The 430,122-nt window shown below is 48.4% G+C and overlaps 6 protein-coding genes and 3 long non-coding RNA genes across 25 annotated transcripts; 4 read left to right on the top strand and 5 right to left on the bottom strand.

Moving 5' to 3' along the window:
- Positions 1-17,161: 17,161 nt before the first annotated feature.
- Positions 17,162-280,108, top strand: MSI2 (musashi RNA binding protein 2). 10 transcript variants are annotated; one of them, XM_064468097.1, is made up of 14 exons: positions 17,162-17,213; positions 17,627-17,667; positions 17,840-17,921; positions 18,297-18,381; positions 22,574-22,615; positions 104,406-104,498; positions 174,387-174,435; positions 218,852-218,934; positions 228,303-228,417; positions 236,048-236,122; positions 252,268-252,375; positions 271,593-271,801; positions 273,583-273,660; positions 275,962-280,108. In XM_064468097.1, the coding sequence occupies exons 2-13, from the start codon at positions 17,631-17,633 to the stop codon at positions 273,622-273,624; spliced, it is 1,020 nt and encodes a 339-aa protein (XP_064324167.1). In that variant the 5' UTR covers positions 17,162-17,213; positions 17,627-17,630; the 3' UTR covers positions 273,625-273,660; positions 275,962-280,108. The 10 variants fall into 10 exon arrangements, with proteins under 10 accessions (XP_064324167.1, XP_064324163.1, XP_064324168.1 ...); XM_064468098.1 differs by lacking the exon at positions 17,162-17,213 and adding an exon at positions 17,294-17,434 and having other exon boundaries at positions 252,268-252,330; positions 271,647-271,801; XM_064468094.1 differs by lacking the exon at positions 17,162-17,213 and adding an exon at positions 17,294-17,434 and having other exon boundaries at positions 252,268-252,330.
- A 20,191-nt stretch (positions 280,109-300,299) lies between these two features.
- On the bottom strand, positions 300,300-322,116 carry LOC135316140 (uncharacterized). Its single transcript, XR_010375579.1, has 3 exons — positions 321,812-322,116; positions 309,224-309,292; positions 300,300-300,444 (listed from the first exon to the last, which is right to left on the bottom strand). It is a non-coding gene; the product is annotated as an uncharacterized LOC135316140 (long non-coding RNA).
- Positions 322,117-325,029: 2,913 nt separating this feature from the next.
- MRPS23 (mitochondrial ribosomal protein S23) lies at positions 325,030-328,073 on the bottom strand. The gene is made up of 5 exons (XM_064467852.1): positions 327,915-328,073; positions 327,586-327,753; positions 326,587-326,664; positions 326,350-326,473; positions 325,030-325,501 (listed from the first exon to the last, which is right to left on the bottom strand). Exons 1-5 carry the CDS (start codon positions 327,956-327,958, stop codon positions 325,343-325,345), a joined length of 573 nt encoding a protein of 190 aa, XP_064323922.1. The 5' UTR covers positions 327,959-328,073; the 3' UTR covers positions 325,030-325,342.
- On the top strand, positions 328,045-332,025 carry LOC135316083 (uncharacterized). The gene is made up of 4 exons (XR_010375539.1): positions 328,045-328,167; positions 330,867-331,035; positions 331,118-331,250; positions 331,709-332,025. It is a non-coding gene; the product is annotated as an uncharacterized LOC135316083 (long non-coding RNA).
- On the bottom strand, positions 332,019-358,341 carry CUEDC1 (CUE domain containing 1). 5 transcript variants are annotated; one of them, XM_064467846.1, is made up of 11 exons: positions 358,235-358,341; positions 343,713-344,191; positions 343,027-343,154; positions 341,972-342,098; positions 340,169-340,352; positions 339,193-339,276; positions 338,139-338,228; positions 336,968-337,058; positions 336,697-336,755; positions 335,931-336,032; positions 332,019-335,706 (listed from the first exon to the last, which is right to left on the bottom strand). In XM_064467846.1, exons 2-10 carry the CDS (start codon positions 344,001-344,003, stop codon positions 335,965-335,967), a joined length of 1,122 nt encoding a protein of 373 aa, XP_064323916.1. In that variant the 5' UTR covers positions 344,004-344,191; positions 358,235-358,341; the 3' UTR covers positions 332,019-335,706; positions 335,931-335,964. The 5 variants fall into 5 exon arrangements, with proteins under 5 accessions (XP_064323916.1, XP_064323919.1, XP_064323918.1 ...); XM_064467849.1 differs by having other exon boundaries at positions 335,962-336,032; XM_064467848.1 differs by lacking the exon at positions 358,235-358,341 and adding an exon at positions 356,042-356,161.
- A 4,756-nt stretch (positions 358,342-363,097) lies between these two features.
- VEZF1 (vascular endothelial zinc finger 1) lies at positions 363,098-378,191 on the bottom strand. 2 transcript variants are annotated; one of them, XM_064467844.1, is made up of 7 exons: positions 377,885-378,188; positions 371,810-372,507; positions 371,006-371,069; positions 369,808-369,991; positions 368,122-368,337; positions 365,821-365,865; positions 363,098-365,481 (listed from the first exon to the last, which is right to left on the bottom strand). In XM_064467844.1, the coding sequence occupies exons 1-7, from the start codon at positions 377,915-377,917 to the stop codon at positions 365,054-365,056; spliced, it is 1,668 nt and encodes a 555-aa protein (XP_064323914.1). In that variant the 5' UTR covers positions 377,918-378,188; the 3' UTR covers positions 363,098-365,053. The 2 variants fall into 2 exon arrangements, with proteins under 2 accessions (XP_064323914.1, XP_064323915.1); XM_064467845.1 differs by lacking the exon at positions 365,821-365,865 and having other exon boundaries at positions 377,885-378,191.
- Positions 378,192-390,249: 12,058 nt separating this feature from the next.
- SRSF1 (serine and arginine rich splicing factor 1) lies at positions 390,250-394,253 on the bottom strand. Its single transcript, XM_064468134.1, has 4 exons — positions 393,628-394,253; positions 393,098-393,282; positions 392,655-392,827; positions 390,250-392,391 (listed from the first exon to the last, which is right to left on the bottom strand). The coding sequence occupies exons 1-4, from the start codon at positions 393,819-393,821 to the stop codon at positions 392,197-392,199; spliced, it is 747 nt and encodes a 248-aa protein (XP_064324204.1). The 5' UTR covers positions 393,822-394,253; the 3' UTR covers positions 390,250-392,196.
- On the top strand, positions 393,719-398,324 carry LOC135316128 (uncharacterized). 2 transcript variants are annotated; one of them, XR_010375574.1, is made up of 4 exons: positions 393,719-393,827; positions 396,981-397,034; positions 397,860-397,946; positions 398,040-398,324. It is a non-coding gene; the product is annotated as an uncharacterized LOC135316128 (long non-coding RNA). The 2 variants fall into 2 exon arrangements; XR_010375573.1 differs by lacking the exon at positions 393,719-393,827 and adding an exon at positions 394,469-394,663.
- Positions 398,325-412,672: 14,348 nt separating this feature from the next.
- DYNLL2 (dynein light chain LC8-type 2) lies at positions 412,673-418,398 on the top strand. 2 transcript variants are annotated; one of them, XM_064467679.1, is made up of 3 exons: positions 412,673-412,814; positions 416,166-416,304; positions 417,996-418,398. In XM_064467679.1, exons 2-3 carry the CDS (start codon positions 416,173-416,175, stop codon positions 418,131-418,133), a joined length of 270 nt encoding a protein of 89 aa, XP_064323749.1. In that variant the 5' UTR covers positions 412,673-412,814; positions 416,166-416,172; the 3' UTR covers positions 418,134-418,398. The 2 variants fall into 2 exon arrangements, with proteins under 2 accessions (XP_064323749.1, XP_009508510.1); XM_009510215.2 differs by lacking the exon at positions 412,673-412,814 and having other exon boundaries at positions 416,146-416,304.
- Positions 418,399-430,122: the final 11,724 nt, after the last annotated feature.

The raw sequence follows: 430,122 nt of genomic DNA, 5'->3' as shown, positions 1-430,122 counted from the left end.
GGTCAAGGGTTGAACTGGCATGGGCCAAACCAGAGCAAAACAAATGGAAATCAGATAGGGAATAAACGTTATAGGAGATAGTCTCTGTCACTTCATGTACGCCAATGACTTTGAAATAATTGGCTATTTCTTGGGCATATCCAGACGTGCTAAACTGTTCTCCCTGTTCCCTTTTGTATACTTGCGATCTTTCAGAGACCTGATTGTCCACTTCTCCCTCCCCCTTTACCCCTTGAGTCCCCCCTCCCCCAGATTTCTACTGGAGTTTGTATTTTTCCCCCAACAATGTCTCGGAAGAATCACAAATGTGTAATATGTGTCCCAACGCTTCTATTTTAATGGCGTGAAGCAAACCACATCAGCACAGGCAATTTCACATTCAACACATTATTGCTATTTAAAGCGCAGAGGTATAAAAATGATTGGCAATCCAGCTCTCCCAGAAATCGCAGGCTGCTGCTGGCTGCCAGATTGTGATTTTTTAATATTGGCTGCTCTGTGCAGTTGTTCCCTCACCTTTGACTTGCAGATTTCCCAACGTTGAAATAGCAAAATCATTTTTGGTTGCAACAGGCACATTGCTTGCTGCTGAAAAGAAGTAATTATCATTAAATATATACATGTATGTGTATACATGGGCACATCGATACATACAGCGCTGAGTGGCTGGTCAGTTTTTCCAGCTGAGCAACCTTTTGCATTTCCCCAGCTTTGCAAATATGTTTTACCTGAGCTTCTGGGTTTTGGAGGGGTGGGGGGGGTGGATGGGCAGGTGAGATATTATTTTGTCTCTCTGTTATCATTATAGGAGAGGGAGGGCAAGTGGGCTTCACCCTGGAGATGGTGATATATGAGGGCTCGTGATTTTCTTTTTCTCAGGGCTCTAATAGAGATCTCTCACTGAGCCAAAAGGTGTTAGTTGTGCCAGTGCAGTTTACATAAATATGTTGCTCTGGGTTAATGTACACTCTGATTAAAGATGAGACCTTCATGAATTTCTATTTAAGGCAACCTTACCTTGGTTACATCAGGTATGAAGTGACCAAAAAATAGCCATTCTTAGATGGAAAGAAGACTTTGTCTTTACTGGAAATAATGCCCCTGGAGTTTTTTTTTTATATATGCCATATAAAATCTAGTGAATACAACATAGGTGGGTCATTTTTTGCTGATGTTGCTTTCTGAGGTCTCTACTCCATGCCCTGCCTCTACGAGCCCTGTGGCTGGTTGCATGAAGGAAGGCAGGAACATCCTCCTCCTCATGTCTGCTCAAGGAGCTTTGTAGGGAGAAGGCGCTGCTACAGGCTGCTGGGACAGATAGAGGAGCAATCGGGGCATGCCTCGTCCTTTCATCCTGCCGTCTTCCTTGCACGGACCGATGGTAATGTGGGGGAAGAGCCCTTTGCGGTGGCGTGGTCCAGGCTGGGACGTGGGCAACACCTTAGGGGAGGCAGCAGTGTGCCTCTGGCGGGGACGGGTCTCCCCGGCTTTGCTGGGGGTCGACAACATGGTGCAGGAACGACAGGGCTTGTGTCTCTCTTTCCATCGCTGCAGGCTCAAACATCAGCTCTTCACTGAGGAGATTTGCCCGAAGGGTGGTGTTGCTCCAGTCCCAGTGACTTTCCTGGGGTGCCCATGGAGGGGAGTCCCTGCCTCCCACGAGCAGTTTGCTCGCAGCAGCTGTGCTCGCTGCCCGGCAGGGGTGTCTGCTGCTGGCAGAGCTGGAACAGAGCTAACTCACTTAGCACAGTGACATTAATCAGCGGCCTTTCTCTTTTCTAAAAATACCTTTTCCCTCTTGGTCCCCACAAGCAGCAGAGGAGACACCGTGCTGAATCTGCTGGCTCCAGGGGGGATTTCCTCACCCTACCCGTAGCTCTCAGTTCCCCAACACCTCGCTGTCCCTCTCTGTGCTGGGCCATGCTTGCTGGAGCCATTTGTGCTGTGGTTAACAGTGCTGGGACACGCACGGGGTTCCTGCCCTGCAGCCCAAGTTGTCTTTTTGGGACTGGGCGAGCAGTTCCCCACTTGCTGCCAGCCCCAGCACCTCTGCACCTTGCAGTGCCGGTTGCTGTCTTGATGCTAGTTATGTTGGTCTTGTTAAAACAATCAATTGTTGGTGTGACCAGAGCCGCTCTGTGTGCGCTCTGACCTGCCGCTGTGTTCGGGGCTTGTCTGCCGGGGATGGTGAAGCAGGCAGGGTGTGGGGTTGGGACTCGCCGTCGAGGGCTGTGCCGGGGCTGCGGGGAGAGCTGCAAGCTCCGATTGGCTTCTGGGCTGGGAAAGGACTAATCTTTTAGGTGATCTTGGAGAAATCTTGGTATCTTGCAAAAATGCAAACCATGCAAAGGCTGCTTTTGGATCCGGGGAGCCGGTGGCAGCACTTTGTCACCATATTTACACTTCTACTGGCCCAACGAGAAGCATTTGGCTCTCCTCCACTTGCAGAAGGGATTAGCTACTTCATAACATCCAGACAAGATAATCTCTCCAATTTTGCCTGGAAGAAGTCCCTGACAAAGAGCAGCAAAGCTACAATAATGCCAGATGAAACAGTAATTGAGTTTGCCTTCTTATTACTTTCTCGGCTAAGTTTGTGTTGGTTTTAATTTTTTGTCGCTGTTGTTGCTGATATGGAACAGCTAAATATTGTCCCTGTATTGATTCTAACCAGCAGCGTTATATCTGTGGTAAACCACAGTGACAGAAGGAGGTGCGCAAAAAGGGTGGGGAAGGGTAACTAAAAAGTTTTTTAAACTTCCATGCATTTTAAAAAAAGAAAAGACTTTACAAGAGATAAAGCTTTGATAATTGTTACTGCCCACCACCTGCTCCCTCAGGTGACTTGTAATAACAGTGGGATTGCAATCATACTTGTGTCGAACAGATGCACGGGGCTGTCACACAGGGATGCCACACAGGGAAGGGACACGTCATGGTCCTCGTGCCAGTGCAGAAGCCCTTTGCTCCCCAGCGCCCCTTGGTTGCGTGGTGAGGGGTAGCCCTGGTGCAGGAACTGGAGGAACAATGCTCGAGACAGGAAGGAAGGGAGTCGGCAAGGTAAAATTGTGATTGCCTTGATGTGTCTCAACGTTTCAAAGGCAGCACGTGACACAGAATTGAGGCCTTCAGCCTCTAGACTATGGTTCCTCTCCTTCATGGGGTATTTCCAGGACTTTTTCTCCAGACCTGATGTGACAATACAGTAAATGGAAAGTGGACAGATATAAACTCAACATCCCGATCCACCACGTAGTCGAAGTATTTTGAGGGGTCCAGTATGTGTCAGATGGTTCTCTGTTACACGTCGGGCTGGGCACCATGCATCCCTGTGCTGCTCTAACTGTGTGCGTGGTGTGCTCCCACCATGAGAAAATTGATGCAAAGAGACATGGATTGGCACAGACATGCCAAAATCCCTACTCTTTTTCAGTCTTCAGTAACTCTCTGTGCTGGGCTGGAAATTCAGAGGAGGATGAGAAACTCTCAAGGGCAAACATGGGATATGTGGGCAGTTGCACCCCGAGTTAAAAAACAAAGGCAGAGATCTGAAAGGGATATAAGCACTAAGGCTTCAGGGCTTTCTCCCCTAAGGTGAGGAATTTTGTGCCTCTATGGACAGCAGCATTACTCCACTGCTGCCCTCTGAACCTCCCACACACAGGACAGCGAGCCGTGCAGATCCGTATCTTCATCTGCGGTGGCAGCTCCTGCATTTCCCTCTGGTCCATCCCCCTGTGCGATGCGGGGCACAGTCTGCAATGGATCTTGGAGACGCTCTGTACTAAAATGAAAGCAAAATGGATGAAAAATCAAAGAACTTGGGAAACAACTCTCTCTAGCTTTTGGAGACATTTAGTCTTGCTGTATTTATCCCTCTGGCCACCAGGAGGTGACTCAAATGCAGTAAGCCACCCCTCACTTTCATAACAAAAAGCTTTGTGCGCTTTGCTGATCTGATAGCTGCACTGACAAGCGATACGCACACCGCAGGAGGAGTGTGTTTGAAGGGAAAGGTTCAGAAATTTGTCTCCAAAATAGCGTGATGGGCTGCTGTGACTAAACTTGCAGGTTGGATTTCTTCATCAGATTATATTTAAAGTAGTCTGCTGAGTAGCTTTGTTGTTGTCTGTTTACCTGGATGATGGTTTTTATGAGAAATCCCACAGACACCTGGAAGCATGCGGAGAGCCCTCGGTGCTTGCAATGCTTCCTCCGCACAGGTGAGGAAGATGCTTCCAGCGAGACAGAGTTGTGCCAGGGTTTGCTCCCAAAGAGAGACCAGCAGCAACAGAAATGGGGTCTGTCCCATGCAGTTTGTGTTCGTTTGGTGTCTTTCAAAGCAGATGCAGAACAGAGAGTAGCACTGCGGGGCTGTCCCTGGACCAGCCCCACCTCTGCTCGGTGTGAGCTCCAGCAGTGCCTCTTCACCGGGGGAAGAGGGCAGAGGAGCAAAGCCCTGGCAAGGGAGGAGGCACCGAGGTGATGCTCACCCTTCCCATCTGCAGCATCTCCCCTGCCCAGACCTGGCCTCTCCTGCCCATGCTGCCTGCTTAGGGATGCTCGGGGCAGGGGGAGAGACTTTCAGGCTGGGCAGGTGTTGGTGGTGGCTGGTGGGGAACTCCCACGTCAGGGCAGACCTGCTGATGTGGAAGAGGTAAAAGTCAGACATGACATTGGTGTCTCTCGTTCCTCTGTCCTGTACATGCAGGCAGTCATGAGCTTAAATATCACACTGTATCTGAGCTCAGGTTGCTGGGTTAGTCCAGATAACAATGTTGGGAATCTTGAGTGAAGGACTGCTGGCTTAAACGTGGAGACAGAGCCACGTGGGCTCAGACAATGCAAACTTGACTCCTCCTCGGTCCTTTGTGTGCAGGGTTTCCCCACCAGCTAAGGACCACCGACGGCTTGAGATGGTCCATGGGAAACACAGCAGAAAGAGTTTGGGAGCTGGGTGAGGAATCTGGGTATAAATTAACCCTAGGCTTGCACGTTTTTCTAAATCTTAGCTTCAATCTGCTTTTGACAGCTGGGAGGGATGTCAGGACGTCTGTGGGGCTGTGGTCCCTGCAATACTTGTTCTTTGGATAAACTGCAGGCATCACTCATCTGGGCTGCCAGCATACGCAATATAAAATGTGACGAAACCCTAGGGGGTTTCTGTTGGCTTCAGTTTGTTCCTAAAATCATTTTCACCTTTTAAGTAGCATGGCATGGTAAAGCCTGGGGAATGGCAGCTGTTCTCCTGAGACCTGAAATTGGTGCCGCTGGTCCCAGCCGGGTACCCAAAAGGAGATAAAACTGAGTTTCAAAATAAACAGTGCAAGTTTCCAGAAGTTTTTGAAAATCATAAATTAAAATGTACTGCCTGTCCTGAACATGTTCTTGCTGGTGGATGTTCAGGTGGTGAGAGGCTAGCGTTATGTGACGAGTAATGCATCACTGCAGCAATGCTGCTCTGATGATGCATTACACTAATACATCATGAGAGCGACAGAGCTTTAATGATATATTACTCCAAAATGGCCTCAGTCAGGAAGAACAAGTCCAGCAGACTCTGTCCACCCCAGCTAAGTATGGCGCAAATTTTCCAAGTGCTTTTCTTTTCCTTGAAAGAGCATCCTGATAAGAAATAGCGTGAAGAGTAGCCGCTGAGGATCCTGGTGGGCCTCCAGGCATGATTCCCAAATGGCACAGAGATTTTGATTTGGAAAGGTGAAGCTGAAGTGCTCTCAAGTGCCAGCTAAGCAAATGTCACCTTCTGGAGGGCCGACGCGTATTTAGCTTCAGCCTCCTCAAGCAACCTTGCACCAGCTCTGCAGCAACCTTGCACCAGCTCTGCTGGAAACGCTGACGCCTTGGGTCTGTGCATGGCTGGTGGCTCAGCCCAGCGGGCCCCCAACCCAGACAGCACCTGGTCCCGCAAAATCGGGTAAGCAACGTCGCACACAGGAGACATTTGCCAGTACCATGTTATCCCACAAATATTTTAAGGATAACATATGAGCCTGCCATCAGTCTTGGTCTCCAAGCAAAACATGTCATCCTTACTTCCTTTCTCTGCTCGCTAAGTAATAGCCATGTATATTTTTAAAGGGATTGTCCCTTGGATTCTTTTATTTGTCATCTAGTAGCAAAGCTCTAAAGGTCACATTTTTCAGGTTCTTCCCTTGGAGCTTCAAAGACTATACATTTACTTTAAACAAAAGAAAAGAAAAAAACCCAGCAATTGTAGAAAACCACTCCACACCCACAGACTTGGGAAAGCTCTAAATATCACCGCCAAAGCTCAACGTTCCCAGCTCAGCTTAAGAGCAGCTTGGTTTTGCTTCGCTATAACCAGTTCACAAGTGTATTTACACTTATAAATTGCACATTTGTAGTTGTGCCGTTCATAAACAAGTTACCAAAACCAAGTGTTAAATCCCTAGTTCTTATTTCAGTTAGTTAAATGTACAACTAACCCTGTGCCAGCCAGGTTTAAACTAACTCAGAAAAGCTTGCACAGACAATCCCGTGGCTGACTGGGTTTGGATCACTGTTGCTTCAGTAAGTGCAGCTCCGCAGACCTGGCCTGAAGCTCATTCTCCAGCTCCTCACGCGGGGTCTGTGTGCTGCTGGGCTGGAGGACAGGATGGACATGATCTGCATCGGGGTAAATACACACAGTCCTGTTTTGGTTGAATTCGTTAGGGTGTGCATTAATCGTGCCCAGGCTGTGGGGAAAAAAAAAAAAGGGTTGCATGCAATCTGGCACAACGTCTGCTGAGAGACAGTCACGCGTACACAGTGCTTTGAACTAACTTTAACTGGGCAGAGTGGGTTTTGTGCTGGTTTGTTTTTTTGAGACACGAGACTGTAGCGTCTCTGAGCCAACACTGGGAGCTTTCAGCCTGGCTCCCAAAACGGTAGCTGAACTGATTTAAGATGGGTTTTAAAAATCTCCCTCTCCCGGGGTGCAGCAGCCGGTGCCCCGGCTCTCCCCAGCTCCAGGCTCTGCACCCCACATCACCGTGCTGTAACGCAAACCGCTGCGGGTGGGGTGGCGGGACGTAATCGCAGGGCCGTCGCGTTCAGCCAGAACACACGATAGGGCATCTATGCCAGTTTAATCTGGCTGTGTGCCACCTCCAGGAGGACACACGATACCTAATCTGGCATTAAGTTAGAGGGGAGAGAGACGATGCCTGATCCAGCCTAGAGCCTTCAGTATGAAATTATCCCGTCAGAGTAATTTGAATAAGTATGAAGTGGCAGGGTGACTTTATTACAGGATAGTGTTCCACATGTGATCGCAGCATTTCTTGATTTGATCTCTGGAGTCTGAAAGACAGGTTTGCTGCGTTGTCAGCTGTGGCTTGCAAAGGCTTTTATACACATTTAAGTGTGAATATTAAGCTGCCATGTGGCAGATGAATGATGCAGGAAGAGAAACAAGGGGCCCAAAGATCTGGATCTGGCTCAGAAGGACTGAGGGGAGCATTATTATAGATCTTGTCACCCAAAATCCCTTTTGGATCTTACTTTCCTGATGCAGCCTGTTCAAATTATTTGCATAGCTTGACCTTAACATTGATGAAAACTCCAGCTGAACTTTGGCCAAGAAGGGTCAAGTATATCAGAACCAGTTGCTTAATTATGTTCACATCTAAATTGCTGCAGTAGATCTTCACTTCCTCGAAAGTCATTTTCCTCTGCTCTTTAATTTCATAGAACAATATGAAAGACATGAATCTTCATGAAACTACTCTCCTAATGCACCAGAGACTCCACAGTGTTTGCAGCCTTTGCTTTTTATCACAAGAAGACCTGGGGGAGGTTCAAGGTACGATCCTTGCCGTCTTGGCTCAGCAATCACGGAAAGCCAAATAAATAAAGCAGGAAGTCGGCAAAGCCCTGATTCAGCAAAGGCACAAGCACAAGTTCAGCCTTAACCTCTGCTTAAGATGATTTGGAAAAAAAGAGTTAATCTCATGGCTGCCCAAAAGCCACACCAGGAATCCAGGACCTTGACAGTTGGCGCATCAGTGTTTTAAACCTAAGGGGAGAGGATGCTTAAAGATGAAGAATTTCTTTAATACGGACAAAGGATGCTCCCTGGTATAAGGACATTTCTTGGTAATAACCCAAAGATTGTTTTTTGGTCTGTGGCCAGATGTGGTGGTCTGGCGTTATTTTGGCCAAGGCACAGATGCCCTGAGGGAGGATGACATTCGGGCAGCAGCGTGTGTGGGTGGAGGAGGCTGTCGTGGGGACCCAGCGACTCCTCCTCACTCGCATCCCCTCGCCAGACTATGGGCTGGGATGCTGGAGTTCCCTGGGCAGCACGGTGAAGGGCCGGAGATCGTGGTGGGGCGTCAGGGCAGCAGCTCAGCGATGGGCTGCCAGTGCTCCCCCGCTCAGCAAGCGCTGCCATCATCTGCCCCCAGCACAAATGCGCTGATGAAGCCTCTCGGATGTCAGAAGGACTGCGTGATTGGTAAAGGTCAGCGTGAATCAAAATAGCCTCCCAGGTGAGAGGTGCAGAGATCTGCCCGTTTTGGGTGCAGCAGTTTCACCGGGCGGCAGGTCGGAGCAAAGGGAGGGAGCGGAGGGGGCCTTCTGCAGAGGCAGGTTTGCAATTTAAACGTGTGCGGCACCACACAAGGAGGAAGCGTGATGCTCTCCAAGCCCGAAATCTGCTCGATCTCATGGGCAGGTGTGCAGGGTTGGGCCGGGTGTTGGCGGGGCATGCTCCCGTGAGCCCGGCGCAGCGGGCGAACACCAGCTTCATCTCTCCTGAGCTCTTCGAGCTTATCTGATCTGCGCCTCCGTAATGATGTGGTTAGAATTAAATTATGGTGTTTTAATGTAGTTACAGCTACATTTACCAGGCACATTTCTTCCTGATGTACAATGCTGGAATTCAAGATGCAGCCAGAGGCTGCACATGACTTCTTGTCTCCCAGGCTTGTTGCAGCCTTTCCACATGTGACGCCAGGCCCAGGCTAGAAAGGCAAACTTAGGACTCTGATTCGCATCTGCTGCTGGAAAACCAGTGAATTACGTTAAAGGTAAATCCAGGATGGGAGGACCAAGGAGCCTTGGTAATAGCCACTGCGTTCAGTTAGCGAGGCTCCTGCCTGCACACTGCCATACCTTTATGCTGTGACAGAGCCAAAGCGTAGCTGAGAATACAGCCCCTTGCATGGAGAGAGTCACATAGTTGGGCTGGGGCCTTTTTATCCTCGCTTTTCAGCTGCAGGAAAATTCCTTCAAAGGTGCGTGCACAAGCGGTTGATCTTTAGCCAATATACATTGCTAGCGTAACGATGACAATTTTACACCCCTTGAAAATCTGTGCTGAGCTAGTCTAAAGCTTCATGGAAACTTTCTTGCTCGTGTCTCCTTTGACGTGAACTTAATGATAATGGCATTTGTTGTATCAGCAATGAGAATTATCTGATTGACTGGAGAGAAGTAAAGAAACTAGTTACCTCTTTAAAGCCAGACAGAAAACACCAGAAAATTTGTTCTTTTGCCATTTCCAGTGTGCCAGAGGTGCAGGAATGGCAAAATTTCAAAATGTGACCATTGGCCAGAGGCCCATATGGCTCAGACAGCTAAAGGGGCAAAATAGTCCAGCTGGAGAGTATCGGCCACCGCGGTGCCTCTCCTCTGGGCGAGGGGATGTGGTGGGATGTGTCCTCCCTGCGCTCCCGACAGCCAGGCAAATCTGAAAACTTCTTGTTCTCACTATTAGATCAGCCACTGAATGCAGATGTTTTGGGACAGAACTGTGCAACAGAGATGATCTGCAGAGCAATTAACCCTGCAGAATGAATGGTTCCCTTTACCTTCTCCTCAGGCCCCATCACATATGGTCTCCCATCCTTGAGCCTCGCCAGGTTGTGTGGTGTGTCCAGCTCTCCTAACAGGCTCCCCGAGATCGTCCCTGTTAGTGGCGGTGATCTCGCGTAATTGCAAGCATCCCCACCGTCTACAGAGCTGGTTTTGCTCATCAACCTTTCAGAGTGTTTTCATCAGTTTTGGTCTGCCTGTTGGAAATTTACAGTGGCGATGCCCTCTAGGGAGCGGCTTGGTTTTCCTACCCCCGATTCAGCGTCACACCTGTGAATTTTAAGGGCATATGCATATATAACTATGTGTCTGTATTTATACAGATGCTGCCTGTGCACGTTTTGCAGTAATTCTCCTTGGATGCTCTTGCTTTCTGCTGCAGTCAATTTTTTTTGAATGACATGGAACTGATAATGAATGTGGTTTCAGTACCGAATGATCGGGCTGGCTCGTCTCATTCCACCTCTCCTGGTTTTGAGCAAGAATGCGAGGACTTGCCGTGTCTATTTCAGATTCCATCATGAAAGAAATAATTGAGATTGAGATTCTTAGTCACTCAATGCAGAAGGTCAGGGAATTAATGCTGTGTTACGTCCAGACCATTCATTTACTGCGTCTCCTTTTTTTTTTTTCCCTTAACCGTCTGCAAGGGAAAACAAATGGGCCACAGAGAAGGTAACACATCTTCAATGCTGTGCACATCCCCAGCCTCTGATAATACACACTGTTTATCTTTATTTTGGGGGTGTTCCAGGGCAGTTTTATCATCATAATTGATTAGTGGCGACAGGGAGAAAAAATCCAAGAGTAACAGGAAGAAATGATTCCAGCGAATCCATCGGCTCAGTTGTAGCATTGATCTACTTCTGGGAATTATTTATGGGAGAAGATTCATAATTAATAATATTGGTTTGGACTTTGGGGACAGTTTATCAGAGGATCTTAAAGGCCTTTGGTTACAATTAATCAGGTAGAAAAATAAAGTAGACATCCTTGTTTTGGTAGGGAGAAGGAAATGGGATTCCTGGCATAACTCTACATAACAAGTATTTGTGGCCCAAAAAGTGCCTCTCGCCATGGTGCAACACCAGCAAGAGGCAGTGCCATTGCCCAGCTCTCAGGTGCTTTCATGGACCAGGGCCACAGAATCAGCACAAGGATGTCCTGCTGCTGTCTGTTGCTTGCACCAGGGCACGGTGCTGGCTGAATGCTGGCGGTGATGCTGGAACCCCCGTCCTGCTGCTGCTGCTGCTGCTCTTGGCCTCTGCCCCAGCACGGCCACGTGCAGCAGAGCAAAGCAAGCACAAGTCTGCTGGAAACTGCTGCCAGACCGTCCCATCGCAAGAGGTGAGGCAATGGATAACTTAGGTTGCTCAAATATTTCTAGCACAGAAATGAGTGCCTGGATTTCTAGCTGCTATCAACTGGCATAGTTAAGGAAATGTCCTTGAAAAATCTGCACTAAAACCCTCCTTAAGATGACGTAAAGGTGTCTGTGAGATGGTCACCTGGGCCAGATCAAGCTGGAAGAGCTGCACAGGGACAAAGCAAAACCTCTTCTTCCCCTGCCTCTCCTCCCCGTTTTGTTTTTGTTTTTAACTTAACTGATCTGTATCCTGCAATCCTGCCCGCAGGAGAAATGACACATCTGAAAAAAGCAGGAGGATTTGTTTAAAGTGGTCTGGTTGGGTTTTTTTGGTGTATACATAGAATTGCCTGGAAGTAGTAAATAGAATTAAACACTCTAGTTCTGAAAAACAAAACTCTCAGGGCTGTCTGTTGATTTCAAAGCTGATGAAAACAAAGCAGGCTTTGAAATCTTTCCTCACAGAGCTTTCCCCCCCTTTCCCTTATCATCTAAAAGATGGGCCTGATAGTATTTGGGGTTTATTCTTCTTTTGAAACAGTTGAAGAATGCTGTTTTCTCAATTAAGATGAAAATCCCCATGTTTTTAATAAGGTCAGTGCAATGTCTTCATTAGCAAAATGCTGAAATAAGTCAATGCAGATCTGGAAATTTCACCGGGAAAAACTTCAGTGTCTATGCAAAAAGTCTAGAGCCACCTTTGCACTAGGTGTGAATCAGTATTTCTTCCCTAAAATTACTGGTTCTGGGATAACCTACTTCAGTTTAGGGACCGGCTGCTGTGTTTTTAAATAACTCCTGCATGCGCAGCCAAATTCAAGTGGTTTTTGTTAGCTTTTGCCTGGCAAGCTGCAGGAGAAGGGGCAGCGCCTGGGCTCGGGTACCTGCAAATCCTGCGGGCGGGCAACGGTCGGGTGTTGTGTTTTGTGGTTTCTTTTCATGTGATTCAGCAGCTGGTAAGAAAAAGAAGGACTGGTGACCTGGGAAGACAAAATGCAAGTGGATATTCAAGGATGGACAGTCCCCCCCCAGAAAAAAAACCCACAATAAAAAATATCTAACCCACTAAGTCTGCACTCTGTTAAACTTTGTGTACAAGTATCGTAACAAAGCCGCTGGGTGCTGTGCATTTGAAAGCCTGTCCTCTGTTATGAACACTGGGGGCGCGGAGAAAGCCTTCTCCCTGCTCTTTGTAGGTGTGGCCTGTCTCTGGCCAACCCTCCCTGACCCCCACAACTGGTCTGAAACCACGGCCCCTGAAGATGTCGCTTCCTTCCTCCTTGCCGTATCTTCTCCGAGGCAGGGTTGGCAAAGCTTATCTCCCAGTGTGTTTCTGTAGCTCGCTGTAGACACTGGGGTAACGCCAAAGGCAAAGCTACATCAACAAGACCAATTGTTTGCAATGACATATTCTGCATTTTAAATGATCTTTGATTTCCTGGCAGCTCCCCAGTGTATCGCCCTTCCATAATGCTGTCTAAATAATGTTTGTCAGGTGAAGCCACGGCTGGATAGCAGGCAGGCCAGGCCGCGGCGCACTGTTAGTCATCGGTGATTTCCGAAACCCACCGGCCGATCAATCTCCAGAACTTACTAAATGATAGATGGAATATGATATAAGTCATTATTTCTTCCCTATGCATGAAAATGAATTATTCAGTAAAGATTTAGACCCTTTTTATTATGACAGTGAATTTATAGAGCATACAAAACATAAATGCAGATTTCTCCTGCACCAGATAGATGAACTCGTTCTCCAGGCAGCGTGAGTTACATGCAGCCATCCAGCATCGCTGCACGGCACAGACAAGATGTCCAAATGGCTAGTGCACACGACTGCGACATGGGCCACTAGGACCTGCACCTACCTCAGCTGCCAGCTTCCCTACTTGGCATAGTATTTTCAAAAGCCCCTAGCTGGTTTAGGAGCCCAAGTTCTATTTATTTCAGAAATCAGGCTCCAGGACCCATCAATGACCCATCAGTGACCCAAATCAATGAGATTTGAAGCCACATGTTACTTAGGCCTTATAAATGTTTACCATAACAAGCGCAGCATCTCAGTCTCTGATCTATGAAACAGAGTTGCCATATATCGAAAGGAAATCAGTAAGGCTAAAACCTGTCAATGAAGTAGGTGCTATATGAGTACGTGGACTGATGTGGTCTTCCAGAATTCTGTCTACAGAGCTACCACCTAGAGTTTGGACTGGTTTGTATCAATAGCAGTAGATTTATGTAGATAAAACATAAATTTAATAATATAAGCATCGAGGAGATGCCAGCACTCGCTCCAATTTTAATTGTGCAGCTAAGGAGAATGTTGCCGCTGACCGGCAATTACAGATGTAGCTTCACAGTTCAATAGCTACTTCCAAAAGTCTGCTGGGAGTTCTGATTTTCAGCGTGAACTTAGAGCTCAGAGAGGAGGAGAGCAAAGGGCAACCCTGCAAATTCTCCCTGGTTTGAAGAAAAGGCTGGGGACTGGGCCTGGCACAGCACCTTTGGCGATGGGTCCTGCCTGCTGCCTGCTACAGAGAGCAGGACAGCGGGTCCTGGTTTGTCACCCGTGGGCTCCAGGCGCTGAATGCCACCCCCCAGAGCATCCCTGGTGAAGTGGTTATGGCTTTTGTTCACTGGAACACGGGGCAGTGAAGTGGCCAGTCCCTTTTTTAGGGCTATGCTGACTGCGGAGGGTTTGGGAACAGAAACGCGGCAGTGCTGACTCCTCTTCTGAGCCCCTTCTCTCTACGTCTGCAGCAAAGCGGGGATCCTGTGTCCTCTGTACTTGGACCAGACAGCAGGTAAACTTGTTTCCTCTGGGCGTAGCCCAAACATTTTACTAAATTTACTAACTCTCTGGACCAAATTCTGCCCTAGGTAATTTGCTTCTCAGAAAGCTGGGGTGTAATTACCTGTCATGTGCTCATGCTGACTGGGATGTAAGTGGAGGTGGCAGGCAGGGCATATGGGCTCACTGGTTTTTGGTGGCGCTAGGGAGGATCGCAGGCGGCTGGACTGGGCATGCTCTGCAGATGCAGTTGGGCAGCGGTTTGCATTGGGCTGTTTCCAATGCTGCAGCGTCTACCGTTTCCCTTGGGCACGCTGTGTTCTCGGGGAGCGGGCTCTGCTCTGGGGGCAGCAGAACTGCTTTCTGGGCACGTGGAGAGAGGTGAGGGGAGCCTCAAAGAGAGGGGAAAGCTCTGCCCCTGCCTTCGTGGCTGCACTGTCCCGGGCTTTCTCAAAAATCAGTCATTAGTGGGCTTTTCCTCCTGCAAGCACCATCAAATGGCCATTGCCAAAATGCCTGGAGTAAGGACCCGGGGGGTTTCCAGCTTAATGTACACACATTAACTGCTCAGGTTTGTAAACCTTACTGAGGGCAAAAACAAACACGGTAATGGAAGGCTGGCTGAAAATGAGCTGAATTTGTAAATCTTAGCAGCGTGTGCAGGAGAAATAGCAAAAATGACTGAATAGATTGAAAGTGGTCACCTGCCTGAACCCGGCCACGGCTCTGGGAAAGGCGGAAAAGAGAAAGTACTGATAAAGTCTTTCAAAAGCCATTTGACCTGTAATTTTCACTGATGTAAGGGATAACAGTGGAGATTTCGTTTTAATATATAGCAATCTATTTTTTTTTTCCCTGAGCTGTAATCAGCTCCACTGAAGTTCCCTCTGTCCATCAGCAAAATCTGCCTCGTGCTTGTTCTTTCTGGAACCCCTTTAAAATTCTGCACCGCGGTCAGAGAGATTAAAAGGGGTAATATAACCCCAGGAACCACACTCCTGACGAGTAATTTCTCGGTTATTATTAGGAGAAGTAGCTAAGATCTAAAGGAGGCTCAGAGGGGGGGAGAAAAAGACCGTTCTTTAATCCCTCCCCATCCGTTTACTTTGCACACCGGTGCCACTCGCCCTGCTGGGGCAGGGCCAGGTCAGCTCCTGTCCCAGCCGGAGCAGCTGGGGTCTTCCCTGCCTGCCCAGCCCGGGCCTGCTGGTGAAGCCCCTCTGCTGAGGAGCACAGAGGCCTGTGTGGGCGCCTGCCATGCTGCTGAACCAGAATGCAACAAACAGAGCAAACCCAGTAAAGGGAATTTTATCACATTTTTACAGTGGTCTGCATCAAAATATGAAGATGACTGTGTCTCCAGTAGGGCTGACGTACCAGACCTGTGCACATCCTCTAGTTCACACCTTGGTCATTAGTCGCTGCTGGAAAATACATTTACGCGCTGCCCTCACCAACCAATAAAAAAATGATCCCTGAATTTGCAATAGTTGGTGACTGCAGAATAGCTCTTGCAGGCATGGCCGCCGAGCTGGGAGGGCTTCAGTTAGGAGGCACTCGGTTTTAGGCGAGCTGAGGTACTCAAAATCAATGGGTGTTTCTGAAAATGTAGGCCAACGTGGCTCAGTCCCGTTGGGCGGGCAGCCCACGCTCCTGCTCAGCGCTTCTTAATTTAGGTGAAACTGATTGCTTTCACCTTACATAATTACAACAATACTTGGCAGCCCCATTGCCACTTCTGTCTGACGCTGGAAAGTGCTGTTCAAACAGCAAGTGTAAAATGTAGGAGCTGAGGGTAAACGCCGTCACTTCTGCTGGGCGGTGCCCTTCTGGGGCTGAAGGCTGCAGAGGCGCTGCCGGAGCCCTGGACACAGTAGCCCCAGGATACAGGGGTGCTGGGATGCAGGTGCCCCAAGACGCGGGGGCGCTGGGACGGAGAAGCCCCGGGATACAGGGGTGCTGGGATGCAGGTGCCCCGAGACGTGGGGGCGCTGGGATGCAGGAGCCCTGGGACGCAGGGGCGCTGGGATGGAGGAGCCCTGGGATGAGGGGGCACTGGGATGCAGGAGCCCCAGGACGCGGGGACGCTGGGATGCAGGTGCCCCAGGACATGGGGGGCACTGGGATGCAGGTGCCCCGGGACGTGGGGGGCGCTGGGATGCAGGTGCCCCGGGACGTGGGGGGCGCTGGGATGCAGGAGCCCCGGGACGTGGGGGGCGCTGGGATGCAGGTGCCCCGGGACGTGGGGGGCGCTGGGATGCAGGAGCCCCATGACGCGGGGGCGCTGGGATGCAGGAGCCCCATGACGCGGGGGCGCTGGGATGCAGGAGCCCCGGGACGCGGGGGCGCTGGGATGCAGGAGCCCCGGGACGCGGGGGCGCTGGGATGCAGGAGCCCCGGGACGCGGGGGCAGCAGGCACCGGCTGCTCTCTTTGGGCAGCCCCAGAAAGCTGTAGGTTAAGCCCTGGAGCGTTGAAGGGTCCGGGCTGTGCGCGACGCCCGGGCCGGGTCACGGGAGAAGTGGCACCTCGCGGCAATGCCCGCGCTGCTCACGCCCCTAAAGGTTCCCTCGCGGGCCGGAGACCCCCCCTCGCTTCCCAGCAGACCCTGAAACCATTTATTCCGTACCGGTTTGGCTGTGCCGAGTGGGGAGGAGGGTAGGGGCGAGGGCGGGAAAGCCCCGCGCCGCCTTCACCGCGTGGGACACTCCCACACACCTCGGGGGTCTGCTCTGCCGTCGCGGACCGCCCCACGGCCACGCGTGGACGCCCGGAGCAGGCCTGCGGCGACCAGCGGAGCCGTTATCGGAACGGCGCGTTATCAGCCGGAGGCTCCCGCTGACACCGGGCGCAGCGCGCGCGGGGGTGGGGGGTGGGGGGTGGGGGAGGGGGGTGTGAGAGTAGGGGTGCTCGGCGCTGCTCGCCCGTGGGTGCCCGCTACCCCCGGGGCACGCGCGCCGGGCAAGCGGGCGCTCGGTGGCGCGCGCGCGCGGTGACGTCGCGGCAGGGCCACGCGACGGCGGCGGGCCCCGCCCCGTGGCGCGGGGGCGGGAGGGAGGCGGGAGGGGAGGGGAGCGGGGGGGAGGCGGCGCGGGATGGAGGGAGGAGAGGATGGTGGCGGGGGGAGGGAGGGACGGCGCGGCGCTGAGCTAAGCCGATCCCACGTGTGACGGATCTGGCTGCTTCCCCAGCGCCTCTCCAGTGAGATCCTCCGGTAGCGGAGGGAGGAGGAGGGGGGAAGGGAAAGGGGAAAAGGCAACCGGAGCGAGCCGAGCCGTTGCCGGGCCGGGGGGGGCGGGTTGGGCGGGCGGGGGGGGTCCTCTCAGGGGCTCTCGCTCGGCGCGGCGCGGATCGCTGCGGGCTCCGCGCGGCCATGGAGGCGGACGGGAGCCAGGCTACCTCGGGGAGCCCCGGCGAGGCGCAGCACGACCCCGGGTAAGTCGGCCGGCGGCGGGGCGCGGAGCGGAGCGGCGAGGAGCGGGGCGGGGGGGGCCGGCCCACCGGCCGGCCCCCCCCGCCCCGCTCCTCGCCGCTCCGCTCCGCGTCCCTCCGCGCCGCCGTGAGGTGCCCCGTCAAAATGGCCGATCCCGCACCGGCGTTCAACTCCGCTCTCTTCTCTCCCTCCAGCAAGATGTTCATCGGCGGCCTCAGCTGGCAAACCTCACCAGGTAAGGACCGCCGCCTCCCACCCCCCCTCCCTGTCGCGGCTCCCCCCCCCCCCCACCCCGCGTCCCGCCCCGCGTGGGCCGCGTCCCGCCGCGCCGGGGCCTGCCCGCGTCGTCCCCCCCCCCCCCCCCCCCCTTCCCTCCTCTGCCTCTCTGCTTCTCTCTCTCTCCGCAGACAGCCTTAGAGACTATTTTAGCAAATTCGGAGAAATTAGAGAGTGTATGGTCATGCGGGACCCCACCACCAAGCGCTCCAGGTAAAACCGCCGCCCACCCGAGTCGGGTTGACAAACTTCGCGAGTTGTCGCCGGGGCGAGTGGACCTCCCGCACCCCCCACCCCCCCCTCAAATCCCATCCCACGCGTGGCTGGTGGGGGTCCTGGGGAGGCTTCTCCCAGCGCCGCATCCCTCCAGCCGGGAGGAGGAAACAAAGCGGCCGGTGGAGGCGGAGAGGTGCAGGGCCGGCCGGGTCGGGGCTGTCCGCCCTCCCTCGGAGCCCCGGAGGCTTTGGGGAAGGGGAGGGGGGAGGGAAACAGCGATTTATTTTTATGACTTCTCTCCTCGTCTCTAGTTCTCATCACTCTCCCCCCCCGCCCCCCCTTCCCCATCCCCTCGCTCTTTGTCTCTCGCAGAGGCTTCGGGTTCGTTACGTTCGCGGATCCGGCGAGTGTAGACAAAGTCCTGGCTCAGCCCCACCACGAGCTGGACTCCAAGACGGTAGGTCGTGCGTGGGGCTGCCCGGCTGCCCTTCGTCCGCTGCGGTGGCAGAGCGGTGACAGGCGACGTGCCAGGGAGCGTGCCCTCGCCCCGCGCTCGGCCGCGGCTGCGGCTGGGTTTTTTTTTTGCGGGGTGGTGTCAAGCTGTCATTGAACCGGGACTTCGCATGGTTGGTTTTTTTTCTTACTTTTTTTTACTAGAGCCTGCCTTTAACTTACAAAAAGCGGTAACTTTTTTTTTTTTTATTACATCTGAATTTACCCATACGGACCGATGGCTCCTCCCCCAGCCTTGTATTTTATTGAGCGGTGACATTGAAAAAATTGTAGAGTAAAATCCAACTTTTTGTGGTGTTCCGCTGTAGAATGCTTTCTGCAGGGAACTTTCTACTTCTTTTGATTGATTATTTATTTATTGGTGCGCGTGTTTCAAGGTGGGAGTGACTTACCATCAAATCGTAAAAGCTGCTCCTAGTGTCATTTCCCAAAGTCACTTTTTGGAGAGATCCCCCTCACCTGTCATGTCAGGGTCCTTAGGAAATGTACACGTTAATTTATGGACAGCTTATACGAGAGCTCGAGAGTACATGTGGTAGAGAAGCACAAGTCTTAATTTGTGGTTGTTTCTCTAGAGCTTTTTGCTACACTCTGTCGCCAGTGGATAACATAAGGAAAATTCTCATGAGATTCATCTGATATATTTTTTTTTAATAATTGTTACATTGGCTTTTTTTCCTTTTTTAAAGGAAAAAGAAAAACAAACAAACCCCCACATTTTATTTGCCCCTTGACCTGATACAGCATTTTCAGTATTGGGTCAAACAAAAGGTATCAAGTGTGTGTAGCTTTAGGCCCTGTTTTTTTTCTCCCTGTGATCAAGGCCGTGCAAAAGGATGAAGTTTTTGTGCCTCTTACTTTGTTGCAATTTTAAGCCCCAGCAAACCTGGAAGGGGAAGGGGGAAGGACACTGTTAGAGGTCATTATTGCTTTGGTACTGATCGCTCTGAAGAGGGTTGTGTTTTGGGAAGGGAAGGATTGTGTTGGTTTAACTGTCTGGCAGAGAGCTTCGGCTGGACGTATCACATGTGTTTGTTGCTGTAACTGTCATTTATAGTATGTATTCTGGATCTTAAAGGTTTTATTTTAACGTGAGCACAGTGTTAGGAGGAGTCCTGTCTCGGTGCTGGAACATCTTGTGTGTGCCTGTGTGTATGAGAGTAGAGCTAAATGAAGAACAGAAGAGGCAGGGAGCAAACATGAGTGTATGTTTTTTTTAAAAAATGTGATTTATGTGAAGACAAAAAGCCCAAAGCTCTCGTAGAAGCAGGTGGAATCTAGTGTTTTAATTCGACATACAAATTCTGCTGGGCTTGTCTGAACACGTAGCCCATGCTTTCACATGCTTTAATAATTTGATTTTGGGTTTAATCAGATGTGGTAAGATAACTGATTCAACTGTGTTCCTGAGATTAAACTCGCCAGACTTTTCATGTACAGCTATATTCTCTATGTGCTTTTAAAGATAAATTTAGATAAGGAGAACAAAGGCAAACAGTATCTTGAGCGAGGGTTTGAAAAAAAATAAATCATGGGAGGACACCCTGTCATATTTCTGACTATAATTAGGTCCTCCCCCAGCTTTTTTCCTGTATCACAGTCTAGTCCCTGCAATGTATTAATTTGCTCTTCTCTGGGGGAGGGGTGAAAAGCTTGACCAGGACAAATTTGCCTCAGTTTTGATTGTGTGATGATGATTGAATCAATCTAAACAAGAAATTGACCTTAGAATCAGTAATGCAGCTTACAAGTAAAATGTAAAACTAGCCAGGTTCCCTTTCAGCCGTTTATTTGTAGACGTATTATAGTAACTGTTCTTTAGTATAACATAGCATTTGACTCTGTTTCAACGTTCAGCACAGGAGGCAGATCGGTTGGGTATTGGCATGGAAACGTCGCTCTTGTTTACAGTTACGTTAAAAGCTTTGTTTAGGTAATGGCCATTCATATCAGAAATAGTATTATAGTCATTTCCTAGAGGACTTGTAGATACAGTAAGTAGAATTGTACCTAACTAACTAATTTTTTTTGGTAGTTTTTTTTATTATTTTATTTAAATAGTTGACAGGGGTATGCAAAAGGTATGGATTTGCCACGTTGATTGCTAGTGTTCATCTTCAAACGCTAACGGTGTTTATCCAAAAGGTTTTGTGAAGGAAAACTCAGTTATTTAAGAAGGGCTGCCGCTGTGGTGCAAAGAACTCCATGCTCTTTGAACTGACCTTCAAAAATGAATGTGTTGCTGTAGAGTTTAATGGCTCTTTCAGCCTTTTACCAGTGGGACTTTGCAGTGATGTCCTTCTGGTGGGACTGGTGTTCTTTGAGAAAACTTTCGCTTTTGAAGCATATGTAGAAACGTGCATGTTTGCCTCCACCTTTGGGTATCGCTGTGGAAAATCCGTACCTGTTGTATTTCCTCAGTAGACAAATGCCTAGTCGGTGCTGAATATATTTGTAGATAATGTTAATCTCTATGAAAAGGTTAGTTTTCTAGATAAAGAATTTTACTTTTTATGCTTTTTGAACCATAAAGTGGCATGTAATCGCTCATTTCTCAGGTGTAGCCTAAAAAAGATACTGCATTTGTATCTGATGCGGACAAATCGGTTCATCGGTCACACATCAAATATTTGTGCCATTTCCAATTTTGACAAATTAATTGAGTAAAACTGCTTTTTAGGAGGGGCCCGTGGTTTTTTTTATCAGTGACAGGAATATTTATCACCACAGGAATAACTATACCAAATGAAAACATCTAATTTTCTTAATCAGGGTCAGCTTCAGGGGGGGGAACCCAACAAAAACCAAACCCAAACTATTAAAGAAAGCCTCTACTTCTAAATATGCCTCACCACAATCAGGATTAATTTCGTCAGTTTGTTATATACTCAAAGATGACACTGAGAGCAGTCAGAAGTTGCACAGTTAAGGTAGGATTTAGTCTTTTAAAAAATCCTTTTCCAGACTCTTTATTTAGGACAAGTCTGTGTGCAGATGCTGCTAAAAACAGAGGTCAAATCAGCAGCACGTAGGCATCTTACTGCAATCATTTTTGAAGATGACAATTTAAGATGGGCAGTCATTTAAAAGGTAGAGTTTTTATTTACATCCATCCATGTGTGGTGTCTTTTTGTTTTCAAGTGATTTCTGAATGGCAGAGAAGAGTCGCGTTGTAAAGATGACCCATGTGGAAGTTGTTCTTAAAATTGCAGAATTAGCATTTTGGAATTGCAGAGTGGACACGCTTTCTAATTTATGCAGTGCAATGAGAGTCAATGCTGCATTTTAAAACAAGGGAGCATGGGGTAAAACAAAGTTTGGGGTTTTTTTTCTTTTTCTTTTTGTCTCTGTGGTGGTGAGCTTCATTCAAGAATACTTTAGGTAACTCCTTCATGGAGAGGTTTTTTAGAACTTGGTTCTTCTGGTTTAAAATGCCTGTATGTTTCGTTTATGTCTTGCTCTCCCCTCTTCCCCCCTTCTCATAAATGCTCCTTTGTAGTCTTTCATTGCTCACATATGTTCTTTGAGGGTGAGCAAACCAGATCAATTTGGTATATAGTTATAAAGGATAATCTTCTAGTCCTTCTAAGGTTTTAGTTTTAATAATTGAAATGTAAATAATTTGACTTTGTGTTTTGCATTTCTTTTTTGTGTGGTGTTGCTAGTCAGTTGACAAAACAAAGCAGAAAAAATAAAAGAAAACCAAAGTAACCCAAAACCCAACTGAAGGAAGGTGCAGGTGTAAAAAACAACAGGTTAAGATCTTGATCAAGAATGCTGGCTGTCTTTCTGTGCAACCCCCAGAGTATGCAGATAACATTTAACATGCAGTTTTGGTTATAGAGCCAGTGCCCAGAGAATAACAGATCTCCCTGAGCACCAGCAGAGATTGTCGCCCAGAAGATGATGTAGGAGGTGTAGAGAGAAGTTTTCTTCCTTTTTTCCCATCTCCCTCCCTCTGCCAAAAAAACCGCAGACTGTGGTCCATCAGTTCCAGGGTAGTTCTAGACGACCCAATGTGCTGAATTACAAGCCTGAGAAATGAGGGATTAATGATTCAGTGATTTTTTTTTTTTTTAAGTATATAAATTGACAACAAAAGCTATCTTGTTGATTTCCCCTTTCTTTTTCCTCAGATTGACCCTAAAGTTGCATTTCCCCGACGAGCACAGCCTAAGGTAAGTAGGAGGATCGATAATAGGATTTTAGGCACACAGAGAATCATTGTTGCCAGGCAGTTCAGGTTTCAAACAGGGAATTGGCAATGAAAGCTTTTAAAGCCGGAGTGCATGGCGTCTTACGGGTATCAGCGTATGGCTGTGAAACTACAGGAGAGCTGCTTTGTGCGATATTACGTGTCTCCAGTTTAACTGTCTCCTTGCAGAGTCCCAGTCAGTTGCGTCCGGCTGAAAAGCAGGGAATTCTCTAGTTCTGGTGGGAGATTGTTGCTGCGTTACTTGCATTTGTTATGCTATTTTATGCAATATGTTTTGCATGGTGTTTATGAAGAGCATTTGGATTAAGAGCAGACTTCAGTCTTGTTCTGAGCTGAGCTTTCAGTTCTGTGGTTGTGATGGATGGGAATATATCTCTGCCTTCATTGTTTGCAAATTTTCTTTTGTATAACTTCAGAGATGTGTTTGGAGACTAATAAGCACTGGATAGCAAGTTTCTGATGAAGCTCTGAACTCTTCAGGCCACAGGGTATTCTTTTGCAAGAAGAGCGAAACAATGAGCTTTAAGTCTCTTAGCCGATCAGGCAGGCTGGAGAAGTGACCTCCTTCTTCCAGGGCACTCTTGCTACAGTGCAGCCAGTTTTCACGTTGGGACAAAGATAATGTAGCCATGTGCAGAGGAACTTCTGCCTGCACGCTTGCTCTGAAATACCACCGCGTGCCATTTCTTGTGGAGGAGAGGCTTATGGAACAGAAGTGGTTGTTACTTTTTAGGCTGTGCCTAACGAAAACAACAGATCAGTTTCAAATCCAAATGTGCAGTGAGTTGTATTTGAATTTTGAAAGCCAGAGGCTGAAAGAAAACTTGTAATGGACTTCTTTATTTTTTTTTTTATTTGATTTTGAGAGTGTATTGGAAGAACTTAAAATAGCTGGTGTATGCCACTTATATACACTCTAATCATGTTGGGTTACTTCAGTAGCCTGTTAAAAAATAGGCAAGGCTGCGAAGTTGTGGATGCAAGTCAATAAGGCAAAGTGGTTTAAAGTTGGTGGCAGGAGACTACCTGATCAGGTTCAACCTAGCTGTTTTATTGTATATAGGTCCTCGTGAAAGCAAGCAGTTTAACAGCATGTGGAACCATAATGTTAAATATTGTACAAAACATGCATCTAGGAAAAGCGATGTGTAACTTCAAAACCCTAGGCATACAGCAGAAGTGCTAGTGATTTCTTTAAAAGTAAAGGGAAAAAAAAAGACACCAAAACTCAAAAGCCTACTCGCAGAATTTTAAACCAAATTAATGTAGTCAAATATTTAGAGGTTCTTTTCTTCACAGGACATAGCTAATAACTAATTAGTGAATAATGGCGTGCCTGGCTTGTTTCTGCGCTGAGCAAAGAGTTTGTAGGGATTGTGGCTTCTGGATTGCGTTGTTTGATTAATGCTGTCTTTAAGATACAATTTAAAGTTATCAGAATTTTGAAGGGTTTCATAATTAAAGTATGAAGATGGATCTTTCACTGTGACTGATATTCCATTCTCCCTTCCCAATACCTTTTAAAGGCTTATTTACATTTTAAACTGTCTTCAATTACCAGTTATCTGTTTCTACAGTGTTACTTGTAAAAGTTTATAATGCTTACAACAGAGCTGTTAAGCTGTCCCGTGTGATTTCTTCTATAACAATTAAAAAAAAACAGGGCATGTCTTAAGCTGAGGATATTAGCGAGTTAAATTTTTGTGTGAAAGAATACAAAATCGGGTCATTTTTACAAAGGGGATTTTGTTTTTCTCCACGTAGGGTGGTGGTGGGTTTTTTGTTTGTTTGTTTTGGGTTTTTTTTTTTTTCTTTGTTAACAGACATCTTTCAAGTGTGGGGCAAATCCTGGAATGTACGCTGGATTCCACTGTTAGCAGGAGCTCGCTGTCTCTGGAGAGGCCAGCAGTGTCTGTTTCTGCTTTTTACACACTTGTCCTTTCTAAAGTGTTGGGATTTCTACAGGGTACTTGAGAAAAAAATCTTAAAAGGAAATTGGAGAAAATCAGATGCAATAAAGAACAGATTTTACATCAATTGTGACATATTATTCTAGACTGCATTTCATAATCTGGATTTTTTGTTTTCTGTTTTTTAATTACATACTGAATTAAGGTTTTGGACTTCAGTTGTTCGTTTATCCCAGTTGAATACCAAATGCTCAGTGTTAAAATGTGACTGTACATTAGTCTAATTAACTAGCTAATGCTTGGGTCTGTGGAGATTAATGGCATTTAATGAAATGTCTCTGTCTCTCTCTAGGTTCGAGGGGAGATATTTTTTCCCCCTGAGTAGTCTTCCTTCCTGATGTGTTTAGCCAAATGCAGATCGGGCCTTTTTTTCAGTGGTCTTCCTGGCTTTCCAGCCCAATGGTGACTGGGTGCTGAGGTGGAAGCAAGGCTGCAGGCGCTTTCCCCCTTCTTGTGCAGGCAGACCTTCTGGCAGCGCTTCCCTCCATCATCCATCCCCTTCCTTCAGGAGCCCTTTTGACCTGCCTCGGCACGATTAACTCTTCAGTGGGCAGCAGTTGCACTGTTTCTCGGGCTGCATTTGCCTCCTTTGCCAGATCAGACGCTCGCTGCGAGCGGGGTCACGCTCACCTATCTGTGCGCCTGCAATAATTTGTGCTCGTTCCTTCCCCCCTTCTGATTCACTTTAATTGGCTAGTCTTCCCCTTTCAGACTGTAGCCCAGTAAAATGCTTTCTTTTGGGCTTTTTATACTGCATCTCCATGATCTGACACTTCTCTGGTGATGCAAATTGGTTACTGAGCAAGAAGTGGCAGGTTGTAACAGCAGGGCATTCTTCCCTGATTTTTTTAAAATGACCCTTGAAGAAAATCCTTGGTGATTGCCTCCAGTGGATTACGCCACGATGTGTAATCCTGCTCTCCTTGTGAAGTCCAGGATGATTTGAAGCTGTTGTTTTAGGACATTTGCTGCAGGGATTTAACTTGTTGAAGTTCTGGTATACGGCTAACAGTGAGATGAAAAGGATATACGTACGCTTTCTTGCGGCTGCTGTTCCTTGATAAAAATCTGTCCTGCTTCCAAGTGCTGGAAGGCGCTCTGTAACAGTTGATTACTTATAACTCTGCTGACTTAAAAATCCTTAAAAAGCAGCAGGGGGTGTGTGTGTAGTAGTTTTGTACCCCCTTTTGAATACTGAAGACTACAACCATTTGCCTTTTTAATCTATACAGCCTGTCAGCTCTGACATTACCTGTTGTATTAGGTGGGAGAAGCCTTATCAAATTTAGCATGTTCATTAGATATTTTCAAATGTAAGCAATTTCCACCCTCACCCCCCTGCCTTGGGGATTTATTTAAAAACCAAAACAAACCTGAAGAGCAAAAGGACAGCAGCCTCAGTCCATAAAGAAGTTCCTTGGCCTTGAAAAAAGCTTTGTGTGACTTACCGATATAGAAATTTGGATGCTTTGTTGTGTAAAGCCATGTATGAAACAGAGGCAGATAAAACCAAAGTTACAGTTAGTGAGGCTACCCTGAGTTGCATTTTGTGCTCGAGTTCCTCCAGGATGGAACTGAGGTACCCATTCTTCCTGGCACTTACTACAGGGGCATAATGCGTGTGGTTGGGAGTTGCTCCGGCAAGTCAATGAGCTGAAACTACTCGCAGCATTTGGCGGCGGTCATTAGCGTTGTGTATGTGACCCGCTGACTATAGTCTCTGTGCATCCTCTTTGGCAGCTGTTAGATAAAAAGGGCAGGTGAACTCCTGCTGCTAGCTACGGGAGCTGCTTCTGTAGCTCGGTGGTGTGGGCCGTGCGCTGGGTGCTGCTTGTCCAGCGTCCCATCTGCTGATGACCCAGCTTAGAGGTGGTTGTTGTCAAGACTGCATATTTTAATTTGGGATCTCATCTACGTGGGTTGGGTACAATGTTCTGGTGACCATTCGGTCACAAAATAGCAAATGGTCTTCATTTGGTGAGGGAAGCCTTTTGTTTGATAGTCAGATGGTGATGCTGAATACTGATGTTTTCATTAGATGTATTTTATTTGAGCAGAGGACAGTGCTGGACTGATAGCTGGTTCTGGCGTCTCTGTGCTCCAGTCAGTCAGCGTATCTGCAAACTGTACGTACCTTGTCCGTGGACTAGCTGGTTTCCTGTCTGGCCAGGCACGTGGACTTTAAGAGGGGGCAGTTGTGCACATCTGTTCCTCCTTCTTTGGCGAAAAACAGTGTCAACAACTCTCCTTTCATTTGAGTCGCCCCTGGTTAAACCCACGTGAAGCTGGCTATTCCAGAGCAGCAAATGGAGGGCATGCCCTTTTGGAATAACACCCAGGCTAACCTGGAATATTCTTTTTTTAAGCTAACCAGTGGATTTGGATGTCTGATTCCAATTAAGTTAACTGTGGGTGGGGTGTCTGTGTCCCTTGGCTGCCTGATAAGCGTGAGCCAGAGTAGCAGAGAGAGATTTTATTCCAAAGCAAATGATGGACCTTGAAAATCAAGAGTTCTGTTCTTTGTTTCCTCCCTGCTTCTGCCTGTAAACTCCTCCAGGTTAGTCCCACTACTTCCCATCTTATTTTAAGTATTGGGTAGGCTTTGAAGTCTTTTTCAAAAGAATGTGGACTGAACACACCAGTAGAACTCAGGATTCTTCCTTTCCTGCCACCCTTCCTTCCCTGCCAGGCTGTAAAAAGCAGCAAGGTCAGGCCTTTTCCCTCTGTTTTTTGTTTGTTTGTTTGGTGTGTTTTGGGGTCCTCCACCCAAAAAAATTCCCCTGCAGGTCTGGATGGAGTGAGGGAGGAAGTATTTCCCGCTCTTGGCATTGCACATAGACGTGTACCTTAATAATATTGCTGTGCATTCTGCATGTAGAGCAATATGAAATCCTTAGCAGACGATATGAGGGACTTTCTTTTTGTGGTTGGTGGTCAGTGTTCAGGTATCTTGTTCAACCATCCTTGATGTAGATCTGTTGTCCAGGGTGAGCTGCTCCTAGAATTTGTCTCCCTCTGGCATTGGATGGTCAGATAGAAAAGTTGATGAGTCTGAGTCTTGCCTAATCAGACCAGGTCTTCTCAGGTAGTAGAGAATCAGTGTTTTGAAACTTATTATTCCTGGGCTCATATTCCTGCTCTCTGCGATCTGTTCTGAGGTAGAGCATGATCTCTGTTCTGGGATGCTGGCAGTCAGAGGAAAAAGTGGCTGTGCAAGGCGTTCTGTGGAGCGCAGTCAGCTTTGTCAGAAGCAAGAGTTGAGCTGGATTTTTGTAATGTTGTTGTTTTTGGAGATGTAAACATTCATTTCTTCTCCCCAACCACTCAGGTAGATTGCTCACATTGTCCTTAATCCCCATAGTCTTGTACTTGTCTAAAATTTATGTATTTCCATTATCGTTGCCTACGGACGACTTTCATGTTAAGAATAGTCCCTTCCCTTTGGCTTACTGCTAACTAAAAATTAAAATTGAACATGATCTAATTTGGGATTTTTTTTTTAAAGGGGATTCTACATTTGCCATGCTTTTCTGTATTGTTGGATTATTTTTAATGGTGTCTACCGGGTAACTTTTCTGCACCGAGATGGTGCTGCTTGGATATGCCAGGTAAGGATCCAAAATGAGGGAGGTCAGGGAAATGGAAGAAGAGCAGCACGCTAACACCCTTGTGTGTTCCTCTCTGCTTCCAGATTGAGTACATCTTGTCTGCAAAGTGCTGAGCCTCTATCAGCCCGGGGGTAGGTCTACTAATGACTGATCTAAAACCATCAAATTCATTTATTTGTCACTGCCAGTGACAGGCCAGTTAATGCTAATGGATTCTTTTTTTAGCCTGTTGACTCTGGTGATAGTCTCATAAATGTTGTGAAATCCAAAGCATTAAGGGAACTTGTAACTTATTTTTAGAGGAGAGCTATTGAAACAGGGTAACGTGGTGTGAGTAGATCAAGGTGTATGTTATGCTGAGGAGGAAAAAGAACAACTCCTCTATTTCATTAAGCTATACATAGATGCCTTTGCTGTTCCTAATAGTTATTTGACTCTTCAACTGTATTTTAATGTTCTGTTTAAATACATTTTGGGTCATGCTATAAAGGGAGGAGAAGCTATGAACAGAGCCAGTCATCTTAGGAAAAAATGGCTTGTTTCAGAAAATGGTTCATCTGCTGGACCTGAGTCTTCTCTGTCCCTATTGTGCAGAAGCACTTAAGCATATACTTAAGTTGGCATAAGCATGTGGGTAAGTGCTTTGCTGAATCAGGATGGACTAAAAGTACATCATTAAATGCTTTGTTGAACTGTGGAGCCTGTAGCAGAAAAAGATTAAAAGATTACTTTGTGTATCTGACAGTACTTTGTATACGGTTGGTCCCATTGCTTCTCTTTCAGAAACAGCCAGTTTCATCTGTCTCTCATTTTTCCTCCGCCACCAGAGGATCTGACCCAAAAGAGAATATTAATCTGCTGTTTCCTCAGAAAAGTGATTGCAAGGTCAGTGTAGCATCAGACTTTAAAAAGAAAAAATCATTGTCTAAGCTTAATTTAGTCTCTAGCCCTGCAATCACACATTCTATTTGCCTTAGTCACTGGAATACTTCTGTAAACTATGTGAGTAGTGTTCAATGTGGCTTAGGTTTCTAAGATATTATTGCTGTAGAAATTGTGGTTTGCTGAGTAATTTGAAAGTTAATGTGAATCTCTGTAGTCAGATCAGCATGCGGTATTAATAAGTTACTTCTAAACTCTGGCATTTTGCTGCTCTCCTGTTGAAAATACTTCCTTTATTTTTTGAGTGCAGAGAAAATCCGAAGAATGTTAGGAAGTTCTCTCCTGCTCAGTCATTCCTTCCTCGTGCAGGGACATCTGCAGCTGGGTGTATTGTTGTGCCCGAATATGCTTAAATTAAGATTGTACTTTGGGAACTTTGTATTACAAAGAAGGACCCTACCCTGCTAAGACTTGGGCAGTTGTATGCATGAGGAATAGTTCCAGAGACCTCAGCAAGCACAGTTAAATGCGGACAAGGCTTCTTAATATGTTGGTGAAGTGTATGTGCCAAGAAGGGTGAAGGAAAAGAAGTATTGACAGCAGCAGAAAGCATCGTTCTGTCTGCCCTTCCCTCCCCCCAGCAAGGGCTTGCATTAATTTCACATTGACTCTGATGTATAATAGGGAAGAGGTTTCAAGCTGACTTGAAGGGGCAAAGGTCCAGGAAAACTACTGTAGCAAGAACTGATGCAGAGTGACAGTAATGAGGTGGCCTGGCAGGTGGGAGGGAAAATGGTGGGGTGGGGGAAAGAAACTAATATCTAGTGAATTAAGTAGTTCCCGGGGTTTAAAGTTGTTAAATCCTATTGGTTTTATTTTCCTCTGTATGTGCCCTAAAACTATGAGGTATGGCTGGAGCAAGGCCTCCTTGGCTGAGAATGTGGTCAGGGTCCTGGTGCAACTGCAGTCCTCGTGGTTCAGGAGTGGGTCACTGGGAGTGCTGGTGTTGCCCAGAGGATAGGAAATTCTTCTGCAGTGTCGCCAAACCTGTGCTGTGCTGTTTTACTTTGTATTTTAGTATCCCCAACTCCAAGCTCATTTTTATGCTGTTCTGTGGGTCAGTTTTGCATCAAAGAGAAGGTGAGGAGCACAGGGTGAAGAAGTGTTTTGAAAATTTGATTTACTTAAAATAGGGACTGTGAAGTGGTGGCAAGACTTTCAGCTTCTTGAATGGTGGCGGAAACAGAATAATGCCTGCTAGAGAGCCAGTAGAGGTTTCTACAATGATTACTGAATAAGCATTGGGCAGGAATCTTCCTTGAAGGGTGATTTGGTGTGGTGTGTAAAGAGGTTGCAAAGAGCTGAGTGTTTGTCCCAAGTGTCTCTAAATCTCACTGGTCTGAGAGGTATGACTCAAGCCGAAGGCTTGGTTTGTGGCGAATGCTTGTCAGCTGCAAACCCTCAGCACGGGCGGCAGGTTTGCTGTTTGCTGCACTGCTGGAAAAAGGTGTTGCTGAAGGGGACATTGCTAGTGATTTTTCTGCGTTGCTTACTGAAGAGTGAAACTTCTGTATGGTTTTCCATTTGGCCGTGTTACCAATCGTTTACATTCAGAGATGTGTGGGTGCTATTCCCTGCTCTGACCTGAGCTGTGCACAGAGCCTGATACACACAGAACAGTTATCCTTTTGCCAAAGGTTTGCAAAGTGTTGTGAATGAGTGTAAAGATGTTCATTTGCTGGTGAAATTTGCCTACTTCTGGTGTTGTATTTGGCAGTCCTACAAAGCCTATAGCAGCGCTGTGAGCTCAGTGAATTGTGGAAGGGAACAGAAAACGTTGAAAAGAAATCTGAAGTTAATGTTGAGATGTGAAATATGATAGGAATTTTCTGAGGACATGGAGGTATCACCCCACCTTTAGGTGTGGTGCTGCTACTGACCGTCGTGTTGGATGGTGTCAGGCCGCTGCTCTCTGCCATTTCCTGAGGATCCCTGGGAGATCTCTCAGGTGAGACCTGAATGAGCTCCGCTGAGCCAACTACAGTGAAAGATGTTGGCTTCTTGTGCTTGGGGCTCCCTCTTCTCAAATGTCTCTGTGTTTTGGTGGTTGGTGGTTTTTTTTTTTTTTTTTAAATTTGATTGATGTATTTGTACTAGACGGCTTGCCTTCCTCCCCAGTTGCTTTCTGTAGGTCATCTCTATAACTCCAGCCCTGGATGGGTGGCCTCCTGAATATACAGCATACCTAACATTTGAACTCTGCCCTGTTCAAATAGCACTTGGTGAAAAAGCCCCTTGTAAAACCTGCTGTGATTATGCCCCAGGACTACTGTTAGCTGGGTTTGAACACTGAGGAAGCACAGCATCGCCATCAGTAAGAGTTTGATCTTTATTGGTGTAGCGTGTGGGAGCCCAAATAAGACCCTGATGGGCCTGGTGCTGCTGTTGAGCCTGGAGAGGCAAGGGTCGGAGGAAGAAAGGGCAACACGGGATTAACCAAAGTATCTCAGTGTGGCAGAGAACACAGCCATTTCCTGACGCCCAGGTTCGGTACCACATGGTAAACGGCCGCCTCCTGTCTGGAAGATGTTGGCAGCGTCCCTGGACGTTGGGAAGGAAGTGTGTGAAGCAAAGCAGTATTGTACATGGCTGGCTCTTTATGTGACTTGTCTTTTGAGGGGTTAAACTGAGGGTATTTTTTGTTTTTTAACAACTTTTATTTGGCAAATATATAAGGGAGGCCCTGACGGGAGTGCCAGTGGTTTGGTGCATGGCGGAGGTTGTAACTGCTGAGCCCTGAGGTTCCTGCCGTACGCTGGGGTTTCCAAACAGCAGTGGCGAGGCTTTGGGGAGGGGGAAGTGAGATAAGGACGATAGGCCGCAGTATGTGAAAGGTAGTTTGTGGTATGAATTACAGCTAATGCCAGTCACCTGGTGGTTACAAACTAGTGTGGGGGCTGGGACACAGTGCTTGTGCACTGGGAGGCAAGGGGGCAGCCTGGCAGTGGATTTCAATGGGCTCAGCAGTGCGTTGTGATGCAGGGTTGATCCTGGTGCCCTCAGTAACGAGAGGAGAGGAGGAAGCATGCTAAGCTGCAGGTGTCCCGGAGTCCCTCTGCCTCCAGATAAGCGTTGGCTCCTCTCCTCCTTGCAGACTAGGCGCTCAACCCTGCTGGACGCTCCTCCACCCCTGTGGTCCAGCTCCTTTGGCATTCTTTGTGCCGCAGGACTGTACCTGTTTCTCTGAGTTGCTCCCTGTTGGAGCTTGGAGGGATGGCTGTGGTGGTTCCTCTGTCTTGCGCAGACAAGGAGCGTGTCCTCACGTGCTTCCATTGCGAAGCAGAACACCAGAGACAGGCTGCACTGTAATTGCATGCCTCTGTTCCCCCTCTGCCTGCTGAGCAGGGATTTCCTGCCCTAGCTGGCCTGGGAACCTGGGGGTGGGTGGATGGTGGTGAAAAGCACCTGGAGAGAGTCTCCTGCCGCGGTACCTTTGTGCTTTAAATTCCTGACTCACCTAATCCTGTGCTGTGATCAAAGCAGCAGGTTATGCATGCAATGTGCCTGGCAATTTATGTATGAAGAGGGAGTTGTGATCGTCTTGTGTGATTTTCATTTTTTCCCCCCTCTTTTTCATCTGGTCACGTCCTCTATGTCATTAATCTTCCAGATCAAATAAAACGATAGTTGAAAGTCTTCCATAGTTATGATTCCCCCAAAGTTTTGTAAGCATGGCTTTGATTTTGTTGTAGTTATTAGAACTTGGTTTAGATTTCTGGACCTCTGTTTATTAGGTATCTCCAGTGGATGTTTTAGTAGGGGCATTTCTCTTCTCTCTCAATCAAGTATGTGTATGCAATAGGAAAAGAAAAAAAAATCTAGAAGAAAATTTAAAGCAATTTAGTTACCAGTCCAAAGGCTTTAATGCTAAAGAGCCATGAAGAAACTTTATTGGAACTATAATTGCAGACATAAGCAGTGATTATCTGTCTTCATGCTTTTATAGTCCCCATCACTGTCACCTGAACACATCAAGCTGATGTGAGTGTGTGCAGAACGTTATTCAGCTGATGCTCTGTAATCCTGATCTCTTGCAATATGTGGAAAGTAAAATAAAGTGTCAATTCACTTGAAAATGATGGGGAAAGAAAAAGGTGGAAGAGGACAAGTATCCTTGCAGAAAACATAACCTTATTTCACGCAGCTTGCAGCTGAAGGAATGCAGTTGATAGGGTAAGCATCTTATATGGACGTGGTCTAAATAAATTTTGCTGTCCCTTAATGTTCTTGGAGGTCTTTGGCAGGTGCAGCCCTTCATCTTTGGAGGGCGCCTCCCTTTGTTTCCTTGAAATGTTCTGAATTTCCTGCAGCTGAGAGAAGGACAACAGCACCTGTTTGTGTTGTATTCCAGAGAACTGGAGATCGTTGGATCAAGGCAGACAAATGGATGCTGCCAAGCGCTTCTTGAGGTGGAACAGAGATCAGAGAGCAAGTCCTGAATTGCTTGGCCTGATTATTGATGCTGGTTATGCAGGTGAAAATGTGCTCTGGGCTGTAAAAAGGCAGAGGGAGGAAGAGGTAATTTGGTGGTTGTATGCAAGATTCTTTTCCTGCTGCTCGGCAGGCCTAAAGGTCTGAAATTCTCAGTATTAACCACCTACTAGTTTTTGGTGAACTCAACTGGGTGCTTCAGAGGGCTGCGTACATGACACGGTGGGGCTCTGCAGAAGGGGAGCTTGCACTGGTGGTACAATCAAGCGACTAAATCTAACATGGCATTCCTGAACCATAATCTGGTGCTCGTTTTGTAAAGAGGCTTTTATGTCTACGCTGCCCTAAGAAATTGAGTGCGAGACTTCCTGCAGCTCTCTGCAGCCGGAGTGGTAGAAGAAGCGGTATTTGCAGAGCTCTGGCATTTTGCATTGAGGTTAATAATCCCAAGACGGGCACAGGCTTAGATGCTTTGAGTTTACTTGATCCAGGCCAGTGTTACGAGGCTCTGTGTGCTGTCATATGCTGGCACATAATGTGCCCTTGTTGTTTGTGCTTCTCAGGCCAGGTGTGTTTTTTGCCTGAAGTTGATTTGTAAGCCTTGTAACTTTCATTGCAGTCACCTGCTCAGGGTTACATGGGGAGTCAGTGGAAGAAATGAGATGGGAGCCAGAAGTCCTGTGGTCTCTGAGTGTACAGTACGTGAATAGTCCAGGGCTAAGTTTGGGCGTTCAGAAGGTAACTGTTTTGTGGATGATTTTTGGGTAGGGGAGGTGCTTGTTGTACAGGAAACTGGTTATACTTTTTTCCTTTTCCTGAAATCTGGGGGGGCAATAAGACAGCTATTTTGGAGAAGGAAAGTAGATGCAGAGGAAATAAGAACTTCTAAATCTGTTTTTGTTTGCTCTAGCACTGAATTAGGACCAGGTAAAAAACACAACTGACCATGTATGGTTTTGGTGGACTTTTCTGAATTTTTCAGTGAGGATTGTCTTTGTTTTCATTTGAAGTTAGTAGGGGTTAACGACTAACTTCTGTTAGAGCCGGTCAAAGCAAAGCTCCTAAATTGCCTAATAAATTCAAGGCCATTTTAAAAACAATATCAGAAAATTAGCAGTAAAGTGCCTAGATACACAGAGAAGTAGGCAATGCAGTTTTTTGGAGACATGTGCCTTTTTGTCCTCTGTTTGAAACCAAAATAAGATAGTGATGTTTTGAAAGTTTCTTGTTTTCATCTTAGTGAGCTGCCAGTGAAAAACCGGTTCTTGGAAAAGTTTTATTCAAGATGTAGTTGAAAGTCTGTGGGACATGCGTTCCTGGAGACATCAGCATCCCGCTTTCACAAAAGTCTTATGTGCTGAAATGACTTAAAATAGTTTAAATCTGACCTGTATTCTTATCATATGGAGGTGAGGGAAGTGATTGTCATCACCCTTGTTTTATGGATGTGGAAAACAGAAGTGCTGCTCTCGTGTTCTGCAATACTCGGAACAGTGGGGATCGCTGGTGCCTCAGGGGAGGGTGATCCCATACCTGCTGCGGTGCTGGGGCTGCACCCACCATGCTGTGTTTCCAGGTGTTGGTGAAGAAGAGAGGTGCAGGGTTTGAGATGCTGACATCCCGGCTGTGCCACGGTCAGTGCTATGTGGGTAACTCTGTGTTTTCTTCAGTCCCCACAAGGTGACAAAGTTAGGGGTGAAGATTGAAGATTGCCTTAGTGTTGCATCATTGGAGACGGGCGTGAGTCGATCATGAAAACCCTCTGTAAAAGGCTTCTGTAGTTAATACTGCCTTACTAGAAACAGTTGTTTGGAATGGGCCTGGTTTCACTGGGCATTTGAAGCATCTTAAGAATGATGCTAGTGGTGCTCAAAGTCTGAGGGGGGCACAGGCAGATGCAGGGGTAGTCTATAAAATGTTTAAGATGGAGGGGTGAGTGCCCAGAAGAACAGGCTGAATGCAGCATGCCTATCTGACATGTGTTTGATGCTTCAAAACCTATAGTCGGCTGCTGTAGTATGGGGCAAGAAAGGGAAGGAATGAATCTAGGATTGCTCCCTGCCAGGGCTTGATTAATTTCTGGGGGAGGCTCTGTGTGTTTGTGAATATAAAGCAGCACAAAGCAGTGCTGAAACCCAGGGCTTTATGCGTGAAGGTGTGCTGGTGGACTTGGGTGCTGAGGAGTTTTGCTGTCTGTGTGGTAAGGGGAGGCAGCTGAAGCTGGCAGGTCGGCACTCTGTGCTTGTTTCTGAGCAGCGCTTAACCTCTGCATCTGCTTCCATCGCTGTGAAATGCTGCTTTTACGGGCACTGCTGCTGCTGTAGCTCTGAGCACCCTGCACGCACTCGGCAGCAGCCCTCTGCCTGTGAAACTGCTGCCCTTCTGCACGCAGAGGACTTGCCTGTATGGCACATGTGTAGAGGAGCAAAAATTACAGCCTGGGCTTCTGGCTCCTAAGCTGAATACCCTGAAGACTGTGCTGTCCTCCCTTGCTGCTGCAGGCTCCTCTGCCAGGCGTGCTGGAAGCTTTAATTCATGTGCTTCGGGGTTCTCTGGCAGGCAGTGCTGTAGAAATGAGGAGTATCATTGTGTGTTATTGTGGCTTCTAAGAACGCAGTGTGTTTGTGCTTCGGGGAGCCCCAGGGGCTTTGTTTTTCACCAGGCCTGAGCTGTTCTTCAGTAGAGCCTTCCCGGAGCGTGATCTAGTTCTGCCCATTAGGAGTGAGAGACGGGCCTGACTGATTTCTGCTCCCTGCTGCATAATAAATCTGATACTAAAATTAGTGCTGGTCTCCCTAGGCCATAATTCTTGCTGCGATTATAGAGAATTGTGTGTGCAGAGAGGAATTGTGGTTGTGTGTGTGTGTGTGTTTGGGTTTTTTTATAACCTTGAGTGTCCAATTTCCAGGTTTTTTACTTAACCCCCCCATCTTTTTCCCCTTTCCCTCTCTTTTGGGAAGTGCTTAGCCTTTCTGTGTATTTTGGCTATTTAAGCCTCTGTCACTGCAGGCAGATGAGTTCCTTGGGAGCTCTTCTGAAGGTTTTGTAATTGAGTCTTTTACCACGGCGACAGGATATTATTAACCTTCAGTAAAGCAATTTATTTCATACTCCTTTGTGGGGATAAGCCTTTTTTCCCCCAGGAAAATATGTATGTGGAAAGGTTTTTACGTACAGGGGTAGCTGGACTTGCAGCAGTGATTATGGTTTAAAAAAAAAAAAATTACATGAAAAATAGGCAGTTCTGTTTGTGTCAGTTTAATAGAAACCTTTGGTCCTGAATGGCTCCCGTCCCTGCCCCAGTGTTTTATGTTAAAGAACATACTTTTTGCCTATCGGTGGCTTTGAAAGTAGGTTGTATTTCATTTTAGAACTCTAGATATTTAGCCCCTGTGAGCACTAAAACATTTTGTTTTCATCTTTGAGATGGCCTTAAAAATGAACTGAGAGCTGGAGGAAGGAGTTCCTTGCGGGGTCTCCCTCTTGGCTTGGCCTTTGCCCTGAAATCAAATGCAGACTAGTCCAGAAGTCGTGAAAGGTTGGATAGCTCCTAGAATAGCAATTTCCAGCGAGCAAGCAGGAATGCTGGATAAGTGGCCAGCCTGGCTGAATAACTTGTATTTTCTATTGAGCGTGGTGACAAAGGCACCAGCCTGGGATTCAGGGGCTCTGGGCTGGTCTGCTACAAGCTGTTGTGTCATTGCATCTCCCTGTGCCTAAATTTTTATTTTAAAAAGAGGATGAGAGTATTTCTTTTCCCATGTCTGGTTAGACTTTGCTTTTTACTTCAGTAGACTGTTAAACTTTAAAAAAAAAAAAAATTAGCGACGCACTTGTCCTGGTTTGTGTCTTACTGTCACAGAGCCTGCTTTCGAAGGAGTTGACCATACTTGCAGTACGAGTATGTTCTTTCAGCAATGAAGAGGTGGTATCATTGCCCCATTACACAAGAGAGCTTGGATGAGAGTTACAGTGCTTTGTCCAGAGCTTTACGTTTGTTAACACAATTGGATCTCTTGGCACTGTTTGTATGTTATAGTTGCAGAGTCATCCTTTTTTCTACACTATGCCTCTTTAGCACGGTAAACTGCTTCTGCCTTGCTTTTGAAATGGGCATCCTAGAGAAAGTATTTGGGTATGTGAGGCTGTTGGTGACCTTTGTTAGGGCTGTCCTCCAGAACCCACTGTCTCCTAAGCTGATCTTCCCATCCGCTCCTTTCTGCTTTTTCTGGATGTGTCCAGTTATTTTTATCCAAACTTTCTAGTGCCTCTTCAGTGGTTCCATCCCTTTTACATTAGATGGGCTTTTCCACAGGCTGTAGCAGAAAGCTGTTCCTCTAGACCTGAAGAGCGCTCGCCTGCTTCTGCTTTGAGTGCAGGCTCCTCATGGCAGGGCTGCAGGTCTGCTCTGAAAGAGAGCCCCCACCACCTGCTCGGTGGCCTGGGCTTCCAGTAGTGGCATGTGTCTGGCACACGTCTGGGTGCCAGGAGCGAGGAAGGGCTGCTGGCCCGTGGCAGTGCCCGTGCTAGCCCTGCCATCTCCAGGGGTGGGACAGCACGAGGGCACGGGGCTCTGTGGGTGCCGGTGTCCCCAGCTCACGTGGGCTGAGCTTATACACCATGGGACAGGATGGAGAGTGGGGTGGTTGGAGAAAGGATGGGTCTGAGCCTGGGGATGGCAGGCATACCACTTTCTGTAGGATGTCCTGCTGGGAGAAGATCCTGATGATAAACGTGTTTTGTGAGGGAAAGCTGAAAGCGCTTTGTGCATGCTGGCCTTCAGTGGTGGTGTGCACAGGTTTGCAGAACGGACTAGCCCCTTCCTTTGAGGTTATGGGTATCTCTGTGTTTTGTTAGTAGCAGCGAACTGGATTTTTAAAAACAGATAAATGCCATGACCTTGCTTTTATACTGCAGTCTTCAAAAGCCATCCGTTCAATGTGCTGCTGCATCTTCTGACTTGCCAAGCGCAGTGCACTGGTGCTACTGCTTCAGGGGAGCCAAGGGGCTTCTCCAGAGTCTGCCTTCCCCTTGATGCCTCTCTTGTGTCTTCCCCGCGCTCAGCCCCCTTGGGAAAGGGCACTTTCCTGTGCTGTCCTTCAACCTCTGCTAAAATTCGAGAGACATCTTATATGCAACAGAATGTGTTTCTTATTGAAAGACTTTTTGGCCTCTTCACATGCTGGCTTTGTAAAACTTTGCAACTGGTAGATTTATTCTTACGTCTTCAACTGGAGAATATTTCTATTTTAAAAATGCCTAAAGTACCTTTTTTCCCCATCTTTTTATTATAACTGTTGTCGTAACTGAGCCCCACAATCTGAAAAAAAATTTTTTTTTTTTCTTTTAAAGCTTCCCCACCAGAGGTTTAATTAAAATATTGTGAAAGGCAGTCATTGAAAATGAGAAACCTTTTGAGTGGAAGGCACCCTGATTTCCCTCCGCGGAGCTTTTTGTCACCATAGAGATGAAAAGAGAAGCTCAAAATTGCGCTTTCCCCTTGTGCGTTGCTACTGAGGGGACGTGGCTGCAGGTAGCAGCTGTGCTAAAATAATCGGGTCTGGGGCGGGGAGGACTGGGGAGGCATGGCTGGGGCTGCAGGCTTTACCTCTTTGCAGGGCACGAGCACTGGATCGGGATTTCCCTCCCCGGTGGAAGCGTTTCTTCTTAGTTTATTATTCTGTTTTAATTTCCTGTACTTCAGGGCTGGAATTTATCTGGGCTTGTGAAGGGAAGGAACGAAGGAGCTCGTCCTTTTGTCTCGATAAAAGCATAACTAAGCAACTTTTCTGCGCAGCGTGGCCTGTTGGGTCTGCACCAGAGCTGTTCCGATCGGTCTGTAAATCGCTGCATTGTTCTGGAGGTGTTTATGCAGAAAGGCGCTTAAGTAACGGTGTTGAAATCTGACTTGGCCTCTTAAATTTTATCATGTTAGTGTGTAAATCGAAACTTCTTTTGCTGCTCTGCAGCAGGGTTCAAGCCTGTCTGATTCCTACCTAAAACATCTAAATGTTGGGGCTTTTTTTGTTTGTTTTTATTTTAAAATAAATGAGGTAAAGTGTTATTCCTTTTTCTTCCGGTAACCGCTCTGGAAGTGTAGGGATTAGTAAACCAAAAACACACCCTGCGAGTGATAAAACTGCTCTGCTACAGTTTCAAAGACAGTCATGCAAATTGAAGATTATTGGAGGGTACACGATGCTGGACAGTGTTATGCTTTTAATCTTTTTAAAAACAATTTTTTTCTCCCTAATTATATTAAAAGAGAGTGAAGAGCAGGCTCAAGTGGATTCTTGGCACAAACATCTCGGACAAATGAAAGTAAAATGTATATTCAAGCTGTCTGGTGTTGTATATTTTACACCATACCTGTCTTTGTGCCTGATCTCAAATAGATGTAATGGTTTAATTTTAAGCTGTTTGAGCAAGACCTGTTGGTTTAAACTTCCAGATAGAAAATGAACATAACCCATGTAATGGCATTATTAATAGGGAGTATTACTAAATTGTAATTTGCAAATTAATGGTTTAACTCTGAGATTAAATATACAGCTGTGTTCTTGTGTAATGTTAAAGACAAAATTAGATCAAGTATTTAAAAACAGAAGGGCCTCATCCAAAACCAGCGGGCGTCTTCCCAGGGACCTCGCTAAGCTTTGCATTCGGCCTTTTCCACCCCACAGTGAGGGTGCGGACCTGTAACGCCAGCAAAGTTACTTAAATGTGCATGTGCTCTCAGGAGCAGGCCGTTAACATCTGACTACCCGAGGTACCGATGTATTTAGAGCAAAACAATGAAATTACTTGTTTCTGTGGTGGTAGTGACTAGGGTCACCTGTCTGATGGTTAGGTTCAGCTTCTACCTGGCAGGCTGATCTGAGCAATGCTGTGTGTGTATGTATTTGAGTCCTTGCAAAATGATATATTAATTTTTAAATGAGACAGTATTTAGGAGCTGGGCTCGGCTCTGATGCAGTTTGCCCTTGTGCTTTCCTTGACTGTTGCTAATAAGAAGTGCTGGCCTAAATCAGTGTCTTGGAGAATCATCGATTCGCTAATTGCAGATAATCAAGTCCCTGCTCCTGCTGAGACCACTTTTGTTTTCTGCCATTCCGCCAGGATTTGGGCAGTGTCTTCCAGCCTTTGACGTAACCAATAAAGTGGGTTTTGAGCTCTCATGTTGTTAATTCTCAGAGGTGACGAAGTTATTGGTATTCAGGCTTGATAAACAAGGAGCTATTATACCACTGACCTTTCCCGCCAAAACGAGATGCGAAGGTCAAGGCTTGCCCGTTGATTTGGGGGGGAAGGGGGCTGCTTGGAGAGCTGCGGCGGCACAGACTTTCACAGCACTTGCCTCGAGTGAGTGCAGTCCTAAGCAGTTGTCTGGCTGCGCCAGCCTGCGGAAATTATTCTGAACACATGTGGTAGTTGCTACTTATTTTATTTGTTTTAAGATGTGCCTCTTTCCACTTCTGGGTTCAGTTAGGGAGGGTGTTTCTGTGTGTTGTAGATTTTGCAGATTATGTTTAAAATGAAGCAGAGGCTAATGAAAATGTCTGCGTCTTGCAGTTAGCTCTGTCAAGAGAGGTGATGAGAGGAGGAAGCGCCTGCTCCGAGGTGACTTCTCCCGTGTCCTGTCCCATCGGCGTGGCAGGTTGTGTATGGATCCTCTGCTCTGTGCTCCCTACGTGTCCCCTTCAGCAAACCACCCAGCGTGCAGCATGCCTTTTTTTCATGCCCTAGCTGGATTGAGTCTCACCCAAGGACGTGGAAAGAGGGACAAGAGGTGATAATGGCTCGCAGGCTTTTCTAATGACTTCATGTAGAACAGCAATTGATCCCAGACCATGAAAATCCAGGAGGAAATACGAGCCTTTCTGAGGAAGACCCCATTAGCTATTGGGCATGCCCTCTTTTTGTAGGTGTTGGTTAGGGAGAGCAGGGCAAATCCTCTTAGACTCCTCTTGCTTTGCTTTGCAGGTGGAGCAGCTGAGCATATTGCCTTGGCTGAAGCATTTTGCAAAAATAATGAGGGTTTTTCATTTTGTCCATCTGGATGGGAGCTGACACTGTGTGCAGGGTAGTGCGTGCTTCAGATGTTGAGAAACAGGTTTGCTTTTTCCAGTGCTGCAGGGATTTACAAGCAGGATATAGTGTTTAAGTGGCAGAGCAGAACTAACTTCAGCCCTGCACAGGTGCTCTGTGGTTGCTCGCTGTGTAAAACGTGTGCTAGCAGATCTGGCAGTGGAGAACGGAATAATGCGGCGTGTGTTCCTGATGCACAAAGGAGGCGACAGTTGCGTGAGTCTCGGGAGCGCAGAGGGTCGCTGAGCGAGTGGTCCCCAGCCCAGGTCCCTGCTGGAGCCAGTTGTCGGCCACGCTGCCGCTTTAAAGCCAAAACAGAGGAACAGATGATCACTGGACAGCTTAGGTTACATAATCTCTTTTGGGTTTAATGTCAGGCCTCCCTGAGCCCCATCCAGTGCCAGCTTCCAATCTGGCTCGTAATACTCCTGAATGTCCTTTTAATTTTTCTCTTTATTAATAGTTCTCTTACTGTAGTGTGCTCTCTCCCTGGCTTTGTGTGGTATGTGTGCCTCGGAGTTCATTCCTCTGCTCTCTGAGGTCTTCGCCGCCTGTGCTTCCTGCTCCTCCACCAGCCCGGAGCTTTTCCCGTGTGTTTTCTTTGCTAGTTCTAGAGGCATTTTTGAAAAAAAAAAAAAATAAAAAAATGCTGTGGGGAGGGCTGACCAGGGACAGAGCTTGCACCAGGAGTTGGCTGTTTTCATTCATGAATGAAGCTTGCAAGGCTGTGTAGGAGAACAGAGGCCCAGTTAGAGACGACCAGCACAGTGGTGGGTGGTAGAGTGATGAAGCTGATGATGAAGGTGAGATAGGAGAGACCACAGCTGGCCAGCTCTGGCTCCGCCTGGATGGAGTCCTGCTCTTTGCAACCACAGATCTATCAGCTGGACTAAATTTTTTTGAAATCTAGCTTGCTCATTCCTGGAAGGGCTGTTTTGTTTCTGTCTTGAGTTTTTAATTTTTGTAAATAAAGTTTAGGCTCTTCACTGTTTTGCTCTGATCCCTTGGATACAGTAAAGACCAGCAATTCTCTAGAGGCAGAGCAGCACTGGTTTTGGATGATAAAGGGTTGCGTGATTCAGGATGCCAGTGCTTTTTCCCCTCATCCCTAACTCCGTCAGTAGGTGCCTTTGCAGTTATTCTCCACTCCTGCTAGGATTGTCACTAATTTCTTGTATGTGTCCTGGTCGCTGGCATTTTTCTGAAAGCCCCAGCACTGACTATGTTGGTGTCAGCCATTATTTTTATTTAAAAAAATAACATAATTACAAAAATATATGCATACATACATTTGATGAGGGGGGGAGGAGGAACTGAGGTGTTATTTCAGATCCAAGCCTAGGAGTCAAATAGAAACCACAAAATAATGCCTGTTTAGAGCAGACTTGTGATTTAGCAGCAACCTCAAGCACTCAGAATACTTTTGCATTCACTGAGACAGCTTTTCTCTCTTCTATTAGCTGTTGCATAACATTCTGGTGACTGTTAAAGTAGTTGAAAAATATTGCAGGGAAAGTATTTAATGCATTGTGAACATCAGCGCATTGTAGCAGCTGTTTAAAATAATAATAATAAAACCACGAAGAGCAGAGTAGTACTCGGAGACTGCTTTCTGCAAACATGTTGGTAGCATGCTGAGCCAAGGTAGAGGATTCTGAGCTCTTGATGTTTTTTAATCTCCTGGGTCCTTGATTCATTTTTGCTACTTTAAATGATGGCTTAGCTGGGAGGGAGGCAGGTGCTAGGAGAGGGGGGAAAAAGGTAGGGAGGTGGGCAGGACAGGTATGTTCAGTTTCTTTTGCAAATATAAGCAAGTATTGCCCTTGCCACCTTGTACCGCCAGTAGCTGGTACTTCCTAAACTCTGATTGTGAGTAAATTCTGAAGCAAAGCTGGTAATGCCATCATGATCTTGACTGTGAGCCAAATTGTGCAAAATCTAGTAGTGTGTCAGTATGTCTAAAAAAACCTAAAATAAATCTCAAAGTGCTGGTAGTGCACTCGGGTGCTGCTGTTTGCTGAAGTGGTGGATTGCAGTCTATGATCCCGAGGTAAGTCTCTAAATTGTAGTCAGGTATGTTATATGGCATGGTTGGAGTACTATGGCCCTTACTTTGCTGCACAACGTGAAGGAGCAAGAATCTAAGACTGTTGCTTTTCTTTTGTTTGCTTATTTTTTTTAAATTTATGGCCTTAACATTTTGGACTGTGTCATTTTGCTAGTAGATGTGTGCAAATAGAAGTCAAGACCAAGATGTGTGTGGAACATTAATTTTATTTTCTATATAAATATATGTATGAACACACACACATAATGGATGCCAGAATCTCTTACATATTCGTGTTTGTTCAAGTGTACAAGAAATGTGATTGACACCACTGAAAAAGGGAGAGGGGAAAGGAAATGAGTTACAGCTTTTGGTCCCTAAACTGCTCTTTCTTACTGTATCCTGGAAGAGCCTTCGTACTAATGATGCTGAGCAATAAATAACACAGGGAAGATTAATAGCTGCCTATAGTAGCAAATTATAGTTGATTTATTGCGCATAATATATACAGGTGCAGCTAATTTAATTAAACACAAGACCTTTTTAATGCTGTAAAGACGTCCCTCTCTAAAAGCGAAATAGCACTGTGGTACTGTAATAAGGCTTTAAGTGAAATAAGCAGCATTACAAGCAGAGCTCTAGTTGGTCTGATCAGCCTCTCATGTATTTGGGGGAGGGAGTGTTTTTCCATCACCATTAATGCCACTTTAAGTCAACTTACGCCATAACAAAGTCCAATTTAATATACTGATGCAAGTTATCCCATCTCTGCTTCATCATGTAACAGCAGCTTCCATAAAACAGCATATGTAGCTTGTTATTTTCTTGGCTAACTTAGCGGTGCCGTGCAGGGGATGGCTTGACTTGCAGGGGAGGAGGGTTGGCTCTCTGGTGGTGTGGGATCTCACCCTGGGGATGTGAACAAATAACAAACAAGAAGTCGTAATTCCCTGGAGCTTCTCCACTTGCTAGTGGGTTGTCTTCTAGTCATTCCTCACCCGAGACTGAAAAAGGGGACTGTGGTAAAAGAAACTCTCTCGTAGAAGAGCCTGTACGGAGGTGTACAGAGGCGGTGCTCTGGGTTAGCTTGGCTGCATGTTTGCTCTTTCTGGTTTGGTGGGGTTTTTTGTTTGTTTGGTTAGGTGGGATTTTTGTTTGTGGCTTTTTTGTTGTTGGTGGTTTTGGTTTTGTTTTTTTTTTAAATCCCTTCTGCTCCTTTTTTTTTTCCAAATTAAAAAAGTAAAAAAGCTGAAGTGGGTATTTATGTGTGTGTATGCATAAAAACACCATTTTAACCTGGCTTTAAGCTGTGCCCTCTGCTCCCCGCAGTTGTAATTTTCACGTGAGCAGGGGATGGTGAGCTTGCCCTGCAATGCAACCTTTCTCAGCTCATCATGATGCGGAGTTGAATACTTTTCCCTGCATATAATGGGGAAGATGCTCTATGATACTTTGCCACCATTACTTGATTATTTGTGAAAGCGTAAAAGGCTCAAGTAGCTGATTGATTAATTTTTCTCTTAAGTTTTTCTTCCCCGTGTTGCCTTCATTTGGAATATGTAATCAGTGAGGGAAGATGTATTAGGAATAGATGGGTATGCATATGAATGCTTAATATTTTCTAATTCAGGCATTCATGTGGGCATATGTATCCTGATGCATGCTGTGCTAAACAAATCTCTTCCAGCGCTTGCTGGAGACAGATGAGTGAGTTTGGTGTGTTTTTCTTCTTCAATACTGTAGTTTTTCTGTTGTGAAGCAGTTGCTATTCAAGCTACTCTGGGAGTATGAGGAGTGTCCATGGGCACAACTGGAGGAGGGGGGCATGCAAAGCTTGGTATCTCCTAGCACAAATCAAATGTCTACTTGACCTTTTTATCTCTCACCGCTGGGAAGAAGTCCAGCAACTCTTTGTCATAAATCTTTCCAGTCCGTTTGCTTTGGTCCAACACTTCAGTTAGTCACAGTTAAGGCTTCTGGCTTTAGGTTTAAACAGGTATTTGTTGTCAGAAGCTGGTGGGGGAAGTGTGGAGAGATGCAGGATAACCAACACATGTGCTGAGGTTGAGAGAGGAACGGGACGTGGTTCCACCCTGCGTACCTGCAGCCACCTGGCAGAGGGGAGAGCAGCGGCAGCTCGGCGGCGGTAGAGAGCGAGTTACACGTGGTTGTGCTTCTAGAGTTGAGTAGTGGAAGTGACCCAGGCAGTGTGAATTAAGGTGTAGGAGGAAGAAAAGCCCCAGAAGATACCTGTTTTGCAAATTGGCAAAATGTGCTATTTTAAAGATTTTTCCAAAATAAATAGAATGCCTAAGCAAAAGGAAGAAAAAAACCCTACTTCCTGTGTGTTTTCCAGGATGTGTCACAGAAAATCCCCATGTCTCATATCTCTGGTGGTATTTGCATAGCGCTTGCATGGGGAGAGGTGCATTAAAGGCAAACGGATTTTTTATTTAAAAAGGCTAGAAATTATGTATTTTCATGTGGTTGTCAAAATCTAAGCATCAGTTGATGGCAAGTACTAAGTCCAATGGACGGGCTATATGAAAGCAACTGCTTTGTTGGTTGACGTGGTGGTTCCAGCGGAAAGAAAATTTCTGGCTTCTTTTCTTCTTTTTAAATTCTGTTTAGACCTGCCTTTCTGTGTGCTTTTTGGATGAGGATCTCCATGCCTCAGTTTCTTATCTGTTTCATGGATAGGGTAACAATTAATCTCACTTCTCAAGGATTCTGTTGTGAAGTGCTTTTGAGGAATCTGGGCTGAAATGTCATGTTTGATAAGGCTGCTTGAGAGCTTCCATAAAACCTACTTTTAATCCAAATTATGTTTGATGATAAAATATTGCAAAGTGTATTGCTTCCCTCTGTCTTTTGCTCTTCTCTGTGCTTTTTGTGTTAGGATGTGGAAGGGAGCTGAGGACTTGGAGCCAAAACTGGTGCATTTTTTTGACTTTTGGAAGCCTGCACGGTTACTTTTATGGTTTGGGCAGAGCGGGGAGAATTGTCTGAAAATTTTCCTGAGGGTGAAAATACTAACTTTGTTTTAATCTTCCATGGAAAAATTAACACTGTGTTCTATCTAGGTCCAGTATTTGCCCTTCTGTGCTGTACTAATTCTTCTTGTACTTGTAGTTCTGATTATGTTCCTTCAGCTGGTACTTAAGGAAACGCGTTCGTCTTTGAGCATGTCGGGTGACTCAGACGCGTCTCCTTAGCATCTGGTGAGTGTAATTGTCATTATTAATCTGCCCCATGCCAATCTGTCTTCAGAGTAGCTGTGGGAGGAAGGGAAGGTCTTGCATGACTGGGTGTACATCCCTGTGCTTGTTCTACACAGAGATGTGACTGTTGAGAAAAGGTTAGTGAGAAGCCTGGGCTTGGCTGCTGTTCTTTCACTTCCCGTCACTGCCTCCAGTACCATCAGAAATAAGCAGTTAGTGCTTGATGGACGTTGTTGATTTGATGTTTTAAAATTGTGTTTAGGGGATGACTGTATGCAGAATAATTGAAATAAGAGTCTGAAGGGAAGCAGCTCCACGTGGATGAAATATTGGAGGAGTTGTTTTTAATGTACGTTGCCACTCTTGCTGATTTGGACTGCAATGGGAAAATTTTGGTGTGAGCAGTTGCACACGCACACTGTCTCTTCAGAAACTGCAGTGAGGTTTACTGGATCCCACTGGGTTTTCCTAAAAGCTGATTTGTTTTCATATGAGCCTGTCAGTCCCTGTTACAAAGCCACTGCATGCTGGTAAACGCACGTGTCAATGAGTTACAAGCCAGCTTTCAGGGCTCTAAAGGAAGAGTTAATTGCTAAAGTGGCTGGAATCAGTGGCCTGCCTGCATTTGGACATCGTTAGCCAATGCGACCATGTTCTAATTATGGAATGCTTCTATTTTTGATGTTGTGGGTGAGTGTGTTGTAAGTTAATATCTTGCTTTAGAGTTCAGAGTTGGATTCACTGGAACCAGATACAACTTGGCATTATCTCCAGAGCTTTGTGCGTTTTCATTTTTAAAGACAGTTGAATGAAATCTCCCACAATAAAGTCCATTCTTCCCTCTCTGGTTCATGTAATGGTTCCGCTTTCCTGTGCTCTGCCCACAAGGTGGGCAATACATTAGTTTTAAAGTTATCTTCTTCCCTAAGTCCAGAGTCTCTCTGAAAATGTTCTTATGGGAAGGCTTTAAACACTTTTTCAGCTATATATCTTCAGTGCTGTAATTCTCACTTCCCAGTTCACATAATCACAGGTTTTTCCTTCGTTCTTGTTTTTTATCAAACTTGACTGCCTGCTTAATGCCTTTTCTCCCCCCCTCCCCCTCCTCCCTGGTGGTTCTTGTCATTGCTTCCATAAGAGCAATTTGTTGCCTTTGGCTTAATAATAAATTGGGGAATTTAATATGCTTTCAAACATGCACTATACTTTAAAATAAGTTGAACTAGAAATAGATATTTTTTTATTACTATTAAAAATATCTTTTTTGTCAGTCCTTTTGTTTTGAGCAAAGGACATATTCTGCTTTAACAATGTTATCGTATGTGTGCTATTGTAATTTACATAAATGAATTTTAAATACAGTTATAAGCTGTGGGAAGATGTTATTGTCTCTTCACAATGAATGTGGAGATTTATGCTGTGCATACATCTTGTGTTAGATTAACATTTGTTCCCTTGTCTCTGTTGGATAGTGTCGTGATGGAGTCTTGAAATCTTTACATAGGTACTTCTCAGGCTTATTTAAAATAGCATTTGAATTATTCTTCTGTCAGTCCATTCATTTCATGTAAATATGCCTTTTGGATATTTGGCTCAATTCTGGTGACGTTGACAGAAATAACAGAACTTCTGTTAGGAGCGAGACGGGAGCTACTGTTAACACCCCCCCGCTCCCCAGATGTAAAGCAATTCCCAGTTTTGCCAAGGTTTGTGTGTGCGGAGGTCAAGCACTTGAGCTGTTCCAGTGAAGTCGGTCCAGCCGTGTGCTTAAACTTGTGTTGCTTTGATGGATTGGGACCTTTGTCACAGAAACTTTCTGCTGTGTTTTGTCTTCTGTCCAAATTCATCAGTGACAGAAGTTGGTTCAACTCGTGCCAGGTTTGTAACAGTCCTCAGCTACGCTGCTTGTGACCTGAAACGGAAGAGGGTTTCCACATGGTGAGGTGGAAGCCTTCCCCTGGAAGGTGCTGGGTGTGCTCACTCTGCTTCAGGATGAAACCTCAAGTGTAATACAGTGTGCTCTGTATGTCCCAGGATGAGGTGATGACAGAGTTTTAACTGAATTATAAGAGTTTGGAATGAGGATCTGCTCTCTTCCCACCCTTTCCAACCCTTGCTTTCCCCCCAAAGGGAAAACAACCTGCAAAACGGTTGTTTGTAAATTCTGCAGATTCTTTTTCAAGATGATGTGATGATGAAGTTAAGGTAGTGAGGCATACCATGAAAGGGAGGGCCTCGTTTTGCTGAAGATCTGGGTTTGGACAGGATGGCTACAGAGAACCTTTCCAAACACGCCTGGAGAGGAAAGCTAACGAACTGTAGCAAGGCTGCTTGCTGACTTGCCAAATACAAGCCTCTGGTAAATGCTCTTGTGGGGGCAGTTAGCTTGCATGTTGTGGGGGAGGAGAATAACAATTTGACTTGGGGCTGGTGATTATTCTGTTGCGGTGGTTGAATTTCTTTCAACTGTAGTGGTGTTTTGAGTTCTGGGGACAATTACCAGCTCTTTTCGATGTCTCTTTATTTCCACAGCTTAAAAATGGCCATTTGGGGCAGATCCACCTGACTAATGTGGCTTTCTTTCAAGGCTACCTATTCAGTCCTGACTATCAAGAATCGGATCTTAATGCTTCCCTGTCAAATAAGGGCCTGTTGCTGAGATGTTAGGAACTGGGCTGTGAGTGTGTATAGACATGTGGAGGGTGTGAAGGAAAGGTGTGTGCACATTTTCTGTGTGCATCATAGAGGGATAGATTATTATTCTTGATTTATCATCTGCACAACTTTCCATCTGGATTATTTAAAGCAGACTTTCTTGGACAGCGGTTCAATTAATTTTAATTTGTCAGTGTTGTCTAGAGAAGGGGTGGCTTTTCAGCTCCAAGCAGCGCAGGCACGTGAACCCCGGCAGCGTTGTTTCATGTGCGTGGTGGTGGCCAGGCGGCTTTGCTGGTGGTGGGTGGACCTGGGGTGCTGAGGTGCTGGTGCACAGCTGCACGCACCTGCAGAGAGCAGAGGTGCAGGGGCTCTCGCTGTGCTCACGTGCCACTGGAGCCTGTCCTGCACTGCCTGTTCTGCCTCTCTGCAGGTGAGGCTATGGAAAGTGAAGCGGCTCGCCCAAGGCTGCTGTAGCTCATCGGCTGAGGAGGGGTCCTGACTCCTGGTCAAATGTTCTCATCCTCCAGCCCACGATGTGGGCGTACTTAGCTGCCAAAACTAGTGGCGGTGGTTTTTAACGTCGCAGCTCTTGGTTTCCTGCCAGCTGGAGTCTTTTCCCATTGTGACTGAGAGCAATATACTTACCATAAATGCTTCCTCTTAAAATAAAAATTAAAACAAGAAAAGCAAAAGAGCGTGGGGTTGTGCTGGAGGGCTCTGTGGCGCTGGCTGGCAGCTGGCTCCGTGCCGGTCACCTCCCTTGAGCCTTTTGCCAGGAGCTGAGAGCCTGTGGTCTCCTGCATGGGTTTGGGCAGCCTCCCTGATGCTGGCCACACGCCTTGGGCGGCCACCGGTGGGGTGGGCAGGCTGGGCTGGTGGGGAGAGGGAGCCAGAGAGCCAGATCTGGCCCTGCCGCCGGGGCCAGCCAGCTCCTGCTCAAAGACCACGCCAGGCTCGGTGGGCACCGTGTCGCTCGCTCGCGCCAGCGCTGCTGCCGTGGCTGGTGACGTAGGGACGGCTGGCTGCCGAAGGGGTGGGGGCTTTTCCTTTGTGTGTGCTTTGAGGTTTTGTTTTTTTCAGAGAGTGTGTGGCAGGGACTTGCAGTGAACAGTGCTCTGTTCTTTACAACGTGAATTTTCATTGCAACCTCGGAGGGAAGTGCTGCCAGTTCTGCTTAGTGAGGGAGCAGCGTTATGCAGAGCCATGATTTCAATTTTTTCAGCTGATTTGGAAGGCTACAGGACAAGAAAGAAGACGACTATAGTTGAAAAAGGGAGAAAACTGTATAAATAACCTACATTTTTTTTTTTGTTGTTCTCACTGGTTTTCTGTTTAAAAAGGAGTTTACTTGTTAGAGGTCTGAGTAGACTGATAATCAGCAAAGTAAAATTTCTTTTAGGCCATCGTGGAAATAGAAGAGGTTTGGTTTCATGGGGTAGTATGGTGTTTTTCTTTATTTCTTAGTTGTTACTTGACTGAACCAATTCTGCTTCTAAAAATGTATGTGAATGTTTCAGTGAGTCTTGGGGATTTTTTTGTATTATCCAGTTGCTACAGTGAGAGTTTAGCATGCTTTAAGCTTGCATTCTTGCTCTGTCTTTCCACTCCTGGTCTCAGCATTGCCTTTCATGTCTGAGGAATGCTGTAGTCTTGGTTTCTTGCTTTTGGACTGTTTTTAGCTTTTGTGGGAAAGGCATGAATAACACTTATTGTTAGGTAACTAAAGATGCTGTGTGTTTTTTCCCCTAGCAACATGCTCACCTGGAGGTGGTTTCAGACCTCTGAGTCACCTGAAGAATAATTTACCAAATCCTACTGGGAGATGTCCTGCTAGGCAAATGTGGTCAGGCTCTTCTGGCACCCCTGTAGCCTGTCTGAAGTCACCTCAGTTAGGACAAATTATTAATTGGCGGTGTGTTTTAACTTCAGGTATCCCTTACAATTTGAGAGGTTGGTGCTGCATGATGCAGGGTGTCTGCTGCAACTTTTTATCTAGATAAGCTATTTGCTCACTGAGGACTATGAAGGAAGACAGCTTTGACAAGAAGTTGCTAGGCCAGAGTTGCAGCTATTTACATATGGCAATGTTGATTAAGGTGCTGGAGAATAAGTGCCCTGGAACACAGGGATGTTGGTACACTGATGGTGCCTGCCTGGCCCTCCTGTAGTCATTACAAAAGCATGAGAAAAAAAAATATGTTTGGAGTCAGAATCTTTATCTTATGAGATAATGATTGTGCCTGCCTTGCCACAGAAGTGCAGCGTAGATTGGAAAGTCAGAGCTGTGATTGTTGCTGGGGTGGAGGCTGTGTGCAGGGATGTTGTGAAGACTAAAATAATCGGAGGGGGGAATTAAAAGATGGTGAGTGCACATTTAGCATCTTAAATTTCCAAAGCAACATGCAGTCATTTAATTCTCCATTGGGAAATATCACTATCTGTTCCACAGATGTAGAAAACGAAGTCATAGAAGCTGATAGATGGGTGACAGAGCCTGAGAGTCATTGGCGGAGCCATATTTAAATGAATGCCTGGTCTTGAAACCCAAGCTGTGTTAACTGGACTTCATCGTGATTACTGACTTGAGCTAATCAAAACTATGGTAGGCCTACTGAAAACTACTCAGGGGTCTCTTGTTTACTTTTCAGATCTGTAACTGAATATGACAGCAGGAAAATACTTTGAAGTCCAAGAATAGTCAAATTGAAACCAAAGACCTGCTCTCTGCTCAGAGAGGGACAGGCTGGAAGTTATTGCTGCGGGAGCTTGAGACCAGTGCCATGGCCGAGTTCAAACAAACCACCTTCTCTCCCTCCCAGTCACATATAAATTCATGTTCCGTAACATGATTTGCTAAAAATCCAACATGGGTAGTTGAAACTGAAACGTACTAATCCACAGCAGAAAACAGGAAGAGTCTCTTGCAGAAATGGATCAGTGGGCACTGTATAGGCGCATGATATGAAACTTTATTGAAGTAATGAATTTTTGGTCAGAGCTGATGGCAAAATAGTAAGGGGTAGGTGATTCAGGTGTCTTGCTATGCTAACTAATCATGCTATAGCCCTCTTCCCATTGTCTCCTCTCGGAGAGCTGCAGGAATGGCATGCTTCCCCAACACCTGATGTTTCAGTTCTCTTTTTTGTCTCTTTTTCTGTGTTCCTTTTCATCCTTTCATGGGGTCAGAAGACACTGAGATCCTTTGTGCAGTGGAAGCAGTGTAAAATTGGTCATAGAAACAAATGCTGAGTGCACTGGTTAGTAGGGTGGGAATCTGGAAGGAAGTTTTATCTCATTTACTTGTACCGCAGTAGTAGCAAGGAGTTGCTGTTACGGACTTAGTGCTATGTGAGGAACGCACATAAAACTGAAAGGTGGTCTCCTTTTCCAAAGACCTTTATTGGCAGGTGGGGATAAAGTGGGCATCCCCAGTTTGGCCTTACTTTTCTGGCTGCGTGATAGCTGAGGGAATGGCTGAGCCTTTAAGTTGATGAAGAAATTCCGTTTTGCAGACTATTTTGTCTCTGGTCTTTGAAGGTTCCAGCTGGTGTTTCTGGCCAGCCTCACCCATCCCCTGGGAGAAAACATTAGGTCATTCAGACTCCATTTGCAAGAGCACTGAGCAGGGCAGAAGACAGCGGTTATTTTAAGCTTCTACTGACCAAAGTGGGTTTTTAGACAATAAAAAATAGCTCACGTTCTGCTGCCGGTTACCTTCAGTTGTCCAGATTCAAGACTTTTTATCATCTGTATGCAAGATACCATGCAAGAGGAAAAAATTGGACATGGGAGTATGTTTGTGCAATTCTGTATTTGTGGTAGGTATTTTTAAATCGCTGGGAAAACCTGGCTGTGACAACTGTGTGAGGTAATACAGTATTATTGACATGCTTTGGGTTGTGCTGCAGCTTTCTGATAGTGAAAGAAACACGTGGCATGCTCTCCCTCTCACGCTGAAAAGCTGCCGTAGTTTTTTTGTGTGTGTTAATAGTCATGTCTCTTCACTTTTGAGTTTTTCCTTCCTGTGTACAGTGCCTCAGATTCTGGGGATTTCAGACTACTTTGCGAAGAAGACTCGACTAGCAAAGATGAGCTTAAACAATAAAAAGCAGCTGGGGTCAGTGGTCAGCCTGCTCTACTGGGTATCTAACCTGTGCTCAGCTCCTTCCTTTTGCATGAGTTAGGGCTTGTCATGTGTCCTGTCGGTGCCTCCAGTTCTTTCCTGTCTCTGTTTATCTTGTCTGCTCTCATTGTGAGCTTTCTGGAGCAGGGAGTCTTGTTCTGTCTACGTGCAGTGCTTTAATGGGGTAGAGCCCTGATCTCCTCTGGACCTCCGTGGGTGCTGGCATAACACAAGGAGAACAGTGATGACGGAAGTGTCCTTAAATGCCTTTTGACATGCATGCAACTCAAATTCTACTTACACCAAAGGAAAATATTATAGGCAATTTAATTCTTAATGCAGGAAAATGGCAGGGAGTCTTAAAAATACTGCAATAAAGAGCCACTGGTTCCAGATGTATGGAAATATTGGGATTGAGAGAAGTTGTATGTGGTTTGATTCACATCTATCTTTTTTTTTTTTTATTTTTTGGGGGGGTTTGTTTTGGGGGTTCTGTTTAGGTCACCTCCTGATGTCATTTCAGGTCTTCTTGATCCAGGAGTGGAAATTAAGGGTAAAGAAGGGAATGTTTGCAATTAACTACTTACATTATAAACATATATATCATAGTGACCTATCTATCTATCATAATGATTTCTATCACTTTGATATATTTGGGTGATACTGAGGGGAGAGAAAGCTTCCTTTCCCTGAAAAATGAATCTGAAGCGCATGTTAATGTTGTTTTTTGTCCTTCCAGTCTCCTCCCCAACAGAGTTTAAAGTTTGTGGGGCAAAGTAGCTTTAATGCCATGACTGTCATTCCTTTGCATCTTGAAACGTTGCTTGCAGCTGCCATCCTACAGATAAAAACTTGGTTCCTGAGCCAGCAGGACTGCTGTTGGAAAATATGATGCGTTCCCTTTTCCAGGCACTGAGAATTCCTCTTTCTCTATGAAAAGGAGCACAGAGGGGGTACCCTTTGGGTACCCTGCGAGGTGGTGATTGTGGAGATGAGGCCCGTTCTGCTTGCGTTTGTGTAGGGATCTTGACATGGCTAAGTGTTTCATGTAAAAGTCATGTCTTGGAAAGAGCAGGGGCAAGTGCTTTAAGAGGCTTGTGGGCAGATTTTTTTCAAGTGACTGTAATTTTGGAACCTGTGAAATTTCAGATGTGCCCTCACGTTTAGAAAGTTCAGAGACTCTGTCCCATAACAGTCTGAACCCAAAGAGAGAATTGCAGGGTTGGAGCATAAGAAAAAAAAATGAAAGCAACTCCCAGACCCCCATACCTGTGCACATAGCTGGGCAGTGCTGGAGGGTGAGCTCTAGGGAGAAGGAAGGTCTGCACTGATGCTGAGACTTGCCATTTTGTATGTATGATGTTAACAAATCACTTCTCTTCTGCTTGCTGTTTTTTGTGGTTTTTTCCCTTGGTTAAGAATGGATGCTTGAACTAAATGTTTACTGAAATCCTGGTTTGCTGGGAGTTCTGAATATTTGCCAAAACATAAACATCAGTGACCTTGGGATTTGGAGCCCTTATTCAAGGAGGCAGGCAGGACAAGGTCTCTGCTGTGAGATACTGACTGTGACTATGCATAGCGAAGTATCCAGTAGGCAGGCACTGCCAGAGCTTTGTAGCATGAGCTTTAGGATCCTGCCTAACTTTTTAGGGCTGTTCCTTAATGCCCAAGATGTGTAGTCCAAAAGAGGAAAGGTTTGACTGCTGGGTCAGGAGGAGGACACTGTTAAACATGTTGCAGCATAAAGGCCGTCTCTTATTAATGAAGTTTGAAGGGAAGCTCTCACTGGAAGGAATATCTTGAGCTTCTTTTACTGAAACGTGAGGAGTAACTTTAGTGCTTCCTTTAGATAGGATAGCTAGTGAACACACAAGAGCTTGGTGGCAGGGACAGTGAGAACTTATTTTAAGTGCAAAGAGTCTCCTCTCTCTTGTTCCTTCCCATCTTCAGCCACCTTAATAGTGTGTGGACATACTCTTCTTGCTCCAGCTTTGCACAGCACCAAAGTCTCCGTAACAGATCGTGCACTGCCAAAATACAGCTTACTGCAGACATTTGTTAACGAAGTGGAGATCCAAGTCTAGCCAGTGTGAAATGGAAGAGATTGAAGCAAATATTCCTACCTACTCCATAAAACTAATATTTTCTTTTCTATCCTGAAAACTTGGATGATATTTCTCGTCTGATGACTTTTATAAATTATGTCTCCGTGAGCAGCAGTATCCTCCTCTTCCATAGATAAGCCTTTGATCATTGGTTTTGCTTTGGAGCAAAGCACCTCCATTGCAGTAGGAGGGCAACTGGCATGAAGAACTGATCGATACTAACTTTTTTCAAGCATTTCTAGTTTCAAAGATTAAATATTGTACTAGACTTCATGATGATCTGAGGTAATTTTAACCTCCTACCTCTGGGCTAAGACAGCTCATCTGCCTCTCATTTTTCAGACTTTGTTACATATGTATTTGAAGCCATATGTAGAAGAGTAAAAGCTTGTAGCTCTCTTATGGTAGCAGTTAAAAAAGGGAGGCAGCAATGTAAGTGCCATGGGCTGTTTGACAGCTAATACTCCCCCAGCTTCTGATCGGAATTCAAAGTAGGTTTATACCATTTGCCTTCCGTCTTATTTTACCGCGTTAGTGGTTAACCTCAGCAAGACACTCCCATATTATTATTATTTTCTTTCAGGAAAATTGCCCAAAGAAAATTAAATTCAAGTTGTATCAGGCAGATTTTTTTTTAAGCCCATAAGGGGAATTCCTTTGAATGGGGCACTTGTGGGGAGGGAGGAGAGGCAAAAGCCTTATTTTGAGAGAAGTAAATCAGGAGATCTGTCTCTTCCCACAGCCAACTGAGGCTGGGAAATGTGATGGTGAAAGAGGCTGATACTTGCCCTCCTTTTCCTTTTGCACATCTTCTGATGACATTAGCCAGAGGAGATAAGTAGAGAATATTAATTCTGGTGCTGCTGAAGCACGAGGTTAAGATGTAAGTGCCCAGGGTTCCCTGGCACTTAAAAGTCAGGCCTTCTTTCATTTCACTTTTTCAATGAAATAATCTGCCTACCTGAAATTCCCCTCTGTTGTCTTTTCTTTATTTCTGGTTGTTTGGTTTATCATTAAAGCAGTGGTTGTGTTTTGCTCTGGACATGATAGTGTAGATCTGATCATGCTGCAGCTGATAAGTTTATTCACTTTGGAAAGCAGCTGGGATCCTTTAGAATTAAAAGTCTGCGTGAATGAAAGGGATTTTCTGGTTTTCTGCATGTGTGTATACAGCGTGTGTGTATTTTTGTACTTTTTTTTTTAACAAATGCATTACATGATGGTTTCAAGGTTTTTTTTAATGGGCGTTTTGGAGAATGAGGTTGGTGTTGGGAGTGCGATGCTGGTATGTATGCCCTCTTTCTTCTCTGAGTGGCTTTTAGTATGCAAGTAGCAGGCTGTTGTGGATGAGTGTTGCTAGCCAAACCTGGAATGCTGCACAGAGGTGCAGGTGGTTTGTATTGATACATATTTCCATTACTCTTAAGCTGGATTCTGATTTCAGTGGTCAGGTTTCCATGTCCTGAATTGGTTTTGGTGATAGGAAACACTTACTAGAAAGACTGATTGGCTTGTGCATTTCTCTTCCCCCTAAAGGAACATTGTCAAGAATTGCAGGGGAAGATTAAGCCCTTAGTCTTGCTCTTCTAATCTGAATTGTTCTGTGAAAGTCTAATTTTAAAGAGTATGCTCCTAAACCAAATTTGCTGTTTCCCCACTGGCAGTCAGTTTTGAAAGCATATCTATAACATACACACAGGATGGTGAGGGGGAGTCATTTTAACCTCTGCCAAGAGGAAAACACAACAGTTGGGAGAGGCACAATGTAATGATAAATATTTTATTGACATGTTCCAAACATATTGGATGTAAATTTACACACTATCTGAGATTTGTTAAGTTTCCTTGTGAATTTTTATGTTCCTGTAAATCCTGGTTCATTAATTGGCTGTAAAGTAACGAACATCTGAGCCAATCCTTTGCCAGCAAGAAAACCTATGTTAGCTGTGATCGGCGATAAAAACCCCTGCGAAGACAAACCCCAGACACCCTCTGAGCAGCCCTGCTGTGTGCTCAGCTCACCCTTCTGCACGACTTGGGAGGTTCTGGCACGTGGGTAGGGGAGTGCATGAAAACCCTGTTGGCTTGGTTCCTCTCCAAAAGGCAGGCGAGATAAAAATCCGCATTTGTGTAAATGAATGAAGGACCGGTCCGTAAGTGTAGAGAATTATTTTCTGTCCCCTAAAGAGGGTTGCGGGGGTCTCCAAAGAAATTGAAAGTCAGGTTTCCTGTGTAAAATTAAATTGAAAGATAATAAACCTTCTCAACAGGTATCTTCAGGCACTGCCACCATCTTGTTTCCATTACCAGTTAGCCCTGATGTGGTTCCTGCTCAATAATTTGCGAGAGGAAAGCCTCTGGGTTTGGGGCAAGGCTCAGTTCTTCAGCAGCTGTGGAAAAACAAATCAGCGCGCAGCAGAAGCAGACCTTGATTCCTGTGCCCTGTGTCCCAGGCATATGGGATTCTTGCCTCTGTTTCCCTCCCTAGGGCAAGATGAGAACTCAGGGGCAGGAGGAGTTAAGAAAAACTCACAAGGGGTGTCTGGATGGCAAGGTGACCTTGGCTGGGCAGTTGGCTGGTAGAACAGTTTCTGGAAAATCTCACCTTCTGACGGCCCAAGCCCTTGGTGAAGACCAAAGACAGAATTGGCCCTCTGTGGCTCTTGTACGAGTGTTTGTCCAAAAAGCAAAGCGTAGGAAAATTTTGATCAAGTCTGCAGCTTGCTGTGAACGTTGCACCTAAGTGGGATTTTAGAGGTGCATCCTTCTATCAGCATCCTCAAAACTTGAAGGTTCTCCATTAGGTGTGCAATAAGAGGGTTTTATTCTCGCAACATTCTGAAGATGTTTTCTGCTTCCTACCCTTGGACATTCGCATTCTAATTGGTGATCATTAAAAAGAAAAAAGAAAATATCCAGTTTTGGACATATAATTTGGGTCCAAAAGGTTCTACAGCATTATTTCACTGCAGTTCTTCTAAAATTCCTTTGCTGGAGTATTTTGAGGCTTTTGTGATTTTTAGTCTATCTAATTAGATTTCTGAGGCTCGGAGGACTTGGCTAACTCTGCCAGTTGGGCTCTGTCAGAGATGAGTCTTTGATGCCATGAGGAGTCCAGAGACAATAACGATGTCTGTATTTCAGCAGTTAACTGCAGGGGTTTGCAAGAACAAGTGATTCAGAAGCTGTGGCTTTCCATCTGAAGATGGCCTGACTTGTAGCTATTGTTCTCCTAAGTTGGTTGTAACATTGGGGTGGTGGTGTGTGTGTTTGAGTGTTTGTTCATTTCATAGACTTTCCAGGAGTCAAACCTTCCACTCAGATCCAAGGTTAAGAAAATAGCTTTTTAAAAATAAACAAAATAGGCTTATCTGCTGCAGTGAATCTCCTTTTTGGACCCTGAAAATAATTGAGGCATTACTAAATCTTTTTGAAAGATGCCGCTTTGGAAATTAAGAGGTTGGGCACGTGAATATATTACTGGCAGCCAGAAGGTGCCCTGAACCTGGTGCAGAACATCATCCCTTCTGCGGCATACATGTGCACGCACATCACTGCTGCTCTTGCAGGGCTTGTTTAACTAATCCCGTCTGCAGCCACACCTTCTAAATACCAAATCCACAAACTTGTCTCATCACCTCAAGAGCATGACATGAAGGATTAAGACTTCAGTAAGGCTTTCAAGAGGGTGCTTACAGGCTGGAACACCTGTTCTGGTTAAAATTTAGATGCTGATTTGTTAAATGTAGATTTTTCTAAAGTTTACTGAATTGTCACAGGCAGTAGGCAGGAAATCCGTATTAAAGGTGTCTCTTATCCTTCATTTAGTAGCATGTCATGCATTATAGGTACCTAGTGACAACCCATTTGTTCATGTTGTACCTAGTTTACTCTGGAGCTTTTTTTGAGTATGTTTTGGAGACTTTCCCTCCCCTGTGCTGCTCTTGGTGACAGCAGCCCTTGTACTGCCAACTCACGCTGCAGAACCCCAGTGGGACCTTCCTGTGCAAGCAGTTAGAAGCGTCCTGCTGTTGTACTGCCGCTTTCCCCCTGGCTAAAGTGAAGCTCTAGGTGTGTGAATGTCCATGACAGTAACGGGAGAATAGACAGTATTACTTCAGATGCTGTTCTTCTGCCAGCTAGTAACACTGGCAGAAATACTGTCAGTGTCCTATGCTGTTGTCTTTTTACCTGCCGCCTTCTAGTTAATTTTTTCCATGATCTCTCATTAGATTTGCTATTGGATTAGATGTTAGTGATTAAAGTCTCCAGCTCTGTCTTTTGCAAAGAGGACCTTCTGGGTAATCACAGAAGAACAAAACAATTAAACTTGCCAATAGCCATAGGAAATGTTGCTTGAAGGAAACACAAGGCATCTATTATTATTTTTACCTACAGCCTGGATTAGAAACACTATGCATCATACAGTGCCTGGCTCCTCCGTGCCCACCTGCGATCTTGTGTAGTCCTATTGAGGATATGAGTTCATATGCTAGCACCTAGGAATGTAGTTCACAGCTAGATCTATGGCTCACCAAAGAAAATGACTTTAAAAATTCTGTTGAGGAGGATAAAGGGAAAGATCAAAAGGAGCCAACCTATTGTCATCTCCTAACAAGCAAAACACTCAAATGTTAGTTATGGAAATATCCCTTTTACAGAAAGAAGTGTAGTCCTCCCAGCATTGTGTGCCTAATCTTCACTTGACCTGAGCACAGGAAGTCTTTATACACATGGACTTTTTTTTCCCTGCATCTGCTTTTATCTTGCCTTAGCTCACCTGGCTTGAGCCTGTCTAGTGGTATGTGCATATGTGCCAGTGCAGATGTGATGGGACTTGAAGTGAGTTGCAAGATTAGCTGAGCAATGTTTTTTTTTCTATTTTGCCATTTTAATCTTGGTTAAACCTCTTAGTCAGAGGGTGATTTCCATTTCATCTTGAGTTACATTGGGCTTGTATGGCTCATTTCAAGCTATAGCTTGTCTCCTTAAACTTCTGATGTAACCCCTATTACTGCATTACCCTGATGGCTGCGAGGAACCATACCTACTCCTGGGTATGTAAATATTTTCTGTTCTTTGCCTTCATTTGTCAGATATTTGGGTTTGGTATGAGCACGAATGGAAAAGTTTATTCTTGTTTCAAGGGGAAGGCAACAAACGTTTATCTGAATGATCAAAGCAGAATTTATGGGGAAATACAATGGAAACTATTCCTGGCTGTTTAGAAGCTGATGTACAGGAGTAAGCCAAGAGGAACAGAAATGAGTGTACTCAGTTCACTGCTTAAGTCAGGTTTCTTCTGGGCCTTTCCTCATCCCAAGCTGCAGTGGGTTTTCACTAAGCAAATGCTTTTTCTTTGCATGTGTCTAATATTTACTATGGATTCGTGATGTGCAACAAAGGGTTGTGAAAAGCAGTGGCCCTGCTTGTGAAGTGTTACTTCAGTGGAGCCACAGAAAGTTACATTTTTATGCTAAGTTACCACGAGTATTATTTTATCACTTTTCACTTTCCTCCTTGCCTGACATGGCTGTGTATCACCGCTGGCTCGAGGCCAGCATGTGTTCTTGTGCTCTCTGCGGCAGGGCAGGATGTGTCCTGTGTGATGGTTGCTCCACTGCATTCCAGGTTAATGAGCCTAAACTTGTATTCTTGGGCTTTCATTTTGTCTCTCTTGATGAGGATAGCATGCCTAGCCCACTTGACCAAGCTGTCGTCATTACAGCCAGGTTGCTTATCTTCTTAAGTTAACTCTAACAAAGTGTGACAGCCTGACGAGTTCAGACTCTGGCTGCTGGAAGGAAGCTGGTTCTGTAGAAAGTAGGGGTTCGAGTATGTGCATTACGTGGCTTTAGCAAACGTATTTCAACACTTTAAATTGTTACAACCAATCTAACGGACCTGAGGTGAAGACATACTTGACATGTAGTTGTAGCGAGTCTCCTGGTACAGCAAACCTGTAACTAAACCTGATTCTTTCAAACAGATAAATTCTATACTGTGTTTTTCTCCTCTCATTGCATCAGGGAAGTGGTAAGATGATTCTGTGCAGCCACCCAAACAACAGCAAGGTGGTTTGTAACCCTTTCCAGACCGGACCTGTTTGGAATAACCATTTGCAGACAAAAAATTATCTGTGCAAGACCTGGTAGCCTCAATCCTTGGCTTGGCTGTCCATGGCCTCTCCTGCAGAGGACAGTAATGCTTCTTGATTTCTTGATTTGAATTTGCGTATTCCTGGGGAAAATCAAGAGTGTGTGTGTAAGGCTCATTTGGTAACAAAAACCGCGAAGTCTTAGTGCTGTTTGTTTTACTGTGGATTAGAATCCATTAAATTGAGCCAGCTTTCTTCTGTCTTCTTGATTGTTTGCTTTTGGGGCCAGAGGCATGAGACCCTCTGCCACCACAGACTGGGCTGTAACTTATATTTCACCAACACTGATCTTTGAGTGTGGATATGTCAGCTATATCTGTCTCTGCCTTCTTGAATACTTTTCCTCCAGTTCTTGAAGAGCTCAGTTTTGTTGAACCTGCTGATACCAGATACACCCCTACTTGCCCAAGGCAGGAACATATAGGGAATACTTGCTTTTTCATTCCTTGCAATGGCAGCTTTGGGCTGTTGCTGGACTGGCAAAGCCCTTAATTCTTTAAATGGAAATCAGTGTAGTTAATGTCATGCCAGCTAAAGCTATGGGTTTTTTTTAGAGAACTGTATGCTGGAAAATTAAAAATTTGTGGAGTTCAAAGGCTTATATTACTTCAAATTCTCTAGCCCCCTCCTTCATGCTGTTATGTTTAGAGATAGGCCCACATAGCTTCTGAGATCTTGTAGAGCAACATTCCTGTTCTTGTGAAGCTTGTGTAGGCCATTCCCAGATGGATATAATGCTTATGAGATACTAAATACATGGTGTGTTTTACATAGTGGGAAGAATACTCAGTGGTGTCTCATATTTAATGTTTTAGTTGTCTTTTAATGACAACGGTAGCAGGTGTGTCAATGGGTAGCATCACCTTTTGGTGTAGAAGGAGGCTGAGCGGTGACTGAGACTTGGGGAGAGGGAAGACCTGCCCTGTCTGCACCATCTGATTCTGCCCAGCACTTTGCAGACCTGCTGGTGCGGCGAGATTCTCCGCTGCCCTCATCGTCATCTCTTGAGTACAGCATCACACAGCAGTCCATTTTAGCCTGCTGAGCCAGAGGTTAGCTTGCAGCCTTTCCAAATCCATGATCGTACCATCTTGTTCCCTCCCACACTTCACATTTTGAACAGCAGTGTCCAATTATGGCCAGGAGACACTGCAAGAGCTTCACAGAAGGGTCATTATTTTGTCACCTAGGTGACAGTTTGTTACCCTGCCAGTTGTCTGGAGTGCAGCAAGCCACTTCACATACAGCTGACATGGTTTAGACACTTTTTAGTGAACAAAATGGGTAGCTGTATCCTTAGCCCTTGTCTCTCAGAAAAATCAGTTTCCAACTGTTGCATCTGTGATGAGGCTGCTTTGAATTGGTGAATTTTGCAGCAGTTGTCTGCTTTGTCTCTCTCTGCTTGAAAAGGTGACATCAAGAGGGTTGTCCTGATTTAGAAGTGCTTTTAGAAACATGAATCTTCAGAAGGCGCTGCGAGATAGGAAGGTGCTGTTCCTGTTTCTCAGATAGTTAAACCAAATGTGGCACTGTGACTTGTGCAAAACTGCCAGAGGCCAACCGGGGATTGCCTCTTAGACTAAAAACAGGCTTCTGTGTTTATATTAACATATATTTATAATACTTCCCTTTAAGAGGGTTCTCCAGACTGTCCACTGTGGATTTATACTGCAGGTCATGAGTCTGAGCTGGGCTGCTCCTCTTTGGAGAGGCCAAATGTAGGTTCAGTTTTTTAAAGTTGCTTCTTTTAAGTTAGATTTCCTTTTTTTTTTTTTTGTTTTAATAACGCGCCTTGGTAACTAACGCTGAAGTTTCTTGTTTCTTTGCCAATAGCCAAGTACTAAACAACCATCCATTGCTATAGGGGGAAGAAACATCATCTCTGCTGTGTGCCTCTTCTTGCTTTTCTTTAGGGTTGGATTATGCACGTAGCATTAAAGCTGTTTTGCACATAACATCATGTTAATCATTTAACAACTCTCGTTGCCACAGGTTGCTTTGTAAAGGAATGCTCTGTTGTCTTCTCACAGGAGGAATGAGATTAAGTTAAAATTCTGTTCCTTCCGTTTTAAGCATGGGCTTAAATTTCAAGCATGGTTCCTTCCACTTTAAGTCTGTGAGACAGGGTAAGATTTTGCCTTCTGTGCTTCTCAAGCAATGGTACTCATGCCAGCATTTAGAAGGTCCCCTAGAGTGCACCCATCCTTGTGCTGACTGCAGTGTGTGGGGGCAGAGCTCCCACCAAATGAAACCAGTGAAAGAGGAGCCACTGGGAGTAAAGCAAGCTGATAGAACTTGCCAGCTGACACTTATTAGTGGTCTACCCTCTACCACCTCTTGAGGAGTTGTTTGTTAACAGAGGTACTACTCTGAGCTTGGGGAGTGCACTATAATCCTTACAAGCCATTTAAAGCAGTGTAGGCAGTTAAAGATTAATTTTGCATGCAGTGACCTCTTTATTTTTAACTGCTTTGCCTCCTGCATCTTTAGAAATAACAAACAAATGCTCCAAACATACCAACCCCCTTGGAAGACAATGATTTCATTGTGGCTGTGAACATGACATACATTACATAAATATTGGTGCGTACATGCCTGCTGATTCTTTGTCCTTGGATGCCAGGTCTTCTGGCCCTGCTGGTTGTGTTTTATAAGAGCTTGGGAGGAAGCACAATCAACAATTTAAGACACTGATGTTCCTGATGGTGAAGACTGCTTTTCTAGCTTGGTCTGCTTAGCAAGGTGGATATTTTTCTATTAATGTGATTGGACTGGTTTATCTGTTAATTCAGTTTAGCAGACCACAGCTGCTGTTGCACTTCTCTGCATTTGTCTTGAGCTTTTAGATGTCTTTATGCTGGTTATTGCAGGATGCAAGAGAGCTTTACAAATACAGTTCAAGCCTTGTGTCATCTCTGGAAGAAAAGTAACAAAGCCATATCCCTTTGAAGACAGGGGGAGGTGGAGGAAGGATGCACAGAGAAATTGTCATTGTAACACACTTGTGAAATGTGTTGTGGTATGCCCCTTCCTCCCACGTGGCTTCTGTGCATGGACAGCATCATACTCCTACAGTGATGTAGTCATGCTGCTCTTTTAGCTCAAGTGATGGAGTATTGTGTTAAGAAGCTGCAAGTCCCAGTTTTCAAACCCTGCTGATGACCGGTGTTGGAGGTAGTTTTAATTTCCTGAAGACTACATACAACTCCAGTGGAGCTAAGAGTTGTTCTCTGCTTGTTTCTGTAGCTAGGCCACACTTCCTTGCAGAGAGTGAAATCTAAATCTCTACATGATCTAACAGTTGTTTCCTAAAATATGAACAAAATCAAAGAATGAAGAATGTGTGTTGTTCAGAGCAGCCTGAGAAGCTGAAATATTGACTGAAGTAGCTGAGAGAAAAGAAAGTAGTTTTTTAAGGTTTGGTCCCCCCGCCCCCCGATTGTTTAATGTGTTAAGTCAAAGGAATTGTGTATGTGTGCTCCTGTAATTTTAAGGTCACTATCTGGATATAGGCACCAGAGAGGATGAGTTTTGGTGCAACATCTCATTCCTTGGATCAAAGATATTTTATAAAACTGAGATGCATGTGTAAGAGATAAGTGAAGTGTAACCTGCATACAGAAACCTGGGGGTGGGAGCAGAGCCTGATAGACTTGTTTAACCTTTGAATGCCTCTTGACTCAGTGGCCCTTGCACACTGCTACTTCATGGAAAAAGTTCTAAATATAGTACTCACTTGTTGTTAAATAATAACTTCAGAAGGTGGATGCTAGGGTTTCGAGCTCCTTGCAGGGCACAAGCAGTGCAGGAGCTATATACTGTAAATGAGACCCTTAATGAGTATCCAGTCCAGTAATACTGCTGAACACTGACACAATTTACTGTTAACTTTTTTGCAGAATATGCCATCGAAAGTCTGTCATAAAAAGCTCCCTAAAATGGAACCTGGGGCTCATTTTTGCTCTTAAAAGATAATACCTTTTCATTCCCTTTTTGCCTGGTACGTATCAGCTGCCAGGCATGGGACCTTGCTGTCCATGTGTCTACTTGTAGAGCGGAAGAGATTTTGAAGGTAAATAGAATGGGCAGGAAATGTTTTGGGGAAAGGGATCAACAAAATCATCTTTCCCTCGAAAAGGGGGAGATGAAATCGAGGGAAAGGTGAAGAAGTTTGCTTGAGGTCACCCAGGAGGTCTATGATGAAGCTGGGGTCTGAAACTCTTATTTTTCAGAATTCAGTCCTTTAACCAACATGTCATCCTTTACTGGAAGTTCAAAAAGCCTCTTGGTTTTAACCACCCAGTGAGTGAATCTGCTTCCTTTGTTGCTCTGTCCTCCCAGAGCTTTTACCTTAGAAGACCCTGCCATCTTGAACGATTTCCCTGTATAACGCTTGCTTCATTGCTGTTTCATTTCACTAACTTTCGCTTGAAAATCAGATGCTTCCCTATCTCTTTTTACTTCCATATACAGCTTTTCCCTGTTGCTGTTGCTCATTAAATTGTGCAGCTGTGTTATTTAACATCATAAAGCGTTTAGAGATATCAGTCATATAAAAGGATACAAAATGAATGTGCATTGTAATTCTAGTCTTGAGATAGCAAACTTCAATGTGGAGTTGTGACTTAACTTTTAGGCTTTGTAAAAGCTTTTACTTATCTTTTTTATTTAGTGCTTTTCTGAGTCATAATGATTTGTGTGTAGGTAAATATATTTATATGCAGTTATTAAGTAATCTTTATAATTATGTACATTAATATAGGTATGAAGTTGTATTGAAAATGTCAATTACTTTTCTTTCCACAAGTTCATCGTTAGGCATCGTGATGAACTGGATTGCAAATGCTGGCACAATTCCATGTGTATGCCCTGACCTGTGGTCAGAGGATTCCTGTTCTGCTGAAAACTGATGCCAATAAAACCACGCACCAACCCTGTACCTTCCAGGGAGGCAGGTGTGCTAGTGCCAAGGGGGTAACCTCAGAAAGAGGAGAAAACGGCAAAGCTTTGTTTTTCAATCATTAGGTAATGAGACTCTTGCTGGAGTTTGGCAACACAGATTTGAAGCAGCCATGCCAGTTCTTATATGTTGTATTTGGTATTAATAACTCATGATTGAAATGTATCTGGCTTTTACCTCTGCTTTCTCTCTCTCTTTTTTTTCTTCTCCTTTTCTTACCCCTTTTTTAAAGCGGGTTACTTAACATTTGTGTGTCTAGGTTTTCCTCTTCTGAGGCATGGAAGTCATGTATTTCCTCTCCAGGAACACGGAGAGACTCAACTGGTGTCAATTACTTCTGAAGCCAGGGTTGATATGATCAGCACTGTCTATACTGATTTTCCAGATGTTTTTTTTTTTGTGTGTGTGTGTGTGTGTGGTTTGTTGTTGTGTGGGCTTTTTTGTTTGTTTGTTTTTAAATTCGAATACTCATTTTGGGGCCTAATTGCCATTGTTTCTTTCTGTATTCTGGATCTGTGTCAAGGAGTTTGCTGGTAGCTCTGCAAAGCCATTTCTGAGAGGGGAGTGCTTGTCTCACAAGCCTCCAGGGAACAGCAGGAATAGTGAGGCAGCGGGGGCTGCAGCTTACCCTTTTTCTGGGGAGCTGCAGCCTTGCTCCTGGCAGGGAGGCAAACCCTCTGCTGCCCTCAGTGGTGCTCAGCCCCCAGGGGTGATGGGTGAACTTGGCCATTTTCCTTGTTTGTAGATATGCATGTGCAAGCTTGTGCACATTTTCAAGGGTAGCGGAAACTGTCAATGTAGAAGTGTGTCCCACGGGGCACAGGCGCAGCGCTCTGCTCTGCTGGCACTGCTTTTGAACGTGTGCTTGCTTGTGTTTCCATGAGGGCTGGTTTGCAGACCTTTTGCCTGACAGTGGAAACATCTTCAGCTGTGGTGTGTGGGAGATGGCTCTTCTCGAACTTGCTGTGTGCATGTGAAAGCTATGTTGTCAGTTGTATGTCTTAGAGTGAAAGTAGGATGCCTTTAGGAGCGTCCTTGCGTCTTGCAGAACATCTTAGTAATACCTTTTCCCATATCTCCTTAAATAATCATTAAAAGCATTTTTTCTTTTCTTTTTTTTTTTTTTAAAATGTATCCTGGCCAAAGCAAATAGGATAAGGAATTAGAGCAAGCTGAGGCTGGTATAATATACTAAACCATGACTCTAACAGCAATTAATGCAAAGGAATGAATGTTTTACAGTGCCCTGCAGTTATCCTTAGTTTTCAGCGGTAAACTGAAATAAGTCTGGTATCTATGTAATCACTAGACTAACTGCCATTTTTATTACATTACATAGTTTATTGCTCATTTTTTCTACCATTTTCAGGCTACTCTCCTTCCCCCTCTGTAGTGACCCCCAAAGAAGAATATTACAGTTAGTGCAGCTGATTTTTGACACAGTCGAGTTCTGATATTTGTACACAGTCTGCACAGCTCAGCTCAATGTCTGACCATGTTACCCTGCTGCCGGGACTAGAGAGGTGGCCAAGAGGGCCTGTTGCCTTGGGGGGGTGGGGTGAGGCGAAAGCTGTGGCTTGCAAAGAATTCACTGACTCAGAAGTGTCAAAGTGCATGCCTTGCTCTAAGCTTAGGGTAGTTCCACTAACTTTGTTGGAGCTGCTCATGTGCTTGGTCGGGTCTTCATCTCACTCTGTCCCAAGTCTTTTCGTAGTGAGGAAGTTGTCCCACTTGATACACTGTACAAATCTGTTTATAGCGGCACGCTGTGCCCCATTCAGAAGGATAAGGTAGCTTTATATCACCGCCACGCACATGTTCAGGCTTGGACTGGCATAATAATTTTCAGTAAAAAACTGGCTTTATTGGTACTTGTAAAAGCATTAATGGCATTAATGTCAGTTTAGTTGTTTCCCATTTAAAAGGTACTAACTGTACCCTATTGCTCTCCCATGCTTTTCTTGGACTTTAACTTGCAGTAAGTTTGGGGTAGAAACCATGCAGAGTAGCACACTGGGGAGCTTGTTTTGGTTGTGGCAACCATGAAACAGATACGAGCATAGCTGTTAGTGCTTCCCCAGTCAAAGTTACCATGTCTTGGCCCTAAGCTTTACTACTTTTTTATGTGGAAAGGAGGAGATCAGAGAGAGCCCGAATATTAGCAACTTGCCATGTGTGTATAATATTGGTGTATGAAGAACATGTGTGTGAAAACTTGAAGAAATATACTCTTCAGGCTACAAAAAAAATGTGTAATGTAAGAAAACACTGTTACTTAATACATTTTTTTCTTGGAATCTGTAGTTGACACATGCTGTAATACTTCTCGCTCGTGTGATACAGTAGCAGCATGACACTTCAGATTTATTACTTTTGGTTTCTCTTTAAAGAAATCCTGCGTCTGGAATCAGAAGAATGCTTTTTTTTCTCTTAAGCTACAGAAGGGAAAAAATTTCAAAATTACATAAATCAAAAATATATTAAAGGCCAACAAAACAGATGAAAACTTTTTTGGAAGATTGTCTATAACGTTTGGCAGAAGAGACTAATGTGCTGTGTTTTTTGGCTGAATTTATAAATGTGAAATACTCTAGGGTCCATTTCCTTGAAATGAGCTGGTTTTATGTATTTTATCTAACTACCTAAAAATCCCAGCAGAGGTGACTTGTGTGTGTGTGTATAATGTCTGTATTAGCGTTTGTGTAATTTATGTTAAGTATATATACTATGTTCTATAAATTCAGTTATAACTGCATAGAATATTCAGTTACAAAATTACTTTTGTAGTGCAAACACTAGATATCTTGATCTTAGCCAAGAAATTCGGTATCCTTTTGTTGACTACAGGGCTGGCAGTATGTTATTTTTTGTGTAGATTCGTTTCTCTCCAGTACATGTACACACATCTGTAGATACAGCAACATACTTGTGATAAAGTGTGTGTATGTGCTCAGCCTTTTTTTGGTAAACTGCACCATCTACTATTTGGAGAGGTGCACTAGGGACTTGTGAGGAAAGCCAGGAGGTTTTTGAGGCTTGCCTTGTGTCCCGTAGCAGCCGGATGGAAGTAATCAGGCCAAGTGGATCAGAATGAGTTGGCTTTGTGTGTGTTTGCTCTTCAGTAAACTTTTTTATGACATGTTTCTTCCCCTTTTAATGCATTTTTAGATTTAGTTATGTGGTTGTGTTCTGTGTAACCAAGTCACACCACAAAGGACGTAGTGTGGGATAATCAGTTAAAGCCACTGCTTCCTCCTCTGATGCTTTGGCCTTCTGCCTCTGATTTCTAGGATGTTTCTGACGTGTTAAGCAAGGGCAGTCACCCTCTAGACTGCTCGTGCTAGTTTACTTTTAATCTAGGGAGGCTGTTTCGATTCAAAAGTTTTTATAACCCTTCTTCCTAGGCTGGGAATCTGGTACGGTCACTGCCCTGGATACACGCTGCATTATGCATTATACAAAATGGATACCATGGATACCTTTTCCCCCTTTTTCTCCCTAAATGGAGACTGTGAAGTTTTGCAGGGGAAGTGATTTGAACCCTCATACGCTGGTTACTTCAGTAATGCTCTCTGGCACGGTTTGCCCTCCTAAACGTAACTGCAAACTTAGGGCCCAGGTCATCTTAAAGAGACCTAAAAATTTCCATTTCTAAAAATACATCTTTCTATACAGAAATGCTTGCATGTCTGTGTATGTAACGGTTCCTGAATTGTTACTGACACTGCGTAAAGTGTTTATAAAGAGAGGGCAACACTTAAAAACTATCAATTAGAAATTACTAGAGCAATGACAAAAGATGTGAAAACAGTTATTGGTTTGGTTTCCAAAATAAATCTTCAGGCTGACCCTCTGGGCATGGCTCTTGGGTTCGGAGGCAACAGCTCTGGAGAAGATGAAGCCTTCCATCTGCTGCCAGCAGAGGCTTTAAGGTATCAGCAGTTCAGTGCAAACTCTGTGGAAGCCAAGGATTGTGCTAAACGAATAGGCTCCAAAATAGCAGAGGCTTATCTTAAAACTTCTGTGGTAGAATGTAAGCAGAGTGGTTAACACCGGTGAGGCCAGGTGCTCTGATGGGGAGGCGGCGGAGTGACGGCTGTGGTTGAGCCTACAGCCTGACCAGAAAGGACTCCCCTTTTCAGGGCTGTCAGCGCGGCATCTTCCACGAGTTGTACAAAGCAATGTTTTGTGAAGCTGGGCTCTGCTTCTTTACGTTTATTTTCCTTTCTGCTGTAACTCTTTCCCTAGGTGTAGTAATGCTCATAATGCTTCCGAGTTTTGCTGTTTGCAGGAGGGACATAACAACTAAAAGCGACATGTAAACAGCTTTGTTGGCTACTTTTACTTTTCTTGCTTATATTGTACACCTTAAATGTGCTATTTCTTTTGGCATAATGGCAAAATCGCTGCTTATGGGAACTGCTGTAGATAATACAAAAAGCTCTTTGAAAAGAGCTTTATCAGAGTACAAAGTACTTGGAATTGAAAGCCCCTAGAGGGTTGCTTTATTTTCCCCCTTCATTCAAACTTGTAGTGGTGCAGGATCGAGATACATCATGCCCTATTTTCAGTTGATTTGCATGTTAGAGAGAACGGAGTAATTGGTGTTTAACCAGAACAAAAGAGGATCTGTTTGCTAAAAGAAAAAGAATTCTTGAAGTAGACCCTAATACATATACTGCCTTTGTCTCTTCTCTCATTAAGAATTGAATAGGATGGCCTAGTAATTAGAATGTGGAAGGCATTGCTTTGGTGTTGATGCTTTTTGAGCTAATTGGTTTGAAAATTATATTTGATGTAGCTCTAAGGGATGTTGGCACAACACCTTCTTGGGACATGGACATCCTGTACTCCCATTGAACTGCAGAAATAGGCACTTTGAGGCAGGGATTTGTCTTTTGGGTTTTTTAAATTTATTAAAGCCATATTTACCTTCCCAACTGAATACACAGGATGCATTATCGCATGTAAATAATTCTTCTCTCGCTGGTATGAAAACCTTCAAGTGACCTTGGAAAGAGATAAGCCCTTCTTTTCCCAAATAAGTACTTATTTCAGACTTTAGTAAAGCAGAGATTTGAGCTAAACAGGGTTTGGATTTCTGCCTTTCTGCATTCTTGGAAAGGTTTTGTTGTTGTTATTCAGTTGGGTGGTTTTTTTTGCTTTGTTTTTGTTTTGACAAAAAGATTGAAACGAATGTAGCTCTTGAGCAGACTGGAATAAAAGATAGGTCTGGAAACATGCAGGAGGCTTTCTTTGGTCAGTGTTTATGCTCATCTTCTTCAGCCCTGTCTCTGATGGTGGAGACATTGAGATGTTGATTGCCTCTGTAGAGCCTTTCCATGGATTCTGACTTGGGATCGCTTTAATCTGAAAACTTCAAAACTTCAGAAATATTTTTTTGGATCTCGAACTACAGAGGGAGTCTTTGCTTTGGACAAGCCCACTTGATGGCCTTTTGATGTGTATCCTGTATGTGTACAATGGATTTAGGGTGGGGGGAGGTACTAGGAAATACACAGAAGGAAGATGCATTTCGTAGACCAAGAGATAAACTTAACAGTAGAGATTCAGCTATACAGAATTTAAGTGTGTTTTATTTGATAATGCTGTTCTTCTGTGGTACAAATTGAAGCCTCAAACCTGTTGTTGGTTCTCTGCAAAGCCCCATACTATCATCTTAATAAAGTATTACAGTGTGGTGGAGTTGTTATTTTATGATGATTAAGTGAACTTCCAAAATTTCCCCCAAGGTTTCAGTGATTAAAAAGAACACTTCTTTAAAAATTACTTCAGGTTCTAGGGAGTGTTTATTTAGCAGTGTATTTGTTATCTAAATGGATTCAGTCCTGCAACGAGCAATAGTTTGCTTTTTTTTACCTTCTCAGGTATGTCTTTTCTCCTTCCTTGTGGTGGGTAGGCATGTGCCTTTTTGCAGTGTTTCTGTTCAGCTGCTTACAAGTGTATGTAAAGTCAATAATAAAGTTGTGATCCTGCTTTAAGATTTGTTTGTGTGTTTATTGTACTACAAGTTCAATGCCCTTTAGTGTCTTAAGGTTTTATCTTTAGATACTTTAGGTATTGAGATGTCTTAGATATCTTTAGCTGTCAGTTGGTGACACTAAACTGTGTTGGAAGTCTTAAAATACTGGGTTAGGACTGATGGCCTCCGAGGCCTGACTGCATCGGTCCCAGTGAGGTCCATCGCAAGGCGGTGCTCAGAGTAATATTTTACCGAGTCCCGTGGACCTCTGCTGTTCAGCATCCCCGTCTGTCCGTGTAGCTAACCCCTGCTCAGGGATCAGTCTGGATGGGAGCTATCTATTAGTATAATTTTCCTAACACAGACACATGAATGCTGGCTGCAAACTGCTTCTGCAGCACCAACCTCTGTTTCCTCCTCCATCTGTGCACATCAATATGTCAGGCATCTGCCAGCTGGGCAGCAACAGATACCGGAGGCTCGTTTGGGCTGAAGCGCTGTCAGTGTAAGATCCTTCCCAGCTCCATGTCTCCCTTACTGCTTGTTTAGTAAATCATTCTCTTCTGGATCGTCAGCCAGGGGCTGATTTTCAGGATGCAGGTGAAGGCTGATAGATCTGGAGACGCTGTTAGCCGTAGTCAGCTGTAGCGCGCTTTGTGCTGGGTGCAGGCAGTGGTAGCCCTGGGCATTTGCTCCAGTTGTGCGCCCCATGTTCTGCATTCAATACTAACCCAAACAAGGTGGAGTATTCTGTACATAAACACTCTTACACTTTGCGTTTGTACAATACATTAGAGGTTCCGCGTGGTTTGCTCTGTGGGCGTGCCATTCCTTGTTGGCTGAAGTCTGGACATCCACAGTGGCACTAAAATCCTGCTCCTGGGGACTGGGGTGCCCAGCAACACCTGCAGATGAATTTTGTTTTTCATGATAGTATCTCCATAAGATGGAGCTTGGAGGAGAAGGGTAGGAAGAGAAACTTGAAAGACCAGACATAAATTGGAGGCCACAATGGTGATATTTTCTAAAACAAACTGCTATTTTTTTTTTCTTACAGGTTCTTCTTATTTAAAAGTGGGCCTAAAAGACAAAAGGGTTAAGAGGGGTTAAATAAACTGAAAAAAAAAACCACCCCGCATTGTATTTCCGTTCAGACTTAAAACAAAATGTTGTGGATTGACTCAAAATGAAATTTTCTCTTTTTCTTTTCCTTTTAAGTTTTGCCAACAAACTGAAAACATGTTTGTTTAATCATAGGCAAATTTATCCTCCTGGTTTTTTGGTTCTATTTTGTTTTCAGTTTAGCCAGCAAATTGAAAAATGAAACTGTTCTGCCAGCGCTACTTCCAGTTAGGATTTCTCTGAGGAAGCTGTGTGAATCTCCCCCTTTTACACTTTATCTAGGAGACATCAGAATTTGTTTGCTGATTAATACCTTGGAAATTGTAAATTAACCATATGGAACTACTTCAGTTTAACTAACCTGTGTGTTCTGAAGATAACTAATCCCCTTAAAAACTTGTTTTTAATGACCAGTTTGTTTTCACCTGAGGTCATTAAGGCTCTAAAAATGGCTGTTAACTGCACCAAAGACATTTTTTTTTTGCCCAGGGAGGAATGCTGCTGTGCACCATATTTAATGGTCTAATACGTTTTATTTCTGCCTTACCTTCCGGATATGCTGGCTTTTTTTCATGGCTTTGTTGGAAAAAACCTGTTTATTTTCTGTCTGCTAATGACTGATCTTCCAGCCAGCTGGAGTGAGCAATGTGAAGTACGCAGTGCACTGAAGCAGTAGTATGAGCGTGTAATGGCTTTGGGCTCGGTGCGTGTGCCCGGCTGCGGAGGGCAGGGGTGCTCAGCCCGCTGCCTGCTCTTGCAGGTCTGTGATACTGTGAATCATAAAGCCATTAGGAATATTAAAACTTCAGACAATGGGCTGTGGTAATTCTTCTGCCTCCTTCTGCTTAATTTTTGTGCTAATTTATTGCTCCTCTATATTCCTACTTCTGTCACCTAAATGCAAATGCACTGGCAGCCTGCTTTATGGATAACACTTAAAAAATAATGGTGCAGTAATGAATGGTGAATTGCAGTGGAGATCTTGCTGGAGTGCCTGCAATATCCGCATTAATTTCAAATGAATTAATTGCAGTTAATACTATTGTATTTAAAACCAGTCAGAAGCCATAACAGTGATTAGGTCGTAAGTGTAAAATGTTATTTCAGAGCAGCATCAAAATGTTTTAAAATAGCAATATACGGTGTTAAAGTGTGTCTGACCTAATGGCCGCCATCATCAGCTTTTGTGCTAAGCCAGTCTAGAACAGATGAATCACAAGTATCTAACTGAGAAGAGGAGGGGTGGTAAACCTAAACCCATGCTTTTTTTCCCCTGATCAGGAGTGAACAGGTTCCTTACCCCTGTGCTGTAGTTATGAGCAGTGGCAGGATGAAGGAGGGGTTTTATCCGGCACAGCTTTGGATCCTATTGATCTCTGGTGCCAGGCTTGCACAGGCTGCTGCTAAACCTCATCTGTCACCAGTGGGTGGTTCCAGCACAGACGCAGGGGAAGGTAGAAACAGACTGTATGTAGCTATGAAAGGAGCATTTCTTTAATATTTACTTCTAGTCCTTCAGAACAAATTGATGCTATGGCAAATATATTTATTTTTCAGCAGTTAATACCCTAAAGAAAAAATGTCCCAGTGCTTTGCCTTTCACTTGAATCCTTGTTGATGATGCCTTGAGCATCTATGGCAGGTCCCTGACTTTTCCCCTTGGGAATGTGTCTTTGCTAGAGAGGTAAATCAGGTGGTTGGTACCTGGGTAAGCCAAGTCTTTGTGGGATGAACTGACACTGCACTGACTGAAATTACAAGCCTGCAGTGCTGCTGGGCTTGTGGGGGGGGGTTGCTGAGACTTCTTGCAGGCATATCCCACCGTTTCTCACGTGGTATGCGAGAGGCTGGGATGCTCTTTGGCTCCCAGGAGTGAGACAGAAAATTGCCTGTCTTGGTACAAGCTGGGAGCCATGTGAAGGCACTGAAAAGCTGACAGCACTTGGTGATTCACCCTGCAAAGTGGGTGAAAGCGGGACATGGGCTTCGGTCTCTGCATTCCGCTGCCCCTTCTCCAGCGAGGCGGCGTGGCCCAGTCTGAGCACCTCAGGAGCTGGAGGGGATGTACCTTACACATAAAGAAATCTGCAGTGGCGCTGCAGGGAGGATGCGTGGTGAAGGGGCTGGTGCCACTAGATCATTTTTCTGATTACCTTTTTAATAAGTTGTTGACGGTTGCAGCAGAAGTGCGAACCTCCTGCGCGTCAGTTCCTATCTCTGTGCCCCGGCTCCCTGCCAGCATCTGCTCTGCTGGCGTTGGCCCCCGTCCATAAGACTGGCTGTTGATCCAATTGCATCTTCATTGCCACTGCCTGCAGTGAAAGTTACAGCTGAAATCCCTCCCCAGGCATTTACTGGCCGGGGATCAGGGGTCCTTGAAGTTGGGCAGTTAAGGTCAAAAAATAAGTCTTTTCTTTTAAGGTGAGGCAGGTGTGAATGGAACTTTATTTAGCCGTGCCCCAGGGTGAGAGCTGTCAAAGGCTAGACCCAAGAATGTGGTAGCGAATGGGCAAAAGACCTCTGCTCTGCTGCAGCTTTGTGAAGCCTGGAGAGTCAGAAGAGCAGGGAGGCAGAGCGAGCTACGTCTGATGTTTCACAGCCACAGTCTTGTTCTGTGCTCCTGCCATGCCGTCGGAGGGGTTCCCAGGTCTTCACACCTGGCTTAGAGAAACAGGCATGTAACTTTTTTCAGTTTAACCACTCATATTTCTATTTTAGTTCTTAGTGTCTGGCTTTGAAGAGCACTACACCTGCAGTTTGTCTCCTGATAGTGGAAAGCACAGAATATAATCTAGCAGATTAAGACAGCTGCATTTTGTTCATCTCAAGCATGAGTTCTGCTTGGTGATTTGTAGATATAGTTTCTATCTGACACAGAGGCAGGGACTAGTTCTGGCATGTGTGGGACTGATAAGATTTCAGGCCAGATCTCTCTCTTTAAAAGAAAAAAAAAAAAGAGAAAAAAGAAGAAAACCCCCTTGATGTGTTACATAGTTCAGTAATCAGTTTCCAGGTTCTTTAATTAGATCTGTGCTTTAGCTGATTTAGCTGCATGTCTCAATACACAAATGATTTATAAAGGGGGGAAAAAAAGTATGTGTTAATCTCCAGTGAGTGATACTTTGTGCTGAAGTCACTTTGCGCTGTTTGTATTGGATATGCTACAGTATTCAGTCTTTCCTTTAACAAGGAATTTGGCTTCATTTTTTAAAAGGAATGACAGAGCTTTACAGTTGTGTTGTTAAAAGGTTTTTATTGATGTAGATTTGTATGTATGTTTACATTTATATGTAAATGTAATTATTTAGTGAAGATTAGCAGTCAATTGAGGCCCTATCTTTCAATTTTGTGTGTTAGTAGTAATTTGCAAATTCATTGCAGTGTAGGTCAAAAATTATGGTTACTGTTACATTTAATGCATGAAGTATTCCTGATCCACCATTTCCTTGGACAGCCTTATTGCTGCAAATTTTATCTGATTTCTTTCACAAGCAGCAGGGAGTTCATCATAGTCTCTCCTGTTCTTAATCCATCCCTACATGGTGGTTTGGTAGCCACTTCCTGATGAAGAAATCTGGGTTGTGGAACCCACTGAAACCATAGATAATTCTCCATTTAATCAATTAACTGGTAGTGGAGACATTTGGAATTACATTAGTCTGTCTGGTCTCTGACCACCCGTGTGGCATTGGGCTGCCCTGTGTGGATTTATGGGGTCTGATTTCTGTTGTCTCGTGGAGTTTCTTAGTGATCAAAGAGCACAACTGAGCTTCTCTGTTTGTAGCACACCTTTGGTGTGTGTTAGTGTCATTTCCCTTCTGCGCCGAAAGGCCAAGACGCTGCTGGACTTGGTCCACGCGGTGCTCCAGGAATGATCAGAACAATTCTGCTTCCGCTGTTCTCCCTTCTCTGTAGTTAGAATAGAATTTGGGGCCTGAGGGTATCCTGGCTCCCTCTTGTAATTGCGTCATTCCCACTATTAACTAAAGAGAGCAGATTATTTTTTTAATAAAAGCTTCCTCATATGCATTCTTGAGTGTTGTTTTAGTTTGCAACTGCTCAAATTGGAATGCATCCAGATGCCAAGTCCTTATGTTTCCTTCACGTCCCCAAACTCTCTTATGGGTAATTTGCATTTCGGCGCTGCTCAGTTGCACTTTGCTCAGTTTAAGGGAGGGAAGGTCCATGTGGTAGCGTATGCTGATTTACATATGTTGCTAGTACTATGTAGTTGTAATGTGGATGCTTTGCTTCCTTCAGGCAACCAAAGCAGGATATTTTTGTTCTAATATCCTGTTGGTTTAAGGTGAGAGGTAAATTGGAGCTTGCTCTGCTTGATTTACAGCTGGAATCTTGGTTTGAGGTTTGGTGGTAAAGATCTGAGATGCTTGGAGGATGTGATCAAAAAATGCTGAGCTGAAGGGTATTACTTTAATAAGAGTTGTTGCAAAAACTTAGGAAAATAAACTTTGCGGTTCACTAACTGAAAATAATAAAGGAAGGGCAGAAACACTACAGGGCACTGTTGAGTAGCAGCATGACGTGTCATTTAATGTTTCAGCCTTTAGCAAACACTGTGACATCTCTGGAACTCCACTGCATGGCAACCAGTGCCTGCGATGGCCAGCTGTAAAGGCTTGCCATCAGACCCCAGAGCTTTGTTTTGTTGAAAATACACAGGTTTCCAGGTATGAGGTCATGCTGATTACTCTTCTGTGTGTTTTAACAAAATCAAGATTGGAGCGGGAAGGATATTGGGAGGGGTGATTAATAAATCCCAGTCTGCTGTTTCCCAGCTACTAGCTGGCGGACAGCGGAGGCCTGTCTAAACTCGGACTTTTTGTCATTTTTGCAGTAGAGCCACATGGATGTGACTGCATCTTGTCATGGGCCAGCGTGCCCAGAAAACGCACGCAAGCAGGGGAACCTACAGAGGCGGTGTCCAGGCAGTACCGATATAAAGCTTTTTTTGCTTTCCACTAGTTCTGCACCTGCTGGAAGGTTCTTGGCATTTGCCACACTGAGACCCGCCCAGATGAGCCAGCCGAGGTACAAGGTTTCTGCTCCTGACCCGTGGTTGTGTTAGGTGCAGATGTTTCTGAAGCTTCCCCTGAAAAAGTGTTGCCTCGTTACTTTTTGAACTTGGGCTTTTCCTTCCAGAGCTGGTGGGATGTCCTGGTTGCTGTTCTCCATGCGTTTTGTAGCTACAGTGTGGCTTCGTGACAGAAAAGAACCTCATGCTGGAACAAAGCAAACCTCTAAACAATCCTAAAGTGGCTCTGGGCGCTGCCCGCAGCATCCTTCCCAAGCGCTCTTAGTGGCTTTTCCATGGCTGTGTTCTAACTTTGGTAACAGCAAATACTCTGTGTTTTGAAACAGTCTTCATTTGTGCTGTTAGGAAATAGACATAAAAAATAAAATGGGACTGCAAAGAGATGTCAGGTTAAATTTTGACTGTGCAGCGAGGGCTGCAGATGGTGACGGCACAGAGCAGCGTGTCGGGTCCTTGGTACTGCTCCCCTCCCTGAGAGCTCTGGAGTGGTTCGCTTACAAAAATGCTTAGTTTGAATATTGTTGTTGTTGTTGTTATTATTACTGTTATAGCTATTGTTAGTATTATTATTGTTATTATTTGCAGTGCTGGTGAGTAAAAAGCTGCAGGCAGGTGCTACACAGAGGCTGACCTCTGTCTGCTCACAACACAAGGAGCAAGTTTCTTGCCCGCACGCCTTGTTGCACGTGAAAGCGGCAAGCTGAACGGGAGGCTCCGCGCAGCTATTGCACAGTCAAACCCACTGCTGTGGTCTCCAAAACCCAACGGCTTGGGTTAGGAGGGTGCTTATGTGAGGTGAACACGTGCTTGATAACTGGATTGAGCTTTCCAGCTCATTTTAGGGTTTTGGTTTTACATCTGTGTCTTGTTTGCTGCGAGTATGGAAAGGCCTTGACCAGGTCTGCACGCTTGCTTTTAGCAGGGAACGCCTGTCTCTGAGAGAGGGAGAATGGGCAAATACAGCAGAAAACACTGTGCTGTACGAGCAGTGTATTGCTGATAATTGCCACGTTAGTCTCGACAAACAAACTGGATGCAGTGCTGGCTGGATTTAAATACAGGATCCTCATAGCAGCATAAAGGTTTCTGCGTGCTCTGACTCATGAAGCTGATTTTAAAGAAAACGAGCATTTTAAAAATCCTATTTTCCTTCCATTTTCACCCTCCTTTGAAAACACTTGAAACACCTTTTTAACTCTACGTTTTAAATGCTTTTTTTTATAGCCATGAAATATACCCTTGTGTGGTTTTCAGGTCTTTTTAATTTTTAAAAGCCTTCCTTATTGCTGCTGCATAAGGAGAAATTTTTAGATTATGGGGAGAAGCAAATGTGACATTCTGTTCCATATTAAAAGTTAATTTAGGGCAGAACTGAAGACCAAGAAAAGTGTCTTTTCTTTTCCTATACATCCTTGTAATGTAATTGACCCCTAATACCTCTGCAAGATCTGGCACTCAGGCAGTGGAAACTAACTGCCCAGGGGCACTGTGCTAACACAGCTGAAGGAACTTGCCCAACCAGAATAAAATTTGCTATATTCAAGGTTTTTAAAGCAGATCTGTTAAAGCATGTTCTTGTCTAAAGCAAAGCTTGTGGTCAAGACTTGGGCAGCAAGTGAAACGATGTAGGTTACCTGGGAGGGCGCAGCAGGAAAGGTGTGCAGGCTGCTTTGCATAGGTCTAGGGGAGCGAGTTTGGCACCAGCCCAGAACCAGATTCAAAGCCTATCCCTGGTTAGTCTTGATGTAAATGAGAACCTGGCCGTGAGGACTGGAAGAACCTCTAGGCCACTGGGCCTGAATGCAAGCCATGTTCTTTGTTACTGGGAGCTATTAAAAACTACTGTGCCCCGATCGTGCCAGTCCCCTTGGCTGTGTGGGATGAGGTGTGATTTGAAAGGCATGACTCGTGGCAGTACCAAATCTTAGCCTGGAGTTGGTTAGTGTCCACAGCTCTTACAGGAATACTTTGGTCTCGTGCTGTCTTTGGGCATAGCAGACTATTAAAAATGACAAATTAATTCAGATTGTGGTCATGGAAACGAGGTTTTCGCTAGAACAGCTCTTGTCACTGCTGAGATTGATAAAAGCCTTTGATACCATGAAGCTGGAGAGAAGAATAGGTTTGTATAAACATATAGGTAGGAGAGATCCAGGATGGTCTCAGCCTTGTGGAAGAGAAAATACAACTTTGCCATATGGTTCCCTTCCTCCCCTAGTAGCATTAACTAGAACCTCTCTCCAAAGTCTTTTTGCAAGCCCTGGGACAAAGGAGTTACAGGCATGCTCCATCCCTCCGAGCAGTCCCTCCAAGTTAGAGCTGAGGCTATAGAGAAGGCAGTCGGGCTGCATCCCTCAGCACTAAATTAGCTGTGTGGTCTTAATCAGAGGTAGCAACTGGAGGGTTGCTACTGAACCTAATTATGCAATTGTAATTTTCTATAAAATGCATCATAAAACCTATTCATGCCTTATATTGGCTTGAAAGAGTTATTCCAGCCTCTCCAGTTGTAGAATACACACATTAGGAAATTGCCTAAATCTATATTTTTCTTGGAGCAGTGCTAGTCAGCCCCACAGGTTGCTAATAAGTATTTCATAACCTTCTGTGAAGGATTATTAAAATAATTTAAACATCTAAATGACTGGCTCTCCTTGGCCCAAGCAAAGCCCAGAAGTAGGCTTTGGTTCATTTCTGTGCCCTCTCTTGGCATGCTGTTAGAATGCCCTAAATTCTAGACCCTACATAAACACTGACTTGTTCTTACTGGCTTTGAATTTCTTCTGCCATTAGATCTGTTTTAGTTCTTTTTAACACCAGTAGGTAAAATATATTTTTTTACTTCGACAACGTTTACAGCAAAGGATTTAAAAGTATCTAGCATGCATTAGTTTAGCCTGAACTCGTTCATCAGGGCTAAGGAAATGCTTTTCCCATTTTAACAGTCAGAAGGGTGGGAGAAGAACCCAAGTTTCCACCTGCCTCAATTCTTGCATTGTGTTTTATCCCTCCCATTGATACATCAAATAAGAAATTAGAAGGGGAAGAGAGAGAGGCTGACACAGCAGTCGTCATAGCTGAGAAAATGGGCAAGCATACCATTAATTTCCTACATTTTTAAATTATTTTGCAGAGTGAACCTACACCAATTAACTACACTTAAATCCCCTTTTACCTCTGGAAGGGGCAGTGCCCCTGAGGGGTGCCTTCCGTGGCTGTACCATGGCCAGGCTGCCTGGGGTGTCTAGGACTGAGCCCCCTAGAGCAGAGCAGTTGCAGAAGTCATTTGCTTCTCGCAGTATTCAAGCACAGATCCAGAAACGCGTGCATTTTGCGCTGTGCTGAGCTGTGATTGCTTGGGAGCTCTCGTCCTATGTGTTGGGTGAGATACTACTCAGCAAGGGTAGATCTGACAGCCTGGCTCCTGTTTATGGTGGGGTTACTCACAGCAGCAAGTCGTGTGCTTGATGGTATTTGTAGGCTTTTAGGGCTCTTCATTCTGCTAATTTGACATTATTGAAGTTCTGTTTCCCAAACTGTGCTGTGGGTTAGAGGGAATGACAGCTTGATCTTTATTTTTGTGTGCAATATTTATGTATGTAAATTACTAGTATGTTTGCCTTTATCTCTAGATATAAATACAGTAGATGTATACAAATATAATGAGGAGGCACAGGAAGCTCGTTTTGTTTAAGCAAAATGCAGCGCATTAAGCCATCATGCCCTGACACTTGTTTCGTGGTGGAAAACAAAAAGGGAAGCATCTAGCTTGTGTTGGGAGACATGAAAGTTGCTGCTTCTTTACATAGTGGGTATTATGGCTTTAGCACGCTAGAATCATTGGGGTTTTTATTATTATTATTTTTCCTTTTGGTGAAGACTGAAAAAAGACAAAGACTAAAAGTAAAAAACATAATTTTTGATATAACTGTGGAAACATGGTTAGTTCTAACACAGCAGGTGGCTAAGGGACTCAATCGGCAGAAACCAGCAGTGCTTTCAGTGCAATCAAAGTTAAGTGCAGAAATTTAATTAAATGGTAGCAAGGCTGGCAGAAACTTTGTAAAGCAGCAGTGCATTGTCAAATTCAACAATTATTTCAAGGAACACAATCCACAGATGGCGTCTAATTGATAAATTAAGGTTCTGGTGCCTGATTCTGCTTACAGTTAAAGGTTCTCTTTTCTTAAACAAAACCTTAAAATTTTAAGGCTGCATCGCTGTTCAGGAAACATAACAAGCTGCCCTGTGTTTTTTGGATTGAGAAATGCATACTTTTTGTGTTAAATGGAGGAGGTGTGTGTTTTATATTTTCCGTGTCTGTCTTTTATCCTGGAAAAGATGTGGTATGTTGTTGGTAAGGCACTTAACTGCAATCTCAGGTATTTAGAGCTTAGCTTCTGTGGACCTCCCCTATGTGCTAGGGCAGGTAGTCAAATAATCTCTCTCAGCTTTTAAAAGCTTTTCAGCTTGCCTGACTATACCTTGAAGCTGTCTGTCGACTTTTGGACATCACTCTCAGTGAATGCAAATCCTGCAGAGCTTGATATCCTGCTTTGCAAGTCCTTCCTAGCACTAGGCTGGTCAACCTATGGGACCAAGCCTGGAAGGACAGTGACTAATGTCCTATTGCTGCTGTTGCTTTTTCTTTATTTTTTAAAGGGGTTCTGGGCTGGTTTTATGTTTGCCCCCTCGCTTGGGCATTGCTGAGAGTTCTCCACCGCTTTGTGTTGGTCTGAGGGAGTCCAGAGCGCATTTCCAGGAGTCCTGCAGCAGACCTGAGAAAAACTTCATGTAACATTCTGGATGCTTGTAGAGTTTAGTCAAACAAACAAACAGGCCCTGTTTTTCCCCTTTTTAAACTCAAGGTATATCAGGGATATTTTGTCTCTGTGTGTTTTTGATTTCCATGGGTAAATACAGCACCCTTTCTGAGGTTTAGCATAGCACTTCAGAGAAGGGAGCAGAAAAGATTGAATCCAGCTCTTCAAATATACTTTGCATGTTGTCCTTTAATGCTGGAGAGGGTCTTTTCCCTAAGCTAGTGGCACTTTCCCTCTCGAAGTAAATGTTTTGAGCAAGGATGGAGTTGAGAGAGAATGAGCATCAGACTCCATAATAGATATCTGTAGTATATATGTATATACACACACCTGTATATACAATATTCATCTGTCCCTTACTAAAAAAAGAGGAAAATTTTTGACCTTCCAGTTTCATACTTCCTTTATTTAGGCAACGTTAGAAGATGGATGCAAGAGGGAAATGACCATTTCATTGTATATGTTGTAAACCCAGGGCACAGATTCCCTAGTTTGTCTTCTGAATGTGTTACATGTCTTTTTTTGGCGTTGCCCTTGTGGTAGGAAATTCTCTGTGAGTCGGATTCTACCCGATAGGGCTGGATCTGTTCTGAGTGATGTAGTTGAATCAGTGCTTGTTACTTTTGGTTACTAGCAGTATACTTGCATTCAGTAACTCGACTGCTCTCTTCCCCCTTTCTTCCCTCCTGTGCCTAAATATATCCAACCAGTCAATCAGCACTGGCAGGCATCAATGCTATGGCTGTCAGATGGAGTTAGCTGTGGATAGCCTAAGCTACTGGCTTGGTTTTTTGGGGCTTGAAAATATATTCAAATAGTAGCATCATAATTTGACTTGCAAATAGGTACAGACTGGTAATGGGGCCCTTGTATAGAAAGAATGATGCAGCACTTTAGACAAATATATGTCTTCTTCCCATGAAGCAGATTAGAAATAATACAATACATGCTGATGTTTATGGCTACACGCTTAGTGAACAGAGACATTTTTGAATTTTCATTAATAGTGGATTTTGTGGTTTTTAACGGAACAAAGTAAAAATACTGGAAATTAAAGAAATGCTAATGCCTGCCTGGGAAACTTAGACAGCATTTGGTTCAGAGGCAAATCTGCTCTGGTCGTCATTTTCTCTCTTAATTTTTTTCCCCTTATCTAGGCTTGTTGGTTATTTAAGAGCAACACTTAAGTGAACACGTTATCTTTGTTGCTGCTCCTTCCCAAACTGAAGGAACTGGCCTTTGCTGGTGACGGCATAGCTATTTCCACAGCAACCAGGCAGGATGTCACAAATTCCAAAGTGTGATTTTACATGCAGAACAGCAGCAGGAGCAGATGGATATTGGAAACAAAATCCCCACCCCCTCCCTTTGCCTTCTTACACTTCTTCCGAAAGAAATAAAAGCACTTCTCACAATGTCTCTCTTCGCAAATCTTCCAGTATGCGGCATAACACTCATGAATTGTTTCTGCTGTGCAGCTGAAAATCAGCAAATGCTGGGGTGCAGCGTGGTCACCGTGTTTGTGGCAGCACTGCCCTGACAATGCCAGCGTGCTGGAACAAGGCATGGAGAGGAATGCTGTGCCCTTTTGTAACTTTGGGACTGATGTGGAGAAAACGAGCTCGCTTGGGAATTTGGGCTCAGATTTAGCCTGGAAGTTGTTTCATTAACTTTGGTAGTGGCCTAATTCTCTTAATCCTGAACTTAACAAAACGAACAAGCCAACCAACCCTCACCTTAGGTATTTAGACACGTTTGGTAGCCATCTTGCATAGAAGTTTATCGTAACACCCACCCACCATGTGGGCAAAAGCCTCAGCAACATATGCTCAGTCTGTTTTCTCAAAAAAGATAAGATTGGAAACAGACGCAGAAAGGGTTTTGCACTTAATAAAATTTGAGGTCAGGGCCTCTGGTTTGAAAAACACAGAATTGGTTCAGCGCCCCAGTTGAAGACTCTCTGGGCAGCTTGCAGAAGTCACCGTGGGATGGACATGAACTAAATAAAGCTGGGGTGCAGGAGAAAACCAAACAAGTCATTCTTTGTGCTCCCTGTTGAAGGCTGACAAATACATGAGGAGTGAAGCCAGATGTCCGCCGTTTGCTTATCACCATGTTGTATGAGTCAGGTGGTGAGGAGTTGTAATAATGTCTTGGGACATCCTGTGCTGAAAGCCTTGCAGAAACTCTAAGGGGAGAGCTGTCTGTTTTGTGCAGGAGGTTTGGTATTTCCTGGGAGTGATTGCACCCGCTTGCCCGCGGGCTAGCGCTGTGCAGGGGCTCCAGCAAGAGCAGCTGGGCTGTGCAGCCTGTGGGGACCCACATTGCACTAACCAGGTTTCTTGAGCCGAAGCCGTGGGTGGTGGGAAGTCACAGCTGGAGCTGCAGAGCACCTGGTGTGTGCACAGCCTTCTCAAACCTCCTGTGTACCTCAGGGTGTGCCTCATTTTGTGCTAGAAGCTTGTTTCAGAAGTCACAGAAAAGGTAAGATCAGTTGCAATGATGGCAAACCAATACGTATTTGTACGGCTTGATCTTGGAGACCTGAAGTGGTCTCCCAGTTTCTCCAAGTCATCTTGTAATTTAACAAGTTTTCCCTCATATCTAAGTTACATCTGCTGTCCTGCAGGTTCAGCTCATGTCCTTCTATACCCTCAAACCCTGTAGCTTGGCATATGGTTGCTGCTTGCTTGCTTTGTAAATGTTTTCATACAGACTGGAAGGCAGGTGACTTTGTCAAGCTTAAGGCTTTCTCCTTACTGGTGAGTTGTGGATAACAGATAGTGTGTTGCTGGTGTCACTCGGTGCTCTGTGTATTCCTTCCTGAGTTGGATGACAGCTAATGCATCAGAGAAATACCTGCCTGATGGAGTGAAGGCTGAGCACCGAGGGTGCAGCATCCATCCTGTTGCTGACCCGTGAGCGCTGGTCCTTTGTCATGGCCACCTCTGACCTTGCGTTTCCTCCTCCCATTGAAGTAACCTTGTCGCTTCTTTATAAGCCTGATTGATCTCATGGTACTGTAATACAAGTCACTGGGATTCAGCAAGCATGCCAGACCCTTGCAGACGTTAAAGGGATGTGCCTCTGTGGACTTACCATTAAGGAGGAGAAGGCAGGTAAACCTCAGTGCTCTGCCTGAGCTGATTCTTATTTCTGCGAAATCTTGAGCAGACTCTTCTGTCAGGCTTTTGCTTATTAGAAAATACGTTGTGCTTGTGGGCGTTACAGCCGCTTAAATGCTGATACAAGAAAGAAATGAGACTGGAGAGTCCTGGAGCCCAGATTTACTTGCATAAACCTGGTCTTGGGTCCTTGGAGGCTCCTGTTGTGGTGGGAATCATAGACTCTGCTCTAGTGGGTTGAGGCACGCTGAAATTCTGCTCAAGTTTAAAGTTTCAAAGGAGTTGGGTGTCAAATTTGCACTGACTTGAATTTCAGTAGGAGCTGGGTATCTATTTTTGTCTTGTGGCAGCGGGGTTGCAGACCAAGATCCCCTTGTATTTTTATTTTGTTATTTGACTTTGAAAATACCAGCTGTGATCCTCCACACTATTATTGGTATGGATCACATGAAATTTTAATTAGCTTGGGTGAAGGGAAGGGAAGTTCTGGTAATTGATTTAATATACAAATGCCCCTCTGCTTTCTTTGGTTTATGTGCTGGAAAGATTGTATTAGACATTTTCTATTACAAGGGAGATTAAAATGCATTTTTAGGATTTTCTTGAAATAAAAAAGTGCCTCTAAACTATTCAAATGAAAGGTACTATTGATACTTCACTATTTCAGATAAAAGGAGAAATAATAATAATAATAATAATTATTATTATTATCATCATCATCATCTTAATGGAACCAGTCACTGACAGTGGAATTTACTCAGTCGGAGGTGACTCAACAAATCCAAGTGCTCTCTGGTTCAGCCAGTCGCAAAGTACAATCCCTTTGTCGTGAAAGTTACAGCACACATTTTATTAGAGAGGGATATAAAGCATTTTCATCTGCATGCAATAGGAATCCATGGATGTAGCATCCGGTTTGTGAAATGCAGCCTGATGTTAATGTCGCAGTCGTTCCCCCGCACCTGAGAGCCGAAGCGGGGGCACAGCTCTCCTGGTGGTGTCTAGAGAGATTGCTGAAAAGTGAGCAAAGTAGGTGTAAGTGCTGTCAATCATGCATCATCTGAGGTATATCCAGAATGATCAGACTGTGCTGGTGTCGCTATGGTCGTACCTTGCTACGTGTTTTTGCTGGTAGTTAGTATATTCACCAGGTTTTACGCTCGATGTCCCTAGAGGGGCAGTACACCAGGTATTAAAGTTAGTCTTTCTGGTTTCTGATGAGGTACTTTCACCATCAAATGTGGAAGCTTTTAAGACTCAAACTGTTGTCAGAGAGCAAAACCGAACTGTTCTGGGAATGGACATTGCATAGCTGATATTAAAATGTAATCACACACACCCCCCCCCCCCCCCCCCATATTTCATGTCTTTAAACCTGGAACTATATTTTGTGTGTTGTAAAGGGCTACTGTAGCCAATGTATCTAGCTTTTGAAGAGGAGTTAGCTTTAACTATCTCCTTCATCTTGCTTGGTGAGTTTTTCTATTTCAGATGGTGCCCGGCAAGATGCTGCTCAGCTGTTGTCTGCAGGGAGGATTTCCATGCTGAAATGTATTTAACCTGCAGCTGGTTGCAGAAGTTAATCATCCTCTTCCCTTTTTCCTGCTTAAAAACATTATGGGATTTTCTGTTACTGTTACTTCCCCACAATTTCATGTAAAGAACGGCATTTTTTCTTGGAAAAAGAAAACATCAAAGCCTAAAAAAAATCACAAGCCCACAGGACTTTGCCAGAAAGAAATTTGACCAGCTCTAGTCCATATCTTTCTATAAAGGGCTATTAATTAAGTTTCTTGTCATCTAGAGTGCCCAGAAATTCCCTTTTGGGATCGGGAGATGTGTTGTCTTTCCTTTATGAGGTACAGCACTTGTCCTTGGGAGCTTTTGCACCTGGGTGATGCCCTGACAGATAATGTCAGGGGGACTTTGCTTTTGCAGGCTGGTGCTGTAGTCAGGGGGCTGCTCTCTCAAATCAGGACCTGTCAGATAAAGTTTCTATTTTAGGAAATTATCCCTTGTTTCCCTCCTCCCCTTTCCTGGTCCATCTAGTATTCATCTGCAGTCCCCCTCCTTTTACTGTCACTTCAGTCTTCCTCCCAGTTAATTGACTTGGGAGATCATGGTAATTTTTCTTGATTGGGGCTGCCACCTTTGCTTTCTCCTAATCTAGCATGCACATATTCTCTGTTCACCTGTCTCTTCAGTTCCTGAAAGTCTGTAGGCACATTCCGTGTGCTTCAGCGAGAAAAATCCAGGCATGTGATAGCAGTTTCTGCAACAAGTGGTTGTCTCTGTGGACTGACTTTATCCTGAAGGCCAGATTTTATTTCTCAGTACAGACATTACTGGCAGACATAGGACTTTGTTTACCTCTTCAGAGCTTTTGGTCTTTCATTCTACTTCTGTCCCTCATGCATTTAATTTCTGGTTTTCTTCTCTGCATTCTTGTCTTTTGTACTTCTTAAAAACAATGAGAGATTAAAAAAGTCCAAATTCTTCAGGTACCTCTGTAAGAAATACAGCAACACTGATAGTAATACCTGTTCTATCTGGGATAGGCTGTTAGTGCTAGAAATGATCTCTATTCTCCTCCAGTATTTTACAGATGAGCACTGAAAAGCGTCTTTATTCAGTTTGACTGTTGCTGTTATGTGGCGAGGCATTCAATAAAAGTTGTGATTTATGAGATGTGTGTGGCCGTTGTTGTTTTTTGCTCTGTCATCTATCAGGGAGAGAAAAGCCAGGCCTGATAATTCTTGGCACATAGCTTTTTCAGTTAAGAATGTCAGCTGTCAGGCTGTCAAGAGAAGTTATTTCTCTGGTTTGTGTGTTGTGTGTTTTTTTTTTTTTTTCTTAAATAGGCAGAGATCCTGCTTCTTACTGTGCTACGTTGATAAGGGAGTGCTTTCTGTATTGCTGAAAAAGTGTGTCCCATGGTAAGGCCCTTAGTGTATGCCCACTTAAACTTCCAATGCTTTGTGTTTTCTATGTGTGACAGCACTTGATTGCTTAATATAAAAATGCATTCAGTTTCTTTTTTGAAGCTTTTATGTGTTTTTTCCCCCCTTTCTCTCTGACTGAATGGAATGCTCTTTTTTTTTTCCCCTTCTCTGTGACTAGGTATTTTAAAAGTGCTCTTTTGCAAAATATGTGCACATTAGATAATCTGGTGTTGCATAAAATCTCTTTCATATTTTGGGGGCTTCATGCATCCATAAGGTAGACCTAATTGAAGGCAGAGGCTGTTTGTCACAAGTGTGAATATAAGGATGGGGGACAGAGGGGAAGAGTTATGTTAAATGCCAGGGTCATGTTTTTTTTTCTTATTAGTTATTTGCGGAAATGTATCAAAAAGTCATTTTGATGCAGTGTACAATAGTATCGCAAACTTGTGCTTTGCATCCTAAGTGCCTGGTTAGAGCACAGTTAGAAGCTGAAATCATTCCTCGATTAGTCCCTGGAGTCCTATATAAGTCTTTAACTCTCAGCATGTGGTTTGTGATTTAACAATGGATGAAGGATTGCTGAACTTGAGCTGAATGTATAACCTGAAATTTTCAAACCTGCAATCCCTTTGCTTTCTCCTCTCACCTTCTTCCTGGAGAAGATCCATCAAAACCTTGCCACAGCTGGCAGTGTATTTGCCTTCAGGGCAGAACTTTGGAGCTAGAAAGACTGGCAGGCAGTGGTTCATAAAAATGGATAGCAAATCATGATCAAAAAAAGGCAAGAAAGGTGTCTGACTGCCATACAGTTCTTGGGTGTTACATTAGGGCTGTAAGTTCTGTTGGAGGGCGGGAGGGAATTGGTCCTGACTTACTGCTAGCTTCCTGTGGCTGTGGGTGCAGCTTTGATAACCTCCTTATTTGGATTATGTTAGCCTGCATGTAAAAGGAAAACATTTCCCATAAATTAATTCAGTCTGGACAGCTCATTTACATACTTTATATCACTTTAAAGATACAAGTCTAGAGAGGTGAGATGTAAACCTCTCTGAAAGATTCTGGTGTTAGCCTGTATAGACTATTTTATTGTATGGAGCTGTGTGTGGCACTTAGATGCTTACGTGGTTCATAGGTTAGTTTTTACAAACATTGGAGTGGTCTTTAGCCCTGTGTCCAGCTATGCAAGTTGAGGCATGGTGCTTCTAGTCTTACGTTAAAATTCCCAGCGTAGCACAGACGTTGTGATTACACGGGAGGAATGAAATCTCCCACCACCCTGCAGATAGCCAGGCAGCGACGTTCAGTTTGTGTGCGGTTTGGCGCTTCAGGCTGAGGCAGGTTCCTCCAGTGCCAACAGCACATCTGCCTCTTGACAGGTGACCTGCTGGCAAGGGTGTTGCTGCTTTCTTCCTGGCACTGTATCCTCTGAATATCTCTTCGTCTGCAATAGAGTTCAAGCTCAAACTGCAGGAGCTAGCTTTAGAGGTCTTCAGCTCAATCCCCATGTATCAGGCAGGAGGCAGATGTTAATGGCGTTCAGCTTTGGCTTGAGTCAAACTACACAAGTGGCTGTTCATGGGAAGTTGTCCCAGCTTTTCATGTTCTGCCAGACCTGGAAATCCAGTCATCTCAGTGGCTTGGCCTTTTTATGTGAGATCTTTGGCAGTGTTGTAATGATCTAGGTACTTTCAAGTCTGTAAGTGTATTGAGCTGTGATAGTCTTTGATACTGGCAGAGACCTTGTACACGGGGAATATGGGGAAGGAGCGTATTTCCAGTAACATTACAATTATTAGAGACCTGTTGGTATTATAGATCGGGTAAGAATGAGTCCCTTCATTGTAGCAGCTGTTGCTTTGGGAGCCGCTAAGGCACCCATAAAGCACAGCAATGTGCGTCTGAGCCTTGGTGGGGAAGGAAGAAACCAGCAGCCTTTCTTCTCATCCTTCAGTAGGTAGAAGGCTAAGCTAGTGACCGAACTGCCACAATTCAGTGATTTCTTTGAATTCTGCAGGTCTTGCAGCCCTGGGGAGAAAAATAAATGACAGGACTGTCAACATGAGAACAATTTTCTTTTAATCCACTATCTGTGCCAAATTTTGTGAGTGCTGGAACAAGGGGAGCCTCGTGTTTGAGAGCACAGGGAGGTGCAGTGCAAAAATACCTGTGGTTTTGATGTCATGATTTGCAGGGAGTTCATTCTTGCTGCTTTTACCAGAGAGTGGGTGAGCATGTATGTCTCTGAAGTGTGAACCCTGGGGTCAGGCAGGCACAGAGCTGGAGGCGTTGCCTGGTGAGATGTTCAGATCATTTGCACGCGTGGCCAAGAGGGAGCAGGGAGTCTCTGTGAGCTCTGGTGCAGTGTGCTGGTGCTCTGCCTCCTGTCCTGGAGCCTCCACTTGCAGGTCATGTGTTCCTTTTCCCCAGATCCTCACTTTAGACAGGGAGCTATGATGGGGCTGTCCTGACGATCAGTTGGACTGTGGTTGTGACCTGGTTAGTAGCACAGAGCCTGGCAGCATGCCTCGCTGTGTCTGCTGAGGGTGAGCCTGAGCTTAGTTACATGTGCCTGAAGTTGGGCTGGGCTTAGTTCCTTCTTGTTTTTGCAGCTCCCCTGAGCTGCTGTGGGGAGTTGGCATGCTGTAAATCCAGGCCTGGTGGTGCGTGGTTCTGGTTCTCCTGGCACGGACCCACATGGGAAGTGAGAAATGAGCATGAGAGTTGGCCTGTGTTCTGGTGGACAAAAGTCTGCCTGAACCCATCGAGGTCCTGCTTAGAGATGGTCTCGTTAAAGTCTGGGTGCTGAGTCACGCTGTGTGTTCTGCCATCCAAATGCCAATGTATAAACACATCCGTTTTCACAGAATCTCTTGCCAAGTACTCGGGTTTACAATGTTAACAGCTTTAAAAAAATTCTTCCTGGAGATAACTGATTTATTAGGCTCCTACCCTTCTGAAGGCAAAGCTAGTCACAATTAACAAACAAAAGCAGCATGAGGCAGTTATCATTCTGGGTAATAAATCTTTCAGTGTTGGGTACCGCTTGCTAATGGGCTTTGTAAGTAAAACTATATGTCAGTCAAAGTGTGCCTTCAGCCTGGGCAGGCAGCATGTGCGCAGACGACGTGTGTGCGTGTCATGTAATAGTTATTAATGCGGCGCACTAATGATTTCCATTTGCAAACCCAGGCATGTGTTGGAGGTGGATGATGGGTTTGTGTTCGGCAAGAGGCAGCTGTGCGGTACAAGCCCTCGCAGCCGTGCCGAAGCCCGCCCTTGCTCCCGTGCTGGCGTTCATGGGTGTGCAGGCGGTGCATCGGGCTGTGCTGCGCATAGGAGTGGTTCCACGCTGTGTCTGCAGGCCTTGGTCTCAGCAGGGCTTACAGGTGGAGAAACCAGTGATCCATTTGCATTAGTGGTGATAGTAGTAGAGGGGCAGTGGGTAGCTGCTTTCTTTACTCTAATGAATGGAAGACGTATGTGAGCTCCAGGGTTCAACGTGCTGTGGATAAATGAGCCATTTTGATTCTGCTGCTGTCGTACAACGGCTACATAAAGTTTGAGGCAGAACAAGCTGTCCCTCATTTTTCTTTGGTTTTCCTTGGTAGCAGCTGGAGATGGATCTACTTATTTACTCCTGGAAAAGGACTACTTTTTGCATCTAGTTCTTTTGAGGCCTCAGGACGTGCTGGTCCATCTGTGTGGAGGAGGTCTGGGTCCTGCCGAGGGGAAGAGCAGCAGAAGCTGCTGAACCTACGGGAATGAAAGCCCTTTGCAGGCAGAATTTGCTTTGGTGCCAGATGAGCCTGTTTAAGCACACTGGTGATACTGTGTTTGCCACCAGATGAGGTGTGGCTGGCACCTGAAAGCGCTAGGACTGTTGCAGGGTGGTCTTAGGACAGTGTGTCTGACTGGTACGGAAAGAGCTGGAGCCTCGCTCTTACTCCTGGGTAGTTCACACCACTGGCGCTGGGGCACCTGGCCCTGCCACGCAGGGTGGTGGTAATGGCCTGCCTTGGAAGAGGAGTACTTTCAGAAAACAAGGTGGTTGCATTTATTTGGTCTCCTGTCAGCTACAGGCAGTCGCTCAGTGGTGCTCTTGGGGGACCGAGAGCCTGGAAATGGAAAGAGCTGGGCATTGTGAGCGGAGGCAGGGGATAGCTCTGACTGCAGATACGTGCTCTTTCTCCTGTGCTCTCAGGGGCGTAGCGATTGCCCGCAGTCCTTACTGCTTTCATTTTGTTTTTACTGGTAATCCACCCCTACTTCTTTGCTGCTTTTTCTCACACTTACCGCCTTTCCTGCCACTGTGTCTTAATGCTAGCTCTTCCTTCAGCCTGGCATCCTTCTCTGGCACACGTCTTGATGGTACGAGGCTGAGAAATGAGCCCTCCAAGTTTTGGTCGGTAGTTATTGTTGTTCCCTGATGGCATCTTTGTTTGTATAAACAATTGGTCCAAGACCTGTTAGCATGGTTTCCAGCATCGGGGAGATATTTCTTGCTGGGTTTGTAAAAATGATCTAAATGGATCCGACATCCTGGCTATAAAACATCTGTAACATTACACATTTAGTTATGTTACTAGAGACTTGAGTTCATTTTGATGGGTAGTATTTTATCTGCTACTTTTCCTCTTCTGAAAGCAAAGCTTTCTGTAGAGGAGGATTTATAGAAATATATTTCCAGCACAAAAAAATGTCAGGCACATTAAGATGTTGGAGTAAAGGAGAAATAATGTCTTTTTTTGGAGACCTTGGCTGATTTATCTCTTGCTTGGTAGTTTGGTATGACCTTCCTAACTAGGAATAATATTTTTTTATTCTTACTTTAATAACAATAATGTCAGCCACAATGTCTTGCGCTATTCCAGCATCTTCAAATCAGACTTTCAGCGGGTTAGACATTTAATGAGTGAAGCCTCACAGGCTCCAGTGAGCTGTGGGGATATATTTTTGTTCTTCTTTTAGTGGAAATCAAGGCACATAGCACTCGGTTGTGCAACGTACTCAACCTAATGAGGCTTCCACAAATGCTGTGAGTTAAAATGTATGCTTAAATGCTGAGCCCTGCAGACTCCAGCTGAGTTTCTCCCAAGACTCTTTGATATATCAGCCCTACGGAGACTAAAATGACTTGCCCCGTGGTCAATAAGTGAGTAAACATCACACAAGGGAGACAAGCTCTTGTAGCTGCGAGGTGCTGCCTTCCTTTGGAAAAAGTATGAATGTTTTCTCTTGTCTTGCTTCCACTCTTCATTCTCGATGCTGCTCCTCAGGGGCCCTTTTATTCCTAGTCAAGGGTTATTTGATCCGCTTTAGAGCGACAACTATGCTGCTTTCATAATGGCTGGTGGGTTCCCTCCCTGGCAAGGGAAACATCTTTCTTTTGTGAGATGAAGGTGGGAGTACTGTAATTCTTGCAATTCACCAACCCATTTGTGTGGGGGGAAGAGGATAAAAGAAAATGCAGCATTTCATAAAATTGTGAAAGTATTTCAACAGCAGTAATAAGCAAATATGGACATTTTGCAAGGTTTCACTGGTCTCGCATCAAAGATCACTCTTATGAAAAAGCCAAGCAGTGTGTTGCATAGACATTAGCTTGACTCAGCAGATGAAGTAAAACTTGCTCATCAGTAACTGATTGCCATGTGCGTCTATATTATGTAGATGAAATTAATCAAGGCTAAGGGTTAAAGTTTTCCATTTGTTCTTTTCAGAGAAATCATCTGGAGTATGCTGGGAGGGAGGTAAATTGCTTTACGCATTTCTTTTCCTGTGAATTTTTCTTGTTTTAGCAGAACATTATCTAGAATCTTAAGAGAGCTCTCATCACTGATTTCGCAGGGTTGTCATGAAAAATTAGTTGATACTAACTTAGAAGTATTTAAATTATGCCTGCTTTCAGTACTGTAGAGGCAATAAACTTTTTTTTGGAGTGACCTCAGTGTTTGGAGCTGGAGGAATTTATAAACTCTTACAGAATATGCACTTTTCTTAGTCTCCAAATTGGACTGTGCTATTGGTTTCTGTTAAACACTGTGTTAAACCTCCAATTACTTTTCTTTCTTCTCCTTTTTCTAAGTGCGTGCCTAAAGAAAGGTTCATTGACAGCACCGTAAAAGCCCTTCTAGCTGCAGAACCATGTGCTTTTGGGCATATTGACAGAGCAAGCTGCTTGCATGCTAAAAGGTATGGCTGGCTAAGCAGCGTCACCGCCTGTGTGTGCACTCTTACCTTCAGAGGTAAGTGTAGAGCAAAGAACGAAAAGTTTTGCCTGTAGGCTAAGAGCACGTCCCCTGCGAATTGGTTGACGCCTCGCTCTGTGACGGTTTGTCCGGCAGCGATGCCTGCCGACGGAAGAGGCCTGTGCAGGATCTGCCTTTTGGCTCCTAGCTGACAGCCGTGGTGTGGCAATGAGACTTCATGGGCTTGGGGCAGCCCACCTGGTTAGTGGTCAGGGGCTCTTGGTTGAATGTGATGCTGCCAGAGCTTCCGTGAGCCATTTGGTGCTTGCCCTCAGGAAAAGCTCGAGGTTGGCCGGTGGGAACGTCTGCCCTTGTGCCTGCGGCGCCTGGGAGCTGGCGACGCTTTCGGCAGCAACTGCAGCTGTATGCAAATATGGCAACAATTGAAGGTACTTACTCAATTTTGCCTACTGCTTTTGCTGTAACAGATTTATAGATTTTAATAAGGTTGATATGACTCAAATCACAAAAATATTCTGAGGACTTTTGGGTGAGGGTGTTGAGTCAATGGGAGCTGCAGGACCTGGAAAAATTAGGCCACTTAAGTGTCTCAGTATGGATTTTGGCATCCAACTCCAGGCACACAGCTTTTGAAGTTGTTGGCCTTTGTGGTCAGCTGTCCTCTGGGGAAGGCCCTCAGCTGCTTTTAGTTGTGGAAGCCCCACACAAATCTCTGCTTTCAGCAGATCTGCAACAGTGCAGCCTGTACGGGGGAGGCAGCCTGCTCTTCAGCAGAAGAAAATGCCACTCACTGCTATATCCAGCCTACGTGCGGTGTCTGTCTTGCTGCATGCCCCTCCCAGGTCTGGGAAAGCAGAGATGGCTGGTTGCCTCCTTCTTGTATTGTTCCACATTAAAAAATGAAGACTTGGGTATGTTTTGGGAAGCTGCTTAGTTTGATATAGTCCACCCTGCTTCACCTGTAGAGCCTGACTCCAAATCGACCTTGAATGTGCCCTTGTAAATGTGTTCTTTTACAATTGTATGTCCTGTTGGAGAACACAAGTTTTCTGGTTGTGTTTTGAATATGGCACAGGATGTTTCTTTCTAGAAGACAGTATAGTATAAACAGAGGAACTGATGAACGTTGCAATAGTTAATGCTTGGTTCCCATCAAACATTGCTGCCATGTCTTTGAATGTGAGGTCCCCAGGCAGAATGCCATCTATCTCTCCGTCTGTCTCTGTACAAGGTGAAGTTTTGCCAGTAGCCTGTAGATTTAGGAGCAGAGTCTTAATTGCTTCCCACTGGGACCTTTGTCCCTACATTGCATGGGCATTGCGAAAATCCCACCCCTAGTACATAGTCACATTGGGCAGCGATCTCCATTTGTGGTCCTGAGATGTATTCCTTTAATAATAAGTATCTGTATTTAAACTTATTAGTGTAGTTTTTAAGCAATGCTGAACAGTAATGAGGCAGGCATGTTAAATAAATTGTCTGCACTCAGCTAATATTTAGAGTTACCTTCCTTACCTTATCGTGCATAAGAAGCGAAAGCAACCGGGGGATTTAAATAGATTTTCTCTCTGCTCCCCTCTTCCTGCCTCTGTATCTTGCTTCTGTAACCCATAAAAGAGTTAACTAGAGCACAGTAGAAGGGAGCAGCCCTAAGGGATATGATATAACTGGTTATAGCGAGGCTGTGGGGCTGTGATCTATTCCTGTTCTCTGGAGGGTGTGAAGTCTGGCTCTGGTGATTTTTACTGTATCTTTTGATACGAAGCTTGAAGCCAGATTTTGCTCAAAAAATAAAATAAAAAAAAAATATGCTGAGCTCTCACAGCTGGGGCTAATTTTCAGGAGATTGGATCTCCCATGAAGGGAGCTCTTCATGGCGGTGCATGTAAACGTGTCGCTGTGCCTGGAGAGCAGGGGGTGGTTTGCAGAGTGGTTAGGGGACGGTGTGGGATGCTCCTGGCCAGACAGCAAGCCCTTGTTCTGGGGAGGGCCCCTTCCTGGGTAATGGCTGTGGCCCGTGACAGGCTGCTGTTGCTTAGCTTAGCTCTGCCTGTGAGTGAATAAGGGGCTGGTCCTCTGGGGGGCAAATGAGAGAGTTAAATTTGGTTGTAGTCAGGAAGATGACCAGGAAGGGCTCTGCTGGACCCAGGCCAGACTTGCTTGTGAAACTCTGAGGATGGCTCTGGTGATTGCTGCCAATTCAATCTGTCATATAAAAATCACTTTGTGTGTTCTGCCTCCTGCTGATACCATAGTCATCGACGGGGAAAAATAAAACACCTGCCAAAACCTGACCCTCCCAAAGTTAACAGCAAAACCAAAGACGATGAAAAGCTAGGAATACAGCAGGGACTAAGTTACCAGTTTCATTTATGAATGGACTGGGAGAATATAACCCACCTGTATTTTCCACAGAAATCAAGGGAACTGATTTACCCCACTGGGAATCTGTGCCGCTTGCTTGGATTAAAGAGCTCTTTCATTCCTGCATACCTTTCTATAGCTCGAGTCAGTTCTCACAGGATGACATTAGCTTACACGGGTCAGGCACAAGGTATTTGCACCGTTTAAGTCTTGCTGAAATCCTATTTTGAATACTTAAGCATGTTGTACATGGCACTGCTGCCTTTGCACAGGATTGAGTTCCTCTTGCTGTTGTGGAGCTTGAGAGTCTAGTATTTGCTAGCTGCTGGTACACAGTGCTCAGCAAACCACGTCTGTTGTTTGTCAACTGTACATCAGTATTGGGGAAGGGGATGGTTCCTGGGGTGTTCTCTTACTTGGTGAATGGAGAAAGGTTGGCAGCTTTCAGTAAATGCTGCCTTTTTCATCGTGGGCTTTGCATCATGTTTCAGTTTGTTTTTTAATAGCTTTTTGGAACTTGCTGTGAGGATCCCGGAGGCAAAAAAAAAACCTGGAGAATTCTTGCTTATGGTTTGTGCTCTGCCAAAGAAGCCTAGCAATTTAGTTAACAAGATCACTTCCCCTATTACATGAGTTATTGTTGTTTTTAATTAGAGGTAATGCTGTAGTTTGAATGTACAACACAATGGGATATAAAATGCAGTTCAGCATATATACCAAAGATGATTTTTCCAATTATAAACCTATTTAGAAGGCGGATACATTAGAAATGATGAAATGTCAAACTGCAGTTTAGGTGAGCAAGCTGGAATACGCATGCACCCACGCATACACGCTATCGTACAAGAAAGAGGAAAGTGCTCTGGAAAACAGTTATATATGCATAATTAGTTTAATCTGAAATTAATGCTAATTTCAGCCATTTGCGATGCAGATTCACTATTAGTACTCTAGTCCACTTCCACCGTATCGAAGTTGAGGATGCAAAGCCTTAATGAATTTCACGCAGGCGTGCACCAGAGCCGAGTTCATGCACTGGTTTCCAGGGTGTTCTTTGAGCCTCGTGTGTGTTGGTTTGCTTCAACGCCTGTCTCTGCCTCTTGCTTATAGAGAGTGGCTGCTCATTTACAAAGTAGTCCTGTTGCAAGCAAAGATGTGATGGCGTGCAGAACATCCCGGCATTTCTGACTGCTGCCATCTACATTTGCCCAGGTCATTTTTAATTGCTCCTGCACCTTTGGATAACCCAGTTTCAAAGCACATGCCTTTCACTGCAATGAGACCTGCCAGTGGCACACTCGGTCTCCTCTCTGTGCTAGCTGGATGTAAGCATTCATCCTTTCCAACCTCATCACCCATGCCCCCTAAGCCAGGCAACTTACCAACCAACCCAAAGAAAACGAAGAACAGCGTTGTGAGTATGTGAGGATATTAACGGACACTGAACCGGAGGCTCTACCTTTGAGAAACTGTAGTTCTTTCACTTTACCTGAGTCGGTTGGTTTTAGCTCACATAGTGTATTCATGTGTTTGAGTGGGACAGGATTTTTGTTTCTAGAGACCGCATCTTCAGTCTGTTGTTTAGGGAAGATTTACCTGACCTGCCCCAAACCGATCTAACAAACTAAACCTTGCAGAAAATGGTATAAAATCAGACGTGTCTTGCTAAAGCAGGGTGGCTTTCTTCTGCTTCTGCACCACCTGAAGTGTTTGCTCAGTTTCAGAACACAAAGGCAAATGCATTTGTCAAAAGCCAAGCCAATAAAGAGATTGTAACCTTGAATGACTCTTCGCAGTAGTAGTCACATGTGTTTTGATTAACTGCAACACTAACACAGTATACAAACAAAGCAATTCTGCAGGTACTTACAATTAAAGGACTTTATAACCAGTGTTAGATCTAACTCACCTCTGTTGATTCCTTCTGCAGCAAGAGAGACACCTTCAGTATACAAAAGCTCCAAAAACATTTAGTATCTTCATTTTGCAGAGCCCTGCAATAGTGAATGATAGATATATTATACTGCAAATTAAAGACATGAAGCTGGAAGTGTTGTGGTTTCTGAGTGACCTAGACCTCTGGAGTCATTCATAAAACATGGATTTGTGATTGATTCACACGAATCACTTCCTATTACCTAAACATTGCCATTCCCACCCCAGGCAAAGAGCGGATGGAGGTGCTCTCTGAGGGTCTGAACCCAAAAATCACTACAGGTGGCTCCCATTTGCTGTTTGAGGGAGTGCCCCCATTGCAGGCAACCTCCAGAAAGCAGATTCTAAATTTACTTGCAGGAAAAGGTAAAGATCCTTAGCGGCTTTCATTGGAGGGACTTCAGGCTGGAGGCTGTTGGGTTTTGAGCTTTTTGTTGCAATAAAAAAATCAAGAAATTAAGAAGTGTTTTTCTTAGATATGAACATAAATGTTTTTTATGAAATTGTAGATTTCTCTTTGTTAATGATACGCTCATTTATTTTCTGAGCCAAATGACAAATTTTGATTTTTTTAAGAGAGAACCTCTTCAGCTGGCTCAGTTCCTTGTGCCTCTGATCATTTGTCAGCTTTAATATTTGCTAAACAACACTAGGTGTACTTCATTAAATACTTTTTAACCCTTTGTTTTTCCTTCCTGAAACAAGCACAGACCTGGGGAGGTGATGGTGGAGAACGCCGTATCAGATAGAACATCACTCACTGGGATGACCAGCAGCCCATCAGTGTCGGTGCCTTGTCGCCTGCTGAGGGTCTTTAGTCAGAAACGAGGTGGTCTCCTCCTGTGCCCTCACAGCCATTAGCAGTGAGAGTTTTTAGGACTTTCTAGTTAACGTCAGTTTTCTCAGAACTCGTGTGTGAATGTGCCTGGTCCTGGCAATTTGCTGTGCTTTAAAATCTTTTTTATTGGTGATTCAGTGGCTGACCTACACAGAAGGTACCCTGGTGTAGTAAGAACCCTGAGTTAAACACTTCAAAAATGTGTTTTGGCTCTGTCATGTTTGGCTAACGTGTTTGCAAACCTTTGTCTATTAGCTATTAGGTTAACAGTCTGCGCTCCGAGTCTCTGGGCTGTGGGTCCGGTGCAAAGCTCCGCTCCGCGGGAGCGCTCTGTGACTCTTACCCTGATGAAGCCTTGCCTTGTAGCTCGTCTGCTTGGCTGATGAGAGAGGACTGGCAGGTCAGGGCAGGAGTTGGAGGCTTTGTTTCCAGTTGGTCTGAATCCTGCTGCAGTTATCTAATAATTGAAAATTGGTGAGGCTGTACCAGCACAGACAAGTCAACTGTGTACAGCAGTTTACCTGGCATTAATGTTTGAGGAAGAAATGGGTGCTTCCAGCAGAAACAGCAACAGTTCTCATCTTCTGGGGCTCTCCTAGGCGCCCCGGGCTAAATCTGAGCTGAGCGCAGCACTGGCCTCGTCGCTGGCTGCAGGAGGCTGTCGTGACACCACGGTGAGTGGGCTTCCTTCGTTCACCTCCACTGCGTACATCCAGATCTTTACAGGGAAAAGGCTGGTTTCCGAACCTGCGCCTCTGTCAGGACCATGTCTCCCGGGCTGCTGGCGATCATTGGGTTCTGTGAGATGGGGGTGAGAAAGTGACCCCTGGCTGAGCCCACGGCGGGTCTGGGGGCACATTGGTACCTTGTGCCACGGGTCAAAGGAAGGCAACGAAATCTGTTGAGGCACGTCAGGATAGGAGGAATTGCTAAGGCTACGTGTTACTTCTGTTCTTTTGCTGAGGGGAATATGTATAACAGCAATTGAACTGTCTCTTCAGGAAAACATAGATTGTAAAAGCAGACTTAATTTTGAGCTTCACTTTTGTACCAAAGAGCTGATTTCTGAAACCATTTCCCAACTTGCAACACATCTCTAGGCATTAAAATGTTGTGAATTTGCTTGTCATTACCAATATTTTCTTTGACTTGAGCTATTGAAACAAAGTAGTCTTTTTTTTTTTTTTCTCTTTAACCTTCAGTCTTGCTTCTAAAAGTAGTTCTCCTTTTCCTCCTTTCTTTCTTGGTCAAATATAAAAATGATGATAATTTCAAATATTGCTTTAGAATAATTGCTTTTCTCTCTCTTTTGTATGACAACAGAAGCTTGGCCTGATCTTAAATCAGATGCTGGCAGGCAGAGGGCTTTTGACAGCCCTGCAAAATCCTTTAGTTACAAGTCGGCTTTAGCCAATTCTTTATTTGTAAATGACAATTTTCTACAGAAAAATATATGCTTGGGCTTCAATTTTGGAGTCCTAGATTGCAGCCAGGAAAAAATAATTGAATTTTTACACTGTTTTTTTTCCTTGTCTTTTCTTCCTAACTTAAAATAAAAAATATGTGGAGCTCTGTGAAGCATGGTTAGGGGCCGATTGAGGGAAATATCTACCCTGGTTAATTTGAATGGCAGCGGAGACGGGAGTGATGTTTAATTTGTTCTGCGCTGAGAGAATCTGGGGCTACTCCAAGCTTTTTGTTCGGTGTCTCAGTTCTGCGAAGGCTTTGCCCGCAGCCGCACAGCACGGCTTGTCACTGCAGCTCCACTCACGTAGCAAAGCCCGGCTGGGCCAGCGCCGGTTTGGGGAGCACCGTTGTTCCCGGTGGGTTTGATGTGCGGGATGGGGGTCTCGTGGTGGGGGGCAGAGCCATGTGGGAGCCCCTGGTGCGATGGGGTGGCCATACCGCCCCAGGAGCGCAGTGACCCTCGAGGCAGCCCCCAGCGCCTCGGTGCAGAGAAGGTGCTGGGCTGCACCTTGTGACCTTCAGTAGCTACCATAAAATGTATCCTGTTTCAGTGAAAAAAATAAAGTAAGAAAAATCCAGGCTCTGCACTGAGCTGCAGCAGTGGTGTCTCCGGCCAGCTGCCCAGTGTTGTTCCCTTTGCATTGCTTCAGCATTTGCTGGCTGTCGTTTTACCAGGCAAGTCCTGGTTCTGGAGTTATGAGGTGGTTTGCTGGTTTTTTTTTTTTCCCTTCAGTTGTTTAAAGTTGGACGCTTTGTCCAGTTTCTGTCATACAGAAAACAAACTCAAGCATTTTAATGCATGAATTTCTTATTGACGTGTTTGTTGGTTTCTTGAATTAACATGCGACGTTGACTTTAAGATGTCTCTGTATGGTGGGGTAGGCTGCTAATCAGTTGTCCCCAGCAGTGATGGTGGGGCGTGTGGGTCAGGAAGAAGAGCTGGGTGCTCAGTTGTGGTCTTGGGGAACACGAAGGGGTTTCTGAAGAGCCTGATCCAGCCCCTGATGGATGGCACTATTGTGAGCATTTTAGCTGAAACGTGGTTTGTGGCAGCTAGAGGAATGCATTGGTAGTTCTTGCTGTCCTTCATAATTTGATTATTTTAAAATAACTGTGCAAGTTCCTTTTAAACTGACCCATGGAAACCTAATAACACATTGCTTCGATTTGGTGTAATTACCTTTGTGTCTGCCAAAGAGCATGCACTCTGTCTTTAGGAAGAAAAGGGGGGGAAATGGCGTGTCTTATTGAGACAGTAGCCATGAGGATATGACACTTGGACTCCTCTTTCCCTTATATTTGCATTGAGAAGCACAATAAAGATCATTTATTAAAAAAAAACATCCAGGGGCTAGAGTTGTTATTGAGTGCCTTTACTCAGTCATTTCTCAAATAAAAACAAAACAAGACAAAGAAAAAAAGAAGTATCTAATCAAATAGAATCTGAATTGCTTTTGTAAAGAAATATTCTCATTAGCTGGGTTAGGGATGGCATCTGAAGAATATTTCTTTTTTTCCACATATTGTTTGAAATAATCTGGTTAAACTGTATGTTTGTCTTGTAATTTCTTACAGATGGTCACAAGAACAAAGAAAATATTTGTAGGTGGATTATCGGCTAATACAGTAGTGGAAGACGTAAAGCAATACTTCGAACAGTTTGGCAAGGTAAGTTCCTGCCCAAGTGAGCACTACATATTTTGAATCCTTTTTCCTTGTGCTTTGAAAAACAAAAGTGCAATGAGGCCTATGCTCAAAGGAGGGCCACACTTTTTGCCTTTCAGTGTAATGTCTCGAAGCCTCTGGAATTGCTTCTGGAATTATTTTCTTTTTGTTGCATGCGTGTGTGTACAACGTTGCCAACAATGTTTACCTTCACTAGAGAAAAAAGAATCATGGAGAGGTGAATTAGTGTATGTTCAGGAAGAATCTGACCCTTAGCTGAATGATTACACAGTTGTCTTTTCTCTGTAAAATCAGCCTTATGTTTTACCCCTGATTCCAGTGGCAAAAGGAGCAGACAGACGTATTTAAGAGAGCTCATTAAGTTGTGAAAATGCCTGAAGGAACCATGTGAATAGGAAGAGTAATATGGAAGTCACTAGAACATCCATTTAATTTCTTATTAAAAATCCTTATGTGAGGTCCTGTGGAAATATACATGTAGAATCCTGACTTTTTTTTTAAAGTAGTTTATGCAAGGAAGGAAACCTTGCCAGAATAGTCTTCATGGTGACGGAACAGCTCAAACTCCACTTTCCAGGCTCTACCTAGCTGGACATTAGCGCCACCGACTTCCAAGGAGCTTCCTGGATTCCAAGGCTTCGGGATGCTTGGTTAGGAGTCCGATGAGGTGAAGAGCTTGCAGAGCCATCTGCTTTGAAAGCAGTTTGTGATACCACCTTCCATGGAGACTCCCGTAGACCCCACTGTCTGCGGGGCTCCATACAGCTCGATTCCTTGTGGTTAGGTTTTTTTTCTTTTATCTGACCTGAAAAGCCTTGGCCAGGCAGTGTTTTGTTGAGGGCCGAGGAGGGGAGTTTATAAATTGTTCCTGTGCTGGATTGATAGTTGTTTTGCAAACTATTCATTTTATTTTCAATAATAATCTTCGATTCCGGCAGGATGTTTACAGCCTGCTGAGCCTTTTATTAAAGGATTACAAGAGCTTTTGGATGTTTCTTCTGTAGTTACTTCTAATTGCAGAACTCCTCTAACCTGTATTTTTGAAGTTAATAATAGTTTCAATATAAGTGCTTTGCATATTGTCTGGATGCTGTCTTAATATAGTCTTTTTAATTTCACCATCTGGTAGTTTCGTGCTTGCAATTTTACAGTCCCTGAGAATGCAGACAACTAGGCTGCGTTTTTCAGTAGTGACTAGTGATTCGGGACGCTTCGGTTCTGCTTTCGTGCCCTGCCTTTCTTGAGATAGCTTAAAAGAGGTCTGGCTTTCCAAAGGCAATACTTTTGGAAAACCAAATATTTTTTCAAGTGTCTTAATTAGAAGGCTAAAAAATTGAGGTGCTGAAAATAATCGCATAAGTTGCGATCAAGGCTGGAACCCATTCCTCTGGCAGTAGAGCTGGGGTCCTGCTGAGGCTGCGTAGTCCAGTTGTTAGAGCTTGGCTCCTGTAGGACTCAGGCTCACAGGTCTTGGCCCCTGTGCTACCAGGTGACCGTCTCCCGTTGCATCCCTGTTTCACAATTCCCTATTCGAGCTTGTGAAAAGGAAATTACTTTGAAGTTGGTGGCATTTTGGAGGAGACATTTCTTGGCTGTGTCACTGTGACTTGACCTTGCATGCAGGCTTTCAAGTTCTCCTTACTGCACTTTGCTGTTTATCAGCTGAAACAGTTTGGGCTGTGGGGTGTTTTAAGGTGATTCTCCCCAAGGCTCTGGTTGTGAGAAGGTGCAGAGATAGTTCATGAAACGGAGACTTGTGGTCTGGCCAAATTAGGAGACTCATTAATATTCTGCAGTGGGTGGGATGTTGCATTCAGATATAATGACACACGATTGGCCTTGTGGGACCTTGTAGGAGCTGCTTCCTTCTCCTTGTCCATTCCACTTCTCCACCTTTCCTTGACTTGCTTGCTCAGATGGCAAGCTCTTTGTGGCAGGGACTTACAGGCACTCTACACCTGAGCACGGCTTAGCGCACGAGCCTCACTCTCCAGTCAGGCCATTACAATGCAAACAATTCATCTTGATCGATGGGCAAGCTTTGCATTTGCTTAGCGCTTTCTTAAAATAAAGAAAATTGCATTACATAATTAATGTGTAGAGGAACCACCCATAGTTGGTAAGAGCATCTCAGGTGACTTGCGCTTTGAAACGCTGAGCTTATTTACTGGTGTGGAAAAAATTGCTTACCTACTGCTGTGATTCTTGAAATCCTGTTTGTACTTGCTGCAGAGAAGAGCTTTGCAACCAGGGGAGGTTGTTTTGGTAACTGGAGGTAGCTCTCCAAATACACAACGTGGTTCAATAGCTACCAGCTTTGCGGCCAGGCAGACTCGCTCATTTAACTGAAGTTGGCAGGAAAGGTCCTAAAGTGTGGAATTTGAAACTTCAGCTTTTTGAAAAGTAAACGCCAGAACCTTTTTTCTCCAATAAAAAGAAAACTGCTGTAATAAACCCTCTCCCCTGCCTTCACCAGTGAAAATGCCTGCCCGTTAGAGCACCAAAATATGTGGTAATGATAACTCCTGAGACTTTGATCGTGAAGTTTCTCATAGTGATTCTTTTTTCTCTCTCTAAAGTCTGGGATCTGTAGGAGTCCCAGCTTTCATTTTGCGAAGATGGGCATCCCTAGCTGCTGCAGACAGCAGGGGAAGACTGGGAAAAATTACCTGAGTGAAGCCAGAAGGCTTAACAGAATGAGTATGAAGCAGTGTAATTAACAGCCTCGTGATTGCTGAATACTTAGGGCTGGTGATGCTGAACCTTTGCACGTACAGTTATTTTGGGACTCCCCAGAGAGGCTTGGAGTGGGGTCTGGATGCTGAGAGGGGTCTGGGTGCCGAGGCTGGGGCTGGCTGTGGGTCATGCAGGCCCTGGTGGGACCCATCCCACCATGGCTCATGGTGCAGAGGGGCAGGGAGCGCAGCCCAGCGCCTCTGAGAAGGGCAGCGCAGGCCCAAGGCCAGCAGACGGTGGGAGGCGTATCTGGGTGAGAGTTTGGGTTGAGGCTTCTCCTTCCAGTAGTTTCAGGGAGCAGGATCCACAGGAGGATATGAGGAGGCTAAGCTGGGAAAACAGAACTGCAAACTAAGCCATAAATATTTACAATCAGAAGAAAAAAAATTATCCATTGTCTTACTACCTAATCACGATAGTCCAATGCAGTTGTTTCTGTGATCCTCTGTTATTTCAAAGATGTTTCAAACATTCTTGCAAACACCGGCTGTGTTAACCCATCTGGGGTCTGCAGCATTGCCTTTGTGCTGGCGTGTGAAAAGCTGGCTGTTACGACCAAGTTTTAAAAGAATTTAAATGCAAAGGTGTTAGAAGTGAGGAGATCCAAAGGGAAGCACGGTGGGGCTGTGCTTTCCTCCCCCCATGTTTCTCCCCTCTGGAAGAGGCCGCAAGTGCTCTGAGCCTTCAGGAGGGCTGTGGCTGCGGAGGTACCTGGTTTATGGCTTTCTGAAAGTGTAAGCAAAATGGTGCTCTCTGAGATCAGGACATGTTGGAGTGTTTAAGTCTTCTGGTATCATTTTAAAAAGGAAAAAAAAGCAACAGCCTCCTAAAGCCTCACCTGGAGGACTGTGACCAGCAGAAGAAAGCCTCCAAACACTAATGAATTGCACTTCTCTCGGGCCGTGCGTGTTCTGCACCTTTTAAGCTGCAAGCAACTGATGATAAGGGACTTCTTAGGGTTTGTTATTTTACTAGGTAATGCTGCCTTTATAGAGCTCCTGTGAAAGTAGTGTAGTCCTTATTTTGCGACTTGCAATTATACTTCACATGGCGAACTGTGTAATTAGTTTGGAAGACTTATGCCTAGTCATTGGTTTATCCTAATCGGCTTTGGCTTTTCCCAACAACAAAGTGAGCTTATTTTCCTAAGCTGAAACAACTCTGCTCCCTTTGTTCCTCTCTTTTATTGTCTCATTCCTTTCATTCTGTTTTACTGCCAAAGTTTTGTTTCATTAGGCCTACAAGTCATTTCCAATCCAGTGGGCTGCTACAATAAGGCCTTTATAACTCAGCTGCCCTGGTTCCCATGTCCCTTCTGGTCTGGAGCCAGGACTTGCTATTTGACATGGGATTTTAACCCTTTCAATGCCCCAGCTGCTAGTGCCCCCCTTTGTGTTGAGGCTGCCTTGGTGTGGTGCAAGCCAGGCTGGAGATGTGGGTTGGAGGGACCACCTGATGAGCTTACGAATGCTATACGGTTGTGTGCGGTCATTAATTGATACATTAATGTGGTTGGGCTCCAGGTACAATTTTTGACCCTATTATTGCAACAGAATTCTGACTACTGAATTCTTTCTACTGAAGATACCGTAAGTCAGTCTTGATGGGAACAGTCCTTTAAATGAAAAGGCTACTGTGTCCTTCCAGCCCCTGTTTCCAGCACAATGGGAACAGAGTTATGTTAAAGGTACACTTTCAGTTGTCTTGAGCTATATGCCTGTTCTTCTAGAAAAATCATGTTTTCTTCATCCCATTTCTTGAAGGAATAAATTTAAATTTATACTTTTTTTTGAAAAAGAGTCGTGATTTTTGAAGGACGTGTGAGATAGTTTTGTGGATACAATATTTTTATATATTGTTATTTCAAACTGCTAGAAAAGCAGCGCTGGTGTTTGTGGGCCCAGCTGTTTTACTTCTAGAAATCTTGAAGCAGGAGCATTGGCTCTATGTTTTGGGTTGTGTTTTCACCACCCACCCACCCCCAATCTAAAATGACTTTTGGGGAAGGGGGAGATATGGGTTTTGCTTTTTTTACTTTAAATTTTCAGATTAAATTGGAACAGACCAGTATGCATTAATTTTGTTTTCTGTTCTGACTTGCCACGAGGTGCCTCAGACAAATCATAGGCACGTTTCAGCTTTGCTTGGAATATGTTTGTTCCTCAAGAATGGCTTTTAAGATTTGGAGATTTTGAAACAAGAGAGGATTTCTGAATTACCTACCTGGATCTGAAACGTTTTGTAGAATCACTTGTTATTTCCTGTGAGGTGCAAAAGAGTCCAGTGGAATAATAATACCTAGCTTCTGATGTTGGTTTTTTTTTCTGTGAAACTCTTGAGCTTTTGAAAACTTGCAATTTTCTCATCTCTCCCTTCTGTAGCCATGACTTATTGTCTAGTGGCAGCTCAGCAAGTGAGAGTGTAACTTCTCAAACCCTGTGTCTGCTCCAGGCACACCTTAGCAGAGCTGCAGTGCTGTCTTGCAAGAAAACTGAAGCTGGAAGCAGCAAGGCTGCGGACAGCAAAATGTGAGAATGAGAATTTCCTTCTTTGGTTGTACAGTGTCGTGCATTATAATACGGAGAGCAATACAAATAATGACCAATTTAACCTTTGAAAAAATAGTCTTTTGTAATAAAGTCCCTCTGCTTTCTCTGTGTAAGAGTGCTGGGAGTGGGGAGAGGGAAGGAGGTGTGATCCACACCGAGGATTTCAGCCTAATCGGGTGGTTTACATAACTTGCTTCCTACATGCTTTCCTCTCTGACAGCTGTGAAAATATAAAGGAAAGAAAACATGCGAGAACTCCTCCTCGTTTGGCAAGACTGTCTGGGTGTGAACGAGTTAAAGCGCCGTTGTATTATTAAGCACTCGAGTGGTTTACTTTTCCCTGAGACCTTGAGTAGGGCCTCTGAAGATGTTATTACAATGGAGTTGTTAGCATGAGAAAAGGTGTTTTTCTCGTCGTGGGTTCATTTTGGGGGGATTTGGAAGTCTGTGTGGAGCTGGGGCTAAGGCCAGAGTCAGGAGGTGCAAGGAATGTTGCTTGTATGAAAGTGAAAGCTTAGTTAATTTAGGCTTGGCATGCAGTTGGAGTTGTATTGTTACATCTGTTGGACATTGATATGTAGATTTAATGGTCAATAGGATACATGGATGGTCTATTCTTAAAGTATTTGCCTTGCATAAGAGTCATTTTTTTTTGGTTTGACAGGTTGGTAGCCTTTCACATTTTTCAGCACTGTATTTCCAGGTTCAGTGTTTGTGAATTGGTTACATTTTATGAAATGAAGGGACAGATTTGGACTCTTACTTACATTCTAGTCTGCAATAACCTGAGCTCCCAAAACATTTGTAATATGCAGTAAAATAGAGCATGTGGTGGCATTTTTTTAACTACTGCTAACCTCACTGTTCCCTTCCAAAGCGATTCTGAGCTCTAGACCTGGTGTGAAAGAGCTTGTAGCTCGTTATATTCTTTCTGTCTAAAGTTACCTGAGTGTACCTTGGGAGAAGTTGCTTAACTTGAACCGTTGCACCTCCTTAAAACAGAACGAGCAATAGACAAATACGTCATTGTTTGCAGCTTCTGATAAGTTTGAGACAATGAAGAAACACAGTCTGTGGGGGCTATTCTGCTACAGTAACACGCAACAGTATTCAGCCTTGTTTGCGCTGCTGCCTCTGCCCCTTGCTTGTGCTTTAAAGTTCCAGTAATTCTGGATTTCCTTATTTGACTGTTATGTCTATGATATTCCAAAGGACAATGAATATTCCTTTAAATTTTTGCTTTGGCATGTGACAAAGGGATCTGGGATATAGTGGTCTCTCATGGCTTAAAGCACATTTTATTACTTCTTCTCCCTCCCACGCATGCTTTTTTTTTTTAAACAAACGGAGAAACTCGATCGTTGCTTAAAAAGAAGTCAGTGTTTTCGTTCTGTCAGTGAAAAGTTGTACACAGGAAGTCAGTTTTTAGGTGGTCTGTAATAAGACACATGCCTTGTGGAAGTGGTTTTGTTATAAATTAGACGTTGGTTTCTACCTGGATTTTATGAAAAGAGGAAGTGTTAAGGCAGGATCTGTGGGCAAGAAGGCTGTATCAGAACGCAGCAGAAGTTTGAAGTACAACTTTATTTCCTTTTCTACTCTGGTTAAATGAAATGGCAAGGAAGCTTTTGTGCTGCAGCACTGTAACCCGTGTTAGATTAGGTAATTGTGGTAGAGTCGGGGCCCTGAGCATCTGTCTTCTGTTTCCCACTGTGCCACCCACTTGCTGTCTGACTTGGGGCAAGCTGTTTTATCTCGCCTTACGTTTCCTTGCCTTTCTTACTTAGTAAGCTCTGAAGGGCATGGGAAATGTAAATACGCCAGCACTCATGTCACTCGCAGCCTTCATCGGTGTGGACTCGATGCAGACTGAAGAAGTCGCCCCGGTAGCGGTGCAGGTGGGCTGAGACCCAGTCCGTGCTGACAGCACCTGAGCTGGTTCAGGTGTCTGTGCTTGGCAGCTGCTGCAGAGCAGCTCTGCTGTAGGTACAGCTTAAGCATCCCCAGCTCCTAGGAGCCGTAAGGGCGGGGCCTGCATCATTTGCTTAGAATGTATTCATTTTCAGACAATTCTGCTATATGCTTCAAATATTTTTTTTTTTTGCCATAAAGTTACGGCTGGTGCCCTGTATTCTGTCTCACATACTATAGTAATAGCAGGGGAGCAGTGTTGATCCTGAGCTTGCAGAGCATGATACACCATTGGAGACCAAAAAGTTGTATGAAAACATACATGTTTCCCCTTCCAACATGCGTGTGAATGTTTTTTGTAGTGTTTTTATATCAGTTTTGCAAATGAGCCAAACCCATGAAAATGAGCTGTCTTTTCTGAGACCCCAAGAAAGTCACTTTTGTTTTTCACCCCACTTTAATTTTATACAAACCCAGTAGGATATTTAAAATACCTCACAAATTTAGTTAATAATGTTTGGTAACATCTTTAAATCATCCCTGGAGTGGTCTTGGCTTCAGCCCCAGTGTGGATGAGTGGGGCTGTAGTAGATGTAAAACTTCTTTGGAAGGAAATGATTTGTTTTTGTTGTGCTGTGGTAGCAGCTCGGAGCCCTTGTTTCGGAGCAGGGCCCATGGGCTTGGCTGCTATGCAGAAAGACAACAGCAAGATGAACTCTGCCCCAGCAAGCTGCGTCAAAAGCAAAAGATAGTGGTGCCAAACCACAGGAACAGGAACGAGGTAAATTTTTTTCTGATAGGTATTTCCAATATATGCCGTGAAATTGCATCAGATTCCACTTCAGCACTTGTCTTGAAGTGCAGCCTCCTGGACTCTCCAAGAAGTTCTTTATAAATATAGGCACTGCTCCAGACATCCATCGAAGTGATAACCGGTGTCCAGAACATTACTTCAGTTCTTCGAGTAGCTACAACTGAGGGTGCCAAAGCTTTGCATTGGGAAAACTTCGGTTTTAACATCGGCTCTCCAATGAAAAAATAGCAGCAGTTATTTGAAACTTTGTATGGTGTAATTGAAGCTTGCACGATACTGCTCACAAATTTGGGGTAGGCTCATCAGCTAAAGTGAGCTAGTTAAAACATAACTGATTGGAGAGTAAGCGTTTCATCACTGTCATTATACTACATAATAAATACACCAGTATCACGTGATAGGAGGTGAAATGTGAGGATTTTTTAAATGCAGCTCTGAGTCTGGGCCCTTAAGAAAAGGGCTTTAAAAAGTATCCATGAAGAACTTGATACCGGTTGTTCCAAATGTGGGAAAATAGCACACGTTACAGGAAGGAGGTGTGATAATGTTTTTTCCACGGGGCAATGAACGGCCATAGCTGGTCACCTGTAACCTGTTCCGCTGGCACTGCACGGGGCACGGTGCTGGTGAGCAGAGAGGTGCCAGGCGCTCCCTCCCCTCCGCCCCCAGGAGTCGGTGACCCGGGAGTAAAGCCGTGCACTCATCAGCCCACCTATGAGCACTTGTTCCAGCCATGTCTGCCTTTCACCCTGCTGTAGAGTGTTAAGGAGAAGCATGGTTTGATCGGCACCTTGATTTTTAAACACGATTTTTCTGATGGAAGGTTTGTTTTTAAAGTGGAGGGTTCTGTGCAGAGCCTGGTGGTTCTTGTTTGGTTTGTATGCTTTTTCTTTTTGATTTATTTCTATGATTTTCTATTAGGGTGCTAAAAATCAACACGACGATTTTCAGTCACTCCTAGAGGTAAAATAACCAAGCTTTGTTCACACATGCAATACTGAGGTATGACCAGTTTAATTAAATTTATGCTAATTCTGCAGAGGTAGAAGATGAAATTCATTTGACATCCATCTTACACATGTCTATCTCTGTTAGGAGAACTTAGCATTTCATTTTCTGGGAGAAAATGTGCCGGCACATATTTTGGTAGAAGTGGAGTGGGCAGCCGAGCATGGCGGGTTGGTCAATGTCAGTCCTATCAATAACCATCCAGGACTGGGTAATATGCACCAGTCCTGAGAGGGAGATGTGTGTAGATGTACTCTCTGTGGTACAGTATATGTATTTATAAATATAACTTCAGAAATTGGGACAAGGGCAAAGTAGCTCAAATGAAGAGCCAATTAAGATAATCTAAGAAGAATGAGGATTAACTGCCTCTTAATCTGAAGGATACCTAAAATGCATGTGGCCAGTTTAGATCAAACAAACATCGTCTCTGTCAGGGACACTTGCAAGGGGTTTGGGGTGAACAGGAATTAACAATGGTGTTTTCAACTTAGTGTCCAGGGCAAAATGTTGTTGAAATGGTCATCCGGGCTCTGGCAGAATATATCACAGAATATACCTCTTCACAATAATGTCATCACCGTGGAAGTTTGAAGAAGTAAGAGTATTGGACATACGGTGAAGAAATGATTGCTCACATAAAAGGAGTTCATGTTTTGCAGTTTTACTTTTCACAGCAAGTTGAAAACACTATAGCAAGTCTGTCAGTGAAGAAGCTGCTATGTGTTTTCTTTTTAAAAATGCGTTGCAGTGCCCGTCGTGACCTTTACTGCTGCTCCTAATGGTGAGGCTGGTCTGAAACGAACCCGTACAGCACGTCCACGTACCACCAGCCAGTAGTGAAAGTGAGATTACATTTGCACCCCTGTTCCAGGACATTGATTTTAAATCTGAGCAAATCGGAGCATGTGCAGGATTCCACCTTGAGCATCTATTTATTTTGACGCTGGCATTACAGAGTGTGTTGGGTCTGTGTTGCCTGAAGGTGCTGGGCCGTAAGCTTGTTCTGGTGGTGCTTATTGGAAAAGAGGGTGTGCAGCAGACCCCGCTGTGGCGATGCTCCGTTTCTGGGGAAGTTGCTGTGCGAGCGGTGCCTTTCAGGAGAAGGTCCCTCTGTTGCCTCTGTTACTCTGATGTGTGGTTTAGTGAGTTCAGATTGGTGCCATGTTAATTGTCAGGACTGGGAGGGTGGGAGCAGATTTCACCGGGGGCAATGGAAGAGATCCAATGAATTTCCACTCTGTTTCCCTGCTTGGCAAACCAGCACTTACTGTCACTTTGCATAAATAGGTTTATTTCAGAGGGTGAGCCACCACCACTCCCCCTCTTCCCCTCCCGGCCCACCCTTCCCTGAAGGATAGGAGGCCGACGAGCATTTAATTTCCCCAACAGCAGGTGCTTGTCATCCATCTGAAGATAGCTGCCAACATCTGGTGCAATTGCCTCAGCAAACGCAGTAACAAGGCGGCCTGCAGTTCAAACGCAGAGAGAGCATTGCCTCTTTAATGATAACAAGCTGTTGGCTTCCCCTCTGAGATGAATTCATCTCACAGATGTTTGTCTAGTTTTGGCAATCTTATCACTATAGCTTTGGTGATTATGCTCAACTGGAGACTATTACTATAAAAGAAGTTTGAACTTGTTCCATTTTTGCATTATTTATTTATTTATTTATCCATTTATTTCTTTGCTTTCTGGATATAATTTGTATCAACAACTGTAACGTTGGTCCCATTACCCAAGTACCCTTAACATTTTTTCATTGCATCTGCTGAACAGTAGCTCACTACTTGACATTCACCACTGGCAAATGTCTTTCAGCCACGCTGACATTTTTAACATTCCCCATCAACAGCTTTGTGGTTTGAACCCTCTATTTAACACTACATTTTCTGGGATTACTTGGCGCTCACTCTCTCTGTTCTCTCTAATAACTGCAATATACTTACTATTTCTGCAAAGCGTGAGTTGCCAAGAATATTCTGGATACTTCCTTTTGGACAGTAGCACTCCGGTGACCTTGGCAGGGGTTTGTAATGACAGCGTACGACCATCTTCATTGTTCTATCTTAAATATTTCCAGCCTCGGCATGATCGTACAAAACATGGAGACCTGCAGGCTGAAGACTTCAGTGCTTGTTTGCTATTGTTTGGTTTTCTAACATGCCTTTTTTTCCTGTTGTTTTGTTTTTAAGGACACATTTTCTCCTGAGCATGTGGAATTTAATTCTGGTAAATAGGATTTATTTTTGGAAACATGCTTGTGAATAGGTGACTCATGCCTGAATGAAGATGTGTCACTGTTGGTGGGGACACCACGTATATAATTTCTTAGTCTATAAATAGAAGTCAGTCCAAGTATTGGTGACATGGTGATGCTTTGCACTGACTCGTTAGCTGCAGAGTGGCTTCTGAGTGTCAGTCTCTCCTGCTGGAGCAATAATTCCTGCTGATGCTTAAGGAATAGACATCAATAGCTTCTTAAAATACTGCAAGTACTTTAATTGGCACAACAGAAGTCAGAATTTAGACACATTCCCATGCTGCTGTCGTAGGGTATATTTGTATTGCTTCTCTCCATTGCAGAGGTGGAGAAACTGAGCTGGATTGTTGGGACTCCTGTCAAAGGCCAAGGGTATCACCTGCAGGGTCCTGAAATTCAGAAACTCATGTTTGGCCATTTCATGCATACTCTAATTTCTCTCCTTGAGGGAGATTTTAAGCTAAATATTCAGGATTAGAGATCACTAACGCTTTTCAAATACTGGAAGTAACAGTTACTTCTTCCCGTCACTGATGCTAAACTGGTTACATGTTGTTGATGTTTGCTCAACACATTTACCCACCAACACAGCACATATGGTTTAATGTCTGTCTTCTTTTCTGCTGTAGTTACAGTATTATTAAAAATCCATTAAATTTTAATGTACATCATAAAGTATGTGCTCCTGTGAATGCGAGCACAGATAATTATTTCTGATGAATAAACCAAAAGGACAAGTGTGTAAGAAGTTCATCCTGCAGCTTTCAATTTTCATTATATACATCTCCTGCAGGGGCAATTGTTGTGATGTTGCAGCTGGTTATTTCTGTGGCCTGGCTCTCCCTAGAGATGGATGATGACAATGCAAACTTGAACTAGCAGAAGTGCCAATGTTTTTGTGGGCATATTTGTAGATAAATGGTTTACCAGGGGAGGTAACCCTCTGGAAGTTAGAGGATGTGAAGAGCACTGCAACACAGCAGCAACTTTCTCAGAGTTTTTGTTCAGTGCATATTGGCTTTGTGGAATTTTGGAAAGTAACCCAATTATTTCTCGTTAAAATAACCCAGAAATCTAGCAACAAGCAAGGTATCATTGCTAAAACACCACCAGGAAGCTGGGCAAGCTCTTCGTAGTTTCCAGGGCCTGAAGTAGGCAAGGGAGTCATTAAAAATAATGCATTACAGTGTCCATAAAGTTTCATGCAGTATATAATGGTCCATAGGGGCCTCACCTAGTTTTCCATATATGATACATACATAATGGTTACAGCTTCTCATTAACTTTCCCATAACACTGAATATGCTTCTCTTTAACACCCCCTTCAGGCTTCACATTATTTGCCAAGCATTTCCTAATAAGCAGGAACTTCAATATTTATCATGCTGGCCTCCTGTCCCCACCAGGCTAAAGAAGTTGTCGGCCTCTCTTGTTTGTTTAATTTCCTGTTCCTGAATGCTCTGGACAAAACCCAGCTCTGGCAGTGTCCAGTCCTCTTGCTGAGAGGACTTTCCTAGGGTTCTACTCTGGTTTGAAGAGCTCACCCCAATATTTCTTGTGTTTAAGAGCATTTCTGCACCCAGAGAATTACCCTTGGTGTAGCACATAAACTTCTGCAGGGGGCCTTGGTCTTAGCAGCAGCACATAGCCCTCAGCTATCCCAAATAAGAAAGCTAAGTTATCCCAAAAAGTCCTAGAGATCCCACTGAATCCTTTGTACCTATGGCTTCTTTGCACTTGGGTATTAGTGCTGAAACTGTTCAGGACTTGATGGATCCTCCATGGTGACTCGGTTGCTTTTTGCCCTGGAAAGACGTCTTTCAGGGCTTTGCACTGCTGACAGTGAGAGTTTTAGCTGAGTTAGTACCAAGGAAAGATGACATTTTGAGCTGGTGTGGTCTGCCAGATAAGTCCAGGAGTGAAGAGGAGAAAGACAGAATTGCGGCTGTGCTGGGACCATGGTTTAGGAACTTAGCTGTGTGGACGTGGCAGTGATTTGCTGTGTGATTTTGGTTTCATTAAGGTCCCCACCCAAAATCTGGGACTAATAGTGTGGCTTTCCTATTGCTGCCGTAACTGCAGGCTTTGCAGAGGCGGAGTGAACATGTCTCTGTGCAGCACCTTGCCACGACCTTGATCAAAGTCATAGTGCTGCTGTGATACCAAATGATGACAAATAAATTCACCTTCATACAGTTTAGTCTAGCTGGCTTTGTTCCTTCATCCCTGATCCTCCCTGCGAAGGATTTTGTTTACTTTTCCTGAAATGGAAGAGGCCCCGTTACATAGTCCTCTTTCAAAAATAAACCTCTCAAAAAAGAAAACAAAAGGGAAGGAACAAAAATCAGACGTTGTCTGATAATACAGAGCAGATACTGATCTTGAGTTCAAGGCAACTTGAACCACAGGTTTGTTTAAACGTAACACAAATTCTACCATTTTTGGATGGTTGAAACTCTCCTCCCTCCTGTACTTTTGGAAAACAATAAAAAAAAAAAAACCTGCAGTAAAACTCTAGAAGTAACATCTACTGAATTTTTTGTTTTGTTTTTGTTTTCTCCCCCCCCCCAGCCCCACCATCATCTTTGCAGCATAAATCTAACAGAAGTTCATGAAGTCCGTTCAGTGCTATGAAAAAGCTGTATTTCATTTGACCTTCAAGCTGTATTTTGACTTTAAGAAAATAAAAATATCTGGTAAAGACCAGGTTGCATCACTTCCAAGTCCAGCAACAGATTCTTGAACAGGGAGAAAGAAAAGGAATGAGAGGGAGAGAGAAAACCCTTGCCTGCTGTCTAAGAGCGGTAGTGCCCCCCATGGGGCCAGGGCTCCCCTGCATGCCATGCTCATGCCCCTGCCAGCTCCACATGCTGTGCCTTGGGTGCGCTGCTAAGTTCGTTGAGCTTTCGTTGTATTTATTTACTTACTGGCCACTTGAAATGTCTTATTCTTGTTTGGAGCTTGGAAAGCCCGCCTGTCCAAATGGAAGTGAGCTCTCAGCAGTTGGCGACGTGGCAGTGAGCTGCGCTAGCTGTTTATGAAATCTGGATTCATTTACTTGATGGTCTCTAGGTTGCGATGACTCCAGAGGAGCCCATCGTGTCAAAAGAAAAGAGCTGCAGAGATTAAATACCCAGTGACTGCAAAAGCAAGTGAATAAACATAAACATCGCTCCATCTTTGTGCTCTGCCTCCCCGGAGTGTGACCTTGTCTGTTGGTGCTGCGGGGACCCCAGTGCCAGCTGTAGCAGGTGCACAGGGAAGAGCATCCCACTGCTGCCGTGACCTTGTGTCACTGCTCACTGCAAGCTGCCTGTCCCGGGCCGGGGGTCCGTGTCTGAGGAGGAGCTTTCTGGGGAGAGAAAAGGGGGCTCCAGCATTCCTGTTAGTGAAGAGTTCAGATCTTTTTCCTGCAGATTGACTAAGGACGTGTGTTGGATATTTACTAGTAAAGCAAGATTCAGCAATAAGAATTGTACCTGAAGGAAAGATGTCCGCTCCTTTGCTGGTATTAGATGTTTCAAAGCACACCACATAGCATGTTTTACTTCCCTTTTGGTGAACTGGGGAGGCTAACATTGCCTGGCGAAGCTTCCTGGTGCCAGTGAGCAGAGCATTTAATATTATAACCTCACCATTTCCTTTGCTGAAAATGGAACTCAAGATAATGCACGTGAGTGGCTGTGACACTGCTGATTAGCTGGGTTGTATGTGGGAGTGCTCAGATTGCTGGAGTCAGTTTGGGTGGCTTCAGGCTCTCTTCAGACACCACAGCTGCTGGCAGCTGGCCGATGCAAGGCGTGAGGCTTTGTGGCTTGGGTTGGTAGGCAAACAAGCCTCTTGAGTGCCACCGACTTAAGTCCCTTAGTGGCATCAGCAGATGCATTTTTAGCAGTTTGCAGTTTGTGGTGGTGTTTCTGAAGTAAATGAGTAGCAAATGTTGGCTGTTCCCCACCCCAAAACGGCTGAGGACGATAAATGAAAACCTCTGTAATGCCAGAACTGCACCTTGTTCATCAATAATTAGGATATGGGTTCCTGGTGAAATGTAAGCTTTGTGCTTTGTTGACTCATAGGTCATATTTTCCATTCCTGCTTTTCTGTCTAAGTGGTTAGGTTTATATACTATTCCTTGACCTAAAAATTTGCTCCATAAAACGTACAGAAGGTGCAGTCTGAGATAATGCATCTTTTGGGACTGGAGGCTTGCTTTTGACCTCTATTTACATGATGTAAATCAAACTGGAGTAGAGTTGTGGAAATAGGACAGGCCAGCTCTGTCATCAGGGGCTGTTCAGCCTTATCACAGTAATAATGCTGTGTAAAAACGCTAATATGTAGTACAGTTTTGCTATGGCCTTCGGTGATTGGGGAAGTGCTCTAAAAATAAAAGAATTAGAGGTAATTGATGATTTCAGCCAGACTGTTTGTGGATGTGAACTGGCAAAACTCCTCAAGATGAGAGGAGCTGTGCTGATTTACACCCACGCAGCCTTGAATGAATGTGATCCAGACGTCAGCAGCCCTCTGGGCTGTGCTGGTTTACACAAGCTGCAAATTGGACACTTTATTTTGAACCATATATGTCTGGTAAAAACGTTCCCATTGAATGAAAGATCAGCCTGCACTCCTCCACGTCTCATTCTTCTCTGTACTCTGGTGGCCTCGACAAGCAGGAGTTTGCAGTGAAGCATCGGTGTCGGCACGCAGACGTGGCAGCAGCCACACGTGGTGCCTCCCGAGCGCGTGTGCCTGTTTTCTTTACAGCCTGGGAAGAAATCGTTCGCTTGCTTATAGTGCTACTGAAATATTAACGCAGAACAAATCGTCCAGTTTAAAATGAACATCAGACCGAGGAGAGAGAAATGGCGTGTGATGCTGTCCGTGGTTTGTAAGGGGAAATATGCCTCCGCTGTGACTGAATCCTCCTGGCAGAGTGCCTGGTGTCGGGCGGGCAGAAGGATCTTTAGTAGCCGGGGCGTGGAAGTGGTGAAAGTTTCGGTCTTGAATCCTGTCCCGGGTTCCTAGGAGCTAAGATGAAATGGGAAATGGAGCTTTGCTCTTTTGCATCATCTGGGGCTGATTGGGAGGATATTTGGAAAATGTTAACTGCTCTTGGGACTTTTGCAAACAGACTGTTCAAAGTAGTTATTTTTCCCAGATGGTAAATATAGGAGACATCTTCAGCAGCCTGCTAGTAATAATAATACTTACATGGCACTTTACATTTTCAAAGTGCTGTCCAAGTCGCTGGTCTGCCTTGTCTTTTGCAGCGATGTGTGGTGAAACTTGAAGGATATTGGCCGGAATTTGTAGCGGTTTATCAGCCATGTCTGTGGGTGAATTTACTTCTCTGCTGTTTTGTACTATGAGAGTAAACTGGTTTCTCCAGCGTATCTTGACATTGATTCCAGTCTTTCATCTTGGTAGTTAAGAAGATGATCTTTAAGCAGAATGGAGACAAGAGTTGTCTTTTCGCTTATTATGCTACAAAAAAGATGAGCACAGCTTTACAGAAAAAGGATGTTCTTTTTTCAACCTATATAACACACAAATGAACTTAGATCTTCTTAAAAGGAGCGTGCTTTTTTCCCATGGAATGACCTCGCTCACTTTTAGCCACACGCTGGCTCAGTATGTTCTGTGCATGCTCGGGTGGAGATAAGGGCAGTTACAGTGCTTGGTGTTTCCCTCTAGTTGGGGTGAAACTCCCCTTGTTCTGCCCGCCGGACTTGTGGAGCCGTGGGATGGTTCGTTTCCTTAAACCTGGGCACTGTTGGCAAAACTGGTTTTTGTGTTTCCTTAGTTTGGGGGCAGGGACGGGCAGCATGCCCCGAGATTTTGGGGCGGGGGGAAGAGGCATTCACGGCGGCTGACGGCCTGCGCCTTGTTGGTGCAGGGACACAGTGGGTCAGAAGAGGGTCCTCTCGGCCCCTGAGGAGCCCGGACGTTGTCACGCTGTGTCCTGGCTGCCTGTCTCTGCGCGGCACATGGACAGCCACAGCGACTCAGCCCCGTGTCTCCTAGGTAATCTCTCCAAGGGCTGTCTTGTCTTTAAAGGTATTTCCAAAGAGCATTAGGTGCAGGCAGAGGGAATAGGTTTGCACACCTGTCTGCAATTAAGTAGTTTGTTTTTATGCTCCTTAATCTTTTATGACAGTCGCAAGGACAGTCTGTGTAATGCAAAATTGTCATTAAGCTAAGAGCATAATGCTCATGAATGAAATGCTCCATATCCAGCCCTGCTTCCCATTTGCTTGGTGTCTCCTGTGCTCCTGCTCCTCTGGCAGGTACGAGCCCAGGATGTCAAAACTGAGCAGTGCCGAGGGCTGGCATGGGCAAGAAACGGAGTGTGGAGACACGGTGCTAGGCAATGGCTTGTGGGAAGGGTGAAGGAAGGAAGGAAGAAAACACCCTGAATGAAAGGGGCTAAGGGAGAGACAGACAAGTTCCTAGAAAGAGGACCTTGCAAGGAAAGCGCGGATGACATGAAAAAGTAATTAAAAGGAAAGCCCTAATGGGACGTTAGGGGGAGATGCAGCTGGAACTTGAATAAGCAAATGTAAAGAGGGAATTAAGTTTGTAAGCTTTCCTCTGAGGAACCGAAGGGGAAAATATGGCAACAGCTTCTGTTGATGTAAATCACCATCAAGTCCATTGCTGAAGAGCTCTAGTGTGTGAGTCTGGTTCCTTTTATATGTGCTAGTCCTAAACCTTGAAAACGCACAGGGAAAGAGGATGTGGCGTTTTGCAGAGGTGACATGAAGGACGCTGGATTCCAAAGCAAAGGATATTGACTTCAAAAATGAAGTAAAACTGTTGGTAATGTAGTTTGCCTGGGGCAAATCGGTAGTTTGCTATAAGTAATACTAATTTAAGTGTATAATGCTTTAAATTATCTGGATAATTTAATCTATATGATTTTAAAGAAATAATTTATCAGCTCTGATGTAGAATAAAAATAAAACAAATACCTTCAATTAATATTAGCACTTCTCTTTTACTCTGGAGAGTAATATATAGCAGAGACACTTATTTTTAGCTATGAAGAATTTGCATGTGTGTTTCCAGATGTATTCTTAGACTTTGTACTGCTTAAAATTCAGCTACCACAGTATGTAGATCTGAATTTTCTTTTCCATAGCGTTTTGTCTCTGCCACTGTGGGGATATATTTTTTCTTTTTTTCTCTCTTTCTTTTTTTTCTTCCCAGCAGAGGTGGTTGAGGGGGGGGGTGTGATGATTAAGGCAGCCGGTAAGTCTCTTAGCTTCCTCTGAACTTTACTCCCTCTGCGAGGAGTGACCTATTTAGATGAGGCCCTTTGATGCAGTTGGGGAGGTCAGGTGAGGTCAGAGCACTGGCCGTGCCAGAAATTCCACAGATGCAGGAAGCGAGGAACTTCTGGAGGATGCGGGTTGAACGGGCAGTTATTTCAGTATGTTCTTTCTCTGTGTGTGCATTTGTTCTCTTACTAAATTCCTGAAACAGAGAGGGCTGGATCCTCTGCAGTGCAGAGAACAGCCGTAATGCCTCTGCGTTTTGCAGGCGGGTGAGGAGTCCCCACAGACAGCAGTCGGAGGACGGAAAGGGCAGGGGATGAGGACAGCATGGCAGACAGTAGCTCCAGAGCTGGATTCTCTCTGGCTCCTATACCCTGTTCGGTGGATCACTCAACACTTACACAGATGCATAAAAATTGCAACCCTGCCTCCCCAACTCCTCCTTCCCAGACCCATTGGGTCTGTCTCCCTCCTTACAGCTTGTTTTATGAAGAAGGGGGCTATGCAGATGTGTTAAATCCTCCAGCCTTTTAAATTTTTCTAATTGCTATGTGGAAGAAAGGGAAGGAGGAAGAATGCTCCTCTGAGCTTGGATGTCCCACAGTAAAATCCCAGCTGAGCAGCTTAAAATAGACGGTCAGCTGGTTGTGAGGGCTGGAACTAGCCTGGAGAGCATGGCATCTGTCTCGCCTGGTCATCAAGCTGGATAAATTAGGACTAGTACTGGTCTGTGTATGTGCGAGAGACAGGCCGTACTGAGGATGGGGAGCTGCCCTAAATGTCAGTGAGGCTGGCTTGCTCCAGCCCTCTTAACATCTGTCTGGGAGTCGATAATTCACCGATCATGGACATCACAGGTCTAAAACACTGATGTGCTTGTGCTGTGGAGGTGCTGCTGCCTGCACCATAGCCCTAGCAGTGCTTCCTCATCTTTGGTCTGCCCCAGGAGTCTCTGACTGTGAAGCTACTTTTAATGGTAGATGTAATAACTGATCCAGCTTAAGAAGGCGGTGATGGTGGGGGGAAGATTATGCCTATGATATCAGCACAATGACCAAGTCTGTATTTTACCTTCTGTGCCTTTCCTCTGCACGCTGCTGCCTCCCTCCCTTGGAGGCCAGGGCTGGATCCAATGACAGCGCTGCTTTTCCTCAGATGCAGCACAAAACAGATTTTTCTAGTGGCTGAATTTAATCACTTAGATGCAGAACACTGATAGACTGAATCAATTTAATTCCTATTGCTCATGACTGGGAGCGGAGAGAGGGGAGGAGGAAGGTCATAACAATTTAGCAAGCAACAACTTGGCTTAAAAAATGTAACCAATAGGTCAGTCATTGGGTTTTTGGTTGTTTGGGGTTGGTTTTGGGGTTGTTTTCTTGCTTGTTTGTTTTTGTTGTTAAACCTGCCCAGGCCAAGAAATATGGCAACCATAGGAGGTGGGAAACATTAGAATCATAGAGTCATTTAGCTTGGAAGAGATCTTTAAGATCATCAAGCCCAACCATTAACCTAACACTGCCAAGTCCACCACTAAACCATGTCCCTAAGTGCCACATCTACATGTCTTTTAAATACCTCCAGGGATGGTGACTCAACCACTTCCCTGGGCAGCCTGTTCAAATGCCTTACAGCCCTTTTGGTGAAGAAATTCTTCCTAATGCCCAATCTAAACCTCCTCTGGTGCAACTTGAGGCCGTTTCCTTTTGTCCTATCGCTTGTTATTTGAGAGAAGAGACCAACACCCAGTTTGCTTACAGCTTCCTTTCAGGTAGTTGTAGAGAGCAATAAAGTCTCTCTCCTCAGCCTCCTCCAGGCTAAACATCCCCAGCTCCCTCAGCTGTTCCTCATGAGACTTGTTCTCCAGACCCTTCCCCAGCTCCGCTGCCCTTCTCTGGACATGCTCCAGCACCTCAATGTCCTTCTTGTCCTGAGGGGCCCAAAACTGAACCCAGGATTTGAGGTGCGGCTTCACCAGTGCCGAGCACAGGGGCACCATCCCTGCCCTGCTCCTGCTGGCCACACTGTTCCTGATACAAGCCCGGATGCTGTTGGCCTTCTTGGCCACCTGGGCACGCTGCTGGCTCATGTTCAGCCAGCTGTCAGCCAGCACACCCTTTTCCACTGAGCAGCTTTACAGCCACTCCTCCCCAAGCCTGTAGTGTTGGACTTGGACACTTGGCCTTGTTGAACCTCATACAGTTGACCTTGGGTTATCAATCCAGCTTGTCCGGATCCCTCTGCAGAACGTTCCTTCCCTCAAGCAGATCAACACTCCTGGCCAACTTGGTGTCATCTGCAAATTTACTGAGGGTGCGCTTGATCCCCTCATCCAGATTGTTGATAAAGATATCAAACAAGATATTGGCTCCACTACTGAACCCTGGGGAACACCACTTGTGACCAGCCACCAACTGGACTTTACTCCATTCACCACAACTCTTTGGGCCTGGCCATCCAGCCATCCAGCCAGCTTTTGAACCAGTGAAGTGTATGCCTGTCCAAGCCATTAGCAGCCAGTTTCTCCAAGTTTTTTTCCAGGAGAATGCTGTGCAAGGTAGAGACAGGTCATTTATTGGCATAAGTGGGAAGTCTGAAATGCTGGGCTTCTACAGAGCTGTAGGATCACCTCCTGTCAGGAAATGAAGTTGATGCTACTCCCTCTTTTTTCTGAGGGAGCTGCTGGAAAAGGTGTCTGTCATTGGGCTGTAAACATCTGAAATGGTGCATGGTATCTGAGTGTCTCGGGGTCGTGTGTGTTTGCCTCAGAGCATCTCTGCCAAGGCAGCGAGTGCAGAGCTGCGGGATTCTTGGGTGGTGCCAGATCTCTTTGGGAGTCTTCAGTTACCTACTGTGGTACAGTCTTGCTCAAAGAATAGAAGGATTTAACTGGAAATGGAGCAGTCTGTGAGTCTTCTTTCAAAGTAAGGCCCTGCTTTTCCTAGTATCTGTTGTAATTATAGTGCTTTGTTTAATACAACATCCAAAGCTAAGGGTTTGTTGGCAGCAGTTGTGTGGTTTGGACACTATTGCAATTTCAGTGAACCTAGGAGATAAAACTGCTGTGAAGAAGAGGTCCCCAGGATTCACCCAGGTAAGCTGCTGATGTTGGTTTCATCTTTTACAAGCATCCAGTCCTCTCAAGAGAAACCTTAGGTGCATCAGCCCGAGTGCCGGCTCCGGATGGCATTTCAGAAGGATCTTTAACAGTTTCTCACACAGCTCTTACCCATGTGGGCGCTGCGGGGTGTGGGTGAGGCTGTCACTTCTTCAGTGGTGATTAATAACTTGAGTGATGCTGTGCTGTCCTTTGCAGGGAAGCCGCCTCCCTCCCAGGGCCTCCCGAGGTGCCATCCAGCTGGACTGGGCAAAGCAGCACAGCTCTCCATCCAACCGCTGCAGTCGCCCAGGGGCTGGCATTAGGAGAAGCCGTTGTTCTTAAGTGAGATGTGCAGTAGTAGCAAAGTAATAGAAGCAAACTTGGCCAGCTTGACGGCAAACTTGGTAGCCTGCCACAGCCATCAGCCCATATGCACAATGGTAAATAAAAGCTGTGGTTGAATTTCTTTCAAGTTTTATATAATACTTGTTAGAATATGGAATGGAGGGGGGAATCCCTCTTAGAGTAGTTCTACCAAAAGATAAATCTGAATGTCTCTCTTGTTCAGTAGGTGCACAGCGGGGCAGTGATGCTCTTACAGGGGAGGGAGCTCTCATGTGGTTGTTGCAGCCTCTCGGCTGCTGTGTGAGGCTGTGCTACCTGCAGAAACAGGCCCGGCACTGCCCTGTGCTGGGCCTTTTGCAGGCTGGTGTTCAGTGAAAAGCTTGTGACTGAGTGGAGCTGCACAAGGATGCAGCATTAGTTACCAAAGGCACAGCAAACTCAGCATCCAGACGGTTAACGCAGAGGTGTTTGCCTGCATGGTCTGCTCTGGTCCTGGAGCCTGGTACTGCATGCACAGCTGAGCAAGGACGTAAACCATAGCAACGGCAGTGGGAGCAGAAGGGGAGGAAGTTTGACTGGGCTAAGTAATGGTCAAATTAAAAATAGACCCATCTATTTATAGCACTGGCAGCATGCTGCTGCCCCCCCCCCAGCGAGTGGTACAGCCTGTCTGCGATTGCACCTTATGTATATATACACACATTTGTGGGCAAAGGCTGGGCAGAGAAGATGATGTGTATGCTGAAACACACTCCTTTGCTGCGGGGGAGGCAGCACTCCTTGCAGGACGGTGGTGCTAGGGCAGTGTGATGCGGGGGCTGTCGTTCCATCGCTCTTCTCCCAGCCCATCGCTTGTTCTTCTTGAGCATAAGCTCTTCTCAGTGCCTTTTGCCTTGTCCAGACGCCTCACCATCTGGTGCCTCGTGTGTGGGTACCGGGGCGGCCCTCCTGCCTGCCCTGGGGCCATCACGGGGCCACTCCAATACATGTGTGCACGATGGTGCTGCAGAGCACCTGGAACCTGAGGACAGAGCGCTGCAGCTGGCGGCATAGAGGTTCGCAGCACTACCTCCCTAGTGCAAGCAATTTGGGTGTCTTTTTCATTTATGCCTGTATTGTGAAATGCCCAGCTAATGTGTGGGTGGCCTCGTGATCTGTTGCTGCCGGCTAGGAAGGAGGTGTAATGTAAACACCCGTTTAATTGCCACATGTCGATCGCAGGCGAGTCTTCCAGTTCATAGAGGGAGGCAACACTAGAGAACCAGCGTTGGTTCAGTGACAATTAACCAGTCTCAGAGAGGAAGGAGAGCGGGAACAGGGATTACGTGCTACACGGGCCCCCAGATTACCATGCATGCCCTTGCCGCTCCATTTCTTTCCAATGGGGCAGAGCCACGTCTCGCTCTGAACTCCAGTTGTTTCCTCGTGGCCAGGAGGTGTTTGACCTAGCAGCAGACCAGGACTGGGGGAAAACCCGAAGCAATGGCTCGATGTACCAAAGCTGGGCAGGCTGCCTGCTCCTCCAGCACTGCCCCCGTGCCCCCCTAGCCCTGGCGCTGTGACCTGGGTGGTGTTGGTGTTCCTAATTCCTTCCTTCCTTCCTTTTGTTCCTACACAGGTATTTGTGTTGTCCTTGATATTTTCTGAAGTTACTTTGGTTTTTTTTGAATATAAGTGGAAAATTGAGACGTTTTTGAGTTAGCTGGGAAGAGTGGAGACGGCGGCTGAGTGGAGAGAGCCCATTAAGATGGCTCGTGCTGGTGGGTGAAGTGGGAAGCCCATGTCTTGGGATCGGAGGGAGAGTTTGCTTTGGCTTTAGAGCTCAGTGTTGACTTGCATATTTTGCCATCTGTTTTCCTCCCGTGCTGCTGCCCGTCCCGGCGGTACAGGGCTCGTGGTGCAAGGGCTGGCAGTGCCGGGGAGCTGCGTAGGTGTCTTCAGCCGATGCCACCCTCTTTCCCTGGGTCTGGCAAGTCTCTGGACCTCAGGGAGCTGCTCCTTTTGCTGCATACTCAGCGCATCGCCCGGACGAGTACGATGGGATGGAGAGAACAGCGCCTGCGAGGAGGCCGGTGCCCTGGTGACCCTCCCTGCTTCAGAGAGCAAATAAAAGCCATCTGCAATGGGTGACCTGGTTGTCAGCACGAGCACCCCTGTTAATGTGCTGGGGATTGCTAACTGCGCTCGTTTGCTGTAATAAAACTACAGTTCTGTCCTTTTCTTTGGCAGGGAAGGCAGACTGCGTCTTTGCTAGCACAGGTACAGACCAGTGCAGAGACATCGATTCATTTCACATGCAGTCTGTCCTTAATTGTGAGTGGTTTTTTCCCTCCAATTTATTTTCAGCTTCCCACTCCAAATTAGAGGGTATTTGGGAGAGTTTATTCTCATGAACTTTTGTGTTCCTAAAAGGAAACCTGTGCCACTGCTTCCGTTACAAACCCCTGCTTATAAAAATATCTGCTCCTAGTTGAAACTTAATCTAATTAAATGTTAATTATATGGGGCCCCTGGACAAGGTTGTGATTTTTTTATATACATTTAAAAAAAAAAGGGGGGAGGGGAGGAGTGGGGAAAGCGTGTCTAAGGACTATTTCCTTTGAGATTGTCTCTCCAGCAGTGAGGAATATTCTGTTCATTATCTGGATGTTTATAATCAGTTTAATTCTAGGACCTATCAGGCAGGGGTGATGTTTTTGGTTTTTATTGTACAGTCACTTGCATATTCAGTTCTGGCCTGTAACTGGTACTTCTGCAAGGGAAACAATCAGTAGAATAGTGGAAGTTTTTGATGGATGGCACTTCTAGTCTTCAAAGCTAGCACCCATGAGAATAGAAGTGTTTTTTCAGGAGGGATTCAAATAGAGAGGATGATCCAGTACTTGGGCTGAGCTGAGTTTTCCTGTAGCACAGCAGACAGGATGGGAGACCGTGTACAGCAGGGGCAGGAGAAGCTGTGTTCCTCCGTATCAGAGGGTGAACTCCTATCGCTTCTATGGGACTGGTGTGTTTGAACCGGTCCAGTCACAGAATACAGGTTTGCTTGCAGAACGGTAGCACTCTAGGCTTTCCAACAAATGCTGACTCTCTGCCTAAATATATTTCTACCAAGAGGACCCTTTACCTAAATTAGACATGAAGTTTCAGTAACATTTTGCGAGGGAGCTTTTTCCACTTGAAATAAAACCAACTGGTTTTATTCCAAAGACCATATTGAGGGGAGATTAATGTCTTCCCATACACAATTCATATAAGAGCAGTTGTGGGTTCTCTTTCTTTCTTTTTTTTTTTTCCCTCTAATGGAAGAGTGATTTCATATTAATGTTTCAACTTTGGACTGCAAATTCAAGTTTGAAAGTTGGGGCTGCTGTTTCACTCGCTCGTATACACTTAAGGGTAGAATTTCTGCTTTAGTTTTCAATCTCTTGAGCTTTTGTCATTTTTAAATCACAACCTTATGTGTTATTTAAACACTTTTTTATTTAATCAGTTATTCTTTTAAGTGGGCTTAATTGTATAAAGATTATCATGCATAAGAGACGTCTATAATTAGAAGGGGGGATTGGTGCTATTAGACAGTGTTTTAGTAAGAAAATTATAGCGTTCATAAACTGTTTGGAGAATGGAGGCAGCATATATTAACATTCAACAAGTTTTATGTAAACGTAACAGCGGATTGACTCTTGCTCACTTGGATGAATTTGGGCTGCTCCAGTATTTCTTCTACAAGCTTAGTTCTCTGCTCTCTTACTTCTCTTCCTCTGCCTTTCCTCGTGGCACAGAAGTGGAAACAATCCCGTCTCTGCTTTACTGCAATGCCATGCGGCTGTGTTGGAGACCTGAAGGTTATGCAAGGTTTAGTCCATTAAATTAAATAGCGGGTGAGGTGCGATGCCGAACGCTCTGGAGCTCCTCTGCTCGTCAGTGAAAAGCTTCCAAAACTCCTGCTCTTGCCGCATTTTTGGAATCGACTAAAAGATGCGAGCCCTGGTTTGGAGATCTCTTTTATGCAAATAGTCAACAAATCAAAATCGCTTTTCACTTTTCCTTGAAAGCAGGAATTACTTATATGGCAAACATTAACTGACAGTCTTATATTGGTTGGGCTTTAAAAGCCTGTGAAGAGATTTTACTTTGGCTGCTCCACTGCCTTGTGCTCTCCTGCTCCTCTCGCTAGTGTCCAGTGGCTGGTGGGCGACCTCCCATCATTCAGATGGACATGCCCTTAGGACAGTCCATGTGAGTTCCAGCTTGAAGGATTCAGCAGTGGGATGAACACAAGGTGGTTTAAAGCCTCCTGGGCTCTTTCCAGGCTGAATTCTGGGCCAGCTCTCTTGAAAAGAAGATGCCACCACTGGTCGTTCTTTCACTAGTGTCCTCCCGTTAATACTGTGCATGTGCAAAAGTACAAATAAACATACAAAGCTGTTGTGATATTCCATATGTAGGTAGGTGATTTATCGGGAACAATTACTCTGCGCATCATTTGTAAGCTGAAATGAGCAGAAGATGGTGTGCGCCGCGGCTTGGCAGCCTGCCTGCAGTACGTGTATTGTTAGAATTTCTTCTCCCTCCGTCTCCTCCCCTTCCCCATTGAAATGACATGACACCGGGGGACCATTGATTTCTGCTCTCCACGTTGTTAATGAAAAATTCCTTGTGGGCTCCTAGTTCTCTAAATCCTTTGAGACAGCTGCAACAGTTTAGATACTTCAGGAGCAAACATGCCAGCCTGGGTGATGTATGACTTTGTGAACTTTCGAGGGACAAAAGGGCAGGCTTTTGTTGGCCATAAAACCGAGAGAGGCTCTTACCCATGCAATTATTACATTTTCTGTAGCCAGTTTCCTGAACATATTTTGGAAACTCAGTACACAGTTTCCATCTCGGACGAGATTTATCATGTTTCTTAATGCTTAATAATCTTATTTTGAAGTTTAGATCCAGCCAAATATGAGCCACGAGTCTTGATGATGCTAAATAAAGCCTTCTCATACGTTTCCTAGGACTCCAAATGCAGTCCTCATTTTCTTCTTTGCTGTGCATCTCTTTGCCAAGTTAAAGCCATTAATTTTGAGAGAAGGGAAGTATTATTTTAGATCACCTTGTAATGCTTTGTTGCCACGTTTTATGTTCCTGGACAGCATGGTAGTGGAGCGCTCTCCAGTTATGAAGTGCAGGGTACAGATGGCAACTCATTAAAACTTTAGTGATAATCACCCTTCCTATGGAATTACCACTTAAATCTGGTTAGTGGAAGAGGAGGAGTAGTGTCACAGAAATGTGCTGCTTCTGGGTGATTTAAAAGCATATGGGATTGAGTGTTTTATGTGTGCCCCCTTGTCAGGAGTCCTCAGAGCAGATTGCCAGAATTGTTGAGCAGTTAGGGTTTAATGGAGGTACAGGAGCTTTTGCTCTTGATCCCTTTGACAGTTAAGCTGTCGTTTTCAAGTGCATTTAAAAAAAAAAAAGTCTTTTAAATACAGGGGTTTTTTTGCAGAATAAATGGAGGCAAGAACAAGTATGTGAGGCAGCTGGTAAGGAGCTTTTTGGTCATTTCAAGGTTGGGAAGCGTTCTTTGGGGAGTAATGCATCATTGTTAGATGGCCTCAAAGAAGAAAAGGTACTTGCTTGTTTGTCCTCACTTGTGCAGATGGGAAGAAGAATGGTCCCCAGGGCTCGTTGAGAGCTTGGAAGTGCCTGGGAGTTAGAAAAAATATTTGGATTCAAGTCTCGGCACTGTTACAGATTTTCTTTGGGACTTTGAGCAACTCGCTTATTCCTTCTCTGCCTCGGTTTCCCATCTGTAAAATCTGGTTGAAGTGTCACTGCCTTTATTGAGGCAAGGTATCGGAGGTGCGTGCATTAAAGATTATGAAGTACTTGGGTACAGGCAGGATTGAACGTTAACTATGGGTAGACAGAGTCTTGCAATGTATTTTGAGACTTGGAGGTAGTGAGTGTAGCTGGTGAAACCCCGATTCCCAGAGGCGGGTAGTAATGTCTGCTCTTCCAGGCAGCTGCATTCAGGCCCCATTACAGAGGGTTCATGTGTAGCATCTTAAACATACCAACAAATTTCAGCATAGAGGTGTCTGAAAAGCTCCCCAGATAAATGGCTTTTCTTAAAAATGCCACTGTTTTCTTGTAAAATATTGTTTTTAGAAAGGATCTAAAGGGTTTGGGATTTGCAAACCTGGAATAGGCATTCAGGATTCCTAGGCAATGACATCCTCGGCCTTTTTCTGGAGGGCTTTTCATCTCATGCTAAACTGCTTTGAGCTGGCAGAGGGGATGAGTGATGCTTTCTGGCTTTCCCTGTTCTTTCCTGACTTCTTCTTTAACAAGTGCAGTATCTTCAAAGGTGACTTGTGCTCAGAAAAGCAGGGGTGAGAAGGCTGGGTGAGGTCAGTACACCTTTGCACAGTGCTATAACATTACAGCATGGTTAGCAGTTTGGCCCAACTTGAAGCAGACCAGCAAAATGATTCCTTCTAATAGCCTAAATGATCTGCCTTGCCTGGATAATGCAGGTCTGTGAAGGGCGTGGACCTTTTCTTTCCTGTTCCAAAGACTTGCGCTGAAACGTCCCCGTGTCCCCTGTCTGTACAGCTCTGCAAAGCTGTCTTTTCATGAATTTCACTGGAGGGCAGCCAGCGGCTGGGTGGGCTGCGCTCCCTGCGTACCGCTCCTGCTGTTGGCTGCAGGTTTGCTGGCGTGTGTGGGGCGAGCCACCAGCCAAAATTTGGCTACTGTTTCCTCTGAGTCACATCTGTCTAGTCTTCCTAAAGCAAACAGAAAAGCTTTCCTGCTTTTAGTGCTGCAGAGCCAAGAGCTGTGTTCAAGTCTGCTCCCTGCTTTGCTCTAGCTGCTATGGTCAGACCTGTGCCTGGTGGCAGTGCTAGCCAAGAACTTACGTTTTGTCTGCCAGGTAAGTGGTGGATGCTTGGGAATAATAATAAAAAAAAATGTTTCAAACAGTATCCTTCCTTCAATTGATCTTTATGTGGGAAAACCATGACGCAGGGTCAGACACAGCAAGATATCTTAAATATGAACCTTCCTCCTCATTATAGGTCTATTTGAAATTATAATTGTCTATTTAGTGTACTTAAATGAATTCCTGATTCTGTCCTTGCATCTAGAAGTCTGATTGCAGTTCAGTCTCCGCCCTGTACTCCACTGTCACTCAGCGAGTTGCTGGAGACTGGATTTTAGTGCCTTTAGGTGCTTTTTGCTTATCTTGTAGCTTGCGTTTTGCCTCATTCGTCAGCAGTCAGAGCTTCGGTGCAGCCTGAGCCTTTTTCTGACAGCACTGACGTGACTGAGAGACAGCAGAGGTGACCAGGGCCGTACACACTCCCTCTGGTATCACTGCTGTAACCCAGGTTTTAGAGAGGAGCTTTGCCTGGTCGGCACCCCTTCTCTGGCTGCTGTGGTGTGGGGCGAGCGCAGGACGTGGAGCACTTGGGTCAGTGCTGCCTGCTGTGTGCGACGGAGGTTCTCCCCTTGCTGCTCTGGGGGACTAATTTGCTTCAGGTTTAAACCTCAGCCTGTCTGCTTTGGATTTTACGGCTCCATTTTCAGAAAGAGACTAATACTTTTTCTCTCATCTCCTCTCTAAGCAGCCCGTTGAGCTGTGGGTGACACTGAGTACATGTTCACTGGTAACTGTGGAGTCTGCAGCAATTTCTGGCCTCTTGGGCAGCACCACTAACATGTGTCCCTCTGCAAATGGCAGAAGAGGTATGGTCTTGGAGGCGGTGCCCCAGTGCGGGATGTGAAGGTGCACACAGGTAGTTTGGTCTTTATGCGAGGCTTTTTTCTAGCACATGGTGTCACTGGGGTTGCACCCAGTCTCTAAAGATTTGAGTTTACAGTTCAACTTGCAGCAGACCCTCAGGTTAGGTTTGCTGGGCTGGTCAGCCCTGGGCCTCAGGGCTGTACACGTGCTGCCGTCTGCCCTCCTTGCCTGGGGTGTGGTCCCGGTGTCTCTTGAGAGAAATCCCTCTCTTGTGCAACTGCAGTCCGTCAGCTCAACCTGTGCAGAAGAAGCAACATTGCTCCACTTGGTTGGTTCCTGAAAATAGTTAACATTTCCAGACCAGCGACTGTCCTGTGGTGATGAAGACTGCAAAAGGGGAAGAGTATTCCCAGCAGCTGCTCTGTGGCCAGGTGGTTCCCACACCAGGGGAGGAGAGGAATCTCTGTAAGAAGCCAACGAATGGGTCAGTGATCTGGGTGACAGCTTGTGTTTTGTTCTTGGGGCATGACAAGAGCTGGAGATTTCTCTCAGCAGTCACAGACTTGCACCCAAAGGAGTCATGGGCTGAGCAGAGAGGGATTATTATTATAACTGAGGGCCCTTTGCCATACCTGGATAGCAAAAAGGTATTATGGTGGCCAAGAGTGATCAGAAGGGTTTCTGCAGGACACTTGCAATTTCTTGTAACTATGGGAGATCACGAAAAGAAGCCAGTATTTTTTTGGAAGTGCTTGAAAATGACTGATTCTGTTTAAACAAAACGGGGTTTTTTCTGGTTGTAGCTTCACCTCAGCTCCCTTCCGCCCCCCATACCTCGCATAAGCTCACTCCTGCATTCAGCACCCTAAAATTTAAATGCACATCATATATATGTAGGTTCTGGAGAGACCCCAGGACTGTAAGTAGCACTGATGTATGTTGTGTGCTCAGCATCGTATGAACTGTGATTCAAATCGAACTTCTGGTGAGGACACGGTAGCGACCTGAGGGACGGGCTCGTGTCTCAGAGAAGCGTGGAGGTACAGAAGAAACCTGGAGAGCCGTGCCTGCTGGCCCCGGCCAAGCACCGGCAGTGCTCGGCTTGTGGGAGGGTCTGAAACCACAGCCCAGGAGTTGTGGGGTGCTTTGAAGACACGTGTAGACTCCCCGCTTCCTGCGGTGGTGGTGAGAAACCCAGGCAACGCAGGCCAATGTGTTCTTTTTTTTTCTGCCTTGTGTGTTTGTATGCAGGACAGCGAAGAAAAGAACCCACCCTCCTGGAAGGATATCAATTTTTAAACAAGGCACATTTGAAAAAAATACACTAAAATTTGCGTACATTTGTTCCAGTATAAACACACATGCTCATCAGTGGCAGATGTGGAGGCTGTGGGTCTGAGGCAACACGCACGTGTGCAGCTGGGGCAGTGTGATGAACTGAGCAGTGCTGTGTTGTGTGTGCCTGTGGGAAGTACTTAGTTCTGCTTTAATATCTCCCCTCCACCCCCTCCCCACCCCACCCCCCCCAGAAAAAATTAAAATGTGCTAATGCAAAGCTTAAAAAAGAAGCTGCAAAGGAAAGCCCACTTGCTTCAGTGCAGCTGAACTCGGTGAAGAGTTCACAGAAGACATCCAAGCTACTCTGCGGTCAGGCTTTTGAGAGGGCTCTTGGTCACACCCTGATGTGTGTTTGTGGCACTGCATGTTTGAGTTTATATGCAGTTATAAATTGTACGTAATAATAGCAAATGCATATTAATTTTTAATAGAAATCTGTAACAGCTCATGATGCTGAAATATGGTGTCTCTGTTGACAATTGCTATTTTTGGTGGAAACAAACCCTAAGGCCTTTGCGGTACTTCTCTGTGTTTATAAACACTGCTGTCTGCAGAGGAGGAAATGTGTTTTTCAGCATCTCGATGCAGTAAGTCGTTTTTCTCTCTGATTTAATGGAAAACTTCAAAGCCAATTGTTTGGGCTACTGGTTGCAGCAGTTGTCATATTAAAGTTCCCTTCTGGTCTTCTTGTCTTTTAAACACATTTAGCTACTAAGTGCACAGATACTGGGGAGTGGGAGTAATTTAAACAGAACCCTCCCCCCCGCTTTTTGCATGCGTGCTCCAGCAAAAGTTTTGCTGTGAAAAGATGGTCTCAGAATGCATCCAGGAATGCGCTCGGTGTTGTAAGTACAATGTTTTGTTCAGTCTTTCAGAAGGAAGTCCAATTTACCTTTAATTGTTTAGTGCCTATTTCCAACAGATGCAGTTTATTTTCTTGTCGGTTGCTGCCCTTACCGGGAGGCCGTGCAGGCAGCGAGCGTTTGTGAGGAGCGCGGCAGGCTGTTCGCTGACGCCTCTCCTAAGTCGGAGCGAGAGCTGCTTGCCACCTTCTGACGCTTTCCCACGTGCTTGGTCCCCAGTGCTAGCTTGCCTAATACTTAGCTGTTAATTGCTTTAGAAATCATCACTTTCAAGCTCTTGGTGGGGGATTTTTGGTTTTTATGTGGCTTGTTTGTGGATAGCGAGAAACTTTCATGTAATTGGAGTGCTTTGGTGCCGGGTGTTGGGCATCGCTCAGAGCTCCTGTTTGGTCTCAGGTACCTATAGCTGCCTGTTTTAATCGCCTCCTGCGTTTGTAGCATCTTTTTTAGTGGACTTTGCAGATTCAAGGCATTTTTACCTCTCCCAGGAGCACGAAGAATCCTAGTGGCTGTGGGCCTGAGGATGTATATCTCATTCTTTTTCTGGTTACAGTGGTTTAAACAGAGACCTAGTGAGGTCTGTGTGTGCTGGTCGGGATGTTTTGTGGGTGCAGCTCTTGGAGGAGGACACTTGCAAGCGTATTGACCAAAACCTAATGATGAAGTAGATAATTTTTAGACCAAATAATTTTTACTCAGCTTGGTACCCAGCAAGCCACGGTGGCGCTGGGAGTGTTGGACTGGTGAGGGTGAGGACGGTAGGACACAGTGGGGAAGGGAACCTCTTTGTCAGGCTCAGCAGCAAGGTGGAGGGAACAGTTTAAGGTGGCATCTTAAAACCCAGCGACTCCTCTGTAAGGTGTCTAAGCCATCGGTGTGTGCAATAGAAGGGTCTTCTGATATAAAAGGAAAACGCGTATAAATCTTTTTTTGAGCGTAGGTGAGCATTGGTGGTGGTGGTGGCTGGAGTTAGGCTGGCAGGCAGAGAAAGGGCTTCTGACCTGGCTGGCCAGGGCTGGGCCGGAGCCGTCTCCATCAAGGGCTCTCAGGTCGCTGTTCATTTGTCCCCAGGCAACCACCGTAAATAGAAACACAGCACGTTATTTATGCATTTGATAATTACCTGTTCTTTTGCTCCTCCATCTTGTAACTTTTACTTTGTTTCAATGATTTGTCCTCTTCGCCTGGAGATGAGAATTCTTCTTAGTTGTTTTTCTATGAATTGTTTTCTCCCTCTTCCTCAAAGTCAGTCCAGAAACTGCTGGAGACAGATACCTCTAGAGACCTTGTGACTGTTTATCAGACACTTCAATCACTACAGCAGTTATTGCAGGGAGTTCTTCAGTTTCTGCGGGGTCGTCGGCGGAGGCCTGGCTTTTATTTTTACCCTGACAAAATCCTGCGAGACCCTTCCCCAGCGACGGAGCAGACGCCGATAGCCACGATGCTGCTGCGTTTCCTTGTGGAAGGGTTTGGATCTGGGTACTGCTGACTCCTCGCTTCTGCTCCAGCTTTATTGGAGAAGAGGTCTAGCACATGAATACTAAATTTTTCATGGTGTCGGTGAAGGTGAAGTTTGCAAGTACCCCATACGCATGTAGCTGTGGCTGTCATTTAGTAGGCTATCAAGAGGGTTTGTTTTCCCAAATAACCCTCTGAATTATTCTGTGTAATTAACTCATGAACTTATTTAAAATGATAACGGGGTAGGGAGGAGGAGAACCACTGTTGTGGAGCTTAGTAAACGGATAGTATTGCATCACTTTTCCCCACTGATCACAAGGTCGTCTCCAACAGCTGTTCAGGCGTAATTAGCCAACCCAGACTTCATGGTTTGAACAATTGAAAAATTACAGGGGTCAATGATTCGGTGTCTTAAATTTTAATAAGTACATAAAAACAAAGTGCTGAGTTATTAAAAATTAATCCCGCTAAGCGGTTGTTTAGCCTTCTTGGAGATGGAAAGCCTGAGTGTGTCCATTTGTCCACTGGGGCTGGAGAAGCGTGGGTGGTTATCTCTCTGGCCTGCGCTGCTCTCCGGCAACAGTTTAATGGGAATGTTAAGTTTGATTATTAATTTAATCAAGGTCATACTTTGTTTATGCAGAAGTAGAATGAACTGTGGCCCTCAGTAATCCTTTCTCTCCTCGCTAGCTCAGCCTTTGTAATTCCTATAAGCTGCTCATACAAGCAGAGTTGGGATATTCACACAGTCAAGTGGATATTGTGCAAGCGTTGATTATAGTGTGCAGCTCTGTCTCTTCCTAAGTACAGAGATCTTCTATTAACACAGAAGGTAAATCTGTGAGCATTAACATTCTACGCCTAATTTTTTTTCTCCCCCATTTTGGGGCTTTGGATCCTGGTTATAAAACTATAAAACAGAGCTTAAGCTCTGAACCAAGTGCGCTTTCTCCTCCCCATGCATTCCTCAAAACACATTCAACCATGCCGTTTATAGAAGAACAGATTTGGGGTCTTCCGGCTGCTCAGATTTTATATCTTTGTATGCGTGTGTCGTTCTGTGGTGCCATGAGAACTTGCCACAAAAGAAGGCAAACTCCTCCTCTGACCCACCTGGCATTGTTTTCGGAGGCAATTAAATATAAAGAGCATGCAAAGTAGGGAGGATAGGTTGAGCCTGGGGGTGGGTTTTGGAATGAGACGTTTATTTCCTTAAGTTGTGTGCAGGAATTCATAGAGGAATCCAGTAAGAATATTTGCTTTTATTTAAACATAAAAGTATTGAGAATATGCATGCTATTGGATTGCTCCAGGGATAGCTGAATTTTCAGATAGCTGGAGGTAGGATATAAGATATTTTTCCTTCGTCTTGAGCACAGGCCTTTGAGTTAGCCAAGGTCATTGCTGACCAGCTTTCCAGACTGCATAACGTGACGTTTTTTATATAGCAGTTCTTAAACTTCCCTAAACAACAGCCCCATTGAAAACTTCGGGGACCTTTTGGCCAAACTCCCCTGAGGAGGGGAGGGCTGGGGAGGGGGACATCCTGGGGCTGGGAGCTGAGGTTCGCAGTCCTGGTCTGCTCTCTCCCAGCGTGACCTTGAGCTGCCAAAGTGCTGAAATCCGCAGCCAGGAATATTAAGATTAAACTGATGCTGATTTTTGTCTTCTGTAATTCACTGGGCTGTATATATATGGCTGTAACTCGCGGCTGAGTGGCGGCTGCGTGAGCTTGCTGGCAGCCGAACGTCGGGGGAGGCCGGGTGAGAGGGGGGCTCGCAGCCAGCCCCGAGGAGCTGCCGTGCTCCGCTGGGCCAAAGCCCCCAGTCGCCCTGTGTCACCCGTCCTCCTCTGCAAAATGAGGCCCACCTCACAGCAGGGCCATGGGCACAAGTGCCGCAGAGGTTGCAGGGTCCGTAGGTGCTCTGCGTTCAGGCTGGCTGATAAACAAGGCGTGTAACTCACTGGCATCGTGATGCCTCCCAGTGCAAGGAACCCGCAGAGAAAAATGTTCCTAATTTTGGGCAGTACAGGGTGATAGTGGCGACGAAAGGTGGGTGCCTCTCCGGATCCTGTCTTCATGCTGCAAAGAAATTGTGGGCTTTTTTACCCCAGCTCTTCAGAAAGGAGTAGAGAGCAGGAGACCGCGGGAGGCAGGGCTGCGTGGGGAGGTCTGTGGACCTTTCCCTCATCTGGTGGTTGTTTGCATACGGTCGTATGGGGTGATGCTGAGGGGGGATCGCATCCCTTCGGAGCTTGCTGGCGTGGACCATCACTTCCTCCCCAGCTCCCCTCAGCCACCTGCACTGAGCTGCCTTTAACTGTCTCCCCTTTTGTAAGCAGTGAGGTGAAAGAATAGCAAGAGCCTTATTAAGATGTTTTTAGATAACGTTTGCTCAGCTGCGAGCCAGCAAAAGATTTTTCAGAGTCTATTAGGCAGCCAGTGCTATTGAATCGTAAGGTTGATTTGAAAAATTGGCACCTAATGGTTTACAACTGGAATAAATTTCCGGAAATTGGACCGTGGAGAGAAACTTCTTTCTGTGTGTGTGTGTGCAGTGTGCTGGTGAGCCCGTGCCCCTGCGAGGGGCCGCTTCTCGCTTCAATCACTGCCCGGGATTTTTCCCTTCTAATTAGGGAATGTGAGGAGTTGAGATCAGCTTCTATTCATTTCTCTGTTTTGACAAAGCTGTTTGATGGGGAGAGGATTGCTGTGGGGAGACTCTCCTCCTGGCTGGAATCTCTTTCTCCCCTTCCCTCCTCCTGCGGTGTTTTGTAAAGGCCAAAGCCTGAGAATTCCTGAAAAATTAATGGGGCCTCAATAGGTGCTTTGCATCCACTGCTCCCCCCTCTCCCGCACCCACCACGGGTCACTGCTGAAAAGTTTGCAGCATAATAGCTGCACAGCAGCTGCTCTTTTGTATGTAAATATGACCCAAAGCGGTGTGGGGAGCCCCTTGGCCACTGTCACCCCAAACGGCGTGGCTTCAGACTGCCATGCTTTGGGTTTCTGAGACGCTCCACCGAGATGCCGCAAATGTCACTGGCAGCTGTATCACCATCCCGCTCTGTGGGTGCCACCGTCTCCTCCAGCACCAAACGTAATCACCATGCTGCTAAATGATTTAAAGAGCTGCCTCAGACAAGTTGGGGGGTAGGGGAAAGGTCTCTGCCTTCAGAAAATATAGAGTCTCTCATTTTAGTGTTTGAAATATTCAGAAGCATCTTAGAGGGCTCTGAACTCATAAGTATCTGCCTTTTTTCCATTATAAAGTCCTGCATGGTTTTCATTACTGTTATTATTATGCGATTTCCAGTTAGCCAGTGCTTGTTTTCCAGCCTGGATTTAAAATGAAAGGTGCTGGGAAGGCTTCATTTTTCAATTGGACCTGACTGTGTAAGTCTCCCTATTTTGTCTCCTAAGGTTTCTGACTGTACCTCTTCCACCAGGACAGAGTGCCACTTGCTTCCCTGTTCAGGTTTGGTACTTGGTTGGGAGTCCTTAAGTTAAATATCTCTTTTCTTTTCTTTGAAATCTTAAAAAAGTTTCCACTTTGCTGTAATAATTACTTGCTTCACCAAAAAAACCCCAGAACAACAAAAACCCAAGTCTGATTGTTAAGCCGTGTTTATCATCCTGTGCTGTGCATGCCTGGGACGGGGCTACATGGGCTACAGTCTGGCATCTCCTGGGCTTCCCAACACTTGACCTTCTGGATTAACGGTGAAGGTCAAAGGCCTTCCTTTTTCCCTAAGTAGGTTGGGGTTGGTTTTATTCCCTTTGTTAATATAACAACCTTCCCCCCCCCCAAAGGAAAAAACAAAATAAAGTGAGAAGTCTTCTCAATTTGGCAGTGTGTAAAGGCTTTTTAAAGCTAAACAAGAAAACCAATTATTTTTCTAACTGCTTTACTCCTTCAAATCTTTCACTGTAATGGAGATTTAGAATCCATCACTGTTTAGCTATTATTTCTGTGTAAACAGAGTCATGCCCTATTGCACCAAGCAAACAGTCAATTTTTTCCATTATACTTAGCTGCAAATAACAAGGGTACAGAATAGATGACCCGTTTTGGAGCATATTTTTCTCCATGTGGTGCTCTGCGTGCCTGTGCCCCAGAGGAGAGCAAGGAAGGGTTAAGACATTGCCTGGGCTTCGCATGGCTGTGCTCCTCCTCACTCCTCCTGGCCTGTGCCCAGTGGAAGGGGCTGCAGGGAGGGCGAAGGTGGTCCCCACGGTGCTGCCGTCCTGGAGCTGGGGTGGCGGATCCTCCGCGGGCCATGCAGGGCTGCTCCTGCTGCCTGTGGTCTGGCGGGAGCAGCCACCTGCAGCCAGCAGCTCCAGATCCTGTTGAGCCCTACTGCGAAGGCAAACCTGGGGAGTTAAGAGCGGTGCAGTAATTGCACCCACAGCCTCCAAAGGCGGCTTTAGTGAAGAGCTGGACATCCATGGGGAGCCATCCCCACAGCTGGTTGTCTTCTGCCGTTGTCTCCGTTGGGTGGGAGCTGCCGCAGGCAGGGGCTGCTACCCGTCCCCTCTCCGCTGCTCTGGGGTCAGAACGCTTTCTCGAGGTGATGCAGGCAGGGGCGAGCAGGGCGTGCAGGGCGCAGGCGTCCCTCGGGAGGATTTCCCCGGCTGCCTGGGGAGCAGCTAGGGCTCGGGAAGGTTATTTTTCATTCTCAGGATAGTTGGCTATGTCTGATTTTTATTTAAATGCGGGAGACTCTTGCAGGCGTTGTGTGTTGTGTGAAAGTGTAGTGCGCAAATATGTAGCCAGCAGCTGTTTTTTGGAGTTAAACAGACACTTGAGGTTAAAAATCCACAAGTTCAACGTTCGGTTCCTTCTGTGCTATTAAGTTTGGATTACATCCAAAAACTTGATAATTTTGTTTTATGTCATTGAGTCTGTTTGTTTACATTTTACATTTCATTCACATTTCACTCTTAGATTTTGCTTTCCAGCCCGGGCTTCACTAGTGGGGAGCAGTGTTTGCCTTGCAGACTTTGGGGGTGTGTGTGTACGTCCAAATCCAAATTTATGCCTTTTTTTTTAGTGCATTTTAATGAAAGCAACATTTTTGGCAGCTCTGTGGGGCCGGGCAGTAACCGTCGGTGTCTGTGGCACTCACTGTGTGCTGGCGGGGTGCTTGCTGGGCCACCGCCAGGGTACTGGTGCAGGTAGCTCTGGTGACTCAAAGCTGCAGAGCATCCTTGTTGCAGAGGAGGATCCAGCTATCTCACAGGACCAGCTAGAAGTGACAGTGAAGACTGAAATAGTAAAGTGTGATAAATTAATGGAATAAAACACCATAAGGGACTCAGTAAAAAAAAAATAGCTTTAGGAGAAACATGTGCGGAGGATTCGAGTATGAAGGGGAACCAGCTCTGCCAAATGCCCAGGTATGTCTGCTAAAGAAAGGGAAGTGCTGATGCCTTTGCACAAGACCTCACCGTGATCACCCATCATTAAGAGAAATCAATCCTAATTGGGAAGTTACGCCAATGGCTATTAAGATGATTGAGGAAAAAGGGAGGAAGCTAGAAGAGTTGTTTAGTCTCGCAAAATAGAGTGGGGGTGATGCCTCTCCCTAGGTGTATCAGGGGTTAAGCACCTGGCAGATGATTATTTGACCAAAGAGCAGAGTCAACAAGAGAACCAAAGGAAGTAAGATTAATAGATTTAGCCTGGAGGTTGAAATTAAGTTTCAAACTCTCAGTAACTGAAAGGAATAACATATACTGTTGCTTAAGACAGTGGAGGAGTTTAAGATACAGGATGTCCCCTCCAGTGCTGAGCGCCCATGACTTTCGCACTTACATTTCATTCTTCTTTTACAGTGTTTGACTTTGCACGACTAAGAAAGGACTCTTTCCCCCCCTCCTCTTTTTTTTTTCCCATTTCTTTTGAAAATATTGTTTTATATAGCCTGTTCCCAATTGAGGCTTTTATTTGAGAAACAAATGCTTCTGGTTAGCTTCTGTGTGGAATATGTCCAGCTCTAAACCATTGCCACCAGCAAAATTCATTGACAGCAAAATAAAAACAAACGTTCCCTGAGACAGGGCACTTTTGTCTGTGGGCCAGTGGGAATTACTTTCTTTAAAGGAAACTAATATTTATATAGTTTATTTATTTATAATAGATGTATGTATACATGCACACAGAGACATTTGAAACCAGCCTCTGGGCTTGCCCTGAGCCGGAGGGCAGCCCAGGCTCCGAGCCCAGCCGCTGTTGCAGGTGCAGAGCAGCGCCCTGGGCGCGCGCGGGGCCGTGGCTGTGCGGCGCGTGTGCGGGCGCTGCCGTGGGAGGTTGTGCGAAGCCCAGCTGGCTGCCGGGAACTGCGGAAGTGCCTCTGTTTGGAAATGGGAAAGTATGGTTTTGGTAAGTGTGGTTGGCAGTTCTGGAAGGGGAGGAGTGCCTCTGTCCTTTGATACCCGGCTGTGAGCTGCTGTGACTGCACCAAGGGCCTTGCTGGTCTCATTTCTGCCAGTGCCCAAGGGAGCACAGATCAAGCTGGAATCTCATGGGTAGTTGTGTCCTTCTCACGCAAACATGTTTTCCTATTTTATTTATTTTTTTGCCTGCCTTTTGGGCATGGGAAGAGCTCGCTCCAGTTTCCCTTTCATGCTCCTCCCTCAGCATAACCGGGCAGTGCCTGCAATCACTGCTTTTGCTAACGGCACCTTGTACCAGAGAGGGGGGAAGAACAGAAGAAACCCCTATTTAATCTACCAGATGTTGTTTTTGGCTTTCGCTGATCTTGAACAAAGCTAGGTGCTCGGGGGGAAGGGACCAGCACAAATCTGTCCCCTTGCAGCACCGCAGATAGTGTGGCAGCCCTGGAGAGAGGCTGCTGCCTCCCAGCCATGGCTGGGTGCGGAGTGGTGGCCTCCAGGGAGAGGAGGTGATCCTGCAGGCAGGACAGGGCTGGCCGTGGGGTGACAAGAGGTAAGGGAAGGTGGAGGAGCATTTCCTCTGGTTTGTGAATGTCAGGTCTGCCAAAAGCTCAGTGCTGGACAGCTTGCCTCTGCTACTTCTCTCCTCTTTCCCCCGCCCCCCCCTTTTTTTTTTTAATTCCAGAACAGCATATTGAGGATTTTGATTTGGTTTTGTTCTTGCTTTTGTTCTTCTAAAGCCATGAACATGTTTGTGACAAACATAATGAAACAATTAAAAAAAATAAAAGGAATGGAAATAACGTCATATAAAGTGGCAGGAAAAAAAGCACTATCAGCATCATCAGCTGTGCTCATGACAAGGCATACACTATCTCAGTGTGCCAAAGACACTTGCCTCATCTGAGAACCCCTGTGTGGAGGCAAAACTGCGATGCGTCCGCTTCTGGTGTTGTACAAAGAGGCTGTGATGATCTGGGTCTTCAGTTTTTTTTTTGTTTTGGTTTGTTTTCTTCCAGGGTTGTTCTGGTTGTGATTTTATAATTGTTTCAAATCTGACAAGTTTTTGACACAGCATTTAAACAGGATTGCGTGAAAATGAATAATAATTAAAAACACAAACCCTACACAAATCTCCTACCTCACTTCTGGTAGAATTTTTCCTTCTTCACTACATGGTTGGAAGAATTGGGCTGCATAGGTTGCTTTGTCTTGCTTTGATAACCAGGCTATCAGCACCTCACCTGGTAGCAATGCTGTTTTTTGAAAACCTTGTTTGTTAGGAAATGTTTACAGTATGGGTTTTGGCCCCTTGAAAGGAGGATCATTTTCTGAACTGCCTAGAGAAGCAACTGTCTTTTATCATGGTTATTGTTTGAGAGTATTAATGAACACTGAAAATGATTAATGAAAAAACATCCTGTCAGAAGAATCCTCAGCAAGATGTTTATTTTTTTTAAAAAAAAAAAGGGAAGCAAAATTGTTTTTCCCTTTTTGTATTTATTAAACAATAGCATAGGTTCAGACTCTGTTCTGGTGAGCCTTTAATTGGCACAGAAGGGCAGTTTAGCTTCCTCTTAAGGAAGAGTTGTCAAACAAGCTGGAATTGTTTGCCACTTGGAAACATACAGAGCTATATACTGTGATTTGCATCTTCTTTTTAGCCATTACATAGTGCAGCAAGTTACTTCACTGGCATGAGGAGAGCATCTAATGAGGACACTGCTCCACCTCTGATGCTATTCCTGCAAGAAATAGAGTTCTTAACAGAAATCTAATTTCTGGGCTGGAGATGGCAGATTTAATATCCCGTGTGTTGTGTCTGTGTCTAGGTGCCAGGTGAAGCGGCTGAATTTGGCAGGTAGGTGCTCCATGGAGCAGGAACGTAATGAGACAGACTGTAACGTGCTGTGTATTAAATACAGCCCGGACCTGTGGCGTGCCGTTCCCTTTCCCCATCCCCTGATCCTCTGAAGATTATAAACCCCCAGATCTTGTTTGATCAGCATGTGGATGTTCTGGAGCATCTTGAATTGAATCAAAGCAGCAAGAAATAAATTTTTGCAAAGAAGTTTCTTAAATGAAAGAATTATATGATGTAATTTATTTTTTTAAATCCATGCAGTAATTTACAGTAATCCCTTTAAATTCTGCTGTGTAGCTCTTGTATAACATAATGTTCTGGACTGTTAGTGGAGTATATTTCATTAAAACTCTTTCCTGCTTCCTGAGTTTTTTCGGGGGTTCTTTTTCCTGGTTGGAAAGCCAATACCATGCCATGCTGCAGACACTCACATGGTTCAGCGGATGTTCAGGGAGGGTAAGCGTGGTATTTGCATGGTAAAGGATGCACACAAGCATCCCTAGATTTACTGGTGGTATGTAACTTCTTCCAGATGCAACTGACTGCTAGTGGCTGGAAAGGCTGACGGGTCTGTGGATACTCTGCAGAGAGCCTCTGCTCTGTGAGCCTTGATACTGCTGGTCACTGAAACGGGTCTTTTTATCGTGTGGTTTGCTTTTTGCCTCTGGCTTGAAAACAGGCTGTGATCAAATACACGAGTAATTAAACTGGAAACCTGTGCTGGTTTTGGCTGGGATAGAGTTAATTTTCTCCATAGTAGCTAGCGTGGGGCTCTGTTTTGGGTTTGTGCTGGAAACAGTGTCGATAACCCAGAGATGTTTTAGTTCCTGCTGAGCAGGGCTTGCACAGAGCCAAGGCCTTTTCTGCCCCTCACCCCACCCTGGCAGCGAGGGGCTGGGGGGCACAAGGAGCTGGGAGGGGACGCGGCTGGGACAGCTGACCCCAGCTGACCCCAGGGATGCCCCACACCGTATGGCGTCATGCTCAGCACATAGAGCTGGGGGAAGAGAAAGGAAGGGGGGGACGTTTGGAGTGATGGCATTTGCCTTCCCAAGTCACCGTTGTGCATGGTGGAGCCCTGCTTTCCTGGGGATGGCTGAGCACCTCCTGCCCGTGGGAGGGAATTAATTCCTTGGTTTGCTTAGCTGTGTGCATGGCTTTTGCTTTACCTATTAAACTGTCTTTATCTCAACCCAGAGGTTTTCTCACGTTTTACTCTTCCTATTCTCTCCCCCATCCCACTGGGGGGAGTGAGCGAGTGGCTGTGTGGGGCTTGGTTGCTGGTGTTAAACCACAACAAAACCCTTTGTCAAATTCTTTTTACTTGTTAAGAGAAAAGGACACTAATAAGAACCCTTGTGCTGCAGGAATAGGAGGTTTCTCCTCCAGGAATGGACTAAGCTCTTGGAGGGGCAGAAGGAAGCCATGAAACGAGCTGTCCTGTCTTCCTGCCCAGAGAGAAGAGAGTGTACTGGGGAAGCTCTGCAAGCTGAACAGCAGTGCCATGGGTGATAGTACAAATACCAACTTAGGCCTGTGGGTGATTGCACAAACCTTGTTCAGCCTGAAGTGTTCAGTGTAAATGCTGGCTAAAAGCCATCAGAAACCGAGGTGGTCTTCTTCACCAAGTTGTTAATTTAACCTTTTGTTCTAATCCCTTTTGTTGCACTGATGATTTAGTAAAAGCCAAGAAGAGAGGGGAATGTTGTTATTCTTTACAGGTCAGGACCAGAATTGCCACTGTTGCGTAGAAGGTAGAAGCCGAGGATGCTGGAGAGGAAAGGCAGAGTGCGCTGGTGAGGGAGTCAAGCAGGGACACGGCACATCTGCAGAGGAGAGCGCTGGGGAGGTGAAGAGGGGCTGTGGTTAAGTGGCCACTCCGTGGCAGTCTTCTTTCCTCCACGTTGAATGTGTACGTTAGTACTTTTCAGAATAATTGCTGAGACTTCTCCATTTTCCCAGGGATTTCTTTTCCATTTTGGTCGGTGGAACACAGGGTGTGCTGCAGGCCAGGCTACGGGAGCCTAATTAGAGCAGTGCTGTCAGCGCGGGTCTGTGTTTGGTAATTGGCACTGCGCGGATCTCGCAGGCAGCCCCGTCCGCAGCCCGCCCGGCCTTTCGCAAGCGTTGTGTTTCATTTGCAGTGCGGTGCTAGCCACCCCGTGTCCCTGCGTGTGTCCTCCAGTGCAGCACTAAGCGGAGCGAAGGCTGGCAGTTAGCAGCTCCTGGAAGAAGCTATAAAGCCTGAACAGTTGGCCGTTTGCTGCAAACAATGCAGCAGCATGTCTTAACCTTTAGGTTAGCTGGTAACAGCAGAGATCTGTCCTTTTGGTTTCATTGAAGTGCACAGCAACCTTTTAACAGCAGAGGAGCTGCAGCGACTTTTCCAGAGCGGGCGTCTGATGCCGCTTATTGATTCGGGGGGAAGGGGGCACCCACTGTGAGGTTCAGCTTCTGCGGCTTTGTAGCACAGAATTAAAACTTTGTGGCACGATAATGAAAAGTTCAACCTAAGCCCTCTCCGTCACCACCTGCACAGCTTGTGTGTGTGTCCCCAGGCATTCCTCTCCTCCTGGAGCATCCCCATGCTGGGTGGTTGCTCTGTGGGCTGCAGAGCAGGGTGTGGGGAGGGCTCAGAGTGGGGAGCAGCCCCTTAGTCCTGACCACAGAGCCACTGCGCTTTCTGGTCCAGCTGTCTCCTGGCGAAAGCTGTATTAAACACTCACTGAAGTCATCAGCAAAAATTACCCTTCTTTAAAGGAGGCAGGTGTGTTAATACCAGTGGTTGAGAATTTTGCTTGAAAAACTTGAAGGGAAGTGATTTTGTGAAAGCTCTTGACGGCTGTGTTACGATGGCGGTGCTTGATGGCCTCCAGGATTGTCAATGCGGGTCTCCTCTGAGTGGTGGGCCATCAATGTGTCCTGTGCTGAGAGCAAACAGTTAACTCAGATTTCAGCTAAACAGTGGGAGTGGGTAATGTTTGTTATTCCTACATTATTTTCTTAGAAAAATAATTAAGCTAAGATCCATTTTATTTTATGGTCTTAGGAAGATGTGAAGCCTTTCCTAAAGGAACTGCATTTGTCCTAAATACCTGTGGATCTTCAATGCCAGGCGGATCGGGAGGCTGGTAGAGCTGGGCTGGGGGTAGGGGGACCACTGAGCATTTTAGTGCCAGTCTTCCAGCCGTAAAAAATCAAGGCGAGCTGCCAACGTTGCAGGAGCATGGGGTAATGTGATTAATGTTCGTGAAGTGCTCAGAAGTGTCTGTGGCGAATGCTCTGGTCCCATTACGCCACTGAATTCCTTCGACTATTTTTTTTTTGCTGGCAGTGGGGTGTCTCTGACAGCCTGAGCCCTGGTTCCCGATGCCAGCAGGAGCGCTGTGATGCCTGCCGCGCAATCCGGGGGGATCGGAACAGAGCGAGGAGCTTTATTTGGATGGAGACAGCTTTTAGGTCTTGGGTTTCATTTTGTTGTTGTTATTGTTGTTTTCCAAATTCCCTTCCAATCCATCTGCTCTCCTGACATCCTTTTTTATGTTGTTCGGATAGATGGGGAAGCAGTTGCATTGTGAGTGTGGTCAGGTCAAACTCCTCACTTTTATCTTTGCTCTCTTGTAGGTGATGGGTATTTGGGGAATAAAGCACTAAGAGCAGGATTTAACAGGCCTTTGTTTGCTATTGTCCAGCTGTGCTTGAGACAGCAACAGAGGTGGGGAACAATAAACAGTGAAAGGAAGTAGAGATTTTAAACAGAATTGTTTCTTTTCTTCCTATCCGGTGTTCCTGGAATCTTACGCATTTTACTTTTTAGTCCCAACTATATTGGTAAAAATAACAAGGCAAGGTGCATTTAGTACAGCTCAGAGCAGTTGTGGTTTTGGCTGTTGCTTGATTTTTTTATGGCTGTATCTCCATCTATGTGTATGTGTGTTTATGGGGGCTGTCTGTATGTTCTGAAAGTGCTGAAAAAGAAGTAATTATATTTAATGGCTAACCCTCCTCATGTCAATGTATTTACCGCATAATCCCCCCGGTCCCTTGGGCCACAGTGGTTTAGCCTAGACTTTTGGGAGCGCTGTGCTGGAACAGGCTTCAGAGCCGTTCCTTGCCATCTTAGGCAGCCTCATCGTGCGGCCCTTCCAAACTCCTGGAGTACTGCCCTAGAAGGCGTTTCCTACCCTCTCTAGTGCTGTTGAGAGTTTGTTTGACACCTTCCTGCTATGATGGCTAGAAGCTTACCAAATTTATCACCTAAATTTATTCGTGGCTGTTTTATACTCGCTTTGTTCGCTTGCAGCCCTGTGGAGAGCTGGGTGCCTTCCCGTCTGAGACTTCCTTGAAAATCCCCTCTCCCAGTCATGCAGCAAATGCCAGAGTCTTCACTTTTTTCCGATTTGCCACTAGTTAAACCTGTGTTCAGACCCTGATGTGAAAAGTTTGCCTGTTGATTTAATGTTATTTGTAAGGATGTCTGCAAGAACACTTTACTGTTTCAGGTCACCATTTTGAATTTTCCCCCCTAGCTTTTGTTGTTTGGTCTCTTCATGCTTTTGTGGGCTGTTTTCTCAGTCCCTGCTCCGGCCCCTTTCTTTTCCCTGTGGCAGGGTGACTAATTTACACCGTTGATCAGAAAATGAAGGAACCTGGCAGAGAGCAGCATTTTTTGGCCGGTTTTGTTACAAAACCAGCTTTTAGTCTTTTACATGTTACACACTGAGGTAAATCTTTCCCGCTTAAACCCATCTTCGTGTAAGCTTTAGTCTCTCGTTTTGCTCTGCCCTGCCAAGCACTCGTGTGCATCCCCAGGAGCAAGGCAGCTGAGTGAGGCCGGGGATTGCAGCTGCTGGTTCTTGCCCTCTTTGCTCCATCTCGCATTAAAAAGCCCAGGGCTCCTGTGTAATAAAAGAAAATTTCCTCACTGTTTGGTTTTGGGTTGGGTGGGTTTTTTTTGGATCATAAATACCAAGTAAGTAATATTGTGCTATCCCTTCCTTTCATCTTTTTTAAAAATTTAATCTCCAAGTGATTTGCCTGTTAGATGGCTGTGGACTTGTGGGAGGTGGTGTTTATGACGGGGTTCGCGGTGGGCTGTGCCAGCAGCGAGCCCCGCTGGCCGTGCCGTATGGGAGGGCCCTGCTTTGGCCACACTGTGCTGTTGGGTACTGAGCAGTTAGGACAAGTTTTAGGGAGGCGCAGGTGAGGCCGGGCTCTGAGGCAGGTGTGTTTTTCTCTCTCTCTGTCCTCTCTGGGCTTCGTACCCACCCCTCCTCGTGGGAAGTTATATGAATCTCCCTTTGAAAATCTCCACCTACTTCAGAAACACTGTTTTTAATAGCTGCACTGTTCTTAATTTTTAAACCCCAAGGGTAGCTCTCCGGTAGGAATAGAAACCGAAAAACAAAGCAATCAAAGGAAAGCTGTCCTACTCTCTGGGCATGTTTGGTTAGCGGCATCTCAGGGGGATGCTGAATCTAGTTCTTTAAACCGATGCCTCTCCGCAGTGTGAAAGGCTGGAAAGTTGCAGCCCCGCAGCATCTCTCAAACTCATCTGTGGCTTGTAATGTATATCAAATGGAGATATCCGTTCTGCTGAAGAGCATATAACAAAAATAATCTAACCTATTCCGCCCAAATAAATAAGTCTGAAAATAAATCTCTCATCGTACTGTCTTTATAAATATCTTTTAAATTGAATGTGAGTGACAAGATGTGGTTGAGTCACTAGAAGAGCATCTATGATAGTGTTGGAGAAGCCTTTTCAGATATATTTTATACCCCAGTTGTCATTGCAGCCGTGTGTACGCTAGCCGCCTGCGTTGCCCTTCACTGGCTGCAGGTTTTAAAATGACAATTGGTAGATTGAAGACGGAGATGCTTCTGGATACTGCTTGGTGCTTCCTTGATTGGGCCTGAAGAGCCGGGAAGGGAAAAACATCTCCCTGCAAGGGAGGGGAAGGGGCGCCGGCTGCGCTCCTCGGAGGCCACCTCCCCATGCCCCTGTCACAGGCGACCGGGGGGACCGACCCGACAAGGGAACAGGCAAATCAGGCTGAATGTCCCTGCCCTGGAGCAGGGAGTTTGGGTGTGCTTATTAGATTTTCAAATGTTATTTAGCTTGATTGCAGCCTTTTTACAAAAGGAGTTAAGACATGGATATGAAAGATAATAGAACTATAAATTGCAAGGCAGGTTCTTATGAAATCAGTAAATTATTCATTTAACAGTTCTGTGCGTGCTAATTTCATGTTGCTATGGTATCTCAAAATGGAGGAGGGAGGTCAGTCTGCAAAACACGGGGCTCGCACAAAACGCGCGGATCTTTGTGGAAGACAGATAACGCATTGCACACAACCTTCAGCTGAATGATAAATTGCCTCTTTATCTAGCGTTGTCCAGGGAGATCCAAGGCAGACAACTGAAAGAGATGTTTCACACTAGCTAACGTTTTTTGGAATTAGACCAAAAATCACACATTTCAGTCTTGAAATCTGTTTAAGTATGCATTGTCTTAGTGGCATCTCTTCTCGGTCTGTCTCTGGAGATAGACAAATCACAGCAGTCTGAAAGCTAACTTTTGGGGCTGCCCTCATGCTCGTGTGTTACTGCTCTCTGCTATGCCTGGTGGTTGGCGAAAGCTACTTGTGGAAAACGGATTTTCTTCCAGCTACTGTTTTCAAGAAGGGGGCATTGTTTTCTCTTGGTTTTGGGGGTGTTTTGGAATAATTTATTAGTGTACAGAAAAAAATGCTGTGTTCCTGCTAATCCGTAGATGTTTGCCTGTATTGCTTTATTACCCTCATTGTGTATGGTGGGCTGGTGGCAATAGCTCGCTCGCTCCGAGGGTGGGATGGATGCTCAAGTGTGGGATACAAATTTTAGCCTTTCAAGCGCATTAAACTTGCAGGCAAACCAGCAGGACTGGTGGGGTTTTGTAGGGTGGTAATCGGAAGGGATCTCTTCAGATGTTGATTGTACCTTTTGTTTTCTGTTTGACAGCTGTTACTGGAGGCATTTGCCACAGGAAGATGCTCCTGTGATCAGGGGGTAGCTCTTTTGTCTGTTTACATTTTGCAAAGCTGCAAGGGTCTGTTCTCAGGGTTCTCTGTTTAATTCTTGCATTGTTGGACACTTGCATCTTCACTTCCAGGACATTTCCAAGGCTCTCAGACTGATGGTGCCTTTGTCCAGCGGATGGTAATGCTGTGCTCGGGCAGCTGAGCCACCCCGGGAGAGGGCTGGCACCCTGAGCCGGTGGGTGGAAAGGGCAGGTCCAAAACTGGTCTGTAGCGTTTGTGAGGGCAAAGTAAAAAACTTTAAAATTTGACTGTGACTCCTTTTCATTGCAAAACCAATGTTTTTGGAAAATGTGAGTCTTTCTGAGCTATCTTGGGTAAAGGAGCCAGGCAAGACAAGTTTTATAGTGTGATTGCATCTTAACAAAAATACTGAGTGTTTCCTAGACAAATGGGATGTAAGACAGAGCGAATCCACCAGGGTCATAAAATCCAGTTATATTCAGTTAGAGAGAGAGGACTCCAGGCTGGCATCTTCCGTCTCCCTGCTGCCTCCGCACACTGTACAAGTTCCCAGCCAGCTCTAAACACGCTGAAGCAAGTCTGGGGTACTTCGGTACAAATGACCAGAAGCCTGTAAGGCTGCATTACCCAGAGGGAAACAACAACTGTTCCACAACAGTGGTATCTTTTCCGCTGTGCTTGGTTAATTGAGCCCACTGTGAATGTGCGGGAGCATGGGTAGCTAATTTTTACTCCCGGAGACACCAAATGCAGAGACTATCTGTGTGCATATGGGGAAGTGTTTGTGGTCTTTTGCACTGAATAGTCTTAAGTCTTCCTGCTGGCACACGTGCTAACTGCTGCTGCACTTCAGGTAAGAAGATAATGATCACATCATTAAGACACTACTAAAGCTGGCATTACTTGTTAGGTCAACATATCGATCTTGACATTACGTTGCAAGATTTTTTTTAGATAATGCCTGTCCGTCCTGCCTCTTGCTCGAGGAGGAAAGAAGACAGAGAGAGCAAATGCAAAACTAAAAGCGTCTGGACCCAGATCTTTTCCCCAAAATAAAAGCAGTTTGCTCCTTAAAAGATTTGTTCTGCTGCAAAGGCCTTGTTGCTGCTGATTGGATTACTGGCAGATTTCCTTTAAGTCGATAGAAATCCCAAGGGAGTTGCCGGGCTCGTGGGCGAATACTTTGGTCATTCTAAAAAAAGACTTTCCTTTAGCCTTTTGTGTTTGGGTGCACAGTGCCTTCCTGCAGGCAGATGTGGCCCTTCCTGCAGACAGATGTGGCCCCTCCAGCCCACGGATGGAGGGAAGCTGTGCTGAACTGCCTTGGGGTTTGGCCCCTGTTCCCACTGGAGACCCCACCCTGCTGCCTGGCCACAGCCCCACAGATGTGAATTGGGGCACGGCGCTCCCGTGATTTAGTAGTATCGGTTGGTGTTTGTGGAGTGGTGCTGGTGGACACCCGCTGTGGATCATGCCCGACGGGCTGAGAGCGAGTGCAGCATCTTGGCTGCTATCCCTTCACCTGAAGCCCTGCGAGCCCTGGTGTGCTCTGGGGTCCTGCTGGACTCGGGGCGTCCCACGTGGAGGTTGTGTCTGCCATCACGTCGGGCTTTGCTGCTGGCGCACGAGCGCTGCAGGGGCTCCACGTCACAGGTGCCACAACCAGACAGGGTCTGTGCTTGCCATGGGCACCTAGAGCACCTACAGGTTATTGATCATCCCCAAGTATAAATGATCCATCAGTTAGCTCCCTGAATAACCTGTCTGTAACCGTACGGCTTTCTGGTGAAGCTTGGTACGCATTTGCATTGTACCTATATTCTGACCATATTAGTAATCTTGGAAATACCTTTCCTATCCTACTGCATAAAAAAACCACCTCGCACTTTTTAATAAATTTCTCCTTGTCTTGTTATCTTTCCCGTATTGAAGCTGTCCAAGTCAGTTTTTTCTCATTTCGCTGGGCTCTTTTTATAGCATGCCACTTAAAGGCATTTTGTAAAAATAGCAATAATTTTACTTTATATGTGTGTGTGTGTGTGTGTGTGTGCACTTTATATCACTAAAGCTTTATTTGGTATTTTAATCCGAGCTTGCTGACTGCACTTTTAAGGACTTTTAAATCAAAAGTGATAGTTCAAAAATGCATGATGTTTTTCAGTCTGACTCCAGAGAAGCAGTGCTTACACCAGTGCTGAGCTAGTGTAGTATCCCCCTCTAAGTATATTTCATTAAGAATGGTCCATATGGTGTGTCAGGGAGAAGGGGAACGCAGAGCAGAACCTGTGTCTGCCAAAGAAAACTGTTTTGATCTAATGTTCAGCATAGTACAACTTTGGGGGAAAAAAAATAAACATTGTCAGATGGGTGCTGCCAAATTTCACAATTTATCAAGAATTTCAGGCTGTTCAGTGATATTTTTTTTTTTCTTCTTCTGAATGCTCCAGTTTCTGGAGTCTTGTGATTTACACAAGACTGTTCATTTTCATTTTTAAAGCGTATTGTAGCAAACTGCCTCAAAATATGGAACCAGGAAATTCTGGTGTCAGCAGGTTAATAAAGTCCTCGACTGTATTATATTTTAAATGTGGTGGCTTTTCAAGTGCATCTCCTGATTTGGAGATGGTAGGTTGTGGAACGTTGGGGTCCATGTGAAACAGGAACCGGGAGAAAAGTAACTTCTCAGGGATATTAGGTGTTTTGTTGTGTTTTTAATAATTTCCAGAGTAAATTCATCTGACTTGTTCTCCCGTTCTCTTTGAGCTTCACTGCTTCACATGCTGCTTCTGGTTTCCCAATAAAAGCAGTTAATGAGCTGGGCAGGTGCTGGTGGCAGGGACACAAGGGGACATCTGTGCCCATAGGTGTGCACTGGTGGTCCCCCGAGGGTTCCATGGAAATACAGGAGGAGAGTTGGTGGTTTTCTCTGTTCCTTTTGGCCACACAAAACCAAGTTGCTGTATCTCTGCAGCCTTTTGCATCTGCGTAGGTGCTCTGGTCAGCTGAAAGTTCGCTGTTGTCCTCAGAGAGCCTCGGTACCATCTCTGTACTTCCCGTCAGTCTTCAGTGCTCATTGCTTTTAAGGTGGGACAAATTAAAACGCTAGAGTTTGAGAAATGAGTAGTTTTCCAATCTGCAGCCAGCCCTGCCTGAGCCCCAGCCCTTACTGACGTGCTCGGTGGTGGGCGCTGTGCCTTCAGGAGTAAACCCAGAATTTTCTCATGGTTTCCTTTAGTCGCATTTGAACTCATCTTTATTTTTTTAACATATCCAGTGAAGTTTTCCAAGTTTGTCTAAGGTTAAGTCACGCCAATAAACAGAACCTCCTGTCACTAAAATGTACAACATCTTATACCTTTTGGGCTTACTCCGGGAAACGTTTGGAAGATGCCACCTAATTAGAGTCTGGGGAGCTGAAGGAGCTGTTTTTGAATTCCTGACACTCCAGACAGATGTAGTTTTGATCCTTATGATCTCCCTGGGGGCTCAATGTGTAGATCTAGAAAGTCTGCAAATCCCATATCAAACGAGAGGAGGTCAGTGACAAACGGGAGGTGGGAGGGTGCCTGCAGAGAGGGGTGCGGGTTAGAAAGCTTCACTTCTGTTTTACTAAGGAAAGGTCTTGGAGAGCTGGCTGCCAAAAGAGATGATCAGTCATTCAGTAGTTTTAAACTCTACACCTTTTGGTTTAATTTGACCTTTGGAGCGATGAAATGGGCCTGACTATTTAAAACAAACTGCTGTGTCTAGTAATGGGGAGCCCTGGCACCAAAGCTGGAAAAATGGAGCCATTCATAACAACTGTCTACATCAGTCCCGGAAATCAGCTTTTTTGCAATAATTTGCCAGAGAGACCGTTCCAGAATAACTTAAAAAATAAGAGGAAATGATGTTTCCACAAGTTTGGTGATGCAAAGTTGAGAGAAGCTGAAAGGGCTGTATCTTGACAGAGAGGAGCTTTGGTTACTTTGACTCGGCGTTTTGCAGAACTCCTCAAGCAGAGAAATGTAGAATCTCACACGGGTCGTCGGGAAGCTTAACGTAAAACATGGGGCCTATTTTTATGACATTACAAAATGACCCTTTATGGTAGTTAAGTGTTATAAGTCAGTTACAAGTAAATATGGTAAAATATTTCCATTACCCATAATCTTGTGGCATTGAAGTGCTGGGAGAGCCCTCGGGGGGCGACGGTGAGTGCACAGGAAGGAAAACCATCATGTTTCTGTGAGTTTTGGTAGCGCTTTGGCTAATAATTACAGAAGTTCCTCTAAAGAGACTTCCAAGCTCTCAGTAAACAGGGCTGGAGGAGGGGAGTGACAAGGGGAGAGTTGTTGCTGAGTGTTACAGAAAAGGCCAAAGAAACGTGCACCTCCGGGAGGAGGAAATACCCAGTCCTGCGCAAGGTTGGGAACAGTTTTACTTCTGGCCTTGGTTTGTCTTCTGACCTGGAACCAGTCACTGCTTGCGCATTCCTCCTCCCTACTTTTTTTGGTCCTATCCATTTTTTTCCCTGTTGGCTTAGCTTTGAATTTACTGTATTGAAGCAAATTTTACAGGAATAAAATGGGGAACTTTGCAGTAGAAAATGGGCAGAGTATGAGAGTAAGGAGGAGTTGAAGGCGCCTGTGTCCTACAGCTGAACAGCAAGGTTAAAATCTGGCCACTTTCAGGCTGCTGTGGATTTAGTTGCGAGATCAGCACTGTAACCTTACTTGCGGAAGGGGTATAAATCTCATTTCTCAAGGCACTTAAAACTGGGTTAGCAAAAGTACGAGCAAACACAGTAGAGAACAGTCTTGTCTCAACCTCATGGGGGTGTGTCAGATCCTTCCACTTAAAAACACTTCCCAGCGAGCAGCCAGCACTTGAAATGCACTATTATAAATCTGCGAATCGTTTCACTTGTTTCCAGGTTATTTTTCTTTCTTTGTCTTTTCCTTTTTTTCCTTTGCCTATTTTCAGTGTTGGCTACAAAATGAATGCTCTGCTTACTACAGTCCTTTATCATGCACTGTTTTCAGCAGACACTCAAGAATTAAATATGTACAATTTCCATAATACTGATTATCCCTGTTTAAATGCTATTTTAGAGGGTATTAATTTCTGTTGCGGTAACAGCCGCAGCACTTAGCACCACCAGCCCAGTTTTCCCTCTGTGCCTGAGACTCGGGTTTGGCATGAGCCAGGATTTGGCCTGAGTTGCCCGTTTTTAGCCCTGCTGCTCTGCACGGAAATGCATTGCTGTCCTGCAGCTAGCCAGAGACATCCAGGGCGAGGAGCTGGTGCTTGGCTGGAAGAAGGCTGCCTCTGTCACTTTTGATATCTTCTGGTTTTTGTATGCAGAAACACAAAGCACAATTAGAATACAGTTATATATCCTCATAGTTATTAAAGCTTGGATTAACATGACATAAAGTTTTGTCTGGGGAGCCTTTTGCTATGGCTCAGGGAGCATTTTTGTGTGACAGTAATAGGCTACAGTTAATATACTTGAATGATACCAGAATCTGTGTAATAAGACAGAACAAAGGGGGTTTATTTGAAGCTGAATTACAAAGGTGGAATTATCATTGTGAACAATCCACTGAGATCGCAGCTTAATTATTGTATCTTGCGTTATTTTGGCATAATGAAGTGTAGTCAGTGAAGCAAAGTTACAAAAAAATACATATACACATCTCAGAAGGACATCTTGTCAGTCACGCGGGATTGATGTGTGGACCTGTCACCTTATTCTTAACACCAAAATCCTCTCTTTGCCCGGTTTTGCCGTTTGTTTGATCTACCGAGCCTGTTTGCCATGATTCAAGAGTCTCTTGTAACGTTTCTAGGAGAGATTCATCACTGGGACATAATCCATTCAAATAGCTTTTGGGCAAGAAATAAAAAGTGTTTGAAGCCAAGAGGTTTCAAATGAAATGTTCAAAGGCAGCTGTTGGGCCCTGTAGAAGAAGAGAAGGGAGGGCTTTATTGTTCTCCGGGGCTTAAGGAAGAAAAAGGAGAGGAAAGGTGGGAGCTTCCTTTTGAATCCTGTTTTCCCGGCCCCGGGCGAGTGCGCGCGGGTCTCTGCAGTGAGGGGTGACGTGCGCCCGCGGCTCCCCGGCCCCTCCCTGGGGAGCGGTGAGCTGGGGGGGACCGGGGGACCGGGGGGATGCCCGGGGGTCCGGGGGCTCTGGGGAAGCGAGGAGAAAGGGCAAATGTACCTGTGCATGTGTGGGCACGTGTGTGTATGTGTGCCCACGCGCAGGGACGAGGCAGGTGGAAATGGCAGCTTCAGAAAATGCTTGCAAATACACATTGTTTTGGAAAACTTTTGCAAACACGCATTTGTTTCGGTCAAGAGCAAGAATAAGCCATCCTTTTAAAAAAAAACCAACAGATCAGACCAAAGTGTGAAACATAAGCAGTGTGGGTTTTGCATTAAACCCGCATGCCGTACTGTTTCAGTGAAGAGGGTGTCATGTTTTGTTGGTAGAATAGGGGGTTTTGGTTAAGGTGTTTGGGTTATTTTTCTGGTTTTACCCCTGGTCAGCATGACAGGTTGAGGCAGCATCACCTAAGTGCGATCGGTCTCCCTGCACCCAGGAAAGATGCGGTGCACGAAGGAGGGGCCTGCAGAGCTCCTCACCATCCCCATGGAAAACATGCCACGAAAGTGCACCTTATTGTAACGATTATATCAGGTTTTGATGAGAGAGGATGGCGTCTGTGGCAAGATGCTGTTTTAATGTCTGAAATTCTTTCCCTAACGATGGGGTGCTCCTGCTCAGCTTGTGCCTGTCTCTGCCTGTTCCTGACTCTGCCCGCAGCCCCGCCACGGTGCCAGGCCGGAGACCTCTGCTCGGTGGCTGCTTGGCCATTTTCACGTGTAGGGCGTTATTCAACCATTATACAACCATTCAACCATTATACAACCATTTTGTATTGAAAGTTAACCCTCTGCGTGTGCCTTGGATCCACATTATATGGGTAATAAGGGTGGACGAGGATCCTTTTTTTAATTTTCATTTACAAACCGAAGAAAATAATTTCTTTTTCACAGAAATAATTTTGGTGATTTAAGTAGCTGCGGGAGGTTGAATGGTTTCAACGTCATTTTAAGCAAAAAAAAACCCCTCACAACAGAAAACATTGTTTTTTCTGCAATAGGCTTTAAAAGAGTAGTAACATAGTTCCAGAAATCTGGGCACGGTGATTATGCCTGTAATCCCTGTGCTGTCCAGGGGTAATTAAAAATTGCAGCTGAACCTTGGTTTCAAATGGCTGGGTGAGGCTCTGTCAAACTGATGAGAGCTTGCGTTGTTGACACGTGTAAAACTCAATTTACCCACCAATAACTGCAGTTCTTGGGCATTAAATCTCTCTCCAAACAATATGACACTGGGGCACAGCGGGACGTGCTCGCATTCGAGGGGCTCGGAGCAGGGCTGAGGTGTGAGAGGAGCTGCGCTGAGCTGCCGCCAGCGCCGCTAATTGCTTTCTTTTTAATATTGTATTCAACCTTAATAGCCTGTTCTCCTGGTGGATTGCCTTTCCCAGCTTTTATTACAGCATGCTTAGGGGCCTGACCGGAGAGTGGGAAGGGGTGGAGCTGAAGGGAATAAAATCAAGGTGGTACTTTGAAAATCCATCCCGACAGCCCAAACTAATGTTCCCGTCTGAGCTCCCTGATTGAGCTCAAATTAAAGGGGGCCAGGCTGCAGCGAGCGTCCCGAGGTCTTGAGTGATCAAAATGGCATTTCATGCCCAGTGCTTCTCATTTTGTGAAACACTTGGGACAGCAAGCAGGCTGGGTGGCGGGTTATTGATGGGCGATTGGCGGCGGTGATTACCGCCAAAGGTTACTGGTAACGATGCTTTTCTGCCGTGAACGGACTTAAAGACACAATCCCATAAATGGCTTTGGGCTTCTCATCAAGGCTTGCTGGCATATTTTAAAAGAGGTAAAGGACAATTCTAAACCCACAAACGGCAGAAATCAGAGCTAGTGCTTCGTTTGTGTTTTTTCTCCTCTCTTGAAGGTGGGCGATGTGTGGTAATGCGAGTGATGCAGGGATGTGAGCGGGGCTGTAAGTCCAGGGAATTCTGTGCTCCCAGCTCTGGCCGTTTCAGCGCCAGGGCAGAGCTCTTGTCTTTTTGAGCGGATAGTGAAAGCAAATCCAGGGACCTGCCTTCTCCCGTTTTTTATCACTAATTTGTGACAAGGGGAAACTCACTTTTGCTTTCGGTGCGGTGAGCTGCTGGAGCAGGCAGAGTGCCTCTGTGCCACGTGTGAGGAGTGGCGGGGCTCTGGTCCCCAAGGTACAGCCTAAAACAAAAGTCGTGACTCATCAGTGTAATGAGTTTGGTTTGATTACAGTTCTCTGAATCCCCACCTCATCAGCAGCCTGTGCAGGAGTCAAGGACTGGAGAGCGAGCTGTGCCCAGCTGCCTTCCTCTGTCTGCTGCAAAGCCTGGGGGTAGAGAGGGGGCTTGGACCCCCGAGCTGACAATTTGGCACATTTCTTGAGTGCAGCAACGTGCAACACTCATTACAGTAATTTTTTCCATAAATGAAATCCCTAAAGCTTTGATTTGGGGTTGAAGGGCAAGGGAGGAGAGAGTTCTGCATAGAAGAAATAGCCCTGGAAGAATGTTCTTTAATATGCAAGTCAGTATATGAAAAGAACAATAAAAGGAAAAAGGATCTAGCAGGAAATAAAAGGAAACTTTTTTTCATTACAGTCAAGGGAAACTTAGATGAGTTTTTCTTTGCTAATAAACTACACTGTTTCGTTTTGCAGCTGAGCCTTTTGCTGAAGCCGAATGTGGCAATTGTTCATCTTTTTTCTTTTTTTTAAACTCTGGGCAATAAAAAAGCCCTTCATGCATCAGGAAACATAGTAATGCAATCCTTGTCTTATCTACACACTTATTCAGCAGGTATTTACAAAAGGGCAGCAGGAAGCTCTTTAAACTCGATCCTGTTGCTTCGCTCAGGATGTCTCTTAATCAGATCTGTTTACCTGTGTCCGTCCTACACTGGTATCGCACTGTAAAGGCATCTGTAAAAAAAGCCCCAAACAGTTTTTCTCAATATGCTCTGTAACAGGCAAGGCTCTGAGCTAGTTTTTACTGTATGGCTTAAGGGCGCTGACTGAAAACCTATAGGTTTTTATGGTCTATTTAGTGGGTAAGACAGACCCGTGCTTTAACGCTGTGCGTTTATACTCTGCAACGTGATAGAGAGGCGTGTGATTAGGTTATTTCTCTGTAGGTTTTGTCACTGGGTAAGCAGGAACTTCTTTTCTGCTGAGAGTAACGTGATAACACAGGAAGGCAGCAAATAATGGTGTGCTGACCAGTGGGTCCCTTAGGTCTTGATTCCAGCAAGTGCTTAAAAGGAAAATGTGCAAATGCTGCTGCTGTCTTCAGAAACCACATCTTGGAGGGACTTAACCATGCCCTTGAAATTGAGCCGCACTAAATAGTAGTTTCCATTTTTTAGGGGTTGTTCCTGAAATGGTCAACGTGTGATTCGGAGTCCCATGTGTTGTACTTTGTTGTTCAGAGAGAGAGTTTCTGATGTTCTTCCTCGCATGTGGCTTTTCACGGTTCTCTCTGCATCTTGTTATTAGGCGTGTGTGTTTGTAGTAAACAAAGCAGCTCCTCGAGTTTGTGTTGCGTCAATAGGGAAAATGCTGGGTTTAGAAAGAAAAGCCGTTACCCTGTGTGTAGCGCACTTCATCCAAGGACCTGCAAGTGCTCCAGAGATATTTGACGCTCCTTCTCTCCTGAGAGAAGTCGTAGCCTTATTTGTTCTGGGTGTTGCTGGGTCCAGCGCCCATGTGGAGCCCCAGAGGAGGCTGGACCCTGCCCAAAGCCCGACGGCTGGTGGGGGAGCTGGAGCCTGCTGTCTCGCCTAAGCTCATCGTCGCGTGCCGCAGGCGAGAGCAGCTCCGGCAGCGGCCAACAGCCTAAATGCCCGGCGTCACGTGCAGAGAGTCAGATTCAAGCTCCCGGGCTTCAGGGGGAGCAGGTAAAGGCTTCTCATGGGTTATTTGCTGCATAGTTTGGTGGTGGCCCAAAACAGCCCCTTGCACAATTTTGATGGGTTGTCACCGTGCATTTTAACACCCTTTTTTTCAGCAAAAGCACTAATTCATTCACCCTCTGCCTGCCTGTATGGAGCATCCCAGCGGGGTGGTGGGATGGGTAGGGGGGCTGCTGTGTGGCTCAAGCAGGAGGGTCGCACTCTGAGAGGTCCAGGTCCAAGCCCGCTTGGGCTCTAACTGGCTCCACAGCTGCAAAACCTGAGTTTCTTGTGTGGAAAATACCTTGTGCCCTCCTGGCCTGGGAGCCCCATTCTGTGGCTTCAGCAAAGCAAGCAGAGATAGGCAGAGTTTGAACAGATGCCACAATTAAATTAAATGACAATGTCCCTCTTGCTTCAGCCCAGAAAGGAGGACGGATGTGTTACCTTTTCAGGTAGTGGTATTGCTCAGTATAGCTAAAGCCCATCAGGAGAGAATGGGGGATGCACATCAGCTGTCTGTGTGCACACGCACGTTCACCAGGAGCTGCCTCTGGCCGGAGTTGTAACAGTCCCGCGCTTCCCAAAATCGGAGCCAGCCAGGCCTAATGGGCAGCACCTCTTAAGTATTGTTTGGAAAAGAAAACAGATTGCAACTTTGCAGTGCTAATATGCAAACGAGCACTGTGAAGGGAGGAAGAATTATTTCTGCTGACGGCAGCTAATGTTCCGTGAAAGTAAAATCACAAACCGCCTTGCACCTGGCTTGCTGAAATGCTGAAGGAGCAATGTTCCTCCAGTGCCCCCGTGGTGGTATCGCCTCTGTGCTGCCAGCGGGGAGGAGAGCAGCCCTTTCCCTGCCCTGCGGCACCTTTCAGGGCGTTCAACTGGATGGCAAGACTCGGCCTGAGAGCACCTGATGGAGTAAAGTTGCCGAGATGAACTTTAGTGTTGTCGGCGCTTGTGGTTGTGCTGTGACTCTTGTGATATTTGACATATTTAAGCTTCAGTTTGAGTGATGTGGTTACAGGAAGCTCTCAGCATTTGCTTTCAAAACAGCAAAAGTTCTCCTGCGTTTCAGCAGCAGAAGCTTAAACTTGTAAACCCTAGTGGTTCCCGTGTGAGTGCCAAAATGAATATTTTAAAATTATTGTGCGTGCATTTAAAAAGTACAGTTTATGTGGGTTTGTCTTATGTTTTTATCTGGTGATAACTCCTTCAGGTAGCTAGTGAGAGATCAGGGCTGGGGCTCGGGTTCTTCATTCGGTTGTGGATCTCGTGAGAAAGTGCTTATCGAAAGTTGCTCAGTTGTTGAGGAAATCTGTGGAAAATAATGCGTGATATGTGCGAATGTATGTGCACATGTGCAGGGAGACAGGATGTCTTGAATAGACAAGGATGCATGTGGGAGAGAGATCTCCTGATGCTGGCAGGGCAAAGATTTCCAGGATTGTGGTTAGCTCTGGGGCCACATACGGGTCACTTAAAATGCCTGTAGCTTAATTTCCCTTCTAGTCCCTCCCTCTTCCTTGTCTATTAGATGGGTAAAACACAAAGATGTTTTGAGGCAGGGTGAATTAAATGTTTGTAAGAGAGTTTGGAGGCTCTCCAGCAGATGTTTTGAACTAGATTCTGTTCTTGCCTCTCCAGCGAAGGGCAGCAGTGGGAGCTCCGTGATTTAACGCTGGCTTCAGATTGAATGAGATCAGAATATGCTCCTTCTCTTGCTTTTTAACACACACTGAAGTGTTTTTAGCTGTTGACATTTATTTTAAACTTATCAATCGCTCCCTGTCTCATACTGTAACATGGACCAACTTTGATCACAGAAGTAGTTCCTGTGGCACCGATTTCTGGCAGAAATGTAGATTGGAGTTTTATTATAGCAGTGATGGAGGCACTGCTCTAATTCACAGATACATTTTGTTAACCAAATGCTACAGCTTCGTGTAAACATGCGTATCGTGTGGCATTAGATCAGTCTGCTTCCAGAAACAAGTATGGATGTCTGCTTTCTGTCCTTTTTTAGGTTAGCTTGTGGTTTTTTTTTTAAAGAAGGCAGCTTGTCTAGGATGGGGGATGTGATTGCGTGAGTGGCGGCAGACTTCTGAAATACTGGAGAGGAAAGAGGGGAGCAGCTCTGCCACAAGAGACATGCCCCCCTGCTCCCACTGCTGGCCCCTACGTCCCCATCCTCTGCAGCAGCCCTGCAGGGATGCTCCGGGCAGCGGAGCTGGCTCCAACTGCAGCTTGGGCTGCCCTTACCTCGAATCCCATCCATGGGCAAAACCCCACCAGTGCAGGCCTGGATTTAGGTGGTGTGGCACATCCACTGGGCCAAACGCAGGCAATGGCTTCTCTTGGTGCAGAGCAGCTGTTTGTGGTGGTGCTGGCCTCCGCGGGACCTGCTTGGCTGCAGGGGATTTAATGCTGCAGCAAAGATGTGTTTGTCTCCCTGTCCAACAGCGGAGGTAGTGGTGTGTCCCTGTCTTGCTGGGGTGTCCTGAGGATAATTAACATAAAATTGCCGTGGCGCTCAGATACTGCCATTTATGGTCAGGTCAGTGCGTGTGTTATGCTGGTGGATACAAAAAGGGTCATCTTGGCAGCTCTTGCTTTTCTTACATGGCATTTGTCATCTCTGTTGCCATCCAGAGATATTTCAGGCACGTAGGAGGTCCTGAATGGTGGCACTCTCGGACCTGTGGCTGGCTCCAGAGACCACCAAAGCTGTGAGTGTTTGGGCACTGGGCAGTGCCCCATCTCTGCCCATTCTCAGCAAAAGGCGCTGCTCTTCTGTGGTGAAATTTTAAGTCTGTTGGTGCAAATCTCCGTCGATGCAGGGCTGTAAGTAGCACAGCATCTAGCAAGTTTTGGGAGTTGTGTGTGTTGCTAGTGTCCACATGGAGTCCTGCAGCAAGAACCTGAGACTTGACAGTCTTGTGTACCCTCTGTACCCTTTTCTGTCAGATCTCAGAGCCCTGAACTGCAGCTGGATGTTGATTAGCTGCAGCACTGCTGGCTGGGAGAAGGGCAGGAGGATCGAGGATGTGTCTGGCTCCTGCGAGCTCTCCGAGATGCAGTCTTGGTGTCGGCTCCTCTGACTCTCTTACTCTGTTTCAGAAATGCAGCGCTGGAACCTATTTTCCCGTCAAGCTAAGGAGACCCAGGGGACAGCTGCCTGTGTGCTGGCAGGCATAAATTGTTCTGGGCAATTAGACCTGGCTGCAGGACTTGATTGTGGAGATCGGACCCAGCCCAAGGCTTGCTTTGCTCTGATGGAGGCATGCTATTCTGTCTCTGTAAAAGCACAGCAAACATATACGTGCCCTGCGGCCAAGGAGAGGGTAGGACGCTGCTGGTCTTGCCTGGCTCTCTGTGTCGCTATGGTCTTCAACTCGATTTCCATTGTGAAAGGCATCCCTGAAGCACCCACTGTTACTGGTAACTGGGAGATGAGGGCCTTGTCAGGAGAGAGTAGCTGCCGGTGCCTGGATGAATGATGAGTTGTTAATGGTGCCTCCTAGAGTGGCTTGTTCTGCATCCCTTTTCCTTGCAGGGACCCCTGTGCCTCTCTCTGGTGGTGGTCCTGGCTGCAGAGGTATATTGTACCTTTTGGAGAAATGTCCCTGGGAGTTTATGCAATGCTGACCATTCTGCTGGATGGAGGTCATTATCAACCCTAGCCGACGTTACACCATCGTACTGGCACTGCCCTTGCTTCCTTTCCTTCCTGTTCTCACTGCGCGCTCTGCTGCTGGTCCCGTAGTGGCACAGCAGCCCCTGATGCTGAAGAAGGAGCTGTCTTTATGTTTCCGAGTTGTTGGTTGGGGTTTGGGGTTTTTTTGTTTGGTTGGGTTTGGGGTTTTTTGTTGTTTGGTTGGTTGTTTTGTGTTTGGTTTTTTTTTCACAAGAACCTCGTCTTCGTGGTCAGTGGTGTTAGCTAATGTGTGCTGGAAATGCGATGGGGACAAGGGAAGTTCTCAGCCAAGACAGGAGGTCAAAGGAAAACTCCAAGAGTCCTCATACAGTTTATAACTTGATCTGAGCATGGCAAAGAGCCTTCCTTTCATCAATACTTCATATTAATGCCAGAGAAGGAATTAATGAGAAATAGTCTATGGAGTCATCTTTAATTTGTCCTGCTGTGGAAAACTGTTTTTTTTCTGGAGAGCATTAGTCATTCTTGCATCCCCCTTGGTAGAGTAAGCATTGAGTAACGTGTTGGTGTTTTGCAGGAGCATTTTGAAGTCTAAGAGTAGCCACTGTGGTTTTTGGCAAGCATTTGGGATGTTCTTTGCCATGTCACGGCTGGTGAGCAAGCCCTGAGATTAACGTGATTGAATGACTGTTTTAATTTCAGCCCTGATGGAGCAAAATTAGTTACAATGATATGTGTGTGTTGAATAAAATTGTAGTTTTATTAGCTATAATTGCTGAAGAAGACGTTTTAAAGACTTGACTGCTGGGGGGAAAAACTGCTAGCACTGGAATTTGTTCTTGCACAGTATGGCATTGATTATTATCGTGGTGCATAATATGTCAGTCCTCAGTTGGTAAGTCGTCACTGCGAAACACTGGGAAGCGCTCAGCGAGGGACCTCACCGTGTGTCTCCAGCCCCCGGGGGAGCGCTACACAAATTGTGCCTGATCCACAGAGGATATGAATCTCTCACCGCGGCTACCTAGGGAAGCTGTAGCGGTTCGTGCTTTCAGCCCTGGGGGTCTCCGTTTTCCTCCCCGGTGCATTGGCCAAGACAGCAGCCATCGGAGTGAGCGCAGGAGTAGAGCCCTTGAGCACGGTGGAGTGGTGGAATGGGGACCAGCTGCACTCTGGGTCGGGAGCCTGTGGTCCAGTGTGGTCGTCTGCGCTGGGACACGGTGCTGCAAACACCGTGGTCTGGCTGGTTGGGGTGGGGGTGGGGGACCCAGCCTCACAGCGAAGGTGCCTGGGCAGTGAGCGAGGGCGCTTTGGGTGCCTTCGGACAGGGGAAGGAGCTGCGCCAGGAAAAGAGGGGGCATGCTTGATGGAAAGAGGGGAAAAGGGTGAAGTATTTGTTTCTTTGTTTAATTCCATTGTAATCAAACCCAGAGGCCTGGTGAGAGGGAACCATTTTTTCTAACTGTCTGGTATGCGATATGCATTTGTCTTAATTTATGTGGGGGGAGGTTGTAAATCTGCAGAAGCACATTGCTGGTGCTTAGATTTCACATGCGCATTTAAAATAATAGCACCTGACAGTTTACTAGCAGCTAAGAGGTTTTTCTGCTTCAGAAAGCAAAATATTGGAGGAGTTGTGCAGTGTGTATAAATAATTTGAGGAATTAGACTAGAATATCCAGCACACTTTTCTTGGGAGAGCACAAGAAGTGATAGATCTGTAAAGTTTACGAGTCAGGGGACGGAGGGGGTAGAAACACAACCCTGGTGTGTGCAGCTGAATGTCATCCTTCTGTAATTTCTTTTCTCCCAGGACCCAGTCTGATTTGCCACAGTGTTTGATTACAGCATGTTATTTCATTTGTCTGCCCTAATTCTTCTTTACCTTGAAGGGATGGAGAACATAGCACCAAATCTGCTCGGGAGTGTTCGAAACAAACAGCAAACAACGCCCCCGTCCCCAGGGGGACGCCTGGGGGAAACATAGGAACATCCTGACCTGCTCTGGACACGTGGGAAACTCATGTGTTGGATCAGGATAAACTTTCCTGGCCTAGATGAGGAGTGTGAGGCATAAAGACTGCTGCGCGTCTGTTCAGTATAGTTATGGAAGTTGGTAGTTTTCCCACGCAGGTTTTATTCAATGAGTAAACTTGATTCAAATGGGGGGGGGGGGGGGGGGGGAAAGAACTTGGAGATGCGAAATAGTGGCTGTTACTCCTGTGTGCATGCAGGCGCCTTGGAAAAGAACGTTGGCTTTACAAGCTACGTGTTTGTGGGCCACTTTTGGGTTTGCCAGTCCGTGCAGACATCGCGTGGTTATAGAAATGCAAGATGAGGGATGAAGTTTTCCAGAAAACATCCTGGTTTGGTCATCTCAGCCTTTGGTGGCAGCACCGTGCTCCCGTTTCTGGAGCGCTGTCTTCCAGCAGCTTGCTGAATCGCTGCTGGTCTTTGCAGAGGATTCAGCCTTGTCATTAAGTTGTGAGCGGTGATGGGCTGGCGCCAGGTTTGATCATCTCTGACTGCTCAGGACTGCCCCATGAAAATCCTGAAGAGGAAAGTGGGAGGAAAGAATGGAGAGTATTGTGAGTTCTTGAGCTGGGCTAGATCAGTTGCATTAAATTCAGAGCCTTTCTGAGTACAATTAATAGTCATTTTATTTAGGTCACCCTGGTTTTGTTGCTTTAAATGTATGCCTCCATTAAAGTGGAAGAAAATCAAATACATCTATCTCTGTGGAGCCTTTTGTGAACTGGTTGGGCATATTTTAAATAACCCTGGGAACTGTTAGGATTATTAAAGCCTTTGGCTTCTCCACGTTTTTTTCTGTCCTCCTATTCTCCCCTATTCCTCCTTCCAGGCAGTGATTAAAGAAGTGGTATAGCCCTTCTTTTTCTCAGAGCCCCAAGTGGCCTGAAAGAAAAAGTTAAATAAACTAAAGCCCATTAGTTAGGCTTTATATAAGAAACTGGGCCTAAATTGGGGGTGTGTGTGTATATATGGGGTATGCTGGGACAGAGAGGTCTGGGCCTAAGTGTTCATTTGTAACTGGTATTATCTGGTAAGTCTCTTCTTTCCTTTTTTTTTTTTTTTTCATTTACCTTAAGTGCTAAGACTGTGTTCATTTTGTAATACACTCTCATTTGATGCCAATAATGAGTTCAAATTAATCAGCTCCATTAAGCCTCCATTTTGAGCCATGCAACATCTGAAAAAAGAAATTTTTGGATTGCCAGCTGCTTTCTGAGTGTGCTGGATGGGATGTGGTTGGCTGCTTGGTGGCTCAGCTTCTCACACCTGTACTGGTGAAATTCAGCTCGTCGCTGGTGTGTTGTTGTTCACCGTGCCCAGAGAACGCGCTTGCAGGAGGCCGCTTTCAGAGCTGGTAACGGGGTTCAGCCGACGGTGTGGGGGGTGGTCAGTCCTGGCTGTAGCCCAGCCAAGTCTTGGAGGTGGCGATGCATTCTCTAGTTCTGGTTCTAACCCTGGAGAAAACTTTCTTCTCTTTTGTAAGCAAGGTGCCAGTTGCGTGTTTTGAGTTGAGACCTGGAAAACGTACTGTTAAGGAATCTTTAAAATATTGGGTGAGCAACGGAGCCTCACGTCGGAGGAGGGGGTTAACTGTTGGGCAGTCACAGCTCCTGAATCTACTTGAGTTTCATCTGTGGGTTGTTTTGTTTTTTTTTTCCTTCTCCTGAAATAGGGATCAATTTGCTTACTACAGGGTTTACTGCCGGTTACCTTGACTGTGTCCCTTATTTCTCCTTGATGAAAACTTGAACAAGCCGCTTGTGTTTGATTCACAGAGAACCGTGAGAAACGGGCTGTGTGTATGAGGCAGTGTGGTTTTCTCATTCTATTCAGCCCTTTGTATATTCAAATTCTTCTAGTTTCAGTTCTTGCTGTTCTGCCAGATTTCCATACCATTGATGGGTTTTCTGAATTAATAAGTTTCTTTCTCCCCCTCCCTCCCATACCCTCACCACCTTTTTGCAACTGGTGAAAAGTTTTTCTAAGCACGCTGCCCTCTCCATATTGATTTTCCTCTCCTGCTTGTCTAACCAGCTCTTAGATGTTTTATTTTGCAAAGCGTTAATAGAATTTTCCTTTTGCCATTGCACTTTATCTATTCAGGAGGCTTCAAGAAGTCTCATTGTGTCACCGGACTATGGAGGAAAGAGGCTATTCTTCTGTTACAATGGCTGCCCTAAAAAATAACGCAGGGTGGGGTAAACTCAGAAAGGGCAGAGACGGAGATAAAATGTTCTGACCTTAGGAAACAGAAAAGATAACCAATTAGACATTGTTGAAAGGGCACCAGCTGGCTTAAAGAACACCCCACTGATTATTTTTTCTTAAAGGCGTGCTTGGTCCGTGTCTGAAACTCAGTTGCAGAGCCACTTGTCCCCTTGCAGGTTTTAGATTCGAACTGGCAGGGCTGACCCTTTTGTAGGTAGCTGCATGCCTGGTTCTGATCCCAGAAGTAGGTGCCGCTGCTCAGAGGGATGAAGCGCCCACCTCCAGGGTATCCACGCTCTTTGGGGTCCCAGCCAGCACGAGGGAAATCTCCTGGATTAGCCATGCAGGCTGCGTTTGTTACTGCTAATAAGGATTTATTTGCATAAAAAAGATCTCTGCCAAGATCATCATTCCAGTGAAGCGGGGCCTTAGTACACATGGCACAAAATGTTGTTTGCCCAGAGGACGTGTATCTGGCGGGTGAGACCACGTGTCACATCGTACAGGTGGGAGAGGTGAACAAAACTGCAGATCCCCAGTATGACCGGGAACTGGACCCAGAGCCCGCTCACCCCCTCCGGTGCCTGGTCCCATGCCAGAACCTGTCCCTTCTCTGTCATGGGGGCACTTGGAGGAGTGGGATGAGGCTGCGCAAGAGGTTCAAACCCATGGTGGTGCTGCTGCGGGCCACAGCTGAGCCCGAGAGAGGGTTTTGCACCCTGCAGCTCAGGCTTCAGCCTGCTGGGAGATTACAGACTGAGGCATGGCCATGCTAAAGCGAGTTTAGAGTCATGTTGTGCCCCATCTTATGTCTCTTCTCTCCCTAACAGCAATACAGGCAGCCTTTTTAAAGCCCCCAGTCATGTCCTTGCAGGAGGAGGTGCATTTTGAAATGTGTGGGTCCAGCCAGGAGAGCTTGCACAAAGTGGCAGCCTCCAGCTCAGGGGACAGAGGACCTGCCTGGGCTGGTGGGACCTGTGCTGCGGTGTGAGCAAGACCTCTCTGGGCTCTGCTATGGGATTTGAGGTAGAAAGGTGACATGGAAGAGTTGCATGTTAAAGCTTCTGCAACAGCAATTGGCATGGGGACAAAAGGGTGGACCGAGGCAGAGGAAGCTGCAATGCTCTAGGAAACAGCATTAGGTGCAACATGTAATTTTTGGTTCTAGTGAGGCCAAGACCTGTGAGAATGAAAAATAAAGATTGCTGTGCAAATGTAACCCTGGAGCAGAGATAAGCGGTGGTAGTAGGGTGAAGGGCAGCTCTGTTGTTATCTGCCTCCTGGTATTGCTCATACCTGCGAGTTTTCTTCCTTGGAGTGAAGAAAGACAGCAGGACAAATGGCTCTATGCTTAATGTGGTTTGGATTTTTCAGTGCATCAGCATCTTTAGGTCTCATTCAAGACGGGTATCAAGGAGGCATGCTGTTCACCTCCATCTCAGGCCATTGCTAACACATTTTGCAAACCACTTTGACTGAAAAAGTTAAGAACAAGTTAACCAGAGAGTTTAGGCATCGTGTAAAGTTTTGCTGCACTGTATTTTTTTTTTCTATCTCCTGGAACATATTTCAATTTCAGTCCTGTAGTTAAGAGAGGTTCAAGCTGTGTTTTTACCACCTTCCCAAAATATGTCTCTACCCAGCCAAGGCTGAGACTGTAATTCAGTACAGAAGTAGGCTGGATTTGTGTTCCCCCGCATAAGAGGACTACAGTCAAACTATACTCCCTGAATCATGAATTTTATCCAGGCGGGAGCTTTCAAATCCTGCTGTAATTCCAGGATCAGGTTGAGGCAGCAGAAGCTGGCACAGCTACCGAAAGTGGTCCCACCTTCCCATGAGGTGCTGCTCCTCTGCCCTCTGCAGCAGCCTGTCCCTTGTGTCAGCACAAGCCTTGGTTTGACCGTGATGGGAAACTGATGTGGCTTAAAAGTAACCTGGAAGAGAAAGTGCGGTTCATTTTAACCCAAAGGGTTCCCCGGTTTGATCTGCTGTGCAAACGTGTTGCGGAAAGGAGGAGGTCAGCACGAAGCGGGCAGGGGCAGTTGGGGTGAAAGGTAGACCCTTTGGTGGCACTGTGTAAGGTGAAGAGAGCATGTAACTGCATTGCAAGTCACTTTCCTAAAATAAATGATTTATAGACAGCCAGAATATAAGAACATGGAAGTATAGTAAAAATTACTGGGGGGGGGCAGGGAACGGAGGGAACTAAATAAAAAACAACCCAAACAAAAATCCCCACCTCAAAACCCGCTCCCACAGATAACCGGTGGATTCCTTTAAAGAATCAACCCTTTTCTTTAAAGATCTTGTCCCTTCCCCCAACGTTTTCTGCAATTTAGCAGTGATACAGGTTTTCATCAGCCTCTAGTTTAAAACTGGGAATAGCAAGTCTGTAATTTCTTTTCAGAAAGATTGCCCATGATGTTTCCCGCAGCATGCAGGACCGACCTGCCCCAGCCTCTGAGCAACAGTTTAAAATGTGATAATGCTGGAAAATAAGCCCCAGCACAACATCCTTCTAAAATAAGTGTAAAATTTTAGGTGTGGCTGCACAGATTAAATGGAGGTGGAATAAATCATGCAAATAGTAATGAAAGTTGAAAGCAATTTGGTTGCACTTCAATACGTTTCATCAGTCATCTCTCTTCTGAAGTGGAAATGCCAAGCCTGATGCGAATTAAACTTTCTCCCTCCTCCCTCTCCCCTCTTTCCTCTAGCTTTTCAAAAGGCCTTTTGAAAGCCTCTGAATACCTTTCTTGGCTGACCAGATTTTACCCTGCTCATACTTCTTGAAACCTAATTCTCAGCCAAGACAGTGACTCTAATTTGGAGAAGTCGTGGGCTTGATTTGCATCCCCGATTCCTCTCTTGACCCTTCCTTATCTCCCTGCAAAATGGAAAAAGGCTGAGATGTGAGACACAGACAGGGAAGGGACCGATGAGAGGTGGAAGAGCTCCTTAGATATTTGGCTTTTTATGGCAACAGAACTTTTAATGTTTGCTTTTCCTCTTTAGGATCAAATGTCAGCTAGGACAGGGGTTGAAAGCAGCAGATTTCCAAAAGAAAGAGCTGACTCTGAGCAAAAGCAGGGAAATCTGATGCATCGTTTGTACCCGAGCTGAGGCTGCTCCTGCCTTTGTCTCCCCTTCCCAGTCTGTCTGTTGTGTCCTTGCGAACCGTGCAGCTGGTTTGTTAAAGCACGCATCTCCCCTCTTCTGTCTTGCAGGTAGAGGACGCCATGCTTATGTTTGACAAGACGACCAACAGGCATAGAGGTAAGAGAGAACGGGAGCTCAGACATTTTGTGACAGCCTATGCATGGTGAGCACAGCCAAAAATCAGTGTCAACATGACGACCCAGTGGCTAAATCCAGCGGTGCTAAATCAGCAGAGCCATTTGTGTTTGAGACAGCTCCCTCTGTCCTGCAGGTGTTGCAGAGGAAGGGCGGTTTGGCATGTAATGCCACATGCCATGTGGATGTCCTTATTAGAGATTATTTTTCTGGTCAGTCTAATAACTTATCCTTGGGACGACCATTGTCAGGCTCTGTGGCATCCCTGGAGTTAGTAAAGCCCAGGGAGCTGTGTGCGGTGAGGCTGCAGGGAAGCAGAGGGTTTGTACCAAGGCGGCTAGCATTAGATTAAGCTGGGCATAAGGCCAGTTAAGCTGAGATACCAGAAAATTAAGGTGCTAAACCCCTCCACTGGGGTTTCACGCATGCTGGAGTTTTGAAGCTGAGGACTGCTCATCCTCTGGTGATGGTAGCTTAGAAATTAGCAGGATCTCCAGAAGAGGAATTTCCCTCCATGTATTTCACAAGAGAGACAAGGTTTCATCATTGCTTGTACAGCTCTGTGAAAATGAGCTGAGGATTATTTTCAATCTTATGGCTGTTCCTTTCTGTGGGAATAAATGATGCTCCTCCATCTCTCAGCGAGTGGTTCACGTTATCACTGCAGCAGAGATGCTGAGCTCCAGGCAGAGAGCAGCCTGGCAGCCACTCCATTCAGCTGCCTGGGGGTAAAATGTACCTGGGCTCTCACAGCGGCACCAGAAACTGCACTGGGGGCAGGCTTCGCGACCCACTTCCCTTCTCTCCGAATGAGATTGATTTTATGCCACCAGTCTCCTGCTTTAACACGGCGTGTGTTTGGAGGCAGCACAGGAAGCCAGCGCAGCTTGTGGCTTCTGCCCCCGTGCGACGGCGTGGACGTGTAGCCCCAAGGACTGTCATTTGCCCTTTGCACTCTGGACATTTGTTTCCTCTTTGGTGGGGCTTGATTGATACGGTTGTTGTCTCAGCCTCGAGCATGTCAGCTACTTGGAGTGCTGTATGTAGCCCGTTTGTTTAGGGAGGCTGCCAGGAGGGGTAAAGGAGCCTGCGCCTGGCCAGGCAGCGATGGAAACCCTGGGAAGGGGAGAGGGGAGCAGCCCAGAGTGCCCAGCCACCGCTGCCTCACCTCATCTTCATCTCCATGGCAGGGTCAGAAAACCTGACCTCCCAGCGCTGTCAGAATTATTCACTGCTCTGAGATTTGCCTTAACAAGCAACTTAGTGCATGTGGATGGCTGGGTGAGTCGGGCAAACCTCCAGGACAGCGTTCCCTCCCTCCAGCAGTTCCCTCCCAGGCGCCGATCCCTCTCTGAAGTGAGGGATCATAGTATCCTGGAAAATTCAGCAGCAGTGAGCGAAAGACTTGCTTGGAAAGATAAGCTCTTCAGAGCCAGAGAAGGCATGTGAACAGCCAGTGCCCATCAGTTTTGTAACAGGAATCAAGTGTTCAAAACTCTTATACAGTTTGGAAAGTTCAGCCCCTGATGACTTCCTTTTATATCCAGGGAATTTTCCACCCTTCTCTTTGCAACCACCCTTAAACAGGCCATAAATACCCTTCTCCATTCAGGATCTTGGCATGTTGTTTGTTGCATTTAAGAGCTGCGTTATGTGGTGCTTTTGTGCTGAGCGCAAGGGCCCCACGTCCCTGCTCTGACATGGTCTGCTGGCAGCTGGGCTCAAGGAGTACCGGGGGGCTTTGGTCCCAGCAAGGCGTGTACGCAGCAGATTGTCAGTGTTTCAGCGAGTCTTCTGCCTGCTTCTGCTTGCATTCCTTGTATTCTTCAAACTGTTTCTTAACCTGGCAAGTTTATACAGTGTGCATCAGATAGGCTGGCGATGCATGCTGGCGTTCACCTCCATGCCCTGTCCTTTTGAGGCTTTTGCAGCTTGATTTGCAGGTCCCTGACCTGCGGTTTCTTGTCTCTGCCATCCCCCTCCAAGGGCACAGGAGGTTGGAGGCATAGGGGGCTCCACGTGGACAGCTTGTCTTGGGGGACATCAGCCTGTCCTGCAGCACGACTGCAGCCCATCGGCAGGGCTGGGTGGCCCCAGCTCCAGAGACAGGAGGAGAAAGTCCCAAATCCTGGAGTTCTGTTCCCACTGAGGCTCTTGGCTGTGCCTGCAGTGAGCTCTGTTCCTGCCCACCAAACTCACTGGTGGTCTCTTCAAGAGCTTGTGCCTGCCCTGACTGGGCTCCATGGCCAGGGTAGGCGGGGAATTCTGCAAGGACATTAAAAATAGAGCACTGGTGTGTTAGTTCTTCCTGCAAGCAAGGCGCTCGTCTCTTCCCCGCATACCTCAAGGTGATCCCTCCTCTGTCCCCCGCCAGTGGCACTGTGCTGCTGTAAGCACTTTCCAAGGGGTGAGGGCACTGGGAAGTGTTGGTGGTTGTGCTCTGCTAGTGCTGAGCTCTGCTCTAACAGCTCTGGTTCAGCTTTTCTGTGCTCTTAGGGGAAGCTGGAAGAGCATGCAGGGGAGCAACGCTATCAGGTGTGAACCTGAGCGATAAGCCCCAGAGGATGGATTCCTCTTTCAAAAGCGTCTTTCCACTATCTTATCTGGAGAAAAGGTCTGTAACTGCTGAAGTTGAGGGCTGCAGATGGAGGGGGGCATCTTAGCTACCATGAAACCTTTTCTTTTTTTCCACAAAGGGCTTTTTCCCCATGATGTTTGAAGACAAGAGGCAATGAGTCTTCCTTTTTTCCCCCCTAGGAATTCTGTGAATTTATTTCATTGGTTCATTTTTTTATAGCCTGTTTTTTCTACATGCAAACCATAACATTTCTCTTTGCATCAGCATTCTTGTGTAAGCTCCTAGGTGAGATCTAAGCAAGGAGGAGCTAAGAGTCCAAAAGGACCAAAAGCATACTCCAAATGCTGTTAGGTAGGGGGGATGTTACCCTCACCTCTCATGTGCTCCACCAGAGTCCGGACCCCGGTCTGTCCTGCTTGCTTGTGCCATCCAGAGGGCAGGGTGGGCTGGAAACCCCCACCCCCGCTCCTGGCAAATAAGGGAGTTGTGTGGCACCTGGGAGGGTTAGCTCTGTTTGTGAGGCTGTAACCCAGGGAACAGGCTTACCCTTTTGTTGGGTGAAGGACAATGCTGCTTACCCACTGGCATTAGCCAAAATTCCTGTGAGTGGGTGAAGCCCGGCCAGCACCAAGGGGCTGCGCTGCTGCAGCTGGAGCAGCTGCCAGAGGGCCATGAAAGTCTGAGGTCTGGGTCTTTACCTCTGCCAAGTACAAGTGGAAGGAAGAAACAAGTGTAAAAGGCAGGGTAGAGAGTCATCTTCATCTTCACACTTGAATTTATCTTGTCTTTTCAGACATTTTTTCTTTCTCTGTACAGGTAGCTCCCCCTAATCAGGCTAATAAACTGGCTAGTGGGCTGTTGTGATGAAGCAAGTTCTGCTGCATCGATCGTTTATAAAATCACCCGAGATTTTACAAATTGTGACATTCTGATTGTGTTGGAAACATGTTTAAAATGCGGTAGCGTGCAGCAACAGTGTTAATGGCAATTCTTAAAACCATTTGCGGGTTGCAATCTGTATCTTCAAATTAGCCAAGGGAAAGAGAAATGGCAGATAAAATATCCGTTGTGGTTTACTGTAGTTAGTCTATGCCTAGAATAATCAACACAAGCAAGGGGAAGGAGAAGTATTAAAATTCACTCCCTACTGCTAGGAGGCGAGATAAATTTCCTTGCAAGCAAATTGAGAATATTTGTTGACATAATTCTGGCACGTGTGTGTTACTCGTGCGCGTGTATTCTGATAGCGTGTAACTCGCCCGCACGTGCAGCACTGGGCCAACACCGATTAGTTAGCGGAAATGCACAGATTTAACCAGGCATATTAAGATGGATTTTCAAAGCTGCTCATTGTTGAACAGTTTTATTAATACCTTGGGAAGGCTTGAAAACCCCACCCGAATTAAAACTTAATGCCTTGCCAATGAAGCCCATAACTTTTATAACATTAAAAATGTCATCAAGTTAACCATGTTGTTGCCTCTGCCAGTGTCGTCGTCTTTTTTAATGTCCAACTATTCCTGGGTCTTCTCTAAGGAAAATAAGACTCAGAGCTATTGCATTTCATACCTATCTGTCTAGCCATATTAATGGCAGGCTACAAAATCTGTGAGTATTTAATTGAAGGAGTGATTAATTTTTTGAGTATTATGGGTAAAACAATACCTAGCTTCACTGGGATGCTGTGTCTTCTTGCGAGGGTTCTCCTCCTAGCTTGGCCATTTAGCTGTGACAGTGGGCACGCAATGAACTAGCACTTCGAAGGCAAGTATCTCTGGGCCAGCTTAGTTAAGATGCCATTTCTTTTTAGAAAGAACGTGTTGCTAATCCGCTATTTCTGTACCCTGTCCTGTACCTTTGCGCTTCTGTACAGGGAGCAAAACCACACAGAGAAGCTCTTCAAACACTCTGGAAGATCACTTTCATCACTTCACTGCCTAAAATTTCATAGAGCTGAAAATCACTGGGTCACTCGTGACAGGATTTAGTAATTGGAAATTAAAAAAAGAGGGTGGTGTTATTTTGTTACCCTTGCAAAGTGCAGATAAAATCTGGAGTTCAGCATTAGTTATTGATCTTTTGGGGTTGGAGGGAGCCTGGCAAGATGATGATGTCCTTCTAACTTCATTACGGAAGGGAGCTCCAGAAAGCATACCAATTTGCTGCCAAGCACGTGGAACAGCAGGAGCTGGGCAGGGCGGCTGCCGTGCCCTTGTGCTTTGCCCGTGCTGGGCGATCCCCGAGCCCCAGCAGCAGGAGGCTTGTTGTTTGTATCCAGCAAAGCTGAGAAAAAACGCCATACGCGGCGGGCTGTGTAGCAGGAGGGAGGAAGGAAGGGTTAGATGAAAGTGACTGACCCGAGGGGTGCGGCAGTGGGGTCAGCCCTTCCCAGGCTGTACATTTTGTGGAAAGGAAAGTGCAGTGGCGTGGAGTGTCACCTGATAAATATGTTCGGCAACTCCCCTTTCTTTCTGTAACTCTTAAGCATGAGCATAGAGATAAGTCAAGAGAAGGTGGTCTTTTGGTTCGTTATTGTAATGGATGCTCTCGATCGCAGCCTGAGATGTTCACCAGCATGTACTTGTTTTGTGCTTGCCTGTAGCCATCAGCTTCTCCAGAAGCTGTCCATGGCACGCAGCACGACAGTCCCACGTCTTGAACTTGCAAAAAGACAAAGATTTTGAGTGATTGAATCCCCCAAGCTGTCATTGCTGGTTTTGAATATAATGCTGTATGTTTTTCAAAGCCATACAGTCCCCAGAGTTATTTTCATATCAATTAACTCTCTCTCACAGAGTTAGGAATGGCAGGGGAGAGAGGAGGGAACTGACAGCGTGTGCTTTGGACTTCTTTAATCTTAAAACTAAACAAAACTAAAGAAAGACAAGGCTGGCTGCGTGATACAAGCAATATCCTATGTGTTAGGGGTTAAAATATCTCCAAAAGACAGGCATTGATTGTGGCAGAGCTTTAAAAGTACTTGGATTTTTGCAGTTGTTGCAAACCTCCTGTTGCTTCCTGTGCCTGCGAGGAGGGTGCCTCGGGCAGGGGCCGGGCTGTCCTGGGCTGGGTGGCACGTCCGTGCGTGTGTGAGGGGCTGGATCACGCGGGAGCATCCGCTCAGCTCACAGGGCTGAGCCATCAGCCCAGCAGCTCCCCGGGGTGCTCTCTGACCGGGCTCCCCCCAGCCCCCGCAGCGCCCGTGGGCTGCTCGCTGTGCCCTCGAGTGGGGCACGCGGAGACTCGCAGCACCCTTGCGTGGTATCGCAGCAGCCTCCTCAGGGAGGTGCAGGAGCTCTGCAGCCATGTGGAGACCGCTGTGCCCGAGGTTTGGGTTTGATCTAAAACCTCAAAATTCCGACTGAAAGGTTTGTGCACCTCATACCACTGAGACCCCACGCAGGAGTGCAGGGTCTGCTACGTCCTTCCCATGGTCTCCACTCTTGGGGAGGAACATGAGGGTCGTGCTTCGTGTTTGCACCACCCCCATCCAGCAGATTTCAGTGCATAAAAGTAATTGTCCAGGTGGAAGCAGTTGGTGTAATGGTTGTATTTATTGGAAGAGACGGGAGTGATGTTATTAGTGAGATATCATCTGTGCCTCGGCGAAAGATGATGCTTTTCTTAAGAGAAAAATAGCCTTTTGTACTCTATCCGGCTGCCAAAACCTCAGTTTTGTAGTTGACCTCTGAAGTTATAATTTACATTTTTATAGATGAGGTATAAATATAATTAAGAGTCACTGCTATTATTTGTTTGTCATCAACTTCCTTAAGTAAGGCAAGGTCATGTGCATTTAAAAATATATCCCCAGGCAGTTTTGAGTAAAGAGTATTTAAATGTATAGAAATAATTGCCTAATTTGGTAATTTTCAGCATAGCTTTTCTTGGCAGCAGTCTGCCGATAGTACCAAGCACTTTGAGAACAGCTCTGAGGGAGCCTTTTGCTCACATAGTTTTGCTTCTAGAAGGATGGGGCTAAAGGGGGAGCTGCTGTTTGGCCATGTTTGACCCACAGGATTTTGGAAAAGCATCCACAAACACGGTGGCGGTATTTTTTTACAGCATAAAGTGCTTTAAGGGCTTTGGATGAAAAGTGTGACATAAGATATAAATGGAGGCAGTATTATTGTTATTGCTTTCCTAGATGAGACGGGCTTTTATTCCCGTGTCAGTTGTATCACTTCATAAATGGGACTCCGGAGAGTGCAGTTGTTTTGAGGGAAGCGCTCGCTCGGCTCGGCCTCACGGCTCCCTAGCTGGTGAAATTCATCCCAGGGACCTGGGGTTTGCAACACAGAGAGAGAGACTTTAACCCCTGATGCATAGAGACGCAGGGTGTTTATCTTCTGCCAAAGGCACAGAGGATCGGAGGGAGGAGTAGCTGCAAACAGAATTTTTTAGAGTGATTTTTTAAGCAAATATTTGCTTCAAAACTTCGCAAGGGCTGTGAAGATTCATTAGTTAATATTATTTACCATTTACAGACCTGTCAGTGAAAGTGGTGACGGCTGAGCGATAATACCATCAGTCATACCTATCTATTTAGACTGCAGCTATGACGTGCCATACTAATATTTTATATGTGTACAGTTTTAATATTGCATCCTTATTTATAAATATTCACGTCGTAAAGCACATTAACGGCTGCAACACTGGAGAGCGATAGTCGCGCCTCTCTGCTTCATGTTGTGAGTTCAGCTCCGTTCTGGGTGGATCCAAGGTAGGAGCTGGGATGGCTGCGGGTGGTGAGATGGAGCGCGGGGAAGGGGCTCATGGATTCGGCCCCGCTGTTGGGGCCGGGTGGCCACGTCCCTCCAGTTTCCCATTTGGCATCAATTTCTCCCCCTTAGCCTCTGCGACGGGCGGTGGGGACCGTGAGCGTTATCCCCCCAGGCAAGGGCGACAGCCACTGCCGGCGTGGTGGCTTTCGCGTGGTGGCACGCCAGTGGCCCCAAGCTCAACAGGCTTGTGCTGTTCCCTACTTTAGCGTTAATAAACACAAAACAAAACCGAAAAGCTGCCAATTCTTGGATCCGTCTCCCTTGTCTTTTAATTTCCTGGCCAGCACCTATTGCTGCTGCATCGGGGCACCTTACGTGAAGTGTAAAAATAGATGCATTCAAGCCAGTATGAGCCCTGCATCCCAGTACACTCTGTTTCAGAATAGCAAATAAGGCTCCTGGCCACGCTTTTCAAGGCGATTATTGAACGTCTTGGGTGGTTACAGTCATTCTGCCCCAGCCTCATGCTGGATAACGCCACCTGAGGCTTGGAATAATTGCCCAGCTATGTACTGTCTGTCACACCTTATTGCTTAATTTTATACCAGTAATGAAAATTACATCCAGAGGAGGAGGAAGAGTGAACAGCTGCAGTGGCCGGGACGCATCGAAGGAATAGATGTGTGCAAATGCTTTCTCTAAAGAACGGGAGAGGCTCGGCTTGCCAGCAGCACTCCGGAGATGGCTTGACATTTTTATTTTCTTGTTTAACAAACAAATGCAATAATAATAATAAGAAAAAAAATCCGCCGAACCTCCAGTAAAGGTTGCAAATACAGCCCAGCAATTAGTTTGGAAGTCTCCAGTTACATAATCAGACTTTAAGGTAAATATCAACTTAGAAGTATGTTGTAAAGGACAGTAGGTTTGTAAAACGCATTTGTATCTTGTCTTCGTAGCTAGCGTGTACACAAATTATTTAGTTGCCTCTCCCCGGAGGGAGAGCCCTACACAGCCAGACCTTTTTGACCTTCTTAATTTATCCAACCACCTTTCAATTACTCCTAATACAGGTAGCAACAAGAGGAAATGTCGACTGAAAGGCTCAGTCCTGGGCACTCTGCCTCTGCACCCTGTCTGCCACTGGCGGCGAGGTGAAGGCAGGCATCCCTGATGGCCGGCGCTGGGACACTGACAGCTCCGCAAAGTGGGTGTCAGGCGCTAACAAATGCGGGAGGCAACGTCCTCCTCTCATTCCCGTGATGGAAACAGCTGCAGGAAGGGAGGGTCAGAGCCAGAGCGTAAATCTTGTAGGAAGGAAAGGGTGTGCAGGGGGAAATTTAGGATTTTCTGTGGCACCTGCATGCAGAAGATACTAAATGGCTTTTCAAATATCAGTTAAGCTTTCTGGGATGCAATAAATTGTGGTTTTTCAGATCACGAGAGGCTGATATCCAGATGCCTTAGATGGAAAAGCAGACACATTGAAACACTGGAGATGGCAGCGTTAGTCCCGCAGAAGGTATCTGCGTGGTGTCCAGGGCAAGACATAGGCAGGACCGCGAGCAGAAAACCGGGTGTTTCCTTCCCATAGAAGTGCAGTTACCAGTCGCTGTCCTAAAAAGAAAAATCTTGCCACGCACTTAGTGCCGAACAGTATCAGTAACTTAATGCAATTGGCTACAGTCGTATTGCGGAGTGCAGAGTATATCAGCGGAGCCTTTCTCATCTGTCTGAAAGGTTCTTCAGGAAACATAAAGCAAGAGTTGTGCAAATATTTAAGAACTTTTTTTAAATTACAATAATGGTTCAGTTGCACTTGCAGAAGTCGGTATGCATGAGCTGTGCCAGGATGAGTGCTGGTGTTAGAAACAGGCAACGTAATCTTCTCAGTTGAAAAACTGTGTTGAGAAGCCAGTGAGGTCATTTTAGTCCGACTTCAGTTTGCCATATTTGTTGTCACTGCTGAGCAGCCAGTTTGAGTGACGGGTAAGTTAGCAAAAATCCTGATGATCTGTGAATGGAAAGAAACCCTAAATGCCATGAATAAGTTCTTGCTTATGAATCTACTCAGCTGATGAAACCCAAACCCTTTTGCTTCCCAGAATGCAGGAGAGAAGTGATTAGCAGGTAGTGCTTCGAGTCTTGTGGGACTATTTGAAAATGTTAATTGAGGAAAGGCCAGAAACAGGAGGAGAACAAAATGCAACATTTACATAGACAGGCAGTCTTAATACAACGAGCAGAATTAAAATCAGCATGGTGACCTTGAGAAAATAGGCAGCTACTCACAGCATGCCCGTGCCCAAAAATGTGATATGAAAATATTGAGACACACTGCACAGCTTTCACTCCCTGGTGTGTTGTTTTCTTTTCCCAGTGGATCGCTGAAAGCAGACTGGGTGAGTCCTCTCTGATATATGCATTTGGCGGCGATGTGCTTTTTATTTTTTTTTATATCTGTGCTTTATATCTGCTGGTTTTGATAATAAAGCTTTTAGAGCACTTTTACTGAAGGTGAGGAGGATGTTCCGAGCAACCTGGAGAGGCTGAGAGATGGTGAGCCAAAGCCTTGTGGTGTCCCAGAAAAGGGACCAGTTTGCCTGCCTGGGCCCAGTGCAGTCCCCAGAGTAAATCACCTCCGTCAGCTGCAACCTTGCATGTGCCCAGGACCTGGATGCTGCTGAAGCCTTTAATTTTACAAGCTCATAGCCATATATAAAGCCTCCTGGTGATCTGTTTCAGATAACACATCCCCTATGCCCAAAATCTTGAGATTCAGGAGAAATACGGGTTACACAAATGATGCTGGTAGCATAAGGAAGGGCTTTCACCCCCGAGCCTCCTGTTCAAGCAGGCTCTGCCGCGCCATCCCTCTCTGCCATCCCCGCCATCCCCAGCTGGGATTCTGGTTTTCTGGGTGTTTATTTTTAAGCGTTGGTAAATCAGATCGGGGATGCTGGTCCGAGCTGTAGGGTGCATCGGCGCAGGTACATGAACGTGAGCTCCTGCCTTGCTGACCGGGGCGGGTGTGCTCGAGCGAGTGGCTGACCCGGGCCCCTCTCTGTGCCCAGGGAGCCAGAAATTGCTCCCAGGGTCATTTTTGTGAGGCAAAAGCTTTGAGTGACTCTGCTTCTGAAGGAGGGCTTGGCAACGGGGTGTGTAAATGGAAACGTTGCTACCCTGCAATTAACAGTTTACAGCTCTTGCGTGGATACATTCCACCTAATCAATCCTCTTGTATTAACAAATTAGAAGCTGTTAAATTACTAGCTTAGATATGTAGAATGTGTGCTGCGGTAACACCCTGTCTGGGCTCAGGTCAGGTCTCGCAGAGCCTTCCTCGCTTCCCGCCTTCTGCCAGCTGCCATTTTACCCCTCTCCCCTCCTGCACACCCTCGCTGGCCAGCACGTTTGTCTGGGCAGGTAAAGGCAGGCGGCTGCCTCTGCCCCTTTGCTCTCTCGCTCCCTAGAGTGTTTGCAGCTTGATCTGCTCCGCATCCGTGATCCTCTTGCATCTGATTTTGGTGGCCACAGAGCCAGCATCGTTGCAGCTCCAGCCCCAGGATCTCGGTGTGCTGCAGAAGCCCAGGGCTGCGGGGGGAGGCAGCCGTCGGTGCCGGCAGTGATTTTGCATGGGAGGCTGTTCAGGATTTCACAGAGAAAAGTATTCTTGGAGAGTGGGCCAAGAAAGCCCATTGTTTTTCTCTGGTTTCCTCTGATATGGCTCTGGTTTTCTGCTGTGCCAGAGGAAGGCTCTGCGGGTGTTTGGTGCTCCCAGAGAGCCCGCTGACTTCTGTGAGTGGGAGAAAGTACGGGTCATTGCAGTTCTCTGCCGCCCCAGCATATCTGCTGGCTCTCCAGCCAGCGGGGACTGCCCTGTGTCACCATGGCGGTTGGCGGGTGGCGACCAGACACGTGCGCATCCTGACGCTCCTTGCACAGAGCCCTGCAGCACTCGGTGGCTCTTACCTGAACGCTCAGCTGCATCTGTGTATCCTGCATTTCAGGGGCTTTTCCACCGATGAGACAGAGAAAATTGGAAGCCCAGAACAACAGTTAGAGCTAAGTTCCTGCCCTGGAGATTGAACAAATAGGCGCTGCAAGGGCAAACATTTTGCTGCTGTAAATCGTTGGGTATCTGTAGGCTTTAATGAGCCCATGGCAAATAGCTGCGAGCGAAGGACAGCGAGCCCTGACTCGCACTGATGGTATGAAGTGACGGCGTTGCGTTCGGCTCCCGCTTTGTTAGTAAGGAAAAGCACTGATCACTGGGCTGTACCTGAGCTCGGCTTTGCCCTTTGCTTTACTGGCTCCTTCCCACTTGGCTGAAAGGGGAAGGATTGATTTCTGTAACTCTGTCTTCACCCCCTCACCGGCAGCAAGGGAAGAACAAAATGTCTCTAAAAGTGATTTGTCCAACATTTCATCTTCCCCTTCTTTCCTCCCTTCAGATGAGAATCTTCGACCTCACCTCCCCAAATATACGGAGGTGCAGAGTTTGCGGTGGCGAGCGCAGCCTCCTGGGGCGCGCAGGCTGTGTGGAGTGATGCCGTGTGGGTTGTGTCATGGGGAGCTCGCACGGGGTCTGCGCCGTTTTGCATCAGTGACCTCTTACCTCAATAGCGGTTTTCCCAAAACGTTAAGTTTTGACTGAAGATTCCTTTAATTAGGTTGATTAATATGTACTGGCAAGGAGTGATTTTGCTTATTCTGTATGTTTTTTGTATATATAAGCTGAAGTAGGAACATCTGGCACTTTTTTTGCTGGATCTGAGAGAATAAGTAAGTTGAAAAACATCTTCTTGCAGAAAGCTGCAGGTCAGCGGATTTGGGTTGTGTTTTTTTTTCTTCTTAATTTATTGAGTGTTTTCTGGACCAGAAAGAGTACCTTCAGCTAATGTAGTAATTCGCAGATTGTCCTCCATTTTAAAACGCCTATCCGTGCTAACAGCTTCATCATTTCTCCTCTCTGGAAGAAGACCAGGAGCAAACAGATACAATACTACTATCCCTACACAGCCCTTCCTGAGTGATTTCAAAGCTCTTTGCAGGCATGTAGTGAACTAAGCCTTGCAGTGTCCCGGTGAAGCTGGTAAGGTGTGGGGATCGCGGGCGCGGGGCGGTGATCTCACTCGCCCGTGGCTCCGGTCAGCGCTGAGCATGAATCTGGCTCCGTGGCTTGCGCTTTGACTGCGGCACCATCTCTCCGTATATACACTTAGGGGGACCATCGCCAGCCCTGGTGTAAGTCATTTGAGAGTGTGTGTTGACTTCCATTGCAGCGAGGCTCTGGCAGTGGAAACTGTCCCCCTCATCCATTGCACGAGTCGCACGTGAACATGTGTTGAGCAGCGCACTCAAAATTAGGGCAGGATCCGTAGGGAGGAATCTGGCAAGAGAATAAGCTTTAAGCATCATTGTAGCAACAAATATTCCCTCATCGGCTCGCAGGAAGTTCGGATGAGCTAATATCATGCAGAGGTATTGGAGGCAGGTTTGGCTTTTGCCAATTTCTCTGTTTCTGCACGCCTTTTTCATCCGTTTAGATCTCTGCTCTCAATGCCAGCCTGTCCCTGGAGCGGAGGGCTTGCTTCCCTCCTGCTGCAAGCTCCATCCTGTGGGCACAAAGTAGTAATAATATTTGTTTTCCTCCAGTTGCTGGAACTCCCCTGCAGTTGCAGGAAAACAAAACTAAAAAATCAGATGGCAAAAGTGCAGATTTGTTTCCTTGCACATCAGCAGCTCGTTCTCACCCTCCCAGTGGTGCCGCACAGGTTTTTTCCTGGCCATTTGGCTTAATTTCGCTTTGTCCCTCGCAGGGCAAGAGCACAAAGTGCTTGTTCTGTACCTGGCCCTGGGGTTCGGGAGGGCTCAGAAGCAGCACGTGGGTGGTGGGAGATGGAGGTGGGCTAATAACCTGCCTGGCTGCTCGGGGAAGGAGCAGCTGCGAAGGGAAGATGGGAGCAGCTGTGGGTACGAAATTAGTCATTCTATGAAGAAATGGATTTGATAAATAATAAAACAGTGGTATTAACAACAGATGCTTTCCAGGTCAGGTGACTTTGATAAAAGCACCCAACAGCCGTGGGTAATGGTATGAAAAATATGTATCTATATTTATAGATCTATCTATATGAAAAGGCATATAAATAAGCACATGTTTGTGTATAGACGCGTGTGTGTACATGCTCACATATAAATGTACTTGGCATTTTATTTCTGTTTTAAAATGACAGTGAAAGTGTTGCTGCTCCCGTTCTTCAGAGGCTTTGAGACTTGCCAAGAAAACCTGAAATCTGATCAATGTCTCCCGAATCTGGTGCGCTCCCTCCCCTCCTCTTCTCAGTGCTGGTTCCATTTGTTTTTATATTCATACCTTTTCATTTTGATAACTGTTTTGATTTGTAAAATACTATGCCTTATACAATGTTTCCTTTATGATGATTTAGTATGCGCTTCTTATCTTTCACCTTAAATCTTTGATAAGTGCATTTTAAAAATGAAATTGCTACCTGACACCATTATACACTCCTGGCTGACTGCCACTGGAGACGGGAGCTGCTGAGGAGGAGAGGGGCTTTGAAAAGCCTTCCCGAGCAGTGTGAAGGGCGCGGGAGCTGGGCTGGGTTGCAGGTAGGATGGAGGAGGCTGAGGAAGGGGAGGAAGCCCAGCGGGACGGGCCTCTGCCTTCTGCAGCTGGGGTCCTCTCCTCGCCCAGCCCGGCTGTTGCCTTTGAACCGCCCTGGTCGCGGCAGCCCCCACAGCAGGGACCTCCATGACCCCATTGCGTTCATCGCGGCGTGGTGAGCGCCGCGCTTTTGCAGGGGTGGACATTTTAGCAGGGGTCGGTACCAGCCCTGTCCGAGCAATGCCGACAGTCGCTGAATGTTTCCCTCTCTTTCCTTCCTGCTAAATTGCTTATTAGTCTAATTGACTGTCATCGCCGCGGCGGTGGAAGCAGAGGGGGCACGTCAGGGGAGAGGCAGGAGGGTGACTCGGCGGTAGGGTCAGTTTGTTTTTCCTTCAAAGCCCTAAAAGCAAACCTTGGGATCGTGATGCTTTTACAGGGCGACCCAACATTGCCTGCAAGTTTCCAGCACGTCCAAGTAATTGAAATGTTTTTGGATTGTTGGTTGTGCCTGCTGAATGTGATTTATCAGGGGAAGGCATCAGCAGTGGGAATATCAGTAAATAGAACTGTCTGACATGGCAGGTCATTTTTATTTTAATATAGTAGATTTAATGAACTCTTGTCTTTATAATTCATGGTACTTGCCGAATGCATCCATTTCCCCTCCATAATGACGTTAGTTACAGATCTATCCTTCGTTAGAGGCTTTATTATGGCTGGTGAACTTAAGTCTCTCTGAGTCGCAGTGATATGTTCCCGAAGTGCAAAGGGTTATCTAATGAATCGTTGCCTTTTACATTCGATACTATTAGTAATAAACGTAGCCAAAAACTTCCCTGACTAATTCATACATTATTAATTATTATTATTATTATTATTATTATTGAATCTCTTGAAAGGTCATTTGCAAAGACCTGTGGTGTGTGTTTTCCCGGCTTACTGGGGGCACGTTTATCGGCTGTTACTGCCGTGACGCCTCTCCGGTAGTTTGTGCGTGTTCGAGTGTGCTTAGGTGAGAGCCGATAGCGCACCCCAAATCTGCTGTCAAGTAATTTAATAGCATTTGTGTCCGGCCTAACCCAATCTATCTCACCTCGCAAGAAGGAAAAAAATAATCCTGCATCAGAATTACTGCTTTTGGAACTGTCTTGTCTCTTTTGAGTAGGAACTGGAGACAACTAGACAAGCTTCAATGAAAGCGAATAAAGAAACATTACTTTCTGAACACAATCTTCTGTTACCAGTCACTTTTCAACAGACATTCAATCAAAATGCTAATAGCGAAGGCAACAAGGGAGCGAGGTTATTGTAATACTAATTGATAGGCTGCAGGGATGGGTTTTGATAAGTGCTGTTGGAGATATATTTTTGAAATATGAGTCTCTTTAATTACAATGATACTAATAACAAATGAACAAATGATTTAATGATAGTTTTCTAGGTAATGGCTTGAAGATTTTTGTTCAAGTTATTTTGTAGGGTTTTTTTTTTAAACCAGAAATTATGAAAATCACCTTAAAAATAAAGCTGTAGTGGAAGGTAGCGACTTTATCTACACTTGCGTGGCTACTTTGCATCTAAATTAATACTGTCAAATCTGAAGCTCTTGAATAAGAAAGTCATTTATTTATACAATAGACTTTGCTGAAAGCCCATAGTTGAAGCCACGTTGCATGTAGGAATGCATTTAATATCTAGTGCTTATAATAATTAGGATCAATTATGCCAGCAAGGATTTTAAAATACATTTTGAGGGAGGGAAAGAATGGGCCGAGGGGTATTCACTAAGGTTTTAAAGTGCATCAGGGGTACCAGGTTTGATCGTATTAATGGAGATTATTGAGATTCAGTGATGGGAAGGTCCAAACTAAGACTCACTTTCCCAGTGCAGCAGCAGCTGATTTTCCATGTTCTCCGATGGATGGGAGAGCTGTGCTGATGCTCCCGTGGTGCCCGCGGGACTCCCCAGCCAGTGCTGTCCCCATCAGAGCCTCTCCCGCTCTCCGTGGGGCTGCATGTCAGCATCCTGCCTCCCCTGGTCCCTAGGAAATGGGAACACACAGAGAAAGGGCAGATCTGTCACTAACAGGCAGCCTCTGTTTCAGCTAATTTTTGATGAATTAATTGATAACAAAACAAAGAAGGGTTGGGGGGGGCTGGTGTTTTGCTTTTGTTGACGTGGGTGGGGGGCTCTTTCTGGGGCTGGGAAGGATGATCTCTCCTGCCTTTCAATTTGTCAAGCTCTCGCTCAAAGATCTGCCAGAGAAGAAAGGGTAATTAATAGGCTTGAAGTCATTTCCGATGTGTCAGTATTTCTGCCTTGCTTCCAAGTGATAATGTTCGCTGGCTCGAGGCCTCCGGGGAGCCTTCCATCTTATTAACTTGTCTAGGAGAAACAGTGAGTGGGGACAGCTTGGGCCAGTGGGTGACATGAAATAAGGATTTGTGGTGTAGTGAGCTGTAAACACGGGGGCCGATTGAGTAAAAAGTGGAAAGGAAAAAAAAACAAAGGAAGAAAAATATATGAAAAAGGCCACTGGTCCCAAGTACAGCAGCACGTATGATTGGGGGAGGGGGGGGATGTGCACTTTATTTAGGGCATGCTGTACCCAACCGGTAGAGCTGGACCTGCTGTTGTGCTGTGTCACCCATGGCCAACTTTGGCACATGTTGAAATCGGGTCCTGGTTCTGGCCGGGTCCCTCCGACCATGGCACAGATCACCCATGGTCCAGCACACGCTCCCCGGTGCCGGTGTCAGGGAGAGAGGGCAGCAGATGGGGCTGGCGCTGCCACGGCTGGTTCTGCCACCAAAAGACCCACAGGTCAGATGGGCTGCAGCGGTATTTTATTTTAACCAGAGGTAGACATGGAAGTTTGGGTCTGTCTCGTGGTTTGGTCCCATCCCACAGAGCGGCTGTCTCTGCTGCTGGCAGTCTGCCGCCTCCACACCGTGCCGGCTGGCATGGCTGCGGGCGAGGGAGCAGCCCTCTAACGCCGGCAGCCACCGCGCTGGCAGCTCCCGCCCCGGAGCAGCTGGCGGCCAAGGGTTTGCAGAAGTCGTGTGTGATTTTATTTTTTTTTTTAGGATGCTCAATGTGAGCCACTGAAAAGGGAGCTGTTTTTCAGCAGGCCAAGGGCTGGGTCCTTCTCATCACTCCAGTCTGTTTGCCAAGTCAGCTGGCAGTTTTCATAGCTTTTCTTAATTGCATTTGAAAACTTAAGTGTTAAATTTAGGACACTTATGTGTGAAGACACCTTCATTCTCAGAAGAACCTCAGGGATTAAGTAATCCTACATCCTGTACAGAGCCCGAGAGGCTGGGACACATACCGAGACTTGCACCGTAGCAGGATGGAGATGTGCAGCAGCAACAGGAGCGAAATCCCTGCTCCTGCCCTGGGTGAGTGTGCAGCGCTGTGCCTCATGGCTGGCTTGCAGAGGGGAGAAACGTTATCTTATTCCATGTATCTCAGAAACTGCTCTTTGGAGGCAAAGCTCTTCATCCTGGATTTCCGTCCTCCCTGGTGTGTGTCAGTGTATTCTTTATCCCGTTGCTCAGCACAGGACCAGCCTCCGCCTCCTTCGCCTTTGTGCACTGCAGCGTGCGGGACATCGCACACCACCTGCCCAGGCCTGGGAAGGGAACGGGCGACGGCACAGGCTGGGTTTGGAGGGGGCAGTGCCTCGTGCTGCTCAGGTTGTCCTTCGGCTTTGGTCAGCAGAAGCAATGTTAGAAGAGCAGCTGTGTGAGTGTAGCTGGCAAAACAATTTTTGGTTTTCGCCCTAGCTCCCCGTTGTTACATAGCTTTAAGGTCTTGCTTTGGAAGGGGATGCACAGGAGAGGAGAGATTTCTAGTCACTGCGTGTGTTTGATAACTACACCTGTAATCACAGGACTGTGTCAACACAGGATTTTGTGTAATTGCTTCCCCCCCACACCCCAGTCCTGGTGAGATTTTGTTAATTAGAATTAGAACACTTAAAAATAGAGATTATTTTTAAACTCTTTTCACTATGATGTAGAAAGGAGTTTGGATGGGATCTCACTTTTTCCCAGGTGCAGTAAATTAACGCTCTGCCCGGTACAGGGCCTGACTCCCTCGAGGCATCCCTGGATCTCGACTGGGCTTGTCCTTGCAGCAGAAGAGGTCCAGGCCCTGTAGGGCAGGACGCAGGGAGCTCAGCAGGGCAGGACCCAAACGGGGTTAATTCGGGACTGCAGACCCTTTCAAGGCGAGAAATAAAGTGGTTATAGGTGGGTTCTGGTTTTTGGATATGCTGAGTTGCCCACTTGCCTTTGACTTCAGTAAAAGCTGCAAGACACCCTGGGAAAGAGGGGGAGGGCTGAGCGAGTCATATCCATAAGTTCGTCAGGATAAAACAAGGAGAGATGTCTTGGAGCAATGTTCTGTGCAGCTGAGCTGATCTGTCTTGCGCAGTGTTGAGCATCACTGCTGTTGGAGCTCTGACCTCCGTGACAGATGTGGGCTTACGTAAGGGTGATGCTATATCTACATATTTAACCTTCTTTGCTTTTCTGGTTTTGTTTTTAAATTCTCCTTCATAGCAAAAGTGCACGAGCAGTTTCATTAGCTGTTAAACACGCTGGAGGTAGCGCTGGTCTCCACCGCACACAAGCTGTTCCTTGATGATTGTTCCCTTTTTAATTTTTTTTAAAGTAGCAAACCTTGGCATTTTGGGTCACTGGGAAGGAACAGGATGTCTTTCACATATTGACAGGTTTTTTCTTCTCTTCTCTTTTCTGATCTCACTCCTGTTTGTCAAGCTCACTTTTCATTTTCCAGAGAAATGATTATGACTAAATATCTCTGACAACCTCTTTGCAGAGTGTGAGAAGGCTACAATGAAAAAAATAAAAGGAGCCACCTCAGAGCTCTTCAGTGATTAAGCTACTTAACTGGCAAGTTTTTCTCTAGTGCTGCGGAGCATATTTCTGCACAATGGAGTTCCCCTTGCAAGCGCTTATTAGGGAGGCACTAGTATAATCTAATTAAAATTTGTCTTAATATTCTGTGAAAATTAAAACTGAATCCTTCCTGTTAGAAAGAATGACCGTGCATGTATTAGTCTTCTATGTTTTGTTGTTGTTCTTAGCTTATTCAAATATTAACACTGCCTGCATGCTCAAAATGATAGTTTCCGTCCATTAACAGGGCTTAATTCTCAAATTAAATGATGAATGATATATAGGAATAGGTGAAAGCTGGTTGCTGGATTTTTTTTTCATGATAATGTTTCTTCCTGGAGGTAAATAAGGGGAGGGGATGCTGTGCAATATTACCACTGTGAAATTAAAATAAAGCCTCATTATTTGAGGATGGAATTTAGTGGCTGAAGGTTTACTCTTCGTCTGAAGCTTCATCCTGAATTCTTCCAGCTAATTGCCTTCTGATTAGTTGAGAGACAAGCATTGCTAATGTTGGCCTTGAGCATCAAATTATCTCCTGCAAAGTCTCAGACTTGTAGCACCAAGTGGGAGACTTTTGTGGGGTGTTGTTGCAAGCAAATAAGAGGACGGGGTTTTCCCCAACCCCGTGCTCCCAGCAGGGGCAAGGCAGAGCTGTCTGGGGAAGCAAGCCCCTTGTTTTCTCACTTTGCTGCCTGCCTCCTGAGCTGCCGCTGGTCCCAGCCCTGCTCGGCGCTGGCAGGAGCCAACGTGCCCGCTTTTGGGAGGCCTGCGCGGTACGGAGCCGTTCTGCTCGCTGCGAGTAGGTGGCAGCGGCATTTGCACGCCCTGGCTGCCTGTTTAATTCACTTTACATTTTTGCGTTCATTTACATTATTTTTTTTCTTTTTTGAGAGAGAGGTTTGAGTTCTTCCCAGTTAGAGGACCTAGACAGCCAGGATAGATGTATTTGGTCCGCGTGTGGAAATGAAGGGAAGTCCTGACCTCCAAACAACCAGTAACAGCAACTTCCCTACATTTTCTGGTCAGATTTAGTTTTTTGGGGGAAAGTTTTTGGGGGAGGAAAAAAATACAGAACTTCAAGCTGCAATTTATTTTAAAAAAACCCAAACCTTTTATTCCTGTGCTGAAGATGGAAAAATTACCAAAATACCAGAAAACCTCCAAATATCTGACTGTTTTCCCCTCTTTCCCTAGCTGTCTTTCTGAACTTGATTTGAAACATGCTGAAAATATCTCTGTTCCTGATCTATTGAAAGTTTCCATTATTGACTGGCAGAAAGGCTGCTTTTGTGTGTGTCTTGCTTGTGGGCAAAAGATAATTTTAAAAAGCACCATGTTTATCTGGAGAGAGCAGTGTGGTGAGGCAGGAGCCCCAGGCCAGCCGCAGTGATGGATCGGAAACTTTCTCTGCATGGGGAGCAAAGAAGGGAGATTCTGCCATGAGCGTGGGGCTTGTCGAAGTCCCTGGCTGCTGTTGAAGGCACTTTCACAACTTGGGCAGGGCAACAAAAGCTGGTGTGACCCTTCCCCTCCGGGATCAGCGCTCTCCAGACCCCTGCTGCCTCCTCCTCCTCGGGGATCTGGGCACTAATGAAGCTGTACCAGGCTAGAGGGACCTGTAAACAGTGCTCTGTAGCGATGGCAACTCGAGAAACAAGAGCTGCATGGAGTATTTGGAAGGAGAGCCCTTATTATCGAGAGTTTAAAGGCAAGGTGCTTAAAAACGCAGAGAGGCTTGGCAGGGCAATTAGACTTGCCGCTCAGAGCAAATGTATGGCTTCATGGAGTGTTACTGGCGTGTCTGGCCTCGGTAAGAAAATACAGAGCTACTCGGCAAAAGAGCACATCAGACCCTGTGCTGGGATGGTGCCAACACCAGTGGGTTTTCTGCCACAAAGCTCCTGGTTTATGCTCTTGCCGCATCAGCCCCCTGCGCTAGTCGTCTGCCCGCTGCTGCCAGCCCGCCTCCTAGGGTGTCTATAGACACCATCTCTGCTGCTTTGGGGGAGAAACCTCATTGTTTCTCAGCCAAAGATATGGTATAGATCGAAGCCTAAAACTTGCACCTGGGTCTGAGAGCAGGGAGCATCATTATGTACCGGGACTTGGGCTTAGTTTGCTGGGAGTTTGCTTCTGAGCTCAGTATTGCCGGTGGTTTTGAAATTTTTTTGTGGCCCACAAATACATGTACCTCAAATTCCTGGTGGTCAAGTTTGGCCATTTTAAAGTCAAAATGCAGCCAGTTAATGAGTTACTGCATGATGGCTAGTGCCAAGTCCCTCGTGCCCTCATCCCTGCTGAGCTCCTGCATCAGCCAGCCAAAAGGGAGCTCGCACGAGGGTCTGGCTTCAGCTTTGCTGCTGGTCTGCTCGCTGCCTGTGGCAAACCTCCTTGCAGCTCTGCGCCTCAGTTTGCCCATTTGTGCTATGTGACTGGTAACGATGCACTTGCCTTTTGTCAACTGCCTGGAGGTCCTTAAAGGGTTTTAACAGTGTGCAGGTGCCAGGCTGTGTTAAATGAGAAGCAATGTGATGCTTAGGTGGAAGGGGTGATTTCCATCGAAAGGAAAGGACCATTGGCCTCTGCCTTTCATCTTCCAAAATGAGGTAGGAAAATTAGTACCAGTAAAGGATGCTAGTCTGACAGCCAAGAGACCAAAGACCGTTTTTCATCTTCCTCGCAGACAGAGCGCAGCCGGGCTCCAGCAATGTCCCGCCTTTGCTGCGACCTGCAGAGGAGAGGGTAACTCAGCTTTAAGGGATCCGTGTGCTTTCATTAGACAGCCTTCTGCCCATTCAGTCTCCAGCTCCTTTCCTCCAGCTTCTGACGAGGTTGTCAATTACTTCCCTGCCTGTGATGTGTGTGACACCCATTTAAAACCCAGCTTCGTGGCCTGTATTTCACACCAGCTGCCAGCCAGCATTCGGATGGTAACTGCTTCCGATTGCCATCGGATTCAGCTGGATTCAGGCTAATGATGGTGATGGTGAAACACTCCCTTTTCTAGTGAGAGAGCGCTGTGCTGAGGGCCGGCGGGATGTCAGTGCCGCCGGCTGTGCCGGGTCGGTGCGCTCCCGCAGCCTCGACGGACATTTGGATTGACGAGGCTGGGGGAGGCTCATGGGACCAGGTGGGGTCTGGCAGGACGGATAGCATCAGCTGGGCTCGGTAGGTATTGGAATAGTCAAAACAATCAATAGCTTTTATTTATACCGGTTCCCTTGGTCACACAGCCCATTGAAGGAGATGATTTTGGTGGCTTGCCTTGGGCGTGCCTGGCTGGCGCGGTAGCCATGCAGAAACCTCCGTGGTAGCTGCCTTATTTCTGAGGCCTGCGCCCTCTGGCGAAGGGTGAATTGTGCATCCTAGGATGGATGAAAGATGGTGTCACACAGACGTCAGTCTTACCAGGCTTACCTGCAATGGTAATGGCATTGGGTAGTGGGTCAAAATATTAAGTCTTTAAAACCATGTGTTCAATGTGTTATATCACAAGAGCTTTATATTCTTGGTGATAACAATCAGCAATGCATTATCTGTGGTTTCTCGCTTGTACATTTCTTACAAGCTGATAAACATTGAGCTGGATGCGAATCAAGTGTGTCTTGTTAATGTCTTGATCAGGGCTGGAATAGTGTGTCTGGGGGTTGATACCAGAGAAGCCCAGGAACCGTTGTTCTGGATGATGCTCGGCACCCCTGGTCCAGGTCCTCCCGCCAATGGTGGTGGGTTTCAGGCGTTTCAGGGGTCCAGCCAGCCCTGCCCATACTCCACAGCCAAATAGCTCGTGTGGCCAACAGAAATACATAAATAACGGTTAGTGTCAGTGTTTTAGAAGAGAGACTCTTCACTTGGCTTTATCTCTTCCAGCACTAGGTTAGAATAAGCATTTTTTTGGTGTGTGGTGATTTATTTTGTTAAAAACCCAGGCATTATTCATAATTATGCAGTTTTATGAGAGTATACATAGCAGTATTCTTCCTGTGATAGGCTGTGGGAGCTGGCATAATATTTAAATAAGAGCCCTGGGGAAAGGACACGCATTCAGAGCGGGGCTCGGCGCAGTTGCGGGCTCAGCCTATTGAACTAGCGTATAATTACCTCTATTCACCACTGCCGCTCCAGTCATCAGCCGGCCGTCGGGGGAAGGCCAGCGTTTTAAAATGACATAGATTGTTAGAGAACATCAAACTTTTTTAATACAGTTAATGATCCTCAGCTATAAATAGTCTGTTCGATTGCCATTGACTGGCTATAAGGCTTTTGTACTGTGCCTTAGTTTGTTGGGTTTTCTTTTTTCCCCTCCGTATACACTGTAGGTCCTTTCATCCTGATTGCTTTACAAATAGCACCTCTCCCTTTCTGGGTCGGGAAATGAGGGTCCCGCGGAGCAGGGATTTGCCCAAGGTCGCATGGGGGGTAAGTGGATGAACAAGGTGAGAGACGGGCAGCTCCATCCTCTGGTCATTCAACTCTCATTGTCCTCCGAGGTCCAGGACAGGGATGGGGAAGGGCTCCTCGGTGGCATGGGAGAGGTGGGGAGCCCCAGGATAGTCTTCTGGAAATGGCCAACCTTTACTTTGTTAGTAAGGCAGGCAGCTTTTGTATACACTGTGCCCCAAAAGTTTCCTTGTTATCTCTCAGGTTGAAATATGATTGTAGGTTTGTGGAGGAGAGGGGAGATTGGAGAGGGAGCTTTCGGAGCTCGGTGGCTGTGTACTGCTGAGGCAGCAGCAGGAGCTGAGCATTTCAGCTGGAGCCCAAGAGTTGGAATTGGTGAGGACAGTCTGCAGAGGCCCTTGTCTTGGCAGTGCCCTGCTCTGACACAGTAAATCCTTGAGCCAAGTGTAAATCTGCAGAGAGGAATTGTCTGCACGAAACCTGGCTGGTGCACTTCCCTGTGCTTGAGCAGCATCGTGAGCAGTTACTATTCCCTGCGAGTGCACACAGTCCATGCACCCTGTAGATTATTTTACCCTTTACAAAATGTGATTTGAACTAGAAGTCCGAGAGCAGCACTGAAAAGCTCCAAGTGCCACAAACACTCCGAGCCAGTTGCTGGAAACAGTGTGAGACTCAGGTGGGATGTCAGGCTGAGCTGTTGCGGTGGGTTTCTCAGTCCCCAGCCCTGGTTGAATATCCCAGCAAAATAATGCCAGTGAGAAAACCCTCAAACCCTGAACCTACTCCCCAGCTTCTGCAGCAGCGATTAAATGGCCACGTTTCCCATCGCCCAGAAGTTGTGGTGAGATTCTGCCACAGCTTTGTTCTCAAGTGCCTGCAGACACAATAGGAAAAGGTCATCGCATAAACACTGCTTCTCCAAAGGCAATTTCTTTGTCTGTTTTGAAAGCCAGGAAGCAAAGAGTATTCTAATTTGAACTGCTCTGCTGGCGCGACAGTACTGGGAGTGCCTCCCCCCTCACCTTTCTGGTTTCAGGCGCATCTTCCGTTCGAGAGCCTTGCCTGAGCTGGAGAATCACACTTGATCTGCCTGGTTTTGGCTGCTAATAGGTAGCATGTGTTTCCTCTCGCTGTGGGCAAGAATGGAGTCTGGTGGACTGAGTATGAGCACGGGTGGGGGGAAATGCAGCAGCCAGTAGCTTTAGGTCTGGGCCGGTAGCACCCAGGCTGTGGAAATGCTTCAGGGAATGCTCTGGTGTGTATAATTAGTTCACCTTTTCCTTTGCTTGTGACTGCTGTTTGTGGCACTTTTGTTTTTAAGCATAAAGATTTCAGCATTTTCCCCAATGGTTTGAACAAAGGTTGAGCGCATGGGGAAATCCATAAAACAATGTCACCAAAAATGCAAGGAGGAGAAGGCAGCTTTTAATAAAGCACTGCTGGGCATACGCACCTGGGAGCTGGGCTTGGATGAGTTCAAACGGGAGGGAGGCTGCTGGAAAAGGTCACCTCTGAAGGTGGCAGATGAAAAAGCAGCATGGCCCGCCCTTCTCGGGGGAGCTTTGGCAGAAGCCCGTCAGTCCGTAGGTATTTGGTCGGCCCGTCCTCCGGCGTGCGATTCCCTGGCATCCCAGGGCTCAGCAGAGCAGCCATCCTCAGGAAGGTGCTTGTGCTTGAAGCAGGGCGGGGGGAGGTGGAGGGGAGCAAACTTCGAGGGAACCACCCACAGCAGGGAATGACTTGGCTGTAGCTGCCCTGAGCGGGCTATGAGGGGAGGTTAGAAGACAGCATTAAGGCAGCCAGTGATGACAAAATCGTGGTCATTTGAGGTCTGATGCTCAGTAGAGAAAGTACCTCTTTTTTACCTTGTCCATCAGTGCATGGTCTTGAAAAGCAGCTGCAGTTAAGCATCCACAATATCTGAGGAACATTAGAAAGCATACTGAAATTAGAGACGTGATTATTAGCAAGGGGTCTGGATTTTGTGCCTGCAATGTGCCTGAGTCTTGTTTTCCTTTTCCATTACCAACAGATCCGTTTTATAGAGCTGTTCGGCTCTGTGTGGTCCCTATTAAAAGTCTTCTTTCCCAGGGTGATTCTGCTCCTTTGTTGCAGCTGGTTCTTGAACACTTTATACTATCAAACAGCAAAACTGCTTTTATTGATGCGGCAAAGAACAATGGGATCTTTCCAACAGTGCTCCCAAAATACGCTCTTGGCTTTTTTTTTTATGCCTGGCTTCCAACAGTGGAAAAAATGATTAAGATATGTTACGTTTACTCTGGTCACTTCAACAGGAGATTGGTAATACCAACAAACGATTCCAGTAAATGGATTAGCTCCTTTTCTCCAGCAAGGCTGAAGCGATGCGTACTTGCCCTGTCCATGCTTTTTCTGCGAGGCAGACAGCTGAAAGGGCAGGAAGCATCCACAATTTAATAGAGCACAGATCAGGTTAGGCAAAGATGATGACATTGGGCTTGTGTCAGGTCACTGGAGTGTGATTGCAAGCTGGTCGGACGTGCGTGGTCGCTGCTCATACAGCGACTGCACCCGCCGTGGCCTGAAGCCTCACACTCGCTTCCTCCGAGATGCAATTTCCCGTCTGTGCGGAGACAGGGAGCAGGGAAGACAGAAGAGGATGAGCAGAGACATAAAACCGATTCTGCTCTGTGCATGTGAACTGAGCTTTCCGTAGAGTCTCAGGACTGGCTCTCAGTTTTCCATGTGAACAGTTGTCAGGGAAAGTGTCATATTAGAAATGTGTATATATATTTTCTAATGGCCATTGTCATCTTTTGCCCCCTGGAGGTATGCAAAATCTGATGATTCCTGACTATCTAGAGCTAATACTGTAAAAACGGAGCTGTGCGCCCTGTTTCAGAAGAGGAGTAGGGAGCTTTGGATGGGTGCTGGGGCTGAGGGTGTCCGTGGTGTTAACGATGCTGCAACAGCCACCAGCACTGCGTGGCTGGGATCCTGTGCTGCGTTAGATAATTAAGGGAACCTCCTCGCACGACACTATACCCTCCTGCAGCAGCAGGAAGGGCTGAGAAGTAGGTCTGGTGCGTAAAGAGCTTGCGGACATACCTGCCAGCCCAGCAGGGAGGGGGTAGAGAGCGCGAGCTCTTCTGAAGACCTCTTTGGGGTGTGCGGGAAGGGTCCTGTGAGGCCAACAGGCAGCGGACCTGGGAGACCATCGGAGGAGCTGGAAGGGCCCGAGGGCTGCTGGCCTGGGAAGGGGAGTCCCCACGAGGAGGTGGGAACAGGCCCTGGCCAAGGCATCGCATCCACAGCTTTTGATGAGTATAAAGACTTGTGCAGTGCTCTGTGTGCAGTGCTCTGCCTCTGCTTAGGGGAGCCCCGGAGGAGTCTCGGGCGCGTGTGGCAGCAGATGCTTCCAGAAGTATCCTTTGGTTTATAACATTCTTAAAAAAACCAACCAAACAAAACCAGCAAAACCCCCAAAACATGAGAGCAAGGTTGTGTTTAGGCTGCATTGACTTGGCAGAAGAGCACACTTTGCAGCCTCAGGGAACATACAGGGTTTCAATTCTGTGAGTGCATGTGCTATGTAATATTTTTATTTATTTGTCAATTCTTTTGGAGGGCCTTATTATGTGGCCTTTGTTTTCCTTCAGATGTAAGGTGCTTGTTACAACCCTTTGCTCGCCTGCCTTCCACTTCTAAACTGTGCGTTTCCACAGCAGGTTGCATCTGGCTTACTGGGAAAGAAAAGAGTCTATATACAGGGATTGAAGATTTCTTCTTTATATAGTGCCTTTAAAAAAAAAAGTGTAGTGCCGTTGAAATCAAAGCCCAGCTTTCTGTGATAAAGGGCCCTGCAAATTGACCGCAGGGTCTTTCAGAAAAGTCTGTCTCCTTTTGATACAGACGTTGCCAGGGGGAAAGAAAAGGGAAAAATAGGGTTGCGGCGCTCGGAGGAGTAAACAGGTGAGCATTGTTCATGTGAGTCCTGAGGAGCAGCCCTGCCTGCTCTGCAGACACTGCTAATGCCGCTGATTCAATCGTATTTACGTGCGTCTCGGCTCTCGACAGATTGTCACCCCACAGAGATGCCTGTGCTTTCGGCGCGGTGGAGTAATGAAACGTCACTTGGTGCGCTCGCTGACAGCCGGGGAGGAAAGCCACCCTCTGCACAGCCGCCCGGCACCTTCTTATACATTAAAGGTGCCTTTGGGACAAGTGCCTATCAGTTAAATCTACAGGCGATTCTCAAGTTGTCAAGTAAAAGCTGACATGAATTTCTGACTGGCGATAACGTAATTGATGAGGGCTTTTCCCCCATATACCAACTCTAAATATATATGTAAGAAAGCGATTATCTTAATATAATTCATCATTTGCTTGAAGTGCATGCTAAACCTGAACCTGTTTGCTCTGATAAGCATTTATGAACTGAAGGAATTGATGTTATCTCTGTTTGCCTGTGGTCTTGAACAAAAAAGCAGACTTTGAGCTTATATTTAAAAAGGGCGATTTCCCCTTTCTCCTCTGTTTTTTCTGATCAGAGCCTTCCTGGGAAGAGCACGCCAGAGAAGGTTGAACTTTCTTGTTGTTTCTAACCCATGAGCGCAGGAGAAAAACTTGGGTATTTCAGCATTCGCAGGGATGCTTGAGGCTGTATCTTGCACTCCCTCGGCCAGACTGCAGCATGCTGACCTCTCTTTGGTGGTGGGAGCCGGTTTCCAGGATAGCTCAGCAAATACTTTGCTCTCTACATGTGTATCCAGAGGAATAAATGGTGCATATATTCAAAGCATCTGTCATAGCCAGACACTCTTTCTCACAGTAGTATATGTTGTTTGCTTAGGCAAATACTGATACGGGGCATGAGCAGCAGGGATAGAGTCCTGACCAAGGATATTAATAATGTCCAAGAACGTTGTGTGCTGCCTGAAGCTATAGCCTGGAGGGGTCGTACTGCACAGCTCAAAGGTATTATTTTAACCTGAGGCTAAGCTTCTCATTTTTGCTGGTATTTCCCTTGACCCCAGTCAGTATTTATTTCAATTCCTTGAATAGTTTTTTTGTTGTTTGGCACATAATTCTTTATTCCTTTGCATTATGGTATATAGAGTCAGCAGGGCAGCAGAGAGTCCACACTCTCCTTCCCAACCAGGGCTTGCAACGCTCTGGGATGCAACCCAGGGTGGGTAAAACGTCCACGGATACTGCAGACCGGTAAGAAAATGCACCATTGAGTATTTCATCGTTTCTTGCATGCAGCAGCATTTGACCTGGAGGTAAAATGCAAATACAGCAGGTAATACACATCTGTGAAAAACAGACTGATGAAGATTGGGGACTTTTTGCAGCGAGGGTCCCTCTGTGGAGGAGCAACCTGTGAAAACGTGCCCTCGCGTGCTCGTTCACGTGAGCTTTGTGTTGGCAGTTCCCACGGTGGTTCAGAGGAGCACCGAGCTGTTACAGGCTGTGGTGTTGGGGCTGTACCAGTCTCACACTAGCTTTTCTGTCCCCCGCTGCCCGTACAGGACAGCAGGGAGGGGGACATCTCCACCGGAGCAGAGCCCTGGCTGGGGTCTCTGCCTGGGGATTGCCACGACAGCTGCCAGCAGCACCACCACAGCCCACTTTTGGAGCGTGCCCACGGTAAAGTTTAGCCTTTTGCCTTCCCGCTTGTCTTAGCTGGTGCTTGTGTGTTAATGAGAGGAGAGACACCTGCATGTTACAGTAAAGTGTCCTTCACTTTGCGCTACACCCTCTGCCGTTTGGGAGGGAGGACTTCGTAACCTCTGCTGGAAGTGGGGACCAGCCAGCCGGCGAGTTCAGGGGCAGCATGTGAGATGACGGTGTTTTGGTGGGGCACACCCACCCGGGTCAGTGGATCTGTCGCCCCCCAGCCCCAGGCTGTCACGATGCCGCTGCAGTAACCAGGTTGGCAGGAGTCACCTTGAACGCAGCCTCTCAGCCGCTTGAAAAATTTCCCCCTGCGCCGTCAATTCTGTAGACACGTCATTTCTCTTGGGGCACCTCTGGCAGCTGCTGCACCCCTGAACTCTCTGGCGGTGGTAATTAAATTTCAGAGGCAGGAACAGGGAGACGTTTCTCGGTTTGGCTGGTGTATTGAAGAGAAGTAGTGCCGGTGGCGGGTTTTGGCCTCGTTCCTTCACCGTGGAGCTGCCTCACGCATCTCTTCCACTTGCTGAAATGAAGCAGAAATCCTTGTCTTTGCAAATCCTTGGTTTTTGCCTGGAGGTCGGCTCCGAGGATGTGGGAGCCAAGCAGGGGCTGCCATGCTCGGCAGGCGTTGGCATACCAGGGCAGTGGTGAACCCTGGCCCCATCACCAGACCGGGGGTGTACCTGCACCAGGGGACGCTGATTTACCAGAGCGTTTTGGTGACAGGTTATCTTGTGAAAGAGCCTGAAACTGGACTGTTGCCGACACGTGGCACAAACGGGCCTTGATGGGGGCGATGGGGTTCTGTCCCTCCCGGCCTCCCCACAGGGCACCGGCAAATGCCCCCATCACAGGTGGGCGCCCATGTCCCCCCTCCACCCAACCTCAGGAGGGCCCCTTCCCGCCGCAGCTGGAGCAAGGGCCAGCACAGTGGTAAGGGCTCTCCTCGCTCAGGGCTGTCCCCAGTACATCTCCTTGGTGCACCTCACTCTGGGGCATGGGTGGAAGGAGGAAGAGGAGCTGGTGCGCACACTTTCGGGTGCTGTGGGGCACCCATGTGCACATGGCTCACGTGCACTGTTGAGAATGGTCAGCCCCGGTGCTGCACGGAGCCGAGCCGAAGGGTCTCGCGGGGGCGCACAAGGGTGGGAGGTCTCCATCTGTGCAAGCTCTGCCTTTGGCTCCATTTCTCAGGGGTGAGGAGAGGGATGATGGCATCTTCCTCCCTCAAAGGCATGCTGAGGGTAGCGGGGTTCCGGTGTGCCCCGCTGGGTATGCGGATGGGTGGGGGTGCAAAGCCCTTTGGAATTTCACAGCACGCGTGCAGCACTGTGGATGCTCTGCTTTCCTCTTCTTTCACCACAAGCAGAACCACTGCGGTACTGAAGTAGAAACCATCCCATGCCTCATGCCACTGCCAGTCTCTGTTTTCGCTGTATTGCTAACTGCATCCTCAAAATACAAAGGCAGTTATATGCTCTACTTTTGCAAAGTTGATAAATACTAAAAACTCCTGCCCCCATCACCAATCACAGTGATTTTTATTAGAAGGGAGCAAGCTTTTCTGTGCCCTTTGTTGCAGAAGAAGCAACTCTGGGAAAGCGTATTTCTTTTTTTTTTCAATAATCTATTTCTATAATTGAAGGATTTCAGATTTCTTCTGTAAGAGCAAGTGCCTGCTTAAACATGGAGACAAATACAACCAATAATATGTACTTGAAATTTAATGCAAGCTAATTCATTTTGGCACAGTCCCAGATATGCTGATTAAATGGCCTGTGAAGTGCTACAATATCTTGATAATGTACATTCTACATTTGATTATATAATCAACTATGTTGCACCTAATAAAATTTAAAATTAGTGCAAAGGCTGTGAGCAGATTGTATCAGGTGCAGAGTGGGTCTTGGGCAGCTTTAAAGAAACTTCCGCAAGCGTACACCAAAGGAGTGTGCGTGTGCATGTGTGTATCCTCAAAATACCGGTCTTTAGTAAACCAGAGGCTCAGTAAAGTGTTCCTGTTAATTTACTGACCTGATTTAAAGGAAAATGTCCACAGCTCCTACTAACCTTGCTGAAACTCGGTGTGTGGCTGTCCTGAAGAGGTGACTGTGAAGGTGATGTACAGAGCAGTTTGTGCATGAGTCTATCAGCCCTCACCTCCCCCCGACTCCTTTTGCCGGAGCCAGTTTCTCCCTGGCCTCTGGAGAGCAGGAGGCAGGGCCGGGCAGCGTGGAGCCGTGGGGCTGTGCTCCTCGCGTCGTTGGGGGGGAGAGGAAATAGGGGGTGAAACCAGCTTTATGCACAGCTTGCCCCGTCACTCCCTTGCTTTGCTGCCAGCAAATTTACTAACATTTTCTATCAAGAGATAACCTTGCATCGCATTTTTAAAACAGCTTAGATATTCTTGGCAGTAATTCTGTGATGGCTTTATAAGGGACATTCTCCGCCTTGGGCAAAGCTCTGAGTATTGGGGTTTTCCAGTGCCCATCAGTGGGAGCAACCAAACAGTGAGAGCAGAGGCACCCTTCACCGGCTCTTCCCTGCTCAGGGAACCTGAGTGTCCGTCCCTGGGGAGGACAGCGTATGCCCACAGCTCGGGCAGCCTTTCGTCCTCCATCATCTGCAACATCTTCACTTCTGATTTCAGCTGCGAGCGCTCTCTGCTCGCAGGCTCAGCCCCGGAATGCTGGCTCGCCTGCCCGGGGTGGCTGGTGATGCTCGGCGTGGCGGGGAGCCCCGGGCTGTCACCCCCGACTGCACCAGGGAGCAGCCACGATCGTTTGGTGAACGTTTCTCATTCCTTTCCGGGAAAGTTAGCGATTTCTGGGTGACTAGCTACAGCAGGTTAGGGGAATTTGGCCTGGATTTTATGGCCCTCCGGTAAGAGAGGGTTGATGGGAAACAAATGCATTATGGCCCCAGACAAGCTGTTGCTACATTTTTTGTTTTATTTTAAAGCAGCACTATCAACCAGTTGGAATATAGGCCTGGAGTATCGCGGGGAGTAATCTAATTAGTATGAAGTCAATTCACTAGTTCCTTTTGTATCTCGTGATTAAATAAGTGGGAAAATGGCTTGAAAATTAGGTGCTAGAACGACCCAATTACATTTCTGTAGCTTTTTGTATTCAATTTCATAAACAATTTTGCTCTTCGCTGGTTAATCAGTGAATGCCTTTTTCCAGTTTGAAAAGCACTTTTGAAATTATAATGCAATTAAATTGTGTGTGGATGTTCTGGCATAGCGAGTGTGAAAGCTGGGGGCCTGGCAGCCAGCCATGTTGTACCTTGACAGTAATGAGTTCCTGAGCTGGCAGCTTGCTGGTGTCATTCATAATATTGTCCATGCTGGGTTACTGTAAAACGCAGACGCCTCAACTCCCTTCCAAAGGACCCGGACACCGGATCCTCTCCCTCCCTCTGCAGAGACTGCAGCGCCGGGGCCGACTCCTGGGGCAAATCCGGCACCTCTGCAGGCAGCAGAAATCAGCCTGCGGGACCCTGCTTCGCGCCTGGCGAGCAGGTCAAGATTTGTGCAAGCACGCGGGGAAGTGTTTTGCAAAGTTACAGGGCAGGTGCGTGCTTGCTTTGGGTTTCCTTGGTTTTTTTTCTTTCTCTTCCTTAAGCGAGCCTCTGTAGGACTGAAGATGGGCAAGGGGCATGGAGGGGATTAAGTATTATTTTCCTGGAGGCCATGACTGGGGCAAGTAGGAAAACATCTCAACACCTTATCTTTCTCCAAGTCAGCAGTAGATCTGCCCCTGGCCTCGCCACAGCCTCTCGACCTGATGGCTCTTGACTCAGGGAAGGAGCAGGTCCGTGCAGTGTCCTCTCACTGGGCAGGTTGTCCCCAGGTGAGCTCACCCCAGGCTCCCATGCGGGCTCTGAAGCTGCTGGTTTGCTTGCCAGTCCCAAAATTCATAAGGGGATGGGGTGTCGTTTAAGCTTCTCTTTCCACAGTCAAAATGCTGGTGGTGCATGCAGCATGTGAATGCGTGCAGCACCGAGTGGCATCTCATCAGATGCCAGATGCAAATGATTTCCAAAGGCCCAACGGCTCTTCAAGGCAACCAGGCTGTGAAGACCACTACCCGCTACATGCTTCTGCTGTACTGTGGCTTGTCTCCATAGGCCTTTTAAGGTCAGAGTTTTTCAGGGCATGCTTTTTAGTCATTCTTGTAGGGTATTTGTCTTGCATTCAGCCTGCTCATGGTGAGCGGGAGCTAAGTTCAGCCTCCTGGGGAAGGGCAACCAAGTCTGCGTGATCGCCACCTCCCGTGATTTACGACCGAGCACCACAAGGGGAAAGGTAGAAAGCTGTGTTAAGAGGAAAAGAAATAATGTTGGAAATAATGACTTGCTTGGCAGGTTTTAACAAGTTCAGTAATGGTATTAGGTGCCCTTGGCTCAAGATAGTAACCTCCTCTTAAATGATCATTACCTGGCTAATAAAGACCTCAGAGCAGGTCATTACAGCTTAATTTAGACATAGCATCCTGTTTGGTTCGTGCAGCATTGCCATCTTTCAAGTTGTTGAATCTATTGCCTGAGCGCTGTGGTTGGGAATTGGGGGTTGCTTGGGTTTTTCTTTCCCAGCAGCATAACGAGGAACTGAGTGTTTGCTCAATCTTGACGGCCCTTCAGCTCAGCTGCTCATGGAGGTGGGGATGTGTACGGGCAGGGGAGAGGTCAAGGGACTTCTCCATCCCATCACTTCAGCTCTGCTTACAGCTTGTGGTTTTCATGAGTGTTGATTCAAGGAAGGGCAGGAAGAGGTGATGGGAATGGAGGACCCTGTTCGGGAAAGCTCTTAAACATATGTTTTAATTTCACATCTTGTTCAAATCAATGGGGTTTAAACGAAGGCTGTAGGGCTTTGCCCTCTCAACATGTTGTTTCAGAGAACCTGGGTCTTTCAAAGTCTTTCAGGTAGCGCTTGCCTAGGCGTCTCCTTCATGTGGGGACCCTCCCCTGGCCATCCCAGGACACACCAGGCGTGCGCATGGTTCCCTTCCCACATCTCCCTTGGGAAGAGGAGCTGGTTTCAGAGACGAGTGACCACAGCCAGGTACAAAGGAGTGCAGGAGCGGGGGTCCAGCTTCGTGCCCACTGTACCGCCCCAGCCTCTGCTTGTTTGCGGGTGAGCCGTCATGCTTCCCTAAGCCCATTAGCAGCAAGTTTCAAATGCAAGTAATTATAATAACCAACCTCCACCTGTTATTAATATTTCGAAGACATCTCTTTGATAAGCCCATCTTTTCAGCCAATTTCCTATTTCTACTGAAAGGAAAGCATTTTTCCTCCCAGTATTGTAAATCTGCTGTTAAAATGAAGAAAAGGAAATGGAAAAAAGGATCCCCCCAACAACAAAACTCTAACACCAAGCTCAGTGCTGTGCTGCCTTTGTCAGCCCTGGATAGAATTATGCATCATGAATAAAAACTGCTGTCAACATGCATTGGTTTCAAAACATTAGAGCATATGGTATGTGATTATCTGTATTGTCAAATGCAATAAAGTGAATTTGGATATAATAAAAAATGTAATATTTTAGAAATTTGGTAATAAACTGTGGAAGAATTGACAGGCAGAGAGTATTTGACGCCTGTAGGCAAACAGATAAAGATGGCAGGACTTTGCACTCGGCGGGCAATGGCTACTGCAGGCGCATTAGGAGCAGCTTTCATTTCTGATGGCGGAGCCTAACCGGGTTAGCTGGCACCCAGGGAGTGATGGCCTTCATCCCTGCCTTTGCTGCTGAGACCTGCTTTCCCATGGCCACTCACTGCTGCTCCACTTGTCCTTGTCCTTGTCCTCTGCCACGCAGGGCTGGCGGCAGGAGGCAGGGGGCAGGGGGGCAGGGGTCCAACGCTGGCTCCCCACGGGCAGGTCTGCGCTCTTTGGCTGTAGGAGAGGTGGCGAGCAGAGGCAGAGTGGTGATGAAAGCTTTGGCTTGCCTTGTGGCACGGTGAGGGGCTGCAGGGCACTCGTTTTGGGGGTGGAAGACAGTGTTCAGATTTGTCGCTGGCTCTGTGTGCTGTGAGCCTTGCTCATGAACAGACAGAAGTGTTCGCTTGAAGCACGAGGTTCCCATTCTGGTTGTAGACAGATTAATTGGATTTTACAAGCATTTGGGGTTTTGTTCTTTGATAGCAAAAAGAAATCTGTTAGTTCACACCATGCTTCCCCAGCCCAGCTGCACTGCCATCATTTTTGTACCAGTGACTTGGTAGGTGGGAAATCCGTACCTGAACTGAAAGGAGCAGTGAAAAGCTATGAGGAGCATGGGTGGGTCTGCTCCCAACACTACTGGGGAGCTGGAGTTAGATACTGACAAAAAAGCAAACGCTGCCTAAGATAACTTTCTCCTTCAGTATCTAATATTTCAGCCCATGCATTAATTTTTGAGTTGCTGACAAAAATGCGCCCGTTGAGACACGATGTCTGCAACAGAGAGAAGCTGAGTCGGGAACAAACTTTGGGGCCTCCTGTGTAGCAAATTCAGATGTAAAAAATGCAGACGTAAGTGTATCACACGTACATGCAATTTTTCTTAGGTCACCGCTAATGCTTCTAAATGATCTGTGAATGCATTAATGGTTTCTGTTAATTAACAATATGATAAAACTGGCATTTAGTAAGTTGCTGTGTAGTGTGCGTTTCAGTCATTATGTACTCAGCGCTTTGGTTTGATTTCAGAATGTTAATAGAATAAAATTTTAATGAAGATTTGTTGTTATGAAAAATTTATTACTCAAAGTTCAGGTGCCGCTTACATTAGCGCGGTCGGTGACAGGCGGTGGGGTTCCCCTTCCGCAGCCGCGCAGCCCGGTGCCGGTGCTCTGTGCGACCGCCAGGGCTTTGGCCAGAGCCGCCCTCCTGGCTCCGGCCGTGTGGCCCCTGCTAGGGGAGGCACATGCACCTCCTGGCCTGGAAATCTTAGCTTAAAATGGGTGATTTGAGAGGGGTGAGTCCCTGTACCCTTCATCCTCCCATCAGGGAAAATTATTCCCCAAAACCAGTCTGAGTGGATCTTCACCTGGTTGGAGGAGCAGGCTGCGGCATGGCACAGGGCTGCTCATCCTAAGGTGCCTTTTCTTTGTGAGCGATGCTCCTTTTGCAAATGCCACGCAGTCATGGGAGGACGGAGCAAGGAGCCTGAGCCTTGCAGCTTTCCAGAACAAAAGCAAGGAGTATCTTGCTGGTGCCCTTTATCCAGCTGCGCGGCTGACCTCAGCTCTTTGCTCTCCTGCCGCGCTGGTATTGAAACGCTAGCACCTTGTATGGAGGTTTTGATCCAAAGCAGTTGTCTGCTGATTTAATTTTGAGAATTTACTCTCATGTCATGGAGTATATATTGACACTTTAAACAGCAGCAATACCTGCCTGTGTCTGCCGGGAGAACCTGACTATTTTCCGTACCCAACCCAAGATTCACATAAACACCAAATGGATGTGCGGCTAATCATCTGTCTTGATGAGCGTCATTCACAGAAGCACTGCTAGAGAGCACACTTTACAGTTAAATGAGGATGATATTTTCTATCCTAGACCATCGGTGTTAACCTTCTCTTTCCCCTTCCATCTCCTGGTGCATCCCTCTCCCGGTCTGGTTATCACAAGGGTGGGGTGAGATCTTGTTCTTCATGGAGCAGGTGGTACCCTCAGGTGTGGCCATCGCCCTTCCCAGCAAAGCCCTCCTTAGAGGTACGGAGGTAAAATCTGAGAAGTGTGCGTCTCAGACTAAGGCTTCAGTCTGTGAATCTGGAGAGCTGCTGCTTTGGAAATGGAAACCTCTCCTTTCGTGTGTTTGCAGCAGAGGAAATTGGAATAACAGGAAATAACAAGTTAGCATTAACAGCTTTTATCATAGATGATTTTGAGCTTTAGCGAGCTGAGATGCAGTAGGTCAGATGAAAACTTTGTGGAAGGCACTAGAAAGTGGGGGGGGAAGAAATGTGGAACCTGGACCACGGGGAAGATTAAGTGACTTCTCCAAAGACACAACATAAGAAGGCAGCAGAGTCAGGGCTGAGTTTTCGAGTCCTGGCTGTTGGGTTCTGGCACTAACAAATAAATGGCTTTTCCCAGAGGCAGGATGAAGCCAGTGTAATGACTTGAATTACCTTTGCAGACAGCAAGAAGTTAGAAGCATCCATGGTTAGCTGTCTGAGCAATTAAAATGTTCTGGCCCCTCCACTCGGGTCATTCTGTTTGTCTGTAAAGGCGAGATGCGGTGACAGCGATTACAGGACTTGGTTTCATGTCCCACTCATCCCCCCTCCCCTGCAGGTTTATTATTATTATTATGTTTTTTATAAGGTGTCTTGGCAGTCTGGGATGCGGTAGCTTACTAAGTAACTTTTTCCCCTCTGATTACAAGGGATGTGTGAATAAAGTAGAGCGGTATTGATTCACACCAATCTATGCATCGACTGCGTGGGAGCCACTTGCAATTCCCAGCAGCACCAGAAAGCTTTGCAACAGGGAGAAATATGACCAGGCAAGTTGAGAAAATAAATTAAACTAGTGTCAACTTTTCTTGTTTCTTCCCTCATTATTAATGGATGGAATGGGGCTTGTTTATCAAGAAGAGGAAAAATTAATTGACACGGGCTTTAATGTTATTATGCCCGGCTTGTCTGGTCACATTTCTTCATTTTTAATTTTTTTTTACTTTTTGAAAGGCATTTTATTATGGTTTACAGGACCAGCTGCCAAAACTATTGGTATAAACAAGAAAGCAGGTGCATAAATAATGCCACAGCAGGACTGGACCTTCCTCTGTTTCAGAGCTTCAGTAACTTAAATACGGGGAAAAGAGGAGAGGCACGAAGCAAACACAAATGAGCAGATCAGGTACTGAGACCTAACACAAAAGGGGAATGCAGCCTGAACTAATATTTCCTCATTATAATGCTGTGTGCTGCAGCGGGTGTCAGGCTGGATATTCCCATCCGTCAGCACAGCCGTTCGTCAGGCAGTGCCCGCGCCGGGGGCCGATGGGACCGCAGACCCCCAGGGACCTGGGACCGCGCTCTGCGCTTGCACCGTGCTGGCTGGGTTGGGAGTCTGGAGCAGGACAGTGCCGCGGGAGCACATTCCATGTGTAAGAGGAGACTGATCCTGCATTCACCAGAGCACCAGCAGGCGACTGTCGGGTTATTCTTGCCTAGCAGCAGGAGTGAGATTTAAGCAGAGCCTGCATCGCTTATTGGTATGGTGTGGATGATGTAAATCTCTTCCCTTCTCCTCTCTGTGCTCTTGTCTCCTGCCCTTGGTCTTCGGACTATTGTGCAGGCACAAAAGAGCCTTGGTGATTACTTACATCCCAGAACCCTTTAAGGAGCTCTCTGGTGCTTTGGCATGCTATAAATGCAGTAAGAGGCAGTCCCAGCTGCAGAGACCCTACAGTCTAACCAGACAATACAGACACAGCTTGGGTGAAGAGGAGCACTGCAGATGCAGATGAGATGAAGTGACTTGCTCCACCTCATTGGGTAACCCCAAGACAGCCTGGGAGTTGAAACAGGTTCCTCCAGGTCTCCTTCCAGTGCCTGTATCCACCAGAGCACCTTTGCTGGTAGCTGAAGGGCCTCCTCACAGAGCAGCAGTGCCCGCAGGGTGGGCGGCGGTGTGCACGCCTCTGGCGAAGGCAGTTTTGGCTCAGGCGCTGGGCTGCAAGGCGGTGATGGAGGTGCCGGTACCCATGGCACTGCCCTGGCTGCTGGGGGCAAGGCACCCCGCTTCGGCAGGCGTCTCGGTTTGCCTGTCAGAGCCCTCCAGGGGCTAACCCCAGCATTAGCCTAGGTTTAACCTTTCTGGCACAGGATGCAGTCACCTTGGTTTCCTCTTTTTTATGTACGCATGGGCTTGAAAGAGCAAGACCTTTAACCCAGTAAGCTGCTTTTGTGTAACTCTGCTGATGAGTGACGTCCTCTGTGTGTGCAAACGCAGCTGCAGTATATATCGCTGTACACACAGATAAAACCCAGGCTGTGGAAAAGTTGCTGCCAACTAGCAAGAGGAAGTAGATATATTTCATAGCAATGGTGTCGTCATCTCAGCTATATTTTACCGAGGTTGACATAAAACCTCTCAAGTGACGACAAAGGTGTGAAATATAGTTGGTTCAAGTATGGAAAGAACCAAAATGCAGAACACAGGAGCCCTGACATTCGGTATCTTCAGTAGGGCTTCTTAATATTATTTATGGCTTCTACTGATTTTTTTTAAATTAATTTAATCTTTATATGGTTTCAGTCACTTTCTCTGAAAAATGTTTCTCTTATTTCTGGAATACTGTGGCAGAAAGTGCTGCAGCTGAGCTCTGCTTTGCTGTATGAAGCCATCCACCCACAGGCCTGGGCAGCTTTCTTGGCTGAACAGGGCTCTGGGTCAAAGGAGGCTTTTTGGTGTAACAAAGGTGTGTCAGAGGATGTCTCGTGTGTCAGAGGATGTCTCCTGTGCCGTCGGACATCAAGCATCTGGGCTGGCATCTGCAGGCTCATTGGAAATGTTTCCAGGGGAACTCAGAGTTATTTGGATGCTTGAGACTATCTTGCCTTGCACTAAGAAATGTATTTTTCCAGGTTTTCCCTCCCTGGTGAATAATACACTTGTTTCCTAGTGAAAAAAATTCCCTTTTGTGAGTCATGGTTAGAAAGGCACTGTTCTGTCAGCTAGCCATCCCGAAAGGGATCTGGTCTGCAGGGGTACCGAGTACCTTCAACTTGTTTTACTTCAAGTGAAGGCAGCTGTGTCCTCTGGTAATTGACCCCCAAATATTTTAGCTTCTAATTAGCAGATGCAGAAATTCCCAGCCAGTAAAATAAGTCACCTGAAGAAGCGGACCTCTGTTCAGTGCCCACCACGTGTTACAGGACACGTGTAGGCAGGAGCGGTTACACAGCCGGACCAAGCTGGAGCAGAGGGACTGCCTGCTCGGCCGTCAGCACCGTGGGAGGACCCCCGCGGTGGCAGGGGGTGCTGGAAGTGAGTTGTCCTCTTCCCAAAACCTGCTGCCATGGGAGGCAGCAAGGTCAGACCGGAGGGAACCTTCCCAGCGCCTGCCTGAGTGGCACTTCTGCTGTCTTCCTCAGGAGCCTGTGAGCCCCAGCCTTCAACCTCATCACTCCAAAATGAGCCTTTGGCATCTCCACATGTTCATGGGCAGCATGAATGGAAGCTGCAAAGCGGCTGTGAGCACGGTTGTGGAGATCAAACAGGATGGTTTGCTAGATGTCCTGAGTGTCTCCATGTTGACATGCGCTTGCGGAGGTAGGAAGGAAGGTGATTTGGGGGTGATGGGTGAGAAATCTTCAGCCACTTGTCTGGAATCACAGGCCCAAGGGAAAAGCCCGGCCCTTCGTTGGATGCAAGAGGGCTGCCGGGCGGGGGGGAGTGGGTGAACTCAGCAAAGACCATTTGTCATCTGGAGGAAGAGCGATCCTGAGCAGACGTAGCACTCGCTGCCCCGTGCCGATGGGCCACCCACACACCAGCTGCGAGGACCTGTTCAAGCTGAATTGCTGGGCCTTATACGGTAACTGCAAAGCAGCTTTTCCGCTGGATAGCCCCCTCCGTCTTCTTCCGTGGCCCAGGCCATTCCTGGTAATTAGCCGGAGCTCCGCACACGTGCGGCCACCTGCCCTTGCCGCAAGCAGAGCAAACCCTCTCCCTTTCAGGCGCCGGCTTGCTCCCAGCCGCCGGGACTCTGGGAGAGCCTCGCGTGTCGTTTCGGTGCCTGTCGGTGCCCATTAACCAGCGGATGAATAGAGTGAAATGACTCCTTTTTCTGAGCAGATGCTAAAGGAGGGTTTTTTCACCTGAAGGTCATGAATACATGTCTCAGCTTCCTTTAGTGATCGTACTTGGCTCTTTCGTTTGGGGGCATCTGTTTGCCTCTTACTTTATTTTTTCCCTCTTCTTTGTCTTTTCTTTTACAGAAAAGATTATTCAAATGAATATTCAGTTTTATTCATTTGAATAAAAAACCCAACCGTTTGACTCTGTTAAATGCTTATCTCTTAAATAGAGCTTGTTAGCTTCCAATAATAGCTTCATTCAGAAGGATGCAGTATAATTTCATTTTAAAATGTGTGCTCCTTGACAACCGGAATCCTATTTATGTCACCATTTTAAACGGCGTTCTTTGTTTTGTGTTAATCTTTTTCATACACTTTCCGAGAACCATTTTTTTTGTTGACTCTTAGTACCTCTCAGAAGAAATAATTGTCTGTTTAGTCCAGGAAGGTTTCTGAGAGTTTTGGTAATTTAAAAATGAGCATGTATTCATTATGCTAACTAATAAGGCATGCATGCAGTAATATTTTTGTGTGTGTGCAATTATTAAAAGTTGGAATCTTATGTTCAGAAAGTGAAACAAAGGAAGGACCCATTAACCCATCACTTCTATGAATTTTTTAATTCTGGGGCATATGATATCTTGGGGATTGTTCATTTAAGGAGCGGTAGCGTCTCTTGAATAGCATCCTATGGATTTTAAGTGCCTGTATGCTTGCAGATTAAAATTGTCTGATTGCTTCCCAATCAGTTAAAGGTGTTGGTAATCGTAAAGGTAAAACATCGTGAGCTTTCAGTTACGGATCGAGTGCCCTGCAGGGGCTCTGGGCCTGAACCTGCGAGCCCCCCGCCTGCTGGAGCTGCCTGCCCTGCCCGTCTGCCAGCTCCAGAGAGGAAGGAATAAAAGATGGTGTTGGGTTTTCTTACAGACTCGGTCACATCTGTTTTTTCTTGCCAAGCCAGCTAGACTGGCCTGTGTGGCATAGATCTTTTAAAAATCTGCAAATGAGTGTTGACACCTATGGATTGTTATTTTATTCCTGTTACAACATCTGTAAATGCAGGAAGCTGGGTGGCTATCTGATTTAATCAGACAAATAATTTCTTGATAAACCTGTGTTTAAGCCATATGGAGTGGGATGAGAATGGGAAACTTGTTTCTGAGTCCAAATGTGTAATGACTGCAGTGGGCTTTCTTGCGGCGTTATGCATATTAAGGCTAATCTCCTGTAAATTCCCTCTCTCTCCTCCATCCTGGCAGTGAGACCTGACAAAAGTTGAAAGAGAAATCCTCAACTGCAGTGCTTGCTAATGAGTTACTAATGATGAAGATGTTGCTGGTGCTCAAACAATTAATGACTTGTAGACCCAGACTGGCCATCTCATTGCACTAGGCAAAGCTGGTCCCCAGCGGCGCGCTGCTCCCAGCTCCGGTAATGGCCCGATGCAGCGTGCTCCGGGATTTCTGGGATGCCGTATTCAGCCAGTTAACCACAAAAACTAGTTTTAACTACAGGTCTGTTTAAGGTAGATTTAAATGGAATAATTTAGAAGGCAAATGAAAGACTTAAGTAAAATACTTCAAGGTGCTATATGCTTTAAGTGCAAAGTAAAACGGTATTCTGAGTGCTAGGTTCATGTGTGATGTGCGCTTGGTTGATGTGTTATGCCTTGGAGGAGATCTAGAAACCAGTTCTGGTGGCTTTTCCCCCAAAAAGAGAGATGGAGCTTTGCTATGTGTACTGTGCATTCCCACACGAGCCGGCTGGGAGCTGCTCAGACCTCACCTTGGCCAGTGTGGGAGCCAGCAAATGCACTTTACAGCTTCAAATATTGTAGCCTGCAAAACGTATCTTGTACCTATAGGTTGCAAAACCCATATAGTTGTACTGTCTTCTGCTGTGCCCCATCAAAGCAAATCTAGTGTGATGAAGTATTGCTTTGGGACTTCAGCGCAGAGACTGACTGCTTCTGGGCGCTTACTGGGAGTGCTGGGTCTGGCAGGGGAAGCGGGTTGGGGGTGGCACTTGGGACCCCCAGGACACAACCACGGCATTCAGCGCTGCTGGAGGGGGAGCAGGCCTGATACTGGAAGGTGCTAATTGCAGATGGGAAGTGTCAGTAGCAAAGTGGGTTTGAGATGAGGCTTCACAGCTGTATTCCCAAACAGCGGGGGGGTTGGATGGGCAGCGTGGGATGGACGGGTGCGCAGCCGGAGGCAGCCGGGAGCCAGGCCCTTCACAGTCAGCAAAGACAAAAGTGCTTTGCTGCCGTGCGCGGCTGAGCGGGGGTCTGCTCACTGGGCGAAACTCTTCACGGAGACTAACTGGGCAGCATGGTTTCCCCTCCCTCTTCCTTCCCCTGTTGCCCCAGCGGAGGGCGAAGGCTGCTGCCGGGGGTGCCCCAGCCCTGGCTGGTTTGGCTCACAGCCTGGTGCCATGAGAACATCACCGGCTGTTTCACCAGCGTTGAGTCCAGCGGAGTTTTCAGTGCAGTTTGGGAGATGAAGTTCATCCTGTTGTTACATTTTTAAGATTTCATTAGCTTAATTGGTGTCGATGTTGACTCATGAAGCCTTTGCCAAAAATATAGCACTTTAGATTGGTTTTGTTTGTTAGCTTGATTCTATTTTTTTTAAGGCACGAGTGGGGAACATGACTGTGTATAGCTGTGGTGGGCTGCCAGATTTCTTTAGTGTGGCGTGTCTGCAGCCGTGTGGCCCCAGCAGAGCAAATACAGTGTACAGCTACAGGCGGGCAGCAGGCATCAAACAACCCTAAACCAGCCCAAATCCACAGCTCCTTTGAAGCAGCAGTGGCAAAGAGAGGAATGATTAGATCAGAGGCCTTAAATGTAATGGTTTCTCGGAGGCCTCAGGATGTCCTGATGAGGTATTAGAGGAAGTAATTCAGGAAGAAAGGGACAAATAACCACCTCCGGAGCCCGGCTGACCCGCGGGGCCGGCTGCATCCGCACGGGACGGAGCTGCAGTGGCTGTGCCGCCGGCCCCGGCATGCAGCAGCGGGGACATTCGGTGTTCGCTCAAAGTGAATGGAAACACAAAGTGCTGCTGCATGTTTGGGGAAGCATTGGTATTTTTTTCCTCGCCACGGATAGCGAGGAGTAAATGAGGAATCATCTTCTGTCCTCCCAGATTTTTATTTTTTTGGGTTGTGTAATGAGTCAGCTCTAATGGAGAAGTCCCATGGAATTAAACAAGAGATAAAATCAATATAGTTCCATAGAAATATAATTGGGTTTGCTAGAGATTGCTCTTAAAAACCTATAAGGTGTAAAAGAAAATATGGCCTTATTGTAGTTTCTGAGCCATCATGTAACCGGGGTGTAACTATCCATTAAATTCTGCAGGATGGATCAAAAAATCCATAAGGAGGTTTTAATTCTCCATTAAATCCTATGGAAGAGCTGGAACAGAACCGTATTAATTTTCCCTGAGACAATGCTTCTTCCCTCCATTAGCCTATAATAAGTTCAGCAACAGCCCCGTGGACAGCAGGTGTATTTACACGTGCTTATCTTTATGAAAGTTTTCTAAAGTCCCAATGGCTAAACAACGTTATATTAAAATGAAATCTCTTTAACTTAACTAATACCTTCCTTTCACCCTCCCCTTTTTGTTTCTTTATTAAACAGGATTTGGCTTCGTAACTTTTGAAAATGAAGACGTGGTGGAAAAAGTGTGTGAAATTCATTTCCACGAAATCAATAATAAAATGGTAAGTTGTTTTTGTTCCACAGCGCGTGTCGGTGGCAGCGACCTCTCGCCCTTTCTCACAGACACGTGCCGTCCTGGGTGGTGGTCCTTTGGGGAGATAATTGGGTGCTGGGCACACCGCGCCTGGCGGAGGTGCCATGGGGACAGGCTGCTGAGCCCTGACCATGGCTTGCTCAGGCACTACTCCTGCCCCCCACCAGCAGGACGGTGCCTGCCCCCCCCCACGAGGACAGGCGTTGTTTGCGGGCTCAGGCAGCTGCCCCAGAGCAGGTTTTGGTGTGGAAGCCAAAGGGCTGAAGATGGTGTGAATCAACCTGCTCAGCTTCTTGACCAGCCTTGGGGAAGCCCTCCTTCTCACCCCCTGCTCTTGGGAAGAGCCGTGGCAGCCGCTGAATGGCTGCATTAGGGGGTTTCAGGAGGGAGGCGGACCGGGGTAGCTGTTACAAACCGTGTGCTCCCAAAATAGCTGTTCTGGTCGAGCTCGCGAGTCCTGATGCTGCTCTGACGTTGCTGCTGCCTGTGTGTCCCCTGGGAAGTTGTGGCTCTCTGCCATCGAGCCGCAATCGCTTTCCACCCAGGCCCAACCCAGGAGTGAGACCTGGGTGAAGTTTCTCCTCCATGACAGTCAGGTCCCAGGTTGCAGGTTACCCTGTCAGTAAAGCCACTGAGCCAGATGAAAAAGGGCATTTGTATTTCAACTGATGCAGTAACTTTGATATTTTCAGTGAAAATATCCTTTTTCCCTTTGTCAAATCATCCTTTGCTTCTCAAATGTGTATTCAGATATGCATTGTATATTGGTCTGATATGTGTTCACAGACTTTAAATTCAATAATAGAGCTTTTAGTGTGGATAAGATCAAAGCAATCTCTTTGGCATATGCTGGAGGCCTGATTCAATATTTGACTTGCTAATTTTTCCCAGGGCACTGAAATAATATTCTTCATATTGTTCCTCACTGCAATATGCATTTGAAATAAAAGTAAGGGTCCCCCTGGCAAACTGAGTGGTGGGATGGCAGGGCAGGGCTGGGGCAGTTCCCCTTGCCTGGTGGGAAGCCTCTCGCTCAGTCTCCGATGGGTGCTGTGGGCTTTGCCTGTGCCCTGTCCAAGCATCTCGCTGCTTTCCCAGCCGCCTCCTTCTTCTGGGGTTTCTTGCCTGCCACCAGCAATACCTCACCCTAGACACGGGCATTGTGGGGGAGGCTCATTCCCTTGTATAGTGCCTAAATGCTGACTAATCTGCCTTAAAACAAACCAAAAAGAGCAAGCCCCAACCACCCCCACCCCGGCATCCAGACGACAGACCCAGCAACAAATTAGAAACGTTTGGAATGTAAATTTAGGTAAGACTTGTCATTTGGGAGGGAAGAGCTGCAGTGCCACTCTCCAGGGTTTTCCTGCCGCTTAATTGTGGGTGGGTGTGTGTCGGGTCATACTCTGTAGGTTTAGTTATTTCACACAATAGATTTTTCTCTGGAGCAAGGCTCAGCCTTCACCTGATGCAGGTCAGCGCTGCCCAGTATTGCCCTGGTGAGGTGCTGGATGTCGCTTGGAAGGAGGTGGTGGTGTGTCCCAGCAAAACTGGCATCAGCAGCGGGGCAGAGCACATTATTTGATGCTTCCTAGTGGGATCTGCACTCCTGTGCCGTAAAAATCTTACCCAGCTGTTTGCAGACCCGTGCTAGGGGAGGAGTGGTGGGAGAGGTGTTGGGAGGATTTCTTCCCAGATGAAAGGCTGCACGGGAAAGAACAGCAGAGCAGGGAACGTGGAGGATGGGACAGGGCAAAAACACTTCAGGAACATCACAAAGAGCAAAAGAAACAGTGTAGGCTGCTGGTGTTTTGTTGTCGCAGATAATTAAAAGATATTCTTCCCAGCTTTCCGTGCCTGCTTGGTGCACAATCCAGGTGCCACGATGCTTTGAGCATTCTCTTCTTGTCACTTCTTCTACAGCACTAATTTTAAAAGCAGCCCACAAGGGAGGAGATGAGACGTGATCCTGTCTTGGGACTGACTCATCGTATCGCTGATGTGTCTGCAGATTAATTACCAATCCCATGCAGGGGCAGGAGGACTTGTGCACGTGTGTGTGACAGTGAGCTGGTGCAGATGGCCGGAGGTGACACGCAGCTGGCTGGGGGTCAGAATTAGGCGCAGGCATACTTTCCACAGCACCCTCAGAGACTGACCACTCCTGCTTCATTTTTAACATGTCCCCCTCTAGTGTTGAGCTGCCAAGGGGACAGGTTCTCGCAGCCCAGCTCGAGGCGACTGGGTTTGCAGCTGCTTGGTAAGCTGGGACTGGGACACCCCATCCCCATCCCTGTTCCTTTCCCCATCCCTGGGCTGCTTGGCTGGGGCATCTGTGGCTCCGCAGGCACCAACTCACCCTGAGCTTGCTCTTTCTCATCTCCTGAATGCTGTCATTTCCCAAAACACGGGGGCAAGCAAAGGGTAGCAGGGCTGCTGTTGTTCACGAGCCTATTTCTAGCCTCCTGTCTCTCTGGCAGGCTATTTTTAGCCCACCCATTCTGCTTCTGTTGCCATCCGTAAAGCTTAGAATGTCAAATGTAATATTAAACGAGCAGTGTGAAAACGAAAAGAAAATGCCAGTGAGGTATTTAATAAATGAAACTTGGAATTTATGTGGGAGGCCAAAGATGCTCTCCAAACATTGGCGGGGGGGAACAAATAAAACCCAAACAAGCTACCTGCAGAATATTGTTCCTCTGACATAAGCAGGCTGCTTTGCAAGGAGAAACCTGGTTTTCTAAGGGGGTGCAGAAGTAGCTGGAAAAGAAATGTGGTGGAGTAATTTATTTTCCTTTAGATTCCACTGTGATAGAGTCGCTCACATCACGGGTATGATGGGACAAGCACCGGCGAGCAGTGCGATGAGCTGAGCCTGGCCCAGGTGCTTTTGCACTTGAAGTCAGGATCTCAAGTCAGACTCTGAAGCAGCTGACAAAAATGTTAGGCTGTTTTAAAATAGGCTTTGACACTGCATAGCACCTGTGGCTGTTTTTCTCTCTCAGGGTGGGATTTTGTGGGTTTTGTGGGTTTTTTGTTGTGGGTTTTTTTAATGTATCAGCACTCTTCGGGCTTCTCTGAAGACTGGCAGCCTTCACTGTGTGGTGATGTTTTAGACGTGTATATCATGCACCACGTTCCTTTGGGTTTTCATCCAAATACTTTGTAGTCTAAGGCACCTCCATCCCTGGAAAGACTAAACTGTGTCCCACGTGCAGAAGGCAGGAGGGTGCATGAGACCCCCAGTGTCCAAGGTCCCTGCAGTAACCAGGAGCGAAGGAAACTCAACATACAGCCAACAAACCACCACCAACCTTGCACAGACATTTCAAGAAGCCACTGAGTCCTTTGCCAGCTGGACACCATGGAAGACAGAGGTCAAGCCCCAGATGTGGTTCTGGGCTTCGTGCATGATCCTGCTGCCTTTCCAGTTGGCATCTTACTGGTGGCAGTGATTTGCTGGCTGTGTTGGGAGGAGGTACATGGAGCATAGTGCGTGGGTGATGCATGTCATGCTGCTCGGCTGTTTACAGGCACGACACTGGGCTGCAGGCGTTTGGGGTATTGCAGGTAGCTAGTTCTGGAGCAGACGTCTTCAGGGAGGCTTGACTGAATGACCCTGCCATCTCTGCATAAGAAGCATCTGGGTCAGAGAGTGGCTGTAGGGCTGAATGTGGCATTGGCTTGTCCAGAAGGCATGTCAAGGGACAAAGGGGAAAGTTATAGGACATGTGTCCTGGTTTCAGCTGGGATAGCGTTACGTTTCTTTGTAGTAGCTAGTATGGGACTGTGTTTTGGATTTTTGCTGGCAACAGCGGTGATAATGTGGAGATGTTTTGGCTGTTGCTAAGTCGCGCTTACACTGGTCAAGGACTTTTTCAGCTCCCCGTACTCTGCCGGATGCACAAGAAGCTGGGAGGGGGCACGGCTGGGACAGCTGACCCCAACTGACCAATGGGATATTCCATACTGGTGGCCCGTACGGGGATTTCTTGTGCTTAATCTGGGTCCAGAAATCACCCTCCTCCCTTGTGAGGAGATTGTTTTAGTGTTGTAAGCATGTCTTGATGTTTTGTCCCAAATCTGCAAAGCACACAAGCTCATCACACTTTGCCACGCCCTCACCGCTCCCAGCCCTCCATGGGGCCATTAACTCTCATTTTACACTCCAAGCAAGTAACCAGAGAGTTAAGGAACAAACTCCAGTGGCCAGAAATTAAATAGCAGCTCTAGTTCAAGGACCCTACTGCTATTCCTGGGAAACTCTTTGGGGTTGGGGTTGTCCCTTCATTTGACACATCTGTAGGACCTACCAAAAGGGAATTGTCATCGTGAATGGGGCATACAGGCACCAAGGCTAACAGCATGCCTGGCACTGGGGAGTCTGGTTGTCAGCAAGTCACAGGAGAGCATCACTGCTTGTTGTTTCCTACTGTAGGATCACTACCAGCTTGTAGAGCTGGAGCCTGACACACCTGGTTGTTGTGGGAGAGCGCATACGGGCACTGCTGTGAACTGGCATGCAGAGAGGCCGATGGTCATGGCAACAGGTTCTCTGCAGAGGGCTCATTGCAGGAGTGCGCCGGTAGGAACCCGTGCTGGGCAGGTGTGCAAGGTGTCACTGACATTAGTGGTGCTAGGGAGAGGCTGAAGATGCAGTAGCTTTGGAAGCCCCGTCTGTCAGCTGAAGGACACTGCAGACCGCTTGCGGGTTGGATGCATTCCTATAGCGTTGTCTTCAATGTGCTTTAAATTATGTAGCTTGTGAGCTGTGCGATGACACCGCCCTTGCTGGGCTCTCCAAGGGTGGCTGGGTTCTCCAGCCCTCACAGGACAAGAAGATGCTGCCCAACGCTGGATGTTATCAGGTGTCTTGGGGACAAACTGAATTGATGAACCGCAATGAACTCTGGCAGACTCGGCTCTCCTGTAGCTGTCGACTTCTTTTGTGGTCTGAGGACACGCTGAGCAGCTTCTGACCCCATTGTCCCCACCCCACCTTTGTCAGTTATCTACTGTTTGGGTTTGGTTTTTTTTTAAATATGCTTATAACCTTTCTTCTGTTGCCTGGTGTAGCCCTGCCTTAGCGGCAGGACGGGGTGAATACAGATTTCTCTATTTCTCTGTTAGAGGAGCGATAGTTTTGGCTTGCTGTGGCATGAATGACATGGCATCCCCAAGGTAATTGAATATCAACTAACTGTTGAGATTTGAACACACATTGCTGGCAAGACAAAGTTGCCTTGTCTTTGGGTGGTAAAATGAGGTTTTGTGCATTGTGAATATGTCCGCATTCTGCTTTCCTCAAAATAGCCCTGGTTTCCCTGGAAAGCTGTTAGCCATGGTTTTTGAGACGTCCTGGTGCTGAGAGCTGACAGCCTGTGTTGTTGCACTGGGTATAAGAGGCTTTTCACTCCCCATCTCAGCCGTCCTGGGTTCTAGTGGCTTTGACTGCTCAGTTTGACCCAAGAGTACCCCAGTGTAATGTTAATTCTCCAAACTAGACTAAACAAAAATAGTGAATTTTAGTTTCCCTGCTTTTTTTTTTTTTTTTTTTAGCCTTAGAGTTAAAACTTTCTTTGTTAGGCTGCTGAAAGTGAAGCACATCCCTCATGCAGGGGAGGTGGAAAAAATCTGGAAATTATTAAGATGTGCAGAAATGCTGAACTGAAAGCTTTTGCAAGATCCAGATTTATGTACAAAGTACCCGCATCGGGCGGGCTTTTGGGGGTGATTCAGTACAGTGCTGAGCACTGACTCGTAAATCCAGATCCATTCCCTCCTGGAGAAGCTCCATTGCACGTCCCACATTGCCAGCACGCATGTGACATTCCTTCTGCCCCCAGGGTTTTACCCTCATGGTAACTGCGGCTGTGGGATGGTTATAGCCATCTCCATCCCATTCCCCGTGGAGGAGCAGGCTGGCTTTTTGCAGACAAGCAGCCTGAGCCCTTTTTTTCCCCTTTTCCTGCCTCTGTTGGTGAGGAGACACCGTCCAAGCCCACCACTGGTCCACTAACATGGTCCTTCGCCTCCTGTTGCTGCATTTTCCCCATTTGTGAATGGGATTGTGCATGGGCAGCTTCTGCAGAGCACTTCAAGGCCTGACGTTGCCGAATGGGGAGTGTTAAAACCCACCTGAGGCATGCAGCCCCTTCCCGAGGGATGGCAGAGCGGGGCCAGGGCTCCTGGTCCCGAATGTTGCATGCCATCCCTCCCAGGAGGCAAGAGTCTCTGCTGGATAACAGAGAGTATTTTTGCCTTCGATATGGGGTATATTTGTTTACAAAGGCTTAGGAATTATTTTTCCTTCCTACTGGTAACTTTTTCTTTCCATTTAAATCCCAGTTAAAACTTTTTTGCAGCTCACTGCCATTCCCTTTATATCCTCATGTGCTGTGAAAATCATAAATTACGCTAGTCTTTCAGAGAGCAGCAGTAGGCTGTTTTGTGGTTGCAAAAGCTAATTACTGGGTTATTGTTTCTAACAGTGCTAATCCAAACTTCATTTTCCTGTTAATTGTCCGTCGAGCCAGGCTAGATTGTTTTTATCATCCTGACTGTTTGCAGCACAAGCGGCTGCGAGGTGTAACCAATGCCACCGTGACATTTGGAGTGGTGGCGAACCCAAAAAAAGTGGTTGCGAGATGAAATGACACACTTCTGGTGCTCAGTCCCAGTCATCGGGCTGGAGAAATTAGATTGGCATGCTCCTGTTAAATGCCCCTCTGATTAAAAATAAGCAAAGGACAGTTTGAGAGGATATTGCTGAGCTGCTGTGCTGGCGTGCAGGGCGGCGAGGAGGGAGGCTGGCACTGCTCGGCATTTGGAGCTCACTGTGTCCATGGGCTCTCGAGGGCAGTTGATGGAAAGGGGAGGTAGCGGCAGGCTGCTGGCTTTAGGCTGTGGGCCTTTCTAGGGGCACCGAGGTTTTGGGGGACATGCAGCCCAATTAGGCTGAAACCCGCCATCAAGTCTCAGGCTTAAGCCTCCCTGGGAAGCTCCGATGGCTTTGTCCCCGCGGGGCAGTGATGGGGCTGGGTGCCAGGCATACATAGCCTGTGCTGTCCTCGTCCCCAGCCCCGCTCCGACAGCAGCACCTCAGCGTGCGAGCGGCTGCTCGGGAAATTCACTGATGGGGAGTTTTCTGTTTCCTCTTCTTTCTCTTTTTATCTTAATATCAGGGCCCAGGAACCCTGTGGGGCTCTCCATCACATGCTCAGTAGCGTGTCTGCACCATCCCATGCCTGTGGGAGTCTGTGCGCGTGCATGGGAGTGTGTGCGCGCGGGAGCATGGGTCTGCAGGGGACAGGGGTGTGGAGGTTGGTGGCCCTGGCTGGAGGATGCACCAGTCCTCACCCTGGCCCTTACTGGGGTGTTTCTCTCCCGGAGGACTTGCTGCTCCAACAGCACTGAAGAGGAGACGGAGGAAATCGCTGGCCCTGTTGTGGCTGTGCCCGAGTTTTGGGATGTCCGGAGAGTGGGTCTCCCAACACCGCCCTGTTTCCCTTGTGCAGCAGTGTCTGGGCTGTGCACGCATGCCTAACCACTTCAGCCATGCCTGGTCCCTCTCTGCCCTTCTCCCACTGCCTCCTGCAAGGACCCAAACACTTCTTGGCAGGAAAGTAGCAAAAGAGGAACTCAAGAAGAATTTTGCTCCGAACTTCACTGGGTTGGGGCAGCTCGTTTGCAAGAAAAGTATGTTTTGGCAGCGTTGGCAGTGTCTGAGCATTGTAGCTTCGGAAAGCGTTGCAAGCAAGCAAAGTAAATACAGTCTGCGGAGGTTTGCAGCAGAAAGGGGAGGAGTAGGTGGTTTTGTTTAAAATACTCCCATTACAGTCAGTTAACCTTTATGTTACCTAAATGAAAATTGTATAAACCTGAAATTTTCGCTGATCAGGTTGCCTAGGAACAAGCGGTTGGTTTTCATAAGACAATGAACACACAGTCACTGATCAGGCTATTAGGCACGGAGACATTTAGCCATATTACCCTACCTCCCCGGGTTTGCCTGGGGTAGTGGCCTGCTTGTGCGCAGGGCGCACGCCCACCTTTGCCTGCTTGCGCGAGTGGCGGAGGTGAGGCGGGAGCCACGACCCTGCTTGGAGCTGACCCTCCTAGTCCTCCACGACAAGCAGCCCCGCTCCCGAGCCCCTGCCCACAGGCTGCAGGTGCCACGGCTGGGATGGGAGGGCCGAGGGCAGCGAGGCTGCACGTGGCCGTGCCACCACGTCTGCCAGGAGCCAGGCCCTGGCTTGCGGCACCCCTTCTCCCTCTCTGTTCTGGCCAGGCAAGGGCCAGGGGGAGCTTAAATGTGCAAAGATCGAGGAACTGGTTATAGAACAAAGTTAGAGGCATAAAGTTCAAGCCTCTGGATTCAGCCTGAGACCCTTACCCTCAGACCAGTGATGCTCGTTGTGAAAACCGTGCAGGTGGGGCACACGGGGACTTGGGGCTTCCTCACACCCCATGCAGGGCTGCACTGCGTATCTGCACATTTTCCTATTGCTCAGAGCATGGACTAAAGTGTAGAGCCATAGAAATGGGTTGGGATAACTCTGGTTAGCTCTGAACGAGCTTACCGGCATGGCCGTAGTGCCAGTACCAAGGGGGGCACGGGGGTAGTCTGCTAGGGTGGCAGGTCAGCAGTGCTGGAGCTGGAGAATATGAAAAAGTGCTTTATTTCTCCCTTTTCCCATCCAAAAAGAGGCTGAGAACCAGGACCCGGCGGTGTGGCTGGGCGTCCTGGATGTCCTGCTCCTGGCTGGGCTGGGTCGCCGCCTCTCACTGGGTGTTGGCGGAGACTCGCAAGGTGGTTCAAGTGGCATTAAGCAACTTCAAAAGGCAGCAGGAGTAACTGGAAGTGAAAGAATGCAGATCGTTTATTAATAGGGTTTACAGAAATTTTCTGCTGGGTAGAAATATTGATTCTTTATTCCTGTTTTAAAAGGAGCTTTTTGTAATGATCACCAAGAGTCATTTTCTGTTATCGATTGCAACAGAGCTGTGCTGGAGACCTCCCTCCATTCATTCCACACCCGCGAGTACCATTGAGAGTGAACGCAGCACAGGTTTTCCTTTCAGGAACATGGCAACTTCTTAAATCAGCATTTCTGTCATCTTTACAGTGGGGTTTTGCTATGTGTGTTTAAAGAGACATACACGTTTGCTCTTTTAAATCCGTTTACGCTATTCTTAAAGTTCACCTTTGAGGGGGAGGCGGTGTGGGGAGGCAAATGCTAAAAATAAAACTCCCCCCTTAAGTAGATCAGTTCTGCATTTGACATTTACATGGAATTCATTTGCATCTCATTTGTACATGTTTCTGCTCAATAGGTAGAATGTAAGAAAGCACAACCTAAAGAAGTGATGTTTCCACCAGGGACGAGAGGAAGGGCACGTGGATTACCGTATACCATGGACGCTTTTATGCTAGGGATGGGAATGTTGGGTAAGTGCCGTAGCCACCACACGTCTCCTGGAGCCAGCGGCTCCCGTGTTGTCTCCCTGATTTCTGAACGCTTAAGGCGTAGGGGTGAGCAAATCCCTGCACCTGTGTGGGTGCGAGTCTAAAACTTCAGCAGGGGTGGATTGGGGAAAATAATCCTGTCTGTGGTAAATTATTAACTCCCCCCCCCTTCCTGGAATATAAAAATGTGCATTTAAATGGATGTTTTAAATAGTCTGTTTTACTCTTACTCGCAAAAATAGAATGATGAAAGATGCAGTGTGTTCATTCTGACTAAAAATGATCTCTCCCCTTTTTTAGAGGAATTGAGTCACACATTATTCCCCTTCTTTTAAAGGTATCTTTGACAGTTCAGCATAGATAATTGAAAATCTTGCCAGTTCTTAAATGGCATGCAAGATGGAGAAAGCAGGGAGGTGCGTAACAGTATAGGTCACAACAATAATTACAAGTTTCAAGGATATGGAACGGTATTTTAGTCCAGAGTATTGTGTCCAGAAAATACTAATTAAATGGGATAAATGATATTTAATGGCAAAATTCTATTTGTGCATGAGGTCTATTTAGTTATAATTGGTTCTCATTTGTTTCTGCCTAGATAGTTGTTCTTCTATATAATGTGACAACTTCTTGATACTCTGTCCTCAGATTTACTAAGCCAATATGCTGCTAATCCATTTCCAACGTATTTTTGTAAAACCCCATGTATTTTCAACTTTCTGCTCCCTTTGTATCACTGGACTTTCCCTCGGTTGTCACCTGCTGTGTCTGTAAAGCATGCGTGAACGAGAGGGCACCTGGAGGTGTTCCCAGGCAGAAATGAGCCTTTCCTGGGCAGGCATCCCTGGTACGTGGCCTCTCTGCGATGCTTTGAATTTTCTGTACTGGGTTTGGATGATACCAGAAGCTGAGCACAAAAAACAGCCTTGAAAGCTGGTGCTCAATTGTCCTGAGCTCTGCTGAGCAGGTCCGTGGGCTGTCTGAGATGCTGAAGGACCCCAAGGCTCCTGGAGCGGCCATCAGGCCAGAGGACTCGGTTCCTATGAGTGTCAGGCTGTTAGGCTGAGTTGTCAGACTTCAGGCACCACTTGATTTGATAGGGAAAACTTTCCTGCCATGTTTGCTTTATCTCTGAATTAATAGTACTTCTGTTCGTGTGGCTGAAGCGATCCATTTCTAGGATGTTTAATTTGGTTATTTCAGCTGATCATCTATTTTTCTGTCCCCCACACTCCACCGCCACCCTGCCCCATAGTGTTGGGAAATTGCATTTTATGGTTAAAATATTTATCTTCTTCTAGTCAGTCTGTGATTTCATTACCTGTATGTTCCCAGTGTGCTTGAGCATATGTACTTTATTTCCGTTTCTCTTTCTTTCCTGCTTGTGGTGCCTGAGGTTTGGGGTTGGGGAGGTGGTGCGTGCCACCTTGCTGGCCAGTCCCACCCGGCTGCTGGAGGAGAGAGCCCAATTCACCCCGGGTAGGCAAGAAGACCCAGGGCAGCATCCCTCTTCTGCTCACCACAGGCAGAGTCGCCTCAACCCTTCTCCTCGCAGCCAGGCAAGGAGTGAATGGAGCTGGGGTCCACCCCAGTGACCTGAAGGGAAAATTCAGCCCTCAGGTGCAGCATGAGTCATTCCCACCGGGGCTGCCTCCCTGGAAAAAGATTGTTTCAAGCCATATGCAGTAAAAGAAGCCCTCAGCGAGCGGATCTATGTCTGCACAGAGCAAGCGATGCAGGTGTCTGTTGGCAAATCCCTGTCCTGCTGCGGTGGGGTGGGTCGGGTCACCCCGACCGGCTCTGCTCCGGCCGGTCTCACAACGTGCTCTTACTAGATTTCAAATCAGGGTGACTTGCTCAGAATTAATGATTGATTCGTGTTGAAGGCCAGATGCTTCATTATCTGCTCTAGCTGTTTTTTTCATCTTCCCAGTTTCTGCTTGCTACAGTGGCACCATGTTAAATAATTAAGTGCTAAACAAGGAAATTGCAACACATGAGAGCAAGGCTGTCTAGATGCCCATTATAAATCCCTGTTTTCAAAGGCTGCCTCTAAGAGTTGGCTTCAAGGGAGCTGATGGGCAGCAGCTCAGCAGGGAGCCCAAATCTCTCCTTCCCAAGCCCCAGCAGCTTCGTGGCGGTGGTGGGGCCCTGTCCCCACAGGGAGAGGGGCGTAATTAACCCATCAAACGACGAGGCCCACAAAGTAACATACCGCCGGAGGCAGCGTCTGCAGTAGCCGAGCGTTTTGCTGAGATCCCAGGAGGCTGGTGTCAGCCCTACCCCGTTCTTCCTTTTAGATGCCTAGCTGGACTGAAACAGAGCAATTGAGGCTGCTCTTGAAGGATTTTTATACCTGTTTCCAGAAGCCCTTGCTCAAGGTCACCTTCTCCAGATGCCGTTCATGGGCAGAGGAGGGAATTGGAGGAACGCATGCACGAGACAACCCAAAGGAAAGAGCGGAGAGCGACTCCCTCCAAAGCTATTAAGGAAGTTGGTCTTTTTCATTAATCACAGCCTCCCCAAGGAGCCTGCAGCAGCCAGGGTCTAAAGGTGCGTAGGCAGCCGCTTCTGTGATGATTTGGTTGATTGGAACAAAATTAAAGTGTTCTTCTGAAAGGATTTTTTGACTCTGAGAGCACGGGCAGGCTGAGCCTTTTGCCAAGCCTGCTTCTGGGCTCTCTCGGGCTCGATCTGCTGGTGGGACACACACAGTCTCGGGGGAGATCAGGAACATTAATGAGCCGCTCTGCGTAAGGAGTGGGCTGGACTGGTTTCAGTTCCAGTGATCGATCTCTCCCTGGCAGCCCACCTGGCAGGAGGAGCTGCTCCCCAGCCCCATGGATGCTCGTGAAGAGGCATCATGTCCCCCCCTAGCAGGCAGCACACACATCTGCAGCTGAGTGGGAGTGGGTCGGTGGCCGAGAAGCTTGCCAACCACTGAGAAGCCTCACATCTGTCACCTGGTCCTGGTGTGTAAACCGGGAGCCCCGTCGCCCAAGGGCATGTGGGTGTCATTGCATTGCCCCATGGCTTTTTGCCCTCTGTTCAGGTCTGTACCTGAAAACTTGGGAAAAAAAAAGAGAAGAAAACAACTGAGGAGCAACATTAATAGCAGGTGATGTCTGCCCTGCCATCTGAAGCAGCTCTGTGTGTCTGGGACGTTGCAGCTGCCATTGCGGTGGTCCTGGCAGGGACGCCCAGCTATGGAGGTGACTGCCACGCTGCTTGATCTGAGCTGAGGCCCTGCAGCACCCACTTCTTCTGGCAATGGCCATCTTAGACTTGTTGGTTGGGCTCTTTTTAAATTGCAAACCCCTCCAGAGACAGGAGCGCTTGGCCCATCAAGCTTATGCCCCCCAGACTGCCAAAATTATGTCTGATATGAACACCAGATTTTCAGAAATTCTCTGGCTGCTTATATCACTGCACAAGGCAGAGCGGGGCTCTGCATTACTGCACATGTTCAATCTAGGTAGGCTGAACTCATGCATAAAAGAAGCTTGTGCCCTTCAAAGAAAGTCATTCCTTTTTTCCATCAGACTCTGTTTAATAGAGTAGCAGCTGCCTCTGAGGAAGGATTCAGGAAGGGGAGCCCTTCGTTAGCAGAGGCTTCCTGGGAGGCTGCACAACTTCCCGGAGCCCCCCGGGCTCCTACAGCAGCACCCGCTGTAGCCATCGCTAACGAACGCGGCTGTGGCCACCCTTAGCTTAGCTCTTTAGGTCAACTTTGTTGGACCAAGGGAGAAACTTCCATCGCAGATGTATTTCTTCTCCATAGCTGCTCTCTAGTACGTGACCACCCCGTGTGTCCATAGGAGATGATTTTGGTTTGCATTCCCTGGTGCCACAGGTGCTTATGTCAAGGTCACAGCATGTTTCTTTTGAGAAAGACCCTGAGCGGTTTTGTTGCAGTATGGGGCTATGCTTTGGCAGAAGGACCATGCCTTTCCTTGCAAAGGACCTGGTATTCCTTGCTCTGAGCAACATTGGGAAACAATAATTTTCTTGCATTTACTGGAACATTTGAATTAATTTTGAACGCAGAGGTCCCCAGGCCCCAGTTTGCCCGGTGTTCCCACATATTAACCATGAGCTTTGTCCATCTCAGATCACCAAATTTAAAAATTAAAAGACATTTCCATAGCCTGGTTCACTGGTTGTGGACTCTTCCCCACTTGGAGCAGAGAAACTGTTTCTCCCTCTGGGGGTGCTGGTGGGATGGAGGGGAGTCGGGAGCCCGGCTTGTGTCTCCTGCCTTTCCAGTGACCTTGTGCGTGCACCATGGCAAGCTGCTTGGTTTCCAGGGCCACATTTCGCCTTTGCAGATTGGAAGGTAGGGCAGTTTGCCCAGACTTTGTAAAACGTCTGCAATGCTCAGGCTTTACCATGGACCTACCAGGATGGGCGTTAGAACCAGGGATGTTGCGATGCCCTCAGGTACACTGCAAGTAAAAAGGGCAGTGTTACCTGTTTGCAGTTGTTTTCATCGTGGAAGCAGAGCCTTTGCTTTCCCCTTGGAGACCATCTCTGTACCGAGCGGTTGCTCGCACGCTGCAGTGGTAACGGACTCCATGGCCGTGTCGGATGTTGCCTCCACCAAGAGTGTGGCAGCCGGCTGAACGTGACCGTTGGGTGGTCAGCGTGGTGCTTCCAGCAGCCATCGCTCTCACCTTGCCTGGCAGCCCTGCCCGGAGAGCATCCAGCACAGGGCAGGATCTGGCCCGCTGCAAATGGGGCTCTGCAAGGCTCCTGCACACAGGCTGAAAGGTCAAGCAGCCCGCAGGGTGGGTGCATCAGACCTGCTGTCGTTGATGTCAGACAGGGGCTGGGTGGAAGCGGTGCTGTGAAAGCAGTTTCGGTTGTTGGTTTGAGTTGTGCTTCCACAGACAGGAGGGTCTTGCTTCAGGGGAGGTAATCCAGGCAAAAGTTGGATTTTTGGTTTAGCAACAAGGATAATTAGAGAGATTGATCGTTCCCTGGGACTACTGAAGCAAATAAACTGTTCGGTGCCCAATGCAGGATGAGAATGGTATCTAATGGAAATGGTGGTAGGTCAGCATGGCCATAATTTGGCTTGATGAAACATCCACATGGGCATGGTGTTAATGCGCTATTGGTATTCAGCCAGGCAATTTCCCCTGTGCGGATCGGGCTTTGACTCGTTAGAGCAGAGCTGGGCACTGCAGCAGTAAATGAAGAGGAAAATTGAAGTAATGTTGTATTATAAATTTATGATTTCATCTGCCTGACCTAGAGAGCGTTGAGTGCTGGTGATGCAGGCAAGAGCCCCCCAGGCAGCTCCACCAGTGCCACTGCCGTCGGGCACCGCCGGGTTTGGCCGGGGAGAGCCGGGCTGCTGCTGCACACTGCCGTGGGTTTGGCGGCAAATGCACCAGGGCAGGAGCATCCCCAGCCCCACAGAGCATTCCAGGGCAGGGCAGCGGAATAGACGGCATCCTGCACTGCAGCGCCAGCTCCAAAAACACCACGGGCACGTGGGCAGCTGCCATTCACTGCCGTGCCTGTCCGGCTGGGGCCACGGGGACCGCATCTGCAGCCCCCGCTCCCCAGGGCAAACCTTAGGCGCTGCCAGCACGCCGGTCCCCTGCGGCCCTGACAGTCACAAACTGACAAATCTGTTTCGGAGTCATTTGAATTGGAATAAAACTTAATTTTTTCCAGTTGGCAGGGAGAGGGGCTGCAGTTGGACACTGCAGAGCGATTTTTCATGGTGGAGCTCGCAGTGGTGTTAATGGCGCTACTTACTTAGCAAACAATCCATTTATCAATATTGTTTTAAAAAAAAAAGAAAAAAGGTTTGTAAAGCTTAACGCTGAAAGATCTGATTTAATGACAGAGGTGATTAATTTCTAAGGGAATCCAGCTGTTGAGCTGTGAAATAAATACACAAGGGCTATGCGGTGTGTACGTATCGCTGAAAGCCGCAGCGTGCTGTCCTGGGATCGCAGGGCTGCTTTCCCCTGGCGCTGCTTAATCCCGTAATCAAAATGCATCCAAGCATTTTTATCTTTCAGTTTTAGATTATGATTAACAGTATGTTAAATGTATATATAAATCTAATCAGAAATGGAGGGACTTGCTGTGGCAGAAAAATAGCTGTATGATGTATGAGTATATTAAAGAATAAGTAAAAGCAGAGATTGGAGTCGCGCAGAAGAACCATTCAGCTGCTAAACCTGTTCTGGGGGTCCAGTCCGGCTGCTGCTGTTGTCGCTGCTGAGGTTCCCAGTGACTTCAGACAGAGCGAGAGCAAACTTTTCGTGGTGGTTTCTTGTCCTGGAGAGATCTTTCCTGGGCACTGGAGGAGTCTGGGTGGGCTGGCTGACGCTGCCAGTCAGTGGGAACCTTATGCATCCTTCCTTGCACTGACAGTTGCAAGGGCAGCTCCTGTTTTTAAGCAAACTGGGCAAGGAAATGCTGAGGATCAGAAGTGAGGTTACAGTTTTAGGAAATCTGTACAGGACGGCCTGTGACATTGGCTGTACCGGTTGTAGCAAACAGCCGCAGTGAGACCAGAGAGGGCAGCTGTTTTGCATAAGGGCTGGAAAATTAAAACACAGGGGGGTCACAGTGTGTGACCCCTTGGCTGCTGCCAGCCCATGCACGTTTAGGGACTAGTGTCGCCTCCAACACATACGCAAACCTTCCTGCTGCCGGAGAGCGAAACTGCTCTCCCCTGGCCTGGTTGTCAGAGCTAACTGCCTGCGATGCTGGCAAGGCATGCACTGTGTAACGCTCAGCCCTTGGCCGAGCACCCGCGGGACTGATAGCCGAGCGCTGGTACCTCTGTCCATCAAACACCCGCGGGCAGACCGCCGGCACCCACCGCCCCCCAAGGGCTCTGCTCTCTTACAGACACTACCTTTCACTCCCAGCCGCTGTGTTAGAGTGGGCAGAGTTGCCACTTAATGCATTTACTTCAGCGTTTTTATTAACAAAATGATCTTGAGTGGTATTTTTGTCATCATAAAACTTCAAACGCTGCCTGAGGTTGGATGCGTTTCTGCACGTATCTCAGAAATTGCTTTAGGAAGCGGTTCTCATACCTGGGTTTTACTTTGCTGAAAAATTAAAAGCTCTTTGACTCTCTGGCTCATTGCTGTTGCTGCCTCTAACTCTTTGATGTGTTAACTGTTGTCCTTCACACTCCCAGGTTAAAGAATTACTACTACCTTAATCTCCAACTGTCAATAGCTCTGAAGCAAAGTACATTCATTGTAAGCTCTCCAAATGTCAGAGCAAACCTGTGTTATGTGTTTAGCCTTAGCATTTGGCATTTACTCTTCCAGCTAACAAGTATGCACAGTCCTTGGACTTCAGATACCAAAGTGCATGTTAATTACCTGAGTGACAGGTCTCATGCACAAAGCCAGGCAGGCAAGCTCTAGATGTTTCTATCCAAGATAATAATGAAACCTTTCTGCAGTTTTGCATGAGTGGAATAAATCTTGTCTTTTAATACCTTCAGTAAAATCAAGTCTCACCCATCCTCCATGTCATTTTGCGCTGTATTTAAAAACAAAAAGCCTTTTTTAATCTTCAGATGTCTCTTTCTCTCTCTCTCTTTTTTTATATTTCTGTGATCAAGGTTACCCAAATTTTGTTGCAACATATGGCCGAGGATATCCTGGATTTGCCCCAAGTTACAGCTATCAGTTCCCAGGTACGTACATTTCATTTGCAGATTTACTTTTTCCCCCCTCTTTCCTTGTTTTTTTTTTTTTCTTTTCCTTGTTTTTTTTTTTTAAATCCATAGCTGCAAGCTGAGACAGGCAAGTCTGCAGGGAGCATCTCACACAACAACAAATTTTTTTACTATTTTAAAACAGATATTTCTATATACATATTTTAAATACATTTTTACTAACGTGTAAATTGGTACTGGTTATTTGAAAACAAACTTCTTGAATTAAAACATAAAGCAACAGAGATGATTTAAGAGCTATTACCATCCCTTTGACGGGTTTTTCCTTTTTTGTCTGTAATAGATATATACACAGACAGACAGACACACGCACACAGAGGCTCACACACACGTTCCCATACTATCCTGCGGTAAGCGTATACTCATTACAAGCGCAGTCTTGGAGAGAGAAGTCCAACCTTCCTGTGTTCTTTATCAAAGTCGCTGGTGTCCTTCAAAGGAATAGTTTCTAGCCATGTGTTGATGCTTCGTTTTGGCTTCGGTTTGGTTCCCCCCTTTCTGCAGCGTGGCCGCTGCCCGCCGCAGCAGTGGGACCGGGTCGGGGCGGCTGCACCACGCCGCAGGCTGGCTGTGGGGATCATGAAAAGCACTTTCCTGCTCCAGCACATCCCACAGGTGGGGCTGAAACTGCACAAGACAGTTCCTTTCCGTTCACCTTGGGGTTTCCCACGCAGCTCAAGCAACGTGACACTGCTGTGGTTTTGGCTTACTAAGAGCTGAAGCCCACCCGGACACCGCGGCGAGCAAACCCCGGTGCGCAGCACATTAAATTCATGACCGCGGCTGTCACGGGGGTCACTCACGAGCAGCCCCGCTGCCGCGCTCCTCGGCGGCTTAGAAGGGGAGTGGTGGGAGCACAGCGCTGCTCCGGGTGACTGAGAAGCAGAGTGGGCACCGGTGGGTGCGGGAGGGGCAGCAGCTCTGCGGGAAGGAAAACCAAACACCCTCACGGGAAGGTCCCTTAGGGAGAGGTGAGGATGTGGAGGGAAGCTCGGCTCCACCTGCAGCACACTGGGGCGAAGACAGAGCCTTGTGTTCGGCACTAGGTCATTAGGATGGAGCCTTGCGTTGGAAGCATACGTACTATTAACATCTGTAAGATGAATAATGTCCTTGGGACAGGGATTTCTGTGGAGCTGGTTTCTGTATGACTAATAACACCATGGCAAACAGTGCTGTTAGGGTTTTTTTTCAGTTGCTAAACTTCTCAAATGCTAGAGCTCTACTTTAAACTCATCTGCCTCTTTCCCCACCTGTGCTACCCCCCTCCCAAACCAAGCCAGGTGCGAAACAACCAGGATGTCAGGGCTGGCGGCGGGGCTGCCGGGGCGGCGTGCCGGGCAGGGAGGGGCGGCAGCGGCGGGTCACTGGGCTGCTGGCGGTGACAAGGCAGCTGCCCCTGCGGGTGTCGCTGGCTGCTCCGCTGGAGCTTGCGGGCAGAGGTCCGGGCTGGCAGGGTTGCAGCCGTTAGGAGCTGAAAATGAGGAGGCTTCAGAAGGCGTTTGCATGTTGTCTCACACTTTCCTCCCAGGCCCTCACAACTCCTTGTACCAGCTGATTCGTATGAAGACAGCTAAATGAGAGACGCCTTTGATAAGTTAAATGATGAAAATCAGCAGAGCTTAGATGACTTTAATTATAAACATGTCTAAGATGAACGTGTCTGCCAGCTGACAGCAGAAGTACCGTTTGACTCTAGCCTTCACTATATATATTTTTATTAAGGGCCTGGGTTTTCAAAACAGGCCTTCCAGTTATTTGCTAGTTGTTTTCAGTCTCTTGCAGAGATTGAATATGCAGAAGAAAATCAAAGTGGATTGTCACCACTAAAGAGCAGGTGCAACTCATTGCAGGCACCAGTTGTGCCTTCGGGAGCAGGGCAGCGAAGGGGAGCTGCTCGGAGTCCTCCACCGCCGTGCTTGGATTTCCCTGCCCTAAAGCTCTGCCTGTGGTGTTTGCTCCACTCCCACTCAGATGATTTATTCCTTAACAGCAATCAAAACCATTAACAGAGTTGTTAGGCTGGTTTTCTCAGATGACTTGGGACTCGGGTCTCAAGAAACGCAGTCCGTCGGAGCGGCGCAGGGCAGGGGTCCCCCCTGACGAGAGGCACAGTGCAAGGGGTCTGATGCCCATCAGCAGGACAGGGTGTCCCCCTCACTGGAGCCAGGCATACCGGGAGGAGTGCTGGGGGCTGAGCGCCCTGTACCACGGGAGCAAAGCTCAGGGTGCAAGGGAGCGTTTCGGGAGCGGGTCAGGATTTGAGGACAGGGATGTGCCAGCACCACTCGCTCCTGCCACGGGAACAGCAGTGGAAGTAAGTGCCACTCCACAGGGCTGGACTAGCATGAGCGTGGTTCCAGCACATAGTGCTCCTCCAAAAGCCCAAACCCCGCAGTCCTTCCCTTCGCCTGTTACGACACTTGCAGAAGTAGCTGTGGGGCCCGTGGTACGGCTGTGGCTTGGAGCGTGAGATAGGAGCACGTGCAAACCCGATGGAGAGAAATCGGAAATCTGCTTTTTCAATAAGTTGCCATGCCTAAATGCTCGGTGTCACGATGATTCGAAAAGAAAAATATTTGGCCATTTCTGCAGGAGCATCCCAGGCCGCGTGCCTGAGAGCTTCGGCTGCCTCCCGCCTCCGCAGTACCGAAAGAGCGGTGGTGTTGCAACCGCACCGACATGTAGGTATACATACATACATACAAATATACAGCTGTATTCCGATGGTTCATTACAGAGGAGACCTGGCAGTGCTTTTTACTACAGTACAGTTGTGTTGTGAAACCTGTTCTCCTGCACTGGTGCCTGTGCTGCAGTAAATCAGCCGGGCGGGGTGGGCGGCAGCGGGGCCGTCCCCAGAGGGTGTCATTGCAGGGCTGTGCTGTTTGCAGTCGCCCTCCCACGGGGCTCCGCGCTGCGGTGCCTCGTCACCTGCCGGTGGGCGTTACTCCTGGTACTCCTCAAGTTATGCTACTTATTTAGTTTTTTAATTTAAAAAAAAAATTGGATGCCCATCTGAATTGAACTCTCCTGTTGGTATTTACTGTTGTCCAAGCAAAATGAGGCTACGGATGTCACAATCCACCTGTTTGCACTTCTGTTTCCGTACCGGGGAGCACCGGCTGCCGGAGCTGCTGGCAGGGTCCCCTGCACGGTCCCTCTCCCGCATCCTCCGCGGTTTCCTATCGGCACCGGGGCGGCCCCTTGCTCCACAGGCAAGACACACGCAATCACTTTGGCAACTGCTCTATCTTCTCCTATCACGTTATTTTTTTCCTCTAGGCCTTTATAACTCCCTACATAGCCTTTTTTTTTTTTTTTTTAATTGCAATCACTCCCTTTCTGTGTCTTTTTTTTTTTTTTTTTAATTTCTGGGACTTATCTTTTCAGTTTAATCTATTAATTTCTGTTCTTATTTCACTTTGCAGACTATTTGCCGATTTCACAAGACATAATTTTTATCAACTAGTTCTTAAAGATGCATAACAAATTAATCGGGGTTTACTACAGTGCTAATGAGAGAGAGAGACAGAAAAAGCCTGGGTGGTCCATGTTTAATATCAATGTCCACTGAAAAATTGCTGCTCTTACTGGCTGGTTTGATTGACTGGACTTTTTATTTTATTTTTATTTTTTTAAAGGCTCCATATCCTCACTGCTTTGAGTTTGCTTTTTATTTTTTATTTTTTAATATTTTTTTTTCCTCTGCTTTATTATGAGTTTTTAATGCCCACTTGGAATGTAACTCACAAGGATTGGGGATAGGGGCGTTACGAAGGCATGACTTCTCACAAACTTTTTAGAAATAATTTTATCAAGGAAGTAAAAATGATAATTGGGTCTCACAAGCAGCCCCCAAGAGAGATATCGGCGCCTTTTAACGTAGAGTCGTTCAGCAGTAGCACAAATCATAATGAGGGTGGAGCGAGACTAGTGTCTCCTGTCACCAGGATCATTAGCAGTGCAGGTTTAGTTATTGAAAACGAGTGCCCTGCCCCTGCAAGTGTGACCCCGTGGCGCTGGCGGCTGCAGGCGTGGCAGACCCACGCGTGTCCTCTCCTGTTCCGTTCGCTTTGGGTTGGTGGCTCTTTCTAGAGCGGCCGCGACCGTGCGAGGGCCATGGCTAGAAGCCACCAAAAAGAGGGCTCAGACAGGTAGCGCACCTCCCGCAGCAGTCCCTGCCCCAGCTCCCAGCCACTAACCCCCCTCGTCTTGCAGCTGGCGATGCTCTCGCACACTCCATGTAGTCGCTTCTTCTTCCAGACTTTGCTTGCAAATCATCGGCAAATTACTGAAATTTTGGCAAGAGAGACGAGCTTTCCCCTGCTAGCTTAATCTGTGTCGCGCCTTTTAATCTCCACCCAAATAGCAGAAGAGCTGCAAACCTACATGATAATGCCTCCATCCATTGGCTTTGTTTTTAACAAGACCAGATTCTGGACTTTTGGGTAGAAAACACGCGTCATATTTAAATTCTGTTTTTCTTCAAGTGTTTCTACCCATTTTATAAGTTTGTGAGAAGTAAATTGCATGCTTACAGTAGAACTGTAATGCATTTTAATGTTTGTTAATCCACTTGTTTAAAATGTCAGTGTCAAAGGCTCTACAATACACGGCTATGCTGTTCATTTCATTAAAGATGCTTGATGTAATATTGGTTAGTTTTCTTTTTACTTTTCTGCAGGCAATAGCTTTTTTTAATCTGTATGGCTTCTTATTATTTTGTTTGGGTTTTTTTGCTATGAATTGCTTTGCTTTTGTGAACTTGTCTTAGTGTGCATGACTTGCAAACATTTCGGCTATTGTGAATTTTCTCATTTTTTGTAAATAGTCCATCTGTGCTTTTCTTTTTTTCTTTTTTATGACTTTTTTCCTGTAAGTAACTGAGGTAGAAAATAATAATAAATTGTTTACAACGGATATGCTGTGTTGCTGCTCTCTTAGCTTGCAGTTTTAATATTTTGGTTTGGACGCACCAAATAACCAGTACCAATGACAATTTAATAAAAGAATAAAACAACCATCACTCAAAGTGTGTGACCCAGTGTTTGAAGAATCTGCAGACGAACGGTTACATACGAGGTGTGTTTACAGCAAAAATTAAAACCAAAAAAGGCAACAATGCCCTTGTAATTGGGAGGAGAGGAGTGACTCCGCGTTAAAATTGCGGTATTCCCAGCAGTCGGCTGTGGTCAGTGCAGTCTGTGCCGGCGACCGAGGTGGGTTTAGGCATCAGACCCATACGCGTATTAGACACCCTTGTTGCAAACTCTGCAGCACTAACGTGCAGGAATCTGTCTCTGCTGTTTGGAAATTGAGGGGAAAATCAGGTAATTCTTGTTGCTGTGAGGAGGTCCCTGGCTGGGATGGCAGCCGGCGTTCTCGGCGCTGTGGGATGGGTGCCGCTGGCCGTGCCTGCAGGGCAGGGACGCGGCCGTCACTGCGTTTATCTCAGTTATACTTTCTTCCATCATTACCTGGATGGCTGGGGATTTTCAGCTCAGGAATTACATTATTTATTTTTTTTTAATTAAGGGTTGGTTTGCTTGTATGTTTGTAAAAGCTTATTAAAACCTTTGTATATGGGGAGAGGTGGGAAACACAAATATTTTCACTAACTTTTCGGAGCTCAGAGAAATACACTTGCTTATTAATAACGGTACTCCATAGTCCACGAAGCCCAGCCTCGGGTCACGCTTCTGCAGTGCCTGGTGCTGTGAAAATGCAACACAAGATCAGTGCAAAGTCTAAACTGATGTTTTTCATTATTATGAGAGCATTTTAAACCAACTTTCTGCTAATCTGTAGAGCTTAACTTAGTTTGTTCCCTGATAGCAGTCACAAACTGTTCGCTTGTTGGCCGTCAGTGCTGGGCAGGAAGGTATTGTTGTGTAAAAGTTACCGTCGATGCTTGCCTAGTAGGTCTAATAGTTACTTTCTGGGTCAGGAAAAGGAGCAGGTGCCAAAGACAAGGGTAATTATTATAATAATGACATGCTTAAGGCTTATTTTTCGAAGTGTCTGAGAGGAGGTGAGGTAAGGAAGATCTTGTATCTGTTATTTAGGACACCCAGCAATATTAGGAAGCTGCAAGTTATGTTGCTCCTGCCGGTCTCTCTCGGTTAATAACCTCTTAAGGGGGGTGCCGTGGGAATCGGGGGGAAAAGTGTGCTTGTAGCCTCAACATACTGCAAAGCTGACCGTTTCATCTGTAGCAAGGTGTGGTGGTACAAAGCCATGGCCATACTCCGGAGGTGCAGCTTTACCATGTTGAGCGTGGTCTGGCACGGTTTGGGAGTTGGTACGTTCAGCTCACCAGAAGGAGCATAAACCAAATCCCCAAAAAGGACTTGGCTGTGATTCTGCCAGTTGATATCGGCCGAGGTCTGGCTCCCAACGTGATGCGCATGGTGCTTCAGCGACCCCGAGCCACGTTCCCGTGTACATGAGCACCCAACTGTCTACCCTGGTGACGTAAAGTGATTTTAAAGTGGAGATGCTGCCTACACATGGCTTCTTTACCAGTAGGGAGTAACGAAGTTAGTAAGAGTCAGCTCTGTAAACCACTCTTTTAAAGCACTGTTACGCAAGTCTAAGACTTGTATAACATTTAGTAGTGGGAGCAAAGTTTGTCTGGTCATGATACTTTAATGATCAAAGTTAACAATAAGAAGAAAGAGAAATTGCTGGCAGCTGCAAAACAGGAAGAGGAAATACAAAATATATTTTAAATTGTCTATTCAGTTAGTTAAGCCTTGTAACAGTAAGAGATGTGGAACGAAGCTGGAAATGTTTCTCACTGCTTTGTCTAACCCTTTCTTAACTGCAAATCTGCTCTAATCATCCCTGCACTGCATGCTTTTTTTCACCTAAAATACATTACTGCATCTGCATGGCATAAAATGGTTTACAAAGTGCATTGAAATCTGCTAGAACCACCTTAATTACCACTCCTCAAACCTCTCCGTTTCAGCCTCCATCAGCGAAAACAAAGACTATATAGACTGGACCTGTTTTAAAATTAAGATTTTGGGTTTCTTTTGCTGGCGGAGGGCAGGCTGAAGAGGGACCATTCACATTGCAGGTGCATCCCTGGAGTGAGGAGCAGCTGGAACTGCAGACAGCAACTGCGAAATTAATATAGCAAAGCCCATAAATTTCCAGCCAGAAGGTACTCCTTCAAGTTCTGCTTAGATGACAGTAGCTTTTGTTTCAACACAGGAAAAAATGGTATCTAGAGCTGTTCCATGAGTCCAAGCAGAGCTTAAGCAGCGTTGACTCTTAGGCACATTTTTTCTGAGAAGAGTTGCATTTTTTTTAATGTTGCAGAGTATTGCATAAAATTCCTTTTTCACCCCCCATTTCCCCCACCCCTTAAAATAATCTCCTGGATATTCAGTTTAAGGTGAGGTTTTCAAGAAATAAGCTGTTGATCTGAGTTGGTGGTCCAGCTTCCACCAATTTCAACGGCAGCGGAGAGCGGTCGGTGAAAATGCTGCCTGTCCCCCTTTTCCTGCCACGTCGCCTCTGTGCCAGTGAGGCTGCTCCTGAGGTTTTCCCCAACAGCATGTCTGGCTAAGGGCCAAAGCTGCCTGGGTCCTTTGTTAGGATTTGCTATACTGACACCTTGAATAACTGCTTGGGCAATAAGAACATCTTGAACATTGAACTTAAATCCTGGTTGTCCTGTTCTCAGCGCTCACTGATCCACGCATGGAGTTTGAGACAGGCTTTAAAACTTCAGGGTCATTGCTCTGAAAATGAGTGATCGTAAAGGGGCAGGGAGGAGAGAAAAGGGGGGGGGGGGGGGGGGAAATCCTAAACCTACCAGTCCCTCCAGGTCTCTCAGGAGCTCTTTGCGTTTTGGGGTGATACTGCAGCAACAGAGCTCCTGAGCGATCGCTTCTGCTGCAGACAGGCCGCAGCTGCAGCGGCTGGGAAATGTAATGAGGATAATTATTCACAAGAGTAAAGAGGCATAACGCAAACACGCATGTATGGAAGAAAACATGGATAACCCTATGGAAAGGAGAACGTGGGCTGGTAATGCCAGTTCTGCTGTAAGGAATGCCGCGGGTCCGAGTTAGCCGGAGCACGACGGCTAGCCTGCTTTTGCGCCTTGTGCCGCTGTAGATATGTTTAACTGCAAAGCTGTTAAAAACTGGGAGCTGGGGGTTGCAGAGGACTTGAAGAGATTAGTCTCCTTAAAGCACAAAAACATTCAAATGTGAATGTTTTTAGTCACATTTAGTAGTAGCATTTCAAACTGATAATTGAGTAGTTTCCAAGTCCTCCTTTGCCCGGAAGCGGGAATGTGTAGCCGCTGCAGCGATGCCCTAAGGGTTTCTGGGCTCAGCATCACAATCCTCTCCTCTGACCTTTTTTATAGCGTGGATTATGGAACAGCCAGTGGCAGTTCCTCCAGCAAGGCAGTGGGAAGTTCCCCGCCTCTGCCAGCGACGGCTGTTGCGCTCGGTGAGCTGCAGCGTCTCTCTGAGAGGGGCAGTCACTCGCAACTTCAAAGCACGTAGGTTGTGGAGAATTTCCTACCCTGTGATAACCTTGTCCTCTGATTAATTATCTTCTCTTTTACATAGTTGCCTCTTGTCTGTGTTTTTCCAGCTTCAGCCTCCAGACATGAGTTCTTTCTATGCCTTTGTTCATTGTCAAGGATCTGTCTTTTAATAACACTTATTGAGATAGTTTAGATCATTCATAAAAATTTAAGCAAGCAGTTTAACCAAATAGCTCATTTTCTATACCATCGAAGCAACTGAAACGAGGCTTGAAGCAAATCAGTGCCACTTAGCTGAACTTTAAATATATGCCTTAATGCAGTTCCATCTAACCTGCCCTTGTTCATTCAGCAGCAGGTGACTGAAATTCAGAGCTTCTGTGCTGCCTGACAGCTTGGGTACAGTGAATTCACAGGTATTCCTGCCCCTGCGGTGACTGTCTCATTTATACTTACCTTGTTTATTAAAAATCGATAGTAAATGTTTGGCTTTGGGCTTTAAAATGAGAAATGCTTTCATTGGAGCGATCAACTTAGTATTAAACAGAATTACTTGCTTTTAGGAAGCGATTTGGTTGAGATTCCCTTTCATCCACATCAGCTGTATTCACTTGAAGCTCATAAATCTCTGTGTCTCACCAGTTACTAAATTAGGGAGAATCAAAATTACATACTGAGTTCGAGTGTTGGATGGTGGGAGGTATAGTTTTCATAGGACACATTTGAGAAGTCTAGCGGATGCCTTGAAGCTGCTATAGGATAGGAACAGTTTTTAAGTAGAGTAAATAAATAAAGCAGCTACCAGCTTTTGCTTTTTGCTTTGCGTTTTTCTGAGTGGTTTTCTTAGAATAAACTATTTGCCTTTGAGAAGTTTCCCGGTTTTCTGTACAGTGAAATGACTGCAAAAGGGTTATTACACTTGAAACGACGCAGAATGATAATTTGGAGACAAACAAGGCTTTGTCTCACTGATGCATAAAGTAATTACTGGGCAAAAGTGCATCATTCTCATTTTTAAAACCGTGGCCTGAGAGTGGTAAACAGCTGAAAAATGGGTCGTTTACTGTACATAAAGTGGAAGTGCCAAATTTTAAATTAACTATATTTGGGTTTTATTGTTTTGTTGAAATTCCAAAGCAGAAATATTTGTTCATAATAACATCCATCTGCAAACACGCATCCGGTGTGAAGCACATTACGGGTGTCTGACGTTGAGAATTCTACAAAATCTTGCCACGCACCGTACATTTTAAGCAGCAGATGACTGTGCCTTGAATAACGCAGTGGGCTGCGTAATGAGGTTTCCATTATGCATGATGTGCTGTGTCTGAAGTTCGCTAATTTTCTGACCTGGTGAAATAGATTTTAATAAGCTTGATGTAACACAGCATATAAAGACAAAGAGAAACACTTAATGGGGCTGTCACAATAAAAGACTCTGAGCGGGCCTGGAGATGCTAAAAGTGTTAATAGAATTGATCAAAAGCTTAGGAGAGAAATTCTCCATTTCCATGGAGGTCTGTCCTGTGCCTTGCTTGGTTCTGTTTGCTGTCTCATGGACGGCGCTATCCCACTTCTTTAAAGACAAACCAGAGTCACTGGTGGGAAACACGAGACGTTTCAAGCAGGGCTTGTAGCTGCTTCTGCGTTCGCTTCCTGCGGACTTCGGGAGAGCCTCGGTAGAGTCTTCAATCAAATCCGAAAGAGTTAATTGGTACTAAACCGGGATAACAAGTTGTGAATGGTTTGGTAGAATCCCAATCTTTCATCAATTCTAGATAAAATTTGATTTCTCTGGATATATATTCTTCTCTAAATATTGAGCATTTTGTTGTTCATCTAAAGCTTGAATTGGCAGCAGGTTTTTTTCGTTCTCATTCTTGTTTTCTTATAGAAAAGGAGGGGGAGTCTGAGACAGAGAGGCCTGAAAGATGAAGGTTTTAAACATAAAGGGATTGTTTTGGGATGGAGCTTTCCCTTGTGCATGCTCACCATGAAAGACTACATTTTTGTCCAGTAAATTGGACCCACACCTGCCTGCCTTCAAAAAAAAAAAAAGCTACCAGGCTCTTCTGCTTCATGGTTTTGAGTCTCTGATACTTTTGAAATGAAGCCTAGAGATCCTACAAAGAGGATAACACTGCCTAATGGAAAGAATAATGCAAGCGAGAACCCATTTGAAATGACAGCTGTGAGCCTCGCAAAGCTTTTCTGTGCTGATCAAAGCTGCTGGTAACGTTGTTTGAAAAGAGGATATCAGTTTCCCCCTCTCCTTTTCCCACTCAACCTGCAGATGATTTTATATTCCAGACTTCACACTTTTTTCCTGGGAGATCAAGTGAACCTCCTAAATGACCGGTGTTCTGATCAGCACGCTGGGGAGCACCATCGGTGTAAGAGGCAGGGTTTGGGGGGGATATAGCCTCAGAGCTCGATCCCCCTTGTGCATAGGGCCCTCCGAAACACCCGCACGGAGACGCAGCGACTTTGCGAGACGAGCTGCAGTATTCGGCTCTTCTGCCAATGTGTGCAAATACTCTAAACAGTCTGTGAGCAGAGAGGAAGGGTTTTGCTTGCTGGGTGCAGTTTTATGGTGGCTTTTAGTCTATTCTCCATGCGTGTCCCATAATTTTGGTTATTTTCTGAAGTCTGGTATTGGAGTCAGGTGATGGTTTGAGCATCTCAGCTGCTGATTTTATTCTTGTTTTAAATGCCCGTGCTTATTGCTAAAGTCTAAACATATGACCTGTGTGCCCCAAGTACTTCAGCCATTAGAAGCAGAGAAAATTCTTTGCATTATATTTTTTGATGCAAGAACTAATTTCATGCTCTTTGTGACTTCCTTTTGGTTTGATTCCTATTGTCTGGCTGTTTGTAGAGGACAGGGTTTTGTGTCCTTTGGGGATGCAAGGTACTTGGGATCTTCAGGGGCTGAACAGAGCAGGCCAGGTCTGAAGGAGTCAGTGATTTCTCGGAGAAAAAGCCAGGGCTGCATGCGAGGGAGTCCTGGCAGCACGCGTGGAGGAAGGGGGCGTAAAATGGTTCTTGTGTTTTTCACTTGCTCCTGGTCGCCTTGTAGCCAGCTTCAGGCTGGGGTAGAGGATAAGCCAGTGGTTTGAGAAAGGAATGATTCCACCGGAGCATGCGACTGAGCAGGGCAGAGATCTGTGGAGGGAGCGTGTCCTTTGCCGGGAGCCGCTGAGCCCCTCGAGTCTGCCGTAAGGACTGGCCTTGCTCAGGCAGCGTAGCTCTCGCTGGATTTGTTCGCAAAGCCCCTGGAAGATCTGCTAAATCCTGGGCTCTTGGCATTCTCTGCTCGGTAATGCCGAGTGCGAGACGGCAGGGCTGGGCGCTGCCTGCCCAAATCCAGCCCTGCTGCTCCTGGGCGCGCGCCACCCCTTGATCCCCCCCTTCTCCCAAACTTATTTGTGCCTTGGAGAAGGCAGTTACTTGCAGCCAGCCATTGACTAAATCTGTGACCTTAGGGCAAAGCAGTTAAAACCAGATGTGTCCATCTTCCCTCCCACGAGGCTGCTTCAGTATTTAAAGTGAAACTATTGATGCAGGAAGCAGAAAAATGTATCTGTGAAAAATTGAACTCCAAATACTGGCGTTAGCTCGTTCAGAGCAATAAGAGAGCATGAAATTGATGTGAAACCTCAGGGCTTTCCTGGACAGTGTGCGAGCCCATTGCAAAACATTTATTGTAAAATATCTTCTAATTGCAATGCCTAAAGTGGGCACTTTTGTCCTTTTGAACAGCTTTGGTATCTTGTTTTCTCTAGGCAATTATAAGCGGATACACAAAGAAGGACAGGGAACGTTTCAGCAGGAATTGGAGCGCCTTAAACAAACATGATGAATGAATTGATCTCTCCCTCCACCCTTTTTGATTTTCCAGTTGACTTCAGAGAGCAGAGGGCTCAGAGGGAGCCGGGCTGGCGCCGGCTGCCCTCCCTGCATGGCCGGTGGCCGGATCGTTGCTGGGGGTGGGATCCAGAGCATGCTGCGGTCGATGTTCCCCTTGACTTCAAGGTGCTCTGGTCCAGGTACCCATTACTAGCACCCAGTTACCTCCAAGCCACCTGTTAAAAATGAACCGGGAGCGTGCAAGCCCGTCGGCAGCTGCCTACAGGGTGCAAAGAGCCTGCTGATACCCCACAGCCCTCCGTGGCCCCTGGGGTCCCCCCACGCCCAGCAGTCCTGCATCCCCAAAGCCACTGCTCTGTCTCCCGGGAAAGCCTGGACTTCCCAGGCATTGCCAAAGGAAAACAGTGGCGCCGGCATGTCACACGCTGGGCTCTGCTGGCGAGTGCTCCTCACCCCTGCTCTGGCCCTCAGAGATGTCCCCGGTGCCCCATGCCGGGGTCCCCGTCAGTCAGAGCAGGATGGATCGCATCCACCTCTGCTGCTGCCTGGGGAACAGCATCCAAGAAGGTGCCACTGGGACTCAGCGGCTGCATTTTGCCCTGTTTTAAACACTGATGCCAGGGGAGGGGAATGTGCAGACATACACCAGAGCATCAGTGTGGTCTGGGGGACCAGCAAGAGGTTCTATGGACAAGCAGGTTCCTTCTGGGGGCCTGGAAACCAGCAAAAGTGCCTGCTAATGCTTTCCTCTTCACTGAAGAGCTGCAGATACCTCAGCTCTCAAATTTTAATAAAATGGTGTGACAACAGGCAGAAGGGTGATAGAGGCGGAAGTTCCTTGCGGTACACAAAGCGCGCTCGGTGTTAATTGCGCTGTCGCTGTAGTCCTACTCTTTGAAGTCTTCACTGGTGTAGAAGTTTATAAACAATGGGAGGTGATAATACAGTGTGACCAAAGTGCTTAAATAATGCTACGGGGTTGGTACAAGGGGAATTACAGAGATTAGTGGTGGAGCTTGAGACCAGAACCTGCGAGAGCCCAGCTGCACCCTTGGCTGTCTGCAAATGTCTTTCTCAAGTCATTTTGCTTCTTTGTGCCTCTTTTTATCCCATCTGTGACATGGGGACAGCATCAGCTGCCGATCACTGCTGAGAGGTTCGGGAGCAAACAACCACATAAGTACAAAAGTAAGTTAGCACAGTTGTGAGGTGCCGCACAGCATTAATGCGCTCAACAGTATGATGACGGGGAGATTTGTTTTCAGCTGAACGAGCTGATTAATGCAGTGCCTGGCAAATGTCATTTCAGTGTGGGGGATTGATTGCTTTCAGTACGTTGGATTGATTTAGGGATCCTCCAGTGATGGAGCCAGCCTGCGAGTCTGTATCGGTAAGCAGGTTTTTGCCAATCTTGATAATCAATCCCTGTTCCCATCTCCCGCTTCTGCAGCCGTAAGGGCCGTGCAGCCGTGCCGCTGCCGCTCCACCTCCGCTCGGCCGGCCGCGGCGTGCCTGGGCAGAGCGCAAGCAGCCGGTCACACTTGAGTTGTTTGGAGTGCCATGTCGCTCAGATGCTTTTATCTCAGAATTGGGATAATAGCTTTCTTTGGGGGTGGCGGGATTAATTTTTCACACATCTGTCCGCTGGAATGCAATAACAGATCCTTTGTTCGGGCTCTTTCTGTGGAGAGCCTTCTCCACCCTTGTTATTTCATTCTTCTCTTGCATGGCAAAACTTTTTGTCCTGCATTTGGAATGGATACTGAGTGTCCCTGGCAGTTGAACAAGAGAAACAAACTTTCCAGCCCTGTTTTTTATGCTGTTTTCAGGGGATGCTTGGTGATGTGAAGGGTATTTGATTGGTTTTGGCAGAGGCATTTTATTCCATGGAAAATCCACAGCTCCTCTGATCCCTTATGGATGGTTTAGGGAGCCCCTGGAGCCTCCAAATGAGGGATTTGCTGGTGGCCAGCTGGCCCTGGACGTGCCATGGGAACGCTGAGGACACAGCTCTTGGGATGTGCACTGTGGTGGGCAGGGAGCGGAGGAGGAGAGGCTGTAGGGACGGTGCCAGCTCTGCTCCTGCCTAACCTGCAGCGGGAGGGCTCGGGGCTTAGCCTAGGCATGGCTCCAGAGCCTCCGCTGTTGTCCTGCGGATGCTTTCCCTGCTGTTCGGAGATTGGTTTGACTCTTAACACCGAGGTCTTCTCACATCAGCATATCCAGCCCTAAACATATGCTGGGGCACCCGACCAGGGTCAATGGCTCCATCACCAGCAAGAAGGAATGTAGCACTTGGGTATTTGGTTGTACTATCCCCCAGTCTGGATGTGCTTCCTTCTGCATCCCACTCCACAGAGACTATAGCAGTTCATCAACATAATAAAAACAAACAGAGGCACACCAGCATTAAGGACCAGGATTTGCTGTGCAGTGCGAGGGCTCTGCGCATGGGGAGCAGCAGCAGACAGCAGCCTGGGGTAGCTGTGCATACATTTACCTATACTATTTTTTTCCCCCCCAACAGCCCTATTACCATATTTAAATGCAAGTATGTCTTTTTTTTAATTGATGTTTTAAGTAGCTTCAAGTCACTCTAGCCTAGTTGCTCTCTGCTCCTTTCCCCCTGGTAGATCACCTGTAGCTGAGATGATAGTGCTAGAGGTAGCGAGCTTGTAGTCTGCTGATTTCTCTGGGTCTTGCTCTCTCCGTTCCTCTAGCTCACTGTTCTCTTTTTCTGTTGTCTCAGTTGTTTTTCTGTGGTTCTTCAGCATTGCAAAGCAGCTGTGATCAAAGTTCTGGAGCCCAGGTCCCATGGTGGTGACTACCCCAGGGGTTGCCCTGTTGGGCGCCAGGAGCGGTCAGAGCTCCCCAGAGACCAGGAACCTCCGAGGGTTTTGTTGACTTTGCAGCAAGGGGGTTTGGGGTTCTTACTGATTTCCTGGACCTTGCCTTTGCCCTTAAAATACATATATTTAAAGTCAGTTTAAAGTCAGAGCCTCTGGCAGATCTTCTGAATATTAATTAAGTAAAGAAACTAAATCTGCAATCTTGCTAGCAGCATTTCATTCATCTGTAAGGGCTCGGTCCCCTGTAGCAGGGTGTATGTCTTAGAGCTCCTTGATCTGTGGCTGTTTTGCTTTCAAGAGCTTTTTTTCTTTCTGTCTTTATTTCTTTCTTTTCTAAATTACATTCCAGTGAATTTTTTCTGCTTGATCCCAGCAAATCTGTGATCTTGACACGAGGACCTCCTCATATTTTCCATTTCTGCTATGTCTGTAGATCAGCACGTTATTATCACTTGCAAATAAGCAAAGAACCGAATTCCCTTGTTGTGTTGCGAAGCGGTCTGACCCAAGCCGTCTGAGAGTACGGAGACGTCAGCTGAGCTCTGCAGGCTCTGCCACCAGTCTGTCCACCCCGGCACCTCGGCTTTGGCGGCGTGCCGTGGCCAGGCGCGCCATCAGCGGCACTCGCTGCCACGTTCCTCTTCTGCCAAGGGGGTTTGGGCCACCTTTGTGCCGGCGGAGACCACCGGCAGCGGGCACCTGGCGAAGGCTCGGCTCTTTCTAAAAACAGTGCCTGTTGAAGGCGCGGAGAGCCGGGACAGCGACCTCCGGAATCGCCGTGCCCTCGGCGGCCGCCCCGCGCCCCGCAGAGACTCACGGTACCCGCTGGCTTCTTTCTTTACCCTTCTCCTTTTCTCCATGGCCAGGTTTTCCGGCAGCGGCTTATGGACCAGTAGCAGCGGCAGCCGTGGCGGCAGCAAGAGGATCAGGTAGGGGGGCCCGTGGAAGAGCAAACCCTCAGAGTGCAGGGTCAGGTAAAAGCTCTGTCGGTATTCTGTGTGGCTGCAGCTCTCCATCATTTCTCTGATTTTCCTCACACTTATCCTGGGGACCTGAAAACAAATGATTAAAAGAAAAAATTATATAAAAAATAAATAATCAACCCCAAACCAAACCCAAACTACAAGCAGAGGCCACGGGGCCTGGAGCACCTTGCAGGAGATTGGTGTAAGACCTGCCAAAAACAGGGTAGATATTCTGATTTGTTTCTTTATTTATTCCTTTATTATGTTGGTTTCTTCGTTTCTTTGGTTTAAATTTGAGGTTATAAAGGACACCCCAAAAAAATCAATTCGTGTTTTTGAAAAAAAGTTTTCGTTGCTGCTGGAAAGCTGGCACTGGGGTGAGGCGGCGGCGGCGGCCCCGGGCGCTCCCGCCGTGCCCGGAGCCGCTCTCGCCTCCTCCGCCGCAGCCCGCTGCGACAGGCAGCCTTCGCGGGGCAGCCCCGCAGCGAGGGGCCATGTCCCCTTGGGGACGACGTCGTCCGCCTACTCGGGGCGACCGCCGGCGCTCGCGCTGACGTGCCGCCGGCAGTTTGCCGGCCCTGCCCGCTTCGAACCCCAGCCTGCTTTCATGAGGAACGTCAAAGCTTTTCTTCTTGTCCTTCTGAAAACTTTTATTTTTTTCCCCTTAAGGGAAATAAATAAATCGTTGCCAATTGCCGTTTTTACCTTAGGTTTTAAATTTAGCTAAACACATGAATCAGTGCTTTGCTCAGGTAATTAAGTGTTCAGTACAGCCATCAGTGAGCTGTTGGCTCGGCAGCGCCCGCCGCCGCCTCGGCTCCCCGGCCTGCCCAAACCAAGCCGGGATGGAGCTGCTGCCGGCCCCGCGCCTCCTGCACGGCCCCCGCGGCTGCCAGCCCCTCGCCGGGCTCAGCTCGCCGGCATGCGCGGCGGAGGCGCCGGGGCGGAGGACGCGGCGGTGGCAGCGGCTTTCCAGCTCACTCATGGCGTGGTCCTGAAGTGGGGGTTTCTCGGTGGCTTTTCTGGCAGTCCCGGTGGGTTATCCGGGCTCTTCCCGAAAAGACCCGACTAAACCTCTGCGTGAGGGGTTACGAGGAGGGCGCAGGCCCAGGTGTGTCTTGAGTGTGAGCCTGATGCCGTGGAGGCCAAAGAAAGACACCAGGAGAACTCCGTTCCATGCAAACTGGCACTGCTTGCAGGCTACAAAGGATTATCTGTACCAGTTTCATCTTGTGGCATGTAGACAGCGCCTAAGGGGTGACTTGCCAGACTGGTTGTGGGGATTCCCCATCTCCCAGCTTTTCCTACTGCCCCTTCATGCAGGGGGAAAAACAAACCCAAAGAGAAAAAGAAAAGAAAAAGGCAAAAAAAAGAGTTTGATTTTGCATATGATTTCAGGAAAACAGACTTCATTGTTTCTGCCTCTTCCTCATGTTTTGCCCTTCAGGTTTTGTTTTACGTGCAAACAGACCTGGTGAGTTGCCCCTTAGCAAGGCACAGAGGGTTTGGCTGGATTAACGTTGCTTCCCTGATTATTATTATTTTTTTTAATCGGAGTGCTTTTGGTGCCCATTACGACTGAACTGAGCATTGATCAATTCTGTGCCTGAAAATCATTTGTCTTTAATTTGAGTGTTTTTTGGTTTTTCTTTTGTTGGGTTTTCTGTTTTGTTTTGGTTTTGGTTTTTGTTTTTTATTTGAACTTGCAATACGAAACTAAATCTAACCCTAAATTAACAACATCCTTTCTGGCAAGTTTAAAGAGCAGTATGGTGTTTGGAAATGTCTTTCAAGCCTCAAAATTGCCTGTGTGCACAAAACTGGCAAAACCCCAAAACTGAATCCAAAGAGCCCCCCCTCCCCAGCCCCGAGATCTCAAGGAGGAAGATGGGTTTGTCACCGGCCCGGCCCGACGGCCGCTCACATTTGCAGCGAAACATGCTCTGGGAACAGTGGTGTTTTACGTAGAGTCATTTCCATCCAAAGACGGTTTTCGGAAGGGACATCCTGGGTTCGCCACTTCCATCCAGCAATGGTAGTGAATTGTATTCAGGAGCAGTAGAGTACGATCGATCTTGCGCTACAGTGTATGGGCCCGATTCATTACAAGAAAAATGGTTGGGAGTTTTTTTTCTTCTTTTCGGTTGGGTTTTTCTTTTTCCTTTGCAAATTTGCACAGCCCTCCTTCACGCGTGCCTAATGCAAAAGCACGGAGTGCAGCACAGTCGGCCCTTACTGGCCCTTTTCTGCCAGTAAACAGAAAAGATTTGGAAAACGCCTGGGCAGGTGAGTCCCACCACCCCTCCGCTCGCTGGGGAACGCTTTGCCCAGAGGCTGCCGGAGACCTCCTGATCGCTGCTGCCCCTTCTGCAGCACTCCGGCCCCACCAGCTCACTCCAAATTGCCCTCCTCTGCTCTCCGGCCCCATCCCGCCGGCTCTTCCCCACCTTCCGGGCATCACTGGCACCGCGGTGGCTCTGCAGCACCAGAGCTCAGCCTGGGCACCGGTGCCCACCAGAGAGGCTGAGCACCCACGGAGAGCATCCGCTTCCAGGCATGCATCTTGGTCTTCCAAGGAAGCTGCAGCCCTTTCACTCCACCCTCCTGGGCTGCGGCGCATGGGCACTCACCACCTTGGTTTCTCCCCAGGGTGATGTTCATCCTGTCAGGAAACCTGCATGTTTGCTTAACGGTGAAAGGAGCCCACCCGTGGGCAGTTACCTGCACGGGGGCAGCACCCAGCCCCGGTTCTGCACTGCCTGGTCTTCCCTGCCCTCACCCTTTCTTTTTCTATTGCAGCGTGTGAGGATGCAGTCACCACTGTACCTTGCTAGATAAACAGGTTCTTCTATATGTCGCAGCGGCTCTCTCCTACAACCGGCAGAAAGGGACATTTCCCCCTACTCGTACTCAGGGCCACTCATAAAATTCACATCTAGCTTAGCTGGTCACGTGCCAGCAGGGTGAACACAGCGATGCTTCTCTTACAAATCACATGCCCAGTCGACATCCCAGTGACGAGGCGATAGCTGAGGTCCCTGAAGCAGACGGAGGGGCTTTGGCCACATCCGTTCACGCCAGGTGGGACTGTGCTGCCGAATCCCTCAGCTGGTTTTGACAACCGTATCCATTCTTGTATTTTTTTTTAATGAATTGGGACCTGAGCCACAGAAAACAAGTAAACTTAAAAGTCTGAATGCTGCAAACTCCTCCTAGACAACTTCACTATCAATGTCACGTTTCTTTTGAATTCACCTGACATATTTTACTTGTAAAACATTTTTGTCGTGTAAACGCTTTTTTTAAAATACAGTCATGGGGATGGGACGGGACATTTTTATCTTGCATTTGACATGGGAGGGATTCATTTGGCAGGAGAGCGAGACAAGGAAAATTTGGCAGGAGAGGGTTTTCGTTCCTTCCTCTTTGGTTCATTGACAAGTCTGAGATTTTTCCAGTTCCCAATCTGTTGCCACCAACTATTCCTCCCTGAGGACTGGAGACAAAACCAATAAGGCCATCCGTAATCCAGCCCGACCCCCGCTGCTTGGCACCAGGAGGAGCCGTGCAGCCTGCCCCGGGTGAGCGGCGCCGGCTCCCACGGGCACGCTTTGCCCACTGAGGCGGCCGGCGGCACGCAGCGTGGTGGGACGGCGCGGTGCCGCGGCGCCAGGAGCTGCTCCCCCCACCGCCCCGACCCCCGGCACGTCTGGATTTTGGGCGCCAGTCCCGGCTTACCAGTGCTGCCTTTGAGCCCTCCGCCCCGACAACCCCTTACTGTACTTTATACTTGCCAGCTATAACAAATCTCGTAACGTGAGCTACTGACCTTGATGGTGAGTGTGAGCAGTTATGTTTTGTTGTTTTCTCTCTTGCTTGGTTGGGGCTGCTGTGAGAGAGGGTGTCTCTGAGGCATACTTTCCGGCCTCTCTTACACTCGGACGTGCACACCTCCTCTCAAACACTCTTCTGAGCGCTCTCAGCGGGAAGGTTTGTCCACACCTATTAATCCTCTCTCAGTGTCCAGCTTCTTGTTAGTAGCAGCTGGTTGCATGTTTTTTGCTTGTTCGGACGAAACGGTTCAAGAAACGACTCATATCAACTCTTGAGAAATGTCTCTATTTTTTTGTACACTTTCTTTCTTTTGATGTTTTTATTAATTTCCCTTACTTAAAAAACAAAACACCTGTCGTCCCGTAAAACATTTCACATCTCCCCTTGCCTGTTCTTAGAGTGTATGTATCTGTGGGACTGAACTAAATGCATGCACTGTAGTAGTCGTACTGGTAGCAGTAGATGTAGTTGTAGAACATGCATTGTTGAGTTGATATTATAGGTATCATCAACGTGAACTAGCGTGGCAGTTAAAAGCATAGCCTTGGTCTGATTGAAAGCGTAGGGCTATCAATTCAGCAGAGAGCTGCTAACGGCTTGGATCCATAGTATCGTATTTGTTAAATCCCATTATCTGGAAGTTTAAATTGAAGCAGGCTGTAGGCAACCTACACCCTCTGTACAAGAACCCGCACATGCTGTTATGTTGATAGTAAATTTGCCTTTTTTATTTTTGCAAATTAACCCCCCTAGGAATTAAAACGCTTACTATAACTATATTCTCTTATTTTTATTTTGTATTGGAAAGAACTTAAGATATTTTTAAAATCATTTTACAATCATGGTTTCTTCATCAGCCTGTTACTCGTCCATATTAGCCCATAGAATCATTCCTTGGCAGTCGTAGACCAGATGTGCCAAACGCAAATCACTCCATTTGGGTATCTAAATAATACCATGTGTGTGAAGCAGCTTCCCGCAGACTGTCCTGAGACATGAAGCAATTGTTTTTAGGTCATAAACCTTAAATCTTGTTATGCAACAGAGACTCTGAGCTAGCGGTGGGCCGTACTCATTGCCATGTCACCCAGCTTAAGGGAACATTTTTAAGTGAAGATTTAACATTTCATAAATATCAGCATGAGGAGTTCGAGGCAAGCTCATCATCTTTGCCATTGAGCCAGCAAGTGTCTTTTCTTCTTCTGCCCAAGTTTCTGTGCTAAACTTTTAAAATTCTTTCACAGAAGAGACTGCAGCCAGTAACTTTAACAGATGGTAATTGAGATCCTGAATTAGGCGTTTGTTTATTCATTTAGTTTGTTGCTTGTCAGAAAACATCCTGCTGGGAGTAGAAAATATACTGTACGGCATGGTCACACCTTCCCTCCTTCCCGTGTCCCCCGACCGTCCCTGCAAACCAGATGTGCTGAGTTGGAGCATCTTCCTGCTCCCCTGGGAGTCAAGGCAGTCTTTAGTACACTTATTCCAGCAAGCGCTTTCAAAGGAAATAAAATATCCAGAATGGGCTTTCAAAATGTAATTAAGGATTTGTATCCGCTCCTTACCTCTAATAGAACATAAAGTAAATCAACCAAACAACCGCTTGGATGGGGCTGAGGCAGTGGAAGCCTGCGCAAGGCAATCGGAGCCACCCCTATTACTTTCCTTATTGCTACTGGGGAGCTGAAACACTCATGCATCAAGGGGGAGAATAATTTCCCCCTTAGTTCTCAATCTGCCAGGGAGAGGGGGGGACCCACTGTTTAATGCACCAGGCATATGATGAAGTGCGGAGTGTATCTAAAAGTCAGCAGAGCGACAAATTGCATGGGGTTTACGAAGCCTTGTCTTACACTTAAAGAAGGTGCTCTAAAAATTTAATCTTGTCATTAGGCACCCATAGCGTTAGCAAATTACAGCCATAAAAATTGGGACAACGGTTGGTCTGTGCGTGCGGAGGGAGAGAAGCCGCCACCGGCTCATAGAAATGTCATACGAAGGAGCGTTTCAAAGATCCAGCAATGAACCAATTTGGGATTTATACGTCCCATTGAGAGGACTCCCTTGTGGCACAGCAGCTCTGATGGAACTGCTCTCCCTCTTTTATTCTACTGTATAAAAGTACATAAAGTTTAATCCGAGCTGTGTAATCTCAAAAGCCAGAACCTAACAAGTGGACTACTTGGGAGCAGCAAGCAGGCTGAAATTTCTCACTCCGCTGGAACCGCCGGTAATTATTTGGCAGAGCTGGCAGCTGATGCATCAGAAAATTAATGGCTGCATCAGATTTTATCTTTTGCTTATCTTCATAGCAGAGGCAGTCTGCGCTGGAGAGCATTGCAGGCGGGCCGGCAGGGAGGGTGAGGCAGAGGGATCCCACACCGCGTGGGGCTTTGGCGAGGGGCAGACACCGAGACAAATGTCGCGTGTTAAGCAGAAGTAACAGCAGCCAGGCTCCGCACGGAGCACCTCCCTGAGCGGTGAATGCGCCGTGCACCTCTAATTAGTGTAGCACGGCTCTAGGGGAGGCCACTCCGGTTCCTGTGGGTGGTTCTGGCCTCGTTACTGGCGATATCCTCTTACTCTTTCGTGAGCACTACAGTTGCTTCTCTGAATCCTACCCCAAATTAAAAAATAAAAAAAATGAAAAGGGAGTCATTTCTGTTTCAGTTCAGAAGTGCTGTGCTGCCGGTCCAGGGTGGGAATCACACAGGTCCTTTCCGGAATGCAGGCTACGTGCAAGAACTGTTGGTCTTCTTTTACTGTAGGATGCCTCTTTTTGGTTGTTTTGATCTGTGAGGGACTGAGCTTCCTGCAAGTGCCGAGTAGAAAATTCAGTAGATCTAAACCAATTTGGTGCTGCTGCTGTTAGGCCTTGACCACAGCGGCGGGCGTTTTACAGGGCTCCTGACTGAAGTCTATTGCGGTTAAAATACATCAGCTTTAATCAATAATTTTGTAATAGAAAATCTTGTGCACTTGATAAATCATCTCCAGTGCAATTAGTGACCACCTCTGAAGTGCAGGCTTAAGTACAGTGGAAGTTAATCTTTAACGAATTTAGCGGCTAACTTTTAATGGTCTTTTCAATCAGGAGAATTATTTTCAATGGGAAAACACTCCTCGGCAGAGCTCATCCCAGCTGCCGCTCTTGACACGCGGCAAGCGGTGACGGCGCGGGCGCTGCCGCTGCCTGCCGCCGCGGGCGGGCGGATTGCCCGTGCAGGGACCGGCTCACTGGTGCGCAGGACGTGCCACCCTCGCCGGGCAGCCGCGCTCCAGCCCTGCAAAGCCCTGCAACAGCCCGTTATTGGTGTTTGGTTTCCATTCTCCCAGCGGAAGCGGAGGGATGGAGCTCTTGGCTGTTGTAATTAGACTTTGTTCTGTGTAAGATGCAGACGAGTCATTGTAAAGTTTGAAATGGGGCCGTCAGCGTGAGCTCTCCAGTGCAATGAGACACTTGAGCACATGAGCGCACCTCATGCATTTTAATCACTAAACGGGTAAAGCAGTCGCTGAGCTGAGGGGTAACTTGCCTGTCTGGCAGCAGTCGCAGGCTGTTGCCCATTAGTGGAACAGCTACTAAATGGGACACAGTGCACATTTTACTGACATACTATTGTGAGTATTTTCATGCTGATTCTCTCCCCAAATGCTTTAAAAGTAAATACATAATTACAGGGTGTTTTTTTTTCTCTCTCCTTTCTGAAATAGAAAACTGAAAAAGAAGCAGTGGAGTTTTTCCTTGCAGCAGATGTTAGCGTGCATCTGGCTCTGGATTAGCTTGAGGAGCGTGGTGGATTAGTAATTGCCAGAGAATGCAAAATTGGTCTGCAGGTATATAAACTTGAGCTCTTTAAAAATAATAAATTCACACATCTGGGACTTTTTAAGGGTATTTCCTGCTAGTTAAAGCAAGAGCCCAGAGCTTTGTGCCACGAGGACTCTCAGGTGTCTGTGACCAAATCCTTCCCTGCCAAGGGGCTGCGGTATCAGCTGCCGACAGCGGAGCTGGTGCCACCAGCTCTGCCCCAGCCCACCGCAGGGTGGGCAGCAGCTTCCCTCCGTGTTTCCTCATCGAAGAGCTCAGGTTTTCCTTTGGGGGGGTGTTATTACGGGCCGTGCCTGCCATGGAGGACCCCGTGCTCCGCCTTGCTCGGACGTGGCCTCGGTGCCCATGAACCCCCCTGTGCCCCCAGGCATCCATCCAGCCTGAGGGCGTCCGTCAGCAGTGGAAAGGTGCCCTCGGGCAATGCCCTCCTGCTATGGTGACTTAAGATATGCAGTGAAACAAAGACCGGGTTTTGTTTTCATTTTCTTCCTGTATTGTCTGTTATTGTACAAAAGGCTTCAATTTAAAATTAACAGGAGTGATAGCCAGTTAATGTGGTACAGTGGGAGGCCGGAGTTTCTGTTGCTATGGCAATGGAGTTCGGCTCATTTGTTTTGTAGATGAGTAATTACTACGCAATTAGAGTAGGCTAAAAATAAAGGGGCCTTTTGTTCCCTGTTACTCATTAATATTAATAAAAGACCTGTCCGGGCTGTGGTAAACAATTAGTGCAGATGTGGTTGCCTGTGGTAAAAGTAGCAACAGCTTTCGTGTTACCCAGCGCGAGGTGAAGGCGCCGGCATCGCCTGGCTTGGCTCTTCCTTCATTTTAAACAGAAAAATTATTAGAGAGAGGTTTGCGTTAGCACAGCATCACGAGCTTTAGCCCTTATTTGCCAGTTGGATGGATGGTAATAAGTGTTAAAGCTTAATGTGCAGACACAGACAGCAGGTACGGCGCTGGGGTCAGGTCCTGCGGAACGGCGAGCAGCCACAGCCCTCCCAGTTGTGTACGAGAGAAGCGCCATGGCAGCAGTTCCCTGATGCAGAAATCTCTTCATCTATCCCCCCTTGCCCGGCATTGCCCGAGGGAGGGTGCAGGGCCGTGCTGCTGCCAGTGCCTCCTCCAGTGAGCCACACCGGCTGCGGGATGCCCCAGGGGAGGAGCTGCTCCAGTGCAGAGCCAGGGCTCAAGCAAAGAGCTCGCCCAAAAACCCAAGCACATGAGAGTGCGAGTGTGGTGCTGCTGAAATGGCTCCGATGCAGCACGTTACAAACGTTGAGCGCCAAAAAAGAGTGCAAGCTAACAGTCCCAAGCATTTAATGCTAAGTATGTAAATATTAAAGCACACCAGATTTTAAATTAACTGTAAAACCAGTTAAATTGACAGAGAAACCTGTTAGGAAGATGACTAACAGGACAGAGTTTATTTAACTCTCTGTTTTATTTGCTTTTCTGAGTGCAGGCGGTGAGCATCCCTTGTCGGTGGGGAGGGGCAACAGACCAGCTCAGAGCCGGGCCGTGGCTGGCCCGGTGGACATGGACGGGCTGCGGGGTGGTCACCCCCTTCCCGTGCCCCGGGGTGCTCAGCACCCCTGGAGAACACCATCAGTAAGGCGGAACCTCTCCAACGGGCAGCAGAGGCACCGAAGTGCCCCTGGCCCAAAATCCGCGGGTGCTGGGCTGGGGGACGGGTTTCAGGCGAATGGGAACCGCATCCCTCCCAAACTGTTTAACTAATGGAGGGAAACGTTGCGCAGCCTTTGTAAGGTCGACATTTGTTTGTTGTTAAGGATCTAATTAGAAACATGAGAGGGAGCTGAATGGCTGCTTGCTCGGCTAATTAGCGACATGCACGAAGACCACTTTGAACTTCAAGGACACAAAGCTATTAGCGCTTACATCAAAAATGGATTAAACTTCTGTGCTTTTATAATGATTAAAGATGAGCCGCTCGAGAGGAAATCCTTTTGTAAGGCTGTGACAAGAGCTGGCTCCCTGATGGCAGCTTCTACAAGCGAAGCTTTGTGTGGCCTCCGTGTAGCACTCGGCCCGGCGCGAGAGTGACACTGCTAACTTGCAATATGGAAAATGTGATTAGGCAATAAATATTGATCGTTCGCAAAAAATTAGAGCCAAGTTGGAAAACGCGTTTACTTGTTATGCTCTGTAACTGCAAGACTGAGAAAAGCTGGGCTTGAATACATTGAATTTTGTGTCTTTTCTTCTGCAAATTGGTGCACATCAACAGCTTCCAGGGGCTGATGCTTCAGATGCGTTAACCACAGTATTTAGCAGAAGCAGGTGCCGCTCATGTGCCGGCAGCACACATGAGAGGGATAGTGGTGGGTTTTTAAAACACCTGCACCAGTTGAATTTTTAGCTTGCCATAGCCTGTAGAAGCCACCCAGCTCTCATTCTCTGCTCGTCTCAGGTAGCTTAGCAGTTGCTTTTTGTGTCCATGCCGCCTGCTCAGCATCTGCGCGGATGCCGGAGCAGAAGTCCCGCTGCTGCACCGCGGAGGGAGGGCGCCGGGGCCGCATCGGGAACAGTTGCCACAAGATCCCAGTTGCCATTATCACACCGACGCGTCCAGCTCGGTTCCTAACAGCTCGGGCCGCTGCGAGGTGCGGGTCTGAGGGGTGTGAATAATTGTCAGCAGCCCCGCGCAGGGGCTGGGTGCCAGCGGCAGCAAGGACGGGGCTGGGCAGCACTCCCTCCCCGTGCTCTGCTCACTTCCAGCGGTAATTGCTGAGCCGGGAACCTGCTCACCACCCACTGCTTTCTGTCGTTAGCCCTGCGATATTTTGATGTGTGAAGCCATTTCCGAAGGGGCTGCAGAGGCAGAACAACCTTTTAAAGTGTGACTGCAGATAGAAAATAACGTACAAATAGTACCTTGTTACAGCAGATAGCTGCTCTCAGTGTCTCTTGGCTTCATCACCACTTATTTTACTGATGAGCCCAGCAGTTGTTTTATTTTACTTTTTTCCCGGTAGGGCCAATATAGCTGCAGGGGAGGGACAACTGCTGCCACTAACCCAGGGCTGCCTGGCTGCTCCCCATTACAGAGCTGTGTCAGGGGCGACAGGGAAGGCACAAAGCTCACGGTTTGATTTTCCAGAGTCAGGACTGAACCGGCTGTCATAAGCAAAATACCTGCGGCTCTTAATACTTGCAGAGGAGCTCTGTCTGCCACAGGCTTCTTACAGAGACGTGTTTGCTTTTCAAGTCTTCTTGGGAAGAGCCGGTGTGAAGTGCTGCACCTTGCAGGTCCCCACGAGAGATGTACTAAATGGCACCTCTAATTGTAACGCTGGCGTTATTTGCTTTTCTGGTTTGTCTCCCACTTTCTGTTTCAGCTAGTTGGGAGCTGTTTGTACATCGTTGCTCTCCAGAATATCTGTGTGTTTCCAGCTCATTATTTCTGAGACATTTTTGAGTTTGAGCATTGATCTGAATTTGAGGTGTGCTCAGACATAAAACACCACTGTATGTAGAAGCTCAGATACAAGAAAGTGATGCTTCTGATAGTTCAGCCTGACCACAAACCTGTTTGTGCCTCTAGCTGGAGCTGTATGCAGTGATTGGTATAGAAAAAAAGAGCCTGAATGTGAGCATTTAATTCTCACTGCTGTGCCTGTGTGCTCTTGCAGCTTGAATAGGCAACTGAGAACCAGGACCACCGATGTCTTATTTCAGACTGGCATTAATTTATACATCCAGTCTTGGGTAAATCACATCTTGGTTGTTAGCATCTCTGAAAAGCAAGGTACAAGTTCCCATTAGCTTCAGCCGTGAATGCACAAAGAATTAGCTTTGGCCGAGCTCTATGTAACACGGGTGCAGTGCTAGCTAATGATATTTATAAGGCTCTAAGCACTAATGATGTAAGATTTGCATGCAGTGCCGAAGTTTTCCTGCAGTCCTTACTGTGGTTGGTTATTTAAAGTATCAGCATCACACTGTGACTGCTGGTCTGTTAGTCATGCACATTACAACGTGGCCATTAGCGCTCATGCTTCAGGACACACGGGATCCCCAAGGAGGGGCGTGATCTGCACCAGTCATCATGGTTTTACTGTAATGTCCTCTGCAGCGTTTGTGCTTGGGTTGTTGCGAAGGCAGTACAGCAGGCTTGAACGCTTGGGTAACAGGTGGTATTCCTTCCGTGACAATCCTCTCTTAAAATCCAGCAGTAAATCCCAATCGACTCAAATTAAGTGCCTCCAGACTTGTGGTGTAGTTCCCTGTCCCAGCGGGGCTGCTCGGGACCCTGCTTTGCAGCTCTGCTGAACCCATCGTGGGCAGAGGGACGGGCAGCAGCGCGTGCGGATAAATACCGCCTGCTGCCGACGGGGCGGGGGTACCTGCTCTCCCTCGGCTCACCCTGCCAGGCTGCTGCCGAACAGCACCTCCCTGCCCTGTGCCCCCCGCCCCCTGCCCGCTTCCATCCCTGTCAGGAGCGTTCAATGTTATTATATCATTTACTCCTTCGAGCTGGAAGATGATGTTTGCAGCATGTTATATGAATTTTTCATAAAGAGAGAAAAACAGCCTAATCTTGTGAGCTTTGAGTCTTGGTAGTGGGTAATGGCTTTGATTTAAAGCATTTTGTCTTAATGATAGTTATATTGAAAATTTCCTGCTGCTTTCAAGCACGTGTAGTTATTATCATAAACATTGATGGTAGAAATGCCTGCCAAATTGTGCGTGGCTGTTTATGGTAGATGAGAGAGTCATCCAGAAATTAGAGCACTGGATCAACAAGTTGTCGAGAAGCCTGTTTCTACGGGAAGCCGTCCCAGGCCGGTGGGTCAAAGCAGGAGTGAGGAGGACCTCGGAGGAAAGAAGTGCTGGTGATGACCAGCACTGGGTGTCGAAAATGCTTGGCATGAGATTAAAAGCAAATTTCTGGTGAGGAGGAGCTGCTTTAGGAGAAGTCAAGGAGTACAGAAGGAGGGCAGCCCCTTTCTGGGCAGAGCGCTTGCTGCTCTTCCCCAGCCCTTGTGCCGGTGGCCAGGCAGTGCGAGCCCCTGCTGCCTGCCTGCGCCCTGCCTCTGCCTCTGTCCCGGCGGCCTCCTCCATTTGCTCCACTTAAAAAAAATAAACCGATAACCTGATGCCTAAAGCACGCATGTTTACGAGGGAATATTTCATTCTTTCCTTTTTCTTTATACATGTCGCTGGGTTCCCCGTGCGGCGTTAGATAACAGGATCTGCTTTCTGGGGAGCACCTCTATCTAAAGGCATGTGGCTGGATTCTGCCTCCAGCCGTGCCAGAAGTGGCTGCAGAGCCGCTCGCCCGTGTGAATTGTTGCCCAGGGATAAGGAGCCCTCTCCGGGAGGCGCAGGCCGTGATGGCGTGTCCCTAGGCGGGTGGCTGGGAGCGTTGGGTTAGTACTGACTGGCACACGCTTTGGGGCGAGCGCATGTGGCCATGGGGTCCCAGCGTTACCCGTCGACGTGTCTCTGTGGGGTGCAGGACGGGGGCGCGGGCACCTGCGGCTGGGGAGAAGCTGGAGCAGCGCCAGACGTCTCTGTTGTGCTCTCAGCTGTGCTCTCAAGTGCAAAATGTATTTCTGGCTGTGATAATGGGGCACTATATCTCATCCTGAAGTATCCCGCCTCTTCTCAAAGATGAAATCCAGTAAATTATGTGGTGGTTTCTTTCAAACTTGAGGTTTTTCTTGCCTGTGCACCGTGGCTGGAAAGGCAGCCACGAGTTTCTCTAACCGCATTTTGCACCATTCTTCACCTCTTTATTTTTTTTTCTTTTACTTTTGAAATATTCATATTTGTTGTGTTTAAAAAAAAAAGCAAACCCACAGTAGTTAATGGTGAAGAGACTGCTGTAGGAGCCAGTCCTCCTCCTGCAATGGTGTTTAAGTCTTTGGGTTTTGGTGCTGTAGGAGGGGAAAAGTGTTGTCACCGAAGGCTCCGTGTGGGCTGGGGGGGGGGTGACGGTGATCCCTGTGCAGTGCCTGTCTTACACCTCTGGACGTAGTTCGCCTGGTTTGTTTCTTTTGAAATACAACATACTTTAGTGGTGCTTAAAAGTGTGGCTTTTTCATCACATCTAATTTGCTAGGCCCTAAGGGACTGATCATCAGCCCGGTACCACACAAGTTCTCCTTGTAGGACAGAAATGTCAAAATCCTTACACTTCTTCTCCCTTTCCCTCCCTCTTTCCCTTCATCATTCATGGCTGAAGTGAGTTTACCTGGGGGGGATTTCAGCATCCAACTTGTTGTGCTTTACCCAGCTGCCCTCTCCGCCCCCGCAGCGAGGCGTTTGGATCCTCGTTAGTGTAATACACCATTCGCCAAGGCAAATGTCATAATGAATCCTGACTTAGAAATTTCTCAAGAGTTCATCGAAAGAGAGTTTATCTTTCAATGGTGACCTTTCTTGTTGAAGGCGGATTAATGTACGAGCAGGGTCTGTGTTAACACGGCAGTTTGCAGGAGAAGGCGCTTGATAAGCGAGCTCCAGCCAGCTCCGTCCCGGCTCCCAGCAGAGCATTTCGAAGCACTGAGCCTCCCGCCTCCGCGTGAACCTGGGCTGCCAGGTGCGTGTCGGGCTCCAGCTCCCGGCTCCTTGGCATAAATCACTTGTCTAAACGTTGCATTGAGAAGCATTTTACACACATGTTAAACGTGGATAAAGTCGGCTCTGCTAAAGGAAGCCAAGATGAGTTAGTAATAAAATAGCCTTGCCCATTGAAGCACTGTCTTGAGGTTATGGAGGCATTTTAAAATTCTCTCCATATTTATTTTAGCAGGAAGGCTTCCAGTAGATTCTCCTTTGAGGAGACTCAGCTTGGGCAGAGGAGAGGGCACAGTGAACGTGACGTGCACGGTTGCACCAAACACGTCCCTGAGATGAGACTCCGCGCGCGGGCGCGGGCTGCAGCAGGGAAGTACGGCAAACCCCGGCTTCACTGTGCCCACGCAGGAATAGCAAAACCCGACCACTGTAAATACTAAAGGCTGGCAATGGTTTGTGGCAAAGCGCCGGGTCCGAGGTCCTTTTATCCGTTTCCAGCCCTGTCAGCAATGGCATTTGTCTGTCTCTTCCCATCGCCTCTGGAAGATGGAGACAGCACTGATGTTTGTCGTGGCTCTCCCAGCCACCCCTTCAGACAAGGTCCGGCTCTTGCTGAGCCAGCTGTGCGCAGCAGACCCCAACTCCGCCATCGCCAACACTTCGCATTTATAAAAAGCCTGTTCTGGGGCTGCTTTATGAACCCACATTTGCTTCAGCATCTCACACCCTATCTCACTTTCCCTCATTGCTTTTCAGTGGCCCCCAAGCCACCACAGAGCTGGGCAGGGTAGAGCCCAAGGCTTCCCAAAGTCTGTCCCTCTGGCCTGCAGGCAAACGTGCCCTTAGCGATCAACTGGCTCAGAGCCTTTTCCATAAGAAATACCACAGAAAATTCAAAGTGAAGCAAATGCTACGTTAAACTTCCTTGTCCACATCACTGCCACGTCTCTAGGCTGCCATCTCTTGCTCTCTGTAGGCATAGGAAGGGGTTCCTGTAGCCCAGAGAATGGGGGATAGTTGGGGCTGAAGAAGTTGGTTAGTTCTGACTTACAGGCACATCTAAACTTTTCCACATCTCTCCTGACCGTGATCTATCGCAGGGATTCCTGGTGACACCTGGGATTTTAAATTGCATGCAGAGGAAGCCCTTGAGTTGGAGGCACTTAGACACAGTCTCAGAGCTGTGAAAACATCCAGTGCAGGGTGGTTTCCTGTGCAATTGGTTGGAAATTGGACCTGAACCTTTTGGAGCATGTTGGAAACGGGCACTTCTGACTGCCAGGGCTTGCTGAGTGCTGGCAGTCCTTGGAATGGGAAAAGGTGGCCCTGCCAACCCCCAGGCAATGCTGAATTGGTCAGCCAGGTCCTCCTGCCAAATCAAAGTCAGGAGATACTTGGTTGGCTCAGCCAGTACCTCTGCTGGGACCAGGCAACAGGTCAGGCTTTGCTCCTGTTCTCCATTGACTGGCATCACGACATGGTCAGTGGTTCCCTCCCTTCTCCTGGGACAGCATAATCCCCTGCTGGTTTTTCAGCAACGTGCTTCCAAACTTCTGCCCTTAATTATTTCCTGTTCTGACTGCAGGATGTCAGTGGCTGGGAGAAAGTCTCGCCTGCAAGGCATTAATCCTGCGCTCTGGATTCCTGCAGCTCACAGCAGCCACGGACAGCTCCTGCTTCCTCCAGGCAACCGAGCCGACATTGGGAACTTTGTCATAAAGATACGTGACTCCAAGGAGTCTTAATTTTTCTTTGCAGACTGAAACAGTATCCAGAGTCTAGAGGATTTTGGGGGGTTTCTTTCTGCTTCATTTTTATCTCAGATTATTCCAGTTTGTGTAAAACAAATTTGTTTCCAGGTAATTCTTACGAGAACGCATCACATTTTACATGTTGGGAAAGTCATTCAAGGTCCCTTTGCTGTTGTTTCAAAGTGATGGTAAAAGTGCCTCTGGCTCCAGGTGAGCTTATGTGCAGCTCTTGTAGGAAGATAAATATTTAGCAACTCACTATGGCTGAGTGAATCATTAAAATACAGCTTTCTGAGGAGTGCTTAGCCTCCTAGTAATTATGAGAGCTTTTCTATTTCATTTATTGGGTCTGGAGCAAAGCGTCATCTCTGTAAAAGCTTCCAGCCCTTTCTATTGCAGCTATGTGCGGTTTTCCAGGCAGCTGTTCAGCAGGCGGTGCGGAGCGATGCCAGGGCATCCCCAGCCTCCGCGCGGCAGTCCCGGGCAACGGAGCCGCGGGTGTGCTTTTGGCGTGCCCGTTTTCCCGCAGGCTCTCCGGTGAGCAGTGTGGAGTATTCAGCTGATGTTCGGTGGATAGAAAATTACCTCCTTCTCTACATTACGTACCTGCAGTCAGAAGGACATTTGAATAACTAGTTGCGAGCTCTTTCTACATGTATGAAAGCCGGTGTTTCCAGTCGTCTTAGAGATGTAAATGACAGTGGCCCAGGTGGGTTGTCTCGGGGGACAGAGCGTCTCTCCATGGCTCCTCCGTCTCCATTTGCTGGTCTCTTTGCAAGGTTTCAGGACATGGTAAAAAAGCATATCACCTTATCCCCTGAGCACGGTTCTGTGGTTGCGGGTTAACGATGCAGGACTCCCTCGGGATGTCACGACATATGTCTGTCTGTCCTGTTAGCCCCAGCGTCACCGCAGCTCCTCAGCACGTGGCAGCTGCTGCTCCTCCCCACGGTGGGTGTGGCGATGGGTGTCCCTGGGCATCTCGGCAGTTGCCTGGGGCCAAGGCCGGTCCCTGCTCCTGGCCCCGAGGTGGTGGCGGTGTGATGGGCTGCTGGGGGGGTTTGCAAGAGTCTTTTACTAACAGGGTCCCCCTTGCCTTGCCGCGCCCCGCTGCTGTGCTCCTGCCTTTGCTCAGACGGGCCAGCTGAGTTTTCTGTGTGACTTGGCAGTAAAAGTCGCATCCATTTTATTGAACTAGAAGCAAGAAAAGGGAAAAAAAAGTGCTGGCTTATAGTAATAAAGGGCTTTTGAACATCTCAGCTGGATATTTTTCTTCGTGAGTGAGAAGGCCAAATGTTATCTTGACATTTAATCTTTAATAATAAAAAAGGCGCTTTGTTTGCCAGTGAATTCCAAAATCTGTTTACTCTCTTATGCCTTATTTCTTTTAACTTGCTAGCTTAGATGTCCCACTTACTTTCCCCTGCTACTAGCTCAGAGTTGCATTAAATCATTTATTTTGTAAAATTTACTTTCCTGTCATTGCGGAGCCGACAGCTGCCGGGCTGACTTTTTTTGACCAGTTAATTCATTCATTTGAAAAATGGGGACCTCTTGGGGGGGGCGGTGCTGGGGGAAGGGGCGAGGGCAGGAAACGTGGTGGCCCGGTGGCAAACCCAGGCTGAGCCACCGCAGCCCACGTAAGGTGCTGCCAAAGCCTTCCTTCATGCTGCCCTTATCAGGAGAGCAGGGCTTTCTCCTGGGCTGGTTTCCATCCCCAGTAAAACCCCGCAGTCGGTCAGCGTGGCGCTGACCTGCAGGCTAGCGGCCAAGCGTTATTGCAGGCTATCAAACTTTATAAACCCTTTTTAGTGCTTAATGAAGATATGTGGGAAGTTGCAGCCAAAGGAAAAAGCTGAAGAAGTCTTGACACAGCCTCAAACGTGGCGGTGATGGGATCTGCCGCGGGTCGGGTGCCTGGTTGTGCTGATACCTGCAGAGCCTGGCTGGGGCTCCCGGCCGGGTGTCTCCCAGGGAAGGCTGCGGTGTTCGTCGCCACCGCTGGACTTGTCCCATCCCCAGGCGTGTTTGCAACAGCGTACTCAGCCTGAGGAACCAGGAGGTTCAAGGCCAGCCGTTAGCCGTTTGCAGTGTGTGCGTCGGCGCTGCCAGTACCTGCACGTGGTGGGGATGCGGTGAGACACTAGGTGGGCATCACAGTGCGGGCAGGCAAGTCTCCGTGTGCTCCTGAAGGACCTTGCAAGTACCACACAGGTGTAGCTCCAGCTTCCCGCAAGCCATTTCCATCCAGCTCCTCCTAGTCCGCTAACTTTTCTTTTGCATTGAAACCTCTTACTCATAAATTTTACATCCAAGAGCAACTGTGAGAAATGCCAGAAGCCTGATCATCTAACATGCTTTAATATCTAAATTTATTCTTTAGTACCATTCTTATTTACATTGGTTTTCTGTCTCAAAAAAAAAAACATAAAGGGAGGAAAAAAAAAAATTTTCTTTTACTTCCACATTAGGAGGTGAGTTGTCATACACCCTCTGGAATTCTTTTTTGCTTTTGATCTTTATTTATTTGTTTAATTTTGGTTGATGTCCCAAGCATGGTTTTGGAGACGAAGGTAGGTCTTCGCTCTCCAAATCAAAAGGAAACAAAATGAATAAAACAACACTCTCCTTGGTCATATTAAAAAAAAAAAAATTCCGAACTGTTCCATTCCATACCATTTAAAGTAAAAAAAAAAAAAAAAAAAAATCAACTATTGAACTATTTCTACAGCTTATGATTTAAAAGGGCGGGTTTTTTTCAAAAGTATCGAATGGATCCAAAAATGATTTTACTAGATGCGATTGAAGTTATTTGCTGTCAACATTTAATATCAATATTACCACAATGTGTAGTCTCAAACTAGTTCCTTTGTAGTTTGCATGGGATGTGAATGCTGTCTCGGCGTGCCCAGACCTAGAGAACTTGTTACTACTGCATGAGCATCAAGTCAGATGTTGAAAAATATCTATTATATTTTGTGATAATTTGGTGAAAATGAGCACCTCCAGTCTCTGGTTGCAGTAGTGTGTTGAATGATTGTTTTTTTTTTTTTTTTATATATATCCATATCTATATTTTTGGAGCTCTAAGCTTCGTAGTAGTACGGGCTGACTCTTATCCAGTACTTGCTCTCCTATCGCATGGCCTTGGTTAAGTGTTAGAAGTTGGGCCTAGGCTGTTTATTCTGGTGTTTGGCTTTGTAATAACGGTGCATGCCCGGCGTCTGGCCTCATACCCAGCTTTATTCTCTGCACACCAGTCTTGAATAGCTACAGTGCTCAACCGAATTTTGGCGCACCCGCTTCCCCGGCAGGCTCCAACCCAGCCCGACCCGGAGGCTTCCCCGGGGCCAACAGCCCAGGGCCCGTCGCGGACCTCTACGGCACGGCCAGCCAGGACTCCGGCGTGGGTAACTACATAAGCGCCGCCAGCCCGCAGCCGGGCTCCGGCTTCGGCCACGGGATCGCCGTAAGTACCGCGCGCGCCGGCCCTGGCCGTTTCTCAGTCAAGGGGTTTTTTTTCATTGTTTAATGACATCGGGGGAGGGTATGTTGGGTTTTTTGTTAATTATGACCTGATGGCGAGCGTAGCGCCTTGCTGCTGTAGCCTGCTAGATCCGCACCCAACCTGCTGGGGCTGCCCAGCGTGCCGCTCCGGGTACCAGCTCGGCTGGAAACGCTTGTCTGGTGCCTTCTGCGGCCCAGACTTGACACATTTCAAAAGGAGATAGGTATTTAATAATTATGAGCTTTAAAGTTTCTGCTTATCTATACGGGCTTTATATCAGCCCAGCCACATGTCCCGGCTGATGCGCCCATTTGCAGACAGGGCAGCAGTACCTGCTCCTGCCTAAACAGGGGAAAAGCGGCTCATTCATTCAGGTGGCGGGACCCCAGGGCTGCCCACAGCCACCCCAGCGAGGGGACGGCTATCCCGCCGCTGGCCACGGGGCTGTCCCACTGCCCACCGCCCGTCCCCATAACTGCAGCATCCCTGTGGGCCGGGGGTGGACGCTGGCGTTTGCTGACCCCCGCTGGGTCACTTCCAGCTGCGTACAACATCACTAACAGTCCTTAAAATCTGCAGGTTACAAGTAAGTCGCTTCTGGTTTGCTGTCAAGTCATTGGAAAAGTAATTCTTTAATGCCACGTGGGTCTGCAATCTCACTAATTACGGGCAATGGAGATTTGCTTAACAAAGCTGCATGCTGTTCTTCAGATCGCACTGTTTTACCTGTGTGTGTTAGCATGAATGTGGTTGGACCTCTTTGGTGGCTGTCAGTCTCCCAAACAGAAAAAGTGCAACTGAAGTTGTTTCCCTTTTTTTTAGTAAAACCATTTGATTTTTTTTCCCCCTCTTGAATGGTAAACGTGTCAGAGGACAGAATGCTCCCCCAAGATCCCTCAAACCGAGTGGAGACATTTCACTCTTTGACCAAGCTGGATGAGTGGGGGGAGCAGGAGCGTAGTGCAGACAAAGTTCCTGAAATTATGGATTTTTTTTTTTTTTTTTTTTTTTTGCAAAAGCAACCAGTACCCAAAAAGACAAAAAAATCCTGCTGCCTCCGTTTGTGCTCTCACGCTCAATTCCCATCCTGGTCCTGCCCCTCCCGTGGTCACACCAGGGTCTTGGCAATCCCGTCAGATACTTCTGGTACCAAATATGGAATATTATGCTCTGCTAAGAGCTAAATCAATTTAAACCACCATCCCTCACCACTTACACCACCTGTTAATTCCATTTTTCACCTAAAGAAAAAGGCCTGTTCGTTCTTGAAAACTTAGGCGCTTTGGCCTCAGCAACATCCCGACTTCTCGAGTAACAGGATACGAGGTACAAGCCTGGGTATCCGGATTTGTCTGCACTAACACGTCTCCAAAGAATGATTTTATATTTGACTTGCAGATTGGCAGCCTCTTAATTTCCCCCAATAACTGCAAAAAATCCCACAGCCTTTTTTACATCTCTGTTTATTTAACACTGTCCATTTACTAACCCTGGTGTAAAACTAAAGAAGGGAAAACCCAAAGCTTATTTTTGCAACCGGGGGAATGAGAAGATTATGGTCTTGGAAAGGTAACCATAGGGTTCATCACACCAAGTCACTGGTGACCAGAACAGCTCTCAGAAATACCTATTCATGCTGGCAACACAGTCTTTCAAGTCCTTTGGTAATTTCTTGCCAAAATTAATAATCATCTGTTCCCATGTATAGAGCACTGATGAACTTAACAATTGTACAATTTTAGGGACCTTTGATTGCAACGGCTTTTACAAATGGATACCATTGAAACGTTACACATGGTTGGTTGCCATCTCACTTGGAGGTATTACAGTATATACCATTTGTACTTTGTGCTAAACTACCATCTCCCCTATATTTACTTTAAGTGAACAATTTTTTATCTTCATTTCGTCTTTCCTTGGCCTTTAATCATTCCTTTCTGTGATTTATGTTATTCAAATCAATCCCACGGGTTGGAAACTGGAAGGCAGTTCGGGAGCTAAACCCCAAAAAAGTCACGTTTTCATATTCATTGCACTTGGTGAAATAATTTCGAGCGTCAAAAACCCTGCAGAAAACGCAGCAATCCCAGAAACCTGTGGGGAAATGACGAAGGGCCATCTGACAGCATCCCAATGGGGATTATAGATCCGCTCCCAATGCACTGGTCTAAAATTAGATGAGCCCCACTGCTTTATTACAGAGAAGCCATCGTTCTTAATTAAGTGCTGTACCAAATATTACAGCTAAAAGATAACATTGTAACTAGTAACCATAGAGCAATTATCAAGATTAAAAAAAAATTAAACCTAAGCAAATTAAATTAAAGACATTACCTGAGTAATGCATCCTTGGATCGCTGCCAGTTTCCTACCCTTTGAACTAAGCTCAAGTTAATTAAATGTTTAATTTTATTTTTTTTTTGGCCTTTGGCATATTCATCTTTGCAAACAAATATTCTTACACCCAGAATAGAGTAGATTAGAAAAGTCAGTCATTGAAAAACAGAAGTTACCCCATTAAATGGCACAGGTTTACCTCTGGAGCTCTTAGTCCATACTGACAAATGTAATGGATGTGACAAATTTTATTTCTCTGCCTTTTGCCCAGCACTACCTGATCAATCTCACATGTTTTATGTTCGAATTCGGTGTATGAAATTAGAATCGCAGTTAGTCAAGGGGCTGGGAACTGTGGAAAACGTTTGGAGGCTTTAAATTTTATAAAAATAGATTTATACCTAAATACTAGTGGATAAAGAAGTTTTCTATTTACTCTTCATCTACCCACATGCACCCAAGATTACCTGAAATTGTTCTGTCAATTGATTTGCTCCGCCAAGTTGTATTTTTTATGGGAAAGAAAAAAGTGGCATAAGCACTCTTGCTTTAATCCCAGTTATCAGTTGCACGTATCAGCGTATGTTCACAGATCAATTTGTCAGAATCCTTCACGTTTTCTGGGCCGTCAGCCTTTGTAATAGCGAGGTGGTGCACAACGCCGGCTGGAGACCTAGGCAGACCATCATAATTCACGCTAATAACGCTGCAATGAAGGCAATGTTCATCAGATTAATGTCTTGTAATCATTTTACACTTACCACAACACATCAAACTGTAACCATCATTTACTGGCCAGTATTAAGACTCAAACCATTAATGACTTAAAAACAGAAAGTGCTTTTAATGTTGCTCGTTACTAATTAAAATAGATTTTGAGAGGAGGAAATGAGCCTTATTATTAATTCCTCAAGGACCACTGAGTTTGAAATTTATATTGCGGTGGTGCATCCCAAGGAGTTTGGTCCCTCGCCCGCCCCGGCTCTCTCCGCTCCCTGGGGCAGGATGCGGCCGTGGAGGATGAATTTGCCTGAGCTGCGGGTCCCCAGGGCGGGGACCAGCCCTTCCCGCAGACCTGCGGGGTGCTGGTGGGACCTCACCCTGAGCACGGGCATTTGGGGTTGTGGAGGTCACCCCCAAAATTGTGCGACCAGGGTGGGTTCCTCGCTGCAGCCAGCCCTGTGAGCAGCTGCCTGCAGAACCAATCCCCTAATATTTATTTCCATCTCAACATTAAGCACCAGCAGGAGCAGAGCGTTAGAAGCTGAAGCCTCCGTTATAAAATAAATCATCACCACTGCAGTGTGCCCCTGTAAAAGTTGTTACCTTTCAAGTACTTTAGCCGTGCCTTTAGAAAAAAAAAAAAATGCATTTTACCGAAGCCTTGTAAATTCCTGGTGTAACAGATGCCTGAGGAAGAGTTTTTGTCCTTCCGATATATCAAGTCACATTTTATTGTTCCTAAACCAGACTAGCACACAGCCCGCCTCGGAAGGCGCTGCCTGCCTGAAGTCCAGGCTTAGCTGGCAGGCGCCTTCCCACGGGGATGGGGCTGGAAAGTAAGAGCAGTAAATATGTGAAACACACTCTCCCACGGTGGCAGTCCCATGAGCGCCGCTGCGTGTCAGGCAGGTCGCTCCAGATTCACCCTTGGTGTGGATCGGAGCACGCTGCGGCTTTGCAAAGCGTTTGCAAACACTTGGGGGTTTTGTGAAAAATGCCAGCTGACCTCAGTTAACGCTCGCTCTCCTCCGTGTCCCCTGTGTGCCGCCTTCTCCCTGCAGAGTCTCTCTGGATGTCCGGGCAAGACGGGGCGAAGTTTCTGAACGGGCCCGTGTTTGGGTGATCTCATCAGACTTTGAGCACTACATCATCACCGATAACGCAAACAAACTGGAGGTGGCACTCGACGGACTTAGGTTGTTTAAAATCTCTCTCATCATCTCATGAATCTGCTGTACTATAAAAACAACAGCTTTTAAAAGTATGTATATAAAATCCATTTCTTGTTCGTTTTATTTTCTTGATGGGTTCCCCCCCCCTCTTTTTAAACCTCTCCAAACCACATTTTTTCGTAGCATTTTGACATAGTCTCGTAGCCACGTAGTTCTAATTCTTTGTGTATCTAGCAAGAGCCTAACCATAGTGTAACTGTTTATATTAAGGGGTTTCTTTCGTTTTTCTTTCCCCCTTCCCCTCCTTCTCCCTTCTGTTTTACGTAGTCGTTGTTGCTTAAAGGATGCTGAGATGGTGACAGGAGTCTCAGCCGCTGGTACCGGCTCTGCAGCCGCCGAGGGTGGCGGGGGGAGCAGAGCCGGCAGCGGGTACGGTTTCGGGGTGGCCTTGCAGGGCGCGGGGGACGCGGGTGAGCAGCAGGTTCTCTAGCCCTTCTTTTCGTTTGTGGCATCTTCGTTAACCTATTTTCGGCAATAAGGCAAGGACTACAAACTTTTTGTGCGTCCTTTTTCTATAAGTGCTTTTTTTTGTTGAAAGAGGTGATATAAGGTTTTTTGAAATTGTGAATTCTGAAAAAAAAAAATACTGTAAATACAATTCCATTAACTACATATAAACTATTAAGAAAGAGAAATACAAACCTATTTTTGTGATGGAGTCAGCCTAAGGCAGTTTCTCTATGAAAATGGAAGAAAAAAAAAAAGACAGTTTTAGACTTTTTGACCAACTGCCGGAGCTGGCCCGCGGGAGTTAGGTGATGCACACACTGTTCAGCTTGCTCCGTAGGCGTGGTAGACCTCCCAGCTCTCCTAGCGTCATACCAGCATCTTCGCTATCAGACGTGCACAGCTTACAAAGGAACAGTCTAGTGGTATTTTTTTAATTTAAAACCTGCTTTTCCCAAGACTGAAAAAGAAGCTACGATTTTCCTATTTAACGCATTTACGGTTCAAAGCACACCTTTATTTTTTTTTTTTAGTTGTTGTTTTAAACTAGATCAACTTGCTGTCCAGTCATTTCAGCTGCTCTGGGCACCCTGCACAGCCCGGGCGGAGGCGAAGTCCCTCCTCCGCGCTCGCCTGCTGCAGGCAGGGCGGCTTTGAAGCTTGCATGGTTACCGTTTTTATCCATTATTTTCTGTATTAACAAATTAGGAAAGCAACTTTGGTTTTTGGTTTGGTTTTTTTTTTTTTTTTTTTTTTGGGAATACCTCAGTGCTACAAGTTTCACCCTAGAAGCAACGGAAGATTTTAATTTATTGTAGTTGTAAACAGAATTTAAAAAAAAAATAAAGTATAAAACATCATTGCACTGTGACTGGTAGGGGAAAAACTGACAGTTTCCTATTTGCACATGTTTAATATTTGGCTGTTATATATATGGTCCTCTGTTGGGGGAGGAAACTTATGAAGGATATTTTTTAATTTAATTTTTTTAATATTGGTAAATAGGCCTGCAACAGCAAACTAGAAGTACAACATGGTAGGTGGCATTAAGAACATACTGTAGTGTGGATATATTTCTTCTTTTTTTAACGTAATATTGACAAGTTTTATTAATATTTTTTTAAATTGTTACGTTTATAAATTTGGTACTTTAGGTACAGCCAGTATAAGACACTGAATGCGACATTTGTTAAAAAGAGCTGCTGCACTCCTATTTTTGTAAATTTTACTAACAAGTAGACAAATGTAGACATTCAATAGACGAGGTAGAGCAAGGCATCTTTAACAAAAACAAGGCACCATACTGCTAACCGAAAGGAGAAACCTTGTTTTTCTTGTTTTTAAAAAAGAATCATGCTTTTTATGTAATATTTTAGGTTTTTTTCTTATTTCAGAACAACCAGGTTTAAGCAAAATGCTGGACGCTTTTTAAATATTGAGACTTGATCAAGTAATAAAATAAAGAAAACAATTCTTTAAAAAATAAAAACGAAAAAAAACAACAAACCAAATTCCCTGAAATTCAATGTACCATCAGGGAATTTTTTATTGATATTTTGTCAATGTTGATGATGTACTGTACTACCAGTTGGTTTTCCTCTCCATTCCCTGTCACCTCATAGAATATTCTTTGTTGATCATTGTTGTATGTTAATAGTGTATAAAATGGCTATCTTGTAAGAGTGCTGTCCTGATGCTAGTGTAGTGAATTCCCCCCCTTTCTCTCTTCCTCTTCTAGTACATATTGGTAGGTGTATCGTAATTAAGGTTAAAAATTTAGATGTAGTTATTCAGATTTAGGACCAGTAAGGATAGAACTTTCTCTTATTTAAGGAAAAAATGCTAATAATTTTGGGAAGGCTTTCCTTTTTTTTTTTTGTTCTTCTTTCCTCTTTTCTTTGGGTTTTTTTCTCTTGTTTATTTTTTCTTTTGCTGATCTGATGCGGTTTCAACTAACCAAAGGTCTCACAATGTTAAAAATGCTGGCAAACTCCTAAGGCATTTGTAGATCCCCACCCTTGACTTTGAAAAGGGGATGTGCCATACTACCTTAAATGCTAATGCTAGATATGCAAAACTGGATTTTTTTAATTTATTTTTTAAAAGAGGGAGGCACGGTATATTAAAACGATTTTACTAAGAGAAAAAAAATATTTTTTTAAGAATGCTCAGAAGAAATTGCTAATCTGTGTGAATATGTTTTAGATGTTTATATACCTTTTGAGAAGTCCCAGTGGCCCATAGCACAAATGTCGTGGAATCCGATATGTTTTGATGTGGCTACCTAGACTAAGGTTCACGTTAGTCCCCCACTCATCTAGAAGTCCATTTTGAAGGGTTTTTTCTTTTCCTTTGTTTGTTTGGGATTTTTTTGGTAAATTTTTCAGCACAAAGGTTCAGCTCCACCTTTGTTTTAGTCAAGCACAGCGAGCGAAGGATCGTTCCGAGGGATATTGCCCTTTTCTTTCCAAATATCTCATACGGACCTGCTGCCCCCGGAGTGACCGAAAAGAGAGAGATTTCCATCTAGCTGTGCGAAATGGGCACCCGAAGCCCCCCCCCAGCGCGGGCAGGGTCACCCCCTGCCCGGAGCGCCTGGCCCCGCGCCGGCCGTGCCGAGGGGCGGGCTGCATCCCAAACACGAGGGACGTTTTGAGAGGAGTTGTAGCAAGCCACGAGAGCTCGGGTACCCTCCCCCCTTCAAAATAAAAAAGTCGTTTGTGATTGGCTTGATTAAAATGAAGCCTGATCTGTCCTTTTTTTATTATTATTATTTTTTGTTTGTTTGTTTCTTATACTTCATAAATGTTCATTTTAAGTTGAATTTGTAGCTTGGACTTTAAGGTAGCATGGCTCTCTTTGCTGTAAGTTTATTTTTTTTCCCATTGTACAGCAGCGTACCGCTGGTGAATGTTACACATCTTGCTAGGCTAGTTAAACCATTGGGTAATTGTTGGTAATAACGACCTGAAAGGTGTTCGGATTTCTTTTCTTCCCTGCTCTGAAGCCTAGGATGCTGTTTTCATCTGTAGTGTGAATGAGGGCTAGCGACTCCAGCCACAGTTACCTTCCTGTTTCGTTTCTGCCATTCACTCAATGCAACGTAATCAATAATAAAGCAATATAGTTTACTACATTTTTACTGAAGGCCAGCCATGGTTATGTATGATATTGCATATGAAACTGTTTACAAAAAAAAAAAAAAAAAACCAACACTAACTCATAGCTGTCTTTTATGCTATGGAAATGTCTCTTGGGTGGAATTTTCTGAATTATTATTTTAGTGGTTTGGTTTGTTTTTTTAAGCAAAATAGTTCAAACAGAAAACTGAAGTTAGTGTAAGGCGAAGAGACAGGATGCATCGAAGACACACCGGCAGATCCCGGTCTGCGCACAGACACTGTAGAGTTTCATACGTACAGAATCCAAGTCAAACCCGTTGCCGTGTGCGAACACTACGTGAGGAGATTCTGTAAGCTAAGCAATACTTTAATACTGTAATAAAAATTACCAAAAAAAAAAAAAAAAAGTAGTTTGAGAAAGTAAATCTTCGTGATCGGTTCTCGGTTCCCAAACAGTCCGACTGTGTTGTCTCGAGAGAGCTCCGTGTCCGAGCAGGGTGAAGCCCCGGCAGCCTGGGGGGAAGCAGGACTCGCCCGTGCGCCCGGCTCTCTGTTCTGTACATACTCGTAACACCACGCGTGGGCTCGTGTGTCGCGTCGACCGTCGTAGGTAGCAAATCCCCGTCATTCTCTGTTGTACGAGGTCTGAACTCCATCAGTACTAGGATGCAAGTCTAAGCATTTCAGGTGGTCATAAATGTACCTAAATAAACTATGGCACAGTGGCAGGCCTAGCCCTTCCTTTTATACTTTAGTATGAACTGATGAGAACTTTGGTAGTGACTTTTTTTTTATATATATACATATATATATGTATCTATATATATCAAGCATCTTTCAGGTCTCTGTGTATGGCTTTCTAAAGCCCTGTTGTAAAATACTATGTGGATGGGGGTCTCTCACATCACAGATGTGGAAAGTATAATTTTATATTTGTATTTTCAAATAAATAAGTTTGTGAAAGGTTTCCATCCTCTACTGTGGTCCAGAAATCAATGTGTTTGTCTGACGAAAAAATACAATAAACTGTTTTGAACAGATCCGTGGCGTCCCTTTCATTCGGGGGGTGACGTGTTTATTCCTGGGTTGGGGGAGGCCAGTGGGCAGCCCTGTCCCCCCTCCTGCTTCTGCATGGTGGGGCTGGCCCTGGGGAGGGCTGGAGCGTCCCTATCCCCATCCCCTGCGCAGGGCTCCACGTCTGGTCCCTCGTGCCATGCAGCACCAGGCACCGTGTTGGCATCGCGTCCTTCTTCCAGGGACCGTGTCCTTCCCTGGAGAAAGGCCGAATTAAGGGGGATGTGGCAGCAGTGCTGTACCGCTGCCAACGCTGCCAGCCCCTGCAGGTGCACCAAACCGTCGTAAAAATAACCCGGCACGGGAAACATTAGGTAAAGGACATCAGTGACAAGTGTCACCATTCTTAATGGCTTTCACTCAACCCCCATGTCCCCAACACGTGTCCAAGTGGTGCTTTGCAAGCCCTGATGGAGGGGAAGAGCTTTACTCTGTGGCTTAGGAATATTTCTGTCTAGGCATCCATCGGTGTATCTGTTTAGCAATCTCAGTGTGCCTCACAGAGATACCTGGTGGGGAGGGAATCAAACTTGTTTTGTCCTTGCCTTCCCTTTGCGGGACCAGCCTTGGAGGGGAGGGAGAAGCTGGCTGGGGGACACGGAGCAGTGTGTCTTTGGAGGGGGGAAAAAAAACCCCAATTTCCCATGAGGAGCAGCAAACCTGTCTGTGTGCACCCCAGAGCAGCCTTCGGCAGCAGGAGGAGGAGGAGGAGGGAGATAAGTCCAGACAGTTTGCATTGGTTTGCTCTACAGACCCAGTTTTAGGCTGTGCCAGATGGCAAGATGCCGCAGTGAAGGGCAGGAGGGTTTCTCCAGCCTGGTTTAGCCTCGGCCCTCCCTAGATTTAAGGTTGCTGAGCAACTTTTCCTACCTGGGAAGGCTGGACCCCACCAACCCCAGGCCACCCAGCTCAGGGCCCTGCCAAGAGAGGAGAGCAAAAACCTCACACAGGAGGGAAGGAAAACGAGCCCAGGCTCCCTGTCCCAGGCTCAGCTCCAGGCTCCTGTGACAAAAGGCAGCTGAGCTGGGATGTGAGCTCGTCCTCTCCGTGGCAGCACTAATCCCGTTCTCAGGAAGGGCAGCGGATGGCAGCGTGTTCCCAATCCAGTTGGATAAATGTCTTGGCCCCGCACACACACTCACTGTTTATTTTTCTCATTAGGAGCGACACGCGTTGTCTGGCTTTGCACCCTCTTTGTAGCGCAGATATTTCACCAGAGGATGTTTAACTTCGGCATGTGGAGCGGAGCCAACTCCCCCCCGCCCATGTCTTAAATATTCACATTAGTTTGCCCAAGACAACACCAAGTTCCGCAGGCAGGGGCACGGCCACGACGTCTCGATACAGGTTTGGGCTGGGATGGAGGGGATGGTCCAGCCTTACCAGCCCCCCACAAACCTCTCCACCCCAGCAGACCCCACCACGGGCATCGCCGCTGTGTCAGGCCCTGCCGTGGGGACGCGGGGCGGGGGAAGCATGGGGGCTCAGCCGGGAGCCTGCCGGTGAAGGTCAGCGCACGGCGGGACGCAGGACGGGTTCCTCTCTGGAAAGCAGTCAACACATCAAGCCCTTAATGGGATTGGTGATTAGTGGAGCACCGAGGGGAAAATTAGATTAGAAAAACAAATGAAAATAATTTCGGAAGTAGTGTTTATTCGGGGTGGAAGGAGCTTCCACTGCGAGGGCTGCAGGAAACGATTTGACTGCAATCCAGAAGAAAAGGAGCGCAGGTCTGGAGTACATTAGTGTGGTGGGAGGCCGGGAATAGCAGCCACTTAACCCTGTCATTCAGCAAACATTAGTGAATTATGAGTGTATTATATGTTGGGTTATGTGTTTTGTGAAAAGCCCGGAGGCTCGCTATATCTGCACTAAAATGTTAGCAGGGGTCTGTGTCAAAATGTAAATTTTTATACCGACTCCGGAATAAAAATAAGATTTTGTGTTCGCCTCCCAGCTACTGAAACCAAATTGCAGCCAAAATCAGAGTTGTAAAATAAGCAAAAATTTCCCTTCCCTGTCAAATTAGTGCCCCGATAAAGAAAACAAGGGATATAAATGTGATTTACTTCCTTTCCCTCCTGTCATAAACATTTATGACCGAGCCGTAACGATGGGTTTCAGGAGGCAGCTGGGGCTCTTTGGGGTTTTGCAGCGTAAGCCATGCGGTGGGCACTGGGGAGCCGAGCCCAGGGGAGCCGGTGCCGCGGCACCCGCGGGGGGGGAAGGCGAGCCCCCACATCCCTGCGCCCCCATCGCCATCCTGTGCCCCTGCCCCAGAGCCCCCCAACCCTGCACCATGGGCGGCACAGCTAGGTGGTACCCCACTGCAGAGGAGGCTGCCCCAGCTGTCCGGGGCACACAGGCAATATTTCCTGGGTTTATTAACCTGCGGCACAGACATAAGCACCCTCCGCCGGTTTGGCAGCGCTGTATATCCCCCATCAGGCATCTCGAGGCTGCAGTTCGGCAGCAGAAACCAAGCCAGCATTTATTAATTATGAGCTTAAGCACTTCCTTTCATGGCTATTTACAAGGGCCTCCTCATTATTAATAAAGAATTATGAAATAAAGGGGTTTTAAAGCTCATTTGTTCCGCAGGGTACTGATCCCCGCGGCGGGCACGAGCCCGGATGCCACCCGGCACGCAGCCCGAGAGCACCGAGCGCCGAAGCCCTGATTATAATGACAATCCCATCCAAAAAAAAAAAAAAAAAAAAACCAAAAAAACCCCTTTATACTATTCTGCATGAATTTATTTTAAATATCATAAGACATGAATAATGACAGCAGGCTTTACATTTCGAGGGTTCCTGGCTGCGGTTTTCAGTTGGTCGTGTGGTGATGTGAGCTCCTGTGTATAGAGAGATACTTGTAATTCATTAGCTATTTGCAAAGGGCACTGATACTTGACTTCATTTCTGAATCAGTCGAAGGCTGATTTCCCTGCTATTTACCTCCATGGCAGCAGCTGTAATTAGCAGCGGCGCAGGCTCCCACGGGCCGGGCTGGCGTCTGCCGCTCCCGTCCGCTGCTCGGTAATTTCTGGTCTGCAGGGCGAACAAAGGAAATTAAAGTTTCCTTTTGGTATGAGTGCAAGAGCCCGCTCCTTGAAGCCGCTTTATCCCGGGGCGGCAGTGAGCCCAGGTCACCAAACCCTGCACCCAGCTTGACCTTACCAGCATTAATAACTAAAAGCACAACAGGGCTGATGTTGCTCAGGCCCGTCCCCGTCCACCGCTGCATTTTGTGCAGAGGCAGCTGGCACGGCCCCGCAGCCGCAGCGCCTGGGGACCAGCCAAGGTCCCGGTGCGGGGCCGGTGGCGGTGACGGCGTCCAGCCCGCACCCCGCCTCTGCCGCTGGGTGCTAATTGCCGTGACATATTGAGTGGCACTCGCCCGGGGAGCGGGCAAGAGGAGCCTGCACGCTGCTCCTGCTCGCTAATAATTACTGATTAAAAACTAGTTAAAATGGCAATGAAGACTGAAACGTGCATTAACCAAACGACCCCTGTCTCGAGCCAGCCGTGGAGAGACGGGCACAATTATGAAATCATCACTTGCAGCATCCCCAAACACTAACGGCGGCTTGAATTTCCCCAGGATTTATGGTGATGCCGGGGGCTCGGGTGCATCGCAGCTTCCCACCAGCCATGCTCAGCCGTGCCGGGGCAGTGCGGTAGGAACCAGGGCCACAGAGCCAGGGGGTCCATCTGCTTTTAACCTGTGCAATTAAACCCCTCACTTTATTGTCTTCTAAACAGGGGAGGGCACAGTGAGCGGTATTAATCATTCACCTGGGCAGGAGCAGGCTGCTCGCCTCGCGCTGTGCGCGGGGCAGGGGTGCATGCGTTACAGCTCAGGGTTTCACTGCTGCCCCACCCCCCCCCACCCCCCCCCACCCCCGCCCCAAGCCAGGGTGCCTGTGTGGGCACCGCCAGCTGATTCGGGGCGATTACCCCCACAGCCCCTTCAGGGCACAGCGGGGTCTTGCTTCCCACCAGCATTCAGGCTTTAGTTTCCCCTAATTTGAAGCATGGAGGTGACAGAGACCCGAAGAGCTCTCACAGAGCAATCATGCAGGCGGATGGAGTGTAAATAAACCTGGGATGTGCATGGCCAAAGGATGGTTCTGGTCCTTGCTGCCTCCTTAGTGCCTCGTAGGATGCACACATGGTCCTGGAACTCCCCATGCCCCCAACCCATCCACGTCCCATGTAATAACAGCTTCATCCCCAGCTCCAGGCTGCCACGAAACCAAGGCAGTGCTGGCCAACAAGGTGGGAAGGGCACTGCCTCCTGCCCCTCAATGGGAAAATAGCGAGGCAGTTGCCGCTATTTCTTACACTGCAAGAACCACACACCCCCCAACCAGTCTCTTCACTCAGAGGTAAAACTCTTTTCTGCCCAGGAAACAGCAGCAGGATCTGCCCCTTACTGGGTCCTGCTTTCCAGAAAGAGTCTGAATTAAAATCATTTTTCCTTCCCGGTCGCTGCACTTCACTCACAGCTCCTGACAGCTTTGAAAATGGGCCCAGCTGAACTCATCATTTCGTATTGATTTGGGGTTTTTCTACCCTGCCTTGGCAGCTTTGCACCGAAGGTGTTTCCAAGTGATGCTGAGAGAAAGGCCACACTTACCCTGCAAAGCCCCGTGGCAGGCTGCTCTGGAGCCCTCCCTCCTCCCTGGCTTTCCCAGGTGTCCCAGGAGCCATGGCAGTGGGACAAGAGGCTTATCCTACACCTTTAATTTAACTACAGCTTTAATTCATCCTGCAGCAACCCACCCGCATGCCCACCTCACTGGGCTGCACCACAGAGATGTTCCTCCCCGGAATCCCCCCATTTCTTTGCACCCACTTTTTCAAGCCCACTTGTCACAAAAGCAAAAGTTTTCTCCTTGTGTGTGTTTAAGCAGGTGTCTTTTGACCATGCTTTGGAGCAAGTAAGTTTGAATCAAAACTCTTCAGTGTGCATCGCAGGCTGGCTCGCCCACCTCCCTCCAGAGCCAGGGTACAGGGGCACCCCAGGCCCATCTCCCAGAGGTGCCCGGTGCGCAGCCGGCCCCAGTGCTGACCCTGCACCCATCCCTCCAGCATGCCACAGGCTGCCCCCCCAGCCCGGCTGGGGCACCAGTGCCCCTTCCCCAGTCCTAAAGCCCCACGCTGACCCCTGCAGCCCCCCTCACAGCCGGGCTGTGTCACCTCCTGCGTCTAAAGACCACCTAGCAATTGTGGGCACCGATGTAACATAAACATCAGCAAGAACAATAAGCATGCGAAAGTATGTACTTTTGCCCTTTTAAAGCCTGCGATGCATTTGAGCCACTAATAAAACTGCTTAGGATTTTTATGGGGCTTTGCATCTTCAAAGCAAGGCAGTATTTTCCTCCTCCTCAGCCCCTTTCATCCAAAGATCCAAAGTGCTGCCTACCGTTCTTTCACCATCTTTTTTTGATGGGTGGGGAATTTCTCTTTTTCATCTTGAAAGACCAAGCCTGAATGGGACTGCGGGCTCCAAACTCCCAACTGCCCACTGTGGAGCCAAAGCCACATCCCTGTCCCCCTCCGCCCCGACAGTGGCTGGGTAACACAGCACCCATTCAAAGGATGCCTGAGCTGAAATGCTAAAGGGAGGTGAGTACCCTGGAGGGATGCAGCACCCACGGCCAGGCTCAGCATCACTGCCTGGGCACTGGGCTCGAGCCACAGGCAACCCACCCCCCCCCCCCCCCCAGCAGCACCGCAGGGCTCAGGGCATGGGCGGCCGCTGGGACATTAATAACCCAGCACTGACAGCACATGCCGGTCCGAAGGACACGCGTCCGAGCTGTCAATATTGATAGTCGTGACACTGTGCAAATGCAACCTCTCCGCTTTATGCCCCGCTAGCGCTATCGATCCGCGCGCGGCAGCGCCAGGAACATCCCAGGAGTGTGGATATTAGCAGGTCAGGCAGCGGAAGGTCACCAACGCAGCCCAGCCCCAGCGAGAACCAAGAGCCATAACCCTTTGCTGCACTGGCAGCCTGGAGCCCAACCGAGGGTCCTCCTGGCAGCTCACAGTGAAAAGTCTGCTCTGCACAGCCTCCTGTGCATTGCAGTTTGCATCAATCAAAATAAAACTAGGTCCCAAATGTAGCCCGTAGCGAGTGGGGAGATGAAGGTATTCCACCCCAAGCCTTCGGAGACGGTGCTGAACAATGCTCTGCCATTAGCAATCAGCATATTGGCGCGGCATCACGGCCCGCTTCATAGAAAATCAAGAGGCAAAATAATTGAGTCAATAGCGATACGAAAGGATTGCTCCTTCAGCCCTATTCTTGTGCTAACAATTCTTTGGCAGGGCTGAAAATTCAAAAGCTTGGGGAATCAAAAAAGAATTGATTTGATTCAGAGCTTCAGCCTGGGCTGTATTTAACACATCATTTTTGCTTGCTCTACATATAATAGAAACTGTTTGAAGGCAGAAGGGATGCCTTCTGCGGCAGAGAGGCAGGGGAGAGCAGGAAGCATGGGAGCAGGAGAATATTCTCAATTTTCTGGTTTTTGAAGAGCGGCTGGACCCACGCCATCCCCTCAGGCTGCTGACGAGCCTGGGGGACCCTCCCCACACAGTGACACCCCTGGAATCCAAGTCCCCCGAACATCCCCCCGGCACCAGCATCTGCTGAGTCTGGCTGGGCTGGTGGGTAAAATGGGACCAGAGAAAAATGAAGGGAAGCAACTAGTGATGCGGATCAGTGCTCTGTGTCCTCTCTGCTTCACAGGAGCTGCCGCTGCCTCCATCCATCAGACTCAAGGGCAGCCACTGCACTCTAAGGGCACAAGACGCAGCACTAGGGACTTTTGCCCTTGTGAGAAGGCAGAAGGGGCCTTTTGACCCCTCCCGTATCCAGGTCCTGGCACTAGGTCACAAATATCTTCCTCCCACAATCAAGTGGCAACAAGTAAAAATGTGCAATTCCTACCCAAATGGGTGGGCATGCTGTTATTCCTGGTGTGGGCATGAGCTCCCCGGCAGGTCTGTGGGTGCTGCAGCACCACGCCGGTGCCCATTTTCCGCTCCCCTCCCAAGCCACCACCTCCCCTCATGGCAGCAACCATTACCTAGCACAGTGAAAACGTAGCAAATCTTAAAGAGGGCCAAGCCAGGCTTCATTTAATACCAGAGGAGCAGGCAGGTGCCTCCATGCATAGACGAAGGAGCTGCAAGGCACCTCTCTGCCCAGGGGGGATGGGACGGGCACAGCCTGGGACCCTGCAGCACCCCCACAGCAGTGCGGCACACTGCTCACCGCTCCCCGGAAAAACTTTCAGAGTTGAACTCTTTGCACTAGGAAGTATCTCTGCCAATTATCTACTTCTCAGCAAACACCCACATATATTTTCATGACGTCTGAAATCTTTTTGGAAGCCCCTTTTCCCCTGCTTTTTATCTATCGCCCAGCTGGCAGCCAAGCCCCACACAGCCACTCGCTCACTCCCCCCCCGCCGGTGGGATGGGGGAGAGAATAGGAAGAGTAAAAGTGAGAAAACCTCTGGGTTGAGATAAAGACAGTTTAACAGGTAAAGCTAAAGCCGCGTGTGCTAGCAAAGCAAACCAAGGAATCCATTCCCTCCCTCCCACGGGCAGGAGGTGCTCAGCCATCCCCAGGAAAGCAGGGCTCCACCATGCACAATGGTGACTTGGGAAGGCAAATGGCATCACTCCAAACGTCCCCCCCTTCCTTTCTCTTCCCCCAGCTCTATGTGCTGAGCATGACGCCATACGGTGTGGGGCATCCCTGGGGTCAGCTGGGGTCAGCTGTCCCGGCCGCGTCCCCTCCCAGCTCCTTGTGCCCCCCAGCCCCTCGCTGCCAGGGTGGGGTGAGGGGCAGAAAAGGCCTCGGCTCTGTGCAAGCCCTGCTCAGCAGGAACTAAAACATCTCTGGGTTATCGACACTGTTTCCAGCACAAACCCAAAACAGAGCCCCACGCTAGCTACTATGGAGAAAATTAACTCTATACCAGCCAAAACCAGCACATATAATAAAAGGGGCAGAAAACCACATCCTACTCCAGCATCCCACCTGCACCCCAGTTACAACAAAGACAAGTGCACATTTGCCCTGAACGCCAGCAAACGCAATGGCAGTGACCACTTGGAGAGGTCCAGCAACAGGACAAAACCCCTACCCAAGGCTGTTCTACAAAACGCATGCACGCTTCTTGGAGAAGCCGTTAAAACATCAGCAACGCCAAGACAATTCCGAGCATCCAGCCTTAAGCACCCTCAGAAAAATCAAAATTAACTGCAGAATAAAAGCCAGTATCAAACACCCTGGGCAGGGGAAGGAACACATGCTGAGGCCACGCCAGCAAAGCGCATTTCTCTGCTCACTGTATAGCACCCAGCGATCTTTAACGTCTCTGTGCTGGAGCCCCTGCACCTTTAAGGCCGTTATACCCCTAATGCAGCCCGGCTGCTGGCACAGCGGGGACACCCAAACCGCCACCCGGGCAGCTGATTTGATGTGTTGACAAGCAAGTCATGTTGCTATAATAAGAAGTGTTTATTTGAATAATAAGGTCAGGGAGTTAAGTAGTTGGTATTCCACTCATATGAAGCAGTTTGCACAGTGTCACTAATAATTAAAGGGGTTTTTTGACTAATCTAGTTGCTCTTCCTAAATATACTCTACTCTGTTCAAGAAACTCATCAAAGCAGCAAAGTGATCTTCGAGGTTATTAATCTCCTTTGCTCCACAGCTGGAGCAAATTTATTTGCTTGAATTAGCATGTAATAAACTTATAATAAAGCTGCCATATCCCTCTCTTTAGAGATATAGTTTGTGTAATGGGTAGTTAAATCTAGGTAATGTACCAATAGTCTTTAGGCTCAGAGATCAGAGGCAAAGAAAAAAAGTAGAGTATCGCTGTGTTTTCTCCAGTGCTGGGGTTGTAATAAGCTTTCTTCCAGGTCAGGCTGCCAGGAAAAGTCAGCCTTGTCAGACACCACCGGAGGGAGAAGGGTGGGGTAGAGTTTTCCTAGTGGGAATACCTGGCTTTGGCAGCATTGCTCCAGGCTGCGTCGTGGAGGAGAGGCTGCTGGACCCCACCAGCGACCCACAGAGAAACAGAGCTCAGTGACACTGCAAAGCCAGCCAGGTGTCCCAGCATCCCATTTAGTCTCCTCCCAACCAGAAAAACAGGAATATTTGAATAGCAGCTCTCAATATTGCGAAGGAGGGATGCCCTGCAAACAGGCAGGTACCTTTCCCAGCCACCAGAGGAGAATTAGCCCCAAACAGCAGGCTCAGGGCTGGCAGTGAGGGGCAGAGCCCTGGCCACAGCACCCACGGTGCAAAGACCTGATGGAGTGGCAGCGGGTGCTGGGCTGGTACCAAACCCACTAACGTCAGCAGGACACGCAGCGATGGAGTGTTTTGAGTCGGGCTGAACTTAGCACAAGGTGTCTAAGCAAGAGGAATTAATTTGCTTCAGTTCGCTAAGTTGAGCCTTTATAGGTTGCAGTTTTCCTCAAACAATAAATCCTCTTGCTTCTTCTTCCTGCGTGACGCTGCACGATCTTTAAATAATAAGAAATGGGCAGATGTAGACTAATGTGGGTAGATATCAAAGTTCAGTAGCACGGGGAAGGCTGGCCCCCACCCTTTCTCCTCAAAGGTTATTATTCACAGAGCCTGGGCACTAACTAATTTTTCTCTTTCTCCATTTTAGCTCTTCTCTGGTTTTGCTAGAGCTGTTCTGCACTGGAGAAGGGCCTGGGCGTTAGCCAGAGGTGTCAGAGGTGTTAGCCAAGGTATTAAGGAGGTGTCAATGGTGAAATGGCTGGGATTACAGTGAAGTCTAAATAAGGTGTAAAATAAAACCAAAGGTGATAAAGTCGTTGATAAGAAAAGCTGGAGAAAAATAGGAGTGCAATTATTTTTCATCCTGGTTGTTCACTCTCACAGTGCATTATCTGTGGCTTTGCAAAGACTTAAGTAAGATTTTTTTTCCCCGCTGTATGGGGTTCTCTCCCAGCAGTGCTGCAGCTCGCTGGTGCTTGCACAGCAGCAGAGCAGCCGGCACCTCCTCACAAGCCCATGGGCACCGGGCACAAGCACCGCATGCTGAGGAGATGCTAATGGGCTGCAGCTTCCCAGTAAGCCATACTGGGTTTTTGGAGGAGGCTGCTCAAGCTGGGCTTGTGTTGGCTTTCCTATGCAGCTCTCCAGCCAGACAAGCCGTGTCTGACAGTGTATGAATTAAGCACATGAAATTCCCATGTGCACTTTGACAAACCTCGGCAGCTCCATCCACACATTCGTAGATTGTCTCAGGTTTGAAATACTCATTCCAGGCAGATTTCCCTGCTCTTCAGGGCTTAGAAAAGATCCCATCCGGATTAGCTGGCCATGGTCCCACAGGGAGCAAGGCCCAGCATCTACCCACTGATTTCAGGCCATATTTTTGCAGTCTATCATTTATTTTCCTGTACAAGGCTCCTGTGGATGATCAGTTGGAATTGCTGATGTTTCTCCTCGCTCCTCCTAATTAACACATTTTAAATTCATAGCTTTTAAAATAATAAGAGCTGGAGCATCTGTTCACGATGTTCTCCAGGACACATGCCCCTTCTCAAACACCATATGAGTTTCAAGATGTGCTGAATTCCCCTTTCCCCACCGAGTATCGGCGTTACCCAGGGGAAGGGCTCCACTTACACTGAGGAGCTTCGTGCCTTCTGCCCTTCTCTATAGCTTGATGCTCCCCACCTGCTTCCCAGCAGCAGAAGGCTGGGTTGGCACCCTTTCCCACCAAGGAGCAGGGTGCTGCCCACCCAAAAATAATGTTTATGAGCTTCTGCAGAGCTGCCAAGGCCAGGGGGGCACCAGGGCCATGTTCCTTCTCCTGCCCTCCACACACCGGAGGGGTTTCATCAACCATATGCCACAGACGTCAGATGTGGGTTTCACTCATCTTTGCAAAACCCATGACAGCCTTCAGCTGGGCTGCTGCCCTCCCCGAATTAGCATGTCCTGTTGGAGCAACAGGAGCCCCCATGCACAGTCAGCCCCCAGCACCGGGTGGCTCTGGGGTCCTGGGGAAACCCAGGCAGGAGTCCCTCCCTGCCAGCACACCCACACCCCACCCACACCCCTGCTTTTCTTCCCACGCAGGGCAGCCTGAACAGTCACCTCCTCTCCAAGCACTTTGCCATGCTGCTGAAACACTGGGAAATCTCCCAGGCAGGGAATGCCAAGCATTCAACAGCTGGAAAAAAACACGTATTTGTTATTAAAATTACCTCCGTCTGCACATATGTTTCCCTCCAACACATGCTTTTATGGCTCCCTTGACACTCTTTTCCACCCGGAACTTGAACTTAAATATACCACCAGGATGTTTAAATGCCTATTTGCAAGACCACTTCCCCCAGCCCCTTCAGAAGCTGACCCACGGCCTGACCTGCCCTCTGCTTCCTCGCACCTCAGCATGAAATAGAAACGTTTCAGTCAATCTCAGGAAGGCTCAGCATCTTCACAGAGGTTTATGTTCTTCAGAGAGAGAGGGACCAGAATGCAGAGCCATGTTAAATGCTCGCCTTGCCCCAGGGCTCAGCCGCAAGGATGCTGGAAGGGCTTAACTGGTAAAGTGAAGAAAAGCATCTACTATAAATATTGCCACAGCAAAGCTCAACCTTTGCCCAAGAAAATGCAGGGAAGTCAAACAATCCATCATTGAAGAGTTTTACCTTGGCTCTGCCCTCTGAAGGCCAAGTGCAGGGCTGACTTCACTGCTCCAGCTCTCTCCCAGTGCTGAGGACCCCATCCAGCAGCAGTGTCGGATCCACAAACAAACCCCACGGCACAATGCACACTATTGCAGAGGGGTGTGGGGAAATGTCTCAAAGACCTACATGCTAAGCAACAAAAATGATTCACTTACTGCATGTCATCATAGAGCAATTATTTTATTCCCATGGCAGCTCTGGCATCTGAAGTCCTCTCTTTATTACGAGCGCTTAGCCCCTTGCAGCTGGCTTCGTCAGCTCTTCCCTTTGGGGTGCTTCAGACACCCTCGTTCGCGTGGGCTCAGGTGAAGCAGCCCCACTTGCCCTTCCCAAAGTGCCCCCACCAAGCGTGGGTCATGTCCACTACCAGCCCAGGGACCTGCCCAGCTCCTTGGGGTCCATGGCTGCACTCACATCAGCCTCAGGTCAAGACTCACCTCTTGGAGCACCCTGTGTGTTTTGCATTGTGGTAACAGGGGATCCAGCACTTGGAGCTGAGCATCTCATCGTGTCAGAGCCATCCCAGCCCCATGGAGCTCACCACCCAAGCAGAAGATGTCCAAGCATGGGTTTCACCACACTCTGCCCACCAATGGTCAATGAATTTGATTTCACAGCAGCTGGAATAACGAGGACTCACAGCTCTCCCACCTGCCACGGGCTTGCTGTTTGACCTCAGAAGAACCACATCCCTTCACATCTTCTGTGTCTGCACCAAACCTCTTCATACTTGGCCAGAGGATGGACAGAGCCACAGTGACCTGCGGCAAGAGGCAATCCCTCGCCTTACCCAGGAGCTGCCCACCTTCCAGCTGCCTCCCCGCAAGCCCCCTTCTCCTCCAGTCCTTATCCAGGGATCAAAGGGGCTGTTCTGGGGAGGAGACCCAGGCTTTGGAGGCTTTTGACCTTCACAGGGCACATGCTGTCACACAGTGGGGAGCACAGCCCTTGCCACCAGACCCACAGCCCCGTATTGTCTGGGCTGGGAAAATACAGGTATTTGAAGAGGACAGTGTCAGTGAGGACCGGTCTCTGCCTGGCTGTCAAACCCAGTTGTCACAGCAAAGGGACTCACCTTCTCTGGCAAGAACACATCAATCATCCTGACAGCCCTTAATCAGGCAGAAGGAACTTGCTCAGCGGCTCGGCAGAGGATGGAGGGCTTACGCTTCCCCCCGCCCTCCCCAAAGGCAGGGAGCAAATTGTGTAGGGGAAAAAAAAATAATGCAAGGAACGATTCCGGATGGCAAATCAACAAATTAGCCTTGATTACTATCCGGGTCTCAAAAACCTTATTTTTCTCATGCTCGTCAGCTCTATTTGTCAAACTATTTTGCTCCTGCAGTGTTTATTCCCACGCCGGGCAGCTGGAGCTTGGTGCAGCATCCCGTGGGGTAACCATCCCGAGGTTCCCAGGCAGGGGGTCCCCATGATGCTCCCATGGGACCTTCCTCTTGTAGCTGGAGGCTCGGTGGGGCCACCTGCAAGGATGGAGGTGCCTTTTCAAGAGCCAAAATGGTGCAGGAGGATGCAATGATAGCACTCTGCCAAGATTCCCCAGCTCTGGCCTTTGAAACAAGGAGCACTTCGTGCAGGATAAAAACCAAAATGATTTATTTTTTCAGTAAAAATCCAGAGTAATAGTTCTGGTGAGGAAAAAAAAAAAAAAAGTTATTTAAAAACACATTCATCTGCAATTCTTCCACTGCCTTGAAGTGTTATTAACTGATTGGGTTTCATCACATCTTACTTTGCTGCTGCGGAGGCTGATTGTCCCGTATTTGCATTTCTCTTGGACAAGCAGCTCCGCCAAGCTCCCACGCTCTTGGCCCCCCTCCATGGTGGGCATGGGGCTGTGCTCCCCGGCCCGAGCCCTGCCCCTCCGCTCTGTGCCCTGGGAGGGCAGCGGGAGCTTAGCTCTGTCCTACCACAGATAAGCCGTCAGGAATAGCTCTACAAGGATTCCTAGGGTCTGTGGCCATCCGGGGCGCCACCCCCTGGGGCTCCCCCCTCGCTTGAAGCCCAGGAGCTGGGAAGCAGCAGCATTTCAAACATGAACTTTTTGGAGTTAATTTGTTTTGATTCTTTTAAATGGCTCAAAACTCCCAGGCAGGCTGGCATCAACAGTGAAGGCATTTTAAAAAAATGGATGAATACCACCAATAGATGGATGTGCTGGTCAAGTACAACCCGGGCGAGATCAGGTGCGTGAGCTTGGCGTACCTTCCCCGGTTATCGTCTTCATTAATAATGTCTTTACCCTGAATCTATTTCCATCATCGCAGCTTTGCAATGTACGCCACAACACAGCCCACCGCATCCTGCTGCTATTTCAATCTTCTTACAGTGTAGCAGGAAAATAAGTGAGATTAAAAACCAACAGAAACAAACAGCCTTCAGTTTATTAGGGCGGGGGGAGTTATTAAAACACTTGTTAAACACGAAGATCCCAGGCAGAGGAGAGGCAGGAGGGGACGTGTGCAGGCTGCGGTGGGAAGGCAGCAGAAGCACCACCAGACCCACAGGCACCCCAGCACCTCCCAGAACCAGCCAGGTCTGGTGGCCTTGTGCATGGTCGTCATTAGAGGTGGGGCATTAAATAACATGAGCAACCTGAGGCAGGTGCCCACTGGAGGGGCTGGAGACCTCTTGGTCTGATGGGACCATGCCAAGCACAGGGAGGGGCTGCTGGGAGCATCCCAAACCCAAACTGGCACCCTCCAGCCCCAACAGCTTCTGCTGCAAATCCAACCCTGGCACCAGAGGAAACAAGATCAGACACATAATAAACCTATGCTTTGTTCCGCTCACCCATCAAATTGTACCTCCTTTTCCATCTCCAGACCTATGGATGGAAAGTGTTTGTGCATGGAGACCATAGGTCCCAGCTGGGCAGAGATGAAGCCCAGCCTCTTCCCAGCACGGTGCACAGCCCCAGTTTACCACCCGGAGCCATCACCACCACCTCTTACTGGGAAAACCTGAGTTTTACAGAGCAAGGGCAGCAGGAAAAGCTCCTTCTCTTCCAGGGCAGCAGTGACATCTTGCAAGTGCTGCTTATGGCAGGCAGCGCATGCCGAAAGCAGCTCTTCAGGGTGGTGTAAGCTCATTGAGGTGTCACAGCTCCTCTCCCCAGCATCACCAGGGATGCTGCTTTCATTACCCAGCACTGGAAACTGTCTTGGCTTTTAAGACAAGGGATATAGGGAAACCCATAAATTATTATTAAAAAGCCCAATAAAGTGACTTGTTTGGGCAGGTCCACATTAGCCAGGTCTTATATGCATTGTGTGAACTGCTCTGTCGCGACACACATGTCCCCCAGCCCGGTAGCATGTGACCCACCACGGGCTGGGGTTGTCACCCAGCACGTCCCCAGCACCCCCCCACCCTCACACACGCCACGCAGTGAAGGGAAGCGGCAATATTAAGTGGCTGATTTACATAGTAATCTGCAAGGGGAGAGATGTTCGGGGCCGCAGCTCAGCCTTAATCATAACACTTGTCATATTTGTGCTTCAATTTGAGGGGGGAGGAGAAGGGGAAATAAGGCCTTATTTTTTTGCACATGTTATTTGGTATGAAAACAGGGACCTGCTGCAGCAAATCAGATGCAGCATCCCACCAGCACGGGCCCCACTGACCCCCACAGATGGCTGGATCCCAACACCCCTGCCCCAGCACCACTTCTGTCGTATCATTCAGGGCTAACCCCAAGGGGGGGTCCCACCAGGTCCCCATCCCTCACCCACCTCTGCAGCAGGGACCACACCCCCAGGTCAGCACCTGCACCCCTCCTGGGCACCCCCAGCCCCACGGGGCAGCAGGCAGGAGCAGGCACAGAGGGGCGGCCCCAGGGTATGTAAGGAGCGAGGGGGGTGCAGGGCTGAGCAGAAAATCACCAGCATTAAATTTTCAATAAAACAGCTGGTGTCATCACACAGTCACAGGGCCAGGCAGCTCAGGTCGCACCCATGGGTGCCTCCACTCTCATCACCAGCACCTCACTGCTGGTTTTACCAATGCATTTCCACCTTTTTTTTAATATAAAAACATTCATATTTATGAACAGCTCTGTCACTACCATATGTTGTGCTCCTTTTCTATATATGAAACAAGCTGTTTTGAAGCTTTTTAATTATACAAAATTGAGCAAAGTCTTAATAGAACAATTAGATAAAGGGGAGGAAGGGAAATAATTTTTCCCCATCATATAAGCAATTGCAAGAGTTTGCTTCTTGCGAGGACTGCAGAGGCGGGTTAAATCTGGGGCATGATCTGTGGTCTCAAGAGGAAGGGAATAAATCTGCTCACCACCCACCAGCACTGCTGGTCCCGCACCAAAAGCCTGGAGTCACCCCTGGGATCTACAATGCTCAGCTAAGAAACAATAAATTAGGAGCTGCTGTTTTGCCTTTCTAACCATGAGCCACCCAGGTAAGGGGTGCAGAGCTGGCTCGGCCATCACAGGTGAAATCCAAATTTCGGGTGAAGTGCTGTAGCTCCAGGAACCGGTGCCCACGGCAGAGCCAGCACCTGCACTGCCGCGGCTGGCAGAGAGGCAGGCGGCACAGCACAGACTCCTGGCTTCCCTTGAGCACCAGCGCAGGGGCAAGCTCTCCTCCCAGGGACTCGGTACCAAACCTGAGGGATCCAGGAGGCGGCAAGCACTTGCAGATGCAGCCCAGGGACATCAGCAAGGCTTGAGCCACCACCTCATCCTTCTTCTGACCCTTCACTATCCAGGCTGCACAGTTTCTTTTTCTCATTTAAGCCTGAATTGATTTTACATAGACAAGTGCACAGGGAGTTCTTGCTGCGTACACAACCCTCAACACTTTGGGTTTCAGTGGAGCCATTCTTTACAGCTCCAGCTCATAAACTGAAAAGTCCCCGCACTCAATCCCCTGGCCCAGTCGCTCTTGTGATTGCCGCATTCGCAACCTGAATCAACGTAGATCAGCTATTTCAAACCTGTCAGCTCTTATTAATGTAGCTTGCAGCACGAGCCAACCAAGATAAAACAGCAATTTCATTAGTCTCTATGTGCGTGTGTATTGTGTGCATGCATAATGTCCCACCCCAGCCTTGTTGCACTGGGAGATTAATAGAACACGGTGAGAATTTGGGGGTGGGGGAAGAGAAACCAGCCCAGTTCCAAGGGCTGGGAGGGCAGCATCCCCAAGCAGGCAAGCAGCACAGCACAGGGGGTTCTGCAGAGCACCTGAGCCTGGTGTAGGGCGTGGAGTCTCACCCAGTCTAAATATTAACTACACTAAACAGGTGTGCATTGATGCCTGTGCTGCGGGGGCATGTGCAGGGTGCCATCCCACCAGCCTGGAGCATCCTGGCACAGCCAGCACGCACCAGGCGTGCACCGAGTCTCCGCTTCCCAAAACGGCTTTGGCTTCTGGACTCCAGTAAAACAGCAAACCCCAAAGGAGAGCTGAGCTGCATCCTCGCCACCACCAGCACTGGCTGCAGGAGCCCTGTCAGCCCAGCCCAGCACTGAGCAAGCAGACGGGGTGATTAATATTGAACATAAACAAACAAAACAATTGAAAACTCAACACTTTAGGGGAAGGGAGGGCTGCGGCAAGCCCCGCAGTCCTAAGTATTCTTTTAAATGTACGAAATGCCATCTCTTTAAATAATCAAACTGTACTGCTGCGACTCGGAAATTGCCACCTACGGCTAATGCTCCAATTTTAAACGCATCCTCAAGTCAATCTTTGTAAATTCCACATTAAATATTGATCAACCCTGGCGAGGGCTAATACCGCCTGTTTAGCATAGATGTGCCAAATTCAAACAGCAGCGGCTGAGCCTGAACATTTGCTCACATCCCATCCCAGGCCACGGTGACCATCGTGGCAATCGCTCTGCACCAGGGAGGTAGTGAGCTGGGACAGACAGGGGTGTCGATGGTGCTTGCTGCCCACTCATGGCACAGGAGGGACCCCACTCCCAGTCCAGCAGCTCTGCAGTTAATTGGTTTTCATAGAATAGTTACAATAATAGCAATAACAACAAGAAAAATATCTATGGGAGATGGAAAAGACAGGGATCATCACGGGCAAGTAGAGAAGAAGTTACTGACATGTTCATCACGCTGCCATACAGGAGCAGAAACCCCTCGGGCCAGCGACCGGGAGCATTTCTGGACTCCGTCCTGATGGGAGGCCACCTTGCCCAGCACTCAGCCTGTCCCTGGAGCAAGGTGCTGTAACTGGAAGACAGGACCAGCAGCTTTGACATTGATCCTGGGTTTTCCTCTTGGGGCCAGGACTGCCCAGGACCCTCCAGGAGGGGTTTGCAGTGTGGAGACCGAGTGTCCCCTCCTGCCAAACTCCTGCCAGGTGCTGGGGTTGTGTCACACCGTTCCCACATTCAGGAGCATGTTGGCTCTGTTCTACCAGACCGCATCATTAAGGTCAGCCCTGCATTAGAAGACCAGGGAAGGTTTCAGCTACCTCTGAAGAGACTTTATTTCCCCTGCATTTTTGAGGATTTTCTTACCTTCTTCATAACCAGCACCTGCAGCCACTGAAAATATCACCACAATGGAAATACAGATATTAATATATGTGCACACGCAGACACTGTGTGCAAACATTAATAACTCAGTGAGCCCAGCCGTCGAGGCTGTCTTCACAGGCAACGATAACATCAGAAGCATTTTGCTGGACTGAACCCACGGCCTATCCTAGGCCAGAAGTAGGACTTACCGAGGACAAGCCAATTTCAGTGAGGGCAATGAAGAGACTTCCACTGATCCCAGCAGGACAGAGATGATGCTCATATAAAATTCCCCGTCTCATATGAAGCCTCTAGAAAGAGAAACAGCATCATTTTTCCTTTTACTTCTTCAGATACCACCTATCACCAAGCCCACCATCAGGACCTGTGAATGTCACTGGCAAGGGTTGCTGCAGCCCCAAGCACAGTGCCAGAGTGACAGCGGTGCCACCAGACAGCCCCCTTTTCCTGCAGGTAACACGGGGATGCTGCCGTCTCCACGAGGATGGATGACCACGATGCGCCATCTCGGTGATGCTTCATCCCACCAGGTGCCCAAGTTCACACCATAACCAGGGGGCTTACACAGGTGAGGTCTTTGCCACAAACGTTTCCAGTCATCCCATCGAGGAGGGGCTTAAGGAAAACACGGTTGTTGGGAAACGATCCCTTTTATTTCTGAATCCCCAAACATCGCGCATATATATGCCTGGGGTATTATGAAAATCATACTTGAAACCCAGATTCAAACTCCATTTCCCAACCACTCATATAAAATTTTCATTACAGATTACTGCCCTGTAGTGGAACAGAGGGCAACTTTATTAGAAGACGCAGCACAGCAGTCTGGCAGCAGGAGAATGAGCCAGTCGACAGCTACAGATATTCCTCTGCGAGATACGGCAGAGTGCTGGAAATGAAACAGATTATATAAAAAAAGTAATTCAGAGCAATTTCTAGTAAAGAGTCAAAGAACCATATAATTCAACATTTATATAGACAAGGCTTCAAGGGAACTCTTAAAAAAAAAAGACGACTGGAGGTAATGGTAAGAAACTCTGGCTTGATTTTTCCCCTTTTTTTTTATTTCTTGTTTAATCATCCCTGCTAGTTTGTGCCATCCTTGGCCTCCAGCAGCACCCTGCAGAAAAGGTCCCAGCTCTCAGGGCCTGTTTGACTGTTGCTGCCTCCCCTCCTCTTCCTCCCCCCCACTCCCTACCTGACACAGGGGCAGGTCCTGTGTTTCCTAATGACTTTTGCCAGCCAGGAGGTAACGTCTTTGTATACAAGCAGGGATGGGGTATGATCTTCCCCAAATGTGCCCACATGCAATTTTCCTCTTCCTCACCTTCCCTCCTTCATTTATCGTGCTATAAAAAGAACAGAAGAAAAGACAATCCATTTTCTCCATGATTAATTAAGGCTGAAGCGGGACCCCGAGGCACAGAGCAGCGGCGATACCTGTATCATTTCCAAGGTGCTGCAGCTGCAACAACGCACTGCAGCCCCGTGACTTTCCCCCGCTGTCGTTTGTCATCGCCTGACACTGATAAAGAGCTTCTCCGGCACAGTGTCTTTGCAGGGGAACATATCCATATCAAAGCTGCTTGGATCATCCTTTTGCAAACTATCTGCTGCATTTCCTGGCCTAGTTTCCTTTCCAGCCTCAAACTCTTGTTCTTTCCCTCCATAAGCCTCCACACCAGCGTGTACCGCCCCAGCCTGCCCCAGACCTCTGATGCTCCTCCAGCACCCAGGGCTTAAAGGCTTTTGGGGAAATGGTAAGGGGTAACTCAGCTTCCACATTGCTCAGCATGACATCTTTACAAACTCAGATTAATGTAGTGCATCAACCCCAAACATGCTCCTGCATTTTAATTGAAGCATGCAGGATGCCTCTGGGGCAGCTGAGTGCTCGCTGCCCGCAGTGGGATGCACGCTGCTCTCCCTACCTCGAGCACAATTTCCACAAGCAAAAGTCCACTGGTGTTGGAGGCTGGTGTGAGGACTGCCGCCTGCGAGCTTCATCTTCTCTGTGGCACCAGAGAGAGCAGCAGCTTGACAGGGAGTGGAAAACGAGTGGCCTGAGCAGACCAGCTCTGCTGCCCTACCTCGGTGTTACGGTGGGTAACACAGGGTGAAACCTCCTCATAGCCCAGGAAAAGATGGGGTCTGCACACCAGCATTCACCCAGGCACAGCACCCCCCAGGAGTGGCTCAGCTGGCAGCTCAGCAGATCGCTGCTTACAGCAATTCATGTTTCGTAGGTCCAAGCATCTCCATCCAGCTTACCGGGGTGACATGGGAGGCTGAAAGCTCCTGTGATGAGTCAGGAGCTAGTGGGGATTTCTGCTCAGGCAGCAAGGTTACACCACACGATCTGTCAGAAGAGTTACAGATGCCTTCTGAATAATATTAATATTCCATAATTACAATTCATCTGCTTATACCAGGCTCAGACTGCCAAGGGGTCCCTGCCCACTTAACCTTGGGGTGATGGATGCTCTGCTCTGGTGCTTACGGCCCCATGTGTGTATCTGGAGACCGGGGCTCTGTTCCCAGGTAGGCACATCCTTCAACTCCTTTTGGGCCTCAACACCTCCATCTTTTAAATGGCATTAATAATATTTCCATGTGCGACAAAGACTCATTCTCAGGCAGCATCTGACATGGGATAGAGCTCCCCAGGACATGGAGATGGAGGTGCTGCAAACAGGTACATGGAGCCACAGCAGCTTGTGGGAGGTGGCCTTGTGAAAACTGCACCTAATTCTCAGTATTCCCTCAAGTCACAGTGTTTGCTTAGTAGAAAAGCAAATACTCACCTCCCCTGAGATGTATTGCAGCCATAGGAGCAAGTCTGTGCAGCCAGAACATGAGCAGTGTAGTTACAGCCATTAGGAAAAATCATCTCCTGGCTTTCAAACAGAGCAATTTTCATCGGGAAGACGTGGGAAGAGAATAACAAGGAACTGCAGCATTTTTTTTCTACAGAGATGCTTTTCTCTTTATGATGGCACTTTAACAAGAGCTTAATGAACAGCATTTTCTTATTTTTGAGAGGCACAGACAGGCCAGATAAAGTTACCAATTCATTAGCTTCCCATCATGAATGTAGACTCCGTATTCCCCAGCCATATGGTCAGCACGATATGCTTCCAAAAAAATGGGGACATCTACAAAGGCTTTATTATGATCAGCCATCATGTTAAAGTAGCCTGTGGTTATATGGAGATGGGGAACATCTTATCTCAGGATTTTTTGGTCATGAAGGAACATGACATGGCCTGGGAGGCAAGGTGACTTTGTAGGACACGAGCACCCCTCTTACCGCAGACAGGATTTCAGTCACCTTTTGGTCCTGAGCAAAACACAGTCTCCAGAGTGGATACACATCTCCAGGAGCTGCCTGCCTGGGTGGGAGACACAGCATCTGCTTCCATCTGTCCCTAGATAAATTCCCCCTATAACTAATTAAACCTCCCAGTGGGCTGAACTGTGTGTCCAGCAATTAGCCATATCTGAGCTGAAACCTCATCCAGCCACGGGAAACTCAGAGGTTCTCCCCATTCCCACTCCGTGCAGGCCCAGCAACCACAAGCATCGTCTGCAGATGGCATTAGGTGGCCATATGCAGCTGCTGAAAGCAGCAATCTGTAAAAGACACTCCTGCTCTCACCAAGGCAGGCACAGTGCCACATAAACCCGCGTGAAAAAGCACCCAAAACCAGTGTGGCTAAAAATAGCACCCCGAGACAGCTATAGACTGTGGGGCTTTTATAGGCTTTCTTGCAGGAGCAAGGGAATTTGCTTTCATCCACATGGACCAGACCAAACAGCTGCTGACCCCCACAGAGGGGCACATGGAGCCTGTACCCCACCTCCCTCTGCCCACACACAGCCTGGGACACGTCTCTTTGGAGGCCCTAGGTGGCATCTCCCGCCCCTCCTGAGACCAAAGCCACCTCCTCTTCTCTCAGCACCACCACTAGCTGCATGCACCTGGGTCCCAAGCACCACAAGTGTGTTTTCTAACAAGCAAATAACTTCTTCCTTACTCTGGAGCTCCGTTTGCAATTCACTGAGACACAGCGGGAGGGTTTGTGCTCCTCCTGCATTAGCCGACCTGTGTCAGCATTTTATTCTGCAGCCCTGTAGGTTTTTTAGTTAAAAAAAAAAAAAAACAGAGGAGTTTTCAAAGCTTTAATGGCTTTGAAAACAACACGGAGAGTTCTCTTTACTGCAGGAGAGGTTAATGATCTCCCTCTGCTACAGAACTAAACTGGACATCATAATAAATAATCATAATAAGATATAAAGTATCACCTGGAGTCATTCAATACAGAGAACAGGTAGGAGTTGTGATGCATTTCCACTACTCAGAGTAACTGCTAGGTGTGAAATTTTCAAAGTCAGGGTAGTCAATTAAAAAATGAAAAGCAAAAGCCTACAATTAAAATATTACTTAAACAGAAAAAAGTTATACTTTGCCTAGCCTGGAAAGACCAAATGCTCTGGCTCCTGGCCTGACTGCAGCCCTAGGCTGCAATGCACAGAGGTCCCACCTCCTCACCTCTCTCCTTCTCCCTGCAGCCTGAGACAAACCTCCAGCAGCGTGACACCATGCAGCCCTGCCGCTGCAGCCCACAGTGGCCCTGCAGGACCCGTCTGCATGGCTGCTCTGCACGGCCAGAGCTGAGCATCTCCTCAGGACCAGCCTGAGCTGGCAGCATCAGGTTGCTCAGAGCTTGACCTTCAGGCGGAGCACATCACAGCACATCACAGCAGCCAGGTCATCACGGAGCGCCCAGCAGTACTGATTTTCCGACGTGCCTCACCTGAGCACATCTCAGAGGGTCTGACCTTCAGAGGACAGATAAGTGCCTGCATACAGGTCTTTCACACAGCTCCTCTCCCAGCAGTCCTTGCTTTAGTACAACTGTTCTTGGAGGTGCAACTACCTTGGCTACATTTCCATGCGTGGGTTTTATTCAGGCACATCCAAAAAGATATTTGCATTGATTGCCAGCAGGTATGGAGGAGATCTTACAGGAGCGTCCCTGTTTGGGTTCATAAAGCTCACAAACGCATTGTTCAGGCTCCATAGCTACTCTGCCCCATCCCTATGCTAGATGTGAATGTGGTTTTGCTGTCTGCAAAGCCTGGGATGACACGATGGGTACCTAGACTTCAGTGGAAAGCAGGGTTTGAGCACAGACAATAAAAACTCTATCAGAAATATCAACTGCCGCACTGGGGAGCGACATGACCTTACAAACCTCAACACAAGTCAGGGTGACAACCCAGCTACCACCACCCTGCCAGCTGCACCATGCCCGTGGACCGGGAGGCAGGAATCAATCCATCACCAGCGGCAGGAGGCGCCCCAGCGCGGTGTCGGCAAGGGGAGGGGATCGGAGTTCATATCAAATGGCATTAATCACCTTCCCCGCGGCTCTGCGCCTGCCGGACAGTCCTATTAATCAGAGGCGTATCAGCCCTCCAGCCCGGTCGGGGCCCCTTTGTGCCGGTCCCTCCCCATCACAGACAGATAAGATTATCAGTGACGAGTGAGACACCCATTGAGTAACACCAGACTCGAAGAATGGGATTTTTCCTTTTTTATTTATCCCCCTGTCTCAAAGATGAGCTGTTTCTTGTCTTGTCAAACCACATCCTTTTCTTTAAAGAACCAGCTTTAAGAATCCAATTTGTCAAGCTGGACAATCACTTGAGAATCCATAAAAAGCGTTGGTGACTTTATCAAAAAAAATAAATCAGAAGGCTTTAAACGGTAACTGAAAGGTATTTGAAAATAGGTTGAGTGACCTACATCAATTAATCTTCAGAGAGCCGGGGCTTTGTGAAGCTGAAGTGGCAGAGAAGTGTCAAAGGCTAGTTACTCAGCTTGAGGAGATGGAAGTTATCGATATTTCGCCTCTCCTTTTTCTCTCTTTTCTTCTTTCTTTGTCTCTTCAGAACATGGTAAAGCTATATCCCCTGCGAGGGGGCACTGCGAAGCCAAGAAGGGTTGGGTGTTCAAGCCAAGAAGGGCCGGGTGGTCAGGCCAACTCTTTCCTGGTGTGGTTTTTCCTGCAGTCGTTCCCAGTGTCAGTGACAGGGCCCAGACCTGCTCTCCCTCTGCGGTTTCGGGTCCCTCACCGTCACTGCCTGTGGGTGCCAGAGCTCTCCTCTGCCCCGGCCGCAGGGACAGTCCTTGAAAGGAGCCATCAGACACGGCTGACACATTTAAAAGCCGCTGGGGAGTGCCGAGGTGCTTTATGATATCTGAGGGTCCAGCCACCTCCATCACTAGCCAGGGCTCAGCTCCTCCTGAAGAGGGAGGAGAGAAGGGGAGAAAAAGATAAATAGCTCCAGTTCAACCCCCGGGCCCGAGCAGAGTATTGCAAACTGACAGGAGGACCTTGGGGCTTGCAAAACAAAATGAAGAAGCTGGTAAATGAGGTATTTGGCTGAACAGATACAGTCCCCTGGAACAGCGATGGATTTCCCCACACGCCTAATGAAAGCAGACAGTTCCTATTGCTCTTTGCTTTCCAGCTACGCTGCCACCCTGAGAAACACACAGCCAAGGGACAGGGTGTAAAGATGCTGAGCCCCAAAGAGCACAATCAAGAGCTAGGGAGACCTAGGGGACACGTGGATGAAAACAAGGGACCAGAGAATTTATTTTAAAAAAAATACCTTGGGAGGAATCAAAACACTGGCGTAGAGAAGGGATGCGCTGCCACTCTCTGGTACCGACAGCAGGATGCGAGGAGCTCCAGATGGCTTTTTGTTTTAGTGCAATAAAAAATTTAATCTGACAGGCAAGTGTGGGGCTAGATAATAATAATAACACCACAAATAATTTCCTTTAAAAAAAATGAAAGGAATTTAACATCTCAAAGATATCTTCATTTGCTGCAAAGAAAAGAGACTGTTCCTTACTGCAGTTGGGAGCATGTTCATGAGCTTTCAAATGGTATTTTGTTGCAGAGGTATAATATAAGGACACTTTACTCACTTTCCAGTCTGGGGAAATAGATCTGACTTGGAAATTGGCCAGAAGGACTGTAAGTTAGGGCTCTGAAGTGAAGGTGATAACTTTGCCAATTAAATATGGATGTGATTTTTTTTTCCCCCTCTCCTTCCCCTGAATACTTTTGCACTGTCATTAGGTGATGATATAAAGACATAGGCCTCCTGGTGCAGCTTAATTGCTCATATATAGAAAAATGATGAGCTCTGTTGCACTGCACGAGTACTGCCTCGGCTACTTGCTGCCTTATTAATAGGTGATACCAATGCGAGTTTAATTCTTCTGCCCAAGGAAAAACAGAAAGATAGCAAAACCCTCATTCAGCAAAGTACTTCAGCACTTGCTAAACTGCTTTGATGAACAGTGATGGACTTAAGAGAGAGCTTATATTTAATCACACAGTTAAAGTGTTTTGCTGAGTTGGTGCTTGGTGCACTGGAGACAGGATGGACTTCTTATTAAGTGATCTTTTATTTCCATATCTTTATATTTTTCTTTTTTATTGGTACACAGCACAGATGATCTTGTGTTTTGCAATCTACTGCTGACTGATCTCTAGTCCAGGTTGAAGCCTGGGCAAGCTAAAGACAAAAAAGACTGTTGTTTTACTTAGCATGGACCTCAGCACTTCAAAGCAGGACAGCCCATGGGAAGGGCTAGGAGCAGGAGGGTTCTGGGCTGCCTTCCCCTGGGGAGGGGTGTGCCTCCGGGGAGCACCAGGACGGACCCTCCAGGGCAGAGAAGACCTTCAGCACACGGTGGGTGACCAGGGACACCTTGCTTAGAGGAGAGCAGGAGGGAATGTGCAGGCACAGAACATGGTGAATCAGAAAGGTCAAAGCCCAGATGACAAAAGGATGCTGCCTGTTATTGTAATGATGATGATGATGATGATAATAATAATAATAATAGTAATAAGAGTAGTAATTCAACATCTGGGAAAGAAGTGTTACCGCACGTTTTCAAACTTCAGTTCCTCAGCAGCCAATAGGTCAGTCCTGAAAATTCACATTTGTATCTGCTCTGTAACAATCTCTCTAGGGGAAAGTCGGGGAAAGTTTTTAAATGGATTGACCCTCTCCCCAGAATATTAGGGCAGCCACCCTCCTGTCTGCATGAAAAGCTGATGGGCACAGGCTTGGAAAGCCCAGCTGCAGGGGCAGGGGATTTGCATTTGCATCTGCTGGAGGCTCTGAAGGCCGAGTTTCATTCCCAAATAAGCTGTGGTTAGCAAAGGAGGGAGCAGAGCAGGGAGGGGAGGCTGCGACTAAATTGATGGCAACAGAAAAAGGAGAACATACAAATGGCTTGAGAAAAGGCGTGATGAGATGTGACTGCCCCGGGTCCTGGGACTGGAAAGAGAAAAATGGGAAAAGACCACCTGGACGAAGAGAAAGTGCTTCTGATTGCTCGGGGAAAAACGGAGTTAAAGATCATTTGAACGGACAAGGCAATCTGGCGGCAGCACGGCACTTTGATTGCTTCCAGCACGATGGAGGGGCGCGGGCGGTGGGCTGCATTCCTCCCAAAGGCTGTCTGCTGCAGAGGCGGGACGGAGCCAGCCACCATCGTGGGGCATCATCAACCAGAGGGGGTGATGTGCAGGCGCGAGGCTCCTGCCGCACCGATGTTCTGGGGGCGTGCAAGCGCTGGCAGCCCCGGTTTTGCCAACTCCCCTTAGCGCTCTACAAGCCAAAAAGCTCACACCCAAGTTAGGTGTGATCTGCGGTAGATCCCGAGGCCACCCTGCCCAGCCCCTGGCTCTGCGAGGGAAGCAGAAGCAAACTGAACCATTATGGGGAAGCACTCACTTAGGCGTAACACAAAGCCCAGCTTGGGAAGGACCCCTGAGCCTCCCCCGGGCCAAGGACCTAACCCCAAGTGATGCTGCTGCATATCCCAGAAGTGCACATGCTCTGGGCTTTGGATTCACACATCCAAAGATTTTCTAGAGGTTATGCGAAGGTTACCACACAATTAATGTGTTGGATCAGCACGCTAGCTCTATTTGCCTAATTTCCGAAGTCTGAAGGCTACCGGGCAGCAAAACAGCACGGCTTGAAAGGCTCCAGTTCCCCCCGTGCATTTGTACTGATACTCCAGTCCTAAACCACAGTCCAGCACACAGGGTGATTGCAGTGAAGATAACAAGAAATAATGATGTATCCATTTCCTCTACCTTGGGCATTTTTAGGTTGTCTCATCTCAGAAATGAACCAATTTGAGTGTTTTGCATGATGACCTATTGGACTCTCTCTCAGTGACAGGCAGATGGTCAGGTTTGTATTCACACAATACCCCTTATATCATTAGACAGGCTGGTACCCCAATGACTGCTCTATTTTAAACTCACGGACTGACCCAGCCTTCTCTAGCTAACCTGCCTGAAGCCCTCCAAACTCCTGTGTTTCAACAGGGGAGGCAGACCTCCGGAAGATGGAGCATTGAGTTTGCTCTGGATTACTGAATTAAATCAGCAGCAGATTCAGGAGCCCGATCACAGCCTCCAGCTGTAGGGTTAACATTATGTGCAGTACATGCAGAGAAGGATGGTTTCAAAATAGGCATTATATATTTTTTTTTCAAATGTCCCTATTCATGTAATTAATTATATGTCTCGGGCTACTAAACACAAGCAAATTAGGATTATTTCCTTCCCAGCATCACAAGCCTGTGGTTTGCTATTCCTTTCACTCAGGAGTTTCATTAGCCTTTCTAGATGATCTCCCTGTCAGGCTTCCCATGTATGAGCACAGTTTCCCTGCATTTAAATCCACCCAATCTGTTCTCATTGCAACTCAAAGTGCTTCACAAACTCCTTTACTTGTATTGCAATTTCACATTCCTAAATACTGGGTTTAATAGTAGTAGCAGTGCTCCTAACGCTGCTTCGAAATTAAATGAGCCAGAAGAAAAAACATTCTGAAATGTTTTCACTCGGGCGTTTATATTTCGAAGGACATTTTAAAGATGGAGAACATAACCTGGCTCCTGCTGATGTTCATGAGGATTTCATCATTTACTTGAATGAGGAATAACAAGGGGGTGTTACAGTGCAGCAAAAAAGGAGGTGAAGTTTGATATGACATTAGGAAGATGCAACTTACTTTTCCAGTCACTCCAGATGTCCCACAGAGCGGGGCTGGCTGACAATCTTGGCTGTACTTTTGCAGGTCCTGTGTTGAGAAAAGAAAAAGCCGTTAGCAGCAGAAGATGGAGACCAAGTAACCTGGTTTATACCAAGAAATTGCAAAAGCACATACATTTTTTAAAAGCTGCTATTTTAGAGGGCCCGTCATAAAGCTACACACCAAGTACTTTGAGAAGCAGCTGCAGCACTAAGGAGACATTCCCAAAATAGGGAACAAAAATGCCACTGGACCCATGGCGGGAAGGACACCGCAGGCACATAAAGGCAAACTGGATCTCTGCCTGGACACCAAACTTTTCTTCCCTCCCAGGAGGTGACACAGGACAGCCTGGATTTCCTTTCAGCAAACTCCCAGGGGTTTCCCAGGCTGTGGAAGCCACATGGACAGAGTGGGACTGTGAGGCAGAAAAAAAAAAAGGAGATGCTGTAAAAAAGAGGTTGCAAACATCTCATGGTGAGCCCAGTGTGAAATCCAGACTGCGACGTGCAGCGGCAGGAGCACCTCTGCCTTCTCCAGCTCACCGGGGGGAATTCATACACATGCAAAGGCACTTCTTTCTTAGATATTTCTTAGATATTGCAGATATTTGATGAAGGTATTAATGTTGGGTAGGTTTGGTTTCCTTCCAACACCGCTTGCTAATACCTGAAAACTGGTGGGTGCTGGTGGATGCTGGGGGTCTGCCCCTGACCATGCCCCGAGCGCCCCAGGACCCCCTCATGTGCCCACCCTGCCCTGCAGAGCCAGAAAGGGAAACAAACAGCAGCAGAAAGTTGAAAACTTTCTGTCTCTCTCCTGTTAATTATGATCTTATTTTGCACAGAGAACCTGTCATTCAGCCTCCTGTAATGGATAGTTTCTATTTCAATTCTCCCTCCACCCTATTATCTTTTATAAAATTCAGCCGGGCTGGGTGATGGATTGATAAGGGATGGTCCCGGTGGGAGACGGCTCGCTCAGAATGGCTCTCACGCACACCCAACTTCTGTATCTTTTTAAATATTTCAGTTGTTTGAGATCTTTATTTCACATTTCGATTTCCTGTAGTACAGTAAATTTATCTTAGTCAACCAGTCAAGTTCTCTCCAAGCCCCTTATCTTCTTCTCCTTTATACAACTGAAAGCACCTACATTATCTGTGCTGCCAATAAAGCAGCTGTGGCAATCTGCTGATCAGGTGGTGCCCCCGCCAAAAGGAGACCTTGGAAGCCCCATGCTCATCACCAGCTGGAAGTTCATCGCTCAAACGTGGCACTGGCTCCTACCAAGGAGGAAGGTGTCTCCTGCTCGGCCAGAGGGGAAGCGCCCCAGGGCTGCCCACAGACCTGAGGGATGGAGGGGGCAAGGGCAGCTGCTCCACGGGGCTGCAACCCAAGGGATGCTGGTCCCTGACCCAGGCACGGCCAAAGAAGCCGAGCTACATCGTCCTCCTCCTCCTCCTGCTGCTCACCGGCACCTGCAGCCTCCCCAGCCTCCCTGCACTCTGCTTGGGAATGGCTGCAATGCCTCTTTCCTCATCCCAATTATTCTGAAAGCAAACACTGGCCCCAGTTTTCAAGTGATTCATAAACCTGCACAACCACATCCTGATTTTACTGTTCATTGGCATGACCAGAAACAACACCAGAGCTTTCCTGGGTTTGGGAGAACTGGATTGGGCCCTGGGAGGGGCTACATAAACCGGAGCCAGGGCTGACAAGAGCAGTGCCATGGCTGTGCATGCAGGGCAGACCAAAAGGGTCTGGTTTTGGCTTGCTCAGGGGAGTCCAAGCTCTGAACGCCAGGACGCCCTGGAAAAGCAGCCCCACAGCACCAGAGCTGCCTGCGTGGGCGAAAGGGTTAAAGCAGCTTCTCCAGTGGCGCAGGCTGGCAGCTCTGCGTCTGTGCCGGGTGGCAGCCCTGCCAGCACAGAGCATCACACGGCACGGACAGCTGTGCGGAAGCCTCCACGTCACAGATGACATTTGAGAGTATATAAAAATCCTGAGACATGTGGCTCCTTTGTGCTCCCTCTGCCCAGCCCTCGCCTCCCTCCCTGGCCTGGAAGGTCCCATGGGCAACTCCGTGTAAAGGGCTCAGCCAAGGAGGACACAGTGCCAGGGACTCCACGGTGAGCCTTCCCCTCCCTGCTGATGCCCAGAGGGGTTCTGCATCACCTCTGTCCCTGCAGCCCCACAGGGCAGCAGCCACAAGGAAAAGCTCAACTGGGGCCATCAGGGATGCCCTCAGCAGAGGGGCTCCAACCGGGCTGCTCCCAGCAGAGAGGTCAGCGCCAGCCAGCAGCCCTGCCGAGGCCCCGGGCTGGCAGGCTGAGGTCATGAGCACAAGGACGTATTTTCCCCCACTAGACCACAGAAGTTTAAATATCTCGACAGCAAGGAGCAGAGAGAGCATCCTGCATTGCTGTGGGAAACCCCCTCATAATAGCATCTTCATCATCCCTGGGATAGGAGTTGGGAGCCATCAAATAAAAATAATAATAAAAAAATCCAATAAACAGGTAAAATAAAGTCACCTTCTCACTATTCCCACTTTGGCACCGGCAGCACCGAGCCGCGATCAGGCAGCACCCCCTGGTGCCACCACCGCTGCCCGGGGCCAGCCGGCTCCGCTCGGGCTCTGTCTGTGGGGCACCCCACGCCACGGGGAGAGGAGCTGGACCAGGCTGGGGTGGGGAGCGGCAAACCAGCAAACTGCCCAGCAAAACCTCAGTGAGCTGTGAAAGGAATTAAACCTTCTGTTTTCTCACACACAAACGTATGCCCAGCCAACTGCTTCAGAGAGGTGCAAACTGATGAATGTGATCAGGCAGGCAGGCAAACCTTGCCTGCCCAACTCCGAGCGCAAAACACGCTGGTTTGGGACCGTACCCACCCCGACTGCCAGGATCCAGGAGACCTAGGTGGTTTCCTTCCTGGGGAAGTGGGTTACAGCGTCAGTGGTGCCAGCTCCCGCCTTGCTGGTTACAGCAAGACAAGGAGCTGGGTCCCATCCTCACCGTGCCACTGTGATCATCAGCAACCCATGTGATAGCACCGGGTCTTTTATCTGGATGAAAAAAAAAGGGGTGCTCACACATCCTCTTACGGAGTTACAGAACTGCAGAGGGCGAGTCTGCGAAAAGCATGCTGGAACCCGACTGTGGTTATAGAAAAAGAAACTGTTTGTGGTACAGGGATTTCTACGCCCTTCAGGGAGATGTTTGTCACAGTGGGAAGAGGCAAGTGGGCTTCACTTTCAGTCTGCCAGTGGCTTCCCAGCCCCAATATGGCAGAAATGCAGAGAGAAAAACTGACCTTGTCCTAATCAACTGACACTAACTAAAAATTAATAAGAGAAGAAACACCCTGACTCCAAGTGGGGAGCTGTAATCCCCAAGCTCCTGTCTCTCTGACTTGTTGGTCTCTGCCTTTGGACTCCATAAGAAGGGGCATTTGGTCTCATGCCAGCTGGGGCTGCAGCACACTGAAGCCACTCCAGGAAAAGGCTAACAAAAGGGCTCCCACCTCGCTTGCCCAAAGAACTGCAAGGGCTTCTTGATACTCACTTTTGCTAAGAAAAACACTTTTTGAAAAGTAACGCTCTAATCTTGCTGGCAATGCAAAGCACAGCCTTTAGTACTCACAATGAAAGAGAAGCTGAGAGCAACAGAGGTCTGTATCCCAGCCCCTGCTCTAGACTTTGTTCAATGCTCCTGTCTCCCATAAAGGCACCCTTCTGCCCAACCTGCCCAGAAGCACTAGCTTTGGGGGTGACTTGAGAGAGCCCTCATGGACCCTTGGGAATACAGGACCAGGACCAAAAACTCCTTACACACCAGCCAGTGGCCAAATGCCACTTTTAGGCAGGCTACACTCAAACCAGCAGCCTGGAAGTGACGTGCTCACTAGCCTCTTACAGCTCTTGGAGTGATTTTGTCCCCCGGGATCAAACGCAGCAGCAGGGCACCCAATAAATATGTCTGCAGAGGGGTGATTTATCTGTAGGGGAAGCCATGGAAATTCCCAAACCCTCTTAAATATCCGCTTCCTGGCTCTAAACAGTCAATAACTTGCCAACTGTGGAATGTATTTGTCTGCTCCCCTCCATATATTTTCTGCTTTTCATTATAATTTGCTAAATAATACATTACAGGGAGTTATTTATCACACTCGGCAGCTTCGTGATACCCCCCTCTATCCGGAGGAATTTCACCCATAAATCAGTCGCACAAATATCTGCTGGCATTGCCACAGCACCGAGCGCCTTTCCCACCCCCACGAGCCCAGCACCTGCCCCAGCCAGCTCCCAGGCTCTGCTATGAGCCCTCACTTGAAATAAACAGCATTTCTTTGCCCCAGGATGGCTGTCTCTCTCTGTTACCCCTCTCCTTGTGGTCCTCCTCTGGACACCAGCCAAAGGGCAAAAGGGGAATAGAAATAATAAAAGTCACAAACCAGCAGATAAAGAAAGGGGAGGAGGAAGCTTTGCTGGGAGCTCTGTTTCTCCCGTTCCTGTTAGGGCTATATTGGTGGGAGAAGCAAAAGTGGCACCAAGAGGTAAACGAGAGTAAAATTCCTTGAAAGTGCTCTGAGAATGTAAAGGGACCCTGGGAGGGAGGCTGGACAATTCTGGCCCTCGAGCGTGGGGCTTCTCCAGGAGATCACACAGCACACACGTGGGGATTCAGAGGATGCAGTTTTCCCAGTGAGTCCAGGCGAGTCGGGACCTGCCCTGGCCGAGGCAGTGCTGACAACCAGGAACCACCAGCTGGTGAACACGGCACATTTACCTGCTCATCTAATTCCACTTGGGAATGGCTCAAGGCTGCAAGACCTCTATCAACCCTACATCTGGAGCATGCCCTGAAAAACATGCTCCATCCCAGCTCTCTGGGATCGGCCATCGGGGAGGTGCCACGCAAGGGCTGCTCCTCCACCCCGGCACTGAGCAGACAGGCAGCCCGCACCAGTGGCTCTGGCCGTACAGACCTCTGCACCGCAGGACTGCATGGCAACCACCGAGAACATCCCTGCACAAGCCAAAACTTCTGCTGACCCCCAGGGACCACCACACCACACCCAAAACGGTGACCCAGAGAGAACGGTCCCGTCAGAGACCTTCTCACCCCACGTGCCATCAGACCTGACGTGCACCTGTCCTTACACCCTGCTTTGCTTCATTTTGCAGATAGCAGCTATGGGAAGGGAGAGGCCAACAGTGTGAGTAGGACACGTACCTAATCATTCCTGGTCTTGCCAGGGAGCTGTTAAATGGGCTGAGACCCATGCTGCAGAGCTCACAGGTGTTGCCAATGGAGAAAAATCCTAGACACCTGTAAATATGTAAATGATTTAAATACTCCTAAAAAAGGAAGAGCAAAGGGGCTGCTGTTTTGCTGCCTTTTTTTTTTTTTCCCCAAGCTGCAGGAGCTCCAGCCTGAGCACCTTGGAAGCACCTGCTTCACGTGGTGAAGCCACAAGGGAAAAAAAATCTTGGTGCTTTGGGCTGCATTTCAGGCTCCTGCTGCCCTCCAAGCAAGGTCAGGCTGAAGCTGGTCCACAGCTGAACCTGGTGCCTCTTGGTGCTGCTCATCATGTGTGCACGTAAAGAGGAGTTGTATTTGCCAGGATACCGCATCCAGAGGAAGTGTTCTGCTCATGCGAGACTGCAGCTCTCCTTCAGCAGGGCAGTACTCTGACAGCTCCCAGCCATGCATTCCAGTGAATCTGATCATGTCCATTAACTCCTTGAGTACTCATCTTTAAACCTGCACCATCGGCTGGCAGGAGTCCCAGGAATGAGTGAAGGGAACTCAGGATGGAAGATTTGAGCACACAGTGGCGGATCCAGCCAGCACAACAGCTGTGCCGGCACCCAAGCCGGCATGCAAGCAAGTTTGCCCATCCGTGGGGCAGGCAGCTGGAGTCCAGGAGATGGCTGGCATGATGACAGGCACAACATGAAGGGATACAGACCCGACAGAGAGTCAGGAAGAGAGAACAGAAATGTGGGGAATGGGAACTTGGTGCTGAGGCTGAGCCAACACCAGAGATTTGAAGTGCTTGCAAATGAACTGGCTGACCAGAAGCAGCTGGAGCACCGCTGCGGTGCCACCCCAAGAGCCATGCTGGGCCAGGCCAAAGTGGCTGTTTACAGAGCCAGGTGCTGTCACCGGCCCTCCTGCATGCAGGTGTCGCCAAGCGACTGTCACAGCAACACGAGGATGGTGCCTCAAGAGCTTTTTGGTGCTCGGCTCCTGCAGCAAGTTGTGTAGGGGTTGCGGAGGGATCCACAGCATGCAGGGAGCTGGTGGTTTTCCAGAGAGGGTGGCTGGGGAATTCCAGCCTGAGTCACACAGCAGGAAAAAGAAATCAGTTTATTCAAATTAGCATTACTTCCTCCCCCAGACCTGTATAAGAGGAAGGCTTTTCTTTCTCCCTCTGCCTCGCAAAATGATGCGGCACTGACCTCTGCCCAGGTGCCCTCAGGACACAGCAAAGGACGAGTAAGTGCCCACACACACATCACCTGTAGCAAGCAGATGGGCATTCCCAGTTCCCCCTCCAAACTGACACCCAGCCCAGGGAAAAGGGGAAACCTCTCACAGGCTCCACTTATTTATTTACCAAGGTCTCCTGGTGCTCTTGGGCAACAACAACAGTGTGTTTGGGTAGTGGGACAAGAGGTACCATCAAAACACCATTTATAATCTGGTAAAAGCACAGGCCCCTGTTCTGAGGTCAGCCCTGCCGCACCAAGCAGCATCTAGTCAGCACCTGGCAATTCTTGACCCATTATTATTACAAGCTCTTCTGATATAAAAAGGAAGTGCAATTTGGGGATGGCGAAAGTGCATCTTCTATAATGAAATTTTTCTAGCTCAGCAGCAGTGGAACTGGCCTGCCATGACACGCTACCCTCTGCAGCAGCTGGGCTCTGCCCCCACTGCACCCCCAGTCCACTTTGCAACTGAGCAAACCGGACTCGGACCCAAACTCTTCAAAACTGCTGCCACAGAGGACCAGAAAATACAGAGCACCCGCCTTCGCATCCTGACCTTTCATGAACAAGCAATGAAGAAGCACAAGGCTGTCCCCACAGCACCAGTGCAGGGACTTTTATCAGGTGCTCTCGTGTCCCCCTGCAACCCAGAAAGGGGAAGAAAGAAGAAACCAAGATTTTAGCTCAAATCATACATTCTCGTGCCTTTTTACCACCAAAGATGCTCACAATGCTTTGGAAACCATTTCTTTGAGCTGTTACCCTCCCATGCTATGCAGATTCCCTCAGAGAGGGCTGTAACCTGCTCTTACAGAGCAGCAGCCCTGAGCCAGGGCTTTTGCCCCAGGGTTTCCTGCTCACCCCATAGATGGACATGGCCCTTTGCAGGAGCCACAGCCCCCCCAAACAGCTGTGCCTCATCCTACCCCCGTTACCCCCAACGATGCTCATGCAGCATTGCTGCAGATTATCCCCTTGGTTGGCTCCAGCCCTAAGCAAGAGCGAACCTTGCGTGCGGGGGGTTGCATAAACATCCCACGAGCAGGGATCAGGCTGGTGGGATGCGCATCCCCCACAAGCCCCAGCTTTTGGTTATAACTTCCATCACTGGAGGAAAACCTGGTAAGTGGCCGGCGAGGCACAGGAGTGACAGCCGGACACCTTACGAACCTCCAGAGCTCCTTCTCCTGGTGAGTGTGAGGTGAAGAGCTTGGCAAACGGCAGGTTGTCATTGCTGGGAAATGAGAAACAGCCGGTGCTCGGCTTCAGTCCCAGCCAGGACACCAGGAGAGAAAAGTTATGTTTCCTCAGGCTTAACCTTCCTTTTCAAGTTGCTGCACCCTACCTTTGAAGCAAATTGCTTTGCAAATACTGATTAATTTAACTTTACAACATCCATCCTAAATAAACGGTATCTTGGCTTACAGATGGGGAAATCAAGGCATGGAAGGGGAAAAAAAAAAAAGCAGAACCAGGAACAAAACACTCTCTCTGTGTTTTAACTACAAAATCATCTTTCCTCATTAGCAGCTAATCAGAACTACCAGAGGGGAAGAGATTACAGACAGGGTGGAGAGGGGAGGAACTGAAAGAAATACAGACATCAAAACAGATTTTCATTTATTTATACATTCATCACAGTGAGTCACAGGCTTCAAGTTCATGCGTTAGCCATGCAGGATTTTGGGATGCTGTCTCCAAAATCTAAGAAGTTAATAGGTCACAGCCGCACACCATCTCAGGAAAGGGAAAATCTGCAGTTTTGGGCTGGTCTCAGGAAGTCTGATATTGCTTTGCCTGCTAGATTATAAGAAACCACTAATCTTCCCTCGCCAGCCTCCTAATCTTTGTGGCAACCCAGATACCTTATCTGAAACTTGCTTATTGAGAAGCACCCCGGCTTGCATGGCAGTAGCTTGGGTGATGGTTTGCAGCGGCTCTCGGACCTGGGGAACAGCAGGTGGGGAGCAGAGGAGGGTTTCGGCACCCGGCTGACCCGGCTGGCTGCTGTGCCGCAGCCGGCACAGGCTGACCCGTGCCACGCCAGCCAGCGGTGCTGCCAGCGGGAGCAAATCCGCCGGTGGGGAGCAGTTTGGTGAAGGCCAACACAGATGCCAGATATCAGATGTTTGTTCTTCATCTCAGCTGCATCTGGACTGAGCAGCTCCAGAATGAGGGGCCAGCTGGGCTTGGGGTCCGGGGCACGTGTCCCTTCTGCTCCTCTGAACATCTCTGTGCACACTCCTACCCACCTTTGTATATTTAGACACCAAAACAATCCATCAGCAGTTTGGGGGCTTTTTTCCCCCCTCTTTTTTTCACCAAACCAATTTGCAAGATGCTGAGTGTTTTATTTACTGCAGGCGGAGAATGTCTCATCTTCAGACTTCCTTTTCCCTCCTTATTTCATCCTGACCTTCCAGAAGTGAGGAGGCAGACGGGGTCCACAGCTTCCTGATCTAACCACAACGCACAGCCACCGTGCCAGGCTGGCTCCGACATCTCCGGAGGGAACAATCCTCCGTGACTCGCACCAGCCCTGGGATGCTCAAACGGGTTGCTACCTGCGCAGTGCATTTCCTCCGGCATTTCCAGCCTCATGTACGAGCCCGCAGTGGGAAATGAGGAACATATTTTTAAATAAGAGGAGGAAATGGTGTCTTTGTGTCAGGCAAGTGGAAGAAATCCAGGACCAAGAGACTGCAGAGCCTTTCCACTTCAGACAGCAGGTGCTCTCCAAGATGTGGTTATGGCAACAAAATAAATGATGGATAATTGCTTTTGTGACAACTTGCCAATTAAATTAGACTCAGCAGAATAACATAATGACAATTTGTTATGCTCTGGTGGGCACTAACACACCAATCATAATTAAATGCTATGACTGAAATAGAATGCTGCTGTACACAGGAATATATAACCCCAATTCCCTCCCAGTGAAACATTATAGGTTCAGACTTGATTTCAATTTCTGGAGGATAATAGCATTAGCGCACATCAGAATGAGCTTGCAATATGCATACAGGCAGCAGCAGCACAGGGAGACAGACAGAGCCAAGGACAGCTGAGCCGCCAGGGCTCCTGGGGGACCCTCCCCAGCATCTCTGATGCTCCAGGTTTCAAAGCAGTGGGGGACATCCTGAATCACTGCCATGTCCCAGGAAGATTTCAAATCCCCAGCCTGGGGGAGCAGGCAAGTGAGTGACTGTCCCCAAGGGACCAGCCCCGTTGCCAGCACCGGGGCAAGAGCTTGCCAGGACAGGGCCATGGGGGTTTCTCATGGATGTGCCAACACTTACATCGTGCTCGGCCAGCAAAGTCCTTACACTCCTGAGGAGCCCCCTTACAGCCCAGACTGAGCCATGGGGACACGATACAGACTGCCCTTCCTTGAATGATTATTAAAAAGTTAATTAAAATAAAAATGTATCCGCCTCGCCCAACAGCTTGCCCCACAGCCAGGGTCCCTCTGGGGCTCAGCCCTTCCAGCTGACCCGGCCACAAGCAAGCCTGTTAGCCAAACTGTTGGTAGTTTGCATCAACTGATCAAAAACTGAACAAAGAGTAGGTCAGGTCCTGCAAGTACTTAATTTTTCCTGGTAAAACAACAGCCAGCATCTGCACCCAGAGCCACCACTGAGGTCGACCTGCTTTTCTCATAGGGATGCTCTGACCCTCGTGCTGTTCCTCCCTCCTGTCCTGCCCAGGGTTATTGTCCTTCATCTTGCTCATCCTACAAGTGCTGGGCCAGGAATTATTATTACACGGGCATTTCTGGTGCTGACAGAAGCAAAACACTAAAGAGAGCACCAATCCCCGCTGTTAAAAAAGCATTCATTTAAAAACAAAACTAGGCAGAGAGCAGGAACCGATGCTGCCGAGGTTTTGCAAATCCCCCCCCGCCCCCAAAAGCGGAAGCCACCTGTGCGCCATCCCCTCTCCCATGTGGAAATTCATGAATTCACGAATGTGGAAATTCAATACGCTGCAACCCGCAGCGCTCCCTGAGCAGGCAGGGCCTTGCTCCAACACCACATACGTTTTCATGACAAATGGGTGTAAAACGCCCAGTGTGTCCACCCAACCGCCCCAACAGCCCTACAAACTGCAGCGCCAGAGCCCCATCACGGCAGGCTGCTCCCCGGGAAAGCAGCATCAAGCCCACCAAGCCCTGCTCCTTTAGGGGAGCCGGCAAGTTACTCAGACAAAAGCTTTCTAAATTCAGGTGACGCAAAGATGACTATTGCCTTGATTCAAGTGCCAAGCAACGAGACTGCCTCGTCCCTGGGTTACAGAGGCCATCGTACTCTTTGAGAGATCTCAGCACATCTTTTATCAGGCGTTGTATAAGGCAAGTATAAAACCACAATAAATTCAAGCCAAGATGCTTAGAGATACAGATTTCTGGAATATTCCAAAGCCCAAAATGGGGCAGATCTGAAGACCAAATGCATGTGTAGGCAAGGGTGGGCAGAGGTAAATCACAGAAGAACACTACACTGTGGCAATGTCAGCATCTTAATGTCTTACTCAGAGCCACATTTTTAAAACATTAAATGCTTTATTACCTGCCTCCATGAAGCCTGGCACTGGCAACATCAGATCACCTGGTTTTCCAGCAAAGCTGATGAATTATTTTGGCTGCTCCCGACATAAGACCTGATCCTATTAAATCCCAAGTTGCCCTGCCCTCAAGAGCAGATAATCTGCCTGCACATGACCAACAGTGTGGCCAGAGATGTGTTACGGCACAGTAACATATGCCCAGCTCTGCTGGGTGGGTGACCTGCTGAAGGGGTCATGCATCGCTGTGGGGGGCAGCTGCCTTCAGATTAAAACAGTGCCCAAGCTCAGGGCCCGGTCCTAGAGCCCTGAACTGGTTTTCACTCCAGTGGGTCACATCCTGCATACAAGTACTGACACACTTTGGTAAAGCACCAGTCTGAGTAATGCTATGGCAACCCTTGGAACCTTCTTTCCATCATTCATTGTACCAATATACCTGCATCATTTGCTGCCTCTTTAGTGATTTACCAGCACGGGACCTGTTTGCGACACGCCACTACACAAGATGCTGTTGTCCAGGGTCAGAAGCAGCCCTGAGTGACAGCTCCCCTGAATTTCCAAATGGGCAGAGGGCAGGGGTTTCCCCTCCCAGCACTTTGGACAAACACTGTGGCTGCTGCACATCTGCTTTGCCAGTTATATTGCTAAAGCTCCTGGGGCAAGCTAACCTGGGCATCGGTGCACAAGTGGGCTAATCACAAAAGCAGCAGACTTTGCAATTGAGACTTCTAGATCCTGTGATGGGACCCACTGGAGAGCAGGCAGAGTTCTTCATCCTAAAATTTTCAGGCAAGGCCCACAATTTCAGGAATTGACCTTGGAAAACCTTCAGCCTGGCTTTCAGAGCTGTAGAAGGGGTTACCCACTGCCTGCGATTGTCTCGTCTTTTTGATCCCTCAAGGAGTGAGAAACCTTGTAACCGATACTTTGGCATTTATTGTCACTTAAAAATAGCCTGGCAATCAGAGAGAGGAACTGCTACACACACCACTCATCTTGCAGGAGGAAGGAGGTCAGCAATTTCGTCCAGAAAAGGTCATATGGCTGCTCCATAACGGGGTATAGGATTGCGAGGCAGCGAAAGCTTCACTCCAGTCATTAACAAGTGTAACAATGGCAGAGGACGGGTTTACCCAGGCATTAGGAAAATATTCTGCTGCACGAGCTGCCCCAGGAAGGCCAAGGGCAAGCGACAAGGTCATATCCGTGTCCTTTGCCTAGAAACCCGAGGAGCAGCCTTTGCCTTCCCCAGCACAGGCAGCGGGCAAACAGCGGGTATGACCAAAGGCCAGCGCTGGGTTTCACCATACTCTGGGGCTCTCCCCCCACCCCAATTCCCTTGGTGCATCTTGTACACCCCGCCCCCCCACCCAGGCGGCGCATCCCGCTTGCTCTCAGGGGAAACTAAGATTTCTTTTCAAATATTTTTGATGAAAGCTCAGACTTCTCCCCACGCCAGCATCGGCCGGCAGGAGAAAGGCAAGGCTGACTTACCACCGCACACCTTTTCCGTGCTGCTTGGTACCAGCTACCCGCGGCAGCCAGGCGGTGCGGGGTGGGAGCAAACACCCCCGCCGCGACACGGGAGGGTCCCCGTCACCGCTCGCCCCTTCCTCCCAGTACGTGCGGCAGGACCAGCTGTGGAAGGGGGCTCGGGGGAGCCCTCCCACCCGCGGGGCCGGCGGCGGAGCGCGGCTCCCACCTAGCGGGGATCCCCGCCACGGCCCATGCAGCGGGGGGACCCCCACGGGCGGGCCGAGGGAGGGCTGAGCCGTCCCGCCGAGCTCCCAGCCCGGCTCCCCAGCAAACCCTCCTCCCGCGAAGCTGCTGACCTTTTGCGGGCAGCTGGAGGGTAAATGCTTGATAAATAATAAATAGCTCACCCCAGGCTCTTGCTCAAACCTTTTAATTAAAGTAGTTGAGTTACTCTAAGGTCGCGGTGATTGGCATTTCAATCCCAGCCCAGTAAATGCATCCATCAAACAAACACAGAACTCTGGTCTTAATTGTGTTTTCTCCTAATTACACCAAATACTTAAGTTCACATCCTTTATCCAATAGGTTCCCTGTTACCCACCAGCCGTAGCGAGCCCGCAGCGCAGGAGAACATTTCTACCTGCTTCCCCATCCAGAGCCACTCGGCTGGAAGCATCCCCGCCGCCGCAGCCAGCCAACAACCTGCCCGCGCCCCAGTGGCTGGCTCTGCCCTGCGAGCTTCCAAGAAATAATTTCCCAATTTACTCCATGTGAGGGCTCCCACCCTCTTCCACTGCCCCCTAGAAGTGTACGCTCCTTTATGTGTTTCCAGGTTTTCCCACTAATTTGGCCACTTACCTGCTTCAGAATAACAGCGTGCTCACGTGCCGATGAAGCGCACAACTGCAAGCACACCACCGCTTTGTAGAGGAGTTTGGCAAAGCGTGGAGCACAACTACGCGCCATCTGGCAGCCTGGTTACACCGCTGCTGCACAAATCCAAGTTCCTCCGCACTCCCTAAGTCACAGTTTGGCTTACCGGGCATGCCAGGTTTGGGCTATGAGCGGAAGGCAAGTTGCAATAAACATCTCGCGTGTGATCAAGAAAACTAATCATTAAGAAGCTGGGAAGTCACCGTCATTTCAGATGTAGAAGGGGAAGAAAAAAGCCATGAGGGGTCTCTTACTCCCACCCCTCAGGCCACAGCTGCACATGAGGATAAATCCCGCCACTCCCCAGCCAAGCCCATTGCAGAACAGCTGGTCCAGCTGGGTGTGCTCTGTCTGGGCACCTGCCCCAGGGACTTTCTCCAACACAAAATATAAGAGGAAATTTATTCCACCTTTCTTCTTGTCTGCTTTGCACAGGAACTCGCTCAGGGCACACTGCAAGGCTGCTGCTCTAGTCTGTGTTCTCAATTTAATATGTTACTGCTTAATGTACTTCAGATGACTGAAGAAAGACACTGCCAAGCTCAGTAAAGATGCAAGGATGAAGCTAGTTGCAGCAGATGATAGAGAAAAAAGCTCTTTAAGTAATGTTGGCAATTTTTTAGAGAAGTGACAACAAACAGGAGACCACCAAGCTGTGAATGAAGTTAGTGAGAAATATCTCATGTTATTGCATCCAACTTCATAGCACTTCTCCTTTTAAAGTACTTCCATTTGCAATTTTTGGCAAGCTAAGAGCATCGTCAACAGTTAAAAATGCAAAACAGGAGGCTCAAAATAAAACTTTTACCTCTGAAAAAATCCGCAAAAGGCAAAAGCACGAAGCTGCGGTGTGGGAGACACGGAGCTATTTGTCTCTCTTCCCCTGGGCTGGTGATAATCATTTGGCCCAATTGAGAAAACCACACACAAGGAGGGAGATTTGCATCCCAGCTGCCAGGGATTTCCTAAGGAGGGCAGCTCGCCTTGGTCCTCAGCCAAACGGAAGACTGCTGCGATTGAGGGAAACCCCCCTCCAAAGCCTGGCTGCAGACATGCGAAGGGCTTGCTACGATTTACTCTCGGTTCTTGTCTCCTCTCCAGTGCTGTTTCAGGCTGAACCCCATTTTAATGCAATTCTTGTTTACATCAGCATTTCTCCTACCCTTAACCCAGCACAGTGGTTCCAAAACTTGGATTCTGGAGGTGGCTGCATCCATTATATTCACCTCTGGAAGGGGCTGCTATGTATGGATTTACTGAGTCAGGCCGGAATTCCTGCTCCACATGGATGAACCTTGCTTAGGCAGGTGTACGTGCCACCAAGACCAGCTCTGGAAAGAGATCCTCCAGAGCTTACAGCCGCAGCCCTGCTAAGACAGAGGGCTTTGCTCTTTGTAATAAAATCTTGCACTGCTCTAGCATTACAGAGCAGAATTAGGAATAAAGTTTGACCTTCCAAGGATAACTGAGTAATTCTACTGTAATTACACTGCTACCAGGAAGTGAATCGAGCCACACAAAAACAAACCATGGGCATTTTTAAATCCTACATTTTACTGCCATACAACACAAATCTGTAGGAGGGTTTCCTTGCATCACACGCAGCAGCAGCGTCGCAAAATCATGTTGCAGAGAATGTGTCTGGGAGGTAGGTATGAAACCAAAAGGGAATCCCCACCTTGTCGCTGTAGGTGAGAGGCAGACAAGGAGAGATTTGTTTGACGTGATTCACACCTGTCAGGAAAACACAAACAAAAAAGGAAAAAAACCACAAATAAACAAGTAATTGTTTTTCATATAGCCAAAAGCCAAAGTCTTTAATAAAAATCAAGCTAGGCCCTGGAGTCTGCAGGCACAGGAAGCTCCAAATCCTGGTAAGATTAACTGTTATTTTTTCACGTTGTTCTATGCCAAAGTTTCCGTGACTATTGCTGTAACAGCACTGAACCTTCCCTTCGGCAAACAGCTGTAACATTGCATCTCTCACGCTTCTGAGGCAACCACGTTCATTAAGAGCCACTAAAAAACTGTAAAGGTCCAAATTACCTGGTCTTGTAACGCTTTATCCTATTCTGAATTCAAGCAAATGATGGAACAGGAAGAGCGTATTAATATGTTTATATAAATAGCGACTCTTCTCAATTAGCTATAAAAAGGTGATGCTTCAGGCGGCTGTTACAATGCATCAGGCAAGCAGGAGCTGCCATTTTAACAGCAGGACTGTCACAAGGCCTGTACCATCCCGTGCAAGAAGTTAAGAAACATCTTTACAACTGGAAATAAGACACCTGAAGAGACAGAACTTCCAGTTTTTCAAGAAAATGTTTAATTTTCCACTTCTATACTCATATTTTCCAACTCACGATTTGAGATAACATTCTTGAACTTCAAAAAAGGGGATTATCTCCAATTTAACAAATGGGGAGATGGAAGGAGAACATGCGCCCACACGCAATCACAGAAGGCACTAGAGCCAAATAACTGAGGCATATTCCCCCTAAGAAAATGTCTCATAACCGTGAGACTGCAGAGGCAGAAGCGCCGGCTCCTGAGCAGGTGACTGCCACAGCCAGGGCACATCCCACAGCTGAGCGTTACAGGACAGCAGCACGGCTCTTAGGAGGGCAAGGGATTTTCCTTCTGTGTTTCTGCCAACGCTGGCGTCTGCTCCTCCTGATCTTTCTTCTTTTCCTGTATCTCATCCAACACAGTTTGAACCCGCAGGTGTGATACAGAATCCCTAGTTTCAACACCCTGATGATCCTGTTGTGCGACCTACAGTTAAAGACAGACGATGACAAAAAAACAGGGTCGTAAGAAGTTTCTGTCGAAGCATGACTGCAGAGAGCAATAGAAAGCAGTTCGTATGTCCAAAAACAGCTGATAGAAAAGTTCTAAATCATGCTTGGATTATTTTGAAGATACAATACAGTGTCAAGGTATCACTAGGGCAAGAAATTTAAAATGAGACTGCTGACCTCAAGCTAAAAGGTGAAAGTTAGTGATGTCACCATTTCACATGCTCCTTGGACAGGGCACTTTAAGCAGAACCAATTTCTGTTGAGAAAAGCACTACACACGCTCGTCCCAGAGATCATTGGATAATGAGGAGAATAGAGAGCATATTACAGAAAATAATAAATTAATTTAGCTAACGGAGTTTAAAATTGCAGCTTTTATAAACAGCTCTTGTCCCTTCTTCTTGAGGGTGTTCAACTAAAAGGACAGCATTCTCAGAAGAAACAGTAATCAGCGAGTCATGAACAAGGTAAAAGATTTCTGCTCAACCCGATGTGCTGTTCTAGAAGCATCTCCAGTTTGATTTTTTTACCCCAGTTTTTGTTGACAGTTACATGACAATTGCCTGAAGTAACGAGGAAGTAGACTCCACATGCCCAAGGAGCATTTCCCCTCCTGTACCTCAGGGAAAGCAAAAGGCAGTGGCAGGACACTTTGGACAATTGTTTTGTACAGTTATTTTCTTGGCAAAAGTGTAAGTAAACAACCCCCAGACTACAGAACTGTCTTGCTGAGAACTTAATTCAGACTAATTTGACATTAAGGGCCTGGGAGTGAAGTTTCTTGTAACTATCCAAGTAACTCTGTGGATACTTCATACTTACTTTATCTGTTCCTCTTCTCTGTAAAATTATCCCACTGGCTAAAAGGGCTTTTCCTGTTTCTTCAAACAATTTCTCCTCTTCAATTTTTCCTTCTTCTTTCAGTTCATTGAATTTCTCAACAAACCTAGATTTCAAGATTGTGTTTTTACTCTCAAATAGTGTGTTGGTTCATTGACTTAAGAGGAGAAAGGGACAAGTTTCAGAAATATTTCTAGTTTAATTATCAATAAATCTTACCTCTGGCAAGTAGATTTGTAGTTTGATTGCGACAGTTCAAACGGTCTTGGACCGCTGCCATAAATTCTGTAAAACTTCCTATTGAAAAAAATAAAAAGTTTCATTTTTCAAACCATCAAAAAGGGGTACGTTCTTGGAGTAAATAAAGATCTTGAGTCAGTTAATTTAGCCCAAAACAAAAAGCATTCGCATAACTATTTCTCCTTTTTCCATTAGCTATTGTGTTATACAAAGATATTCCTTACAGAATTTTTTAATTGTGTTAATAAATTCTAGTTAATCTTTGCCACCAGAGGAGAACCATAACTTCCTCACAGAGGGTTTACATTAGCCCACCCAACAGGCTTTACAGGAGGTCTGTGCTGTGCAAGCATCTGCCTTTTTCTTGCAGCCTTTCAGTACTTAAAGGGGGACTACAGGAAGGGGGCAATTTCTTTAGCAAGGCCTGTTGTGACAGGACAAGGGGTGATGGCTTTAAACTAAACGAGTGTAGATTTAGACTGGATATAAGGAAGAATTTTTTTACAATGAGGGTGGTGAAACACTGACACAGGTTGCCCAGAGAGGTTGTGGAGGCCCCCAACCCTGGAAATGTTCAAGGTCAGGTTGGACAGGGCTCTGAGCAACCTGATCGAGTTGAAGACGTCCCTGCTCATGGCAGGGGGTTGGACTGGATTGCCTCTAAAGATCCCTTCCGACCCAAATCATTCTATGATTCTATGATTATCTGTTGTGGATGAGCCTCCACCTGAAGTGATGCCTTTTGCACCTCTGCCAGCGATTATAAATAAATGGAAGATAACACGGCAGAAGCACGTAACGCCGTTTAGCCACGAACATAAACAAGCAGAGAAAACACCGCCTGAAGGACCAGCGACAGCGAGGGCCGCTGTCTCCCCTCCGCAGGGCTGGTGACGAGAGGCAGAGGAACGTCTCCGGTGCACGGCGGAGCTCAGGCACCCCTCGGCGGCCGTCCAGGGAGGCAAAGCGGCCACTCACGCTCGCACTTGGTCCTCCTGGTAGAAGATGGGAGGGATGACATCCTTCACCTTGCCGTAGCGCGGCCGCGGCAGCCGGTAGACGGGCTCCCTCAGCGGGGGGAAGGCAGCGTAGACGTCGAACCACAGCGGTTTCTGGATCACCCCGATGCGGAGCAGGTTGCGGGTCCTGCCGGGGGGGGGAGAGGAGGGGCGGGGAGAGCTCAGGGGACTCCCGCACTGCCCCGGTCTTGCGCCTCCCGCCCGGGGGACCCGCCCGGCGCCTCCCAGGCCGCCGCAACGCCCGGTAGCAGGGCACCCCATGACCGCCTGCCCTCCCTCCCTCCGCACCGGCTGAAGACGCTCCCGATCTTCTGCATGCGGTTCCCCGCCATGTTGGCGCCGGCGGCCTGGCCTCCCCTAGCGACGCCTCCACGCTAGCAACGGCTGACCTCCCACCCGGAAGCGGAAACGCGCGCGGCCTCCGCGCCGCCGACCGAGCCGCTGCCAGGGCACGCAGCCAACAGCCGAAGGCCGGTGGAAGAAGGCGGCGCCCAGGCAGCGCCAGCCGATAGCCGAGAGAGGGCTGAGCCGGATCGTGTGGGTGTGTGTCCCGCCCCGCAATTTAAAGGGCCAGCGCCGCTGACCCCCGCAGTCACCCCCTGACCTAACGCGGACACGTGGGGCCGAGACCCGCCGACCCGGCTGAGCAGCGCAGCCCTCCCGCCTACCTCGCAGCCCGGCCGTGGCTCCCAGGGAGGCGGAGGGACACGGGGACGGGAGCCTTTTCCCTGGGGCCGGGTCTCCCCTCGGCGCATGGCCGCTCTCACCAGCCCCAGCCCCAGCCCGGGAAGGACGAGGAGTCCCGAGGCCTGTGGAAAGCCACATCTCAGGAAGCCCCTACTGCCATGTCGTGCACCCGAGGAGGTGGCAGCAGCATGGGGACCCCCCAGCCTGTGCCTTGTCCTCACCAAGGGCTTGGGTCGGTCCCCAGCTGGGGGGTCTGCCCAGCACCCACCGTGCCCATGTCAGCTCCCCCTGAGCAGCTCGGGAAGCCAGTGCTCCAGGAAGAGCCAGGGCCGGGGAGAGCCAGGGCCGACCCCAGCAGCCACCACTAAAACCCTTGCCTTCATCCCCAGCCCAGCCTTCAGACCCGCTTGCACCACCAGCAGCTCTGAGCATCCATCCTCTGCTTCCAAATTATACCCTCTCCTCCAGGGCCAGAGTGCAGCTCCAGGGGCCTGGGAGGTGTGAGGGGGTGAAGCAGCAGGGTTTAGGGTCATAGCTCTACAAGAGGTGCTGTGGACTGGCAAAAAGGAAGGGCCGTGTCCCAGAATACCAGGGTCTTAACACCAGCCCTGGAATAAGATGACACCAGTTGTGCTTCCCTAAAGCCCCCCTGACCTTAGGGCTGTGAGCACCAGCACACCAACAGCGGGGATAAACCCCAGCCGCAAAGGCAGCAGTTGTCACCCTGTGGCACTTGCTGAACATGTGCAGAGCCTGGCAGGGCGGCCCGGCTGCCATCTCCGGTTTCTGATGGAGCCGCTGGGGCTGCCGCGCTGCCGGCCTCGGCTGACTGCTGCGGGTGACAGGGGACGACAGCTGCCCGGCACGAGGGACACGGTCCCAAGGAAAGGAGGAGCTGCTGTCGCTCATGCTGGCTGGTCCCACAGAGAGGAGACACATCAGAGGTTGCCATTGCATGCTGTGCCTGTGTCTCCTCAGAGAAGTAATTTCTCTCCATACAGCACGAATGATGTCCCCAGAGGCCAGGGCTTGTCTTCTCCAGCGTGGCATTTTACATCTGCCCTGTCCGCTGCCCTCCAAGCTGAGCATCACTATGTCCCCATGGCAGCCAAGGAGCTTGGGGACCAGTGGTGACATTGGGCTGCAAACCATCACCAGCAGCAGGATGTGGGGAAGATCAGTCTCGCCCCAGTTACCTTTTGGTGTTGGGTCTCACCCAGGTGGAGACCAAACGGTGGGATTTGCTGCTGTGGTTTGCACAAGCCTTATCCAGGGATTGCACCGTGGCCTGATCCTGCCCTGGGCAGCCCCAGCACTGCTTGCTGGGCCCAGGAGGTGGCAGCAGATGGTGCCTGGCTGCCCAGCACAGAGCCCCAGTCTGTACTTTTTACCTTGATTTATAAAACCCAGCAGCTACACCCAGGCTATTTGCCCTGTGTAAACAGCCTTCCCCCAGTCAGGGTTTCCACCAACTTGACTTGGGAGGTGTGTGTGGCAGCCAGCGATGCCTGGTCACTAGGTGCAGCCCTTAGCTTGGGAATGAGCTGATAGGAAAAAAATACATCCCTCCTCCTATCTTCCAGCCTTGGGAAGGAAGGGGGCAGTAAATTTCCACCGCAGACTGACAGCCAGCAGGTACTCGGTGCTGGCCTAAAACACCTCTAGCGTTTGCCACCATCTGACCACAGTTTTAAGTCCTGGGCTTTTTCTCAGCTGCTGGTTTTCTTAAAACACAGTTTTGAAAGAAAAACCCTTGTCCCTGTAGAGCAAAAGAATTCAAAAGGCAGTTGCTGGGACTGCTCCAGGGCTGCATCTGAGCTGCTCAAAGGACTGGGCAGGCCCTGATCTTTTCAGATCTTTGAAAAAGTCCTGGCTCCCCTGTGGGCTCGTGACAGCTTGCTTGGCCGCCACAGGAAGGCAACATCCAGGGTTTCTCCAGCATTTCGATGCTTTTGACATTTAAGGCAAGAATGCCTTGGCTTTTTCCAGCATCTTCTTTCACAGGGAAGGTTTCCAAGCCACACGTGAGGCTGGAGAGCTCTAATCCTGCCAGCAACCGAAAGCTGCTCCCGGGCAGCTGGCACAGGGCAAGCTGACTCCGGCCCCATCCCTACAAGCAAGGGGGATGTTCTGTCACTGCCACCCAGGGCTGCCCATGAAGCGCCATGTTCTGCAGCCTCTGCGGCTCCCCACCACCGGGAAATAACCCTCCTCCTGCGAGTCCTGGGCTGCCCACGGCAAGGGGAGGTGGAGGTGTGGAGCGGTCCCCATGGTTCATGGCCCCTCTCGTGGGACACTGCCTTGCTAAGGCTGCCCCAGCAGGTATTCCTTATGGATGGCACAGCCTGGACAGGCCAAAAGTCCTGCTTTTCCCCAAAATGAAGTGCTTGAGACCAAGGTTTTGGGTGCTGGCTGGGGACATGGGGCCAGCTCCTATAAGTGGGGCTTGACAAGCACCTGCCCTTCCCTGGCAGAAACCCTTGCTCACTTTTGGGTCTATATGATGCTTTTTGAGCCTCCAGGAGTTTCTCACCAAAAGTTTTCCTTCCCCAGCCTGTTGCTGGGATCATGAGATGAAAGGAAAGCCAGGGTCAGTGCTGAGAAGGCAATTCCCTGTGGGAGTGGTGCTGGGGACCAGCCGCTTTGGGAGCAATTCCACCAATGCCGTCCACCTCTGCACTCCCCGGCTTCGCAGACCCAGTGATCCCGCCAACTCAGCACGGTACAGAAACATGCAGGGCTGGAGATGAATAACATGTATTTCAGAAATAATTCATTATAATAATGTATTTCCATTCCACCAGGAGACAACGCAAAGGAGCCAGACTGCCTGCTTGACAGACGCGGAGGAGTTGCTGTGCGATAGTTAATGAAACAGTTTAAAGAAAACTCACACGCCCCATCCCCGAGAGGCTTGTTATTTTCAGAATGAAGCGGGTAAGCCACAGCATTTTTCCTTTTCCGCTCTTTCCTGAACGGCAGGTCCACACACACGTAGCTGGCCACAGGCGTGCTGGGAGCTTCCACAGGGAGCCATGAGCAGAGCCACCCCTGCCATCGCGGGCTGGTGGTTCTGCTCTCCAACACGCTCGGTGCCAGGATGATTCCCCCAGTGCAGAGCCTGCCCTCGCAGCCTCTGACCCTAGTGGAGCCCTTGGCATTGGACCCTGGCTGAAACCCTAGTGTGGGGACAGCAAAGGGGAGTGGTGGGTGCCCCGCGTGCCCACCATGCTTTGGGGTGACATTGCTTTGCCTGCCGAGGTGAAATAGGGGGGAAGGGTGCCAGGGCATCCCCAAAGCATCCTCGCCTGCCCCCGGGCTTTTCCCGAGTCCTGGGCTCTCGCTGCCACTCACTCACCATAAGCTCCGGGTGCTCTTGTGTTCTCCCACACCAGGCACCAGAGGGAACCTGCTCCTGAACCAAACATCCTGCCAGGTGGAAGCAGGAACTGCTCCTGGATGGAGACAGAAGCTCGCCAGCGATGGGTCTCTCTCTGCACTCGCTTTCTCAAGAAAGTCATCAGATGCAAATTCTGCACCAACATGGGCAGGGAGGCAACAAGCCAGGGCAGCTTTTGGGCATCTGCAGCCGTGAGGGGTACAGCTAGAGCTGGGCTAGAGCTGGCATTTCCCTCCCCACCCCGATTTCTTTTTTTTCCTCCCTGTAAAGAAATGTGAGCAAAAAAAGCAAAATACAGCCAAATGTTAAGAGTACAACAGGACAGGACTTTATTATATGAATTACTATTAAACATCTTTAAGAAAAAAATCACTTATGGAAATAAATTCTAAAATAGCAACACTCACAAACATCACAGATTTTTTCGTTTTGTTTTGTTCTTTTTAAACATTGTATAGAAGTGATACAAACGTCACTGAGAATTGTACATTTTTACGTAAGAAATGCATTTTGGCTCCCAAGCCGGTTTGAGTGGCCTTTCTACTTGTTAGACCTGATTTTTTTTTTTAAGGACATAAAAATAATCACTCTTCGTCCTCCATTAAAATGATGCTTTGTGCCTCCAAGGTATTTTGAAATGGCTACAGTGACATCATTCAGAGAGGCTTTGCCTAGCCTAGGATATTTAAGGGCAAGTCGTTAGACTGTGTTAGCAAAGACATCCCCAAGCCCCCACGAAGCGTACGCTGCCAGCCCGCTACCAACCCTGTGTGCTCACGGGTGCTGTGCCCACTTTCGGCGCAGGACCCTTTGTGGTTGGTGCGTGTTGCCGGACTCACCCAACACAAAACCTTTGCTGGCAGGGCAGGCAGAGCCAGCGAGGCCAGGGGGTTCGCACCCACCGCATGCAGCGAGCACAGGTTGCACAGTGACACCTGTCCCCTCCCCACGGCCCCCATGCTCCACTTCATGGCTCCCAAGCTGCCCTTCCTCTCCCTGCTTCCTCACAGGACAGCCCTGCTCTCTGGCGCGGGCTCCGTCGGGTCCCGGGTAGCACTGCTGGGAGCAAAGGATGCCGGACACCTCAGGGATGTGCTCAGCCAGCCCAGCCCGAAGCAAAAGCAGAGGCAGCCTGCTGCCTCCAGGCTCCTCTCCACCAGCAAACTACCGCTGGGTTACAAAGGTGACTCGGAGGCAACGTGTCAACTAATGTGCAGGCTGAGCAGACAGGGGAGAGGAGGAACAGCAGCATTTACCGCTACGCCACTGGACGCCGTTAAAAGCCAGTGGTTCCAGCAGGACTGACCTGTGACGCGATGTGAAACGTGGCTTGCTCAGCGCTAGACTGCCAAAGAGAGCTCAACGCGATCCCCCGCAGCCACGGCACAACGCAGCCCATCCTCCAGCAAGGACAAGGAGCACAGCAAACCCTCCAAGGGCTCAGCAGTGGGAAGACATGCTGCAATCGCCCGGGCACAAGTACCTCACTGCCTCTCTTCCCTGCGTGCCAGACCAGCCCTCCAGTAACAACCTCCTTGGCAGGGAGAAGCAGAATTTCCTTCCTGCAAGAGCCTGAGCTCCTGCCCGACTGCCTGTCAGTGCTTCCTGCACTCATGGAAACTTTGCTGAAAGTTAAGCCCTCGGTAGCTAAGAGGCGCTGGAACATTGACAAGCTGATCTGGTTCCAAGCTTGATTTTCTTCCAAATATGCAGAGAGCTGCTTTGGACTGGGAGGGAGTAACGGCAGCCTCCTACAGACCCCAGAGCCAGCGGAGGGTAGGAAAGGAGCCCCTCCTCTCTCTCCACCAGCCTCAGGCTGAGAATAAAAGTCCCACCCAGGGACTAAAGGGCCTTCTGTTCCCAGCAGCAAAGCCCCAGCTTCACACTTTTCTCCTTGTGCCTGCACATGCACTCGCACCCCGAGCCAGGCAGGGACGCACACCCCTCCAGACACCCACCTGACCCCACACAGCCCAGAACAGCCCGGTGCAAGGCACACTCTGTCTCTCCAGCACCTCCCTCCACCCGACAGCCAAGCATGCAGCAGGGAGCAGGGCAGGCGGGGAGCCTGCATGCATTGAGGCAAGGCCAGCATGGCTTGGGATGGCTTAACCTGTCAGCAGGGCTGCCACGCCTCAAGGGATGCTCCTCTCTGCTTCCTTCAAAAGGAAACGAGCAGACACCAAAGCTGGGATTGGCTCGGTGGGGTGGGTCTTTTGCTGCTTTGATTTTAGGAACCCAAAGCTCGCTGGGAACCCGAGGCGCTTCCAGCCCCGCACAAACAGCCTGCCCTTGCCCTCACCACCCCGGGGTTTGGCTAAACCCCGGTGCTGCTGGGAGCGCTTGGCTTGTGCTAACAGGGCAGTACCCAGACCCCTCGAAGCGGCCCTGGTCCTGGCCAGACACCAGGGAGGGGTTGAAGCACACGGGTCCCCACTGATCCCCGCTGCGGCTGCGGGGGCGACGGCACTCAACAGGTGCACCGGCTGTGCTGCTCGCGGGGAAAGAAATCTTGGCGTCCACTTCAAAGGCATGCGGACTCCGGGTGGGTTTGAAAAGGAGCCTGTCGGGAGCCAGCGCCTGCAATGTGGGCTTTTGTTACCAAACCCCGCGGAGAGGCAGGGAAAACAGTTGCGTGTGTGTTTGATGGCTGGGGTTTCTGCGTCTGCCGCCTTCGCAGCTCCGATCTTGCAACATTTGTGCTGGTTCGCAGGAGCCAGAAAGTGAAACAGGCACGTCTATAGCCACCTCCTGCATTTAGCAGTAAACAGATTATGCCGATAAAGAAGCAGAAAATATGCTGGCGGGAGTGATTTCTGACTTTACGCTCATCACTCATTACTTACACAGGGAAGGAATTTGTTTACGTAATTATTTTTAGCCTGACAGCATCTCGGAAAGCTGCAATGATTCAAGCGCTGCCTGCCAGCCGTCCCAGCCCTCCACCATGCTCCCCGGTGAAACGAGCCCCCGGGGCGGGCACGAAGAAGGGTGCTCTGCTCCCGCCACCCAGCCAGCCCCGACCCTGCACCAAACCCGGCAGCGCTCGCAAGCCCTTGTGCAAACCCTCCGTACCAAAAACGCCTCCGCCGGCCTCAGCTGCAAACCCCCTGGGAGCTCAGGCTTTACATCTTACCTATGGCGAGGGGCACCCCCGGAGCCACTGAGCGCCCTGCCTGGCGGCCAGGACCACCAGCAGCACACCGGCGGAATGTGTCCTGCTTCGGCAGCGAGGCTTAAACTGATGCGATATCCAGCCCTTGGTGCTGCCCCGCTGTCCTGCCCCACGGCGGCACCAGCCAGCCGGGAGGTGAGCCGTACCACGGCCCACAAAGCGTCCGGACTTCAAGGCAGTTTTAGCAATGCCGAAGGCAAAGGTGTAATTCAAAGTGAAATGCCTAGGAAAAGAAGGCCTTTCCTTTTATAAACGATTTATATTATTTGACTATTACCTGATCTGAACCTCCGCTCATTACTCCTAGCAATAGTAGACAACAGCTGTTAGGTTCTCTTTCTCACATGGTGTTTTTTTTTTTCCTGTGTGCGCAGAGTAAAGTTACATCAGATCGCTACAGAGATATGTTCAGGAGTGCTCCGGCCAAGCAGATCCCACATGTGAATGCATCCTCATTAGTACAACTGATTTTCATTCCTCCTGCGACGCCACTCGGACCGAGAGAGCAGGCGGGACGCTGCTCCTCCCAAGTCTGAGCTCCACTGCCTCCTCCACCGCAGCTCACATCAACTGCTGGCACTTTTTTCCTTTTTTTTTTTCCTTTTTGGCTGAATTGCTAGATAGGAGTTGTTTTCAAACCGCTGGTAAGAAAACATTGCACCTCACTTCAATACTTGTACTTCAGAGGAGTACAACAGCAGAGGGGGAACAGCCAAAAAACTGGGTTATCTGTTGGGTGGTTTTTTTTCCTTTTTCAGCCATCTTCTTATGAAGCTTTGTGCACGTTCTGTGCCAGCAATAAACCCCAACGCTGGGACCTGGAGGGGAAGAGAAGGGGAGGGAAGGAGAATGGCACATGCTCAGCCTCAATCCTGCTGCGGCCAGCACCGGTACCGGCCCATCATGGCACCCAGGGCTGTTACCAGCTGCAGCACCACAGCTACCAACAGGGCTTGTCCCCACCCGGACACGCTCTGGACCTGACCCTGGCTCCCTCCTTCAGCCAGGTAATATGGATGGACAGGGCCGTTTGCACACTCACTGGGAAGCGTACATCTCCAGGTGCCTCTCACCATTTACTGCCCTTCTTTCGGCATCTCCTCCTCCTCCCGGAGCTGCTGCCTCCGTGCTTGGAAATCTTCATCTGAAAGGCAGAGGCAGGCAGGAGCTGTTGGGGGCTGTAGCCGCTTCCACACCAGGACACCAGTCACCACACCACAGTCCCAGCCCCAGCAAGGTGCCCCAGCGGGGAGGCAGCCTGGCCCATGCCCTGGGGCAGGGATTTCCTCACCCAGACAATTCCCAGGGACTGGGATGCAGGGACTCTACCAGAACACGCCTGAGAACACTGGAAGGAAGTTTTGGCTCATAGGGGCATTTCTGCCATGCAGTCGCAGCCGAGCCACCCCTGGGGTGGTCCAGGCTGGCACAAAACCCACTGCCAAGACCCACCTCTGTGCAAATCCGACTGATGACAGATTTGCCAGGACTGTGCCCCAACCCCACGTTACACACCCTGCAGGGCTGCACATCCCAGCTGCAAGCCCCTGAGGCTCCCCAAAAGAGGAGATCCCATCCCTGGTCACTCCAACAAGCACATGTTCGCAGGCGAGCCACATGGGACCAGGGCGATCCTGCTTGGTGGGTGGCCATGCCCTGGCACAGACCTCATGGCAGCCATCCCCAAGCAGGGCAATGGTGTGGGGCGGGACGGGGCTGGGCACCGCAGGACCTCCTCAGCTACCCGTGCTGAGCACAGCACACCCAGCACAACATGGCATGGCACGGCACAGCATGGCATTACTTACCGCATGAATGTCCTTCGACATCGTCGAGAAGATTTGCTGTGGAAGCTGCTGTCCCCAGCCTGCACCCTCCGCTAAGAAAAAACAGTCATGGGGCCAGGACATGGCCAGGGCATAACAATCACCCTTCCCAGCCCTCGGCCCAGCTGCAAGAGGCAGCCAGGAGGCTCCAGCCAGATCACGGCCTTGGGGAGTCCCCAGGAGCACCTGAGCGAGACCACTCCAGCTGTGCTCCACCCCACCCCCCGCAGTTCCCCAGACACTTTTAGGATACACCTGGTGCTTTAGCAAGTGTTTTCTTTTTGATTTCCTCATCTTCGCTTTGGAGAAGGCTCTGGCAAGTTCAAACAGCTTCTTGCGCGTGGCTGGAAGGAAGCAGCCCATTGAAGGTCTCACCCCAAAACCCTTCTCAAAGCTACCAGGGGCAATGGGGAGGAGACAGCCAGGGCCAGCGGCACAAGAGCCACCTGCACCCCAATGCCCCACGGCAATGCCCCGGGTTTGCCCGGGAGCACCAGGGCTGTGCAAGGCTGCCAGGCTCAGAGAGCCGGGTCCTGCAACCAACAGGAACACGCTGGTCCCTGGCAGGGGTGCTGCTGTTTTTACCCTTTCACTAGAATTTTCATGACTTTCCCTACCCATGACAGACCCACATATCCCCAGTGTCTCAGCTGGCCGTGGCCCGAATCAAGCTGCCCAAAGACTGTCTGTTTTGCCGCAGGAGAAGCAGGCTGTGACTTGCTAAGAGGAAACAATTAGAAAAGGGAGAGTTATAGCAAACCCTCTGCTTGGTTTTCTAGGATTCACACAAACCCTGCTCAAAAATTCCCCTATTCCCCAACACCACCTGCATCCTCGACTCACGCCACAACACACACATGCACCAGGGACAGACGGACAGTGCAGAGCTGGGTCATCAAGACCCAGGTCTCCATCTCCTGTCTGTTGTGCTGGCACCCAGTCCCAGCGTGCAGCACCAGAGCTCCCTGTTGCTGGTAAGGGCCAGGAGGAGAGCACCACAGGGTGGGGATGCTCCAGCCCTGGACTGTAAAATGCAGACAGAAACTCAACCCCAAAGCACGGCTGCCAGGGCCGAACACTGAGCACAACGTGCCACTGCAGCGTGCAATGGCCTGTGCCTTGCCCGCCGACGCGCCAGCCCGCTGTGTGACTCGCAGGGTAATGGGGACGCGTGTGCCCAGCTTCCAAGAGAGGTGACAAGAAAACCACACACAGAGGTACTAGCAGACGTGCGTGTGCCAGCTGACGTGCACGCACAGGCACACGCGCGCAGAGCGGGCACGCTGCGTGAGTGAGGAGTGCCACAGCGCTTGGGCGAGCACCAGGCAATGCTGCCGGCTCTTCCCCTGCCCACCCTGCTCCCACCTCCCCTCCAGCCCTTGCAGGCGTCCCACTGCCAACACGGAGCCTGCAAAACAACTCACATTTTCCCATGTGTTTCAATTTGTCTCTGAATAAGGCATCGTCAGACACGGCACTGCCGGCCTCGCTGGTTACAGAGGGGACTACGTCACCTGGAAGGCAAACATCTGGTCACCGGGAGTGCGTGCGTGGCGAGGGGAGGCTCAAGATAAATAGTTTCCATGACCCAGTTCCAGCGCTAGTGAAACACAGCCCTGCCACGAGCAGAGCTGAGCAAGAGCAGGCAGGACGAGGGCACTGGCACGCTGGGGCTGGCTCTGGACAAGGACCCTCGGCAGATATAACCCCCAATACTGTGGGTGCAGAGACGCCAGCTTGCAGCACACCACCAGCACTGCTGCAGAGCAGGAGGACTCCTTCTGTGCTGCTCCAGGGACAGTAGCCCCAAATTGCCCCAGGCACTAATTGCACTCTGGGTATTAGATCGTGCCTATGCTCATTACCCGGGACAGCAGGGCCACCAGATCAGGAGCAGAAGTTTAGGCACCCCAGCAACTCAGTCAGGTGGACCAGAGACCCCAAGAGCCATGTCCTTGTGACCCTCCCCACGGCCCATGCACCTTCGCCAGGTCTGGGTGCCCCCAAAGCGCCGTGCACCCGGCCAGAGCTCCACCATACCACCCAGCCACTGCGTCTTGCCCACCCCCGCATGGGGACATTGACAGACACCAGCTCTAATTCTGAACCCGGGCAGCTGCTCCACTCCCCGAGGTTAATCAGGATTACCCAGGAACAGTCATTATGCCTCCCAGGCACAATCCCCAGCTCCAGCCAAGACAAGGGAGGGCTTTGTTTCCTCTCGGAACTGGATCCCATCTCCCACCCACGGGAATGGACAGAGGCAGGACACAGGAGCACCTCCATGTGGGGAGGGAGGGAGGGCAGAAGCACCCATCCCCATCACCCACCAGCCCCTCTCCCGCACTTGGGGGGCAGCACGGAGGGATCAGCCAGTTTCCTCCCCCCACAGCCACCTTGCAGGCAGCCGGCAGTGGCAGAGGGCTGGGAACACTGGAGCTGCAGAGAGGTGATGCTCACATGCATCTTGACAGTTACCTGATATTACAGAGGAGAAACCAAAGTCGTTGCTGACAGCGACACTGGTCGATTTGGATTTTTTTGACTCATATTTCAATCGATCTGAAAAACAAAAAGCCCAGCGCCCGGCTCGATCAGACCCTCGAGGCAGCGCACACGGCTCTGCTCCCCTCTCCCCTCACGGCCCCCATGGCCGCAGAGGGGCAGGCTCACGGCAAGGGAGGGAGCTTGGACCTCGCTTCAGCACAGCAACCACAGGCACTGGTCAGAGCCTGCAACAGCAGGCAGGAACACTCCTCTCATTGCAACAGAGGAACCACCCGCCCTCCACAAGCACACAGTGAACACACGGGTGGTTTTCCAGCCACGGCATCCAGGGGCAAGCCCTGCAGTGAAGGTGCTGCCAGGACCCTGCAAACCACCAGCGAGACCTCTGAGGGAGACAGCCCCTCGGCTGGGGGGCTCGGAGCCGGTGTCAGAACAGGGAAAGGAAGGGCAGCTCTTCGGTCAGTAGCAGCAAAACCACTGACACCCTTGAGCCTTCCCCGCGGTGCCAGGTGAGCAGCGACACAGAGCACGGTGACAGGGAAGGAGCAATCATGGCAAAACTGCTCTCCAGTTCAGGCCCTGCCAGCACCTGGGGAGCGCACACAGCCAGGGAAGGCGCACTGGCTGGGCTGGCCTTGGAGGACATTTCCAAGGCTCCTTGCTGTGGATTTTGCTTGGCTTTGCCAGAGACACTGCAGAGAGGTGGGCAGGGGGAGGAGAGCCTCGTGGCTGGCAGCTAAGCACCAGGAGCAAGAGCCCAGGGAGCAGCCCACTGCCCAGCGTCAGCGGGTCGGACCACCTGCCACCAGCCTGGCTGCATCCTGCGCTGGCTCTGCTTTGGCATGAGCAACGACGCCACAGGCAGGGCAGTGCTGCCGGCAGCCAGTGTCGTGGGGGGACATGCACCCAAAAAGCAGAGGCACAGGTTTCTGAAGGCACTTCTCACCTCTCTCCAGGGCAAGGAGGAAATCCCGGTTCCTCTGGAGCTCCTTCATGAACTCTTCGTTCTGCAGGAAAAGCGCGATCCGCTCGTCCTCCAGGTACTGCTTCCACCACCGCTCCTGCTCCAGGGAGCCCTGGCCCTGTGAGGCGAGCCCCCGCAGCACGGGCTGCCGGCAGCCGTGGGAGCCCTGGGCAGGAGGCAAACACGGCAGAGGTCAGTCAGTGGTCTCAGTGCCTGTGCCGGTGTGTGCAGGAGGATCCCTGCAGCAGCGCCTTGGGCTGAGCTTGGCCTTTTGCTCCTCTCTTACGCCGCTGCACCCCCAGCCCCAACAGCCATCGACCGCTGCTCCCCAGTGGGGTCCCTCCCTCCTACACCCAGCGCCCAACAGCCCAGGGCACTGTCCGCCCAGCTGGGCTACGTCCAGGATGGTGCTGCTGCAAAGGGGACAGGGCACCACCACCTCTGCCCAGTGGGAAGGAGGACGGGGTGGAGGCAGGAAGGGACGGACATCCCACACGGCAAACGGGGACCTCTCAGTCCGGGGTCAGCGTGGCATGGGGAGGAACTGCTGCCTCCAGAAGAGCTCCTTTGCAGAGCACAGACTTGCAAAGATTTTGAACTTTAAACCGTGGGGTTGAGCCAAGACAGAATGTGGTGTGGAGGCAAGGGAGAAGGGTCTCAGCCAGCGCTGCTGCTTTTATTTCCTCCTATCTAAAAAGCAGAGACTGCAATTTCCTGATGACAAACGTCCCTGCACAAGGCACCTCATGCTCTTCCCCGGCTCCCAGTGCAGTCGCACCTGGGGAGCAGCAGAGCCGCACTCTACAGCCACAACCTCATCCTCGCCTACAATATTTATCTGATTTGTAGCTGCTCTCAGAGAGCCATAAAAAGCAAAAGCACACAATTACCGGGGAAAGAAAAGGGCAGCTGCTCCTCTCCTCCCCCTGAGCCCAAATGAATTGGCACATCCCTATTCCCAGAAAGGTAATATAGCCCACAAAGCTCAACTTGCAGGGCAATCATTTATAAAAACGTGGCAGGCTGCCTTCGGAGCCAAAAAGGGAGGGAGGAGCCAATGCACAGGGAAGCCAGAGTGCCTGCAGCCCCCCTCCCAGCTCCTTGCCATGCCAGGAGGGCACTGGCCCCATTTGCGGGCTGGCTGCTGTGTTAGCAAAGAGGCCAAGGGATGCCCTGGGGATGTGGCATGCACCGAGCCAAGCTGGGTGCCCAGCTCAGTCTGTGCTGGTGCTGCTTGCTCCCCAGAGTGTGCTGCCCACTACCTACCTGGCTGTGGGCAGAAAGGCACCTGCACCCCAAGTCTTGTGGCTCCAAAACCACCACGAAGCACAGGGGTACTCTGATTTCCCATGGGCAAATTCTCTGGTTTGCACTAGATCTTCCACCCAAGTTACACTGCATCAGCCCTGAGTGCCCTGGCAGTGCTGCTCTCCCCAAGAGCATACGCTGTTCCTGCTGCTCCTCAGCAGGGTAGCAGGTAAGATTGTTAAAAAAATTAAAATATTAGGTGCTTATTGCAAGTGGCATTTCTGGCATTAACGGTTGGTCTAACGGCAGAAAAAACATCAAAGCCTCCCTGGAAGATTCCCCTTTCACACCTTGCTCACTTCAGTCTCGCCTTGAACAACAAGAAGCGCTCCAAGACTTTCAGTATTGTCCTCACCCAGCAGCCAGATGCTTTCAGAGCTCTGACGCTGCAAGCTCAGGGTGGCCGAGGACCAGGTTTGGTGCTCCGTGCCACACCGAGGAGCTGGGTTGTGGGCTGGAAGGGACAGCAACCCTCACCTGTGCGCCAGCGGTCTGCTGGGGCAGGATGCGGAGGAAGTCCTCGGGGAGGTTGCCCAGGAGTGGTGGGTTCCAGTTCCTGTAGCGCCCAGGTGCTGGGGTGCTGCCGGGCCCTGGCACATCCGTCCTGCGGGGCAAGCACAGACAGCACCTTTGGCAAGGGAGAAACCCACCGACATGTACGGCAGCAGTGGGGCACAGGGCCCAGCATGCCAGCCCCCTGCCTGGCTACACCAGCAGTACTGGGAACCACTAAATGACAGTGTGCCTCCCAAACCCATGGTGTTAGCATTAGCTTGGAGAGTGAAAGGCATTCCTAGCGAGTTTGAAATCTTTGGGAGCTGCTTTTCAAGCCCTACCCCACAACTGCGCATGCTGGATTTCCCTTCTCCTCCCCGTTTTGCTCCCAATCCCAGAAAACAGCCACGTGGGAGCCCTAGCACTGCAGGATTTTGCTTATGAAGCTGATGAATGTCTCTTCACCAGATGTTACACCCAGCCTGCACAGCCAGCAGTGCCTTTGTCCAAGGGGGCTGGCACAGAGGCAGCCAGGGTACTGGCACTTGCTTTCCCACGAGCCCTAAGCCTATGGCCGAGGTGGTGCTGCCACAGGAGAGCCTGCACCCTGCACGGCAAGAGACCTCCAGGGGCTCAGCGACCCAGCAGCAGCAAGTTAAACTGACTCAAGGTCTCTGGTGCCAAGAGCCGTGATGTGCATGGCCCTGGCTCCCCAGCACCTGGTGTTTTCGAGCAGAGGCGAGCGCTCCCCGCCTCCAGTAGCTGATTTTTCCCATTCCATGCGCTGCCGGAGCAGCTTTCCAGGCCCTTCAGCTGTTCACTTTTTAGGGCCTCAAAGGGATTTTTTTTAGCCAGCTGTGAGCTTCATTCATCTCCCTTGGCTTCGTCTCACCCAACCCTAACAAACGGATGCCAGATGCCCCTTGTGGGGGCCAGCTAATGCACAGCAAGACTCCCCCGGGCACCGGCGCAGGGTGCTTTGCCGGTACCATGAGCAGAAGGCGTGGTGCAGCTGCAGCGCGGGGCTGGGTGCTCACCTGGGCGGTGGGGTGGGCGGCGCACGGGGGTAGTGGCTGCTGAAGGCCTGGCTCTCGTAGGCAGGAGGGGAGTACACGGGAGGGGGCTCCTCGTCCGAGCTATCCGGCTCCAGGGTCCGCTCCAAGATCTGCAGGGCAAGAGGACAGGGTGAAGGCGAGCCAGGGAAATGCTCCGGGCTGGGCCGGGGCCCCACATGCAGCAGCAAAACAGGGACAGGACCGGCTGAACGCCGCTGCAGAGAGGATGGGCGCAACCTCCTGGCATCTGTCCCCCTGCACCAGGGTGCTTTTGATAGGGTTTGGAGGTGTTGCTTTCAAGGGACGAGGCAGCACATTTTGGGTGGGTGGATGAGCCTGTCCCTGGGTGTACAGACCTTGGGGACCCTCTGACAGCAGCAAAAGGGTCTCTGTTGGGTTTTGGGGTGGGAGGGAGGGAGAAGAACACTTTGGCTTGAGCCTCAAGCACTGTCCAAGACAAACCAGTCAGGCTGCACACTCCAGATCAGCCAAATCAGGCACTCAAATCTCTGCCTGCCTGCAGCATCCAAGCAGCACCATGCCCAGGCAAAAAAGAGGCAGGATGAGACTGACCTGCCCACTCATGATGTGCCAGCTGTGGCGGCCAGGAGTCCAGATAGGGGACCCCCACCCATAGCCACATGTCAGGGACCACCAGCGGGGGTTACCTCGGGGGGGATGCTGTCCTCTGAGTCCGAGCTGTCATCGCAGCCGCTGCTGTCCAGGTTCATCTGCAGGAGCTGATCGATGGTGGCATCCACGGCACCGTTGTTGGCCCTCAAGACGCACTCGATGATGTCGTAGTCCATGTTGGGGAACATGGTTTTGAAGTCCTCCATGGCCTGGTTGAACTCCAGCCGGCGGACCTGCCTGGCGGGGCGGCTGTTGTTGAGCTCCTGGGCGGAGGAGCCGCCGCGTGAGCTGCTGTTGCTGCTGCTCCGACGGAAGAGGCTCGTCATGGCGGGGCGGCTGGCACGGGGGCACGGTGGCTGCGGTCCCGGCCGCGGCAAGGCAGGTGCCCGCCGCCGCTTGTCACGGGGCACTGCCCCAGCAGCCAGCGGGGAGCATGGGCGGGCAGCGGGGGTCCCGCTCCCCACAGCCGGCAGCACTGCGTGTCAGCCCCCAGCACGCTGCAGCATCCTCCCACCTGCAGAGGGGAGAGGGGAGAAAGTCACTCATGGGACAGAGCACCCGGAGGTGATCCCCATCTCGGGGGGGGGGACACATATTTGATTCAATTCAACCGTTCCAACTGCATCCCCCCAGGACCAGCCCATCCCCGCAGCAGAGCCAGCACACCAGAGCTCAGATGCACAGTGCCCAGTGCTGTACAAATAAAATGCAAGGTAAGAAAAATGGCATTACTTCCACCGCAGAGGGCTCCCCAGATTTAACATTCCCAGGTTTGACATGTATTTATAAACACAGTAAAACCTCTCTTTAAAATAAAAAATGGAGTGGGCCGAGAGACTTTCAGAGCAAGGGGCTAAAATACTTTGCAGCACAGCAAATCGACCCTTGGGAAAAGCCACCAAATCCAAGATTAACGTTCACTTTAAAACCATAAACAGATTATACAGCTACTGCTTCTCATTTGGAAATGCAGGGCCAAATTCAGTTCTGGATTAACTCCACTGTTGAAACAGAATTACCCCAGGAACACTTTTGATCCTTAATATCATTTTCAAAGGCTTTTTCCTAAGCGGCAGGCAGAGAGTTCACAATAACTGTCCCTAAAATGGCATTTAATTCCGAAGAACGTGCCAAGCACATTTCTTAGTGAAAGAGGGTGTAATCAGATTCAAAGCCATTAAGTGGAGCAGTCAGCTCTGAAGGTCACCTGGGCTCTCCCCTGCCCATAGCAAGGCCATGTGTGACAGCCACGTCCCCCGCACTTGCCCGGCCTCGGCTGCTGCACCGGCTCGCAGCCCTGAGCTGCTCCATGGGCTTCCAGAGGCTGCTGAGAGCAAAACCCACTTGCAAAACCTGGGAAACCTGGCACAGACTCTGGGAGAAGGTATATTTTGGCAATACTGGTTAACCCGTTTTTGTCCCCAGGAATAGCCCTTCTTTGGCTAAGAGGAATCGCTGATGCCCCCGGAGGGCAGGGGAATGATTCCTGCTCCATGGGCACACTCCGCTCTCCCTCCCTGGCTTTTTTGTAATCCTGGATGCATTTGCACTCCAGTGCATTGAGTGTGCTGCTGAGCCCCATGAGCAAGCTCTAACAGCAGCCCTGCGCGAACACTGGCACCAGTGCCTGGCCAGGCCCTGCACCCCAGCTCAGGGCAGCAGCCCCCAGGTTGGACATGATGCTGTGGGGCCCTCCAGCTGATGCTCCTCACAGGCACTGGGTGCCCATGCTGCAAACAGACCTCACCGTGCAGGAAAGCAGCTGAGGACCTCAGGCACACACTGACGGCCCCACGGGGACCCCACCTCCCCCATGGCATTTGCTCACCCCGCGGAACAGGACCCATGGAGAAGCAGTAGGAGGTTCACTGCCAGGCTCGAGGGGCCGTCTCCACACAGCACTGGGAACCCCCAGCTCGCTCCCCACTTGCTAACAAAATGCATTTAACAGATCAATCAGCCAAGAACCGCCTCCATCCCCAGGATCTGCTCCTGTGTGCCGGGAGCCAGACACGGAGCAGCGTTGTGTGAGTGGAGCAGGAACAATTCCGACAGCCCTGCCCAGCTCTATTCACCAAGGACAAATGAATCTGCTGGAGTTAATTAATAAAATACTGCTTCTCGATTCCTCCTCTGCTATCATGACTCATTCATAGCAAAAAGCCGGCATTGTTCACACCTCTGGTATTATACTTTAATTGCAATATTGCATGGCTGGTTTGGTCACATATTAAATTGAGTTATAACACATTCACAGGGTACACATGCTCCTTAAAAGATTTGGCTGCTCCAAGAGGATGGGGAAAGAGCCTGGACATCAAGAGGAAAACAGGTTACATAGGCAAACCTGCCTATGTGCAAACCCGCACATTATCCAGGTATGAAGGTGAGAGCTTCTGCAGAGAACCATTAGCTCAACAATGCCATGCTAGCCCATAAACCTCAAATAGTAAAATCAGCCCCCGAAATCAGGAAATGGGCTTGGAAATACCCAGATCTATTTAAAAATCCTAAGATATATAAAGTAACAAAAAGCAACAAAAAGGTTGGGGGTCTTTGTCCCCCAGCGTTTGACCTTTGAGTGTATATTTTAAGGTTGTCTCTGTAACCACGAAGGCTGGGAAATCCCATTTACCAAAGCCCCCCAGCCCACCACACACCAGGTGCTGGCAATCCCCCTGCAATCCCTCTGGCCCGCCGGGGAGGGACCAGCTCCTCCTGATGCAAACGCCTCTGTTCTGGGGAAGGCATTAGTCAACGTGACACGAGAGCCTGGGACAACTCATTGAAATCGCAGCCCACGCTGGATAGCGTGACTGAGAGCAGTAACGCGCCGAGTAACGGAAAGCTTCTGGTCAGAAGATGAACTAAATTAGAGATGGGGACAAGATATTTATATGCCAAAAAGGCTCTGCTGCACATCTGGCTTCGAACAACCCTGAGGGATCGCGCTGCTGGGACCTTCCCAGTCCCTGAAATATGGCTGGCGGCTGCGGGACTTGCAGGAGGCTGCTGCAAAGGGTGCGTTCAGCAAAACCGAGGTGCAGCCGGTGCCCCAGCACAGACCAGGGCCACTCCGCATGCCCCTCAGGCAAACACCACTGTGGGCAGAGTTGATGGCAGTGAAACACTGCAAATGCAGGCTTTTAAACCCATATTTTGAAGTCCTGCTGCTAATCCAGAGAAATACAAACCACTACGCTGGCATGAGTTAAAATCCAAGAAGAGCAAGTCACGACATCAGCAGGAGTTAATTTAAAAGACAGACCAGTAGTTGTATTTGCAGAATTCTCCCCAATTCCTGCTTGTACACATTAGCATTGTCAGGTGAACAGTGAGGAGGGCAGTGGGACTCCCAGCTGCCAGCGTGGGGAAGGGGCTCAGCATGTTTCTGGCCCTTGTTTCTGTGATGTCAGTGAGGGGCTGGGAAGATGCCAGGAAAAGCAAAATCCTTCAGATTTCCCAAAAAGGAAAGAAAAAAGTTCTGGTATCCGACTGTCAGCCTAGTCACGAGTATGGGCTCACTCAGGGCACGGTGGGGTGTGGGCTGGGCTTCTCTTCGCCTCATGCCCCCTGTTTGCAGAATTAGGCTGCGATGACTCGTTTAGCTGTTGCCTGATCAACTTTCTTCCTGCCTTAAAATAGTTCTTGCTCTGCTATCATGCAAAAAGGATCCTGAATGCTGTTATTCATTCACCCAAACCCAGGCACAGGCGTAATCCTTTGCCCTTCTGTTGCGTCCATCACAGGAGGAGCTTAAAGGCTCTGCAAGCTCTGGGTGTGCATGTCCCCATCCCGCGGGTCACGGGGAGCCGCAAGGCGGCAGTAGGGACCCCAGTGGGGCTGGCACTGCCCCTGTGCCCCCATCAGCCCCGGCAGCATGGGGTAAAACCTCCCCGTGCCGGCAGGGTCGGCAGCTGCAGAGCACGGGCAGTGCCCAGTCCTGGCTCACCCCGGGGACACGGCAGCAGCCCCCAGCCAAGCCACCCCCACACCCAGAGGCAGTGGCTGTCCCAGCGCTGACCTGCACCACAGAGGAAGTGCCAGGTGACATCCCAATGCCAGGCTGGGGGCCAGGCACGGAGTCAGCACCAGCCCTTCTGCCACGCCACTGTAGCATCAAACCCACAGAAAAAGGCTCCCACGTTACCACTTTCTTTTCCTACACCAGCTTTCTTCCAAGTAGCTCTGTGCTCTGGGATGAGGGCTAGCACAGAAAATGCCCACGCAGGTTTTGCTGTCACTGCCATGCCAGGATGGCACGGGATGCTCTCCCGCACATGTTCACAGTTGCTTTCTCACTGCACACTGCGCTCAGGCACTGGCACACCTTCGGGTCCAGCTCCTGCCTTTAGCTCTCCATTTAAAAACCATAAAATAAGACCAAACAAAAGCTAACCTTCAGGGAGAAGGCTCACCCCTGCGAGCCCATGGGTGCACCCTGCCTTTTCTCCTGCCCAAGCCCCTTGCCTGAGCCAGAGCCAAGAACAAGACCTCGGCAGCCGCGGAGAAACCCTTAATTACACTCATCAGCGAGCAGATAACGCATGCCCAGCCTCGGGGAGCACGTCTTCCTCTGCTGGCCGGCATCCCGCCTCTACAGAGCTGGTTTTCACCCAGCCCTGGGAGCCTGTTACTCGATAACTCGCAGAAATGGACTTTTCACACTGAGGGACAGCCTGAGAGGCTGTGGGTGCTTCACCTCAGCTCCAGCCAGGAGCAAGGATGGTGCAAGGCACAGAGGAGGGTGCCTGCAGCTCGGCCACCGGCCGTCCAGGAACAGCATAGATGAGCAGCTGGGTAATCCCAGGGGTTGGTCAAACTGGTAATGTCATGCTGGAAACAACAGTTGCTCAGCTCTGTGAGGAGCGCAGCCCAAAGGGAGGAACAAACAGCTGTAAAAGCACTGGGACTGATCTCTCGCAGCCCTCGCAGCTCAGGGAAGAGCCTTAGCACCAAGTGCAAAGGAGAATATTCCCTTCCCCAGTGTCTGCTGCAGCTCGGACAACAGATGGGATTGCTCAAACACTGCTAAACCAGCCCAGCCCTTTTTCCCCTTCTCTTGCCACGCTGCGTTTGTAGATCACCCCTGCAAACATGCCAGAGCCAGGACACCCCGTTTACAGCCAGGTCGGGGGTGACACCGTCGAGCGCTTGTTCCCCCCCTCCCGGCCCAGCGCTCCCCTGAGGGCACCCATCGCTCCGTGCCGGCTGCGAGCCCAGGCCCGTAATGACTCAGCTGGGGCATGAGGAGCAGAAGTGCAGAAGGCATTTCCATGCACAAGATTATCTGGAGATGAGGGCTGCCAATGCCCCGGTTTCTGGAGGAAAGGCTCTTGGAGGAAATCTCAAAACTAGGGAGGTTAAACCAGAAACAGCGGCTTTGGCCAGAGCAGATTTGCAGAGCTCTGCCTGCAGCCAGGCCCCTGTAAAGGGATTGCTCAACACAGGAACGAGAAGTCCGGGAACACGGTTGCTCGGCAGCTGCAGGTGTGACTATAATAGGATTGAAATTGTGATGAAAAGTAAATGACTGGGAACAAAAATTACAGTAGTGTCTTATCAGCAAACTGAAAGGCAGAGCACATGCCGAGGATGTGCAGGATGGGGCCTGATCAGTCTCTCCAAAATCCCCTCCATCACCTTTCTGACTGCCTCAGGGGATACACATGCACACCTCCCAGAGCCTGCAGCCTGGGAAAACTACTTGCAAGCAAATCCTTTTTCACAAAAACATATAAGCACCTGAGGATCCCCTTTAATACTTGTTCTACCACGTATTAAAATGGCTGGGTTTAAGCCCTTTTCAAAGTAAAAAGCAATCAGGGAGGCGAGCAGAAATAAGCCCTATTTGAAAACCTGTGCAGCACGTACCTCTCTGCAAAGCAAAATTCCCCTCTTGGCTCCAAGAGTAGCATTCAAAGCCAGAGCAGCAGCCAAAAGGGGACCAAGGAGAGCCATGGATCTGGTCCCAGCGCTGGGCATTGTCAGTGTTACCGCTCAAGCGCTCTCACCTGATGGTTTTATTGAGGAGCCGGTGGCCAGGCCTGCACTCTGAAATGCACGATAACCATGTTTAAGAGAAGCACCGGCTGCCGCTGCCTCAGGGCACCCATTGCTCACCCAGCCTCGGCCAGCCATGCCATCCTGCTGGACAGATTTATGAGGACCCTTTGAGAGCCGACCAGATGTCAGCCCTCCACAGCACCCAGCTGGCTCATAAACCAACAACACCCAGCTAAAACCCAGGGGCCGCATTCAGCCAGGCAGGGCTCTGATGGGGACCCCTCGCCCCCCTGGAGCAGCATCCACCAGCGCCAGGATGCAGCGGGATCCACAGGACTGCAAGGGGGCTGCCCAGCTCCGGTAGTCCCAGCACTGCTGGCCACACCGGGACGCCCCCAGCCCTCTCTGCCAAACGAGGGCAGAGCCATACCCCTGCCCTTTGGCACTGTGCCACACTAATCCCCGGCTTTCACACATTTGCCATGCCAGAATTACAGCCCCCGCCCCAAACTAAGCCTATATTAATGAGGTAGCACTAGATCTTAATCAAAAAGTCGCCTGCCTTGCGAGGCTGCCTTGCACTGGTTTCGTTGAAGGTAATTTGATCTTGGTAGGACGACATTCCTAAAATAGTTGAGGGAATTCAAACATGAAATAAGGTTTCCAGGAAGGGATTAAAAAAAAAAAAAATAGGTCAAGCAAGTGTGAGCGATTAAAGTAACCCAGCATCCCTTTGTATGGCTTAACTGCATCTCTGCTCAACTCTATCTTGTATCAACATGTAATAAATTAGATGCAAGTGGTTTCCTAAAGAAAAGAGGCTGATATAAGATGATTCCATGAGGTGGCTGAGCATTGGCAACCTTTCCTCCTCTGACTTTCACCACTGACATCAAAACACACACGTCCCAACTGAAAAATCAGCTTAGCTCTTCTGTGAAACCGCTACGAGGAGCAAGCGCTGCCTGGTGCAAAGGCGCTCACAACAGCAGCAAGGTCCAGCTGCCTCTGTCCTGTGGGAAAGCCCTGCGCCCATTGCTGAACCCCCTGCCTCAGTTTACCCACCCATCTTGAGCCTCTCAGGAGGGAAGCCCAAGCACTCCCATGCCCGCTCACATCCCCCCCGGCGCCAGCCGCAGCCGTCATGCAAAGCCCTCACACCATATGTCACACAAACCCATCTTTAACCGCTTATCCCTTCTTCTCCCTTTGTGCTCCCAGCTCAGCACAAAAGCACCACGAAGCAGCAGGGAGTGAAAGAGAATAAAAATTCCTGCGGAGACAAAGGTGTGCAGCTATCCCCAGGGCCGGTCCCAGGTCAGGGAGCACGGAGTCAGCCCTGGGCAATTTTCGGGTTAGATTTGGTCAGTGAGCACCTAACAGGGAGCAGGCGAAAGCAAACCCAGGCTGGGGGCAGGGCTGGCCCTGCTCCCCAGCTAATTAGCGGCACTGATTCACAAATGCTGATTTGCCGTTTTAGGTCAAGGGTCAAAGAAATTAAAGGACAGGAGAGGAAAAACAGAGAAAAAGCCTGAGCAGAGGCAGCCCCTTCCCCTCCAGCTCTTTGCATAGCAGGAACACACTGTGAATGGACTGGAATGGACTGGGATCAGACGGGGCTGACCCTGTCCCAGCCCAGTGGTGCAGAGCACCTCTGCAGGATCTGGCCCTGGGCATCCCACTAAGCCGGGGAGCCCGCAGGGACAGGCAGCGCAGGCCAGGGCCGATGCAGGTGAAAGGCAGCACCGAGGTACCTCTCAGCCACCAGCATCTCCGGCGGCCGTTCTGCCATCAGGGTTTAAGGGCCATCGTTTAACATGTAAAGGAAAAAAAAAGAAAACAAATGCTTATTGATTCACCCAAGGCTTGGTGGAACAGTGAGACCCCTTGTTTCTGTGGAAACAAAATTAGTCGAGTAAAACTCTCGCTGACAACATGGAGAATTAGTGACCAGGACAGGCCCCTGGCCTTTAGGGTCTGGTAAGAAGATTTAAAGGTGATCACGGCACAGGCTGCTGGCAACCCCTTCCCTTGGGGCACTAAACCACAGCCTAGAAGGAGGAAAGCCCCTGGGTTTCCACACCATGTGCATGGTGAAACCCACTGGGAACACTGGGAGGATCTGCACGGGAAAGTCCTGCACCTCCGTCACCACGTCTGCAGCTTCAGGTGTCCCCGGGCACAGGACGGGGGCGGCACAGGGGGACAACAGGGAGATTGTGATGAGCAGACAGGAATAAGCTGGTGTGAAAGAGGGGAGCCACAGGTGTTCGAAGCTGTCACCTTCCTGTGGTTTTGCTTTTTTACGACAACTTGCCCATATTGATGAGCAGGCGTGCGAGTGCAGGGACTCTGCAAGGCTGCTCATCAGCCGGCTCCTCCTCTGCCCTCCAGGAAGGCAAGCGGGTACAGACAACCTGGCAGAGCCTCTCCAGGGAAGCCGAGGGAGCCCTGGGGCTGTCCTGCGGGTATTTTGGGTGCAGAGGTAGAGCACGATACCGGTCTGCCCTCCCAAGCAGGACCCCTTGCTTCTCCCTTCCCCCCAGCCCCTTGCTGTGTGGCAAGGCAGTGATACATGGCATAAAGCCAGCAGAAGGGCTCTTGCCTGATGCCTGCCCGCTGTGCACCGGCCGCCCCACGCAGTCACCCATCCCTCGGCATCCAGGATGAGCCCGTGCTGCCGCCGCACTGAAAGCAGGAGCCGGCTGCAGCCCTGCTCAGCCCGCAGCAGCTCTCAGCACCGCACTTACAAGTCAGGATCGCTTCGAGCCAAGACCAAGAGGAAGAAAGAGACTAATTAAGTTGCAAATGGAGGAGCTTTTTTTTTTTTTTTATGAGTCACTAAGCCATATGGCTGATGCAAGCTATCCCGCAAAAGCACCGAGCCGACAATTTGGACGCTACCGTATCCTCGTTGTCCTGGGACACGGTGTCACACTGTAATTGCGCCAGTCTTTTGTCCTCCCTTGTGCCGGGTGACATTGCTCAGCAGAGGAGAACCTGCTTGAAACGCTATACCTCGCCAGGGACAGATACTTAATTAACAGCAATATATCAGGCCCTTCCCGCAGAAGCATTTCCAGCCAGCCTCAAGAACAGGTTCCTCCATCCCCAGCAGAAGAGGGCTCCCAGGAGAGAGAAAAGCCCTTAAAACCCAAAGTACCAAGTTTGCTCCATTCCTTCTGCTCCATCACAGCACATCACAGTTTTATACTGAAATTACACTGGATGCTAACCTGGATTTGAAGTCAGGCCAATGGTCAGATAAGCTCTCAGTCTCCTTTTGAGCTCAGCAGCAGAGTCTGCTCCCGTGCCAGCACAGCCCCATTTTCTCTGTGGCGAGGGAAACCCAGAGCCCCCAAACAGCGGCTCTGCCCACTGTCCTCTTCGCCTGTCAGCTGCTTGCTGTGCCAGGCCACCAGACTGTGCCACGTTCTTCTTCAAAATCCCATCTCACTTCTGTTTCACTATTTTTAAGTTTGCATAATTAATTCACGTACAACCCCATCTCTATCCCGCCCTGGTTGCTTTGCACTGGCCTGAGTGTGGCAATTGCCAGCCAGGGATCTTCAAAGCCACAAGGATTTTATAAGCAACAGATTAGGCTCCAGGAACGAGGGAATCCTCCCCAAAGGCTGTCCCCCATCCCCACCACTGCCTTACAGCCCAGGCACGTGCTCCCACACGACCCGTCTCCATCAGCCAGGGCTCCGGCCACCATTCCCCCCCACCCACGCCCAGCCTGGCTCTGCAAAGGGACAAGGGGGAGCACTGGTAGGGTCCTGCCCGCAAGCTGTGCCCAGGCTCCTGGTCCCCCCCACCCCCTCACAGATGGCACCTGGAGATGAAAGCAGGATTGTGCCCAATGGAGGAGGGTGCCAGTGCAGCCTGCGGTGCCTCCCAGTGCTCCCAAGAGCTCCCTGGCTGCTGCAAAGGTTGCGCTTGCATGTGTTCAACTGCTGCCTGGAAGTGTGGTGGCAAAGAAAAAACCCACCCTTATAATTGACTCTGTAACCAAGGCAAATATTAAAATCAGCTTTAAGCCTGAATGTCCCTGTAACCCCGCTAGCAGTGTGCCATGCTCCATTTTCAGGAGAAGATCTGCCTATTTTCCCCCCGCTCAAGCTCTGCTTTCCTCGCCAAGGACAGCGGCAAGGCTCCATCGCCAGCGTGCTTGCGTGCCCAGCTGCATGCACCTTCCCTGGGGAAGTGAGTAAGGGCAGGGATCGACAAGCTGTCAGGCAGAAGGAATAAATACCACTTCCAGGAGTCAGAGCTCATTTCCCAGCAATAAAAGCAGACTGGGGCTAGGGGAAAGCACCACTAATGGGGATGCACATCCCATACCACTTCAGCTGCCAAAAGGAAAGGACCTAGGGGCTGCAGCCTGGAAAAATAAAAGCCATCAACAAATGCTTCGTTTTAAGCAGTATAGCCCTAGACTAGGTTCAGATCGGCGCAGAAAGGATCTGCCCTTCCTGACGCGCATTATTGCTGTGGACAATGCCCTCCACGTGCCAACCTCGTCTCCCTGGCTCCTAGCTACAGTTCCTCCAGCAGATGGGAAAAGAAAACGTTATTGCTTCCTCCCAGGGAGGGGAATTGCTCAGATCAGCATCCTCCCTTAACCTCCCCACCCTCCCCTCTATCCTCTTCAGTCCCATTATCCCCACTCTACCCACACAAACTCCTCTGGGGACCCAAGGAAGGGCCAGAGTATCCATTGCTCATAAATGCCACCTAGAAGTGAAGACCTGAAGCTTTTGTGCCTCCCAGAGTTATTTGTGAGTGGATTTTATAATCTTTTCCACCTATTCTTGGTGAGCTTTGGCAAGGAGGGTCCTTACCGGTGAGCCAGCAGCCTCCCTTCCCTCCACCGGGCTCACACACTGCAGCTGCAGAGGATGTGAGAAAGACAGTTATCTCCCCAAAACAAACCCCAGAAGATAGAGGCAGAACTGCCAGCGGTGGGGACATGCCAGAGCCCAGCCACACACAACTGTGACAGGAGGAGACAGTTCCTGCAAGGCAGTTAGTTTGGGTTTTAAGACGTTTGTTTGTTTGTTTGTCACTGGGCAACCAAGAGGATGGAAAAAAATATCAATGTCATATTGTCACCTAGGAGTCACTGCTCAGCACGGGCTGAGACGCCCTGTTCCTCCCGCCACCGAGCACAGGGTGGCCAGGGAAGAGCCTGAGGCACCCCAAAAGCAGCTCACCCCAGTTCTTGCTGCCTGCCCAGCCCTGCCCTTGTAACTTCCCCATCCCCACAGCTGGGGACACCAGTGGCCTGGGGACACCCGTGGCCCAGGGACAACTTTCTGGGCCCTGGAAGGCAGCACAGGAATTTGCATTTATATTTGCATTTCCTAATTGCGCCTGCGGGTTTCCTGGAGCAGCGGCTGGCTTTGGTTTCCATGGCAGGTTTTGTGCGGACCCCAAGAACTGAGGGAGGCACAAAGGGGCCACAATGGACCTGCCACTCACCCTCATCAAAGGCAGCCGGCAGGGCGGGACAGGGGCATCGCGGATGGGAGCACCGCAGCCTGCCCCTCCTCGACACCGCCAACCCCGGGGCGGATGCGGGGAGTCCCCCGGGCAGGGGAGGAGGCTGGCCAGTGGCCGACACTCATGGGACACTGGTGGTTTCAGCACTGCCGGAGCAGCGATGGGGACACGACACCGGTGAGGCTGCTCGATGGAGGAGACAAATCTCAACTGCCATCACCCGGAGGTGGCAGCTGCCCCGCACCCATCAGAAGTGGTACAAGAGCCAGAGCCAGACCCAGACGTTCCCCCTGTTCTCATTTCCCATTATTTTTAGCCAGCTTTCCATCCAGCTGGGGTGGGTTTCTTTCCCCTTCCAACTTCCCTATTCCTCTTAGGGACCCTCTTGCCAGCAAGGCTCCCTGCCCTGGCTCACCTCGCACACCACCGTGCCCACTCGGCTCCTGCGCTGACCCCAGGAAACCGGCAGACTAGCCAAAACCGGGATGGAAGCCTGGAAAAACCTGGTCCCCGAACCATTGCTGCAAGCCCAGTGCCACTGAGCAGAGGCAAGGCTCTAGCCAACACCCCTCCACACCCTGGCCACGGTGACGGAGACACTGCCCCCCCGGTCACGCCGCAAGAGAGGGGCCCATTACCACCTCACACACCTGTGAGGGGCTCCATGTTACTACTTCAAGCTTTTTTTCTTATTTTATAGTATACAATTATCACCTTCATCATCATTAACTCGTGCTGCCCAAAAGCTTCCCAGCTCTGACCACAAGCACCCCACGATGCTGGCCAGCAATCACACCCAGAGGGTTACAGCAGCAGCCCCCTCCCCGCAAGTCCTGTCCCAGGATTTTACCCTCACAGCACAGACACCGGGTGCAAATGACCCTCCAGCTCCTCTCCCGGCTGTTCCCCTCTGAACACCACCGTCCACAGCACACAGCAGCCCCTGTTATCTTTCGCCCCGCAGAGGGTGTTTGTGCAGGCAGATAAGTGCTCGCTTATCATGCTGGGAAGCCCTGCTCGCTCCCCACATGCTCTTACCAGCCCAGGGCGGAGGGGAACCGTAGTGCCCATGGCACCACGACGGCAAAGCCCGCTCAGCCATGCCGTGGACCCAGTCAGGGAAAAAAGTTAGATGTTGGTGCATGGGTCAGATGTGTTTTTTTTTTTAATTGAAAGTTCTTTTTTAATAAAATGCTGAAAAAGTCAAAACTTTCCTGGGAAGTTTGTGGCTGGGAAGAGGATGGGCACCTTCGACCAGTCTTTGGAGGAAACACTTTTGGCAATCAGAGGCTCCAGCACTGGGAAGGGGCTGCAGGCTCCCAGGGATCGGCGTGAAAGGCTCTGCCAGCATCAGGCACATCCCCACCGCGGCGGAGACAGGCACTGCTGGAGCGGTCAGACATCATGGCAGGGAAGGCCACAGGAACAGGGCGCACAACGACAGGGAGCAATGAGAAAGGCACAGCGAGCCCACAATGGGCTGGGTCTCCTTTGCCATGAGGACCACCAAAAGCTTTCCTCTAGCCCCACTGCCGGCACCAGCTGATCTCCCCTCCCAGAGGTGCACGGCTCCCCTGGGGTCTCGCTGCCCCAGTGATGGGCTCCAGCCAGGCGCTTCCACAGGAAAACCTTCACAAGAATCACAAAAACCTTCACAGCAGAGCAGATGCTGTTTCAGCCTTTGTGGTTACAGACAAATGAGGAGGAAGAGGAGGAGAGGAGAGCCACAACTTCCCCAGCACCGGGGCAGCCTCACCAGCAAAGCCCCAGCTGCAGCCTCAGGGGTCAGCCCAGGACGGCGGCTTTCCCACTCGGATATCCTTACCGCTCCGTCCCCCATGTTTGTTGCTGGTGGCAGCAGCAGGAGGAGGTGTGAGGAGGAGGTGCGACTGCTGCTTTTTAAAAAAATAATAAAAAGGAGCCTTTCCAACCCGCCTGACGAGACAGTGCATGAGAGCGCTGCTTTGAATGGTGACTTCCACAGGCGAGGCAGCCTTCAAACCCTTCTCCATCACGATGGCCCACAAGCCCATCGGTGGCAATTTCAGCACTGGCCAGGGACCCTGGGTGAGGAGCAGCCTGGCAGGACGGTGCCCTCCGTCCCTTTGGGGAGCTGGGGCTGGGCTCATGGCCGGGGGTCCACAAACAACCCTGAGCCCAGGAGGTGACCACCAACCCCTTGGCACACTGGGGCCCTGCTGTGGTTCCTACGCCAAGCTGTGACCCACCCCAGCAGAGATGTCAGAGGTGTGAAGTGCATCACTCCACAAACCGGCCGCAGAGGAAGGGGATGACGTCTTGCAGCGGGAAGCCACCAAAACCCAAACCCTGCCCACACACCCCACGCTCCGGAGGGGTTACGCTCGGGGAGCGGCGATGCACTGTGGGCAGAGGGGGACGCGGGTGCTGCCGGCAGCCCGGTCCTGCCCTACGGCTGGGGTCTGCCATCCCGCTCATGGCCCCACGGCGGGATAGGGACGCTTCACCCTGTGCCCCCACCCACACCTCCCCAAGGGCTCTCCCTACGCAGGACGGCCTCTGCGGGACCCTCCCGCGCCCGGCGGGAGCGGGGCCCCAGGCACGGGCGAGGAGCTCCGCCGGGAGGCGAGGAGCCGGGAGGAACGGCGGGGCCAGGCCGCCGGGCTGCGGCCGCGACCGCCCGGCTCCCAGCCCGGCTCCGGAGGAGGTGGCCGGGCAGCGGCAACAGGCGCGGCCCCGCACCGGGCACCGGGCCCGGCCGCAGCCGCCGCCGGGCGTCCCCGGGCCGCTCCGCCCGGGCCCCAGCGGAGGCCGAACCGGCAGCACTCACCGCCCCCGGCTCGGCCGCCCAGCCCCGGGCTTGGCCGGACACGGCCCCCGGCTCGACCGCGCTGCCCCGGGGGCCGCCTCCCGCTCCCCGGCGGGGCCCGGCAGGCTCCGGGCCGCGGCCCGCGCAGGCCGGGAGGCACCGCCCGCCCCGGCCCGGCCCAGCCCCGCGGAGCTCGGCCCAGCTCAGCTCGGCCCGGCCCAGCGCACAAAGAGCCCCGTCCCGCCCCCCCCTTACCGGCGGTCGGCGCCGCGCTGCGGGGGCGGCGGCGGCAGGCACCAGTCACGCCGGGAACCATGGAAAAGAGCCGGGACGGGAGACGTACGTGGCGGGCGGGCGGGCGCGGGGGCGGGGGCGGCCGCCGTGCCCGGCAGCTGGGGGCGGCGCGGCGCGGCCGGGGCCGGGGCCGGGGCCGGGGCCGGGGCCGGGGCCGGGGCCGGGGCCGGGGCCGGGGCCGGTCCGGGGCGGCCCGGGGGGGCGGTGGGAGCGGGGCCTAGCGGCGGCTGGGCCGAAATGCAACGGGGACGGGGGTCGCTTGGGGCCCCCCTCGGGGACTGCGTGACACCCCTCCCGCCCTTCCCCGCCCTGGGTCTGGACGTGCCGGCCAGTTTCGGCCCGACCGGAGGCTTCGAGGGGCCGGCACTGCCCCGTCCCCTCTGCCCCAGCAGCGGCCTGACCCGGCCACCGCCCCGGATCTGCCGGGCCCTGGGGGTGAGACAGCCCCTGGTGAGGGGTCTGGGGGGGGGTCCGGATCCCCCGCGCTGACCCCCGGCCTCCCCAGCACCCGCGGCTGTGGCTGCGTGTCTGTGGGATTGGGCACCTCCGGCCTTGGCTACCCCGGGTGCCGGCAGGTGCGGAGCAGCATCCCAGGAGAGCAGCTCTCGGGGCTGGTTTTGGGTCTCCTCCGCACCTTCTGAGCATCCCAGGCTCCTAGATTCCAGACCACCAAGCCCGCCGCACGCATGGGGCGAGGAAGAGGACACACCACTCATGCCCCAAGGGCTGAACATGAGAGACGGGTTAGAAGAAAGCATCACTTCGACCACAGATAGAAAGCAGCCGTCTCCGGTATCCAGCGCTACAGCGTCTGACAGCTTGCAGCCATACCACATAACAGCTCAGGACGGGAAGTGATCTCCTCTTACAAATTACAGGAGCCAATTTACACAGGGCAAACACTTCCCGTTTTGCAGAGACTGGAGTGAGACCGCAAACAGCAGTGGGTCAGGGCCTCCGCTTCCCTCGTAGCTCTCCAAACCCTTCCAGATGCGCTGCGGGAGGAACACTGCACCTCCGGGCACCTGCAGCCGGCCTCCCACAGCACCCTGCCGTGGCCAGCAAGACTGGCTCGGAAGCGCGTCTGTGGGTGACAGATCCCGAGCACGCCTTTGGGATGGTCCAAAGCTCTCGCAGGACGGCCCTCGGTGCAGAGATTTTTCCCCACTCAATCGTTTCATCCGTGTCTGGCAGCTAAGCGATCCTTAGCCTGGGTAAAAATCTGTAAGGCTTTGACAAGGAACACAGACATCAGTAAGAGTGAAAACATTAGAGGCTTTCAGTGCGTACAAGTACATGTGCCACCACATTTGTTTTCCCAAAGTTAAACGCAGATCAGCATCTCTTCTGTGACACACCGCCTTGCAGTGAGCTTTGTTGACTGCAATCTCTTTTCCTAATCCAGGCTTATTTCAGGGGAAACAGGCAATTTTATCAAAATTTTTTTTACTGTCCTTTATATGGGTCTTAGCTGCTAATGACGCTAGGAAGCAAAAAGAAATGGGAATAGAAATACACAACTGTGAAGAATTAAAATAGTGAATTTAATTCAGCCAGTTCCAACTAAATCCCTGAAAAACAAACCTTGCACAGAAAACACAGAACACATGTTTTTGTCTTGACAGCTGGTGAGCACAACTAAGTGAAAAGGTGAATGGAGTATTTCTGCCTTCTCTGAAAAACAAAAGGTGCCATACATTCTGAAAATGCCCCTTGTTTTTCTATGAAGTGGGTTGATTCTGGAGGTAGCCATGGGAAGTGCTTTGCAAGGAAAGCAAAGGTCTGTACTCTGACGCAACCAGTAATTTCAGATGCCCACGTTGATGTGTTTTACAAATGTCTGGTTTTCCAAAAGTGTTTATGCTTCCTTAAAGAAAAACCCAGGGCTTTTAAAAATGGCTCAAATTAGCCCAGAAACCTGGGGAACCAAAAGAAATCTATTCCTATTTTTAAAAAATCGTAAGCCTGGCCTTCCCAGCGGTTTTTACTTGGGCTTCAGGGAGATGCAATGTATAACGAAAAGATGTGACGTTCATGCTCTCGCCAGCCCGTGCAGAGGGAGCTAGCTGGATGGCCTGGCTCGGTTTCTCTTAGCACTGAAACACTTTTTCCAAACCAATACCAAAAAAGGTTTGTTTCTAGGTCAAGACCTCAGTACTAAATTTTAACCAGGGGCTGACAGTCAAATCTGAACACAGCTGTAAAATGGATTCACAGTAGAAGCCCAGGCATTCTTTTTCTAATTAGAAAACAGTCATCGAGCCTTGCGCATTTAAAGGTGAAAGCTATTTTTGACATAAAAATTAGCACGTAGTTCCTCTGTCATCCTTCAGTGGCTGCTCTGGAAGCTGTGAGCGAATGATCCAAAGATAAGCAAGAAACATAAACACACTCCATTAAATGAATAGGTAGAAGGGGATCAAGTTTTAAGTTTTATTCTGCATGACAATTAGGAGGGGAAGAGATTTATTTTTACACTTACTATTTATCCTAAAAAGCACCGGCACTGAGACAGACCTCAAAGGCGTTTAAAAACTTGAAGTGCTTTTAATAGCTGCCTTTAGAAAAAACTGTTAAATCTATTTTTGAGATGGATAAACTAAGCCACCAATAAAGCAAGGCAGGAGTTTTCAGAAGGACCCAGCAATGAAAAACTGTAGTGCACTTCTCAACAACTTGGCTCCCATACAGGGACCCTAAGATTAAAAGACAAGTCAGAGTACCGGACGCTTTTAAAAACCTGAGTGTTCTTTAAATCCAGATTTTCCTTCCTTCTTTCTTTGGTGGGATCTAACCCCAAGAGCCTTGAAAATTAACCCAAGCAGTTTTCAAAATACAGCTCAGAGTGACTTTCTAAAATAACAGTGAGCGAAGAGCGAGCAGAACTTGGAGGGCTTAACACCGCCAGTAATGCCACTGACTAATCCCTCAGCAACCCCAGCCCCTTTATGTAACCTGGGATTGCCGCAGCTCAAACAGCTTACTGGGTTTTTGGTGTTTTTCTTTAAAGCTCTCGTAGGCAAATGCAAACACATTAAATACTTTTTTCTTCTGCCACTCTAAAGAAAAAGTTATTGTAAGAGGGGAAAAAAATCTTTTATTTGTGAACAACGGCAAATGAATTTAACTCATACGCTGAGAATAACACGTGTTTCTCATCCGTGATCTCAACTGAACAGAAATCTTCCCAATTTACAACACTCGGGTAACCCTCCAATGGTAAGACATAGAAGGTCAAATCCTAAATTTCTCCTCTCCCCAAACACCCTCTGGAAGTGGTGGGCTGTTCCAAATAATAAAAAAAACATGCCCAAGGTAAACCATTTACACGATTTCCTGGCAGCGTGGGTGGCTGTGCCATACTACTTCTCTCCCCACAGTGCCTCGCCAGCACAGAGCCAGGCACCCGGAGACTCTGCTTGCCTGGAGGACGAGTTTTCATGCCATTGATCTGCCTGTTCTGACTTCCCACAGCACAAATCCTTCCAAGGCAAAATTCAACTTCAAAACTTTCAGTTGGTGCTAAGCCATTAACCTAATGCTGAATGCTTATGGAAACTTAAGAAGAAAAAAATAAAACCCCTATTGAACAACTTGCAATCGGAGACCTGAATGGGCTCGATATAAAACCCACTCAAATCAACAGCAGCAATAGGCTTCCCTGGATGTTGGACTAGGTCCAGCTTAAAAGTTTCCATGAAATAAACTAGGCTAAGCGCATCAGCTGCATAGAAACTAACTCGGTGTAACAGGAGCATCTGTTCTTCACATCCACCATTTTCTTACAGTCTTAACTTCCCAGTGCTGCAGTGACACGAGTTGCCATACAAATCACTCATCGCTGTTGTGCAACTATACATCCTCTCCCGACAGCAGCTGGCCTTATTGCCTCGCCAAACTGAGGATGAGCCAGCGATTACGAGGTAGGAAGCATGCCGTATAAACTACTTGACCAGGTAGCTTTCGTTTGTCAAAAAACAGCTTAATGTATTTCATATGATGGCATTACAAAGTGAAATTAATGTCTGTATTGAGACAGCTGAGGAGCACACCTCGGAACCATTTATACACAGTACAAAGCAAATGTTTACCCAAGTACAAACGAAACAGGTTGACAATTAGCTAATGTAGCTTTGTGGACATAAACCAGGTACACTTGAGCAGAACCAACATAAAATAAAGAGGAAACAGCCCTTTTCCTATCCCATGCTAAGAGCACCGTGGTTAGTGGTTTGGGAAGCCTCTGTCACAGTGAAAAATTTCCTTGCCGGTGTTTAATGTGTTTATTCTACTGCTACTCTGCTCCGATAAAGATAACGTCAGCAGGGCATGCTAGCTGTGCAAAGGACCCACTGCCAATACTACAGTAATTGACAACATACAATTAAGTCTCACACCTGTTTATTGTAAGTAATTCATAGATAACCACTTCTAGTACACATTTTCATATTGGCTTTTAATGCTTTTGGTTTTTTTTAAGCTCAGGGACACCCCAAACTTCATCTAAGGGTCATCTCTGCAATTTACCCAGATCCAGAACGCTACACCTACTATGTAAAACTGGTGCAAGTTGGTATCACTGCCATGGGTAACGGAGATGGCTTGGGAACTACACATCCCAACATGCAACGCCCCACCAGTGCGGGCTGCTCTATGCTATGGGAGGAAGGAGTTTTGCTGGGGTGCATTCACCTCACATGCCTCGTTTCGGCCGTATCAGCCGAAGTCATGCAGCTGTCTGCACGCAATGCTCTACACAGTGCAAAAACGAAGACCTCTACACATCTGGAGGAAGAACAGTGGTAACAAAGTCATAGCTACATATTCTTCTCTACATTTTTGTTTATTGAGACAAACTAATTAAAAGGCACAAACATAGGGCATATGTTTACATGGACATTATAACAAACATATACATTAAAAGTGTAGGAATGTGTTTCCTTTCTGCTAAACAGAAAGTTCCTAAGCTTTTATATATACAAAAGTTGTACAATTTGATGTCCTAAAGTACAAAAGATCATTTATAAAATTATTTTACACTAAGCTCTTTTTTTTTGTTTTGTTTTTGTTTTACTATGTAGTCCAAGCCCCTAGAACAGTTTCACGTAATGATACAGATACCTGTCACCTGAGCCAGCAGCCTGGCAATCACTGCTTGTACTGACACAGCAGGGTAGAAACGGAAGCAGTCCATTTTGACTAGTTAGTCCTGCTAGCACTCTGTGAAATTGCGCACACGCTAATCTCCATAGCTTTCAACTTCATTAAGATAAAAACATCTCAACTGTAATTTTATTTTTTTTTTTAATGTAGAGTCTTGGGTTCAGGGTGGTTTTTCTTTTTTAAACAAAGTTTTAAAAACGTGAATATGTGACATGATAGTCTAAAAAGTATATCTGTTTCCCTAGATTTTGCTTTCTACCTTATGTACAGATAAACAGGTTAAGAAATAAAAAGCACATGTAGCTTAAACATGTGTGACCATTTGTGGAGAAGTTCTGGGCTGGACAGTTCAAACCATCGCCCCAGAACTCCCACAAATTGATAGAAATGTGTTAACACAATAGAAGAATAACGTAAAAATGATGATGTTTGCAAATATTTACAAAGTTGAACAGATTTGCACAACACTTGATTAAGAAATAGGGGAGAAATTAAAAGACGCTCTCTGCTTGTCCTGGAGGGGCATCCTACCTAGTTAGTGGTTAGAATAAAAACTGTATACAATTTAATATAAGACAAAACTTCTAGTGAACAACTAACACGTCTGTCCCCTGCTGTAACACCAGCAGGCTCTGATTGGGAGGCAGAGGGCATAAAAATCATACCCAGTGCCTCCAGAATCTTCCAGCTTAAAGCAGTATTTCTTAAGTTTCAAAGCACTCCTTTTGCTCCTAGATAAGAGTCCCATAGGGGTCTGACTGTTCAGAGACCATGTTTACATACATTTCGACTCCTCTTCTGTCAGCCATGGCTGTTTCTCACCAAACAGTAACAGTTTTTTTTAAAAAAAATGTTGACTACAATGCTATATTCCCTTAGGGTAATATGTTGGGTAATATTTACATCTCCAAATATCAGGTCACAATCCCTATTATATGTTGAAGTTAGAATGATAAGTTATCATATGCTTTGCATATCAGAGCTGGTATCACCTTTCCCATAGGGAATGCTGCCTGAAATTATCATATTCCCAAAGGTAAAATGCATATTTTCTCCAAAATGCATTTTTTTTTAAATGACAACATTGTAATGCATTTACTCATAGAAAAAAAAAACATCAACACAGACAAAGGTTCTACACTAGCTCAGAAACAATGGACTTAATGACTGGCAAGTTAAAATTAGCCATCCACCCTGTTAAAGATACAGAGAGGTCTTTGCTAGTGTTTAGATTAAAATAATTTTCTAAGTTATAATTTGGGGGATAAAACATAAAACTGTTTTTTTAATGACTTTTTTTTTAAAACTCTGTCAAATAAGTATCTGCTCTAATTCAGCATCAGTCAGCTAAAAGGTAAAACTTACTTTAAATGAAGTGCTCCAGTGAAACTCAAGTTTGAACCATGAGCCAAATCAACAGGGGAAGATGCTACTATGGTCTCTGATGGTGCATGTTGCCCCAGTGTCTTAGTCTGAATTTATTATTAACTAAAACAAAACAAAAAAAAAAAAAGAAAAAAAAAACCCAACAAAAAAAAACCCAACCAAACAAAACCCAAAAAAGAACTGCTGGTAAGGATTCCATTTTAATCCTTTTTAATACTGTTTAGAAATTCTTTACCAGGGAGGAGACGTGGGCAAGGCCTGGGGCAGGAAAGGCATGCTCTCTACTGGTCTCATTGCTATATTTAACGGACCAGCTAACGTCATTGGTGTGGGGAGGTTCATGGGAGATGTTATAGTGACTGGATGCGCTATATTCACTGGAGCGGTTACTGGGGTAGGTAAATTGACTGGTGTGGTGAGCGTTAATGGAGATGTCATGGATAATGGACTTGTTATAGTTACAGGATGCCCTAGGTTCATCGGACTGGATATATTAACTGCACTTGATACATTTACTGGACTTCTCATGCTCATTGCAGCTGCCACTGTGACTGGGTTTGTGATAGTCCCAGAAGCCACAGAGGACGTTATATTGAATGGAGTAGTAAGAGTCACAGGCGTAGTAGCAGCAGTGGAGGTTTGGCACAAGTTAGCAGCTTCTAAAAATGAGACATAAAAAGACAAAAAGTTTTTAACACATAAAAAACCATGGACAAGATTTAAAAAAACAAAAACAAAAACAAAAACCAAACAAGAACAGGTACAAATTCTGGAATAATTTTCTTTAGGAATTATTAGTAAGTTAAAACTGTTAACATTCTATAACCTACAAGAAATACAAACTCTCATGCAGTTCATTTCAATTCAATATTTTTTTCCTGAGAAGTCAAGCGACGTTGTCTTATAAAGAGGGTTTCGATGTTCATAAAAACAGTATCGTACAATCAAAAAAATCCTCCCAAGAGGAACATTATAAATAGAGGAGAGAGTGTACATACCGAATGGTACGTACTCTATAGCCTTCTCAAAGGTGAACTGACATTCTGTGAAGGTTTTAAAAAGTCATTATTAGGGACTGATAAGCAAAGCTCGTTTCAATATTTACCTGCTTATTTCAGTCTTAATTATTGCTACTAAATTGTTCCACTGATCACAGCACTTCTACTTAGCAATTTTCAAGGCTACCCAGTCAGTACATCTTTCAACCCCCATTATCTCCTCAGCTTTCACATAAGCTACAGCTTCACACCAAGTTCTTTTGTTTTGTGGATTTTGGGGTTATTTTGTTGGTTTTTTTTTTTTACTTTGTTTTGCAGTAAGCAGGAATGAAGTGCCGAACAAAGAAGACCCAGGAGGCCAGTGCCCGGCCCTGCTGCCGGTGGGCTCTAGCAGGGCTGGGCACTGGGGAGAGGGCACCAGCAGTCCGGGACGGCGGAGGGATCACTAGGCATCCATCAGCACCACCTGCCGGCTACCCATACTAGAAGGCTCCAAAAACAGAAGCGGGCCGGTGAACGTGGGTAAAGGGAAGGGATGACTGCTAGAGAAACCGACAAAAATATATTCTAGATCAACGTTATGGCACTTCTAAGTCGTGTCTTATTCCACATTTGTAGGGTAGGACACCAAGCTCAGTCTACACCCACGTTTCAGGAGGTAAGCCAGGAGCAAAGAGTCCACTCTTGCCACTTGGGCAATACAAATGTACCAAGACAGAGTTAACTTTGAAAGCAACATTAGCCCCATTCAGGGGTTACTGTTGGTTCTTCAAAGTCCATATCTAGGAGGGGTGGAAAGGAAGGGAAAGAGTAAAAAAAAAAAACTGTGAAAATAAATCTTATTAGACAAAAAAAAAATCCCATACAGTGTTGTAAAGCCAACGCAACAGGTGGCAGTATCACAGGAGAACCAGCACGGAAAGAGTAGCACATAGGCATGACACTGACTGGTCTAGCTTCACCTTCCAAGTACGGTAATATGCAGGCACATCCCACCCCACACCCCTTCCCCAATTAAGTTAAGCTAATATCTATCAATCTGACAACACTTCTACCCACCCACCTCCCTCACCCACCATCCTGTCCAAAACCACTGTTTCTCTTAAAGCATATTCAATTATCGCAGTAAGAAAGGAAGGGAAGAGGGAACAAGACATAGGAAGGAACAAGCAGAAAAAAAATTCTCAGAGATTTTCTAAATCTGACACCTGTTTGCTTGATCTATTTAGTGGCTGATAATATTTAAAGTTTCTGTTATAAATACATTTTAACATGAACAAACTGTTTCTATTCTGTCTGATCAGAGAATTCAATTCAACTGGAATAACAATCAGGCGAAAGGAGCTAGCAGCCTAATACACAAACAAGACCTAGAAAAGAAAAAAAGGATGAAGAAACTGAAAGGAAGTTTAGGAGAAAAGAAAAAAAAAGTGAGTCAAAAACATTTATTACTAAAAACAGCTGGTGAAAAACAGTAAGTGGTCACGGATAATTTCTTCTAAAACATGTAATCCACAAGAGTCACGTGATAGGCATCAGAAATCAAACTGTTGTGAAAAGAATAAACTAGCAGTAATGGGAGTCTTTAAACTACTATACTCCTAAGGACACTAAATTGAAGCAATCTATTCTTTACAAAACTAACACAATGACCAACGATAGGAAGCTATTCAACTTCAGTTACAGTAGCATATGTAAGCTGTGAGCTAGCAATAATGAAAAACACAATCACTTATTAGTTAATTTTGTAATAAAAAAACCCCAAAGAGATAGAAGAGTAAGTTCTATGAGTTCTAGAAAACTTTACGCAGAGTCAGTTACGTGATGATAAAGCAAATGGGATAAATTGGGAGAGAGAAGAGGAAAGGGACACAGCACCCACATGCAAACTGATGATGATGCAACAACAGGTGTTGTATGTGTGTGTATATATACATATATATATATATATATGCACACCAGTTAACAACTGGTAAATATACATAAACACAGCTAAAAACCACATGCAAGTCAAAAAAATCATACTCCTGCCTTGAAGCAGACACAAACATCCCTTTATAACTGATGATTGCTACATACACATTCAAGCACAGACACCAAACGGAAGCAAGTAATGAGGAGTTCATTTACAACGGTGTAATTTTGGTCATGTTATCCTCCTGCTAGTTTTTCGCTATTACTTCTAACATTGAGAATGAAATTTTCATGTAAGACATCCTCTTCTGACATCTTAAACTCCCTGTATAACCGTAAACTCCAGTATCTTATAAAACCAAAACCATACGTATTGTTTTATTTTACCTTTCTTCCTCGCTTTGACGGCCTCTTCCCATAACCTCAGGGTCTCTACCTGCTTTCCAGGCCAACTTGTTACATGTTGCTGCTGCTGCTGTTGTTGTTGTTGTTGTTGCTGTTGTTGTTGCTGCTGCTGCTGCTGCTGTTGTTGCTGCTGCTGCTGCTGCTGCTGCTGTTGCTGCTGCTGCTGCTTCTGATTGCTGGTCTCTTCACTCATGCATGCTATGCCAATTAAGTAAGAACACAAATTCACCTTGAAAAGTTACTCTGTGTTCTGCTGAGATGACAAAGGCTTCTTCCATAAAGAGTGTGTGGAATCTCGCAGGATTCCAAAAGCAAAAATCACAGAGGTGTTTAAAAACATATAATTAATTCTGTGTCCCATAAAACTAATTTTCCAAGATCTAAAAACCAAAATGTAAGTCAGGAACATCTGTTTTCCCTGCCAAAAATGAAATTCCTTTATGATTATTTTGTTTGTATTTTAGGAAGAGTGAAATAGAAGACTATAACGAGTCTCTAGAATCCAAGCTGGTTAGCTGATTCCACTTTTTCTAAACCTCAGCTCCAATTAAAAATAAAATTTAAAAAAAGCCTTTTTACTTTTTATTGCAAGTATGACTTAAAATTTTCAGTTTACCTTTACATCACAGAACAGCCTGTTACTACTCTCTGGCCACATTACAGCTCATCATTTCCACTTCTAACAACTGCTGTAAAATGCCTGCTGCGAACTGGCTTAGCACCACCAAACTGGCTTGGGAAGCCAGAGCTGTAACCCTATACCCTGAAAAATACTTTGCATCCAAATTTTGTATGAAGCGCAACAATCAGGCAATTTTAGACATTCCCAGTACTTTCAAATTATCCAGGAGTAACAGGAACTGAAAAGATGTTGTAAATTAATATTGTTTAAAAAGCTTTATGGACAAAGTTTCCAAAAACATTCCTTACTTCTCCCTCTCAATTCATCAGAAATCTCGCCTCGTATCACTAACTATGTAGGTTGAGTTACAGGTATTTTAGTAAGGAAGATTTGAAAGTTAAGCCTTCATTTGCTTACTAGGCACTCCCAGGTTCAGGCTTCAGCACTTCCACAGAGTATAAGGCTAGAAGGAACTATTACAAACATCTCATTTGAACTCCTGCACAACACCAGTCAAATGCCATTAATGCCCAAAACATATCAGGGCTGGATTTAAATGCCTTTCTTGACAGCTACTGCCAGAGGGAGGAATCAGTGAGCCCCAGGGTCAAAGCTCAGAGAAAGCAGAGAATCTTTCTCCTAATTTTGATGAGCTTTAGACGAGGCTTCAAACCTGAAACTTGGCAGATATCAGCAGTTCTTAAACACTCTAAACCTCCAGAACTATCTGTTGGAAATTTAGGCCTGTACAGTTCAGGAAGTACCGTCATACTTAGAAGCTGAGAAAACTTGGGAACTCTTTTCAAGAGATGGGTTATTCTCACAAACTGCAGGGCATTCCTAAGGGATACGAGCACAGTCTAGCAGCAAACTAATTCCACATATGCCAATTTGTTGAGCTGAAGAAGATCCTGTCATCAAATATCTATTTTTAATAGGTGTGAATACCCAGACTAATGGGTATGTTTCTGCATTTTAACGTAATCAAAGGCAATTCCCTTTGCAAACACATTGTTATTAGAAATGTTTTTAAAACGTTCACCTACTTTTATTGATGCCTTGTTTACAGGTATTACAGTTGATACTTTGGCTCTGCCCGTGTGTCTTTAAGTGGCTGGTGATATATGCTGCACTCAGAAGTTTACCACAGATATTACACGATACCTTTCCTTCATGGCGCACCATGTGTGTCCGCAGTCTGTCTTTGGTGGCAAAGGCAGCAGTGCACGTCTATATGAAGGACAACAGTTACACTTGAAGTGCAGACAGTATCATTACAGTATGAATTACATGCCCGCTGTAAGCCTATTTTACCTTGTATGTGACAGCAGTATCCTAAGGATATTGACAACCTTAAGTTTTACCTGTACTTACAGGGAAACCAAAATCAAACTACTAAACAGAGACTGAAAATGGAAGGTGACTTCTGAGACAATTAGGACAAAAATCATACTCTATTCTACTTGAACTTTCTTTAAAAAGCGAGTTGCATCACCTACCAAAACAAGAGGTAGGTTATAAAAAAAACCCTTAGAACAGGCAAAGTTGGGTTTTTATAACAATTTTACTGCACAAATCTGAACTTGATATCTTAGGTTGCTCAATTACTTCTGTTCCCAACCAAATCAGACAAGGAAACAAAACCTTTTTCTAACACTACTTTTTTTACACAAGACTTTTATTTAATCTGATGAGTCACTAAAACACAGGCTGGAACAAGCATGGATATTCCAAGCTAAACAGTTAATTGTTCAAGGGCAGTCAAGTTATTTCTCTTATACTCAGTCATCAACTTACAACAACTAGCTTTCACCTTCCAGCAAAATAACAGATCCAGAATCAAGTCTTCCAATCCATTTTAAATGGATGTACTGAGAAACACATTTAATTTAAATACGCTGAGAAACGCATTGCACGTTACTCCAGTGATCAGCACTGAGCTGAAGATGCTGTTACAATCCTACTAAGTTAAGCACACCGTAAAACAGCACACCTATGTTGTTCTCCAAGAAAGCAAAAAGCATCTAATCTTCCTAAAAACATAGCCACAGCATCCTTTTAAACTGCTTCTACACTTACATCAGAACTATAGTGCTGCTGGTATGTAAGGCGGATGTGGCTTTATTCCTAAACTTGCTTTCCAAAGAAAAATCCAGGAGAAAATAACAGTTCTGGAAAGGTTATTCACCTGAGATTCTAACGATATAGTAATGTATTGCTCTAATAAATCATTTTAGCCCTTACTTGGCATTTGAAGGGTCTCTCTGTTGAGTGAACATGTTTAACGTGACAGCTTAAATGATCAGGCCTGCAAAAAAACAGAGGAACAGGAAAGAAAATGCATACTGTTACAAATGCACAGTAATGACACCTTGGCTAGCGGTGCTGAACACTGCGCTGATGACCCCTTGCAGCCCACATCCCTCTGCACGGCAAGAATTAATAAATTCCCCATACCTACGCAGTGGCTTTCAGCTAGAGTAACACATAGTTACGCTGAGACCCAACCTGCAGTTTAAAACTTAACCGTGTTCTTCTTTACACTCCTGAAAATGGTACGTTTGGTCATACCTTGTGTAAAGGTGACAGATCAACAGCTCTAAAGGTTGAAGTTTTCTCTGTTGCAAGCACAGATACAAATACAGCCAGCAGCAATGCAAGCTCCCCCACAATGCTCTGTCAGTACGCCTCAACCTTGCTCTGAGACAAGGAGACAGTTTGCCTGCTGTGCCCCATTCGGTCATTGACCTTTGCAAAGGCTGGTAAAGGGGCTCCGTGGTCACCACCAGTGACACAGACACATGTCCTACGGGACCTGAATGAGGTCACAAAATCATTTCAAAACATTCTCATGAAAGAGCAACCACTTTTGGCCACTGCCAATCTGGCTCAGATCGAGACCCGCTCCCTAAAGATAAACAAGGCTCTTTATCCCCTCACCAATCTTCTAAGATGTCTGGTTCTCCTAGCCCCTCGCTATGATAGCTTAACCCTTCTTGGTTATGAAAAGCCAATACTTGAGCTCGCCTGGGATTTTCTACATGGTACCTCGAGAAGCCTTTTCCACAAACACCACAGGTGTATGGTTTCGTGATGCCACCTTCGTGAGACCTCACGTGGTAGGTCATGCGATCCTTTCTCTTGAAGCGCTGATTGCAAATTGGACATTCAAAGGGCTTTTCATCTGAGTGGGACAGCTTGTGCCGGTTGAGGTGGTAGACATCCCTGAAGGCCTTTCCACACATCTCACAAGCGTGGTTCTTCTTAACGGGTTTGCTGGGCTTCTTCACCGTCTGAGTCACTGCCATAGCCGTTGCGCCGGCACTACTGCTGGGGTTGGTGGCAGAGGAAGACGTAGTGACTGTGGACAGGATGCCTGCGATAGTCGAAACCAATGAACTTCGGCTGTTGTCACCAGCGATGGTCGAGATAAGGGGCACCATTGTGGTGGGAGTTTTCTTTGGCCGTGACACTAACTTTATCCCTGTGTGGCAGGACTCGTGACGCCTCAAATGGTAGCTGTCCCTGAAAGCTTTGCTGCAGTAAGTGCACACAAAGGAGGTTTTAGGTTTTTCCTTTTTAATCCCAACAATAGCATCCTTTAATGTTTCTGGTGCAGGCTGAGGTTTCTGCGTTATTGGTAAGGGCAGAATCGGCTTCTGATCGGGTGGCTCAACAGCAGAGCTCAGGAGAGGCAACAAACTGTTCTGTGCTGCCTGCTGTTGGTGATGTGAGGCTTCGTGTGCCTAAAACCAAACATTCACACTTAAATTCTATTGATGGGTGCTCACTCTGACACGGTGAGAACATTTACAAACTACAGGAAAGCACATTCTAGACCAAAAGCCATTGAAGTAACAACTGAAAAAGGTTACATAATTTTCGTTTTGAACAGGATAAACCACTGGCGCTTTAAATGCATTCGCTGTGCAGAATCTGTGGTAAGTGTAGGAAGACACACATCACAACAATCAAATAATTACTAAGTTTCCAGAGGGCAACACTTCTTATGGAAAACAACTAGGTGCTTGCCAGATCTTTTACTAACACAGTGTTTGATCTTTACATAACAGATAACTTGTTTTGCTAACGATCATATCAGATGCCACCTTGGGACTATCTTTGGAGTGTATGAATGTACTGATGGGAGTTGCAAAATAACGCCCTACCTTTAAGCTGAGCTTAGTGCGCATTGAGAATTAAACTGCAGCCACAGAGAACCAGGATGCGATAAGGCATCTTATTTAAACGAGTTCATACCAATGAGTTAGCACTGAAACCAAAGCAACTTGAATTGAGAGCCATCTACAGCCATATTTCTATATTTAGCAGGTTCCTGCCACATTTACACACTGACCACTGTGCTCTTAGCGCCTGGAAACTAATAAGAATAGCAACATGTTCCTTTTCTCTTTGTCAGCAGCTACTTTGCAATAGGAAGAGAAGCTAATCGATAAGCACTGATAGACACCTAGAGGAGAACACAGTTGAGGGAGCTGAAAAAAAAGACCTGAAAGCTGATTCGAAACAGGCAATACCAACTGACTCTGAACTACAAAATTGGTAGAAGCTGAAGGGAAGAGACAGGGGGCACCTCCACGAGTGTGCCACAGCAAGCACTGCTCAGCTGAGCTGCAGCCTGCGCTGCTACAGGCTGTTCTACACCATGCTTGTATTAGGCGCTGTTTATTCTAAGGCAGAAAACACTGTTATTAAAACTCATCCAGTCAGACCAGGACAAAACCCTAGCAGATACAATTTTAAAGTGGTTTAGAAACCACACAGACCAATTCAGCCTAATGGAGCATTAAAATAAATCACTCTAGCACCTTAAGCCAGTTTAAGCGCATCTGTATTCAAGATGTGCCTCAGTCTCATCAGACCAGTTTTAAATCAGTCTAGTTATTAACGCAGCGTGCCAGGTCTGAAGCTGAGTTTGGGGAAACTTGCATTCCCATTAGATCAGTTCTGCAGCCTTCCAGGACTTCTTCCCTACGGTTTCCTTCACAAAATAACACATACTTCACGACTCGAGGCTGCGAGAGCTCAATAAAACGCTGTGCTGGCTTGCAACCCCCAACTTGTCTACTTTTACGTCGGTTGAGGATGGACAGCTTTATGAAATGCACTCAGGCTAATACTCTTCCTACGTGAATCCACTTCATTGCGTCCTTTGGAGAAATCAGTACTTCTACAAGCTCACTTTGGGACTTTTTCTTAGTTGCATCCAAGCTCTGTCCGCTTTGCCTCTCCTGATTGCAGCAGCAGCTACAGCCACCTCGGTGCAACTCTCCCTCAGCTGCAGGGGGGCTCCCGTCTCCTCCTGCCACCGCACAAGCCCTGCATCATTTCAGCCACTCCTTTTCAGGAGCGCAATGCTGGTGATCTTTGGGTAAAAGCCACCATGGGTATGAATACATGCTCCCTGACACTGCAAGTCTATCTGACAAGAAAACAGCTCACGGGAGAAAGCCCGGATTCGGTACGATAACGAGAGACAAAACTTGGGGCAATCGTTAGGAGCCAGGCCAGCCTGTCTACTTTTGTCTGCATTTGACGTCCCATCAGCTTGGGATGCAACAGGTAAGCTGAACGTTATTACCACACCGCGCCCGGCCACGGCAGCAGCCACCTCAAACAACAGCCTAAGGGGCTGGTTTGCAGAGGCCTTCGCTGAAGAGTCGAATGCAGAACTCTCCTGGAGGCTATGCTGCTAAATCAGGGCACAGGACAAGCTCCAGCTTCTCCATTAAACTTTTGCCTCACTTCAGTGAAAACTGTGGATTTTCAACCATTTATTTTCAGTGTTTTTAAAAAGCAATTGAGACATCTACATTGCATAAAAAGAATAGAGTATGTACAATACACATTGAAAGTACAATATTAAGTTGTGTGCTTAAATACAATTTTAATTTTAAAAGAATTCTGAAATGTTTTACAGCCATCTTTAAATAAGCATTAAACAATGTTGTTAAACTGCATCAGAAGACACTTAAGAGCACCTAAGGATAGCTCCAGAGATACAGTTTCAAAGGCAGAGCTAGCAGATCGGATAATAGAGAGCCCAAATCCTTTGGACAAGGTTCAAACTTATGCAGTTTATGGATATTTTTAAGCCTTAAAGAATCGTCAGCACTTTGAGGTAATGATGCACTTACTCCTATGGAACTGACAGAGATGGTGGACAAAAAACAATGTATATTCATAAGACTCAGGCTATGAAGCTGCTGCTTATACAAGTCTGCTTATCTTGGCTCCCAGATAGCCAGTGTTATTAGCAACACCGTCTTTCTAACAACCCCTCTTTGCAACAAGCAGTATTCCTCAGTTTCCAAGGGCTTCCTGCAGTAAAGCCTTTTAAAAAAAGATCAGGCAGTATTTTTTTTTTTAACTCGCTGTTTGAGACGGGAAGACAGCACCTGCTGCATGCCTCTTGCAAGTCATTTTTATTCAGGCACAGACCACGGTTTTACTTGACCTAGCATTAATGTCAACATTTTTTGCGATATTCTGATTCCCCGGGACAGGCTCTCGTGCAAAACACCCTCATTCTATCACTAATTTTTTCTTTCCTGGGGGGCAGTAAACAAAAAAACCCTGTAATTCGTGACCCGGAGTGGTAGAATGTGGCATTGTGAACTTCCAATGCCAGAGGCTAAAATATTTTTGCGCTCCAGCCTTAATGTGAGAGCAACAAATTAGCAATGAGTCATATCTTGAACACTCTGTTTGATGGATGATTCCTCCTCACATTAACAGATACAACTTTCACTTTCCGAGCAGATACTAAAAGCGATTTTCAAACTATGCATTTCAGGGACTAATAATATCCAAACAAGAGCTGCTTATTCAGTCTCACAATTGTTTCTTTAAAAAGATACAATTCATCAAAATGCCACCTAAACGCAATCAACTTTATTTGGAAAAAGCAATTTACAGTCACGTATCCCATTGCTAGCAAGACTAAAATTGAGACATTGCAACCTCCTCTAAAAACATTTTGCTAAAAATTACAACTTTGCACACCGCGTATTAAACTGTCCCTTAGAAACCCTGACACAGCTGAAACACACACTTGGTAAAATTCCCCCCACGAGGAATGAGCGCTTATATCCAGTCACTTGCGTTTGTTATTTAACTGACACCAGGGCCGGGAGGGGCTTTTAAATCCACGTTTTGTTACTAGTTTTAACTAATCAGTTGGATCTTGGCTGACATGCTGTTGGCGAGAATGGGAAGAAGAAAAACTGAAGTCACACCAGGAGTATCTTAACAGTGCTTTCTGCTGGCTGCACTGGGATGCTTGCACCCTGAATCGCTGGGTTTAACAAAATGACTCAAGAAACAATATTCAGCGTTTATTATGAGGTCTTAAAGCTTTATTATTTGGGGCCAAAAAAACAAAACCAGAGGAAGATTTCCACGTCACAGTTTTATGAAGATGCTTCCAAGTCGCACACAGCTAAGTACGTTAGGAGAGTGAACTGCTGACTCCTTAATTAAACGCAGCAAAGCCTACTCCTAAATCAAAGTGTGACATCGCTATTTCAAAATACAGTACCCTTCAAAACAATAAAGACAAGCAGCAAGAAGCTGGACACATACTTGAAAGTATTGCTTGGCGTTTCTTACGGAGATTGCTGCAATACCATATTGCCAACCTACAAATAATTTCCCCTCGAAAACTCTCATCTGTGAGCCTGGGAGGCAGAAAGGCAATAAAGCAGCGCCAACTCGGAGGGAGATGGCCCTAAACTAAGGAGATTAACTTCTTAGCGTGAAGTTTCCTATGTGCGAATCACAACTGCCCACTAGAGTGAGAAATAATTCACAAGACCTCAGCCAAACTCGATGGCATCACCCACTTTAATCACGAAAAGGCGGAAAACCCAGCACCCAGCTCCCGGTACCGGCTCCCCAGAACATTCCCGGCGTGTTTTCGGAGGCAGAGCACCCGAGCAAGTGACTCATCCCTCGGTACTTGCAAGGGAATAATTTTTCCTCTCTAAAGGAATGGTGCTCGCTCTTGGCGGATTTATTCATTCAACTCAGGTTTTCAAACTCGTGTCACGGGTTGGGTTCGGGTTTAATTCCAAGGAGGACAGTGAGTAAGCGAGTGACCGCCGCTGGGAATGTCCAAAGAGGATTATTTTACCTTGAGAAAGGTGATGTGTGGGGCTTTTTTTTTTTTTTTTGCTGCTGCTGCAATTATAAATTTTGTTTTCAAGCTCAAAAAGAGCAGGAGGCATCAGAAAAACAATCCGGCGTGAAAGGGCTAGGCTCACAAAAGCCAGAGGAGAGATTTTTTTTTTTCTTTTTTTTTTTTTGGTACACTGGATTTTCTTCGGAATTACATAAACAGCGGTGTTTTTAAGTCAGTCTTTCGCAGACAGAAGGGGGGAAAATTGTGACTCAGTTGGCAAAGGGAGGGGTTGCACGCTCCACCGTCCCTATTCCTCCCTGTTACCGTTAGCATTTCGCCAGTTTTTACAGAAATCCGGCCCGCTCGCGTCCTATTTTAAAAGAAAACAAGCTCCCTCGTCACCCGGTCCCTGAGTCAGGCTGTTTAAAGAAGGATTAATTTATTCTCCCAGACACGGTGTTTGTTCCATCGGGGTTTTGTTAGAGCCCGGCGGAAGGTTAGGGGGTTTTTGCTGTTGTTGTTTTTATTTTTGGCGGGGGAAGAGACAAACAAAATAAAAAAAATAAAAAAAAAAAGGCGATTTCGCGTTTCTGGGTGGAAAGAGAAAAAATTTTTTAAAAAATTAAAATATCAACACTGCCGTTTTTAAAAAATATAAAAGATAAAACGCTGCGGGGCGGCGGCGGAGCGCCGTGCGCGATCGGCTCGGGGGAGGCGGGCGGGGAGGAGAAAGTGCAGGAGGGAAAGGAGGGAAAAGAGCTGCCGGCGGCGCGGGGCCGGGTCAGCCGCTGCCCCGGGCGGGCCGGGCCGGGCCGTGCCGCCGCCGCGGGCCGGGCCGGGCCGGGGGAGGCGGGCGGGAGGCCGGGCGGCGGCGCTGACTGACAGCCCCGGCCTAGCGGGGAGCCCGGCGGGCGGCCGCCCGCCCGCGGCCGCTGAGGGGAGGGGGGGCGCGGGCAGCGCCGGCCGCCGCGGGGCCTCACCTGAAAGAGGAACGCGGTCCAGTTGGCCTCCATGGCGGGGGCGTCCCGGCCCTCGGCGGGCGGCGGCGGCGGCTCCGGCGGCGCAGTCCCCCCCTCCCTCCCCCGGGCCCCAGCTACATGGAGCCGACAACAAAGCGGCGGCGGCGGCGGCGGCTCAACATGGCAGCGCCGAGCGGCCGCTTCCGCTAACCTCCGGGCTGCACCACTGCGGCCCAGAGGGGGGAGGCGGCGGCGCGGCGGCCCGGCGGGGCGGTGCGGGTCCCGGCGGTCGCGGCGCCGCCCCCGCCGCTCCCCTCGCCTCGGGGCGGGCGGCGGACCCGGGGCGGCGCGGCGGGGCGGCGAGGCGGGCGGCGGGGCCGGGGCGGCGCGGCGGGCCGGCCGCCCCCCCCGCGGGGCTGGCAATGGGCCGGTCCCGGGCTGGGGAAGCCGAGGCGAGCTGTGGCGAGAGAAGATGGAGGAGCGGGCGAGGTGTCCAGGGCCGCCGCCGCCGCGCCTCGCCGCGCCCCGGCCTGGCCCGCGGGGGCCGCCTGCGCCGCCCGCCCTCCCCTTCTCCCCTCCCTCCCCGCCCGCCCGCCGCCCCCGCCCGCCGCGCTGGGAGGGAGCCGCGGGGGCGGCGGGGGGCGGCTTCGCCCGCGGGTGCGGGCCGGCGGCGGGCGGAGGCCCCGCACTTACCGCCCCGCCCGCCGGCGGCAGCGCCGGGACCCGCGGGGAGGGCGGCGGGGGGTGGGGTGGGGGAGCGGGTGGCGGAGGGAACGCGGGGCCTCCCCGGGGGTCGCCTAGCGCTGCGCCGCCCTCGGCCCACCCCGTGGGGCGACCTCGGCCCACCCGGGCCGCCGCGTCCCGAGCGGCCACCTGCACCGGGCCCCGTGAGGCCGCGGCCGGCTGGCCCGGGCCTCGCGCCCAGCCGGGCTGCCGTCCGGGGCCCCTGGGGTGCAGAGCCCTTCATCAGCACGCCCCGGGGGCTCACGCCAACCGCCCCGTGGGCAGGGACGTGCCCCCACCCGGGCTGTGCAGCCCCGCTGGTTGCATGGTCTCCAGCCAGGCTCCTGCGGTTCTGGTATCGGGGGCTTCTGCGGCACCCCTCTCCCTGGGACACTCTCCTGAACACCTCAAAGTAGCAAACTGACCGGGTTTGCTTGTGTCTAAGGCATCTTCAGCGCAGCACCTGAATGCAAATCAAAGCCACAAGCAATTAAGTATATACTTAACCGTTAATTACGTGTTTACACACATCAAGCACATCCTCGGCAGGCAGCAGGATGGGGCCCTGGGGTCCCCGCGCAGGGAGGGCTCCTCCTGTCTCCTTCTCTGCTGCCCCGGTGCCGTGGGGACAGGGGAGGACATGGGGGCACGGGGCGGGTGAAGGGGGCACCTGCACCGCAGCTTTGGGTGGCATCTGTGAGGGGTGCCTGCCATTTCTTTGGCAAGCACAGGGAAAACGGTTGTGGTGGGTGAAATTGCAAAAGGATGGATGTTTTTAAAACCAGACTTAGAAGCCTTCAAAACAGGCTTAGAAGACTTCATTATTTTTCCCCCCCTGGCTTTGATCAATCCTCTTTGCTCAGGCCCAGATCCACAGTGAGCTGCACTGCATGTCTGAGGCCTCAGCCACTGCAGCACCCGCTTCACCAAAAGCAGCTGGCAGGTACGGTGTGTGAAGAAATACAGCCATGTCACTGCAGGCTTCCGTGCAGCTTGACCTCAGTAAGCCAGCCTAAATATGGCTCACGTCGATGAAGTTTCCCATACTACTTCCTCCCTTAGGGGAGAGCCGGATGGTTTTTCTTGTCTCCTCTTACAGATAAGGCTGGTCCTGAAGCCCCGGCTCTGTGTAACGCTGGTACCATGCTGCTGCAGCAGGGAGGAAGGATGGCAGGGACTGAGCAGCTGTTGGCAGAGGACTCATCGGGGGTCCCAGCCCGCCAGCTCGGCTGTCGCTTTGTGCAATCTTGGGCGAGTCACCTGGCTCCTGCGGAGCTGGTCCTTGGCCCTCCCCGGGCATTTCTTCACTTTCCAAGAGCGTTGCAAAACAGTAGTTGTTCTGTTCAGAGTGACACTTGCGGTTTTTTCACACCTCTCAGGCTATCGGCTAGCTTTTTTTCATTGAAACCCCAGGACCAGAGTTGAGTGATTACGTAAAATTTGTTTGCATTAAAAAAAATAATTTCTCAGCCTTGTGACCCCAGATGAAAGTTTGTGGATATGTGTCCAGGGGACTTGGCTGCCTGGAGTGGCCTGATGGGGCTCGGGGGTACCCACACCTCTGAGAGTCCGTCTGCCTCAGGGAATCTGGAGCCCGCTTGGTTTTGACCACCCCCATCTGTGCCACGGTAGACCTCTGTGCTGATGCATCTGGTGGGCAGCTCTGAAAATGTGCAAAATATCACCCTTGCTCTGCAGAAATTCTGAATTAAGAAAAACAAACCCAAAAAAGGAGTCAAAGGGGTTTGCTAGTGCATGTGGAACACGTGCCCTCAGCCCTGCTGGGACCACGCCAGCCCTGCTTGCCCGTGGACCATTTGTTCTGCTCAGCAGAGATGCTCTTCCCAGCCACGGCGCAGGGGCAGCTGCAGCATTGCCCCCTTCCACCTCGCATGCCACTGCTGGCGTATCGCTTGGTCGTTGAAGAAATCCTGATGAGCACATAGGAAGCTAAACACCACATTCTTGTTGTTTTTACAACTAAAGAACCAAGAGGGGATACGGGAACTAAACCTAGAAGACTCAAAGCCTTCCTACTAAGTTGAAGCAGAGGGGTTCCCCTCTCCTGGAAGCTGGAGCCCTCTTTCCTCTTGACAGCATCCATCTGAGCCCTCCCGGCTGCTCTTGCTCACCCGATGCAACCCACAATGGGGAGGTGACCACTGAGAGAAAAGTTGCATTGGGAGCAAAGTGAGCCACGGCTCTGCAGATAATCCCTGGGGGGAGAAAGAGCTCACAGGAACTGTATTTATAAAGGGCAAGTCTATGCCAAACCTGACGAACTTTCCTTTACCCAGAATTATAACTGGAAATATAAAAAGCCACAGTGTTTGAAAACACATATTTACATTATATATGCCCCAAAGCAGAATAAACAAAGGTTAGATTTGTAAACTCTCCATCTTAATTAAAGCAGCACTACTTTGGACAAACCCACATAACAGGTGGCTTGAAGTGTTGTGTTATTTAATTTATACCTTCCAGCTCCCTTAGTCATCAGGCTGGGACAGTGATAGCATCAGCAGCCATCCTGCTGCCGCTCCGGTACCCGCGGCAAGTGTGCAAAGGGAATTTCCAGGGCACCAGGAAACATGTGGCCCCTTTACCACCATCCCGAAGCTGTTCTTTTCTGCCTTTTCAAACAAAAATCTTCCCTCCTTTCTCCCTCAGCTCTTCCCGGGCTGTCGGGAAGGACAGGAACACTGCTGGGGTGTCCCCCGCCTCCAGCGCCCGTGCCAAGGCTGGTTGTGGGGAGCCTCCTGGGGACTAGGGCAGTGCCAGGAGTGCCCCTCGGTGCCACAGCCATGCTCTGCCTGTCGCCGGCACTGCTGAAACCCCCGCGCAGCCCTTGGCTGCTCATGTGCCCTCCTACCACCCAGCATGCGGCTCCCCAGGGACATCCGCCTCCAGAAGAAGCAATACCCACAGTTAATTTATCAAATCCACCTCGCGGCGTGACTCACGCGGAGAGGAGCTGTTTCCTCCACCATGCTCAGCCACGAAACAGTTAATAAAGTGCCTATTTGCACAGGCGCCATTAGCTGCTGTCCTGCCTGCTCGGGGAAGCCGGGCAGGGCTGGGGGATGCGGCTGCCCTCCGAAAACCCGGGAGCCCCGGAAGGACCATCTAAACTCTACCTGTTTTATCCCGTTATTCTTTCAGAAGCCCCCTGTGCATTAGGACCTGTGGTCGGACATGAGCAATACAATTATAATTTGCTTTTCTGCTCTCTGCACATCTCCCACGGTTACAGAGCAGATGAGTTGGGCTGCGCGAGAGGCTGCCCCGCGGCAGGCATGGGCACCCATGCACCCTCCTCTCCCAGGACCTTCAAAGCCGCAGTGCTTTCCCCCAGCCCCTGCCTGCCTGCTGACGCGCCGTGCTCTGATTTCGTTCAGCAAGCATGCGCTTGCATCGCTAAGAATAGAAAATGTTGTCAAATATTTCAGCTTTAGAGGAGCCCCTTTCTGTTTGTGCTCTGCTCCCCAAGTGACACAGCGGGCTTTGAATTTCACAGCTCCATGGGGCTGAAGAGCCCTCAAGTGTGTAAATAAGCTGCAGTGACGTTACTAAGAATGCGTTCCCCACAGGCAGTTTCCCTTCAGCTGCTTCCCAAGTTTGTGTCTTCTCTGGTTTCTCCCTTTGCAGCCTCAACTTCCCTCTCAAACTGATCAGGGAAGCTAAAAAAGAGGCAGCAAAAGACATCACCGGGAAGCACAGGTTGAAGTAGAGCGTGCACCTGCTGCAAAGCCTCAGCCACCGATGGAACAGCCTCCCTGGCAGCACGGCCGTCCCATGCCGGCTCACACCATGGGAAGATTCAGTGTCCTCCAAAGAGCATCCCACCACAACCCAGTGCCCGCCAGACAGGTGCATCCCTGACCTGCAGCAAAGCCCAGGTGGAAGGTGCAATGGGGGCAGAAAACCCATTCTCTAGGCAGAGGGGAAGGGAAAGCTCTCACCAGACAGGTACCTACAGTTGTCATCTCTGCTACCATTAGAGCCTGCTGCCATCCATCCCTCCCTCCATCCCGCGCCCTCAGGCAGCAGTGGCAGCGATGCCCTGCCCGCACCATGCTGGGGCCACCACGCATGCCTGCCCCGGGGCTTGGCGAGATCGCTGCCGCTGCAGAGCACGCTGTCGCCTTCTCGTAATTAGCGCATCTGAAAGATCGCTCCACTTTTCAAAAGAGGAAAATAGGATGCAGGAAATTACCAGCTAGCTTGGCTGAATCACTGCAGAAAAGCACTACGACAATCAATGGAGAAGCAGCAAGAAGCTACTCAAAGGGAAAGAACCTCGTTAGCAGGGCTCAGCGGGGATGGCTGAACGCTGCTCGACTCTGTTTTCATGTTTTCAGCACCAAACTTCGAGGTGTTTGTTACTGCAGCAGCGATGTACAAGGAGGGAGGGAGGGAAACTGGAAAAGCCAGTGTGATGCCCACAGCAGTGGAGTCTGGTGCCATGAGAGCCACATGCTATCCTGGCAGCGGGGTGACTCTGGGTCCATATGGAGCCAGGTGTCAGCCCCCACTGCACGCTCGCTGGCCCAGGGCTCCCCAAGAGCCAAGTGATGCCCATGTGCCCCACCAGGCAGGAAAAGCATGGCCGCTCAGTGCTTTCAAGCATTCCTTGGTGAAAGCATTCCCATGCCAAACAGCCCTGCGATGGTCGCTCCCCTTCATGCAGTTCTGAACTTTTCCCTCCCTGCCGCACCTGGTGCACCCACTGTCCCCCTTTAGCCACGCTGCCGCACCTGCTACGGGAAACCTTCCCTGCCTTCCCTGGGATTCTGTCACCCTCCCTAATCTTTGCCCTCCCTGCAAATCCAGCACCATCCCCTCTCCCCGTGGTGCCACAGCAGGCAGATTCCCACTCTCCTGGAGCCTGAGCTTTGCTTTCCCCGGGCATGCAGCACCGCCGGGGGCTGGCTCCCTTCCTCCATGGCTCCGCCGCTTCCCTCTCAGCCCAGCGCACACCACGGCCGCGCGGGAGATGCTCAGCGCTTCCAGCCGGCACGGCCCGTGGGACGGCGGCCAGCGAGCCGCGGCCGAGGAGGAGCAAGCATGGCTATGTTTAGCCCTGCTGCCGGCAGGCAGCACGCCGGGAAAGTGGCGTTATCTCTTCCCACCTCCTTGTCGTCAGCTGTGCCGGAGCTAATCTCTGCTTGGCACCTTGAGCAGCAGAGCTGCCCTGCACAGCGAGCACCCAGTGTCCTTTTGTTATTATTTTGTTTATCTCCCTCAACTTTTTCCCACAAAGCAGCTGCGGAAGAGCTGCCCTCCCTGCCGTTCTCCACACTGGCCCTGCGGATGGGTGGCAGGCTGCTGGTTTTGCCACCGTCCTCAGGCACGTAAAAAATTACTGCCCGTGCCCCAAAAGCAAGGCCACCTGTCTCTGCTGCTGCCCACCGAGGGTGCACACCTGGGGGAAACCCTGGGGCAGCCCAGAGGCAGCCGGCACATGAGGGGTACACAGCGCTGAGGTGCCGATGCCACGCAGTGCAGATTGCCCACTCCTAACATCAAATACATGGTTCTATGCATATATATGATTTATAGATGATTTACACAGAGACAGGCATTTTCTGTTTCGTACAAGGACGTTTCAGAGACCCACCGGCAGGTGCTCACCAACCCCTGCCCCAGCGCACCATAAGCCTGTGCTGCACTTGGCACTTTGCCTTTGAGCAACGGCTGCTCTCCAAAAAAGCACCCGCAGTTTGATTTGAAAACTTCATGAGACAGAGCATGTACCAATTACTTAGTGGTGCACTCACTCCACCGGTTAATCACCAGTGACCATTTTTAGTAATAATTCCTGCGGGGCTGAGGACTGCAGGGAAACATCCGCTCCTGCCTCACTCCCCTTCCCACCATCTGCCCCGGCTCCTCCTGGGCTCGGGATGTACGGCAGCAGGCGCATAAGGTCAGTGCATTTAGGGAAAAACACGACCACTGAATTAGAGCAGCCGAGCCGACGAGGAAATCCTAGCGCTAATCCCTGATCTTTCACTGACACACGGCAAAGCTCAGGCAAGCCGGCTGCCTCCCTCCTCCCCAGCCACAGCTGGAAAACACGGATAATGCTGCATTACCTTCCCTGCAGGGCTGCTGCGATTAATAGCAGCAAAGAGCTCGAAATCCTTTGGGGAAGGGAACAGGGATGTTGGGGATTAGTACCCAGCTAGATGGTCATGGTCACCCGGGATCCACTCGTGCCTCTGCCAACACTGTGCCCCATTTTATTCTTCACTATTTAGTTTTTTTCCAGGACCTGGGTGGTGTTTAATCTCGTTTGGCAGCTATGGATTGTCTCCAAACTAATCAATGTTTGTGCATTTATATGCATCGCTCAGCTGATACCACGGGGATGAACATCCAGCACCAGCGGGAGCCTCGGGCAGAGCATCACCGCTCCAGCGGGGTGGGGGTGTTCTGCCCGAGGCTCCCGCCAACCAAGGAACCAACTCTGCACCTTGTTTCCAAGGGGTGAAAAAAATATTTGGCAACACCCACCGACTGCTGCGGAGCCAGGACGCAGGCACCCAGGCAGCTCCGGCTCAAACACATCTCAGTGCTGCCGGGAAAAGGTCTCGCATCACCCCACAAGCCAGGCAGGGGATGATGCTCCCCATGCCTTCTCTCCGGCCTGCAGCTTCGCGGTGTGCACTTTACAGATACACACGCGGGTGGGGATGGAGAGGCGATGTGGCCAAAGGAGGCAGAGGCCAATCCAACCCAGAGCTGCGCAGAGGAAGTTTTTCCCAAGTTTAAAACAGTATCAAAAATCACTAGAAAAACACAGACCTGCCCTTTGTCAGAAGGAAAATACCCAGAGTTCAGCAAACTGCCAAGTTTTTCGTTTTCCAATTTCCACTGGCGTGCTGGAGGCAGCTGCTTCCTGCAGCCTCTCGGCATCCCAGTGAGTAAAACGCTCCGCACCGTCCCTGCCGCGGGAGCCAGCCCAGTGCTGGAGCTCCGGGTCCACACTGGCAAATCTTCCCAGGTAAATATCTGCATGGTCTAAGTCAGGATCCATCACGTCACCAGCTTCGCAGAGTGCACCCAAGTCATGCAAAAACGGGTATTTTTTTTAAAAAATATTATACACGAAGCGTGAATCGTTAGCTGACTCATAGAAATATGAAACTCACTTAAGGGATGAATTAGAGCTATTAGAATACAGAGGTAATTACTCATGTGAACAATGCCCTTCTCAACTCTTTAATGATTACACAAATTAGTGCATAAAATTATGTTAATAGACCTACGACTGTTGCATGTACACGCAACCCCCCGGTTGGGAGGGGACGAGCAGCAGCGGGCTGAGCCAGGACGCTCTCGCCGCCCGGGACGGAGGCGAACGAGGGCCAGGCGAGGCTGCAGCCCGTCCCACGGGGCTGCCGGGCTGAGACGAAGCGCCGCGAGGAGCAGGCAGTGCGGGTGGGCACGTCAGGCTCTGCAGTCTGACTCACTCGCCTTCTTCAGGCGTGTGGGAGAGGGATTTTAGGGAGTATTTGTTGCACAGGGAACTTCCTGGAATCTCAGGGTTTTTTTGCTTTAAATTCAGCTATTTGAAACAGCTTCAACTACAATTCAGGATAAACTGCTCTTCGCTGTGCAGGTGCAGCAAGGATTATTTTGCACACGGCATAGTGGACTCTTACCAAAGCTGTAGCTATTTTTAGCCGATCTAGAAATTACTATAATTTTACTGTACAGCTAAAAACTATCTGCTGTTATCAGGAGTAAGAAATCTCAAGCCACGACTACCAGGAACAAATCAATGAATGAGTCTGCTGTTCTAAAGTAGAAGTTTCTGTTACAAAAAACCAAAACAAACAATTAAAAAAAAAACAAACTGTGGTTTCAAGGAGAAACCACGAGTTTTCTAACCATTTCTATTTCAGTGCTAACGTTAGGTTTATTAAGTACTCCGCTATCAGTATGATGTGCAATTAAGGACAGATTCCCTCCCTCCCCGCTGCACTTCCCAAACTGTTTGCACAATGAAGGCAGTATCGCGCTCCGCTGCCAGCGGGCAGCTGCGCCGGCCGAGGGCAGGACAGAGGGGCCACACAGCTCCGGGGCAGACAATTGCCCTCAGTGTACCAACAAAGCGGCACTATCGGAAGCGCAGGACCATCTGAAAAGGCAGATTCCCTGTGCACGAATGGCGGAGAGCTGCTCCAGCGCTGCCGCTTTCAAAGCGTGGTGGCACCAGGGAGGTAACGCCGCGGCTGCCAAGGGCAGCTACCTGCAACCAGCAGAGAAACCCACCCGCTTCCCTCCTTGCGATGGAAAATGAAATGACTTAGGAAAGGGGGTTATGCTTGGCTGGCCCCTCTGCTTTCACAAAGGCATTCCATCTTCTAATTACTACCCCTTCCCATTTTCTTTGGAGCTAATGGTCTATTGAAAACATTGAGTTTTGGGAAGAACATGTTCATTAAAAAAGAGAGACGTGGTGCCTTGTTTTTGATCTGTTTAAATCCTAGAAAACACATCCCCAGAACAAGCGCGCTGGCAGCACAGCTAGTGTGGTCCAACTCCGCCTTCCAGCAGAACCTGTTTCCACTAATTTACGCAAGACATTAAAATAGATTGAAGTTTTACCCAACAGCCACAGCTGGGTGAGCAGATGACTCGCAAGGTCCATGCCTGGAAGCCAGCATTCCCCAGGAGGGAAGTTAAGCCGGCGCTGACTCAAGTTCATTTTCATCCTCAGCCCCAGAAGCCAAAGTGGGGGAAGAGGTGGCACAGGGCTCCCCGGGCTGTGCCTGGCAGGAGTGACTGCTCCAACACTCAGCTGAGCCCAAACCAGCTCAGTAACCAAGGTAATGAACTCATGGACATGCGGTGTAATTAAAACCTGAGTATGTCAGAAGGCAGACTCCTCCACTTAACTTTTCCTAGTGCTACCAAAACTGGTTTATAGCACATTTCTGAGGTATTAATTTAATTCCTCTATTTGTGAGGTCCATTACGTCAACCAGAGAACACAACACTCTCCCTGAAGACAGTGAGCCATGCTGGCTGCTGCGATGAGAACCAGAGATTAAAAACCAAGGCAGCTGGGGAAAGCCTCAGTTCACCCAGTGAAATGGGCTTTTCCTACTCCATCAACTGCACATCTGGCTGTTAAGATTACAACAGAAGAGATTTTACAGAGAAAAAAGGTCTAGAGGCATGAAACGCACCAGAGCTCTGCACTGTGAACTGTTTTATTACAGGATCTCAAAGCGCTTTACAAACACCAGCGCTGAACAGCATCACGAGGTACACACCAGCTGGTACACACGGGAGAACAAAGCCGGCGGGCTGGTCGCAGCACGCGCGATGCTGGGGCAGATGCGCAGCAGCGGGAACAGGGAGCAGCAGGTCATCCGCCGCAGTGACTCGGCCTCTCTCCCCTCGGTGGGGAAAGGCAAAACAAGAACTCCAGCGTTGCTCCATTCCCTTCCATTTCCGAAGTGAAACAAAAAAGCAGCATTTCCACTTAATGGGGAGGATCAGCAGCCTCTCGCAGAGGTATGATGTCCATTGGGTCTTTAAGAACAACATCTGGAGCTTTGCAACGAAGGTGACACTGTCCACAAATCCCGGCGCAGAGAAACGCCAGTGTTACTGCCTCCTCCTCGGCGGCGTTCGGTGCCCTGCCGCGCTCCCGCCCCGGGGAGGAACGGCCTTTCCGCAGGGTGATGTTTACTACAGCTGCAAACCACTTTGAGACAATCTCTGACGCAAACAATTGTCAAGTATTTCCCACTCGCATAGTTCAGCTGCACACCACAGCGCTGCGAGCCGAAGCGTCGCCGCTCTCCGCACGCAGCCCTCACCTGCCAGCTCTCCAGCACCAGGACCAAGCCTGGCACTTTCAAAGCCCCCCCCGCACCCCTAATGTTACAGCATGTTCAGATGCTTCTGTGTCCTGAAGTCAGCTGAACCACCCCTTACATTAGTGCTCCAGAACATTAATTAGCTCCTTATAAACTTGCCTAGAACCACCGGCTCTGCCTGGACTCCCTGGGTCAGAACCCAGACTCTGGTATTTCAGAGAGGGGACTGTAATCCCGCCTCCTTTGCTCTTCCTTCCCCATGAGGTTCACTTTCTTCCCAACCCCTACGCGCTCAGAAAGCGATCCTCTCCAAATACTTTAGTGCAGTCAAACTAAACTTCAGGTTTCCTTTTGCAAAAGAAAAGGTTTTGCTTCTCTGAGCACGCTCATAACCTTTGCTTTAAAACTGCTCCCATTTCACCTTTTTTGAACACAGGTGACAGAACTGAGCAACACAGAGGATTTGGGGTTTTTTGGGCCAAACTTCCCTTTTCTGTAAAGGCGCACACCTCCGTGCCCTGCCCACTCCCCTTGTTTCCCACACCCTGACCAGCCAACTTCTCGGGCAAGGGCCACCCCACCTTCGCACCTCCCATCTCACCCCACTCAGCTCTACAGCTCTTCTTTTCTTCCCATCCAGCATCATCCCACGGCCACTCGAGCACCAAAGTTAAGTCTGTTCTATCCACAACATCGCTTCCACCTCCCCCCTCAAATGCAGTGCTTCGCTATCAGGATTTCATAGTTCTTGGAAAAAAGTACATCTCATATACACATCTTTGGCCATACAGTATTTCTGCAGGGAGACAACATTCTGTAACAAACTCCTGTCGCCACACACAGCACCCTTCACGGAGTTAGGCGTGCCAGTGTGCCAAGCTCACAGCCCAAATCTGTGAGTCCTGCCCCAAACAGAAATACCACCTTACAATACAGCAACCCTCCTGCCCCACTCCGTACAGGACGCTCTGTTTCCCTGCCATACAGAAGCAACCTACAGCCATCCATCTCCAAAAGCAGAATGTACATTATTTACACAAGTACCCTATTTAGACATTAACCTGATCACCACCTGCTCTGCGCTCCCTCAAACTGGCAATTTTATCACGCAGAAAGCAGTGCCTTTCCGCTCCATGCCAACACCCTGCTCTTTAATTCACTGGAAACCAAACATATGCAAAGCAAGCAATGTAATTGCATCAGACAACCAAAGGAACACTGGCTTACTTCCTATTGAGCAACGAGAATATTCCCCCAGGGAAGGTGCCGTGTTTCCAGCCTGGCCTGGAGCTGCGCACGCCACAGGGGCACGATCACCCCACGCCTACGGCGGTGGCTCAGCGACCTGCCACCGGTGACCCGGCTCCTCCATAACCCGCATCATTCCTCGCCTCCCGCACGCTGCCTCCAGTCCGCCAAACCCTCCAGACAGCAGGCGTCGGGGAGGTTTACACACACGTTTCTACCCGTATTTATTTTCAAGAGGATTGTGGGGGGCAGAGCTGAGCCTGATTAATCTCGCATTTTCCCTCTGTGATCTCTTCAGAAGAGTATCGTTAGCAACAACATTAATACTAAAGCATCCTCTTTTAAGCAGTGAGAATTCTTTCTTTTCCCCCCTTTTCACCTACTCATATAATAAATTCCACCCATTTCCCAGGGAACTGATCCTTTATTTGGAAGAAGCTCAAACATCAATGCTTCCTGTGAAACACTACATCTCTGTTCGACACAAAAGCCTTTTGTCTGAAAACTTGCGATTTAACAATGCTACAGTGGCAAAGACTAAGACTCTTAGCAACAAATGATGACAACCATGCATGTTTTTTTAAAAATTTTATTTGTCAAAGAAAAAAGGCAATAGCCAATTGAAAACCTACTTAATCTTTAACTCCAATTTTTGTCTTTAAATTTAGAGAAATGACTTATTTACTTTTTTTAAACAAACCCCCCTTTTTCCCCTTTAACATTTACCATCTACTCGTGCTGAATCCTTCCAAGGAGATTGCTCCAGCGTACCTCTCCAGGTCCTCGCTTTGCTCCTTTTACCAAAAAAATGAAAAACTCCATCGTGCATCTTAAGGGCTCCAATCGTCAAAAATAGGAAAAAAATATCTTTGGAATAGCCAATTGAGTTGAATAAAAAAAAATCCACACGAATGCGGTTTGGTTGGGGCAGGAATCCACTCCTATGTTCCTGGTAATTTGATCCCGCTCCATGAATCCTTGTAATTCAGCCTCCCTATCCTATCCACATTATGATTTGAATCCAATGATCCAGCTCCAAGGATTGGGATCCAGTGAGCCCTCTCCAATCCAAACCTTTATAACCAGCAAAACCAAAAAAGAGGAGGCAAAAAGTTAGATACTGTAATGAAAAAATAGGATTCTGGGGAATGATCAGTTATGTTTGCCATCAATTAATACAGATGTACATTAATAACTATCAATTCCCCAAAACAAACTTCTGAATGGTGATGCTCAGATAATTTTTCAGAAATGTTAATTACTATTTGGAGGAAACATTGTAATATTTACAATATGTCAACTGAAAATGCCAACATACTCATCGCTCGTACGGTGGTGCACTACAGGTTTTGTGGTTGCAAAAAATGTTCATGAAACTGGAAAAGCTTACTGCTAAAGCTATCCACCTACTGTATGTCTAAACTATAGCTAGCACTCCCAGCTGGAAGGTAACAAAATTAACTAACTGGAGTTTTCAAACATATCGGTGAGTCAATTGTGAATTAGTCTGAGGGGGCAGGGCTGAGACTTAAGAAATTACTCCCAACAAGGTTTTTTTTTCTATTTTTGCTTTCATTCTGATACTTAAAAAATGAAATAGCAACGCTGTATCAGTCACACAGAGGACATGCAGATTTTAGCAGTATTGATATTATACTCGGATTTAAAGATACCCTTGATCTACTACAAGTGTACGAATACTATGTTACATTAACACTTGTAACCAAATGCTGCATGACAAAGTAAACCAATACTCCCACCCCGGTCCCAGTTTATTCCTTTAAAAAAAAACTAGAATGGAATAGAGAATTACGAAAGCAAGTATTTAGCCACAATTGCCCCCCCCAAAAAAAAATTTAAAGAAAAGAGCAATTGTAGTCTGCGGTAACTAGAACATGCCTGAAGTGACACGTAGGTGCATGTACTCAATTAACCTGTCTCTCAGTATAAGGTCAATACTGCCAAGTTCATCTGTGACAATAGCACTTGGAGTCATACCATTGCCTCCATTATTGATCTGATCCTCCTCAATCCTCCTTTTGACAATCCTAAAATGATTGACATGTGCTCCACAATCCTTTAATCCAAAGCATTCTTAATCCATCTCTTCAGATATGTCTACAGAAAGACACACGAAAAGGCAAGATAAAATATAAGATCCCCCAGAAGAGACAAGTTAGCCACAAACATCCCAACATCCCCAGCTCGTATAAACCATAGCTGAACACTGAGACATTTACACAGCAATACCACAGTTCGAAGAATGTTGGTACTTAACTAGAACTAAATTGAAACAATCCTGACTGACATCAGTTAAAATACAATTTACCAAAGACATGAGGGGAATGTTGATGTTAAGGAGCAAATACTCACTAGGGATTTTACACAAGAATGCAATTCAACACTTCAGCCATTTCGAATAAAACAGTTTGAATTAAAAAAAAAATGAAAGACTGTACTAAGTAAAGGAAAACTGTGTACAACATGGGGTTCTACAAAAAGATCAGAGCTAGTGATCATTTATGTACGAGATCGGGATCTGCTGTGGCGGGGAGAGTAGCGTGGAGATCCTCTGCTTCTTCTTGGGGAATAACTGCGGCTTCTGCTGTTGCTTCGACTACGGCTTCTGCTACGACTACGGCTGCGTGACCGAGATCTTCCATAGCTTGGACTTCTTGGGCCATCAACTTTAACACGGATGTAGGCAGTTTCTCCCTATTGAATAGACAGAACTTTCGATTGAAAAGTCTAGGCTTTAGGGCCATCTTTTTAGGCATGCTGACAGACTGAAGATATCATTTACTACCGCACAGAAATAGACACAAATGCTTTAAAGTCTATCTCCTGAAAAACTGACCACCAACTTATTTAGCTGCTTTATATATAACCAATAAACACCACACATTCCTTACCTTCAAATCCTACTGTTAAGCCCCTTGTATCCAATTCTGGCCAAAGAAAGTAAGTATGAAACCTACCTCATGAGATCTAAATTTAGTGTTATCCAGTTTTCGCACAGCGTAGGTCATATCTTCCTTCCGTACAAACTCCACGACACCAGTGCCATCTCGGAAAACATCAGCATAACATACATCACCTGCTTCACGCATGTGATCCTTTAAATCCTGCCAGCTTCCACTTGGAGGCAGCCCTATATAAAAAGCAAGGTATTACTTTAAAACCAGATTATATTCTCACTTCCTGTAGTTACAGAGGCAGCTCGCAGCAAACAAGAGACTATTTAGGAAGCAGACAGGCTGCCTCGAGGAGCTGCTAGCCTCACACGGCCAGCATTCCTCCCAGGCTACGCCAGGCGATGCTTTTTAAGAAACAACTCGGAGCTACACCACCCCTCTCGCTGGGAAGCTTGCCTGGAGGACCCCGGGGGAGCACTTGAGTTTAAAAGAGAGAAGTGACTCACCCGAGACGATCACTCTGTACTCCGAGCGCCGGGACGGGGGGCCGTACCTGCCCCGGGGGGCTCCGCCCCCTCCTCCGCCGCCGCCGCCTCTGCCGGTGCCCCGGCCGCTCCGAGGGAACTCCACGCGGAGGCGATACCCATCGTAATCGTAGCCGTCCCGCCCGTAGACGGCGTCCTCCGCGTCCCTGCGGGACGGGACGGGGCGGTGAGCACTGCCGCCGCCCCCCCGCGCCGCGCCCTGCCCACGCACCGCCCCCCCGCCTTTGTTCCCGCTTCCCGCCGGCCCCACCCCGCACCGCCCGCCTCGCCCTCCCCCCAACCCCCCGCCGCTCCCCCCCGCAACGGCGCGGGGGGCCCGTTAGCGTGGCCCGAGGAGGGAGGGGAACGGTGCTCCGCGGGAGCGAAGAGGCGGCTGCCGGTGGCCGCCCCTACCGCGGGCCCGAGGCCGGGGGACACGGCACAGGCCGCGGCGGGACCCGGGCCGTCCCCGCTCCCAGGGGAGCGCCCGAGGGTGGTGGTGGGGGTCTTACCTTGGGTCCTCAAACTCGACGAAAGCGAAGGGCGGGCCCCCGCGGCGGTTCTTGAGGTCGATGTCGCGGATGGCCCCGTACTTGTAGAAAACGTCCTCGATGTCCTTGGTGCGGATGTCGGGGGGCAGGTTCCCCACGTAGATACGGCAGTCGTTGTTGCCGGCTGGGCCGCGGATCACGCCCCCTCCGGACATGGCAAGGTCAGCAATGGCTGCGGCGGTAGAGGGGCCGGAGCAGGGAGAGCGGGCGGGCGGGCGGGCGCGGGGCCGGGCCGGGCAGACGGGAGCACACACGCCGCCTCCCCCAACAACCGCTTCAAAATGGCGACCGCAGCTTCCCCTCGCGCTCCTACTACGCGCAGCGATTTCACCCCGGGACGCAGCACCTCCCCCGCTGACGGCGAACTAGACGGCGCTCGCGTCTTCCGCCGCGTCCTCACTCCTCCGCCCTGCGCATGCGCTGATTCGGAGGAAAGTAGTTCCTACTCTTTCGCCCCTCGGCGGCCCCACCTAAGGGGCCGAACCCACGCTGGCAGCGCAGCCCGGGGTGTGGGGCTGTAGTAAGCTCGATTCTCCCTCGGAAAGCTCCACGGTGCCCGCGGTAGGGGAAGAATGCACTCCGCAACCACCGTTAATACGGCGGCAAGCCGTGTGGCGTCACGTCCGGTGCGGCGCCCGCGCCAAGAAGGCCCGGCCGGGGCAGGGGAGGGTGTATCCCACAATGCGCCGCGGCGGCGCTTGGCGCCAAGGCGCGGGGCGCGTCCCACAATGCACTGCGCGGGTGGGCGGCTGGGCCGTGTGCAGCGGCGGGAGGGGCGGGATGGCGGCGGGACGGAGGGAGCGGGCGGGCGGGCGGGCGGGCAGGCAGGCAGGTCCCCGCCGGGTGATGAGGGGCTGCGGCTGGAAGGTGGTGACGGCTCTGTCGTGTGTTGGCGTGCCCGGGGGCCGTGGGGAAAAGGCCTCTGCCCGCTCCTCGGGCGGACAGGAGGGCCGAGGGTAGGACGGAGGCGAGCTGGGAGCGGCTCGGCCGCGTTGAGGTAAAATGGCTGCCCCGAGGGCACAGGGAGCTGAATCCAGGCCTGGGTCCGCTGCTCAGCCATGTGAGCATCCTGCTGCAGCATCCCTTAAGCAGGCATTAAATTTTAGGGCCGTTGGTTTTTGGGGTTCCCCCCCTTAACTGTGCTCTCCCATTTCTGAACGCTATATTGTGTTTCCTGGGGGCTCTTATATCAGATTAACCTCATGATTTGCTCTCAAAGGATACTCAAATCTACTTTCCAGGCTAACTTTGAACAGAACAAACCTTAAGAACATTCCTGGTTTTGTTCTGTGTCTATGTAAGTTAATAAAAGTGGAGAAACAAAAAAGCATTTGAGGCAAAGTCAAGTCTCAAGTGAGCACGTTTATGAAAACATGATCTGAGGGCTGTGTGCTCCGGCAGAATTGGGTGCTATGTGATGCATCTTCAGAGGTTTAATGTAGAGTTACATGAGAAATCCATACAAAAGGGGGCAGAAAAGGTTTTCTTGGGGAAGAGGCAAGAAAATAGGTACGACTATGTCATGTTTATTAGATCATAATTTAAATAAAGTCTCTTTAAAACACCAGTATAGTAGTCTAGTTTGTCACAAAGCTCTAGAAGATGTATTACGGCAGTAAATGTACTTTTAGACAGACAAACGACTTCAGCGTGCCCCAAAACCTTAGAGCACACCAGCTCTTCCCTGGCGTGTCCCACCTTGCCCTAACCCAACACAACTTGTTTTCCTGCAATCCACAAGATAAAACAGATATGCGAGGGATACTTCTAAAAAATTTTTTAAATAGTTGTACTTTTGCAATGGGGATGTCTCATTTATCCCTTGGTATCTTTTGTATCGGCACAAGCAAGTCCGCGTGGTGCCAGAAGGGTTGAGTCACTATAACCACCGTGATGGGGTTAAAGTAGTAGAGCGTGTAGAAAAACCCTTTAGGCTCCTAAGTTAATTAAGGGATTTTGAAAAATGTGTCATGCCTCTTCAGTAGAGTCTGTTACGCATACTTCATTTTTTATGTGTTAATTAAAAATGCATATTCCTCTAGAAAACAGCAATCCTGATGACTTAACAGTTAGAAAAATATTTTCGGTGTAACGCTGTAACATGTTTGACTGTTATAAATGCCTTTCATTTTTCTCTCGTGTAGGTTGAAGAACGGTAATGTGCTTTGCTCTAGTGATTTTTAACATTGGTAATATCTATGTTAGATTGCTAGTGGTTTAAATAAAGACTGCTATTAATCATTAAAAGATGTTATGAGAAGGACCATCTTCAGAAGTGGCGGTTTGCAAAGTATCAACTACGGAGTATCTGGGGATTTTCTACATCTTTAAAAGCCTGTTATGGTTTCCCAGTTCTGTTTGTAGCAGAGTGTGAAATGGTGAGACGGTGACTGCAGTGGCCCTGTGGTCCCACCGTTGATCTACGTGACTTCGGTGGGTGATTTTGGGCAAATACATTTTTTGTACCAGGGCAATTTAACAAGCTAATTCAGTTATTTGCCAGCTCAGTAGAAATCCTTGTTGCGTATTAAAGTAAAAGAACAACTCCTCCCCCTGCAAAAAAGAAAAACCAAATCTCAGCGACCCTGAATATGCTTTTCCCAGGTGTAGGGAAGGCTCCGTCCTTTGCCAAGAAATGAGTCCTTATTTTCAAAAGCTTATTAAACTGCTGAAAGTTATTCTTAAAGGCATCATAAAATAATGGTAAGTCTGCCTGGTTTGTGAAAACCCTGTTGCGTAATTTCCTTTGTGTGTTAATAATCCTCATAACTGCTTTAAATGATTGCCTTAATTACCTTAATGAAGTGTCTACAGAAATATTGAATGTTTTCTTCCTCATTACCTTTTTTAGCTCTGTTATCAGCGGAGCGCTTAAAACAGTTGGATAAGCTGCAGAACGTTTATTTGCTTTGTCAGAGTTGCTTTTGGCTTTCTGGCAAAATGTGTATGTGGAGAATCATTCAACATTAATTATGTATAAAATAAATTACTGGGAAGGAAATGGCAAAAAATCTTGCTTAAAAAAAAGCCAACTACTGTAAAATGACAAGCTTTCATTCTCAGAATGAGTAATGAAAACCAGGGCTTTCAAATGGAGAATATTGACGAAAAATGCAAATATTAACGGTGTAACTCAGTACGGGACGTGTCTCAGCATGTGGAACTTACCCAGGTGGAGCTGTGCTGGAGAACACTGTTGCAGCTGCTCCTCAGTCTGTTTTAGGTCTTCTCACATAGAGAAAGAAAACCAGCAACTTTGGTTTGGCCCTTTCTGGCATTTTCACAGCCTTCCTTCCTCTCCCCTTCATTCCCAGACCTCCCCACGGTGCACTCTTCGCTCTTTGCAAATAACCATCCCAATGCTGCAGGTGGGTCTTTTTAGGCAAAGGTATTGAAATGCTTTATAAGGGGGTCACTGCCCATTTTTATTTACGACAAAAGAAAGGCATCGGCAGCAAGGCGTTTTCCCCAGGAGGAGCTGGCAGCGTTTGGGGCCACAGCCCGTGTCTGAGCGGGGTGGGTTAGGTTGCAGTTCTGCGTGCTGGCTTTCATCGCCTTTACTGCTCACCTGGCTCTGTTAGCGAGAACCTGTTTGCTCTAAGTCGCAGGCAGCCTCCTTGGTATGGTACAATCCAGCTGGGATTAGTCTTGACTGATCTTACTTTGTTGCAAAATAACAGTTCATCAGCGCTCAGATTGTTTGGAAGAAAAGGGTCATTTTTAAAACAGCATCTTAAGTTGTAACATATTTTTTTGGAGAACTAAGCTTTGAATTGTCCAAACCTGCTGTTTCCCTCCCGTAACAGTTGTTCTGAATATGCTGTTTGAGTCGTTTCTTTTGGCATTTGGACAGTAACACAAAAACTGCACAGTGTCTTTTGAGCTTGAAATAGAAAGCTGATGTTCTGGGGGCTTTCAGTTGTAAATGGTGCCTCAATGTTATCAAAGTTTGCATGTAGGAAAAAAGCAAAAATAGAGTGTGATTTTTTTCAAAGAAATTCTGAGTATGTTGATAAAGCAAGGAAAGTGTGTGTAAGTCTGAAAATGTTTCCCGTAAGAGTGGATGATGGCAGAGCTCATTTTATTTATGTAGATTTATAGGTAAGCGAAAAGGTTTCATATGCACATGCTGTAGCATGTCTTGATGCAAAGGAAAAACACAGCACACTGATAGCGTGCATTTTTCCTGAAAGCTGGCCTGAAAGGACACACTCAGGCAGAGATTTAAAGAAGGAAAGCCACCCAGAAGAGCAGGCTGCATCGACTGGCATTTTCCATAGGTAACACCGCCTGAATTCAAATCACGCCTGGAAGGCATGGTGAAAATGCTCATTTTTATAAATTCCAAAACATTGCTTTTTTTCCTTCAATAGAACAGCTACACCATTACAGCTGTTAAGTACGATGTGCTTGGCGGAGCTGTGATCATAAGGTCCCCAGAGCAGGCTGCTGAGGTCTTCGCGGGACCCTGCGGCACAGCCCAGACCCGCTCCTGCGGCGGCAGCAGCGCAGGACCATGAGCCACCTCATCACCCCGGGCTGGTCTCCAGCAACCTGCCGGGCTGGCTGGAAGGGCACGAGGAAGCAGAATGTAGTTAAATCATGTGTGGTAATTTGTCTTGCTAGTAGCAATTAAAATTAATAATAAATAAAAATTTTTTTAAAATGAGGGGTTTGATGTAGTTTCTGCTGTCTTGTTTTTATGTTACTCTCATTTTCAGCGCAGGTTTCACCTTTGATTCCCACATGCCAGCGCACCGCGTCTGGAGGTGCGTAGGGGAAGGGGCAGCAGCTAGCACAGACTGAAAAGTTTAAATAAGCCCCCCAAATCTATTTTAATTATTTCCCTGATAAAACATTTACGTTCATACGGGGCTCTGCGGGCTCCTTCTGCCCGCTCTCTGTTGCTCCCTGTCTCCTGCTGTCACTGAACGTTGCAGCAGCCGGTTTCATTGCTCTTCCCTCCCCGTGCCTGGTGGGATGCTTCAAAGCCTGATGTGGACGGAGGAAAATGAATGCAAACTGTTAATGGAAATAAACCTGCGAAGGTTTATTCCTGCTGAGGAATAAATAAGCAAAAAAGAGTGTATTTGTTCAGGTTACTCTTTTCAGAAAGATCCTTGTGGTTAGGCGGGGACTTGCCGGCGAGGGTTTCCCCCACAGCCACTCCTTCGCTCCTTTTTCTTTTGCTATTTTTATTTCTCTGGGCATTTCCTGGAGCTGCCTGCTTTCACCTCGACGCCTTCCCACGCCCCAGGCATGCGGCATGTGGCCGCTGAGCTCTCCGTGCCGGGATCTGCCAAGGAGCTGCTGCTGAAATGCAAGCTGGTGGCACAGCACCAGCTCTGGGATCTCACCAACCCTGCTCAGCACCTCTTTTCCCACTGCTGTGCTTCGATTCAGAGCAAATGATGCCATCCTTATACAGGGAATTGAAACAGTGAGTGGCGACAAAACACCGGGGCCGTAATGCCGAGTGAGCCAGCCCTTGCAGCAAGAGCCCCATGCTGCGGGGCTTCTTAAACAGGCAGCATTTCCTTCATGTCCATTAGAGGTATCGATAGCTTCTTATCTGGTGCGTGGCATCTGTCACCTTCCCCACCAGGAAAGTGCTGGCAGCTGCCCTGCTACGGGCAGCGAGAGCTCTGAATTTAGACGTCATGGTGGCCACGCCGCTGAGCCTCAGGAGCATGGGTAGAGCTGGATCTTTTTGTTTTCCAAAAATAACCCAAATTTGCTAGGCCTCAGTGGTTTTTAAAAGGAGGTTTTCCATTAGCTTTCTGTCAGAGAGCCGCTGGCAGCGCTGCCGACGTCCCTGCTCCCTCTGAAAAGAGATGATGGGATGCAGCCCCCGTGGCATCAATGTGGGTTTGCTGAGTTTTTTAATACAAGGAAATAGTATGAGTGAGAAATACATTAAAATCTGTTTCAAGCAGAATATTTTTAAATACAAATAAAGTTTTAGGAACTGTTTCATTGACAGGCGTAACTTTAAACATTTGAGAAAGGCGAGGGATTGTGATAAATGCTTGAATGCAAAAAGTCACGCAGGCTAAGGCAGGAGTGACTCCAAGCCGTATATCTTCACTGTCTGAGCTCAATGAAAGGCAAACAAACAAGGAAAAATAACCTAGATGTTTACAAAAGGCCTGGGTGGGAGCAGTTGCCCAGTTCCTGAGCAGCTTGCCGAGCCCAGCACCCCAGCTAAAAGGTGCTGTAGAAAGGCCTGTTTCTGTTCCCGCTGGAAATCCTGTTTCACAGCATTTTACTATCTAGACGTTCCCCGTTTAGGAAACCTCACAGCTCGTATCCAAATCATTCTTAAAGAAGGCGAAAGGTGCAAAACCCACTGCTTTTAAATAAGGAAGTTAAAATACATAGTCAGAAATTAGGAGTGAAAACACCCTGGCTTTCTTCTACTGGCAGCAGCTGTCCTTCACTGCTGTGCGGGGCAAAGCAAAACCAAGACGGTTTTCATTTCGTGTATGGTACCTGACTTACTGGTACCAGGAGAGCCCAACTAAACGTGAAATCCAAGACGAAACCTATTTTTTTTCTTTTTCCAAGTATGCCTTTTGGGTGCAGTTGCTTGAGGATAGTAAATAAGAATAGCAGATCATTGTAATTTAGAGGCAGCACCCAAGCATGAAGTCGGATATTATTTTGATAGTTTCCCAGGAAGCATATTAACATTTTTATATTCTGAAATACCACACATGAGAAAGAAAGGATCAAAGGAGCAGCAAGCTTCACAGGATGAGGAGGTCTGGGAGAGCTGGGCTGGCGAGTGCGGGGAGCCGCAGGACCAGTAAAAGCCGCGTTTCCTTCATGGGAACCAGTGCACTGTAAAGCCAATGCTTTGGATAATGTTGAGGACTTTATTGCTTCCTTCATTTGCCTTTCCATAAAAGAGTTTTTCATTAGGTGCGCACCACTTTGTGTTTAAAGAGACACAGTGTTTTGCGATGGGAACTGGATTTGCTGAGTTTACCCTCTGCAGCGCTGCTGTGAACTGAGAAAGGAGCCGGTGGGGAGGTAGGACACAACGGGACAAAGCCTTTCCAGAGCAAACCAGTGAGACACACCTTGCTGAGCTCCTTCCCATGCCAGCCCTCATTTCTTCTTGTTGTGGTGGGCCAGTTTCAAGCCCAGCACACATTAGGATTGGCTTTGGAGGGGGCTTTGCTGGCCCCTGGGGCTGCTGCCACCTAGGACAGTTGTTCTCCACCGATGTGATCCCACACACGAGGCACCAGCCGCGGTCTCCCAGCACCACGTCCCCTCGCCCCCTGCGCACAGGGAGTTGGAATCTGCTTTCTGTTTGAAGCAGCGGTGATGCATCACCGGGCTGTGCACAAGCACACGCTGCTTCAAGGTCCATCAGATTTCCATTATGGCCCGTGTGGCCGCAGCGCGCTCTGCCCAGGGCCATCCCCTGCAAGGCTTTTTTGCTGTTAACAGCAGAGGAAGAAAGAACAACAAATGTGGGCTGCTGGTCCTAGGGGCAAACATAAAGCAGTGCCTCCATATTCTTTTGTTTGCTCTGAGAGCATCAAAGACGTCAGTATTTTTTTTTTCTTCTAGGGCTTTTTTTTTTGTTTATTATTCCCCTTTTTATTCCTCCTTATCCTCCTGGGCAGAGGGCAGTTCTGCTCCCTAACCAATTGCTTGCCTGTTTATAGTTAAACATGAGCTAAGCACCGTGATGGACTGGGGCTGAAGTGCCCCCTGAGCACTGGTGGGACTGGGCTGAACTGGAAACGCACCTTCCAGATGTGGTGGTTTACATTGAGGGCACAGGTTTGGATGCAGCTCTGGCAGCAGCACAGGAGCCCAGGGAAACCCACTGGCTTCTTGGTGCTCCATGGCAAAGCCAGACATGTTTGATGGCAGCTCGCGTGGAGCCCAGCACGGAGGCAGAGCTCAGCACGGAGGCAGAGCCGTCTGAGGCCACCGAGGACTGTTTCCAAGGACGCATGTCATCTGTGCAGAGGTTTGCTCTCCTCCCATGGATATTTCCTTGCTATGGGACCTAAGCAGCTGTTACTTTCCTTAAAAAAAAACACCACCTTTGCAAACTTTGGCAATGTGTATTTTGTTTGCTAGAAACCTCTACTCTTCCCTTGCTGTGAAATGCATTCCTGACACCTCCTCCCAGTATTGCCATGAATAACTAGCACCCCTCAGACTGGGGAAGTGGCTGGACCCTGCCGGGTAATTCCCACTCTAGGGGGTGCCGGACAGGGGACAGGGCGCACACGCAGCCCCAGGCATGAGTTACACCCCAATAAATCAAGTCCAGGCATGTTTTGCTGCGTGCAGGAGAGGAGCTGAGAGGAAACCCCCAGTGCAGCGATGCCCAGCCATGCACCCCCAGCCCCGAGGCCAGCCTGCACCAGGCTGCTCAGGTGGGGTGTCCTGCTGTGAGGGGCTTCCCCAGGGCTCGGGCTGTGTGCTGGGAGGACACCAAGAGATTTCATAAGCAGTAACAGGCCAAAAGCTGAGTTTTCTTCCTGCTTCTGCACAACACACAGCCAGCACTGGAGCTCTGCGCTTTTTGGGTAGGTTCTGGATGTTTAAGGTTATCTCCCCAACGTCTATCTGTTGCGGTGGGCCATGTTTGGATACTCAACCCTTCTTATGCAGGGCACCGCTGTCAGGAAGAAGAGCCCCATCACTGGCAGGAAAACAGGACTATTCCCAGCACCCCAACAGAAGAGCCACCTTGCACTCATGCTGAAGATGCCAGCAGGGTTTTACCCAACTGTTTATAAAAACTGCCTTGTGCCTAGAGAAGGCACCGCCACTTTCCGTACCATCAGGCTCGTGGCGGGAGATCAGCAAAGTCCAAAGGGTGGTGGGGTCAGAGCCACTCTGGTTTAGCATCACTTATTTTCCTGGCTCGTGCTTGAGGTGCCAGAGGGAGGTGGATCGGGGCTGTGCTCCGCTCTGTCTCCCTGGTCCTGTCCTCATGCTGTCGCTGAACCTTCGGGTTGCTGCTGCTGGTGAGAATCTGGGCTGTGAGCAGAGCTCTGCGTGAAGACAACCTTTCCCCCACTACATTTCTAAGGCAGATTAAACAGTAGGCAGAGCAGCCTCAAGCATTGCTCTAATTAAAACAAAATCCCTTGTGGCCTCTTATATACAGAGATATATTACAGACTAAAGGGATGTATAAAATGTATATTTATTGATTGGATCAGCTGTTGCATCTCCTTCCATAGTGTCTGGTGAGAGCATTAGTAGACAACTGACCGGGCTGATGAGGAGGGTACGGAAGGAGGGTTTGGCTGGTGCTTTCGTTGCTGCCAGCCCCGTGGGCTGCTGGCCCAGGCACCTGTGCCACAACGAGCCCGTGAATACCTGTGTGATAGATATACAAATATATGTATACATTTACATACATAGCTACCTAGCTAGGCATCGCCCCCAGTACCCACCCTGGGAGCCGCTCATTTCTGGTCCTGCTTTGCCAGGCTGGTGTTGGTGCTGGCGTGGGTTTGCAGAGTTGCACCCACAGTGGGTTGTTTCTGCCTGCTTTGCTTCTGAGTCTGCTTGCAATGGCCATTTGTTCGATTGCAGGAATGCAAGATCGTTTCTCGTAAAGCCGTGTAGCGATCGAGGGACAGGATGTGCTTTTCAGCGAGAAACAACTACTCGAAAGCTTTTGTAGGCTGAGATTTTGTGCTTAGCAAGTTGCTCCACCTTAAAGAACAACCCCAAGAAATGTGAGTGTGTAGTGGAAATGTGTGCAGGCCTGGATTAAATCAGAGCTGGCAGATGAATCTGTAGCTTCCACAACATAAACGTTACAGAAAAATAGTGTAAATATGGGGGATTCTATTTTTTTTCTTCATTTTTTCCCTCATTCAGGCCAGGAACTGCTAGAGCTTAAATAAATCATTGCAGAAGTGAGACTGACCTAAATCATTTTACACAGCAGAGACCTTGTCTCCTTCTTTTGGAGCTTCCTGTATTTATGCTGTGCCAGAACAGAGTTTAAGTTGTCGGTACAGCAGCAGCTCCTTCCTACGCCCCGGGGAGCTTGGGGGAAGGTGTGAGATCAGCTCGCGTGTGGCAGCAAGGCTCCTGGGGAGACAAAACTACAAGCTCCCGCATGCTGGGGGAACCAGTGAGTATTTTTGGTGCTGCACCATCCCGTGCTTGGCGCTGACAGGTTTCCCTGCCTTGTGCAGGGCTGCCACTCAGCCGGGCTTTGCATGAGCACCCGGCTGGGTCATGCACGAGTGCCCAGTTAATTCACCCTACAAGTTCATGCATGAGCACCCAATTTGTGCTTGCATCAGCACACAATTAGTTCATGCATGAGTGTCCAGGAGGCGCATGAGTGCCCAACCAGTGCATGCATAAGCAACCAAAAAGATCCTGCATGAGCGTGCAGTGAACCTGCACACAGATTCACAATTAGTTCACGCACGAGTGCAGGATTAATCCACGCATGAACACGCGATTAATGCATGCATGAATGCCTAGTTACTGTGCACATGAGCCCCCAATTAGTGCATGCATGAGCACCCAAGTAGTTCATGCATGAGCACCCAGTTATTTTGCATGTGAATGCCCAATTAGCACGTGCATGACTGCTCAATTATTTCATGCATGAGTACCAAGTGATGTACAGGTGATTTCGCAGTTGGTTCACCTGTGAGTGTCCAGCGTGCTCCTGGAGCAGAGACTCCCCTGGGGACTGCAGCCTGTGGCTGACTCACAGCAGGGAAGGAAGGTGCGTGGTAAAGCGGAGGTAATGCAGAGAGCGCTGCGGAGACATGGCTGCTGTGGGTGTGCTGTGATGGTGCGGGAGGAAACCCCCCCCCTGCAGGCAGCCCAAAGAACCAGGCATGCCTTGGCACCCCCGAGCTCATCTGAGGGCAGTGCTGTGCTCTGCTCGACCACAAGAAACCAACCCTGGTGAGTGCTGTGGCTCACAGGAGGGTGGAATAGGTGATCACAACAGGTCTTCCAACCTTAAAATTTGGGAACCCTTTGATGTGCAGGCAGGGCCCCTTGCAGATAAACCACGTTGGGTTTAGGGCTTGTGCTGGAACACCCAGCCCAAATGCTATAATGGGTGGGAGGACAGAAAAGAAAAAATGGAGAAACTCAAGGGAAGAAGTCAAATTAACACTCGTCCTTGACCTAGCCCTGCAAGTACACTGAGTCTGTGTCCTGAAAGCTCTCTGCCTCGTGGTCAGACTGGGACCCCCACTGCAGGAGCAAAGCCACGAGGCACGGTCACACAGCATGTGGTTTGATGTGACTTTTCCTTTGATGCTTATGTTGTCTCTAAACCTGCCTTTCACCTCAGGAGAGATCAGATTAAAGGGAGTTCCCAGCTCTCAGTGCATCCAGCTGGTCTGGGAGCCTGGGCTGGGGTGCTGGGTGCTGCGAGCTGTGGGCTGGACGGCTCAGCCTGTCTGGGCTGCGTCACCCCATCCCTCCACACGCACAGAGACAGTTGTTATGTTCCTGTGCTAACACAACCTCGCCGAGATTCCAGAGAGATATTTTTATTTATGGATCCTGCATGAACTGCACACCGCAAGTCACTTGCAAAAACTTGCAGAGAGCAGATGACCTGAATACATATTAATAAGGCTTACAAGTCATTTAGTATTAGGTTTTTTTATCATGCTTGCGGGATGGCAAGGAACGCATTACCTCGTGGAAAGCAATGTTTAGACAAAAAGCCGTCTATAGCTTGTCATATTTTTAAGCCCGTTTGCCTTGGAGATAAGCCCAGGCTGCCCTGACGTGGTGCCACGCTGCAGCTGCCTCTGCTCCAGGACAGACCCTGGGGAGACGAGAAGCGATAGCTCTGTGCACGCTGGAGCCATGAAAGGGCCATGTTGGTTTTGGGGACAGGCAGGCAGGACATTGCATGGCCAGAGGCCACGTTTGGGGGTTTCAGAGCCCCAGTGTGTGATGCTGATGGGAAGTGCTTGACCCAGTCCTGAGTGGTTCTTCCGATGAAGGAGCATTCTCCCTGGGCAGGAACACCTTGACCCCCTCTGCCTGCTACCCCGCTGCTCCCAGCAGCAATAACAGGTAGTGACCCCTTTCCCAGGTGGGGAACCTGGGACAGTCCCAGGTCCGGTATTCGTGCACTCCGGTCTCACTCTGGACTGAACGCCTTTGCAGATCAGGCGTTGGGACAAGATGCTCAGCGTACCAGACACAGAGAGAACCTGGTTCCTATTTCTTGGGGGATGTGAGAGTAACCCCTGAGAGACAGAAATGTGCCCAGACTGGATTTGTGCAGTGAAGAGGATGGCAGGTACTGAAAATGCTTTATCGTCCCCAATTTGTGAACAATAAACTGGGGAACTTGGAGTCTGATATTGATGTTAATGGACTGCTTACAGTCATCAAACCCTCAGCATCAGTGGTGGCAGCTCCCCGCTGGAGTTTTATAGGACATTTCCTTTTATAGGACATTTTCTTTTTCCACAGGATTTATTCAGGTTCTATAGCAGGGATTCAGGGAGATAATAACGTACGTTAACCAGGGCACGGAAAACTGCTTCGCAAACAAGATGATCAAAGCAGCCCAGGACTGATAGCAAACCCTCCATAATGCAGTTTGCAAAACACTTGCCAAAACAATTGACTCCTGGTAAAAAATAACTCATTGGGCAGCCTCTGGGGGGAGGCTGCGGGTGGTGAGAGACCCGGCTTCAGCAGCCGGAAAGCTGGTGGCTGGGCACTGCAGCGATGAGCAAGGGCCAGATCTGTGTCCCCCTCGCCCAAGGCAAGTGCCAGGCGTCGGTGCTGAGGGGTGAGCACCCAGGAGGAGCCGCTGGCCAGATCCTGCCCCACGACCAATGCGGGTGCTGAGGTGGCAGGTCATTAGGGTGCCCGGCCGCATGCAGACCTGTCCCCCGAGGCAGTGCATGCCACCCCGCGTGTGCTTCATGTTCAGGCTGTCACTTGCTGGGGAGAACAACCAACACGTTTTGCTACGAGTCAGGCTCTGCAAGGCTCTCCCCCTGGCAGAAGCTGAACGTGGGGTTGAGCTGCTGGCAGCGCCTCCCTCTCACGCCCGCATCTCGCTTCTGTGCAGTTGCTTTGCAGAGTGTCTCTGCAAGGAGAGCAGGAGCTGCCGACTCCTCACCCGATGCAACAGCCACAGGAGGATGATTATTGGTGCTTGCGATGTCACTAGACGAGGATGAGTACCTGCAGTCGCCCCGGCTGTGATGTTCGTGCTCTGGCTGCAGCAGGCACCACCTGACGGAGGGGGTTTGTGTCAATACAATGAAGTGGCCAAATCCCCTTTTGTGTGGAGCAGCCGCCCTGCTCTGGGGGTGCCCGTGTGTCACTGCCGTGCCCACACACCCCCAGGACATACGGGGAGAGTGAGGAGAATTAATAAAAGAAGGTGTTTTACTGCTGCTGTTGTTATTTATTATTACTGGCAAAAAGGAGTGAGTGATGGTGGAATCTGGAGAAGAGCAAGGAGGTGAGCAGACCTGCAGGGAGAGGAGACAAAGGCAACATTTCTGCAGTCTGCTATGGACATGTGCTGCAAAATACGTCAGTGTGCCGTGTCCACGGTGGGGCAGAGCAGAAATAACAGGCTCAGTTGTAACAAAGTGGGTTCAGGTTAAATAATAAGAAAAATCTCTTATGGGGGATGTTACTACAGAGGTGTAGCATGGAAGCCAAGTTGCACCAGCAGCCCAGCTTTTGGTTTCCCAGACCTTTCTGTTTCTTAGGGTAGATGTGCACAAAGTCTGAAGTTTTTGACTTAAAATCACTTGGGATTAGAAATGCATCTTGTGGGGAAGCGCATGGCTGTGGGGCAGGAGGAGCACAGCCTTAGATGGCAAACTGCTCCTTGCCACCAGGCCCTTTTCCTGTTAATCCCCGTGAAGTGCCTTATATAGTGCACTCGGAGGAATTTATAAATAAATGTTTTTTGTCATGATTCAGGAACGCGACTCCCTCCATTACATTTGAAGCGCTTTCTTCCCTCAAGGCTGTGCTCCTTCACGTGCAAAGAGCAGCACCGAGCCTGCAGCGCCCAGCGGTGGCCTCGGCCAGGGCTGTGCGGGGCAGGAGGGGGGCTTCTCCATGTTCTCCTGCTGCTGACCATTTTGGGGAAGGAGGCAGGACATAACTGGGGTGGGTTACACAGGGATTACAGGAGCAGCCACCCACACTGGAGCCAGCTCTGTGGACGACTGACTGTCACCATTTGGGTTCAGGGCCATGGTTTTATACCTCATCCCTTTGCAGCTGGGTCCCCTGGGCAGCTCCCTCCTGCCCTGGTCTGAAGGCACCCATGGGCATCCCTGGGACAGACAGGGGAGGAGGGAGGCAAATGCTTCTTCTGCACCCACTTGCACCGGGAAGATACTGGGAGGTTTGAAGCATAGGATTCCTTGTGGGAAAGCCTGGGGATCCTGTTGTACAGGACAGACAAGACGAGCATCGCTCAGCAGCTGCCTCTAGCCTTAAAATGTGCCAAGCCCCCGTCATCTGTCCTGGCCTCAGCTCAGGAATAATAGTAAAAAATAGTAAAACCAGATTTCGTGGTTGTCACTGTGTCACACACGAGGATTAAGCAGAAACCCATGGCAGTAGGAACTGACACCTGACTTACAGTAGCTCAGATCCCTCCCCGCTAACGAAGCTCCTTTGTTAGTAAGGGATGGTGTAGCAATACAGGCCGGGCAACCTGGCTCTGCCAAGGGTGGTGGTATCCTGACCCACAGGCCCGGCTCACCCGCGGCAGCAGTGTTGCAAGACTGGTTTGGTGTTTGCCAGATGCTGGAGCTCCTTGAAGGAGAAAAACGCAGGGTTTCCTCTGCAGCTCAGTACCGGGGAGGAGCAAGCTGCCTCCTCCAGCGCAGCTGGGCTGGTTCCTGTGCCTGCACCGGGGCCGTAGCTGGGCTCTGTGCCCTGCAGCGCCGCCGCCCTGATGCAAACCACGGCTCCGTTCCGTCCTGGCAAGGGGAGAGCTAAGGCTCTGCTCCTCCTGGTCTGGGATGCTCATGGAAAAGATCCACAAGCCTCAGAGATCTGTTGCCTCAACAGAGACTCAGCAGAGCTATAAATAGCCCAGCCAAGCACTGCGCAGCGAACCTGAGCAGAGCCGGCTGCCCTCGCAGCCAGACACTCCCAGGAGCCCTGCTGGAATGACCCACTCTGCTGCTCTGCAGCGCAGCCCTGGGGAGCCTGCCCACTCCAGCCAGGCAAGGCTAAGCCGTGCTCCAGCCTACGGGGACATGGGTCAGCCCCATCCCCGCTCCCCAGGCTCCCTGTGGGTTCCTGCATCCTGGGCTCCCTGCAGAACTCTGACCTGCCTCTCCCAGCTCCCACTGCAGGTCCCACTCTGGCAGCTGCCCATCATCTGCCCACTCATGGCCTCCCTCCCACCCCCACCCCCGAGATTAGCATTTCCAACCCCCTCCAGCCACGCAGAGCCCCTGGAAACACTGCCATAAAAATATTTACTCCTGCTGCCACTGAGATGGAAGCTCATAAAGGGCTGTAGCTAAGCCTGTTACTGCATTAGCACTGGCATCCAAAACAGATGAAGGCAGGGGCCTGGCTGGGGGTGGCCTGCTGTGACCCAGAGCACGTCGGTGGGTGCAGGGCATTGCCTGTGTCCTAGCAGGACAGGCACTGCCCACTTCCCCTGCCTGCAGAGGGAGCAAGAAAAGTCAGCCTGTAGAAGAAAGCAAGAAAAACACAGTTCCAGGGATGCAAAGACACAATCAGTTGTTTCCCAGAGCAGTGCAGAGGGTCTTAATGTTAATAAGGCTGAGACCTGAAGCTGTAATTTGACATCCACAGCCCAGCCCTCTGCTCTGGCCACATATTTATTTGTTGACACTTTGCTTCTCAGCCATAGCAGCTCTTGGTGCATCCCTGGATGTCCACAGCTCCTGTGTGTGCGGTGCTGGGCAGACAGCAGGTGACCTGCAGCCATTCCCTGGCTGATGCAGCCAGGCTTTGGGCATTTGAGCCCAGAAGGGATGCTGAGGCTCTCAAATTAGTTGTCTGAAGGCTGGAGGTCAGGTCCCATGCCACCAGTGGTGGTCTTACAAACTTAGTGCCGTGCCTTGCAGCATTAGTCCTCACTATCTTTTCTGCTGCTCTCTGGCTTCTGCAGTCTTAAGGCTGAAGCTCAGGTCTGGACCCATTTGTGAATAGTAAATATTTTATTTGCTATTGGGAGTTTTCACCAGTATCTCAGAGGCTGCAAAGGTCACACCAGGAAATATCCACTTCATTAGCAAAAAGGATCATCCCATTCCTGGCTGCCTGCTCATGAGGCAAAAGTGTAGCCGTGGAGTGAACTCCAGCCTGTCCCTCGAGTGCTGTTATCAGCCATAGGCTTGTCTTCTTTGAGCAATCAAATTAGATAGATTTCAGTACCCGGAGTGGTCTCCCTGGTTCTCAAGGCCACGCATGCAATTAAAACTGGTCTCATTAAGAGCCAGCTGAGCCCAGGCAGTGCTATCTCCATCTCACCACTGTTCACACCAGTCAGCGCTGTGTGGGCACCACAGCATGGGAATGGGGACAGCATGGGAATGGTGACTTTTTCGTTTTGTTGGGCTTTTCTTCAGGTGGCTTCTGCAAAAGGCTTCTTGGCACCTCTGCTCAAGTGAAATGGAGCAACCAAAATGGGAGCTGGCTGGCTGCCAGCATGGCAGATGGGCCCGCAGGGGTAGCCCAGGGGGCAGGTGTATGCCGGGAGCACATTTAGCGAGGGCAGGAGCCCTGTGCAGGAAAGCCAAGCAGACAAAGCGCCAGTGTTACACCTGTGTGCCAGGATCCTGCTGGCCCCGCTGCTCGTTTGCTGTCAGCCCCGGCGCAGGACCCCATGAGACCTCACAGGCGGGTGTGTGGGTAGCAGGCGGGCTACAAGTGTGAGTCTCCTTTGCTGTTTCCCACCCTGAGGTCTGCACAGAATGGGCAGCACGGGGTTTGACTGCCAGCTCCCCACCAGCCATGGGGATCCTGCTGCAGGGCTGCTGGCAACGGCCTTTAGAGGGTTCCCTGCCAAGGCAGCGCAGCACCAGATCAGCCCTTTGACCTGCTTCAATGGCAATCCCACCTGCGCTGTTGCTAAAGCTGAGCTTTACCAGGGCTTTACTCCTGGGAGATCAGTAATGCAAACCAGGGTATCACAGTGCGGTCGTGCGTTTCCCTGTACTTCAGGGTGAACAGAAAGTTTTTATTCTCCCCTTCACCCTTACTTTGGCTTTCACATTCTCATAGTGAACATATGATGAAGCTGCTCGAACAGCCACGAGTCACCTCCAAGTGCAGGTGTGATGCGGGGCCGCTTCTCGGCAGCGCAGTACCCAGGCTTGGGATTTTATCAGCTTTCCCACACGAAGCAGGGCTGGACCTGACAGGACTTGCTGAGACACCCCCAGGGAAAAGCAGCAGCTTCCGCAGGACATGGGGCTAATGGTTTAGTGAAAGATGCTCCCACCTTTGCTGGGCATCCCCCAAGCTTTGCTACCAGTATAAGAGCAGGAAAACCCCAAGAAATGAGGGAGCCCTCTTGATGTGTTCAGGAGGGGGAAATCTGTCTGGCTTTGCACAGCAAGGAGAGATACTGAGTCCTGTGGGGGAAACCGAGCACCTGCCTGGAGTGGCCTGAAAACCTGGACATCTGGGGACAGTGGAGGAGGAGGAGGTTACATCTTGCTCCAGGAGACCTGGATCTGTTCCTAATGGAGCTGCCAATGGCCTCAGGGTCCTTTCACAGGTCACTCTCTCCTGCTACTGCCTTAGTTTCCTCAGCTGTAAATATGAGAAGCTGCAGCAACACCAGCCACCTTGGGAGGGTATCACAAGGCTCAAGTGATCAATGACCACCATGCGTGGAAGATCTCAGGTGGAAGATACCATCGAGGTGCAAAGCTACAGCTAATCACTGACAGAACTGGTTTTTTACTCAGGTTGAGCCGCCTTTCCAAGAACACTTTGCACATGGCGGTCCCTGGCCTGCAGGCAGCTCTGCGGACACAGAGAAGTCTCACAGGACGCCAGGAATCTGCTGGCGGGGAGCCACACGCAAGACCTGGTTTTATGTGTACACAGCAGTGCTGAAATGCAGCTACTTCGGATGGCCACGGTGCTCAGTGCCCAGCAACATTGCAGCAAATCCTGCCACAACGATGCCCTCGGATCTCTCAGAGTTGGGAATATAATCCTAATGCCATGGAGCCCCCCTCCGCTCTAACACTGCCCCGTTTTCAGCGCTGGGCTGAGCTGCCTCAGCACACAGGTGCCCAACGCTGAAACCAGAGCCCCGCAGTGCCTGCTCCGACCCGCAGCGGGGCAGAGCCAGGGGAAGGCAGGGGGCACAGCGTGCCCTTACGGTGCTGACATGCTGGCCTGCCTCCGGGGTCTGTCCTCTGAGCTACGCACATGTCTGTCACACCTGGTGTGAGGGCAGAGCCCGGCCCATGGGGGTCAGGGACACCACAGCAGCAAGCCCCCCTCAAGGTATCAGGCATCCTGAGACAGTTACCCCCAGGGGGAGCAGGTCTCCCCAAGGCAGTGGGTCCCTGCCAGGGGTTCAGGGTCATCCCCTGGTATCGGGGTCCCCAAGGCAGGGGGGACCCCCACGGAGTAATCAGGGCCCCCTAAGGCAACGGGGACCCCTCCAAGGGAATCAGCCACCCCCAGGGGATCAGCGTCCCCCCAGGGAATCAGGGTCCCCAAGGTGGAGAAGACCCCCCTGGGATCAGCCCCCCGGGACCAGACCCCTACCCCTCACAGCACCAGGGTAGCCCCCCGCCCCCGCCAGGCACCGCCCCGCCCCGCCCCGCTCGCGCCCCGCGGCATTGTGGGATGAAACAGGATGTAGGCAGAACAGCGCGGGCGGACGGGCCGGGGCGGCGGGCCGCGCTGAGGATCAGCCAATGAGAAGGCGGCGTGGCAGGAGGCGCAGCCAATGGGAGAGCGACGGGCCGCGCGCCGCAGCGGGCGGGGCGGTATTTGAGCGCGGCGCGGCGGTGAGGCGCAGAGCGCTCGGCGCGGCGCAGGGAACGGAGCGGAGCGGGCTGAGGCGAGCGGGTCCGGGCCTCCTCCTACCTCCTTCTCCTCCTCGGTGCCGTGCCTCGCCCTCCCGGGGTGGCCCTGTCACTGTGAAGGTGAGCGACGCCCTCCGCCGGGCCGGGGCGGCGGGGACCTCTGTGCCTCTCCTGGCCACCGGTGGCTCCGTGTGTGAGGTGGCGGTGGGGCCGCCCCGCGGGGAGGGGGTCGCGGCCCGGGCGGGCGGGGGGCTCCGGCCCCGTGGGCGGCTCCCGGCGGCGCTCGGAGCCCGCCCCGCCGCGGTGGCCTGCCGCCAGTGCGGTACCGGCCCCGCTCCGGGCAAGGTCACCGCTGCCTCGGGTGCCCTCGGGGCTTCCCCCCCCCCCGGTGAAGGTCACGCAGGGCTCTGGCCTGCACGTGCGGCCGGGTGTGGCGAGCGCCTCCCCGGGCCCCCCTTGCGCCCTGGTGGGGAAGGGGCTGTGCCGCACCTCTGTAAGGGCCCCCTTCTGCCCTGGTGGATGCTGGGCTTTGGCCTTGCCCCTGTCCTCAGGCTCCATTCTGTCCTGGTGGGGAAGCAGTGAGTGCTGGCCTTGGGCCTCATTCCACTCTTAGGCACCCATCCTGCCTGAGCAGGGAAAGAGTGGGTGTGTGGGGTGTTTGTGCTTCATCCCCATCCTAAAGCCACATCTTGTCCTGGTGAGGGAAGGAGTGGGTGCTGAGCTTGAGCATTGTCTCCCTCCTAAAGCTCCATCCTGTTCTGCTAGGGGAGTGGTTGGGTGCTGGACTTGGGCCTCATATTCCTTCCAAACCTCATCCTACCCTGGTGAGGGAAGGGTTGGGTGCTGGCTTGGCCCTAATCCCCCTCCCAAGGCCTCATCCTGCCTTGGAGTGGCTGCTAGGGCTATGGTCTTTTCTTCTTCCCTCAGGACCCCGTCCTGCCCTGGGATGGGGAAGGGGTGGCTGTTGGAGCTCTACTGTTACCCCTTCCCTGGCCTGTCCTGCTCAGGGTGGGGTGCTGGGGCTTTCTGGTTTGCCTCAGAGGGGGCCAGACTTGGGTGGCAAGACCCTGAGGGCCAGCTGTGATCTTGTGGCTTAGGGATAAGATGTGTAACTCATCCAGCTGGGCTGCTTTGTGGGGAGGATGCCTCTGTAACCCTGCAGGGGAATGAGCTGAGACTGAGGCCCTGCTCTGTGGTGTTCAGTTGGGTGGATGGGATGGGAGCTGCTCCCTGCCCCATGGTGGGTGCAAGGGACCCTCCCTCCAGCAGCACAGCTGGCTGCCAGCCCCTGTCATGGTTGGCCTGTGAAGGGTGCTGTGCCCTGGAGCAGTGCAGTGCTGGGGAGGGCAAGCTGGTCAGTGTTTGCAGCTCTACTGAAGGATAACTGGTTTTTTTCCTATGGCGCTATTGGCCCTTGGCAGCATGGGCCTGCACTGAGATGCTCCTTGCCTAAACAATGAGGAAGGAAGATGCTTTTGCAGGTCACTCTGTGGCTGGTTATGTAATGGCAAATGCCCTCTGAACTTGGTGTGCAGTGGAGGTGTGCAAAGGCCTGATGCGAGAGCGTGCCTGCCCTCTTTCCCTAAAGAGGCTTTCCTGGAAGAATGACCTACAAGTGAATTTCTGCTACTTCCTTCTTCCTGTGGGCTGGACCCTTGGAAGACTTTACCAAGGGATTGCCGGATTCCTGGATAGTGAATCCAAATCTACAGGGAGTTGGTTGGGCTGTTCTGAGCCATGTCTTATCCTCCCAGGGTTTCTGGGCTACAGGCTAACACCCACTGACTTAAACCACAGCACGGAGGGGAACAAACTGCCTGGATGGAAGTGGGTTTTCCAGAGCTGTGGTAGGGGCGTGTGCTCTCTGTTGGCATTTGAGCTCAGTTCCTGTCATTCCTCCTGATGCTATTGGTGTATGTTAATAGCAGTGCTCTGTTAAACATTGTATCTAAAACGTATAAATTAAGGTTGCAATAGAAGTCTTCAACTGCAGGCAGAGTGAAGAATTGGAGTATTGTAATCATAGGGCTGCAATTATGTAACTGGATTCTCTTTCACTCTGGATAGCAGGCTCCTTTAATTGCTGTAACAAAGCTACTCCTTCAGTTTTCTGGGTCTGTTCCAGGAAGCGATCATTGCAGCAGATTTTCTTCACTCCCCAGTAGAGCTAAAAATGTGTAGTTTCACTATTTCAAAACATGCTTGGTAGTATCACTCAGGCTTACAGCAATGTAAAAGGATTTAGGAAACTTAATGGTGCTCTGCAGGCTTAATGGGAGGCACTCCTTGCCATTAAGAAGCTTATCCTCACAAAGTTTTAATATGCTCTGGTAAGAGCTGCTGCCAAGGTGAGCAGCTGTGGTCCTTCTTGGTGCAGACCTCTGCTTGACCAGTCCCCCAGATAACAGGTGCCTCCTGACCGGGCCTCATGTGTGGCTTGGGAGTGAGGAGTCTGGTGCCTGGAGGGGTGTTGGAGTGTACTAGCCAGCAGCAGGACTGCATGGGGTGCCTTCCCCAGGGCATGTGTTGTGGCCTTTGCTTGAAGAAAGGCTGCAGGGCTAGAATTGCGAAATCCCTATTTTCTAGGATAATATGAACTGTACTGGAAACTTCCCAGTGCTGAATGCCTCCCTAGAAAGGCCGTGGCAGATCTATGTAAATGGATTCAGTGATGGGTACAAAGCACCTGAACTAACTTACAGAGTGAATGAGGATCAATGCTCAGCTCCAGTATACCATTTTCTAGTTTCTTAAAGGTCATGGGCAGCACTAGCATGCTAGTTTCTAGCATCTGTATTGTGGTTCACAAGCAAGGGGAGGAACAGGAGGTTCCTTTGCCAGGCCCTAGCTGTACTAGCTCTGTAGTGGGGCTTGCTTTCCCCTTGCCCCTGTTTCTGGCTTGCCAGACCAGCTTTGTCCCATGGGGACAGCTGAAGTCTGGGTTTCAGTGGCAAAGCAGTGGTGAGGGGATGATGATAGGCTGAATATGGAAAAAACTCCTTCCAGGCTAAACTAGCAGCAGTAACTGTAACTCCTGGCATGGGGTGGAATGAAAAGCACTGCTGCTGTTATGCTTCCTGAGCCTCCCTGCCAGAGGGGAGGCTTGCAAGACTCTGAACATCTGATGATCCAAACCACTGGTGCACCTGGAAGGCAAACTTGGCTGTAGCTCTCTGCAGATCCTGTCTCCTCCCCCACAGTAAGCTTTCTCTGCATGTGTTTAATGCAGTTGCTGATGTTGGGCTATCTCTGATCTAACCTCCAGACAGTGCCAGTGCTACAGTGCTCTAGCTGTAAGGGGCACCTTAGCCTGGGACTACTGTAGGCTACCATGATAAACTCACCCTGGGCATAACGGGGGTTTGTAGTGTCTGCTTGTGATGCAGCATGCCATAGAAAGGACAACCTCTGATGTACAGGAAGCTTCTCCTTTCTTGGGAAGGGTTTAAAGGAATCTATGTTCTGCCTTAGGTTCACAATGTCTGACAGAAAGGCTGTGATCAAGAATGCGGACATGTCCGAGGACATGCAGCAGGATGCCGTAGACTGTGCTACACAAGCAATGGAGAAGTACAACATAGAAAAGGACATTGCAGCATATATAAAGAAGGTAACTAAGGGATGAGGGGGCTGGTCTGGCTGAGACTTCCTGAAGCTCTTAAGTATGTGTGCCTGTTGTGAGCCTGAGCGTCTGCCTGAGGCTTCGTACTTGTGTGTTTGGAGGGAGAAGATGCTTTCTTCTTTGCTTCTTTACTGCTGTTCCCAAGAGGATAGAGTGACTTCTGCAAGGTCAGAGGAGGGCTATGGCAGAGCAGGGCCTGGTCTGTTGCTTGGGCAAGCTCTGAGCAGTGTGAGTGCTGTCCCTCTGGATTTGCCAGCCTAGAAAGAGCTGGCTGCAGTCTCTCTTTAGGGCTTGCTCTACAGATGCTGCTGCTTGACTTTCAGTACTAGTGCTGGGTGGGTTTACTCTGTTTCAAAGTGGGCAGCTGTGCACATGTGGTTCTGTCTGCTGTGCTCCTGGCTCTGGAGCCCTGGAGTGGGTGGTGTGGAGGATGTAGCCTTGTGCTGGCTGGCAGGGTTGTGAAAGGTGCTGCTTTAAAAACAGTGCAGGCAGCTCCCGTGGCTTGTGAAGAGGTCTCCCCACTTGCAGGAGCCCATTAACTTAAGTCTCATGCTTGATGGCATCTGGGAGCTGTCAGTTCCCTCTGTAGCCACTTCTCTGAAAGGCTGGGCAATGTGCTTTTGAAGGAGGGAAGTGTGACTTCATAGGCAATACGGTCCTGGCACCTGAGCTAGCGTTTGGACCTTGCTTATAATCTAAGTTTGAATGTAAAGGATTGAAAGGTGTCTCTTAACTTCTCAGATCACTTTGATTGGAGGCAAGACTTAGCTCAAAGTGCTTGGGGCAATGCAGCCTGTAAAGTGAGTGCAACAGAAGGCATCCAAAAAGAAGTTGGCCTTTATTTTCTGAGGGTTTACTGGAAGGATGGAAGCAATTTGCTGCACCTTCATGCCCTGGCAAGAAAGCTTTTCCTTACTTCAAAGGTTACCTGCAAAGAGCTCAAACTGTCTTGCTGCTGTCTGAGGACTAACACTTGCTTTAATCTTGAATGTTGAGTCTGTTCTTCTGGCTATGTCTCAGGGGAGGGAAGGGTGTTCTTGGGAGTTGTGTATTAATTAGAGGGAGGAAAATGGTCTTTAACCCTGTCTTACCTGCTGGGTAGGAGAAGACTGACTCTTAAGGCAGCATTTAGCTCGCTTACCTCTGACCTCTTAGGTCTTGATGTGCAGTCTGGCCTGTGAACTTACCTGTGCATTTTCTCCCCTTCATGTGAAGAAGAGTCCCAAATGGCAGAAGCCAGACTTCTCCTTCCTTTTTTAGGTGACCTTTAAGCTCAAATGCCTTGCTGGAGCAGACATGCCAAAATCTTTTTTATTTTTTGTGAGTGGGCTTGGAATGGGAGAGGAGAAATTCCCCTGAGCTAGCCTACACGCAGGGCTTGAATAGCACTGTATGAGGGAGAGCTCTTAGGTCTGTTCTTTCTGCCCAGGGCTGATGGGTGCTCTGAGACCCCAGAAATGATGTGCTTGTGTTGGATCCTTCAAACAATCCAGCACAGAGGTGTGGTTGTGTCAGTCACTACCTTGCTTAATATAATAGTGTCTTGCAGTGGGGGATCTAAAGATGCTGCAGGTGGGAGGAGAGGCGATAGTGTGTGAACAGAACCAGCTAAGAATTTGTGCTTGAACTATTTTCATGTGGGCTTTCTTGGCCTTAATGCCTCTCTTCTCTTTCTTCAGGAATTTGACAAGAAATACAACCCAACTTGGCACTGCATTGTTGGCAGAAACTTTGGCAGCTATGTAACACATGAGACAAAGCACTTCATCTATTTTTACTTGGGTCAGGTTGCAATTCTTCTCTTCAAGTCTGGATAGGAAGTAGGAGAAGTGAAATTTGGACTGTAATGCACTGATGGCTGAAGCCACGACTCCCTTTAACATGGCTATGCCGCTGCATGGACTGTATACTATATTTAATGTGTATATGTTGCAGTAAAAATCTACTTCTGTTTAGTTGCCTGGGAAGAAGGCGGCATTTTTTTTGTTACTGCTTTTTTTTGGTTGTATTGCACTAGGAAACCTGTAAATGCTTAAACAATGGCCTTTACGTGGGAAGAAATAAAACCATTCCACAACAGCACCCTCAGTGGTAACTCCTTCTTTGAGGCTGGGAAAACTTCTTTGGGCAGGCCAAAAGACCCTGACTTCCTTACTGAGTTTTATTAGACTGTTAATCTTGTAACGAGGAGCAAAGCCAGTGTGAGCCTCTGTACCCACCCTGCAGACTGTAGAGAGCTGGCTCTCCCAGTAACCTCAGTGCAGGTACCTAGACCTTCCCTGAAAGCTGATGGGGTGGCTCTTGATTACGTGGCTTTCACATACAAGTTGAACTCCACCTTGGACTGTGATAAACAGACTTGCAGCTGGCACCCTCGGTGTTCTCTTTTAGTGCCCAGCACTGTATCTTTGGCTCTGCTGAAACATTGACTTAGACTTGTAAGCAACTCAGCCTGGTCTACAAGACTTCAACAAACATCCCCCTGAGCTGCTGTTTGCTGCAGAAAGCAGCATCCTGTGGCTGAAGTCTTTAGACCTTGATGCTGAGATCTAAAGCCACGTAGCCTGTCCCTGAAATGGAATAGGATATCAAATTGGTGACTACTGACAGCAGCTCTATTTGGCGTGTTCTTAGCCAGTTGTCTCAACACTGCCTTAACTTGATGCTCTCCTTAAAGCAAGCTAGTCATGTGGAAGACTTGTAAGTGGCCACTGTCTCCTTTTTTTATTTTCTGTAGCTGATAAGCTATTTCTGGAGGTCTCTCCTCCATGTTCTGATATCTGCTTTTGTTCTTAAAGCACAGTACCAAGAAGTTAAACTTACATGTGATGTTTGTGTGAAGGAAACTCATGTGACATCTGCTTCAAAGGCAGACAAATGTCTTGGTCTCCAATAGATTCAGCAGTGATGTTGTCTTAGTATGTACTGACTCTTGGATTACACTGCAGGAAGTTCTTTTTATCTGGGTGTGGAGAAATGCTGTGTGATGGCAAGTAAATACCTGGTGCTTGTCATACAGTCTATTAATTGGTTTGCTAACTAATGCATAGACAGTATCACTGGTCTGGTGAGCCTAACTTGTGTCTCAGATTAATTTGGTGTTGGTAATAAGTCACTGCTGGGGGAGAAAGGGTAGAGTGAAGGGAGCTCTTCATTGTGAAATGACTTGACCCAGGTTGACTACTTCCTGAAGTAAAAGTCCTTCTTGTCTCTGTGCAAAATCCAAAGTATGCCTAATTTTGTAATATTGATAGAACAATGTTGTAACTAGAAAGACTGTAGCTGTCATAATCTCATGTTGATGGAAATGTCTGCACTGGGGTATGTGCCTTGGTCTGTCTGGGGCACTCTTGTGGTCTTGTCTATTCAGAACTCCACTCTGGATCTGAAAGGAGAATATTTTGGGTTTTGTTTTGGGGTTTTTTTCCAAGCATGAGTCTAATGTGAAACCTGTTCACAGTCTCTCGTGGAGCAAGATCTGTTCCCTTCATAACTGCAATGGCTCAAATACCATTTATTTTTTTCAAACATTAAAGGTGAATTGACACATTTAAACAGCCTCTAGTTTCTTCATTGCCAGCTGTCCCAGGTGAAAACTGCACTTGTCCAGAGAAGGGGTGCAGCAAGTTATCTGCCCTGGAAGATGCTGATGACCCAAAAGAGGCAGGTCTGCAGAGGGAGAAACTCAACCTGAAGAGCATATGTGGCCCATCTGTGCTGGTGCTGACCTCCAGCCGGGCTCAAACACTGTGCCAGAAGGAGGTATTGAAGGGAGAGTGTCCTGCTGGGATGATTCTGTACCAACTAACCTAGATATGAAGGTACTGGGGCTAACCTCTTAATGACTTCAGACAAACTGGGGGTGGTATAGCAGCTGGGGTCCTGGCTCCTGGACACACTCAAAGGTGTCTCCCTGCCTTGCAGGAAAGTAGGTTTCCCCTTCAGGCTTTCTGTGCTCAGTAGAAAGGTGAGATCTGAAACTCTTGCCAGTTGCCTGAAGCTGGTGTGTTTAATGCCTCTTATGCTGCAGGGACTGTGGGCTTGCCCTTAAACTACCCCCTTCAGCTTGCTGTATTGCTTGTGATGCAACCTAAATTTGAGTTTGTGGCCTCTCTGATATTTTGAAAAAGCTGTGGGCACTTACCAGCTACAGCAGTGTAACAGCTATGCTGTGGTACAGTAGCACCAGCATGAGAAACAAGGAAAAGCTGAGCTGCAGACAAATATGACTCATGCTAAGCAGCTATAAAATGAGCTGAACTCAAAACTCCCAAGCAAGCAGCAGTATGGCTGTTATACACAGGCAGACTGCTCTAACCTACACCTGGCAGTGCTGAAAAGCAGAGGTGGTTTCTACTTTGGGGGGAGCTGGGGGTGATGCTCCTCCCTCACTAGTCCCAGCTAGCCTTTTAGCTGGAAGTGTAGTTGCAGGGCTTAAGCTCTAGGAGTGCTGGGGCTCTGCACGCCTGGCCTGGCCAGGTCTAGGTTAATGCTGTGGCTCCAAGAAAACAGTTGTAGCCTTGTGGGGCTGGTGTTGTCAAGCCCCCTTGATGCACAGGTCTCTTCATCAAAGCAAGTGGCAGGTAAACTGCCTTCTAAATGCCAGCTGCAGCACAGCAGGCTGCTAATCCAAAGCTGAGGTGAAAAGCTTTTCCAGCCTGAGTTCTGTCTGTGGGAAAGCACCCCTTCTAGCCCTGTATCCAGTGGCTGTGGTGCTGGTGTAAATCAGTCCATGGTGGGATGTGGAGGCCCTGCCATGGCTGGAGGGACCGTGTGCCCTGGAGCTGACACATGCAAGTAGAAAGTGGGTTTGGTGCTTCCTTGGATGTGTCACTGCAGCAGGAGTCCTGATTCAGGCTAAGGAAAAGAAGCTCTAGCCTTTAGCAATTAGGCAATGAAACTGAGCACTGCTCCACCTCCCTGTAACCCCTGCAATGAACACTGGTACTGTGTGTCCTCAGCCTTCCCCTGAACCATCTTTTATATATTACTGGGGCTCTGGAAGATACAAACTGCCCAAAGTTAAGCAGTGCTTCCCTCTATGCAGCTGAGAGGAGGGTGAGGTTTTAACACGGAGCTTTCTGTCCCCACTGCCTTCCCCTCCTGCTCCCCAGCAGCTGTTTGATACAGCTTTTTGCTTTGGTTTTGTTTTTCCCCCCCTGCCATTGCTGGGCTCCGCTTTGTCTCCAGTTTCCACCAGGTGTGGGTGTCCTGTATGATGCCTTGGAGCATGAACTGCTTCTGTGCTGGAGAGGCCAACAGTGTCCCTGGGATGGCCTCGGTTTCAATGAGGGCATGAAGCTACATGGAAACATCTGAATCTGGGATGCTGAGTGGAAGGTATGTATCAGGGAAACATCTGGAGGAAAAACTGCTTCCAGATGTTTTTGGGCAGAAATGCTACTTAAATGTAAACTCAATATATGTAACTGACCTTGCCTTACAAACATTCAGAAAATGTCCGATTGCAGGGGAATCTGAGGTGCTGGCTGCCGCTTGTGGGTGGAGGTTTGGGTGCAGGACAGTGTCTGCAGACATGCATGTACTTTCGCCGTGGGTAACGGTGCAGTTCGTGGTTGGGGACAGTGTCACATTATTTTCTCTTCTATAAGCCAAGTTATTCAATTCCTCATGTCAAGTATTACTTCCAGATGTGGCCTTACAAAAGCAAAGCTTTGCAGCACTGAAGAGAAGACAGGCGGTTTTTTGGTAGCTGTGCTCTGTGTGTGTAACCACTAAACATTATCTAGGATTCATCCTTCTGCGGAGGGAGTGTGGTGTAAAGCTGCAGGAGAAGGCGTGTGATTACATTAGCAGGGAGAGCCAGCCTTGCTCCCTGCCTGCCTGGCACAGGCAGTTCTTCCCCGTTCTCTGTGACCACCTGGGACTCTGGGAAGGGATAAAGTGACAGCGATATCCTGCCCACCCTTGGCATCCTGTGCAGGGACTGGGCGTTGCACCCAGCTCCCGTAGGAACACCCAGCTGCAGGTCAGTGCTCTCCTTCCCTCCCATCCAGCAAAGCCAGCCTGTGGCACTGCCATTGCAGTGTTAATCCTCCCCAAGCACGTGGAAGCAGAGCCTGTCAATTGTAAACCCAGTGCCCAATGGATGTGTTCCTTCTCACAGTGCTTTTGCGGGAGTTTTGAGATGAAGATAGAAAATGTGGAAATCATTTTTATCTCTCTTCCAGTCTCCAACAAGTAAATCCTTAGGAGGTCAGTGCCACATGGTGTAGGAAGCAGGGCTGTGCCATCCCTGCCCACCCGAGGTTTCCCTGCTTTGTTCTATTTATTGAGCAATGATTCTGACACCCTTTCCCAGACTGTGACTCATAGCAGCGCTGTCTGTGCATAAGCCGTGCGTCTTGGCGCGCTTTATAGATACAGGAGCTGCAGGAGCCTCGCAGGAACCAACTGTGTGTTTATTAAAAGATGATCAGATGTTTCCTCCTTTAAGGCAGTGTCTAGCTGAGGCTGAGTAATAACTCATTACCAACGAGACAAATAACTGCTTATCATCAGGTCAGTGCCTTTACCAGCCCTTCTGTTAGCAATGGCAGGCACCATGCTTCTCCTCCACCAAGCACCAGGGGTCTCAGTGCCCAGCACAGAGGGATTAGAAGGGAGCTGCCCTTCACCTGCCAGCAGCCTGAGCAGGGGCAACCCCGGGGCATCAACCCCAGGCTCTGCTCCACTGCTCAGTGTGGCCTGGCCCTGAGTTAAGCTCGAGGAAGAGTTTTATCTAGCCCTGGTGCAGCTTGTTTCCTCCTGCCTGTGGAAGCAGGCTGCTGTATTGGCCTCGCAGTCTGCATCTCTGTCCTAGTGCTGGGGATTCAGAGCAAATGCACCAGAGCTTGCTGTGGCCTGGTGGAAAAATCAATGGTGGGCCAGTGCAGTGTGCCACAGAGGTGCCCCAGGAGCGCTGCCAGGGCTGTGAGTGAGGCAGGATGTCATGCTCTGCCACATCGCCCATCCCCATGTGCCCCTTGCTGCCCAGCATGGCAGCACTTGCTCATGGGCCTCTCTTGAGGGCTGGGCTGGAGGGGGAGGCAGCAGAGAGCGGGGCCAGCTCTTGTTCCCTTGCAGGATATGAGGCTGAGACTCTCGCAGGCTTGGTCAGAGGCTTTCCTCAGACGCCATCCTCTGGTTCGGCCGCTGCAGCCCTCCCCTGCCAGATGCCATGGCACCTCTCCATGTCCTTTGTTCCCTCCCTTGCTTACGCATCTCTGTTGATTTATGGCCGTTGCAGAGCAGCCTGACCGCAGCTCAGCTGCTTGCCCAGACCCCAGCCAGCCTGCGTGCCCTTGCCCCTGGCCTGCCAGGCAGGGAGGGTTCCAAGCCCCCTGTGCACTAGGGCCCCCGTGCATTTGAACATGTGTGTAGCCTTTTCTTTCACCTCCTTCCAGCCTGGGTGTGAATGAAGTGCTTTCAGGGGGAGGAGATTGCTGGGAGCCCCCCTCTCCCTGTGCATTGGTTGCAGCCCATAAAAGCATCTAAGGAATTTGCCACGGTGGTCCCTGCGCGGGGTTAGTGCAGTGAAAGCCGCCCTTTGTTCCGGCAGCTCTGGCTGCTGAGTCCCACACAGGGACGCGGCTGGAATCTGCAGAGCTGAATGTGTGCTCCCTCCGGCACGTCGCCCTTAGCGGCCCCGTTGTGGGTGCCACAATGCACTGGGCCATCAGGAAAGTGTTACCCTGTGTCTTACCCCAGACAGGGTGAGCAACCTGGGGTGAGCAGCGTTAGGCGCTGCTGGGGCATGATGAAGGGATTTCCCTGGGGGTTACCAGCAGGGTTGAGCGCCTGCCGGTACACATGGCGTGACCCAAGCTTTAGCCCCGTGCTGCTTAAGCTGAGTCAGAGGAACGGAAATCCCTTCTTACACAGATATTTTTCCACAAAGTGTTCGAGTACAGGTTTGGGGTTTAACCTTGTGCCCGTCTCGCGCAGTTTCTCGGCTGGCCATGCCGCTTGCCTGCTGCCTGCCAGGCTGCTGGGGCTGCTCCGGCAGGAAAGGACAGAGGGCTGACACTGAGCCAGGATGTGCCTCCGCTACAGCCTGCACACAGGCGGCTGGCTCCCAGCCCAGAACATGGCTCTGGAAAAATATAAATGCCTTTTTTGTTTTTGAGGAAAGCCCAGAACACTTCGACAAGGACAGAACCTCTTCCTAAATCCGGTTTTAAAAGTCCTGTTTTCTCTAAGGGACCAAAGTGACCTGGCCAAAAGGGGCTGCTCCTCCATAGCCCAGCTTGGACGGGGTAAACCTGGACCCATATTGCAAAGGCTCCCTCTGAAACCATGGCTTGTAGGGGAACTGAGGGATGGCACCCGTGTGGCCCCCTTCCAGAAGGGTCCCCACCCATGGGTGCTGGCAGCCCTGCAGGCGGGGGTTGCTGGACCTTTTCTGTGTTGTAATTAGCACAAGAGAAGAAACCTGCTGCGTGACTCAGCAAGGGTCGAGTGCCAGGCCAGGGCTTTGTCACTGTCCTCCAGCAAGACTGACACATGCAATTCAGGCAGAGCCTGGGCTGGCTAAAGACACCATGTTACTTAAATATTTTATAGAAAATCATTAAGCAATTAAACCTGGCAGGTCTCGCATCATAGAAAAAGCAGCTTGAAGTCTGTGCGGTAAACAGGGCACCGCTTACCAGTTTTTTGGGATGTCTCCTTGCTTCAGAATAACTATAATTATCTCTTAATTGCCATTATTGTTTAACATTTTTAGCATTTGCAAGTGCAAACTGTTAGTGTTCCATGCAGATACAATCAGTAGCCAGGGTTCACAATGAAAGCAATTAAAATTCTGTGATTATTACAAGCCTGCATGTCTATACAACAGTTTCAATCTGCACAACTTGCCAAGATGTAGGCTAGAAACTCAGATAAATTTAGCATTTATTTAGTAACCCAGCAAAGCTACTACCTCTTGCTGCCTCCAATGATTTGCATCTACAGCACTTTTTGGAAGGACGCGAGCATTGCGGGGAGGGGAAAGAAAGCATTTTCTAGAATACATCCCTGGAGAATATACAGCAAAGATAAAATTATGCACATGAATTATGCATATGAATTATGATTTCACTCCTATTTTTGTTGGGATTAGCTCATGTTTGGTGTGCATCCCTGGCAGGTTGCTGGCAGTTCGGCAGCTAGCAGAGCGCTCTCTCCAACTCCCAGCACGTCACTGCAGTTTTGGGTCCCGTGTTCCCTGCTCTGCCAGCAGCAGCCTCCCGTGGGCTGCAGAGCTTCTTGGGGATCCAGCCCACCAGTAACAATGGCAGCCCCTGCTCCTTCACCCCTCTCGGGTGTGGGGCAAGTACTTTTTCTGCGTTAATTTATGGCACCTCTTCTGAAAACATGGAATGGATTAAAACAGATTTAGGTGTAAACCTAAAAAAGCAAGTCTGTGCTATTTTGTATAGAGGGGGAGGCGTTTGCAGGCTCTGCTGCCACCAGCCAGGCTTTGCTGGTGTCCCCGGAGTCCCTGCCATCTCCAGGGGAAGGCAGACATGGAAACACCCCAGCCATTGCCAGCTCTGGGAAGATAAAGCCTGGGAAGAGGAATGCAAGGGGGAGGCAGTAGCAGCATTTCCAACGACTCCACACCAGGCTCGACTGTAATCCCAGCATACAGTCGATTTAAACCACGTTAAAGCCAGCAGTCCTTCCATGCAGAAACAGCTTGGGAATCCAGGGCCCCATTTCCAGGATGGCTGGTGACCACAACCCACTGGTGTTTCCATGTGAAAGGAGGTTTAATATCCCTCATTGCAAGGGAGGAATTATCCTAATTAGCCAAATCACCAGGGCACCTACACCCAGGGGAAGGAGCAGGCTGGGCCTAAGCAAGTGGGGCCCAGGGAAGAGGTGGGGAGGGGTCCAGGCTGGGGTGGGTACAGGCACTGGCACCCTTCCTGTGGTGGAACCACGTGGGGAGGCTCGGGGAACTCAAGGATGCTCCCCATCCAGGTCTCTCCCTTGTTATCTTGCATGTTCTGTCCCATCGCCACATCCCATTGCTGCTGCTGACTCGGAGTAACATCCCTGACAACCCAGCGAGTCGTTTGCATGAGAAAATGAGATTAGGAAAGTATTTCAAGTATTTGTGTCTGTTGTTCAGTGACAAACAAGCCCGGAGCCAGGGCTGTTTGTCCTGTCAGCTGGCCCGGAACTTGGGAAAACAGCCGGGAAGCCAGTGGGAGACACCTTTGGCACCAGCAGAGATAATGCTAAGTATAAGGGCTGAATTTGCACATGCCTTTGGATAATAGTAAACGTATGGTGCAGTGCAGGCACAGACGCTGGCTAAATCCCCCTCCCAGGGAGGGAGTGCCTGCATGTGCATAGTTTGCAGGCAGCCCTCTGCGGCCCTAAGCCCTGCCGCTCTCCCGGTCTGTAACCTGAGCAAGTCACCTGAAAACCAGCACGGCTCAGAGGATGGCACAGCTTGTGACACCGGTGTGTACTGCACGGCGATGCTCCACAGAGCGCAGGCAAAACACAGGCAACTGGTGCAGCCACAGGGACTCCCCAGATGAGCACATCAGAGGATCAGGGATTTTTCTAGGTTCAGGTGTTTGGTCTGCTTTGAAATGCTGCTGATAGGAAGTGAAAAGTCAATAAATTTCAACAGTACCAGTAAAGAGGACCAAAGGCAGGACTGATGGAAACAGTGGTGTCCAGGAAACCCTGGAATCCCCCAAAATTACCAGCTGAATTTTGGGCCAGTTTTTATCCCAGGGCAGTAGGATTAAGATGAAGTCTCTTCATTTTGCCTTTAACATGAAGAGACACAGCTGACAAATCTGAAAGGCAAGGAGGAGGCAGGGAGAACTGGCAGCAGCTTCCAGGTCATCACTTTGTCAATATCAGCAGGTATCTGCCATGCCCTTGAGCTCTCTATCGTGGCTCCTGTTTAGTTTGGTTTCCCCCTGGCAGCTGTCACCATCCCTGCATTATCAAACCATCCGCCTGAATTTCAAGGAAGTCATCCATATATTCAACAGGAATAACAATTTTCAGGAGCTCTTGGGGGCCTTGAGATCAGAGCAGCTAAATCAAGGATTTCTGCTGAGCTGTGCTCACACCACCAGAGCTGGAATTTCTCTTGGCTGGGGAACTGCAGGGAGGTAGGTTTTGTTTAAGCTGTAACCAAACAAGATTGGCAAAGTATTGTCAACGTTTGTCTGGCCTCAGCCCCGTGCCCTGGCACCCGGAGGAGTGTGGGTCCCACTGCGGGCAACAGTGAGGGGGCCGGCCTCCCCTGCAGCCTGTCCAGGGTCCTGGCACGGTGCTTGGCTCGGCCTGGCTGAACCCACATCCCAGCAGCATCACGGCTGGTGGGACCCAGCCCAGGAGAAACAAGCCCAAGTAATGCAGCCCAGGGAGGACACTTTCTGTGCGTGTTTTTAAGCCAAGTGTGGCTCCTGAAACCAACAGAGGAGGAGATTCCTCTGCAGCCTGGGGAACCATCCTGTCCATATTCTTCCCTGGGACCTTCAAAGGAGCTGAGGTATCCAATTCCCACTAATTTGCTTTGAAAACACTAACCTAAAATTGTAATTACAGTATGCTGTATTACAGGGGAGGAAAGAACCCACTAGACTGTAGCTACCTTGTATTCCTAAGACAGGAGTTTTGATGATTTATTAAGACTTGTATTTTTAACAATATTATGTTGGTTAATGTTGGAAGATGTTCCTACGAATAATGAAAATTTCATAGACTGACTGGGGAAGAAAGAGACCATTTTATGTCCCCTACCAGATGGCCTAAACCAGCTGCTCACTTTTTTCTTTGAACTGTGATTCTAATGACTTCTCTGTCCTTTGAAGTCTGCTTCTGAGCTACCGAACCAGATGTATTTGCATGATAGTAGCAGAGCATGACTTGTGCTATTTTCCCTCATGGCCACTACTGGACACCGCAGGCTCTTCTTTGGGGGTTTTGAGAGATGAGTAAATGTGAAGGCTTACCAGGTGCTGGTAAAACATGTCTTGGTATAACATCGCCGGCTTCAGTGGAGCTATTCCCTAAACACACAGTTTCCTTACCCAGCTCTCAGCTGGTTTTCTTGCTTCATAAACCCATGCAGCGGTGTCAGTCTGCTTTCAGTCACAGATTTATTAGGGCCTCACAAAGGGGGCTGCTGTCAAAACACATGTTTCAGCACCATTTTAGAAACAGAGGACAAGAAGAAAGGAAGAACTTTAAATAAATATGTATTAACAAGTTTTAAAAATAATAAATCACAAAATAAAATGGTGACAAAAGCAACCAAACCAAAAAAGGTCCCCCACTGTGGATTTGGTGGAAATTCATGCCAAGTGAGCGATTCCCAAGAGAAGCTGGGAAAGCAACGCTGACATTCCTGGCTTTGACAGTTCAAACCCAAAGCAGCTCTGCCTGAGCCCGCCCCCAGATGCTGCAGTCACAGAGCAGCAGCGGGTGTGAACCTAGACCCTGGCTCCAGCACAGCCACCCTGTTGAACGCACTGACACTGCAGGTGTGAGAAAGGCTTTCCAGGATGGAGCAAAGTGCTGGGAGGGGCTGCCACGTGATGGGTGCCAGGGGTCTCCCCACTCTCCATCCCAACCCGGGCCCTGGAGCTTTCTGGTGCAGTGGCAGGGTTCAAACCAGCCCGTCGGCAGTGGCTGCGTTACATGGCACCCAGCTGTGCACGGGAGGGTGCAACTCCCAGGCAGCGCTTACTCGCCCACTCGATGAGCTCTCACACCAAAACCACATGTGTGCTTCTTCTGACAGTGCTGAAGACCCTCGCACGAAGGCTCTGCCGTGGTGAAGGTGGCCACGTGCTCCTCTTTTTTATGCTGCCTCCCAGAGCACTTACAGGATATCAAACAGCTGCTCTCCCCAGAGCGATGGCTGGCCTGGGAAGGCAAAGAGCTCCCTAAAATCACCCTTGCACAATATTAATAAACAGTACTGCTTGAGGCTGTCTCTTTGCTACTTGTTTCATTGTGCCTGCCTTGGAGTCCTGTTAGGGACTTTTGGGGAACAAAAAATAAAGAATAAATGGAACGATAAAGGTAAGAAGCAGAGCAATTAGCCATAACCAGACAGCCCAGGGCAAAGAAGAAAGCCAAGGCAGTGGTACTGGCGGCACAGCATGTACTTTTCTTACTGGAGGTGCTCAGTCTGATAAGGTAATGAAAGGAAGGCAAAGCAAGGTAAACTGGAGTTAGGACAGTCTCTCAAGTGAGGTACCAGATCTTGGCTTTGCCTGGTTGTGACATGGAAGGAGAGGACACTGTATCCTGACCCTGCAGCCCTCCTGCTCCTTCCTGGGTGATACAGATCCCCGTGTTGGCAGCTGTCTGCGTGCAGCAGGGCAGTAATGCTTGGCTCGTCCCTGTTCAAGTGTATTTCCCCATCAGCCGGGGCCTTTCAGTCCCTGACCTCTCTCCTGGCATACTACTCACAAGAAAATGGCAGGAGACTATCAGTTAATTTGATATTACCCATTGGCAAGAAATTAATTCCAGGTAAGGTGCAGATCAAACCCAGAGCAACGTTCTTAGGGCGAGCAGGTTTCTCTTCCCAACCACCAGTCCCTTGGGCCCCAGTGCTGAAATCTGTTATGTGCCATGTGTGTGCCTAAGCCAAGTACAGACAGATCTGGGACAGGGCAATAGGGGTGGGACAGGAGCAATGTGTTACAGCTCAGCAGTCCTGGACTGCAGTCTTATTTCAGGCTACACTGATCACTTACTGTCACTGTTAAAGAAACACTTGAGTGTCCGTGATGGTTAAAATCTGCACAATCCCCTCCAAACTGCTCC

Source organism: Phalacrocorax carbo, chromosome 17 (assembly GCF_963921805.1).
Source record: "Phalacrocorax carbo chromosome 17, bPhaCar2.1, whole genome shotgun sequence".
Classification (NCBI taxonomy): domain Eukaryota; kingdom Metazoa; phylum Chordata; class Aves; order Suliformes; family Phalacrocoracidae; genus Phalacrocorax; species Phalacrocorax carbo.
This window is presented reverse-complemented; position numbering and strand designations above follow the sequence as displayed.

Excerpts from the sequence above, each read along its gene's own strand:
- MSI2 (XM_064468093.1), top strand. The coding sequence starts at position 17,373 with ATGGAGGCGGACGGGAGCCAGGCTACCTCGGGGAGCCCCGGCGAGGCG. Across the intron at positions 22,616-104,405 it reads CCCGACGAGCACAGCCTAAG|ATGGTCACAAGAACAAAGAA; the intron begins GTAAGTAGGAGG and ends AATTTCTTACAG. Across the intron at positions 228,418-236,047 it reads GCTAGGGATGGGAATGTTGG|GTTACCCAAATTTTGTTGCA; the intron begins GTAAGTGCCGTA and ends TCTGTGATCAAG.
- MRPS23 (XM_064467852.1), bottom strand. The coding sequence starts at position 327,958 with ATGGCGGGGAACCGCATGCAGAAGATCGGGAGCGTCTTCAGCCG. Across the intron at positions 327,754-327,914 it reads ATCGGGAGCGTCTTCAGCCG|GACCCGCAACCTGCTCCGCA; the intron begins GTGCGGAGGGAG and ends CCCCCCCGGCAG. Across the intron at positions 325,502-326,349 it reads AGAGAAGAGGAACAGATAAA|GTCGCACAACAGGATCATCA; the intron begins GTAAGTATGAAG and ends CTTTAACTGTAG.
- CUEDC1 (XM_064467846.1), bottom strand. The coding sequence starts at position 344,003 with ATGACGAGCCTCTTCCGTCGGAGCAGCAGCAACAGCAGCTCACGCGGC. Across the intron at positions 339,277-340,168 it reads CCTCCTTGCCCTGGAGAGAG|ATCGATTGAAATATGAGTCA; the intron begins GTGAGAAGTGCC and ends TTTGTTTTTCAG. Across the intron at positions 336,756-336,967 it reads CACTTGCTAAAGCACCAGGT|GCTGGGGACAGCAGCTTCCA; the intron begins GTATCCTAAAAG and ends CGGAGGGTGCAG.
- VEZF1 (XM_064467844.1), bottom strand. The coding sequence starts at position 377,917 with ATGGAGGCCAACTGGACCGCGTTCCTCTTTCAG. Across the intron at positions 371,070-371,809 it reads TGTGGAAAAGGCTTCTCGAG|GCCTGATCATTTAAGCTGTC; the intron begins GTACCATGTAGA and ends GTTTTTTTGCAG. Across the intron at positions 369,992-371,005 it reads AGAGACCCTTCAAATGCCAA|ACGTGCACTGCTGCCTTTGC; the intron begins GTAAGGGCTAAA and ends TCCTTCATATAG.
- SRSF1 (XM_064468134.1), bottom strand. The coding sequence starts at position 393,821 with ATGTCCGGAGGGGGCGTGATCCGCGGCCCAGCCGGCAACAACGACTGC. Across the intron at positions 393,283-393,627 it reads GTCGAGTTTGAGGACCCAAG|GGACGCGGAGGACGCCGTCT; the intron begins GTAAGACCCCCA and ends CCCGTCCCGCAG. Across the intron at positions 392,392-392,654 it reads CTAAATTTAGATCTCATGAG|GGAGAAACTGCCTACATCCG; the intron begins GTAGGTTTCATA and ends TCTATTCAATAG.
- DYNLL2 (XM_009510215.2), top strand. The coding sequence starts at position 416,152 with ATGTTCTGCCTTAGGTTCACAATGTCTGACAGAAAGGCTGTGATCAAG. Across the intron at positions 416,305-417,995 it reads TTGCAGCATATATAAAGAAG|GAATTTGACAAGAAATACAA; the intron begins GTAACTAAGGGA and ends CTCTTTCTTCAG.